The 527,938-nt window shown below is 44.3% G+C and overlaps 2 protein-coding genes, 1 long non-coding RNA gene and 1 pseudogene across 5 annotated transcripts; 3 read left to right on the forward strand and 1 right to left on the reverse strand.

Moving 5' to 3' along the window:
* The first annotated feature begins 33,124 nt into the window (after positions 1–33,124).
* On the forward strand, positions 33,125–338,714 carry CHN2 (chimerin 2). 3 transcript variants are annotated; one of them, XM_043589172.1, is made up of 13 exons: positions 33,127–33,563; positions 190,030–190,068; positions 200,185–200,240; positions 227,163–227,194; positions 231,585–231,698; positions 233,716–234,001; positions 303,691–303,768; positions 321,597–321,681; positions 326,173–326,346; positions 329,504–329,581; positions 331,992–332,129; positions 334,022–334,127; positions 336,926–338,714. In XM_043589172.1, exons 1-13 carry the CDS (start codon positions 33,515–33,517, stop codon positions 337,095–337,097), a joined length of 1,407 nt encoding a protein of 468 aa, XP_043445107.1. In that variant the 5' UTR covers positions 33,127–33,514; the 3' UTR covers positions 337,098–338,714. The 3 variants fall into 3 exon arrangements, with proteins under 3 accessions (XP_043445108.1, XP_043445107.1, XP_043445109.1); XM_043589173.1 differs by lacking the exon at positions 303,691–303,768 and having other exon boundaries at positions 33,125–33,563; XM_043589174.1 differs by lacking the exons at positions 33,127–33,563; positions 190,030–190,068; positions 200,185–200,240; ... (1 more) ...; positions 231,585–231,698; positions 233,716–234,001 and adding an exon at positions 296,490–296,617.
* Positions 204,250–204,454, forward strand: LOC122488880 (annotated as a pseudogene).
* LOC122488053 lies at positions 336,409–338,515 on the reverse strand. The gene is made up of 3 exons (XR_006298548.1): positions 338,406–338,515; positions 337,174–337,345; positions 336,409–336,744 (listed from the first exon to the last, which is right to left on the reverse strand). It is a non-coding gene; the product is annotated as an uncharacterized LOC122488053 (long non-coding RNA).
* A 20,647-nt stretch (positions 338,715–359,361) lies between the features above and the next one.
* On the forward strand, positions 359,362–363,152 carry PRR15 (proline rich 15). Its single transcript, XM_043589175.1, has 2 exons — positions 359,362–360,362; positions 362,079–363,152. The coding sequence occupies exon 2, from the start codon at positions 362,186–362,188 to the stop codon at positions 362,573–362,575; it is 390 nt and encodes a 129-aa protein (XP_043445110.1). The 5' UTR covers positions 359,362–360,362; positions 362,079–362,185; the 3' UTR covers positions 362,576–363,152.
* The last annotated feature ends 164,786 nt before the right edge of the window (positions 363,153–527,938 follow it).

The following is a 527,938-nucleotide window of genomic DNA, read 5'->3' on the forward strand; positions in this document are numbered from 1 at the left end:
GGCACCTGGGTCTCAGTTGGTTAAGCGTCCGACTTCGGCTCAGGTCATGATCTCACGGTTCGTGGGTTCAAGCCCTGCATCAGGCTCTGTGCTGACAGCTCAGAGCCTGGAGCCTGCTTTGGATTCTGTGTCTCCCTGTCTCTCTATCCCTCCGCCGCTCATGCTCTGTCTCTCTGTCTCTCTCAAAAATAAATGAACATTAAAAATAATAATAAATAAAATTGTCAGGTTGGGGCATCTGGTTGGCTCAGTTGGTAGGGCATGTGACTCTTGATCTTGGAGTTGTGAGTTCAAGCCCCACATTGGATGTAGATATTATTTAAAAAGTAAAATCTTAAAAAAAATAAAATAAATGTCTTCGTTTTGAACTTAAAATCATTAAAAAAAAAAAAGAAAAAAATAATAAAATAAAATTGGCAGGTTGATCAGACCAGGTGGTTTCAGGGTTCCCCCAAGCACTTGTGTTCTCCCCAACCGCATATTCTGAGGAGACTCCGGTTTCTTAGGCCCTGATGGAACATGAGTTGGACCCAGGTTCAAAGTTAGAACCTGCCATCTGGTGACCTAAGCAAGTGACTGCGTCTCAGTTTTCTCATCCCTACATGGCAAAAATAATATTAGCTACCTCAGTGTTTTTAAGAGGGTGGAGTGAGATAGTGTATGTAAGTATTTGTCATATAGAATGGGCTCGATAAATGGTACCTATGACAATAATAATTATGGTGACGCAGGCTTATAACTCATTCTTTTCAACTGTCTCACCCAAGATAATGAATTGTATTCTCTCCCCCACTGGTTTTCATTGCATCAGGACACCACAGAAAGGCGTGCCCCTCCCTGACCTCTGGCCACAGCATTGCGGTGTTCCTTATATTCCAATTAAGAAGACCCAGAGAAGAGCCCATTTACACATCTCTGGCAGGTAAATACAATTCCAATTGTCTAGCTTCGGAGCTTTGATTTCACATTAATAGCTGCTGCCTCCAAGATAAATGTGGACCTGTAATGAAAACAAGGGGAATTGATTAATCTTGTAGACAACCATGCCCCTCTTGGAAATGTCTGTGTCTCTCCCCGCACTTGTCAAGGCTTCTGCCGTCGTTCCTTTTAAGTGTTGTTACATATCTTCGACGGACGCCTCACGGCTTTGGAAACACAGCTCAGAGGCACACCAGGAAGAAGAATGTCACGGCCCGCGCGGTGTATTACCTTGTCCAATAAACCATAAACCACGCTGCTTAAGGAAAGAAGTCAGGGGGCGCCTGGGTGGCGCAGTCGGTTAAGCGTCCGACTTCAGCCAGGTCACGATCTCGCGGTCCGTGAGTTCGAACCCCGCGTCGGGCTCTGGGCTGATGGCTCGGAGCCTGGAGCCTGTTTCCGATTCTGTGACTCCCTCTCTCTCTGCCCCTCCCCCGTTCATGCTCTGTCTCTCTCTGTCCCAAAAATAAATAAACGTTGAAAAAAAAAATTAAAAAAAAAAAAAAAAAAAAAGAAAGAAGTCAGACGTGTCACATTCACAGACCCGCAAAAATGTCATTGTGCTATTAAAAAGGAGGGCTAGGGGGTGCAGCTGAAATGACCTCACAGCTGTGCTGCACCTTGGCCGTAGCCTTGAGAAGTAGCCCCAGATGGCGGTGATCCCCCTGTGAGACACAGATGCGTGTCCTGAGAAATTTACAGAAGCGCATCAGTCTCCTTGCACTTGGTAAGGAAGGGCCACCTCCAAAGACTGGCCGCAGGCTACAGACTCAGGGAAGTTGTGGCTAATTACTTGGTAATTATTTATAACAAGTGCTTCTGCTCCCAGCATGATTATCCTTCCCTGGGTTGCTTGTCTCCTTGTGCCTGGTTTATGTAGGGAAACAATGTCCAAATTAATCTAAGTCTTTTGTAGATGAATCTGTTCTCTGATGATGCACCACCCTTCCGCAGCAGGTGTTAAGCCTTGCTAACAAAAGACTTATTTTCGGTTTCCCTTTGGCTACGCTGAAAACCAGGCAAACAAGACTTTGGTGGATTAAGGATGAATTATGGGATTAATATAGACTTGGCCACCAAGGACAGTAGAGCTAGCCCTGTGAAAAACCATGAGAAATAATCACCGGGAGCTTTTGCAGGGTTTCATGGTTTGCCTAGCACTTTTCACATATGTCATGTCTTTAATTTGTACAACAGTCCTGAAATGCTTATGTTGATATTATGATGAAGCTGCCCATGTGCTCAGTACAACGTCTGATTAAGGGCACCGTGAGGCTTTAGGACTAAACTGGTAGGGATTTGAATTCCAGCTCAACCACTCATTAGCTGTGTGACCTTTGCCATATTAATTAACCTCTCTAAGCCTTAGCCTTCTCATACATGGAAAGAGGACAGTCCTACAGGGCTGATCTGAGGATTTAATGAAATTGCGTATAGAGCTGTTAGCACAATGCCTGGCCCATAGCGAGTAGGCCATTCATTTGTTGAAGGCAAAAATTTTGCAGAGGATAACCAGAGATCAAAGGGAGTAGGGGAGATAGCATGTGGCATCGCTTCTTTTTTCTTTTATTCAGATTTTATTTTATTTTCCTCTAATGCAGACAGTGGTTAGCCCAGGTGCTCTACTTACTAATAAAATATTGTGCCCATGATTGATGGCATGATTCAAAGCAGTTGACCTAGAAAAGTGACTTTTCTGGTTCTCTAGCCTCTTGAGGGCTGTCGAGAACTTCAAGAACTAAGTAATATCACCAAATAAAGGAATACAGGTAAAACAGGTGAAGGATAGTCCTCGGTAGGAAGACTTCGGCAATTACCTTAAACCATTTGTTGTGTTTTATGTGTGGCAGTTGAGGCTAAACTGCTGAGAACCTCCTGCTTGGCTGGCTTCTGTGGATTTAAAGGACTCTCCCTTGACTTTGAGATGGCTACCCCATAGGAGCACACAACAGCTGGGGAGAGAGAACACACGGGAGGACCAGTTCTCTCTTCCTTCTCTATTCTCTGTCCCTGGCTACAGCCTTGCTCTTAACCTTGGTTTTCTCATCGGAAAATGGAGGCTGTAACAATTGTCTTACCCCATCCACCCTAACCACCTTCCTCGCCCCAGAGGCTGGTGAATCCTAGGTGAGATGAGGGGTATGAGTGCAGGGGCTGACAGCACTATGCGTGTCCTGTGCAGCACAGTGGTCCCCAGTGCCATGTAAATCGCCTGTGTTTAATGTATTCCCCTCCACCCTACCCGGAGATCTATCAGTAAAACGTTCTTTCTTAGAAGAACTCAACACTGAATTCTTAAATTCTGGGCTTCTTTGCACCATGATGGTTGGAAGAATTACTACCTCACCTTTCCTGTTTCTGTGCACCTGTTGTTAATTTCTCCCAGGAAATTTTTGACAAAAGTGAGCGAGCAAAATAAAATACAGTCCATCCTCTTACTTGTGGATTCTGTATTTGCAAATTTGTTTCCATGGTTTGGATAACAGGGTCCCTCAGAATTCCTCACCCAAATGACCACAAGCCTGCTGCCAGAGCCTGCATGGATGCATTCTGCCCCTGGGGGGTGGTCAAGAGGCATGCTTACAGAGTTGGATGTGCAGGCTGGACTGTGCAGGCGGAGGACAGGCTAAAATGCTATCGAGCTTTATACAACCGTGTTCCAGACCATAACTTCAAGCAGTCTCAGAATTCTAAATTCAAATCCGGTTTCCCAGGTTGTTATAATGACATATTTTTTGAGCTAAGAAGGTAGAGTGTGTTTCTTTTCTTGGTTTGTTACCTTCATTTATAATGTTTAAATATTTAGACACATGGCATGTGGGCCTCCATTTATACTCTTATGCCAGACCCCCCAAGAAAGAGGCAGGCTTGGAAAGAAATACACTTGTGTGGATTTAAGCTGCTAATATTTGGGGCCTCTTTGTTACCACATCATAACCTAGCTTATTCTGACTGTTGTTATACGTCGGAAGGAGGGGGTGGGTTTTTCAGGTACAGAAGCTCTAAAGCCATATATTCTGGCATAGGAACGTCAACATGGGTACCAGGAGGGGCTCAACCCAACAAGGAGTCCTAGGAGCCTCTGTGAACATTCCTGTGATCTGTGATGTGGACTACGTGAGGGGTGTCTACGTAATCTGCCTGGGGCAGGATGCCAACAGGCAAATGAGGGGCACTAGTCAGCTGCACTGAGTAAGTGAAGGAACAGTAAGGACAGGGAATCTTGAGAATCGGGCCTCTTCCCATTTGTATATAAGGAATAAGCCCCTAATGTGTTTGTCAGATCTAAAAGAGAAAGGGATACCCTACCCTCCGAACTGATCGATCTTGGACTTCTTCCCAGACTCACCAAATGTGAGCTCACATTGGATTCATTTTCAAAAAACTAAAAAGATATGGCATTTCTTATACTCCAGTATCACAGAACAGCACACACCTGACCAATATCTAAAGTGCTATTGTTATTACCTAAACTTGGTTTACACCATTTCAGAGAAAACAAATGCATTTTAATAGCCTAAGAGAAGCAGCAACTATCAAAAAAGTAAATCTCTTTCCAAAGCCAGAAGGAAAGACACGGTAGGGCACCCTGTCAAGGTCTGCACTCTGGATGATGAGCCCTGAACTAATGGGTCCAGAGGAGGCCACTTGCTCCCACAGAGTGGACCAAGCATTCACCCTTTGGCTATTGGTTAGAAAAGTTATTTTTACATTCAACCTGTTTTTCTTCCCTTAAATCTCAAGAGGCCCAAGGGTTGTAGAAAAACAAAGCCGGGTGAGATGGAGGAAAGTTTAGATAATGTGTACAAGATTATTCCTAGACCTCAGAGGGAAGCAATTTGAAAATCATCTTGTGTACTTTGAGTCTTTTTTTTTTTTTTACTTTGAGATCTTTTCTATCTTTCCCTCTGCCCCTGGTCTAGTCTGTATTTTCCTCTAGCGGCCAGTCTGTGGCAAAGTAATCACATCTCAGTATTAGGTTCCATGTTCTAGAAACGTCAGAACAAATCTCAATGATTAAATGCCGTGAATTAAGCTTGTTACTTCTCTAAAATTGATATGAAAGATACATTTTAATTAGAAAATTATAAATCCAAGCTGCTATACCACCAAGCCACCTCCAAAATCTGTATGAAGTTCTAATTCTGAAAAAAAAAAAAAGTTAAATCCTATCTAATGACAATGATCGTATTCAATAAATGGGGCTCAGCTTATTTCATTTGGGTTGAAATTTTGCCCTGAGGCATGTGAGGGTAAGCTATCTCCTGTAAAGGTCATCTATGAGAAAACCTTTGAATTTTTTCTCTTTGGATGTCTATAAGCTCTAATTAAATATGCATTTATTGGTGTGATTTTGACCAGGGAGCTCTTCATTAGTATGGAAGTGACTGCTCTGGCATAGCTTACACAGAACGTTACACTAAGTTTTCAGATCTTTCTGTGCTGCAGAGCTAAAGACAAAATCCAAGAAGTCATAATTCTTTATCAAAACTGACAGTTGTGTCATGCATCTGGGGATTTGTCTAGAGAACACTGCTCTGCGTTTTCAGCATTCAAATCCTATGGCTGCCCCTAGCCCCATACATTTAATTTTAACGCAAGAAAGGATGTCTAGCAAACATCAAAACAAAAGCCACCCTTCAAGCTTAATTTTCTTTTTCACACATTTGGCCACCATACCTCCTCCCCCCCCCCCCCCGTGATGTCAGCAGGAAGTAATCTCACCTATGGAAAAGAAGCCAGCACCCCTAACTGTGCTGACAAATTGTAGGGAAGTGAAAGGCTTGATGATTGCTGAATTTTATCCCTTTATATTTCCAAAAGAAGAATAATGTAGTTTTCTTTCCTCCCACTTACCATTCTAATCGCCCATGTCCGCAGTTCACACCGTGGCTCCCCACACTTCTGCATGGGAAGATAAAAAAAAGAATGAGATGTGACCCCTCCCCCACCCGGCCACACCCATTGGAACCTGTCGCTAGCGCATCCTTAATCAATCCCCCAAATCACTGTGGGACTATACAGTCCTCCCCCATTCCATGCCCAGCTCCTGCTGGTATAGGAACTACACAGCTTGTGGTAAACTGCTATCCATTATTCCTCTATATTTAGAGCTTCTCCAGAGAATTTCGCATTATCTCAGCCACGAAGCTGAAAGCTGCTTAAAGTTAGTTTTTCACAGTTGTTTATTCAGTCTGCTTCAGGCACCCTTCATTTACCTTGCATTAAAAAAAAAAAATCAGATCGATGTCCAACTACAGAAATGCAAACTATTGAAATATCACCTCGTAGAAAATTGACTATGATTTGCATTCCACTAATGTTGGAGTAGGTCAAAATGTTATTTCCTTCTCTCTTCTCACTAATGTTTCATTGAAGGTAAATTCTACTCCCTTCCACCAGTGAAAAGCCACTCAATGACCTGAATAAGATCTGGTGATAGGAAACATATTTTCAGTAATGCTGAAGTCATTTTTCTGCCAGAACAAATTAGTCAGTAGCTATGGAGTATGTCACAGAGGTTTTCAAGAGGCACTTAGGAGGATGCTAAAAAAAATATTCTTCTATGTAGATTATTAGAAATGTCACAGTGCTAATGTAAAAACGCTGTGGTAATCTTTCTGTTTCACTCTTCCCTACAAAAATCCTGCTTCTTGCTTGTAATTCTGCTCCTAAAAAAGAAAATGTCGTTTGAAAATTATTGCAAATGCAAAGAGAACCAGAAAGGAAATTTTATAATTTAACCTGGAAAAGGCAAGATGGAGGGGTAATCAGATAACGGAGGCAAAGACACAATTGAGCTATTTCTCTGAATTCCCATCTCTACTGAGAACTGAATAAGAAAAGGGGACTTGGGCTGGATTTATAGGAAGCTTTCCGTAGAAGAAAGTGTGTCAAAAATAGAATGAGTTCCTGAATAAATGGATGAATAAATAAATGTATGCATGAATGAATGGATGGGTAAATGAATGAATTAATTGAATGAATGGAGGGTTATCGTCAAGGACCATCTTCCTTCAGTGCACTTTGGCATTTGAAGGAAAGCAGTTTATAGCACACACATAATACCTTGGGACCTCAGTTTCTATCATCATATAATAGAACAAACAACTGCTACTTTTCTGAGCCATTGAGAAGTTTGCATAAGATAATGTGAACAAAGCATCTAAAGGTACGTCTGGTTCATAATCATAGAAAACTAGAGCAAGATGTAAGGCTATGCTGGATGTGTGTTGGGTAGGGGATAGCTAAATCCTGAAGACTCAGGCAGAGAGGCTGACTTTATTTTATGGGGTAGCCTGGTCTTTACGTGATAGCATTACTATCAAAAGTTGCCAAAGAGGAAAAAGGGCCTCCTGAGCATCCTCTCTCCATGATCCATTTTCTCATGTTGACTCTATGCTATACGGACGATGTATGCATTTCTCCCAACTCTGTTGCTGTTTGATATTAGACATGACCATAGAGTTAACAGTTTAATGTCCAAGTGTTCTCTGGAATTCTCTCGGTTCCTTTTGGCTTCTATTCAAACTCAAAAGAGATTAGTAGTAGTAGTATTTGTGACTTTACCATTTTAAATCTTACAGATGCTTACCTCTTAGAGGGAGACTTTGACATTCCAACAGATTTAAACTCGAAGTGTAAACATTCCTTTGGGGACTTTCATTTTGTTCTGGTAGTAAAAACTTCTGAGGAATGTGACTTACACCTGATTTTCCAAATGAGTTCTCCTCCAGCAACTGAAATATCCTATGTGCTTATTATCCCACTGGTTATTACACTTTACCCTAGGGAATGTGCTATAAGTGAAAATTAAAAGCTAGCTGCCCATATGAAAGCTCATGAAGTCATTGGGTGGCTCTTCAGTATTTGTGAGCTTGGTTCTCCTGCTGGGCTGCAGGGCACAGGGAGCCCTCCCGGAGCTGGTTGAGAAGGGCCTCCTGCAGCCTCCTGTAAACAGATTTCTTTATCCAGGAATCACAGAATTGAGACCTGCAACAGATATTGGGCATCATTCTCTTCAGTTCCCTCAATCCGCAGAAGAGGAAACAGATCACACAAGAGAATCAGTGGTTTTTCTAAGATCCCCAGCTGGTTAAAGAAAGAGTCAGAATTAACACCCAATCCCTGCAGTATTCTGAAATCACAGAACCCACCTGGTCTTGAAAGAAGGAATTGTTCTAGACAGATATGCTTTGGATGGTGGAATTGGGAAACTGCCCATGTTGATGGTGGCTTCAGATGGAATAAAATTTGCTTTTTTTAAAGTGGAGCATTTTGCTTTGTAACATATGATGTTCTATCATTGACCCGGGTCCATGGTGCTGTGATGTACGTTTCATGTGTATTTCATATTTTTAAAGAAGTACCATTGACCACTACCTTAAGACTAACAGTTTGGAAAGCATGGTATTTCAAAATTATTAATGCAACTCTTTCAATAATGCAATTTGGACTGTAATAAAGGTCTCCAAAGAAGCAGAAAGTGGAATCTGTGCATGGCTTAATGGAACTATTTATTTATTTAATTTATTTGTTAGAAACATTTTTTTTAATGTGTATTGGAGAGAGAGAGCACGAGCCAGGGAGAGGCAGAGAGAGAGGGAGACACAGGATTCAAGCTGTCCGCACAGAGCCTGATGCAGGGCTCGAACCCATGATCCGTGAGATCGTGACCTGAGCTGACGTCGGACGCCCAATGGACTGAGCGACCCAGGCACCCCTTGATGGAACCACTTCGAGTCAAAGGATCTTCGAGCTGGAAGAGATCACACATACCAGCCAGCCCAGCCCTTCATTTTACAGAAAATAAAACTAAGGCCCACTGAGTTTACCAAAGTCATACGAACCAATAAGTGGCATAACTGTGACGTATAACATTCTAACAAGACTGTTTTCCTTTCCTATTTGACTGAAAAGTCTCACTTAGAGCAGGGTATAATCATGATGACTTCATAAATGTTTTCTAAATTTGTACAGAATTTATAACTTAAATCTTAAGTATAGTGCATTGATCCAGCTTATGAGTTAAGGACAGATCATCCTCATGGCATTGTCCCGATTACAGTTCTCACAAATGGACATTAACTAGAAAAGACCTGTTAATGTGCTAATAACCAGCAACAATAAAATTAAGGAGATTCATTCTTAATGACTGAAATACAAGTGCTACATTTTGGTTTCAAGTGTGAAATGACAGTGAAATATCAAAACTCATACCAATGGGAACATTGCAAATAGGCCTACAGAGGTCCCCAAATTTGTTTCAAAGAGAAGCAATGGCTCACTTCCCTGAAATATAGAGATATCTCAAGGAAGGTTTGGGAGACCCATCTTTCTAGAAGGCTAGAGGCAGGGAAGGTACCAATAATAAAGTCTCTATGTAGAGTGGGAAAATGGGCTGTCTAGTGTTAGGAAGACTCTTCTAAAAGTGTTCCCAAGGCTCTCCTTCACCTCCTTCAAGATTTTGCTTAAGATGTCCCTGACCACCATATTTAACCTATCCCACAGCACCCAAGTGGGGACTACTGATTCTTTTTGGCCTACTCTATTTATTTCCCCTAGCATTTACCATTTGCTCATTCGTATGTAATTCACTCATTATTATGCTAAAACATAAGCTCCTGAGAGCAGGAAATTTTTGTTGTTTTTGCTCACTAATGTAATGGAAGTGCCTAGAATAGTGCCTGACTTATAATAGGTTCTCAGTAAATATTCATGGAAGGAGTTAATGAATTGTCCCCAAATGGTATGCTTTGGACTGTCAAAGGTACATCACTTTTTCTTCTTCTGATCGGTGGTCATCTTCTTCTTACTGGACACAGCTGGTGACGGCGGGCACGAGGGATACATTGTGGATTCAGTAGACTAGTTAGCGTTGCATAAAGCTCCCCTAATTTCCTGATATTCTCCCAGTCAATTCTACCGTACTTCTCTGTGGCAGACAAGATTACTACTTGCTTGTTCATCAGTCATGCTTCCTGTTTGCTATCTCCATTTAGTTTGGGCAACAGTGTGCCCAGGAGATGAATCACACTTGGCCTTAGTCATGGCAAACCACTTTCCTTTCTGTCAGTGATTGTTCTACAAGTGGGTTCATAGCCCAGTCTTGGTCAGTGAGATGTAATGAGAATTCCAGTGGAGGACTTGGGAAAGATTTTTCTCTTAAAGACTAATTGTTGATAAAATGTTCATTAGGAGAAGGTCAATAAGAAATTGTGATACACATCCAGTAACGTGATCTTCCATGGTATACACTGGAAAAAAGAATACCTTTTTACAGGCAACATGACTCAGGTGAAGTGACAACTTGAACCTTTCTGTTAAAAGACAGACTGAACATCAGTATTTTTAAAAAACACACCTTGCAGATGTATTTGAGTGGCTGTTTGCACTTTGTAGAGTTGTGTGCCCCTAGACCAGGGTGGAACAGGAGGAGACATTCGAGGTTCTCCAGGTGGGTAAAATCAGGGTGAGTGACTGAGATTTCTGAATAGTCTTTGGAATTTCCTGCTGTCAAGGAAAATCTCAGGGCTGCTTGAGATGGAGGTGTGAGTGGTGTTTTGGTTGTGCCATGAATATTTAAGCAAATTAAACATTAGAGCTGGAAGAATTTCCAGGGGGGCATCTGGCCCTGTTCATGGTATATGAAATATCCCATTGTTGTTTTAATTCACCTTTTCCTGCTTAATTAATAAGACTAACCACCTTTGGATATTTTGTTCACCACTTTTTATTCTTTTCATAAATTGCCCATTGTAGCTTTTATCCAGTTTTCAATTGGTTTCTTTGTCTTTCTTTTATTAATTTATAGAAGTTCTTAAAACATTTTGGATTCTCACCTTTTATCAGTTTCATTCAAAATGTCTTTCCCTAATTTATGGTTTTTCTTTGAATCCTATGGCTCTTAAAAAACCTTTGCATTTTAGAGAATTTCAAGGATATGTAAAAATAGAGAGACTAATATAATGAACCCCCATGCAGCCATTACCCAGTTTTCACAATTATCGACTCATAGCCGGTCTTGTTTCATCTGTGATCCCCACTCATTTCCCTTACCTGTGGATTATTTTGAAGAAACTGCGACATCATGTAATGTCATCTACATGTCTCTGAAGATAAGAACTCTTTGCTACTTGAAGACACAGCTCTGTGTTCTGATCTACTTCATAAAAATCAAAGTCCTGGTGATTGTTAGAGGAGAATGAACTCAAATTGTGAGGAGAATGAACTCAAATTGTGGCTTGATTTTCATAGATAATTCTATTGGCTATAAGAAGAAACTTATCTCATAGGGAATAAAATGTGGGCTTTTTCCTGTTCAGCTCACTTCCTGTTCAGCTCATTTCTTGTTTTCTTTCTTTAATACCTAGTCTAGGTGGTCTCTGCATTGTATGTTCAGCACTGTTGTATTTTATTTATTTATTTATTTATTTATTAAAAAAAATTTTTTTTTCAACGTTTATTTATTTTTGGGACAGAAAGAGACAGAGCATGAACGGGGGAGGGGCAGAGAGAGAGGGAGACACAGAATCGGAAACAGGCTCCAGGCTCTGAGCCATCAGCCCAGAGCCTGACGCGGGGCTCGGACTCACGGACCGCGAGATCGTGACCTGGCTGAAGTCGGACGCTTAACCGACTGCGCCACCCAGGCGCCCCAGCACTGTTGTATTTTAAAGGTACTTAAGTCAAAATACATGGTTGTGCTACGGTAAAGGCACTGCACTCATGTTACAATTATAGAAGAATCTGGAAAGAGCATTCCACCATTCAGTCCCTGCAAATGTATCATCTTATCAAATTACCTCTTGTAAATTATTCATGTACAGCGTGCTTTGTCACTCAGAGTTTCACAATTTCATTTGCATACCTCTCGAAAATGGTGTTTGTAATTGTTATTTTAAGCAACACTTCATTAGTGATTTCTGTTTTTATAAAGATGTCTAAATACAATGATTTTCTGTATATTGAAAAAATACACACAACTGTTTTATTGTTATACTATCTTTCACTTAAAAAGAAGGAAGAGAATATTAAGTAGCTGACAGTGTATTGAAAAGTAACTAAGACTAGCACATGACCACGGGCTTCGGGCTTTTTCTGCCTTTTCTCCTTTGGTTTTGTGTCCTTTAAGGGGCTGTGCTTATTTGCAGCTCTGTTTCTTTTCCTCAGGGCCTGCTTGACACATTTGATCCCGAAAAGCTCCTCCCTTCCCTCTGATGCTGCTTGCACGCTTGCTGTGTTTATAGCTCGCCTTGTCCTTATTCCATAGTTGTCTGGCAGGGATAAGAATTGTGTCCTTTGGATCCTTGTATTTGACCTTGATTAATCTGGCACTTCCAGACTTCCAGCTGAAGCCCGTTCTCTGTAGTTGTACCGCAAGGAAGCTTATGGAGTAGGGGGGCTTCTCTGAGCTCTTGGACCTTGGTCATTTGGTGCTTTCTCGGCCACTTTATGTTTGGCAACTGATTGCTGCTGATCTAATGAAACTCTTCTCTTATTTCAATATCTTGACACATGTCTTTCCAATCTTCATTACCAGAGCAACTCTAGGGAACAGGGAATCTTCAAACAAGATTTTAATATGCCTTCTGTATTAGTCAGGGTTCTTCAGAGAAAGAAAAACCAATAGGATCTATATAGAGATTTGTTAGGAAGAATCAGCCTGTGCAGTTATGGAGGCTGAGAAGTTCCATGATCTGCTGTCTGCAGGTTGGAGATCCAAGAAAGCTGGTGGTGGAATTCAGCCCGAGTCCAAAGGCCTGAAAACCAGGGAAGGTGATGGTGCATATCCCAGTCCAAGGGCAGAAGAAGGTGAGATTCTCCGGTTCAGCAGTGAGATGCGTAAAAAGGGGCAAGTTTCTTCTGCCTCCCCCTTTTGTTCTGTTCAGGCCCTCAGTAGTTTGGATGACACCCATTCACACTGAGGAGGGCAGTCTTCTTTACTGGATTCTCCAGGTCAAATGCTAATCTCATCAGAAGCACCCTGACAGAGACACCCAGGAACAACGTTTAATCTGCACACCCCAGAGCTCACTCAAATTGACACACAAAATTAAGCATCACACCTCCCTTCAGATGTCTATCCCTTATAAAACATTTATTCTATTTGATCCCAGAGACTTGCCCTTCCTTTAGTTAATTTTGGATGTTATAAATATTAGTCCCCCTCCACCATGCATTGTTCATATTTTCTCCAATTATTCATCTGATGGCTCATCGAAGGAACGTCTGCCTAGCTCCGCTTTATAATGGCTTGTATATTTAGTGAATATTTTGAAGAAAGACCATCATTCATGACAAATGTGTATCTTTTAGTACTTTTGTTTCCCAGCTCCATAGAATGCGTCTGACTGACTTTCTGTAATATCTACCCTCAGGCAAAAACAACTTGCACTGCTCTGTGACTCAGCTGGTCCATTTCTCTAATGGATACAAACCCACATTTCTCTTTTTCAAAATGACTGTTTATGAGGTTTGTCGATCAAGATAAAAGGTGCTGATGGGGTGCCTGGGTGGCTCAGTGGGTTGAGCATCCGACTTCGGCTCAGGTAATGATCTCGTGAGTTCCAGCCCCGCGTCGGGCTCTGTGCTGACCGCTCAGAGCCTGGAGCCTGTTCCAGATTCTGTCTCCCTCTCTCTCTGACCCTCCCCCGCTCATCCTCTGTCTCTCTCTGTCTCAAAAATAAATAAATGTTAAAAAAAAATTAAAAAAAAAGATAAATGGTGCTGAACACAATGAACTGTCGATTTGGTTCCCAATTTTGACTCGTGATTGCAGAGTCCTGCTACTACTTATATATGCGTTGCTTCTTCACATGAAATAACGGACTGACACCACCTTGCAAGCTTCCCACTACATTCTTTCTGCCACACTCCTGGCAACTAAAAAGCCCTTAGGAACACCCAGGGGATTTCACAGATCTGTAAGAAGAACAACCTGTTAATTGAGCTTGGTTATTCTGTGGGGAGATCATCCAACATAATACATGCATAATGGAATAACATACAGCATTAGCCAGCTCAGAGCCCTCAGGCTGAGCTTGCCTGAAGAAAGAGCACCAGGTCATGAATAAGCAAAGAGGGTGGGGAATCCCAGAGGGAATGGCATTTGCCCAGAATCCTCCTCAGTTCAGCCCTGAGGTTTTTATCAAGGGTCTTCTGTGTATGGAGTGTAAGGTCAGAGACTTGTAATATTTCTTTCACTTGTGGGCAAGGAAGACAAGCTCTAAAACCTTCTGGGATGCTATTTAATCAAATTCCACAAACTAAGTATTTGCCGAGAGACAAACAATTCGGAGCATAGAACTTGTTACAGCCAAATCCAGCCGTGAGACATAATTAAGAAAATGATCAGTGTGTCTCCAAATAATACATTTTTTTTCAAATAATACATTTTTATTTTTCCATAGAAACTACATGCCGAAAAGGAGGAGGCCAATAGCAAGTTCAAATGTCAATATTGCTATTTTAAAGATGGTCATCCTTTGGGGTGCCTGGGTGACTCAGTCGGTTAGGCATCCGACTTTGGCTCAGGTCATGGTCTCACAGTTTGTGGGTTCGAGCCCCGCATCGGTCTCTGTGCTAACAGCTCAGGGACTGAAGCCTGCTTCCGATTCTGTGTCTCCCTCTCTCTCTGCCCCTCCCCCACTGATTCTCTGCCTCTCCTTCAAAAATAAACATAAAAAAAAAAAGAAAAAGATGGCCATCCTTTGATTTGGAAAATAAAAATATGGTTCTTTCTCTCACATGGCCATGGTGTCCTGTGTCCATAGTATGACAGATTGTGTGACAGGAAAACAAATATGTTCTGAAAACAGTGCAGAAAAGCAAACTTGTATCAGTTGTTTTCCAGTAGGAGTTACAAGGTTGTTGGGTTTTTTTTTTTTTTTTAAGGTACAGATACAGGGGCGCCCGGGTGGCTCAGTCGGTTGAGCAGCCGACTTCTGCTCAGGTCATAATCTCACTGCTCGTGGGTTCGAGCCCCATGTCGGGCTCTGTGCTGACAGCTCGGAGCCTGGAGCCTGCTTCGGATTCTGTGTCTCCCTCTCTCTCTGGCCCTCCCCTGCTCATGCTCATGCTCTGTCTGTCTCTCTCTCTCAAATATAAAATTTAAAAAAAATTTAAAAAACACACATTATCAGGTACAGATACATGATCAAGGCCCTGTCTTATGAATAAAGGGAATGATAATTATCTGAAATTTAAGATGTACCTGTAAAAAGGATGCCCAGCGCAAAATATTTTCTCTATATTTATATCACAGTACCTGAAATTCATTATGAACTCTTAGGAGCTAGAGTGTCTCTCCAGTTTCAATTCCTAATAGGTGTTTTTTTTTTTAATGTTTATCTATTTATTTTGAGAGACAGAGAAAAAGTGCATACACGCACAAGTGGGAGAGGGGCAGAGAGAGAGGGAGGAGAGAGAATCCCAGGGCTCAGTCTCATTAACCATGAGCTGAAACCAAGAGTCAGACACTTAACCAACTGAGACACCCAGGCCCCCCTCAATTCCTGATAGTTTTAATGAGAAAGGTAACTCATGAGCACATTAATCAACATTGTCATCCTATGTAGGGTTTTCCATGGATACATGTCTCCTTTCCGAACCCTCAGAGTTTGAGATTGGAGACAGGAGGATTCATCTAGAATGTGAGGTTTTCCTCTGGAGGGACCAAAAGATAAATAAAACTGATATTTGAGGCCTATTATTTTCCAGGCATTGTGCCTAAGGCCATCATGATCAGCTCAACAAGTATCCTTTGCAACCCAGGGAAACTGATATTTTATCAGCCAAGCCTCTTGTAGTGGCTGGGCACAAAACCAAACTTAAACAAAAGGTTGTCTTTGTTTATGTCTTTTAAGTTAGGTAACTAAAAAGTCTAGAGGTTCTTTGTTTCAGTTATAGCTGGTTCTGGACGCTTGAACTATGCCTTTAGAATCTCTTTCCTTTCCTTTTTTCTTTTTTTCTTCTGAGGTATACTTATTTTCAAGCAAGTTCTTTCCACACAGAGGATCTCCAGGTTTACATGTCCCCCATTTTGGTTTGTCATCTCAAGTGAAGAAACATACCCTTTCTCTTAACATCCCTGTCCACCCCAGATGGAACTTTTAAGGGACTTGGATGGGCCCTGCTTAATTAGCCCTGTGCTCACCTCTGTGGTATGGCTTCCTAGACCAGCACAAGAACCCATGAAGGCACAAGAATGCCGGAGTGGAGTCAATACTGAATGAAGCATGGGTTAGGCAATGAGAGACATGAAAACGGAAAGATGTGTTAGTTTTCTAGTGTCACTGTAACAAATTGCCATAGATCTAATGGCTTTAAGCAACACAAATATACCATTACATACTTCAGTTGATGAGTCTGATATGGTCTCACCAGCTTAAAATCAAGGTGTCCACAGGGCTGCATTCTTTCTCAAGGATCAAGGGAGGAATCTGTTTCCTTGCTCATGCCGGTGTTAGCAACATTCGGTCCCGTGTGGTTACAGGACGAAAGTCCTCATTTCCTTGCTGGCTGTTGGTCATGGTCTCTCTCAGCTTCTAGAGGCCTCTGCATTTGCTTCCTCGTGGCTTCTTTCATCTTCAAAATTAGCAACAGCGGGTCAAGTCCCTACCTTGTTTTGAATCTCTCCTGCCTCTTCTTCCATTGGCTTTCTCTCAGCACCCCTAGGAAAGGTTCTTTCTTTTTCAGTATTCACTTGATTAGATTGGACACATTCAGATAATCACGGATAATCTTCCCATCTCAAGACTTATAACTTTAATCACACCCACAAAATCCCTCTTGCTATGTAAACTAACATATTCACAGGTGTTGGAGGTTAGGAAGAGAGGGCATCTTTTTGGGAGACCTTATTTGGCCTGCCAGACAGGGGGGTAGGCAAATGCCAAAAATAGACTCTCAAATCCATCATTTTTAAGGAAGGAGGTAGTTATAAACTGAAGTTTCCAAGCATACCCTCACATATAGTTCCTTCAAATGGAACTCAGGTGGCTTAGCGGGAAGCCCCCAATGCCTATATCTTTGACTGTAAAGAATAATCAGTTCTATCTGAAAAGGTGGTCCCCTTCACCTCAGTACTTGGTGTACATAGGGGAAGAATCATGGAATGGTGAAGAAGGAAGGAGACAGCCATCTAGTCAGGCAGATCAGCCAAACCTGATGCAGGGTCTTCTGGAGCAGGTTAACATGTGTGGATAATAGTGCCTCCTGAATGGAACTCAAAAGTACCTAGGTTTTCTTATTTGGGGAATTCCTGTAATAATTCAGTCCTTTCGTGAAACATGTTAATGTAAATCATTAAATCTTAGCATCACCTTCTCTCCAGGATCCAGGCTCACTGCTGTCTTGGTAGCATAAGTGCTGTAGGCACTTGGCTGATTTCTGTTAGTTGATGTGTCACATCTAGTCGATCAACGTTCTGGCTCAGGAATCCTCTGACCTCTAAATTCAGGCTCACCTTTGGTTACGATAAGATCAGTGTCTAAAGTTCACATTCGTATACTATAACAACGATCTGTTTATCAGTCTATCCATCTAGCTGTCATCATGTACCCATCCATTCATCCTTTGTCAAAAAAATTTGTTAAAAATAACTAAGCTTTTGGACTCAGCAAAACTCTCAAAATCAATTTTATTTCTCTTGCAGTTGGAAAATGAATTTTAAATTATTCATGTTAACACCCTCCAGATAAATTGAACTTTTAGAGTATTTAAGAGTATTTAAGAAAAGCTTAGTAAAGTCAATCTTTTACAGTAATGGATTTCATTTTTTAAATATTAATTTCACATTAACCATTGCTTTTTTTTTTTACTTCTGCAGCCGTCTCATCAACAATTTCAAGAATCATTAATGTTAATAAGTAAAAAAGTAAATAATTAAAATTTTAACATTATAAAACATTTTTTTTTTCCAACGTTTGTTGCTGGCTATAGGACTCACCAGCTGTCTGGAAGACGTTTTCTGTTATGGCCTAAAAAATGCTGGATAAGATAGTTTTTTTTTTTTTTTTTTAAAGAAAAAAACATCTTTTTAAATTCATGCCTGAGCTTACAGGAAAATAAGAGAAATTCTCTCAGGGCAGCAAAATAAGAGAGCAGGCACCCGGAGAGGCAGTGAGCCCTGTCGCTGGCATTGGCCTGTAGGTGTCTGCCAAGGGCTTTCGGCTTTGAGCTCTGGCCTTATCTTGAGCTGTAACTTACCCCGAAACCCAGAGTGTTTGTGAAGTGCAAGGTGGTGCTGCCAATGATAATACTGGGAATCCCGCTCTTGCTTGGGATACAGAAAGCTGCAGGAGAAGGTCACTGCCATCTTGATAAGAAAATGCTGAACAATGTACAAAATCCCAACTCTCCTGAACTCATCAGAGAGCTGAGGCCACATATGGCAAGCAGGAAGCTGTATTTCAAAGGGTAAAAATCCCCTCCACCCCAAGGAGAGTCAGGATGCGTGAATTGTTTTGCCTTTGACAGTGTCTGGGAGGAAGAGGTGGCTGCCATAGACCTGGGGCGGGGTGGGGGGTGGGGGGAGATATTTAAAAGAAAAAAAAAAGAATTTCTAAAGGCTGAGTATATGCCAGTGTATCCGTTTACAGTAACTGGAGGCCCCACATACCCAGATACAAGGGGGGGTTTTACCCACCCTCAAGCTCCTCTCCATGGTCTCCACTGGGCGCTCTTGAGAAAGACTGGTGTTAAGTCAAAAGGCTGGAGAGAGCCCCTTTTGGTGGCGCGGGATATGGAAGGAGGTGTCGCTGCTGTGCCTGCTTAGAAGCAGGATTCTAAAGCTGTTGGGGAAGAAGCAGCAAACTCTTTGGTCTTCAGTGCCCTGAGGAAGGGTGGAAGCAAAGCCATGTGCGTTTGGAGGGAGGACAGCACATCTTTGTCCTCATATCCGTATTCAGGCAACGATTTACTGTTTCCGAGGGAAGCAAAAGTAGAAACAAAAGCCATCTGCCCCTTGGGAGAAGCAGGGAAACTCTTTTGGGTCTGAACACTGCACCAATAGCAAGCAGAGGTCTGCGAGTACTGAGGAGGAAGCAGGAACCTCTCTGGGCAAGGGAACCCATCCGTGCCATCCAGCTGGTCAGCCTCTCAGGGCACAGAGCAGGGTAGAGTAAGGTGAAGAGTGGATTTAGAAGAGGCAGGAGGAAAATTTCCGGCACAAAGAATAAAGAATGTGGGGGGGGGGGTATCAAAAGTATGTTAAAGGAACAAGAGGCTATGAGAAACAACCTGATAGGCTTGAAAAATAATGAAATTATAAAAACGAAAAATTAAAAAATCCAGGTTATATATTCAATGCAGTTGATAAACAGCAGATTAGATAAATTGATACTTTAGTTGATGGATAACCAGCACAAGAGAAAATTAATGAAGGGGAAGATAAATTATCCACAAGAGAGCACAGGGAAACAAATAAACGAGAACTATGAGAGGAAGGTTAAGAAGCATTGAATGGGGAGGTTTGACATATGTCTAAATCACTGATGTTTTTGAAGAGGTAATATTCAAAGAGTTAACAGCTAGTTTCCAGAAATGAAAAAAGATACAGCTCCTCGGATTCATGAGGCCAATGATCTTGAACAGGATATGTCACAGCTAGGCACACTGTAGGAAAACTTCAAAACCTCCAAACAGACCTCTTAAAAGCAGTAAAAAAGAGAATATAGCCAAAAAAGAGATAATAATTAGATTGATGGTGGACTTCTTTTTGTCGAGAAAACATGTCAGAACACAGTGAAATAATATGTTCAAAGTGCTGAAGGAAATTAACTGTCAGCTTGTATTCTATACCAAGCTAAATTTTTATTCAAAAGAAAAGACAAAATGAAGACATTGATAAGCAAAAATTGAGAGGGATTACTACTAAGAAATACTCGTGAAGACATTTTAAAAGCATATGCTTTAGGAAGAAGAAAAATAATACAGAAGGAAGGTCCACAGTACAAGAACGAATTGTGAGCAAAGAAAATCACAAACTTCTACTTAAATCTCTCTATATAGTTACAAACAGAGAAGGAAGCAAACCATAAGGGTCTTTTAAATACAGAGAACAAGCTGAGGGTGGAAGGGAGTGGGGATGGGGCAGAGGGGGTGGGGAAAATGGGTGATGGGCATGGAGGGGGGCACTTGCTGGGATGAGCACTGGGTGTTATACGTAAGCGATGAATCACAGGAATCTACCCCCAAAACCAAGAGCACACCATATACGCTGTATGTTAGCTAACTTGATGATAAATTATACATATAACTTCTCTCCATTCTGTGGGACCTTGGGCAAGTCCCTCAACTTCCATAGATCCCTTAGAGTTCGAATTTGCTGTACAGAGACTCTAAAAGTGACTGCTATAGTGTAATTGGGGAAAATAAGGAAGAACACGCACCTAGAACTCTTGGTGCAGCTCTTGGGACTCGGTTCTCATTAGCATTTTGGCAAAGGATGTGAATAGGCCATCTGCAAAAGAAGAAATATAAATAGACTCAAGTAAAAATTTAAACCTCTCTATGAATCAAACAGATACAAACGAAAACAGCGATGAGCATTTTTTCCTCACCAATCTGAGTTTAAAAATATCTCGAATTCTTAATTCTGGTACATGTGGGGCAAGTCTTGGAATGAGTATAAATTGAGACGATTTTTCCAGAAGGCCATTTGGCAAATTGTATCAAGGCCTTTAAACATTTTCATAGCCTTTGACCGTGTTCAGCCGTTGACTTACCCCAGCAGACACCTCTCGAATTGTATTTTGAATTTGTACCATTTATGTAGAACACACTGCGTCTGGGGCTTTCTAGAGTTGTACAGCTGGTGGCCCTACCATTGCCATGTTCAACTTAGAGCAATGAAGCCTAAGGAAATAAACAGAAAGGCACCCATAGATTGATGTGCAAGGATTTTTATCCCTGCATAAATCAAAAAGGCAGAATCGGTGGAACAATTTAAATTTCAATCAATAGAAGAATAATGAGAATTAAATTATTGTAGATTCGTACAATGGAATTTTAGATAGCCATGAAAAACCACATTAGGAATATGTAATGACATGGAAAACTTTTAATACGACTTCATTCCAAAATGAAGGTAGCTCTCTTGTCTCCAATTATAAAAATAAAATACCGTCGTTAAAAAAATTGCACAATCTAGAAAAATTAAACTGCTCATAGTAATTTCAATACACAAAGATAGGCACTTTTTAAAAAATATGATTTATTGTCAAATTGGTTAACAATTAACATTCTGCACTTTTGATGCAGATCCTAAGTTTTTTTTCCACGTGTATGTTCATATTCCCACATAACATAAAATGCAAAGAGCAGACTACAAAAGTGTTAATCCCCACAGGGAGACAAACACAACTACAGCATTAATGTATTTATGCATGCTGGTGGGAATATGGACGGTTTTTATTTTACTTACCTCTCTTTTACTTCCAACATGCCTACAGTTAGCGTGAGTACTTACCTTCTAAGAAAAAAACATTTTAAGTAACATACAGGCAGTAAATGATTTGATATTGAGCTAACTTAGGACTATTTCTTTCAGTGCTTTGACTGTAAAATGCAGACATATTCCTTTTGCGAAATGAGAAATTACACTCATTAATCATGTTGCCGTCTTCCTCTTAATGAAGACATGCAAATGCATATGCAAACAAGCTGAACTTCTATTATGAGGCTGTGACAGGAAGCTCTGCAAAAGAGAAGGTAATGATACAGTTTGAAAAGTGGGAGGGCAGAGGAAGGTGAGTGGTGGCAAAAGATTTCCACTCTGAATGCCTTAAAAGTGCTGCATGAACCCGATAGTGGTCTAACAATAATAAAAGAAGACGGCAACCAGCATTAAGAAACGAAAGCTACTCATTATGGTCTGACACACAGAGTGTACCAGGACGGGGACATGAAGACTCAAATCCAAATGAAAATGTAGAAAGTTGTAACACTGCTCAGACTTTTCCCTAAGATTTGCCAGATCAGCATACTCAACTACTTGTCAAGTTCAGTCAATATTACCTGTGTATAACTCTAGGATATTTTTATCTAATATCACACGTTTGGATCAAAACTGAGAAAGGCATTTCAACATTGAAACATTTTGTCTACACAATTCCATGGGCTCACATGTCTAGACATACAAATTGAGCAAACTCAGCATCCCCCAAGATCATTAACGTTCAGTAGGAAAGGCCTTGATGTCACAAGAGGGTACGAAGCATTAACGTTCTCAATATAACTGTCCCAGAGAGAATTGGAAGTAGGCTTATAGAAAATTAAATTCCTTGGACGGGGAGAAGCCAATATCAGACAGCATCCTATTGTGTTAATTCGGCTTCTGCCCTTTTGTGTGGAAAATCAGGACAGCCTGCTGCCTTTAGATGGCTTGGGAAACCAGAACAAAGATAAACACTCGGTTGATTCTACAAACGTTTTTAAAATTCTATTACAGGAAAGATTCTTGGGGTTGGGAAGGGATGATTCTACAAATGTTTTAAAAATTCTATTACCGGAAAGATTCTTGGGTTTGGGAAGGGAGATGCCAAAATGGCAAAACACCATTGTTGCCCTCCAGAATCTTCTCATGCCATGAGAAAGCCAGGTGGAAAGACAATTGCAAAACAACAGAATTTTTAAACGGGCTGAATTGGTGGAGTAAACACAGGAAGACATTAAAAGACAGTTGCTTAGTAAGGGACTGTGATCTCTTACGATTATCATAGACCTTGCTACTCAAAGCAGGGTTCACGGAGTAGGTGTTACTACTTGGGAGCTTGGGAAAGACACAGACACTTAGCTCCCACCCCCAGACCTCCTGAATCAGAATCTCTGAGGGTGGGATCCAGTCTTAACAGGTCTCCAGGTAATGTTTATAAGGTTCTGAAGTTTAAGAAGCAACATTTATCTGAAGTACAGACATTTGTGATGTAAGAGGGCATATGAGCTTTCCTGTTGTTTAACAATGCATAATTTAAAAATCAATGATTATATATGCCCGTTATAGAAAAATTAGAAAGTGTGGAGGGATACCAAAGGTGCCAAAAATTACCTTTATGAATTATTAGTCGGGTTTCTCCAGAGAAACAGAACCAATAGGATATATGTGTGTATATATAGGTGTGTGTATATATATATGGACGCTCATGCCAATATATATTGGCTCATGACAGTTCTTTTATATATGGAGGCACATAGTTATAGGGGCTGATAAGTCCCAGATCTGCATGGTGCATCAGCAAGCTGGAGACCTAGGAGAGCTGATGGTTTATTTACCATCCAGAGGCCAATAGACTTGAGACCCGTGACGAGCCGGTGCTTCAGTTCAAGTTCAAAATCAACAAAAGAACTGGTGGTGTAGTCTGAAAGTTGTCAGAAAGAGCTCTCTCTTACTCAAAGGAGGTGGGGGGGGGTCTGCCTTTTAGTTCTAGTCAGTCAACTGATTGGATGGAGCCCACCCACATTAGGGAGGGCGATCTGCTTTCCTCAGTCTACCGATTTAAATGTTACCCTCACCCAAAAACACCCTCACAGAAACACCAGCCTACTCTTTGATCAGATACCCGGGCACTCCATGGCCCAATCAAGTTGACACATAAGATGAATCATCATGCCTGAATTAACCAATGTAACCATTTTGGTTTATTTAACGTGCCACCTTTTCAGTTTCAACTTGAGGACTGGGAGGGTATCCGGAGGAGAATAAAATCTTCGGATACAGGGAACCAGCTAAGATACTTTTTGTCTCTCTGCATCTGGCATCAATGGAAGTAGGAAGCAAATGCATTCACCTATGATCACCTATGATACCGCCTCTTCCTGTCCAAGATGAAGGTTTCACTTTCATATATTCATAACACATAAGAAGTGGAGGGTTTTTTTTTCCCCAAAGCAATTTTTTTTAGCTGTGGCGTGAAGTATTTCTCTGGCATAAATATCACCCTTCAACCCCATCTGAGCTGAAAATCCCATTTCTAATCTTCTTTCTGATTGAGAAATGATAGAGTGGATTTGCTGGCAAACATCTGCCTCACTGACAGCTGGCTGCTCTAGAGGGAGTGGCCCTAAAGTAAGTGCCTAGTGTTTATGCTTATTCATCACGAAATGTATTTTTAAAATCATAATGCGGACAAAATTGAAAGACGATTCGCCCCATGTTGATTAAGAAATTTTTGTGCTAATGTTAGATTTTATTCTGTTTTCTCACATCAAGAGGGCTATGGTTACATGATCTTATGAAAGATCTTGACAAGAATTTGATTCTCTTTTCCTTGCCACCAGAGACAGTCCCAGCAAAATCGTGGAGCGACATTAACCCTTGCTGGTCCCCATGGACCCTTTTGACATTATAATCCTATCTTTCCTATCGGTGATTCCAAACTTCAGCAGCACATTGAAACCACCTGGAACTTTCAAAAATACTAATGTTTGCGGGGGCGCCTGGGTGGCTCAGTCGGTTAAACCCCGACCCTTGGTTTCAGTTCAGGTCATGATCTCAAGGTTCGTGGGTTCGAGTCCCACGTCAGGCTCTGTGCTGACAGTGGGGAGCCTGCTTGGGATTCTCTCTCTCTCTCTCTCTCTCTCTCAAAATAAATAAACTTAAAAATAAACAAATAAAATAAAACACTGATGTTTGTTTCCTACCCACAGGGATTCTGATTGGCTTGTTCTGTGGTGCATTCTAGGCACTGGGATTTCTAAAAAGCCTTCTGGGTGGTTCTGCTGTGCACCCAGAGTTGTGAGCCATGCCCTAGGCGATTTGTTACTCAAAGCGTGGTGACGTATCACCCACATCACCTGGGAGCTTGTTAGAAATGCAGGATTTGGGGCCTGTCCCACACCTGCTGAATCTGAATCTGTTTTTTAAATTTATTTCTGTATTTATATATTTATGTATGTATGTACTTATATTTTAGGGAGAGAGAGCACGAGTAGGGAGAGGGGCAGTGGGGGGGGGGGAGAGAGAGAGAGAGAGAGAGAGAGAGAGAGAGAGAGAGAATCTTAAGTACTCTCCACACTCAGCACGGAGCCCAAGGTGGCACTCAGTCCCACTATCCTGGGATCGTGACCTGAGCCAAAACCAAGAGTTGGATGCTTGACTGACTGAGCCACCCAGGGGCCCCATGAATCTGTATTTTATAAGACCCCCAGGTAGCCTGTAAAAATATTCAAGGTTGCATACCACTGTCCTTTGTGTTGGTTTTTTCCTTGGTTTTAAAATCAGCTTTTGGGAATCAGGAAACTCATTCAGGTGAAAATAATTATTTAGTTGAATGTCTTAGGTCCCCTCAAAATTGATCGATTAGAACATGTGTCCCTAGCACTGTTTAAATCAAAGAAGTGAAAGTTCTAATTTTGGAACTTCCAGCATCTGGAAGCTGGATATGAGGGAGTTTTTGTTTGTTTGTTTGTTCTAAAGTTTATTTATTTATTTTTGAGAGAGGGGGAAGGAATCCCAAGCAAGCTCTGCACTGTCAGTGCGGAGCCTGATGTGGGGCTCGAATGAGCTGAATACAAGAGTCAGACGCTTAGAAATCAAGGGTTGGATGCTTAACCGACTGAGCCACCCAGGTGCCCCTGGGACGGAGTTTTTGATCAGGGAACATTCTTGGTTTCCTTGGGCAAACACCCTCTTATTCTCCCTAACACTATGCCTGTCACTGCCCAGGGTCAGAACACAAGTCCTGCAAAGCCTCCAGAGTCTGGCTTGCCCAAAGATTTGTTTTAGGCAAGGAAAATGACAATGTCCTTCCGGGTTCAAATAGAAAACCATGAATGTTTAAAGCCAAGAAGATGTATCTTAAAAGACTTCATTTCTCTCCCAAGCGAAGGCTCAAACGGGAAAGTATTTACTGAAAAAGCAAAAAGTAACTTCAAACTCAAACTACTGGGTAATTTTGTTTCGGCATGTTCTGAAAAGTATCAGCCAAAGCTGGGTTCAAATTAATGCCTGTCTCCTTGATAGATTATTTACCCTCTCTCATTTTGGTTTTCTTCACTAAAGGGGGAATGATAATACCTACCACCAGGGTTATGGCACATTTTGATTAAGATGTAACACGAGTTTTTTGGCCTCAGTTTCCCCAAAGGAAAACGGAGACCGTGATTCCCACTTCAGGCTGGTTGTGAATAGATGATAAGGCATACAGAGTGCTGAGCATGGTCCTGGCACATGGTAAGTGGTTATTATGTGGCAGGTGATTTTTCTGTATCGCTCGCGGTAGGGAACATGCGGAGAGGGGGAAGGTAGTGGCAGTATTAGCAAATCATCAAATGTTGGTTTTCTTCCCTTTATCACACAGGGGCCAGATGTGGCAGACAGATGAAGTAACCTGCCTGTCTCTCACTGTTCCATACTTTCATATTCCATCAGGATTCTTATCCAAAGGTGCTGGTGGGGAAATGCCCCCACGGGAGACATTACCGTTTTGTGTGGGGTGTGTGTATGTGCGTGGTACGTGTGCATATATGTGTATGTATGGGGGGGGGCAGTGAGAGGGAGTGAGAAAGAGAGAGAGGACCTGAATGTACTTTCTTATAGGCCTCGCTCTACTCCCTGGGGGTTCTGAAACATTCTACCCTAGCAACATCCACTCATTCCTCAGGAACTGCTATAGTTAAAAAGTACGTGTTACACATTAATATTGTTTACTACGCTCATACACTGCCCTTTACCTAAAGATGAGGCATTACTGGGGCGCCTGGGTGGCTCAGTCGGTTGAGCATCTGACTTAGGCTCGGGTCATGATCTCACGGTTCGTGAGTTTGAGGCCCACATCGGGCTCACTGCTGTCAGCGCAGAGCCTGCTTGGGATCCTCTGTCCCCCTCATTCTCTGCCCCCCTCCCAGTTGCTTTCACATGTGCGCTCTCTCTCTCTCTCTCTCTCTCTCTCTCTCTCTCTCAAAAAAAAAAAAAAAAAGAGGCACTATCATCTCCATTTTAACAGATAAGTAGACTAAGAAAGAGGAAAAACCGAGTTCCCTGTCCAACCTCACCAGCGGCGTGTGGCAGAATCAGGATTTGAGCTGGATTTATCTCCAAAGCCCAGGCCTCCCTGTCTTCATATACACTCACACAAGTGATGTAACACAGGAGTGGTAGGTAGAGATGGAAGTTACTTTTGCATCAGATCATTATTCTCCCAGCCTGCTCTGGAATAGTAGGTGTAAGCACAGCATGTTGTGCTCAGAACTCCTAACTGGGCTTCTATACAGCAGATGCTCTGTTACACCTATTATTTAATTTGGCCCGCGCAAATTCTCTGGGGTATTATTACCCTGTTTCAGAGATCGGGAAACTAAGATTCAGTAGCGGGCTCAAGATCACAGAGCAAATGAGCAAGGAACCAGGATGGAATGGGGTCTGTCTGCCTCCGTAGATACGCACGGTACTTTTCCAGAATCACTTCTTCGCGCTTCATTTTACAAACCAATGTGGAATGTTTGCAAAAGGCTAAAATGTGTTTCCTAACGCCGGAAGACTGACCCAGATATGGTGTCTTTTAGCTTTCCTCCAATGCCCACTTACTCTCCCTCCTTAAGAAAATTAAAGAGCTTTTTCTGCTTTGTTATCAAATCTATAACTGCCACAGGGAAAGAAATGAAAACATTGATTCAGGACTTTTTCTGGCGGCGGGGCGGGGGGGGTTGGTGAGGGCGAAGGCACAGAACATTCAGAATATCTGCTTGGTTCTCTGAGCCGACAAGCTAACCCCGTGGATGAAAATATGCCAGTTATCTGGTTGACTTTGAGGCTTGGGTTGGGAGGTTTTATTTTGTTTTTTTAATCTGCTGAAAGGAAAATGGATGCCAGCATGGATAATACCCATACTTCCCAATTAGAGATCATCTCTATAGCTTGAAACGTTGTCCCGGTAGAAATAGAAACGCCCAGGAAGAGGTGGAGGGGATCCTACTATGGGATAGCCCAGGGCAAGGATGCAGTTTTCTTCCCAGGGCCTAGTAGACTCCCTGACACATACTGAGTGCTCAAGAAACATTACTGAACAAATCAATGAATGCATAAATGCATGGACAGTTAGCAGGGAATAAATGCATTGGATACTTTTATGAAAGCAAGTGTTGACAGTAAAAGCATAAAGCCACAGACACTCCCAGACGACGCGAGAAACAAGTTCACTGCACACTTTCGCCCAGAGGAGACTTGGGGCACTCTTCACTTTAGTTTATCCTAGATTTCTCTTATGACACTGAAGGCAGAAAAGATTTTTGCAATCGCAAATGTCAGAGAACAAAGCCAGAGGATCCAACATGCAGAAGAAAACGTAGTCCGTGAGTTTCTGCGCTCCGTCGTGAGTTTCTAAACTGATTTTTCCCTTCAGAAAGAAAAGCTCCTGTTCCTCTGTCTCCATCTTTCAAGTCCGAGAGGTTGTAGCTGATAGCACGACGCAGTGTGTGTGTGCGCGTGTGCACCACACATCTGATCCCCTCAAGTTAAGTGGCCAAATAGGAAACTCAGGGCCATACTCCAGCAGCCCTCTCCACTTCAGTGGAGAGCCAGCAACACCTGTGCTTGTGGCTTGTGTGTCGCCACTAGGGGTCCCCAAGCAGCAAGCGATGTGAACTGGGAATTGGGTAGCCGAGGCGGCCTTCCTTTGTCTGCACCCCAGGTGTGGACTCCTTTTGTTCAGCGGCCGGGCTGCTACCTGCAGCCTCTGAGCTGTCTGCAGGGTAACCCCGCCCCTGGCCGCCTGCACACCTCTTCTGAGAATAGGGAAGGTTTCTCAGCTTCTGCCTTTAGTTACGCCCGATGTTACCCCCGAAGAGCCAGTGTTTCCCTTTAACAGGACTAGGAATCTTTGTGGGAGAAACACAGCTTAAACTACAAAGGGAAATATTTCTCACTACAACAAAGAGTATATCGATGTTGGGAAATTGATAGCGAAAAGACCAATTTCCAGGGTACAGTAGAGTATTCGCCATAAAATATTTAAAGCTAGTTGACAAATAGCCCCACTATTCTTCCTGGAATGCCGGCCACTGGATTAATCTTGAAAGTGAGGAGTATTTCATTCTGTGCTTAGCACAGAGGAACGGAATGACCTTCACAAAGAAACACCCCAGAGTGCCTGAATCATGGGAGCCCATCTCCAACCACAACGGCCACATTCACCCCGTGGTGTTTTCTTGTCTGCTTTTAAACTTCAAAGGAGAGCAGAGCAAAAATAAACAAATTACAACAACATAAGAGCTACTCTGTAAACAATAAATTATACCAGTTGAAACAGCCGGTGACGGGGGGGTGGGGATTATAAATATTTGCTCCATTGGGGCACCTGGGTGGCTCCAGTCAGTTAAGCGTCCGACTTCGGCTCAGGTCACGATCTCGCTGTTTGTGGGTTCCAGCCCCGTGTCCGGCTCTGTGCTGACAGCTCGGAGCCTGGAGCCTGCTTCGGATTCTGTGTCTCCTCCTTTCTCTGCCCCTCCCCCACTTGTGCTCTGTCTCTATCAAAAATAAATCAATGTACTAAAAGAAAAAATTTTAAACAAAGATTTGCTCCATCAAAATTTTACTCTTATATTCTCACCATTTCAGTTTTTCTCGTTCACAGCAAAACAGTGTCATTGCATGCCCGTCGACTTCTTTTTGTGCTCCAGATGTGTTGCCTGTCATCTTGTTGCCTGGTGGTCAGAGCTACTGATGTGAAAAGTCATTGCTGAACATGAGAACCTTTCCTGGATTTCTTACTTCCTTAGTTTACTCCCTTATTCCAGAAGTATCTCCTGAGCACCTACTGTGTGTAAAGAAAGCCTCATAGGGAATACAAAGGCTGGCCAGAGAGGGATCCTGCCCCCGCCCCCCAGGCTCTTAATGGAGTAGGGAGATAAAATATGTTCCAAAATTACCATCAAAACAAACCAGAGCGTCTGGCAAGTGAGAGGTACAGGGGGAAGACTAGAGGAATTCAATAGAAGGAAAGCTGGATTCTGGCTTAGGGATCAGGGAAGATTCTCCAAGAAGGTGATTTCTACTACACCTTCAACAGTACGTAAGATGCTCAGCAGGGAGGGCGCCGGAAAAGGTTAGTGCTGCCAGACCTGGGTGGTACTGGGCACAGTGAGAAGGGGTTGCATGTATGAAGGGAAGAACAGGACATCCGTTTGGAGAGGGAAGATGGGAAGGCTTTCAATGCTAAATTAGCTTTCATGCTAACAAAATGGTCATTGTTAATCCTCGATAGACCAAATTATAAACAAAATTTCTTTCGTTCCACGAGTCTTTTAATAGCTGAAGAAAGAAGGTAGACATATCTTTAAAAAATCCTGCTTTTCAAACAGACCTAAGATTTTTGCAGCACCAATATTCCCTTTTCCACTGACAAATTGGCATTAGCTAGAATGAATGCCCACGAATGAATGAATGAATGAATGAATAAAATGTGTGAACTAATATCCTTATTGTTTTATTTGGAGAAACGCTTTGGAAGGTCCACACATAGGTTCCTGAGCCTACTTCATGAGGAGGGGTTAGCATCTTATTTCAGCCACCTGCTCCTAACTTACTGATATTGTAAACATTTTTTTTTTTTTTTTTTTGCAAGGAACAGCCAGCCTTTAGGCCCTCTGAATCTAAGAAAAGTGATAGTGAGCAATCATGCCTGCTGAGTTTTTCTCCATTTGTTGTGGCTTTAACAATCTAAATTATTGATCAACTTTCAGATTTTCATTCTGAACCTGGAGCTTTCCATTTGTTCTTCAAAATAATAGGCCTTGGAGTCATGGTCTGTCTCAGATCAACAAGCTAGGTTTCCCCAGTCATCCTGTTTTTATTCAGTAAACACGTTTGTGGGCCTTGCATCCTTCTTCTGGCCTCTGAACCCCGTGGAAAAAAGTTAATCTCTGTTTTATTCTGCTTGTGTACAGCACAGGGTGGCCTTGGCCTGGTGCCTTCCCAGCAAGTTCCCTTTTCCCCCTTTCATCTGTCAATTCGAGATAATAGAAGTAATCTATTTCACAGGGCCATGCTTTACTTTCCCTAACTAAGGACTGCAAAGTTCTGTGAAGGTGAATGTTATCATCCAACTACTGAAATAGAACTTAACATCCTTTTGTGAGACTTCAGAGATGAATGATGACACCTGTTGTGTATTGCTCAATTTGGGACAAGCAAGACACAAACCTTGGGCTAACTATTAGACATTTCCCTGACAGAGCACGCCACGGCTGATCAGTTATCTCCAGACGCAATGGAGAAAGCAGAAGTTGTTCAGATCATAGATCTGACCTTTCAAATGCACAATTTAAAGTCACTTACAGGGCGCAAACTGTATGCCAGGTACACTGTGGCTTTACACCTATCATGTCATTGAATCCTCAGAACACCCTATATTATCAGGATTCGGGCTGCCGGTGGAGGAACTGAGACTCAGTGAGTGCAGGTAATTTACTCCAGGTCACGTAACTAATAAATGGTGGAGCCATAGTATGAAATCATGTGCTGTCTTCCTTCTTCAAACTGACAGAGTGTCAACCCTACTAGGTGACACAGCCAGGTCAGTCCACCCGCCATCTAAAGATCTGGAGGGATCCATTGATTACTAGTTAAACAACTAGAGGTGCCTCTGATCAGAAGAACTTTGGGAAAACAGGAAGTCGGTTCTGATGGAGAGGTTAAGGTTGTGATGGACCATATACCCCTGAAGGACTCTCGGTTAGGCTGCTTGGGTCTCCTTAGAACAGGCAGGGATGTTCTAAATTCCATGTAGATGAGGGTCAGGAAGACTCCATGTGGCTGAGGACGGCTCAGAAAACTGCATTAGAAAAAAAAGCCTTATTGGGAAGACATCCTGGGATGGCATCCTGAAGGGAATAAAAAAAAAAAAAGTTTAAATCAACTAGAAAATGTGACATGAGTGCATATTATGATTATTCAACATTTATCATTCACCGTACATGGGGTGCGCCGTTGATGTGGACCCCCTAGGACTGTCTGCTGTTCCTGTGTCACTCCTGATAATTTTTAAATTGACTATGTCCTTTTAACCATGTTTTTAAAAATTGAACTACCCCAATGCGAACACTTTCCACTTTGCTACATAATGAGAGTACTTTTCATTCCTTTAGTGTTTGCTTTTTCCTTTGATCTAACAATTTCTGCTCAAATTTCACAGTTTTCTGTTGCTTCAGGATTGAAAGAACCGATTACCCCGCTGGGAGCGTGAAACAGACTTAAAAAAAAAATCCGTATGATATTTCCCCCTGGTGAAATTAATTTAGGCTTAAATACAGGGGGAAGGTACACACCTTGAGCTCACATCTCTTTCTCTCCCACACCTAAGCAATTCCTTATCCTGAAAGGGCACAGGCAGACCTGCTTCCAAGTCTTTTGTGAGGATCCTTCACCAGACGAAGTCAGAGAACCTCTCTCTCTTGACACCCGGCTTTGTGTGGGCCTGGTGACATATTCGGAACCTCTCTATCTCTTTGAAGGGCAACCTCAAAAGCCCAACGGACCCGTTAGTCACTGCCCGTGGCTGGGGTACTTAAGTGCACCTGGCTTGGGCTTCCTAGGTGTTTTGAGGGTGTTCTAGGAAACACACCTTCTTGCAGGACAGGGACCATCATCAGCTCCGGAGTAACAAAGGACAATTTGGAGCGGCGTGGAAGGAGCGCTCCACAGCCGCTCTGGCATCCCAGGCGCCTTTTTACCTAGCATCCGTGTCCTTAGTGACCTCGCCCTCGCCCTCGCCCTCCGTATCCCCCGCCCCGGCTGTCTTCGCCGCTCCCTAGCCTGGCCACGGACAGCGAGCCCCACCACCTTCTCCCCACTCCCGGTTGCCTCCAAACCGTGGAGCCAGCGCGGCGCATCGCAGCCGCGCTCGCCCCGCGCCCCCCGGTGGCCTCCCCAGCACCTTGGGGTCCCGCGCCCCGGTCCAGCGCCCGCCCCCCCCGCCCTGCAGTCCTCAGCCTCCTCCTCCAGCCCCAGTCGCAAGAGCTGTCAAGCCCGCGGCAGCTGAACCAGCCCCAGAGCTCCCGCGTCTCCTCTCCTTCCTTTGTGTGCGCGCGAGCGGAGTTGGGGCGGAGGGAGAAGGGGGAGGTCGCTCTGTCTGTCTGGCTCCTGCCGCCTTTGCCCGGGCTGCTCGAAGGGCCGACGGGGAGGCGGGAGCCCAGGGGAGGGCGCAGGAGCTGGCAGGGCGCCCCCCGGCCGCCGGGGCGCGGTGGTCCCAGCCGCGCGCGAGCGTGCGCGGACCGCGGCTGGGGCTCCGCTGGAGGCGCGATTAGTCCGCTCGGGCCGCCCCTCGGATCTCCCTCCGCTCCTATCTACCCACCGACACCCAGAGAAGAGCGTGCAAAGGCGCCGAGAGGGACGGAAACCACAAATAAATAGCGGCGGCAGCAGCGCGTCATCTGGTGGAGCAGGAAGTGCAGGCAGAGTCCGGAGGCTGGTGCTTTCTGCGCGTCCCCAGGACTTTGCCATGGGCTGGGGGCCGCGAAGGCTGCGAGCGGCCGGGCGAGGGCAGCGGCGGCGGCGTCCGCACCGGGGCTGAGCCAGCAGCGACGCGCGGGGCGCGCGGAGATGGCAGCGTCCAGCAACTCCAGCCTGTCCGGCTCCTCGGTGTCCTCGGGTGAGTTTCAGCCCGTCGGACGCGGCTGCCGCGCTGGGTCTCTCGCCCCCCGCCCTGGGAGGGGTAGAGCCTACCTGTGGCCGTCCTGCCCCCTCTCTCGGAGTGAGGGCAGGCGTCCGGTGTGGCACTTGTTTGGTTTGCCCGCACCGCGGGCGCCCACAGCACCTCTGCGCCTGACATCTGACAGCGCAGAGGTGGGAGAGCGGTGGCGCCCTTAGTGTGCGAACGGGAGCCTTCTGGGGACTTGGGGAGCAGCAGGCGAGAAGCGAGACGAGCAGGGCAGGCTCGCACTTTCTGGCGCAGCTGGAATCTGAGCTAGCGGGGCGCGGGAGGTTTGGGTGACGCTGGGCGGCCCGGCTCGCCAGCGGCGCGGCGCCCGCCAGGCTGGTTGCCCAAACCCCAGGCTGAGAGAGAAAACCCTCGCTCCTCGCAGACTTGATTTTCTTTGTTTGTTTCAGAAATTAGCTCCGTGGAGACACAAGCTTGGGGCATGGTTTGAGATAGAAGTAAGGAAGGGATTCTGTCTTTCTGGTCCTGATTGAAGCGAGTTAGAGGAAGGGAGGTCGAGCCCAACCTCTGCCAATTTGCCGGTTTACAAGTGTGTGCGTGTGTGTGTGTGTGCGCGTGCGATTTTCCTGTGTGGCCTCTTGAACATTTTCTTATAATACTCTCTGTAATTTCACTTTCCAGGCATACATTTTGTTTTCAGGTGTGGCTGAGTAAAGGGAGGGCTCCTTTCAGCTTTTTTTTATGGTTGATCAGCAGGTCTAATTGAAGAGAAAAAAAAAAAACTGCTAATGAATCTGAAGGAATAAGAATCAACAGAACCAGATCCTCTGGTTTCTGTGTATGACAGATTTCTAATCAGAATGATGCATTAGGTAGCATTCTTCTACCTCTCTGGTCATTGAAAACTTTAATGACAAACCCCAAAGGCATAGCTGATAAGACCTCAGTGTAGCGTGCCTGTTGAGGGGTCCAGAAGGTCTGGAAATGCTAAGGAAAATATTCAGTATGTTAATATCGTGTTAATTCCTATTGTGTGTCTTTTGTTACATTACTTAAAAATTAAACTCGGAGGAAGCAACACCTTGGTGGGGCCATTGAACAGCAAGCCGGTCGTAAATTAGCCATATCTATGGGTGTGTAACTAATTTAACCATAAATGCAAGGTGAGTTTGACTACGGTGCGATCGTGATGTGGCACAAGGTGATCCCTTGAAAGCCATCTGTTATCTTTTTTGGCAGGTTTAGTTCCAGGGAAATGGCACTTCCTTTCTTCATCACTGCCAACTAATGAAAAGCACAGTGTTGTTAGGCATATGATATAGTTCAAGTTTCTGGTAGTAGCAGCCAATGGGGCAGAACAGTCATATCTTATTAAGAGCAGCAACAAGTTGACCGCCTGTGGTTTTAATTCTGAGAACTCAGCAAATGCGATGGCGTATTTTTAGTACCCCCAAACCACTGCTGCTGCTTTTCAATTCATTTTGGTTGACTAACATTGAATTTAAAATACAGTGATGTTGGCTTACGATTAGCAAGCATATGGTTATTCCTCTCAGAAACCCATCCACTAGGAAAGGAACGGGTGGGGGAGAGAGGAGGCAAGGGGAAAGAAGAAGAGACAAGGAGGCAGTATTATCGCACGATTTCCTGACGGCGTAAGTTACAGATGTGTGGCACCTGGAAATTCAGCTGTTGGTATAGCTGAAGAAACCTGATGAAGAAACTGAACTCAGCCTTAAGAAGGACACGTGGGTTTGAAGTCACACAGGAGCAGCTCTAGGTGGTGGTAATCGCCTTGCAGATTGGATGGAGATGCCTCTGGTGGTTCTCCTTCCTGCCTTGGTTATCACTTTTTTTTTTTTAAATCCCAGGGGGAACTGGGCAATTAGGTGGACACCGAAATGCAAAAAGGGAGCATGGATATATTCTTTGATGTGGATCAACCAGGCCCATGAGCTTCGATGGCTTAATACACCAGTTAGACACTTTGTCTTGAGAAATACCAGAAGCCCGAGTTCTCTTTTTGAGCACACTTACCATCGTGTGGCTCATGAATAATTCAGATGGTGCAAGCAATTCACACCTGGGAGAGGTGTGGGGCGTTAAAGAATAGAGCCTGTTTGTGGTGGCAGCTGTGTTCTCCCAGGCAAAGGCCAGAGTCTGAGAAAATAGGGCACTCTATCCCTGTATTAATTTTCGCAGAGGGCCTACTAGGTGCCAGGAAGTACATTATAAGCCTCAGCCGCGAGGAGACTAAGTGAGGAAGGCCCTTTTAGGATTCCCTCTAGTGCTGAAGTTCTGGGATTATTGTTCTTGAGTTCTGGCTACACCACTGCCCAGCTGGGTAATTTGAGGTGAGTTACTCAACCTCTCCAAGCCTCAATTTCCTCGTCTGTAAATAAGGCTAATGCTAATAACGGGGCCTACATATAGGAATGCTGTGTGGATTAAATGAGATAACGTGTGTATGGCGTTGAGCACAGGGTGTGGTACTTAGTAAGTGTTTGGGGTGAATGCATTTTGCTCCTTTGGGGCATGAAATAGAAGGCACTTCATGGCTCAGACTTTAGGGGCAGAAGTAAGTCCAACACACGTAAAACTTGCCTCTTACATTGCATGTTAAATTTGATCTTGAGATTTGAGGCCCATTGAATAAGCATTTATTAAGTGTATCTTGGGTTTCGGGCACCGTCCCAAGTGTTTGGAATAGAAAAATGAATCAAGGTCCTTTCCCTCACCATCCAGAGGCAGAAATGGACAATACATAGTAATCTGTATTCCAGTTGGAGAAAATGAATTATGTGGAGGAGAGTACAAGGAAGAGAGTGATTCCTTCAGTCTGCAGGGGTCAGTGGGGGGTGACCTCTGAATTGAGGCTCAAAGGGTGTGTGGGATTTTTCCAGAGGGCACAGAGGGGGAAAGGCATTTCAGGAAGAGGGAAGAGCTTAGACAAAGTCCCGGAGATGGGGAAGTCCATGGCCTAATTTTTAGCTTCCTTTCTTAGGGCTAGTGATCCATTTTCGAGGTGGTGTCTCTTCTCCCGACAGTTCCTTAAGATCCATAAGCAGCATCCTGCGTGGAGGTGCTACGGCACTTACTCTTGCTGCTGATGTAGGGGGTTTTCTTTCTGTTCAAGTAGCAGTGGGTTTGATGGAACAGCTCTGGAAGACTTAGGACGCGTTTGGGCAACTGAGCAGTAAAAAAGGAACTGTCGATTTTGTAGTGAATAGCATATGGAGAGGTGAACTCGAATAATAGGGGTTAAACCTCTCTCGGAGGAATAGATGCGGAAGATTTAGGCTTGGTTGTGTTTGCACAGGGAGTAAAGAGCTAATAACTTACTCAGTAGTTAAGTTCAAAGTTATCTGATTTTCCTGAGAGTACGTTCTCACTTGCTGGTGTTGAACCACAACACCCGAGTGTGCCATTTATTCTCCGTTATCAGCTGAGACACAACAAATGAAATAATCAGGTTAAGATTAATTTTTAAACGCATTTTCCAAGAACTGTTCAGAAATTTTCTTCTGGAATATTCAATTATGTGTAGAAGAAATTGCTTTGCCTTTGTTTTAATGATAACTGCTAGTAATTAAATTTCACAATCACCTAGATTGCCAGGATGGTTTGATTACCTTTATTATTTTAAATGGAAAAAAAAAGCCACTATCCCTATGCTTTTACTCTAGCCTGTGGTACTTGATTATATTCTGAAATAAACAATGGTTAATTTGCAAAACAGTTTTCTTAATCACGGGTTATATTTGCTTTTATAATTGAAATAAGAACTTTTTGCATTTTTAGTGATTTGATTGCCAAATGGTAATTTCACAGAGTTAAAAAAAAAACTGACATAAAGTAATAAATAAAGAAGCTCTGAGATGTTTTCCAGTAACTGAACAAGGTAAAAATTAAATATTAAAGGGACCCCTGGGATATGAAGTTGTTAAGATTTTGAGAACATAAACACACTGTATTATAGAAATGAAATCAACCCAGACTTTTGAAATTAAAATGCAGATGGGAAAAGGTAAAAGTCAGTATTTATGTGCAGCATCATTGAAACCTTAATTGGGAAAAGAGCATTCCTGAATGGATTGAAGGATTTATTCCTCCAGATTTTGTACAATAGTAATGTGGGCCAAATAAATAATGTTATTTTCTGCTGTCACACTGGCTTGATCCTAGAAATGATAAATAGGAATTTTCATTACTCATTATTGGAGGGTCAGAACCAGTGACGTGTACAAATCTTTCATATCCCCAGATGCATAAGGTAAAGCTGAACTATAATGATGCTAAGACATATCTGTGTGATTACAAACTCCATGGATTCACTCCTACAAAACAGGGTATCTTTGTTGAAACAAGCCTTCTTTTGGATCCCTGAATGATTCAGAAATATCCTATTTTGCGCAAAAGAAATTTCCTTACCATTGCTTTAGTGAGATCTGCTGGTCATTTAATTTCAACATTACCTAGCGGGTCAGGAAGATTTGCTGATTTTTGTTATTTTAAATCCCCTCCCCTCCCCCCCCAAAAAAAATTGCAAATAAAAAATCACAAAGCTAAAAACTAATGTCCTGAAAGAAATCATTCGCTTCCATGGGGAGTATTGTTCTTTGCTATTTTTCTGGCGACCTTCCCACACCTCATTTTAACTTGTCAGATTTTTCACTGTCCCTTTGTGGTGATCCGGACAAACCCAGTGATAGAGAATCTGAAAGGAAAGACTTAAGCGTGACCGCATGTTTGCTGGGTTTGACAAGGGCCCACGGATAGGTGTGCTTTTGCTAAAACACCAGATCCCCCCTATTCCCACAAACCCGACGAAGTGTTTTTGAAAGACCCTGTCATTCGTTCAACTTTTGGGAGATGCAAACCCCAGGTATTTTCTGAGGCCAGCCTGTGAGGGATTTAAGTGGACAGTGTGTTCTCTGAGCTGCGCCCCGGGGCTTGGCCGGGGTGTCAGTCCCGCTGAGGGCCGTCTGCTGCTCTGCGGGGTCTCCTGCTTTTGCACAATGGTCAAAATAACCGGACGTTAGGTTTGGACAATCTGTACATGAGTAGTGTCACATGGGTGAGTTGTGGAAAAGAGTTTTTTGCCAGAAGATCACGATTCTTGCCAAGATCGTTAGAATCGGGGAAAGAGGAAGGGACCCAGGGATAGACGTATGATTAATAACACCCATCTATCACCCACCAATCGTGTATATTTTATGGAATGTTGTCACATTTCATGGCTCCTGAAGTACGTCACTTTATTTTCACAATGAATGGCTTCCTTCCTTCCTTCCTTGCTCTCTTCTTTTTCCTTTTCTTACCTGGTGTTGTGTTGGTCAGTTTTCTATTCAGAGTTTTGGTTTTTTTTTCATAAATCCTGCCTTTGGTCAGCTCTACTGTTAATGGTTTCCAAATCCTCCCAGTACCTTCCTGCTTCTTCTTCCATTTGCTCCGTGGAAGCTGGTATTCTGTTTCGCACGTGGATTCTGGTCGGGCAGTCAAGACGGATGTCTGTCTGCCTGGTGCAGGCCGATTGGTGTAAGAGTACACATTCCTGTGTCTCAAAATTACTGGCAAAATCAGAGGTGTATTTAAAGTCTTCATGGCTAGGGGCGCCTGGGTGGCTCAGTCGGTTAAGCGTCCGACTTCAGCTCAGGTCACGATCTCACAGTCCGTGAGTTCGAGCCCCACGTCGGGCTCTGAGCTGATGGCTCAGAGCCTGGAGCCTGCTTCTGATTCTGTGTCTCCCTCTCTTTCTGCCCCTCCACCGTTCATGCTCTGTCTCTCTCTGTCTCAAAAATAAATAAATGTTAAAAAAAAAAAAATTTGAAGTCTTCATGGCTAGAGGAAAATCCAGTTAGGAATGTGCTGGCCCCATAGGCAGTCTGCTCTGACACAGGACCCGTGTGTCTGTTTGCTGGGATCTGAGCTTGAAGACCTGGCCTGTGTTCATTGCCAAGTCGTGATAAAACTTTTCAGCTCTGTACCCACGGAGGGTCATTCACCAGCTGCTTGGGCGAACAGCCTGCTTTTCCCCTCATTTGTTATTAATCGAACACCTTTGTGGGGGCCGATCTTCGAATATGGTCTTAACAGTATGGTCTAATTACAGCCTTGCCTTGCTTCAATAGTTTGGCCTGTCAAAGTCACCCAACCTCAGCCCGATAAAGTGTTACTTTAAATCATCCAATGTCTGCGTTCCCGTGGACATTCTCTAATAAAGGTGTTCGGTGAATAGCCTTATTTAAAATGTAATCCCTTCAGGTCAGAGGTTGCATTGATGAGATTTCTGGAGTTGAGACATTGTCTACACATTGTACAATCACTCCTTGCCTTGGTGGGCCTGCTGGAGAGAACAGTTTTTCAGGAGGAGAGGCTAGATGCTGCTTGCCTGGCGGAATCCCCTAGATCTGGATAAACAGTCTGCTTCCTTGAGCTGGCAAGAATTTTCACATTCTGAAATGCATCTTCATTAGATGTTGCAGGAAGAGCCTTAAACTCAGAAGATCTAGACACTGAAACTTTTTTTTATAAAAAGTTTATTTATTTTGAGAGAGAGAGAGAGAATGCAAGTGAGCCATCCGCAGAGGGTCAGAGACAGAGAGGGGGAGAGAGAATCCCAAGCAGGCTCCACACTGTCAGCCCAGAGCCCGATGTGGGGCTGGAACTCATGAGCCATGAGATCATGGTCTGAGCCGAAATCAAGAGTCAGACGCTTAACTGAGCCACCGAGGTGCCCCTGGACACTGAGACCTTTAACCAAGCCATTTAAACCCTTGGCCAGGATACCTAAACCCTTAACTAAGGCTCTTAAACCGTTGGTCAGAGGCTTTAAGCCCTTAACCAACACCCTTAAACCATTAACCAGGACCCTTGAGCCCTTAACCAAAGTTCCTAAACCCTTAGTGTAGTCACTTAAACCAGGTAGTTAACCAAGCCCTACAACTAGCTAGCTATGTGACCTTTGGTGAAATTAGCTTCTCTGAGCCTTAAATACCTCTCTCTGGAAACTACAGCTGTGGCAGCCTGTTTCAAGGAATAGACGTGAGCATTAATAGGGTGAGGGAAGCATTGTCTCCCACAGATGGGGCTATCATACTTGCTCAGTAGATGTCAATGCCCCTCCTTCCTTTTCTCCCACCCTTAATATCTTGGGGCTTTAGTTCTCTGATCTTTAAACCAGAAAGAGTGCTATCTGATGAATTTATCCCACAGGATTGTCATTCCTGAAGTACTGTTTGGGGGAAATGCTTAGTAAATTATAAAAGCAACAATTCTGAATGGTTGCCCTGTGTCACTCTGTTTACATGCAATCCTCAGAGTATTCTCTGAGGTAGACAGAGTATCCCCTTTTTGCAAACAAAGAGGTTACGTTCAGACAGGGCACAGGGCTGGGGTTCAAGGTTGCCATGATAGAGCCAAGTATACTTAATTTCAAAGATCCTGTTTTTTTTCCTCTTGAAACGTACGCTGTTGGTTTTTGTCTCTGTGTTTAAAAGTGTCTGATATTAAGGCTTAAGGCTGAAATGCATGCTCGTTGTTAACAGAGAACATACAGTAACACAGTTGTGCTTCATTCTGTTGTCCTCGGTAGTTACCCACACCCACATCCAGCCTGACCAAAGCTTATTCTCACTGGTGTTAGGGACTGGGAGGTGTTACCAAGGTACCTAGGGGATTGGACTTAAGGATATCTGTACTTAAGAATGGTCTCCCAGAGTGAAGGGGATATAGGTGTTCAGTGCACTATTCTTGCAACCTTTCTAAGGTTTGAAAATTTTCCAAATGAAAGAAAAAAGACAGAGCGGGGGTAGGGGAAGAATAGTACTACTGAGTAATTAAGTACTAAGTACTAAGAATAGTACTGCTTTGCATCCAGGCGATTTCTTCACTGGAGCTTGAAAAACATTCCATTTTGTGTGAGCTTTTCAAGTCTTGTGGTCACCTCATGAACCTCCCAGATTCTGCATCTTCAGGGGGGAAGGATTCGTATTTCTTTTAAGCGAAAAAGTAAGGGAACTGAAATTACAGAAGGCGTTCAGGTAGACCATTTCCTACCTGAGAATGTTTTCTTTTGTTTTTTTGTTTCATTTTGTTTCTCCCCCCCCTCCCCCCCCCCCCCGAACTGGTTTAACCTCACGTTGGCATTGTTGCTTTCAAGGGAGGAGGGAGCCTGCAGGTTGTTGAGCAGATTCCAGAATTACCAAAGAGAATCGGGGTCTGAGGAGCTCCGGGAACTGCCCAGGGCTGCTCAGCAGGTTGATAGTGGAGCTAGAACTGGAACTGACCTCTAGGACCCACATTCCCAGAACATTCATTCTCCATCCCCACTTGCTGACTGATCCTAAAGCATAGCATTATCCTAAGAGAATTTCTTACCACTGTTTTTTTTTTTTTAGGGGGGCCCGGGGGTTGGCTTCATTGAGGCTGTTCTGTTTAATTATTTAATATTTTCAAAACAGAAGTTATAAAGTGCTTTGTATTTTATTTTATTTATTTATTAAAAAAAATTTTTTTTTAACGTTTATTTATTTTTGAGACAGAGCATGAACGGGGGAGGGTCAGAGAGAGGGAGACACAGAATCTGAAACAGGGTCCAGGCTCCGAGCTGTCAGCACAGAGCCCGACGCGGGGATCGAACTCACGGACCGCGAGATCGTGACCTGAGCCAAAGTCGGCTGCTCAACCGACTGAGCCACCCAGGCGCCCCAAGTGCTTTGTATTTTAACTGAGGCTTAAGTCTCAAGGCAGTTGTGCCAGTAGAGGCACAGACTTAAGCGACCTAGCGTCTTCCCTGACTATATAGCTGGGCTGTCCAATATGGTAACCACTAGCCACATGTAGCTGTTTAAATTTAAATTGATATAAATTCAGTTCCTCAGTTGCATGAGCCACATTTCAGGTGCTCAGTAGCACATGTGGTTAGTGGCTACCATATTAGACCACGCAGAAATACAACGTTCCCATCGTTCTGTGGAAGATTCTATTGGGCAGCCCTGGAAAGAAGGTGGTTCTAAGACAGGGATATTACTGATGTAAAATTAACAAGCTAAGGATAGGAAATGGTCTCCCATTCCTGTATTTGCTCTGGGTGCTACTTAGGTTATATTTCACTAACTTTGCAAATTAGCTTTTCTTTTAAAGTAATTTTTTTTTAATAACTTTGAGGGGGAACAATGGAATGACAGCCAGAGGATGATGTTGGGGAGAGTAGTTAAAATATTTATAAACTCTTCTAGTCTTGCAAGCTTTTTAAAAAATGGTCTGCAGTTTCCCTAATGACAACTCCGTTTCTTAAAAAAAAAAAAAAAAATCCTACAGTGAGTTATAATTTCACCCTCAACGAGGAAAAAAAAATGCCCATGATCAGAAGTAGATTGGATCTTATAATTGTAAATCTTCCAAAACATCATAAGGAAAATAGGAAAATTGTGAATGTGTGGACTGAGGTTGCTAGGGGCATATCCAAGTCATGCTATTTAAAGGAGATTTTCTACCAAGTTGGCCATCAGCAAACCATTTGCCTAGAAGTATTTTACTTCTGCAGAAGGCCCACATATGGGGCAAAGCAAATGGACTGGCTTTTAGAAAATAAAGTTAGCTTTTGGAATTTTCGGCACATTTAATTGGAAGAAAAAGTGTGCCAAGAAGATGCAAGAACATGGCAGTTGCTAAGAAAAGGAAGCTGTCCTCCTCCTTGAACTTCTGTTGCCGTCTTCAAGTGCATCAAGAAAATGGAAAGGTAGATGGTGTCTTTAAAGGGTCAAACAACCGTCAAGAAATAGTTCAAGGCCATTGGGTTCAAACATAATAGCCAGAGGACTATGGCACGTATGGCTTAGTCCTTATTGACATAACTCAGATCATAAATTTAGGGCGGTGTGAATCACAGAATCACTTGATCACTGCCTGCAATTCTTTTCTCATCAGAGACCTGGTACCTGGATTTCATCTTATCCTCTGCACCCTTGGGACTGGCTGAACACTGTGTTCTTCGAGGAAACAAAACCTGGCATTCTTTATTCATTTCACATATTTGCATACTAACAATATAAAGTAATTTTTCTTAAGTAATTTTGCTTCTAAGAAATACGCTCAGGCGATCAGCGTTTGAGACAACAAGGAACCAGGAAGAAGGGAGTAGGGCTTTACCGGTAAATCTTCTTTTTTTTTTTTTTTTTTTTAATTTTTTTTTTTTTCAACGTTTATTTATTTTTGGGACAGAGAGAGACAGAGCATGAACGGGTGAGGGGCAGAGAGAGCGGGAGACACAGAATCGGAAACAGGCTCCAGGCTCCGAGCCATCAGCCCAGAGCCCGACGCGGGGCTCGAACTCACGGACCGCGAGATCGTGACCTGGCTGAAGTCGGCCGCTTAACCGACTGCGCCACCCAGGCGCCCCTACCGGTAAATCTTCTATAGCAAATACTCGAACGTGCGGCTGCCACACTGACCTATCGCAGTCTCGAGGCTGAGCCGTGCGCTGCCTTACACGGTAGCCCCACGGGCTGTTTAGGTCTCGAAACGTGGCTAGCGTGACCGGAGCTGCGCTGCAAGGGCAAAATACCCACCAGAGTTTGAAGACTTAGTAGAAACCAAACAGGACAAGAAGTGTCTCCCGAACAACCTTGCTGTATGGCGTATGCATTGAAATGATAACATTTTGTGGATCTTAAGTTTAAAAAAAAAAAAAAGGTATTTTGAAGATCGCTTTCACCTGTTCATTTAAACGTGTTTGATGTGGCTCTAGACTATTTAAAACTGGATGCACAGCTCACGTCATACTTGGATCGCCACTGGCCTGGATGGCTCCAGTGAGAATCCACTACACAAAACCGGCTGATTCACTGCTCCATGGCTCCCATAGTTGGAGCCCTGTGCACTGTCTAAGCCAGAAAGGTACCCTCCCTTCCCTGAGGCCCCGGTCAGCCCCCATTCTCAGGTCCCTGTTCTGTTTTAGTGCCAGGCCTTGAGATATGTCCTTCCTTGTCTGGGTCTGTACAGAGCTTTTGAAATGAAATAATACAGAGAGGAACAGGGTGGAACACCATCAGATTCTTACTGATACAGATTTTGTGCCTTGTTCTATGCTGGACTATAGCTCTAGACTTCGCATATTTACTGGTTAGAGTTCTGTGCATCCCTCTTTCCGAAGAAAGCTTGCAGTGCTAGGAAGTTGGGAAGAGAAGCCGAGAGAACAAGGGACACATTTTTCTCCCAATGTATGTAGAAAATTCTCCTGTGATCATGTTCTCCAGGGGCTCCTTGCCATGAATATGTATATGTGTATAAAACACGTCCGTGTGTGATATATGTCTGTAGGCATGTATATATGTCTGTGCGTGTGTGTTTGTGGGGATATGTATATACGGAAAGCAGAAGTGGATTAGGTTTCACAAAGTTATTTCCACGCAAATATATATTATATAAGTTAATATCAAGGGAAAGGCAAAGTCAAGCCTAGCGTTACTTTTAGTAATGAAAATATTCACTTGGGATTATGCTAATGATGTGTAGATATTAATACACATAATTCGGCTGCCTAATGTTGATTTAAGTTGCTCATTCAAATTCACTTTATTATAGAAAAATTAGCCATTTGTTTTATAGTGTTTGTCCCTGCAGACAGTGAAACCATTAAGCCATGTTTAGTGGGTAAATAACACTATTTTGCTGACTTTCATATGCAAAGAGAGCATTATCCTGTCTCCCACAGGAAGTGCCCTGTGAGTTATTACTTTCTGGCTGGGGACCTGGTTAGTTCAAGCCAGGTGTCCTCTCTGTTATCGCCCTGGTGATCAAGGTCCAAGGTTGAGGTACTGTCAGTGATCAGGGCACAGAAGTTTTTTCTTTTATGTGACGTTAATATGCCTAAGGCTTGAACTTTATCCACATGAGTGCCCTATGCTTGTTTTAAGCAGCCAAACTAACCCACATGCCTTTTTCTTTTTTTCCAAACATGAATTCTTCCTCAGAGAAAAAAAAGCAATTGACAGGGACTTTGTAAACTTTCTTGCAATAATATCAGATTAAGATTAGGAACATAACCACAGCAAATCCTAGGCAATCACAATCGGAAGACGTGATTTGGAATTAGACAATGCAATTTGTCGTAAGAATATAATTGCCATAGTACTTATTTGGTTCCGCATTCTAACCCCAGTAGTAGCTCTAAGGGTCTTCTGTAAAGATGCTCAGCAGCTTTTCAAGGGAGAGATGCCCTGCAGACATCTTACTTGTCACAAATAGCTGAGTGTAAATCTGTCACTCTGGAATTCATATAGACATGTTTCTGAGAGCATATGTAGTTTCAGCTTGTGGTCCCTCCTTATAGTAACGAGTTCCACCCATTTTCCACCCCTAAAGTGGACTGCTATTTCTTTTTATTGCTTTATGTGTAACTCTCTGAAACTTATTTCTAACATCCAACCTCGGGTTTTATAAATAAGTGTGGGTTCATTTGAACCCTGGACTTTAAGAATGGTGTTGTGTATGGGGGCGCCTGGGTGGCTCAGGTGGTTAAGTGTCCGACTTTGGCTCAGGTCATGATCTCGCGGTTCATGGGTTTGAGCCCTGCTTTGGGCTCTGTGCTGACAGCTCAGAGCCTGGAGCCTGCTTCGGATTCTGTGTCTCCCTCTCTCTCTGCCCCTCCCCCACTCACACTCTGTCTCTCTCTCAAAAACTAAATAGACATTAAAAAAAAAAAAAAAAGGATGGTGTTGTGTGACAAGTGTTGGAAAGCTGGGGAGCTGGCCCAAACACCAGCACCAACTGGCTGTGTTAAATTTGGACCCCTCTGAATTTTCTCATCCATAAAATGGGCTAATAATACTTGTGAAAATCAAATGGGATAGTGTCTGTGAAAGAAATGTGAACATTGAAAACTTGGGAACAACCCATAAAAACCTCTGGTCTCATGAAGTTCCATTCTTTTTTTATTTTTTATTTTTTTATTTAAAAAAAAATTTTTTTTTCAACGTTTATTTTTTGGGACAGAGAGAGACAGAGCATGAACGGGGGAGGGGCAGAGAGAGAGGGAGACACAGAATCGGAAACAGGCTCCAGGCTCTGAGCCATCAGCCCAGAGCCCGACGCGGGGCTCGAACTCACGGACCGCGAGATCGTGACCTGGCTGAAGTCGGACGCCTAACCGACTGCGCCACCCAGGCGCCCCGAAGTTCCATTCTTATAGAGACGCTCTGTTGGTTCCTTCTCTGGGTGATCAATGATCACTCAGAGTTCATAATTGTCTACTGTAACTTGAAAAATCTCCTCTAAATATATCACCTTGCTCTTCACCAGCCTTTCAAAGCCTTGAAGTGTAAGCCTATCAGTTTAGAATCTCTCCATTCAGCCGCGGGATTCCACTAGGCATCCCACTTTCCCATAAACATTTTAAATTAGCCCAGACAAATCTCTCACCCAAAGAGACACCACTGTTTATACTTTCTGATCCAGAGGAATGTCTCTTTTTAAAATTAAATTTGGTGTAATATTCAATCTATGCAAATACATCCCTGCAACAGACACGTAAGTTATAAAGCACAGGAAGAGAACTCTCGTAAGAGAGTCAGTCACTCAGTCTGGGAGCATCACCTACCCTGGCATCTTCCTGGAAACTCTTCTGTTTTCTCCCTTCCCTCCCCCTGCCTCCCCTCCACCATCTTCTTTCACTCCCTTCCTCCAAAAGTAACCACTATGAATTTCCTGTTTACTGTTACCTTGGTTTCCCTTCCTTCTTCAAATAATTTTGTCACATCACCAAAACCCATGCATCACAGACAGATGTTTCTGTCTATTCTGGTCACTGCCAATCTTCAGTACCTGGAACAGTGTCTTGCATGCAGGAGGCACTCAATAATTGTTGAGTAAATGAATATGTCTATATCCCAAGCACTCCATCATAGGAATGCTGCAGTAGCCCTCTTTATCTTTTGTATGTAAATCAGCTCTGTAAGGACCCCATCACTGGTTCACATTAGCCACATGCCTTTAATGACTTTTAGAAAGTTAGGGTTTCTTGTAAAAACTTGTAATGTGGAATATTTGCACTTAGGTGCAATAGAAGACTCCCAACAAAATCACATGGAGTTTTCTGAACCGAGACGGCTCCTTAAACCTGATGTGTAGTTCACAACTACTTTTCAGGAGTAAATAGTGAACCCCTCAAAGAATATAAGCAGCAAAGCTAGAGCTGAATGGGGAGAGCTACAGAAAAGATTTTAGAAAGTGATATTGTGCATGTGCCACAGCAGTAGCAAACCTTGAAAACAGCATGGGAAAGAAGCCAGTTACAAAAGCCCACATATTGTATGATTCCACCTGTATGAAATGTCCAGAACAGGCAAATCATAGAGACAGAAAGTAGATAAATAATTTCCTAAGGCGGGGAGGCCTGGGGGGAAATTGGAGTGATTGCTAATGGGCCTGGGGTTTCTTTGGGGGATGATGAAATTGTCTGTGGTAAGGGCGGCACATGTCTGTTAATAGACTCAAAGTCACCAAACAGTATACTTTTAAACAGGTGAATTGCAGGGTATGTGAATTATACTCAATAAAACTGTTACTTAGAAGAAGCAAAAAAAAAAAAAAAAAAAAAGGGCAGAGTAGGGCTGAGAAGGTGAAAAGTTTGTAATGTTAGCAGACGGGGGCGGGGGGGGGTGGGGGTGGGGGGGGGGTGGGGGGGGGGTGGGATCAAGTCCTACAGATCAAGTCCTTCCTGGATGGATACTCATAATCACATAGGAGACATTCATTCCGTATTCACTGATCGCAACACGTGGGGGTGTGTTCATATCCTCTTCCCATTTTTATTTCCAGAGTTGTCTTTTTCTGACAGCCCCCGACCTCCTTAGAAGGTATTCTCTGTGGTTGTTGGTTCCTGGGGTCAGCTCGGCCTGCACCCCACAATGCCTCCTTCCCCAGTGCCCCCCAAAGGCTGCGGTATCCTCTCCCTCTGGCTGAGGAATGAGGGCCAACAGCAGGTCTCCTCTGCTGATGCTGGACAAAGCAATTAGTGCATTTCTCATGACTAGTTAATTAGATTTTTGTGCAGCTTTTCAAGCCCCGGGCACAACTCTTACACCCTCAAAGCGGAACATGAGTCATCTGGGAACCAAGATTCCTACCGTGTAACCTTGGTACTGCTGAGTTGACTAGTACTGTGATGCTTCTGCGGCTGCCTCCAGATGCCCCCGCTGGATGGATGCGTGTGTATCATCTGTGGGCTCTTTTGTTGTTAATAATCAAAGAACGGGCACGCTTTGATCATGTCAGATCACAGCATTGTACTGTAAATACTTTGTTAGAAAGACTAGAATATTACACGGGTACAGTTGTCTCAGATGTTAGTAGTGTTTGCTTTAACCCTGAACAAGCAAAGAAGCATGCATTTGATCAGATTTGATCCACGATAGGAACACTTCAAATAGGACGTTTTTCAGAACCACATATAGTTCACGATAATAAATCTAATCCATGTGAATTTTAAAAATACCTGCTGCTTTTGAGTGCCAGATTGTTGCAAAGGTCCCTTTCCTCTCCCCTCAAGGTCAGTGACTCGTGGGATAAGGTATACTTTCTGCTGGTTGGAGGAAGATCGGGCTCTGGTGGGGAGCTTTTGGAGCATCTTTGGGGACCAGAGTCCCCGGGGCAGCCACTTTCATGGGCAGGCTGCAATCTTCAATGGCCCTCGAGAGTTTATAGCAAGGCTGGCGCCACTTCAGACTGTTCATGGCTTATCCTTCTTACTCCTCATGGGACGACAGAGATGGGCACCTATTCATGGGAGTTTAATGGCAAAGCAAGTACTAAAACATCCTCTTCGGGTCTCGTTCAGAGTGTTTTTCTGGCAGCCGGAGGAGGAAGTGGGCATATGCACTACAGTGGATTTGCTGTTCTGCGTCCTCCCTCGGGGCCATCCGGTTGCCTTGGGTTCCCTACAGCAACACGCGTAGGCAAGGTATTGTGCCAGGTGTTGGCCTCTGCACCTGCTCTCACATTTCACTCCAGGGACGGATCTGACACCTTGATCCTCCTACTGCGGTCCTGCTTTCTCCGTGGTTTTGCTTTCTGCGGTTTCACTTCCCTGTGGTCAAACAGGCTCCAGAAGCAAACGCTCCTCTTTCTGATGAATCGGCAGGTCAATAGCAGCCTAAGTCGAGCTGCTCACAGAGCCCAGGTCATTCACCAGGTCTCGTCACGTGGGCATGTATGTCCTCGGCTCACATGATCCCAGGAGAAAGGGTGCGCACGGAGACGCAGATTGACGGAGATTGTATTTACATAACTTTTCTTACAGCATACTGTTAACAGTTTTCTGTTTCATTATTAGTTACTGTTTTGAATCTCGTACCGTGCCCAGCTTACAAACTGAACTTTATCGTGTGTGTGTGTGTGTGTGTACAGACAAAACTAATATATATATATATATATATATATATATATATATATATATATAGGGTTCAGTACTATCTGTGGATTTAGGCACCCCCTGAGGGTCTCAGAAGACGCCCTCCCCACCCCCCCCCAGCCCCCCCTAACCCCCGCTCCATAGATAAGGCAGGGACCACTGTGCTCTCTAATGTCACAGGCTAAAGTTTCCTTAACAAAAGCTGCTGTTTATGGAGCTTTTCTGGTGCTGACACCAAAATGCCTAACACATTCACACCTCCTCACTTCCTCTTTAGAACATGTCAGGGTGTAATTATTGTCTGGGTTAGGATGTTTCTGCTGCAAATACAGAAAACCCTGAAGGAGGTGAGAGATAGGGGAACCAAACCACTGTGGCTGTCAGCTTCTCTGCAGTCTCTTGGCGGAGGACCTTTGTCCTCATCACGGTCTGTGGGTCCAAGACCTGCGTCGGGCTCCGTGGTGAGAGCATGGGGCCTGCTTGAGATTCTCTCTCTCCCTCTCTCTCTGCCCCTCCTCCTCCCTCAAAATAAATAAATATTAAAAAAAAAAAGAGTAAAGGAGTACAGGTTTCCCCCACTTTCTGAAACTAGAGTCCCTATGAAAGCTTTTGTAAGCAAAATGACGCAAAGCAAAGAGGCATTTACCATTCATTTATATGGAAAAATTTGTGAGCGTTCCCAGACCCCCAGAATAACCTCTTTTTGATTTCTCTGACACCTTAGGACACATCTTGCTAGTGGTTGTCCAAAATAAATCACGGTAAAACACAGATGCTCACAGACACGGTTCAAAGCTATGTGGTCAGATGCTGGGACGCTGGGTGTAGTTTTGGGGAAGGAACTCGGTGGGACCACTCTCGCTGCTGGGGGTCTGCTCTGCCTTTGTAATTGCTCACTACAAAACTAATGCTGAATTCTCTCTTTGCTTTTCGTTTTTTTTTTTTTTTTTTTTTTTTGCAAACTGCACAAAACCTTTTTGGATTTCTTTTGGTTAGTGGAAATGTAGGTTAATGTAGGTCTTTTGTAAAAGTGAAATAGCATCATGCAAACTTTTGAGCGGCAGGGGATATCTGTAGTCTCCTGCTGCTGGCTGTGTGAAAAGTGAGAGAACCTTTTTCAGAAGCTCCCCTTCCCCCCAGCAGACTTCCCCTTGTCTCCTGGGTCACAGGCTTGTCACATGCTCATCTGCAAGGCAGTCACTGGCAAGGAGACTAGGATTTCCATGTTGCATAGTGTCCAGTCATAAGCTCCTTCCTGGAACGGGGGTGGGGCCAGCCTCTCCTAAAGGGGTGAGGACACCTGAACAGAACGGGGTTCTGTGAAAGAGGACAGAGGAATCTAGAGTGTCGGGCACAGCAACGTCACCAATGTCCTCAGCCCTTGGAATCTTTAAGGCCATCACAGAAATACTGAGAGTTCTAAGAAAACTGGCCTTTCCCATTCAAAGCACTCATTATAGTCTAGTTGAGAACCAAACAGTTGGTGATCTTATTTAGCCTGTACTAATATTCACTTTGGGACCAAGATGTTTCTGCTTCCCTTCCAAATTAAAGTGACCAAACAGCTTTTACTGATGCTTTGCCTTTACTTGTTAGTGCCTTACGGATTGAAACACTTGGTGTTATGGTTATGGAAAAATACAGAGTTGATTCTGGATAGATTCTTTAGCTCTGACGAAAAGTTGGACCATAAGGATTGAAGGTTTTGATTCTTGAGACTGACTTTAACTTCCCTGGGCCTGGCGTAAGTTGAAATTGTTTTATTAGAAATTCAGGGAATAATAGTAGATAATTCAACCACTCCTGGTTGCTATGGCAAGGAATTTTTAAAGCTTTGATTTATGAGAAATGGTGATCATTAGCAGCTCTTTGTTTTTAAAACAGAGAGCCCTGCAAACTGTCAAGTCTTGAGTGGAATAGATGATTGGCACCTAGTTGGAGAAAGAATCTGAGGTTATTTCCGAAGAAAAAAGAACAGGCGGAAGGATTTTGGAGAGCAGGTTTCCCTTTTTCATTAAAAAAATTTTTTAATGTTTATTTTTGAGAGGGGGAGAGAGAGAGAGCAAGCGAGCACAAGTGGAGGAGGAGCAGAGAGAGCGGTAGACACAGAATCTGAAGCAGGTTCCAGGCTCTGAGCTGTCAGCACAGAGCCTGATATGGAGCATGAACCCACAAGCCAACCCACTAGCCGTGGGATCATGACCTGAGCCCAAGTCAGACGCCCAACTGACTGAGCCACCCAGGCGCCCCTCCCATTTTTCATTTTTCTGGCAGGCCAAAGTGCGTAAAGATCATCGGACAAGGAGTCATATGACCCAGGTCTGTGCCAGTTCTGTCTCAGCATTTGCTTTTCATGTGGCCTGGGGCAAATTACATTATCATTTTGTAACGTTCTGATGCTCATCTGTAGAATTATTAGGTTGGACCAGATCATCTTGAGGGTCTTGAAAATTTTATGATATTCTGATTCTGCCTATCTCTTCTTGTCAATTTATAGTGCGTTGGCGGCATCCCCAAGGGAACAAGCCTCCCACCCCACACACATACTTTACATAGCAATTACCGTTGACAGCATTGGTCCCGGGCACCCAGGGTGCAAGACATCACAACCATTGGGTGTCTGTGCTGCACTCACGTTTCAACCCTCACTCTGCTGCATAAGCCCAGAGATCTTCCAAGTGGGCTCTAGGGCAGTATTATCCAAGCCTTTTGGAATGCAACTCACATTAAGAAGTACATGTTATATCACATGTCAGCACATACACACACACATACCATGCACACACACACACACACACACATAATTTAATGTGTATTTATTGAGTATTTATTGTTAGATGTGTTACTGCAATGGACAAAAAAGACAAAAAACCCTCATCCTCATGAAGTTTCTAAATACAGAGAGAGAGAATAAGCAAAAGAAACTATATGTAATCTATGAAATATGTGTATCATTATTTTGTGTATTTATAATGTAGATGAATACTAGTTTGTATAGTATATTAGGAGGTGATAAGTTCTATGGAGAAAAATAAAGCAGGAAGGGAGATAGGAGATACTGGGGTAGGGGTGGGGGTGGGGTCTGATATTAAACTATGCAGCCAGGGACAGCCTTACTGAAAAGCTGACATTTGATGGCGAGGGAGCCAGCATGCAGATATCTGGAGGAAGAACATTCCAGATAGAGGGTAATTACAGATGTCTGGCTGCAAGACAGACTGGTGTGTCCCAGGAACAGAAGTAAGTTCAGTGGGGCTGGGGTGAATATGAGGTAAATGGAACTGGGCAGAAATGGGTGGGCAGATCATGGTGGGCCTTGTAGGCCATGTTAAGGACATCGGCTTTTGCACTGGGTGAGGTAGGTTGTCCCTGTAGGGTCCTAGCAGAGTGACATTGACTTGGGTTTTAACAGAACCACTCTGGCTACTATAGTGAGAATAGATTAAACACAAACACTGGGTGTGTGTGTGCACACGCAAACATACACACACACACACACACACACACACACGCAGAGACAAAAGCTCCACACACAGGGCTTACCCCTTCCTGTGATGTGCTCTCCCATCTGCCTTTCTATTGCATTTCAGTTGATTCATCTAAAAACTGGTCAGGGCCCACAAATTGATTTCAGAATCCGCTAGAGGGGGGCAACTGCCAATTTGAAAAGCAGATTATAAATTGGCCTAGAACCCCAAAGATGTAGTAGATGAAGTCTCTTTGCTGAAGGCATGGTTGTGGGATACGTGACACCCTGTCTCCATATTATTAAAGATTCATATTTAATAATAGTTTTCAAGGCGCTTTTGTTCATTTTTTAACTTACACCGAAGAGCACTATTTTATTGAACGATCACTTAAAAGTTTCATCTTTTCCTGCAACTCGGATATTAAATAACTTTGTGTATAGAACATTTCAAATGTATTTAAAGAGAAAAGTACAACACACCCTGTGTCCCCTGACTCCAACAATTAACAGTTTATGGCCTAGTGTCATCTAAGCATCACCTGCATCATTGGGATCATATTGAAGCAAATCTCAGGGCCAAAGTCACTTCATCTGTAAACATTTCAGTTGGTATCTTAAAAGATGAGGACTCGGCTCAGAGCCTGGAGCCTGCTTCCGATTCTGTGTCTCCCTCTCTCTCTGCCCCTCCCCCATTCATGCTCTTGTCTCTCTCTGTCTCAAAAATAAATAAACATTAAAAAAAATTAAAAAAAAAAGATGAGGACTCGTTTTTAAAAAATATGCCACGTTACTATTATCTTGCACACGCACACACACTGGCCATAATTCTGCCTTTTAGTGTTATCACCAGCACCCGGGTTCACTATTCTGAGGCGGGAAATACAAGTGACTTTAATGAAAGGAAGCTGTGGTCATGCTTCCTCGCCGATGATTCTGAAGATGGTGTTTCTAGACACTGCCAAAGCTTCTGTTTAAGAAACGCTTTCTTTCAAAAATGAGTCCGTTTGAGCCTCTTTCCCTTTTGTACTTTCACTTCTACTTAAATATGGCCTCTTTTCTGTGCCTCTTGACTAATCGACAGTAAGCAGTTTGAGAGAAGGCCTTGGTCTCCCGACTTTGTCCTGCCCAGTGGCTGAACACGGTTCCTGGCCCAACAGCCCTCACGCTTTTGTCAATGTTTGACTTCCTTTCTAAATGCTGCTTGGAGTAACCTCTCCTCCACCCTCTGGCCCGTCACTCCTTTGGCCGTATGTTGCAAAGCCTGACTTTTTTCGGAAGCCTCATCTTTACCAGGGTGGAGAGCTTTCTGGATCGGCATTGACATGTTGACTGGAGCTTTCCGTTGTCTCTTCTGTTCCCTGAGTTTGCTATCCTCAATCAGCAGGGTGTGGCGTTCGTCTTCCTGTGGTATTTGTCCTAATCTCCACCAATTAACTGACCAGAGACCAGTTTGATGTGGCCTATATTCCTAAAAAGATGGTCATTTCTGAATATGTGTAACAGTCATAATTTTGGATGGAGGTAAGGAAATATTTTTATGTTTGAGTATATGGTGTATACTAATCCTATGTTCAGTATCCCTTTTTACCTAATTAATTACCCAAATGTTTTCTCTCTAAAATTGGTAGGGATAGGTGGCACGTTCCGAGTCTTAATCTTCTCATCCTTGTTTTCCCTTTCCTTTTTCCATTCTCTTTTCAATGAAAATGGAGTGCATTATTTGGTGTCAGCCACATGAATGGCTCTGGTGACATAAAGGGATAAGAAACGGCCTCCTTGTAACTTCTTATTCAGAGTGGGCTCCCAGTGAATTGTCACACCGCAAAGGCGGGGATCCTTAGGTCGCCGGGTACTCAGCAGAGGGCACCTTCTGGGCGCACATCGCACCTTCTTAAAAACATTTTTGGATGAATAACTGCATGAATGGAAACATGGACTTCACCACAAGGAGTTTACAGTCCCAGGTGTGGTAGTGAATGTGGACTTTGTGGAACTTTATAGAACTTGTAAAGTCATTCTCAGTTATAATTATTCATAGTTCAAAACACTTTCCTTAAGTTGCTACCCGTCTTGACCACGGTCCTCTGAGTGTTTTGTACTCTCTTAAAGATGTCAGAAGGTTCTGCCTGTGGATCCTTATCAACAGTGGCACCTGTCTGGCCTCTAAACTGGAAACAAGCGTGTGAGGGGAAGCTGTCCCCTGCACTCGCTGTCTACCTCTCCTGTATGTGCAGTTCCGCCAGACGGGGCCCTCCCAGTTTCTTTCTTATTCTCTCTGGGTCTGCAAACGTCACAGTCTTGGGAGGCCTCCCGGATGTCCTGATTAAGGGTCTTGCTTAGCCTGGAGGCAGGCGTGTAGTTGTAAACTTTTTACCACGAGGAAAACGTTTTTAAAACCAACACTCGAGCCTAAGTCTGTTTCCCAAGGCTTTTTCGTGTGAGTTACAATTTTTCATGTGTGCTCTGCTCGGTGGTATTTACTACTAACTAAATTTTTAAACAGAAATTAAAAATTCTTGTTGCTATGTCATTCCAAGGATTTGCTGTGGTGAAAATTAATGTCTTCAGTGTGTGTGTGTGTGTGTGTGTGTGTGTGTGTGTGTGAGAGAGAGAGAATGTCTGGCTTTGTGTGTGTGTCAGCGTATGTGTGCATCTTTGTGGGATGTGGGACGTATGTGTGTGTGTGTTTGTGTCCCAAGGCAGATTTAATTTCCAGGGGAAAGAAAACTTTCAGAAGACCATAATCTGTGGGGCAAGTTTTTAGCTACTATCTTTTCTTTTGGTTTCAAATTATTTACTCTTCTTCTTTAAGTGACTGATTCTGAATATGAAAGTTCTTCTAGAGATTGGAAATATCATTTAGCATTTTAATGGTTATATATAATTAATCTTATTATGTAAACCAATTATTTTTAACCCCCAGGTGGAGTATATAACGCAGCCTATGTGTAATTCTCCAGGTATGATGAATGACAAGTCATAGAATCAAAATTTCAGAGAAGCAGCTACTTTGGGGGGCTGGAACATTTTTTTTAATAGACGTTTTAGTTGCTGAAAGAGTCCTTGTAGATTTCCTTCAAAATTAAAAAAGCAAGAGGAAGAGGAAATTACAATTAATAGTCTTAAAATTCCAATTAATCTCTCAAATAGTGATTAATTTCCAGAGACACGGAAACTCTGCAGTGTATCTGAGAGAAAGGAAAAGACAATTAGGATTGGGGAAATTGGCAGGACACTCGGGTAGGTGGAAATCCCATCAGGATTGAAGATTGCACCAGCACTGAGATAATTGACAAGGTGGGAAGCCTGCCAAAGCCGTGTCTCTTGTTGGTTCTCCTTAATGGAACAAATGTGCCCATTTTGAAGCCCACTGACCGTGTTTCCTAAAACCGTCTATTGTCTCTTCATGGAAATCCTCAAGTAAGATCTGGTGTCCAATGAGAGTGCTTTTTTTGTCACCTTTTCACTCATTATTTGGCTGAGATTTTGTCCTCTGCCCTTTACATTTCTGAGACTACTGGTGTAACTTGGGAATCACAAGGACCAAGTGATGGATCAACTTTTTCCTCTATGAAGGAAAACTTGCAAATTTTGGGGGTGCAAGTTATTGAGGGCAGGAGAAATTGGAACAGAGGGATAATTGGCATGTTCTCATAGAGCTGGCTATACTTATAAAAATAATACTGATTTTAACATGCAAATGCGAAGTTCGAATTATTGAGTAGGTTCAGTTTTAAATCCTTTGGAAACTAGTTGTATGTACCTCCGGGTTTCATTACATGGTAATTAAGATGATGTTAAGTTTTTACAGTAGCATGGCTTTGATCTGCTCTTTCTTCCCAGTCTACTAACAGTCCTCACTGGGTGGGAGGGGAACACCCTTCAGAGAACCAAAAATGTACCTCACGGTCCCTTGAGCTTCTAAACACATGCAGCACTTTACAGAAATAACGTGAGTAAACTCACCATTTGCGGTCAGCTGGAAAACTTAACTTTCAGAGAGATCTGACCAGCTACAGTGACCTAGAAAACTAAATAAGCACTTTGGAAAATCTGGTTTGTATGTATAATTATTTTTATATTATCTCAGGCTGTGCCTTGCAAAGAGCAAACCACAGTAGTTATCTGACCTATTGCTCTACCCTTGCCTTTTCTGCAACACGGTAATTATGTAAGACTTAGCATGTTTTTCACTAAGTATATGTATACGGGACATTCCTTAGCTCCAGTAGCCCTCTATCTGGAGGCTACTCAAGCACTCTGCAGCACCCTCTCAGTCTGAATGGGAAAGAAACCTTAAACCAGGACCGGTGGCAACATTTAGGGACAGGGAGGACCGCTGGGAAAATAAAAGCATTTGGCGCTATTAGCTGTCTTGAAAGTTGTGATGTGGCAGATATTTTTAATTAAAATGGAAAATTAATCTTCAACATGAAAGGGTCCTAACAATGCTTTTCATTTGAATATAAATATTTAGTTGGGATATAGGTAACAGGATGTCTGTAAGGCCCTAAGGTCTTTTGGGTTGACTGTTTTTAGTCCAGGTTCTTCCTCTAGTAACTTAGAGCAAACACGAATGATTTCCTTTAGATTGTATGCATGCTTCTAAGGATATCTGAATAAAAGATACATTTCTGATAATTTGCCATCTCAGCTTCATCCCTTGGGCCGCAGGCTGGAATGCAAGAACCTAACGTGAATGTGAATTCATGTGTATGTGCAAGAAGGGATGTATCCCTTCCTGGATTTTTAAAAAAAATTTTTTTTTTCAACGTTTATTTATTTTTGGGACAGAGAGAGATAGAGCATGAACGGGGGAGGGGCAGAGAGAGAGGGAGACACAGAATCGGAAACAGGCTCCAGGCCCTGAGCCATCAGCCCAGAGCCTGACGCGGGGCTCGAACTCCCGGACCGCGAGATCGTGACCTGGCTGAAGTCGGCCGTTTAACCGACTGCGCCACCCAGGCGCCCCCCCTTCCTGGATTTAAGGAACTGGCAGGAAAGCAGTTTCGTCAGGATACCTTGGATGGTTTATTATCCTGATTAGCTAGCATTGCAATTAGAAGGCACTTAACTTTTGTTTAAAACACGAAAGTGACTGGTGGAGTTCAGATATCCATAAAACAAGGCCTAGCCTATAACTTTAGCCCTCTTTATCTTACATTTGAAAAAAAGACAGTTCAAGCAGAACAATGAATTGGAATTAATTACAAAGCTAGAAAGGGCCCTGGGCCCCGGGCCCTTTTTTTTTTTTTCATCTTATTTGGATTGTGACATCCCCTTCCACCTCCGCCCGCTTCCCCCCAGCCTTCACCACTGCCACACGGCTGCACCTCTGTTCTCAGCTCCTGACTTGGCTCCTTTTTCTTTTTTTAAGTGGGCACCACAGTCCTAAGTGCTAGAGAGTGTAAGTCATGCTTAGGAAAGGTAGGCATGAGGACTGGTGGGATTACATAATATCTGTATTCAAAGGTTATATCCCCAGAACCTGCAAAGGATCAGAGACTGATTCAGTGGTTCTTAATCCTGATTCGCTGGAATTGGTTTTGGAAAAAACAGTGGCCTAGACCACATTCTAGACCTAAAGCATTAGACAGAATCTCCTAGAGGTAAGGCTGAGTGATACTCCTGTGCAGCTAAGGTAATGAAACACTCAGTGTTTCCCCAACGTAGTGAATCCATGAGTCACCTAGAGCGTTGAACCGTCCAAGCATGGTCCTTGATGCCTGCACCCTGTGGACGGTGGTTAGAATTGCAGAATCTCAGGCCTACCCCATACCTACTGAATCCGAATCCAAGTTTTAACAAGATCCCCCAATATTTTGTGTGTACTTTAAGAAACATTTACTAAAAGCCATGACATAAATGAGAGGGAAATAGGATAAACAAACACCAGTGATTAGGACAGGTGATTAGGATCAAGTGAGGAAAAACATATCCATGCAATGAAATTTTGCTACCTTAAATGAAGTCTGGGAAGAGTTTTTGACAACTTAGGAAATGCTTATACTAGAAGCTTAAGTGAAAAGTAGAGAATTGTATCCATAGTATAACAGTATTCACAAACATTAAAGAATTTCCGCTTTCGAAGTCCTGGGAGTGATGGTATAACCAGTATTGGACCCAGCCTCTTGTGATGAAAGACTGTCAGAGCTGGATGTAGACCACTCTTTCAGGCATTGGATAACAACCAATACAGAAATACAATCATTGAGCAAGAGGTAGGAGAGTTCTCTGGGAGATCCCGTAGGCACACTGGCTTTCTCTCAGAGCATTTTTCAAAGCAAGATTCAGGAAAATAAAACCCATATCGACTTCAGTGCCTCGAGGCAGAGGAAACAAAGATCAGGCATCAAAGATTTGAGGGTCAGAGTTCCAGAGATGGGAGAGCGAGAGCGATGGAGGAGAAGCCCTGAATCCACATAAACATTTCTTTAGGCTTTTTGGCTCCCCCATAAACTGTGCATGTTGCAGGGTGAAAGGCAGGAAGGTCTAGCAGAGAGAAGCCTGGTGAGAAGGCTGGGGGTTTCAAAGGCTGTTGATGCAATAAAGTACATATAAAAATAGACTGAGAGATGAGCCAGATGTTGGAATCACTAGAAATGGGCCTCAAAATACTTATAATTGGTTTGATGAAGAAAATGGAAGACCTGTATTAAGAAAATGTCTTCAGGCAGAAGGACTGGTCTTTAGTAGGAAAACATAATTACAGGAAGGAACAAAGACCTCCAGAAGTGGCAAATATGTGGGTGGGTATCAATATTTTGTAAAGTTTATTTATTTTGATAGAGCAAGCAGGAGAGGAGCAGAGAGAGCGGGAGAGAGAGGCTCCCAAGCAGGCTCTGTGCTGTCAGCACAGAGCCCAACGCAGGACTCAAACTCACAAACTGTGAGATCCTGACCTGAGCCGAAATCAAGAGTCAGACCCTTAACCGACTGAGCCACCCAGACACCCCTAAATAAATATTTTTATAGCAACAACAATAATAATTTTTGTTGTATTTATAACATCTATAAAAGTAAAGGAATAATAGCACAAACGATGGCAAGAGTAAATGAAGTTAAACTGTTACAAAGGCCTTGCATTGTTTAGGAAAAGGCAAAATTACTAATTTAACAAAGATGAAATCAAGGATGCACTTTGTAATTTTTAGGGTAACTATTAAAATAATGATTTTAAGAGGATAGAACTGGAATGCTAACAAGAGAGAAAAAATTCTAAAAACCAGATGATTGACTTAAAAGGAAGGGAAAAAAGTACAGGAGAGAAGAACAGATGGGACAAATGGAAAATATATTGCACCGATGGTAGATTTAAAAGCAACTCTATTAGTAATTACATTAAATATAAGTGGTTTCAACATTCAATGAAAAGATAAAGATTGTCAGACTGGATAAAACCAATTGTAGAAGGTTTACATTTTAAGGCATTTTGTAAAGACACAGAAAGGTTGAAAGGAAAAGGTTAGAGATAGATGATATATCCTGCAAACAGTAACCAAATGAAAGCCTACGTCAACATGTTACTATCAAAGTAGATTTATTTTTTTTAATTAAATTTTTTTTTAGTACTCTCTACACCCAACACGGGGCTTAAACTCACGACCCTGAGATCAGAGTCACATGCTGTTCTGACTGAGCAGGCCAAGGGTCCCTCAGAGTAGATTTTAAAGCAAAAATTATTATGAGAGGTAGAGAAGGACATTTTTAAACAACAAAAGCAGGTTATAACAATCCTGAGTCTATAGGCACATAATGATACATCTTCAAACTATATAAAGCAAACATGGGCAGAGCTCAAAGGATAAATAGATAAATCCAAGGCCCACAGCCTTCTGTGTCACCCAAGTAGCTATAGCCAATCTACGTACGCTTTCCAGTGAATCAGTGTTTCACTGATTCAGTGATTCACTGTGATTTGTCATTGCTACCCCTCCACAAATTAACTGCTATTCTGACTTTCTCATCCTAGATTAATTGTGGTCTGTTTTCAAATTTTATTTAAAAAAATTTTTTTTAACATTTATTCATTTTTGAGAGACAGAGCACGAGCAGGGAAGGGGCAGAGAGTGAGGGAGACACAGAATCCGAAACGGGCTCCAGGCTCTGAGCTGTCAGCACAGAGCCCCATGTGGGGCTCGAACCCGTGAACCATGAGTTCGTGACCTGAGCCGAAGTTGGGTGCCTAGCCAACTGAGCCACCTAGGCGCCCCTGTTTTTGAATTTTGTACGCATAGCATCTTACAGTATTCACTTCAAAACTCTGTTGTGCTGAGATTCTTTCACCCGACATTGTGTCTTGAGGTTCATCCACATACTGTTCCTACCCATGGTTCATTCTTTTTCACTATTCTGGAATATTGCAATTTCTGTACGTTTATTTCCATACACTTATGTTTTCTGCTAATGATTTGGGTTGTTCCCAATTTGGGCCTACTACAAAAAATGATGCTATGAATATTTTGGTTGTGTATGTGCATACGCTGTCTATTACGTATATGCTCATAGGTGGAATTGTTAGGTCATGGAATGTGTATATATTGAACTCTATAAGATACTGCCAAATGGTTTTCCAGAGTAGTTTCACCAGTTTAGTGTTCCACCCAGCAGTGCATTAAAATTCCAGCTGTCATATATTTACACTACTCCCATGCCTCATTTCTTGTGGCTTAAAACTCTGTTGACTTGGTTCTCTAAAGCTCTATGGGCGATAATATCAAACGTTTTTCTATTTTAAGAATAGGAAGCCTTTTCATCAGGAGAAGAGTAATTATGTTTGACCAGAGTGTCAAAACCATTGCAGTAGCCGAACTAAAAAACAGACATGACAGGAGAGACAGTCCCAACCGATATGCTGAAGTCAGATCATCCTAAGGCCACTTAACTGAAAGAGGCACAATTAGGTGAAATTACTGTCCCAATTAAGAAGCCCTTACTTCTTACTCATTAACTTAATTCTTTTTCCCCCAGAAATGTTCCAATTATGAAAGATTATGAAACAATCTCTGATAAAGTGATATTACATGTGAACACAGTAAATATAACTGAAAAGGATAGATTTTTAGGTCATATACTACTAAATTTTAACTGAGTTACATACATAATTGATTAATACAATGAAGTTATGATGAGAACAAACCTCACAATACAAGCATTTTTTTCTGTGTTGAGTGGAAAAACTGTTCTTTTTTTTGTTTATGGTTTTTTGTTTTTTGTTTTTTGTTTTTTTACACCCTGTGTTGTTGCTTAAGGAGAGATCACAGGAGAGAAAGTCAGAAGCCATTTGTGTTGTTACTAGCTGTATGATCCTAGTCACTTAATATCTTTGTATCAGTATTTAAGCATCTGCAAAACTATGGAACATTATATCCTGTTTACCAAAAAAAGATGATTGTGAGAAGCAATTGAGGTGCCTGTAACAGCTAATCCATGTAGAGAAAGTCAACAAAGCACTTTCCACATATTTTCATTTTTATGTTCAACATAATCTTATAGTTGATAAAGTGCTATTCAAATGCTTTTTCATATGATAAGTCATATTTTTCATAGGATAATCTTATTATACATCTTATGTCATGAGCAGAACCCAACGTAGTTCAGTCTATAAGTACATTTTGCTCATTCTCCTTCGCCTTAGTATAAGGGAATGGAGAGTATGATTTATAATGAGTAAAACACGTATCATCTCCTGGAGATAGAAAATGAGGATAAAGGCAGATTTCCATTCGGGAGAATTTATTTGGGCTTTGGAAGTAATTTAAAATGGCTCTTCCCTCTGTTGGCAATTTGTAGCCTGCCCGAGTTGACACCTCCATTTTCAATCACAGCAAGATTGCTTTTGGTTGCAGGGAATTGCGAAAGCCAGAGCTCGGAAACTCTGAAACTGAACCCTTTTCAAACTCCTTATAGATTTCAAGCTGATGGAGTAGGAACGCCATCTTCTTTCCTGCTTAAATGTTTCACGAATTATTTACATTAATCCAAGGTTTGTCTCCATCACGGGCGGGAGGGGGGGGGCGCGGAATGTGGCCTAATGATAACATTGCCCTGTTATATCTGGACACAGTGGGTTAGCTGGAAAGATATGTTAGCTTTCAAATACGCAAACTTTATTGCAAAGTAATTGCTGGACTTTTTATGTGCATATGAGATGGAAGACAATATTGTCTATTATCATTAAGTTCCCACATTAGTCAACCAAAACCAGTATATTAACAATTGTGTGTGTGTGTGCACGTGTGTGCACGCACGCGTGCCTTCTGATTGTCCATCTGTATGGAGGTAAGTACACATGCGTTTAGAGCAATACCTCCAAAGATTCTCTTTGTAACACTAGTTAGATTCTACAGGATATTAGTGCTGTAGTTTAGCATCCCTCTTGATTTCTGTCTTAATTTTCCATGATCTAGAGAATCTAGAAGTACAACAAAGCTGGTAATCTCACCACATCTCTAAGGTATAAGAAGCCCGAAGCTCATCACCAGCTGTAAGCTCTTTGAGACCCGTTTTGAGGACTCACCATGAGTCACGCTAGAAAAGGCAACTTACCTCGCGTAGGGGACAGTTATAATTACTGAGTGGGTGTTATAGTCACTGAGCTTTACTGTAGTTAAAATATTATTCTAAGACATGTCCTACAAGCCATGGGATTAGGCCTTTATTAATAAAACTCCCCAAATGGTATTTGCAATGTGTCATTCCACTTGAGAAGATAAATAGGGCGGAATTAAACTAACACAGAAAGATTACTTATCTTATAATTAAGAACATTGTACAAGAATGACTTTTGAATTTATAGCAGTTTCTGGGTTGGCCAGGGAGACATATTAAATAACCTTACTTTTTAAAAAATATCTTTTGAGACATAAATTCTCTGTGGGGAAAAAACATAGAACAATGAGCTGTCTTTTCTCAACTGATTGCCTGTAGCATTCCAAATGCTTTGAAAAATGAAGGGAAATTCAACATTTTAAAATGATCTTTCAGAAATCTATTATCATGAGTGTAGAAAAATGAATTAAAGTCTTAAAGAATTTAGACTTTTTGGAAACTTCCATGATGTAAGCTAGGTAAGTCCAGGCTAGACCAGCCCACAGAGCATGATAGCAAGAAAACACAGAGGTGAGTCACTGATTTTTGTAGTCAGCTAGAAAAGAAGCACTTTCAATGTGATTTTTAGAAAAGAAAACTAGACACTATTTCCTGACATGAAGACAGTTACTCTCTTAGTTTCTCCTTGGAAACTTCAAAGAGCTTTATCCTGTTTATTTACCATGCCCAGTGACGCTGAGCATCAGGTTGGGTTTGTGATTTTTAAGATCTTGGCTAAGATGTCATATGTGGGTTTTTTTGAAGGCTTGACTTTTAAGTAATCTCTACACCCAACATGCGGCTTGAACTTACAACCCTGAGATCAAGAGTCATATGCTCTACTGACTGAGCTGGCCAGGTGCCCCTAAAATGCTATATGTGTTCTTAAGCAAAGCAAAGTAGCAAGTTGAACACTCAATTTATACCATTAAAGTAAAAATGTCCACTTATGTAAATCAGAATCAAATTCATAGTAATTTGCCTATAGTATGAATTTTCAGGTTTTCTCTTGGAATCATGCTGAGGATTTTAATTTTGCTTTTAATTTTCTCAATATATGCCCAGAACAATTAACATGAAGAAGATAATTTTATTGTAAGGCTAGAAGATAGATTTGGATGATACAATTTTTCCCTTTGTTCCTTCTGAAAGACTTTATTTTTTTTAAGTGTAATTATTTTGAGAGAGAGAGAGTGAGAGAGAGAGAGTGAGAGAGCGCACAGGGGAGGTGCAGAGAGAGAGAGAGAGAGAGAGAGAGAGAGAGAGAGAGAATCCCAAGCAGGCTCCACACCATCAGCATGGAGCCCAATATGGGGCTTGATCCCAGGAACCTGGGAGATCATGACCTGAACTGAAATAGAGTCAGCCACTCAACTGACTGTGCCACCCAGGAGTCCCTAAAATGAATTTCTTAAGTTGGTCTTTACTTTCCCCATCTATAAAACAATGAAAAAGCCTGTCTGATGCTGTGCAATACAGAGAGGGCATTCATGTTTTCAGAAGCAAATTGTAATGCGTACATATAGGCAGTTTCTGTCATTTTGTGCTTATGGAAGGAATAATCGGAGTTCCATGATTTCAAGTCATTAGATCTGCTGTGAGATGTGACATGTTGTTGCCATTTTGTTAGAATATTCTGGAACTATGCCACCTCAGTGTTTAGTTCGGCATTAGCACAGACTATAACTGTTCTGGCAGAGTTTGTGGGTCTTATTTCCCCATTGGCTCCCACTATAATGGCATCCCACTGACAGCAGGCAGCTCCTTTTTTTCTTTATTTTTTTAATATAATTTATTGTCAAGTTAGCTAACATATAGTTATACAATATGCTCTTGGTTTCGGGGGTAGATTCCCATGATTCCTTGCTTACATACAACACCCAATGCTCATCCCAACAAGTGCCCTCTTCAATGTCCATCACCCATTTTTCCCACCTCTCCAACCCACCCCCCATCAATCCTTGGTTTGTTCTCTGTATTTAAGAGCCTCCTTGTCTGTTTTGAAACTATATTTTTTTCCCCTTCACTTCCCCCACTGTCTTCTGTTAAGTTTTTCAAGTTCCACGTATGAGTGAAAGCATAGGGTATCTGTCTTTCTCTGGCTGACTTATTTCACTTAGCATAATACCCTCCAGTTATATCCATGTTGTTGCAAATGGCAGGATTTCATTCTTTCTCATTGCCAAGTAGTATTCCATTGTATATATAAACCACATCTTTATCCATTCATCAGTTGATGGACATTTGGGCTCTTTCCATGATTTGGCTATTGTTGAACGCACTGCTATAAACATTGGGGTACATGTGCCGCTACGAATCAGCATTCCTGTGTCCTTCGGATAAATTCCTAGCAGTGCTATTGCTGGGTCATAGGGTAGTTCTGTTTTTAATTTCTGAGGAACCTCCAGACTGTTTTCCAGAGAGGCGGCACTAGTTTGCGTTCCCACCAACAGCGCAAGAGGGTTCCCATTTCTCCACATCCTCACCGACATCTGTTGTTTCCTGAGTTGTTAATTTTAGCCACTCTGACCGGTGTGAGGTGGTATTCTCAGTGTAGTTGATTTTCATTTCCCTGATGATGAGTGATGTTGAGCATCTTTTTATGTGTCTGTTGGCCATCTGGATGTCTTCTTTGGAAAAGTATCCATTCATGTCTTCTGCTCATTTCTTCACTAGATTATTTGTTTTTTGGATGTTGAGTTTGGTAAGTTCTTTATAGATTTTGGATACTAACCCTTTATCCGATATGTCATTTGCAGATATCTTCTCCCATTCCGTTGGTTGCCTTTTAGTGTTGTTGATTGTTCCCTTTGCTGTGACGGGGTCCCAGTAGTTCATTTTTGCTTTTATTGGGGCACTTCAAGTAAAAAGTTGCTGCAGCTGAGGTCAAAGAGGTTGTTGCCTATTTTCTCCTCTAGGGTTTTGATGGTTTCCTGTCTCACATTTAGGTCTTTCATCCATCCTGAGTTTATTTTTTGTGCATGGTGCACGAAAGTGGTCCAGGTTCATTCTTCTGCATGTTGCTGTCCAGTTTTCCCAGCCCCATTTGCCAAAGAGACTGTCTTTTGTCCATTGAATACTCTTTGCTGCTTTGTCAAAGATTGGTCCGAGCAGGCAGCTTCTCAGAGAGATGTTTCCTTACATTGCTGGGGACTGTAGCCCAATAAAACCATCAACTTTTCCACCTTCATACTTTTTTTTTTATTCAGTCACTTTCCCAACTCAGTGATCTTTTTGCCAGTAGCCACTCACACTCCTTTAAGTTGTTCTTTGTTCCATAGAAATGGAGGTATTGAGTTCTTTGATAAAGGTTATCTCCTGTCCAGCATTACTCCCTACTTCTTGTGGCAAAAGCTCCCCAGTTTTCATATGGGCGCCCACCTTTTCCTAACTTTCTCAGGTCTGGAGCTTCTGAGGGTAACTTACGTCCAGCTTCACTGAGAAGGGCTTCTGGGACCAGGCTAGAAAGGACATATGACCCCACCGGAACCAGAAACTGTTTGCTCTGGCTTTTACTTGCTGGATTTAAACTGTGGTTATTTGCAGTTATCCCCTTGGGACCTGGGATAGACTTCACCCCTTTGGGGACAGAGCTGAGAGGTGGAGAATGGAGTCCCGATTCATGGTGTTTGAACCTGAATCCAGTAATGGCTGAAGTTCTACTCTTGGCCTTCTAGCTACCATAGCTTTTCGCCCTCTAGTTTAAATCAGTTGGAACTGGGGCTTCTGTCATCTGTCATTTGCAAAAGAAATAATGCTAAGTGATACAAACGTAGAGTCTATAGTCCACGTTCAAAAGCATTTCAATCCTTCTTTGTTTTATCCTGGGTATTCCCACTAATACATCGAGGCTGCAAAACCTTTTCACACTCATGGATGCTTGCACCCACCAAGCTGATTATTGGATTTGAGGCCTTGGGTTGCACTACAGGTAAGTTTTCAGCTCTGAATAGATTTTAAGTGGTAAACATGGTATCATGTTGCTTAAAATCAGGGTACCTACAAGCCATTGCTTATAATTCACAGAGAAGCGATCTTAAAACACACACACACACACACACACACATATATATATATACGTGTATATATGTATATGTGTGTGTGTTATACATTTAGAATGACTAGGCCAACAATATTTGATTAATTTCACCTATAGATTAGAAAAACCCAACCTTCCCACTGGGCAATACCAGGAAACAAATGCACCAAGATAGAGAACTTGATGTGACCAAAGTCCAAGACGATTTAGCTGCAGGCAAAATAGGAAAGGGGGTTGTTTGTTTCCTATGACCCCAGGTTTCTAGGAGGCCAGTCCACCCACGCATGTCAGGGCAAGGTGCCAGGTGAGTGGGCCCCTGGCACTGGAGCCCGATTCTCCTTACTGCACTCTCGTTTCACGCCCTCTCTTCCGTTTGCTCCCACTCTGTTCCAAGTTGGCCTGATTTCCAAGCAGACTGACGTGCTTTCCTTTCTGGCCCATGAACTCAAGGATGGATTTAATATCTGGCTTTAACTCTTAGAGCTCCTATGCCCCCCCAGGTGGTTGGACCAACGCCTGTCCGCTCTTGACCTCTTCCCTGGGCTGAGGGTGCTATTTCTGTCTTTGCAAGCACACAGCGGGGTGCGGAAGAAGGTCGAGATGAAAAAGTAACACATAGAGGGACAAAGGTCCCTTCCCGCACGTGGAAGGATACCCCTCCCGGGTATCTGCCCGCACGTGTCTTCACCTGATCTAAAAGTGCTTCCCATAGGCAGACAAGTGAAGCCAAGCATATGGCGTATGCTTCCTAGTGCACCAGACTGTAATATTATACACTTAGATTACAAAGTCTGGATATTACAGCCATAAACATATGTAAACATTTTAACATGTTGTTAAAAAGGAAAAAAAAAAATCACTATGACATATTATCTTAGTGAGCTGATGATGAAGATTCATTAATCATATTCCGAAGATCTAGGTGGAAAGAATGACACCCACTTCAGCATAGAGCTGCAATAGCTAGTGTGATGGTATTTTTTATTTGGCTTGCCTGTCACTGTTTGCTACAGCTGTGTTTTACAGATTAGGGTCCTAGGACTGGAAGGAACCTTTAGCCGAGGGATTGGAAAACTTGACAGCCTCCTGGCCCGATCCAGCCTGCCACCTGTTGCTGTAAATACAGTTTTACTGGAACCCAGCCACATCCATGAGCTTTTAAATATTGTCTAAGGCTGCTTTCACGTACACCAGCAGAGCTGAGTACTTGTGACAGAGTGACTGTAAAGCCAACAGAGCCTAAAATATTTACTAAAGGACCCTACCCAGAAAAACATGTGCTGACGTTGCTTTAGAAAGGCGATCTGAACTCATTTGTTCATTTTCAGGAATGATTGTATTTTTGTTGCCTCAGGAAAGTATTTTTTGGGGTGCCTGGGTGGCTCAGTCAGTTGAGTGTCTGACTCTTGATTTCAGCTCAAGTCATGATCCTAGGGTTGTGAAATTGGGCCCTGTGTCAAGCTCTGTGCTGATGGCATGGAGCCTGCTTGGGATTCTCTCTCCCTCCCTGTCCCTCCCTCCCCCTCCCTCCCCCTCCCTCTCCCTCCCTCTCCTTCCCTCCCCCTCCCTCTCCCTCCCTCTCCTTCCCTCTCCCTCCCTCCCTCTCCCCCTCCCTCCCCTCCCCCTCCCTCCCCTCTCTCCCCTCCCTCTCCCTCCTTCCCCCTCCCCCTCCCTCTCCCTCCTCCTCCTTCCCCCTCCCCCCTCCCCCCTCCCTCTCCCTCCTCCTCCTTCCCCCTCCCCTCCCTCCTCCTCCTTCCCCCTCCCCCTCCCTCTGCCTTTCTCACTCAAATGGGCTCTCCTCTCTGTTTCTCTCTAAAGTAAAAAAAAAAAAATTATTTTTCCAGTTAGTAAAGATTCCAGGGATGAAGATTGAATTGCCTTGTATTAGCAACCAAAAATTCTTTGTAAAGGTAATTTACCTAGATCCTTCATGATACAATGTAAACCCAGTTCCTCTTTTTATTTTTTTTTTTAAATTTTATCTTTAGTTTGGTTTTTGTTGTAGCTGCTCAATGAAAGCTTTTCCTATATTTAAAGACGATCAAATGGCCCAATTTTTGTCTCTCCCCACTAACCCCTGCCAGAATGACGTCCGTCCCTTTTAACGTTCTCAAACCTTGGAACTTTTTTCTTCTGCATTCCTTGTAATGATATTTCTTTTACCTCGAACTGGACATTGTACTCTGATAACATTTACCTGTTACAAAGTTCATTAAGGCATATAATCAGTTTGCATCTTGGAACACCTTGGGAGGCCAACTAGTTTTTCCCATGGCCACTTTGCAGGTGAGGGGCAGTGAGGCTCAGCAAGGTTAGATATCTGGCCTGTGATCACACAGCCAGGAATTGATAAACCTCTTCAAGGGAACCACACTGCCAATTGCTTTGCAATGAGCCTGGCAGGAGGCCCCGTAACAGTTCCAAGCTATACTGCATGTGTCTGACACAATACTGCTTGATTGAGGGGGAATTATCCTGTCCTTCATTTTATAGCTACTGTTCTGCGGCCACAGCAAACAGGTTATGTGTTAGCAGAGGAACAGGGCAAGAGTGGGGTTAAATTTGCAAAAATGCATCACCAGTTGGAGAAGAGGTGTGTGCTTTGCGGGAGGAGTGGCGCCATCTTGGTATACAGAAGTAATCTTATCTACATGTCTTTTCAACATTACCATCCCCATGTTCGGGCTGTGCTATTTGTTTTCCCCTTCTGATGTACTGAGTTTGGTAGTCTGCCCAAATTGCTTGGATTTTGGAGTCTATCTCTGAAGATAGCCTCTACAGTTCTCTTTTCTTGTCACCGTTTGGTGTTAATTCTCTTGGAGTCTTTAATGAAGATGTTAAGCAACAAACACAAAGAGATAGCTCCTTAATAATAACATATTGTTCTCAGCCGAGGACAAAGATGGCATAGGGACACTGCTCTGTAAGTATGAAAAAAAAACAAAACCAAAAAACAATCGCTATTGCACTTTTGGGGGTGGATGTTTCCTGACTTATTCACTTTAGCCTGTTAGATGTTTCTTTGGGGACCAAATTATAGCCCTGATACTATCATTAGCACTTCAGATTATTGGTTACAGGCTATAAGGGAGATGTAGGCTGCTGCTTGAACATTCTGCATTTTTAGTGAACACCGCTTCCGTTTTTGGTTGTATGTTGCTTATTGTTCACCGTTTATCATGGTGTATGTTCATGATTTCTATATGCAGAGATCATCTTACTAATTGAATTCCTTATTGTATGTCTTCAGGGTATTGTAGTTTAAGTATTTATTTTTATTACAATATAAGTCAATCATTTGAAGCATAAACCACTTTTCGTTACACACACAGCGGCAAAATTTCCCCCCAGTGTCTTTGTTTCTGAATCCTCTAATTCCTGGTGACCGTAAGGAGTGGAAAGGACACGCTTTGACTACTGAGCCCCCAGTGTCCCCACTGTGGCTGAGAGAGGCCAGTGAGGAGGTTCATCTTTGGATTTGTAAGCAGATTTGTAAACCTAGGACATTTTATGAGGACATCATCAGGAGAGAATAGATTCAGGACCTTGCTGTCATTTTTATAGAATTAGAGTTAGATGGGACATTAAAATAAAAATTTCTCTTTTCTGACTCTTAAAAACTGAGAACAAACTGAGGGTTGATGGGGGGTGGGAGGGAGGGGCGGGTGGGTGATGGGTATTGAGGAGGGCACCTTTTGGGATGAGCACTGGGTGTTGTATGGAAACCAACTTGACAATAAACTTCATATATTGAAAAAAAAATTTCTCTTTTCTTACCCTGTCTTCCAGTCTTCCTTTAAAAGCTACTTAAGCAAAACAAAACAAAACAAAACACACCATTCCTTTGCATTTCCTTAACCTTCTCTGTAGCTTAGTGGCCACCTCTCATTCTGATCTGGTCAGATTTCTTATCATCCTTTTATGTGCACGGCCAGGAAGCCTTCCTAAATCATTCTCCCAGACTCACAGGTGCCTTCTCCCTTTGAGAAACAATGTACGCAAGCTCTGTTTTTTTTTTTTTCTTCCCTGTAGAGTTACGTTCAACAGATACAATTTCCACATCTAAGAAGCAGTCATCCTTAAATTTCACCGACTAAATTTCTTTCTGGAAGTTTCAAACCTGCAAACAACGTGAGCGACCTGATATTTATTTCCATCTGAGAACAGAGAGCATCTTTTTCAAAGTGTTGGGGTTTGACTGAGGCTGTCTCTTTCCCTTGGCACTGACCGTGTGTCCCCTTGGCGTGCACTCACATATCTTAGACTTTTCGAATGTCTGTTGAACACGGATGCCCTTAAATTTTGCAGGCTTCTTTCTGAACTGTTATTTATGCGCCCTGTGAAAACTTCAGTTCTTTTTATGACAGACATTATTTCAAAGGGACAGTGATGACAATGAGTATTCATTGAATTATCTTCATGTATCTGTAATATGGTCAGTCTTTTTAACATTCCTTGTGATAACTTATCTTAATTTCTATTATCCTTTTTTGCTTGAAGGTTTTCATTATTTCTACAATTTATATTGTTTTTGTTTACCCAGTTAATGCCCTTTTCTCTTTCATTTTTCTCAGTGTTACATTAAAGGACAAACGAATCACGGAGGTTCAGAGCTTGGGTTCCAGAGCCCCTCCTGTCACCAAACTAGTCGCATGATCTGTGCAAGAAACATTGTCTCTTTGTGCCTCCCTTTCCTTTTCCCTAAAATGGTTGCAATAAAATTACCAAACTCCTTCGGTGGTTGCAATATTGCATGAGTTAAGTTATATAATGTGTTTAGAAAGGAGCCTGGCATATAGTAAATGCTCGACAATGGCAGCTATTATCATTTATTTATTTTTGATTATTTATTTTTGAGAGAGAGAATGAGAAAGAGAGCAAGCAGGGGAGAGGCAGAGAGGGAGGGAGACACAGAATCCAAAGCAGGCTGCAGGCTTCGAGCTGTTAGCACAGACCCCGATGCGGGGCTCAACATCACGATCATGACCTGAACGAAAGTTGGACGCTTAACCTACGGAGCAACGCAGGAGCCCCTATTATCATCATTCTTATCATCGTCTCCTGAAGAGTACGCACCTGGTCAAACACAGTGTGTCTTCAAAATCCCTTACAAAAACCTCATAATAGAAGCAGGTGCTTAAAGAATGTGCTAAGTAACTGTCATAGGCAGAACGATGGCACGATGTCTGTATGCTAACCTCTGGAACCCGTGACTATGTTATGTTACATGGCAAGAGAGACTTAAGGCTGCCGGTGGAATTGAGGTTGTTGTCAGCTGACTTTGGGATGGGAAATTTTCCTGGATCTTCTAGGTAGGCCTGATGTATCCACGAGGGTCCTTTAAATGTGAAAGAAGGAGGCAGAAGGGTCAATGTTAGAGGGACTTGAAGTGAGAAAGTCTCAATGGGCTATTGTGGGCCTTGAAGGTGGAAGGGGGTCACCAGCTAAGGACTGTTGGCAGCTTCCAGAAGCTGGGAAAGGTGAGGGAATGGATCCTCTTTTCCCTAGAGCCTCCAGAATTAACACATCCCTGCCAACACCTTTATGTCAGTGAGACCCATTTCAGGCTTCTGACCACCAGAACTGTTATATAATAAATTTGCATTATTTTTTTTAATGTTTGTTTATTTTTGAGACAGAGAGAGACAGAGCATGAGCAGGGAAGGGGCAGAGAGAGAGGGAGACACAGAATGTGAAGGAGGCTCCAGGCTCTGAGCTGTCAGCACAGAGCCCGACGCGGGGCTCGAACTCACGAACTGTGAGATCATGACCTGAGCCGAAGTCGGGCGCTTAACCGACTGAGCCACCCAGGCGCCCTAAATTTGTATTATTTTAAGCAACCAAGTAAATGGTAATTTTTTAGAGCAGCCAATAGGAAACTAACACAGCAACCAACTGACCAGATGAGAAGATTAATTGTTTAAGACAATGACACCAAAGAAAGATACCAGAGAAAGAACTTGGACATTAACAAGATGTAATGGCTAGAACCATTTCTTAAAGCACTGGGTTCTAGACCTTCCCTGGTCAGACTCACTCCTTTAAAATAGCTCACACGCACGGAGACATAAAATTTTCCATAAAATTTTATTGAGGACCACAAACCACACAGAAGCCCGCCATGACTCCGGGTTGTAAACGTAGGTTTGCTTGGGATCTAGTAAGGCTTAACCAATGACGACGCTTTAGCAATGAGTCTAGGAGCATTCACTACTGGACTGTCAGAGTGGTCTATTGCTTTGAGGTTCTTCTGAGTAGCCAGAAGGCTCTATGAATGTGAAGGTAATTTAGAAGTTTGGGCTCCTTTTTCAGTCAAATTGAAAGCTTAGAACCTTATTCTCTGTTTCTCAGTCTGCTGCGACCATATTCAATCCCAAGTCACGCGGCCCTTCTGTACTCCTTGTCTCCTTTTTTAGGAAAAGTTTGTCGTCACTAGAGGAGTTAACTTGGCGTTTAAAAAGTAATTTGAAAGCTAAGGTAACACGAGAGTGATCGTTACTATAATATGCCTTATTTCCGAGGTCTTGTTTGTTTTTGAGCAGTCATGAAGGCAGGTTCTATCCCCACATCCTAGGAAGCGCCGATGTCTCTAGAAGATGGCATACGTATTCTGTCTGCTAGCATGATTTCATTCATTCATTCGGTAAGTTTTGACCCAAGACTGACTAAATTCCAGGCATGGGATTAGGAATGAAGGATGGCAGTGGTAAAGAAGGTGGATGTAGACCTTATTCTGACACTTACAATCTTCTTCGGATCCTTGTTAAAAAGTAAATACCCCTTGGAGGTATGGTTTAAATGTCACAGTCCCTGTGCCCTTGACAGTGAATGTGTTTATCAGATCTCATCCTGAAAATAAGCTTTCACTGAAGAGAATATGAAGTTTGAAGTATGATAAGAGCCTGAGGGGGAAGAGTGGGATTGCTGTACGAAGATAAGAAAGGATGATAAGAGGCGGGTAAATAATACCTTCACTCATCTTGGATTGCTCTTCCAGTGGATCCAGACTATTCTTTTTTTTTTAATTTTTTTTCAACGTTTATTTATTTTTGGGACAGAGAGAGACAGAGCATGAACGGGGGAGGGGCAGAGAGAGAGGGAGACACAGAATCGGAAACAGGCTCCAGGCTCTGAGCCATCAGCCCAGAGCCTGACGCGGGGCTCGAACTCACGGACCGCGAGATCGTGACCTGGCTGATGTCGGACGCTTAATCGACTGCGCCACCCAGGCGCCCCCAGACTATTCTTTAAAAGTCCCTGTAAAGAGTGTGCAAGTGACAGGCCATGGAATGGTCACAGACCATCAGTATGACCCCAGACCTGGTTTGAAGCACGTCTCTGGGACTCGGTGAATACTTGGGTCACATAGCGTGTCTGGCATTTCTCACAAGCTTATGCTGGGGCTAGACATAGCTGTTGGTGAGGTTTCTTCTTTACAGAAAGATAAAAGCTGCCCCGAAGTGACCTGTGATTTCACAGACAACTTCAACATCTTCCACCTTGGCCAGGTTGCGTGAACACGTAGGACATTCTCAACCATGATTTGCCAAAGGAGATGATGAAGTGAGATAGTCTCAATGGGCTCTTATGGGCCTTGAAGATGGAAGGATGTCACCAGCCAAGGACTGTTGGTGGCTTCTAGAAGCTGGAAAAAGCGAGGACATAGACTCTCTCGAGAATTAACACATCCCAGCCAACACCTTGGTATTAGCCTACTGAGACCCATTGTGGGAAAACAGAGCCTTGTATTCCTTTCCTGTTGCTGCTGTAGCAAATGACCCCAAACTTTGTGGCTTACAACACAAATTTACTTTCTTAGAGTTCTGGAGGGTCACAATTTTAAACTGGATTGACAGAGCTGCATTCCCTCTGGAGGCTCTAGGGGAGTATCTATTTTCTTAACCTTTTTCGCTTTCTAGAGGTTGCTCACATTCCTTGACTCATGGCCCCCCATCGCTCTGGCCTCTGCTTCCTTTCTCACATTTTCTTTCCCGCCTTCCTCTAATCATGACTCTGGTGATTATATTGGGCTTACCCTGGTAATCTAGTATAATCTTCCCATCTCAGAATCCTTAACTTGATCGTATCTGCAAAGTCCCTTCTGCCATGTAAGGTAACATATTCCCAGTTTCCAGGGAGTAGTGTGTGGACACCTTTGGGGCCATTATTCTGCGTACCACAAGGCTGACGGCATCGAAATAGCCAGAGTCCTTGGCTAAAGGCCTTCAAACTGACACCTCAGCCCCATCCAGTTTTGGAGCCAGAAAACCTTTATAACCCCAAGGTGGGCCATTTTTCCATTACAGTCTATGTGATATGAAATGTTTTAATGTGATTAGAATTAGCTATGTCTTATCTCACATTTGGCTCAGTGGGGGAAAGTGGGGAAACAGCAGATTTCCAGGCTCTGTGCCTTGCCTTTGCAGGTCTGTAAATTCTTCATCAGATTCCTGACTGTTTCAGTAACCCCTCATCCTCTTGCCTTTTAGAGTATACCTCACACTGCATTTTTTGGACAGATAGGACATACCTTTTCAATACGTGTTTTTCTAAAGCCGAAGATTTTAACTTCACGTTCTCATAGTTAGGTGTCATCATGGAGCTTTGTGTTCTCTTCCAGATAACTTCAAAAGTCTGGTAGCAAAGAGGCAAGGGGAAAATAAAGCATTTCGACGGAGCAAGGACCTTTGCCAAAACCGTTCCTGGGTTCTTTTCTGTCTAACATCTACCCTCTAGGCTTAAGCGGAGAGGAAAACAGGTCTCAAGGCCAAGCCTGGAGGTAGGAGATCAGCTTTGAGCCAGGAGATTAGGCAATGGGGCTGGCCTAGGACCAGACGAATGGATGTTTCAAAACCAGAGAAGAAGAGAGAAAAGTGGGACAAAGAAGGAGCTGAATAAAGTGGTACAGAATGGATACATCTTGTGCATGAAAAATTCTGACCACAGTGTCTTTTGAATGTGATTCCAAGGGGCCAGGGCAAGGTCTAAAAGGAGTGAACCTGAACTTTTTACTGCACAGCACAGCGTTGTATATATGGTGTTGTAAGTTGCTGTCACTCAATCATTTGAATCTCTGTTACTCACTTACATTTTGACACCCACCCCTTATTACACCCCTTTTATTTTATTCTATATATTCATTTATTTTTTATTTTTTTAAATTTTTTTTTCAACGTTTTTTATTTATTTTTGGGACAGAGAGAGACAGAGCATGAACGGGGGAGGGGCAGAGAGAGAGGGAGACACAGAATCGGAAACAGGCTCCAGGCTCTGAGCCATCAGCCCAGAGCCTGACGCGGGGCTCGAACTCACGGACTGCGAGATCGTGACCTGGCTGATGTTGGACGCTTAACCGACTGCGCCACCCAGGCGCCCCTATATTCATTTATTTTTAAATTTACATCCAAGTTAGTTAGCATGTAGTGCAACAATGATTTCAGGAGTAGATTCCTTAGTGCTCTTTACCCATTTAGCCTACCCCCCCCACAACCCCTCCAGCAACCCTCTGTTTGTTCTCCATATTTAAGTCTCTTATGTTTTGTCCCCCTTCCTATCTTTATATTATTTTTGCTCCTTCCCTTGTGTTCATCTGTTCTGTGTCTTAAAGTCCTCATATGAGTGAAGTCATATGATATTTGTCTTTCTCTGGCTAATTTCGCTTAGCATAATACCCTCTAGTTCCATCCATGTGGTTGCAAAGGCAAGATTTCATTCTTTTGGATTGCCAAGTAATACTCCATCGTGTGTATACATATGTATATGCCACATCTTCTTTATCCATTCATCCATCAGTGGACATTTGGGCTCTTTCCATACTTTGGCTGTTGTTGATAGTGTTGCTATAAACATTGGGGTGCATGTGCCCCTTCGAAACAGCATCCCTGTATCCCTTGGATAAATACCTAGTAGTGCAATTGCTGGGTCGTAGGGTAGTTCTATTTTTAGTTTTTTGAGGAACCTCCATACTGTTTTCCAGAGTGGCTGCACCAGTTTGCGTTCTCACTGGCAGCGCAAAAGAGATCCTCTCTCTTGGCCAACATCTGTCATTGCCTGAGTTGTTAATGTTAGCCATTCTGACAGCTGTGAGGGTGGTATCTCATTGTGGTTTTGATTTGTATTTCCCTGAGGATGAGTGATGTGGAGAATTTTTTCATGTGAATGGTTGGCCATCTGGGTGTCTTCTTGGGAGAAGTGTCTATTCATGTCTTTTGAGTTTTAGGCCTAATATGTGTATTATCCCCAAATTTAATGTTGTCAGGCAGACCACGCATTTTTCCCCACTGGGAATGATATATAAGTATGATCTTAAAGTATACGTATAAATTCATTTATTTAACAAATATTTATTGGTCATCCAATATTTACCGGACTGTGTACCAAGGATTCTTCTAGGCACTGAGGATACAGTATTTAGCAAAACACATTGATGTTCTCTCTTTGAGGAGCTCATATTCCAGCTTGGAGTGACAGACAATAAGGTAAAATTTAGGGAAGGAACAAGAGGGCAAGAACAGAGATGGAGAGTGTCAAGGAGGGTTGAATTTGAGATAGGGTGATCAGAGAGAGCCTTTCTGAGAGGGAGACCTTTTAGTAAAGTCCGGAGGAAATGAGGAGGTTGGTTAGTGGATATCTGGTGGGGAAGAACCTCCTGGACAGAGGAACGGCAAGTACAAAGACCCTGAGGGGCTACTCTGCCTGGAGTGTTTGTGGAATAGAAGAAGGCCAGCGTGGCTGGAATGGAGTGGGCGAGAGGGGCAGGGCTGGTAAGAGATGACAGCGGTGTGTGTGAGTGGAGTGTGGTTCTCAGGTCATGGGAGGTCTTGTCGATCACAGCAGGGGCTGTGTCACCCCACACGAATGGGAGGTCATTAGAAGGTGCTGGGCAGAGCAGTGGTGTGACCCGCCTTTCATATTCACTGGATCATTCCGGCCTCTGTGTAGAGAATGGACTGCAGGGTGCACGCGCCGAATTAGGGGTGGCCTTTAGGTGGCTGTTCCAATAATCTAGGAGACAAATGATGGCTTGAACCAGAGCGATGGCAGTGGGGCTGGTGACATGGGATTGAACTCTGGGAATATTTTGAAGGTAGAGCTGGAGCAGGATTTGCTGACGGGCTAGGCAGGAGGGCAAAAGAATGTGAGTCAGGGGTGATGTCAAAGTTGTTAGCCCGAGCAACTAGAAGAAGGAATGGAGGGACATTTACTGTCGTGGAAAAGTTGGTAGAAAGAGCAGGTTTGGGAGGGACCATCCATGGTCCGGTTTGGACATGTTTAATTTGATGGTACTCGTTGGACACATCAGGTAGGCATGCCGATCTATATATGGCCCTACAGTTCAAAAGAGAGGTCCTGGTTGGAGATATGAATTTATCTTCACATAGATGCACATACCATAAAGCCACCGTTTCTAGTCTGCACTAGTATACTTCCTAAAAATCGTTAATTCAAGCTTTCACTTGTCACTGCTTTTCACAGCACCTTTACATTTGGCTTAAATAATAAAGACCCTATAAAAAGCTCTTGTCCCCTTGGTTCCAGGCTTCTGTCCATATTCTGGCCTGTTTCTTCCCGGACCCATCTGCTTCCATCAATGCTTAGCTTTTCTTGCTGAGCCTAGCCCCGCAGAGGCTATATAGCGTTCAGGCAGTTAAAGTTCTTGAGTCACATGGGGGAGGGGGCGTGGTAGACTGAAAAACACATGCCCCGCCTACAGAGGGCAGCCCTGTTCTGCTCCCACGTGTGTGTATCGAACCAGGGTTGGGGACCCAGTGTTGCCGGTTCTTCCAAAAATCAAGCCAGAAATCTAGATTTTTTCTTTTTTTTTTTAACGTTCAGTCTCCTAATATTTAGACATTGGCAGCTAACTTCATACTTTTTTCAAGACTCTGGGCCAAACAGAATATATTTGGGGACCAAATCCAATCCACAGGGCAATCAGCCTTTTACCACTGAGGAGCCTGTTAGGCCAATGACTGCGTTTGGGGTTTGGACCCTGGACAGAACCTCTTGGATTGTCCACCTTGGTTTCCCCCAGCACAGGCAGAGGACATGACCTACGTACCCTGGGGAATACCCAAGGGACACTCTCCCCTGAGCCTAGCTCTTAAGGGCCCTGCTTTTCTGGAAAGGACAAGACACCTTCCCCAGGACCTCTCTGAAGAACATTTTGTGTCCTGTTCTCCTGCATCCCCTTCCCTTGTGATACTGTATCTCGCTCACTTCAAAAGCAGAATGAGTATTGATCCCATCTCGTAGGTGAGACAGGTAGAGACGACTGAATCAGCACCTCTGTCTCAAATGCCCGATGGTAGAAAGGATTGCAGAATAGTAGCTGAAAGACAATCTGAGGGAGAAAGTTAGTCTCAGGACGGGTAGAAGAAACTATATTTTTTTTCAACAATTATTTACTGAATACGTGCTGGGTGCCACTTCTTTCGCTATGTGCTGCGTGTGCCGGAAGAGGGTAGAACACAGTCTGCTCCTAAGAGAGTCGCAGCCTCGTCGCGGAGACAGATACGACAAGAAACACATCGCAGCCCGTGCGAAAGAATCAGCAGGATGGAGATGCCACAGAGCAGAGACCGGGGGTGGAGTGAGAGTCTGAAAAGGGTTTTTGGGGGGCAGTGAGAGCTGGGCCACGTTTTGAAACACGAAGAGGAGTCTATCACGTAGACCACCGGAGGAAAGCATCCTAGAAAAACGAATGAAATGGGCGATGGTTGAGAGGTATGGAGCCACATGGAGCTATTAAGGAACTCTAGTCCTCTCGAGAGCTTACACTGTGAGGAAAAGGGGAAAGCCAGGTGTGGTGGGACAGGGTGGGAGAGGGTGCCAGGTTCCAGGTCCCAAAGGGCCTTGCCAAAGAGGAGCAAAGAGGGGCCACTGTTTTCGCATCTTCGCTGGAGGCTCCTGTGGCCAGCTCTGTCTCAGTTGAGAGGCAAACCGACAAAAATCCCGTCTTGTCTTCCATAATTTATGTCAAGAGGAGAGCCACTGTCGACCTGAAGCTGTTGAAAAGGAAAGGTTGACGTAACTTTCACTAATTGCCTTGAGGCCTCAGGCCGTTCACCTAAGATATAGAACATAATAAAAGTATCAAGCGCTTATAGGGTGTTTGCTCTGCAAGGCATTGTTTCCGGGGCCCCATGTACAAATGCATTTCTATTCCCCGTTGAGTTCTCGAAACCACCCTATGATGTAGTTGGTCCCGGTGTAGTTAAGTGACTCGTCCAGGGTCATACAGCTTGTAAGTGACAGAGCAGGCATGGAACCCATGCCGGCCGCCTGTAGAGTTCTTGCCCTGACCTCTTCTTCTATAATGCTGTGTCTGCCATGTCCTGGGCTTTCTCGCCAGAGGCTTTGGAAGGTGAAGAGTAAATGTCCGGCAACCAGAGATGGGGCTGTGGTTGTTTATGTAAAATCATCTCTTTGGCACTTGCTGATGGCAACAATTATAAATGCAAATGATCAGACACCCTGCCTTAATTCAATTTTTAAAAAATGTTTATTTTTGAAGGAGAGAGAGACAGAGTGTGAGTGGGGGAGGGGTAGAGAGTGAGGAAGACACAGAATCCGAAGCAGGCTCCAGGCCCTGAGCGGTCAGCACAGAGCCTGATGTGGGGCTCGAACTCACAAACTGCGAGATCATGACCTGAGCCAAAGTCGGACGCTCAACTGACTGAGCCATCCAGGCGTCTGGACCCTGCCTTAAGTCAAAGCACATTGAACTATGGCTGCCCCCCTTCATACTGCTGGCTTCAATGTTATTCCACGTGTATGTGAAATAGTGCAGCCCACAGCCATATTTTCTGAGGCAGTCCACGATCTGTCTTGATGAAAACAGAATAGGTCTCTGAGTACTTTTGATAATTTTCTTCAAAAACTTTGGAGGGCTGGGTTCAGGTCGGTTGACTCTTTCGGTAGAATAAGTGTCCATTATGTTCAGAAAGCATTGCAATTTCTCTTTGATGCTTATTGTGCATTAGTTAAGAGCCGTCTTGGATAATGGCACAAGTTTAAACGCTGAAATCCCAAAGTGAGATTCTTTGACTGTTGCCTGAAAAAAGTCTGCAGCACTGACTTTTCTTCTTGGAAAAAAAAAGAAAAGAAAGGACAGAAACGAGAAGGAGTCAGATGGCATTTCTATGAGGAAAGCAGTAACTTCGGTTCTCGGGGCAAATGCTTGTCTTCTTATGGCATGACAAAAAAAAATTTTTTTTTTTTTTGGAAATGAACTTCAAACCTTCCACACACGTTAAAAGTATTCCCACATGCAGGGAAACAAATTTATTTTCATTAATGCCTTTACTGCTCATGTAATCAACAAACAGGGGTATGGAAAAAAAAATACCACTGAGAGGCATTTGTAAAAACTTAAAATAGACGTATTTTGTGTTTTCTGTAGGGTAGCTTAGTTATTTAGAATTCCATTGTAATATAATCCGTTATTACTATATTTAAGAAATATGGTAAGGGGAGGAAATTACTTTTCAGAAAATGGAACTAGCTGATTTTTTTTTTTTTATGCTATGGAGAAATGCAAAGAACAGCAACAACAACAAAAAAACCCCACAATCTTTTGTTGCTGCTACTGCTTCTGTTCGTCTGTTTCATCTTTCATAGCACAAATCTGATTTCTGACATTTTTCACCAACCTGAGATCATTGTAGCCTACCTAATATAGGTGCACTTCACTTTGGGTCCCAGGCACTATCCTGAACAGTTACGTACAAATCAGTTTCCTAAGTTGAATCTTTTTTTTTTTTTATTTTTTTTTCAACGTTTTTTACTTATTTTTGGGACAGAGAGAGACAGGGCATGAACAGGGGAGGGGCAGAGAGAGAGGGAGACACAGAATCAGAAAGAGGCTCCTAAGTTGAATCTTTTAAAATGCACTCATATTGGGGCGCCTGGGTGGCACAGTTGGTTGAGCGTCCGACTTCAGCCAGGTCACGATCTTGCGGTCCGTGAGTTCGAGCCCCGCGTCAGGCTCTGGGCTGATGGCTCAGAGCCTGGAGCCTGTTTCCGATTCTGTGTCTCCCTCTCTCTCTGCCCCTCCCCCGTTCATGCTCTGTCTCTCTCTGTCCCAAAAATAAATAAAAAACGTTGAAAAAAAAATTTAAAAAAATGCGCTCATATAAAAAGAACAGAGAGAAGAGAAAGAAAAGAAAAGAAAAGAGAGAGACAGAGAGAATCTGAAAAACAGGCTTCGGGCTCTGATCTGTCAGCCCAGAGCCCAACTGGGGCTTGAACTCAGGAACAACGAGATCATGACCTAGGCGGAAGTTCGATGCTTAACCGGCTGAGCCACCCAGGTGCCCCTCAGTTTCCCTATTTCTAAACTCCAGATGTCAGTATTCCAGTTTGTCATAAAGTAGGCATGTTTGTATTGACAAGTGACATAACTTTACTCTGTGTATGTTATACAGATTCTGAATTAGAAGAATCTTAAAATACCCCCAGAAATTTGCTTGCAAAATATGTGTGGGTAGGTGTTATCACTTGTTGGGCAGAACAAATTACAACAGCGAAACAAGAATTGCACCAAGCCTCAAGGCTATCGGGGGAAGAGAATCTAAAGTTCCCACGTTTTTTTGTTAGTGTGCTTGCCAGAGTAGCCTGTCCATCTAAAATTACATAATCTAAGTAAGTCTGAAGTTAACTGCAGTTCTTTGCGCTCACAAATCTATTTTTAGACACCAAAAGTACACCTAAGTCAAGCTACCAAGCAGGGTCCTGCAGGATCTGAACATTTAGTGCCTCCTTTTTAAAAAGAAGTTGCCCTGAGTAACGGCACACTGGATTGTTCTATTGTTAACATTAAGGAGGGAACTTCCTGATTTTTTTTCCTTCGTTTTTATTTGGTGGTTTCTAAACTGAAAAGGAAACATTGAAGGGTGCTTAATTTCAGGTCTGTGGGTTAATGTGTTATTTTCCCTCCCCACACCCACTTGCCCCTCTCCCTGCCGTATCGTAAGCGGTGAGTTTTCTCATTTATGCTGTTTTGCTCTCATTTCCGAGTGTGGGATTTCCCCTGCTCCTTCTTGGTTGTAGTTTCGACATAGAAGACAGGCTGCCGGGGAGAGACGGTGGCATGGAGGGCAGAAGGGCCTGGGGTTCCCTACTGTCCTTGGCTGGGGAATGAAACGTCTGTGCCTATGATGACCTAGTTCGCCTCCCACACAGTGGGATGCGTTAACCAAGGGACTCTTGGAGGTGACTGAAACCTCCCTAGTCATTTCCGCTATCCTCTGTAAGAATTTTAAGGCAGACATTGGTATACGAAGACAACAAACGTGAGTCCAGCATGATGGCCGATGGGTCTTGTCTCCAGGAGCAGTATAGCCTACTGACAACAACCGGAGGGCTGTGCCGAGGGTGGTAAGGCTGGTCTGGACTCAGTAGAAAAGTAGGTTTAGAAATGTCCGCATTGGGTGCAGGAAGAGGAGATGGTGGTGTATACGCTAAATGTTATAGTCTGTCTGTGGTGGGGGCGCCGGCTCCTGACTGGTAATGGGGAAACCAGCATTTTCCTCTCAGTGCTGCCCCTAATGAGCAGGGCAACTTTGAGCGAGTTAACTTCCCTTGGCCTTGCTCTCCTGGTCTCTCAGGGGGAGAGTAGACTCTCTGAACCTTCCAGGCCTCGAATTCCGTGATCCCAGGCCAGGCTGCTAGGGAAATAAGTACTTAACCTTCGTCTTGGCCTTGTAGGTCTTTCTCGGTCTGACCTAATACTACTATTCAGGCTGTATCTTCAGTTTCCTATACGTATTGGCCAGGCCAGATACCCACGGTTTCTCAAACGTGCTTCGTATTTTCACACTGTGATCTCTTCTCTTCAGTAATCTCTCTACATATAATATCTGCGCCTTCCCCTCTTCTCTGATGATCAAAGTTCTACTCATTTTTTTTTTTTTTTTTTCAGACTCTGAGCCTGTAGAACGTTTTTCTTTGTGGAACCTTTAATACTTGACAATCTGTGTCAATCGTCTACGTGCCTGCCAGGTTGCCTGCAGATTCGGCCCCAAATGCACGGTGGGCAGAATTTGCGTCTCGTGCATTCTCCTGTCTGTGGACTCTCTTCAGTGTCTGATTAGGCTTACGAAAAGTAGTAAACATTCCTTTAAATGGCACAGCGAAAACCGGAGCATAGCAATAGAAATAAACTGGCAAGGAGAATCGTTTAAGTCAACACACAAGTCCCTGTTGAATTGGGGCCAAACAGGATGGCAGGTACTTCAGTGGTCACAAGTGAGAGTAAGAAATAGTCTCTGTCTTCAAGGACCTTATGGCTCATCATCCCAACATCGTCATCACCATCATTCATCATATCTTCCGCTTATTTAGTATGTATTCTTTTAAAAAAATTTTTTTTAATGTTTATTATTTTTGAGAGAGAGAGAGAGAGAGGGAGAGTCCAAGTGGGGGCAGGGGAGGGGCAGAGAGAGAGGGAGACACAGAATCCGAAGCAGGCTCCAGGCTCTGAGCTGTCAGCACAGAGCCCGATGCGGGGCTCGAACTCACGGACCGCGAGATCATGACCTGAGCCGTAGTCGGATGCTTAACCGACTGAGCCACCCAGGTGCCCCTATTTAGCACATATGCTTTCCCACATCTCTAACATACATCCTAAATTCTTAGAACAACCATACCGGGCATCATCACCTCTATTTTACTGGTGAGAGAGTTTACCCAGAGAGTTTAAGTGACTTTCTCAAGGCCACACAGCTGTGGGATGACTGGCTTCATAACCTGTGCTGATTCTAGAATACGCCACTGTCGCCCTAGAGGGAAGCATATGATGAGGACAGGCGGTTCACTGAGCATGCTTTCTACTTTCTCGTCTTCAAGGCTTTGCCCATGCTCTTAGGCCACTTGGAATGCTCTCTCCTTCCACACCTCTCAGCTTGTGGACATGCTTCCCACACTTGAAGTATGTCAGTCTCAGATATCTCCTTCTTTTAAAAAAACGTGTGTATTTATTTATTTACAGAAAGAGTGGGGGAGGGGCAGAGAGGGAGAGAGAGAGAATCCCAAGCATGGTCTGTGCTGTCAGCACAGAGCCTGCCATGGGGCTTGAACCCATGACTATGAGATCATGACCCGAGCCCAAATCAAGAGTCGGATGTTTAACTGACCAAGCAATCCAGGCACCCCTCAGATATCTCCTTCTTGAAGCCTTTTCTGCCTCACTCTTCCAGCTGGGCCGCTGATAATGTGGGACTGTCTACACTTATATAAAACGAATGGATTAATCCCAACTTCATCTCTTTTTTTTCTTACAAAGTTTCTCAGGGTGAGGTAAGAACATCTAATGAAAAGTGACCAGGGAAGTCTGTTCCATTGAACGAACATCTGTTGAGCACTTGGCAAGACCTTGGTAGCACATACAGGAAGACTCTCCCAGTATTAGAACGACTGTTCTCTGCTTTATAGAAGAGGCTGTGTTGACACCCATGATGAGATCATTGTCTGGGATTTATGTTGCACAGAGAGAATCACTCTTGCCTCAGGCAGAAGCAGAGAGGTTCCCAGAGTGCTCCTGTCCTCTTCCTGGTCCTGGTCCATGGAGCCCAAAGGGGTGAGAGATAGGCACCGGGGTGCAGTGGACGGCGTCTGAGAAGGAACTTATTTGCTTGGAGTTGCAAAACCAGAATAGGTTTCTGGAAGAGTTTTAGAGCTTCTTCCCTCCATCCGGGAGCGAAGGGTCAAAGTGAGGCCGCTGTTGGCAGAGTTTATATTCATTGATCTTCCTATGAGTAAGTGGGTGAGGTCGGTGTGTGGTTTCTGCATCTTCCACGGTGACCATAGAGCCATTGCTTTTGCAAGTGCTGTGGATTCGGAGGTAAATAAAGCACAACTGGGGCCAAGCAGCAGCTTACACAGCTTCAGTGCAGTATGGCACCTCGCGTGTGGCTCATGATGGCAGCGTGCACGAATACCATTGCAGCCCAGAGGAAGAGGCAGTCTGTTGTGCCTAGGAGCGTTAGAGAAGATTCCAGAGAATCTGGACCCCTGTGCCTGGACTTGAACGCTGAATGGAACTTTCCCCAGGCTGAGAAGGGGTGGGATGCCGGCTCTCCAGGAGAGGGGGAAAGCAATTGCAGAGAGGAGAGAAAACAGGGTGACGTATCTGGAGCTGGGGGACTGCAAGTTTTTTTTCTGTTTCAAATATTGCTGGTGTTTATGCAAAAAACAGAGTCACCCGCAGATACCAGAACAGGCATCTCCTCCCTGCTGTATCAGACACATGGGCATGCTGTCAATGCCTCCTTCCTCCCCTCTTCACCATTTATGAAAGCCGTTGCCCAACACCCGCCAGAGAACAAGTGCCCATTTGTCCTGTGCCCACATGCCTTCCCCAGCCTTCTGCCCATGGCCAGCCTGCCCTGCTTCCTGCTCTCAGCTTGCCAGAAGGATGCGGGCTGCTGCACCGTGCAGCTGCGGGGGGGCGGGGGAGGGGGTGCATCATGCCCACAGACCACCCTGGCGCCCCGGCATTGTGCGGTGCCTGGATGTGGCCTTGAAGGGGCCAGAACTTGTTTGTTTTGCTCCCTTACAATGACTGCCAGCCCCTGAGTTACAGAACACAAAACAGAACAGACAAAAGCTTTACTGGCCCCGATGGTGCATCACGAGTCCTGACCTTTTATTAGCCAGTCTTGACCTTCATCGTATCACAGCCTGATCCACTGAGACAGGAGCGTTGACACTGTTCTATTGTTTCCTCTGCCAGCTTTCCCTCTCCGTGGCTTTGCTTTCCAATTAAAGACAAAACAAAGCAAAACAAGGATCAGACTCCAACTCCTCCCCAACTTCTAATCCTCAGGTGGCCAATGTCACACTTGTAGTTTTGGTTTTGTTTCTGCTGTCAGTTTTTAGTGGAGACCGTTTTTTGATAGAAAGAGTATTACTGCGTGTGGGCCTGTGTGCTTGCTCGGCCTTGTTCAGGCGTCCGTGCCTGAGATGAACCAGCACACCATGCCCGTGAGAGCGGAGCTCAGAGACCAGCCGGCTAACAGGGGGTTTCAGGGGGGCGCTGGAAGGCTCCTGGAGCTTGGAAAGCAGACCCTGTCCACCGGAGGGAAGTGCACTCATTGGATCTGACTTTCTTTCAGGTGATGGGAGGAAGTCTGGCCGGGCATGTGAAAGGTGCAATCCAGAGGGTCTGGAGGCAGTACTCGAGCAGGTAGTGGCGATGTCAGCAGGAAGCAGCATCTGATATCTATCCACCCAGAGACCTGAGCTCCAGACTGGCCACCTGGACCCTGGGCCCCGCAGTCAGACCTGCCTTCAGACTGTTCACCTGCCAATTTGTATCTCTGTTCTGCCTCTAGCTCATTACCCAAGGCCTCCCCAGTTCTCTCTCTAGCACTCTCTTCTTCCTCTCGACTCTGCTGCTGTGCCCTTACAGCAGTGCAGACCATACATTTTCCCCAGGTTCCTGTTCATGTTGCGGTGTTCCTGTTCATGTTGCAGTGTTCATGTTCATGTTGCGGTGTTCATGTTCATGTTGCAGTCAAGACTCCCTGACTAGAGTCTTTGCCCATCACATCTGCCCTTTGGATACTGCCAGGCCTTCACCTGAAACACAGCTCTGATCACATCGTTCCCTCACCCATGGATCTCGGGTGGTTTCCATACTGTTAAGCTTGGCATTTCAAGGCCACGGGTGGTCTGTGTTGCTTCTCACTTCACTTTCTGTCTCATTCTCTGCTTAGAATACAACCACGTCTTACGCCCTGAATATTTCCTGTGGGCTTCTACTCTCATCTTTTTGTCCAGAGAATCTAATGGGAAGCTTGTTAAACATACAAGTTCTTGGGGGCACCTAGTGGCTCGGTCAGTTAAGCATCCAACTCTTGGTTTCAGCTCAGGTCATGATGTCACGGTTTTGTGGGTTCAAGCCCTGTGCTGGGCTCCATGCTGACCATGTGGAACCTGCTTGGGATTCTCTCTCTCCCCCTCTCCTCCCACTCATGCTATCTGTGTGTCTCTCAAAATAAATACACAAACTTAAAAAAAACCATACAAATTCTCCACCTTGAGGGACACACACCAGTAAATTGGGGACTGGAATCTGGATACTTCATGTTTAGAACTCTGGCCCCATGACCGGCTGAACCAGGTTCAGGGAACCAGCGCCTTTGTCCTATCTTCCTGTGTCCTGGTGTGCCTTCCCCCATCACTGGAACTTGATCTGTCCTTCAGTGTTCAGATCAGATGTGATTTTCTCCTTGAAGAGCTTCATGATCCAGGTAGCCAAACGTGATTTCTTCTTCCACCCCATAGGTTGGTCCCGTGGCCTTTCTGTTCTAAGCCATCTGTCTTTCCTTGGTTTGATTGCAGGTTCCTCATGTAGAGAGTATATTTTATTCATCCATGTGTATGTTAAAACATTCAGGAAACTAACTTATATTTAATAGCTGCTCTAATGTAAAAGGTGTTACATAACCGGACAATCAAGTAAAAACACACAGATGTTACATTCATTTATGTGATAGTTTCCATCTACGAGAGAAAAAAAAAAAGGGACGATCTCTCAGGAGTGGTGGTGGCCTGAGTACCTGTAATCATCTCCATTTTTTCCCTAAATTTAGAAATGTGAGTTTAAACAAGTCACACTTTGAGTTGTCATTGTTTGGCTTAGTAAGAGAGTGTCAGGCTTTTGAACATCTGTATTGTCAGGCCTTTACTGATGTAACCTTATATACCACAGGTTTATGATCTTACTGTCCATCTGCAATCTTTATTTTTTTCTTCCCGTTACATCTGCTTTTGTTCACCGGCAGAAACCCCAATGAGCTCAGGTTTCTGTTAACAGGCGTACTTCTATGGCATTCTCTGAGACGAAAGGAAGATGATAGGAGTCAGCTGTTCATAGCTGTTATAGCAATATCTTTATTGATACATTCCCATGTTTAATATCCTTGTATCTGCATCTCAAAAATGAAATTAGATATCCATTACCAAAATTAGATAGGAGATTTATTGGATGAGAAGTGCTCTCTTCCTAATCCTTCAGTGAGCAAAAGGTACTTTTTTGATAATTCTATAAGAGAGTGAAAATTCCTTTTTATTTTCAAACGTTACAGAGAGGAGATTAACCTGGTTAGGCTTCACTGACATAAGGAGTGCGTGTCTCAGGGAACCAGGGATAGCCAACGGAAGTTTCTGATTCAGGAACGTACAGAAGATGTGAGACTTGCATGAATTATAGCACGACTCATTAAAGGGTATAAAAGTACTTTACAAATAATTAAAGATTTTAGATTAGGGACTGAATTCCCATTAAACCCTGACATTTCCTACTATGAAGGCTCTTCCCTCCTTTGCAGGCCTGAAACTTCTTTACAATTCAGTAATATTTCCGTTATATGTTAATTATAGGCAAGGGTGGTAGAATGGAACGAAAATAATAAAAATAATCCAAAACCATTTGTTATTTATCTGTCTCCTGTGCAGGATACTTTACAAGGCATCGTGACTTAAAACACTTGCCTCTGATACGACCACTTTTTAGGGTTGTTATAGGAATCAGATGTCATAAAATACCCAGCATGTTGAATGCTAAGTACAGGCTAGGTAGAATTTTTAAGATAGCTTTGTGTGACATATGTGCGGAATGTAAGCGAGTAAGTTAAGACAACCCACACATATTAGTAATGTTTGACTCTGAACAGAGATTTCACTCTTTCCCCACATACCGTTTTAAGATTCAAGCGTTAGTAAGTGTAAGCTGTGAACATTTATTTTCAACTAGGAAAGTGAAGCCAAATTTAGAACTAGTAAGGTTGGCATCATAGAAATAGAAGTTAATTATATATAATTCAAGACAATATAGGACCTGGTGCATGGCACTTATCTTGAAGATCTAAGCAATTAAAAATCCAGTGGTAGTGGTTTGCTTTAGCTTTTTGTCGGTGTTTTAAATTTTATATGTCAAGAACCCTCCATGCTGGATGTACAGGTTTAGATACAAACTCATTATCTTTAACTCCTAAACAGCTGAAGAAAAGCCCCGAGTAAAGGCTTTGCCGCTGTAGTGAGTTAAATAGCAACCCCACCCCTGCCCGCCACGCTACACACACTTAGAAAAAAAAAAAAATCATGTCCACCTGGAACCTCAGACTGTGACCTTGTTTGGAAATAGGATCCTTTTAGATGTCATTCGTAAGGTGGGGTCATACTGGATGAGTGCGGTTCGTGAATCTCCTACCGATGTTATCATAAGAGGGTAGAAGACACACACAAGCAAGAAGGTCGTGTGAAGACAGAGGCAGACACTGGAGCAACATTGTCACATGCCAAGGAGCACCAAGAGTTGTCCTTGTCCTTGTCTATCTGAAGCTGGAAGAGGCAAGGCAGGATTCCTCCCTGGAGCTGTCAGAGGGACCATGCACCTTTTGACCCCTTGATTTCAGACTTCCAGCCTCCAGAACTGTGAACGAATCAAGTTCTATTGGTCTAGGGCGGCCAATTTGTTACGGCAGCCCAAGGAAACGAATATGGTCACTTGTCAGGGGTGCGCTTAAAGGCACCGACACCCTATTTTCTATCCTCAGGTGGGCACAGTAAAACCTGCGACACAGGATAATAGGAAGATTACATAAGATCGTCTATGTACAAGTATTCAATACATGGCTTTTGGTCTTAAATTTCACTCTTGTGCACCAACGTGCTATCTCTTGTACAGGATGGATTGCACATTAGGGAGAGGAAACACTGTTTTCCACAAGGCCAACCAAAAATGTAAGTGACTGCTTCGGGCAGTCGGCTTCCCATCGTGGAAATGGTTTAAGCAGAGTCTTAGGCATTTAGAGTGTTGTCTCTATCAATTAGAGAATGCATTCAGTCCAAGTTACGGAAACCCAACCGCAGTGGCTTAACAAATAGGGATTAACCAACAAAATTCTCACATAGAAAAATTCCTGAGTGAACCCCCTCGGTTAGGATTGAGGCACCAGGGTACCATGAAGCACCCAGACTCCCTCTTTCTGCCCCTGCCCTCCTTACGTGTCCTTCATCCTTGCTCCATGAAGTTGGTTGCCCTACCTTGAGCCACACATGCTCATTATAACAGGATGAAGAAGGTTGTGTCTAGAAGGGACAGCCCACATTAAGAAAGCAAATATTTTCCAGAAATCCTCAGTACCTTAAAATTATTCCTCATTAGCGAGAACCGAGTACATGACATCTCCTCAATATGAAAGTACCCAGGAAATTTAGTTTTTTAGCCGGGTGCAGCGCTGCTTTGAACAACATAGGTCTTCTATTTGTAAGGAAGGTGCCGTGGATTTAGGGTAGCCACTTAGCAGAGTTAGCCATAAAAGAGATTCTGGAATTGGTAGAAGATTGGGCTACATGAGCCCTTCCAACTAGAAGATTCAAAGACGCAGTTAGTAAATCATTCCCTACCCTCAAGGCATTTACACAGTTTATATTGAAGGGAAGTTCTGCAGTCTGTTACAAGATATTAAGAAACTTGAAGAACGAAGCCTGTTCTAGAAGTTACTCCGTTGCTCATACTCAGCCTTGGTGTCACTAGGTAAGGGACGTAAGAATCTGCCATAGCTGCCCAGACAATCACACGCACCATGTCTGTAATTAGAGCCCATCTCCCTGCACAGCCACGGCTCGGCACCTACTCCTTCCCAATCTCACGTGAATGTGTCTGCTTATCAGAGTCTATGTCACATGTAGACCCGTAGCTACAAGAGAGACTGGGAAATGTAGTTTTTAGCCTCTCAGCCTCTGTAGTCCAGGCAGCTTTGCTAAAAGGCGATTGGACAGGGTGCTTAGCTAGCTAATGCGCAGCGTCTAGCACGGATGTCGTTCTAAGCGGCTGCATGTAGTTGCCCCAGCAAGACAGCCCGCAGGTCACGGAGGGGTGAGGCCATGTGCAGGAGGCATTGGAAGACCAGAGGGACGCAGTGAGGAGTTCAGGTCCACATACACCAGGAGCCTACAGAACAGGCACCCAGGACCAGACAGTGGGTTGCTAATGGGGGGCTGAAGAGAGTCAGGGAGAGGTGGAAGTAGATGTCCCTGGGCGTGCCTGTGTGGATGGGGTGCAGAGGGAGACACGTTTCTACATTTCCCTTCACCTGGGCCCTGTCCCAGCTGCACACAGAGCTTTGGGTCCAGGTAGGGCCAGCAAGCTCGCCTCGCTGCCCGACCAGCCCCATCCAGCCCAACAAAGCAGGGATGACAAGGGAGGGGTTCATGTGGTAGCTATGCGATGCTGTTCCCGTGCCCTGGCCTGTGTGACCTTCCAGCTCATCCTAAAACATGGGCCGTGGCAGGAAAGATCAGGAGGCAAGGAGGAGAAGCAGTAGCCTCCACACTAAAGAACTTTTTGTTAGTAACTCCCAGGCATGAGGTCGGGAGAAAGAAGCCGAATGATTTTTCGAGAAAAACCTAGAAACTTGATTGGAGGTGTGCTTTTCCTTCCTTCCTTTTCGTCTTTTTCTCGGTGTCAGTCATGTTTGTAGACTGTGTGATACAGGCAGTGGGACAGCCTGAGCAGTTAGTTAGAACTGATCTTGTAGGGGCCCCTGGGTGGCTCAGTGGGTTAAGTGTCCGAATCTTGACTTCGGCTCAGGTCATGATTTCAACAGTTCGGGAGACTGAGACCCATGTTGGGCTCTGCACTGACAGCACAGAGCCTGATTAGGATTCTCTCTCTCCCTCTGCCCCTCCTTTTCTCTCTCTCTCTCTGTCTAAAAATAAATAAATAAACTTAAAAAAAAAAAAAAAGAATTGATCTTGTAGACAGTCAATATGACAAGCTGGATGATTCAAGTTCAGAAAGGACCTTTTATAGAAAAACAAAAAAAGCCCCCAAAAACCCAGTCCTGATTTATCCCCACTCCACCCCTACCCCTTTTGCGTACTCTTTTTCCTAGGCCTCGTGGAGGATTTGACTGATTTCCCGACATCCTTTCTTTCTTTGCAAGCGGCATGCATCTAGGCCCTGCACTCAGGTATACCTCCTGTAAGGACAAGATCTATAAATGCAACTTGCGGTATGCAAACCCCATTTTCTAGAAGCAGATTCCGTGTAATGCCATTAAATGTAATCAGAAGTTACCAAGCATCTTACTGGAACTCTCTTCCAAATGCACCTAATCCAATTTACCTTTCCTTTGGTATTTAAGTCCCTGACAGCTGGAGTGGACATTTCTCAGACAGAGCAGTTGGGCTTGTAAAAGATGCCCCGTTTTTTCTTTCTTTCCTCTTCTTTGGTCACTTCCTGTTAACATCTCAGTGCGCTGTTACAGTGAGCATGAAACCATTGGGTTACCGTCAGTTCTAGCCACGGAGAAGCTGCCATATCAGAAATGTTCACTTGACTTCAGCGTCATGGATGTGTCAGGTATCTGCTGAGTGAGTGAATGAGACACAGTCCCGTCCTCAAGCCCCAGGCGACTTGTCATCCTATTTCAGAATTACAGAAGCTCGTGATCATGTGGGAACACTTTAATAAATGTGGAGTTTCATGACTCATTCGCACATGATTTTAGTGTTTCTTTTTCAGTTGAAAACGTTCTTTTTTAAGAAGGAAAAGTTTGCGCATGAACATTCGCAAGGAGGGGAAAAAAGCCATTTCCCATTCTTTCAGCTTGAACACAATTACAATATTTTAACTCTTACCTTATGGTTTTGAATTTATGTAGAGCAACATGCCCCTGGGTGATTTAATTATCTGCTTCTGATCTCATCACTGGGTAGTGGAAGCCTAGGGGGAAAATCTTTTCATTCCCCAATATCTTCTGTTAAGAAGCTGGTGCTCATGGATCATTTGTTCAAGGAATTATTTAAAAGCCCATTTTCTTTTTTTTTATTAAAAAAAAATTTTTTTTTCAACGTTTATTTATTTTTGGGACAGAGAGAGACAGAGCATGAACGGGGGAGGGGCAGAGAGAGAGGGAGACACAGAATCAGAAACAGGCTCCAGGCTCTGAGCCATCAGCCCAGAGCCTGACGCGGGGCTCGAACTCACGGACCGCGAGATCGTGATCTGGCTGAAGTCGGACGCTTAACCGACTGCGCCACCCAGGCGCCCCTAAAAGCCCATTTTCTGTTCGACATAAATTATAGCTGCATCAGGCTTGGCTAGTAAGGATGATCTTCAATGATCTTTTGAGACCTGGACACATGAGATCTAGGGTAAGGGAACTTAGATAGTCTAGGAGCCAATCTTATGGCCTATGAGGAGAAACGGACATCCCTAAATCTACCTGTAGGACCTAAATCTACCTGTAGGACCCTCCATTAACCAAAGACTCTTTAATGGTAAGGAGTTGTGGCTGCACATCCCTTTTGTCATTGGGGAAGCAAACCTGAAGGAATAGAGTACTTGCTAAGACTCAAAAGCCATCCAGATATAGGCATAGCTTTACCTTAAATACATTCTGAATAGAAGCAGTCCATTTCCTTCAGAGTTTTTGACAGTGGCTGGGACTGTCAACTCATCTTGCCATTGAGAACCTACCCTTCTTTCCCGGACTATCTGGCCTGAAGCTCAGGCTCCCACTCTTCATTTATTCACCTCTGGTCTTTGCGTCAGACCTGAGCACCATGAGTGAGTAACACCTCCCCTCACCGAGGCCAGTCGCCAGAAATCTGGCAAACAAGAGAACAAGCAGCCCGACCCTCGTTTCCATTTGGCCTGGTTACATCATGGTGTCCTCTTACGGGTGTCTTTAAGTAGCCACCTCAGTGGCCTGCTGGTCATCTCAAACACAGCACGTGTAAAGCTAGCCTCACGGACTGGGTCACAGTTCAGCTCAGGCGTCTGCGTGCCTTCTATCCATCAGCGGCAGTAACTCTCCTGGCCTTGTCACTCGTGCTCAGCTATGCTGACTGTTCCCTGCCCTTCACCATCCCTTCATCTTGTTCCCACTCGTCCACATGTCCCTGCACCTAGACCGGAGCGAGAATCTCCTCCGACCCTGGAGTGTTAGAACTGAAAGGGCCCTTTTGCGACTCATCCAATATCTTCAGTTTACAAATGAGGAAATGGCAGCCCCAGAGAGGTTAAGCAGATAGCTTTGTTTCAAACTGGTCAGGCCTACCGTCCTTCCTCCTGGTTCCACATTCCTGCTACCCTGCCCGGTGACGTCCTGGTCGGCTGCCTCCTCCAGTCTCTGTCCCTTCCTCCGGTCTGTGTGTTTGGTACTCACGTTTATTTGGCTGAAATGTTTCTTTCGTCATCTTTCTCTCTCATCCACAGATTTTTGGTGGTCTCTGTTGGCAGGATGACTCGTTATAGACTTTTAGCATCTAAACTGGGATTCTTGAACGTGATAGAGATAATAAGACAACAGACACCAACCAGGACGGCCCTGGGCAAACCAAGATGGACAGTCCACCCATCCTACAGCCTAAATCAGAAATCCTAAATCAGAATGACCAAACTTTGCCCCATGGAACGTAAGGTTCTCCGCATTCATGGCCCGGTTACACGTCTAGGATCTGTCCTCAATTACCTTGCTGCAGTCCGCTTGCCCAGCCTTCCCTGTGCACTTTATGTATATTTCTGCTTGCGAACCTGAAGGTTTTCCTCTGGTTACCTAGCACCTCTGCTTTCTTCAAGGGCCTCGTCAAGTCCCTTTCCTTCCATAAAATCTTCTAAGTCCGACGCGTCTGCCGAGAACGTCCAGCTCCTATACAGTCTCACACTTGCTGTCTGTACTACCGATTTGATCCTTCCAAGCAGTGAAATGAAGCGTTTTGATCTTTTTTGCCTTAGTAGTGAGGATATAGTCTCTGATCAGCCCCTCTATAAATATGTCTGTTTTCAAAGGACCCACACAATAACACAGAAGGAAAACATGAAAATGAGCAAAACCTTCAGAATGGAAATCAGAATTTTATTATACCCCGGAGGGTAGGAGGCTGGGCAGCCTCTGCAAAGGGGACCTCGGCATTATCTGGTGGAAATGCCAGTGCAACCATACTTCCGGCCGCCCAGTGAAGCCACACCTGCATCGGCTCTTTGCCTGGGTAGTGCTGTAATCCTAAAAGGTTGGGAGCAACCGAGCATCCAGCAATGGGGACCTAGTTGAATAGACTGTGATATGCACACAGTAGAGTATCACCTAGCAGGAGGGAGGGAGGGAGGGAGGGAGAGAGAGAGAGAGAGAGAGAGAATGAAAGGAGAAAATGATAGAGAACGATGTCCACATATGAATATGGAGAGATCTATAGGACATACACAAGTGCAAAACAAGGGACAGAAGAGCGAGTATTGTGTGCTATCTCCCGAGTACCATTAAGTACTTTATTTTATGGAATTCTTTCTTTTATAAAGTGGAAAGTGTGATCAATGTTGCTTCCCATCCTTGGCAGGATTTTCATGCTTGAATTTGCGGGGCCGAGTAACCATCCAGGGAGGGATAGCAGAGCTATGCTTTAGAAAACTCTTTCTGCCACGAAGGAGGGCACTTTGGAGCAAGGAGGGGAAGCCTGGAGAAGGCATGACCACCGTGTGGGATCAGCGCCCAGGCTCCCATCCTGCAGTCCTGGATTTTGCTCTGTGAACCAGGTTTCCTTATAAGAAGTTTATCCATTTTCTGGTTTCGTATCTCAGTGCACCCCTCTTATTGCCCTTGGCCTTCGAGAGTTTAGAGTTTGGGTTTCAGGTGAACATTTTATTCAGCGGTGTGATTTTCCAGCCTGATAATTTTGGACACCAGATTTGTTTTATTTAATGACTGATGTACGTGGTGGTTTCTCCCAGTAGCAGAGGCAGGGAGGAAATAGATCCTTTGTTCCTCTCATCAAATGTAATTTACAGCTTTTTAAGAATGTCATTTAGAAATAATCCCCAATTAATTAACCACCTTGCAGTTGTATTCTGTTTTCTTCTAATGTACTTTTTGAAACTGTGGGGAAAAAAGGTTAGGACATGATTTTTTTTTTTAAGGCAGATGTCTGGAATGACCTGTTCTTTTTTTTTTTTTTTTTTTTTAAATTTTTTTTTCAACGTTTATTTATTTTTGCGACAGAGAGAGACAGAGCATGAACGGGGGAGGGGCAGAGAGAGAGGGAGACACAGAATCAGAAACAGGCTCCAGGCTCTGAGCCATCAGCCCAGAGCCTGACGCGGGGCTTGAACTCTCGGACCGCGAGATCGTGACCTGGCTGAAGTCGGACGCTTAACTGACTGCGCCACCCAGGCGCCCCTGGAATGACCTGTTCTAAGAGGAAATTATTATTATTATTATTATTATTATTATTATTATTATTGTTATTTAGGATATAATGATTCCTCACTCCCAACCCCCGCATCCAATCAGTTACCAACCATAACGGACATAGATGTCCTTGAGGAAGTGTCTTTAGGAACACTCTAATCAGCTGGCTTTTTACTTTTCTTCTATGTGATCTTATTCTTCCAACACCTCTTTTATGAAGGAAACTGAAGCACAGAGAGGTTTCGTAACTTGCTCAAGGTCACACAGCCTACTTAATGACAGGCTTAGGTTTGAACTCAGGTCCCTCACACTGTAGAGCTGATGTTTACAGTATATTCACTGCCTCCGTAACTCTTGTCACTTCTACCTTTGCTAGTACTTTTCACATCATTTCTAAATGTACTGAGAGCAGTTATAAGCATCATCATTAAATCTCCCCTGGAGTACTATGGTTTCCTCTCAGCCGGGCTCTATATTCAGATTTTCCCTCTTATAACCTGGAGATTGTCCTTACCACCCTGAGCTCTGTCTTTCTTTTAAAATTTTTTTTCAACGTTTTTATTTATTTTTGGGACAGAGAGAGACAGAGCATGAACGGGGGAGGGGCAGAGAGAGAGGGAGACACAGAATCGGAAACAGGCTCCAGGCTCCGAGCCATCAGCCCAGAGCCTGACGCGGGGCTCGAACTCACGGACCGCGAGATCGTGACCTGAGCTGAAGTCAGACGCTTAACCGACTGCGCCACCCAGGCGCCCCCTGAGCTCTGTCTTTCTAAAGGACCGCAAGAGGGGTGCATGGGTAGCAGTCGGGTAAGCCACCAACTCTTGATTTCAGCTCAGATCATGATCCCACCGTCAGGGAGTTCAAGCCTCATATCGGACTCCGCACTGACAGTGCAGAGCCTGCTTGAGATTCTCTCTCTCTCCCTCTCTTTCTGTCTCTCCCCTGCTCATGCTCTCTCTCTTTCTTAAAATAAATAAACTTTTTTAAAAAAAGACCACAGAATCATTCCTCTACTTTATACACATTTTCCAGAGCACCTACCCAAATTTATGGTGGCTTTTTTTTTTCCCTCAAAACATTATTCCTCAGAACATAGGACTTTGTTTTAAATTTGAGTCCCGCAAAGTCTTGTTTTAACTAGAATGAGAGCTCACTTACTTACTTTTGAACTACACATTGTTAAAGCAGGACGCATTAGCTTAAATATGTGCTAAAATAAATGCTCATAGAGCTCATCTAATGGACTGATTTTAACAGGAAGCAAATTTAGGGGTGCCTGGGTGGCTCAGTCGGTTGGGTGTCCGACTTAGCTTGGGTCAAGATCTCATGGTTCGGGAGTTCGAGCCCGACGTCGGGCTCTGTGCTGACAACTCAGAGCCTGGAAGCTGCTTTGGATTCTGTGTCTCCCTCTCTCTCTGCCCTCCTTGGCTCACACTCTATCCAGATTCAGGGGAGGGAGAGCGTCACTACCACATTGTAGGAGATCATGTGGGATGGGAAATAGTAGGCCATTTTTGGAAAATAGAATCTGACCTGAAGAACTTCGGATGGCCCATCTCTAACAGTAACAGAAGATAAAAAACACATTGGAAGTGGTGTGGAGTTAAAACAGAGTCATGGGTGGATGAAGCTTGCGCAAGGGAGAAAGGGGTAGGATGTGGACATTAGGGAAAGTATTGACAGCAACCAGATGTAGAATTCATGAGAACCAGGCAACTGGATGAAGGTGTGGGGTTAGGGAGAGAGATGACTAGATATTTTGGAGTCTGGAGGTCAGGGAGTCGAGTGTGCCTCAGGCAAAACCAGGAAATAGAGGCAGACAGGCAAGCGTGGGAAGGAAGGCAGATGGGATCTGGAGAAGGAGGTCCAGTAGCTGTTCACATGAGCACTTATCATGTCTAAACCCCATCTCCTCATTCCTGCCCTCAGCGTTCTGGCCCTGCACCCACCACTGTCCTGAGACTCCTCTGACAACTATACCTCTTTGCAGTTTAATCCCAATGGCTGCTTCCGTTGGCCTCTCTGTCCTACTCACCTCTGTACATCTATGGTATCTGCGCTCCAGCCTGTCTTCCAACAGAGCATGCTTGATGGTTTCATAGGTCCTGCTGTCTCCTCTTAACCATCTCCAATGCCATTGTTTGGCCAGTTCATCGCATCTGACTCTGCACTACCCTTTTCTCTTAAAAATTCTCCCGTTTCTTGCCTTCAGTTGGCTCTCCTTCCAGCTGTCTGGCTGCAGCGTCCAGTCTCCTAGGTTGCTCAGCTGGCTCATTCTTTGTTGGTGTTCTCCAGGGTTTCCTCCTTGGCTGCTGTCTCTGCTTATTCCGCACTCAGCAGGTAAAGGTGGGCTTCTAGTGGACCAAAGGCCCCTGCAAAGGGATATGAATTTGGTGAGCATGTGTGAGTAGACATGCATTTCTAGGATATGATCCAAAACGTCATCACATTCTCAAAGTGGTCTCCGAATAAAGAGAAACCAGAAGGCTGATTTATGCATATTTACTCCATGGCTTCAAATTGGTATTCAGCCCATATCACTGCTTTAAACTTTAGGATTCCTCCATGGTTGCACATGAGGCTCTTCAGGGAAGCTTCAAGAAATACTGGTAATCAATTGAATCGGAATCTGGGGCGTGGGGTCCAGCGGGGTAATGCCTTTCGAAGAGAATGTTAACCCTGCTTTGCGTCAGTCACAAAGATAACCCACATGGTTAATACTTTAAACTGCTTTCTCTTTACTAGGCTACAATAAGTTACACCACCTTTTTAAAAAAAATTTTTTTTCAACGTTTATTTATTTTTGGGACAGAGAGAGACAGAGCATGAACGGGGGAGGGGCAGAGAGAGAGGGAGACACAGAATCGGAAACAGGCTCCAGGCTCTGAGCCATCAGCCCAGAGCCTGACGCGGGGCTTGAACTCATGGACTGCAAGATCGTGACCTGGCTGAAGTCGGACGCTTAACCGACTGCACCACCCAGGCGCCCTGATAAGTTACACCACCTTAAAGAGAATTGAATTATATGAAGATTAAGCTGTCAATTTCAGTGACAAAGATCTGGCTTTTTTGTTTTGTTTTTAAACCTGTCCTATAGAGAATAGATTGAATATAATTGTTTTCTCTGGGTTGACCTCATTCAGCAAACTAACCCCTTTCTTCTTTGCCTAATTGTTTCTTTTAGTTTTGTCTATTAAAGGGAAACTTCCTGACTAAAAGGAAGGTACAGTTTTTAGTTTTGACAAATGGAAAGAGTTTGGGAAACGGATGGTGGTAATGGTTGCACAAGAGTATGAATGTGCTTAATGCTACTGAACTGTGCACTTAAAAATGGTTAAAATGGTACAGCTTACGGTATGTCTATTTAACCAAACATTTTAAAAATAATTGAAAACATTGAAAATGCACAAGACCGTTGACTTCACAGGAAAACAACTAGAGTTAGATGGGATAAGTCATTGGCCTTTTAAAAAATGTCTTGTTTGGGGCGCCTGGGTGGCACAGTCGGTTAAGCGTCCGACTTCAGCCAGGTCACGATCTCGCGGTCCGGGAGTTCGAGCCCCACGTCAGGTTCTGGGCTGATGGCTCAGAGCCTGGAGCCTGTTTCTGATTCTGTGTCTCCCTCTCTCTCTGCCCCTCCCCCGTTCATGCTCTGTCTCTCTCTGTCCCAAAAATAAATAAATGTTGAAAAAAAAATTTAAAAAAAAAATGTCTTGTTTGTCAGCAAAAATTCAATCAATTGAGAAATGATACCAAATCTATTTCTCTCAGTCAGAGTGAAATCATGAGAGTGGAAAGTACCTGTTATAGAGAATTCCACAAACAGACAAAAAGACAGCAAAAAACCCTCTCTCTGCCTAATTCAGTTCGTGGAAACCAGACCATAATTTTCCTTCTTTCCCCATGTGTATTTCCTAGACAAAAAAAAAAAATTGAAAACTCACATATTTAGTAAGCTATAATTTAAGCACTAGCATAATTCCTACAGATACTTTCAGTTGCGGAGTTGGGGTGGGTATATTTTCAAAAAGTGATCGAGAAATTACCCAGAGGACTATATTCCCTGTGGTTCGTGTGCTGTTGTGGTTGAATTCACAGAATCTGCAGCCAGAATGCCTGGCTTTTAATCCAGATGCCATTATCAATTACCAGCATGATCCCCCTCGAGTTAGTTTACCTGCCTCTGCCTCAGTTTCCTCACCTGCCATATTGGTACCAACCTCAGAGAATTAAATGAGCTAGTACACATAAAGCACTTAGGACAGAGCCCAGAGCTTTTCTGTCCTCATCACTCTGAGTTTTAGGGCTTTCTGACTCAGCAAACATTTCCTGAGTGTTGACTGTATATTGCTGAAGTCACAAAACCATACCCTGAAACAGACTCTCCCTTGAGAACCTCAAAGACCCTCCCCTTCCATCCCAGTTCTTTGCACCCCCGCCCTTCTCCAGAGGTGCCATGCCTATTTTTCCTGAATAGTCCATCCATGACATAGCCCTTACTCCAACGTCCCCTGACTCCACACAGCATTCACCCATTTACTGAGCTTCCAGTTTTCTGAAGGCTCCGAATTGCCTCCTGACTTGCTTCCTCTGGGCCCCCTTGTCTCCCGCCTGGCTTCCTTACCCTCCTCCCTCAGGAAGCTGTGCTCTTTGAGCCCTCGATGTCCACTCAGCCTTACATCATAGCACATGTTAGTGTTCATCCCACTCCGTGAGTTTTTGAGTCTCGGGGTTTCTGACTGAAGTCGGTTGTTCTGCTTTTCATCCACTGATGGTTTCAGAGAAAGTTTATCAAGGAGGGGCTCTTCGTCAAGATATCATGCAAGCATTCGCAGGATAATACTCCTCTTACAAAAATGTGTCTCAGAACCTAACTGAGATTCCATCTTGACAAAAGAGAGCAAGAATAAGAGAAGCCGTGAAGTGACTGGGACACAGGTGAGAGGGAACACTATGCTTAAGAAACCATCCGTTTTCATCCAGGGGCGAGGAGGCAGCAGGTGCATTTATACTCTGATACCAGAGGAGAGAGCACAACTCTCATTTGCTCTTCTCGACTAGACTGACCAAACTCACTGTCATAAAACCTCTTAAAACCTTGGTCTGGGGACGCCTGGGTGGCGCAGTCGGTTAAGTGTCCGACTTCAGCCAGGTCACGATCTCGCGGTCCGTGAGTTCGAGCCCCGCGTCGGGCTCTGGGCTGATGGCTCGGAGCCTGGAGCCTGTTTCCGATTCTGTGTCTCCCTCTCTCTCTGCCCCTCCCCCGTTCATGCTCTGTCTCTCTCTGTCCCAAAAAAAACCACAAAAAAACAAAAAAACCTTGGTCTGTTCTGAGCATTACTTCTGCCTCCTTAAGGATCTTGGCTGTGGAGCTAGGCAGGCTGTTAATTAACTAACAGAGCTTTGTGTAAACTGTTTAGGAGATGTGGGTAGGCAATAGGGACTTCTAGAACAAAGACGAGATGATTAAATAAAAAGCTTCTGTGATTAGGGTAGATGTACCTGCCTTGTCACTCCCTGAATCCAAAGGATTTTGCTGCAGCTTGGAGGAGTCTTCTCGAGGGAAATGAGATGAGGGGCGTCTGTCCAGGTCCAGGAGAGCGGGAGCCCAGGGCCTCTCTCGAGCATGCAGGGAGGAGAGTCTTGCAGCCTGGGCATTGAGCAAGAGCTCAATCGTGAGTAAAGAATATTGATGCCAACTAGACTAAGTACAATGACACCCTTTGCCATGGTGGATGAGTATGATGAGAAAGAAAAGTCTTACGTTTTGAGTCAACCGAATAGAGTCTGTTTTAAATGTAAAAAAAAAAAAATTGACTGCCACCTGAGTGAATATTCACCTCAAAAATGTTTGATTCAGGTATTCTGCATGCCGTTGGCCTTGTGACACATTGCCAAAGTGACTGCCAGATGTGTGTGTCTTCTACAAAGCAAACTGCCGATACGTTTATTGTATGAGGTCTCCAAGCAGAGTTTCCTAGGAAACTGGGCCATTGGCAGGGCTTACTCACTGAGCACACACCAGAGGGGGACATAGTTCCTTTTTTCCTAAGTTCTCCTCTCTCACCTCCTCTCTATCCTACCACCTCCCGCATCAAAAATGTCTAGGGAATGGATGATCCAATAAGATACTAAATAGGCGCTATTATTGCCTATGAATGGAAAGAATGCATTTGCTACGTCTCAGGTTGGCCATGTTGCCTGTCATGTGGACCAACAAGATAAGAATTGTGAAATGAAGCATTTTCCAGAAAAATCCATGGCTGGTGATCCCAGTCTTTATTCCAGCGTGTGGCAAGATGATGTGAGAAGAGTCAGGTGAGATGTAGCATTTATTGACTATTTGTACGCAAGATACTGTATTCCAGGATATACATGCATTATTTCATGCTAATGAGCTCCCTACTGTGACAGGCACTGCCCCGTTTCACAGTCCAGGGAATTGAGGTTTGGGGACAGAGGACTGTAATTTAGCCAGGGCCACCCAGCCAGAAAGAGTGGAGTAGGATTTTTGAGCCCAGGTTTACTCCCCAAGAGTTCCCACTGTGGCATATCTTCGGTGTGAGTGACAGGCTGGTTATGAATGCTGCCCTCCAGTTCCCTTCCTTCCGTCCCTTCCTACATAGTCAACAGCAAGAACCAGAACCCCTTCCTGAAGCCTCCACCTCTTCTAGCAGTGACATCCTTCACACCCAGCCCTGGGGCGTCACGATCATCTTTTGCAAAACGGCCAGTTGACTATATTGGCCCTTCTCTCCGTTTAATATGAGAAGCTAACTAAAGTCATGTTCTACTTGAGGCTCTGCTCCTCTCTTAAGGAAAGAACTCAATGTGGGTCAAACGCCTCCTTTTCCTTGATGCTTTCCCACCTGGCTCAAGCCCCAACTCCCCCTGCAGCTCCAGGAGCACTTAGAACTTTGTAGGCCTTTGGCATTTCTCACCAAGTGCCTTCTGACCTCTTCTGTATTTCTCCCTGGCAGGCATGTCACTGGGATATGCTTCTCCAGACAGCCCAGGACCTTCTGCACATTAGGTACTAAATACACATTTCCCAAAGGTCCTTTAACAAAAGGATGCAAAAAGCAAACTGCTTCTCTCCAGGGAGGAACTCGTGGGGTGTGCATCCTAGCACCCAGAACCAAGCACCGGCCCCCTTTTGAATTTTCTCTAGTTTTCCACCATGTGGGAGGTCAGCATGTTCCCGTTCCGGGAGTCTGGTATTTGTCACCTGTATGAACAGTTTGTGTTGAGTCAGGCCGCAGAATCTTCTCCCTACCTTAGGATAAGGAGAGACTCCAGAGCATTCTGTCTACATCTGCCAGCACCACTCAGCCTGTGTTTTGGCTGATCTGTAATTTGGATGACTCTCCTTGAAGCAGGACAGCCAAATCAGCATCCTGCTGATAACAGTAATCAGATTTTATAGCAAAGTCCCCAGTTGGGCAGGGCAAGCAGAGGCAGCCTGATCTATTGATGTGTGTTGTGGAAGGTTCTTTTCCATTGAGATAGCTGAATATTTTGTGCTAAAACCTTTTTCTTCCCTGCACCCTGCCTGTTTCTCCTACGCATGTTATGGGACAAAAGTCATCCCGATTATCTTCTTTATTTCATTTGCCTATTTAAAACCCTGGAATTAAGGTTTGGGAAACAAATTGCCCATATTTAATGTATGTGATTGCCTCAAAAGTGTCATTTATTTTTAGATAACATGGGAGGAAGTATAAATTATTTGATAGTGTAGCAGCATTTTCAATGGTGCTTTTTATGTCTTTTGTATTTCATGCCATTAAAAAAATAGTGTCTTTTTGGATACCAGCATTGGCTATAGAGTGTGTGTGTGTTTTTTTAATGAAAATTACTAACTCTGCCATGCATTTTCGACTTCTCTTAATCTTTGCATTTGAAAGAGAATATTCTCTAGGTAGCTTTGAAGATGATAATAGCAGTGAGAATGCCTGGATGCGTCTGTCCCGATTCCCAAGGAAGGCTTCTCCAGATGTGGAATGCCATGGGGAGTCGATCTGGCTTGCATAATTCACAGCTGCCAGCCTGTAATCCTCTGTGCTAAATTGGGGCTGTGGCCACAGAAGGCAACACAGCAGCTGGGCTGCTGGGAGTCAAGTCCCTGCACTTGCATGGCTGTCCTCCTATAACCATGTGCAGGGTCCCCGATCCCGAACACGGGGTGCACTGCTCTGGGAAGGGAAGGAAAGGGTAGGGAAGGGTGCCTGTAACTCCTGCCTGGTAGGTGGGAGGAAACACCTTGAGTCATTCAACTGAACCACGGTTGGATAATCGGGGGGTTAGTTTTTTATTGCATTGACTTTGGCATTTAAATCTTAAATTCTTTAGAGACTGGTTCTTAAGGTGAGGCAGGACCATAAATTAGAAAGACTGAGGATTTCAGCCAAATGGAGAACACAGCTCCCTTTCACGGCCTTGGGCCATGTGGCTCCTGTTCTGGTCCACCTTGGTCCACTTAATGACGGTTAAGTCATACACCAAAACCATCTCAAGAGCTTTCTGGCCCTGAGGTGCCTGGGTGGCTCAGTCAGTTAAACGTCAGACTTTGGCTCAGGTCATGATCTCACAGTTCATGGGTTTGGGCCCAACGTCGGCAGCCTGCTTGGGACTTTGTGTCTCCCTCTCTCTCTGCCCCTCCTCTGCTCGTGTTTGCACTCTCTCTCTCTCTCAAAAATGAATAAACATTTAAAAGAAAAAAAAAAGAGCTTTCAGGCCCTCTGTCTTGTCCTGGTTTATCAAGTGGGATAATATCACCTGTTCTACCGACTTTCACAGGTTTGTTCTGGGGATCGGAAAAGTTAATGTAAGCGTTTTGTCCACTGTCAGGCCAATTTAAATAGAACACACAGATGGATTAACAAACAATCTCTGGTATGTATGGTGTCTGTCTTTCTAATTCTCTTCCTCTTTTGAATTATGGCCTCAGTTGTAAATACTTCCTGATAATAACGATAGCTATCATTTGCCGAGCACTTTTCATGTGCGAGGCATTGAGGCAAATGCTTTGCAGGCATTATTTTTATTTAATCCTCATGGTAACCTTGCTGGTTGGCCCTCATTGCTTCAGTTCATGTCAGCACTGGGTTCCGAATCCATCATGGTCTTCTAGAAAAGCCCTTCCCACTGCCCTTTAAGCTGCTTTCAAAATGAAGGGGCTACATTCTTCATTTCCAATTATTTTATTTTATTTTATTTTATTTTATTTTATTTTATTTTATTTTATTTTATTATTTTATTTATTTATTTTATTTTTATTTTATTTTTATTTTTATTTTTATTTTTATTTTTATTTTTATTTTTTTTAACATTTATTCATCTTTGAGAGACAGAGAGAGACAGAGAATGAGTGGGGAAGGGGCAGAGAGAGGGAGACACAGAATCGGAAACAGGCTCCAGGCTCCGAGCCGTCAGCCCAGAGCCCGACGTGGGGCTTGAACTCATGAACTGCGAGATCATGACCTGAGCCGAAGTCGGACGCTCAACCGACTGAGCCACCCAGGCGCCCCTTCATTTCCAGTTTTGACACTTTTCAAACGGCTTAATATTTTATCGATTGCTGAATTTTATCAGCTTCTCCTGTTTGCACCGTAGGCCAATGGGCATGGAGTGCTAATGTGATCACTGAGCAGAGAGAGGGAATGAGAGGGTCTCTGGAAAGAGAGGAGAGAGTAAGAGAGGAAGGAAGAAAGAGAACATATGACCGCCAGGAAAAGATGTAGTTTTTTGTGTGTGAAAGGAATAGTGATTTTCTAATATTTTAGGTACAGCTAATCCTTAAAAACATATATGGGCTTTTGATGTTCAGAGTATAAGAAATTTGGAAACACATGATCTTGATAAGCTTCATAAAAGATTAGAAGACGGTTACAGTGAGACCATTTCCAGCATCGAAAAACCTTGCTGAATGGAAATGATTGCAATCAAGGTGGGGTGGAGGAGGTGAGAGGCAGGGAAGTGGGCAGGGGAGTGGCAGGGAAGGAGATGGGTAAAACGGCTTCAGAGATGCTTCTCCAACACTCCCTGGGTCGTCTTCCTCGTCGCCACATACCGAGTGCATTAAATTTGGCTGTGGCGGGCCCCTGCGTGCTTTTAATAGCAAGCACCCAAGTTCAAGGCGCTGGTGGTCACGTGTATCTGGCGAAAAGCCCCCTGGTTGTGTGCTTCTGGCCATGATGAATAAACAGGTTACCTTTCGGCAGCCCATTGTAACATAGACCTCATGAGTCCAGAGCCTGCTTTAAAGATGAAGCCATTTTGCCATTCAGAAATGTTCCGGGTCCCTTTCCATCTCTCAGATGCCCTCTGGGCGGGGTGTCCCACTGGCTGGATGCCTCTGAAGAGCCACTTAGGGGAATCCTGCCTGGGAACCTGAGCATAACCAGGTCAAACGTGGGCGTGTTCTAGCTTGGTAGTAAATCAGGTTGCCTCTGTCCGGGCCAACAGTGGAATGTGAGGTTAAGAAATACCATTTGTAAAGGAGAAACAAAGAGTGGCTACTTTTGCAGAATCATTGCTTGTACTTTAGACGTTGATTATCCAGTCTTGTGCAGTATTTAGGGCTTCAGTTTCTCCACTTTGTCTGGCTGCTTTGCCTTCTCACACTGCCTACTTTCATTCCCTCTAGAAAATAGACCAGGGAAGAGACAGGAGCTGAAACTCAAGTCTGATCATTTTGCTGCTAATAAGCAGTTCCATTAACGATTTTTTTCCTGCTCCTGGAGTGCAGGGAGAGAGCGTTTCTTATTAATCTTTGCACTTCCTCCCGCCAGCACTTACCCAGGTGTCCAGGAGGAGCTGAGTGATTGTTTACAGGTGGATTAGGTTGAAGCGAATATTTTTCTGTGATTTGCAAGAGAGCGATGGAAGACAGTGCTCCAGCTTTGTTTCTAAGGGGGGTTCTGAGGTCCCTGGAACCAAAGAGAGAGTGGCTTTGCCTGTAACCTTGCTCTGTCGCATGGAAGGGGACACTCGATCTGTGTGGTCCTGTCCGCCCACTCAGTGACGGGCCGGCATCTTGTGTCCCCCATCGCCGACACGGGGCTCCCTCTGTGGCCCAAGCTCAGGGTCCTCTCTGATTCCCCTGGGTCTGCGTGCACCACCCTCCCACTGTCGACCCATAGATGTGCATCTATCACAATCCTTATGAATCGTCACTTTCTCTCCGGCCCCTGTCATAGCATTTGTTGATTGAGGGTCCAGGCAAAATCGGCAGTCCTCATACGCATCTGGGCACTGCCTGATTGAGAGCTGAGAGGCTCTCGGAGAGGAATGCTACTCTCTCTGCCTTGCCAGGGAGAATGAACCACTGTGAACCTCCTGGATCCACGTCATGGGCAGAACAAAGGCATTTCATCAGTAAGGATTGGGAGTAAGGCAGGTGATAAGGCAATAAAGGGGAGAATCTGCACCCAAACCAGGAAGGTGGTGACCCTCAGGCAGATGGATGCTTGGCCGTGGAGCTGGAGAAGGAAGGCATGCTTCTGCCCAGAGAAAAATAACCCGGTTCTTCCAAGTTGGTGGTTCTCATGCTTTTTGGGTTCGGGACCTTGTTATTCTTTCGAAAATGATGGAGGGCCCCAAATACTTCACGTGGGTTATATCAGTCGATAGTTATCATGTTGGAAACGGAAACTTCGAAATTGAAAACATAAAATTATCAGTTTATTTCAAACAAGATACCACCCGGATGTTAACAGACATTATTTTTATTGAAAAGTTATGTTTTCAGCAAAGAATTAGTCGAGAATAGGGTCGTTTTACTTTGCTGCAAATCTCTTTAGCATCTGGCTTAATGAGGGACAGTTGGAGTCTCTTATCTGTTTATGCATATGATCCATTGCCGTATCTTGTGTCATGTATGTTGTGGGAAACTCAACTGTACGCTTGAGAAGGAGCCAAACCATGTCATTGTGTTTTTAGGAAAATAGTTTTGACCTCTCAGACCCCGGGGCGGCTCTTAGGGTCTCCCAGGGTCGCCAGACCATCCTTTGAGGACCGCTTCCCTCGGTGTAAGTTCTCAGAAACTTGCCTCTCTCCGTGCCTAACATGTGGCTATCTTTAATCACGACATTTCTGCACTAGCAGAAAGTGGGTAATGTGGAGCCAAGTGGATAATTCCTTTCAAATCTTTTGCCCTTTCAACAGTGCATGTGAACATTCCACAAAGCATCACAGAGACGAGCCAGGGTAAGATAGACGTCAAATGTCCTGTTGGGCAGTCGGGACAAGTTCTTGCTCACTGACTGGCAAACAAGATAATCCAGACCAGGAGACAGTCTCCTCTCTGTGCTTTTCAAAATGCGAAATCTCCAACCGTATGGGCTCCGCTTAGCTTGGACAGCACATATGTTTTTCCTCTCTACGATCACGAAAAGCTTTATAAGAGAGCGACAGCTGCTCCAGAGTCTCTCCGAGCTGTGTGTATCCAGGACCCCAGGGCAGCTCAAATCTGCTTTCCAAGTGGCCAGACACTGGCCAGTTTACCGACTCATCTGGTATTTCCTGGGCAGCACAGATCCGTCTCACTTCATCTTGACTCCCTTTTTTCCTGCACCAATCAAGATAGTGACAGAGCTGTGACACTAGCAGGATGAGCATGAATGGAAAGTGATGATTTATAGGGATTGTGATCTAGCTTCGCCCAGGCCCAGACTCTGCCCGCTGGGGAAGGACGGTGGATGGGGCCAGTCAGCGGCCAACGTGCAGACCAAAGAAAGGCTGCTAAAAGGCAAAACGGATCACATTTGTGTTCTACAGCAGAAACGTCATCTCCCATGTGGCTAGGAAAAGATTCAGCGTCCTTCTCTGTCCCTTGAGAAAACAGTAGCCTGGCCTCCCCGCCCCCGCCCATGTGTGGTTTTGCTTTCCGAGGTTTCCGTTACCTGTGGTCAACCACGGGCCGGAAGCAGATGCTCCTTCTTCTGACATCTCGTCAGAAGCTCAAGAGTAGCCTCACTGTATGTCACAACGGCCCTGGCATTCTCCTTCCTTCGTCCCCTCACGTGGGCGTTGTAGCATCTCACAGCACAGCACAATAGGAGAGTTAGAGAGACCACCTTCACATTACTTTATTTCAGTACCTGGTTGTAACTGTTCAATTTTATCATTAGCTCTTGTGGCCATAAGTCAAATGCTGTCGTAGGTGTGTATGCATGGGAAGGAACATAGTGCATCGTTCAGTACCCTCTGTGGCGTCGGGCACCGGGGTAGGGGGGGAGTCTCAGAACATATCCCCTGTGGATAGGGAGGGACTACTGTTCATGCATCAAAGCTCAGGCCTCTCCAGAGCTGGCATCAGGATGGTCTTTCTAGATTTTGCCATAGTCACAGAATTTTTTAGCGAGAGGGAGGGTTAGAGATTCGCCCTGTGTGGAGAAAAGGGTGTGTGTGTGTGTGTGTGTGTGTGTGAGGTGGGGGGAGGTGCAGGGTAGGAATAGTGCCACCACAGCAAAGGCCCAGGGATATTGTGTTTCCTTGCCATCTGCCAAGCCTAGCGTGGAACTCAGGCACCACACTAGGGAAGTGGAATTATCCATTTCCCATTTTCTCTGTGATCCCTGCTCCTTAGGTGCTTTGTTAACCTCTCTGTGTCTCTGTTTCCCTATCTGTGGAATAGATACAACAGTAACATCTATGTCGATACAACAGTAACATCGATGTCGTGGGGTTGTTTTGAAAATTGAAAGGCAGTGTGTGTAGAAGTTTCTCCAAACAGGAAGCACAGAATAAATGTTACTTACCAGTCGTCGTTGTTGTTATTGCTTTTGTTATTACTTGACATCTCTGAACCTCAGTTCCTCAGTTTTCTTTTTTTTTTTTTCATTCTTTTTTCATGTTTATTTTTGAGAGAGAGAGCGCGAGCAGAGGAGGGTCAGAGAGAGAGGGAGGGAGACACAGAATGCAAAGCAGGCTCCGGGCTCTGCGCTGGCAGCACAGAGCCTGATGCGGGGCTCGAACCCATGAACTGTGAGATCGTGACCTGAGCCAAAGTCATACGCTTAACTGACTGAGCCACCCACGGGCCTCTGAACCTCAGTTTCCTCATCTGCAAAGAAAATTTTCCAAGTTGACGTGGGGATGAGTTAGAGAACATATGGCCAAGTCTTGGAAAAAATGTGCCATTCACAGTAATACACTGTATTTTGGGGGCGAGTTGACAGAACAAGTCAATTTTTTTTTTTTTTTAACATTTATTTATTTTTGAGACAGAGAGAGACAGAGCATGAACGGGGGAGGGGCAGAGAGAGAGGGAGACACAGAATCGGAAGCAGGCTCCAGGTTCTGAGCTGTCAGCCCAGAGCCCGACGCGGGGCTCGAACTCACGGACCGTGAGATCGTGACCTGAGCTGAAGTCGGACGCTCAACCGACTGAGCCACCCAGGTGCCCCAGAACAAGTCAATTTTTGGACCCGGGTGTTTTTCCATGTGTAAGAGTCCAGTCCTTGAGCAGGGACCCATGGTTTTCTGCCCTGTTGTGAAAATAGGGCAGCTAATTTTGATTAAGTGAATATATAGTACCAACCAGAGGAGAAAGCAGCAATATAATCCCATCTGGCAACAGCCGTTAATATTTGTGGAGCGTTTATCCTCTGCCAGCACTGAGCTAAGTACTTTACATGTACTAGATTGTCTTACCTCCCGTCACAGCTTCTTGAAGGAGATGCTGTCACTGTCCCTGGTTTGCACATAAGTAACGTGAAGTTGATGGTTGACTCAGGGCCCCTCAGGGAGCTCGTAGCCAGGCCACGAATGACCCCAGGCAGGCTGGTTCCCTGGTCAGTATAGCTCCCTTTAACCAGCATAGTGTGAGAGCTGGAGATCCACAATGTTGTGCTCTGCACGTGAAAGAATTAGGTCTTCCGTTCTCTTTAGATAAAGGTAAAAGATACGATGTTTTATCTGCCATCAGTATTTCTGAAGAGAAGCCGTCTTAGCTGAGTAAACTGTTGCCCAAGCATAACCCAGGACTGGAGCCAAGAATAGATCCTTGAAGTGGAGCTCCAATGCAAGACTTTAAGAGCTCTGAGGGGGTCCTGAGAGCCTGTAAAAAAAAAAAAAAAAAAAAAAAAAAAAAAAGGCACAGAGAGTCTAATCCAGGGCTAAGCCTCAGGTATGAGGTAGAACCTTCGGGGGTAGAGATGCAGGTTTTCTCAAGTTGACCAGAGGCTCTCCTATGGCGCATGGATATCATTTCCCTGTCTCAGTCCAACACTATTTGGTGGAACAGCAGAGGCATGTATTAGTAATATAGATATATAGCGGCTGTGTTAGTAATATAGACTGGGAGCTTTAGAACTAGAGAGGCCAGAACTTAAACCTCAATGCTGCCATTTAAAAGCTGTGTGGCCTGGGTGGCTCAGTCAGTTAAGCATCCGGCTCTTGGTTTCGGCTCACATCATGATCTCACGGTTCGTGGGTTTGAGCCCTGCATCAGGCTCTGTGCTGACAGTGTGGAGCCTGCTTGGAATTCTGTCTGTCTGTCGTCTCTCTCTCTCTGCCCCTCCCCTGCTTGCTCACTCTCCAAATAAATAAATAAATAAACATTAAAAAAATAAATAAATGAAAGCTATTTTATTATTTATTGGCTGTGCAAGTACTTCATTCTCCAAGTCTTCCTAGAACGGCTGTAAAGATTAAATGCAAAATTGGGGCGCCTGGGTGGCTCAGTCGGTTGAGCGTCTCACTTCGGCTCGGGTCATGATCTCACGGCTTGTGAGTTTGAGCCCCGTGTCGGGCTCCGTGCTGACCTCTCAGAGCCTGGAGCCTGCTTCGGATTCTGTGTCTCCCTCTCTCTCTGCTCCTAACCCACTCGCATTCTGTCTCTCTCAAAAATAAATAGACATTAAAAAATAATTTAAATGAGAAATTGCATGTAAGTAAATCCCTTAGCACTTCATAAGCCCCTAATAAACGAAAACCATTAGCATCATTGTTATCCATATAATAATAACTTCCCACTAGCTGGTTCCTGGATTTTCTAGTAGTGTTGAGGGACTGTCCCTTAACCACGGCTTGACCCCCAGCTGTTGTAGATCATCAAATGCGATGTCAATTTTAGGTACAGGGCGCCATGGGTAGGGACCGGTATGGTTCTAAGCCTCCCTTCCTTAACGTGCATTAGGCTCAGGATGGTGCTGGCTAGGCTTTTCTGGAACTGGCCACTCAGCTTGATCCTGTTCTCGCTCAAGCCTGAAACCAATATGCAGGAAGAGATGTCCTACAGCAAACTGAGTCACGCCCCTGGCTCAGGCATAAAGGTCCTGGCTTACCGTTTCCTGATTTGGTGGGCCCCCAAACCCTGCCAGCGTTCCTGAGAACTCTGGTTCTGCGTTTAAGGGGCCACCCATGTTGACATCAGATGGGAGAGGTTACTAACTGAACAAGGCATATTGTGAAATGAACAGACCACCCTATCCACCCGACGCAGGTTATTAGCTGAGCAAGGACCCCTGGGAATTTTGTAGCACGAATGCCCTTGTTAATCGAATGGTCGAGGCACAGATACTGTTGGAGCATCTCTGGGGGCCAGAATGTCCGCCCGAAGGAGAAGTCCTCTGTGTATTGCGGACCGTAGTCCTCCTTGTGTTACCTGAGTATGAGTTTGGCAGACTGAGGCAAACTGATATGAGACCCAGACTGGCATGGAGGCATGCAAAGGTGGGTAGAGAGCGGGCATCTGCAGGACGGGTATCAGGCACGCACAAATGTGCCACAGCCCCGGTGTGGGATCCAAGCAGCAGGATTTGGGGTTTGGTCCCTAACAAGCACTCACTGGGAGCTACCAGAGCCTTGCAAGGAGGCAAAGTGCTTTTGTCCAGAACGCAAGCCAGGGCCGAGAATGAGGAGCCCCTGAAGCAGGGGCAGATGCGTGCCGAGTTTGGTCACGGGGCGTCTCTCAAGCTCCCCTGGACCGCACACCGGCCCACGCGGGCTGGCAGTTTGCTTGTTGCACCGTGGCTTTTCCCAGGAGCGTCTTCGAGATGTTGCTCAGCTTCTGAGGTGAACATGCCTCCGTGGGCACCCGATGTGGCAGCTCTGGGAGTTCATCCAGCTGCTGTAAGCCAGGATGGAGTTCGCCTCACAGCCCAACTCTTGCCCATCTCCCATTCTGGCTCCCTTTTACCAAGTGCGGTCATATACCACACTGCCGAGAACTCTACAAGGACGCATCCCTCTAATGCTGCCAGCAACCTATGAGGTAGGTGTTGTTCCTGTGCCCATTTGATAGATGGAGAAACTGAGCCGTTGGTGGTAGAGGTCTGGGAGGCAGCCTGGGCAGTTTCTGGACCAAATGTTGGCAAAATTCTTCTGTAAAGGGCCAGATAATACATATTTTAGGGCTCGCGGGGCCATATGGTCTCTGTCACAACTACTCATCTCTGCCTTTGTAGAGCATTAGCGGCCGTGAGCATGGCTGCGTTCCAGTGAAACTTTATTTACAAAAACAGGTGGCTGGCCGAAATGAGCCTGCGAGCCCCAGTTTGCCAACGACTGATCAAATCAGGCAGTTCGTTAGTAGATTCTCCCCCATCGCCGGTGAGATTAGAATTCATCCTGCTTCCGAGGATCTGGCGTCTGTGGTGTCTTGGGAGAGCCCCCTGGGCACCCCCATTCCCTCCAACCCGCTGCCTGCCTGCAAGCTCGGTGGTGCTGGCCTGCTCTCCAGGACCGAGAGCTTTTACGGTGGTCTCTTTTTCATGGAGGACCTTAACTCCCTCCACATCATCCCCCCCCCACCCTGGGGTCTGAAATTCTGCCACGAGTCATCACCTGTTTGGCGGGGGGCCTTTCTGGCTTGCTATCCCTTCCCCATGAGGAGTCAAAACTGCCCCCCTTGATCTTGGCTGGGGGCCAGGTCCTCTGTAATTAGGAAGATTAGCAGGATCTGTGAGGCTGCCACCTGTTTGATAGGAGGATAGTCCCCGTATGAGCACGCCTCCCCTTGCTGGATGTCCCCCGGGCTTGGCCCCCCCCCCCATCCAGAGCCAGCCCCCAGGGAGGTCTGGCCCCCACCTCTCCTCATCCAGAGCCCCCTTCCTTTCCTTTCCATTAGACCTTCCACGTCTGCCTTGTGTTTGCAGCTTGAGTAATGGCATCATTTTGCCCGAAGAACTCGGTATATCAATTAACTTTTTTTATGGAATATTAACGTGGTATTCCTGAAATCGTGGGTTGTAATTATTTACAAAGTCAAAAGGGCAGCGGGAGAATAAAGCTGCTGAATTGCTTGTGGTGATTGAAATTATGCCCCAAGCTCATAAGAATATAAAAACCAAAGCATGCTTTCCTTATCTCCCCTCATATGTCAGCTGTCCTTGGTAATGGGGTGTAGAGACACCACAAAAATGCCAGACTGAAAGAAAACAATTAATATAGGTCGCACCTAAGGTATTAACAGTCCTTGTACACGGTGTTTATAAGCTAATTGTTTAGACATCAGAATGCGTTTGTTCAACAAACCTTGAGACCGTAATTTGTTCCATGTGTCAGGGATACAGGATAAGGCTCCTGGGCTCACTAGAGAGAGAGAGAGAGACCCTCCTGTAAAAGAAAGACTACAAACCGTATCAGAAGTGCTATACCAGAAGCATGTACATGACTCTGTGGGAGAGAGAGGTTAGGGTGCAAGTCTGTGGTTTCAGGGAAAGCTTCTCCCTGGGGGTGACAGGCGAGTTGGTTCAGTGAGGTTCCTTACCTGGAAAACAGGAGGAAAGGCATCCTGGGCAGAGGGACCCACATGTCCCAGGCAAGAATGGGGTGTGGTTGTGTGACTAGAGCATGTGGTTCTGAGAAGAGAGTAGGAGTTGAATCTGGAAAGTGGCAAAGCGATGTGTAAGCCAGTCTGGGAGTTCAGGCTTTACTGGGTGGCATGAGCCAGAAAGACTGCGCGTGCACGCGCGCGTGCGCGTGTGTGTGTGTGTGTGTCTGTGTGTGTATGTGTGTGTGTGTGTGTGTGTGTGTGTGTGACCTACTTGAGTTGTTTTCCACTAATTTAAGTCTATCTAATTTAGCTAACCATATAAAGCCCAGCATGAAGTAAAACTGCGGTAAAAGTCCTCAAAATGTTTGTTGAGTGAATTCAGGGAGTCATTCCAGAAATTCGTTGTTTCATACATTATTTGTGTGTGTGTTGTGTATTTTTCTTGGTCTCTTACATCGTAAGGTCTCATCGTATCAATGACTGTGGGCTGAGTGTTTCTGAGTGAGGCACTGTATACATGGGCGTGTTGCCTTTGTAGGGATTTTCTCTGGGGGGGGGGGGTCCAAGGTGAGCCACCCATTTCACTAGGTGGCCTCCCGTGTCCATATTTGAAGAACTTTTCTCTGGGGTTATTTTGTTTTGGTGGAAAAGAATCCTCTCACTCCCTGGGGGAACACGTTTTAATAAAAGGCTTTTATTTATTTATTTTTATTTATTTTTGGGACAGAGAGAGACAGAGCATGAACGGGGGAGGGGCAGAGAGAGAGGGAGACACAGAATCGGAAACAGGCTCCAGGCTCCGAGCCGTCAGCCCAGAGCCCGACGCGGGGCTCGAACTCACGGACCGCGAGATCATGACCTGGCTGAAGTCGGACGCTTAACCGACTGCGCCACCCAGGTGCCCCTTAATAAAAGGCTTTTAAATGGAGGGGTGATGCAGTTCAGTTTCTGTTTTAGAAGGATCTCCTGGTAGCAGTGGGGATCCTGAGTCAGAGTGTGGAGAACGGAAGGAAGCAGAGGCCCTGTTGGGAGGCTGTGTTGTAAAAAATAAAGAGGTCCACGGCTGAGAACGTGAAAGCTAGGATGCAAAGGTTCAGGAAGGAGGATTCCTCTTAGGAGACCGAATTGATGGGATCATGAAGGTGAGTGAGGACCACTTCCTGTGATTAATAATATAGAAGAAGAAACAGCGCTTTAGAGGGGGTAATGAGCTGGGTTTGGGGCCTCTTGAGTTTGAGGAGCATACATTTGGGGTTTCCCATTGCCTGGGGGTGATGCGGACTAGAATTCAAGAGGGAGGGTTGGAGGGGAAAATGATACACAGATGGTGATCCATGGAAGTGAATGAGTTAACTAACCCCAGGCGAGTTTGAGAGAGAAGGGAAGGGAAGAGAACAGGTCTCAAGTAGAAACCCAGGGAACAGCAGGATTTAAGGACCCACTTGGAGGGAGAATCAGCAGAGCAGACAGGCTTTCTGGGCAGATCAGTTATGAACGGGGCAGCGTTGATTAACGCGCGGGGACCTATTTCCACCTGGAACTGAAATAAGTTGTACCACTCGATGAGCTACAGTGTGTTTTGAATACCCTGGGAACCTTGCCATTACTCCTACATTTAGGATGTAAGACTCCATTCATTTGTTGCCTCGTTAATTAATTGGACAAATATTCTACTGAGCATAAGACTCTCTGCTGGGCAGTGGGTATAGACCTAGCTCCTCGGCTTTATTCCTTACAGCTTAGCAGAGAAGACAGTCAGCAGCAAAGTTGGAAACAGATGTTTGCATGGAAAACAGTAACAATTCCACCTGGGGATCGATCCCTCAGAGTCCTATCTATCCATTGCCTCTAAGAGAGATTTATCAGTGGGGGCGGAAGGGGGAGGTTTACACGGCGGGTGCTTCTGTGTCCTAATCTCCTCCGAGTTATGCAGATGGCCGTGGGGCCAGTGCCACTTCCTGGCATCAGCTGCTGGCACACGGACGGTGCTCTGCCCGAGGATGCTGACTGTCAGGGAGGCGCCACCTGACAGCTTCTGCTGCTTGGGTGCCGGGGGTGGCCGGAGTGGTGGGGATACTCTCGACTCCCTCCTGGCCTCCTACCTAAGCAGCGTAGAGACGGTCGTGTTGACTGCCAGTGGCATGATGGAACCGGTCAGAATGGGAGCTATGACCTCACCTGGCTTTTGCCGAGCACTGAAGATGTAACCGATAGTGCATGTCAGCTCATTTGTCCATACAAGCCGTCCGCGTCGAACGATACTCATCACTACTGGTTCTTCCGTTTGTTTGGAAAAGCCTTTCATGTTGGAGTGAGGAACGAGGTAGAAGCAAGAGCACTGGTTAAACAGATTCATGGTTGTCGCTTCTTGAGACATCTCGACTCAGTGCAGAAAAGTTTTACTGAGTACCTACTGTGTGCAGGGCACAGGGTTCACGCGTATCGTGTTTCGCAATCCTGCTGGTAGCCACAGCCCTGTTGGTTGTTTACGTGGACTTTGGCAGACTGAGATCGCTTTGCCTCTTCCCTGCGCCAGCCTCTCAGGATAGCTTTCATTGGCAAACCGGATTGCAAACCAGGAGCGATCCACTTTGCGCAATAGAAGCGTTCCTGAAAATTGTTTTCGAAAACGATTCGTTGTCAGATGAGTGATGTTTCGGCTGTCCTGGGGGGTTTTTCTATGAAAAGGAATTTCTGATGCCGAATTGTTTTGAAAGGTGAAACATTACTTTCTGATTTATCTGCTTGGTAAAGGAGAATTTTTAACCTAAAGGGAAAATAAGTCAAAATTTAATAACTTCAGGAATCTGAAACAATGCCAAACCAAAAAAAAAAAAAAAAAAAAAGGCCAATTTTTAGGGCTTATGAGTGGTGAATGCTAACAAAAAGAACCAATGTCCTGTAGATCACACGACAGAGTGTTCGCTGATCTGAAGGAAAGATAGTCTTATTTGCTGGGCTAATAATAGCAAATAATAGCAAATCTTGCCAGTGCGGGGGGGGGGGGGGGCAGAGAATAATGAGAGAAGCATCAGAGAAAGAAGAGAAAGACTGAGGAGGGACTAAAGCCCGAGAAAAGGAAGGATAACAGCAGGTGGTGGAGACACCCGAAGGGGGAGAGGAAATTACAGCCAAATGCTGAGAGTGACCTCAAAGAGAAGAGCTGGCCGGTGGGATAGAAGCTACTTCACGCAACAGCCCCTGCCTGTGAGCACATTGGCCATAGGACATCTGGCTGCCCCTGGATTCAGTCATTCCTGAGGATCCCATGTATTCCTGGCCAGGTTAGGTTCGAAGTGCTTTGCGGATTAACTCATTTAAGCCTCCTAACACCCTCCTGAGGAATCAGTTATCCCCACTTGATGGGTTACAGAGAGGCTGAGCATCTCACCTGAGATCTGAGTCTATGCGTGGAAAAGCTATGTGTGACCCACAGAATTCTAAGACGCCCCCCACCCCCACCAAATTCCTCCTCTTAGTGTGGACGGGACGGGTAAAGGTGACAGGTTTTCACTGTCTTGATAAGGTTACATTATACGGTAAGGAGAAAGTGATTTTGAAGATAGAGGTATGGTCCCTCATTACTTGATTTTGAGTTAATCCAGAGTCCCAGGGTGGGCCTGACCTAATCAGATGAGTCTGTTCTAAGAGGGTCCAGGCCTTCCCTGGAGAGAGCGAATCACAGCAAGTAATTCTTCTGCCGATCTTGAAGAAAACCACAGCCACGTTTTGAAAGCCTACGGAGAGGATCACGTGGCAAGAATCGACTGGAATGGCCTTAGGAGCTGAGAGTGGTCCCTGGCCAATAGCTAGCAAGGAAACGAGGAGCTTAGTCATCAGCCTCAGGGGAATGAACTTTGCCAGTTTGGAGGAGGACCCAGAGCTCAAGAAAGAAACACACTCCAGCTGACATCTTGATTTCAGCCTTGCGAGACTCTGAGTAGAGGGTCCGCTCAAGCCCTGTCCCTACTTCTGTCCTATAGAAACTGTGAGCTAATAGGTGCCTGTGGTTTTAAACGGCAGGTGGTGTTGTGTTGATGTGTTGCACAGCAATGGAAAACTAATACGCAAAGATTTGAACCTCGAGATTCTGGCTGCAGAGCTCACATGTTTCCCCGCTACCCCAGTCTGCCTCTTCTAAGTCACATCTCAAAATTATTACTTCCTGGAACTTGAAGATTGAACAGGAACCTTTGAGATCAGCCAGGCTGGTTGCCGCGGGCCTTAGAGGACACCGTGGTTCCCATTGTTGGTCTCGGTCCAGCCACAGGTAATACAGAGATCCCATGGAACCCTTCTTTCCCAAGACAGCTTATCATATCCTTGAAGACTGTTCTACGTTTTACATCAACCTTCTGCTTTCCAGGCAAAACATCCCCATGCCCTTATTCTTGTCCCTCACCATAACGGTCACCCCTTTCCTACTGTCCCTCAGGTTGCCTGTGTTTTTCTTTTAGACTAAGGTCAGGGACTAAGCACAAAACTCCTGGTGTGGTCTGCTTCACATAAAATACAGCATGTCTAACACAAGCCACAGTCCAAATGTTCCGTCCCCATCAGGACAGCAGTAGACCACATTTGGTAACCACAGTGCCTTGCTGACTCATATCCCAAGTAAAGTCAACCCAAACTCCTTTTTGTTCACACACGAACCTGCTAGGCTGTGCCTCCACAGCCGTGAACTTGTACATGTTTATTTTAACCTGAAGACAGGCTTAACATTCATCACAATTCTGTCTCCTGGGGGATTTGCTACACCTCTTGCTTGATCCTGATTATGTCATCTAACACTATGGCTCTTCTTCCCGGCATGCCTTCAACTCTCCATGAGTTGATCGGTGTGCCATAAATATCCTCAAGGGATTATTGACAGAATTTTGGAACTGGACAGGGCTGAAGTCAGAGTCCTCTGGAACCATTTTGATGGCCCACTTCCACTGTTTGGGTCCTTCAAACAGTCACAAATCCAACTAATTGTATCGTCTACTGGAAGTCATCCAACTCGTAAGGGTACCCTCAGAAAGGCAATGAAATTTTTCCTGGAGTCCAAGTGCAAGGTGTTGAGTCTTGTTGTCTGACCTCCCGGCCGGGAGGTCATGATAGCTCCTAGTGAATGCTCACCAACACTTTGTAGTATCTGTTCCACGTTGGGCATCACCTGTGCTGCTGTGGTTTGGTCCCCCTTAGGTAAACAACATCGTCTCCCACAACCCCATTCTCTGTCACCTTTTTTTTTTGGTTTGTTTCCACTCAGACAACCAAGGGAAAAGATCAAGATTGTTTAGAGGATCATGGTGGATCGTGGGGTGCTGAAAGGATTGAGGCTTCAGAGGACGAGCAGATCCTAAGAGTTTTATACCGAGAAGTAGGCTGAGAGCTCTGGTATGACAATTAGGACACATGGAGAGGCGTGCAGTTACAGGCAAGGTCTGCGCATGGGAATGGGTGGGGAGGGAAATGAAGAGATAGGACTATGGTCCTGTGGTTTCCGTGGGGCGGAGGTAAAGGGAAATGTGTTCTGCAGAATTCCCTTTCTTTCTCCTGTCCTCTTGCCCTTTTTTCCACCAGCCCCGCCTGACCTAAAAGCAGGAGAAAACGAGAAACAGACCCACCTTATGAAACAGAGGGCACGGTCCTTGGCAGCACTGGGGAACAGCCCATGCTCTGTGCGAGATCTTGGGATGGACGAGTTCCAGTATCCACCCTAAAGGGAAGATTCTCTGATTCCACGGGTTCATTGAAGAATCATAAAACCAATGTGAATGGGCTTGGTAGAGATAGTCCATGATTATAAATACACCATGACTGCCCTATCTTGGTTCGTTTTTTCATTTATTTTAAAATGAAAAAAAAAAATTTTTTTATAACATTTATTTATTGTTGAGAGACAGAGGAAGACAGAGCATGAGCATGGGAGGGACGGAAAGAGGAGGAGGCACAGAATCCGAAGCAGGCTCCAGGCTCTGAGCTGTCAGCACAGAGCCAGACGCGGGGCCCGAACTCACAAACCCGGAGATCACGACCTGAGCCGAAGTCGGACGCTCAACCGACTGAGCCGCCCAGGCGCCCTTACATTTCTCTTTTATAAAAACAAAAGTAGCCACACGTCTTATGGAATACCTGTAATTCCTAAAGACCAAGAGCTCCTATTGGATACTTGAAAAAGCAGTGTTTTAATTATTGTGGTGGAGTTTTACCCTGTCGTGTTTGCCGGTTGCTTTTACCAACCAGTATTCATTCGCCATCTCTGATAACTATTTCAGTTTCTCGTGTGTCTGGAGGAGTCTCCACTTTCTGCCCATGTGTTTTTGGTGGGGTTCCCTCCACATTCCGCTCCGTAAGGGATCTGCGACCCGGGTTTGGTGGGTCAGAATGTTAGCATTCTCTCATGTTTGACTCAAGCCAGTGAGAACGTGGGGAGACTTTTGCTGGGACGTAGGGAAAAGAAACCCTTGGTCTCCTTGGCTGGACCTTGGAACTGTCAGGTTTTGAGACTTGGGCTGTTTCAAGCTCTCTTGCTTCCAGGAGGGGAGAATCTCAAAGAGAATGGAACCGTAGAGAACGGCAGAGATCAAAGATAGAGCAAGACTGGAGTCTGGTGATAGGAGGAGGCAGTGATGAACCTCTAGACCCTGGAGCAAGATCGCTGGGTTGGAATTGCTCTGCCATGTACTAATGGAGTCGCGCAGGATAAGTTAGTTCCGGTGCCTCAATTTCTTCATCTGTAAAGTGGGAATCGTTGTAATAGCTACTCACAGAGTTGTTGTGAGGATAAGGTGAGTCGTGTGAAGTGCTGAGAACAGCACCCAGCATGGACCATGCAAGTGTGAGTCACTATCTGAATTCTGCATCAAGCCGTGCCTGAAGTGAGACCTGCCTCCGGATGTCTCAGTTCTTAGAACAATATAGTCTTTGTTTTGCATTTGCCAACTCGGGCCATGTTTTCTGTCACTGAACCTACAGGGTTCTAACGAGTAGAGCCAGTGAAATCAAGTACTTAACTCACTTTTACGCTTCGTCTTCCGTAATAAAACCAAGATAAAAATAATCCAAAGTCAGATATTCATTTTTTTGATCGTTACCGATGGGGGGAGTATGATCTTGGAGCAAATTAATTCCTTCTCCTTCCCATCTTCTCAGTTGCATTTGTTTGACATTTACTCTTGAGAAATTCTTTTTGTTTTGTGAAGTTTATATATTTATTTTGAAAGAGAGAGAGAGAGAGGGCGGGGAGCCAGATAGAGAGAAAGAGAAAGAAAATCCCAAGCAGGCTCCATGCTGTCAGAGCCGAGCCCGATGCTGGGCTCAAACCCACCAACTGTGAGACCATGACCTGAGCCAAAATCCAGAACTGGTCGCTTAATGACTGAGCCTCCCAGGTGCCCTAGTTTTCAAAAATTCTTTAAAAAATACTCTTGGTCATGATTTCCTAGGAAAACTCCGAACATTATCGTTAGATTTCCCCAGTGAGCATACGCTTTATCTGCTTTATCCCACAATCCATGCAGTGTTCTAAAATGTTGATATAATAGAAAACACTGAATGGGAAAGAGGGTAGTTGGCTGGGGCTACAGATAGGAAGGGGAGAAGATCAGAAAACCTGGGACTCTACCTTGGTCTCAGGCACTACCTTGCTGGGTGGTCTTGGACAAGCCCTTCTCCTTGGTTTCCTGATCTGTAAAGCAGGCAAGATGATGCCCGAGCTTCCCCGCTTATTGATTTTGCAACAGATGAAGACTTTCTTAAGCACCTTAAATAATATATTTCATTTTCTCTCTGGTTGAAATGACGGGAAGGAAATTAGAAAAATAACAGATCTTTTGTATGTTGTGATTACCTTGGAACTTCTAGGGTATGTCATAAGGTTTGTCCTCTCTGTTTTCCTTCTGTATCTGAAGGGTTTTGTTTTTCCTTCCCCCCCCCCCCCCCCGCTTTTTCCTATTTGCTTCCCTCTAAAACTCGCTGTGTTCCTCTCCCTGAGTCCTCGCCATCCTTCATCATCAACAAGGATCTTGGCTATTTAAACTGAGAATTACAGCAGAGGCCGCGGGCCTCTAGTCAGCTTTAATTAGCAGGCGGTTTGCAGAGAGAAACAATAAGGAACCAGAGTAGAAAACAAATAGTAAACTGGAGAAAATGGAGACAAAGCAAATGACTAGAATTAGCTCGGGGAGCTGGGGAGGGGCAAGCCAGAAATGTGATTCTTCCTTTTTCTTAGAATGGGAAGCCAGGCCTGGCGTGCAGTGGACCCTGGTGGGTGTTTGCGGAGCGAGGGAGCGAGGAGGTGACTGATGAATAGACGTGAGTGAGCATTTGGCTGTGCGTGGACATGCTTGATCCTGCCAACTCAACCAGCCCAGGGAAGGCGGAGGAAGGAAATGACAAAAGAAAACTCAGGATACCGATGTACCAATGCGAAACAAATTTTCCACAGCAGAAGCAAAAACACCTAAGGCATCGAGTGAGGCACAACATGACATTTGAGAAAGCTAAGAAGTTGCCTGCTAAACTCGAACCAGTGCGTTTGTTTTTTTGAAGTGTGGGGCTGATTTGCAAGGAAGTATTCATTTCATGCCTCACTATTTGGCTTTTAGGTTGGACTTAATTAAAAAAGCTGTAGCATCTTTGAGTCCAATTTCCTCTTTTCACATAGCATCTGTCCCTGACAGCTTGCGTGAGGCTCGGCCACTTGTTGAGGCCGAGGCTAGAGGAGGAAATGACAGGGGAGAGGCGAGGTGGACAGACGCCTCTTGTTGGAGGTGGCCCTCTCTGATTCTGCATGGGCCCCATCACGTGCTTAGGAAGCTCCTTGCTTGAAGCAAGGCAACAGATGTCTCCGAGAGGGGGATGCTGGCTGCCTCACAAAGGCCAGCATGACTGAGGGTAGGCATGAGTGCACTAGCGGGAGAGGGAGGCACACAGGCTCCTGTCCTCTGTTCAGAGCCGGAAGATAGGCCAAAATCGGATACAAGCAAAGTCTGGAAGGGAACAGTGGGAAAATACTTGGAATAAACATCATCCCTGGGCAGGGGCGGGGTGGGAGTTGGGACCTATTGCCAAACACAAATACACCCTAGTGTTCTCTGTGTTCAACTAAATGGCATAGAAGATAAAAGCCTATACAGGGGGTGACTTTGCCTCTGGGTAGGCGCTGTTTTGTTTTGCCAAGGGGTGTTTTGTTTTGCAAATCCTAGCTGCCTGTTTATGCCTTTACCTGGAGCTGCGGTTTTGAGTGTGACCAAGAAAGAGACCTGAAGCTTTCGCCCCTTAGATCTGTCACTCTCTTTTATCAGGATAAGCCTATCAGTAAATCCAAACAAACTGGGATCTCATTTTGGAACCCAGTAATCGAGTTTGTGGTAAGCAAGCTCTTACCGACGGAGCATGCACTTAATCTGCTGTTTGATGTTTTTAGATTTGCTTTTAAAGCAGTTTGTTTGAAGTTCAAGATATTAGAATTTAGTTCTTTGGGGACTTCATTCTTAAGTTGAAGGAATCTTTGGAAATTACTTAGGCCTTTATACTGGTCCTTATTCCTGAAATTACTTGGAATGTCCCTAACCGTGCTGTGCTGTTTTATAGCACCAGGTTCGTTCCACCAAATAAGTGCTGCGTTCACCTTCACTTTCTGGGGCTTTTCTCATCTCCCCTGTGTGCCCCCACTGGGGCCACATTAGATACGTTAATTCTATATCTAACTGCCGAAGATGTTCTGGCCGCATTTTGTTGCTAGACAATTCCTGTTGCTTTCATACAAAGGAAACCAACGTTGTGACCTATCTCACTTGAAGCTTATAGTTAAAGCCCCGTTTTTTTTGTGGTTCTGTGGGTATTAGAATCTTCTGCTCTTCCCATTTCCTTGCCTTTGATGCCTGAAGAATCTAGATGGCCTGACGGTGAGCAGATTGTCAGAGATCCATGGAAGAAGGCCATCTCTGGGCCACATGAGAACTTAAACACTAACGTAATCACATGCCCAGAAAGCAGTCCAGGTTAGGAGCCATAGAGGTGCATTTGGCCAGGCTTATGAGGCTTGAGTGTCCCCGTGAGTAATGCTTGGTAACTTTTACCGAACTTTTCCAATTACACGAATAAGAAAAGGATGCTTATGGAAAAATGAGAGCAAAATATGGCCGAGCCAAAAGGATGGCTTCCCTGAAAATCCTGTGTTTAGAAATAGTCACATGAACCTTCTGATGTTTATGCTTCTAATTTCTTTCCATATATGTATATACGTGTAAATATATATTTTCTTTTTACAAAAATGTGGTCAGACCACTTATATTAATTCTATTTCAAAACCCACTGTGAATGCATTTCTACATCTTAAGTATTTGACATCATTTATAATGGTTATGGGTAGTTCATTTGCATGGATGGAACTTATGTTTTTTAACCAGTCACCGATTGTTAGATAATTTAGGTTGATTCCAATTTTTCTTTTTAATAAATCATGCTATGATGATTTTGTTATTTTCACGGCTGAGTGTGTGTGTGTGTGTGTGTGTGTGTGTGTATGTATCACTTCTTTTTTATCCATTCATCTATTGATGGACACGGGCTGTTTCTATAGTTTGGCTGTTATAAATAAGGCTGCAATAAACATAGGGGTGCATGTATCCCTATGTTTGAGTTTTTGTAGTTTTGGGGCAAATACCCAGTAGTGCAATTCCTGGATTGTAGAGTAGTTCTATGTTTAATTTTTTGAGGAACCCCCATACTGTTTTCCACAGTGGCTGCACCAATTTGCATTCCCACTGATAGTGTCAAAAGGTTCTTTTTTCCCCACACCATCATCAACACTTACTGTTTCTTGGGTTTTTGATTTTAGCCATTCTGACAGGTGTGAGGTGATATCTCGTTGTAGTTTTGATTTGCATTTCCCTGATGACGAGTGATGTTGACCATCTTTTCATGTGTTGTTGGCATCTGTATGTCTTCTGTGGAGAAATGTCTCTGCCCATTTTCAATTGTATTATTTGTTTCAGGGGGTTGAATCGTAGAAGTTCTTTATATATTTTGGATATTAACGCTTTATCAAATATGTCATGTGCAAATATCTTTTCCCATTTCATAGGTTGCCTTTTGGTTTGGTCGATTGTTTCCTTTGCTTTGCTGAAACTTTTATTTTGATGTAGTCCCAGGATTTCCCAATAAGTCCCAAAATAATTTTGCTTTTCTTTCCCTTGCCTCAGGAGACATATCTAGAAAAATGTTGTTATGGCTGATGTCAGATTACCACCTGTGCTCCCTTCAAGGATTTTATGGTTTCAGGTTTCATATTTAGGTCTTGACTCCATTTTGAGCTTATTTTTGTGTATGGTAGAAGAGAGTGGTCCAGTTCATTCTTCTGCATGTTGCTAGCCAGTTTTCCCAACACCATTGGTTGAAAAGACTGTCTTTTTCCCCATTGTATATTCATTCCTCCTTTGTCAAAGATTAAGTGACAATATAATTGTGGCTTTATTTCTGGGCTTTCGGTTCTATTCTGTTGATCTGTGTGTCTGTTTTTATGCCCGTACCATACAGTTTTTTTTTTTTTTTAAATTTTTTTTCAACGTTTATTTATTTTTGGGACAGAGAGAGACAGAGCATGAACGGGGGAGGGGCAGAGAGAGAGGGAGACACAGAATCGGAAACAGGCTCCAGGCTCTGAGCCATCAGCCCAGAGCCTGACGTGGGGCTCGAACTCATGGACTGCGAGATCGTGACCTGGCTGAAGTCGGACGCTTAACCGACTGCGCCACCCAGGCGCCCCGTACCATACAGTTTTAATCACTACCTCTTTGTGATATAACTTGCAATCTGGAATTGTGATACCTCCAGTTTTGTTTTTCGTTTTCAAGATTGCTGTGGCTGTTCGAGGTCGTTTGTGGTTCCATACGAATCTTAGGATTTTGCAACTAAATCGCTACGCCCCTTTGTTTCTTTAATATTCAATTCTAGAAGCTTCATTGGTCGACACTTGCTATGCTTCTTATAAAAATCTGTCCTAGATGCCCTTTAGGATGGCAGAGGACATCTGAGTGACAAAAATGCACAGCTAATGCTTCTCAAGCCAAACGTGACATAGTGAAAAAAGAGAGAGGGATCTCTGCCCTTTACTCTTTGGGAAGCTTTGTGGGTAATATTCTCTGCTATAAATTTCAAAAGAGGAACTGGACCCCTCATTTATTTTGGCTGTTCCAAGCCCTAAATATTAGATTCAGTGTGCTGAAAGTAGGCCTCATGAATGACCAGGCATGGACATTTTTTGTAATGGTACTTTTACCCTGCTCTGCCTATGTACATGTCCCTGCTTTATCTGTGAGGGTATCTGTAATTGTAGTTACTGGTGGCAAAGGAGGGAGAGAAAGGGCAATCCTCTTAGTTCTTCTCTGTGTTGAGACACACGTTTTTGATATGCTGAGGGCAGTTACTGTAAAATGCAGACTAACAGTGTTTCTCTAGAGACTAGAAGATACTTAGTGACGATGGAGTGCTTAGAGCAACCTTTCAATCCATTTATCAGAAGAGCTTATAATGGAACTCTCATTTCAAGGGAGGTCAAACACTAATAAATATTGGGAAAAGAAAGTTAAAAGGACATCAAGTTAATATTTTACTATCCATTCTTTGATCTTAGAAAGCTTGAAATATTTTCCACACGAATTTTGTGATTTATGGACTCATTCCTGACAATTGGCTTATCGGAACACGCACAGATGCCTTGCTTTTAACTACAGTTTCTACAATGCTTTATAATACCGACCGATTTTTATGCATTCATTGGCCTCACTTACTGACGTTGCCACAGGTCTGGAATAGTCTTTGCTAGTTAAGAACTGGATTATTGTCAGTAAAAGCAGCTGACAGGTTACTGCTTTTTGGTTCAAATGTGGTAACAACATCTCTTGGTTTTGTTGTATTCCTTTGGGTGGAAAAACAGTAAAATACCCCATACTCCATTGACTCTTCCACACTTAACCTTTATTATTAACAGATGTAACTGAGGGGTCAATATTAACATATATATATTAAAATGGTAACCACAGTAAGATTAGGTAACACATCCATCACCTAACATAGTTACGTTTGTGGGTTTTTGCCATGAGAACATTTAAGATCTATTCTCTTAGCAAACTACAAGTATATAATACAGTATTATAACTATGGTTACCATGTTGTATATGTTGTATATGAGTTCAACTTTTCTTTAGATTTCATATGTAAATGAGTTCATGAAGGACTCTTATTTCTCTCACTCATCTCAATTAGCATAATGGCTTCAAGGTTCATCCATGTTGTTGAGAATAGCAAGATTTCCTTCTTGATGGCTGAACAACCCAACTTCTTTAGCCATTTGTCCATCGAGGGGCACTTCAGTTGTATCAATATCTTGGCCAGTTTGAATAACGCTGTAATGAATGTGGGGTGCACACATCTCTTGGAGATGGTGATTTCATTTCCTTTGGATAGATACCCGGAAGTGGGATTGGATCATATGGTGCCTCTATTTTTACATTAAAAAAAAAAGTTTTTTTTAACATTTATTCATTTCCTGAGAGAGAGAGAGAGAGAGAGAGAGAGACAGAGTATGAGTGGGGGAGGGGCAGAGAGAGAGGGAGACACAGAATCCAAAGCAGGCTCCAGGCTCTGAGCTGTCAGCACAGAGCCCGACATGGGGCTCGAGCTCATAAACCATGAGATCATGACCTGAGCTGAAGTCTGACACTTAACCCACTGAGCCACCCAGGCGCCCCCCTATTTTTACATTTTTTAGGAACCTCTATCCTGTTTTCCATAGTGGCTGCACCAATTTACATTCCTACCAACAGTGCACAAGGGCTCCCTTTTTCCATATCCTCGCCAACACTTACTCTCTTGTCTTTTTGATAATAGCCATTCTGACAGGCATGGGGTGATATGTCATTGTGGTTTTGATTAGCATTTCCCTGATGGTGAGTGACGTGGAGCACTTTTTCATGTACCTGTTGGCCATTTGCATGTCTTCTTTGGAAAGGTGTCTATTCAGGTCCTTTGCTCATTACTAAACCAGATTATTTGCCTTTCTTTGTTCCTTTCCTTGGCAGCATTTCCCCCTCCCATGACCACTCATTTCTCTGCTCCCTTTTCAGTAAAACGCTTTGCTGTCCATTCTTTCCCTCCAGTTCTCCACTGAATTCCCTGCAGTCAGGCTTTTGTTCCCATCCCTCCACCTAATACCGTCTAGTCGGGGTCACCGGCCGCCTCCGCGGTGTTGCCTTCAAGATTCCATTCTCAGCCCTCACCTTAGTTGACCTCTCAGCCCCGTATGCTAATATCGATCACTCACTTCCTGCACCGTGAAACATTAGCTTCTAGCTGCTTCCACAGTCTGCACTCTACGAATTGTCCTCCTGCTCAGGCCTCCTGATTGCCGCTGCTTCTCTGTCCTTACAACTCACTCCTCTCTCCTTCCCTCACTCAGCCTTGGGCCTCCTGGTGTCCTCAACCATCTCAGGTGTATTTCAGAGCCTTTGCATTACTGTTCCTTCTACCACAGATGCTCTTCTCGTGGATATCTTCAAGAATCTCTACCCCTCTCGTTCTTCAGGTATTGGCTCACATGTCACCAGTACTACCTATGTTCTTTCCCTACCCCTTATCTTTAAAACAAATTTTTTTAAATCTTTATTTATGTTTGAGCGAGAAAGAGAGAAAGAGCGTGAATGGGGGAGGGGGTGGAGAGAGAGGGAGACACAGAATCCGAAGCTGAGCTGTCAGCACAGCTCCTGATGCGGGGCTCGAACTCGTGAACCGCGAGATCGTGACCTGAGCTGAAGTCGGATGCTTAACCAACTGAGCCACCCAGGTGCCCCCCTACCCCTTATCTTCATAGCACATCCCATCATCCGGCTTACTGTTTTCCTTGTTTTATTTGTGTCAGTCTCCGCCCACTAGCCTGTGAGCTCCATGGTGGGGCGGGGCATCTGTTATGTTCTCTACCATATCCCCAGTGCCTAGAATGGTGCCTGGTACATGATAGGTATTCAGTAAATATTTGTTGAATGAATAAAGGAAGAAAGGAATGGTGAATGTTATTATTTTTAGCAATGTACTTGGAGAAATATACTACAGTAGAACCCCTTGAGGCTCTTACTTTATAGGAGTTAAAAGATTCCTAGTTTTCTTCTAGTTATATGAATTAGGGGGAAAAAGGGTGTTTGGGGAGGTGGAATGCCTTTCTTGTTTTGCCAGCCTTCCTGTACACACGGAGACACCTCCTCAGAACTCTAAATTCCAAGTATAATCCTCAGAGTCTATCTTGTAAGCACAAGCCATTTTTGTGCCAAACTGAATGACAAGGGCAGAATCAGAGAAGGCACTGAGAGTTTGCCTTCATGTGGCTCATTTTGATTCAGAGGCTCTGGAAGTGTAGGTTGAGACACTTCTGGAAACGTAGATGATCCCTCCTGCCCATCCGCGGTGCCTCCTAGCCAGGTAAAGACCTCACGAGATACCAGTTTCCATTACGGACGCATCAGCACGTTGGTATGCATGGGACATGCTTGGCACCGTCTCTACTCCCTGCCTTTTCTCAGATTGTTTTTCCCCTTTCTTCCAAAATCCCTCCTCCTCTATTTCTGCTTGCCGAAGTTCTATTCCTGTCAAGGCCCCCCCACAAACACAGACTCGTCTATGAAGCCTTTCCTCTGGAAAGCCTGGACACCCCTCCACCCCCCAACCCCATAGATTGTGCTCCTTAGAACAGCCAGCTCTGGGGTACTTAAGCTTAGCTGTAAATACACACACACACACACACACACATATACTTACAACACACAGACACGCACACAGACATATATACCAAATGTAAGCTCATTGAAGTCAGGGAGTGTATTTTCTTTTATCTGGTATTTTTAACACCTAGGACATGCCTTGGACAACGAAGGCACTCAATATAATTAGAATTATAATCAAATGGACACAACCCCTTTTGTCAGATAAAAATTCATTCTTATAAATGCCCCTCCTGCTGTTTATTTTCCTTTTCCTCCTGTTTTGTGTCTGTTTAGACATTCGAGGCATTTTTTTAAATGTTTATTTATTTTGAGAGAGAGAGAGCACAAGCAAGGGCGGGGCAGAGAGAGAGGGAGACAGAGGATCCGAAGCAAGTTCTGCTCCTGGCCCGATGCTGGGCTCCGGCTCACGAACCGCAAGATCATGACCTGAGCCGAGGTCGGAAGCTTAACTTACTGAGCCGCCCAGGCGCCCCTGTTTAGATATTATAAAGAGAAAGCACTTGTGTACCACAACAAAGCCTCCTGCTTCATCCAGGGCATAATTGCACCCCTTGCCCAGCACCACGTGCTTGTCCAGGTGCCCTCGGATGTGTCTGCACACAGAGGCCACTCTTACTTGGCAGAGGAAGAGACCGGCTAAGCCACTTACATGAGATCGGCTTGCCACGCAGGGCTGGATTTCGACTCCTGCTCTTCTGAGGGTCTAGGGATGATTTGGCATTGACACCATGCCCGCTCTGTATCAGAAACTACACAGGTGTAAATCTCAGGAGTCCAGAAAGGTATATAAAGCCACAAGACCCCCTTTTGTGGGTATTGAGGCGTTTCTACCGATGTTTTCACCTGGTAGCGCGTAGGTGAAGCCCAGTGATGCTTGGCCCCCGAGGCTATTTACCCGCGTCTTCCTATGTGTCAGTAAGATCAGGAGAAGTGAAGGCCTGAGAAGCAGATTATTGACTAACGCAGACCTGGCCTCGGTGGCATTGGTGCCTTTGCCAGCAGAAAGGATTAGGCAAATTAGCAAAGGGCCTTGAGCCAACAGGGTCTTGTGGGAGGCCTCGCTGATGTCTGAGATGGGGGGCACTGGGTCCCAGAGGACGAAAAAAGTGGCATGATCTTGGCTGAGCTGTCTGTGGGCACCACATGCTAGAAGTAGTCTGTGTTCAAAGCGCAGGGCTAAGAAGCTCAAAGCCAGGACGATTCCAAAAGGGGAAGCGGGGGGGGGGGGATGTACCTCCAAGAGAGTATTTGCCTAACAGTCTCTGCTGACTTCAACCAGGGTATTTATTTGCATGTTACAGGGCCGGTTCCTTTCCATTGTATACTTTTAAAAAAATTCTTCTTTCTAATGGCTTATGCGTACTCCGTTGAAGAAATGAAGGACAAAAGAAATAAAGTGCCCTAAATCTATCCAGCAGTCCAAAGAGGCATAACGGAAGCCAGATATTTAACGGATTTCGTGCGAATTGCCTTGCAGGGATAACAGGTAAACACTCCTTGGGATACTTTGCCACCTGCCTGATTCTGTGCACCAAGTTATCTCAGGGACGGGCTCTTGGCTGAAGGTGAGATTTGCACTTGGGAACAAGGCAAATCCAGGCAGATGCGCTGTTAACGGCTCCTCTGGATTAAGAAGGAGAATCTGTCCTGAAGAACAGTACTGTTAGTGATCCATGGTGATTTCTGATGTCATGAGAGAACACACGCTCGTGTTTCATCTGCAGGCTTGTTAATCTTGATGATCCTCATAAATCAAGACATTCCTGAGCTCGTAGGTAGTGCTGTCTAGAGGTGGTAGCAAACGGTGCACAGTCAGGCTGAGCCTCGTTTTTGTGAATGCTTTATGTTTTTCTAGCCCTTTCAGAAATCCCTGCCCATCTGATACAGCAACACTGGTTTTCCCTAGCTCTTTGCTTCATTTTGCTCATTTGTCAAATGGGAATGGAGATGTCACGTCTTTCAGAAGTCTTGCAATAATAGATAATAGACTTGGAGAGCACAGCATGTCCTCCGTGTATTATTTTATTAGTATTGCACATAACTCAAGACTCTGACTTTTTATAAGAGTAATACAATTATGAAACAAGATTCCTGATACTGCTTGGTATCCCATGATCGTTCCTGTATTTTCACTGAGCTTTTATTAGATAGGAGGCACGAGGGACTGGGACGTAAACACAGATAACTGACACATGGGGTAGAAAGTGACAAGCATTTTAAGAGACAAATCAATAACTCTCCATGAGAGTACAGATGAGATCGGTTTGCAATGCAGGGCTGGATTTCAACTCCTGCTCTTCTTCGAAAACCTGAGTGCCCAAGAAGGAGAAACAGGGAAGACAGGGAACATAGCATGGAGCAAAGATTTGGAGGCGGGAACCTAGAGGGAACCCAGAAGGAGTAGATTTCATTCCAATCCAGGGGGCATGAGAGACGAGAGCACAAGTTAGACTAGGAAAAAAAGATTGGGGTCAGATTATGGAAGCTTCTCCGTGTCAAGCTGAGGAGAGTGGACGTTAGAGCAGAGGCCATGGCAAGCAGTGATGAGGGAGACCGGAGACAACACAATGGACAAAAGTGGGTGATGTCTTGAACTAGGGCCCTCTGGAGAGAGGGAAGGAGGGCGAGGCAAGAAATACCCTGACAAGAGAAGAGGCAGGAGTTAGCCATTAATGAAATGGAGAAACAAAGGTGAGCTGGTGAGAGGAGCTAGGGAGAAGGTGAGGCACTTCATGAAAGCCTGAGGTGTCTCCCCGAGCCTTTGACCACTGGCTTCCGAATGGACAAATCTTGGAAAAATATTGCCTGTTTATGTTCTTTCTCAATTTTGAGCGATGCTCTTTTCTACGTTCAAGGATGCTCAGAGTAGCCAAAGGTACAGCATAATACTTCGAGCCGACAAAACAATATGATGCGTCAACTTGGTCAAGTTTTAAAAAAAAGAAAGTGGCGATTCATTTTTCCGACTTGAAGAATTTCTCTTTTTCAAAACCGCCGACACGTGAAATTCTGAAGTCTATAAATTCACAGGTCATCATTTGAATAACAAAACTATATTTTCCCAAAGCTTTAGGTGGTGAATTTGTCAGGTATACTTTGCCAAAAACAAACATTTTAAGGACTCTCGTCTAAACTATACGTCTATAGGTAACCCCTCTTAGAAAAGTACAGTTGCGGTGGCCAGTTTGGAACAGGCCGGTGGCCTTACTCTTGCGGTCCTCCAGCCTGATCATCAGCCCCTTCCTCGGGGCTCCTCTGGCTTTGCCCCTGTTCCCCCCAGGGAACTTCCGGTGCTACAGGTGGTATGACAGCGTTTCACCTCCCAGCCCTTAAAGTAGCCTGTGCTAGTCCAGCTAAGTTGTCAGACGGTTCCAAGAAAGATGGTGGAAATACATGTTTGAGTTTGAGCTTTTATCAGTTTGTGCCCTCGACAGAACACATATTTGATGGACTTGAAGAGGAAGGAGAAGGAAACTCTACAGCTATCATGATAATAAGCCCTTCTTCCTATGCAGTGCATTAAAATTCATCCTACCGTTCTCACTTGACTGCAGTCCTTGGAGATTTAGTAGGTCAGGTAGTATAATTCATATACCGTGGGTGAGATGATGTGGGAAGAGCAAGTCTAAGTGATCTGCCCAAGGTCACCTGGTTAAGCTGGTGTCCACTCCCCAAGTCCAGATCTGCAGCCCTTCCCAGTGTATCATGTTGTCCTTTCAGAGCAAGGATGAGGGGAGTCCTGGGCATGAGGTCTGGGTCATCTGGAGTGCAGGACCCTACAGAAAGATGGGGAACATCTGAGAGCCTCTCAGGAGTGAGTGTTCTACTTGGATCCCAACTGAATCCGAAAATGGACCTTCTTTTGAGAGCAGGAGTGAGTGTGCTACACTGGGATCCCAGTTGAATCCAAAAATGGACCTCCTTTTGAGCGCAAGCTCCAGATCGACCTCAGGACTGATGAGGCCTTCAGTCAGGTGAGAGTTCTGTGTTTCCAGGGAGCCGGGGGTTTCCTTCCATCTGGATCAGACTCTCGGGGGCCTGTCTCCCACCTGGTGCCATGCCACCGCTAAGTGCGATGTGTCAAGAGGCAGTGTGCTTCGGGGTTGTGTTAGTTCCCTAGGGCTGCTGTCTAACAGGGCGGCTTAAAACAGCAAAATGTATTCCCCCACAGTTCTGGAGGCTAGAAGCCCTAAGGTATCAGCGGGAGTGTGTTCCCTCCAAGGGCCCTCGAGAACAAAACTCCCTGCCTCTCTTCTGGGGTCTGACAGCCCCCAGCATGCCACCCATGGCCTTCCTTGTCTTGTAGCTTGCTTCACTCCAATCTCTGCCTCTGTATTCCCAGGGCATTCTTCCCTGTGTGCCTCTGTTTCCTCTTTCCAAGGATACCAGTCATTGGATCGAGAGCCCACCCTAATTCAGTATGGCTTCATCCTAATTAGTTATATATGAAAACACCCTGTTTCGAGGTAACGTCACATGCTGAGGCTCCAAGTGGACATGAATTTTCGGGGCGACACTCTCCCACATACCACAGTGGCCAAATATAGGCTCCGGGGCCAGCGTGATTAGATCCCTGTCCCACTCCTCTTCCAGGTCTGCCCAGCTTCTTGGGGCTTCACCCAGTACCCTCATCAGGGGCAGCGGGCTGACTTCTCATTGCTGTCACGTGTTGATGCTGGTGTCTGTTTCCTGGTCCCCAGTCATCTATTCGCCAGAGTCATTGCTGTGTTGGCCCACATTCCCCACAGCAAGACACCTTAAGATCGGCCTGTCTTCTGAGTTACTTTCATGATACACTTGATTCGTAGAAATTGTTCTTTCCAGAGGTGAAACTTGGCAGGATGTATGAGGCTTGTCGCCATTTATGTGCTACCTGTAAGAAGCCATTCACCTGTTCTTATGATGTGTTCTGGCCTTAGGGTCCATCTGGGGCTGCCTCAGTTACTTGCCCAGGCACGCCATGGGCACGTCCCCCTGGCATCTCCTCCCCCCACTCCCCTTCAGACTCTACCTGCCCCTGCCCTCATCTTCCCTAATTGTACCAGAGGGTTTTCTTTAGCCGCTCCTCTCAGGGCTCTGCCTGGAGATGGGTGGGGTTTGGGGCTGCTTCTTAGGGCCCGCCATTCTCTGGCACCTTTCTACCGCCCTCCCCTGGTCTACTAGCTTCCCCTCGCTTGTGGGACTTGAGGAAAGCCTTAGCTTACGTAACACCCGTCCTTCCAAATCTTCTGCTCATTCCTGGGCCCAATGTTGTGAAATAGAAAAGAATCAATTTCTTCGTTTTCTGCCATTTTGTTGTGTCCTCTTTTCTCTCTAGTAAAAGCAGCAGTCCTAGCTGAGTGCATGGGCAAGGGCCGCTGGCTATAGGGACAAAATACAAAACAAACCCACAAAACACCACTGGAGGTAGTTCTGAAAAATAGTCTCCTAACTCAAAAATTTCAGTTTCACAGTTTAATAGATGTTCACAGAGAAAGCAGAGGGCATAAATTAGTGACCCAAACCCAATTTGCTGCTGATGAAACCCCGATCCCGTGATATCCCTGGGAGATTTGTATGCTGTGGGGTGTAGCTGAGAGTTAAGAACCCAAAGATGACGTAAGTAAAAAACACACGCAGAGAGGCTTAGCCAAGCTGTGATTTGGAGAGAGAGAGAGAGCACTTCCTAACCAAACGACATGAAAAATTGTAAAATGTGATCAAGTGAACCATCCTTGTCTCGGTTAGTCTGCTTTGGAATTCTAGATGTTCAGATTTTAGCGTCAGATGGAATGCTTTTGTATAATACTAGGTGCAGAAGGGACCGTTTTAGTCTTGGTGTTGGCTGAGCACCCAACAGAGTAAACGGGCCATTTCAAAATTTAAGAGACTACCGCACGGAAGCGGAAAAGACATGAACGCCAATTGGCTTTGGTGACTCTTGACCCGTCGCCCACATTTGGGGGGGTGGCAAGCTGCCGAGTTAGAATTTTGAAGCAAGCTACGCACTATGCTCTAAATCTAAACCCTCTCCAGAAAAGGTATGGAGCTGCCTGCCCCTTTCCTCAAACGCAGGGAGAAGAGCTCCAACCAGACCTCTTGGAGGGTTTAATAAGTGCCCTCTGCACTTTGGGGGACACAGTTGACTGGAGCTTGACTCACCCCTAGGAAATCTACAGGTCACGTTGCTCTCGGATCGTCACCTTAGGGCCCATTGGGTAGCAGGAATTTGTCAGGGCAAAGGAGCAGATGTGAGCCAGGCCTGAGATAGTTGTTCCGGGAGAGTCACTTGGAGGCTAAAGTGACATCAAAAGGAGAGTGGGCCTCCAGATTTCCAGTGGCTGAGGAAGGAGCCCTAAGCAACCAGCCTTTGTCACAGGTGATAAATCCCTAGTAATTTTAGGGGAACACATGAAATCACCCCAGGAGAAAAGTATGTTTTAAATGCTTGCTGGGCGAGCACCTAAGCCTTCTTTTAGGAGTACTAATCGAGTAGGACCTTTCCTACCTCCTCTCTCCCCTCCATCCCCATCTGAAAGGACAGTGGGCAAGATGGAGTGGGAAGGATAAAAGGGCAGGCGAGAGAAGAGACTTCTTCCGCCTCAGGAAAATAGCCCAAATCAGGCTGAGCCCAGAAGTGGGGAAGGTACAGCTCTGAACCAAGTTAGAAGTATTGCACTGGACTGAACATGTTCATCGCTCCGCTTTGGGTTTTGTGAATTGGGTTTCTGACAAACTTCTTATTATCTAAAAGTAATCTGAAGACGTGAGATTTGCCCTAAATTTCTTTCAGGGCAGAGGAAGGGTTAACCTAACAGAACACATGTGAAGGGACAGTGTGAGACAAAAATAAAGTTGCTGATAGCCCATGAATGTTCTTGTTCAAACAGTAGCTACATATATCGAGCTTTCAAAGAGAGACCTAAAACATCCATATCCGACCAATATGTTTGGGCCTTTACTATGTTGGGCAGTAACACTGTTTTAGGAGCTAGGGCTAGAACTGGCTTAGAAAGAACATCCCTTTATCTGCTGTTCATTTTCTACATACTTAAAATCACAAAACAATTATTCTGCACACCCAGCATATCAATAGGGATAGTCTCCTCTGGGACAAAGATGAATTTTGTTTTTTACCTTAAAACAAAATAGTTTCACAACAGTTCTGGCACTCGCCCAGATTTATCACAAAGCTTGTGATTTGTAAAAAAAAAAAATAATAATAATAATAAATAAAATAAAATAAATAAATAAATAAATAAATAAATAAATAAATAAATTGCATTTGTTAAATCTTAGGGGCATGATACAATGGAAAGTTGAGTCAATAGCTGAATAATTTTTAGCGACCAAGTAATCAAAGCAATTGTACAGTTAGCTGTCCTGTTTGCAGAGAATGAAAAGTATGATAAAGTTTGCTTGTGTGGAAAGCCATATGGACTGCCAGAATGTAACTCTTCAGGCCCACATTTTATTCTTCCGAACGAGGAAGCACATCTATGTGATGGTGACCTCTCTTGACTTGCCTTCATCTCTGTTTCCCCCCTCCTTATTCTCCTTCTAGTCTGACTGTCCTCCCCTCCCTCATGTCTGTCTCTTCTCTTCCACTGCTCCCCTTCTCGCCACCAAACCTTTTTTTAAAATTTTTTTTTAATCAAAAAAGATTTTTTTACATTTATTTATTTATTTTTGAGAGAGAGAAAGAGAGACCGCGCACAACTGGGGGATGGGCAGAGAGATGAAGGAGGCACAGAATCCCAAGCAGGCTCCCGGCTCTGAGCCGTCAGCACAGAGCCCAACGTGAGGCTCGAACTCACAAACCGCGAGATCGTGACCTGAGCCGAAGTCAGACGCTCAACGGACTGAGCCACCTAGGTGCCCCCCTCCCCGCCACCAAACCTTTTTAAATACATACGTACTTGAATCTTACTCGTGTGTCAGATTTCAGTGTTCCGTATCTAGTTCGCCCTTCTAGTGGGCAAAATGCAGAATCAGCGTCAAGCAAATCTCTCAGAATGTTCCGAGTGTCGTGATTTGCCTTCAGTCCCGTGATGGGTGAGCTAGCCCTCCTTAGGATGCAGTATGGAAGCTAGCATGTGAATATTCATTGATGTAGTCTGTGGTGCACGGTGTGAGTTGGTAAATCTTCAGTCCCTAAACTAGTTGTATCTTAAGAAGCAGACTTGAAAGCATCCTATTTTGTTTTTAACGTATATTTATTTTTGAGACAGAGAGAGACAGAGCATGAACGGGGGAGGGTCAGAGAGAGAGAGAGGGAGACACAGAATCCGAAACAGGCTCCAGGCTCCGAGCGGTCAGCACAGAGCCCGACGCGGGGCCTGAACTCACGAACCGCGAGATCATGACCTGAGCCGAAGTCGGACGCTTAACCGACTGAGCCACCCAGGCGCCCCGAAAGCATCCTATTGTTTGATCGGTTTCCTGGGAGGGTGTTTCAAGTTTTAAAACTAGAGTCAATGTAAACATTTCCTGAGACGTTAATTACTAGTATCTCCTGTAAATGGACGTACTGGCATCATGTAAAAGAAAGGGGAATGTTCTGGTGAAGTAACTTGTTTCATAAACAATAAAGAGGATCCACAAAGGAAAAATATAGAAGGAGGCTAATGATGGGAACACAAAAATCCCTCTATGAAATGTCACTGCAGACTGTGCTGATTGCCAAGAAGGAGGGTGTCATCTCGGAGACATGGTCAGGAAAGGAGATCCCAGGCGCCGGAGGAAAGAAGAAAGGGGTAGAGCAGGTGCCACATAAACTGCTACATCCTTGACCTGTGATAACTTCATCCTCTGAGAACCAATGTCTGGGGAATCTTGTGTCCAAGGTAATTCTTCAAGTGCTTTGTTTATTATTTAAATGTTATGGCAGACCACTCAATCCGGTATAATCGATGTGTAAGAACTGCTACAAAGTCCCTCCTGTCCCAGCAGCTTTGTTAGCATCCTTGAGGGATGACGTGGGAATGTAATCAGGTGAGTGCAAAGGGAGTTGCTCTGGGTAATTTGCATTCTGTGGAGGTGCCAGATTCCTGTCCTCCCATGCAATGATGAGCATTTCCCTCTAGAGGTGTGTATAATAAGTAGTCCTCTGTGTTTTGGATGTGATTGGTTATGTCCCAGCCTCTTTAGCGCTAAGAATATAATTTTAGGAGATCCTGGGTGGTTCAGTCGGCTAAGCGTCCAACTCTTGGTTTTGGCTCAGGTCATGATCTCAGGGTTTGTGGTTTGAGCCCCGCATCAGGCTCTGTGCAGACAGTGCAGAGCCTGCTTGGGATTCTCTCTCTCTCCCCCTCTCCCTCTGCCCTTTCCTCCGGGTCTCTCTTTCTCCCATAAATAAATAGATAAATACTTTTTAAAAAAAAAGAATATAATTTTATTGTGATGACATTTTTTTTTCAACGTTTTTTATTTATTTTTTGGGACAGAGAGAGACAGAGCATGAACGGGGGAGGGGCAGAGAGAGAGGGAGACACAGAATCGGAAACAGGCGCCCGGCTCCAAGCCATCAGCCCAGAGCCTGACGCGGGGCTCGAACTCACGGACCGCGAGATCGTGACCTGGCTGAAGTCGGACGCTTAACCGACTGCGCCACCCAGGCGCCCCAATTGTGATGACATTTTTAAGGAAACATCCCCCAAACCCCATCTTAGGGGGGGATGGACCCAGATACATCTTATCACTGTTTATTGTTTCCTCCTTCTTTTAAATCCTTTGCCCAGACCTAGGAAATTGCGATTTGACAAGGCCAATTTTCTAGAAGTCTGATGGCCTCCAATTCAGGATCACTTTGAATATCTTTTAGGAGTCTGCAACCTCTTTATATGCATTTTGAAAAACCTAATGAAGAAATTGAAGTGAAAATCTTTGTAAGTGATGACATAATAACTTCCCTTTGTTTTGGAAATCAAATCTTGTGAAACATTTCAGTGTGGGGGGAAATATTAAGAGGGGTCTGTGAGTTACGCAGTTGGTAACTGTGGTTTAGTTGACTTCAGTTTACAATTAATGGCATTTCTCGTGTGGTGGGGAGAATAACAGCCCCCCAGAGATGTCCCCGTCTTCATCCCTGGAACCTGAGGCCTGTTGTTACATGGCAGGAGGAGCCAACAGATGGAATTCAGGGTGTTGAATCAACTGACCTTGAGATGAGATGATCCTGTGTTATCGGGGTAGACCCAGTGTAAGCATAAGGGTCCTTTTCAGTGAAAGAGGGAAGCAAGAGAGACAGTCACAGAGATTTGAGGAAGCTATGCGATTGGCTTTTGGAGAGAGAGGAAGGGACTGTGAGCAAAGAATGCGGGTGGCTTCCAGAAGCTGGAAAAGGCAAGAAAACAGAGTCTTCCCTAGAGGGTCCAGAAGGAACCCAGCCCTGCTGCCACCTTGATTTTAGCCCAGGGAGACCTCTTGTGAACTTCTGACCTCCAGAAGTATATGGTAATAAATATGAGTTGTTTTAAGCCCATTAAGTTTGTGGTTATTTGTTACAACAGCAATAAGAGATGAATACACCTAGTGCTGTATCTTTCTGGATTTGGGTCATTTAATTTTTGTTAATGTTTGTTTATTCCTGAGAGAGAGAGAGAGAGAGAGAGAGAGAGAGAGAGAGAGAGAGAGAGAGACAGACTCTGAACCAGGCTCCAGGCTCTGAGCTGTCCGCACAGAGCCCGACACAGGGCTCGAACTCATGAATGATGAGATCATGACCTGAGCCAAAGTCAGACGCTTAACTGGCTGAGCCACCCAGGCGCCCTGGGTCATTTTAAATAAACCAGTGGGTAGTATCTACTGGGCACCCTGGCATGCAAATAACTGGATTGGCGAAGTCGTAAAGAAAATAAAATGAATCTAAATGTATACAAGTCTGTGGATCACCTGCCCCTCCTGTTACTGCGACCTTACCTTGTGTTACTTCTTCGCTCCCCTGGCTCCAATCCCTCCAGCTTCCTGTCCGTTCTGCAGACTTCCTGCTTTGGCCCTTGGTTCATGCTTCTTGCTCGGCCTTGAACATCCTTGTTCCAGGTCTTCCAACAGTTGACTTCTGCACATCCTTCGGGCCTTGCTTGTAATGTTTCCTTCTCGGTTATTCACAATAGTCTATCAGTCATAACTCCAAATCTTAGTGGTCTAACAAGGAAAAGACTTTTGCCTTCAGGTCATAGCCCAATGTGGTTGGTGTGTGTGTAAATCAGAAATAAGAATGGGGAGTCCCCTGTGTTCCCCATGGCCGCCAAGCCATTCCAGCATGTGACCCCTTTCAACCCCTTGGCCTTCTCAGAATCCTCCATGGGACCACCTGCTTTCACGTTGTGAGAAATAAGGAACATGTCGAGGATTGTTTAGGCCAGGCCTGGAAAGTGGAAAGCCTCGTTTGCCCCCACAATTCCACATGACCCCACCAAGGTGCAAGGGGCTGGGCATGCGGTCTTCCTGTGTGCTCAAAAGGAAAACTCAGCTGGGTGACTAACAGCTCTATTGTGCCCCTTCCCAGAGATGCCTTCTGTAGCTACCTAAGCAGATCTGCCTTGTTAGTCTCATAATGGTAATTTATTTTTCCTCCGTAGCACTTTATCTTTAATAATTTATTTGCCTGTTGGTTAATTGTGTTCTTCCCACAAGCCCAGAGCTGCGTGAGTACGTGGTCTGTCCGTGACCACATGCACGATACCTGGCAATGCTGTGTCCTGCACAGAGCGGACTACCAATCAATAGCAGTTGGTCGATGTGTGATGAATGGACAAGCCAATGATCGAACGAATGAATGATTACAAAATAGACACCTTATCTAGAGGGTATCCACTCTGATAGCAAAGACAGAACTAATAGGCCGCAGTCTTTCACAATAACAAATTTTAAAAAGCAACCAAAATCTCTCATTGAGTTAAAAATAACGGGCTTTGGGGCGCCTGGGTGGCGCAGTCGGTTACGCGTCCGACTTCAGCCAGGTCACGATCTCGCGGTCCGTGAGTTCGAGCCCATGCGTCGGGCTCTGGGCTGATGGCTCAGAGCCTGGAGCCTGCTTCCGATTCTGTGTCTCCCTCTCTCTCTGCCCCTCCCCCGTTCATGCTCTGTCTCTCTCTGTCCCCCCAAAAATAAATAAACGTTGAAAGAAGCTGCTACAGCAACAGGTTTACTTTAAAATTAAAAAAAAATAATAATAAATAACGGGCTTTGCGCTAGGATTCCAAGACAGTTTGGAATGACACTGCCCTTTTGCTTTTAGCCCAAGTTCGCTTAGGTTCAGTTCTCCAGATGAGCAGACTGAGGGGGACGAGTGAGTGCTCTTTGGTTTGTTTTTGTTTTTGTTTTTGTTTTCCTGTTGGTTTACTCTTGTGTTTCTGAGTGGGGTGCAGACCCCTCAGATACTCTCCTGATTCATCGGCCCCTTCTCCACTCCCAGGAGCCAAACCATGTGACTGTCTCCTCCCCTCCTCTATCACTGTATTTTTTATTTTATTTTATTTTTTTTATTTAAAAAAAAATTTTTTTTTTCAACGTTTATTTATTTTTGGGACAGAGAGAGACAGAGCATGAATCGGGGAGGGGCAGAGAGAGAGGGAGACACAGAATCAGAAACAGGCTCCAGGCTCCGAGCCATCAGCCCAGAGCCCGACGCGGGGCTGGAACTCACGGACCGCGAGATCGTGACCTGGCTGAAGTCGGACGCTTAACCGACTGCGCCACCCAGGCGCCCCTATCACTGTATTTATAGTGGCTCAGGGGATGGAAACACGCCATCTCCGATGACCGAGTTTTCCTGTCTTGCTCCCCCTTTTCCTTCCCATTGTCACTGTCCCTTTTGGCCTAGCACGTGCTAGCACTAGGATATACAGCCGTCAGAAAGGCAGAATGCCCAGTCTAAGGCTACCTCTCCCGTAGTCCTTGCAGAGCTCTAAGGAGAGATGCTATGTCATACTCAGCTCCTTTGCTGTAAAGACTGGGCCATTGCCTGTCTCCTGGAGGAAGGCACAGGGGAAGCCCACCTTGTCTGGCTCATAGCTCTGTCCTGCCCCAGGCATGACTCCCAACTGGCCAAGCTCTGTGAATGTAGTGGAGTAAGAGGCCTGAAGGCCAATGCCTGGAATCACTGGCCAAGCGAGATGTTCCCTACTTCACATGGGTTCCTCCCACTCCCTTCCATCCCCTATGGGGCAGGCACATGGCATTTCCAGGGGGGAGGGACCAAAGACTTGTGGTTGTACTTTTCACAGGAATTATTCCAATCAACTACCTTATGTATTTGCTTCACTTTCCTTCCCTCATTCCGACGTTATTGCGCGGATGAAATACATTAAATGAACACTAAAATCAAGGATGTGTGCAAAGATGCATCCACAGGAATGTTCAGTAATAGAAAAAAAAATGGAAGCAACTTAAATGTTCACATAAGGCAGTAGATAAAAATAAATTATGATACATCCATATAACGGCTTGAAAGTCATTAAAATTGATCGTGTAGAAGAATATTAAATGACATGTAATCATGTTCACATTTAATTTTTAAAAAATCAGGCTATAAAACAGGGGACACCACATGATCTCCTTTTTGCAATTAAAAAACTTTTTAAATGTGTAGGATATAAACAATAAGAAGGATAAAGACCAAAATGGGGTGGCTATTGTAGTAAATGGGATAATAGGTGAGGTTTTCTTTATTCTTCGTGCCCAACAGTATTTGTTAAATCTCCAGAAAAAAAAATTTTTTAAGGTTTATTCATTTTTGGGAGACAGAGAGAGAGACAGAGCATGAGCGGGGAAGGAGCATAGAGAGGGAGACACAGAATCCGAAGCAGGCTCCAGGCTCACGAGCTGTCAGCACAGAGCCCGACGCGGGGCTCGAACTCACAAACCGCGAGATCAGGACTTGGGCCGAAGTCGGCTCAACCGACTGAGCCACCCAGGCGCCCCATGGTATTTATAAAATCCTATGTAATGAACTTGTATTTCTTTTGAAAAAGGATATAAAAATCTAAAATGTTGTTTCACAAATTAGATGACTACATCCCTAAATAAATACTTGTTTATAAAAATGACTATTGACAGAAGAATAAAGCACAACACAAATCATTGAAGCGCAATAAAAAGCCCAATAGCCTGATTTCTGTCTCTATTCCCCAACCTCTTCCTTGACCTTATCTCTCCCTTTCCATCCCACCCACATGCAACAGATGACTGAGGTGCCTCATCTCTACCCCCTCCCTCACATTCCCATCGCCATTGCCTTAGTTTAGTGCTGGATCATCTTCTTTTTTTATTATTTAAAAAAAAATTTTTTTTAACGTTTTATTTATTTTTGGGGGGACAGAGAGAGACAGAGCATGAACGGGGGAGGGGCAGAGAGAGAGGGAGACACAGAACTGGAAGCAGGCCCCAGGCTCTGAGCCATCAGCCCAGAGCCCGATGCGGGGCTTGAACTCATGGACCGCGAGATCATGACCTGAGCTGAAGTCGGCCGCTTAACCGACTGAGCCACCCAGGCGCCCTGAGTGCTGGATCGTCTTCTGATGGGACATCTTGCCTCCAGGAAGGACTGTGCTTGCACTGGTCTGGACTGTGCTGTCCTGTCCTCTGACAACCTAGCAAATGGGGAGCCACATTAGGAGACTCAACCCAAAGGTCACATTTTCTCTTGGAGTCTTCCTCCGACAGTGACTACTTCTGTTCCCAGAATCGATCCTTCTTTACACCCCACTCTCTGTTCTGATGTTTTAATGTCTATTGACTTCTTTCTTTTTTATAAATCAGTTTGCTGAGGTCTGATGAGTGTGCAGAAAGCTGCATTAAAGCATTATGCATTAATGTATACAACTCGAAGAGTTTGGGGATAAGTCTATACCAGTAAAACCATCACCACGATCAAGGCTGCAGTCCTATCCCAGAGTTTCCTCTTGCCCCCTTTATCGTTGTTACTGTTTTCTTCAGTTGCACTTCTTGGCATTTATTTTGTATCAGGTACTTTACAGTTCCCCCCTAGTAATTTATGCAATCCTTGTAACATCCCTGTGAGAGTTATAGCCCCATTTTACAAATGAGAAAACAGAGGCACAGAGAGATTAAGCAATGTGTTCAAGGCATCACAGGTAGAAACTGACCAGAGTGAGGTAAAACCCAGGTAGTGTGGCTCCAACATCTCTCTGCTTAACATATTTATGTGCTGCTTCTTCTCTTATTTATGTCTTTCACATGTCTCTCTCCCCCTACCACCTTGTGGAGGCAGGAACCATGTTTTATTAGGTTTCTTTTATTTTATTCTATTTTTTTATTTTTGTCTTTCTAAAAAATTTTTTTAATGTTTATTCATTTTTAACAGAGAGAGAGAGACAGAGCATGAGCAGGGGAGGGGCAGAGAGAGAGGGAGACACAGAATCCGAAGCAGGCTCCAGGCTCTGAGCCGTCAGCACAGAGCCCAGTGTGGAGCTCGAACTCACAAACCACGAGATCATGACCTGAGCCGAAGTCAGATGCTCAACCGACTGAGCCACCCAGGCACCCCTTTTTGTCTTTTATTTATTTATTTTTTTTAGTGAACTCTATGCCCAACCTGGGGCTTGAACTCACAACCACAAGATCAAGAGTCTCATGCTCTACCAACTGAAGCCAGCCAGGTGCCCCAATTTGAGATTTATTTTTTTTAATTAGTGCTCATCAAGATAAGTATACTCCCAATCCCCTTTATCTATTTCACCCATCCCTCTACCCACCTCCCCTCTGGCAACCACCCATTTGTTCTCTGTACAATTTGTTTGCCTCTTTTTTGTTCTTTGTTCATTTGTTTTGTCTCTTAATTACATATATAAGTGAAATCAGATGGTATTTGTCTTTCTCTGTCTGACTTATTTCACTTAGCGTAGTTCCTTCTAGGTCCATCCGTGTTGTTGCAAATGGCAAGATCTCATTCTTTTTTATTGCTAATATTCCATTATATATATATGTGTATATATATATATATATATATACACACACACACACACAAGTATATATATATAATGTACATAATATTCCAACATTCCATTATATGTATATATTCGATATGTATACTATATATATTCCGTGTGTGTGTGTATACATACATATATATATATTTCATATCTTCTTTATGCATTCATCTATCAATGGACATTGGGTTACTTCCATATCTTGGCCGTTGTAAATAATGTTGCAATAAATATAGGGGTGCATATATGTTTTCAAACTAGTGTTTTCATTTTCTTTGGGTAAATACTCGAGAGTGAGATTACTGGATCACATGGTAATTCTATTTTTAATTTTTTGAGGAAACTCCATACTGTTGTCCACAGTGGCTGCACCAGTTTGCATTCTCCCGAGCAGTGCATGAGGATTCTTTTTTATTTTTTTATTTTTATTTATTAAAAAAAATTTTTTTTAATGTTTATTTTTCAAGGCGAGAAAGACAGAGTGTGAGGGACAGAGAGAGAGAGGGAGACACAGAGTCCAAAGCAGGCTCCGGGCTCTGAGCTGTCAGCACAGAAGCCCGATGCGGGACTCAAACCCACAGGCTGTGAGATCATGGCCTGAGCCGAAGTCAGACGCTTAACTGACTGAGCCACCCAAGCGCCCCGAGGATTCTTTTTCTCTACATCTTCACCAACACATGTTATTTCTTGTCTTTTTTTATTTCAGCCATTCTGACTTGTGCAGTTTTGATTTGCATTTCCCTGATGATGAGTGATGTTGAACATCTTTTCATGCGTCTCTTGGCCATCTGCATATCTCCTTTGGAAAAATGTCTATTTGGGTCCTCTGCCCATTTTAAATAGTATTATTTGTGTCCTTGTTTGTTTTTGGCGTTGCATTGTGTAAATTTTTCAGGGAGTTTGACTGTTGACCCCTATTGGATATATCATTTGCAAATATCTTCTCCCATTTAATAGGTTACCTTTCTATTTTGTTCATGGTTTCCTTCCCTGTGCAAAGGCTTTTGTCATGTTTTAAATGTATCTTTATTTCTTTGATGCGAAGCCCAGGGCTGGCCTATAGTGATCTCATAATCAATATTGATTGAATGACCGTTTAGGCAACAAGTATGTATTGAATACCCACCATATGCCAGGCATTGTTTTTAAGCACCTGAAATGCACAGGTAATAATACAGATCAAGATTCCTGCCCTCGGGGGGATGGACAGTGACTTCGATTTTAGTGAAAATGTCAAGGGCAAGTTGGGTAAATGATTCAGGAATTATTTACGTGACATTTTCACTTCTTCCGTAACTGTGTTTCACTAGGGTACATTTTAAATCGGGGGCATAATTTGTGACAACTATGGTGCTACATATTAATACAAACCCTTCCTTTGTCACATCAGAGCTCTGCACCCAAATGTAAGTGATCTGTCAGTGGTCAAATCATGACTGCCTGATGCTGCATGATGCTTTGAAACGTATTTTTTGAAGCTTCAATGCATATCTGAAAATATCACCTTTCTTTCATTTCTTTATGTTCTCCTTTGTCGCTCATCATTTTTACTTTTTTTCTGCTTTTCTACTCTTATTCTCTTGTGAAACCATCTCATTGCCCCCTGCTGCTTCCTCCCTTACTCTCTGCCTTCTCTGCTTACCTTCCTTTTCCCTCTCCTGTGCCAAATTTGTATTTTTGAACAGTGGAGCAAAACTCATACGGAAAATGTGATTTTCTTTTTCAACCTGAAGGGTGAACATGATGAGGAATTAATCTGACCAAATTTTGTGTCACCAAAGGCTGTAGATTTCATTCTAGAGGCAGAAGAAAGAAGAGAGAATAGCTTTAGCCATCAGGGCAGCCTTACAGGGTAGAGATTATTCCATTTTATTAATAACCAAACAGGGCTTCAAAGGGATTAGTTGTCTATAAAAAAACATGTAGAGGAGCATATTCTACAACATGATGCTTACCACCTTATACAGAGGGAGCTCTGGAAAAAAATTTGCTTCTCCTGCTTGAAGAATGCATTTTTCTGGGGTTTCATTTATTAAAATGTATTTGAGGCATTGAAAAACCCAGACTATTCCCAAATAATGGCATTATTTTAAAACAAATGGAGTCTTACAGGAATAGAGATAACCTATTATACTTGCAAAACACTAGCTTAAAAAATGTACCACCAGAATATGCTATTTCTTCATTTTTCCTCCCCACACTCTCAGTTTCCACAAATGGAAATTTCTCATTCTTTTAGACCCTATGTTCAATTCTAATGGCCATAGTCGACCACACAAAGCGTCTGCATTTATCAATAGTTTCCCTGTATATTGAGTAATTGGACAGCCCAGATTTTCTCCACATTATCTTTTGCAGACATTCTTTTTGTCAGACTCTGTTCCCAAACCGTTATCAGCCTCTTTAACCGTTTGCAGCTAGACTTGAGCCTCACGAAATCAGCTCACAGGTCACTAATGACGCTCTCGCTGCCGAGGCCAAGCCTTTCTCTCAGCCCTCGTGCTCCTCAACCTTCCTGACATATATTGAGTTGCTGGATGAATGCTTACCTTCAGGTTTTTCCCCAGGAGCAAATGATCACATCTTAAGAAGGGTTGGGTCCTGACCTCTAAGTTAGTGGGTGTGAACCCAAGCTGGAAGGACTCCCATGAAATAGAGGGACCGTGGAAGAGTGAGAAAATCTTTACAGAGCAGGTGGGGCAAACGGTTTGTTGGCTGAGCCCCCAGAGCTGTCATCTCACTCTCAGAAAAGTGCCCCACCTGAGGCCTCACTGTCCCCATTAGTGCTCTGCCGAGCACTGTACTGACGGTAGAGCTGGGAGACCCATCATTTAGGGTATGCTACAGTCGGGGAAAGCGAGCATTTAGAGAAGTGCAGTCTTTAGGACCATGGTACTTAGCCAAGCCAGGAAGCAAAGAGTAAGCCTTCTAAACACAAAATCATTCATTCTTATGATGCTTCACTTGGGAACATTTCTCCCAGAAACTTTTGTTGATACCTGATTCTTGATCGCTCCCTTCTCTCCCCTCGTTTATCCATATCATGCCCTTATATCCTCCAGGGCACGATGGAGATCTTAAGGTGGTTTATGGGGCATAACTCACTGTGGGTGTTTATCTTTTTTAGAAATTGTACATGAGGCGAGAGCTTCTCGGAGTCACAGCGTCTCAACATTCTGTCCAGGGGGTGCCATTTCCTATTCGATTATGAACACATTCTATCCAGTGTCTTCTGGAAATCTTTCTTTTTCATCTCCTATCCCTAGGGCTTGTTAATCTATAAGCTAATGTTACCATTATCCATGGGCAATATGATCCAACAGTTGCATTTCTAGGTATACATCCAAAAGAACTAAAAGCAGAATCTCAAAGAGATATTTGCACACCCATGTTCATAGCAGCATCATTCACAGTAGCCCAAATGCGGAAGCAACTCAAGGATCCATGGACGGATGAATTGATAAAAGGAGTTATTATATGCATACAACAGTATTCCTTTAAAAGGAAGGATATTTTTCTTTTCTTTTTAAAGTTTATTTATTTAGTTTTGAGAGAGAGAGAGAGCAGGGAAGGGGCAGAGAGAGAGAGAGAGAGAGAGAGAGAGAGAGAGAGAGAAACCCAAGCAGGCTTCCTGCTGTCAGTGTGGAGCCCAATCTGGGGCTCAAATTCACCAACCATGGGATTATGACCTGAGCTGAAATCCAGAGTTAAGACACTTAACGTACTGAGCCACTCAGGCGCCCCGAAAAGGGGGGATATTTTAACACAGGCTACAACACAGATGAATTCAAGAACGTTATGCTAAGTGAAACAGGCCAATCACCAAAAGACAAACGCTGTATTATTCTACTTATATGAGGTACCTAGGTAGTCAGATTCACAGATACATACTGTAGAATGGTGATTGCCAGGGGCTGGAGAAGGGGAAAAATAGGGAGGAGTTTAATAGGTACACAGTTTGAAGATGAAAAGAATGCTGGAAATCAGTTGCACAATAACGCCCTTAGCACCACTGTATTGTGTACTTAAAAATGGTTAAGATGGTAAATTCATGTTATGTGTATTTTAACACAATTAAAAATAGAATGCAGTTTTATAAGTATTAACCTGAGAAGAGAGTAACTGGAAAGTTACATCACCAATAGCAAAATTCTAATAATTCACTTCCAACGAATATTTCCCAGTGATTACTATGTACGATACACCTGAGCTGAGAGCCAAGAAGGATAATGAAGATAAATACAGCGTGGTTCCTGTCCCCAAGGAGATGTTGGTGTGGTCTGGGGAATGGGATGTGCACAGAATATTAACTGACTGAAAATTCTAAGAAGTAGAAATTCATGTTAGATGGAAGGGAGAGCATTTGAGATGACCATTTATTTTTTTTAGCGTGTATTTATTTTGAGAGAGAGAGAGAGACAGAGAACGAGTGGGGGAAGGGCAGAGAGAGAGGGAGAGAGAGAACCAACCCCAAGCCGACTCCACCCTCAACTGAGAACCCGACGCCAGGTTTGATCTCATGACTGCAAGATCCCCACCTGAGCCGATATCTAGAGTCAGACGCTTAACCGACTGAGCCACCCAGGAATCCCGGGAGATGACCATTTGAAGCAAAATGAGAAGTGTAGGTAGGACTCTGAAACCAAAAACAATTTTCAAAATTACCTGAACTTGCATTGAAGAATGAATAATTAAGACTTTACTGCCCTTTACTTTTTTGCATTCTTAGAAACTATTCTAAGACCGTAATTCCCGGCATCCCGTCATAAAGCATCGCCTCATTAAAACAATGCCGCGGGTTTATGTGGGCGTTATAGTTTCAAGTGCCACCAGATCCCTCAGAGCTTATTCCAATTTTATTTTATTTTATTTTATTTTATTTTAGTTTTAAATGTTTATTTATTTTTGAGACGGAGAGAGACAGAGCATGAACGGGGGAGGGTCAGAGAGAGAGGGAGACACAGAATCCGAAACAGGCTCCAGGCTCTGAGCTGTCAGCACAGAGCCCGATGCGGGGCTCGAACTCACAAACCACGAGATCATGACCTGAGCCGAAGTCGACCGCTTAACCGACTGAGCCACCCAGGCGCCCCGCTCATTCCAATGTTAAATACCAGCATTCTCAGTACAGAAGAGTCAGCTTTACTGTAACTTAGCATTCAATGGTGAAAATGTACCAGTTCCCGAATTGTTACGGAAGTACAATTTTTATCATATGCCTAGAAAACAAAACCATATATGCATTTCTACTTTTTTGATTACCTTACAAACAAGCATAGTAGGTGAGATGCCTCATACTGTGTATGCTTCTGATTCAAGGAACCTTCCATAGTTCTGAAATGCTTTACTTTGTAACGGGTGTATCCGAAAGAGAGAATATGTCAGAATTGCCTGGCAAAGCATACTTGTTCTGATCTGCTCTATCCTTCTCAGCTTTGGCAGGCTAGCCCCTAAATTGCAGGTTTCCTCCCATTTGATCCGGGGAAGCAGATTGCTGAATCATGAGTCCTAACTGCAGGCTGAAGGTGAAAATGATTCCTTCGGGGAGTAATGTATACGTACAGTCTACAGAATTAAGCTGAGACACAATGACATTGCATTAGGAGATTACACTAATAGGATCACTTTAAATTAAGATCCCTGAATGAATAAAATAAACCTATTACTCTGAGGTTCACCTCAGCCTTGTAAAATGCCTAGCACATCAGAGGTTCTGGAAACATGTCAAACAGATGACATAAAAATGGGGTATTCTGATAATGCAGGGATATGTTTGAGGGTCATCATTTATGATTCATTTTTTTTCATTCAACGGATATTTATTGACCTCTGTGGACACTATTCTAGGTGATATAGCGGTGAATAAAATAAGTCTTCATCCTTAGGAATCTTACCTTCTAGTGGGGGAGGCAGAAGATTCAATGTCAGAATGCTAAAAAATGAGGAGGTAAAGCAGGAAGGGATTTCTGAAATATCAAGGTGGGTGTTGAAATTTTAGATGGGGCAGACCATACGTGAAGTATGAAATTTCTAGAAATTTGAGCATTTAAAAGATTATGATATGTAATCCCATGCAGTCAGTACTGTGCAAAGGCCATTCGTGAGGGTACGAAGAAAACTGGTTTCTAGGTCTTGTCACCCATTCACTGAACAAGCTATTTCCTCCTCTGGATTCAGGACACAGCTATCCAATATGCAGATTGGACCATGCGAGCTCCCAAACTCTTTGAGCTCTGAGATTCTCTGAGTCTTAATATTTCTTTGATGATCTTTCAGTTCCCCAGAGTTGGCAATTACTACTGAACACATTTGATTTGAGCTTTCTGGCCATTCCGATCGTCATATATGTAATTAATGTGTGATGGAATCAGGTTGCTATGGTCTGAATGTTTGTGTCCCCCCAAAATTCACATATTGGAATCCTAACGCCAATGCGATATTAGGAGCCAATGTGATGGGACCTTTGGGAGATGATTAGGTCATGAGGGTGGGAACTTCATGGATGGGAGTAATGTCCATGAAAAAGAGATCCCACAAAGCTCCCTAGTCCCTTTTGGCCATGAGGGGATACAACAGGAAGTCTGTGACCCCCACTCTGGTCACGCTGGCACTCTGAGGTGGGACTTCCCTCCTATATTTCTGTTGTTTATAAGCTGCCCCACCTGTGGCTTTTTGTTAGAGCTGCCTGAACAAAGACAGAGATATTCTACATTGTTAAACAGTTTTAAAACTGCCATAATTTTGTGATCGTTTTCTTCTGTAATTTCAGGTAAGGCAATTTGATTTTCTTCATTGGAAATAAATATAGAAAGAGAGCAATTTATATAGCATGAGTTGATTATAGCACATTTTACTACAATTTAGTAGTGAAAAAGCCTAGTTAGAAGCACCTATTCACTATGACGTCTATTTTTCTGACACAATTCAATATCCTTAGACACTGTCAGAGGAGATGTAATTATCCCAAATGCTGAGATTCCGTGGTTAAACTAGCCCACATGCTATGGATTCGTGGCATCTTTATACTGAAAGCCAGTTTCTAGGCAAAGTTGAGGGTGGCCAGGGCCACTGTCCCGGTGCGATACCTAACTTTATTGAACTCATACAGAGAAATGTGATTTTTGCCACAATGTTGGGATTATCCTTTTAACTTGCCAGAGTTAAGTTTCTTGGGGTATGGAGTCCCTCCAAATAACCTTGTGCATTCTACCTCTTCTTTTTCTTATTTTGGGGGGGGGAAGTAGGAATTAAGCTTGGGGGGGACAATAACGTGGTCCCTGGGGCTTTGTAAGCAATGATTTGCTCTGCTGATTAAAAAAAAAATGTTGCTATGAAAAGGGGTGTAGGTAGCTCGAAAATAGGTTTCGATTTGGTCATTGTATTCAAGTTCTGGGAAAACAGGCCGTTCTTTTGAATTTTTAAACAATAATAATTTGTTTAAGACATTTGCACAATCATGATAAGTAACACATCTTGATAAGAAAGCTTGCATTGGCACAGCAGCTATGGAAGGACCACTACAGAGATAATGAGCACAGTTATGTTTAAATTAAGTGGGCACTGAGGGATAGGAGTAAATAGGGAAGGAGGAAGTAATTGAAGCAGCAAATAGTCTAAGGCATAGAAATGGAAATGTGGGTAAACTCTGCAAATTTAGAAGTCATTTGGTGCCGGGGCGCCTGGGTGGCTCAGTCAGTTGTGCCTGACTTCCGCTCGGGTCATGATCTCACGGGTTCGTGGGTTCGAGCCCCGCGTCGGGCTTTATGCTGATGTCTCAGAGCCTGGAGCCTGCTTCAGGTTCTGTGTCTCCTTCTCCCTCTACCCCTCCCCCACTCTGCCTCTGTCTCTGTCTCTGTCTCTCTCTCTCAAAAATAGACATTAAAAAAAAGTAAATAAAAGTCATTCGGTGCCACAAATGATCTTATTAATTTCTCTAGAGTTTTGAATAGGTGCCAGTAATGATTTCATGAAATGGCCATGGAAATAAATCAACAAATGGATCAAAACCGGGGAAGAAATCTCTTTGTGCATGCCACTTTGGGACCAAGGGGTATTTCCCAGATTCTTGCTACTCAAAGTGTGGTCCAAGGACCAGCAGTATTCAGCATCCTGGAGTGTGATAGAAATGCAGACCTCCAGTCCTCATTCAGGATCTACTGAATCAGAATCTGCAGAACAAAGTCTCCAGGTGATATGTATAGGGACATCAAATTTTAAAAAGCATTACCCTAGAGTTGTTATAACAGTTCATTGATTGATTGATTGATTGATTCATTCATTCATTCATTCATTCAACGTTTTCCATGTGCCAGACATTAGATTAGACAATAGAAGGGAGAGATAGTCACAAACATGAGTAAGACATGGTCCCTGCACAAAGGGACACATAATTGGAGAGGACCTATGAGACATATTAAAGCTAGCATTAATAGAATTTGTGCTTGACCGTGAGATGCCAGGGTGAGGAATGTGGATGATGTCCTAACATTGTCCTGGGCACGTGAGTGTTGATGGTGAGTTTAAAGCAGACTAGGGGTAAAAGAGAACGTGTCTACCCTGAAAATGTGGAGTTTTGAGGCAGTGGTGGAGTTTACAGCTGAAAATATCTAATAGGTAGTTGGACTTGAGAGTGGGGGTTGACAAACTATGGCTGCACAGACCAAAGCCTGCCCTCCCTTCATTTTTGCAAATAAAGCTTTATTAGAACACTGCCACGCTCATTGGTTTACATACCGTCTCTGGCTGCTTTCACACTAAAAAGGCAGAGTTGAGTAAATGCATCAGAGACCAGAGACCATGTGGACCAAAAACCCTTTCTCTTCAGCCTTTCCCAGGAAAAGTTTTCTGACTTCTGTCTTAGGGTATAGTGGAGAGATCAGGTTAGAGACTGCTATGTGGAATTCATAGCAGCCAAGGTGGGGATGAGAAACCTCCTGGGAGGATGTTCACTGAGGAGAGAAAAGGGCAAAGTCGGAACCCTGAGAGAGACGCAGCTTCACATGCTTTTTGTGCCTGGGGTAGCTCCCCTGGCTATTCAAATTCTTTTTTTGTTGGGTTGTTTCCCTTGGCACTTGCAAATTCATTAAGCCAAGAAACTTGCACTAGGTCAGTGAAGCATCCTGTATGTGATTTATAATCATAATGATTTAGCAGATCCTCTCTGGTAATAAATAATTATTACTTTTCAATGAAAGCTACAAGTAACATAATAGTTTGGGCAGAAGTGACTGAAGAATCTCATCTCCTCGTGGAATAGAAAGGAAAAATATCATTTTCTCACAAACGTGTTTTGCCTGACTCTCGTGGATGGCAGGGCTGTTCCCTAAATATGGTCCCAGAGCCAAGCTGACCACAAACTGGCATGTTCTCAGTGCTCTGCCCAGTTATGAGGCTGCCATTCCCCTCAGATACAGGGAAGAGAGATAGGCAGAGGAGAGCTGAGATGGGGAGCAGGATGCCCCTGGAGCAGGAAATAGTTTAGGGCATAAACAGGAAGCCGAGCCTGTGAAATCTACAAACTTAACATGCATTCGGTGCCATAAACTTCGCGGCAGTTCTGCATAGGTCTTTGCGCGTAAAACATTTTAATGGAATCGCCACGAAAAGGAAAGGATTCAGGCCTCAATTCATAGCCCACCTTTCTTGGCTAAATAACATGGATAGTGTTAGATACGGGGCTCCGAGTTGAGGTTGAGTGATCTCTACGTGTTGAGGCGAGGACGAGAGAAAAAGGGTGCAGGCGGAAGTCAGCTCAGCGCCTCAGCTCGCGCTGCAGAAATCCAACTAACTTCGCCTGATTGTCATACTAGCACGAAGGAGTTCTTTGTATTCTCTGATGCCGGGCATGGCGGATGACTTCACAGATACCCCGGGGTTGAACATCCTTGTGGACACGATTCAGATGTAACAGAGCTGCCAAAAATGTCGATTTCAGTTTGAGGTAAGATACTTCTGATCCACTCCAGTGGCTCTTGGGCTAAACCTGCAAGGCAGCAGATTAGCGTAGGGTTGCAGCGCCAGATTACAGGCGCTGATCTTGTCTCCGTTTCCACAAAACGACTTTATTTCCAGCATTTCTCTCCGCTTCCCATGAGGGCCCAAAACTGTCTGTTCACAATATTGCAGTGTTGGGGGTTTCGTACAGGGCTATGGTTCATCTGGGCATTTGTTTACTCTGGAACCGAGTGGCACCAACCCCTCTGTCACATCTCGCTTTTTCAGGGTGAATGAGCCACTGTTGCAATGCCCAGTCCCTTTGTGCAACCTCCTCTCCCCTGCCCTCACCGGCCCCCGTCTTTTGGTTATATCTGTGTCTCTGCGACTCTCCACTAGAGGATAAAGAAGAGAGTTAATGAGTAGAATGACAATCGTCAATATTTAGTGAGGAACTAGGCTCAGCACTTTACAATGCTGAACCCTCCCAGCTCCCCACCCCCCACCCCTGACTCTGGGGTAGGTCCTATAGATTTCTCTGTTAAAGAGGAAGTCATAGAAGTTGCAGGAAGTTAAACAGTTTGCGTGGTAGAGCCAGAAAGTGATAGAGTTGCGTCAGCACCACGTCTCGGCTGTCAGATCAGAAGTGGGGCTCTTCGTCACCATGCCGATGGACAACACGACGTCACAGGCTGGTGATTGGAGGCCCAGAGCCACCAAACTGTGGCTTCTCAGTTTTGCCCTTTCTGCCTCCAGGGAAGATATCCATTTGTCACTCTCCTCTGCTGCGGTTTAGATGCACTGCTGACCAGGGATGACCGAACCCTGCAGATCCGAACAGCAAAGGGCATCACAGAGGTTTGCCACGGTGACTTTTGGCTAGCATCCCCAGATTTGTGACTATGTGTTTTCTGCAGCTTTATGATAAGATATTCCCTTCGTTGGAAGAGCAAAGGCCAAGTCAATATTAAAGAAACATCAGGACCAACAGAGCAATTTTCAGCAACGTTCCTCACTGTTCCTCGAACAGCCAGTTGGACCCCAGGCCCCAAAAGAAACGGTTATAATAATGACAGCTCTCAGATTTTAACTTATTGAAAGTGTCTTGTTGCATCTAGATGTACATTTCCCTGAGGTCTGCCCTTTTCCATGGCTCTCTTTCTCTATCTTCCAGTGCTCTGTGAATTGTTCCTTCCAAGCTGAGGAAGACAGTGTTCTGTCTGGTGGTCATCGCTTGGTCCTCTCTCTCCAGCCTTCCAATGTATACCTTCTTCTCTTTGCCTCACATCCTAATTTCAGGGGTGCATCTGCCGCAACCACGGGGACCACATGGATCCCATCTTTCCACACTCACAAACTTCAGACTCTAAATCCCTTAAAATTAGAGCCGATGCTGGGAGCAATCAGGTACATTTCTCCCTCGTGGCAGAGAGTGCCTTCTTTTAAAACTTGCATTCGAATGACGTTTCTTCAGAACACCCCTATCGCTTCTACAAAACAGCCTAGGGAAGAGCTTTTACAGATTGTTAGCGGTTCTGGTGCAAAGCTTCATTGGTGGAAAATAGTGGGGATTTGGGGGGGCAGAAATGAGACTTCTGGGTTATCAGTGCATTTCATTTATGAATGGCAAGCAAATGGAGAGTACGTTGATTTTTTTTTTTAATTTTTTTTTTCAACGTTTATTTATTTTTGGGACAGAGAGAGACACAGCATGAATGGGGGAGGGGCAGAGAGAGAGGGAGACACAGAATCGGAAACAGGCTCCAGGCTCTGAGCCATCAGCCCAGAGCCTGACGCGGGGCTCGAACTCACGGACCGCGAGATCGTGACCTGGCTGAAGTCGGACGCTCAACCGACTGTGCCACCCAGGCGCCCCGAGAGTACGTTGATTTTGATCGCCAAAGCGAAGATTTGCTGTGCTCTGTAGTATACGGGCAGGGCAGTGAAAATGGAGGCCAACACACGGGCACATCAGGGGCCAGGCACTCGGAGATGAACTGATCTATCCCCCACAGCTCTCCTGTGAGGGAGGGCATACTCTGAGAAGCTCCATTTTGTAGATGGGGAAACCAGGCACAGAGGAGTTGACTGGCTTGCCCAAAGTCACACAGCTCGTAGGGGGTAGAGATGGGATTTGAATCCAGACAGTCTAGTTTCAGAGGCCGCGCTCATCCCCCCCTCTTCTATGCCTCCTGACGCAAGGACAAGGAAGATTTAACGCTTCCTCTACAGATCGTAGGGATTAGTCAGAGAAGCATTTGCCAATCTAATTTAAGGCATACTGTGTTAAATACCACAGTAGCAGCATAAAATAGGGTGGTCTTAAGCCCTAGATATTTTCATGTGATGTTAAAAGCCATTTTTGGAACTGCCTTCCATCCCGGAGAATTATCAACCGCTCAGATAATTGAGGAAAATGAGGCAAAGTAAGGAGAGGGGTCCTATCTAAGCCCTCTTTTTCTTGTAACTCGCCACTAATAATGGTCAAATGGCTTTCCTCACGCTGCTTTCTAACAGCTCTGCTTGTCTCTGCCAGTGGGTCCCTGCCTTTCCTGGAACCAAAAGTTCTAAGCCCGTCTCTGTTCACTGTTGCTTTCCAATGCTGCATAACAGGGACCATGTTCTGCAGGAAGGTGGAATGTAGCTTTTACTCATTAAGAGATTGGTAAAGAACAAAATTATAAATTCCACATTTCAGATTCCCATCACGATGGAATAGCCCTTGCCAAATCTCCACGAGCTTCCCTGGCTACAAAATGAGCAAAATAAAACTTGCTTCCTCCTCCTCCTCACCTGGTGGGAGTGCTGTGAAGATAAAAGGCAATAATTGGTGTGAAAATGCCCTGAGCTCCGTAGATGAAAGCTCTGTATAATCCCAACGTGTCATTAAACTGGCTTTATTGGGATTTTGATACAGTTCTGTGGCTCAGAGAAGTAGGTCTTTCAGCTGGTAGCATAGAGTCCCAAGGCTTTATTCCAGAAAGAGAGTATTTACTGCAAATATAGTGAAGTCAACACTATCCGAAGTCGGAAACAGCCTGCAGTTAGAGGCTGGGTGCACCCCCCATTTGGGAAGCACTGTCCGCCATGCCTGAAAATCTCCTGTGGTGGGGAACTCACTACCTTGTCACACAGCCCCTGGAGACCGTTAGAAAGTGCTTCCTCAGACTGGCATTAATTCTATTTCTCTGCCGTGCTGAACCACACAGTACACATCCGTAACTTGCCCTTCAGCTGTTTGAAGACCTACGCCGTGCTCGCTCAGAGACAGGGCTAACTCAGCTCTCTTCAACCAGGTCTTACATTGTGTGGTTTTGGATCCTCTTATCATACTCATTGTGCTCCAGACACATTCCAGTTCTTCCCTAATATTGTACAGGGCAGCCTCCAGAGTTTTCCGGTAGTTTTGTTATACCATAACAGCTACTGAAGTTACACCAGTTATAGTCTCCACATGCATATCATATATACTAGGTTGTGTCTCCCCAGCACCGCTAATGATTTTTTTTAATTCTTGGCAAAAAGTTACATTTATCCCTCTTAAATTTTATTGAATTTAGTGCCAGGCTATTCAGATCTTTTTAAACCCACATTTTGCCACAATTTGAACTTCTGGATCTTTATTCCAGAAAGGATCAAGGGCATACTTCTTATAATAGGACATATCATTAAAACTCCTGTACATGGACAGTTTTCATAAGAAATATTTCACTTTTGGGGCGCCTGGGTGGCTCAGTCGGTTGAGCATCCGACTTCGGTTCAGGTCGTGATCTCGCGGTTTGTGAGTTCGAGCCCCGCGTCGGGCTCTGTGCTGACAGCTCAGAGCCTGGAGCCTGTTTCAGATTCTGTGTCTCCCTCTCTCTCTCTGACTCTCCCCCATTCATGCTCTGTCTCTTTCTGTCTCAGAAATAAATAAATGTTAAAAAAATTAAAAAAAAAGAAATATTTCACTTTTACGTAAACCATGAGTAAAAATATTGCATGGGCTGAGTCCAAGAAATATTTTTTATCAACTATTTTGTGCCCTTTGTAATTGTCAATCACCAAGGTGTGAATCTGCCTAATAGCACTGGTCTCTCCTCTGTGTTTTGTAACCTTGTCCAAAATGCTTTGTGGAAATTCCTGCTTCATTTTTTTTTCTCTCATATCCCAAACTCATGACTTGATTCTGGAAAGAAATGACTGGCGTTACTATGTCTTGAGTTGCTTTTAGTGAGACCGGGTTGCCTTTCTATGGCACCATCCTAGTCAATTCCCTTTACAGTCCACCCCACTGATAATTTCCGGGATCAATTGACAGCTCAACCATCAAATCTCAGAGGATGTTCCTTTTATCTCTTAAAAAAAAAATGGAGACATTTGCCTAATCCCTTGCTTCTGGCCCCACTCTCCTGGATCGTGTCTTCCTCAAAGGCCTCTTCCACCAGGGTGTCCGTCCCATATGCACATTTCCCCCGAGCAGTTCATCCAGGTAGGAGGTTCGAAGTGACTTGGAGCAGTTAGTGCTCCTCCTATCCAGTACATCACATCGAGGTTCTGTTTCCTTTTAGCAATATTCGTTTTGTTCTTTGCCACGCAAAGACTGTCCTCCCTGGCAGGGAAGCCAGTGGCAGCTGGCAAAGGAATTGCATCTCTTTCTGACACCCATCAGCATCACACCAGGGATGCAAGGCAGGTGATTCAGGTCTTCTTTGATGTTCTTCCGAATCTAAGCCTCACCAAATTCTTTTCCAAGCTACGTGGAGTCTTATTACAATACAGGTATCTTTGAGAAGGGTCATTAAGCTGACTCAACCACTCAGTTTCAGGGGTGAGGATAGGTTTTAAGGGAAGACAACCTTAACTGCTCCTTCATGGCTGGGCTGAAACATTCGACCTTCCTGGGACTTTTAACCTGGTGCCACTGAATAGAGAAGAACCCGAGCCTGCTTCATTTGGGGGGCGGGTGGTGCTCCGCTCCTGGGGTATTGTTTGCAGGAACTAAAGGGAGAAGAGGTTTTGCACAAAGATAAATGGATTAGGGGTTAGGAGACCTGGGCCATATTCCCACGATCTGCTTTTAAACAGGCTCAGCAAACTCTGTAGCCCTATCTATAAAATGAAAAAGTTGGATCCACTTAAATGCATCTGTAAGGTTGTCCCGAGCATGATTCTATGATATTTTATCCTCATCCATTTCCATATTTTCCACCATAGTTGGCTCTGTGTCCTATACACAAGTTATGTCACCTCTCTGGGTCTTTGTTTCCTCAATTTTAAGCAGGGAGGAATGGCTAGTTCTGTGGGTTTCTGATTGAGCAGGACTCATGGAAACCTAGAAAGAAGTGGGATAGAGGTGGGAAAGAGGGACTTCCTGTCCTCCCCCCTCCCTGTTTAACCAGAACAACTCACTGTTTCCCTGTTGGTCTTCTGCCTAAACTTTCATTCAGAGCATGGTTGCTGCTTTGTTTTGCTTGTTTTTGCCTACCAAATGGACCATATCTTAGTACATGTCCATATAGTATAATGTCATAGATGACCTTGCAGCCTCCATCCAACTCAAAAATCAGATATTAAATTCCTTGAGAGCAGGGATAAGGACTTGTCATTATATCACCATTACCCTTCATAGAGCCTATAGTGGATGTTCAAAAAATGCTTGTTGGATAAGTATATAATGATAATAATGATCATTCTTAATGAGCTCTTTTTGCAGGCCAGACTTTCAGTGTTTTAGTGTGGATAATTAACCCTTAGCTTAAACGTATGAGATAGGTATAATTTTTGTCTCCATTTTACAGATTGAGCAATGGAGTTCACTAAGACTTGAGCTGAATAGAGACGATCTGATATATATCAGAACCAAGGCTGTTAATCACCCTGTTACATGACCTCGTTTCTGTCTATTGGACATACTGAGTAAGCCTAGGGATAAAGAAGCTGAAAAGCAAGGCCAGCGGGGAGCGGAGCGTATCAATCTGAACATAACACGGGACAGGGGGTGTCGGGATGAGTCAAGCTGTATGGGAAAGTGCTTAGACCTGAGGCGGAAGGTCAATTCTATAGAAAAGAGCTCCCTAGACCGCCAGCATCAGGTGCTGAAATACAAATACAAGCACTTTTCAGAAATACAAAGCCACCAGCCCCATCCCAAACCTTTTGAATCTGAAAAGCTGGAGGTGGGGCTCAGAAGTTTGTGTGTTAGTACGCCCCCGGGGACTCTGATGCATGCTAACATTTGGGGGCCACTGCTGTGTACCAACTTCTGTGACTTTGGTTGTGACACTGAAGAGTGGCGAAGCTTCTGGTTTTCTCACAGTTGAAGTGAAAGTTCTACATTGACACCGATATTTACCTCTTCGGTGTGTTTAGAGGAGACCGGCCAAGGTGTTTCTCGGACTGAGAGATTCTCAGTATCAGATTCCTTGTCTACCTTCTGTTTAGTCTGTAAGCTGAGGCCCATCCCTTAACTCTTGATTCTTTGCCTGTAAAATGTGGTTCATGATGCCTCACCCCCTTATTGGGATAGTCGGCGAATTGTGTAATTAGTGGTTGTGAGGCACCTGGAGCGCCATATAAATACTGTAGCATAATAACCACTTTATGGCCTTAAATGCTGCCTACAACTTGACACATTTCACATTTCTTTCCTGAATTGTCCACTTTAAAACGAGCTCAACAGTTTGGTACGTGTACTTAATTTTTATCCGTTCCTTGGGCCAAAATGTTGTGTTTGTGTGTGTGCTTCCTTCAACCTCACAAAAGACGAAGGTAGGAAGGAAAAAAAAAAAAAAGGTTTAAGACATCAGGACCTTCTGAGAAAGTAACCTCTCCAAAGCATGGTGTTTGATTGATTGTCAGACACGGATTCTACAGAAGTTTTGAGCAGAAGGCTGAACGAGAGAGTCTGTAGGCACAGAGGTAGCTGGTGCCTATGGTAATGTGGGTTCTTTGAGATTCTAAGCTGCGACTGTTTAAACGCAGCTCTTGTGCAATATTTTTCCTTTACTCATTTTTTTAACAGCGACCCTCCTTTCCCTGTTTAGAATCTGAGAAGTCTGAATTATATCTTCTACGTGGCCATTCTTTATTCAACTTAGGCAAATACTTCCTTTTTTAGGCAAGACTGCTTGTCCTATGTATACACCCATTTTAGATTAGATTTACAAGAGTACAGGCTAGTCTGTCTTACTCTAGTGTCCTCTGTGCCCCCCCCCCCCACGCTGCCCTTAAGCAGATAACTGGCCAACGAAGACCCGAATGGAAACACAGCAAAAGCATTTCTTTTGAGAGTTTGATTAGGGCTGAATTTATATGGAGGATACCAATGTGGATAGATAAGCAGAGATATATGTGTAAAAGAGGTGTTGCTATCAACAGTGTGGTGTGAAGAAAAAGTTTAAAAGTTTATCTAAGGGGCGCCTGGGTGGCGCAGTCGGTGAAGCGTCCGACTTCAGCCGGGTCACGATCTCGCGGTCCGTGAGTTCGAGCCCCGCGTCGGGCTCTGGGCTGATGGCTCAGAGCCTGGAGCCTGTTTCCGATTCCGTGTCTCCCTCTCTCTCTGCCCCTCCCCCGTTCATGCTCTGTCTCTCTCTGTCCCAAAAATAAATAAACGTTGAAAAAAAAATTAAAAAAAAAAAGTTTATCTAAACGTAGCTTTAATTTTGTGTATTATAACTTCAATATCGGAACATCATTACCGGTCAGGGGAAAACCCCCACCCTTCTATTACCATTATTACCATTTCCTGACACCTTAAATTGTACAGTATTATTGAGTTTAAGAAAAAAAAAAAAAAAGAGCAGTAGAATAGGAATCATCCAGACCATGAATCAACTCACTAATTTACAAACCAAGTCTCAAGTAAACAGGCTTGTTTCTCCTCATGCCTTATGCAGGAGGTCAAATGCTTACAATAACCTAAAATATCAAGTCGAAACATGTTCTCATAATTGGAAATAAGAAATTCAGCCATCTGCTAATGGAAAGAAAAGTTTTGCAATAAAGCTAACAGCTGCTGTCATTTCTCAAGAAACATCTCTAGATTCTTCAGAAGACAGTAATGGTGCTTACAACAGCTCAAAATCACTCAGGGCGCCATTAAGTAATTGTGAATTACCTGGGAAATCGTGTTGGCACTTAGAAGGGCCACGTGGGATCCCTTTAGAAGTTGGTCTAACTTCATAACTGCCTGGGTTTATTCACTGCAGACCGGAGTGTTTCCTTTCTTAAGTTCAAATAAGTCCAAATGAATTGGACAACTGATTTCCCTGCAAGGGAAAAAGAGACTGTGCCCTCCCTTTCGCTGAAGCCAAGGCTGAACCCAAGCATGGGTCCTGTTTCCACCAAGTTGAATGGAAATTTGCTAAGCACTATAGTGAAATAGGATCATGCCTGGCAAATCATGAGGGTTGACTGCAAACACAGAGGAAGAGTTTCACTCCTCCCCCTCTTTCACACTGGCATTAAGGCTTCAGATAAGGCAAGAAAAATGGTCAGCCATAGGGAAGGTCTGCCCCCCATAATAGAAGATGATCCGGCCAGAGATATTTTCTCATTTTTTCTGATCACCTGTCTTCACAGGGCCTGTCTTTTCTTATCGGGTGTAAGTGATTTGTCTGCAGCATTTCTAAAATGGCTCTAAGAAGATCGATAGGAATGTGGTGAGGAAAGAGAATATAGTTTTACTTCCCTCCCTTCGCTAAAGGCTGCATATTCTCATATTGTGTGTGCTTCCTGCCAGTTTGGTAATAATTAATGCATAGTGTGTATTTAATCTGCAGAAACTTAGCAAGAAATAAGTGCGTTTAATCATTGTTTACATGGTCCTAAAGCATTTTTTTCAATGTTTTATTTATTTTTGAGAGGGAGAAAATGGGGAAGGGCCAGAGAGAGAGAGAGAGAGAGAGAGAGGGAGGGAGAGAGGGATACACAGAATCCGAAGCAGGCTCCAGGCTCCAAGCTGTCAGCACAGAGCCCGATGCGGGGCTCGAACCCACAAACCGCGAGATCATGACCTGAGCTGAAGTTAGACGCTCAACTGACTGAGCCCCCCAGGCGCCCCAATCCTAAAACATTTTAGTATTATAGTGTTTAGTCATCAAACCTCTGCAATAAAGAAAACATGTTGTTTGACGGAATTAGGTAATTTAAATGTTCCTCTTGTAATTTTTTAGAACAGGAACTGTTGCTTTTCACGAAATGAATATCTTTCTTGAGGAATCGAATGGCAGTGTTCTCTGGTTCCTTTCTTTTTGGATTCTCAGAGCCCTCACTATCCAGACTGTTCACTTCTCCTTCAGTGTCTCCTTCCATGTGGCGATAATTCGCTTTTTATGTCCTAACCTGATCAGACTATAAACTCCTTGAAGGTAAAGCGTCACCTTCCATATTTCTTTATTTCTCAAAGTGCCTAAATCCGTAGCTTGTCAGGCGGTTGTAACCAGATTTTATGTATTTAATCACATTTGATGATCTGATCCATTGCCTATTAAAATAATGAGTTCCACCTCGTTCTATTTTAATATCATAAAGTCATCTTGAAATGCAGTATGTTTGCCAGTCTCTTTTCTAAGATGACCCTGGCTATATTCAGCACAGTGATCTATAGTAAAATTCTTCATCCGTGGGCTCTGGAGCTATGAGCTGGCCTGGGTATGATACCAGAAAAGCCTGATTTGAACCAATGTTACTTAATTGAATGAGCTTCATCCAGTGCACAGGGTCAGACTGGGTAATTTCTGTGTGAGGATAATCGGGATTTGTTACCACTCAGAGAATCTTCCACAACTGGAGAACATAAGAGAGAATGGCCCCTCTTAGGTGGATGTTTATATACTTATTATAATTAATAAAGGGTTAATGAAGTTGGCCTTTCTGAAACTTTGTTTTTGGAATTTAATTCTGGTCACTAATTGACCTTCAAGAGACAAACTCATGTTCTTGGATGTTGTGTATGTATGTTGTGTATGTATTCTTGGATTTGTGTGTGTATGAAATACAAAGGAGTCGATTTAGTATCTAGGACGTGTCATTTAAGTTCTTAGGAACCCATAATTGCAGGTCTGTGGCATGCATATTATATAAAGAAAAGAAAAATAGCCCCCTAAACTTTGAGGCCTTGCTTAGGCTCAGAATACATCAAAAAAAGTAAACGGGGAGTGTTGGTGATGTTATTGCCAGTTTTATTTTTAGAAAAACCAAGAGCTCAGATGAGAGCTTCCTTGCATTAAGTCACTTTAGAAGTGCTGTATGGTATAGCCTGGGAAGTTTATTACAGGTGTGAAATTATGCAGTACGTATCAAGGGTAAATGTTTATTCATTTTCTAAATTTAACCCACCAACATGTAAATGCTGCATTTGGAAGTGAATGTACTGTTTTGGCTTATGGATTTGAAAGTCCCCCTACACTGCTATGTGGAACGGAGGTGGGGACACTGGAAGGGTGTCCAAGCTCCCGCCTCACTTTGGGCCACCTATTTGATTCTACTAAACGGTGGAGTCAAAACTCCCTATAAAAATACAGACTTTAGTCCTGGTCAGGTCTTGTTTCAGGGTAGGTTCGCCTTTCCTATAGTCCAGGAGATGCTAACAGAGATCAGGATCAAGGGCCTGAAGGATTTAACCAGAGGAAACCATGTTACTGGAGCCTGAGGAGAGGAGAAAGATCCACAGGAGAGGGGCCCAGACAGTGGTAGTGGTGGAGGGTCATATCTGCGGTCTGCACTGAAGTACCAGAACAGGGAGAGAACCAGAATAAATGTCCCAGTATGTCTCTTCACCCTCTTTCCCACTTCCTGCCCAAGCCTCCCATTAGCTAAACCCAGTTAGAAGCCGGAGGCAAGAGAGTTTGAGTGATCGAGTTCCTAGACCTTAACCTCCCCCCACACATCCACACTGAGAAGACCCCTGGGAGACATAGGGACCACTCCTGTCAGAGAGTCCGTTCTTCCTTTCAAGATCGGGGTTACCAACACAGTGATTTCTCGTTGGATTGGCTGAAGGATAGGGAATGCAAGGAATGGCCGAAAGACAAGAAGCGAAGTGTCTCCTTCAGAGACCAGAATTGGGGTAGAGGGTTGGCTTGTATGACCTGACAAAAATTACGAATGGTAATTTATGATTTATGGATTTATAATATAAATTTATAAAATTTATATAAATTTATAAAAATTTATAATTTGTGGATATGATTTATACCCATAAGAAGGAGAAAATGAACAAAGAGCCACGGGGAGTCATAGTCAGGAATGCTTGCAAGGGAGTGAGGCTCTCCAGAGTCTCTTGGCCTCTCGCCATCTGGGCTCTCTGGGGCAAATTTCTCCTTGAGACTCTATTTGCCCATGTTTAAAGTATTAATAAGGATCATGCCTACCCCATGTTGTTCTTGGAAGGCTGAATGAAAAGGTAATTGTAAAGTTCTTGGCCTGGGACATAGTCAGCACTCCGGAAATACAGCTGCTAGCTGCTAATCCAAATTACAGAGAGGAAGGCTCAATCTTGGCTTGTGGTCCTGTCCCGGAAGATGTCCTTCCTTCTGCACCAGGAGGTCAGAATGTGGGTGAGGAAGGGCATGAGATATTTATGTTTATTAAGAGGAAGCATGGTCTGCCATTAGGTGAGAAGCACCCCCTCTCCCCGTCCTCCTTAGCGCTGAGTGAGGGGCTTGCTTATCTCTCAGATGGTGGTCACCTGTGGGGCTGGGAAGTAGGAAGCAGAGAAAGTAACTACAGAACGATGCTAGGCTCCTACCTGATCAGGGCTGGGTCCAGGGTGCACAGAGCAACACCAGAACAGGGGAAGCACACCCAGGGTGTGTGTCCACATTCTTCATTGCCTTCCCCCGCTGGGTCCTGACCCCCGCTCTTTTCTGAGCCCGTGGCCTCCATAGTTTCGCGGTGGGGCTGCTGTTGAAAGGTGTCCCGGGGCCCTGCCCAGAATCTTATTCTGAGAAAATGCCCACTCTTGGGAGAAGAGACGGCAGGGTCAGTGGGAGAGATACAAGCAGCTAAGAGCAGATCCAGAGGAAATTGGAGCCTCTTGGGAAAAAAGAATGCAATAGAAGAATCTAAAGATGGAATTGGGCCCTTTAAGTTAGCTGGCTCTCCATTATATTTGCAGTTTTTAAAATAAAAACTGAAAGCAAGTTGGCCGAACATAATGGCACTTGCAGATTTGGGAATTAGGAGCAGAATTTTGCTCTAAATTTGTGAAACCATGGCATGGTTTCATACTGAACATGTTCTATTCCTACCACTAGCGTTTTCCTGGCTGATTTCTTCTCCAGCCCCAGACTTCTTTCTGGTTTTCCAATTTATGCCCCTCTTGCCCTCCCCACCCCACCCACAAGCCAGCAGCTGAAGAGACAGTGCCTTTGTAGCAGAAATCTCTGGATTTTCAGCAGTGATGGTTAAGAGTCAAGGATGAGATGGGCGTGTGTGAGCTTGAGAAAGGACCGGATGATGATGCTGTGCTCTGGGCTGGCAGTCCTTGACATTTTGAAGATTACCGGGCCCTTGACAATCAGATTTGACCACCCCGCTTCTAAGATTCAAACATGTCTGAAAAACCATATGATAAATACACTTATTCTCAGAGTGACTATTTCACCATCCAAGATGAGTGTAGGAAATTCTGACTGATTGAGTTATGGCGATTTGACATCCCCAAACTACAATGGTGAGGAATTAGAAACATTCTTCTGGTAATTCTACTGGGAAAGAAATGGTTTTAGAAAATGTCCATCAGATTTTCCACATATGTGTCTCCCCAGAGTGGAGATTAAGGTCAAAGGACTAGAGTGGAGTGAAAAAGTCAAATGCAGAAATATGTCTCTGTGTGTATACAGGAAGCCCATGCTTGGGGGGAACTGTATGCATATTGTTTGTATTGTGTTTATTTATTTATTTTTTTAAAACACATGATTGCCCTCTTTTTTTTTAATGTTTATTTTTTTTATTTTTATTAAAAAAAAATTTTTTAACGTTTATTTATTTTTGAGACAGAGAGAGACAGAGCATGAACGGGGGAGGGTCAGAGAGAGAGGGAGACACAGAATCAGAAACAGGCTCCAGGCTCTGAGCGGTCAGCACAGAGCCCGACGCGGGGCTCAAACTCACGGACCGCGAGATCATGACCTGAGCCGAAGTCGGATGCTTAACCGACTGAGCCACCCAGGCGCCCCTTAATGTTTATTTTTGAGAGAGAGACAGAACGTGAGCAGGGCGGGGCAGAGAGAGAGAGAGAGGCACAGACCCAAAGCAGGTTCCAGGCTCTGAGCTGTTTGCACAGAGCCCAATGCGGGGCTCAAACTCGTCAACCGTGAGATCATGACCTGAGCCAAAGTCAGATGCTCAACCGACTGAGCCACCCAGGCGCCCCGTGTTTGTATTGCGTTTAAAAGGCACTATTGACACCTTGAGTCATTTGCTATGTATGAGAGATAAGTCATCTTAATCAGTGGATACCTGTAACATACTGTGAGTGTAATAGCTTTGAAAATATTGGTGATACTAAATTCATTTAGAAAGGTATCGGAAATTCCACACTAAAAATCTCGGTGGTGGTCAAGCTGAGAGTATACCTTCTTTCTGGAATTACCTATTCAATGCAGCGGGGTGCTCACAGGAGTGGGACAATGAAGTCGCTCCAGCGTCCTTGTCACTGTGGAAGCACATGAGGAAAGCCTATTATGCTGTAACTGATGACTTCTGAAAATAGAACCAATTCCTAAGAAGCCAAAGGTTGCATATGAAAAACCTACAGGCAGCTCCTGCTGTAGGCTGAGCCTCTTGACCTGGCAAATTATTACCAGCTCGGTACAAGTGGTCTGTTAGCACGCAGAGGAACACCCGCTTCCTGCCAGGGGATGCAAGTCCCGGGACGTGGGAAGCTCCCACCAACTGCTTGGACCCAGACTCTGGAGATAAAGGATCTTTTGCTGCGTTAATTAGGGGCTCCAAATCTCGTCATTTCTGGCTGCTTTCTTTGCTTTTTCCTTTGCCAGTTTTTGAGCTCTGACAGCCAAATCCTAGCTGCACTAGTTAGTGGTCTGTATCCGAGGCAGGTAAGGTGCTCGGCAAATCCTGGCTAGGAAGGAGACTTCCAATATGCTCAATGGTTGTGGTCCTTTTTAATCCTGTCAGCCAGCTTGTGACGGGTCACGTGTGCACTGAGAACCGTGAAGACGATTTGCCTCACTTGAACCTTGCACTGAAAATGCAGTACTGCTGGCTAGAATAGACGTCCCTAAGGAGAATCGGATTTTTTCTCCCCTCTACTTTGGTAGGGGCCACTCAGTCAATCAAATAAGCATTAACTGAGCGCCTGGTGTATACAAACCTCTGCTTCGGGAGGCGCTAAAGAGGAAGAAGTTGCAGGGGAGCCCTGGGGTTTGGGGACAGTGCGGTGGCTTTCCACTGGGACTCACACCTCAATTCCATGCCACCAAAAGCCAGGGGACACTCACTCGGAGTAATCATGGTGGGGGTTCTGCCATGAGCAGCGGGGGTTCTAGACCTAGAAGACAACAGGAGGCAGGTTGCCCTTGAAGAATTTTCCTGTGACCCTCTCCTTGCCTCTTCATGGATTGCAAGCACCCTTTCCACCCAAAGTCTGCCCGTCCCTCTTGTATCTGCCCATGCCTTACAGGCGGGGAAAGATGGCTTTTGTTAAGGCACAGACTCCGGGTGGAAATGATTAACTAGATTTTATGAGAAAACACCTCTTTGTCAGAAATGCTCAAACACACAAGCCAAGAAGTCTCCATCCTTTCCAGGATGCCTGAAGTGAAACCCATGTCCCAATCATTCCCTTTGACCTCTACCTCCCTTGCCTTCCCCATAACACCGAGTCTAGCAAACTCCTACTCATCCTCCACCGCCCCGCTCCAGCGCCCCCTTCCCTGTGAGGCCTTCCTCATCACTTTCACTCACTGCGACCAGGGGCCTGGCTCCTTCCTTTGGGCGCCCATGGCACTTGCACACATCCATCCTCTAGACGCCTTTCAACGATATTCCCTCTAGAAGCGGGGGGCTGCTGGACGGAGGGAGAGAAATTTGTCTTAACTCATCGGTGCCGACCCAGCACCTAACCGGGGCTCGGGAAACGAGCGGCGGGTCAGGAAGTTGACAAATGATCTTCCGTAAAGGCACCGGTGTGTAAATACACTATTCCCCCGTACGACAGTGCCGCTGAAAATAGGTAAACAGAGGTTACAGGTGCCGACAGCCTGAGACAGGAGGGTGACATTAAGGAAAGACGTGTTGGCCATGTTTGCTTTCTGCTTCTGGTAGCAGGAGCAGGAACTGTCGCATACTGTGATTAGGAAGACAGACGCGGCGCTGTACAAACAGCAAGAGGATATGACCCTCCCGCCAGCACGTGGTGCAGCCGCCCAAGTGCCCGTGAAGCCCAAGCGGCAGGGAGATAACGGCGGGGGCCCGGAAGGGGGCGGGGGGAGGGTCTATTCTTCTGGCTCCGTTTACGTAACGTAAACACTTTCTCCTTCGGGGATCCTCGGGACCACTTGTTGTTTGCCTTAGTCTTCACCCTCTCATTAGAGACCTGCCACCCACCCTGCCTCGGCGGCGACAGGAAGGCTCTCCTTCCTGCACGCACGTGTTCACGCCCTGGGCCCGCGAGTGATAAATGCATGCAAACTACCGCGGAGTGTCACGTTGGGCTTTAAATGAGCATCTTGCGGGGGGCAGGGGGGGCGAGTGGGGGGGATCGGCTCCACTGACAGAGGTCCCCGCTCTCGCTTGCCCTTCCCGGACGTTGCATTTGCGCTTTCTGTGCTGTTTTCGTTGCTTTGCTTTGCCGAGCGGCCGGTGAGATGTCTCAAGTGTCGCGCGCGCGTGTGTGTGTGTGTGTGTGTGTGTGTGTGTGTGTGTGATCAGTGATAAGACACCGCAGAGCACTGAAAGCCAGGCGAGAAGCGAAACTTGAGGCTCCCGTTCTCAGGAGGCTTCGAGTATCAGCCGACCGACCACAGCCCCTCCAGACAACCTGCCCGGGCCTCATTTGTTGAGGCTTGCCTTGCAGTAGCGTTTACGTTGGTTATAAATGAAGACAGAATTAATACAGTCTTGGATCTAAGGAAACAGGTTTTAACGTTGTGAGGCAAATGTGTTTCATTCTTGTGCTCAACTGCGGTAGGTCAGCCTTCCCAAGGTGACCACTGAGGATGCATAGTATTATTTTTGTGGGGTACAAATATGGTGGCCAACTTTGGGCAAGATACAGCCCTTTGGGTCCTCAGGTTCCCTATCTGCAAAATGGGATGATAATGTCCACCTTACGGGGGCCGTGTGGAAATCCTGTGTTCTAATATTTATGAAGGCCTGCACTGTAGCAGGGCTCAGTTGGAGAAGCAGGGTTTTATCGTGAAGGAAGTACGGTTTTCAGAGCTGAACATACCTAGGTGGGAATACGCAGCTCTACTAATTAGCCATGTGATTCTGAATATCCTCACTATTCTTCAGTTTACTCACCAATACAGTAGAACTGATAATACCTAATTTATAAGCTTGTTATGAATGTGAAGTAAGACTGCACAGGAAACACCCAAGAACATGACATAAAGAAAGCCTGTCAATAGAGGTTAGGATATTTTCATCTGTATTGATGATATATCCCCCAAATTACCTTTCAGAAAGGAGGGTGTCACCTTAAATTTTATTTTATACCAAATCTCTCATACTGTAGGGTTTCTCTCTCAATTACTTTATTTTGAACGCCCAACTACTTTCTGGAAAAGACACAATAGACCTGGAATTACCACAATCAATGATAGTTTTACCCCTTGTAGAGGTCACTTAATGAAATCCTTTTTATTTTATTTATTTTTTTTTTTTAACGTTTATTTATTTTTGAGACAGAGAGAGACAGAGCATGAACGGGGGAGGGTCAGAGAGAGGGAGACACAGAATCTGAAACAGGCTCCAGGCTCTGAGCTGTCCGCACAGAGCCTGACGCGGGGCTCGAACTCACGGACCGCGAGATCATGACCTGAGCCGAAGTCGGCCGCTTAACCGACTGAGCCACCCAGGCGCCCCAGTGAAATCCTTTTTAAAAAGAAGGCTAAGGAATTTAACCCAGATATAGTCACAATTACAAATCTTAAATGTAACTGTACATAAACCTTTTTCCTCAATGTTTTTTTTTTTTTTTTTTTTTTTTTAATTTTTGGGACAGAGAGAGACAGAGCATGAACGGGGGAGGGGCAGAGAGAGAGGGAGACACAGAATCGGAAACAGGCTCCAGGCTCTGAGCCATCAGCCCAGAGCCTGATGCGGGGCTCGAACTCACGGACCGCGAGATCGTGACCTGGCTGAAGTCGGACGCTTAACCAACTGAGCCACCCAGGCGCCCCTACATAAACCTTTTAAAAGATTTGTCTTTGTCTTTGTAATCCCGGTGATATAAAGAGGTATACAGTGAAAACCAAATCTCCCTGCCTCTCCCGACCCTCAGTGCCCAGCTTTCTTCCTCGGACAGACCAACCTCAACCTCCAGCAGTTTTTTTTCCAAAGCTGTTTTGTGCTGTGCAAATACTGTGCTGGCTGTACTTCGCTTTTAAATGTGACATCTTAGCTTTCCACGTCTGTCACCTCATTCCTTTTAGCACCTTCGTATTTTCCCATACACAGACCTTTTACATTTTTTTAATGATTATTTATTTTTGAGAGGGAGATAGAGTACAAGCGGGGGAGGGGCGGAGAGAGAGGGAGACACAGAATCTGAAACGGCCTCCAGGCTCTGAGCTGTCAGCACAGAGCCTGACGCGGGGCTCGAACTCACAGACCGTGAGATCATGACCTGAGCCGAAGTCGGCCGCTTAACTGACTGAGCCACCCAGGCGCCCCTAAAGGTCACTTTAAAAAGCAGCATGGCCACCTGCAGGATGACTGAAAAGCCAGCTAGTTGCTCTCATGTGACAGGAACGCATGGATGGGACTGAGATGTCCAGGGCCACATCGTACGTGGACTTTTGCAGTTTTTGCTCTGAAAAGGCTAAAGAAAAAACAGTATGATGTGCTTTGGGGGAAAAAAATGTCAAAAAGTGCCAAAGATACACACAGAGAATTTAAATAGACATTCCGTAAAATGTGAATTGACGAAGGTGGTGTCTCTAAATTTGTGGATTATTTTATACCCCATTTTAAATATGCATGTATGGTGGGTTAAAAAAAAAAACATAAAATAAAATCATTGAGGTCTTCATTTTAACTAAAAATAAATAAATAAATAAATAAATAAATAAATAAATAAATAATATGCATGTATGCCTGATTTAATAATTAAATGTTATGAGTAGCTACCTGATAACTTTATTGATATCTCTACACGTTTAAATATTCAGAAACTTTGGAGGGGGGGAATCTTCTCATTAGGAAAATGGAGGCTGCCTTCTGTTGCAGGTTGCTTAAGGCCCAATATTTAGCAGGCCTATTCTAAGTAAGCAGAAATGAAAATAAAGTAGGCATGGGCTACAGTGTCACTTCTATTGCTAAGGGCAGACGAAAGGGTTGTTAGCTAGCGGACCTGCTAACCACTGAACCCCAGCATTAAGCAGGCTCACCTGTGCCCAGGTACTGCGGAGCTAGACCTCCAGGAAGGCAGCTATCCACTGCCAGGGTCATGCTCCCAAGGGCTGGTGTAAAAACCAAGAGACAGATCGCTTCTCTCTCCCCACGACACGATACAGGCTCAGGTAGAGGCCAGGAATTCACTTACTGAGGGTCCTTCACAGGCTAGGATTGGAGAAGGAGCCTCCCCCACTGACATGGTATATTGGGACATACAGGATATATATACTCCTTTAGACTAATCTTCACCACTTCTCCAAGGCAAGGGATAAACAATGCTAAGGTTATTCCATAGCATGTGAAGGGTCCTCTTGTGCCCTCAGGGCAGGAAGGATATGGTCATCAGAACTGTTGGCATCAGCATGCTGCTTTTGACCCTCTAGGTCAACCGAACAGCTCTGATCAGAGAAGCCAGGAGTGGAGAGATTGCAGATGCTTCATGACCGAGAATTTAAGGAGTCCTGGAAATGTCTACCAGGAGAGCTTTCATAGGACTTTCTAGAGCAATCTCTGTCTTTTCAGTTGAGAGAACTAAGGCCAGTCTGGGAAGGGGTCGGGGAGTAGCTACAAATCACCCAGGAAACAGAGTTTCCAGATTTTCTGTATTACAACATTTCCATAGTTTATTTCAATTAGTTGTTTAATGTTTGCCTTCCTTGCTGGACTGAAGGCACCCGGAAAGCGGGGACTGGGCTTGTCTTGCTCACGGCTGCGTCTTTATCATAAAACACAGTGCCTGGTACATGCGTATTTGCTCAGGGGATGGATGGATAGATGGGTGGGTGGGTGGATGGATGGGGAGTGTGTGGAGAGATGACTTAAGAAAATTGTAAAAATTAGAGATAACGTATATAAGGGACCACCTCAGAACCTGGAATGTATCAGGCGCTTAAAGATTCCTTTCCAGGTTTGGTAGGAGACCTCTCTCCCTCTTCTGTCGCTGCACTAGGACTCCCTCTATTTGACTCTGAATGTGGGATGGCCAAGAAATCTTTCTTTCCTACCCAGTAGCAGCATTGCCAAGACCATGATTTATGAGAAGCTTTCATGAGCATTTAGTCTGTCGCTGCCCCACAACCATGAGATATCTGAAGAGACGCAAACGCCCACAGTGAACTCAAAGAAAGATATTGTTGCAACAGGAGAACAAAATGGCTCTTCTGAATGGTAGGAGTAGAGCTGGCCAGCGGTAGAGCCAACTTGTCTTCTCTATGGAAGAAGCCTTCTTCAGGAAGGAGAGGAATAAAAGAATAATTGTCAAGAAATAACCGAGTGTAGGGGCGCCTGGGTGGCGCAGTCGGTTAAGCGTCCGACTTCAGCCAGGTCACGATCTCACGGTCCGTGAGTTCGAGCCCCGCGTCAGGCTCTGGGCTGATGGCTCAGAGCCTGGAGCCTGTTTCCGATTCTGTGTCTTCCTCTCTCTCTGCCCCTCGCCCGTTCATGCTCTGTCTCTCTCTGTCCCAAAAATAAATAAACGTTGAAAAAAAAATTTAAAAAAAAAAAAAAAAGAAATGACCGAGTGTAGTAATCTCTTTTTCTTGTCTGTTCCAACAACACTTTTTGGTCTAATCTTGCTACGTAACATGCCACTTTTCTACCTTGCGCTATGGTTACCTGCACATGTGGCCAGGAACTGCGTGCCCAGCAGGCAGGCAGTTTGTGTTTGTAGAATGAATGAACGATGTCTTTATTTCATCTCCTAGCTGATTCCTTGTGGTTAGCTCCTGCATCTTGCCTTTATATCCACCCCAGTGTCTAGAACGGTATTTTGTGCCAACTAGGCTGTAAGCTGTAGGTAAATATTTGTTGGATGAATAAATGAATGCCCAAAAGGGCTTCTGGAGGAAAGCCAAGAAGACATTCCTCTGATGAAAAGAATTTGTAAAGAGGCAGGCAGATGCTGGAAGGGAGAATGTCAGGGCGGGGGCCAGAGGAGGAGAGACAGGCCTCTAGGCTGAATGGAGGTCGTGGGTGTGGGGGTTGTCTCTAAAGAAATAGCAGAGGAGGAATGATAAAGGAGGAAATTATCCACCAGGAAAGCAGCTCCATCATGCTGGGAGGAAACAGCATTTTTGTAGAAACAGAGGGCGAGGAAGTAGGGAGAGGGCCCCGAGAGAGAAGGGAGAGTTGGGATGAGGCGAGCGGTTCGGCAGGAGGTAATGACAATGATATCCAAATTACAGCTCCTGTGTCTTTTACTTCCCTTGACCCTCGTCACTCCCCCCCCCCCACCCACCCACACACACACACACACACCCCTTACTGGAAAGAGATGTTCACCTCCATATCACTGCCATACCACCCAGAAGAGGTATGCACACTCACAAGTTCTATTTATCTTCTTTCCTTCACCCTTCATCTCACTTACTCCCTCTCACCTACCCACACTCTACTGCAAGGTCATCAGAACCCCCCTCCCTTGTTCCTGAAGCAATGGGTCCTCAAGCTTATCTTGCTCAAACAGCTCCTGATACTACTGACCACTTCTCCCTTTCTAATTGTTTCTGGCCTTGCCTTTCATGTCAGCCCATCTTGTGGTTTCTCCCTATCTCCCTGGTCTCTGTCATGCCCCTTTCACTCTCATGCTTTAACTGTTGGTGCTCCTTGGGGCTTCCATCAAAGGCCTTCTTTCCTCCCTCTGAATGCTCATCCGACGTCATGTCGTCCACTTTAGCGGCCATCTGCATGTTGTGGTTTCCATTTCTAGATCCCCAGCCCAGTTCTCTCTTCTGAACTCCAAGCCTCCTAGATATGTTTACTTGGCTGTCCTATGGATGTCTCTTTCCAACAGGGAAAAGCCAAATGCATCACCATCTGCTAAACCTGCTTCTTCTCCCGCCCGCCCTATTTCTGTGAATGGCATCACTATCCATCCAGTTGCTGACGCCAAAACCATTTGTCTTCTTCTGCCCAACCCCAACGTGATTTTCTCTCCTTTCCTTCTCTGTCCACATCCAGTTCATCACCAAGTCCTGTGGATTCTCTACCTTTTTGATGCCTTTTGAATCCACCCCATTTTCTTCATCTCCACTGCCACCATTCAAGTTCAGACCACCAATGTCACCTGCCCCACTTACTGCCGAGCTCCATGACGCCCCCCCCCCCCCCCCGCTTATCTTCTCTCCCTGCCATCTTCCCTTCCTCCAGTCCTGTTTCACACTGCAACTGGAGTGATCTTCTTAAAGTGCAAAATGGATGCTGTGTCTTCCCTGCTTGTATTTCCCCTTCCCTCTGGAGCAAAAGTAAGCCCTTAGCATGGTTTTAAAAGCCTTTAATTATCTGGTGCCTACTTATCTCTCTAATTCCTAGCTACTCTGAAACATGCACACGCACGCACGTGCACACACACACCATAGTCTATATATTTGGCCAGCAGGCTGAACCACTTCTAGCTGTCAATGTCATGTTCTGCTTTGCCTCTGGTCCTGCCAGGCCCTACCTTGGTCTGTGAGTCATACTCCATGAGCCCATTTGTCCAAAAAGGCACTACCTTGGTCTGTGAGTCATACTCCATGAGCCCATTTGTCCAAAAAGGCACTCCTTGCCATTGGCTACTGTAGTAGATGTCTAGGTGATAGAACATCTCTTTGACTAGGCTTAATGTGCCGTTGTACCAGAAGTTAGTTATGCTTCCTTTAGTCTTTGGAGGCTGTAAGCCTTGATGGTAGATTCTAGTCCCCTGGGACTACCCTTGAAGAAGCCCTGGACAGGACTGCTCAAGGCCAGAGGTAACTGGCCAAGCCATGGGGAATGCCTACCCCCACTCAGCCTTCCCAAGATTGGGAAATTCTGCCATGGACACTCCTCCTATACATCACCTGCCTCTTTATTTGTTGTATCCCTTGACAGAATGCAAGGTTTGAGTCAGGGAACAATGTCTGTCTTTCACTTACCCACTCTATATTAAGCATCTGTATATCCTGGGATACAACATTGGGGGCCATTCCTGTTGTACTGTCTGTGCCTGCCAAGGGATGAGTTTTGGCTGAACTCAGCCTCGACTTCCCTCACCATGTGCTCTGGCGCGGGGGCTCTGCCTCCCAGAGCAAGCATCTTCCTCATGCAAAGGTGCTCTCTGATTGCCAAGCCATTGCCAAGCCAGATTGAAAAGGGTGCCTTTCTCTAATTCACAAAAGGTACTCAATAGGCTAATGGTGATCCAGGCATCAGAGAACAAGATATGTGAGGCTCTTGCTCTCACAGCACTGTCTAAACAAATATATAAGCACTCAGTAAAAATAATTCAGATGGTGAAAAGACCTCAAGGAATGAGAGACTATCTGAAAGACAGCATTAGATAAGATGGTCCAGGAAGACATCGCTGAGGAGCCAGAACATTTAAGCTGAGATCCAGATGATAATGAGGCCAACCATGGGGAAATCAGAAGGAAGAGACAGTGTGAGATCTTTAAGACTGCAATGACCTTGATGGACTCAAGGATCGAAAGAAAGGCCAGAGTGGCTGAGGTATAGTGAGCAAGAAGGGACGACCAGGGAGAGGTGGCTAGGGGCCAGATCATACAGAGCTTTGTAAGCCTACTTGCCTTGTTCACTGAGGTGTCCCCACGGCCTGGCTCATTGTATGTGCTCATTAAATACCTGTTGAATGAAAGAATCTCATCATGCCTCTGTATACAGAATAAGTGCCCAGAACAGAAGCTCCGTGTGGCCCCAGTGCCCTCTAGTGACCACAGACTCCAGCCCAAGGCCCTTCGTAGCTTCATCGTCTTCAGAAAAATCTCAGCTTAGTCGTGTCCTTGGGGCCCAGCCAAGTTTCTGGAATTTGTCTTACTAACTTATTACTTTCTGTTAGTATCTGGAATTTGTCTTATTAATTATTCTCTGCAAGGAGGACTAAATCAGCTACAAAAATCCCTGACGTATGATCCACTGTGAGATGCACCCAGGCCTCCATTCTCTACCCAAGCAGCAGTTTTAAAAGAGAATACAAGGCTGCCTGATTTCTCAGGGGGACGCAGGGAACCTGTATAGATGGCAGGCATTCGAACACATTTTTGTATTCCCTAGCCAGTGTGACAACAAGAAATCTCTGTAGCAGCCTTCACATCTCAATGTGTTGTAGCAGTTAGGACGATCTCTAGGTCATCGTGCAGCCCAGGGATGGCCCCATTTGGCTGGAATGCCTGATGAGCCACAGGCTGCACACTCTGGCTTGCACATAACCTCTGAAGACCCGAGCTTGGGCATAGGGTGTGTGTCAAGGGCGTATTGCAGCAAGTGCACAAACGTGACATAGTACTCCTCCTGTCATTGTTCAGTTTCATTTGAATCCCACCCATTCTGGGCCCATTAAGCTAATCACCCAACAGATTTGCCACTGTGATCTCATTGCGAGGCCATCCCATGTCTGATTGAAAAACCCGTTTTCCACCCAACTTCCCTGGGAAAAAAAAAAAAAAAGTCACCAACTGCAGCCCATTTGCAAATGTGTGCATTAATAAATCAAAAGTGACAGCAGAGACCTGGCCCTTCTGGGACAGGGGATGGCAGAAGGAGGGGCCAATCCTTTCACCCCCCGTCTCCAAATGACCCCCCCCCCACCCCAAGCTGCAATAATTTATGCAGCTTTGGTTAAAGTATCCTTAACGATGGGTCATCTCCAGCTTTCTTGGTAGATCATTCTCTAAATTGGTGAATCTTTCACTGCTCGTATTTTCCAAAGGCCCCGCATGTGTTTCTCTGTTGATCTAGTCATATACCACTGAGTCGACCGAAGGAATCTGGCTCTCCTTGATGTTTACAGGTATTTCCTCTTTAGTTGTCACTTACTCGAGTGTAGCACCTGGCGTTCTCTAATTTTTCTTCATTAATCAGTCCCCAAATTCCTTTACACTTGCTCCTCAGGTGCTTCCATCAAGTGAATGTATTTCTGGAGCTGAAAATGCCTGGAAGAGTAGAGCCTTCCAGCCACCGCCATCAACATGAATGGGATTAGCGCGTTTCTACCTTACTCCGTGGCCATATGTTTCCACGGGTTCATGCCCAGGATCATTCTGTGCTTCTGTGTGCTTCCCTGCCAATACATAGTTAGGCTTATCTCTGTGTTTTCTAATTGAGTCTTGAATGCACAAAATGAAAACCTATGTTGACAATAGCTAGTGTTGGTGAAGGTGTGGGGACACAGGCATTTTTCCATACATTGTTGAGAGTTCCACCTTCTGAAGCCCATTTTAACAGCTTTTTTTTAAGTTTTTTTTTTTTAATGTTTATTTATTTTTGAGAGAGAAAGACAGAGCGTGAGTGGGGAAGGGGCGGAGAGAGAGAGGGAGGCACAGAATCTGAAACCGGCTCCAGGCCCTGAGCTGTCAGCAGAGAGCCCGACGCGGGGCTCAAACTCGGAAACGGCGAGACCATGACCTGAGCTGAAGTCGGTGGCTTAACCGACTGAGCCACCCAGGCGCCCCCCATTTTAACAGCTTTTCAGACAAAACATATGCAGGTCCTTCAGCCAGCATTTAACATATGTATCATTGCAGCTTTGTTTATAGTAACAGAAAATTGAAAATAGCCTAAATAGTCATCAGTTGGAAACTGTTACGTTAATGAATTGAATGCATTTGGGTATGCTCATGGAATGAAAGACCAAGCCATAGTTCAAAAAATTAGGACCTTACAGATCTCTGTGTGCTGACATGGAAAAATGCCTAAGGAATGTCATTAAGGTCAAAAGCAAATTGCAGAACAGTAGATAGGATAAGAGGCCATTTTTATAAATTTTTATCCTGGCCACTTACAGGACAAAATCTAGGCAGAGTCACATCAATGGATTAAGGGTACTTTTTCTGAGTAGGAGGCTTTCTAAGACACACATTTTTTATTTGTTGGAACTTTTCTGTTTTTCACAAGTGTGTATTCCTTTTAAGTTTAGTAGAAACAGTAGTGATCTTAAATTATTTTTGTGATGCTCTTGGTCTAGAGAGGTGTCTTTTTATGACAAGGGCTCTCTATTGCCCCTGTTGTCCTCACCCTGGGTCTCAGACATAGTAGACCTTTCCACGTGCCGACACCAGGATTCTTCCTCCTTCCCCCAAAGCTCAGAATGGCGGTACTTCTCTTCAAAGCTTTAGTTACTTGAGGACATAAGTTTTCTTGATCACTTCCAAGTTTTAACGTGCACCTCCAGGCCCCTTTAACCAGCTTTGCTTTGCTTTGCTTTGCTTTGCTTTTTGTTTACTATGTTTGGATTCTCTATAGATGATTTCCTTTGAGTGGTCTTGTTACCTATTTTTGTAAGATTTTGATCATTTTCTAAGCATCTATATCTTTTTTCTCTCCCTCTGCTCCGCCCCTTCTTTAATGAGAAGAGATACCTGTTTCCTGGCCTGCTTAGAATTGCTCATGAATCTTTATTTCACACAATTTTTAACAGAGGGCCAAGGGGATTGGGCACAGCCTTTTGCTACAGAAGCTCTTGTCTTGTTTCTTTTGCCCTCGGTCTTTGCTCTTTCTGGACTAAAACTGTGCAGGCTACCTATGTAATTGTAAGAATTTTATTAAGAATTATATTAAGAATTGGGTCTTTTTACTTATACTTTGTGTTCATGGTGGTGATTTATTTAGACAGCATGTTAAAAAAGAGAAACCACCAGGGTGCGCCTGGCTGGCTCAGTTGGTGAAGCATGCAACTCTTGATCTCAGGGTTATGAGTTCAAGCCCCATGTTGGGTATAGAGATTACTTAAAAATAAAATCTTAAAAAGAGGAGAGAAACCATTAAGCACTCCCATGAATTTATTTCTTATTAATTCAAATTTTTATACAAGCAACATGAACAGAAAATTAGAAAATGCAGGTGAGCAAATGAAGAGAAAAACAGAAACTGCCTAAATTTTCACTCTCAGGTATAGCGACTATTTAATAATTGGTTCTATAGCCTTATAGATACCTTCTATGTAGATAAATCTTTTCTACAAATGGGATTAAATTTGATAAATTATTTTATAAGCTGATTTAATACGTCACGTAGCATAAATATTTGTCTACATCAGTAAGGAAAGAAAATAATAGGAAGCATAGAATTTACTACATGCCAGGCGCTAGATTAAGTGTTTCATACATATTAGCCTCACAACATGCTATATGTTGGGTAGCATGATTACTCCCATTTTATAGATAAAACAGCTGAGGCACAGAGAGATGAGGTAAATTGCCTAAGGTCATATAGCTATAATAAATGACAGTACTAGGTCTGGAACCTAGACTCCCGCTAGCTGCAGAGGCCGTGCTCTGGACCACAAAGCTCTGGCCCACACTGTTATTTTCCATGGCTATGTTATATGATAATTTACCTAACCACTTCCTTCTTTCTGGGCTTTTGGATCCACTGTTGTACACAAAACAGCAATGAAAACCTCGTTCATATATTCATCTTTGTATGTGTGCTCATTTACTACCCCAGGCTAAATCCCCACGGATAGAATTGCTGGCTGGGTCCAGGAGTTGGGATACCTATTAGTCGGTATTTTAAGCGCTCTATTTCCTATGTCTCTTTGACCCTTATAAATTCATTGTTCTTTTCCAAAAGCGTATACCTGTCTTTTGGATTCAGCGATAGTTTGGTTTTTTTCCTTAAACATGAAGCTTCTTCTCTTCTACTTCCTCTCCCTTCCTTCTGCATCATGCCCATTTCTCGAAAATGTTTCACAAAGTAATACACTTTCCCAAAGCCTTAGGCTTTGTGTTGTCAGCACTTCCAGTACCTTCCACCTCCTGCACTGTAACTCTTCGATGGGGTCAGGTACACAGATGAAATACTGCCCGCCCTTTGGCTTGATGTCAGTCCTTCATATGGCTATTTTTTTTTCCTTTTCCCTGCTTTGTTACGTCTTTCCAGATTCACAAGAATTGAAGTAGCAAACCTGCTGCACGGCATGTTTTTTTTTTTCTGGACTCAATACATGCAAATGAGGGTGGGTTGCCCGGCAAGGATGACTGATGTGCTCGAAGCCTGGAAGACAGAGTTTCCTGCTCTCATCCCACCTTGGCCTCCACTCCTTGTATGACCTTGAGAAAGCCACTTAATCATTCTGCGTTTCATTTTCCTCATTTGGCAAATGAGGAGGGTGAACTAAATGACCTAGAAAACCTATTCCCGGTTTGAAGAAAAAAAAAAAAAAAAGTGTCAGGCTATCCCAGAGTAAAGTAGAGCTTTGAGAAATATTGTTTGAAACTGGGGCGAATGTGCAAGTTGGCGGAGCAGTGTTGGAGGCCGCTAAAGATTTGTTTCAACGTATTAAAAATATTTTGTGCCTTGTCTCTTAACCAAGGTTTCCTAACAGTGTGCTTTAGTGGTTTCTGAAACATGTCTCTAAGACCAAGGTAATTATAGTTGTTCCACTGAAGCATGACAAATGGCCTCTCACTTTGAATTCTTTAATGGGAAAGAAAAACCTTCCATGACAACAGCACTGGAACTTAATTACAGGCTCCAGATCCAGGGGCAAGACTAGCGATGGCCATGGCTGGGGTCAAGGGACAGAAGACAGCCTGGGAAGAACTGGGACAGGGCAGTGTAACAATGACAACACCAATGGAGCTACATCAGGAACTTGCTATTTGCCGGGCGCTGTCCAAGAACTTGAGATGTGGGGGTCTCATTCAGTTCCCACAGTGACCCTAAGAGATAGGTTATGAGGTAGGCACTTTGACTTCTTCTCTTTTACAGCGATGAGTATTGGGAGGCTTAAAGAATTTAAGTAACCCGATTCAAGTTATTGTGGGAGGTAAAATTTGAACCTTGAGGCTTCTCGTACGTCACACAGGCTTTTTGAATATGTGTTACATGCCAGGCACCCTTCTCAGGCCTGGAGATGCACCAGTGAATGAAGTTCCTGCTTGTATGGAGTTGGGCTATTCGTGGGATGAGCCCAGTAATAACAAGCCAACAAATCGATAAATAATTTCAGGCGGCAATAAATGCGATGAAGGAGAGTGCCGAGAGCTAGGGGTAGGCTACTTTACACAAGATTGTCAGGGGAGGCCCCCCGGAAGGTGACCTGTGAGCCAAGCCCTACATAATGGAGGAAGTCAGCCATGCAAAGATGTATCAGAAAGCATTTTATGTGGACCATCCACAAGAGCAGTGGCTGGGGGCTCGGAAGAGCATGGCTTGCTCTGGGAACAGAGAGAAAGTTAGCCTTTCTGGGGGAGCATAGAAGGGCAAAATGTCTGCAGAGATGTCAAAGAGGTGGACAGGCACCAGATGACCCAAGACCTTGAAGGCCACAGCAAGAGGTTTGTATCTCTTATTCCAAATGCAGAAGGAAGACACTGCAGAATGTCCAGCAGGGGCGTATTGTGATCTCCGGTCTCTGTAGGGGGCCTTCTTCACTTCTCCATAATACCGCTAACGTGAACAACTGGCAAGGGGTAGATTGTTTCTGTAGCAGGCAGGGCAGCCTCAGCGAAAGTTATCAAGTTGGGAGTCAGTGTTTCAGATGAAACAAAATTCTGGGTTTTTCACGAAACAGCCAGATTGTGATGGACAGGGAGGGATCCTTGAGTCTAAGCTTTTGACTTCAGTCAAGAAGACCGTAGGAGACCCAAGGAGAGCATCTGAGCTATCCTTAAAACCTGTGTAAAGGAGATTCCTTCTCTTTGGGGACCTTCCCTTAATAGACAGAGACTGGCATTCTAGGCACTGAACATTCTTGACCACTTCTTGGTCTGGGGATTGTGCTCTCGCCTCAGAGAACAAATCTCATCCAGAAGAGTAAGACGTTAGAGCTTCGTTGTAGATGACATCTCGGAGATTTACATTTCTATGCGACCTGGTCACCCTGGTGATCTAGTGGTGAGGATTCAACACTCTGTATGCAATCTTGTGTGTGTGTGTGTGTGTGTGTGTGTGTGTGTGTGTGTGTTTATCTTTGAAAAATATTTTTGAAAATGCCCTCAACATTTTAACATACAGGACCTGGCTTTTCTGGTGAGGTGGCATTGTATGGATGTTTCTATTTTATTGTAAACTCAGCAACTTGATTTATTTTATTTGGGTGCTTTTTATAAACAAATACCCCTTACAATTTAATTCATTGAAACTTAATTAAATTTAATTAATTGAATACAATTTAATTCATTAAAATTGATTTCTGTCAAATATAGAGTGAAATTAGTGGCTTGTTTGGGTTAAAAGCTCACTATTCTAAGATATTGTTCTGCTTTGGCAAAACTATTAAGAACGTCACTTTTATCGGCAAACTAAGTTTGAATAAGAACACAAACCATTATTTTTTTTTATTTTTTTATTTTTTTTTATTTTTTTTTCAACGTTTTTTTATTTTTATTTTTGGGACAGAGAGAGACAGAGCATGAACGGGCGAGGGGCAGAGAGAGAGGGAGACACAGAATCGGAAACAGGCTCCAGGCTCCGAGCCATCAGCCCAGAGCCCGACACAGGGCTCGAACTCACGGACCGCGAGATCGTGACCTGGCTAAAGTCGGACGTTTAACCGACTGCGCCACCCAGGCGCCCCAGAACACAGACCATTATTAATGCACTGTATTTGTGTGTGCACTTACGTGGCTGATTATTCATAGATAAGTTCCTGGCAATGTGGGCCTAAGGATACAGATCTATGTGAAGGAAAACTACATTCAGAGGCATTTAGTTGCCTCTGTGATCAGGTGGGCCCCAGAGAGCAAGACATTAATTGTGAAAGAATTTAATTTAAGCTACACAGCTGTAATTAAGTAGGATTTGGGGAAGTTCACCACTGTTGAGTTAGTTTTTATGTAAATAGCGTATATGTTTCTCAGGAAAAATTCTCAAACTGTCTCCATGCACGAGGTTAGAGAATTTCTGGTCCTTGGCATGAAGCTCGTTGGTGACAGTAGCATAAGGACAAGGGCAGTGGGAGGATGGCTGTGTGATACCTTGGGGGTGCAGGATGACAAGAACAGTTTCCTCGTAAAAGGTGCCGAACTCGAGGACTCTTAATGTTCCCTCCAGCTCGGTGTTCTGTGATTGGAGGGACAGGATTCTCCCCTCTGGCTGCTTAAGTTACCAATGTTTTACCAAGGCCTTAGCCTCATGCTCAGGAAGGCTGTAATAACTCCATCACAATTATAAATTCAGCTGTCAGCACTGGGATTGTTGAATCGACTGAACAAGCAGATTTTTCTCCCATTGTCTGTTTTCTAGATTGATGAATAACAATTTCATCCTCTCCATTTTATTGTAACTCTTTCACTCTGACACTTCGGATTGCTGAGAGAGAGGTGTTCTGGAAATTTCCTAAGTCACACACTGGAATAAATTCAAGGAGATAATGCGATTCCAATTGAATCATCAGTGTCTCTGCTGTCAGACCCAGTCGTTCTAGGAGTTCAGTTGGTTGAGTTGCACAACTTCCCAGATTTAATATTACATACTTGCCCCTTTACGTCTTGCCCTCAAGTCTTAATAAATGGGCTAAAGGTCTGATGGGAAACTGTGAGATAAATTATATGTTTATTATGCCAAGTTAAGTAAATACTCTTTGAAAGGATTACTGGAGGGTACAATCAAGTTAATTGCTTTAAAAATCTTTTTTGATTTACGGGGCTCTATGAAAATGGTTAAGCAATTGATTTCTGTCATGGTAAGTGATCTAAAGAGAGTGCTGTTGGGTCCACAAGGGTTGCCATGTACATTTCCTCCCTCATGGCTGGAACTGTCCCATAAATGAGCAGAGAGGGCCCCCTGGGACCAGAATGCAAGTACTACTGACAGACTGTTGTTCCTCCGAAGGAGACACATGTTGACAGTTTGACGTTCGGGCTGACAGATTGATTTTTTTTTTTCCCTTTTTTATTCTAGATGCTGAAGAATACCAGCCTCCAATATGGAAATCGTACTGTGAGTATTTGAAATGAGAATCTCTTCAGATGTCTTCAGTAGGCCTGCCTTTTGAACAATTCTTGCCTTTGATTTAATGAACACAAGCAGTCCCGCATCACAGCACTGAAAACCCAAATCTTGCTTTTTCCGCTAAGGAAGAAGTCACGGGGAACTGCACAGCCCTCTCCCTTGGCCAGGACCCTCAAGAGCAGGCTGCCTGTGACCTACTTCAGGAATGCTTAGAAAAAAAGAGATATACATTCTGACTCCCCCACCTTTTGGGTTGGGGCTTTCCTTTCCTTTTTTTTTTTTTTTCACATTTTTTTTAAGGTTTATTCATTTCTCAGAGACAGAGCGTGAGTGGGGGAGAGGCAGAGAGAGAGACAGAATCTGAAACAAGCTTCAGGCTCTGAGCTGTCAGCACAGATCCCGATGAGGGGCTCGACCTCATGGACCACGAGATCATGACCTGAGCCGAAGTCGGACGCCCAACCGACTGAGCCCCTTTCCTTTCCCTTTTTGCAGAGTTGCTCAGCAAGGATGAATGTGTTGACTTCCATGAAGTACATTCTTCCCTGATCATCCTATAGTTGTAGTATCATATGACATGTACCGCAAAGAATATTAACAGATGGCAAAGAACTGTTTGGGCACTACAGGTGATGCCTTTGAAACAGAGGTCGTATCTGGTCATCAGTCAACAGTTCAGTTCCCTTCATGAAGGCAGGCAGTTGTCATCACATCGAGTTCATTTTCTCTTACTTTCTCTCTCCTTAGTATCATCTGCCTAAGTGATTCTCCAGCAAGTGAGGGGAGGCATGTGCTTGGTTGGAAACCCACCGTGCCGACAGCCCGGGGACACATGTCCTTGTTCGGGCTCTGATTCTGCACAGCAATCATAAGAATAATTATTATCATCGTTATCGATGCCACCGTTGTTTCTACCACCCGTGAGAGCTGCCCTGTGCTGGCCACTGTGCCAGCTGTGTGCCTGAACTCTCACATTCTCACCACAGCCCTAAGCGATGGCTGCCATTATTATCTTGTTTCACATGCAAGGAAACCACAGCTCAGGGAGGTTCAGTAACTTAGCATATGTTCTCCATCTCTGAGCACATCGGACTGGCATTCAGGGTGGAACCCAGAAGCAAGTCTGACCCCCAGCCTGCAAATTTTCACGATTGTTTTCCTTCCACTCAAAATGTCCTACCTAAGTATACATGTACACACGCATATACGCACATGCCTGTATCTCTCTCTCTCTGTTACAGAAGCAATACACAGCTGCATAAGAGACAAACATTACAAAATACACAAGGTTGAGCGTGAATTTTTTCCTAATTGACAAGCCAGCCCCACCCCGGATTCCGTGTCTCTTTCCTGCTTCCCAGGAGCTGACCTCGGTCAGTTTTGGAAACCGTATCCTTCCAAGTGTTCAAAATACACACGGCTAACGTTAAGACATTTTTGCTCTTGTTCCCTTTTGAGAAAAATGGCGCTTATGCTGTACTTGGTGTCCTTCAGCTTGCTTGTTTCACTTCACAAATACCTTGTTTTTATCTTTCCACGTCAGCATATATAGAGGCACCTCATTCTTTATTACATGAGTCTGTTCTTCCATCTGTGAAATAAAGGGGCTGTGCCGGGTCTCCAAGGGCCCTTCCAGTCTAATGTTGTGCACTCTGATCTTCTATTTTAAAAGGCAGCGCTAATGACTTAGTAATTGGATGTTTTTGTTTGTTTGTTTCCTAATGGAGTGTGAAGAACTCTGACAGTAAATCAACAAAATATCTGTAGTGAGAGGCGCTGGGTGTTCCATGACTTACTGTGCTTTGCACACTGCTTTGCACACAGCCTTGCATACATTAACTAGCCGATAAATATTTGTTGAGCGAATGCCACCGCAGAGAGCTTTACGGAAGCAAAAAGATGGCATTGGCTCAAATTCATTTCGCCTTTTGCTAAGAGGCCTTGGGCCACCCAATATATCTCTTAAAAGTGCTTCTGAGTCCTAAGGAAGGTGGAAAACACGTTGCTAATTATATGTGTACACTATCAATTTCACCCTAGTGTGTCGGTTTTGAGTCTGGTTTGGGGGTCTAACCGAAGTCGTGCTTTTTTTTTTTTTTTCATTTGCTCTGAAATCATACAACTTCCGACACAGAAGGGATAGCTGAGGCCGTTTAATACAAACCTAATGGCATATATGAAATCGCTCTTTATTACGCCCAACTGATAGTCATCCCGGCTCTATTTGAGGGCCTCTAGTGATGTATAACTCTAAAACTGAAGGGAGTAATGCCACCAGATGTGCCGTCGACATCATCAAAACCACACTGCCTGAATCTATCCAGAGCATCACTGAGCAAGAGCTCTTTTGGCTGTCCTGGACCCATAAATTATTTGAGTTTGGGTGCTGGGCCACTCCTAAGCTCACCGACCGTATTATCCCCAAGCTCATGCTACACTATCTTATTCCCAAGACTACTATCTACTTATACGGTCCTTCAGCAAACATGCAGGCAAGACCTTTTCCGTGTCAGAGAACAAGGTTTAGGAATCAAAAATGACTACCTTGTGACCCCTACTTTTCTCCAATGTATGGTCTTGTAAGGGAGAAGATATAAAGCGATTAACTTAAAATGCAAATGGCTTCAGTCATAGTATCCTCCTCGTCCACCGCCTGAGATTAGAGAAGACTGTATAGAAGGGGTTAAATTTGTATGAGTCTTCAAGGATGAATGGGAAAAGGAATCTTAGGGCCTTGCAGGGCTTCACGAGATCCTTTTTAAAAATCCACATATGTTGGGGCGCCTGGGTGGCTCAGTCGGTTAAGCGTCCGACTTCAGCTCAGGTCACGATCTCACGGTCCGTGAGTTTGAGCCCCGCGTCAGGCTCTGGGCTGATGGCCCAGAGCCTGGAGCCTGCTTCCGATTCTGTGTCTCCCTCTCTCTCTGCCCCTCCCCCGTTCATGCTGTGTCTCTCTCTGTCTCAAAAATAAATAAATAAAAGTTAAAAAAAAAAAATTAAAAAAAAAAATCCACATATGCCAGGGGCGGCCGGATGACTCCGTTGGTTAAGTGTCTGGGTCTTGATCTCTGTTCAGATCTTGATCTCAGGGTCGTGAGTTCAAGCCCCACATTGGGCTCCATGCTGGGCCTGGAGTCTACTTAAAAAAAATTCAAATATGCTAAACCTGTAGCATTTTCCTGATCTGAAAGTCCAAAAAATGTCAGAGCATGAAATTTGCTTGGTTTTAAATAACCTGTTGTTAAATCCATTTTGAACCTGAGGAACCACCGAGGCCTTTTCTGTGAAATGTTCACAAACAGTCCTTTGAAAGATAATTTTCGGTATTGATGTCAAGCTCATTAGCATAGCATTTATGGAATGCACATTTTCCCATCACTCACACTTTTTTTTTTTTTTTTAACTCTAGTGACTTTTGGTACTTTTAAGTTGCTCCTCTATTTACTGAAGGCAGTACATTTTTGCCATATTATAGGACTTGGTTCTAAAAATGTGATTTTTAATTGGTGTAGAAGTATATAGGTATGTCTTTTATTGCTGACTACTGGACATTAATTTTGACTTACTTGGTATCAGATTCTTATCATGAGGCATTAGTCCCTATTATGACATTATGCCTAAAAGAAAATTAGCTTACCTGATAATAACACACTTTAAAAAGTGATTTCTAAGGGTTTTTTTTTAAATGTTTATTTATTTTTGAGAAGGAGAGTGCGCACAAGCAGGGGAGGGGCGGAGAGAGAGGGAGACACAAACTCTGAAGCAGGCTCCAGGCTCTGAGCTATCAGCCCAGAGCCCGATGCGGGGCTCGAACCCATGAACTGTGAGACCATGACCTGAGCTGAAGTCAGATGGTCAACTGACTGAGCCACCCAGGTGCCCCGATTTCTAAGTTTTAATGCTAATTGCGATGCTCTTGGATGGAGGTAACAGAATATTCCACTCCATCACATTCAATGACTTAAGCAAAAGGTCCAGGGACTTATTCCAGCAGCTCAAGCGACATAGGCAGTTGTGTATCTCCCTTTTTTGGCTCTGCTTTTCAGGTTGGGCATCACTATTTGGAGGCTCTTCCTTTGTGATCCCAGATAGCTACCAACAGCATCAGGACTACCTCCCTTATTCAAGAGCAGCAGGCAGACAGTTTACTTTCCGGATACCTTTAGCAAAGACTTAGAACCGAGTCTCAGCCCTGACCGACTTGCGTTACCCATTCTCAACTCCATCATTACTGTCAAAGAGTTGAGTATGCTGCTCACCTGAACCAGTCAAGGACCAACCGTCTGTAATCCACATAACTGGAAAATTTGGAGGACTGTTAGAATGGAGAAGATGGAAATGGATGTGGGGAAGGCAACCACAAATGTCTGGCTTAGAAATTTAGAGGAATAGGAACCTTAGAAATCAGCTCCCTCCATATTTTATTTAAAGTAGATTGTGCATTCATTCATGTATCACTCATTCAGCCAATACATATTAAGTCTTTGCTTTAAGCCAAACACTGTGCTTCGAGTTGTGAGGCCAGCGGAATCGATCAGCCTGGGTCTTGAGTCAGAACCGTGATGTCACATGATTTTCCTCAACTACCTGAATTCTCCGCTCCCCTCCCTTTCTCGGAACCTAATGCTACCACTTAACTGGGCTTGTCTTGGGACAAGAATAATATTGTCCCAGAGTATCATGTATCTGCAGCTAGTCCTTGATATTCACGATCAGACCCCAAAACAAAGCATTGACGAAGTCATCAAGAAAGCGTTGGTTTCCATTTTCGTTAAAAAAAAAAAAAAAAAAAAGCTGTCTTTAAGCGCACTTAAAAAAATAACAATGAAGCCACGTTGTAAACTTTAAGCCGGAGCCACATGAACTGTATGCCCTAAGCAGACAAGTTCACAAGTCCATCTCCCTGAGTATACTCTGAGAGACTTTCTTTTCTAAGAGGCCAAGTGCCAATTAGGCAGCAGATTCTGGTGCCGACAGCTCTCCCAGGAGACCCTCCGGGCGGTAGGTCAAGCAGTCACAGCTTGTGCCTGTTTTCCTAAAGAGGAGTTGAGAACCTCAAAACCCTGACCCCCTGACCCCCTGCATCGGAATTGCCTGGGGAGAATATTTAGAATAACAGATCCTCAGCCCTAACCCCCAGATTTCTGAATCAGAAGAGTTGGTGGGGGAAATCTGCAATTTATCATACCCCGTCGTGTTTTTCTTTTTCACCCTTACACCTGAGACCCTCTCATCATGAGGCTACATAGCCTCATCCCCGGGTTTCTCACTGTGCCATTAGACAAGAATAGAGCTCGGTCCACATTAAGTCTGGACATTCTGCCAGTGAGGCAGGTTGGAGGTGAGGTTAAGCCAAGACGACCTCTAAAACACCTGCTGTTTTCTCGCACCCATGAGTTTTTCCCATGAAGAATGGGAAAGACATGGGCGGTGAGCAGGGTGGCCCTGGCTCAATGTCACAAGCAAATGGCTGGCTTGGCCTCCTGGGTCTTCATGCCCTCTCAATAAAGAAGAAGCTGTTAAGAGGCCATTCCTGCAGGGTCTGTAAGGAGCCAATGGGTGTGGACAGGGCTTCGGTGTCACCCAGGCCACAGGCCTTCCCTTGGCATCCCCAACAAGTAGGGTGATTACTGTTAGAGAATGAGCCCACTTTTCTTATTGAAGAGAAAGTAAAACATTCTTTCAGTGAGTCCTGGATTTCTCGATGTGCTTCACGTTGCTTGAGAAGCAAGGACTCCTCTTCTCCACCTCCACGGACCCCAGTGGCCATGCCCCCTGCCAAACAGCTGGTTCCAGTGCGAAGAATTCTCTCAGGTCCTGTAGAGTGCCCAGGGCTGGGGAGTGCCTAGAACATATTTGGAACATTGCTATAGCAGCAAGTTCCATCGAATCACCTCCTAGCCCACAGAACCGCCCAAGAAGCGACATATGTTATCGTGTTTTGCTTGTGAAATGTGTTTGTTGAACAACAACAAAAAAGATCCAAGAAGTGACACTTTCAGATGATGTGACATGTTCCAGTTTGTGTTAAATATGCCTCAGAGGTTTTTTTCTTCACGGATGGTTGTTTGGTTGTAGCTAACCTTGAAAACGAGCGCCTGAAACCCTTGCTCGAAGCTAAGATAGGATTTAGGGCCCATTTTTTCATAGGGCTACCATTGCTGTTGGTCGCCATCTCATTATCTTTATAGAGACACATTATCCAGATGGGAAACAGGCTTCTGTGCCTATTTGCCAACTTTTGTTGCTTGGAACAGCACCGAACAGATCGATTCCTGAGACCTGCTTACTGAGAAACAGCGATGGGTCAGTGATGTGTGCTGCCCGGGGACCAGGAAAAAGACCCGGCGGTTCCTGGCTTGAGGGTTTTGCAGGGACTCCCTCAAAGTCGCCCCTGGGTCAGTCTGCTCCTGGTTTTGAGATTGGTGAACTATCGCATTGCACTTTACTAAACCTCAAAGGGTCCTTAGAGGGCACAGCGACCGACTTTACCCTGTCTAGAATGTTCCTTCACCTGTATCCTCTGTGAGTGTTAATGGCGTCTCAATCTCTCATGGTTTCAAGGTCCTTCCCTGCATTCAGTGTATCATTAAGCGCTGTCAGTTCTCCTCTGCAATCCATTTACCTTCTTGTCTGACTTTCCACCAGAGGGTTGTCTTAATGCACATTTTCACGATCTCCTTTACGTGGGACTAAAATGCTGTTCTCTCTGGATTCCCTGCCTCCAAGGCAACCTCCTCTGATCCTCCTTTCAGTGAGGCAAAGGGCAGTGGCCCCACTCATGGCTGGGTATTAGAGTCTCCAAAGAGCTTTTATAAAAGAAAAACAAACTGGGGGGGGGGCTTTTCCCCAGAATGTCAGTGAGCATTGCCAGTGCTCAGGCCCTCTCCACCTCCTGCTTTAGGGAACTACTGGCGAGGCTGAAAAATCCCAAACCTTGGGATCTGGAAATCGGGCTTTAAATCTCAATGTCGTCATATTCTCTGTGTGACCTGGGGCTTCTTCAAAGCTTGGCATCTCCACTACTTTCTCAGTAAGGGTAATAGTTACCTTGGAAGTTTGTTGGGAAGATTAAATGGGAAGATGTAGATAAGGCGTCTGGCACATAGTAGGTGTCCCTAATTTGGCAACTTGTATCTTCTGGATAGTCTTATCCTTATTATGCTGAAACAGACCAGATCATGTCCTCTCCCTGCTCAAAAAATGTAACCGTCACCCCGCTTTCAGACAGAAGAACATCCATGCTCCTTAGCGTGACCTTTAAGATTTAGCTTTATGTGGGGGCGCCTGGGTGGCTCAGTTAAGCGTCCAACTTCGGCTCAGGTCATGATCTCACAGTACGTGAGTTCGAACCCCACGTCGGGCTCTGTGCTGACAGCTCGGAGCCTGGAGCCTGTTTCGGATTCTGTGTCTCCCTCCCTCTCTGCCCCTCCCCTGCTCACACCCTGTCTCTCTCTCTCTCTCAAAAATAAATAAACATTAAAAAAAATTTTTTTTTAAAGATTGAGTTTAAATGTTTAAAACTCAAGAGAAGGGAGAGAGGGTGCCATTTGGGTACCTTGGGAAAGAGCAAGCCAGGTGGAAGGTATAGCAAGTGCAAAGGCCCTGAGGCATAGAAAAACAAGCAGGGCTCTGGACTCAAAAGGATAGCCCGATGCCCCAGGGCAAATATTTAACCGTCCCGTGCGTGTTCCCTCATCTAAAAAATAAGAATGATAATAATGCAGCATTCTTTTTTTCTGATTGCTCCTGAAGATTCAATAAAATATTGCCCCTGGCACATGATAGGCACTCGATGTGCTGGTTCCCTTCCCTTCTCCCTTTCTCTCCATTTATCATAAAAGCCTCCATATAATGGTGACTGTGGTATATGGCCTATAGCAGATGTTCAAATATTTGCTGATATGGATTACAAAGGCACACTTAGCATCAAATGCTCCTGTCTTACAACATGTATACTTCCTTTGTCACCTCCAAAGAGGCATTAAAAATGGCCAGCCGTACTGCCACGTATAACTGTTGGCTTCAAGAAGCATTGGCAGTGAGAAGAGAGGAGGGGGCAGGATTCTCTGGATGTGGCTTCTGCAATTCCCCTTGGGTCTAACGCTCCGTGATTTCAGGAACTGGCCCTTTTGGGTCCCGTTACACTCATTAATAGCAGCACTGTTGGAAACCAGGTAGTAGGTATTGGGGCTGATTCAAGAGGTATAAAGGATTCCACGCAGCCTCTCCCATGATTTAAGGAGAGCATGGGCATTACTGGGATGGTCAGTGGAACGTCCACAATTATTTGTGTATCTTTGGCCAATTTTTCCTCGTGTTTTCTCTTTGATGAGAGGCCTTCTCTGTCTCTATCTGCCATACATGGGTACAGTTGTCCTTAAGTGACACAGGCACTGTCATTAGCCTGGGCAACTCAGCTTGGCAACGTGGCACGTTAAAACGTCTATACGAGGGGTGCCTGGGTGGCGCAGTCGGTTAAGCGTCCGACTTCAGCCAGGTCACGATCTCGCGGTCCGTGGGTTCGAGCCCCGCGTCAGGCTCTGGGCTGATGGCTCGGAGCCTGGAGCCTGTTTCCGATTCTGTGTCTCCCTCTCTCTCTGCTCCTCCCCCGTTCATGCTCTGTCTCTCTCTGTCCCCAAAATAAATTAAAAAACGTTGGGAAAAAAAACGTCTATACGAGGGTTAGATAGTTTCTTCTTTGTGCAAAAGCTGGGCAGTCTACACTTAATTAGGTAAGAAAATAACCACGTGGAGCTGCAGGCATTGAGAAGCCATAATTACAGAATATATCCCATCATCTCCATCGCTGTTTCCACATGACCATCTGCATCTCAGTTAAAATTTCTTTTTTTATTTTGAGACCTAAGAATAGATCAGAACTTTTTGCTTATCTTACTACATTTTCTAGAAACAGTTTACGTGACTGAGTTGTAACTTTTCATACATTTATATGGTCTAAAATTAATTCTTCCTTTTGCAAGATTCTCAGGATAATATCAGCTTGGCTTTCAAAGAGGTAGAGCTCATAGGTACCTGCATAGGGTAGTTTCCCTCTTTTTTTCTTTTGTCTTTTTTTTTTTTAATGTTTGTTTATTTGAGAGAGAGAGAGAGCAAGAGAGAGCGCACAAGTCGGGGAAGGGCAGAGAGAGAGGGAGAGAGAGAGAGAGAGAGAGAGAGAGAATCCCAAACAATCTCTGAGCTGTCGGTGCAGAGGACGATGCAGGGCTTGATCTAATGAGCCACGACATCATGACCCGAGCCGAAATCAAGGGTCTAATACTTAACTAACTGAGCTGCCCAGGCACCTGGGGTAGTTTCCTTCCAAGAAAAATAACCAGACTAGCTGAACAGCAGAAAATCACTCATTGTAATCAGAAAAATCATGGATAATAGGCTGATAAATTTTATTTTTATATACAAACCTGCTTTCCTCCACACTCAAGCCTGAAAGGCTGTCTTTGAAGCAAGATAGAAGAGGGTTACTATTTCTTAAGATATTGAGGGACCCAAGAAAGAGAAATGACAATGGGTGGGAATTAGTCATGTAGATGAGAATCCCTGGTGATGGGTGGGCCAAGAATGGCACTCATGAAAAGAGAAAGGACTTGGGGTTTTACCCACTCACAGAATCAGTGGTGTCTTTGTACATATCTGTGACATTTCAGAGAATAACACTCCTCTGCTAATGCCAGTCCTTCCCCGATGTGTCAGGAGACATCATGGAAATTCAGGAATCCTATTATGTGATCTTGCTGCTTAGATACTCAAAAGTAGAATTCCATTCTTAAAATAGAAGAATTTTACTCCTACCTTCCAAGAAAGCCATAAAATGAACAATGCCAGTCACAATTATGAAACTAAATTGGCCTTGTAAAAGAATAAAAAAATCAATTTTGCCAGTTTACATCCATGGTAACTCATTTCCATATAAATGATCCGACTTTATTCCGTCTAAAAATGTGCCTGTATCCTTTTTGTTTTATTTTTTGTTTGAAATATTTGCAGTTCTTGAGATATACTTAGGTGGAACTATTTGAAGGCATTTTGGTATGTGTTGTAGTTTTCTAATTATAATTATCTTTTTTTTTTTTTTTTTGGCAGTATATCAGTTACAGCAAGAGGCCCCTCGTCCCAAGAGGATCATTTGTCCTGGGGAGGTCAGTACTCAGCTATTTCCAACACACCTTGTTAAATATGATGAATTGTCAGCACTATGTTGACATAGGAGGGCTTTCCGGTTTCCTGGGAGTTGATTTACATTACTGTTTGTTAAAGCGTCACCAAATTTAACACCTAAGTAATCTATATTTTGAAATCGGGTGTTATTTGAAAAATATTCACGAACTAATTTGAAATCAGAGGTCTTGTGTTTTTCACCATTGCAGAGGCAAATTAAGCCTCCATTTTTAAAACCCCCAAGACGTGTGTTTTGGTGTTTTCCTTGCTGTTTTGATTCTTTTATCATTTTTTATTATGGAACGCTTCCAACAGAGAAAACACAGAGAATAATAAATATCTAGGTCCCCTCAACACTCATATTTAACAAACCTTTATGCTCTGTCCCATTTACTTGACGTTAAAAAAAAGTCCCTACAAGAAAAGTGACTGTTTTTATTCTTGGAGATAAGCTTAAAAATGTATCAACTCATAAAAATGCTCACCGCCCAGAGAACTATCCCCAGGCCTCCTTCACTTCTCTTATCGTCTGGGATGCCAGCAAGATTGAAAGGCAGGGCGAAGGTTCTATTTCCTAGTTTTATACTGGCACCAGTTTCTGTAATAGTCAAACTAATATCCTTCACCCAGAGGTCCATGGGTCTTTGCTTATTTTTGATATTATGACTTAGATTAAATATACAGTAGCAGATGCCGCTTAAAGTGTCCCATCTGCCTTATTGGCAGGAAAAGGCTCCCATTCCAACACCCTTGAGATTCATCCTTGAACATCAGTGCTTTCTGGCTACAAGACTGACGGGATCTGGTTTTGAACCTGTCTCAAAGACTTCGGTCCGTAGATATCCACACCCAGAGCTGACTTATCACTAGTTATTGAATGTTTCTACATAAAATTTTACTTCTGTGGGATACTGAAATTCATCAACTGATTGTGTCCTGTCATCAACCCTGATGACTTTTGTCCTTTTGTTGTTCAACGATAAAGGAGAATAAGATAAGGAATAAGAAAGGAATCGGGTAAGTACAAAATATTTAATGAGATGCTTGGAATAGAGTGGGGAGACAAGTAAGACACAAACTATTAAAAATTCCTCCGATCCTACTTTGCATTTAGTATTTCTCCAGCAGAAAAATCATAGCCCATGCAGGGAGCTAGAGGGATTCAGACGTCTCCATGAAAAGAATGCTTTGTAAAATTAGAACACAACTAAGGACTTTTCCTAGGGGTATCGAGAAGAAGTCTCTAGGCAAAGTTGCGTACCAGACCTTAAAATCTAAAGAGACTGTAAATGCTCATTTGTTCATTTATTCAACAAATATATGTGGAAAGCCCACTGTGTTCTGACTTTGATCTAGGTGTTGGGACAGCAAAGAACTTGGCTATCGATACTTGGCATGTCATATCAGAAGAGAACAAAATCATGATGTGTGTAATTAAAGATCTACTATTTTGCCTCTGCATATGTACGCACGTGTGTGGGTGCATGTGTGTGTGCACGTGTGAGAGGGAGCACACTTCTTTGCTTCTCAAAATCTTTGGAGCCGTGTCATTTGTCCTCTAAGCCAGGTGGATCGTTAGCAGTGGAGATGGGTAGACTCAGATTAGCTTCACAGCTCTTCCTAGGATTCAGCTGAAACTCTTTAGACGTCCAGCGGGGTCTTAAGGATCCACAAATCTCTTTAATGTTGCACTTGCGTCGGGAGGCAATGCCACAGACCTCTTGGCAAAGCAGAGCTGTGTGCCACAAGCCATGACCGTCTGCTGTCACTCAAGAACATAGCGCATGCGTGGCTTTTTTTTTTTTTTGTCCTCTCGTCTGTCTTTTGAACCAACTTTTCACCTCCCGACCTTTGTCAGTTTAATTCATTAATAACTTACCTGGTGGATGCTGGACTCATAGCTTGCTTGCCTCTAGAAATTCCACATCCCATTTCTACCATGAAACCTCGCCTGAAATGGATATTCATCAGCTCCATTTCCTCGGCAGGCAGCCTGGGGCCCGTGCAGCCAGCCAGGTGTCCGGCGGTAAAGGGTCGCGTGTTGCTGGCAGAGCAGGTGCTGCTTGGAGGGACAATGCCAACTGGAGCGGCTTCGGCTCCCTTGGTCCTCCGGTGCGACAGGAGCTGCAGATCGTTCCTGCCCACGTTGCTTGGCGTCCTGGGACGTGGCCTCCTTCAAGTGAAGGCACGGCCTCCTCTTGGATGCTGTGAAACCGCTGCCTCTGCTACAGGCAGCGTGTGAGCAAATGTCTCTTTGGCCCGTGCCGCACCTGCATGCTCAGGGGACATGCCTAATGAAGTCAGAAAGCCTTCAGTTAGAGTATGCGGCCAGAGAGACTGACGCTTTATTAGCACATTTACCTAACGCCGTAAGGGCTATTTTGAACCGTGAGTTACGATTTTTTTGTCTTTGCCACCTCACCCCTTAGCCAGCTATTAAGAGGCCACGTTTTCCTTCTATATACAGTCCAGCCGCCCTCCTTCTTAGTCTTCAGCCTGTCTGCTCCCAGCCACCATGTCCCCGGCAAGCCTGCCCCGCTGTGTTACTCCAGCATACCCCGTTTCTTTTGTCTCTCTGGTGGCTCGTATCTTCCCGGGCCAGGGGCTCCTCTCAGGTTAGGCTCGTCCTGCTGAATACGATGAGGACTCGCGTGAGAGCACCGGCGGGGTCTGTAGTCACGCAGATACGGAACACGGTTGCTCAAGGGTAAAGACACAGGCCAGCGTGACTTGAACGCTTGCTGGCCGTCAACAGATACCAGCCCCCTAACAGACTTTGCTGGGGACCTAGATGAGTCGAGGGGACCACCGGATTCAGCAGGCAAAATCCAGGGAGCTTTGGGAATGCAGGCAGAGGACCCCAGCTACAGAGTCAGCTGGCCTTGCTTTGGATTCGTGCTGTGCCACTTTCTGACTAACTAGAGTCACGCACTTACTTCCTCAGGGAGATGAAGGTCTACTCTACTCCAAGGGCCAATATCTCCTTGGCAGGGTGCTATAAACGGGATATATGTGGTAAGTGTCTAGAATAGGGCTTGGCACATAATAAGTACTCAGTGTTCCCGATTCAAGGCAGATTCAGAAACCTGTGAAGAAGAGGTTCGGACGCGGTCATTAGGGACAGAGTCAGAGCGATGACCGTGTTCTCTGCATGGGAGAGTCCAAAAGACAGGGATCAAGAACAAAGCAAGATGCCTGGATCAGGAATTCAAAACCACCAGGACAAAAGATACCGAGGATGAGGAACAGAGGGTGTAAGCAGCGAGGGAAATGACGGTTCCCTGCTTTCTCGAGATTCATCGCTGTGAATACGTATTTATCGAGTAGCCACCGCACTTGGCCCTCTACTAACATTTCCTGAGTGCTCCTGGCCAGGAGATTCAAAACATCTTCTTGTATGCAAAATTCTCTCGCCCTTTCCCACCATTATCTATCGGTCATTTTGAAAGCAGTTCATTGATTACCAAATAGGTGCCTGGGTGGTCAGGAAGGAACTGTGAATGTTGACTCCCAAATGTGTACCTCTAACTAAGACTTCTCCCTGGGCCCCCAAACACCTTGTTCCATCTGTCTGCTTGACCTCCTCAAGGAGATGTCCCACCGGCCACCTGTAGTCTAGAGAATTCAAAAGAGAACTGACCCCTCTCCGCCCCGAGACCTAGACTCCTTTCTTCCCACCCTCATCTCTCTCTCTCTCTCTCTCTCTCTCCATTCACCAAACAGGATCCCAGATCATAATTATTAAATATAAAATCGAACAGCTTCAACGGCTTCCCGTCACTCTTAAAATGAAAGCAGGACTCCTTGCTATGCCTGTGGGCCGTGGTGGGGCTCCTGGACGGGTCACCTCCCTGCCTACACCATTCTCCTCGGAGCGCACCGCCCTGCCGCCCGGCTAGCCTCTGCTCCCCTCCATCAAGCCAACCACAACATTGCAACTACAGGATCTTCAGATCCGCCCTTTGCCTGGAATTTTCCAGTGTTCTCTGCATGTCCAGGTTTCAGATCAGAGTTCAGCTAATAACAGAAGCCTTCCCCGAACCCCATGAAAATTAACACCTCTCCATCGCAGTGTTCTCTCCTGAGCTTCGTGAAGGTGGCTCTAGGTGTTGCTTCGGCAACTGCTTATTGCCACTGGTGATTGTTCTTCTCCTCCTTTGGGGGAGTAAGAGGGAGAGGACACAGGCTGAGTGGTTCAAAAAAAAAAAAAAAAGGGACTGCCCCAACCATCAGATCTCCTTGGTCGTATCACCCCGTTTATTTTGTTTGTAGCCCTTGATACGCTAATATACTTTCTCTTGTACTTGTCTGCTTGCCACTTCTACGTCTCCCTCCAGGAAAATACATGCTCCAGAGAGTTCATTGGTCTTCATTGCGTGGACTTCCCTAGCATTGAAGCCAGCGCCAAGCTGCAGTGGGCAATCAGTAAATATATGGTAAAATGGTGGGGAAAAATGGAGACCACTAACATAAGGAATTTGGAATTCTCAAACTATTACTAATAGCATATCAGATTTACCCAATGCTGTTATTAGGGTAGTGACTTGGACTTTTGGCAGATGTTAAGGTTCTTAAACACAGACTAATATTTTTTTTTCCTGGAATATTCTAAATTTCTTTTGGCCTTTCCAAAAGGCCAACACGTCAAGATTTACTTGCATGACTAATTGAAAGTCAAGCTCTGCTAGAATTACCTAAAGAATATACAAGAAGTAGAAATTCTTTTGTGACTAAGTGATTTGGTGTCATTTGTCTTTTTGAAATTGCTGGCGTGAGTAGGGAATCATAAAAAGCAATTTCCAAAAAGGGAAATAAAACTGCGTACTATTACTTCAAATTGTTCTCCCCTCTGTGCAGCTTTACTTTCTCCCTCTCTTGCCGTAGAATAATATATTTTGGAAAGTTTCTTTTTTTTTTGAATGCAAAAGTGAGTTGTAGAACTGAGGTTTCTAGCATTCATGACCAGAACCAGCTTTTTTTCCTTGATCGGCCAAGTATAGATGATAATGACCAAGCTCAAATTGCGATAACACCTGATTTTACCTGCTAGTGAATTGTATTCACTTTGTAAATATCACTTTAAATGCCCCATTTTCTCTAGTTTGGGGTGTCCCTAAATATCTGCCCATTTCACTTTCTTGTACCTTTATTTGTCAAAATTGTTCTTTTCAATCTACAAAAGCGTTTCACTTTCTCATTATGCTTTTAAAATTTTGATTCACCATACCTGGGCTTTACAGTCTTATAGTCTTGTAGCTTGAGGCATTTATCTTGTCTTAGTCGTATCTGGAAGATCTTAACAAGCCATATTGATTGACCATGTCATTCTCAACTAACGCAGTCCATTTAGAATCTGATTTAAAGTAAACTCAGGAGGTTTTCTACTATTCTACAATCCTCCCCCTTTTCTGATTTTACTCATTGAAAATAAATGTTTTTAAACATATGTGCATTTGGGGGAACATTAAAACTCTTACTCAAGACATTTAGACAAGGTACGTCTCTAACATAATGAGATTGATTCTGCAAGCCGCAAACAAAAATCAATCCCATTACCTTTTAATTGGCTTAATGTGTAGTGATCAGAAAGCTGTTTCTTCCCTGGTAAGAAATATTTCTGTTCTTCTCATCCTAGACTTTCTCCATTGGTCTCCTTTTTTTCCCCTTCATATTGACGCAACCTAGAATAAAGGGCATTTTTCATCCTTGTTTCTCCTAAGCTTTTAGTTCACTCTGTAATGCAGTCAGGCTCTTTTCTTGATATGATTCCATCTTGAGTTTGACTTGCTTCGGTTACAGACCGACCTACTGCAGTAAAGGGGCAAAGCTTTTCAATAAAACCAATGTGAGGGGCGCCTGGGTGGTGCAGTTGGTTGAGCGTCCGACTTCAGCTCAGGTCACAGTTGATGATTTCAAGTTGATGATCTCGCAGTTGATGATTTCAAGCCCCGCATCGGGCTCTGTGCTGAGGGCTCAGAGCCTGGAGCCTCCTTCAGATTCTGTGTCTCCCTCTCTCTCCGCCCTGCCCCTGCTCATGCTCTGTCTCAAAAATAAATAAAATATTTTTTAAAAAATGTTAGAAAAAATTTTAGGTGAGTTTTATTTTTTCTAAATACATAACCAAAAATTTGGGGCTTTTTTTTTTTTTTTAAAGTTCTTATTGACAAGCACTGCCATCTACCAAAATACATAACCCTCCAAAAAAGAAGTCACTCTCTTTAGACTACTTTGAACTGCTTCTAATGTAATGCAGACCCTGCGTGTTTGGACCTATAAATATTTAGTCATTTGCAAGGTGATATCACAAACAGAGGATAAGGGACTCCTGCTACAGAATGCAGAGGCTCAGGGGCTCCGAGCCAAGAGGACAGGTGGGCTGGACTGGAGACAGCCATCAAAGAACAGTATCTATGCCGAAGCATAAATTGAGGCAAAGGCGGAAGGTCTCTTCTTAAAACCAAACGAGGAAGGTAAAGGGGAGATTAAACAGTGATTGATAATAAAGTAGCATTTCTTGAGAAGCTCCCTTGATCTCTCCGGGTGATTTTTTTTTTTAATATTTAAAAAAAAATTTTTTTTTTTTTATTATTTTTTTTTTTTAATTTTTTTTTTTTCAACGTTTATTTATTTTTGGGACAGAGAGAGACAGAGCATGAACGGGGGAGGGGCAGAGAGAGAGGGAGACACAGAATCGGAAACAGGCTCCAGGCTCTGAGCCATCAGCCCAGAGCCTGACGCGGGGCTCGAACTCACGGACGGTGAGATCGTGACCTGGCTGAAGTCGGACGCTTAACCGACTGCGCCACCCAGGCGCCCTAAAAAAAATTTTTTTTAGTATTTATTTATTTTTGAGAGAGAGAGACAGAGCATGAACAGGGGAGGGGCAGAGAGAGAGGGAGACACAAAATTGGAAGCAGGCTCCAGGCTCCGAGCCATCGGCCCAGAGCCCGACACGGGGCTCGAACTCACGGACCAGGAGATCATCACCTGAGCTGAAGTCGGACGCTTAACCAACTGAGCCACCCAGGCGCCCCTCTCCAGGTGATTTTTATTTCTGAGAGTCAAACTTGAACGTGTGTATTCCTTGATGCGATTACTTGAGACGACCTTGTGTAATTAGTTGTTTTAGGAAAACAGAACAGCTGATAGCGTCATGGGGTACAACACATGCTCTGTTACCCTTACCTAACCCGTGACAGCCGTTAAGAACCCAAGATACGTCACTTGTTGATGAGAGATGGGAGGGGGGCGGGCCAGACTGCAGCGGAGTGGTTATGATGCCAAAGTGCTAGATTTCGTAGGGCCAACCTTACACACCCGAACAGGAAGTAGATGTCTCGCCTCCTCAGTAGCTGGTGCCCAGTGTGCCTGCTTTGTGACTCAGAGGTCAGGTCCCGCAAGAGTTCCGTTGTGGCCAGGGTTATCCAAGAAGGAGAGCGGGTACAAAGCACTGAGTGCCCCAGTAAGGTTTTACAGACAAGCTTTGCATTTACTCACCTGGTTAAACGTTAACTGAGAAATAATGCTGAGGAAAGTGAAGCCACACTTGGCCCTGGGCAAGCCTAATCTCCTCAGGGAGTGTGGCCCGGCTGGCCAAGCAGTGAGACGTTTGAAAACAGGTCTGTAACCATGACTCTCCTTGCTGTCAGAAAAATATGGGTGGTATGGTTTCAGACCATCCCTATTTTAAATGGTCCTCCCTTGGGGCGCCTGGGTGGCACAGTCAGTTAAGCGTCCGACTTCAGCCAGGTCACGATCTCGCGGCCCGTGAGTTCGAGCCCCGCGTCGGGCTCTGGGCTGATGGCTCAGAGCCTGGAGCCTGTTTCCGATTCTGTGTCTCCCTCTCTCTCTGCCCCTCCCCCGTTCATGCTCTGTCTCTCTCTGTCCCAAAAATAAATAAATGTTGAAAAAAAAAATTTAATAAAAGGTCCTCCCTCAATGATGTTGCCCATTTATTTACTTCTTGTCCGTCTTTTCATTGCAAGCGATAGAAGGAACACACTCAGAGTGCCTGCTGTGCCCGGAGCACTGGGTTCGAGTTTTACCCGTGTTATTCCTCACAGCAGTCCCATGGGGATTGTTACCCCGTCTCACTTTACAACAGGAAATGAGACAAACAGCGCAGGAGGGACAGAGTCTGAATCAAACCCAGACCAAACCTAGGACTGGGCTTCTAACCCGGTGATTCGCCACTGTGGTCCCAGGGCCAGTGGCTCCAGCATCACCTGGGAACTTTCAGAAGTGCGGATTCCCTGGCCCACCCCAGACCGGCTGAATCACAAACTTGAAGACAGGGCCCAGCAATCTGTGTTTTAACGAACGCTGATGTCGTCTTGACACGCGCTCGAGTGTGAGTGTTCTCCTTCCCTCTGATTTCTTTGTCCTCCTCCCTTCCCTGCACTCTAAGATAGAAGCCTCAGGATGCCTGTCCCCTCATGATGCTTCCTGTTTGGCTTGCACTGTGCTAGACTCCTCATGAACTTCGAAGTAGATGCCAAGTCACCCCGTAGCCTTCTGTTTTTCATCCGGATGTGCTTCCTCCTGGATGTTATTTCCCACCCTTTAAAAATATTTTGCTTTTGCCTTTCTTTGCTATGTCTAGCTTTTCCGTACCTGGAATGTTGCAGAGGCCAAATATGAATCCTTGTATGAGTATGGTCAAGTACTTAATTTAGCCTGCTTTCCTATTCCCACCCCACTGCCCGGTTTGTTATACTTCTTACTGTTAGGTTTGTATTACAGGCAAAAATATTTAGAAGCACCTGGGTGACTCAGTCAGCTAAGCATCCGGCTTCAGCTCAGGTCATGATCTCACGGTTCGTGGGTTCAAGCCCCACATCGGGTTCTATGCTGACAGCTCGGAGCCTGGAGCTTGCTTTGGATTCTGTGTCTCCCTCTTTCTCTGCTCCTCCCCTGCTCATGCTCTCTCTCTGTCTCTCAAAAACTAAACGTTAAAAATTTTTAAAAATATTTAAGTCCCATTCTAAGATGCTTCATATTCATGTGTGTTCATATTCTGTTATGTACTATTATGAGTTCCAGCTCTTTTTTAGATGTTTTCCTTATCTTGAGGAATATGTACAAATCTTTGATAATGTGCTCTTTCTTTTAATGGCCATTTGCGTTAATAAAAATACCAAATCCATTATCATTACGTCAGGAATACTTTGAATTATATTATTCTGTTTCTGTATCCCAAGACGGTAGTCTCTCCATTCAGTGGATCGTCTGTGTGCCTAATGAGCATTTCTCAATTCGGGTTTGTAGAGGACTAATTTGCTAATGAAAGTCAGTCCAGCACTGGTACTCTCCTGGCTCCACCTCCTTGCCTCAATCTACCCCTCCCCTCATCGTCTCCAGGCTGACGCTGAGCCATTGGTAATCAATCACCTTTGGCTGTGTTCTTTAACAAATCATAGTCTCACTTGACATTAGCTCTAAATACACAGCATCCCCCTGTCTTGCTGGACAGAATAGCGAGCTTTACTTTAGCGGTGGTATCTCTTCCCTCCTCCTTATTTACATAGTCAGTGTCATCTCCCCGTTCACTGTGGAAGGAAATTGAAGAGCCTTGGTGGAGCTGAACAAAGGCATATTGGTTGCCATCCAGCACCTTGTGTCCTTCTAGGTAATGACACATCGATTGTTCGATGAATTGTTCTCGTATCTCCCTGAGTATTTCGACCAAGTCTGTAATTACGCTTTTCTGGTCTGTCCCTTTGCTCTTGCTGTAGCCCTCAGGGTTCCATGACTTCTCAAAGACCATGCTTAATGATGCTTCAGCAATACCTTTCAATTCAGGGACGCAGATCAGACCCCTTAGTGTTTTAGTCTTCTGAGTTGTTTAACTGAATAATTGAACCATTTTCTGCCTTAGCTCTTTTTGATTTTAAGTTGGCATCAGTCTCTCATAGATTAAAAATTAATGATTCTCTCTTCCCAGTACAGAAGAGTTGGAAGGGCACAAATACAAAGAGATGATCTGACCCACCATTAAACACAAAGGCCTTTGAGCCACTGGCAAGCTCGGAGTTTTGAGCTAACTGTAAGTTGTTCTGACACCGAGTTTGAAGAATGGAGTTTAAAGAATGTTAATTGGTTAGTGTAGCATTGGCATTAGCAAACAATAGCCTGTCGACTGTTTTGGTAAATAAAGGTTTTTTTTGAACATTTTTTTTTCAACGTTTATTTATTTTTGGGACAGAGAGAGACAGAGCATGAACGGGGGAGGGGCCGAGAGAGAGGGAGACACAGAATCGGAAACAGGCTCCAGGCTCTGAGCCATCAGCCCAGAGCCTGACACGGGGCTCGAACTCACGGACCGCGAGATCGTGACCTGGCTGAAGTCGGACGCCTAACCGACTGCGCCACCCAGGCGCCCCAATAAAGTTTTAATAGAACACAGCAATGCTCATTCCTTTCCATATTGTCTATGGCTACTTTCATGCTTCTATGACTAGTTGAGTACTTGAAACTGAGGCTAGATGGTTCTCAAAGCCTAAAGTACTTACCATCTAGCCTTGCCAGGAAACATTTGTCAGCCCTTGGTCTTACACCAAAAGTAACTTGAAGAGTGAGTTAATAGATACAAAGCCCTTAACAGTGTCTGGCATTCATATATGGGAAGAATTGGTCTTTAATTTCTACCATCTCCCGAGCACTATACAGATGTTAGCAAAAAAGAGGGAATTTGAGTCCTGTTATTTGGGATGAATTTGATCCTGAGCCATTTTAAGAAACGTTTTGGCCTTCATATTTAACACGTGTAAATTGATAGACAAGGCCAAGGCAGAGACAATAAGCAGGTATTCTTTTACCAGCTTTCTCATGGCCACTTTTTTCCCCCCGTCAAGAAATGGGAGCCTGTTAGAAAAGGGGGCACGCTCCATAAGCAGGAAATTAAAGAGGTGTGTGGATTCTGTTGATCTCAGAATACTACCCGAACATGTCAACTAAATTCGCTTTCTTTAATTCCAAGAATAACGCTGGTATTACCCTCCTATGAAGAGTTTATGTGTTACTGATTCTGATTGATGATTTACGTGTTGACGCATTTGGGGTAAAGAGTGCTATGTCTGCAACTTACTATGAAATTCAGCCCCTAAAAATGTTGAATTAGTGGGCGGAGAGAGGGAAGAATGAATAGTTATGTCATAAAGCAAGTATAGCAAATATTATAAAATCTAGGTGGTGTGTATATGAGCGTTTGCTGTAAAAGGCTTTCAGTTTCTCTGTATGTATGAGCATGTTCATAATAAAAGGTCAAGAAGAAAAAACAAAGATGGTCTGTACGAGAAGAGCAGGGGCAGGATGTGCTTCGGCTCAGGGAACAAAAACAATCTCTTGGGTGCACAGCCCTGAACAGCAGGAGAGTGTCTCATGTCAGAGCTGCTGGAGGACCATAAAGCTAGCTCAGGAATTTTTAACGTGGACTAATTTGTCAGGAAAAGGATTCAAAAGCAAGGACAATTATTAATAAGGCACTTTCACTCTTATTTATTACCATGTTGGGAATTATTTTAGGGGGATCGCCTGTTTCAGAAATGCTAAAGTAGGTAATTTTTTAAAATAATAGGGAACAGGCTTCTGGATTTTATGGCATCATCACCGTATAGACAAATGAATACTAGAGCTGAAATCAGGGACTGGGTTTCAACCCTAAATCTGCTGTTGGCCCTGGGTAGGACTGTGACCAAGCTAATTTACCACTCCGAAGGGCAGCTTTCTTATCTATAAGAAGGAGCCAAAGATAGATATTCCACCTCCCTGTAGGAAGAACAAATGTTAAAAGCATTCTGAAGGCCACAGTGATCTCGCCAGACAATGAGTTCTCAATTGGGGTCTTATTGACTCCAAGGGGAAGGGGGGAACATCAGTTCTTAAGGGGACACAGTCTTTTTCAATGTGTAAAGCACAGATGCATATATAGAGCATAAACAGATATACAGTCTATCTGTAGTATTAAAATTTCATTTGGGAGAGATGATTAGGAAGAAAAAAGCATGTAAAATGGCTCCAAAGAAAGATTATAATGCAGAAAAGATTGAGAACCTTTCACTAGACAATCTTTCATTTCTATCACCTCCCAAGTTCTGGCTGCCTTTCTTTTTCTTTAGGTAGATTAATTCTATTCATCGGTTGGAACACATGCATTTGAATACTTACACCGAATACTTATATTTAAATACTCTTACGTTTCTAGAAGGAGGGAGAAAAAAAGGAGAAGAAAGAGAATGATGGGTGTTCTTTGCCCTTTCCAAAGTATGTACAGGACCACTTAACCCAAATGCTATTCAGCTTTGAAGGAAAGAATTTACTAACAAGAATGAAGAATTAAATGGGTATACTCACCCAATCTTTTTCCCCCTAGAAATTTAATAGCAGCATTGAGTTTTCCCTTGATTCGATTCAGTTCTATTGGGTACTTCAAGCTTTTTTGAACCTAAGAGCTATTGGGAGAATTTAAAAAGAGTTCCAAGGAGAATAATGAAGATGAATTAAGGATTGGAAATAGGATCTATTAGAAAAAGTTAGAAGAACAAGAATTATTTAGTGGAAGAACAAGCAATCAGGTGACCGGAGATGGCTTTTAGGAAACCTTATCCTATAGAGAATAGTCTCAGGTTCTCATCTGCACCAAAGACCAATGGAGGGGAAGATGTATTTTGATGCAAGAAGAATATGAGATTAGATATTAACATAAAATTTCTATCTATGCTAAAGTCCCGAATTTTGTTTCTCTTTTATGGGGTTTTTAAAAATATGATGCCTGTCTGTAGGAAGTATCAGGAGGCTGGACAGATGGACCCATCGTGTTTGATTCTCCTGCGCTGGTGGGAGGCCAGCCAGTCTGGCCAATATGGCTGACCTCCATGGGGTTTGGCTTGATGGGAGGAAAGAGCCATTTTATGTGGAGCTGTGGCTTCAGGATGCCAAAGGATGAATAGCAAGCCCTAGCCAACAGTGTCAGGGCAGAGTCAGAGCAGTATACCTAATTGGGTTGTCCACACAAGGAGGGATCAAGGTGGGTGTTGGGGGCCAACACAGGAAGCCAAGAAATGAGTGCCAGGGAAGATGTAGCAAGGAAGACTGGGTCAAAATGAGCTGCTGGGAAGATGCTCCGGGCCAATTGGAAAGGTGAGTGCTACCCATGGCTAGACTTTTGGGTGTTCTGGGAAGCCTACAGTGAGAGTAGGATCAAAATCCACATAGACTGGGTAAAAATCCACGTAGAAGTCTGAGGAAGATATCGCAAGCTTGCGGGAAGGTATTCATTCTCTCCATGTTTTGGAACTGCTGCCCAAAGTTGTGCTTGCCAGTCCTGGGATGTGTCAGAACCCCCTGTGGAGCTTGGTAAACCTTACAGCTACCCTGGTTCCTGCCTTGGAGATTGGGATTTAATGGGAATATCACTTAGGATTCTGTTATGAGCAATAGAAATCAACTTTGGCTAAATTTTGGGAAAAGAAAGAAAAGATGGGAGACGGAGGGTAGTTGGAAGGATATGAATCAATTACCTTAGTGGGGAAAAAAAAAGCTGAACCAAGGGCTTTAGAAAGGGTTTGCAAAGCAGGACATCTCCAGGGATCCGGGAAGCAGGACTGATGCAGTTCTAGGCAATAGAGTGTGATGCTTTAGGGCCCAAGCTCCAGGATAATACAGTCTGCTTTTATTCTCTGTGCCTCAATTCACCCTTTGGAAATGGGCGTAATAGATCTTACCTCCTGGGTAGTCATGAGGATTGAACGGGTTAATATATATAAAGACAGTGCTTAGGACAATGCCTGGCACATTGCAAGTTCTTAATAACTATTAGCAATTATTACTATTTATAGCACAAGATATGCTGTTGGGTACCAGGACAACAGAGAAAGACAGATGCCTTTCCCTCAAAAAGCTTACTTCTAGAGGTCATAAAGCCAACAATCCCAATTCCACTAAAATTATGGCCCTAAATCAGGCCTTTAGTTCAGAGGGAGGAGAAGAAATAATACCTAAGCTGGTTTGAGGCAGTCAGGAAAGATTTTCCTGAGATGGCAGCATTTACCTCTTACTTACTTACTTATATTTTTTAAGTATTTACTTATTTTTGAGACAATGCGAGAGACAGAGTGCAAGCAGCAGAGGGGCAGACAGAGGGAGACACAGAATCCGAAGCAGGTTCCAGGCTCTGAGCTGTCGGCCCAGAGCCCGACGCGGGGCTCGAACTCACGAACCGTGAGATCATGACCCGAGCCAAAGTCAGACGCTTAACCGACTGAGTCACTCAGGCACCCCTATTTATGTATGTATTTCTATTGAACTGTAGTTACTATACTATGTTACATTAGTTTCAAGTGTCCAACATAGTGATTCAACAAGTTGATCCATTATGCTGTGTTCACCACAAATGTAGCTACCCCCTGTCACCATATCACACTGTTAAAATACCACTGATTATTCCCTCTGCTATACCTTTTATCTCTGTGATTTATTCATTTCATAACTAGAGGCCTGTATCTCCTACCCCCCCACACACCCATTTTGCCCATCCCTCCACCCTCCTGCTCTGGCGACGGCCGGTTTATTCTCTGTATTTATGGGTCTGTTTCTGCCTTCTGTTTGTTTGTTTATTCATTTGTTTTGTTGTTTAGATTCTACATGTAAGTGAAATCATATTGTGTCTTTCTCTGACTTATTTCACTTAGCAAAATACCCTCCAGGTCCATCCATATTGTCACGAATGGCAAGATCCCATTCTTTTTTATGACTGAGTAATATTCCGTTGTGTATATATAATATACATAACAAAAAAATAATAAGCATTGGTAAGGGTGTGGAGAAAAAGGAATTCTCGTCCGCTGTTGGTGGGAATGCAAGCTGGTACAGCCACTGTGGAAAACAGTATGGAGGTTCCTCAAAAAATTAAAACTAAAAAAAAAAAAAATTAAAACTAGAATTGCCATGTGACCCGGTAATTCCACGATTGGGTATTTCCCCAAAGAATACAAAACACTAATTCAAGAAGATACACGCACCCCTATGTTTATTGCAGCATTATTTACAATAGCCAAAATGGAAGCAAGCCAAGTGTCCATCAATAGATGAATGGATAAAGAAGAGGCAGTAGCTATACACAATGGAATATTACTCAGCCATAAAGAATGAAACCCTGCCATTTGCAACAACATGGGTGGACCTGGAGGGTATCATGCTAAGTGAAATAAGCAGAGAAAGACACATACCGTATGATTTCACTCATATGTGGAACTTAAACAAAGCAAGCGAAAAACCCAGACTCTAAATATAGGGGACCGATAGCTATCAGAGGCAGGTGGATGGTGACGTGGGTGAATTAGGTAAAGGGGATCAAGGGTACACTCATTGTGATGAGAGCACTGAGTAATGCATAGAATTGTCGAATCGCTATATTGTACACCTGACACTAATATAACACTGCATGTTAATTATACTTTAAATAAGTGAATTAACAAACAGACAATTTACCTCTTCTTTTTAAGTCATTGAGATTTTGCCAGGTTAAGGCATAGATGGGTCGGAGAGCAAGTATTAGAATTCCACGTGGAGGAAATCTCCGGTCCAAAGAATGACCACGATGTATGACTAACCCGGATGTGTTTCAGAAACTGTAGGTATCTCTGTGGTAGGGACATAAAGAATTGGGGAATAAGATGTTCAGGGCAAGAGTATGTGTGATGGTAGGGACATAGTCTGGATACACACGCAAGACCGTCCTAAGAAAATCCTGTATGCCATTCATTTATTCATTGAACAAGTATTTATCGAGCACCTACTCTGTGCCAGCTCTGTTCTAGGCTCTGGGGATAACAGTAATAAGCAAAACACAAAAGTTTCTGGCGTTGTGTAGTTGCCATTTGAAAGGGAAAGATTGGGGCGCCTGGGTGGCTCAGTCGGTTGAGCGTCCGACTTCGGCTCAGGTCACGATCTCGCGGTCCGTGAGTTCAAGCCCCGCGTCGGGCTCTGGGCTGATGGCTCAGAGCCTGGAGCCTGCTTCCGATTCTGTGTCTCCCTCTCTCTCTGCCCCTCCCCCGTTCATGCTTTGTCTCTCTCTGTCTCAAAAATAAATAAATGTTAAAAAAAATTTTTTTTGAAAGGGAAAGATTGGCCAAACACACACACACACACACACACACACACACACACACACACACACGATACATAGTATCTCAGATGATGACAAATGGCATGGAAAAAATAAGCCAAAAAGGAGACATCGGGTATGCCAAGGTAAAGAGGTACCACTTCTAAGTAGGGTGGTCTGGGAAGGATGCGCTGAGTGGTATAGGTTTCACTACTAGGCATCAGGGAGCCAATGAAAAATTTTAAGCAGAGAACTTGAGGAGATTTGCATTTTCTGACTTCAGATAGATTGGAAGGTGATACAAGTATAGACAGGAAAACCTATAAAAATATTAGTTCAGTGCTTTGGGTAACTAGACACTACAGTGGACGGGAAAGAAAGAGACGGCTTCAAGAGTAATTAAGGAATCACATACAATGGACAGGATTTAGAGGCGGAGTCCAAGTGGGATCGGGAGAGAGGAAGGAATCTGGGGTGGCAATTTCTGGCTTGGACACTAGGCGGATGATACTCTGGTGGTACCATTCAGAGGGATGAAGGGTAAAGGAGGTTGGCCATCAGATGTGATAGAACGTCTTCTGGTAACAGCTCACACAGGTCTCCGGAAAGGGCACTTTTAAGAGTTTAACGATTTGGAGGTCAACCTATCTATTTATGATAGCAGAATCAATGTTCTTCATGAGTGCGTCCCCTCTGTTGTCCCCTGGACAGTTTCCCTTGCTCTTGGTGTAAAAACAAAAGAATATGGAATTTGGCATCAATCAGATGTTGGTTTGGATCTCCTCCCCATGCTTGTGTGTGATCTTCAAGTAATGTAACCATACGGGCCTTCCTCTCCTCATCTGCAAAAAGGGAATATTAATTGCTGTGTAACTTGCCTTTTGGGAAAAGAGCAGCACACATACTGCAGGTGCCTTTTAAGTATTGGAGCCTCCTCTGCTCCTCCTGAGCCCTGCCCTTATCTGGATTCTAAGTCAGTGTCACTAGATCTGAACCTAGAGAAAACCAGAACCAGGAACAAAGGGCTGAGGTGCGAGGTGGGGTGTTTGAATGTGTGTGTGTCTGGGTGTTAGTTGCCCTTTCGTTATTTTCCAAATCCAAATATAACTAATTTGGGCAATTCGCCTTCTTCTTTCATTTATTTATTTTTAACTTTTTTAATGTTTGTTTATTTTTGAGAGAGACAGAGACAGAACGCGAGTGGGTTAGAGAGAGAGAGGGAGACACAGAATCCAAAGCAGGCTCCAGGCTCCGAGCTGTCAGCACAGAGCCCGACGCGGGGCTCGAACTCACGAGCTATGAGATCATGACCTGAGCCGAAGTCGGACGCACAACCGACTGAGCCACCCAGGAGCCCCACACCTTCTCCTTTTTTGAAGATGATTTTGTATGGTTGCTTCTGTAATGAAACCTAGGAAATCAGGACATCACTCAGGCACTGGACAGCCACTCAGGCAATGCTTCGGCTCCCCCGGGGCGGGAAGGTTCCTCTGCGACTGGGGGAGCCAGGTGTGGTGGAAATTTTGTTTCCAACCCAGTAATCAGAGCAGAGTTTCAAAACAACATGCTGTGAGGCATGAAATCCCATAGCAGTAAGGGATTTAAACATTAGTTCATATGTATGCATATCATGGATGGCTACTCCCAGTAATAACTTAAATTTTTCCTTTAGTGTTTTTCTTTTTTTTATATTTCAGATTGTTTACAATTTTTCCAAGCGAGGCAAGGGGATTTCCTTATTAAAGTTTTGACATGTTAGTCTGTTCAGTGTGGTAGTTACCTGAGCTATTTCCCTGAGTAGTTGGAAGTATGTCTGCCTTTTCTTAAAAGCTACTTTTATGAATTATTATTGTTCTCATAAACAAATATTTCCTTTTATTTTCCTTTTACTCTGTATTTAAAGTATTTATTGCTTGTTAGTATTTTGGTCCAAAAAAAAATTTTTTTTGAAAAACCTTTCTTGGGCATGCACAAGAGGACAAAATCCTTTTTTTGTCTAAAAGAGGGTTTCTCAGGGGCGCCTGGGTGGCTCAGTTGGTTAAGCGTCCGACTTCGGCTCGGGTCATGATCTCACGGTCCGTGAGTTCGAGCCCCGCGTCGAACTTTGGATTGTGTGTCTCCCTCTGTCTCTGCCCCTCCCCTTTTCATGCTGTGTCTCTCTCTGTCTCAAAAATAAATAAAAACATTAAACAATTTAAAAATAATAAAATAAAAGAGGGTTTCTCAGCCTTGGCACCATAATATTTGGGGTGGGATAAATTCTTCGTTGTAGAGGGTCTGTCCTATGTGTTGCAGGATTTTACCAACATCCCTGGACTCTGCCCCACTATAGTCCAGTAGCACCCTCCCCTCATGACAGTCAAAACTATCTCCAGACATCAGCAAATATCCGCCAGGAAAAAACACACCCCCCGGCCCTCCCAATTGAGACCCACTGGTCTAAGAAAATTCTTTTACTTCTTCTTTGTTCTAATATTATCACTGATTTTTAAATCACAATTCCGGGGAAAATCTGAAGGAAAAAAAAAAAAGGAGGCAGAAAACAAATCGAATGAGTTTGAGCGGCTCTGGTCCTGAGCACCTCTAATCTGATACACAGTGTCTGTCTATAAATTAGCAGAATATTTACACCAAGGTTACCAAAGTGCCTGATTTGTGTCTAACTTCTAGAACTTTGCAAAGCCGTTCGGTAACCTTTTAAGGAGGTTTATTACAGAAAGACTCACCAGTAGGTGTTTTTATAATATATTATAATCAAGACAGGAAAGAATTTACCCCATCGGTGTCCCCATTTGAATTTTGAAAGCTTTAAAGTAATGCCGTAAGGAAAAATAAGGCCTTAGGGGTATGTGGGTGGCTCAGTTGGTTAAGTGTCTGATTCTTGATTCCGGTGCAGGTCATGATCTCACATTTTGTGAGATCGAGCCCCGCCTCAGACTCTGCACTGACAGCTTGGAGCCTACTTGGGATTCTCTCTCCCTCTCTTTCTGCCCCTCCCCTGCTTGCTCTCCCTGTCTTTCTCTCTCTGTCTCTGCCTCTGTCTCTCTCTCTCTCTCGGTCTGTCTCTCTCTCAAAATAAATAAATAAACTTAAAAAAAAAGAGGAAAAATAAAGCCTTAGGTTCCAGATGAAAAGAAACAGGAGATTTTAAAGTTTCCTCAATTTTCATTCTATACTATGCACTTTGACTACAAGAAGATAAATTTCAGTACTTGCATTTTCTTTCTCTCCTTTTCAATAAAGAACTTTGATTTTTAATTAGAAGGGAATTATCTATATTTGTTTTTTTTTTTTCCTGGATAAAATTCCCTAATATCACCAATACGAATCCCCCCCCCCCCCGTCAAAGTCTTTTCTCCTGAACTCGATCTGTATCTCAGAAAATTCAGCAGTCTAACTGCCTGTGTAGGAGGCTGCTAAATTGGGTTTTAAAATTATTTCTATTAAGTAAAAACTTAACATATACCAGCTGCTGAGGGATTATAAAAGCTTTGTTTTTTCAATAATTGGAAACCTTGTTTACAGAGGACTCACGATATTCTTTAAATGTCTTTGTGTTGAATATAAAAGAACTTGTGTTTATCTAGGGCAATGATAATCTGACTATAAAGCAAACTCATTTAAGGATTAGGCTTCCTGTCTCTCACTATGCAGCTGTCACCCTCCTGTTCTCTCAAGCTTTGCAAAATGCTGAGAATTACTCCTTCAAATTAGAGGAGTAAATTGGAAACTAAACCAGGTAGCTTGGAATCCATAAAATTTGAAATCACAGGGGAACAGTCGAGAGACTCAAAATATCACGACACTATCCCCCCAAATTCTCATTTGTTACCTCGTTGACAGAATTCAGTTCATTCCAAAGAGATTTTAGAGTGTTCAGTCCTGGCAAAGAAAAGTTAAGGACAATTCAGATAATCTCGTATTTAACCCAGATGTAGAACTGTGTGATAGCCAACAAAGGCATCGGCATTGGTTCATGTCTACGCTGGAGAAGCTGGGAATCGCAGTAGTTAAAGGTGTCTGTGCTGGGTGTGGAGGCACTGACCTCAGTCGAGTTGTTTAGTCGCTGTCTGCAAAATAATAGCACTCACTTACCTCATAGGGCTGCTTGGGGACAGAAGTGAGATAAACACGTAGAACCCTCAGGACAGCTGCTGGCACAGAGTAGCCCCGCGACTACATGTGAACCGCTTACCACGATGTTCCGAGCCCCACAATTTCTTACACGCATTATCTCATCTGAGCTTTATTAAAATCGCACATTTTTATAACTCCGGCTTTATTGAAAATTGAGGGAAATGAGATACAAAGAAGTTTAATAACCTCCTCAGGGTCACACAGCAATTGAATTGACACCAGGGCTCTGCCTTCATAATCTTTGCCTCATTCTTTCTGCAAACATGTCATGAGTACGGGCATACTTTGCTCTCCAAATGCTCACTATCAGGCTATTTGCTATGGCAACTTAACAGAAAGTTTTAGCCAAAATCATTCTCCTGGCTAAAAGCCTGCTATAACAAGTTCTCACCTGCTACCATCAGATGAGAAGCGTGGCCCCATCTCAAACTTTAATGTGTATGCGAGTCCCCTTCGAAATGCAGATTCTGCACTTCTAACGAGCTCCGAGGTGATGCCAATGCTACGGGGTCCCCGGATCACGCTTGGAGTAGTGGCAGGGGAGCTAGAAGACGGAAGGGGGTTTCTCTCCTGTGTCACTGTTCTGATCGACCTTGTGTTCAAGCACATTGTATCCATAACTCTCTCCACTTTTTCCTGAGGGTTTAGCCCTTTGGTGTTTCTTTAGACCAGACACCTGGGGGCATTACCAATTCAGGTCTCATCCAGATATTTTTTTTTTTTTTAACAGTATCTGCTCAGTATAGGATAATGAGGATTCTCTTCTATTCAGCAGGGGACTGCACACAAATATACCTGTTAACTACGCCATTAAGGGTTAAACAATTATGTAATTGGGGGTTAAGTATTTTATACTAGGCAGAAATTCTTGGGACACCTGGGTGGCTCAGTTGGTTAAGCATCATCTGTGGCTGAGGCCATGATCTCCCAGTTTGTGAGTTCGAGCCTCGCGTCGGGCTCTGCGCTGACAGCTCAGAGCCTGGAGCCTGTTTCAGATTCTGTGTCTCCCTCTCTCTCTCTGCCCCTCCCCCACTCATTCATTTTCTCTCTCTCTCTCTCTCTCTCTCAAAAATAAATAAGCGTTAAAAAATTTTTTTAAAAAATGCTTAAACAGATTCTTACATAGTTATGTACAGGCATTTTAGTAATATTGGAGAAATTGATATTTTTGAACTTTTTTTTCTATTTAAAATAATGGAATATAGGCTTTTGCTGTTTGAACTTCTGCCGCCCAACACATTTTTAGGAGTAGATTAGATTCAGAGAATGCATGCCTGTGCTCATTCTGTGCCAGACGTGGAGCTAAATCCTGGGAATGCAATGATTATGAAGACCCAAATTGCTGCTTCAGAAACTCCTAGTCAGAGAAGAAATGGACAAGTAGCTGTTTAAAATCTTATAAAAAGAGTTATAAGAGCACAGAAAAGAATGAGCCTTGATCTAAGACTCTAGTTAATTACACTTGAATAAAAAATTTAAAAATAAATAATTAAAGGGGGGGGAAAAAAAAAGAGTGGGCCTAACTTTTCTTTCTGTGCAGGGAGGCTCTTTCTGGATACCAGTGATAGTTAGTAGTCATTGAAGTGCTCTGGGTCCCAGACACTGCTGCAAACATAACTCATTTAATTATTACAACAGCTCAATGAGGCAGTTACTTTTATTATCATCTCCATTTTATTTTACTTATTTATTTTTTACATTTTATTTATTTCTGATAGAGAGAGACAGAGCACAAGTGGGGGAGGGGCAGAGAGAGCCCGAGACACGGAATCCGCAGCAGGCTCCAGGCTCCGAGCTGTCAGCCCGGAACCTGATGCGGGGCTCGACCTGACAAACCGCGAGATCATGACTGAGCCGAAGTCGGATGCCCAACCGACTGAGCCACCCAGGCGCCCCTATCATCTCCATTTTAAAGACGAGGAAACCAAGGGACAGAGAGATTCGTAACTTGCTTAGGGATACACGGATTTGGCATCAAAGCCAAGCAGCCTGAGTCTAGAGCCTGCCCCTTCAACAGTCACGTGATCTGCCACTATTTTATTAGAAGGGAGTTCAAGATCTGAAATCAGAATGTATGAAAAATAATGGACATATGCCAGAGAGCAAATTATGGAACTACAAGTAATTTCATTTGATTGGAACATAGGATGAATGTGGGGTGATGAGACCATTCGGCAGGGAAGCCGGACCGTCTGCATTGGCTGTAGATGAGTAGGAATACGGTCTGTATGGAGTATGGACAGGACTAGACAGGACTAAACCCATTTTCAATAGTCACAGTACTGGCAATAATTATATTTGAGGTGTGACCATAAAGTCATAAGATAGATTATTCTTTAAAGACATATATTATGTGAGTTCGTGAGTTCGAGCCCCACATCAGATTCTGTGTCTCCCTCTCTCTCTGCCCCTCCCCCACTCATTCTCTCTCTCTCTCTCTCTCTCTCTCTCTCTCTCTCTCCCCCCCCCAAAAATAAATAAACATTAAAAAATTTTTAAAAAAAGAGAAATTCTTATCAGATTCTTATATAGTTATTTAAAGACATTTTAGTAATACTGGAGAAATTGATATTTTTGAACAAATTTTTTTCTATTTAAAATAGAATCCATCATCTTGGGAATCTGTGCTTTTATTTCTGCCGAGTTCCCATTGCTCAGAGCATGTTGGGAATGTCTCCTAAAATACCTTCAGAACAAGGCACAGTGCAGATATTATTATCTTAGGGTCATGCCTCATTCTTGTCTCAAATGTATTTCCTAGTTGGATCACTTCCCTTTTCGCTGAATGTGGCTCGGAGTAGTAACTTCTGCCTGTTTGCCGAAATAACATCTACTCTCAACTCAAAACACAAATATACGGTTTCTATAAGCTGATGACTCTGACTTTACTGTATGTGTAAATATCACCTGGGGGATTAATCAAATAACACATCGCAGCTCCCCCACCTTCGTTCTGGTTCAGTTGGTCTGAGATACGGATCAGGAATCTGTAATCTTTATGAAGCATCCTGAAGTTTCTGTTTTGAATGACCAGACCACGCTTTGAGAAAGGCAGCTGTAAGGATATTCTAGAGAAAGGTAGTAAAATCTAAGTCACAAAAGAGGAATTCCAAAAGTGCTATGGTCAAGAGTGACATTGATGGCAAGTATTGCCCACCCTGGGGGACTCTTCTCCCATGGATGATGCGCGTGTCGAATAAAATCTTCAATTACATTTTTAAAAAGAATCAGCATGGTTCCACCACACATACTGAATTCACCTGAACTTCGGGAGGACCCATGTCATGTGTTTGCTTGTTCCACAGATCATCTGCGTGTTGTTCTTCTGTAAAGAGAGGCGTTCCTTTCTGAACCCGGTAGATCAGCTACGAATCCAGTATTTTAGGGTTCAGCAATATATCTACAAATTATCAGATTTTTGTTTTGTTTTGTTTTCCTAAAATGGTGAGCTGCTTTCTGCTTGGAGTTAGAGCACTAACTAACTCATCTGGCATTGCAGATGCAATTTCTGTGAATCGTATCCTCAGTGCCCAGGCTCCCCAAGATGATGGGTTGTCCAACTCGAGTTCTTATCCTGAGATAATCAGTGGCAGGAATGCTCCAGAACCAACCTTCTTTCATGTTGGGATATGTTACATTTTTATCCCTTCCTGAATCCATGTGACTACCTCAATAAGCCCTCTATTTTTTTTTAAGCAAGTTCTTGATTTCAACAAACCTAATTTTCAAAGAGAACGTGAGAAGAGCTTCTGAGCTGCTTTCCTTTTTTATTTACCAACTGTCTTCTCTCATTCGCTGAAAAGAATCTCGTACAATTGGAAACTGAAATTCAGGTGCTACGTCTTTCTTAATAAATCCACATTTCACGAGTCAGTCCTGATTCCATCGATGGCTGACACAGAGCTGCACCTGGGGACTGAACCAGGCTTCTTCAGGCATTACTGGGTCACAGTGTAGACGTTACTAGTCTATCTAGTCAGCGCCTTTATTTCTGGGAGTCCTGACATCCAGCTGACTAGTTTTGTCTGGATCTGAGGACCCAGTATTACCCACCTTGAAAACATGTGGATGTTCTATGATTTTCCCAGGGCCATTTCACTTAATTTAAGCTCTTGACTGGTTAAAAGCTTAGTGAAGTGTGGAGAGAGAGAGACTCTGTTTAGACTCCTGTGAGCAGAAAGTTTAGGAAGAGAAGTTTTTCTTTGTTGTGCTTTTTTTTTGTAAATCCCAGCTGCTCTCTCTCTCTCGTTAACATTAATAAGGTCAGCTCTATTTTCTGTAAGAAAGGCAGAGACGACAAAGGGATCCAAGATTGAATCAGATTGCTATCAAAACAGCCCCTACCAGGGGAGGCAGTGATCAGATGAATGACCACATCTTCTCTCTTGGCTGCCTCGGACCTCTCCACCTTTCCTTTCTTCCTATAGGGCTGCCAGATTTAGGGAGAAAAAAAAAGAAAGAAAAACGGAATGCCTAGTTAAATTTGAACTTCAGATAAACAAAGAGTAATATTTTAGTATACATCCCGTGCAATATTTGGGACCTATTCCATGGCTCGATTCCATGTGTGGTCTGTCCCTCACAAATCAGTGCTCTTGTATATTCTCGTGGTTCCCATAAGCGGATCTGTCCCTCATTTAGGTCAACCTGTCCTCTAACAGGCAGGATCTTATTTGGTATCCCGCAAGGCACCGTAAGTACTGACTTTTGTATTTGGGGGCCTATGGTAGATTTCCCACGTGTTTCCTCCTGCCGCAAGAGCAGAACACTCCCGAGCTCCTCAGACCTTTCCTCTCCACACCTTTGAGGTTATTGTTTCATGAACAATGCAGGGCTGAGCACAGAACCCTGAGCATAATAAGCGTGCCATGTATTTTTATGACTGATGAATGAACCGAAAGCAATTTGTTATCTTCTCAGGAGTCAAATTCGACACTCATGAACTACTTACTTACATGCCAGGAGTTAGCGGTAGGCTCTATCTTCCATGCTGTCCATCCTGAAGGTTAGATGAATTATTCTTCCCTTTCAGGGAGATAAGAGACGAGAACTGGGGGGTCGGGCTGGGAGATAACTCCAGATTTGCAAATGTCTATTATGGCACAGCCAAAAGGATGGAAATAAAGCTGTCCTTAGACATAGGGAGTCATTTCAAAGGAATGGAAAATTGACTCTCAAAGATCGGAGAGAGATCTTGCCCGTTGTATATTACTTCCTTCCATTGATTTTTCTAGTCTAAATTTCTTCTGTGGCATGTTGGTGTTGCAGATACCTAGGTACAGGATCATAAAAGTGAGAAAGAACTTTGAAAGCTAATAGAACGATATAAATGACAACATATTCAACTCCTATCAAAAAGCTTCCCAGCATGTAGAGTAATGGTACACATCCGATAACAAGGTGCCTTTTACACACTTTGTGCTTCTGTTAATGATATTATTTAGATCTTCCTTTGTAAATGACACAGAGCAGACTTCAAACCTTGAATGTTAAGAGTTATGAACGCCCCCTCTTGGTTCAGTGCTTTTCAAGTGTGAAATGCACAGAAGAGTGAACATATATTTAGACGTGTCTAGATGATGAGTTTTATACCAGTGAGGCTTGTCCGAGGCAGGCTTGTGAATGTGGTCCTCAACTCTCCCTTTCTGAACCTTTTCCTCTGCTCTATGGCTCCTGACTGCCCACTCAAATCCCCCTGCATCCTTTGGAGAGTGAAGGGAGGCCAAGAAACTGCCCAGGACCCTGAAATCCCTCCACTGTGCCGGTGAGCCCTGCTGAAAAAACTGCCCATCTGATTGTGGACAGAAATGACAGCAAATGAAATGGCTGCCAGGCTCACATTCTCCTCTAGTAAATAAACATAAACTTGCTGTCATAACCATCAGCGAAAATCCATGACTTAATGTGGCTCTACTCTATTTTCAGTGTCCCTGGAGTTAGATTAGGAGAACAAAAGCTGAGCGTGAGAATTCATGTTAATTTCTTACCAATTCTAACACCACGAACATAAGAAAACAAAGTTCTCAAGAAAGTAGGTTATCATAAACATATGTGCTAAAAACCAAACGAGATGATCCAACAGCTCGAAGTGTGATTGCAGAATGTTTTCTGGGATGCTTATGATGTTTAGTTAAGCCGTCAATGTTGTCCTCTGTATCTTGCCTCTGGTGTCAAGTGAATTTCAGACCGTTAGCCGTTTGTTTAAAAATAAAGAGTATCGATTTGATCTGGAAAGAGACCAAATTATTTTTAAATACAGGCACACTTCTTATTTTTATTATGACTACATAATGAAACAATTGGATGAAGATTTAACTAAATGCTTGCGTTTTATTCATTTTCTTTTTCCGGATGATGCCTTGTAATATCTTTATAAAGTTCTTAATATTTCCCTTTGTTTCCTTTGAAAATTCCTTTATTGGGTGGTTGAGTTTAGGTGGGGAATGAGCCTAATGATTAGAGAAATATGATGATTCTACATCACTCCTATCCAAGATAGAGGAATGCACTGGTTAACTCTGTGGTCTCACGGATCTCTGATTTGAGGAGTAAAAACTGTAATAAAAGTTACTATCAGGATTAGCTACGTTCGTGTGAATAGCATTTTTATCTATCTGATTTGAATTCGAATGCATTATTAATATTTTTCTTCTTTTTAATGTAGGTGGAGAACAGACCAAAATATTATGGAAGAGAGTATGTATCATGCTATTCTTTGTTTTAATAATGTAATAAGTGTCGTTTCGTGTGTCAATGAAATATTAAATATTAAAAATCTTCTAATATGTGGTCTTCATCAAATGTCCATTGTGCAAGTGTTTAATAATAAGGATAAATGCAATCAGACCCCTTTGTATTGAATTTTCCTTATAAGACTCAGGTGCTTGGCTGCCATTAACATGGGAGCGACAGTATCTCCTGCTGTAGTTCTCACCAGTAAAGCAGCCACTGAGTTTCTGGCAAGTATTTGAAACGTAAGGCAACATTTTCCATGACTGAGGCTCTGTTCGTATTTTATTTCACTTTCTACCTTAGTACTGCATAAACATTTAGAGTGTCAGAGATTGTAAACTGCGTAGCTGAATTCTTTATTTTCATGTACCTCAGTAAAGGCAGCCTGGAAAAGTCACCTCATTTCCCTGCGGTCTCATAAAACCACAATGATGATTTCTCTGGACTTGGATGTATTAGCCAAATTGCCTCAATCCCATAATGATTATTTCCTCCCATCTCCCTCTTACTTTCAACTCGTGTTGTTTCCTTTTCTCAGAAGCCTGCCGGAGAGCAAATAGGCATGCCGTAAAAAGAATTCTCAGTCTCAGGCTGCGGCATATGGAGCAGCTTATAAAGCACAGACAGAGCAGCCCATGCAGGGGGTCAGGTGCACAGCTCGCCTGCTTCCCACGTCCAACCCAGGGGCCTTAGGAGCCGCAGTCTCTTTAGGACGTCAAGTCCACCTCCCAAGCTCTCCTGACCAATCCAAACCTTCTTCCTCTATCCCCTTCCCCATCAGGACCTCATCTTCATGATGGATGACCCTCTTCCATGTCCCAGCCTGGCAGTCACTTCCTAATGGCCACGACTGCATTTCTGAGCCTTACTTCCCAGCCTTGGGAATTCAACCAGCACCCTGGGCTCCCCGCCGGGGAGCACCGGCCTCTGCTCGCACATCCCCACATCCCTAACATCTAACCTAGTTAGTTGTAGGATGGCTCCTTACTTCAGTATACTGATTTGGATTTCTCAAATGGGACACTTTTGCATGTGAATTGCAAAAGGACCTCTATTGTGCATTTTCTGTACCGCGTAACACTTTTGTTGGATGACCTTTTAGTTACTGTTTTCCAGTCCCCAATCCACAAAAACTATGTAGTGAGAGGACAGCAAAGAAACATTCTCTTAACCACAAAAGGAAAAGAAAAAAAAAAGACTTTTGTATTAGAGGGAAATTAGCTTTAAACCTTCAGATTCCGTGTTTCCCTTTCCCTTTTAAAAAGAAAAGGTTTTCGTTCCATTCGAAAAGTAATATATGCTGTCTTCAGGAAACGTATATGCATTTTTGTTTCCTACTAGGAATCGCAAACTGTTGACGACGGATACCGTGACGGGAAGAGAGTTTATACTCAGGACTGTTTACATTTTTACCTCTTTTAACTTTTGAACTTCTTCCCTGTGCATAAGTATTTTATTCTTAAAACATGAATAAATTAACATCCGCTAATTTGGGAAAATTAGAAAACATATAGCTACGAAAGGTAGGGACCATTCACAACTCGCCACGAGAGAAATCACTGCTGACTTTCCCCTTCAGCTCATTCCTTCCGGTGTTTTCCTGTGCACGCTTTCTTTCTGCAAAGAGGGCATCATAAGATATATACATCATGGATATTTTTAAACCCATGCGTAAAGGGCATGATGAGCCACAACCTAGATTCACAGAACTGTAATTTTCTTCTTTTGCACAATTGAATTCAACTTGGTTCTTGACACTTGACGTCTGCTGCTGGGCTATCGCCTCAACATGTCAAGGGAGTTAAGACTGCATTCAGGCTAACTGCCTGTTTGGGGTATCTCTTGCCCACCGAGAGTGACCTGTGCCCTGCTCTGTGTGTGCCCCATCCTCTTGTGGTCATCGCCTCCCCTGCCCTGGCCCACCATCAGGTGATGTCCTGGATGTCCCAGGCTCATACCTCTCGGGGCACCAGCTTTTGTCCTTTCTGACTCCAGTGTCTTCTGATGCCCGATGCCCCTCCTGCCCTTTAGCATGTCCTTGTCACCACACACACACACACACACACATTGTCTCTCTCTTGCACACATGGTCTCATATACACACATGCTCTCTTTCTCTCACACACACACACTTCTTCTCATATACACGCTCATGCACACACGTTCTCTCATACGTACACATGCTCTCACACACACACACTCTCATGCACACACATATACTCTCTCACACACACTCTCATATATACACACATGCTTTCTCACACATACACTGTCTTTCATACACACACATACACACTCATATACACACATGCCCTCTTTCTCTCGCATACACACTCTTTCTCATGCACACACCCTCTCATGCCCACACACACCCATTCTCTCCTCCCACCTCTGTCTCTTATAGACACACTCACACACGCGTTCTTTGCACACACTTCCACTGGCCCAGCATCTGCAGGGTTCCTTCAGGTCTGTCAGCCCAGCTCAGACTGCACAGGAGCTGTTCCCACAAGGGTCCCAGGGTTCAGTGTCCGCCCACACCAAGCCCCAGACCCCTCTGCTCTGGCTCCAGGGTCCCCGGACACAGATCCGTCAGTTCCAATCCTGCATCTGAGCTCTGCCCCAATTCCTCTAAGTCTCCCTCTTGCAAGAACTGGGGACGCTGGTCTCTTTGGGGGCAGTCAGGTTGCTTTTATGCCACATCCGTGCTCCTTTCAGAGAGGTGCTGCTCCGGGGTCTCCACTTGTTGGCTCTTGGGATTTAAATTTAAAATTTCCAGGGGCGCCTGGGCGGCTCGGTCGGTTAAGCGTCCGACTTCAGCTCAGGTCATGATCTCACCATCCGTGGGTTCGAGCCCCGCGACGGGCTCTGTGCTGACAGCTAGAGCCTGGAGCCTGCTTCGGATTCTGTGTCTCCCTCTCTCTCTGCCCCTCCCTCACCCTCACTCTGTTTCTCAAAAATGAATAAATGTTGGGGCGCCTGGGTGGCGCAGTCGGTTAAGCGACCGACTTCAGCCAGGTCACGATCTCGCGGTCTGGGAGTTCGAGCCCCGCGTCAGGCTCTGGGCTGATGGCTCAGAGCCTGGAGCCTGTTTCCGATTCTGTGTCTCCCTCTCTCTCTGCCCCTCCCCCGTTCATGCTCTGTCTCTCTCTGTCCCCAAAATAAATAAATGTTGAAAAAAAAATTTTTTTAAAAATGAATAAATGTTAAATTTTTAAAGAAGTACAAAAGGCAAATAAATATTGAAATAGTCATCCCCCACCCCGAATATTATCATTCTACATTTCTCCTCACTTAATTTTCACAGTCCTGGGGAACAAAGCCAAAACTTGTCTAGCCGACTTCCCCTTCCCCCCCTCCCGACTCCAAGAAGGTGAAATAAGGATTCTCTGTGCAGAAAAATTTCTTCTCTAATTTATTCCCCCAAAGATCTTCAAGTTTGGGATTACCCAAATGGGAATAGCCTGGATCCCTCAGCGCTGACCTCACCCCCCCAACCCAGCTCCCCCACTTTCCTATGACACATGGATGGATCAACTCTCTGATAAGTGATGGTGGGGGTTGTGGGGGAGGGGAAGCTGCCTTTACTTAAAGACAAGAGAGAAAGTGGTCCAGTGCCTGCCCCTGGCTCCCAGGAGTCACTGTCCACTCTGTGGGTCTCAGACATCTGCCTCCAGAGCAGAGCCGTCACTGGCCAAGCCTGCATTCCTTCTAGATACGCTGTGTTTTCTACATGCATGTGTATTACTTTTAAAATTAAAAAAAAAAACTAATAAGAAACGTTCTTTAAAAAGAAAAATACGTACATTTTTGAAAACCTATCCCTAGGCGATTGCTCTCAAAATTAAAAGAAATAGAAGAGCGTTGATTATAGTTGGCTCTGATGTCCAGAGAATGAGTCTCTAAAATTAACAACACCCTGCACCTGGAGTGAGCAGGTTGATAATCAATAGTGTTCATTAGCAATCCAGACAATACGTAGTTTCTGTGTTTGCACTGAGAGCTAAGTTGGTAATTGCCCTTTTGTTATTCCCCATGGTTAAAGAAGGAGCCGTCACCTGGCTTTTTGTTTTGACTTTAATTCTCAGCCTGAGAGCCAGACAGTAGCAGAAAGCCAGGGGGACTGGGTGTTTGTTCCTTTGTTTTGCCTACCTGAATACTCCTTATATGTTTGGGTGCCTGCTGAGAAGTGGTTCCAAAGGCATCTTGAAGATACATGGTCGCTACGCCCCTCTTCCTCCAAGTCGGGGTCAGTGGGTTCTGCGTGGCCCCACCATCTTTTTTAGCCTTACTCTTTGTGGTGCATACTTTGTACGTGGTCAGTCGAGAACAAGGACGGTCTGTCTCTCCTCAGGTTTCATGGGATCATCTCCCGGGAGCAGGCAGACGAGCTTCTCGGAGGCGTGGAGGGCGCCTACATTCTTAGAGAAAGCCAACGCCAGCCAGGATGCTACACGTTAGCTCTAAGGTGAACTTGATCTCATCCATTGTTGCAGCTGCTTTATGAGTGACTTTATTTACTTTTCCCCGTGTGTTTTATTTTTTATTGCTGCAAAATATATGTAACGCACATTTTACCGTCTTAGCCAGATTTAAGCGTAGGATTCAGTGGCGTTAAGTACATTCTTAATGTTATGCAAACATCTCCATTATTGCCTTTCCAGGACCTTTTCATCATCCCAAACAGAAATTCTGTAGCCATTAACCTATCGCTCCCCATTCCCCACGACTTATTTTTTTATTTTTGCTTTGTTGACAGAGTATCAGTAGCATATGAGAGGCTCATACACTTCTTAGGCTACAGATGTTGTCAGTAGGATGGGCACAGAGGTTCTGTTTCTGCACACACAGTAAACTGGCAAACTGGGCATTTAGTGCCTCTATAGTCACTTCTGCCTGAAACTGAGCCAGCTGAGGGAGCGACGCCCCTGCCTCAGTTAGTTCCCTGGAGCCCTTGTCATAAGTCTTCGCCTCACGTTGTGTATGTGCGTCTGGACCGACGTGGAGTTTGTCCATGGGGTTTTCTCAGGGATCACGTTGACCCATGGGTCCCATTGACTCCCAATGGCAGTCATGATGCTCTTTGCTAGCAAGCCGTGGGAGCAGAGTTCTCAGCAGCCTTTACCACAACATCACAAGAACTGGAAAAAATCACAGTGCCCGACAAACGTCGCGTTTTCTGCACCTTTGTAAGCTCAATCCAATATGTGATGCCAGTTGATTCTTACAGCAATCCCATAAAGTTTGGGGAAAGCATCCAATTCCAGGATCGAATTGTCTTCTGGAAGTTCACTTATGACCTCTTTGGAATTGGGAAGACCTTTCTCCATAGCATGAATGGTATCATTCGGAAACACGTCCCAGCCAGCCCACAGTGGCGTATTCAGTGTGACGTCTGAATATCGTGGCTGTGGAACACTTTCCAAGTTGCTTAGATGATGTCAATATAAGGAAGTACTTCAAAAGCTAGTAAGTGCCCGAGGTGTGCAAAGTATTTTCCTATCCCCCAGTCCCCCAGCTCTCCAGCAACAAGTGCTGGCAGCCCCAGTGGGGAACTAAGCAGGGGCTGTGAGATATAGGTCCAAGGCCAAGAAGGGTCAGCCAGTACTAAAGGGGAAGAACCTTATAGGTCCCTTATCGGGCCCAGATCCCTAGGACCCTGACAATGGCAGTTCCAGGAGGGAGCTTCACCCAACTCCCCTCACCTCCTTCCGTGGCACTAACTATGGGGGGAAGTATGAGCTCCTCGACTGGTGGCGGTCAAAGATGTAATAAAAAGGGCCCATCAAGGCCTTGCAGAGGCAATTGCCAGGTCATAGGGGAGGGGTAGAGGGGTGTGGCCAGTGTTCAACACGGAAGTTTGAAAGCAAAATATGGGGCGCCTGGGTGGCGCAGTCGGTTAAGCGTCCGACTTCAGCCAGGTCACGATCTCGCGGTCCGTGAGTTCGATCCCCGCGTCAGGCTCTGGGCTGATGGCTCAGAGCCTGGAGCCTGTTTCCGATTCTGTGTCTCCCTCTCTCTGCCCCTCCCCCATTCATGCTCTGTCTCTCTCTGTCCCAAAAATAAATAAACGTTGAAAGCAAAATATTTGTAGACCAGGCTCTCCCCTCTGCCTTTTACAAATGAGGATGATAAGGGCCGAACGGCCCTCGTGATTTCTAGGGTCAAATGATACCATATGACCGCCTGGGTGTTAAATCCCACCCCTACCTCTTTCCAGGGGCATAACGTCAAGCAGGTACCCGATCTCTTCAGATCTCCGATTTCTCAGCCATAAAGTGGGGGATAATAATTCTACCTGTCTCAAAGGCTCTCTATGATAATTTGATGGGGCGGGGGGGGGGGGGGTGGGAGGAGGGCGGAAATCATGCCAAGTATCTAGTTCAGCACCTAGCATACGGTATGCCCAAAAACTGTTAGTTGCTGATTTTCTTCACTGCTCTTGCTTCTGACACTGTTGTGATTTCTCAATCTCTTGGGGACAGGTTTGGAAACCAGACTTTAAACTACAGGCTCTTCTATGATGGAAAACACTTCGTGGGCGAGAAGAGATTTGAATCGATTCACGATCTGGTCACAGACGGCTTGATAACACTGTACATAGAAACAAAAGCTTCTGAATACATTTCCAAAATGACAACAAACCCCATTTACGAACACATTGGATATGCCACTCTGCTCAGAGAAAAAGTATCCAGGAGGCTGAGCAGGTCGAAGAACGAATCAAGGAAAACAAGCGTCGCAAATGAAGAACACACGGCGGTTGAAAAGGTAAGCAGCGCGTGTGACAGAAACAGTCTCTTGTTTTTAATCTATGCTGAATAACGGCTTGATTCATTGTGGGTGTGATTGACCAGAATGCTGGCAGAGACCCAGCCCTGCCCAAAGAAATCTAGAATTTTGTGCAAGAAGGAACCCTAGAAATCCTCCAGTCTAGGGGCGCCTGGGTGGCTCAGTGGGTTGAGCGTCCGACTTCAGCTCAGGTCATGAACTCACAGTCTGTGGGTTCAAGCCCCACGTCGGGCTCTGTGCTGACAGCTCAGAGCCTGGAGCCTGCTTCCGATCCTGTGTCTCCCTCTGTCTCTGCCCCTCCCCCACTCTCACTTTGTCTCACTCTGTCTCTCAAAATCAAATAAATGTAAAAAAAAAATTTTTTTAAAAAGAAAGAAAGAAAAAAAACAGGAAAAGAAATCGTCCACTCTCACTGAGGCCCGGAAATGCGGATTGATTTGCCCAAACTCCAACGGCCGGAGCCAGGACTTCACAAATAATTATTTGTCACTTTATTAATGTTTCGTGATGAAAGTAGTCCTTGGTTTTAATGCCACTTGAGGCCTTCCTGGCTGCCTCTAGTTCACCTAGCTACGCAAACACATGGTATTTGTGTCTTAGGACTGAGCCACCATGTGAGATGCACGGGTCAGCCCTCTCCTGAAGGTGGTCCTACCTAGATAACAGGTTTTACTGACAGAGGTGGGAGCCATTATCGGTGATGATGGCTATCTCTGGGAGGCTTAAAAGACAGGCTGTCCTTCGCCCCAACCGAAGAGTTATCATGCCTCGTGAGGATTAGAAACTTCTAAGTGCTCGACGTTCAAGCTGGATGGGCGGTGGCAGGATGTGGCGAGGAGGATCTGATTTTTCTCTCCAGTAAGTTGCTGTTTATTTGAAAGGCACCACCACAGTTTGCTAGCAGGTTTTTTGGAAGTGCCCCTTTCGGAACCATCTGCTTTGCCTGGTCCTGTCTGTTTTCCACTGAAAGAAAGTGACAGCCAGTCACGCCGGTCAGCCCCCACTGAGTCTGTGCTGAGCCCACGGTCAAAGGCAAGCTTGGACTGGGACGGATATCAACGAGCAGAGCAGAGTGGTGATTACTAATCCTTAATTAAACCGGAACGGCGCCCCCACCCTCCCCCCCGTTGTCCAGTGTGAGCCTAAAGCAAAGGAACCTGAGGTTGACTGGCTGCCTTGGCTTTGGGACAGGGACGCACCAGAAATCACTGGAACGGGGAGGAGGGCAGAGGCAGGCCACGCGCGGTCCTGATGGCAGAGACGGGCACGATCTTAATCGATTTGCTGATTGAGTTTTAGAGCCTAGAAGAACCTTCCCCAAAAGCACATCAGCTGAGCAGCTGGCCCATGAAAAAATTATTTGCCATTTTCCTTTTTATAACTCCAGTGCCTCCAAAGCACCTGTTATTAATACTTTTACAAATAATTGACTTGGGAAATGGTGGGTCTTCTGACTGTTTACATTGTACCAAGGGGAAGGGAGGGGACTTGAGCCCTAACTTGCAGAGTTTGTTCTGGTTCAGGCAAAAGCCATTCCGTAGTCTGTTTGTAAAATCTGTTCAAAAGTAATTTAGAATAGAAAATCTGGAAGCTGACCTTCCCAGCCATGACAAATCAGAAGATGAATCATAAAATAAATCTCTGAAGCAGTGTTTATATTTCCAAGTCAGAGAGTAATGCCTCCAAAAAGGCAATCTGTTACAACTGCAGGCTTTACACTAGAATATTTCCAGGAAAAGAGGTGACTAGAAAGAGTGTCTCTTGTATGTTTGGGATGAGAGTTTGGGTTCTGGGTAGTTGAATCGGTAATTCTTGAGAGTTGTCCTTGGCCAAGAGGGAAGTTTGGTCACTAGAAACTGACATTCCTAGATGCTATTCCCATACGGAAACTTACATGACAAAAGATGTCCTTCGTTGCAGATCATTTTGTATTTATTTATTACAATGAAATCTTGGAGGAAATGAATAATCAGGTTAATTATCACTTCAGAGGAGCTTCCCAGCACAATTTCGCCTTTCTAGGGAAAGCTAAGCAAAGAAAACATTGAGAGAAGAAGTCCAAGTGCCGTGAAGGGTTTGATGGACAGGTGTGGGTGGTGTGGATTTTCTTGCCACTAACGATGCAATGTTTGGCTTTCCTGGGGACATTCGGAACACTGGGTCTGGTCACTTGCTGGAGGTTGCTCATTCTGTTAGAGAGTTTGTTAAGTAACTTGGTACAAATCCATCTTTTTCTCCCTGACCTGTATTGACAAGTGGAATTATTAAAAGTCTCAGTCTTGCCAGAAATTCTGTTTCCCTTAAGGGCAGGTCAGTGGACTGTTGCCATGGAGGCAGTGACTAGACAAGAGGTAGCAGATACTTAAATGGATTGACTGAGAAGCGCCCGAGGCACCTGTCTGCTTCGATAATGGCCCATCTTGAAGGTTTTAATGAGTGAAATGGGTAGGTTTCCTAATTCTCAAATCCAGACAGCCCAGCATTTGATTTTCCAGAGTACTTAAACTTTGTTCACCCAATTATTTTATTGATCATTTCCAAATGAATCCAGAGAGAGTATGTTACCTGCAAATCCAAGAATATTATCAGTGTTAATTGGCATAAAGATATTACTTACCGCATCAGATTCGAGCGGTTTCCAGATTTATCTCCGATCAAGATGGTTAGCAGTGAACTTGATTTTTTAAAAAATTTTTTTTTTTCAACGTTTATTTATTTTTGGGACAGAGAGAGACAGAGCATGAACGGGGGAGGGGCAGAGAGAGAGGGAGACACAGAATCGGAAACAGGCTCCAGGCTCCGAGCCATCAGCCCAGAGCCCGACGCGGGGCTCGAACTCACGGGCGGCGAGATCGTGACCTGGCTGAAGTCGGGCGCTTAACCGACTACGCCACCCAGGCGCCCCATCAGTGAACTTGATTTTAATAACTATAGGTGAGGCGGGGAGGTGGGGAGGGTACAAAAAGAGTTGGGGTAGTTAGCCAGTAGTAATCCTTTCCTTTCTGATTCTTTACTTAATCGGTTTTTAAAATATTAGGATATTTAAGGGCCACCATTTTGGTGCATTTAATCAAAATGGTCACGCTCAGTGTCATTTCTTCTATGAAACTTATTTCAGAATTGATGACATAGATGGATTATGTACAGACCCCCAAAACCAGGACTATGAGCAACAGAACAGGATTTAACATTGGTTCAGACATCTATAGTTTAGACACCAATTTCAGGGCTCCTGGGCGGTTGGTTAAGTGCCCGACTCTTGATTCTGGCTCAGGTCACGATCTCCTGGTTCTTGGGTTCGAGCCCTGCTTGGGATTCTCTCCCCCTCTCCCTGTGTCTCCCTTGCTTGCATGAGAGCACGGTCTCTCTCCCTCTCAAAAATAGATAAAATATTAAAAAGTAAATAGTTTATAAACCAGTTTCACACATGTGAGGTAATTTCTCATTTCATCCTCAGAACAACTTCCAGGCACATAGAGCAGGAATCATTCTCCCTATTTTACTGACAAAGACACCCTGGCAGGGTACGGAACCAAACTCAGATTTCTAAGCCCCAAGTTCAGAGCTTCTGAAACCTACAGAGCAGTGAGGCCTCATTCTGTTCTCACTGCCCTGATTGCTTTAAGCACACACCCTTGGTTCTCACCATGCTAAGTCAGCTGATGCTAAGAATCACTCAATATTTACATGATCTGGGTTTTTTTTTAATTTTTTTTTTAACGTTTATTTTTATTTTTGAGACAGAGAGAGAGCGAGCACGAACGGGGGAGGGGCAGAGAGAGAGGGAGACACAGAATCGGAAACAGGCTCCAGGCTCCGAGCCATCAGCCCAGAGCCCGACGCGGGGCTCGAACTCCCGGACCGCGAGATCGTGACCTGGCTGAAGTCGGACGCTCAACCGACTGCGCCACCCAGGCGCCCCATAACGTTTATTTATTTTTGAGACAGAGAGAGACAGAGCATGAACGGGGGAGGGGCAGAGAGAGAGGGAGACACAGAATCGGAAACAGGCTCCAGGCTCTGAGCCATCAGCCCAGAGCCTGATGCGGGGCTCGAACTCACGGACCACGAGATCGTGACCTGGCTGAAGTCGGACGCTCAACCGACTGCGCCACCCAGGCGCCCCTTACATGATCTGTTTTTAAAAATGCACTGCTGTTAATAGCTAAGCTTTCTTATGAAGGATACCCTGCTGAATCCAATACATGTGACAACAAATTTTCAGTAGCCCATGTTTATTCAATAAATTCGGCCTGCTGCATTCAATTGCGTATATGTTTTACTGGATAAAAATCATCCGTACTCTTGACAGAATAAAAGCACAGTTTAGAATATAGCATATCTAACCAGCTTATTCATTTCATGATTTTTTGTAATGGCCACTGTTAGGAAATAGGCTAAATGCCCATCAGCTGGGGACTGCTTAGATGAATTAGGGGACATCCATGTAAAGGAGTATCATGCAATCCAAGAAAAGGGTAAGCATATTCACATGTGCTGATATGGAAAGATTCCCCGGAGTGATTAAATGCAAAAAACCAGCTTGCAATATAGTATGTATAATGCGGTTTCGTTTGTGTAAACCAGGAGAAAAACAGTTTCGTGTATGTTTTTTTCTTGCAAAATGATAAACTGTCCCTTGAAGAGCAAGTATCATTGGTTGTCTGTGGGGTGGGGAAGTGGGTATCTGAGAGGTAAGGGTGGGAAAGAGATTCTTCCTGGCTACTATTTCATACTCTTTGCATTTTCAACCATGATAAGTGAAGCATCCTATTCAAAAAATTAAAGAAGAAGGGGCCCCTGGGCGGCTCAGTTGGTTAATCATCTGACTTCAGCTCAGGCCATGATCTCGGGGTCCGTGAGTTCGAGCCCCGCGTCGGGTTCTGTGCTGACGGCTCGGAGCCTGGAGCCTGCTTCGGATTCCGTGTCTCCCTCTCTCTCTGCCCCTCCCCCACTCACGCTGTCTCTCAAAAATAAACGTTAAAAAAATTTTTTTTTTAATTAAGTAAGAAAAAAAAGAATGCAGTATGCTTTAAATTCACATATGTTAGAGCACACCCTGAGTAAAACATCTTCTGTACTCAAGGCGTCACATACACACATGCAGAGAGAGAGCAAGCAGTTCCAGCCTCTGGACCCAGGCTGCTTTTTTCCACCCCTTGGCATGGCCCCTCCCCCATCCTGACAGCTCCCTCTCCACCCCCACCCCCACCCCCACCCCCACCCCCACTTTCCCTTCATTTCTCCCTTGGATGGTTAACAAAGAGTCTATATGGGACCAGAGGAAGATAACTGTAGCACAGGACCCAAATCACCCAATGAAGACTTCCATGTGACGGTCCCGGAAATGGGTTGGATGTTGCTTCCTCGCTGGCATTGCTCCCCTGGGATCCTGCCCAGACTTCCCCCCATTTTTCATGCTCCCCCACGCCATGCCATCTCTGCTTTCTCAAGCAGTTCGGACCAACTCCCGGATTTCTCTTGCTTTCCTGTGGCAGCAAGGAAGCCCTCTTCGGTTTCTGTTTTTCTTCCTGTGAGATCAGAAGACTGACCTTTTCCCGGTTAAAGGGCTTTGAGCCTGGTTAGGATGTGCTCCTCTACAGATGCGTGGCTTCAAAGAAGAAGAATCTCTCCCAAACCCCACTCCGCCTTTTATTTTCTTTTTGAAATAATTCCCTTCTTTGCATCCAAGGTGATCCTCTCGTTGTTTATTTTGCTGTTCCCCCCATATGAACCAGTCAGCCTGCCAGAGATTTTTGCCCAGCAGTGACATTACATTTCCCTCCACTGCCCTTGAGCAGGAGGGAGTGGCCACACCAGAGGACGGACCTCCTGGTCTTGCTGACCAACAGAAGCCTCACAAGTCAGTTGAGCTCAGACTGAATGGTTCTTTGTGCCACCCCCCTCCAAATTCTGCAATGGTACTTAGGAGCCGGTGGCCCTTGATGACATTTTGTTCGTAAGAGTGTTGCTCTTCACTGTTGTTGTTTTTATCTTGGAAATGCTACGATTTGCTTTATCCGCAGGACAAAGTCCAAATTCCTCAGCAGGACATTTGCAGCTTGTCTGAGCCTGGGCTCCCCTGGAAGCAGAGCCTGAGGCAAGGATTTGGTCCATTGGTAATTTGGAAAGGCATTCTAATGAGCGGGAAGGAGAAGTCAGGAGAATGTAAGGGATGAGAAGCCAGTGGAAATGGGCGTTATTGAGTTGGGCATGTTCTGCGGAGCCATCTGGAACTGCTCCTGAGAGGAATTGAAGTGGGGTGTTTACCACCGCCTGTCCTCTGTTGGCTGAGGGGTGCTTGTGAGCTGCTAAGTGTCCCGCACACCAGGCTGTGCATGTGGAGAGCCAGGTGGGTGCCCACGGGTATCCCAGACGGTTGTGTCAGAGAAGCAAGAGGTGCATGGCGAGGACAGGTGCTAACGGGCCGCCCTGCCTGAAGGCATGTGGCTGCAGCAGTCCCCGGGGGAGCAAGTGGTGAGGGACATTGAAAAATGAACGGAAACGCCCCTTGCAGGCCAGCCCCACTTCTCTCAGGCTGTCTCCCACTGCTGGCCTCCCCCACCGGCCTGCGGTCCACAAATGTTCTTGTCCCCTCGCCTCCCCTCCCATTCCCCCTGTGCCTGCCATCTGAAATGCCTTCCCCTCCTGTGATCGGTCAGTTCCTGTCCCTCCTTTAGCCTCCAGTACAGACCCTCTGGTAAAACCTGTTGAGGCCCACCCTCCTTCACAGACGCTGAAGGAATCACTCCCACCACAAAATAGCCCCAGAGCTTTGCACATCCGCTTTATGATAACTGAAGAGGACACACAGCCCAATGGACAGCAGACGGCTAACTTTAAAACTTTAAAATGGAATAGACTGAACTCCCCCTGAGGAATGTGTATCCCAAATACACCAAGACGGTATCTCACACGCCCCCCCCCCCCTTCCCTTTGGACAGCTCCTTCCTCCCTGGGCTGACTTGACTCCCTGAGGGGCAGGAAAAGCCAGAGCCTGGAGGAAGAGAGTCCTGGAGACCATTTTGTGCAGCCCCTTCGTTTTGCACGACAGGAAACTGAGGCACCCGTTGGTCGGGAGTATTTCAAAGACATCTCGAGGTCCTGAAGGCGCGGGTGGGAAAAAAAAATGCTTTAAAGTAACCTGCAGCTTAGAAATTCTCTTAAAGTTCAGATCTTTGAGGAACATAAGTTATACCTACAGGACTTCTATGCGAATGATTGGAAAGTGAAAAATGAATTCAGATTACAGTTAGTCTAGAAGGTGTCCTAGCAATCAGAACCCAGCAGGAAATGGAAGACATAGTCACTGGGGTGTTGAAGAGAATTTGATTAACAAGGGATTTTTCTCAGGGGTTGGGAATGGCAGGAAGCAGTTACCTCCCCCATGCTGAAGGGACCAGAAGACGACCCTGGGGTTACTGATGCCTAGTAAGAGCTGGAGTGGGGTTTTCCAGACGAGGGGGACTCCCATAAGAGAAGGGCTCCCACAGAAGGGGGGCTTGCACAAAAGGGGGCTTACTTAATTGGAGGGTTCCCACAGAAGGAGGGTTCCCGCGGGGGGGGGCTCCCACACCGCAGGGGGCTCCTGCAGGAGGGGGACTTGCAGAGAAGGGGGATTCACAATGTAGGGGGACTGTACAGGAGAGGCTCCCACAATCAGTCCAGGCTGCCATATCACCCAAGAGGGAGGGGGTAGGGGAAGAAATAACCCGACTTTTCTCTCTCTTCTACCCTTTGATCTCTTGCCTCTCCCTCCCATTGGGCAAACTGTACCTAAAGCCGTAGAGCAAAGACGCTGGGGATACAGTCCACATGAGTCAGTCTTCCCACCGTGGGGAAAGGCAGGACAGAGAATGAATTGAGAAAAGGGAGTAGAATATGGCAGAGGATAACCAACGCAAGGAGTGAATGCAGACCAGTTCCACTGCTCCCTGTGTTAGCGCCGTTCTAATTACTGTATAAAGTTCAAGTTCCGACACCGTAATTGGCATTAATGCAAGATAACGAGGTTAGCTCTTTTCCTGGACCGGCTCCTCCCCTGTGCCATTGTGGAAAGGATCTTGGTTCTGGAGGGCACCCCGGCTTTGTGGCTTTGTTAAGGACAATTGATTCAAACGCAGTGTGGCTCATTGCCCTTCACCAAGCCAAAGAAAGAGGCTGAATTGTTCATGTAGAAAGCATCAAGGCACTGAAAAGATCCTCTCCCGTTCACAGGGTCTGGAAAACCTGTAGATCTGCCCCACAGGAGGGCCCTTGGAAATAATATGTAACTGACATAACCCGTCTTTTCTCAGGAGTGAAGGAAGATGAGCGTTAACTTAGCTAGTAAATGTGACAGGTGCCCTAATGACTCTTCTTCCTACCTCGCACACACAGAGTGATAAAATGGAATGGGACATAATGCTGTAAGAATGGATTTGAACTTGGATTACATTTGCTCACAAAACCAGGTTTTACGGAGCATTATTTTACATTCGAATCCCCTAATGGTGTGGAATTTATCGTGCAGTCTGAAAGATAGTTGATTTGGCTAGGTCAGTGGTTCTCAAACAGGCTGCAGCTTAGGGAATCATCACCCTGGGAGCTTTAAAGAAGTACCCATGTTTGGCCTCTCCTGACTTCTTGAATCAAAGCCCCCAGCAGTGAAGTTCAGGCATCTCTATTTTTAAGGTTCCCCAGATGATTCTAAAGTTCTCATCCCCTGGTTAGGCGGAAGGCGGGACAGGAAGTAAAGGTTATCAGATACTTGAGGGAGCCTTTTCTCTCGGGGATATCTGTGCCACCTGCTCTAATGTTGCTTATACGCCCTAATTTAGATGTCTGTGTTCATTCTCTGCCTCTGCCTGCACACGCAAAGTCCTCCATGAAAACACTTTTCAGATAGTAAACCCCGGTGGTTCACAGGTTGGCTTTGCTCCTGGCTCCTTTTCCCAGATCACTGGCTAACATTTAAATGATGGGGGGAAATTAACTGGAATAGATTTAAAAGAAATTTAATGAAGGGACAAGGAAAAAAAAATCCATGCCTCTTCCTTTTAGGCCAGCTGGTGGTTTCTTAGCAGCAAAGTTGAATAGAAGAATAACTAAATCCCCTGGGTTCTCTTCTATCAGAAAGCTGCACTTTTTACCAATTCCTCACTGTCAGTGATCTCAAGGTTAGAAATCTACAGGAACGGAAAGGAAAGTTATCCTGGCGCAGTCAGTATTTGTCAGAGTAAGATGGGCCAAAGCCTCATTCACCCCCATCCAACATCTCTAGAATAAACAGCTCATTTAGAGACGCTGCGTCTGCGCAAGTATTTTTATGTAAGCAGTGCCATCTAGTGGCCGAGAGGAGAGTTACATGCTGGTGACCATCTCAAAGGGCTACGCGTAACAGATGTGGGAGTAATGAGCAAGAACAAATTTTCAGCAATGAATTCACTGAATCGTTCCCACTTCCTCAAGGTTTTATAGCACGAATCAGGCTATGCAATGGCTAGGGGGTGCCTTTTTGTAGTGCGTGCTCATTGTCTGTGTAAGCAGGTGGGCAGTTCTGCCAGCTTGGGACACTTAAATATAAAAATGGTCCCAGTGATCTGAGCCACTGGGATTCTGGTCCAGAGGTACCCAAACTTTTTGGCTTTTTTTTTAACGTTTGTTTATTTTTGAGACACAGAGAGACGGAGCATGAACGGGGGAGGGACAGAGAGATAGGGAGACCCAGAATCCGAAACAGGCTCCAGGCTCTGAGCGGTCAGCATGGAGCCCGTCGCGGGGCTCGAACTCACGGACCGCGAGATCGTGACCTGAGCCGAAGTTGGACGCCCAACCGGCTGAGCCACCCAGGCAACCCCAGACTTTTTGGCTTTGTATATTCTCTTTAAAATTTCTGAGAACCCCGGAGAGCTTTTATTTATGTGAGTTGTATCCACTGATATTTACTGTATTTAAAAGTAAAACTGAGAAAAATGTTACGTATTTACTCTTTTAAACATAGCCATAATACATTCATTGCGTGTTTATGTAAACGGCCTATTTTTTAATGAAAAATAACCCCGCTGTCCAAAGAAAACAAAAACTGATAGGAATATTGGCATTATTTTACATTTTTTGTAAATCTCTTTAATGTCTGGCTTAACAGACAACACATGGGTTCTCACATCTGCTTTTGTATTCAGTCTGCGATGAAATATTTTGTTTGAAGTGTAGGAAGGAGCTCTGGCCTTGCACAGACCTATGTCATTGAAAAAAAAAAAAAGGAAGAATATGGTTTTTTGTAGCTGTTTAAGGTAAATCAGAGTTGGAAAAAAAAAAATAGACCAGGGTCGCCAGATGGCTCGGTTGGTGAAGCGTCCAACTTCGGCTCAGGTCATGATCTCCTGGCTTGTGGGTTCGAGCCCCGCGTTGGGCTCTGTGCTGACAGCTCGGAGCCTGGAGCCTGCTTCAGATTCTATGTCTGTCTGTCTGTCTGTCTCTCTTTCTCTCTCTCTACCCCCCCCCCCTTGCTTATGTGCGCTCTCTCAAATATAAATAAGTATTTTTAAAAAGCAGACTAAAACTTAACAAATGGTAGTTTCTGAAAGGCTAGTCACAATGTCAGTCCGTGGAGGAGATCATTCATGAAAATAGTTTTGACCACATGGGGTCTCTGAAAGTATCTTCAGGTCCCTCACACTCTGAGAACTGCTGCTGTAGGCAGGACCTCTGATGGATGAAAAGTTAGAAAAGTTTATGTTTGTATGTCTCCAGGCAGGTGTTCAAGGGAAATCAGTATGCCGTTTTCATCACCTTCGACTGTGGGCGGTAAATGATGCTGTCACCTAGGACTGCTCTCCCCTGGCAGAAACTGCAGTATTCGCCCTGATCGTGACCTCAGAGCTCTTCCCATTGGCTTTCCGGGGGGGCAGGGAGGGCAGGGGGCAGCACAACTGATCCTGGGCCTGTGTCATTCCAGGTGCTTCTGCTGTATACTCCCAGTAAAGAACCACTCTTTCTGCAGAGATGAGAAATGGGCCCAAAGCTCAAGGTGACGTGGTGGCATTGAACACTGGTGGGACGAGATACAACCTTAGGGAATCCCGTTATTTTCTTTCTTTGGCCCCCCTTTTTCTTACTCCTCCAGTATTTCTCCTTCCACCGTCTTTATGTCTCTCTAGTCAAAGCCTAGCGGTCTCCCCGGCGCCACCCCCATGGTGAGTAGCTCTCACCATTGCCATCTAGAACCTAGGCACCATCTTGGGGAAACCGCACCCAGAGCTGCCTCGCCTCCCACGCTCCATTTATGTGCTTCTGGTGGAGTCGAACCCAGCCCCTGAGCCCAGAGGTGGATTTGTCATTCAAGGTGGACCCAAGGGGTCCCCTTTCCCTGGCCGCTACGGTTGGTTCAAGGGTGGGCATGTGGTCAAGTCAGAGCCACTGAAACCAACAGACTTTTACTGTGAGTTTCAGAAAGAAGGCCTGCAGCCCTTTTTTTCTGCCGAGTTGGATTCAGCAGGAAGCAGAGTCTGGGTGGCCGAAGACTCTTCTCTGAGCCTGAGAAAGTGGAGCTGGAAAGGGAGGGAACCTGAGTCCTCAGAACTTGGTCTGTGCCTCTACCTGGAGGCCTGGGAGGCAGGTCTGGAACCTGCCACCCTAGACTGGAGATTCCAGTCCTGTCAGTTACGTTGGTCAATTAATTCCTGCATAGCCTTTTAGCTGTGGGAATGGGCGTGTGTGTTGAGTTTGGATGTCTACTGTCTTTGTAGCCAGAAGAACTCTAACTCTTGCCACCCCCAGCAGCTGCCCCCCCTTTTGTCCTGCACTTACTCCTCACCTTACTTGTCACCGTTACTGAGAAAGCAAAAAGCTCTAGTCTTCGAATTCAGGCTCGTTTTCATTTTAATTGCGCGATCCACACTATTCTTCCTTGACGTGGCGATGTTAAATCAGAAAAGGGAACATCTCGTGTTGACCGAAGTGGGTAGGAATTATAGTACTTGGATGACCAGGTAGACACGGGAGATAACCCCAAAACCACTTTTGGAGTGCATTTCTCCATCTCTCACCTTCTGACCCTGCCCTAAGCATATCTCTAGACCTCGTCATAATTATATGCACTTAAATGAGATGAAGGCAATAGGTTAAAGAGTCCTAGTGAACTCTGATAAGCCAGACTTTTATCTATTCATGATTTTGCCAGTAATTTTTGTTTGTTTGTTTAACAAAATGGAAAGAAACACAGCTCCATCTACAGTGTCGGATCTGGCCAAAGAGAGCCTCTGTGGAACACAAGACCCGCCCCCCCCCCCCCCAGATTATCAGTAAATTTAGGAGACATAAGCTGGAAACCTATAGCCCCTCCCCATTTTTTTGGAAGAAAAAAAAAGTCAAAAATACACCTGTAATCTTTATGAATTAAAAGCTTAGTCTATAAGAATTCATTTTTTTTCCCCCTCAGCTGTGGGGAAGAGGAAGGATTTTGTTCCCTGCATAATTTCCATTGACATTCATGGAAATGAAATGGTCAAGGCTACATCTTGGGTTATTTGATTTCATTGCCTCTGGAACAGGTTGCAGAAGTGGCATTACTCATTTCTCAATAATGAAATGTCTGGCTGGGTTTTATGATGGTAATTTATAAATATCCCAATTGGTTTTGTCTTTCCTTATACATAATCACTTTGAAGTTTCCAGAAAGTTAATATTTCACTTTGTACCTAGTCTCTATTTATGAAGCTAATGAAGCCTGACCATCAGAAGAATAAGTTAAAGTTCACAAATGCAACTTTTACAGGTCTCATGTGACTTGGTGGCTTAAAAAAAAAAGAAAAAAGAAAAAACTATTAAGTCAGTTCCCTGTCACCTGCAGCAAATCTTTGGTTAACACTCAGACTGAGAGTCAGAAGTAAGACCCATAATTATGAGCTGTGCACGTGCTGACATGCCTTTAACAGAGTGAGGATAGTTATATCACATGTATATAAATTACATGTGATACAATTCATGATATAAGTGATTTCTATTATTTAGAATCCTGAATGAGTTTAGGAAAGTTACAATCACATAAACAGCAACCACGCCAAGTTTACGTATCAAGCATGGCGTCGTTTTTTGTTTTACTTTGTTTTTTAATGTTTATTTATTTTTGAGAGACAGAATGCAAGTGGGTTGGGGCAGAAAGAAAGGGAGGCACAGAATCCAAAACAGGCTCCAGTCTCCAAGCTGTCAGCACAGAGCCCGACGCGGGGCTCGAACTCACAAGCTGTGAGATCGTGACCTGAGCCTAAGTCAGACGCTCAACCGACTGAGCCACCCAGGCGCTCCGAGCATGGTGTCGTTTTTAATCCGTTGTAAACCGACAGTGTTTCACTTTGCTATATAACAGTCTTCAAGTCTCAGGCTCCCTATTCTTTATCAGCCAGAAGCAAGGAAACTGAGGTTTGAAGGGGTCCAGTGATTTGGCCAGAGCCAGAAAACCAGTAACTTGCAAGTCCTGGAACTAGTTACTGGTAACTAGTAGTGGCTTGTTTGACCTCAAGGCTTCTGTGCTTTCCACTCGACCACACCGACAAAGGAAACCGATCTGCTGTGTGTCTAATATTAAAGCTTCTGGACAGAGCATGATATTAGGAATTGTTTTCCTCTTCACATATCAGTTCCCCATTCTCTCTGTGGATGATTCTAATCATCTCCTGCTCTCGACTGACTAGTTCTTAAGAAGAAATAGGTATGGCCGAGAGAGTTCCCTAAGAAGACAAGGGCTCATTACAGACAAGCATGCCTCCCTCTGCAATTTTAAAAGAACACCCTTGTGCGCATCTTTTAGCCCCGAGCTATGTGAGGTTCAAAGGCTTTGGCCATATTGAAAAGCTCTAGAGACTTTCGCCAAATCCCAAAGTTGACGACTATGGTCTGCATGTTTTCGGTGACAAGCGTCTCACTTCTCACCGTGCTGGGAGAAATTGGGGTGAGAGGAAATTGAAACCACAGTTCCCCTCGTGGATGGTAGGAAGTAATGCGGGACCCAGTTCCCCCTCGTGGTAGTTGGTTAAACACCAGCTACAGTTCTGGAGTTGTAGAATGATTCGCGTGGAGTTTGTAACGAACTGGATTTTTTTGTCCTCCCGTGAGTTGAATGTGGAAATCAACCGGGTCACCAGGAAAGGAAAGAAACACCAGCGTTTGCCGAGCATCAACCAAGCCCCAAGGGCTGCAGGAGTGCTTTCAGCTTGTCATATTCCATTCTCACAACAGGTCTGGGAGGGAGGATTGGGTGGCTCCAGTAACTTATTCGTGACCACTCAGCTGCTGAGCTGGGACCCAAGCCCTGGAGGTCCTGACTTGAGAGCCTCTTCAGGAGCCCCTGACTACCTGATAGTGAACTCCTTGGGGTGGCACGCATGGCCTTTCATGATCTTGTCCCCTTGCCCTCCTCTATTTCTTCCCATGAGCTGTGTCCCAGAGGCCAACACCTGTGAACCATTAATGCGTGCTGAGCAAACCAACTGACTTCATGCCCTTCAGCATTTACCCCGAATTTCCCCTCTTCAGGGCTCCTCCTCGGCTCCCACCCAGCCCCCTGCCTTGACTTAGGGAATGATACCTACCTTTCTAGACCAAGCTCAAGCATTTCCTGACATGCAAAGTCTTCCTCAACCCCACCCAAGCCTTCCGGTCATGCCTTCCTTTGGCCGCCTCATTGTGACTTAGATATAACTCGGATTGCGCTGCCCTGGAGGGGCTGTTCATTCAGTCATTCACTCTTAACTATTAATAATTAGTCATAACAGTCAGATAGTCACTGAGCACCTGATCTGTGCCAAGCACTCTTCTTCCCCTAGCTGACCAATCCCACTTACAAGGACCAGCTCAGGACGGGCCAGCGTCAGTCACAGGCACAGTAAGTGAGCCCCTGGGTCTCTGCTAGAGCAATTAGGGAAGAGGCGTGTTCTTTTCCCTAAGAGGGTCATTTGAGCAGTTCCAGCCTTGGTCTATGAGCCAATACATTTCCCTTTCTTTTTTGTTCTAGTGCTAGTTTGGGTAGAGTTCCTGTTTCCTGCAGCCAGAATAGCTCTAACAGAGTCCCAAAGGAAAGCAGGCGCATGCCTAGGAGAGAAGGACCTTCTAGCAAAAAGGAGGAGCGTGGCTTGGCAGACAAGAGGGTAAGGTAGAGCGAGGGAGGCTGATGAGATGGGAGAGCTTGAGAAGGGCCACAAGAGCAGGCTGAGAAGTCTGGACTTTCTGCCTGAAAGCTTAAGGAGCTACCAGAGACGTGACTTGATGTCAGTGTGGCAGGTGGATTGGAGGAGAGAGAGACCGGGGCGGCATAGGAGGCGGAGGTGGGAATATTGGCACATCTACAGGTTCAATTGCAAAAGCCAGTAGCTGTTGACAGTAGCTGTTGGCAAGTGTTTAAAGGCCAAGCTTTTCCGTTTTTAAATGGTGGCACTATTCTCGAAGCTAATGATCATCCCACTCTTCCCGATTTCAGAAAGCCTAAGTGTGGGAAATGGTTTCTCACAAGTTTCCCGGGGCTTGGGAGGCAAGGGGAGAACTAGAAACCTATTACCACACTTCTGCACATCAATTGGGCCCCACAGAGCTGCACTGGTCCAAAGGGCTTAAATGTTCAAGATGGGACCCTCTGTTCTCCAGAGCCCTCTGCCAGTGGCCCTTAAACATACACTCTGAATTAATATTTGTTAAATGAACGAGTGTGTATTCATCTCTCATTCCATCGTCCACCAGCAAAGAAAGAAAGAAAATGTGTACCTTTCTTTAAAGGCTGTGGACTTTAGAAATAGTCAATATTGAATTTGGTAATAAAATAAAAATACTCATTAACCTGGACTTCACAAATCCTGACCTTTAATACCTACGAAAAATTTACCAACTAATTAAATAGTTTACAGCATATTAAAATGGAAATGGTTATTACTTAAGAGAGCAAAGGTTTTCTTCGAACTCAATGAGAGTATGTATATAGCTACAATGGGGTAAAAAGAGGTCAGCCATGTTCATGCTGCTAATCACATTTTCTCTAATCCAGTGGTTCTCAGAGTTCAGTGGTTCTCAGAGTTCTCAAGAATCCTCCGGAAAGGTTGTAAACAGACAGATATCCAGACCTCACCTCCATCATTGCAGATACAGCAAATCTGTGCTTGGGCTCAGCTTCCCAGGAGACAAGGCTGCTGGTCCAGGAACCACACTTTGAAGCCACTGGTCTCATCATTAGAGTAGGACTGTTATTAACTAGATAAGGCAACTCCGGAAATAAGGCAACATGATAGTTGATTAATAGCACATATAAATATTAAACATCTAATAATTATTATCTATTATGTATATTATTAACCAACTATCATGTTGCCCTAGTTCCGGAGTTGCTTTATATATTATATAATATACTATTATTCCGTAATAATATATTATAGAGAATATATACTTGTTGAATATTATGTGTACAATAGTTTGTGTGTGTGTGTGTGTGTGTGTGTGTGTATTCCCAGCATTCCTTTTTTTTTTTAAAGTTTATTTACTTTGAGAGTCAGAGGAAGAGCAAGCAGGGGAGGGGCAGAGAGAGAGAGGGAGAGAGAGAATCCCAAGCAGGCTCCGCACCACCAGCACAGAGCCTGATGAGGGGCTTGAACTCACAAACCATGAGATCATGACCTGAGCCGAAATCAAGGGTTGGATGCTTCGGGCACCTGAGTGGCTCAGTCGGTTGAGCGTCTGACTTCGGCTCAGGTTATGATCCGCGGTTCGTGAGTTCAAGCCCCACATCGGGCTCCCTGCTTCCAAGCATGTCAGTGCAGAGCCCACTTTGGATCCTCTGTCCCCCTCTCTCTTTCCTCCTCCACTTGGGCTCTCCCAAAAATAAATAAATATTAAAAAAAAAAAAGAGTTGGATGCTTCACTGACTGAGCCACTCAGGTGCCCCTCCCAGCATTCTCTATACCTACTCTGCTAGAATATAAGCAGATATTCTCCAAGTGTTTACTGCTTTTGTGCGACATGTTTCCTTCTGTTATGAAACTCTCTTTTTTGGTGACCTCTGAAAGGCAGCTTGCTGCAGAGAGAGTGCCCCACAATGGTTAAGAGCATGGGCTCCAGGCCAGTTGGCCACGTGGCTCCGGACAAGCCACTTAAACTCCTTGTGTCCTCTGTCCTCACGTGAGAAGAATTACGACACCAGCCTCATGTTTCTTCCTTCATTATGACCTCTGAACACCCCACGCACTTTCCGGCCGCCATGGCCTTGCTCACCACGAGCCCCTCAGCCAGAACACTCTCCGCCTTCGTCACCTGCCTGTACCCCCCTGCCATGTCTGTGATTTTCCTCCCAGCCTCCCTTCGTCCCTTCCGACCCTGCGCGGTGCTGGCACAGAGCAAGCCCTCAACCAAGGGAGGGCCTGTCCAGCCCACCTTGGCGCTGTCCCCAGCCCCCCTTTGCCTCCTTGCACCCCCGGCTGCACCTTCTAAGGGCCCCCAGCTGTCCTCTGCCGGGAGCTGTCTCATGTTGGTCTCTGTGCTCCATTGTGAGCGTTATAAAGGGCTGACCCCTTCAGCTCGGCCACCTTGCAGGACTTACCGCAGCTAACGACTTGTGTACTTCCTGGGCACCTCACCAGTGTTTGTTGGGGGAAAAGGAAGAGAAAGAAGGAAGGAGGAAGGGTGGAGGCAGGAATTCTCCCACACCGTTCACTGCTTACGTAACCTTTCCACCGTGACTTTCGAAACTCGAGGAAAATCCACTGGGTAGAAAAACCTAGAAATGATTTGGCTCAAACCTTATGAAACGGCTGGTGTATTTGATCATTTATCTCCTACCAAAAAAAGGCAATTTCATGTGGCTCAAACTGATATCTACTTAATATGAGTGCTTTGATCCTAGTAAGTATAAAACGTTATCCTTGCTCAGCCCATACTCAATATGCTGAATATTCATTATTGAGTCTACAGCAGGAACGCCGAGGGACTGAAATCCTGGGTTCTGAAGGGCCAGACGGTATGATGTATCAGAGTAAAAGTATCCATTGGCACTAGGTGGTAGTTCTTTTTAAATTTCCTAGGAACTGGTGACTCTTACACCATTCCTGTGTGTGTGTGTGTGTGTGTGTGTGTGTGTGTGTGTGTGTAAAACAGTTATAGAAAACCCAAAAGCAGCTCTCAGGGTCAGACATCTTGAGGGTCGGTTTGTGCATTGGTGAGCCAGATGGCCCGAAACCCTCACCCTCGTTCTAGACCTGTCACAGTGCCCCGAGCCCGCTCACGACCAGATTAAAACCCAATCTAGCGAAGCAGGCGGGTCCAACACCTTTCTTACGCTTTCGGTGAAGGTCAGCTTGAGTTCATTTCTCTCATACCATAATTGCTGTTCTGCCATAATCACTAAAGGCTGATCCACAACCAGCCCGAGGCCCCCCTGCACAGCCAGCACTCCCGGGCTGTTCAGATTTTCAGTCTGTTCAAGGGCGGACTCCCCAAGTCATAAATTACCCCCACCTTCCTGCCTTTGGGCTATTTTACTGCCTCTTAGACATGTCACCAGAGGAAAGGCTCCGGAAAGAAGTGAAATTCAAGGCAGAGCTGGTAAAAGGTTTTGTGCAAAGAGGAAGTCGAGGCCACCGGTTAGAAATCGGTGGGTTTTCAAGTCGCCGTGTTCCTACCATCCTAACCACAGGCCAGGCAAGTGAGGATCGGGGCAAACCAAGTTCACTAATGACCGTGCCTTCTCCGGCTTTATTTCCCAAGCTCCAGCGCGCCTTGTTTGGCAAGAACATTCTAACGCAGAGAGGGCGACCTAAAAATTAAAAATAGTAGTTTGTGGAGCAAGCCAAAGGGAAAAGTTCTCAGAAACGGGTGTGGATAGGATGGGCGCCAACGACTCTGAAGGCCGGTACGCACCTGTGCATCTAACCCACTTGGGCAGGTGCCAGGAAAGGTCATCCCAGTGGGAGCATCAAACTTCTGGCCCGTGGTTTGGACAAGAGCGCCCCGTCCTGGCCACAACCACATTGGAAGGAAGACAGTTATTTGAAAACTGGCCAGTATTCTGCTCTTCTCTTTCAGAAGGGAAGACCTGAAGAACTTTAGGAAAGTAGGCAGACAGCTTTCTCAGCGAAAATGCTGTCAGACAAGCAGAACACAGGGTTTTCAGTCAAATGTCTGGTGACTGTTAACCCGGAGACTACTCAGTGGGGAAGTATTTTTACGCCCCATATGGACATAAAATTCCCTGCTGTTGTAGAAAAATGGGTAGAGTTCTGCTTTGAAATATCTATCCCCGCTTTCGTTTAACCCAACAGGTCTTAAAGGTCACGGTTCATATACATACTCTGTATACATTTCCCAAGCGAGGGTGTTTTAAGTGGCTTTTCCTTCAGGGGTATGTTTGCTAATTTTATTTTAATCCTGGCTTTAGTCCTTCCTTGTTGCTGTTGATCTGTTTTTTTATTGGCAGTTTTTTTTTTAATTTTTTTTAATGTTTATTTATTTTTGAGCAAGAGAGACAGAGTGTGAGAATGGGAGGGGCAGAGAGAGGAGGGGACCCAGAATCCGAAGCAGGCTCCAGGCTCCGAGCTGTCCGCACAGAGCCCGACGCGGGCCTCGAACTCCCAAACCGCGAGATCGTGACGTGAGCCCAAGTCGGACACCCGGCCAACTGAGCCACCCAGGCGCCCCTTGTTGATCCATTTTTTAAAAGAATGACGTGGCGTGAAGGTGGGGACAGAGCGTGCCGTTTAGAGCATGGCTACGGAGCTGTACTACCCAGGTCAGGTCTGTTCCTTCTGTCTGTGTGGCCCAAGGCATGTCACTGAACCTCTGTCAGCCTGAGCATCGCCTTCAGTGGCATCATGTACGTGCAACACATTCAGGGACAGCAGATGCCCCCTGCTAGGTGTGCTATAAATTCCAGCCACTGGTATACTGAGAGAGGGAGGGAGACACAGAATCCGAAGCAGGCTCCAGGCTCTGAGCTGTCAGTACAGAGCTGGACGCGGGGCTCAAACTCACGAACCACAAGATCGTGACCTGATCCGAAGTTGGACGTTTAACCGACTGAGCCACGCAGGCGCCCCTAAGCTCAAATTTTAAAGTTGTTTCCATGTCTGCTAGATGGCCTGTGTCTGGCTGTTGCTAAATGTAACTGACTCTTCATAGCTAGAGAAATAGCCTCAGCCGAAATTGTCCTTCACAAATAAGAAGGAGAAGGAGAAGAAGAAAGAGGAGGAGGAAAAGAAGAAACATTAAGGGAGGCAGGATACTTCACATAGTTACTGATGTTTTCAAAAGGGAATATTAGTTTAGTGAACTGCTTGCTTTACACATATAAACGCTACGGAATCATCTAGTGTTTCCATGAGATGTTAAGGCTATTGGCTGTGGTCGAATATTTCTATTTTACAAAGATAAATAGGTTTCTTTTGTGCAAGACTTCTCGATAGGATTATGAGGAGAGGAATCACCTAGAAGGATCAGAGTGTGAGTGGTACCCACCCTTATTTGCCCATAGAATCCTTTCAATGCCCAGCATCTCTCAAGACCGATGCCCTGAGACCGGGCTTGGGGAAAAGTGGGACCAAAAGGAACTAAAAAATAGAGGCAGCATTCCCACATGCAAGGGTCTACTTATAACTCACAGTTATGGTTCCTTCTTACACGTTTGCCTTATAAACTCCACTTCCTTCTTTGGTCTGCTGCAGGCGATGTTCCTGACATTGGCCTGTCCCTACAAGGCTCCAGCTCTCAAGGTGTCAGACAAAATGTTATGGACAAGATCTTACTATTGAAATGGGAGCACCACCCGAATGCCTTGGTTCCCAGAATCCTAGAACCTTGGCATGCAGAGGGGAGAGAAGAGAGCAATGATTCTCACATTCGTTTTCTGCTGATCCCACACTGCCCGTGTGTCCCGTCAAGACCAAAGGGCCCATTCCTCAGTTGTGAGCGTGTTCCTGGCAGAAGCCCTCTGCTGAAGAAAGGGGCTTTCCCCAGTGCCCGTCAGGGACAGCCCACATGCAATGAATGACCTGCCAATGTGGAGAGACAGACCTCACTTTCCTTATTCCAATTCAGGACAACCCCGGAGGACCAGAACTCCCTGGGTCAAGGATTGAATCACAGCAGCTAGTGTCTCCCCAGTCCTGCTTCCTTCCCCTGTCCACAGGTATTGATCCGGAGAGTGCTTCCTCGTAAACATTCTGTGCCTTGTGCCCACCCTGGAGTCGGCTTCCCCGGGGAACCTGACCCACGACAGTCTTACAGCCTCATATCTCAGGTTCCCTACTGGAGGTAGAAAGTAATCCCTCTGTCTTCTTTTCAATTGAATTTAACGCCCATCTCAAGCTTCCGTCCTTCCTAATAGTGATTCCTTGTAGCCTTTGTCAATTCAGGGATTCCCTTTCTCCTCTTCTTTCCGTGGACCTCACGGAACATCTTCGTGGCTACATCTTCTTTCCGTGGACCTCAAGAGTTGTCATTTCTCTGTGCCGGTATCCACTGGGACCCGTCTGCTCACCAGTTTGTGGTCCACACCCCTGCTTCTTGGCTTAGCTGCCAGTTCTCTCCCGGCCGACCCCCTCTCAGTGGCACATCCTTGCCACTTGCAGGTGCATGGGGAGGGACATTCTGTTGCCTCCCACCCAGGCTGGGCTGCCTGGACACAGTGTGACGTGGCTGAATTTGCTGCTGTAGCAATTGTTCTTATAGCGGGGGAAATGTGCCATGTGTTTATAGTTCCACTGTTTAGCCTGGAAGGTTCTATTCAAAGTAAGCAATTTAGATTTGTGTGGAATGTCCTGGAAAAAAAAAAAAAAACAATTATTTTTTGTTGTCCTCGGGTGGAAAGGGCCATTGCATGTGTTCTCCTTCTGCGGAAATAGATTTTAAATTAGTTCCATACAAACTTCTACATTCCTTGAACATAATGTTTTGAGCACCTTCCGTTGGCGGGACCTCCTTCAAGGTTCTGGAGACATAGCGGTAAATGCATACAGGCAAGTCCCCTGGTGGAGTTTAGAATCTCCTCCCCCTAGGATGCTTTTGGTAGGCGTTCCGTCCCTCTAGAGCGAGGACATCCTTAGCAGTGATCTCAGCATCGAGGCCACCAACGTGGTAGCATTTGCCCTTCATTCCCCCCATCATGCTTATGTGAGATCTCGCTTGCAGAGACCCTTTCCCAAGGGGACATCAACACTTCCTTCTGCTCAGTTGACCGTCACAACCAATGACTCTGAGTAGTCAGCAACATTGAATTTCTCCATGAATTGGCAGTCCCCAGGCCACATCTGGCTGCCAGACATGTTTTGACTGGTTTGCACACTGTTTTTTGGTTTTTTTTTTAAATAGCGTCATTTGGGAGATTTTACAAACTAACCTGGATTTCTGGTTTCTCTGTTTGAAAAAGAAAAAAAAAAAAGAATCAAAATATCTAGTAGTCCAAGGTGAACAGCCTCATATGGCACTAAAATTACTCAAGGTTAGAAGCCCCATTCCCCTTCGGAGGGGGCAGATGTTTTTGCCTTTGGATACAGTTTGATAAATGAGCCACCCCTCCCTCCTCTACTAGGAACAGGCCACTGGGGGGCCTTTCCTGGAGGATTTCACCTTTACGTGAACAAAGACTCACAAAGCTGCATCCTGGGCCTTATGACATTGGCCCCACCTAGTATGGTATTTGCCTGACTGTCCTTTGCATGATGCTTTCTACCTTTATCAAAATATTTTATGAGAAATGGTCGTGGGATGCTCACTCGCTAGGAACCGTGACATGGCACAGTGTGTCACACACGTTATAATGACCTCTCTGATCGGCATTAGCTTCCATATGAGATCTATCTTGTTCGGGCCCCTTTTAGGCAACAAGGATGTGCACCTTGGCCCTCTCTTGGGCCCACGTGGCTCTTTTGGCCAATGACTTGTAACAGGAGATTATGGGTATCATTTCCAGATCATGATATTATCTGCTGGTTCGAGACCCTCCAGAACGCTCTTTCCTCCCGGTATGGTAACCTGGCAACATCTGAGATGGTGCTGCTGACAACCCCAGTCCCCCCAAAAATGAGACATGGAGCAGAGCCCCCAGCTCAGCTAAACAACGGAAGATGTGCAGCATGAATGAGAAATCGATGTTTGTTGATAACAAGGAACTGAAGTTTGGGGATTCTTTTATTGCTGTAGCAGACCCTACCCTACGTTGAATGATACAGCCCACTGAGGAGATTTCTCTTGGAGAACTAGGAAAATTCTTCATCTTCTTGGAAACTGGTTTTCTTTCGTCTTATGGATCCCAAGAATTTTCTTTAGCTTCTCAATCCCAGATTCATCTCCTATAGGGGTATAGGACCTTGTGACCTTGTGACCATAGTTGGTATTCTAGCTTTCCCCCTACGTTTAATCTTATTTTTTTCTACTTCTTGTCTTATGGTAAGGAAGCTAATTTTTTTTTTAAAGAAAGAGCAAGGCATGAAAATAAGTAATGGTTTCCAAATAGTTTACTTGCAAATATATCTGTATGTCTCCCTTGAAAAAAAAATCAGTTTGTATTACACTAAAAAAGAAAAACCCTGAGCATCTGCTGCACACGTTTCACAGGGTCTGAGCATGGGAATGGTGTTTAATTCTGGGATTTTCTAAGATTTCCTTGTAAGAGTGGACCATGAGAGAGGTTAATGGATTATAGGACTTTGGCATTTTTACATCAGAAATGTTGCCTTAAAATACGCCTTCACTTTTCTGTGGCTTATAATAATAAACTATTACGGATTACTAGTTTCAAAGTTGCCAGTGGTAGATTGAAAATGTTTATAAGGAAATAGGTGGTTTGGGTTTTTTTTTAATTCATTTTTATTTTTGATTTTTTTTTCAACGTTTATTTATTTTTGGGACAGAGAGAGGCAGAGCATGAACGGGGGAGGGGCAGAGAGAGAGGGAGACACAGAATCGGAAACAGGCTCCAGGCTCCGAGCCATCAGCCCAGAGCCCGACGCGGGGCTCGAACTCCCGGACCGCAAGATTGTGACCTGGCTGAAGTCGGACGCTTAACCGACTGCGCCACTCAGGCGCCCCTCATTTTTATTTTTGTAGAAAAACCTCATATTTAGGACTGTTTGTTATGAGTTGCTAGGAATAGACACATAAGAACAAGTCATTCTTGCTTAAGCAAGTACCCTGAGACGGATACAGTCTCTCTTGCATGGCTCTATTAGTTTCCTATTGCTTTGTAACAAATTCCCACAAACTTAGCAGCTTAAAACACTCATCTATTAACTCACAATGCAATAGATCAGAAGTACAAGCAGACATAGCCAGATTCCCTACTTGGAGAGTTGGAGGGCCCACAGGAGGTGTGGACAACCGGGTTCTCACCTGAAGGCCCTGGGGAGGAATTTGCTCCTAGTCTCATTCAAGTTGTTGGCTGAATTCAGTTTCTTGCAGTTGGGGGTCTGAGGTTCTTCCTTCCTTCCCTTGCTGTCAGGTGGGTGTGGTCTGTGTTCCTAGAGACCATCTTTACTCCTTCTCACATGGCGCCTGTGTCTCCAAATCCATCAGTGAAGTGCGGTCCTTGTCACCCTTCACACCAGACAGCAAAGGCATCCTGCTTTTAAAGGACTCATGATTATCCACCCAGACAAGTTCTCGATCTTAAGGGTAATCAATGAGTGCCCTTAATTACATCTGCAAAATCCCTTTCACCATATAACATCATCAGGCAACTCAATGCCACGTAATATAATCGGGGAAGTGACACCAGGCGGCAAGGTCATGAGGCCATCTGGAATTCTGCCAGCCACGCCCCCTGACCATTGTATCAGCTCTCTTCTATAGTATTCAGGGACTCCTTTTCACCTATTTATTTCCTATCATCTCTCATATTTTCTGAACCATCCCCAACCGGCTGCTACCCTTATTCTGTTTCAAGCAAGCAAGTCATTGGTACAAGCACGTATTCATTACGCATGTCTGTGTTGCTTGTCTGGAGCCTACGTGGGAAGGTGGTGCTGGGAAATACTTAGGCAAGAGGAGTAGGCAGAAGGGTGAGCTCTGGAGCCAGACTTGTTTACTGGCTGTATGACTTTGTATAATTCACTTTACCTCTCGGTGCCTCAGTTTCCTCCCCTCCAAAATGTAGACTAGAAAAGTAACTACTTCATAGGACTGTTGTGAGGACTGAGTAAATTAAAGAGCACCTGGCTCAGGGTTGCCACTACATGAGTTCATGTTTTCATTAGAATAATTGCGAGCTGCAGTAGCACATAAATCCCTAAATCTTAGTGGCTTAAGGCAACCAAAGCTCATTTTTCACTTGCATTATGGTTCTGGGGGTGGGGTGGGGGTTGGGGCAGGTTTCTGGTTGGGCAGCCTTTCGTGTAGTCAGTCAGGAACCAAGACTCCTTATATCCTGGGTGTCTGTCTTGCTCTAAATCACTGGGTCTCAAAGTTATGATCCAAGGACCCTGCGGTCCCTGAGATCATTTCAGACTATTTCCACAAGGTCTCTCCCCTTTTCTAGCTGTTTATCTATGAAGGTCTGGATTTTTTTGTGTGTTCTCCAACCCAAACAACACAACAGATGGAATATAGAAGCACATGTGAGAATCCAGCTGTCTTCTATTAAGTTAGACATTCAAGAGAGTTGCAAAAATGCCACTTCTGTCACTAGATTTTTTTTTTTTGGAGGGGGCCATTGTGGTTAATTTTCATGAAAACATATTCTCCATATCAACATTTAAGGCTTATAGGATTTATATTGTTTATTTTTATATTTATTTTTTACATTTTTCTTTGTATATTTATAGTATGTTGTTTTTTATTTTTTAATGAATTAAGTTTCTTGGTAAGCCTTAAAAGAAGAAACCCATAGCAACAGAAGCTTTCTGGATTCTACGTAAATGCTAAGAGCGTAAAAGGGTTCTGAGACCAAAAATGGGGATCCAGTGATGTGGATCATAGGAGGATCTTCCATTCGTCTGGCAGGATGAGCTCAGAGGATCACGCTGGGAGGCGCCTACAGGCCAGTCTTAGAAGTAGCACATTATCTCCACTCATATTTCATTAGGTGGAACTTAGGCACATGGCCACACCAAACTAAAGGGAGGCTGGGGAACGTAGCTGGCTGTTGCTCAAGAGAAAGCAGAAATGGGTTTGGTCACCACCTCAACAGTCTTTACCGTATTTGATTATTCATCAAAGGTTTATGTATCATAAGCATCTCGCTTAGTGTTTTCCAAGAGCGATAGTATTTGTCTAAACATACTCAGGCAACTTCAGAAAAATTTAGAATTGTAACACGAGCTTAGTTTTTGCCTTAGCAGCATAGAAGTTGGCAGAGACTTATCTGAAGCAGCAATGCATACGCTTAGCCAAAGAACCAAAAAAGAAGAGATATCGGCCTTTTTAGAACCAAACCCAATCAGGTGATTAAACAATAACAGTGAAATGTTCTATAAACACTTGTGATCCCTTTGGAAACTAACAGGGAGGGATAACTGGAGCTAGACTGAGAGGCTCTTTTTGCTTTGTCTTGTCTTGTTCGTTTTTAGTTTGGTTTTCGCTTTGATATGTCACACCCCTCACACAAAATCTACTTTGTGAGTTGGGAAACTGACGACCTTCAACAGCCTACCTCATGGATCAGCCATCTCACACTTTTTGGAACAAAGCATGAGTTACACACACACACACACACACGCGCGCGCACACACACACACACACGCGCGCGCGCGCGCACACACACCTATCTCAGGGTTCAGTTGCTTGGAGTGTGTGATTGAGCTAAAACTTTTAAGAGCAAGACTTGGGTGGGTCCTAGTAAAGGCTTAGACAAAATGGTAAGATGGGCATTTGATTTTTAAATTTGTTATGCCTAGATTAAATTTAGAAGTTTATAGTTCCTAGACATTTGGCAATTCACATCTAACATTATAGTATTTTTTGTGATGTCTGTGGACTTTGTCAGATATTAGAGGCCCTTATATAAATGGCATGTTGTGTAACGATTTGTATAGCTGCATCTTTGATTTCTTACATTGTTTGTGCTATAATTTTTTGGAGGTAGGAGACCTTGGTAAGGAAAGTAAGCGTGCTGTTCCTGGGAAAGCGTAAATCTACCTGAAGATTCTCCCCTTTATGAAATCACTTCCATTGGCTTTAGAAAGAACAAAGCATTGCTTAAGATATGGATTTTAATATTTTCTTAGTGTTTGAAGATAGCAATTCTTTGTAACAGAGTCCAGCTAACAGATTTAAACCTTTAAGACAGTTATTACTTCCTTAGCAGAAAGACCTACATAGGTAGCCTTAGGATGGGTTGGGCCAGTGGTTTCGTCTTGGATCCAGGATCTCTTTATTCCCCTTCTGCAAACCTTAGCACATGGACTTTCTTCTCAGTTGGGTCAAGTGCATAACGAGATCACTGTTCTGTAGTAGGTATCACATGACAACGTCCAAAGCAGAAGGCAAGGGAGGTGATAGCCAAGAGGGCTTCTCCTTTCTTATTTCACAGGAGAAAACGTCTCCCCAGCACTTCTGCTTTCTGTCCCATCCCACCGACCAGCTCATGCCCCAGGCCCTCCCATAGGCTAGTCATTAACAAAAGGAAACAAGATGCCAAAAATGGCTTGGACCAGTCTTGATCGGTTCTCTGGGTCTGGACACATCGCTGCCCAAACCAAGTCAGGGTCCTATTGGCAAGTAAGAAGAGGGGAAAGCCACTGTTGGGCAGAGACTCAAGGGGATCTGCCCCAGGAGGGAGCCAGCATAAGTGCGCCTTCATGAGAAACAAGCACACCTTGCAAAAGATGATCAAAGTGCAACTGCCCAGTTAGCGTCTTTACAGTTGGGGGCATTTTTATGCTGCTCCTGGATTAGAGTCACCATGCCCCCTGATGGTTCTAGCCACTTGCAGCTGCTAGAAAGCCCCACCGTCACTTCCCATCTCAAAACACAGTCTTGTTTTCATAACTAGAATTCCTGATCCTGAATAATTACAGAAAATCCAAGTTTGACATAGAGGTAAGTCTCTCTCCCCCTGAGCCATGGTTGACAGAGAGGATGCCTGCTGCCAGGCAAAGGGTCCTGATGAGCTTTTCTCCTTCTGCGTTCCTGTCGCCAGATCGCTGCCCATAGGGTGGGGATGTGAAGAAGTGGGAGAGCTCTTACTTGACTGGTACTATCATAAGAACGCTTCACACCCACGGAGCCTGGAAAGCACACTTATGGGTTCTTAGGAAGTTGCCCACCCAGCCCCCCGACTTCAGCTGTTGCAACATGGGTAATGTGTAGATGACCATATAACTCCTCTTCCAAACCAGACAGTGAAACCCAGTGGAAACAGGGTGGGGACAGAGGAGTATTTGTAGTTTTATGAGGCCAGCAGTCAAGAACTGGGACCATCTACTCTCCGGGGCAATGGGGAGAAATAGTCAAAGGTCCACCTCAGCAAGGCACAGGTGTCTCCAGGGACCGTCCCCATCAGCCCCTGCTCTTCCAGCTGTCTCCTTCACCAAAAACTCCCTCAAGTTCACTTAACCTTCTAGATGATCCTGATGGCCTGAATTTGAAAAACTCCTAGATAACCCTCTGCTGTATGACCCACCTCTGGTCCGAAGGTAACATTTACCTCTGGTTGCCCTGAGTTAGATGGAAATCCTGTTTCTTCCCAGATATCCAGATATCATTCTGTGGGCCCGTAGCCACGGGATGTCACCTTGAGATGGCTCAGGTGGCATCGACATCTGTCAAATACCCCTCCATCACTGCAGGATTCAGGGGTGTGGGACTCACACCTGAGTTCGCCCAAAGCATCTCCTCATGAATCCCTTCCCACTATTCAGTAATCTTCCATTTTCTTATTATTATGCTGGTGTGCCTGGGGCAGAAGTGGGGGTGGGGGTGGTTAACACTTATGAGCTGGTTTTCACCAGTTCCTTTGACTCTCGGCCTTCGGGTAGTGCGCCCTACTTGGAAATTCCACATCTGTTCCTAAGGAGAACTGTCCAGGGATAACATCTCCACCCAGGAACATGAATTGTGTGTTTTGCTATAACACTCGGATATCCCAAAGGCTGTTGGAGTTCTGTAGGGCTGCAGGTTCCCTCAACAAACGACCCCAGGCTAGTAAGTTTCCTAGTCTGGTGTTTGCTGTTCCCCTCCTGTTGTCAGCTATGCCTTTTCCTCATAAATTCATTGTCTAGTCCACTGGCCAGGGCAACCCAGAAAGAAATGAAGCTTTTCAGGTTAGCCAACTAGAAGATTGTAACTCAGAAATCTACGTTTTACTCACCCTCCAAGTCGGAAGTGCAGCATATCTCATTCCTCAGAGCTGTCATCTCTTATTTTTCTTTTGGGTTCTGGGTACGTGAAATTGTTTGAACTCGAACCACCTCAGAACTGAGGCACAGTTACAACATGATACCTTACCCAAAATGCAAGTAGGTCGGCAAGAATCTTGCTAAGATTTTTGTGTGTGCAAATGTGCACTGATGAATTCATTCTGCTCTTTAATTGGGAAGTCTACCAGAAGAAATGGAAGGGCTGTTTGTGTGAACGTGGGTGTGAGAGTGTGGGTATGTGTATGTCCTAGAAGGAACCAACTCTATCAGTAAACGCATATGGAAATATGATAGATGTATCTGTCCCTGTCAATCAGCCGGACCAACATTTGGCTAATATTTTTAAATGGAAGAACCAAAGGCAAAAAAAATATAAACCGGTTTTATAATAGTCCCGGATAGTTTGGGTTCGCTTTGCATCATGGGTAATCCTCGTTTATCTCTTGTTGTTGTTGTTTTGTTCGTGGTTAGGGTATTTTCAGCTGCTATCCCTGGCCTTTTAGAATGTAATTATGTTTTCCTCGTGAGCTATAATTTGGCTGCTGCAACCAGAAGAAAAAGGCTTATGTGGAATCAGAGCTGACAAGTGGGAGGCTGTAGCTCCGACATTCCTCTGTTGGCTGACAGCTCCATAACTCCCTAGTATATAAAAAGACATTCCAGCAAATGGTTACCAAAAAGAATTGCAGCTCTTACACCGATACGGTTTTTTCCACCAGAGAAACAGCTCTTACTGGCAGACGTGTTTTATTTAGTGCCACTTCTTGTATTTAGCGTCTAAGTCAGCAAATATTTATTATGCGCCTCTGGTGCCGAATGCATGGTGCTGTGTGCTGCAGAGGTGGGATTTTTTTTTTTTTTTTAAGTATACTTTGGCAAACAGCGATGTGTGCACTAAGTGAAACTCAAGCTATCGTTGACTTATGCTCGATGGTTCATGGTAGGGTCCGGAAACCCAAGAAGGACCTTCGGAGTATCAGGGAAGGTCTTGCAGGTGAAATGAGGTGAGGAAGATGAGTAGAACTGGGGAAGATGGGGTTGAGGGAATTTGCAGGAAGCAACGTCATGCATGGGGGAAGCACCACGTTATTTTCCTTGTGTTGACCGTAAATGATCATTTATACTAAGGTGACTATTTAATGTATACCCAGACTTTTTAGAGTGGCATCAGACATGATTTGTAGGAGTAAACCAGAAAGAGGTATCCTTGACAAATCTGGATGTAGGGTCTCCTGATTTAGAAGAAACCTTACAGTTCTCTGTTAACCCCAACGACGAAAAGAGATAAAGCGGGCAGCCTCGCCTGTGTGTGCAGCAAGCATTGATTCAACCCCGGGAATACTTCCTCTTACCCTGCCTTTTCTCTTTTTCAAAGCTGGCACTCCTTTTTTTCTGGCAAAAAGAGAAGTGTCCTAAGGTAGGTTAAGTGGTTAGAGTCTTGTGCCATACCAGAAAAGTCTCTGTAGTTTAACTTTCCTTGTTAGATGTCTGCATCCCGTGCCCTCCATCACCACCGCAGTCAGCTGTGTGCTTCCAGTTATCCTGGCGGCTTGTGTACATCTTAGAGAGGTACTGACCATCTGGAAGCCGTATTCTTTTCCCTGGAAAATACAAAGCCCTGTATCACTTTCCTAGGGATGCCATTACAAAGTTCCAGGAACTGAGTGCTTAGAACAACAGAAATTTGTTTTCTTAAATTTTTTTTTAACGTTTCTTTATTTTTGAGACAGAGAGAGACAGAGCATGAACGGGGGAGGGGCAGAGAGAGAGGGAGACACAGAATCCGGAACAGGCTCCAGGCTCTGAGCCATCAGCACAGAGCCCGACGCGGGGCTGGAACTCACGGACCGTGAGATCGTGACCTGAGCTGAAGTCGGACGCTCAACCGACTGGGCCACCCAGGCGCCCCTAGAAATTTGTTTTCTTAATTCTGGAGGCTAGAAGCCCATGGCAAGGTGCTTGCGGGGTTATGCTCTCTCTGAAGGACCCAGGTGAGGATCTTTTCTTGTTTCTTATAAGTTTGTGGTGGTTTCTGGCCATCCTTAACCTTCCTTGGCTTGTGGACACATCACTCCAATCTCTGCCTTCATCCTCACATGCCTTCCTCCTGGTACGTTTCTCTGTTCAGATTTCCCTCTTCTTGTAAGGACACCACCAGTCATCGTATCAGGACCCATCCTACTCTGGCATGCCCTCATCTTAATTTGATGACATCTGGAAAGACCCTATTTTCAAATAAAGTCACAATCGCAAATACAGGGGTAAATATATATTTTAGGGGGACACAATTCAACTACAACAGGCCTAAAGACATAGTCCTTGTGCTCAGGAAACCTGCCATTTACAGTACTTGGAAAAGAGATAAGCAGGGGCGCCTGGGTGGCGCAGTCAGTTAAGCGTCCGACTTCAGCCAGGTCACGATCTCGCGGTCCGTGAGTTCGAGCCCCGCATCAGGCTCTGGGCTGATGGCTCGGAGCCTGGAGCCTGTTTCCGATTCTGTGTCTCCCTCTCTCTCTGCCCCTCCCCCGTTCATGCTCTGTCTCTCTCTGTCCCAAAAATAAATAAAAACGTTGAAAAAAAAATTAAAAAAAAAAAGAGATAAGCAGACTATAATGAATAAATGAATGAATGAATAATAGAAACCAGTAAGTATATCCATCTGTCCAATCAATTTTTTAAGGGCCACATGAGAGAAACCAAAAGCAAATGGTCTAGGAGAAGAGAGCGACTCCCAATCTGTGGCCCAGGGACCAACAACATCAGCATTGCCTGTGAACCTGCTAGAAATGCAGATATTCTGCCCCCATGACCAGACCTACTAAATCACTACTCTGAGGGTGGGTCCCGGCAATCAGTATCTTCACTCCTCCAGGTGACTCTACCGCAGGCCATGGTTAGGAACTCCTGGTCTAGGACTTCAGAGAATTGACGTTCCTCAAAGCTGGATGGATAAGACTTCATGCAACACCCAAGGAGGTCATTAAGCTGAGAGAATTCATGCACACTTCTCTAAATCCCTACTGGAAGAGCCTACCACGTATTTTCAGGGTTCAGATCATGGTGAGGGCTAAACATTGGATCGTTTCATTCTAGGATAAAGTTAATCGGTCCAGCATATTAATAAGATGTGCAGTGAAGTTGTCCTCTCTTGCTAGGTTCTGCTTGCCCTAAAAACGTAACAACTTTACTGCCAGAGCAGCTCGTATGCCAAGCCGCGGAGTGAGGCTTGAGTTGGAAACCACGGAATACTAGAGTGGTGTACCTCAAGCCTTCATATTCCTACCAGATCCCCAGATCCTGGGAATCTCCTAAAAGGACGGATTGCAATTTGATGGGTCTGCTCTGAGTCCGTGATTCTGAATCTCTAACTAGCTTCCAATAATGCTGAAGCTAACAGGTCCAGGGATGCCCCTGACTCTACTGCGTCTTTGAACAGTGAGGCTAAGCAGCGTGTGAAGGACCCCACTATTTATTCACCCTTCTTAAAATGGGTAAATTAGCTTTGATGTTGCCTGGACTTGTATCTGAATGTTATGTTTAAATACTGAATTTTGTGTATTGTATTTGAACACTGATGAAGAAGGCTATCAATTTTTAAGTACTCAGTAAGCGTTGGCGAAGGTAGAGTTCGACCTCAAGTTTCATTGGAGCCAGTGCCAAGTGAGCGAGTCCCCAGTGTCCCCCGACTAGGCTCTGTGAAGGGCAGTCTAACCCTAGGATAAATAGAGGCAACCCTGCCTTCTGACTCTGGATGGCACTCATGTGCTCAGAAGGGTTGTGTGTGGATACACACCCTTGCACCATGTAATATACAACCAGAGGACGTCTTCAGGTCCTCCCGAGAGAAACGACAAAGAATAGCATTTGTCCCCAAAGTTGTTAACCAATTGTATCTCTACAGCCCGACAAGCTTCTAAGGCTTATGATCCTCTCTTCAGTGGGTAGAGGGAGGATATTTGAATAAACTACTTTATTTCAAGTGGAGGTGCAAAGCAATAGGTTTCTATGTATTGGGCTGTCAATACCCACTCAGAGTAAATTGCCAGGATTTCAAACATTTATGTCCCAATCCCAACTTTTGGTTTTTTGGTGAAAAGCACTTCTAATCTAAACTTCGATTTCCAAAAGTTGCTTTTTGTAAAAATTCATAATAATAAGGCTTACTCTTTATTCCTCCTGTTAGGTAATATTTGCTCACTCAATAATAAGTAGGAAATACAGATAAACAGAAAAGATGGCAATAAACATTTTTATACCCCACCACATGGAGATACTATTTCTTTCCAATGCTTACATAAATAGAAATAATGTATTTGCTCTAGCCTTTAAAACTTAAGTTTAAAAAGGGGGCGCCTGGGTGGCTCAGTCGGTTGAGCGTCTGACTTTGGCTCAGGTGATGATCTCACAGTCTGTGAGTTCAGTCCCTGCATCGGGCTCTGTGCTGATGGCTCAGAGCCTGGAGCCTGCTTCTGATTCTGTGTCTCCCTCTCACTCTGCCCCTTCCCTGCTCATGCTCTCTCTGTGTCTCAAAAATAAATAAAAACATTAAGAAAAAAAATTTTTTTTAAAAACTTAAGTTTAAAAAGAAATTTTATTTTTTTCTTGCAAACTAATTGAAACATTACATTTTCACCAAATACAAACTGGAAAAGACAAATTTTAAGAACATTTGCTGAGCATCCATAACCTGACCTGGCACTGTTTTCATCCACCCAGCACTTAAACCATTTAAAAACCATGATAGACGGGGCGCCTGGGTGGCGCAGCCGGTTAAGCCTCCGACTTCAGCCAGGTCACGATCTCGCGGTCCGTGAGTTCGAGCCCCGCGTCAGGCTCTGGGCCGATGGCTCGGAGCCTGGAGCCTGTTTCCGATTCTGTGTCTCCCTCTCTCTCTCTGCCCCTCCCCCGTTCATGCTTTGTCTCTCTCTGTCCCAAAAATAAATAAAAAACGTTGAAAAAAAAAATTAAAAAAAAAAAAAAAAAAAACCATGATAGATCACAGTGGCTTCTTCCTGTTAAGGAGCTTAGCATAATTTCTCTCCTGAGTAGATAAACCTCTGTTTATAAAAATACCTTGACAGGTCATTTATGAAAGGGAAAGCCCTTAGGGAAGGGTCAGAAAAGGAAAGAGGCAAAGTATAAAGCTATCTTTAAGTTTTTGAAAATATATATAACACATACATACACTGTGTATACACACACACACACACACACACACACACACACACACACACACAATGGTTATGGATCTTTACACATAGAGAAAGAGAGCTTGAGTACCTGGATTGCTGGGGGTGTGGGGGTAGAGCAAGAAGTAGAGCCTCATGGGGGTGTCAAGGCCAATGAGAATGGCTCAAGGCCTTCAAAGAACACAGATGTCTAATACACAGTTCTGAGTGCTTTGCTAGGTGGTGCTTTAAAAACACTGCCTCCCTCTATCTCTTACCCTGCCTAACCTTCAATGAAATCTGCTCTGCATAGTTTTTAGACTAGAACATGCAGGGAATAAAGGAGTTGTGGAAGTGCTATAGCATCACCTGGGAGCTTCTAAAAACCCTGACACTAGGTCATACCCCCAACCAATTACGTCTGAATCTTTGGGTAAGGAATAGAAACAATGGTAGTTTTTTAAGCTGTCAAGGTGATTTCAGTGTATACTCAAGGGTTAAGATTCACTATTCTAGATGAACTCTTAAGGCCAAGATAAGAGTAATAAGGATTAGATTTGCCTTCACACCTAAAACAGCCATGGATGGATGGATGGATGGATGGATGGATGGAAAGAAAGAAAGAAAGAAAGAAAGAAAGAAAGAAAGAAAGAGGAAGGAAGATAAAGAGAGAAAGAAAGAAAGAAAGAAAGAAAGAAAGAAAGAAAGAAAGAAAGAAAGAAAAGAGGAAGGAAGAGAAAGAGAGAGAGAAAGAAAAAGAAAGAGAAAGAAAGAAAGAAATGGTTTTTAAGACACTAGACTTCAGACAACAAAGGACAGTGTCTGAAAACAAACAAGGTGAACCCTGTAATTGTCCCGGCTTACTGTCTTGAGTTTCCAGACAATGTACAAGGAGGAGAGGCTCAGGCAGAACCCACAGGACTCTCTGAGATGAAGACATGGAGCTGAGAGTCCAGGAAGAGCAAAAAAAAGATGCAAAAAAAGAGCAAAAAAAAATGGTGTGGAGCATTCAGCAGGTATCAGTGCAGCAGATTCAGTAGTGTCCGGGCATGTATGTGAAGAGACCAGCCGAGGCGAAGGAGAAAACCAGGGAGAAGGATCAAAGGAAAGAGTGTGGTTGCTCACACTGGGCCAGGAATAGTGGCTCTTTTCCACCACCCAGAATGGAAAGTCTCATAATTCATGGGGCAGTGAGTTGAGTACTCAGGGTATTCCTACCTCAGGAGTGGGGCATAATTAGACCTAGACCTAGACTGAGCCCTGCACCAGATGGACCTAGCAAATCATAAAAGCAAGACACAAAAGGACCCAGCTCCTTCCAAGTAACTTAACTGCCTCTGAGAACACACCTGAAGAACATTTTTAGGAATACTAAAATATCTAGCACCCAGAAAGTAAAATTCAGGATGAGTGTCATCCAGTAAAGGATGACAGATATGGGAAGAGACAAGAAAACATGACTCACACTGAAGAGACTTATCAATCCAGAACTATCAGAGATAGTTTTTAAATTTTATTAATTTTTTTTTGAGAGAGAGACAGAGTGAGCAGGGGAAGGGCAGAGACAGAATCCCAAGCATGCTTCACACAGTCAGCATGGAACCCAATGTGGGACGCGAACTCACGATCAGTGAGATCATGACCTGAGCCGAAACTCAGAGTCAGACGCTTAACTAACTGAGCCACCCAGGCACCTCCAGAACTATCAGAGATATTAAAGTTACCAGATAAGGACTTTAAAATGGGCATTACAACTCTATTCAAACGATATTCCATATATTCAGAAAGTTAAGTAGAGAAATGGCATATATAAAAAAGATCCAAATCAGACTTTGAGAGATGAACACTCTAACACTAGAGAGGAAAAAACAGTACAGTTTTTTAAAAAAAATTTTAATGTTTATTTTTGAGAGAGAAAGAGAGAGAGAGACAGAGCATGAGCATGGGAGGGGCAGAGAGAGAGGGAGACACAGAATCCCAAGCAGGCTCCAGGCTCTGAGCTATCAGCACAGAGCCCAATGCGGTGCTCAGACTCACAAACCGCAAGATCGTGACCTGAGCTGAAATCAGATGCTTAACCGACTGAGCCACCCAGGCACCCCTATACACTACACAGTATTAACAGTAGACTAGAAATTACAGAAGAAAAAATCAGAAAAATTAAAGACAGAAATAAAACTGTCCACACACATTTTTTTTAAAGAAAATGAATAAAGCTTCATTTGTAGGACAACTTTAAACAGTCTCATATACGTGTAACTGGAGTTCCCAAGAGACAAATGGGAAAGAGAAGGCAGGTAAGATCTTTGAAGAAATAATGGCCAGAAATTTTTCAGATTTGATGAAAACCGTCAACTCAGGGATCCAAGAATTTCAACAAACCCCAAGCACCAAAATCTACACCAAGGCACATCACAATCGAATTGCTCAATTATGGTGAGCTCGGTCAGTAGAGCGTGTGACTCCTGATCTGAGCATTTGGGGTTTGAGACCCATGTTAGGTATAGAGATTAGTTACTAAAATCTTTAAGGGGCACCTGGGTGGCTCAGTTGGTTAAGTGTCCAACTTCGGCTCAAGTCATGGTCTCACGGCTCGTGAGTTGGAGCCCCACGTTGGGCTCTGTGCTGACAGCTCAGAGCCTGGAGCCTGTGTTGGATTCTGTGTCTCCCTTTTTCCCTGCCCCTCCCCCGCTCACATTCTGTCTCTGTCTGTCAAAAATTAATAAACCTTAGAAAAAATTTTAAAAATCTTTAAAAAAAATGCGTAAAACCAGTGGTAAGAGAGGGATTATCAAGGAACACGTGGAAGCTTTCGGGTGATAAATACGTTCATTTTCTTAAAAGTATTGGTAGTTTCCCAGGTGTATGTATGTGTTTGACTGGTGATACGAGTGATGAGTAAAACATTTCCAAATTGTACACTTTAAATATGTGCAGCTTATCATATGTCAGATACATCCAATGAGAGCTGATATAGTTTAAAAAGCAAACAAACAATAACTCAACCCTGGCTGCACCTTAAAATCACCTGGGGAACTTTGTAAAACTTTAAAGCTCTGTCCTCAGAGGTTCTGGTTCAGTTTTTATGAGGCCCAAGGTCTGTATTTCTCAAAGCTTGGTAGACAGTTGTTATTGGCAAGCTATTTTGAAACACTGTGAGCCGGGACTTTCGGAACCATTAACCTGATCCAGTGGTGAATGGCCTTTGTTCTGAATAAGTAGCTTTGTATTTCAGGGACATGGCCCCCTGATACACAATGTTAATATCTGAGTTCTGGGTTTCCTGTGTCTTAACTTTTTACTTATAGGCACCTGATACCTTATTTTATTAAAAGATGGGATTCTGACAACTTCCTTGGTTTCTAAATTTTCTGGGATTTTTTTTCCTTTGAAGAAATAAACAGCTTCTGATACTCCCAGAAATGGACCATATCATGCTCAAATTGGGCCCTTTCATTTTAGCACTAAGAAGTGATTCCTTAGAAGCCTTTTGTTGGTATTGCGGGTCAGGAATAGTCTAGAACGAGCCACCTGAGGACTCTCAAACTCTCTTAAAGAAGCACACAACAGCTTTATCTTAATTATTTTATTAGTTTGTACCTTTGCATTTCTATAACCTACCATGCCACTTCTCTGCTTCAAGCCATCCTTCGCCAGCCACCCCACTCCAAACTTCTAGATGTAATCCAGTCTCCCTTGGGTATTCTGTAAGGATGTACATGATCTAATGAGAGCTTGCCGCCCTCCTTGACCTTCTAATTTCCAGCCATCCTCATGTGATGGGTCACCCTCTAACTTAACCTCCAAGTCTTCGCAAACGCTGTTCCCTTTGCCTGGAACATCGTCCTGGATTCATTCTCACTGCCTGGCTGTCTCCTTCCCATCCTTCAGATCTCAGGTGAGACATTGCTTGTTTGGGAGTCAGAGAGGTTTCTGGACTCCCAGAGCACACTACACCTCCCCCACCTTAGCTGTCTTTATGACTCTATAAATTATATATGATTATATATTTTATATATAACATGATATATAATTTATAATTATGTGATTTACATGATTTATAATTAATTTATATTCTATTTACAGATAATATGTTATATATAAGTATAGATTATATAAATATAATTATATTATAATTGCCTATTAACTCCTGTTATGACTGACTTGACTGTAAGCCCCTTGAGGCCAGGAACCAGTCCTAGCTTCTGGCTCATGGCCTGGACTGGTGATTCGTAAGTCAGAAATGCAAAGTTTGATAAAGTGCTGGGTCACACCATATCTTACAGTACTTTTCTGATTTACAAATCAGTCCGGGCCCTGAAGTTGCCTCTGAAAGCCAGCCACGGGAGCTGCATACCACAAGAGAAGCTTGATAACTTTGCAAAGATATGTTTTTTGCGTGGTAACGTGCTTAGCAGAATAAACCCAGATGGGAAAGATGAACTTGTTCCCCACTATCTCACACAAGGAGCGAAGCAGACGACTTGAGAACGATAGGAAACATGGGAGTCTCTACAAAATTAAGTTCAATTAGAATTACTTCTTCAACTCAGTGAGCGTCTGAAAAAATAACCTTTGTGTCAAGAAACGTGGTTTGGAGGGGTGATCATGGAAAGCAAATTTAAAGTAGTCCTTAAACCAACAGAAATGGTTAAACGTCTTGTGGTGGAGAAGAAGTCAGAATCTGTTCTTTGGGCCTAGAACAGGGCTAAAGAAATGTTGTCTTGTACATAAAGTTTTACTGGAACACAGCCACACCCAGGTGCACAGACTATGATTTCAGTACAGACAATGGCTGTCTTCATCCTGCAGTGGCAGAGTTGAATACTCCTGATGGGACAGAGACCACGTGGCTTGCAAATCGTAACACGCTTAGCCACTGGCGCTTTGCAGTGGCTCGCCTTTGGCCTAGGGATGAATGAGATTACTTCCATTCATTCGGAATCACTCGTGGCGCTCTGCAATGTGCTGAACACGGTACCCGGCACTCAGGTAACCCAAGTAAACACTGGATGTGATTGACAGTATGGCGGTGAGGCACTGGTGAACCAACGCTGGGCGTAGGTAAAACTACAGCTGTCCTACAGAAGGCAGGAACACAGATGTTCCCGGCATGTGCAACAGTCTGGGCAAAGGCCAAGCAACGAAGAAAGGCCTACAGGTGGGTGGTGACCTAGTGTTTATTCTGCTCTAAAGCAAACCACCCTTGGGACATGTTTGTATCACTTCCTTTTCTCTACTTCCAGAGAAAATGATCGAGGGCCAAGTTCAATTTGTGGTTAGTCAGTATTCCACGCTGAGTTCCACGAAGTGGCTTCCAGGATCTTCTCCAGAGGATGTGGTAGAAATTTAAGAAATTGAAGGCGTGCATTTTACTTTTGTTTGACGGGTATCTTGAAGGCAAATAGGAAGGTTCATTTCGTCTGTTTGCGGTGCACAAGTCTGTTGTGAGCGCCGATCATGTCTCCTCACTGTGAGGAGGTGGAGAGTGTGGGTGAGTGGTCAAGGGCGTTGTGGTAGCTGGAATAATGGCCCCAAAGGCAGCAAGTCCTCATCCCTGGAACCTGTAAATGTTATCTTAGTTTGGCAAGAGCGTCTTTGTAGGTGTGATTAAATTAAGGATTTTGAGATGAGATCGTTCTGGATTCTCCAGATGGACCCCAAGTACCACCACAAGCACCTTTATAAGCTAGAGGCAGAAGGGAATGCCACAGACAGACACAGAAGGGGAGTCAGTGCGAAGGGAAGCATGGGGAGATGTGAAGAGGCTGGAATGATACAGCCACAGCTGAGGATGTCAGCAACCCCCAGAAGCTGGAAAAGACGAGGAAAGGCGTATTCTCTCTTAAAGGCTCTGAAGGGAGCACAGCCCCTTCAGCAGCCCAGAGAAACTGATGTCAGACATTGGCCTCCAGAACTGCGAGAGAATACGTTGGCATCGCTTTAAGCCACCGAACTTGTAGTCATTTGTCACAGCAGCCATGGGACACTAATACAGATGAATTTATCAGATAAACAGTGTGCGTGTTATTGCATTACCTTGTGCGCCACAGTAAACTAGTGGGACAGAAGCAGTAGGCCCCCCACTTTTTCTTTATCCGTGCAGGTAGGGGCAGATGATATATAGTACGAGTTACTGAGCTGGGGTTGGTGGCGGGGAGAGCCCGAAGCAGAGAGAATCAGCAAAACAGTGGCAGAGGCCTGGAAGGAAAGGAGCTCACCGAGGCTTTAGATAACTGGGCAGAGATTCCTGGCTCAGTCATCCCCCTCTCTGCTTGATTTTATATATTTATATTTATTTTATATATTTATATACATTTTAGATACATATAATATATACATAAATTAATATAATATGTTTAATATATAACAGAAATATATATGTATAATATATAAATACTTACATTTATATATTATAAATACATATATAATATATAAATACTTACATTTATATATTATATATTATATGTTATATATTATATATTATATATAATTATAATATATATATATAATAATTATATAATATATAAATACTTACATTTATATATTATAAATACATATAATATATAAATATATATTTATATTTATATGTTTAGTATATTTATACATGTTTATTATATAAATTTACATCAGTTATATATATTTATATTGATATATATTAATATAGAATAATAAATTATGGATATATTTATATTAATTGTGATTATATTTATAATTTTATAAATTCATATTAATTATAAATATATATTTATAATATTATAAGTATATGTTATATAAAATGAGGGGCACCTGGGTGGCTCAGTCGGCTGAGCGTCCGACTTTGGCTCAGGTCATGATCTTCCAGCTCGTGAGTTCGAACCCTGTGTCAGGCTCTGTGCTGACAGCTCAGAGCCTGGAGCCTGCTTCAGATTCTGTGTCTCCCTCTCTCTCTGCCCCTCCCCCACTCATGCCATGTCTCTCTCTGTCTCTCAAAAATAAACAACCATTTAGGGGCGCCTGGGTGGCTTGGTCAGTTAAGCGTCCGACTTCGGCTCAGGTCATGATCTCACGGTCTGTGAGTTCGAGCCCCACGTCGGGCTCTGTGCTGACAGCTCAGAGCCTGGAGCCTGCTTCAGATTCTGTGTCTCCCTATCTCTCTGCCCTTCCCCTGTTCATGTTCTGTCTCTCTCTGTCTCAAAAATAAATAAACGTTACAAAAAAATTTTTTTAAATAAACCATTTAAAATATATATATATATTACATAAGATGAATATATATTTATTTATATATTTTTATATATACTTATATATATTCACTTACTTGTTTAATGTCTGTCTCTTCCTACATGACAACATAATTTCCATAAAGGCAGAGATTTTTTTCTATTCTGTTCACTGCGTTGCCAATTCTGAAAACAGTGCCTGGAACCTAATAGTCACTCAGTAAATAGCTACTCAACACATAAATGAAATCAAAGCAGATAAGATTCCGGATTAATTGTAAGCTTGTAACTGTACTGAGACCCCAGAGAAATACCCTGATTAAAGAATGTGGTAGGCAACAGGTGTCTATCTGAGAACGATTTGTCACCAGTCCATGGCGAGATCGGTACAGTAGTACAGAAGCCTCCAGAATTCCATCTAAGTGCTTTTTTTAAAATCCACTGATTGAAAAAATAGCAGAGTTGATGAAGAGCTACTATTAATTCAATGCTTTTAAATGAATTTGCATTTGTATTAACCACAACGTATGTACCTCATTTTAAAATGGTCACATATATGAGGAAGAGACAAATACTTTGAGGCGGGAAGCTGTATTTATTCTAAATATAGATGATTCTCCACCTACAGAGTAATCACGAACCCCTCGGAGTCTGTAGCCCGAAGGTTCAAAATTATAAGCCAACCTAAACAAGGAAACCGGGGTGTAAAGATATCCCGTGATTGGCCCAGGGCATTATGATCTAGTTAGTGTCTGAGACAGGACCACACCTAGGCTTATATCCCATCGGGGTACAATTTCAGTGGCCACTGATGAGATAGCACCATAGATTTCTTAAAGGTCATCTCCTAGGCAACTGGGTGTGTGCTCATAGCCGAATCTGGCTAAAGGAGAAGGCCTCCCCGGGAGGGCCACGCTTCCAGTGGAGGACAGCCGGGCAGTGAGGACACGGGGGCACAGGGCTGGCTTCATGGGCGTGAGGCCTTTGCAGCCTCACAGAGCCCGGTGCTCAGAAGGCCATCGCTTGGTTTAGTGTTCTACTGTCACCTTCTTGAAATTCTTAATCTTTTTTTGAGAAAGGGGTACACATTTTCATTTTGCACTGGGCCCTACAAATGATACAGCCGGCCCTGTCTGGGCAAGACAATGTGGATTTAGCTGCATTTTATTTCTAGTTTATTTCTGACCTCGTTCCGGAGATCTAGCCCCCACTAGTGCCCCTCGGGATCTGGCAGACCCTGGGCTCCGGTAGGAGGAGGCTCAGTATACCAAGGCTGAGACTCGGGTGAGGCAAGGGAGGGGGTAAGGCACCGAAAGGAAGGAGGTGCTCACTCTCGGGGTTGTGCAGGTGTAAGACCAGCACCTGAGGGTGTGTGCCCCTTCCATTTTGCACGTCACTTGCCTCACCCTGGTCCCACTCACCCTGCACCGGACCGTCCTCGCCTGCTTGCTTTGTCTTCGACAATGAATGTGTGCCTCCGTGGTCACGGAATTTTCATCAGCTAGGTCGGGTGGCACACAGAAACCTACCCGACTGACTTCTTCATAGATTTTTCTGCAAAGTGTTCCTTGTTTGCTCAGTCTTTGTTGAGGGAGAAATGGAATTCTTTCTCGGTGAGACTGGCCACCGTTGGCTGGGGCACGCTCGCCTGTGTAAATGTAATTTGATATAAAGCTGAATCGTCAATACCGGGAAACATTCGACGGGGAGAGTGAAAGAGTAGATGGCACTGGTGGTCACCTTCAGTGTGTCACCAGAGAGCAAGAGCCGTGTGGTGTGAAGTCAGAAAACCGTGGTTCTCATCCTGAGTCCTCTATGTATTTGCTGTGGGGCCCGGGGCAAGGCTTCGTGCCTTCTCAGCCTCAGATCCTCACCTGTAAAATAGAGAGGGTATAGCTATCTCTAGCTCCCATGATGAGCGGGGGGGGGGGGGGGGGGGGGGGGGGTTGTGTGATGAATTGACCCATCTGAACACGGTTTGCAAATCATAAAATAGTCGTCGACACAATCATTCAATTTCAGGAGGAGTATCGTTTTGCAGGATGGCTCCATTGTGAGTTACCAACTGCTACCCACCGAGTGAGGGGTGAATCCCACAAGGTCACACAATAGAAGTTAGGCCTTGCGATAGGCTTCCCTGAGGAAAAGAAGAAACTGGAAGCCAGCGTTGGCCGGAGAAGAGAAGATGGAAAGGCCCGCTGAGACTGTGCACACTGCCAGATGGATTTGGGTGCCAGGCGAGGAACATCCCCCCGCCCCCATTTATCTCTCTTTTCTTGGGGTGAGTGTGAGAGCAGTTTTGTTAGTGGGGAGATAAGGAAACGACTTTGGCACTAGGTAGTCTGGATCTGGGTGCCCGTTGTTTATAGGAATTATCTGGGAACGCAAGTTCTCAGCACCTGGGGACCTTGGGACCCAAGCAATATGATTACGCTGGAGGGTGGGCACCACTTGCCCCACGGAGCTTGGGCACCGCCTCTCCCGCTGTGAGAGAGAGTTAGGACCCCACTCCCGTGACTCTTTAACCAGATAAACTAAGGTGAGCACCTAGAGGCATTTTCAAACCCCCTGCTTCCATCACAGGAGCATCATGACGCAAGGGAAACAGACCGTCATGCTAACCCCAACATTACAACCTAACTAGGTCATGTCAGGGTTTATTGGTGATCGGTTTAGATTTCATAGAGAGATCAGGATCCAGCCAGGCTAAATCCAGAGCCGCCCATTAATGAACTATTTTAAGAGGATTCTGTATAATTACAAAAGACTCCCTGGGGCCTTTGGCCTAAAGTGCAACCACGGTTCATTCCCTCGAGTTCAACTTATGTTCCCTGCCCATCCTTCCTTCCTTATGTTGCCTCTCCTCACCGCTTCCTTCCCGGCCTGAAATCCCACCCATGTAAGCACTGTAGCAGGTGCACAGTCCAGCCGTGGTGACAGGGCATGGGAGCCCCAGAAGTAGACAGATAATAACAGCACAATGTGCATTTTGCACTAAGTGCGGTGGGTGCCTAGGGGAAAATATGAATTGAGAGGGAGTCAGGCCCACTTCAAAAAGGAGACGACGGTTCAGCTGTATCGTGGAAGAGAAGTAGGATGTTTGGGGACAAAAAAGGGAGACGGATGTGCCGAGCAGATGATGCAGGGGGCACTGATGTCATACTTCAGAGGAGATAACTGTGGAGCACTGAGAACAGCGTGTGGCACCTAGTAGCCGCTCGGTAAGGGGTAGTGGCGATAGTAGTATGTGCAAGGAGTTTCAAATACTCAGGATGGACAGAACGCAGGAAGGGAAGGTCTGGAAACCAAACTGAGGAGGTAGTCGGGGGATCTTTCTTCATGAAGGACTCGGCACAGTATGCTAAGGGAGTTAGACTTTTTTCTTCGTAGGATGTTTTAGCCAACCAGTTTACCTGCTCTGTCATTCAGACACTCATCGTTGTCTCCATGGGAATGGTCTAGGTTAGGACACGTTAACAAATACCCTCAAAGGCCTAAAGCATCGAACATTTCTTTCTTTTCTTTTCTTTTCTTTTCTTTTCTTTCCTTCTTTCTTTCCTTCTTTCCTTCCTTCTTTCTTTCTTTCTTTCTTTCTTTCTTTCTTCCTTTCTTCTTTCTTCCTTTCTTCTTTCTTTCTTTCTTTCTTTCTTTCTCTCTTTCCTTCTTTCTTCCTTTCTTCTTTCTTTCTTTCTTTCTTTCCTTCTTTCTTTCTTTCTTTCTTTCTTTCCTTCCTTCTTTCTTCCTTTCTTCTTTCTTCCTTTCTTCTTTCTTTCTTTCTTTCCTTCTTTCTTTCTTTCCTTCTTTCTTTCTTTCCTTCTTTCTTTCTTCCTTTCTTTCTTTCTTTCCTTCCTTCTTTCTTCCTTTCTTCTTTCTTCCTTTCTTCTTTCTTTCTTTCTTTCCTTCTTTCTTTCTTTCTTTCCTTCTTTCTTTCTTTCTTTCTTTCTTTCCTTCTTTCTTTCATTCTTTCTTTCTTCTTTCTTTCTTTCTTTCCTCCTTCTTTCCTTCTTTCTTTCTTTCCTTCCTGCTTTCTTTCTTTCTTCCTTCCTTCCTTCCTTTCTTCCTTCCTTCCTTCCTTCCTTCCTTCCTTCCTTCCTTCTTCCTTCCTTCCTTCCTTCCTTCCTTCCTTCCTTCCTTCCTTCCTTTCTTTTTTAAATTTTTTTATGTTTATTTATTTTGGAGAGAGAGACACACACACAGAGTGCGAGTGGGGGAGGGGCAGACAGAGAGGGAGACCCAGAATCCGAAGCAGGCTCCAGGCTCCGAGCTGTCAGCACAGAGCCCGACGCGGGGCTTGAACCCACAAATGGTGAGATCGTCACCTGAGCCGAAGTCGGACGCCCAACCCACAGAGGCACCCAGGCGCCCAGAACATTTATTTCTTACTCATGTTCCAGACCCGTCACGGTACATGCCCAGTAGTGTTCTGTTTCTATGACCTCTGCTTCCAGCTTCTGTCTGAAAGCGATGCTCATCCCTAGTTCCAGTTCATTGGCCACAGGAAGTCATGTGGCTATGCCCACTTCGAAGGGAATGAAGCAGGGCAGTCTTACTACACGGTGATGGGTACGTGGCTGTGCACATTTGTCAAAGCTCACAGAATGGTGTACGTAAAATGAGTGAATTTTACGGCATGGAACTTCTATGTTAACAGCTCTGACTTTGTAACAAACACTTTGGTGTATTTTTCAAATAGCCAACTTAAAAAAAATTGTTAAAGTCATGATCCAGACAGCCACCTTAAATCTTATTTGAGCTCTTGGGGCGCCTGGGTGGCGCAGTCGGTTGGGCGTCCGGCTTCAGCCAGGTCACGATCTCGCAGTCCGGGAGTTCGAGCCCCGCGTCAGGCTCTGGGCTGATGGCTCAGAGCCTGGAGCCTGTTTCCGATTCTGTGTCTCCCTCTCTCTCTGCCCCTCCCCCATTCATGCTCTGTCTCTCTCTGTCCCCCCAAAAATAAATAAACGTTGAAAAAAAAAATTTTTAATCTTATTTGAGCTCTAAAAAGTAATTTTATGGATTCCCTTTAGAAACACCACAACCTGTGTTATGCTGCTACATGTTTAACAACCGGGAGTGTTTTCCCTCTGGGAGGGGGGACGGAAACCTGATATTTGCCTACTTGTATTGTGTACATACTCCTACCGTGGCTGACTTCAGGCTCCCAACATGGTGTCACAGAATCAAGCTGGGAAGAGAGGCACGCAATTTGAGCTAATTCCAGCATGCCACTAAAAATATTAAAATATGCTATAATTGAATCATAGCATTATAAGACATTATAATAAGCAGCGACATAATGACTGCCTTCCTGGTGTTCCAGGACTTCCTTGTACAGATTCCCAGTTTGCTAGTAATGCAGAATTAACAATAACAGTAATAATAATGCCAACCAGATACTGCAGTTTTGAAAAACAATCTGGTAGAATCATAAATTTAAAGATAGATGGGGCCTTGGAGTTTATCTAGTCACTTCGCCTTTGAGGACACACAGGAAGTCAAAGGCATGCCAACTGGCCGGTGGCAAAACCAGAGTGAAAACACAGGTTCCTGACTTCCTATTTCATATCTGTGGGTGGTTTTCCCCATCAGTGCAGGAACTCTGGGAGTCCAGGTTTTGAATGGGTACCATTGTTCCTGGCCCGCTTTCTGATATCCATCTTACAAGTATTATTTTTAAGAGCTCAAAACATTCAGCTCAGCCGTGCCTGTGGCAAACAAGGGGCAGGGACCAGGGGGTAGGGAGGCGTGTCAAGTGTTACTTGATAGCTATTGGATCCAAACAATGCGTTTCACCCCAGAGAGAATGCAGCATAACCTGACACCTTGTCTGAGGGCTGTGGTTCACCCCCAGGCACATGGGAGCCAGGTTTCTTGGGTTCCCCCTCGGTGTGCTGCCCTAGCCTTTTCCACCCACCCCCCCCTTTCACCCCACGTTAACAAGAGCAAGGGCAACCCTGTGCTCAAAGCAAGGCCACTAAACATTTTCCCATCTCAACTAAACTTGGGGTAGCTGAGAAGAATCTTCAGAAGAATTGATCCATTCCGCAGGCCTCAAGGTAGAGCCGAAACCCATAATAATAAAACTCTGTCATAATAATGACTCTTTGGGGGCGACGCCAGACTTGTCCCCAGATCTGTTTCAAACTTGTGCGACTCTGGTCGTACACTTTTTAAATGCCCCTTTCTTCTTTCTCAGTCTAACAAATTCTTGCTCTTCCTTCAAAGTCTGTGTCAATGTCACTTCCCTTTTGAAGACTTTTCTGACCTTGATCTTGGAGTACCTCCCATCCCCCCCTCTAAATTTATTACTCCATCTACCCTGCTCCTGGAACACTTTGTAGCTACGTTTTCTGCAGCTTGTATTATAGCGTTTTGTGATTATTTGGTCAGATGTCTGTCTCCTCAGCTAAACCAAGTACTCTCTCCTTGAAGTCAAGACCCGTGTCGTTTTCATCTTGCATTTCCTGCAGCCCCATAGTGCCTGGCCTAGACCATAGTAGACACCAAGGCGAGAGGATGGGGAGTGAGGGATAGAAGGACAGAACAAGGATCCTTCTGGACTGAGAGCAAACACCCTGGGAAAAGTGAGGTTTCCCTGTGCCCATTCATGCCCTGAGCTATCAGATGACTGTGTACACTTGGGGCAGGGGGCAGGGGCGGGGGGTGGGCCAAGTCCCAACCTTACGGTGCATGAACATCATGAGGCACGTTTGTTTAAAATGTAGATCCCCGCCTCCCCTCCCCTACCTCAACTCTGACTTATAGATGTGAGAAGGGAGCCAGAAATGTGATATGTTCTTTAGATGGTCTGCAGGACACTTTGGCAAAGCACCGGTCGGATGATTTCAAAAACGCAGACGTGGTAGGGGCTGGGGAGGGTGTAGGCTCCAGTCTGTACTCGCAGTGCTGTAGACAGTGCTCCACAGCCTGCCCTGTTTCTCCAGAGGCACAGGGAGCTGAAAGATCCAAGGGGAGTCATCTATAACCCAACCCAACTCACTCACGCCATAGTCGTACAGAAGCAACACTGGCATTCCCCTTGGCCCAGGATATCTGGCAGACTTTTTGGCTCATCAAGGGTACCTCTGAACATTCTTGATTCTCGTACGTTATTTGATTATTCTGGGCTGTGGAATAGCCACCCAGGGTCGTTGTCCTAGTGATGGTCTGGCTCAGGAGCGTGAGATGTGGCCCTGGGCTCTAAGACCTCTAGCAAAGTGGGTGACTGTGGCCAGTGCCACTGTCGGGCACTCTCTGGACCGACCCTGGGCCTCCTTCAGGCCGGCCATCTTGTCCTGGCCACAGCAATGATGGCGCAGTGCCCTCTTGTCGAGTCACGCATACCCTTGAGGCTGCCTCACACCCGGCGCCAGGAGCCGCCTCTGCCTTCAAAGCTGGGTAATAACGGGACTGTCACCTTGTGGCAGAGGGCCGCTCCCAGCATCCCCAGCCCCCGAGACCTTTCTCTAAGCCCTTCACGCTCCTGCGGACCCACCTGAGCCGATCTCAGAACCGAACTCTGGAACGATCTGACAAGGGCTGAGCAGCGTGTGTGTCACACTCGTTCACATCACCAAGTATGTTCGTTGCCCAGAGGACGATCATCTTACATTCCTACTCATTAAGTTACTATAATTATACCCACACGGGGTATAATTGATTTTAATTTTCACTCTGAGGTAGCTCCAGGTTACAACCGTGAGTCTCTCACCTTGGAGAACTCTCTCCCTTTATTTAGCATTTAAACGAGTATCAGGAGGGAAACACAAGAAGTAATTACGAGGAGAAACCAAGTGTTGCAAGGGGCAGCGTTTGAAGCGCTTGGCCGTCCTACGTGGCTCCAGTTCAGTCCGTGGGAAGTCAGCTGGGTGGCCCCCGGGAGCAAGGCGCCCCGACGTTGATGAATTGTACAGCGGTACCCGAGTCGTTCTAATGCGATTCTTGCCCACGGCTCAGTAGCCTCTACTTACGAATTAACACGTATTTTAAAACTCACGCACGTTACCTAAAGCTTCCCAACAAGTGGTAGTAAGGTTACAATTTCAACTGCCCGCTCTTTTTCCCATCAACAATTTTAGTGGGCCATAGTCAGAGATCCACCTTTAACCTTTCAGAGTTCAGCCTCCTGTTCTTCGAGGTCCCAGAAGACACTGTCGACCCGTTTCTCATTTGTGTTTAATTTCAAATTTTCCCCGTGGCGGGCAGATACGACGAGGGGTTGCTTTCAACAGGCTGTGAGTAGGGGTGTTTGTCGGATAACATGGAAGCGTTTGTTTTTAGATTGTGAAGGTGCTAGAATTAGTGGGGTGTGTTGGTTCTATTTGAGTCTCTAGGCAAATTACACAACTAAACAATTAGTTTACTAAGGGGGTGCCACCGTAGCTGATGGTATAGGTAACACACACACACACCGACATGCTTCGCACAGGATTCCGCTGTTGGCTGTCCCGTCTCTGTTCTCCCGTGGCTCCGATATTACGTAATTATCTGGTTGCTTGTCTCATCCCTAACTTTTAACTTTTCAAGGGCGTCCATGGAACCAGTGCTGAAGTTCATGTCTGTTGCACATTTGAAGATGGGACGTGGTTTTGGCTAAGCCCTCGTTCTGGAAGCAAGGAAACTGAGGCCTTATGACATCAGGTTACTTGGCTAAGATCATAACACAGGACCAAAAAAAAAACCATGCATGTGTCATAAGCAGGAGACTTTCCACTCAGATCAAGATATTTATCAACTGTCCCCTATCAAGAGTCTCAGTTTCCCTCAGTCACTTGGACATGTGAAAGGATGTGCTTTTATTCTGGCAAATACGCCCAAGAAGATAAGTCATTTTACTTTGGCCTTCCCCTTTGTCTATCTCATCTGCACAGTTCTTTGTGTAAGGATCCAAGGGTGTGGCGAAATATCAGAATTCGGGAACGGACGGATGTAATGCCCAGAAGACACATTTGTGAAATTCAACCAGTTAAGAACCCTGTTGCCTTGAATTGGACAGTGATTCTTTCACAAAAACGTCTCCCCTGCTTTTGAATTAGGTTACACTAAACTGAGAGAGACCGGTTCCCTGTTCCCTTTCATGTGGTTTCAGGTTTTCCCAGGCATCTTGCGTCTCCCACACTGATGCTCCTTGCCAGGACCGTGGTGGATCAGGAGTCAGGTTCACCCCCTCAGAGGGCTCTGAAAGGCTTGGGTCCACACGTTGTAACTTTCAAAAAATGTATTCTCAAGTATCTTTTGAAAGACTTGTTGATCCTTGCTAATCCTTCTCCCCGTACAGATCAAACTTTCCCCATTCAACCCAACTCCAGGTTTCTTCATTAGGTCAGACCACCGTGGATCAGCCAGAAAGGCCCCAATTGCCTCAGGACATGAAACATCGGATTAATTGTGCACTGGGAGAGGGAATGAAGGATTCCTTTCTGAGGTCAATCAGCCCATTCCAGGAGCAAACCCATTTCACAGAGCAGCCCACAGCAGCAGGGACCTCTGCTGGGAAAGCCGTATACACCTGCTAGGGTGACATCAGCCTAGAGTCCAGGAAGGTTCTGGCTCACCCTGCCCCCCCTCCTAGCATGCCAGGCTCACAGACATCCAGAAGAGCAAGAACAAACCTCCAGCAAACTCACAGGTAGTATAGGAGAAGCCTCTGGAGGCATGGATATCCTGTATTCAGAATTCTTCCGATTTTACCGCTGCAAGTAGTGACCAAACAGCCAATGAGGCAGCAGCAAGAGGGAGAGACTGGGAGGAGAAACGAGAGGAGATGGAAGGAAAGGAGCCGTCACACAACAGAATGTACCTGGCAGATCAACTATGTCAACATCTACCCTCGGCCTCCTCCCTCTGTCACTAAGACAAATCAAGTACGGTTGCCCCTCTTCCAAACCAGCAGCTCCAATCTCACTGCAACCCTTAGTGTTTTTTGAAGCAGATTTCTCTTGGCACCTGCACATTGGAACCACAGGGCATCTCTTTTTTTTTTTTTTTTCCAATGTTTATTTATTTTTGGGACAGAGAGAGACAGAGCATGAACGGGGGAGGGGCAGAGAGAGAGGGAGACACAGAATCAGAAACAGGCTCCAGGCTCTGAGCCATCAGCCCAGAGCCTGACGCGGGGCTTGAACTCACGGACTGCGAGATCGTGACCTGGCTGAAGTCGGACGCTTAACCGACTGCGCCACCCAGGCGCCCCTCACAGGGCATCTCTTAAAAATGTCAATGCCTAGCTTCCTCCCGTAGATATTCTGGTGTAATTGATCTAGGGTGGCCAGTAGGCATCTGAATTTTTAAAGACGACCCCCCCCTGAAGTTATTGTAAGGGGCAACGAAGTTTGGGAACCACTGCATTATTGGCCAGGTCATTCCTAACGCCCATACCTCACATACCCCCAGAACAGAACTTGAAGACACCCTCCGCTTCCTCCAAGGCACCCTTACCCTATTGTAACAATAGAAATGTGAGGGCAAATTCAGATCCAGCCAGTATTTACTGAGCACCTGTTATGTGCCATGCCCTGTGCTAGTTAGTGACTTCTTAGGCTTTGTCGTTAACCCAGCAGGTGCCCGTTTTAAAGGCAAAAAGTTGTCTTGTGAGATAAGGGTAACCATCTGATCTTTACGATCTGCGGCTTCCTGCTTCCAGGATGCTCCTCAGATAGAGTGATTTACAGGTACCTCTGTACTCATTTCAAACGTGAGAAAAGATGGTTTTACAAGGCCAGAAATGGGGGGGGGGAAGGGGCGGTGGGAAGAAGTGAGATCCCAGGGGCTCGTCCCATCCACATTGAACTAACAACATTTTACGATTACGATTACGATTTATGGTGAGCAAGACCGACATGACCATGTAGAATTTAGGGTTAAACAGTGCCAAAAGAAAAGCGGTTACGTAAAGAATGGTCTGAGCTAAGGCAGACACAAAGAAAAGCTTCCTGGAGAAAGTGATGAGGGGCCCGGGGGAGGTTGCAAGGATGAATAGGAGTCAGCAAGGTGAACAAAGAGGAAGGATGATGTCAGATGGGATGGAGCATAGTCTAAGGGGTCCAAGTTTACAGCGATGGCCCCAGCTTACTGGGATTTTAAGCATATACTTATATAAGCTCAAATTTTAAGTTATATACATAGCAGAAGAATCTCTTTATTTTCGGGCAATAAGGGTTTGTATTCTCAGGACAGTGCCAGCCATGGAGATGAATCAATACTGAAAATATGCCAGGAGGGAAAGGAACTTTCAGGTGTGAAATACAGCAGTGATGAACAGCAGTGCCCTGCATAGGTAAAAGTTCCTGGGCGATAAACACTCTTCTTAGTCCTTGAACTGCCTTGAATGAGAACAAGGACTCGATACTATAGATTTCTATGATCCTATAGCGTAGAAATACTTTACGCTCCATACCCATTAAAACATTTGGGTGTCTATAAACTTACATTCATTTAACCTGCCAATTAATGTTCTTGGAACTGTGTTTTTCCCATAGTGGAAAAAATTTACCAATTGTTTCACTTTATTTGTACAGGGAAACTAAAATACAAATGCATTATGCATAGCTCTCAGTACTGTATGTAACACTGCCTGCAACCAGGCAAGCAAGCTCAAAAAAGCCGCCCCCCCCCCGTCCCCCGCAAGGACCCCTCCATCCCACACATGTATTCCTTCTCCTAAGGATCTTGGTAGTTGGTTGGTTTTTGGGCTTTTGCCAGAATGCAACAGTTTTGGGAAGGATACAGGAAAATCAGCAAGAGGGCAGTTTCCTGTGGACTCATATTGTTTAAGATGTGTCCTGTGGGGCTAAGAGACTACTGTTTTTATCCATCACGGGGTTTAGAAAACAAGATGGGTGGATGCCAGGACCTTGTGTCTTGGGACTTCAGACTAACTGGCACCAGGGAGCTTAGAGGTCAGGATGTGGAATGCTAGGATTCAGATGACACCCTGGGCCCGGTCCATCGAGACGCCACAGCAACTCGGAGGGGCCCACAAGAACCAGCACGTTGTGTCCAATCTCTGCTGGTAGACAAACCTGAGAATGAGTGCCCAGAGGTCGTGCTTTGCCTGCCTGGAACCGATGTCCTGAAGTGCTCTTTAGGCCACCAACCGTCACCTGTGACCAGTTATCCTCTGCTTACGTTTCCTCGTGTTTCCTCATCCACTGGCCCTGGATGCCTCATCGTGTGGAAGGGAAAGGACACGCAGTGGCCATCTCTGCTCCCTAGAGTGTCACCCAGGGCCAGGTGGCCAGACCACTCCCGTTCTGCTTATGTGCGCCTCATTCAAGGATACCGCGGGATGCCACCAGCTACGTTTACTTAAAAAGTAGTTGTTATTCATAATAATCGTGGCAAACCTCTCCTGAGCTTTCGTGGCGTTTGGGGCACTGCAAACCCTGCGCATGATGCGTTTTAATCCTCAGAACGATCCTGAGATTACGTGTCAAGTATTATAGTTTCCCGAACACTTGTACCACCATATACTCACCAGCCTTACGTGGTTACAGCTGAGTGTGGAAAACGCTGATACTTCTAAACAGTAATGTAAATGGTAAATCTCAAAGAAAGGGATATGTGTAGAATTTTTTGCAGCTTATTTAACCATAGAACAACTAGAAGCAACTGATATTATAAGGAATCCCAGTTTGAAACCCAAGTGATGGTAGAGAAAAGGGGGTCGGCACAAAATACGCGTCACGTCCTGTGAGTAGTCTGAGAACGGTTGGGAAGAAGGTATAAGTCTAAACCATCACCACCGGATTTGGTGTGACTGTCTTTGAAAATGGTGACTCGTGATATACCACGGATGGCCTGGGGACCCCTCAAAGTAGCTGAGGGTGTGTTTTTGGAAATGTGCCCTCTGCTCCACAGGGCTCCAAAAAAGTCTGCTGTATCCCAGGAGCAAGGAACTCCATCCGCTCCCGACACCCAGTCATAATACGCAAGGCGAGGAAGTCGAGAGTGAAGAGTTTGAGCCCGTTCACACGTTCACTGGCCTGCTTCCGTTCATCACAGTCCCCAAGAGCCTGAAAGGCTCTTTCCTCAGCACAATGCTGGAGCCCAGGACCGAACTACCAGCCACGTTTCTATCCCAGAACCAATATAAGTTGGTTCTTATAATATAAGAACCAATATAAGTTCTTCCTCCATGCGGTTTGCTTTCTGCGAATTCACCTCCCAAAATACACCCTTCGTCCCATTTTTTCTTCTGCTATCGAAATATTTCAGGATGCAAGCCTGTCTCTGCAGCACTGACCGATCTTCGACGCAACCCCCACCATATGTCATGAAGAGCTGCCTTCGGTGATCAAAATACTTACGGCTTATGCTTAGCTCTCTAGTGGTCTGGTCAAATTAAAACGACCGTATGGTTTTAATTGTGGCCGGTCAGAAAGTTACTTTTTTGCCACATCTCTTAAAGGTAGTCTTAGTTATACTCGGATGTCAACGCCCTCCTGAGATCAGGCCTTGCTTTGAAAGCATCACCTGCATGATCACTAAAGTTAATTTATTCATTAGATTATATACGCATACATACATATAAATGATGCCAGGCATGGATCTGAGCAATTTACAGCTTACGACTTAAATTGCACATTTAATCATCTACGGGGTACCTACAATTATCCACGCTTTGCATTTGAGGAAATGAGGCACAAAGAAGTTAAGTGACTTGGCTGGTGTAAGGTTATCTGGCTTGGGAAGGGTTGGAGCAGGAATTTGAATCCAGACAACTTCGCCTCGAGTCTACTCATAACAAGGAATTCTTATCAAGCAAAAACTCGTAACCATTTTTATTTTTTAATGTGTATGTATCTATTTTGAGAGCGAGCAAGAACAAGGGAGGGGCAGAGAGAGAGGGAGAGAGAATGCCAAGCAGACTGCACGCTGTCAGCACAGAGCTCGACATGGGCCCAATCTCATGAACTGTGAGATCATGACCTCAGGCAAAATCAAGAGTCAGACTCTTGGTTCACTGAGCCACCCAGGCACCCTAACCCTTCACCACTTTTAGAGTTTAACTGCCATTTCTATGACCGTGGGGTCTGAGAAGTGCTCAGCATTTTCAACTGTAGTAGCACATTGCCAATTACAGTGTTTGCTTCTTACACAGCTCTTGAGGAGATGGAGGGGAACCTTTACTTATTGATTAAAAAAAAAATGGAGCCGTGTTTTATTTTTATTATGGCAAAAATGAAGTTAAAAAAAGTTAAACTAGGGGCGCCTGGGTGGCTCAGTTGGTTAAGCGTCCGACTTTGGCTCAGGTCATGATCTCCAGGTCCGTGATTTCGAGCCCCGCGTCGGGCTCTGTGCAGACAGCTCAGAGCCTGGAGCCTGTTTCAGATTCTGTGTCTCCCTCTTTCTCTGACCCTCCCCCCTTCATACTCTGTCTCTCTCTGTCTCACAAATAAATAAACGTTAAAAAAATTTTTTTTAAAAAGTTAAACTAGAAAATAGAAGCTCTGCTATCCCAAATCCCAAATAAATAAACGTTACAAAAAATTTTTTTTAAAAAGTTAAACTAGAAAATAGAAGCTCTGCTATTGATATATTACAAAATCTAAATTCTCATAGCTATATTATACATGTCAGGATGTAATTTTATGGGTCTAAATAAGTTTATTTAGAGAAAATCTATGTTGTACAACCATAGTTATTCTTTATTCCTTTGGCTCCTGTTACAAACAATAATATCTATGATAGAAACAGTATTTTTCTTTTAAAACTTTTATTGCTCTTGGCTCAAGGTCAAAACTCTTCAGAGATTTAACCTAAGTCATGTCTTTTTTATGGAATAACGTTCTCATGTATCTTGGGAAGACTTTAATTCGTATCAATGAAGGCCATTAAATGGCATGTTTTAGGCTCCACGGAGAGTGAATACTTCCTTAATACCTGTTAGGTGAAGAGTTTTCTTTTCCAATAATGTTACTTAACTACTTAATTTTGTACATCTGAGAGTTTCTTTAAATATAGCTATGAGATCCACAGAGGACTTGAAAACTTTTATATTTATCCAGTTTCTAGTTATGTCTAAAACTCACCTAATCTGTTTCCTAAGATAAAGCCCTCCTAGTACAAAATGAAACTGATGCAAAATGGAAAAAAACATAGTTTTGTATGTATATATTTATACACATATAATAATAATAATGTATAGATATATATATGTCCATAGCAAAAGTTTGGTTTTTTTCTCATTTGAATCACAAAGGTAATATAATTAAAGGAATTTTGAAACATAAAGAAAATATAGACATTGGTCTACTTCCTTACAGCGATTTCTGTATGAGTTTGGATTTTTATATATATGTATAAGCATAGCGCATTTATAATTTTGTATCCTGCTATTTTTACATAGCATATTTCAGCCATGTTACTGTATATGCTTCACAAACCTCATTTTTGCCTGTTGCTTGAGTGTCATACTTATTTAGCTACTTCCTAAAGTTAGGCTATGCCCAATATATTCCATTTTTAGCATTAGAAATGATGCTGCTCTGAATGCCATTCTGTATTTAGCGTCATTTCCTTAGGATAGATTCTTAGGAATTGAATTAGAGAACTTAAAGATAATAATATTTTGAAACTCTTCATACACATGTCCAAATTACTTTCTAAGATGATTTTAACAATGCACATTGTCTGACAATTTCCTGCCTATGGTTGATATGTGTATATGTGTGTGTGTGTGTGTGTGTGTGTGTGTGTGTGTGTGTGTGTGTGTGGCTTCGCTTGTGCATCCTGGGAGAACATGATATTGACCAGATCTGGTGTTGCATACAGGAAAGAGCTTGGATCTCCAGTCAATGTCCTGTCTCTACAACTAACTGGCTGTGTGAATCTGTGCAACTAACTTGCCATTATGCTCTTTGTGAAATAGGGAGATTGGACCAGACCAGGCACATTCACTTATTCATAAACCTTTGTTGAGTGCTCTTGGGAGTTCCTTTTGCTAAAGAGATTAGAAAAAATAGATGCAGAAAATCCTTTCTCAGGACATTACATCCTACTGGGGGACAAATATGTGGAGGAAGAATCACATGAGATTTAGGAGTAGGAACTACAGAGCAGCTCTTCCCACGTTCCAGTCCGACTTAATAGTTGCACAACTTGAGTACTGAAAGCTCTCTTAGCTCGGCTATGAAATGGGGATGATAATACGTGTCATGAGACAGATTAAATGAGGCAATGGTTAATGTGCCCGGCACAATACGTGCTCACCAATTGTTAGGACCATTGTTTTCTGTTTCATTGCTGTTGTGATTCTAATCTATTTTGTAGGTTTCAAGTGGTGGGGAGCATATTGCAGAGGGATGGCTTCACAAAAGAATATCATGTGTCCAGAGAATGGGTCCCAGGTTCTGAGCATTGACAAAATGTGGGAAGCCGTAAGAGGCACGGTCTCCAAGCAGGGTCAGAGTCACGGGCCACATCTAAGATGCTTTCTGGTCCTAATAGGCTATTGTGGTCACTTCACAGAAGTGGAGTGGACCTCCCACCCAAAATTTGGTTTGGTGTTGAAATTGATGATGCCACACGCCCGTCAAGAGGATACGAAAAGTATAATTACTCACTTAGTGAGGTTCCCTAGGGCGAGCAGGACAGACCTTCCAGCTGGTTTGAAGAGGGCTGGAGACAGCTATAAGGTACAACTTTAGGCTGGTTCGGGGGAGACTTGTGTTGGTTTTGACTTCCCACTGGCATCGAGGGAGGGGCTCGCAGGCCTTCTGATTGACCTGAAAGCTGTCAGCAGTCAAATACCAAAAATGAAGTCAGACTCTTTATTACATGGGCCATGGTTTTATGGTGGACGAAGGAAATCTCAGTGGCTTTCTTCTCTTCTTACAAGGGAAAACAGTCTCTCTCGACCCCACCTCTCGCCACCCCTTCCTGCTGCTGTTCCCCTGGCTCTCCATGCACCCCCGTACCGGCTCCACACCACCCCAAATGTGCTCCTCCCATGCTCTCTCAAAGTTTCTGCGATCAGGCTTCCCCTCTCCACTCCTTGGAAACTGCTCCTGTCAAGGTGACCACCCACTCTCATGGTGCTAAATCCTTTGGTCCTTTCTTAGTCCCCATCATACCCGACCTATCAACAGCATTAGATACAACTGATCCTCTCTTCAGTCAGATTCCAGAATATCAAAGTTGCCTTCTCTTTTGCTTTGGTCAGTTTCCTTCTGAATTTCCTGACCCCATAATAGTTGGAGTGCCCCGGGGCTCAGTCCACGAGCCTCTGCTCTTCTGTGAGACTCCCTTACTATGAATCCATTGCCCCATGATAACTCCCAGGGGTGTATCCCCAGCATCTGTCTCTCCCTGGAGCTCCAGGTTTCCATGTCTAGCTGCCTCCTCCATGTTAAACACCCCCAATCGAGTTCCTGACGTTCTCCATCACTTTTCCCCCTTTCGTCATCTTCTTCCTCTCATTCGATGGAAACTCTATCTATTTAGTTAGTCGGGTCCCAAACTGTGTCATCATCCTGGAGGCCTCTTTTTCTCTTGCACCTCACACCTGGCCTGTCCCTTCATCCTGGGAACTCCGCGTTGACAAGCTGTCGAGAATCTGACCGCCACTCACCACCTCCACCGCTCCTACCCGCGTCCGATCCGCTGTCTTCTCTCCACCTGCATTTCCACAGTAGCCTCCTAACTGGTCTCCCTGTTACCACCTTCGCCCTCCTATGGTCCTCAACGCAGCAGGCGGAGCAACGCTGGGTAAACGTCACTGAGATCACAGCACAAATCCACTCAAAGCCCTGCCGTGGCTGCTCGCATCCCTCCGAGTAAAGACGGGAGTCCTTTGCGGTGTCACCTTTTCAGTGAAGCCTCTCCTGACTATCCTGTTTTGAATTGCGCCCTCTATCTCTAGCCTGTATTCTCACTTTGCTTTTCTTCCTAGCGCTTCTCCCCTTCCGGAACAGTATATAATGTATTTATTAGTTCTGTTTGTGTCTGCTGTCCAGGAGAATGGAGACCTTTGTCAGTTGTTCACTACTCTAACCCACTGATGTTAAACAGGGCCTGATTGGTGTCTAATAACTCTTTGCTGAGGGAAGAGAAGGGAAGGGAAGGGAAGGGAAGAAGGGAAGGGAAGAAGGGAAGGGAAGAAGGGAAGGGAAGGGAAGGGAAGGCAAGGGAAGGGAAGGCAAGGGAAGGGAAGGGAAGGGAAGGCAAGGGAAGGGAAGGGAAGGGAAGGGAAGGGAAGGGAAGGGAAGGGAGGAGGGAGGGAGGGAGGGAAGGAGGAAAGGGAGAAGTGTCTGTATCACCACACACACTCTGACATTCAATCTGAGAAGGAGCTACAGGGTCATAGGCTTGGCATAAGGCCGGTCAACCCACAACTATGAGGACCAGTAGTGGAATTTGAAAATCCCAGTCACCGCTCACCCAGGAGACCAGAAATAAACTTCGATTCGTATTCGGAATTTGCAGGCATCCGTGTTTCAGAACTGCTGGGTTCAGAAATACCCCCAGGAGCTATATCGGGGCAGTATGAGCTGCACAGCTGTGAATGGCGTCAGAAACTATTTTGTTTGGGTGATTGTTCGCTGTAAAAGCTCAGTAGGGGATTTGAGATATTTTTGTGTGTGAAACTGCGGAAAAGCCACTTCATCGGAATCGTCGTCGTTTGCAACAGAGGAGCGTTCGCATGCAGAAAATAGCGGGTCAGTTTGATTTTCTTCTTTCGATAAAGGTGTGCCTTGCCCCAATTGCTTACCAAAGAACCTGGTGGAAAAGTAGCTTGAGGCTCTGTTTGGCGCGTTCTGCTCTGCAAATTGCCATGCTGTAGTGTGACAGGAAAATATAATTCAGCAAACCTACAGCCTCTGGCAGGGTTCTCAGGGTCAGCTGCCGGGAGCAGCAGTGGCAGTGAAAGGATAAGAGAGAAACGCACCGGGGTTCTCCTCTTCAGTTGGGTGCCGTAAGCCAGAAAGTGAGCATCTCTGACTCTTGTGATAAAACCCACGAGCCAATCACTTTGAGCACCTGCTTCTCCGGCCAGAACTGGGAAGGCACACGACAGCAAGGAAATACAAAGAAAAGGAGATGGCCCTAGTAGTTTTCAGAGTTCATGGGATCAGTTAGGCTGGGCTTAGTGGCATGAAGAAAAGAAAACCGGGGGGGGGGGCCTGGGTGGCTCAGTCGGTTGAGCGTCCGACTTCAGCCCGGGTCACGATCTCGCGGTCTGTGAGTTCGAGCCCCGCGTCGGGCTCTGGGCTGATGGCTCAGAGCCTGGAGCCTGCTTCCGATTCTGTGTCTCCCTCTCTCTCTGCCCCTCCCCCGTTCATGCTCTGTCTCTCTCTGTCTCAAGAATAAATAAACGTTAAAAAAAAATTTTTTTTAAATAAAAAAAAAAAAGAAAAGAAAACCGGCCCTTTGATTATCATTCAGTAATTGGGGCTACTCTTCACTTAGAATTTCTGGTTTTTTCACTTACCAACAGGAATAGAGAGGCAGATCTAGGATGCCCCAGCAAAAACCATATTGCCTACCTCTTATCCACTAGTCCCACATATGTACATGCATATGCGTGTGTGTGTGTGTGTGTGTATGTATGTATATGCATGTATATATTTTTGTCATTTCAAGCTGACTGAATGCCTGCAGCATCTTAGCCGAGTGTCTCTGGGCAGGACTTCATGTTTTGTGGCTTTGAAGAAATACCGTGCAGTCCAGACTCATCACCCAACTCCAGAACCCCAGACATGTGTGTGGGAAGTGAACTGAGGGTCTAAGAAAAATACGAGAACGCGCTGACTCTTGTAAAACTTGTAAGTCGTTTTAATGGAAGGCAAGAAAAGTAGAAAGATGCAAAAAAAAAGATGAGTATTTACTTTTCATGCAACAAAACTTTCATGAGTGCCAAGCTAGGGTTGGTGTCCTGCTAATCCCTTGAGATGCGTTAATAGAAGAACTGCAGGGAGTGCGCCATTTTAAAAGTTTTTGAAGAGGTCCCTGGGAGCAGAGAGGAGAAACGAGTCCTTGTGTCAGTGAGCAGTTAGCCACCACTGTGGATCCACTAGAACCAAAGTGTCAGGGATTCCCATGGAAAGAAAACCAAGACACTGGCTTCTCTTCCCCTGGACATTGCCTGTTAGAACCTCAGTTTCCTTAACTGTCAGATGACGATAATGACACCCACTCCACCTTCCTCGTAGAGGAAAGATATCATATCATACAATGTACCCCACAAATATGTGATGCTACTTTTAATTTTATGCTCGTGCCAAGCCTGGTTGTGTCCCTTAAGGCCTGATCCTGCAGGGTCTCCCTGTTTCCAGGGCCCCATCTTGTGACACCAGAAGCCCGACAACTTGGTCAAAAGGAGACCTAAAGAGCATGGCACCTGGATTTTATTTATGTGCTCGTTTATTCATTCATTCATTCATTCATTCATTGCATGCAAGCAGGGGAGGAGCAGAGGGAGCAGGAGAAAGAGAGAATCTTAAGCAGGGTCCACGCCCAGCGCTGGTTGGGGCCAGGCGACTCAGGGCTCTATCTCACACACCATGAGATCAAGACCTGAGCCGAAATCAAGAGTCTGACGCTGAACCAACTGAGCCACCCAGGTGCCCTGACCCCTGGATTTTATGTCAAAGACTTGCAGAAGTAAAATGACTAGGTAGACCGACAGTGATGTGGCCCTCTGACATCAAGATATTTTATAGCCATGGACGTTCATTCATTGATCCAGTAAAATTTACTAAGAGCCTACTTTGTGCCAGGGGCGAAGTATGGCCCTGGGGTCTTATTTGTGATGAAAGCACACGCAGCACCTGATGTCATAAAGCTAGTCGTCTAGAAGGGGTCATGGATAATAATTTTAAAAGCATACTAATAGCTTATGGTTATAACTTCTCAAGGTGACAGGAGGAAAGGGATCAGAGGCAAGGCTGGAAAGGTGGCAGGACCGGACGCGGGCCCCTGTAGGTCATGGTATGGATTTTTGCTTTTAGCTTAAAAATCCATGGAGGTTTTAAGTCGCACAGTGGGAGGTGGGGGCGGGGTGGCATAGAAACATGATCACACTTTGTGTTTGAAAAGGTATCGATTCCTTTGCGGGAGGGGAGGGCGTTCACTAAACGTTTACCGCGTGGATATCTCCATCTTCTCTAACCATCCCCTGGGTTGAAGCACTTGGGACTAGTGCCTCGGCTTTCCATGCCGGGAGCGTTTTAGAATCCCCTGGAGGATTTTTTAAAATCCAGGGTCCATCCCCAGAAATCTGGATTTAATTGGTCAGAGATGGAATTGGAACATGGCTTTTGTTTCTTTGTTTGTTCCCAGGTGATTCTAAGTATCTTCAAGGTTGAGACCTTGGAGACCACTCCAAGGTTCAGTGGAAAGCACAAAATGGGCCCTCAAAGTGTGGTCCCAACATCAGCATCACCTGGGAGTCTGTTAGAGATGCAGATTCTTAGGCCTGATCTCCCACTGATGGAGTCAGAAATGCTGAGGCTAGGGCCCAACAGTCTGTGTTTTAACAAGCCTTCTGGGGGTTCTGAGGTTGACCCCAGGGTAAGAAGCACTAAACGGTAGAGGGGTCACAGGCGAGAGAACCCAGAGCCTGGATCTGATTCTAGATCTAGCTGTAGAGAAGCCCTGTGATGGGATGGGAGCGAAGGGCACACAAATCATTAAACTTCTCTGACCCTCAGTTTCTCACCTGTGAAAAGAGCAGGCAGGATTGGACGAGCCCAAAGGTGGTCTATGATGTTAAGGATTTATTATCTGGGCACACTGAACCCAAGGAAGTTTTTATAAGGTACTTTTACAAAATCTACATTTTTTTCCTTTTTTTCGTTTTATTTAAATTCTAGTTAGTTAACATATAGGATAAAATTGGTTTCAGGTGTAGGATTGAGTGATTCATCACTTACGTACGTACGTACAACACCCAATGCTCATCACAAGTGCCCTCCTTAATACCCTACAAAATCTCTTTCTATATAATGGCAGTAGAATGTAGTCATTGTAGGAAACTCAAAAAGTGCAGAAAAGAAGAAAGAAGAGAGTAAATGTCATTTAAAGTATCTTCACCCAGAGATGACGGTTTCTTTCCTCCAACAGTAAGCTATGCTGGAGATATTCTGGTGTGTTTTCTTCGGATATTCTCCGTGAATGTACTTAAAAAAGTGAGAGTCATACTAAATATGTCTCAAGAGGCTACTTCTTACCCAACTATTATCTCAGGAGCATATCCCTTCATCATTAACAGTTATTTTAATCATCTTTGTTAGTGCCTACGTGATAGTCCATTACATGTTTTTACACCATAATTTAGCCTCTCCCTATCGCGTGTGTAAGCCTTTTCTCATTGCTTGATACTATTGTTACGATGAATATCTATCTCTTTACCTATGTATCTTTTCTACTTAATTCTTGGTCTGAAGACCTTCTTAAGAGAATCCTGGAAATACAATCATCGGATCAATACACATGAGACATTTGATACGTTGCCGACTTTTCCCCCCAGACTCGAGCTACTTCATGCAAACATAGCCAAGTATCAGAGAGCTCTCCTCACGACCCCCTCGCCAGCCTTAATAGTATTGATTTTCATTTCCTATACCTCCACGAGGCAACAGCTGCCTATAGCTGCAGGGTAGTGTTTGCATCAGGGGCAGAGGTCAGGCTTTCTCGGTCCCTAAGGGGGACTCAGACTCCAGGGACAGAGAAGTGAGAGAGGCCCCAGGAACCTAAGAGCTGGGGCTGGAAGAGTGAAGGGAGATTCTCCAGGAATGGATGGTGACATTTTCAATGAACCCTCCTAAAAACGCAGAGTGGACTTTGCTTGAAGTCTGTGGAAGAATTGCAGATTGGTGAGCAATCACCTTTTCTAGAAATTGGTACTAAATGAGGCAAAATGTCATGGTCCCCAGAGGTGGGCTTGCCTGAGCCAAGGTGGAGAGGGCCTATTGGGTGGATGAATTCTGAGGTCCCGTCTGGGTTTATGATGCTAGGTGACTAAAGTCAGCACAGAGGGAAGGGTCTGCCTCTTTCTCCCACCATCTTTCTCTCCTGGGCACTTTACATGCACACAAGCACTGCAGTGGGTTTGGTTTTCCCGCGTCTTCCTGCCCACCGGCCCGCCATTGCCCCCCTCTCTTCATCTGACACCCTTCCAACTGCCTTCTTGTTACCTGATTCTTTCTTGGCTTTGGGATCCAAACCATAGAAAAAAGGACAGTGAGAGGCCATAAAAAATAGAATCCCAACCCTTATTTATAAAAAGGAAAAAAGGAAGTGGTAAGCTTATTTCACTATTTATTTATAGTCCCACCTACTTCCAAAAGTATCTTAAGTAGTGCCTGCTTTGGAAGAAGCCTCAGGGAAAACAACATTCTCCTCTGTAAAAACCAGACCAGGAACACCAGGCCTGGGAGTTGCTAATGGTTAACAAGGGAGAGGAGAGTAATTTTGGCATTTAACCCCTGGATGTTTTTAAATGTGGGCATTATTTGAATGAGGCTGTTTAGAGGGTGATTAAAAGCATAGATTGATTATTTACCCAAAACAACTGAAAATAGGTGTTCAAGCAGAAACTTATTAGCAGCATTATTTACAAACAGCCAAAAGGTGAAAATAACCCAAATCATCAACAAAATGTATTATATCCACACAATGGATTGTTATTCAGCAAAAGTCAGTGAAGTATTGATACATGCTCTGATACAGATGAACCTTGAAAACATTTTCCTAAGTGAAGGAAGCCAGACACAAAAGGCCATATATCGCACGATTCCATTTATATTAAATGTTCAGAATAGGTAAATCCATAGAGATGGAAAGCAGATTGTGGTGACCAGGGGCCTGAGGAAGAGGGGAACGGTGAGGGACCGCTTAATGGGTATGGAGTCTCATGTTGGATGATGGAATGTTCTGGAACTAGATAGTGGTAAAGATTGCAGAATATTGTGAATGTACTTAATGCCACTGAATTGCTGAATTGTACACGTTAAAATGGCTAAAATGGTAAATTTTGTTATGTGTATCGAATCACGATAAAAAATAAACGTATTCTTAGCAAAAAAAAAAAAAAAAAAGCCCAGACCTAGTTAGCTGTGCCTGGGTTCTAATCCCAGCTGCCCAGTTCCTCTCTGTTAAGTGGGGATAACTATAACAGTACCTACCTCATAAATCTTAAATGAGTCAAGCTACGTGAAGTACATACGTGCCACATGGGAAGCGTACTGTAAATATTTGTGTTACTAACCTAACCCAGCTATTCTCCACTGGGGGCAGTGCTGCCTCAGAGGAAAACTTGGCAATGTCTGGAAAGATGGTTGATCACCACCGTTGGGCGTTCTGATGGCATCTGTGAGTAGAGGCAAGGGGTGCCACTCACCATCCTACGATGCACAGGACAGCCTCCCCCAACAGAGGATTATCTGGTCCCAAATGTCAGTGGTTCCAAGGGGGAGAATCCCTGATTTAAACAGAGCATGCGAGGGGCGCCTGGGTGGCGCAGTCGGTTAAGCGTCCGACTTCAGCCAGGTCACGATCTCGCGGTCCATGAGTTCGAGCCCCGCATCAGGCTCTGGGCTGATGGCTCAGAGCCTGGAGCCTGTTTCCGATTCTGTGTCTCCCTCTCTCTCTGCCCCTCCCCCGTTCATGCTCTGTCTCTCTCTGTCCCAAAAATAAATAAACGTTGAAAAAAAAAAATTTAAAAAAAAAAAAAAAAAAAAACAGAGCATGCGGGGAAATGTGCTCCCTCCAACGGACGTGTGGCTAAAAATAGGTCAGACAGAAATTTTTGTTCGAAAGGACTGCCCGCCAAAGTGCGATGTGCCCACCATGTATAGAGAACATGTATTAGTCATTGTGGGGGATATAAAAGAGGCCAAGGCACCGTCCTGGAGATACTTGGGTGAAGAAAAGCTCTGTGTGATGGAATTATCTGAGAGGGAAGTTTTACCAAGAGATGTTTGTAATCATTTTTCCTGTAGTAGATGGGTGATCTGGGGTCATCCACCCTACGCACAATAATGCTCACTCAAATGCCAGCACTTCTGGTTCCTTGTAAAGATGCATCTTAAGTGACCAGTGTGTGCAGCTCCTTCACGCATCTGAATGGGTCTTATGTTTGGGTAAATTGTATGGAACAAAGATCTGAAAAACAAATCACTGTCACGAATAGAAATCAAAATTTCTTGTTGGAAGGGCACAGACACGAGAAAGTATCAAATTTCCTAATATTCAACCGCCATATCCCAAAAGGAGAAAGGAGACCCGTTTTCCCATTTTCCATTTAAAGAGGTGTCTTATCAGATTCTAAAACCGTACCCCCGTATAATTAGCCTAGTGTAGGTCACAGACTCAGTTCTTACACAGAACGGCTCACCGTCTAAAGGTCTCTGTGGACCTGCCAGCAGTGAAGACTTGGGGAAGGACCCTTGTTCCTTCTGTCTTTTTGCCTTTAGGCTAAGGATTACAAGCCTTTCAAAGATGTGCCATGCCTTCACGCAATCCCTGTGGATGGCAGATGTCCTTTCCAGGGGGGCAATGGGAAGGAGGAGTCTGGTGGGGCCCATCAGGAAGGCAGATCCCTGGAGGTTCAGGTCCTTGGAAGCTACTGCATGGTGATGGGGGATCATAGGTACATCTTGGCAACTTACAGCCAGTGCCTACTATGGCAAGGAATTATATTAGATACTCTTGACGGTGAATTTGACATAGAACGTGTCACAGTGACTTCTCAATAGGGCAAGGACAGGTATAAAGCACTCTAATGTAAGACAGAAAGGGACGACGTGCAAGAAGGAAAATGTGGGGGAAACCCTATGGGATCTCAGAGGAGCATGTTGGCTTCTGGTGGGGAGTTTGGAGAAGCCCTTTTCGGAGAGGGCGGCATGTGGGTGAGAATGCGAATGTTTTGGGGCACCTGGACTTGTAAAATGATACCGCAGTATGCTAAAGAACGGAGCCGGCCACCCAGGTGAGTGTGTCAGAGAGAGACTTTGTAGGATTTGTGGAGGGGAGTGGAGAGAAAGGCGTGAGCTGGGTAGATGGAGATGAGCCTGTGAAAAACCCCCCATGCCCCAACACCATGAGGCCGTGGAGAGTCACTGACACTTTCTGGACAGGTATAAATGGACTAGGAAGACGACTATACAGCTGGGTGTGAGGTGAGCTGCGGAGAGAGCGTGGGGCAAGAAGGGGAAGAGGGGGCAGGCTTGGCCAATCGTTTAGAGCAGGACACGATGGCAGGATGTGGCACCACCTCGGCTCCCTTGGGCGCCAGGACTGGGTGTTCGGGAACCCAGGTGCTGGCCACAGATACTCTGGGCTCTAGTCCCGGGCTGTGCCCCGTAAGCCAAGGGCACATCCTCAGGCAAATCGCTTCACCTCTCGGTGCCTCAACCTCTTCATCCAAAAGCATGGGGAGAGAAGTCTTGTTTGTCATACACATGAGCTGCACAGTAGATGAGTAAGGGCGTCTAATACGTTCTGAATATTGTCTGGCCCAATAATGATATCGTGCTCAGTGGTTCAACATAAAGTTGGCTCTTGTAATCCCTGAAGGTAACAAGGGTGACCTGGAAGGATGCCCTTCTGAACCAAGGTGGAATGACAGTGGTTGTCAGGAATAAAGACTTAACACGGGAAAACACTGACCTTGCATGATTCTTCACAAGGCTGCTTGGAGGGGCTGGGGTGTGGGGCCATGTGTCAGGAGAAGACAGGATGGCTTCCGTGGACTGTATATCTACATGACGGTCCAGCCCTCTGCACTCTCCTTGCGCCCTCGTTCCAACAGCATTGATTTTACCGCCAGGCATCGGCTGCATTAACTTTTGTCAGCAGATCAGGAGTACTCCCAAGACACAATGATTTCCTCACTGCTCTAGCGGAGAGACCCGGGACTAAAAACCTTAGTCCCTAGTGAGACCATCAAACAGATGAAGCTTGAAAGCCCATCGGGAGCATCAGGCTTAGGCCCTAAAAGAATGAACATTGAAGGGGTTATAGTTCAAATAAAAGCGACTTTGATGTTTAGGTTTGAATGAAGGAATAGTGACTTGTCTGCATGCGTGCGGAGATGGGGGCGGGGGGAAGAGAGACAGGAGGGTGCCTTGGAGCAAGACACCCTACCTTTTATGCTGAAACTCTGGTTGTAGATGGAACTCTGTGCTGAAGTGCTATGCTTTTTCTGTGACCCATTCACTTTTTAGACTGTTCTAATTCAATGCACACAGAAGAATAAAAATTAAGCTTCGAGTGCTAGGGCAGATTTTTTTTCTAAAGGGAGGCAGGCTTTATCCCTATAAGATTAAACAATCATCAGGGTTTAAAAGGTTTAATCTGCCGGCGTTCAGCCCAGGATGGGGCTCAGAGCCCCCAGAATAATTGGATACGGCGTCTGGCTTTGAACATCAGAACTAGTTGTGTGTGTGTGTGTGTGTGTGTGTGTGTGTGTGTGTGTGTGTGTGTGTGTGTGTGTGAAAGAGAGAGAGAGAGGGAGGGAGGGAGAGAAATGTGCAAGCAAGCACGAGAGGTCTCTCCCATGGCAGGAGGAATAAAGCTGCCTGCCCCTGCCTCCTCCATTGAGCCCTCAGTGGCGACAGGATACAGCTTCTGGGGACTGCTGTGCTCATGAATGTGTGCTATTGTTCCAGGCACACGTCGGCCTCAAGAAATAGCACAAAACAGCCCCGTCCTTATTCAGATGCAGAACCCCCTCCATCACTCAAACCAGCCTTTCCAGGTCACATGCCGGAGGCCTCTGCAGACAGGACGCAGCTGCCTCAAATCTGCTGCCTAACATTAGCCGCGGTTCAAAAAACCTGACGGCTCTGAGCTTCACGGGGGAAACTAGAAAGATGTGGGGTCCAGGCGCTAGGTTCTCCGAGGAACTGTGGCTGGAGAATGAGAAAAAATGTGCTGTGGTTCGGAAGCCTAAGCAAGGCAGGAAACGCCAGGAGCTGTTGGCCGTGGCCTTGGGGGTGAAGGTGGGAGTCAAAGGCAGTTTTCTTTGGCCCCCTCTCAGACTCTTTGCCTGTTCACAGATCTCGTCCCTGGTCCGAAGGGCCGCCCTCACGCACAACGACAACCACTTCAACTATGAGAAGACACACAACTTCAAGGTAAGCAAGCCTCTGCGCTCTTTCTTCTGTTACTAAAGGGCAGGTGGAGAGGTGCGGTTGATGGTTTCCGTCCCCTCTTTGATTACAAAGTAATGAGACAGCAGATTCCTTTGCTTTCCACATCTAGTTGCGTGCACAACACGAGACCTTTGCTTTGTATCAAACTGGAGACCTCAGACAGCCGTTTGCCTGATGCCTAGAAACACCTATATGTATGTTAACTTAGTCCTGGAGACCTGGGCTCATTTCCTCTCCATATCCCCCCGCCCCGTCCAGCGGGAGAAGAGCGGAGCACGCCCGATCTCTGCCACTGGGAGATCTTCTGATGAACATCGAGCAGTACTTTTCCACTCGGAGTGGCTCTAAAGAATATTGCTGTCTCTGAGGCACAGGAAACCATTGCCCATTTCACATTCTGTGTTTTGTCTTTGTTTTCAGGGATGCTAACTCCTCTGGTTTATGTGTAGACGGCTGTGAATAGGACGGGAGATGCCATCCAGTAGCTTTTGCTTGTGCTCTGGGTACGGGGTGGGGGTGGGGGGAGCACCCCAGCAGCCTTGCCAGGCTCCCCTCTCGGCACAGCCTTGATCCTGCTCACCAGACCAAACAAAACGATATGGGAAGCTGGTGGGAGCTTTAGTGCATACTCCCACGTGTGTTTGTAAACTGGAAATACTGCTATCTTCTTTTCAGACTAGCCCTTGTAGAAAAAGAAAAGAAACAAAACAAAACAAAACAAAACATAACGGCCTACCGTCAGAAATCACGGCCTATTTCCTTTGCCCTAATGTGTTTTCCAAGAAATGGCTGGAGGAGATTCCGATGCCAAATTGCCTGGCCGGAGATGTGGTTGAGTGGAGGGGACACAGTGAGAGGTTTTGCCCCAGCAAATGGGCTGACGTTTAGACACTGGTGAGAGTGGAGACTGAAGGATCCAGGAAGAAAAGAAGAGGCGGGGGCGGCAAATTGTGAATTGTCTTCTTTTAAAAAAAAAAAATTTTTTTTTTAATGTTTATTTATTTTTGAGACAGAGAGAGACAGAGCATGAGCGGGGGAGGGGCAGAGAGAGAGGGAGACACAGAATCCGAGGCAGGCTCCAGGCTCCGGGCCGTCAGCACAGAGCCCGACGCGGGGCTCGAACTCGTCAACCGCAAGATCATGACCTGAGCCAAAGGTGGACGCTCAGCCGACTGAGCCACCCAGGTGCCCCGTGACTAGTCTTCTTTTTTTAAACTCGTTTCCTTTAGGACCAGTAGCCCAAGTAACTGTTGAAGGGACTAGATAGCCCTTCACCAGAGGTGACCAGGGAAACCTATTTTATTCTGTCGATTTTCAATTCTTTGTAAGGACAGATATGTGTCTATTAAGTAAACACTCGTATCTGTCGGGTCCGTTTGCCCTGCTGCTAAAGCAAGGGGCTTGGGCATCTGCGTGCTGTAATTGAGCTGAGGAATGGAATTATTCAGCCCTCCATATTTAGCCTGAGGATGAAGACTTGTATTCTATAGATCCCCACTGACGCCAAGGCCCTAGATATTTCTCCTGTGGCTGAATAGTGACGGCTCTCATGGGGAGTACAGAAAGCCTCTCGTGTTTTTTTCTGTTTTCTGTATTTACCCTTATTCATTTTTTTTGTCTTAAGAAAATGTTTTTCTGACTTTGGGCAGAAATCCTGGTTCTTTGCACCCTATGGATGTACTACCACGGGTTGGGAAGGTGGATCTTCTTGGACTTGGCAAATTCTTTTCCTTCCTCTTGAACACACCAGCGCTTCTGGCTTTGAGATGGAATTGGAATTCTGCCCACACCGCGATACGTGTTTGCATGGGGATAGCTTCTCCCTCGGCGTACTGTGCCTGGGCTTGTGTCTCGCAACAACTAAACGTTTGGTCGATGTACACTTCCAAAACTGATTTCGGTTTTTTTAATCTTAGATCTCTGATTGGGAAAGGAGGACATTTGAAGCAAAAAAGGCAGCTGAGACTTAGTTTCCTACATAGTGCTGTTGCTAACACGTGATCTGTGTTAATTAATTATTTACCACTGGAATCCATCAACAGCTCTTTCAGTGTTTGCTGGAAACGTCAGTATCTACTCGGTGTGATCCCTTCTAACTTACAGCTATCGAGAGAAGAAAAGGTAGAGAGCAGGCAAGTTGTTAGGGGAAAGTACGCAAGGCAGACAGGAGCGTTTCTCTTCCGTGTGTAAATAGGCATCTTCAAGACATGGCAGACCCTTGAGTCTCTGTGTCCGTTGACCGTGGCTTTCAATGGTACTGCCCGTGCCACTGTCCTGAAGGATGAGTGGCAGGGCCGGGAGGGGGTGGTTTCCTCTGTCACTCCTCACCCCTGCCACCGTCATTCAGCCCTCTCCTCACCCCCAACCAATTTGAAGTGGAAATTTTGCATGGTCTTTAGAGGAATACTCCAAAAGCTGGTCAGTGCTATAAATAGAGCAGTGGGTTTTTAGTAATCACCACTGAATCAACCAAACAAAGAAAAACTCTTATCAAAAGGCCCCTGCCATCTGCTTGAAATCAGCATAAAATTAAGACATAAAACACAAACTTGTTCTTTATGCTGACATCTAAGAGGCTTTATGCAGAAACTCTTGATTTGTAATTCGGGTTATTATTTTAGAGTACTACGTGATTAGTATAGCATAAGTGTTCAATACAAAAAAACAAATAATCGCATTTTCACGCTCATCAGCAAATAAGGTTTGCTAGACCCTGGCTGTGCTCTTGCCTAGGGGGTCCTACGAGAGATTCCAATCTGCCAGCCGATCTAAACGCCTCACCCCACAGCCAGATTTTTTTGCCCCAGTAAGGACTATGCCTCCAGGTAAAAAGCGGCCTCCTGGCTCTCTCCGGAAACTTCATGAAGAGGAATGAATAGAAACTCCCACCCCTATACACGTTGGGAACTTAACTGCCAGAAAGCCCCCAGGCACTGCTCCTAGGTGCCTACCTACTGTCCTTGCTGTTTAAACAACGCGTGTCTAAAAAAAATTTTTTTAATTAAAAAATAAAAAAAATACGGGGCGCCTGGGTGGCGCAGTCGGTTAAGCGTCCGACTTCAGCCAGGTCACGATCTCACGGTCCGTGAGTTCGAGCCCCGCGTCCAGCTCTGTGCTGACAGCTCAGAGCCTGGAGCCTGTTTCAGAATCTGTGTCTCCCTCTCTCTCTGCCCCTCCCCCACTCATGCTCTGTCTCTCTGTGTCTCAAAAAAATAAATAAACGTTAAAAAAAATTAAAAAAAAAAAAATAAAAAAAAATAAAAAAAATAAATCATGTCTAGGAAAAGACAGAAGTTAGCTCTGGGAAGAAAAGCTTTTGGAAGCAAATTAAAGTTATACTTCCTCTCATGCAATAATTATGTACTTTTCATATGCAGATATAGTTGTTGCTCATTTAAATCCTAAATTCTCTGGGATTACTTGCACATACTGGGAATTAGGAGGTATTTGTTGAAGAAATTATGAAATTGACAGGATCTTATCTAAAATGAAAACCCTTTGATAAAGGAAGAGACACTCCTTTAACTCATTTTATATCTGCATCTCTGTTTATCTAGTAGAGACACTCTCCTGTACGTAGAATATCTCTCTTTGAGATGGTCTACCCTAATAACACCTTTTGGCTAAGCTCCAAAATCCCCAGAGCCCCAACAATCTGGATGGCTGTCCTTCCTTCCTTCTCCACTTAGCACAGCGATGATGTAGCAATGGTCAGCTTAGTACTCCTGGCCATAGCTTGACCTTTGGAAAAGAGCTTAGTTCTATGAGCCTCAGTTTCCTTACCTATAGAATGGGAGTGTTGTAAGGCTTAAAGAATACATGTAAATCACTTACAGTCCGTGGCGCCCAGTAAGGTGAGCTTTTGTTATTTTACTATTCATCTTTTTGTCTCTCTCATCTCTTGCGCTGTAATGTTCAGCTTTCTCTGTCTCTATATTTCTTATTTTCTTTTTTTTTGGATTTATTTATAGAGAGAGAGAGCGTGTATGAGTGGGGGAGAGGCAGAGAGTGAAAGGGAGAGAAAGAGAGAGAGAAATCCCAAGTAGGCTCCGTGCTGTCTGTGTAGAACCCGACTCGGCGCTCCATCTCACAAACCATGAGATGATGACCTGAGCCGAAATCAAGAGTTGGACGCTTAATTGACTGAGCCATCCAAGCACCCCGTTTCTTTTTTTTCTACCCTTACTTCTCCATGCCCTTCTTTCCTTTTTTCTATCGTCTGTTTCTTCCACTCTCATTAACTACATGTAACAGAAAAATGCAAGAGTGCTCTGGGCAATGCAAATGACATGACCGAAAACTTGGGAGTCAGAAATGAGCCAGGAGTGAACCGGGTGCTCCCTGTTCGGGAGACCATCGAGGAGGGAGGTGCTCACTTCACATCTGGGGTGGGCCAGATCCAGGGAGACGGATGACCCTGGGCATTTTCTCCACTCCTCCCACTCGGTGCTCAGCCCTCCCAGTCTGCATGTGCGCATACATCACTCCTTCCTTCTACTGAATTCTCTCCCTCCACCCAAACATTGCAGGACCACTCTTCTCTCCTTACATGGAATATGGATGGAGAGCAGAGGCCCAGAAAATTCTAAAAGTTGAAAAGCAAACCACTCGGCCCCACCCCACATTTCCCATCTCCTGTCCACCTCCCCGCCCTTGCCCCGTCCCTCCCCTTCCATCCCCTTCCTGTCCCCCACCCATCCCTTGCCCAGCCTCCTCCCAGCTTTACTCTTCTCCATAGCACTGACCACTGGCACGGTACGTATTTACTTGTAGGCTCGCCTTCCCCTTACCAGCTGGAAACACTCACCCCTGGGGCTAGGGACAGGGGTTCGGGTCTGTTTTGCTTTTGCAGAAACCCCAGTGTCCAGGACAGGGCCTGGCCCAGAGCAGGCTGTCAGTAGATATTGGCTGAAAGGACGTGTAGCAGACATCTCACGACCCTGTCTACCTAAGACTGCACGTTCTCTCCCCACTGGCCACCCCACCGCACGGTTTGCCCTTGGGCGTAGCTTATTACACTTGTGTTAGCTGTGCTCAAGCCCTCGCAGGTGTGGGCCCTTCCCAAGTCCACTAGGCTGTGCCAGAGAGACGGATCGTATCAGGGTGTGCCAGGCCAGCCCTCCTTCCCCATCTGGCCAGCGGGTCTGGCCGGGCAGGGCTGCCCAGTGTCTTATACAGGGGGGAAGGGGAGGAGACTCATGCCCGGGCTCACTGTTGTTGTCCCAGCTTCTCGTGTGGCGACTCTCAAAAGTGGCCCAGTCTGGACAGAAGTTAAATGGTTTCTCAGCGTACCCTTTTGTGTCCCCCACTCTCCGTAGACCAAGGCTACCTCAGTAGCACCCAGTTCCCACGTCCACGAGGGATACAAGCAAGCTCATTCAGCAGGCTCCTTGTGCACCTGCCTCCCCAACGCGTAAGATCATGGGATCCTGCACCAGGGTTCAGGAGTGGAGCTGTGGCCGGGGCACCTGTCCAGGGGCAGCACCACCACCTTGCCGTTGGGGTCATGTGGCCCATTCACGGTTTCTGTGCCTATCATTCCTTTTTGCATTCTCATCAGTCAGTGGTCATGTGCTTTGGAACAAGACATCTGTGCTTTCCATATGCAAACCCCTCTCTTTTCCTTGTCCTTGACTTCATAAGAACGTGTGAGCCCTTCTTTGTCCCTACTACTTTGCCTGTCTTGTGTTCCCGTGGGCACGCAGTGGCCCAGTGCCCTTTGCTGCCCGTGCCGATCCCACTTCTTTGTGCTCCGGCAACGGGGCCAGTTGGATATTACACCTGCAGGAATCAGCTTCAGAAAAGGCCATTTGGGCAGAAACGAATGTGGAAGGAACCACTCAGAGGAAAAAGGCAGACTTCATCACCTTGGATATAAAATGAAAGACCCAGGGGCGCCTGGGTGGCTCCGTCGGTTAAGCATCCGACTCTGGTTTGGGTCATGATCTCGCAGTTCATGGGTTTGAGCCCCACGTTGGGCTCTGGGCTGACAGTTCAGAGCCTGGAGACTGCTTCAGATTGTGTGTGTGTGTGTGTGTGTGTGTGTGTGTGTGTCTGTCTGTCTGCCTGCCCTCCTCCCCTGGCTCACACGCTCTGTCTCTCTCTCTCTCTCTCTCTCTCTCTCTCAAAAATAAATAAGCGTTAAAAATAATGTAAATGGGTCCTCTTGAAACCAATAGCACAGTGCCTTTATCCAATGCAATTTCATTCATGGCAGGGATTTCAGGCAAGAGAGGAAACCATTTTTGGACACGGTTCTCACATAGGCGAGGGCCTTCTCTGCCTGCCAGGGTCTGACTAAAAGCTTGTCTTATCCCTCCTTGACCTGTTTTCATGTAAATATTGGAACACCGTCATTGTAAATCCTTTACAAACCATCGGAACCTGGTGGAAAGAGGATAGATTTTGACAACAAACCCTTGCTTAGGCCACACACCAGGGCGGTGGCTTGGTCAAGCTGTTACACAAATGTAAATCATCTACTCATGAGCCTGACCCATATCAAGTGCTTAGCTGTTATGAATTTTATATTTTGTTTTATTCCAAAGAACATATCAAAGGGGCTATTCTAAATGACTAAATGGCTGATTCTGGCATTTTAAGTCCAGAGAAATACTCCTTTTGTGTTTTGTGAGGAGAAAAAGAAAAGCACCAATGATCACTGTGCATATTCGTTGGGTCTTTTTCAAAGTTCTAAGATGGGGAAACTATTTAGATACGCAGTTTCTTATTCAGCGAATATGGACTGAGGGCCAGCCCTGTGCCAGGCACTACCAGGTACAAGAAAGACCAGTGGAGACCTAAGAGTGTGAGCTCCTCTTCCACTGGAAGGTGTTCAACCAGAGTGCTTCTCGCCTAGACATCTGGCAGGGTCTAGAGACATGTCTGATCCTTATAACTGGGATGTGCTAACGGGCTGTCCAGTAGAGGCGAGAGATTCTGCTAAACTTCCTGCGATGCCCAGCACGTCCTACAAGTCCCGACCACAAAGAGTGATCTGGCCCCGACGTCCGTGGTGCTGGGACCGAGAAAACACACACTAGACCATGGAGAAGCACTAGAGGATTGGAGGGCAGGGCATTGTCACAAGAATATTGGTGCTGATACCCTGATAAACCTGGGAGGAAGTGACCACTAGCTCATGTCACTTTACGCAGTGGGGAGATACCCGAAAAACTTTGTGGCAATCAGTGTCCTCGAAATTAAATCCTTTTTTAAGGCTACGAGAACAGCTGCTGAATAGACAGATCTGGGAGGTGAGTGGTATCTCGGTTGACACACCCAGCCCTCAGGCACCTCTACTGAGCAGGCTTCCGGGGGGGCGGGGTGGGGGGGGGGAGTCCTAGTCGTCTGTCACAGACCGAGCGATTCCCCTCGGATATTTACATTACATCTGAAAAGGTTCACGTCAAGGTCATTATTTCATCTGATCTTGCAAGAGGGAAAAGTCCAAAGTTTAACCTAATTTCTCATGAGTTGATTTGTCACATGACTATGAGAAAAGCAGTAAGTAGATGACAGGAAGAACCCTTGGCTGAGCCCGGGAGGCCAAGTACAGCTGACCCCCTGGGTGACTACAGACAAGCCCTTGGGGTAACTCGGGGCAGAAGCTGGACTACCTGACCCCCAAAACCCAGCAACTTGTAGCTGGAAGTGATGTTAGCCACCTCCAGCCCCCTCTCCTATGCTGAGACAAAGCTGCCTTTGACCCAAAGAATCCTTTTAAAATCAAAAGAATAAAGTTCTCATTAAAAAAAAAAATTTTTTTAATGCTTATTTTTTAGAGACAGAATGCGAGTGGGGGAGGGACAGAGAGAGCAGGAGATACAGAATCTGAAGCAGGCTCCAGGCTCCCAGCTGTCAGCACAGAGCCCGACGCGGGGCTCGAACTCACGAACTGCGAGATCATGACCTGGGCCAAAGTCGGTTGCTTAACTGACTGAGCCACCCAGGCGCCCCTAAAGTTCTCATTTTTCATATAAACAATAAAAACAACCGGCTGAGACGATGTGGTTTTAGTTTATAGCAATGAGTCTCTATCAGGGTTATTCTGCCCCTTGGGCACATTTGGCAAAGTCTGGAGACATTTGTGGCTGTTCCAGCTGACGGGTGCCACTGGCATCTAGTGGGTAGAGGCCAGGGATGCTGCTAAACAGCGTACAGTGACGATGATTTATCCAGCCCGAAATGCCCCTAGTGCCAAGGTTCAGAAATCTTGATGGCTGACGGACACAGAAAAGCACAACTTTCTCAAGTGTAGCGCGTCACAAAAAGCACTTTCTCTTTCTTACAGTCTAGAACCTGATCTGAGCTGATTACACACTTGGATGGGGTCTGCGCTGACCCATCGAAACACACTAGTTATGAAACCACGAGGGAATACTGCCTTCCAGATTCAGCAGATGTGAGACAAACAACATCCTGCTCATTTAGAGTCAAGTCAGGGGATACTCGCTGAACGCCTGAGATTTTTCTTGACAAATCTGGCTCTTGTTTGCACTAAGTGGCCATTCCTGGGCTATTTGTCAAACATACCGTATCTCCCGTAATATCATCTTTTTCTGTTTGGTGTGGTTTTGGAATCCCAGGCAGACCATGCCCAGTGTAATGGTCTTGGACCGACATTCTTCCTGTCTGGGGTATTTTCTTCCTGTCTAGGGTATTTTAGTTACTGCCTTAAAGTTGGCAAAATGTCCTTTTTTCTGAAAAGATATTCTTGAAAATCAATAAACTTCACAGAATGGAAAAAGCTGATCAGTGATTTTTCAAGATACGGGGTATTTCGTTGGGAGAGCAGCCATCATAACTCAACCCTAAACAGAATGCGTTCAGAGAGTGACCTCAGCCTTACATCTAGTCTACTGTTTAGAGATTGCCCTTGCGGACCCAAAAGAAAATTGAACAATAGATCAGCCATGAAAATAAACAGTGGCCCATCACAAAGAGGAAATTAGGCAGTGGGCCTAAAATAATGTTTAACTAACTTTACGTTCCCCTCTGTCCCCATTTTGTTTTATTTCTGTGGGAATGTGCATTTGTGGGGACACAGAAGTTTTTTGCTATTCAAAAAATGTCCGTCTGCATTTGTTTGGCTGAAGAAATGAGATCGAAGGCGGTGGGGATGTACTGATGGGAAATATGGGCAGGGCCAATAAGCATTAAATGCAATTTTGATATGCATCATTTTTTTAAATATTGCTAAAAAGTGAAATTTTAGAAAATCTATGCCTGGGATATCCTGTATTTTCCTGAAGCATTCTTTAGGCTGGTTTCTATTTTGTCTGTGTAAAGTAAACAGACAAATTTATATAAAATTATATATATATAAAATTATATATATATCTCTATAAAATTATAGCTAGTCTCCTAATTTCTAAATATTCTATTTTCTTTCTTTTTTTAAACATTGTGTTTTCATTTTTCCCCCAAGGTATGGAGATATTTCCCACGCAATTTCTTACCCACTGGAGATATTCCAGAAAAAAAAAATTGTCACCCCTTTTTTGCATGACCTTTCAAAAACCAAGCCCACCCTCACTGGCCTCTGGCGATGCTGTTTCCTATTCTTAGAATGTCCTCCCTAAGCCATCTGCCACCCCAGTCCACACAACTTCCCCACCAGATTCCGTCTTTCCCAGTCTGGTGAAGTCTTCTCCATCCTTGAAAACTCCGTTCAAGTATCATTTTCCCCCCGGACTTCTCAGGAAGAATCTATTGTAATCTCTGTTATACTGCCATAGGATCATTATTTATGTTGCCTATTTATTCTTACAGATGAGATCTTTGAGCACAGGGAGGTCTTTCCTCCTCTGATCCATCAGACTTTGTATCTCCAAAGACTAGTACAGTGCCAGGTTCAAAGTAAGCAGTCAGCATGTAAGTCTGAGATGCACGAGTGAATGATGAGTGGGTGGACAGGTGGATGACATAGGAAATAATTCATCTCTCTGACCTCCTTTTCCCACTAATTTGTAAAGCCACTTCTGAGATACACCAGTTCTCCACGGATGTGTGACTTTGTTCTGCCCTTTCTGCTCTATGCTACTGGTCTGGTGGCCCATCCTGCAGTGTTTTACTTTTTTGTTACTATAGAAGTCTTGGTGTATGGCTAGAGGTATTTTCCTATATTCTTTTACTTATTCAAAATTATTGTGGCTAGGGGCGCCTGGGTGGCTCAGTCGGTTAAGCGTCCGACTTCGGCTCAGGTCATGATCTCAGGGTCCGTGAGTTCGAGCCCCGCGTCGGGCTCTGTGCTGATGGCTCAGAGCCTGGAGCCTGCTTCGGATTCTGTGTCTCCCTCTCTCTCTGGCCCTCCTCCACTCAGGCGCGCGCGCTCTCTCTCTCTCTCTCTCTCTCTCAAAGATAAACATTAAAAAAAATAAAAACAAAATTATTGTGGCTAGCCTTTTCGACTTTATTCTTATGAGTTTTAGGACCATCTTGTCAGGTTTGGTGAAAAGTACCATGGAGATTTTGACTGAAATTATATTGGATTTATAGACTTTTGGAGGAGAACTGACATATTTATCACACTGAGTATTGCTGTGCAAGAATATAGACTATCTCTCTTCTTATTTATGTCGTTAATGTCTTTAGTTATTTGCTAACTAGTTTAGATTTTGTTGTAAATGGAGTCCTTAATTTTATTGTTCAATAAAATGAGGTATTATTTATGTATAGTAATGCTTCTGATTTCTTTATATTGCTCTTAAATTAAGGAAACTTGATGGCCTGTTTCTTCTTTCAGTTATATATTTCTTTGTCTTACTTTATTATGCTGGCTAAATTCTTCAGGATAATGCCCAAGAGAAGCATACATAGACCGCCCTATCTTTTTGCTGACTTTGAAGGAAATTATTCTAATATTTCATCTCTAAATGTGATGACCATTATGCGTGTGTCAGAGATACCTTTAATCAACTATTTTTAGGAGAGTTCCCTCTATTCCTAGTATGCGAAGTGCTATTGTTGTGAATGGATGTTGAATTTTATTGATTGTTATATTCTAATTTTTGAAATGATTGTGTGGTTTCTCTCTCTTGTTATTGTGGTGAATTCTAGTGATGTGTTATCTACTTTAAATCCCTGAAATAAGCCCCCCTTGATATGACATTTTTTTTAAATATAACACTACATTCAGTAAGATCTTTTTTAAAGGATTTTTACATTTATGATCATAATTGAAATTGACCTATAATTTTACTTTCATGGTCTGGTATAGTTTTTGAGTCAAGATTATATTAGCTCATAAAGCAAATGCTGGACCTTTTCTTCTTTTTTTTTTCTCCTCCAATCTGGAATAGTCTATGTTAGTTAGAGATGATGTATTTGTTAAATATTTGATAAAACTTAAGAAAATCATTAGGGGGAAACCTGGGTGGCTCAGTCGGTTAGGTGTCTGAATTCAGTTCAGGTCGTGATCTCACAGCTTGTAAGTTCGAGCCCCGCATCGGGCTCTGTGCTGGCAGCTCAGAGCCTGGAGCCCGCTTCGGATTCTGTGTCTCCCTGTCTCTTTACCCTCCTCCGCTCATGCTCTGTCTCTCTGTCTCAAAAATAAATAGACATTAAAAAAAATTAAAATAAAATCATTTGGGTTCATTAACTATTTGAGGGTAGATGCTTTACTACAGATTCAATTACTTAATGGATATAATTGAATTTGGGTTTTCCATATTAGTTTGGGTAATTTTTGATAATTTACACTCTTTATAAAAATTATCCATGTCAGGGGTATCTGGGTGGCTCAGTCAGTTGGACATTGACTCTTGATTTGGCTCCGGTCGCGATCTTATGGTTCGTGAGTCTGAGCTTCATGTGGGGCTCTGCACTGACAGTGTGGCGCCTGCTGGGGATTCTCTCTCTCTGCCCCTCCCCAGCTTGTACTCACGCTTGCTGGCTCTCTCTCTCTCTCCCTCTCTCTCTCTCTGTCTCTCTCTCTCAAAATAAATAAACAAGCATTAAAAAAAAAGTATCCACATCAAAAAAGAAAATTATCAATGTCACAAAACTTTTAATGTTTTTAGTATAAAGCTAGTATTCTCAAGATTTATATTTAGTATCTTCACTGCATTTGCATTTATGTTCTCTTTAGCACTTGTGTTTTTCTTCTTGGCCAGTCTTGCCCAAAGTTTGCCTATTTTATAAATCCTTTTGAAAATCACCTTTGAGGGGCGCCTGGGTGACTCTTTTGGTTAAATGTCCGACTTCGGCTCAGGTCATTTTCTTGTGGTTCATGGGTCCAGTCCCGTGTCAGGCTCTGTGCTGACAGCTCAGAGTCTGGAGCCTGCCTCAAATTCTGTGTCTTCCTCTCTCTCTCTGTCCCTCCCACGCTCATGCTCTGTCTTCTCTCTCTCTCTCTCAAAGATGAATAAATGTTAAAAAAAATTAAAAATAAATTACCTTGGAGGTTTTTTATTCTTTTTATTGTATCTTTTCTTTCTATGATTCTGTTCGGCAATAATCTTTATTATTTTGTGTTTTACTTCATTATTTTTCTAGCTTCCTAAATAGTATGCTTAGCTTATTAATGTTAAACCGTTAAAAAAATTCCAACCTATACTTTTTAATACAGGCATTGAAAGCTTCTATACCCCCACAAGGAGTGTTTTGTCTTTCAATTCCAAATATTTGGTAATTTCCATTAAGATTTTTTCTTTGCTAATCTTTTAGAATTATTTTAAATTTCCAAATATACTGGGGTTTGGCTATTATTGATCTTTAATTTTATTGAATCATAGTCAGAATATGGCCTGTATTGGGTCAGTTCTTTTCTGTAGGTTGAGGCTTGCTTTGTGGTCAGTTTGTGCACACATTTCTTGCATTTTTTTAAACAGTACATATTCTATAAATTGTTGGATATGAGGTCCCTCTTGTATCCAGTATGTTAACCTATTTGATCTATTAATTTCTGTGAATAGATGTTAAAAACCGTTATCTGGGGCGCCTGGGTGGCTCAGTCGGTTAGGCGACTGACTTCAGCTCAGGTCATGATCTCGCGGTCCGTGAGTTCGAGCCCCGCGTCGGGCTCTGTGCTGACAGCTCAGAGCCTGGAGCCTGTTTCAGATTCTGTGTCTCCCTCTCTCTGACCCTCCCCCGTTCATGCTCTGTCTCTCTCTGTCTCAAAAGTAAATAAATGTTAAAAAAAAATTAAAAAAAACCCCAAACCATTATGATTATGGGTTCGTCAATCTGTCTTCGGTTTCTGTCCACTTTTACTTTATATTTTTTGATACCATATTGTCATGTGCATAACAGCTCAGGACTATTATATCTTTAGGGTAAAATTAAATCTCTAATCATTATATAATGACCATCTTTATCACTAATAAAAAAAAGTATAAACTTTATATCAGGACATTTGTTTGGGATTTCTGTTGGCTAGCATTTGCTAGGCATGTTTTTTCTATCCCTTTATTCTCAACATTTCTATTACATTATGTTCTGAGTGTGTTTCTTGCAAAGGCTTTTTGAATATCTGCAAATTTCGGGCTTTTATTTGGTGTTAGAGCCATATGTGTTGTGATTAGAGACAAATAAGGATTTTTCACACACCCCCCATTTACTGTGCTTTTTTTATTGCTTTGTTTTCTTCTTTCTTGCTTTTCATTGGCTTAATCAAATCTTTATTTCATTTTCCCTTAGGCATTTTATAGAATCCATTCCACCCTTTTTGTGTATACTCCAAAATCTAATACACGTGTAATTAACTTAAAATCTTCCTTACTTAGTTAATGAGTAGCTCTACGTACATATCCCAAACGATGAGAACCATAGAATGCTTTGACTTTTTAAAGCCCTTCCTATCTTCCATGCCATTTTTTCACTCTGTTTTTCAGTGCCCTGAAATTAGTCATCTTATTATTGTTTTATGTAGATGAGCTTGATTAGATTGACCCCTTGCTCACCATGGCTTCTGGAATCCTGTTCTTGCCACTAGGTTCAGTATGCTTCCTGCAGATGTATATACCCCCTAGTATTTCTCTGAGTAAGGATCTGTGCGTGAACACCCTTGGCATTTGTCTGGAAAATACTTTTATTTTATCCCCACTCTGGAGTACAGAAGTTAGGTTGGCAGTAATTTTCTCTGAGCTCTTTGATGAAATTTTTCCATGATCTTCTAGCTTCTTTGTGCTGAACAGAACCGTTTTCATCATAATTGCTGTCCTTTGGCAAAAATAACTGGGTTTTTGTGTGTTTTTGTTTTGTTTTGTTTTTAGGATTTTGATTGTTCTTTGGCATTCTGCAGTTTCTTTAAAATCTATATAGGTTATATTATCTTTTTAATTTACCATGTTTGAGATTCAGTTAGCTTTTCTGAATCTGAAGATGTTGTGCTTTTACTGATCCTAGAAAAACCTCAACTGTTGTTCTTTTTGAATATTGCTTCCATGTATGACCTAAACCTCAACATCTCTCAGCTTTTCAAGATCATCCCACCCTCACTCCCTCTGCTCTACATTTCCAGCCTCTTGTACCTATTGTATCAATCCCGTCAGCAAGTGAGCATGCCCTAATGTCTCCCATTTTTTACTTAAAAAAAAAAAATTCTCCTTGACCCAAATCTCCCTGGGGTCCCTGGAGCTATTTCGTTGCTCTGCTGGACATCATAGCCAAATTTCCGGACAAATTTGCCTATGCATTTCTCCACTTCCATACCCCCCATTTATTCTTCGTGTCACTTGAGTGTGACCTTTGCCCTCACCGATGCAGCGAGACTGCTCTCACCGAGGTTACTAGTAACTTCGTGTGTCTGAATCAGTGTTGAGTCCTCATCTAACTGGACGTCTTCCCAGCATTGAACACAGTTGACCACTCCTTCCCTAAAATACTGTTCACCCTTTGGCTTTCGAAGCACTTGACTTTCTTGGTTCTGAGTGTTGGAGCACAGAGGGCTTGGGTTGAGCTCTATTTTCTTCACTTTCTGCTCTCCATCCCTAATGGTTTTTGTCCATTTACACAATTTTAATTACCGTTTATTTGTCAGGGGTGAGCCTAATGTACGCCTCCAGCCCTTACTCCTCTGAGCTATTGAATTATGTGTGAATTCCTGCTCTCAGGAATTCAAAGGCTCCTGCTCACCTTTGAACTTAAATTGTCCAGAGCTCTGTTCTTGAATCTCTCCCCCAAAGGGGGTCTTCCTTATCTCAGCAAAGGTCATCACCATCCACCTGGTTTCTAAAGCTAGAATCTAGGAGTCGTTCTCCACTCCTCTTTTCCTCCAAGAGCCACGTTTATTCTATTATTAAGTCTTATGAATTCTGTCTTTGAAATATATCTCCAGTCCATCCACTTCCCATCTCCACCTTCAGTACCCTGATCTTGGCCTCGACCATTTCTCAACTTGAAAAACTACTACCTGGTTTCTGAATCTCTTTCACTACAAATGTTCTCCCATCCGTTTTCAACATGGTGGTCAGAACATCTTTTTTCTTAAAAAATCATCTTCCTACTTAAAGTCCTTGAAGAACTTCGTACTGGACCTAGATTAAAAGAAAATCTATACTCGTTACTAAAACCTTTAAGGCCCTTTCCTACCTTCGGCGTCATCCGAGTTCTCTCCCTCGCTCTGGTGTTCTGGCTACCCTGGCCTTTAGTCCTCAGTCACAGCAAGCTCTTTCGCTTGCAGGGCCTCCTAGCTTCCTTCTGCCTGGAATGTTCTCCAACCCTGCCCCCACCAGACCGGCTCTTCCCCTCTTTCAAGCAGCGGCGAGGTCACCTTTCAAAGAGCAGCCTTCCCCACCACTGTGGATAACCCTGGGGCCCCTCTTAAGTCTCTCCAGTCACAACCTTCTCTTTTCTTTTATAGTCCTTTCCACACAGTTTATTCTATTGATCTGGCCATTGCAACAGTATATGAACAGCCGACTAACTTTGTTGCCGTTATTAACCACAACGTCCCTTTAGAGTCTTTCTAGTAAATTATGAAGAGTCCTTGGATTGCTAAATTTAGAAAATGCTCAACTACCAATAGACCCCCTTACTGAGGGATTCTTTCAGTATCAGGTTGAATCTCAGCGAGCCTCTGAATGAACCGTGGCATTCTGGCTCTGCGAGAGGGCAGGCACTCCCTGGGATAGATTCTCTGCATTCCTACAAGGAGGCCTTGTCATATCTTAGCGTTGTTTCCTTACAGCACATTTACCCATTTTCAGTAAAAACAATTCCGAGAGGTGGTTTTTTTTTTTTTTTCATTGTTTTTTCAAAGCAGAAATAGTATACTGGGCAGTTTGCAAGTGATAAACTAAAATACCAAAAGACTGTTATAACTTCGCTTTGTTGCATAGAAACCATGGTCGTAAATTGTTCTTTTTTTTAATTTTTTTTTTAACTTGTGTGCACTCTCTCGGCCTTGACAAATCTGTGAGTTCCAGTAGAACGGAACCAGATCTGTTTTGTTTGCCATGTTATATATACCCAGTTACTGGCATAGATAAATACATAAAGATCTCAAAGTGATGCTTTTTTTCAATTTCAATTTTAATTTTAAATAAACCCTGCATTCAACATGGGGCTCAAACTCATGTCTCTGAGATCAAGAGTTGCGTGTTCTACTGACCAAGCCATCCAGGAGCCCCTGATGTTTCTTCTTCTTCTTCTTTTTTTTTTTTTTTTTTTTAAGTAGGGCTCTGATGAGCGTCTTCCCAAACCGTGTCCATAGTTGTCATCCTCCTATCTTTTCGTGTTCAATAAAAATAGCATACTGGCCTCCCAGTCTGCTAAAGGAATAATATCGCCTGCATTTCTTTTATTTGTCGATGGAAGCTTACAACTCGGAAAGTCCTTTGCAATGTCTCCTAATATTTTAATTGTGTAAAAGTAGGTTTGTATGTCTCCAAGCAGACTGCCTGTGGTGGGTTTCGGCTTACCGTGGCCACGTCTGCTTTCAAGGAATCTCCTGGTTCTGTGTCTTGAAGTTCACTGGTGTTAGAGGACAAGTATTTTTGTTTTGTCTTTGTTTTGAATCGAGACTTCATACCCGGTCTAGTCGCAAGAGGACCTGTGCCTGAATAACTAAAGATAAAACCATCCTTACTTCATCATATTCAAAATATTTAACTGTCTGGGGTGCTAACCAATAAGACTTGTGCCTTGGCCAATCAGAAAGGGCTTTCGGTTTGCACACCCGTAGGCCACACCCGGCCATGCTGAATCCAGACCCTGTCTCTAGGGAAGGCAATTCTATAGACCCTACTGGTAACCTTCATGTTCAGCCAACTCCTCTCTTTTTAATGCCTGGTTTGGGGGGTTGTTTGTTTGTGTGTGTGTGTGTGTGTGTATGTGTTTGTGGGTTTTTTTTTTTGAGTGGGAAGTGGCTCAAAGACTTCGAAGCTTTTAATCTTCCCATAATCATGTCTTATTTATACCTGCCTCGATATTCTACAGATGGAGCAACTTTGGTCAAAAGGACACAGTAATTGAGTTCTGCCTTCCAGAACTTGCTGAGCTAAATGCAGGTTACAGCTACTGGCCCCGGGCTATCTTGGGTTTGTCCTCGCGGTGCCTTGTTTGGGGTGGTGAGCCGGTGGTTCCTTAGCTGATGGCACGGCCCTATAATCTTACTGGTGCTCTACATTCCTTTCTGACTCTGGCCTAGGGCATGGTGGGTCATAGAGGATTTTCAAAGACCGAAGCATATCTGTTTTCTCCAGTCCGTTTGTAACTCCGCCTCGCTGGAAAGAAAAGGCCCAGTTAGGGATGCTCACTCCCACCGAGGTCGTCGTTTCTGGACGTCGTCCATGTGTGTCACGTCTGAGGCCACCTGCCTTCAAATAACTGAATGTCCTGACATTTTTCTTCTTTTGGGATCACAGGTCCACACGTTCCGAGGCCCGCACTGGTGTGAATACTGTGCCAACTTCATGTGGGGGCTCATCGCCCAAGGGGTCCGGTGCTCAGGTAAACAGGGAACTTCCTTCATCCTTTTCCCTGTATATAAAGGGTCGTGATGTTGAGCTGGAGATCATTTCTCCAGAGTTGGGAAACAGACTCAGGTTAGCTCCAAAGTCTAGCTTTCTGGAAGGTTCAAGGCATCTCTCTGCTTAATGGAGAGACTGTTCTAGGTGTCTGCTGGAATGAGAAGGAACATCTCATGTTTATGTAAGAAAAGAAAAAGATCCAAGCAAGTCCATTTTCTTATGCACCTACCTGCCACCCAAAATAGGCAGTAGTCCTTAAGTAGTCCAATTCCCATGGAATTGCAAGGTAGAAAAACCACATTTCCTTCCCATCCCCACTTTGCTACAAAAGGCAGGGCATAAAAATAGAAATGCTAGTGTAAACATTTACCACTTACCAGGCATTGAGCTAAGCACTTTCTGCTTATCATGCCCTGCAGCCTCACCAAAAGACCTTAAGGAGGTGCAATTATTCTCCCCATTGAATAGATAAAGACACCGAGGCTCAGAGGTAGGTGTTAACTGCTCTCGGCCACAGCGGAAGTGGCTGGCGGAAAATGGATTCAGCTCCAGAACCCCACGCTCAGTATTTTTCTGTTATCAGATTAGCAGTGCAACTAAAGAGCTCGATGGGACAGCACTCTGAAATCCTCGGTATTTTTCCACCTAGAACTGGACACACACGCCCAGTGCTGACACGTAGCTAGCGTATAGCAAGTCTTACTACAACACGGCTAACAAAAGAGCAAAGAATTGCCAAAGTAATGTGTAAGTGGGTCTCCTAATTCGTCTCGCCACACTTTTTCTGGCAAGCAGTTCTGCCAGGAGTGAGAATAGCCTCTTGTGGTATTCTGATTGGGTTTACCAACACCATGACTGATTTCTTCCTTGCTAGGGCATGAGTTTTAAAAATAAGTCTTATGGGGCATTTAAAATAACACATGCTAATGACACTATACTTCGCCATCCTGCCCATTTTGGTTCACAGGACTGTGGGACCTTCCATCCTTTCTCTCCTTTGCTTCTACTGTGTAGATACGACAATCATTGGTAGTGGCACCTGGATGGTTCAGGTAGTGTTTGTGTAAGTGGTTTAACGCTACCTGCCCCCATCAGAGATCCATGCAAGCAGCAAACAGGCTCAGACGCAGCCTCTCCAGGAACGTTCCAGATACCCCACTTCATACAAAAGTCTTACTGGGAGTTACAGAGCATCTCACGGCTCAGCCACTGAGCAAAGTGGTGGAATATCTAATTTACTCAGTGGTCATCAATTCAGGCTGTCCAGATTACACCTACCAGAAATATCCTAATTGCTGGTATTACCCAATTTGAGCAGCAAAATCCGTCCAAAGTCAGTTTTACAAGAACACAACTCTGGAATTTGGAGTAGCTGTGAATTGCAACTTTCTCTGGGATAAAAGCGTTTTTTTTTTTTTCTGTTCTTTTTTTTTTTTTTAATAAAACATATTCTGAGGTTAAAATGTTAATATTCGCCAGTGGCCACTATTTGGCCTCGTATTTCCACTGAGCTGCAGGAAAACTCAAAACTGTTCATTAAAGGTTAGGAATAGCCATCACTGCCTCTCAACTCTCTGTATTTTACATGTTTTAAACGTTTTTTAAATGAACCAGACCTTATTTATAGCATCTGGAATTGTAGTCATTTGCAAATACTGAATATTTTTATATGTTATAAAACATCTTAATTTTTTTTTAATTTTTTTTTAACGTTTATTTATAAAGCATAAACAGGGGAGGGGCAGAGAGAGAGGGAGACACAGAATCTGAAACAGGCTCCAGGCTCTGAGCTGTCAGCACGGAGCCCGACGCGGGGCTCGAACTCACGGACCGCGAGATCATGACCTGAGCCGAAGTCCGACGCTTAATCGGCCAAGCCACCCAGGCGCCCCTAAAACATCTTAATTTTAATAAAGTCTCCGTATTTAACTCTACAGAAACACAGTGTTGCTTCAGATCTTAAAAAGAAGTTGATAAGGAAATTACACATAGGATTATCATAATCCAGCAATTCCCCCTCTGGGTCTATATACCCCACAGAACTGAAAGCACGCATTCAAACTGATATTTGTACACCTGTTTTTATAAGAGCATTATTTACAATAGCCAAAAGGTAGAAGCAACCCAAATGTCCATCAAAAGATAAACCAAACGTTGTGTGTCAAGACAATGGGAGAGTATCCAGCCTTAAAAAGGAAGGGACTCCTGTCTTATCCTGTAATATTAATAAACCTGAAGGACATCATGCTAAGTGAAAGAAGCCGGTCACAAAAGGACAAATGCTAAGGATTCCACTTATATGGGGCATCAACAGTAGTCAAATTCAGGGGCACCTCAGTGGCTCAGTCAGTTAAGCATCCGACTGTGGATTTCAGCTCGGGTCATAATCTCACAGTTTGTGGGATTGAGCCCCTTGTCGAACATCATGTTAACAGAGCAGAGACTGCTTGGAACTCTCTCTCTCTCTCTATCCCTCCACCCTGCCTCTCAAAATAAATAAAATCAACTTGAAAAAAAAGATAGTCAAATTCATAGAAATAGAATGTGGTGCCAGGGGCCAGGTGGAGGAGGGTCTGAGAGTTAGTGTTTCACGAGTACAGAGCTTCAGTTTTGGAAGACGGAAGTTCTGGAGATGGGGAGTGGTGACAGCTGCACACAGTGTGAAGGTACTTAATGCCCCTAAACTGTACACTTAGAAATGGTTAAATGGTGAATTTATGTTACGTATATTTTATCACAATGTTTCGACATTGTTTTCTTTTTTTTTTTTAATTTTTTTTTAACGTTTATTTATTTTTGAGACAGATAGAGGCAGAGCATGAACAGGGGAGGGGCAGAGAGAGAGGGAGACGCAGAATCCGAAACAGGCTCCAGGCTCCGAGCTGTCAGCACAGAGCCCGACGCGGGGCTCGAACTCATGGACCGTGAGATCATGACCTGAGCCGAAGTCAGACGCTTAACCGACCGAGCCACCCAGGCGCCCCTGGACATTGTTTTCGATGAAATTTATAAGAACATAGCAAAACTTACTAGTGAAATAATAAGAGCTGGCCAGGTAGCCTTGTATTGTCTCTAACACTTGCCATTTCTTTTATTTAATTCACATGTAGTGTTCACCACACTTTAGAGTTTACACAGATTAATTTAGGTGCTTCTAATGATAATCCTAGGAGTGGGTGCTATTATCATCCTTATTTTATAGAAGGGGAGCCAAAAAAGAAAACAAACCAATTCTGTTTGGTTCCATTTGCTCACATTTACATCCAACTAAATAGATCTGTCAAAATATTATTGAAGTTTACTTGAGCTTTGATGAATTTCTCATGCTGATAAAGCTAAGATGATTAAGAACTGGTTTTTTTCTTTGGAAGGAATGTAGATAGCACTCAGCCTAAAAATTACATGAAAATCATGTAATGCTTTTCAAAAATCATTTTTTGATGATTTTATCAAAGTTCAGATTTTCTCAAATCCTTGGTGTGGTTAAGTGCTTTTTTTGTTGTTAAACAGCTGATTATAACATTCATTATTATGTATGTGTATAACATATATGTGCTTTGACTAGACAGCACATCAACTTTGAACAACTTCAGCGTTAGATTTTTATTTTCCAGAATGTAGACTGTGTCTTGTTAGAGAAATTCTGTCAGTGGATACCAACGGCTAGCAAAGATTTTAATGTGTTCATTGAACTTAAAAGTACCTTTTCAGCTTTGGATCTTGATATGAGCTTTATAAATAATTACTCTAATCATCACATTACATGGCATTGTTCTAAATTGTAAACTCTCAAGTACTCCCACCGGTATCTAGTTAGACATTATTTCTACTCACAGATGTCAAAATAAGGTAAGTAGAAAGAAAAATGGCCTACCCAAACTCCCAAGAAGGGGAAGGTACTAAAAGCTATGGGCAACTCTCCAGGAAAGGGGAAGAAGTTGCCAATGGCCATGGGTCCACAGACCAAAGATCAGAGATTCCTTCAGAGAGAGTAATCATGTCTTCCACAAAAGGAGCATCCAGAACTTTAGGAAAACAACCTAGCACAAGTCCTAGGTGCCCTTTATGAGCCAAGACGAGCTCTGGGAATTCAAACCCAGAAGTTCACACATGGACCCAAAGGTTCCAGCCCCAAAAAAGAAAAAAAAAAAAAAAAAAAAAAACCACACACACACACACACACAAACAACCTAGCTAATCACCAAAACTAAAGAATCTCAGCAAAATGTTCTATTCTGATGGTCCAGCAACAGAAAGGCTAAATGAGAAAAATGGAATTCTCTAAGAGTTTTGTGAGTAAAGGTGGATTTCATCCTCATGTTGTAGAGAATATCACCTCCAAATGGGATGGGCGTTCCAGAAAAATACGCAAACCCTTGGGTGTTTTCATTTTTATTTTTGGTAACATATAATTTGTGTCGGGCTTTTACAAAAGGGCCAGGCAAGGCTAATGTGGCTTCTTTGTTTACAGACTGTGGACTGAACGTGCACAAACAGTGTTCCAAGCACGTTCCCAACGACTGTCAACCTGATCTCAAGAGGATCAAGAAGGTGTACTGTTGTGACCTCACAACACTCGTAAAGGCTCACAACACTCAGAGGCCCATGGTGGTGGACATATGCATACGGGAAATCGAAGCAAGAGGTTTGGAAAAAATTCCTTGTTATGTGATTTTGTTTTCACTGTTTGTTTTTACTGTTGTCAAGGAAACCTTCTTATAGTTGTTAAATTGACTCTCTCTCCACTATTGAGAGAGCGTGTTGGTGAAATGGCCTACCCCAGCACACACACACATACACGTGCATACACACGCACACAAATAAGCCAAATCCAGCCAACCACATCAGTGCTGTTTTGTACCCAAACTTTGTATCTATGCATTCAACATGTTTGCTAAGCCATTTGTTATGTACTACACATTGATATAAAAGTCACAGTTCTCACCTTCCGGAAACTGACACTGTAGTATGCAGATCAGAGGGGTAGGGGCGCCTGGGGGGCTCAGTCAGTTGAGCGTCTGACTTTGGCTCAGGTCATGATCTCGCGGTCTGTGAGTTCGAGCCCGACACAGGGCTCTGTGCTGACAGCTCAGAGCCTGGAGCCTGCTTCAGATTCTGTGTCTCCCTCTCTCTTTGCCCCTCCCCACTCACACTCTGTTTCTCTCTCTTTCTCAAAAATAAATGTTAAAAAAAAAAAAAAGAATCAGAGGAGTAAATAAATCAATGTTGCAGGTGTGTGTATTCAAAACACCATGTAGTCTCAGAAGACATTTCAGTGTTATTTGAGGACAGTCCAGAAAGGGTTTATGACAGAGGTGAAGTCTGAATGGAGTCTTCAAAAGTGACCCCATTAAATAGGTAAAGAAACTGTTGGTCAACACATATGTTTCTTACCATATAGAAATTCACCGCTCGTATTGCTTCTGTTTATTTTAAAGAGAGTGAAAAGATTAAAAAGATCTATGATCTAAAAAGATCACTCGAGTGAAAACTCAAGAAGGCAGAGAAGATAGAAACATTTCCGTGAAAAGGTTTTTCATAGTATGATTGAGTCCTATTTTCCTTTATTTGTGCTTTGTTGGGCTACTCTGCAGTTACCAAAACTTCAGTGATACGGTGGATCAAGTCTGGTTGGGGAGAATTTGGACTGCTGGGTGTAACGTGGATAGTTGGACCAGGTGTAAAGCCCAGAGGCTTTAACCATTTTTGCCATGTAGGGGCTCTGCTATCATTGGGATCCGTTATTGTGTCCAAACTGGCTTAATGTAATCTACAGATATTTATGCATTGGCCAAGTATCCCATTCTTTCCCAAACCAAACAAAACAAAACAAAACAAAAGAGGACATTATAGATTGTTCTCCCAAGCCTTTTAGAAAGAGGAAATCATTCCCTTTTCCACGCAGGATGAAAACTATAGCTACTCTGTTCCCTTAAGACTAGCTCATTTAATCTCACATTGTTATGAAATGGCTCCTGCCTTTGACTGCTCTAGCTGTCAGAGTTCACTGGGTGCTTTGGGACCTGGTGAAGGTATTGCTGCAGGGGCTGATCTGGATAAGAGTTGAGAAGGGGGTGCCCTGACTCTGGATGAGTAGCTGGGAAAAGCATCCTTGGGTCCTGTTGTTCAGAGGGCTCTGCAAGTTGGGGTCAGAGCACCAGCCTCTCTGGAGCCCGGACTCAGGACCTCAGCTTCTCTGGAGAAGGAGGTATCATCCCGTAGTGATCCTCGTCAGAGGCGACTGATAACACGGGCAGAGTTACTGCCATGTCTGATGTCTGAGGTGTCCGTGGGGAGCACAGCACTGAGCATGCCTCGTACAAGAGTTACAATAGCACAGATTAGGACTGTAAGCCTGGGGAGCCACAGCAAAGGAATTGGAGCCGCAGGCATTGGCATCCTGCACGTGTGAACAGAACCAGAGAACGGGCTGGAAGAAATTCACATGACTCCCATCCCCCGCTTTGCTCCCACCTCTGCCAAAGTCTCATCTCATGCCCCACCCGTAGCAAATTCCATATTGCAAATCCTCTTTCGGGGCCATTTGTTTCTGCGTGATGTGGCCAAACAAGAAGGCCACGTGTCATCGCCTGTGTCACGTGCAGATTACAACCACAGTGAGGCATGCTAACCTGTACCGCCAACTAGAACACGATGACTCCAGTTCTCTCTCATCTTGTGGACCAACCCGGTTAATCAGTGTGGCAACCTGGGCAACCGTACTGAGTCAAGTTCTGAGACTGAGTGGGGTTCGGTGGGAGGCGGAGCTGAGGTCAGTGAAGAAGGTCTCTGACAGTCCGGGGAGAAGGACCGGCAGGATACATGTCATGCATTTGTTGTCTCTGATGCAGACCTGATACAGACCCTTATATATGGCAGAGAGCATATACTTGATAAATATTTCCCAAATGAAGAACAGGAAAGTACATACTCATACGCGGCCAAGGTTCCTGTTATCAAGAGCTTGACAGAGTATATTGCAACAGCTGTAGAAGCTATTTGTTCGCTTATTTTTGCTGTAGTTATAGTTTGATAGCAGCTAGTTTCTTACATGCAAGGTCTGAGATCTGGCCCTCCCTCCCTTTGGATACTTTGGGGACCTGGCTGGGCCTTAGAACATATCTTAACAAATCAATAAGATCTAGGAGCAGAAGCCACATCTTTTTCTTAGCCCAAATATACAGTGATCAAGTTTCCAGAATCATCACTCAAATTTTATTTTTCGGCATCTGTGCGTATGATCCTTTATTTGAAGGTATAACGATGAAATCGATCATATTTAGTTAAACATTGAACATATGATATTTACGATTCAACACAAAAGGCTATAAAATTTAGACCATTTCAATAAAATCAGGACAATATATATCACACAGAGGTGCCCGTGGATGTATGTATACCTAGCACAGCACTGCACGCAGTATGGCACATGGGTTAAGATGATGCTGGGGAGACAGCGGGTTGCCGCCAGAAGCAGTGAAATCAAATCCACAAGTCTGATGAACAAAGGAAGCACCAAGGTTGATGAGAATCTGAAACAGGGGTTCACTTTGTGAAGCCAGGCAGGAAGAAGACCAGATCCCTGGGAGGTTTCCACTGCAGCGCAAGCAAACGAAGACAGAGTTGCCTGGAAACTGAGATGGGCAGGTCCGGCGACAGCATCGTTCAGTGTGACAGTGTGTAATGTACAAGAGCACTGACTGTATTTTTATCATTTATAGCACACGGTGTATATATGAAATTAGAGTCCTCTGTAGATGTTTCGGGAAGTTAAAGTCTCTCTGTTTCCTTTTCCCCCACAGGATTGAAGTCGGAAGGTCTTTACAGAGTCTCTGGGTTCACCGAACACATTGAAGATGTCAAAATGGCATTTGACAGAGGTGGGCTTTGTCTTTCTTGAACGCCAAGTGACACATCCTTAGCTCCCTTTCTTTTGGAACCACATTTTATTCATGGTGGGAATGGGTTTCAGAGCTACAGAGAGTTGTTGCTCAAGAAACCAAGGAGTAGTCGTTTACAGATCACATAGTTCTCTGCCTTGCTGGGGGAAGGGTTTCCTTAAAAGTTGTGGACTAGTGATCCCACGAGTTTAAAATCTTTCTTGAATGGGCAGCCAGCATTTGGTGCCATTATGGCTCTTGATTTGATGTCCAACATTCACAGACAGTCCACATGGCACCAGGCTGTCCCTCTACATCCCCAGCCAAGGATCTCAGTGGCTCTTCTCTTTCTCCCAAAACTCCAAAGAACAGAGCATAGGGATGCAGATGTGCCCAACACTGAAATAGGGGAAGCCAGTGGAAGTTTAGGAGGTAACCCCTTTTGTTGTTTATAACTGTGACAAATGTTCTCTAGGCCACATTCTCTCTTAGGTCGGAGAACTTGGGAGCTTGTTAAAAGTACGGATCGCCACGGTCCACCCTGGGGACGCACTGAGAAAGCTAGGTGAACCCATGAATCTAGATTATTAATTTTTATTCATTCTACTGAAACAGACAAACAACAACAAAAAACCGTTCACCCAGTTTTCCCACCCCTCACTGCTCGTCTCCTCCAATCACCAATCTGTTCTCCGTATCTATGAGCTTAGTTTTGATTTGGTTTGGTTTATATCCCGCGTATGAGAGAGACCGTAGGGTGTCTCTTTCTCTGTCTTATTTCACACAGCCTAATCCCCTCAGGGCACATCTGCATTGCCACAAATGGCAAGATTTCATTCTTTTTTATAGCTGAATACTATTCCTTTTGCTGTAAGCCACATCTGCTTTATCTGTTCATCCATCAGTGGACACTCAGGTTGCTTCCGTGTCTGGGCTTTTGTGAGCAATGTTGCAGTCCACGTGGGGGTGCGCGTTGCTTTCTGAATTACGTTTTCATTCTACATTTCTACCGAACAGTCCAAATAATTGTAGTCAAGCCAGTCAACGGCTGGAACCCCTAGCCTACCAGAGAGAACCTTCTCTCTGTAGAACAGACAAGGTCTCTGATGATCCGGCTGCCATATCTGTTCAGGCTCATGGCCGGTTGCTCCTCCCTGTATACTTTATGCCCCAGCAATACTGAAGTGCACCTGTTTTCACGAACAACTGCCTTGACTCACGTGGTTCTGTCCATCTAGAATGCGTTCGCCCCTCTGCCTGGCAAACGCTTACCTATTAATCAGGTGTCAGCTCAAGGGTTTCCTCTTCCATGAATCCTCCCTGAGCACCCCATGCTGACCTAAGAGTCTGACTGCCCTTTCCTGGGCCCCACCCACCCCCATGTTTTCACATGCCTCCAGCCGAGCAAGCTTCCCACTTCCTTGTAACTACTGAGTTGCATGCCTGACTCCCACTCCAACTTAGACCTACAGAAAGGGAATATGTGTCTTTTTCTCTGTGACTCCCCAGGGCCTAACAGTGCCTAGCACATGGCAGATTCTCAGTAGATATTTGTTAAATCTGTAAATAATGGGATCAGGTGATATATCTGCTACATTCCCTGTTTTCTGTTCCTTAGCAGCTTTTTTTTTTATCCTCAGAACCAAATGTGATGAGACATTTGTTCTTTCGGTTCTCTAAGTAAACGAAAATGCTAATTGTCTCGAAATGATTGTAACTTTAAGTTAAAAAGTGTCTTCAGAATGATTGTCAGAAGGGCACTTGGGTGGCACAGTCAGTTGAGCGTCTGACTCTTCCCTCCCCAGCTTGCACGCACTCGCTCAAAAAAGAAAAAAAGAATGATTGCAAAAAAGGTTAAAATATAACATTACCTATACATGAAGGAAGGTCAGAGTTTCCCAGATTAAAGTCCTAGGGGCAGAGGAGACAGAACCAAGAAAGAAGAAACGTCACGAGCCTGAAAGAGACAATCGAAACTGAAGATATTCAACTCTTCCTGTTGTGTCTGTGATCTTCAAACCCAAATCCAAAGAATCCTGGTGCAGCTATATAAAAGCTTCTTGATTTTTTTTAAATTATTATTTCAGATTAGATTGCTATTCCATTATGGACTTTTGTGTCTGGAATATTAATTACTATGTTAAATTTCTTTTTAGCAAATTACCAGAGGCTGGGTCCAAAGAACGACTTTCGGTCAATTTTACTACCCTTGGCTACACTTACGCTCAGACCCAAAATCGCTCTTCCAAAACTTCTGTTACTTCCTGCATGTCAGTGTTCTTAGATGCGAGAGTAGTCAGCTGGACTTGTACGGGCACGTTGCATCCACGTTGGATCGTTTCTTTGTGGGCATGCGTTAACTTGGCAAAATAGGTCCTAATTAGGAATTGGATCGTTGATTGTTTTTCAGACGGTGAAAAGGCAGATATATCTGCCAACATCTATCCAGACATAAACATCATCACTGGAGCCCTTAAACTGTACTTCAGAGACTTACCCATTCCTGTTATCACCTATGACACCTATCCCAAATTTATCGAAGCAGCGAGTAAGTATCGAGAGCTAATCTTTTATTCGTATCAAACCATTAAGTATCATGCTTTTCACTTCGAGAAAATCGAGACTCGGAACTCTTTAAATTACTGCCCGAGCACCTGCTCTGCCAAGCGAGGGCACAATGGTACAGTTAATAGAAAACCAGGCATGGGGCGCCTGGGTGGCTCAGTCGGTTGAGCGTCCGACTTCGGCTCAGATCACGATCTTGTGGTCCATGAGTTCGAGCCCCGCGTCGGGCTCTGGGCTGATGGCTCAGAGCCTGGAGCCTGCTTCGGATTCTGTGTCTCCCTCTCTCTCTGCCCCTCCCCCGTTCATGCTCTCTCTCTGTCTCAAAAATAAATGTTAAAAAAAATTTTTTTTTAAAAGACAACCAGGCATAGTTCACCAGCTGAGTTGAACCAGTACGAAGCCAGCCACTCAGCTGAGAAATGGTGCCAGGCAGTTGTCTCTCCACACCGTCGTCACTTCTCTCCTGGGCACCCGCACAGTCAGGGGCTGTTCTATGTTGAAAGCAAGAATGTTCCAGTAGTAAAAGATCCGGTGTTCTTCAGTGAGGACTGTACGGATTAGCTACGTTCATCCGTGAAGCAGACCCCCACTGCTAATCGATCGAAGTCATGCCCCCAGTTTGACCCGCTGGTGTTGTTCGAAACTGATCATACACCGAGAATCCACTGTGTCAAGTATCGTGCCGGGACCTCTCGATAATAGCCTCTAGTTTAAGCTTCTCATCCACCCGATGAGGCACACTTCATAATCCCATTTCACAGAGCAGGAAAGCTAGGCTCAGAGAGCTGAGGTCACGGGGCCAGGGAAAGAACACCATTGTCCTTGGTCTCCCTTCAGCCCACGGTTGCTCATTTAGCGTGTGGCACGCGAGTTGACTGGTGTCAGGAGAGAGGACCATTCTGGGGGGAGGAGGGGTGCTGCCCTCTGCCCGGCAACATAGTGAGGAAGGGGAGGTGCAGATGCTACAATGAGTGACATAGAACCCAAACACACCGTGAGGAATTGCTCATAAAAACTGTAACATCTAAAGGTAAGTATAATAATAAGATGCCTGACGGGCACAAAAGTGGGCAGGCTGGGATTAGTGCAAGATGTCCTTTCCTGGGGAGCTATGGCCCTATTTCCTGGTAGGAGCATTCTCCTACCCAGGAGAATTCTCCACGCTTACCCAGGAGCATGGGTCCTGGTGGTCCTAGGTGGAGAAGGTTCTGGCAACAGAGTGCCCTCTGCCCCAGGAGGAACGGCAGGGGAACGTTTCTTTGAATGGCTGCCAGTACCTATTCGAAAGCAGAAGCATGCACGTTTCCTCCCTTTGCTGATGGACCTAGTATCTACTTCCTCACCTGGACTGTCCAGCGGGGTTAGCCACGTCAGCGCTTGGGTGAAAAGTGCCATTGGTGCAGGCTGAGCCGTCGGGCTCATCGGCCAGCGCCCTTGTGTTGTTGACTGTATTCAGTTATGGAAGCCTGCCAGGAAGACACTGTCAGACAACCTCAAGAGAACACTACCACGGGCGATCCGGCTTAAATCAAAGCTCGTGACAGCGAGCTCTCTCGTAAACCCAGCTTTCAGAGGACGGGCAAAGCGCCGTTCCTGCCACCAGGAAACACGTACCCGACTGCAGACTTCAGGTCCGGCCTCCTGTCCCCCACCCAGTGCACACTGAATACCTGTGTGGTTCCCAACCTCCAGGCCTTTCTGGAATAAGGCAAGACACGAACGAGTCGCTTAGTTTAAGTGAAACGTTACCTGAAATTGCATGAACTTCTTAGACTTCCCCTCCATCTCCAACCAGAACAAACCAGTCTTCTGGTTACTTCTCTGAAAACGCGAATGTCTCAGCACTGCACTAACGCCTCATATGGGCTGTTACAGAAATCTCCAATGCAGACGAGAGGCTGGAAGCCGTCCATGAAGTGCTGATGCTGCTGCCTCCTGCCCACTATGAGACCCTCCGGTACCTGATGATCCACCTCAAGAAGTAAGCCAACACCCCCTCGGCACGTCCTCCACAACCCCTATCTGCCTGGGATGGTGAATGCATTAGCAAGGATTCATAACCTTTCTCCCCAACCCACTGAGGGGACGGACCCTCTTTTGGCGGGGGGCGGGGGGGTAGGGTCTAGCGAAGGCAGCCCCATCTGTAACTGCTAGAACCCTCACTCTGTGCCTGGAAGTGCTCTACACACTTTACGTGTGTTATCTCTGTGAGGTGGGGGTTGTTAGGGGCCTCAGGTTACAGATGAGACTGTGGACGCTTAAGGGGGTAAAATAACCGATGTGAAGAGGTAACGTGAAACCGGACTGAAATCCAGGCAGGCTGATCCAGAGCCCACAGTCTGCCTTAGCCATTTGTCCACACTGCATCCACAGCTGCACGGGGCCTCCCACACCAGCCCTATCCTCTGCGTTCTGTTCTTTCTCTTACAGCTTATTCTAGTTCTGGACTCCTGAACTGCCTTGCTTCTGGGCAAGCCCATTCCCACCCTGATCCCTTGTTTTTCTTGATGTATTAGTGACCAATCACCAAGTAACCAATCGCCCCAAAAGTTGTAGGCTTAAAACAATAGAGATTTATTATCTCACAGCTGCTGGGATCAGGAATCAGGTGTGGCTTAGTTGGGTGCCTCTGGTTCAAGGTCTAGAATGAGGCTATGGTTGAACTGATGGCCATGCTCTCTAGGGGAGCATCCACTTCCACACTCACTCACAAGGTTGTCGGCCGGATTCAGTTCCTCAGAGGCCTTGTGACTGGAGCCCTTTCTTGCTGACTGTTTGCCGGGGGACCCCCTCAGTGCCCTGCCACGTGAGTCTCCCCATGGGCAGCTCAAAAATGGCAGCTGGCTTCCCTCAGAGCAAGCAAGAGCCCCCAACATGAAAGATACAGTCTCTCTGTAACCTCATCTCAGAAGTGACATTCAATTGCTATTTGTTGGAAGCCACTAGGTCCAGCCCATACTCCAGGGGAAGGGATTAGACAAGAGTGTGAATTCCAGGAGGCAGGGATCATGGGCAGGGGGCCATCACAGAGGGTATGCACCACAGACAGCTAGGCACTGCATTATCTGTGTGACAGCACATAAGACAGATGGAGATGTCTGGGTATTTACAGGACACTAGAGCTCTGGTTCCAGACTCTTTTACTTCAACTGTGAGGCTCTTTCCTTCACTGTACGTATATAGCAAGGTCAGTGAGTTGGTCTCTGAGATGTTGGAGAGATCAGGGCATTTCTGTGTGCCCTGTGTGTTTTCGGAAGACCCGTGGCAGTGTGCCCTGTGCGCCCTGTGTGTTTTCGGAAGACCCGTGGCAGTGGCTCGTTCACGGATAAAATGAACCACAAATTGTCTACGCTAATTTACAGATCCGTTCAGTAAGTGAAAGGAAGCAAGTTGAGAATACTGTATAAACACTGGGTGGCGTTTTTATTTTTCTACCTTATAAAACATATAAATAGTGTTGCTCAGATGCATGGTGATCAGAGATGTAATAACATTTAGCTCAGAAGGTTTCTGTTTTGAGTAATTTGAGTATGAGTAATTTCTGGATAAGTAAGACTATGAAGGCCAGCCTGGTCTTTAATTAGCTAGAAATTACTTCTTTAGAAAGAAATTAGTTCTAATTGTTGTCGTTTGGAAGGCAAAGTATCATTATCAGGAAAAATGCTGATATGTCCCCTTTGAATCTTTAATGCCAATAATTTAGTACTTTTATCATGGAGGGTTTGCTAACCATCTTGTTTGGCCGGGCATGGTGCCTGACTTAATGGGAAGATGTGAGCAATATGATAGTGAAGAATGTTCCTCTTTCCTACCTCCTTAGCTTTGTAACATGAAAGTCATACAAGCTGAGTCGGCCTTCCTAAAATGATGCTAAGTGGCCGACCTCATTGGCTCCAAGAGAATAAAAATAAATGCATGGCCTTCTGCGCAGAACCTAAACAGGGTTTAATCGTATTTTGCCTTCTTTCGAGAACCTGTTCTCTTTTAGTTCCATTATGAACATCCCAAAACCTCAGTTCCTTAAAGGAAGAATCCAGGAGACTGTAATTTTATTCTAGGAAGATAGCGAGCCAACTCTGGAGTTTGAATTTTATTCTGAAAGGCTTTGCTGTTCTCATCTGGATGTTGAAATGATGATTTTCAATTCCAACAATAATTACTGCTCCAGACCTCATCCTGTGGGAACCAGAAATAATGTCCAAGTGCTTTCCTGTCTGGCCACATTCCAGCCTTTCCCCTATCCCGTGATAATGGTCTGGCTATTCCTACACTCATGGCAGCCCCATCCTACAGTAACCTTGCTCCTCCGACACTAAGCCTGCCAGCAGGCCAGGAATCTGCCATCAGCTTCCCTGATCATGAGCATACAGACCAGTAGGAAGCAGCTACAGGGGGGAAAAAGACTTCCATACAAGCCTAGACTAAAATCTGCATGCACTGTGGGCCAGCTAGAAATCGGCTGCCCCTTCTAACCAATATTCCCTACTCCGTTGCCACATCTGTTTAGTAAGAAGGACTGATTTTCTAATTTTAAAGATGTGTCTGTACCAGATTCGCTAAGTAATTCACGTCCACCGGCTGCAGGCAACGCCAGCAACCTAGAAAGAAAAGCAAAAGCAGAAAATTACCTCTCTGAAAACACTTTTCTAGAACTCTGATTCTCAGTTTCCTTTCACAACTTGCCAAAGCAGAGACATTTCTGAGGGCGTATGTGCACAATCAGCATAACATCCGTCTGCAAGTCTGTGTAACGTCTCTGTGTATATGCTCGTTCCGCAGGGTGACTTTGAATGAAAAGGACAATTTCATGAATGCTGAAAATCTGGGGATCGTGTTTGGGCCCACCCTGATGAGGTCCCCTGAGGACAGCACCCTCACCACCCTCCAGGACATGCGGTACCAAAAGCTGATTGTGCAGATTTTAATAGAAAATGAAGATGTTTTGTTTTAATCCACCGGGGAAATGAGCTGAATGGCCCCGGCCCCATCTAAGTTGATAAGGCTAAAGGAATAAAAGCATTTCTTACGCTTGATTTGTTTTCCAAACAAGTGGCAGAATTTCCTGGACCGCAGCGGGTTGTCAAGTCGGCTCCTGTGTCTCATAGACACTTGCCTCGTCCACGTGAGAAGAGCAGGGGTGAGAGTGACCAAGGCCCTTGTCTTGGGTCTTTGCCGTGCCTCCTACGTACATCTGTTTTGCTGGAAGAGTGATTAATAAATCTTTAACTTATTAAAAAACAACAACGTAGACCTTTAAGCTTCAGTCTTATCAGTAATAAAAGGGAATTTAATTCATAGAGGTACTTGATACAGTTATGTTTTCCACTTACAAAAAGAAGACAATTCTATGTTAAATGTTAAATGAGACTTCTATTGTAAAACGTATTTTTATTTTAGCTGCGAGAATGTTACTTTATTTCAGCAAATAGAACTCAATGCAGTGCATTGATTATGACCCTGTGTACTTTGTCCCGCTTCTTGCTGTGATCCCTGAAAACGTTTACCATGAATGCAGTATTATTTTGACATACCTCTGTCCTTATCAGTGCTTTGCAGTGAAAGTTCACCGGCCACCTGTGTCCCTGCTTCTGATAGTTTTTGCTGTTAAGCACACTGGCAGCTTGCTGTCGTATGGTATACGTTTATAGCAATGGTAGGATGGCCTGATACATCCATGCATCTTCTTTCCATAACAATGTTGTGGAATCCCAGAGTATTGTTTGGCATTGGCTGTAGTCTTTCCATTATCGTGTGTGAATATCCCAGAATATGCAGAACATGGTCATTTTACATAAAATGATTTGGGAACACTGGTTGAATCTGGGCCATGTAAAAAAGTGAGCACTTTCCCTGTTGTCAGGCCAGCATTCTGACTTCATCGATCAATGGCAAATTGTATTTTTGTCACACTTCTGTATTTATGAAAAGTGAATCTGCAGAATAATTGTTGATTTTTTTTTTTCGTTTTCGTTTTATAAACAAGACTATTTTTAAAAGTAAGAATGAGTAAGTTGGGTTTTTACAAATATTCCTCCTTGATAAGGGTAGCTGTGTATGGATCATAATTTAATATGACTTTATTACTATAGCTCCATCTTATTGGTGATATTTATCTTAGCATGGGCTTTTCACGGCAAGATTTCTATATTTTGTAACATAGGTAAAATATTGGAAGCATCAAAACCTGTAAATCTAATTTTTTTCCCTGCAATCCACCTACAGCGTCTTTTCCTCTGATTGAGCTGATCCACGTACTTACTCGGTAGTCTGGTTTTGGAGTGACCGGAAGAGAATTACTGTGTGAGAAGTGAGCCGGGAGGAGGAGGGCGGTGCAACTGTTGTCCTGCATGGGCTCTGTTGGCACACGGCGGGGTCAGAATGGTTCTGCTGGGTCCCTGCTCTATTGTTCCTCCCAACTGTACAGATTTGTTTGTTGTAGCTTCTGTACTTCTGGATACTGTCAAAAGATTATCTGAAAATGGTTTTATTTTGTGAAGTGAATAATACTTTGTAATTTATGATAGCGTAAATGGAAGGAAAAGCATTAAATGTATTAAATTCTTCTGTCTATCGTTTCGGAGTGTGCGAAGAAAACTGGTGTTGGGGAGCGGCAGGGTCCAGTAGGGGGAGAATATCCAAAACACCGTTCCCGGATGGGTTTTGGCGACAGTTTCTGTCGTCACCAAAACATGGGGAGGAAGCAAGACACGTCCCACTGGGTCCCCACCCTGTTGCCCACCCCTTTTCCAGTGTCCACTCTGGAGGGCCTGCTTGGGATTCTAATGCTCCGCCTTCACTGTCCTTAAGACCTGTTGCATTTATGTTTTTCATTAAAAGACGTAGGGTTTATGGGCGCCTGGGTGGCTCAGTCGGTTGAGCGTCCGACTTCGGCTCAAGTCATGATCTCACAGTCCGTGGGTTCCAGCTTCGCATCAGGCTCTGTGCCAACAGCTTAGCCTGGAGCCTGCTTCAGATTCTGTCTCTCCTCTCTCTGCCCCTCCCCCGCTCACGCTTTGTCTCACTGTTTCTCAAAAATAAATAAATGTAAAAAAAAAATTAATTAAAAAAAAAAAAGATGTAGGGTTTAGAGCATATCCCCCCTACGTCATCCTCAGGAGAACAGAACAAGAGTTTCTGAGCCAGAAAGACCTGAGTTTGAATCCCAGATCTGTCTGTTCTCAGCTGCATGTGACCTTGGGAATGCGTTTGCTCATCTGAAAAACTGGGCAAAATGTTCTGGCTGTGACATCTTAGATGAAATGACCTAAAGCCATTAGTAACAGTTATTTCTTAGTATTATCATTATTAAGAGTGATGACTTCACAGGGAAAGAGCTATAACCTAGGGTGGGAAGGCAGAAGCAGGAGAAGAAAAGGGTTCGTCCCAGGTTAAATCCAAGTTCGAGTAGTAATAAGGGATATTATAACAGGGCTCTATACTATGTAATGAGGGTCACCCGACTCCTTTTCTTGACTGTGATTACAACACCCGATCCCCTCTCCCTTGCTTTAGTCTGAAGCTTGCTCGCCCACATTTATCTCCCCCACCATCTGGCAGCCTGGCATGGCTCCTCTTACCCGGCTTGAAATTCCTGCCATTAGAATAACTCTAGTAGTGATCACCTGAGAAGAGGCAGCACTGTTTCCAGAAACCCACTGCTGTCTACAAGTGGGTTGTGGGAGGTGCGACAGGGGCAGAGTGGGTGGAAGAAGATAGTTCTCAGGAGGGGAGAAGACCCCGTTTCTTTCTCCCATTAACATAAATGGGCACCTGGTCTCCAGAACTGGGAGGGGGCCCGTGCTGAATTTCAAGGATAGCAGTCTGGAGGGCAGAGACAGGGAGGAGAGGACAGCATAGGGCAGTCGCATACCACACAGTTGAAGCATTGCCTAGGCTGTCCTGATTCCTACTAAAAACCCAACTCTGGTTTTAAAAATGTTCATTAATTTTCAACAAATATTTATCAAGCATTTATTAATGGGCCAGACACTGCGAATACCTGGAGGCAGGGAAGAGGCTTATCTCACTGGAAGAATTAAATAAGTTTAGTCTGGCTAGAGAGAGAAAGCTGGTCATGTTGAAGATTTGGTACTCTGACCTCAGGGAAATCGGTGCCACTCATTTTTTTTTTGAATAAACTTAATTTTGGAATAGTTTTACATTTACAGAAAAGTTGCAGAGGTACTACAGAGAGTGCCTGTGTACTCCTGACCCACTTTCCCCTAATGTTAACGTCTTATGTAACCACCGTCCATTAATCAGAACTAAGAAACCGACACTGGCACATTACTATTAACTCCAGACTTTATTCAGATTTCATGGGTTTTCCACCAATATCCTTTTCCTGTCCTGGGATATGGTCCAGAGCACCCCACTGCATTGGCATTAATGGGTTGTAAGGGACAGATGACAGAATCTAGTTTACATTTTTAAAAGATCACTGACCTGACCGTGGATCCATCGGAGAACACGTGGGCAGACTGGGGTAGTGAAGGTTGATGTCGTTACATGCTCTCCTTGTCATGCAGGACTGCGGTGATGTAGCCTGCATCGGTGGTGGAAAGGCAGAGACAGCTAGAATAGTCATCTCGAGGAGGCAGAGTTGAAAAGGTTTGGTTACAGGTTGGATCAAAGAATCGAGGATGATTCTCGGGGGGCTGAATTTGACAACCGGACAGGATTTACAGAAAAGAGCACAGAGGAGCTGGAGGTCTGCAGGAGGGGTGGGGAAAGAATAGGGAAGATGGTGAGGTCTACTCTGGACATGGTGAAATAGAGATCACTGTGAAATTGCCAAGCAGAGATGTTTCACTGGCAATGACAGGGACAGATCCCAGCTAGAGACACGGGTCTGGGAGGTAACAACTGAAACCGTGGGAGTGAATGAAAGTACTCAAGGATACAGAACAGAGAAATAGGTGACAGTCCCCATTCGGAGTTCTGTGGAGCACCAACATTCAGGAAAGAGAGGAGCAGGCAAGTGAAGTCTGTTTTAATGTAGTAAAATAAAGAGGGTCTCAGAGTGCAGTTCAGAAGGACTCTCTCCCTTGTGTTCAGGTTTGTTCCACAGTGTCCTAATCCATTTCTTTGTCCCACTTAGATTTTTTTGCTACACGCAAGGTACCACATTCCACCCTGTGCATTGGAGGAGTTGCTTCGTTATTCTGTAAATGCAAATGAGCTGGCGTCATTTTGTTCTTCTGAGTTGAAAAGATGTTGTCATACTCACAGACCTCCTTCACTGCCTTCCTGCAGTTTGTACAAAGTGCTCATCCAGCAGGCATCACAGAGTACCTCGACTGTGTGTATGTCTGTCTCCATTGAAATACAAACTCCCTGAGATTGGGAGTCGAGGATCCCACTTGGCCAATCAGGCACCCTCCTGCACAGCCTGCAAGTCTCCACGCAGGCTCCCCTGGCTGAGACCTCCCCTAGCTTCCCCAGACAGAGAAAAGAGCAGATACCAGCCATAAATATGTGGAAGCACAGGAAATTTAGAGAACTGCAGATTTGGATTTAACCAGAACACAGAGTGTGAAGGAAGAGGAGGGGAGTGAGATTAAACAAGCAGGACTGTGCCAGGAAACAAGGAACCTTGCAAGCCAAGCATAAGCCAAACTCAGAAAAGTCTGTCTAGGGACACAAGAAAGACCAGAAGACATTAAGACTAGGAATATGGGAGCTAATCAGGAAACAGGCATTGCCCGTGTGGCTTGGCTCCCCAGAGGAGGGATGGAGAAGAGTCAGGGATAGGAGAGAGATTTAAGAGGTTGTTAGGACCCACTGATTTGATGCCAGAATTGAAAGGAAGGAAAGTGTCACAAATGTTACCCTCCATGTCTGGTTTTTGCAACTAAATGAATATTTAAGGAAGATACGAGAATATGAGAAAGGGAGCAGGTTCAGCAGGGGAAAATCATGGGCTCAGTTTGCAGGATGCACTATGATGCTAATAGTTCACCCGTGTGGAAATGTCCAGTAGGCAGTTGGACAGGTGGTTTTGGAGCTCAAGAAAGGGGGATGAGCTGGTAGATATGACCTGGTCAGATTGCATGGCCAGTTGAAGCAAAGAGAACCAATAGTAGGTCCTGACTAAGAACAAAATCCAAGGGGCAGATAGAACTAGAGAACATTGCAAGGAAGGTCAGGAATGGCCAGAAGAGGAAGGTGAGGGTCGGAGCCTAAGATGAAAGGGAAAGACAGCACGTCAGGGACAGACAGAGAGGCCATCAGGGTCAAATGCTGTTCCAAGATAAGTTAATGAATCCCCTTTGGATATGGCAACTAAGGAGTCCCCGGTAACTTAACAGAAGACGTTTCAACGGGACAATGCGATGAAAGGCAACTTGCTGAACCTTACGGAGCGAATGGGGGTGAAGAATGAAAATAACACCTACAGTCAGAAAAACAGACCAAGTTCTCTTTCCATGGGCTTGTGCACGTCCTATGTATGATAAATCATGTATGGGAGCACATTTTTTCATTGTCGCCAAAAAAATTATTACCTTAACATACTTTCCTGAAAAATTATATACTTCAAAATCTTCATAAAGAATTAAGCAAGTATTACTGGAACAGATTTTTGGTCACTCCAGTTACCAAGCATGAAACTTGTTTGGGTTTTTTTTTTTTTCCCTACATCCTAATTTGTAAAATGGGTATAATCCTGGTTTTGTTCTAGTTCCCTAATCTGAAAATGGGCATAACATAGTATCTGCTCTCCCCTCCCTATCAGAGTGGTTCTAAAGATCCACTGAGATCCTGAATGTGAAAACAGAAGGCTCACTATAAACTGTATGGCAATGTACAAATGTTAATTACCGTACGCAGGACCATGGTTCCAAAACCAATCCCCTGCCAGGCGGGGCAAGCTCACGTTAGTTCATTAACTGGCAGGGCTAAAGGATGTGGAGGCATGGGATGGAGTGGAACATGTCCTGTCAGGGGCAACATGGGGCTGCAAGAATCAGAGATGCAGGCCCAACAGCCCCTCAAGGAAAGACTTGTAAGACCCCAAAGTCTACGAGGCTCCAGAGGACTTTCCACACCCATAGACCAAGGTCCCTCCGAGCCTCACCCCCGTAACCATTGAACCAACTCTATCTCTAATAAAATATTATCTGAACTGAAAGATTCCTGAGGGCAGAAATCTGGTCAACTTTGCTCACCACTCTACTCCAGCCCCCAACTGGCACGGTGCCTTGCATACAACAGGCACTCCAACCTTTTTGAAATTAGTGGCAGAATCCTCCCACAAATCCTCAAATGTCCTATAATATTTTGGTGCAATGGAGGAAGGGGTAACTCCAGAAGCAGAAGAATCTGCAAATGCATTTTGATGGGCTTTTGTCCACCATTTGGAGCTCTGCCTAATATCTGAAACTTTTAATTACTGAAGCTTGCCAATTATCCTTAACTCACCTAGTTTTTACCATAGTCTTTCTTCTGGTACGAATCATTAAGCATCAAAATAATTCAGTTTGGAGAATCTGAAGATCTAAGTCTCTAACTCAATTGTGGGTTACACAGCAAGTGATAGCTCTATTGGGCTAGGATCGAGTACAGTGTAGACTAGAAGAAGGTCAGGTGCTGGATCCCCATGCCCCCCGTGGTTACATCCAAGCGTTACCACTTTCTGAGAGTGTAACTTAGGGAAAGTTATTTTACTGATCAAGCCTGTTTTCCTTGTCATTATAATGACCTAATACCAGTACCTCTTCCATGAAGTTTATGAGGCTTAAGATAATCTATATACAGCATTCAATACAGTAATTGGGGCTCAGAGTAGGGATACAAATGTTTGTCTAGAAACTCAAGAGCTTAGGGAAACTCTTACAAGAATGCTTAGACCATCGGTATTCTTTCATCTATGCTATCAGGCATCACCACTTACTGCTGCCTAGCAAATCAGAGTTAAGGAGTTTTACCCATTTACTGCCCGGTGGGTTTTTAAAGCCAAGCCACACCCGGCCCATGGTGGGATGTGGTGGGAAGGCAGCACGGTAGCCCTGCAAGAGCCCTGGATTTAGAGCCACAAGACCTGGCTCGGTCACAGATCAAGGCTTTTCACATTTCTGAGCCTCAGGTTTCTCCCCTTTGAAACGTGAAAACTAATGCCTGCCTGCTTGGCCCGCCAACCTCACAGGGTTATCGCTGAGGCCAGATGGCGTGGGAGCAGGTGTGGGGGTGCCGTCACACACCTTTCCACCACTCTGTCAGCTACGGCTGCTGCTGCCCCCGAGTGCTCCCCCTGGAGCCCCGCCGACCGTCCTGCGGCTTCAGGTCTCCGCTTACTTGGCTTCTCAGTTGCTGGCCCAGCGGACCTCCCCTTTCTTCTCAAACCCCTCTCTTTCTCGGCTGCTGGGACACCACCCACCACACCCCCATCCTCTGCTCGATGCCTCTGCCCATTGTCCTTCCATACCTGTCCAAATCCCCTGGCACGCTCACCAATGCTGTTTCTTGCCCTACTTTATCCACAGGCGATCACAACCTCTGGCTCTGAATGCTATCTGTCAACAAATAAAATAATCCCTAAGATTCAATAAGCTACCCAGTGCCCTGTAACAGATCCCTTCTGCTAAAACCAGCTAGCACGTGACCTACTGCCCACAGCCAAGAGTCCTGATGAACACTCCATGACTCCACCACTCGGCTCTTTAAAATTTTCACATCTACCATATTTGCACTGCATCAAGAGAATTTAAAACTTCAGAATGATGTGTACAATATAGTCCTTCAACAATTCTACATTACTCTGGGGCGCCTGGGGAGGGGGGGGCTCAGTCGGTTGACTTCGACTTCAGCTCAGGTCATGATCTCGGGGTCCGTGAGTTCGAGCCCCGCGTTGGGTTCTGTGCTGACAGCTCAGAGCCTGGAGCCTGTTTCGGATTCTGTGTCTCCCTCTCTCTGACCCTCCCCCGTTCATGCTCTGTCTCTCTCTGTCTCAAAAATAAATAAATGTTAAAAAAAAAAAAAAGGTTTTTTTTAACGTTTATTTTTTGAGAGAAAGAGACTGAGTGTGAGCAGGGGAGGGGCAGAGAGAGGGAGACACAGAATCCGAAGCAGGCTCCAGGCTCTGAGCCATCAGCCCAGAGCCCGATGCGGGGCTCGAACTCACGGACCGCGAGATCATGACCTGAGCCGAAGTCGGCTGCTTAACCGACTGAGCCACCCAGGTGCCCCCCCCCTCAAAAAAATTTTTTTTTAAAAACCACAATTCTATACATTACTCAGGGCTCATCACGATAAGGGTACTCTTAATCCCCTTCGCCTATTTCACCCATGCGCCCCGCCCTTTCAACCTCTCCTCTGGTAACAGTCTGTTCTCTGTATTTAAGAGTCTGGTTTTTTGTCTCTTCTTTGCTTGTTTTGTTTCTTAAATTCCACATGTGAGTGAAATCATATGGTTCTTGCCTTTTTCTGACTGGCTTATTTCACATAACATCATACCCTCTAGATCCGTCCCTGTTGTTGCGAATGGCAAGATTTCATTCTTTTTTATGCCTTCATTTTGTATATATGCCACATCTTTTTTATCCGCTCATCTGTTGATGGACACTTAGGACACTTCCATAATTTGACTATTATACCTAATGCTGCAATCAACACAGGGGCGCATGTATCTTTTCAAATTAGTGTTTTTGTATTCTTTGGATAAACACTCAGTAATGGAATTACCGTATCATGGGGTAATCCTAGTTTTAATTTTTTGAGGACCCTCCATAGTGTTTTCCACTGAGGCTACCTATATACTTTTCGGAAAACTTTTATCTAGTCATACCCAGTACGCTATTTAGTATGGTGCCTTAAAGAATGGTGCGTTAGCTCACTCTTTGATTTTGTAGAATCTTATGTCCAGCTTTACATGTGACATGGAAATCGTCTATAATTGTCTTTGCCTAAACAGTCCTTATTCAGTTTGTCTCGTAAGTAGAGTGACACCGCATTCTCTATTCTTCTTGTCTCTGGAAGCATCTGAATAGGATTGGTAGTTAGGGTTGGTTTCAGCTACAAGTAGTGGAGGACCCAAATTACGATAGATTAAACAAGGTAGAAGCTTATTTCTTGCTCATTTAAAACTCCAGGGGGGTGGGGGGAAGCTATGGGTCTAATATGGTAGTTTCATACTCGCTGGGGTCCCGGGTTCCTTCTGTCTGGCTGTTCCAGTGGGGATCTCCCAGTGCTTCCTTCACAAACCACTGCCTCCTCCTATAGGCTTCATTAAACTCTGCACAGGCCTGGCTTCCAAAGGACGGCCCTCCCCCAATATCCGTCTCTGCTGCTGGGATCACCCAACCTGGCTTGGGTCCCCTGCACGTCTAAGCCTTCCTGGGGTCCCGCTTGGCTCACAGTAATGCATGTACGTCTTCCACTCATTGATAGCAGCTCAGTCAGTCCCCCGCCACAGTCCTCTCCTTTTGCCTCTAGCATGAAAATAATTTTAAGTCCCCAGACTCTAGGGGACACACATAAAGCTCTCAGAGGGGTTCTGTGAACTAATCCCCACCCCCCGCTCCCGCCCCGCAAAGCTTAGGCTTTCCTTCACCAAAGAACATTCTTACAGTACTCAAAAACTCTCTAAAAAGAAATCTATTAAGCGTCTTGCTCAATCCTCTATATCCCCCCCGTATTTAACCCCCAAGGTGGGCAGTAAACTAAGGGTCACAAAAAAATGTCATACTCTTAGCATTCTCTGCACCTTCGGGCTATTAGCTATTGTGCTCAGTCTTTGGGGCCTTGTTTGAAGCTTGGTGACAAGAAAAGTCTCATTTAAAATCCTTAACATACATACATACACACACACACACACACACACACATATATATATGTGTGTGTGTTTTTTATGTTTTTTTTTTTTGAGAGAGAGAGAGAGACAGAGTGTGAGTGGGGGAGGGGTAGAGAGAGAGGGAGACAGAATCTGAAGTAGGCTCCAGGCTCTGAGCTGTCAGCGCAGAGCATGACGTGGGGCTTGAACTCACAGACTGCGAGATCATGACCTGAGCCGAAGGGACACCCAATGGACTGAGCCACCCAGGCACCCCTGTAACATATATTTTTTAAATAAAGAGTATTATTCTGGCAATCAGGAAGAAAAAAGTAGGTTCTGAAAATAAATATTTAGGCAGTTTACAATAGACTATCTAGCTGTAGGAAATGAACAGAAGTGCAGACTCACCTGATAGATTATTATCTAGTGGCCAAGGCTATCAGATCATTCCATTTGTTCCAGAAAACCAAACGGAAAAATAATACAACACCTATCAACAGTGGATTTCTTAAATGACTCATGGTATTGCCACATAATAGATACCAAACATTAAAAGGAATATGTTTCTATATTAACTTGGAAATGGTTCACGGTATGCCGACTTTGAAATAGTTCTCAATACTGAGTAATGAAAGAAAATACAGGTTATGACCCTGTAACTATTGTTTAAAGGTCTACCCAGTGCGTCTGGCTCATGCAGCACGAAGGAGTAGGCTAACACCGTCATCCTCGACTCCTCCATTTTTCTTGCCCATTACCAGATGAATAGCAGTGAAGCCTGTTGGCTTTACACACCCATAAACACCTCAGAACTCAGCCTTTTCTGCCCTTGCCTGCCCCCCACCAAGCTCCCAGAAGTCAATCCCAACACAACAGAGGGATCCAGTCAAAATACAAGTGAGATCTGGTCCCCACACTGCCTAGAACCTTCCATTGCTTCCTCATATCACTCATAATAAAATCCAGCCTTCACAGTGGCACACGAGGCTTCCGTACGTGACTTACCTGAATTCCTGTCAGTGCTCTGATCACCTCTCCGGCTACTAACGCCTACACTCAACTGCATTTCAGACTCCAACACGCTGGACACACTCCTGCCTTGGAGAGTCTTGGCAGTGGCTCTTCCTTCTGCCCCAATTATCTACCTGGTTCCCTCCCTTTCCACCTTCAGGTCGGTTGATCAAAGGGGTTGGGCACACACCACCATGCCTCACCTGGAATGGCCTGGAACTCATGGTGAGAAGGATTAGCAGGCACAGGGTCACCTTCTTCAAGTACTCAGTAGACAGCCATCTTGAGCAGAGGTCTAGATGAACACTCCAAAGAGGCTGAGCTGCAAGACACCTTTTAATAGGGAAAAGGTGAGAGCGGCCTTGCAGGAGAGGAATGAAATTTTTAGATTCAAGGTCCAGCTTGCCCAAACCTTGGACTTCTTGTAGGCCCCTGGTCCCATGAGAAATGGAGTCATGGCAAAGTCCCTCCCACTGCAGGAGAGAGAAGGAGCCCAGGAGCCATCAACCCGACAGTCCTGCTTTTCACTCCACTGGACGGAGTTTAACTTTTTAAACTTAAGTTTAACTGTAAACTTTTTATTTTGAAATAATTAAAAGTTAAGAAGAAAGTATAAAGACTCCAAAGTGTCATTCACTCTTCTTCCCCAATGGTGACATCTTATAGAACTGTAGTACATTACCCAAACCAGGAAACTGACCAGTTAAAAGACTACAGACCCTATTCAGTTTCCACAAGTGTCTAGGCCTACATTCATAGTCACATATGCATGGATGTGAATGTTGTTGTATGCAATTTTACCCCATGTACAGATTTGGGTAACCACCACCACAATCAGGATACAATCTATTACCACAAACTTCTTCCCATGGTCTCTTTGTATCCATGCCCATCCCTACCCCACTCCCCATCCACGTCCCCTGCAAATATCTGTTCTCCAGATCTATAATTTTTGAGAATGTTATATAAATGGTATCAAATAGTATGTAACTTTTTTTGACATTGGCTGTTTCCACTCAGCACAACTTTCTGGAGATACATCTAAGTGGCTGCGTGTATCAAGAGTCAGTTCCATTTTGAGGTTCCTCAAAAAATTAAAAATGGAACCACCCTGTGACCCAGCAATTGCACTACTAGGTATTTATCCAAGGGATACAGGTGTGCTGTTTTGAGGGGCACGTGCACCCCCATGTTTATAGCAGCATTATCGACAATAGACAAAGTATGGAAAGAGCCCAAATGCCCACTGATGGATGAATGGATAAAGAAGATGTGGTGTGTGTGTGTATATATATATACAAATACACACGCACACATATATGTACATATACATATGTGTATATATACATATGTGTGTATATATACGCACATATATGTGTATATACACATATATACATATACATATGTGTGTGTATACGCATATATATACATATATACACACGTATATACATATATGTGTATATGTATACATACACACGTATATACATATATGTGTATATGTATACATACACACGTATACGTATACATACACACGTACATACATATACACGTATATGTATACATATACATATATACATATACGTGTATATATATATACATATACATATATACATATACATATATACGTATACATATACATATATATACATATATATCGCTAATACTCCCATCATTCATATATATACATATACATATAGCGATCAAAAGGACTGAAATCTTGTCATCTGCAACATGGATGGAACCAGAGTGTATTACACTAAGACAAATTAGTCAAAGACAAATATCCTATGACTTCACTCATATGTGGAATTTAAGATACAAAACAGATGAACATAAGGGAAGGGAAGCAAAAATAACAAAAACAGGGAGGGGGACAAAACGTAAGAAACTCTTATTTTTTTTTCTTTTTCTAAATATAATCTATTGTCAAGATAGCTAGGCTACAGTGTATACAGTGTGCTTTTGGTTTCGGGAGTAGATTCCCAAAAAAGAGGCTCTTAAATATGGAGAACAAACTGAGGGTTGCTGGAGGGGTTGTAGGTGGGGGGGGATGGGCTAAATGGGCAAGGGGCATTAAGAAGGACCCTTGTTGGGGGGCGCCTGGGTGGCGCAGTCGGTTAAGCGTCTGACTTCAGCCAGGTCACGATCTCGCGGTCCGTGAGTTCGAGCCCCACGTCGGGCTCTGGGCTGATGGCTCAGAGCCTGGAGCCTGTTTCCGATTCTGTGTCTCCCTCTCTCTCTGCCCCTCCCCCGTTCATGCTCTGTCTCTCTCTGTCCCAAAAATAAATAAACGTTGGGGAAAAAAAATTAAAAAAAAAAAAAAAAAAGAAGGACCCTTGTTGGAATGAGCACTGGGTGTTATATGTAGGGGATGAATCACTGGATTCTACTCCTGAAATCATTATCACACTATGTGCTTGGATGTGAATTTTAAAAAATAAAATTAAAAAAAAGAGTTGGTTCCATTTTTATTGCTGAGATGTATTCCATGGTATGGCATTCCCATGGTTTTACCATTCACCCAAATGAAGGACATCTGGATTGTTTCCAGTTTGGGGCTATTATGAACAAAGCCATATGAACACTCATGTACAGGTTTGTGTGTGAATGCATGTTTTCACTTCTCCGAGATAAACGCCCAGGAGTGCAACCGCCGGCTCGTGTTTGCATGTTTAGCTTTTTAAGGAACCACAGAACTGTTTTCCAGAGAAGCTGAACCGTTTTACATTCTATTACCGCCAAACGTTTTCTTGTGGCCTTTGTAAATCTCTCTCCCATCTCCCTCCCTATCCACCTCTACCTCTGTCCCCGTACAGTATGTTGCATTTCCTAGAGTTTTCGATAAATGAAATCATATATGGTATGTATACTTTTTGGTCTGGCTTCTTTCCCTCAGCATCGTTATTCTCAGATTCATCCAAGTTGTAGCATGTCTATAGGTCAATTCATTCTATTGTTAAGCAGTAGTCTATAGTAAGGATAGGCCACAGGCTGTTTATACGTTTTTACCTATTGATGGACAGTTGGGTTGTTCCTTCCTTCCTTCCTTCCCTTCCTTCCTTCTGGCTATTACCAATAAAGCTGTTATAAACATGCAAAAAAAAAAAAAAAAGAAAAGAAAGTGATTCCATTTCTCCACATTCTGACCAGCATTTGGTGTTACCATTATTTTCTATTTTAAGCATTCTGGCAAGCGCCTGTTGGGATCTCATTGTGGTTCTAATTTGCATTTTGCTCATGGTTAATGATGCTGAACATCTTTTCGTGTGCTCATCTGTCATCTGTAACTCCGGTTGAGTGAAACATCCATTCACATCTCTTGCTCATTTTATAATTGTATTTGTTTACTGGTGAATTTTGAGAGTCTCTTATATATTGTAGGTGTAAAACCTTTGTCAGGTATGTGGTTTGCAAATATTTTCCCCTCGTCTATAGTTTGTCTTCAGCTCCTCCTAACAGGATCTTTTCCAGAACAAAAGGGTTTTTTGGGGTTTTTTTTAGTTCTGATGAAGTCCAATTTAGCAGTTTTTTATTTTATAGATCATGCTTTAAGCCATGTCTGAGAATCCTTCACCTACCCCTACATCACAGAGGTTCTATCTTTTATTCTAAAAGTTGTATCGTTTTACATTTAAAATCCGTGATCGGGGCGCCTGGGTGGCTCAGTCAGTTGGGCGGCCGACTTCGGCTCAGGTCACGATCTCGCGGTCCGTGAGTTCGAGCCCTGCGTCGGGCTCTGGGCTGGTGGCTCGGAGCCTGGAGCCTGCTTCCCATTCTGTGTCTCCCTCTCTCTCTGCCCCTCCCCCATTCATGCTCTGTCTCTCTCTGTCCCAAAAATAAATAAACGTTAAAAAATAAATAAATAAATAAATAAATAAAATCCGTGATCCATTTTGAATTAATTATAGTGCCATGATTAAGGAGAAGTTTACTTTGTTCCTTTGCACAAAGGAACTCTCCAGAATAAGGGTAAAAGGAGGTCCCAGGTGGATAGCCGTGTGCCAGTCACGGAGGATAAACAGCCCAGACTGGAACTGCGTGATGAAAGAGACAGCCACACTGGGGACTGCCACCACCCAGCCCTCTGCTGCAGCACCTTGTCCAACAAGAAAGGGGGAGGCTCAAATCTAGGAAATGCAGAATCCGACTCAAGGCATTCCCAGGAAGAAGCTATGCAGCAGGCCAGAGAGAGAGAGAGAGAGCAGTCCATAAGGAAGGAGAAGGAAGTGTCTGGGAGTAACACTTGGGGGAATGGAGCACATATATATTGGTTTGACTGAACTTGTAGAAAAGTGTACCAAGAAGCTATTGGAAGGTGTAAGAAAGAACTCGAAAGGGGACCAGTTGAAAGAGGGGAAGAGGGTCATTAGTAACTTCAGGAAAAGAAAGCAAATATAGTGATCTGTACCCTATAATGCTCAGTCTGAACAATATTTATACGGGCACAATATAAGCATGGAGCAGTCAACTGAACAAAGGCTGTAGTATGACTCTAGCGGGAAAACTGGAGGGGGAAGCAGAAGGCAGGGTATAGGAGAACCAAATCCTCAAAGACCGGAGTAGGTAATTAAAAGAGAACGTCTAATATTGATCAATCAGAGGCAAGTCTAATACACATTTCTAACCTACGTGTGCATACATTGCCCTCATAAAATAAAAACTAACTTTTGAAAACAAGGAGTGCCATGTTGTCTAACACGGCAGAGACGTGATGCTCTCGTTCCTTCCCTCCTTTGGGCACCATTCGCTGATGCAGGTTATGTATTAAGATTCCAGGAACTAATGGGGCAGCACATGGGAAACCTATTCCTTGGCTTGCGCCCTAGCCACAGTCTGCTAGTGACCTTACTTCCAAGGATTTTGTCTTATGATTTGTTAATCCTTTTCTGGTAACATTGCTTCCAAGCTCAACTGAGTACACTTCCTCCTTAACTCCAGGTAATGCAATTTCAGTGCAGACTGGATAAAGAGCGTTCTTGAATCGCATGCAAAAAAACTTCTGCTTGATTTGATTTCATCATTAAGTGTGTTCCTGAAGAAAAGTCAGATTCATAGCAAATTGTTGTGTATTAGATACTCTCCAGTAAATTTTAACTTTATGTTCTTGCAGGGAAAAAACTGACCCCAACCAACAATAATGACAGTGCTCTCTTAAGACTCTCTATCATTATTTTCAAAAAGCCCTTGGAAGTGATTGACTTGTACAGTTTGTTCGCATAATTTTCCCACACAGCCAATGAAAGAAATTAGTCAAGGAGAAGCTAACATTTACTGAGTGCCTATTATGTGTCAGGCACTGTGCTAGGGACTTTGACAAATGTATTGTCTACTTTAATCTTGGCGACCTCCCAGAGAAGTGGTATTATCCCCACTTTACATTTAAGGAAACCAGAGCCTAAAGATATTAAGTAATTTTCCCAAAGCCACACAGTTGTAATTCAAACCAACCATCAAGTCTTTTCACAAGAAATGTATGTAATTACAATTCCCAGCATTATTTTGAGCTTTGAGTGCTCTGTGATTCCATAGGGTTTTAATATTTAAACAGCCACATATGATTTAGCATTGTTCCAAGGAGGAAACTGAGAAGACACTGACCTCATCAGAATTTTTAAAGTATGACGATCTCTTTTGATATAACGGTTGTGAAACCAACAAATGTTTATTGATCTAATGATTAATTAAAAGGCAATATGAGATTCAAATAGCTACATGAGAAGAACACTGTATTAGGGACAGAGTAACTAAAACTAAATCTAAATAACTCCACCTCTTAAAAGTCTTGTGACCTTGAGCAAATTGCTTCAGCTTTCTATGATAAAACTGTCAGACTTACAGTAGCTGTCTCTCTCAGGGTTCTTCTACCATTAAAAAAAGTGAAAAGAATACGATTCACTTTTGGATAAGCCCACAGAAAAGTGAAAAGCACATAGTAAGAATTTTAAATTTGCCATTGTTATAAAAGGTTTATAGCTGCAGCTGAAGCAATTTCTCCCACTATGTAAATGAAATTACATCAAATAGATAAACCTAAATGTTCATTAAGAATGTACAGGGTGGGGCGCCTGAGTGGCTCAGTTGGTTGAGCGTCCAACTTCGGCTCAAGTCACAAGTCACGATCTCGCGGTCTGTGAGCTCGAGCCCCGCTTCAGGCTCTGTGCTGACAGCTCAGAGCCTGGAGCCTGCTTCTGATTCTGTGTCTCCCTCTCTCTCTCTGCCCCTCCCCTGCTCATGCTCTGTCAAAAATAAATAAACATTAAAAAAAAAAAAAAAAAGAATGTAGAGTGTGAGGGTCGCCCAGGTGGCCCAGTGGGTTAAGCGTCTGACTTGGGCTCAGGTCATGATCTCATCGTTTGTGAGTTTGAGCCCCATGCAGGGCTCCCGTGCTGGTGGCCTGGAGCCTGCTTCAGATTCTGTGTCTCCCTCTCCCTCTGCCCCTCCCCTGCTCTGTCTCTCTCTCTCTCTCTCAAAAATAAACATCAATTTAAAAAAAAAAAGAAAAAGAATGTACAGTGTGAGATTTACCTGTGGTTACACACGAGCAGAGCTGAACACCAAAACTTTGGTGACCTCCCCTGACAGACTAACACCAATAAAAGCAGCTATTTCTTGGAGATTTCTAACTATGTAAGTTTGACATTGGCCTTGATGCAGGTGGGGAAACCAAAAGATTCACTTCCTGCATTATATTACCCTCCCATTAGATATCCGCCTTCTACCTCTACACACGTGACGTAACAAACGGACACACTGACAAACACAAAAGAGAAAATATAACCTGGCAAACGGAGCATAACCAAACGCACCACCCCTTGAAACGAGAAATTGACAACTGCAGATAGGAGGCCGCCTTTTAAAGGAGCTGGTTTACTGGGGCACCTGGGTGGCGCAGTCGGTTAAGCGTCCGACATCAGCCAGGTCATGATCTCGCGGTCCGTGAGTTCGAGCCCCGCGTCGGGCTCTGGGCTGATGGCTCAGAGCCTGGAGCCTGTTTCTGATTCTGTGTCTCCCTCTCTCTCTGCCCCTCGCCCGTTCATGCTCTGTCTCTCTCTGTCCCAAAAAATAAACGTTGAAAAAAAAAATTTAAAAAAAAAAAAAAAAAAAAAAAAAAGGAGCTGGTTTACCCCAGCTCTGACCCGGAACCAGGTGGCCAGCCAGAGAACATTACCTTGGATGGGAACACGTGACTTTTCATTTCCATCGACGACGTCCTAACAAACAATAAAGTTGAATTACCTTTGTTTCCGGAGTCAGGACGTGCCGTGGAGACTGGTTTCGAGATGCCGTGTCCTCTGGATCACTCACTTATTCCCTAAATACAATATTGAATAAAATCTCAGCAGCCATCCTCTGCCATTACGTTATTCCGCCCCCTCCACGTCTCCCCGCCTAATGTATCTCCTTCGTAGGGCTGAGACAGGATAGTATTCCTTCCAGTTTCGTAACAACAAACACAAAAACCTATCAGTTAATTTGGTCCACTTACTGTACCCGCATCTCAGAATTAAAATCTGGCTATTACATGTAATGACAGACTGAAATTTTAGGTCATTGCCATTTTCATCACATTTCTTTTTATAAGCCAGTCATATTATAACTAACAAAGCATTTATACTTATGTATCGGATGGTCACTTATTCAAGAATATTGAAGAACTGTTATCTCCAGGTAGCATGCCATGTCCTAAGGATTCATCAATGACATGTCTTAGCACTCATGGAGAGCCACACCCCAGAGTGGTTAGTTAGGTCCCTGGACTCTCAAGTCAATTTCCCTGGGGTCAAATGCTAGCTCTTATACCAACCAGCTGGGTGACCTTGGACAAGTAACCTAAGTTCTTAGTGTCTCAGTTACCTTAATAATAACATAACAGTGCCCATTTCACAGGGCTTTTAGGATTAAATAAGTTAATATTTATAAAGCAGAACTGTACCTCATCCATAGGAAGTGTTACGATCATTATATAAAACATCATTCAATAAAATGGAATTCACTTTCTAGTGAGGGAGTTAGTCAATAAACAAATAAACAAGAAAATTATAGCTAATCGTGGGACAAACACCAAACAATTTACACTCTTAATTAAAACACACCCATTCCTGTCACTGGCAGGCTAGGTTAGTTGGATGAACTCCCCTGATGAAAACAATTGGGAATCAACACAATTTCAGTTTCTGAGAGCCTCCTGGAACCAATGGAGGGATTATAAAGCATCGGGCTCACCAGAAAAAGAGGGATCCTTCCTGGTTCACCCAAAGAGCCATACCCTCAAGCTTCAAAGTAAGTTGTACCCCACCCCCCCTTCCCACCCTCCACAGGTCTGCAAGGACAATTAAGTTGCTTTAGAACAGAAATGGTCTGGAGTTTGGGAGAATAATGAGTGGATTTGTTCCCGGAGGGTGCGGCCAGGGGTGGGTGCTCACATACATCTCGTTTTCATTGTCCCACACTCCTCAAGCCATGAATGTAGTGTATATAAAGTGATCGTGTGTGGTAGTGCCCATAAACTCTTGAAAATCCTTTCTAGAGTAAGTTAACTTTGCTTTAGGCCTTAAAACTTCATACAGTTGGTTTTTTTTGTTTGTTTGTTAAGGAAAAGGAGTAAAATACAATGACATCCAAGAATATGAAGAAACACATCGACAGTAGGGGCAGGACGTTAGGAAGAGTCAGCTGGTCTTGCTTGAACGTCAGAGAGAGGCTGCACTGTACCAATCAGCCTTGCTCAGGTCAAGTGTAAAACCAAAATGATTAGCAGTATTTTGTCACTTGCAATTTGTGTACTTGTATACACGCATTCATGTTAACCTGATGTGGGTTCCGGATGTGATGCTATAAAAAGCGGATCCCAGATTCAGGCATGGGTGTAATGCTCAGTTATGAAGTTTATAAACTAAATCCAGCAACATGATGTGAAAACACAGAAAGGAGAAAAGGAATATCAAACTACCCATACATTGATGACAAGAAAGGAAAAGGACACTGGAGATCAGCGTCTAATTTGCAAAGAATGGAAGCATCTATAAAAGAGAGGAATAAAGGAAGGGAGGAGAGGAAGGAATGGAAAAGACGAAAAGAGTAAATGTAAAAATAGGGGCAAAAAAAATAGAAAGACTAAATAGGTATCCCTGGGTGAAAAGAATATAAATGATCTTTATTTTCTTCATTTTGATTAGCTGTGCTTCTTAAATTCTCTCAGCATGTGTTTTCTATTGCCCAGTTCCCACTATAAATGCTTTAAAAGAAAATAATCTATTTCCCAGACTCCAAAGAAATGCCAGGTTTAACCTTGAAAGTTCTTATTTTAATTTCTAGTATGCAAATCTTGCCCTCTAGGAATTCATTCTCTTTTGCCTTTGAGTGTTATCATTTATTGCACTTAAATGTGCACCTAAGAGGCCAGTGAATTAGGAAGGAAGGAAGGAAGGAAGGAAGGAAGGAAGGAAGGAAGGGAGGGAGGGAGGAAGGAAGATAGGAAGATAGGAAGGAAGGAAGGGGGGAGGAAGGTGGGGAGGAAGGAAGGAAAGAGGGAAGGAAAGAAATGTTCTAATTCAAACTATCTACACATTTAAAAAAATAAAATATGACAAGAAAAAATATTAAGAAATGTAAGCACTGCCCAATCTAAGCATATTTAAATTCTGTAACATTAAAAGTCACCTGGTATTCACTGGATAGATAAATCAACTTTTCAATGTAGATGGCTTACTTCTATAAACTTTCCCATCACTTAAACATTTCACTAAATCCTCCTTCAGTGAAGAACTTTTCAGATTGGTCAGAAAAAAAATGTGGCCATACTACCTTTTTTCCCTTTTGAACAATATATTTTTCTATAACTCTAATAGATTGTATCAAAGGGGAACACTTTTGGCTGCTAGTAAAAGGAAACTGTATTTAAATCTGTGATGAAATCATAGGAATATATATTATCTCACTCAACTAGTAGTCTGGAGGCAGATGGTTCCAGGGTTCTTTCAGGGGCTCATCAAAATCATCAAGACCCAGACACTTTTCACACTCCCATGCCATCATCCTTAGCATGTTGGTTTTTATTCCCATGCCTGTTGACTCACTGCTACAATATGGCTGCTGCAACACCAGACATCATATCCTCATGCTGTGTTTAAATGTAAAAATCAAGGGTACAGCAAAAGATTTTCTTCTCTCAGAAAGCTCTGTCCTTTATCCACGGAGGAAACATTCCCAGACATCTTCCTTATGGCCCCATAAGTCAGAACTGGATGGGTACTCCTAATTACCAGAGGCTGTGAAAGTATCTATGGTTTAAGCCTTCCTCCTTGATCCAGTGTCTTCATCTGTGATGGAATAGCACTATGAGGACTTGTCCTGTCCTCGCCTCCCAGGGGGTGGGTGGCCTGTCTTTGTTCCAGTCCTGGTGCGCTAATTCAAAGTTTACTCTCTAAAACTAATCGCAACAAATAAGTGAAATTACACCACTTTCAAATACACAGTTGTGCATTATCATTTAAACATCCACGAATGCTAAATTAAGAAATTAATGATATAAAATATTCATTTTATATTTCATGCATTAAAACACTCTATAAAAAATTCTTTCCACTAATTCTACATTTTAAGCTGAGACAGGCATCATGTCTTTCACTATTTTTAGGCTTCAGAAAGGCCTGGGTGGCTCAGTCGGTTAAGCGTCTGACTTTGGCTCAGGTCACAATCCCACAGTTTGTGGGTTTGAGCCCCATGTTGGGCTCTGTGCTAACAACTCAGAGCCTGGAGCCTGCTTCAGATTCTGTGTCTCCCTCTCTCTCTGCCCCTCCCCCGCTCATGCGCGCGCGCGCGCTCTCTCTCTCTCTCTCTCTCTCTCTCTCTCTCTGTGTCAAAAATAAATAAACATTAAAAAAAAAAAGTCCTAGAACAATGATGCTCAGATGTCAGTTGCTCTATGCCCACTCCTTCCGTAGAGTTATTCATGACATCAAGGAACATCAGAATAGTTCTTTGAAAAAGAAGAGCATCCTGCAAAATGAAGCAGGTTGGAATTCTGCTTTCATTAGTGAAAATGGCCTATGGCAACTCCTTTCTACCCAACCAATAAAAAGCACGCATATGTTCCCAGGAGCACAAGCCTGAACCTGGCCGAAATCCACTGGTTCACATCCTCTAGTGGCTCAGGGCTGCACTGGTACTCCCCAGGTGGAATGCCTGTCCACTGGACCTCCAAACTTAAGGGAAGGAAATTCACATCTTCATTAAGTCCCTTAAGGGCCCAAGACTGGCAGGTTATGGTCTCACGTGCTAGTTAAGACCCTGGGAACTGGAGTCAGACCTCCTGGGTTCAAATCCGGCTTTGCAACTTACCAGGCATGTAACTTTGAGCAACCATTTACCTTTCAGTGCTAGGGTCTCCTCGCCTGTCAAATGAGGAAACAACAGCACCTACATACTTGGGTTCCTGTAAGGAGTAAATGTGTTACCCCCAGAGAGCGCTGGAAACCGCGCCTGGCAGGCACACAGAGAACTTGTTAATATTACGCCTTTCAACTAAGGGTGCCTGCAACTCTGCAACATTTTGCCTGGATATGAAACAGTTCCTGTGAATTACAAAACTGGACCCCTGGGAATTGAGTGGCCACGGCTGGGGACCCGGACAGAAAGAGAAAAAAGAAATCAGGGCAGGGGCAGAGGAAAAGCTGCGGCAACATTTACCCTGCGGATCCCACCTAAAGCCTCGGTCTCCTGGCCAGGGTCTCCTCTACTGTTTCTTCTTCTTCCAGAAGGAGTCCGGCCGGCGTGCGGCGCAGCTCAGCCTTTCTCCAATCAGACACCCCCAGGCCGGCGCCACGTACGTGACCTGATCCAATCTCCTGCCCTGGAGGGCGGGAACGCAAAGTTCCTACCTGCACCTGCGGCAGCTGTGGCCGCCTCCTGGGTTGGTGTTCCCCCCCGCCCCCTTCCCGGGGGTTCTGGTTTCTCGAATACTTGGCGAATGACCAGCAGGTGGGCAGACAGATGTCTTTCCCGTGCAAAGGACCGATGTGTAGGAAGGTTCAGTACACCAGAGTGAGCAGCCGAGGTCCCATCTCCCGCGGCTGCCGGGGAGTCGCTAGCAGGGAAGAGGGAGGCGCGCGAGAATGAAAGGCTACTAACCGGGAGAGCCTATCTGGGTATTCACCTGGGGCAGTGAGCCTGGCACCTGTTCCGCCGCGGGGCCCTCACGCCGGAGCCGAGTGCGCTGCGAGCCCAGAACTGCCGCCACCGCTGCGCCGAACAGAAGTTGGAAGCGCCAGGGGAGACGAGCAGCAGCAATCGGCTTAGCTGGACTGCAGACATTTCGGCAGGCACACCTTCCAGAAAAAAAAGCCCGACCTCCCCAGGTTGTCCCAAGCGCACCTCCTCCGTTCTCTTGGAGGTGAGGTCGGCTCAGAGTCTTGGGATCTTCAGAAGCCCGAACAGGTGAGCAATCAGGGTGGTTTTGCATCCGCCAAGACAAAGCTCATCCCAAGGTGTCAACCTGGGGTGCTACCCCGGCTCCGGAGAGGTTTCGAGCCACAGGCGCTCTGCGTAAATTTGCGTAATTTGCAGTGTTTTCCTTGCGCAATTAGTGCTGAGCCTTTCCGCGCACACGTCGGTTGTGGAAAAGAGAATGTAGGGTAGAAGACAGAAGGCAGCCATCGGCACACCCCACCACCCATGAATAACTTGGGGTGCTTCGCTGATCCGTAAAATACAGGGAGCAGGAGGTTTGCAGACCCAACTGCAAACCGTGCCCTGGGGAGAGGGTGCCGTTTTAGGGGAAGAACTTTTGGCGGCTTCATCTTCTATTGTTTTGAAGTCGTGGCCCGAGTGTGCCCTCGGGGCATCCTGGGGAGGAGCCGGGGCCCGGGTCTCGGCTGCGGAGGCCGCTGCGCCGCCTCGCGTAGGCGCTCAAACTTTCCCGGCGGTTCCGAGAGCAGAACTTTTCCAACAACAAACACCGCTCAAGTTTTGCTCCCCGGCGCGCCGGCAACTCCCGCGAGCACCAGGCGCGTGGGCTGGGACGGAGCCCAGAGGAAACCTGGAAATGCTCCCGGGCGCAAGCGAACCCTGCGCTTTCGTACAGTTAGTGCCGAGCGCGGAAGGCGCGCACAGGTGTCTCGCTCCCCATATTAGCACCTTAAGTGCTAATAAACAGTCTTTTCGGGCCGCAGAGCGCTGCTTTAAAAGCTGGGGAGAAGCAGATGGGTTTGGAGTTCCTGATTGCGCGCAGCAGGTTTCTCTCCTTTGGAGGAAGGAATTGCGCAAAAAAGAACAGACGCCTTTAATTTGTAACTAAAAATCTCAAGAGTTGCGCTGCCTGGTACAAAGTCGGTGCATATGTTGATACAGAACTAAAAAGAAGAGGACGTTTGCCGCTTGGCCTCATCTCAACCATCGGCTGGGGTGGCTTCGAAGAGACGTAAGATTGGTGTCTGGGGAATAAAAGGAAGAGTGGGACCGCGGTTTTCAAGGGAAATTAAGTCTAGACCAGTTTCTCTGAAAGCGGCAAGGCAGAAGTTCTGTCAAAAGCAGAATTTAAAAGAAACAACACATCCTGAGCTTTACCTCGCTCTTACCGGCATGTAAATTCCCCCCCAAAAAATCACATCGAAGAGGATTCTGGGACAGAAGTCTATGGAAAAACACCTTTAAGGGAAATTTCGGAACTGTTGACAGGAGTCTAATATTCAGTGCTCACCCATAGCACACCCCCTTCCGAGCGCCCTCCGCTCAGATGCTCATCCAAGAGGAGGCCCCGCGGGGCCGCGCTGGGTCACTTTGGGGCGTCCCTCTACAATCAGGGTAACAGACCAGGCCAGCTTCCTCTCGGGCCGGCTTAATCCGCATGCCCGGGAACCTCCCCCGGCGGCCCCCGCGCAGACCACCGCACCGGCCCTGGAGGCCAGGCGAGGGTTGAGGCGGGGGAGTGCCAAGGTGTCTGGAGACCAGATGGTGGCGCCCTGGAGGCCACCACTCGTCCGCCCGCGCCCCCCGGGGACGCGGCGGTGCCCTCGGAGGGCCGCGTAGCTCCCGGCCTGCGGTGCTCGGACCCGGGCCGATCCGGTGACGGGCGGAGCGAGGGGAGGAAGTGGGGTTGGGGGCACGTGACTTGGTCAAACCCATAACCACGTTCTGTTTGCTTCCCGGGTACAGGCCGCCGCCTAGGCTCCCACCCCGTAGCCTGCTGTCCTGCCGCGGACCGCCGGCCCCACCGGGAAAGAGGGCCCTTCCCCACCTGCCGCGCCCCGCGCCGCCCGGCCATGGCCGACAGCGGCGGCACGGGCAGCTCTGGGTCCTGGTGGAAATCGCTAACCAACAGCAGAAAGAAAAGCAAGGAAGCCGCGGTAGGGGCACAGCCTCCCGCCCAGCCTGCCCCCGGGGAGCCCGCGCCGCCCGCGCCACCCAGCGCCGACTGGACTGGCAGCTCCCGGGAGAATCAGCACCCCAGTCTCCTTGGGGGCGCCGGCGAGCCCCACAAGCCGGACAAGTTGTGCGGGGAGAAGTCAGGCAGCAGCCGCCGCAATTTGAAGATCTCGCGCTCCGGCCGCTTTAAGGAGAAGAGGAAAGTGCGCGCCACTCTGCTCCCCGAAGGAGTCAGGTCCCCTGAGGAGGCGGGCTTCCCTGGTGACCCCCACGACGACAAGCAATAGCCACAGCGCGGCGGGACTGTCTTTCTCCCCACCACTCCTCCCTACCCTAGCCCCCGAGAATTGCGGCCCGCCCCAGTACCTGGTTCTAATCCCACCAACTTCTGAGTATTCACAAAGGCCTCCACGATTTTAATTTCCTGGAAATTGAAGTGTCGGTTAAGTTTTCAATATTTCATGGCTCGAGGAGGCACTGAATATGTACTTGTGGTAAGCGAAGATACCTGCCACAGAGGAAGTTGGCATAATCCTTTTTTTCCCCCAAGAGTGGCCCCTTGTGCCACCTGGGGAGTGAGAAGGGTACCTCTCTGAGTGGGTCACTCACCTGGAATTGCACAGCCCCTCCAAGGAGGAAGCAGTGCTCCGATTCAGGACTCGCTGTTGGAGAGCACTGCTGTTTTTAACGCCAGAAAAATGCACTTTAGAAGTACTTGTGTAGACTCGTACCTAAGGGAAGGGCTGAGAGGGAGCAGGAAGCATTCTTAGGTAGAAGCATTAGAAGTAAGGCAAGATTGCTTTTAATGTTGAACTACAAAACTGTACTGCCTGTTTTAGTGTGGACCATTAAACCCGCTGCACCCTAAGCCTTAAGGTGACATTTGTGTTTTTTCCATTGCAAGACTGAAGTCTGTCATACTTAAAAGCAGGCATACGAAATCCAAAGTGACAGAGTTAATCATTTGCCACACAGTACAACAGCTACTCCTGGAAAGCTAGGGGAGGGGCACGTTTCTCAGAACTAGCAACACCCCGACTGGCACCAGTTAGCCGGATGTCTCTATTTACTAATTAAATTTGAGGAAGGGAAGGAGAAGTACTAAATAATTATTCCTAAATTTTCTTTGTTACTTCGGTACATCTTCAGACAGTAGAGTCTCACAATGCTAGTAGTAATTCTTTTTTGTATTGTTAACCATACTAACAATTCTCTGAAAATCCTTAAACAAATGGACTGGACCCTTAGTTTGTGCAAAGCCGTCTTCTTTTCCCACCCCTTTGCTGCAAAAGCTTACTTTAGTCTGATTTATGCATTTATCTAGTTTCACAGCCTTTAGATGTACTAATCTGAAGATTCTGAACAAAAATCCACCTGTTTGCTTTTGTAATGAACTTCAAGAAAAGGAGTAAATGAATACCGCTTGCTTTCAGCAAATTACAAGGAGTTATTGTAGTGGTTAAGGGCCACTGGGCTCTTTACACCACAATTCAGTTCATTTATAAACATCCAGAAATACATAGGGAAATTGTAGTGGTCAAAGTGTGTGTGTGTGTGTGTGTGTGTGTGTGTGTGTGTGTGTGTGTAGAGTTTAGATAATTACAAGCAAGAACTTGATTGGAGCTTCTAAATGTGTTCTATAGAAAGAGGCAGATTTTTGTTTCTCTCAAATTAGTAATTTATAAAATACCAAAACATGTTCATTGGCTAAAGAGATTGAGCAATGAAACTTGATGAAAATGGCTAACCTCATGAATCAAACTTGGGTGCCAGCACAATAATAGAGTTTACCATTTGATATATGAGTTTCCACATACCAAAGATTACTCCAAAGGAAATTTTTTATATGAGGATTATGAACACCTTACATTAAAAGAATGTTTGAGCTTCTTTTTTTTTTAAATCTTGAAAAGACTTTTTTGCTGTGTATTTAGAACTGGGAATACGTAACCAAAGAGTCATCAGGGTGAGCCTCCTGGATGAGGAAGACTTCAAATCTGTTTTAAGTGGGCCTCCCCTCTCTAGACTCTGATGCAAAAGAGGGAGAGGAGAGCATGCTGGGGAGATTCATGCTAAGAAGGGACACGTGGGCTTGGCAGATCACTGGGAGTAAAGCAAGTAGAAACTGTCAAATAAAGCCTTGGAACACCCTCATAAAGCATTTTGATTTCACTTTGTAGAAAGTAGTCAAAATCAGAATAAGCATCCCAAATAGTTTTCCCCTCCCAGGAGGACCAATAGATTAGGACTATACCCATTCACAAAATTAAGCCTGCAATTGAATAATTTAAAAATGTTACACTCATTCTTCCATCCGTAGTTTTATTGTTTTAAAAAACATTTTTTCTTCTTAAGAACTTTTGCGTTCACAAAACATTGGCATCTTCCCAGGTTCTGCATCTAGCTTGGGATCCCATCCAAGTCTAGAATTGCTGCAGATAATCAATAGCAGACCTATAGCATGGAACTTATCAGCATGGTATCTTTACCTCGCTGTTCTAGAAGAATCGAAAACCATGCTAATGGCAGTTATGACAGCGAATGCAATTCACAATCTATGGTTGCGGTTTGTAATTACAGAGTTTTCGAGCAGTCCTAATTGTGCAGTGGGAGGAATGCACTGATTTAATCCCAACTCAGTGAAATCAGAAACCAGGCAAAATTGGTGGGATAAAAAGATCATGGGTAAGATGAGATAATTTGACAAAGTGTCTTACTGGGATTTATACGCTTTACAGATGATTAATTACATTCTCATATATACAGACTTACATTTTTTTTTAAACCTCATGATAATGTATAGTAAATCAAGGGAAGGTGTTGAATTAAATTTGGAGTTAATTAGATTGGAGACTTTTGCTTTCTTTAAACCCCTTTACAAATGAAATTTCAACCACAAGTTTGGAAACCATTAAAAAAATGTTAATACCACGCTTCCAAATGATATGGGGGGAAAGGGACAAAAATCTCGTTGTGTGTTTGCTAAATTCTTTCACAACCATGATAGTTTTATGCACAGGATGGTTTTCTCCTCTGCGACTCTCCTTGCAAAGTCAGTAGCCGAGCAGTGACTCATATCATCGGTCACCTGAACGTCCCTTTGTGTTCATGCTTTCATTGTTCAGCCCATTCTGACTTGCATCTCGAGAGCGGAGATTCTGTTTTGTATATGCAGTCAGGATTTTCTGCTTCAGTGTGACACTGGGAAGTATTTATTGTGCTTTGAAACATAATGTGAACTCAGCAAGCCTGATTTTGCCACATCCTTAGAAAGAAAGTGTAAACCCAATGAACAGTAGCATTGGCTAAAGCGTTGTCAAAAATCACACTCCTGAGATATTCAGAAGAAAAATTTTGCTGTCTTCAAATAATAAATAAATAAAAATATACACAGAAATCATTTCAAAGAAAGTGAACCAGAAAGGAATAACTCAGAGTGGGATAATAATATCCAGTGACCACCGGACCCTTTTATGAGGAAAAGAGAGCAAGATTTTTACTTCTCCCTGGCTGAGTAGTGTCAGCCAGACTAGAAACTAACACACAAAAAGCTGGCCTGATAGATCCAGTAAGGGAAACTGATCTTCTCAAAATCTATTTCAGGGGCACCTTGGTGGCTCAGTTGGTTAAGTGTTTGCCTTCAGTTCGGGTTGTGATCTCACGGTTTGTGAGTTCAAGCCCTGCATCGGGCTCTGGTGCTGACAGCTCAGAGCCTGGAGCCTGCTTTGGATTCTATGTGTCTCTCTCTCTACCCCTCCCCTGCTCATGCTCTGTCTCTCTCTCTCTCAAAAATAAATGAACATTTAAAAAATTGTTTTAAATCTATTTAAAAATAATAATAAAAGTCCATTTTATTCGTGGAGTGTTTTATTATAATTATACAGAAATGTAGAAGATTCTTTCTTGGGATAAGCTCAAGTGTATCTCCATGGTAAGTAGAAAGTGGGACAATATTTTATCCCCTTCCAGTCAACATACAAGTACCTTAGACTAGAAACAAGTGTGCAGCCCCAGGCAAACTTTGTCACTGATGAGCAGGGTGGCCATTAGGTATTTTTTTTCCCACCTCTTCTCTGTATTCCCCACTCTCACCCCATTCTCACTTGCCTCAGAGCCATGGCACATGCATTCCCATTAAGCTCAGAGTTGAAGAAGAAGGGGTACCAGGAGGCACAGAGGCCTTCCCTGGCCTCCTGCAGGCATGGCATATTCACAACCACTTTGTCAAAAGATGGCCCTGCAGACTGGGAATTTGGGAAGAATAGCATTCGTGATAAGAGAAGATTATCACTAAGGAGATAGGACATAAGGAAACAGCACAGGCCTTCCCTAGCAGAGGACAGCTGACCATTTGTACAGAAATGGAAACAGCTATAGACCACAAGAAATAAGACAGAACGCATAAGCAATCCTTCTGGGTATTCAAAGCAAGGAAATCAGCTGTGCTTCCAAACTGAACTGTGCTACAGAGGACAAAATCATGGGCTCATAATTGCCATGTCAGAGTTGTTGATAAACCTCATGCAATGAGAAGATCCATGAGGGAGAAAACACTGATCAGAGGAGGAGCTAAGATGGCAGAACAGCATGGAAGTTATTTTCTGTGTCTGGCATTGATGAAATACAGCCAGATCAACACTAAACCATCCTGCACACCTAGAAAACTGATCTGAGGATTCACACAACAATCTGCACAACCTAAACCACAGAATTCAGCAGGTACGTGGCACGGAGAGGTGAACTGGGGAGAGAGAAGCCACAGAGGGCAGGGAGCTGTTTTTGCTTGTGGAGAGAGGACAGAGATGGAGGGAAAGTATGGGAAAAGCACCCCCCCACACAAAGCAGCTGGAGAGAAGTGGAAAAGTGGAAACAGCCACAGGGACTGAACAAGAAAGGGAGAAAGGAGAGGGTTTAAATTCCATTAAGTCTCTATAAATAGGGGGAGCACAGAGTCTGAAACTGTGCAGCTGAATACCTTGTGGTGCTCTGGTGGGAAGGGCAAATACCCAGGAGCAGAGTGGAGTTGGGGGGGGGGGGGAGTCCTCGGGCCACACAGGGAGAGGGAGTTCCCCTGCTGGGACAACATGTGGTAGAGCCCTTGTGGCCACCTCAGCAGACCCCAGAGGTCCCAGAAGACCCCAGAGAACAACCACATTCACTGGTTCTGGAACAAGGTCGTTAAGGGTGAAGCCTGGCGGCAGATGTGTGTCATGATTTTCCATAATCCCTGAAACACTTCTGCTACATGATCATGTGAACTTTTCAGGGGCGGGCTGACACCCAGCTGCAGTATCTGGGCCTTGGCAGCAGCACGGACCCACAAACGTTCTTGGGTGTGGCCTGCATGCAGCCATTGCTCAGTGAGACCCTCCTATGGAGGGTCAGAACAGGTCAAAACTGCAGTCCCTCAGAAGTCAGGGATCGGGCAACACAGCCAAGTCTGAGATAAAACTCAGGAGGGAGGTGGCACCTGGCAACCTGATGGCTTGGTCACCAACAGTGTAAAAGTGGGGAGTGGACAGAAGCCAGAGACAAAGGACGGGTGCACAATTACTGATCAGAGAGAACAGAGTTCTGATAGTAAAGACTGGGTAGCTGGGTGATGCCATTTTCACCACTCCCGCACGTGCGCATACACACCTACAAGTGCCACAACAATCCACCCCAGTAAGCTAAGCAGCACCATCTAGTGGAGAATGGAGCCATTACATGGAGACACGCCCGACGGGACCAACCTCAATTTTCAGGAACAGAAGTCTCTCCACCTGCTTAGTTTACTGCTATCAAGTGCTTCACAGTTTGACTTCTAGGGGAAAATGATGTAATTTCAATCATATTTCAGTCTGTTCACTCTTCTTTTTTCTTTTTTCTTTTTTGTCTTTTTCTTGAATACAGGAAGAGAAAAAATTTATTTTTATTTTCAATTTATTAAAAATACTTTACTTTTTCCTACTATATTTTTTACTTTTTTAAAAAATTTCAAATTCTATTTTACTTCCATCATTTCATTTTATTCTATCTATTTCATTATATTCATTTTTTCAAATTTTCAAACTTTTTCCTTTTTTTTTCTTGTTCCCCTTTTTTCTCTAATCTAACAGGCCCCTTTCAACACCCAGACCAAACACACCTGGGATTTAGCATCACTTATTTGATTTGTGTGTGTGTGTGTGTGTGTGTGTGTTGTTTTTAATTTTTTAATTTTATTTTTTTTACCTTATTAATTCCTTTTCTTCCTTCAAAATGACAAAACAAAGGAATTCACCCAAAAAGAAAGAGCAGGAAGAAACGACAGCCAGGGATTTAATCAACACAGATACAAGCAAGATCTCTGTACCAGAATTTAGAATCATGATAATAAGAATACTAGCTGGGGTCAAAAATAGATTAGAATCCCTTTCTGCAGACATGAAAGAAGTAAAAGCTAGTCAAGATGAAATAAAAAATGTGATAACTGAGCTGCAATCTCGAATGGATGCCACAGGTGCAAGGGTGGATGAGGCAGAACAGCAACTCACCAGTATAGAGAACAAACTTATGGAGAATAATGAAGCAGGAAAAAAGAGGAAATCTAAGGCAAAAGAGTACAATTTAAGAATTAGAGACACTGGTGACTCATTAAAAAGGAACAACATCAGAATCATAGGGGTCCCAGAAGATAAAGAGAGAGAAAAAGGGGTAGAAGGGTTGTGTAAGCAAATCACAGTGGAAAACTATACTAACTTGGGGAAAGACCCAGATATCAAAATCCAGGAAGCATGGAGGACTCCCATTAGATTCAACAAAAACTGACCATTAACAAGGCATAACATAGTCAAATTCACAAAATACTCAGGCAAGGAAAGCATCATGAAAGCAATAAGGGAAAAAATCCTTAACCTACAAGGGAAGACAGATCAGGTTTGCAGCAGACCTATCCACAGAAACTTGGCAGGTCAGAAAAGAGTGGCAGGATATATTCAATGTGCTGAATCTGAAAAATATGCAGCCAAGAATTCTTTATCCAGCAAGGCTGTCATTCAAAACAGGAGAGATTAAAAGCTTCCCAGACAAACAAAAATTAAAGGAGTTCATTACCACTAAACCAGCCCTGCAAGAAATTTCAAGGGGGACTCTCTGAGGGGATAAAAGATGAAAAACAAACAAACAAACAAACAAAAAAACAACAAAAAACAAAAAGACCAAAAGCAACAAAGACTAGAAAGGACCAGAGAACACCACCAAAAACTCCAACTCTCCAAGAAACATAATGGCAATACATTCATATCTGTCAGTACTCACTCTAAATGTCAGTGGACTAAATACTCCAATCAAAAGACTTGGGTAACAGAATGGATAAGAAAACAAGATCCGTCTATATGCTGTTTACAAGATACCACTTAAAAAATTTTTTTTAATGTTTATTCATGTTTGAGAGACGGAGACAGAATGTGAACAGGGGAGGAGCAGAGAGTAAGGGAGACACAGAATCTGAAGCAGGCTCCAGGCTCCAATCTGTAAGCACAGAGCCTGACCTAGGGCTCGAACCCACGAACTGTGAGATCATGACCTGAGCGAAGTCAGATGCCTAACCAACTGAGCCACCCAGGGGCTCCTAAGAGACCCACTTTAGACCTAAAGACACCTTCAGATTGAAAGTAAGGGGATGGAGAACCATCTATCATGCTAATGGTCAACAAAAGAAAGCCAGAATTTATCAGACAATCTAGACTTTAAAATAAAGACTGTAACGAGATGAAGAAGGTCATTATGTCATAGATAAGGGGTCTATCCACCAAGAAGACCTAACACTTGTAAACATTTATGCTCCAAATGTGAGAGCACCCAAATATATAAATCAATCACAAACATAAAAGAAACTCATTGATAATACTACCATCATAGTAGGGGACTTCAACACCCCACTTACAACAATGGACAGAGCATCTAATCAGAAAATCAACAAGGAAACAATAGCTTTGAATGACACACTGGACTAGTGAAATATATATTCTTTTCCAGTGCACATGGAACTTTCTCCAGAATAGATCACATACTGGGACATAAATTAGTCCTCAACAAGTACAAAAACATTGAGATCATTACCATGCCTATTTTCAGACCACAACGCTATGAAACTTGTAATCAACCACAAGAAAAAAATTGGAAAGGTAACAAATAATTGGAGAGTAAAGTACATCCTACTAAAGAATGAATGGGCTAACCAAGAAGTTAAAGAGAAAATTAAAAAGTACATGGAAACCAATGAAAATGGTAACACCACAACTCAAAACCTCTGGGATGCAACAAAGGCGGTCATAAGAAGGAAGTAATAGCAATCCAGGCCTTCCTAAAGAAGGAACAAAGGTCTCAGATACACAAACTAACTTTACAACTTAAAGCTGGAGAAAGAATAGCAAATAAAACCCCAAAACAGCGGTAGACAGGAAATAATAAAGATTAAAGTAGAAATCAATGCTATCGAAACCCCCCCCAAAAAAAAACAACCAGTAGAACAGATGATGAAACCAGAAGCTGGTTCTTTGAAAGAATTAACAAAATTGATAAACCACTAGCCAGTTTGATCAAAAAGAAAAAGGAAAGGACCTAAATAAATAAAATCAAGAATGAAAGAGGAGAGACCACAACCAACACAGCAGAAATACAAGCAATAACAAGAGAATGTTATGAACAATTATAAGCCAATAAAATGGGCAATCTGGAAGAAATGGACAAATTTCTAGAAACATATAAACTACCAAAACTGAAACAGGAAGAAATAGAAAATTTGAACAGACCCATAGCCAGTAAAGAAATTGAATTAGTAATAAAAAATCTCCCAAAAAAACAAACGTCCAGGGCCAGATGGCTTTCCAGGAGAATTCTACCAAGCATTTAAGGAAGAGTTAACACCTATTCTCCTGAAGCTGTTCCCAAAAATAGAAATGGAAGGAAAACTTCCAAACTCTTTCTATGAAGCCAGGATTACCTTGATTCCAAAACCAGACAAAGACCCTACTAAAAAGAAGAACTATAGACCGATTTCCCTGATGAACATGGATGCAAAAATCCTCAGAAAGATATTAGCCAGCCGGATCCAACAATACATTAAAAAAATTATTCACCACGTCCAAGTGGGATTTATACCTGGGAGGCAGGGCTGGTTCAATATTTGCAAAATAATCAATGTGATTCATCACATCAATAACAGAAAGGACAAGAACCACATGATCCTCTCAATAGATGCAGAGAAAGCATATGACAAAATACAGCATCCCTTCTTGATAAAAACCCTCAAGAAAGTAGGGATAGAAGGATCATACCTCAAGATCATAAAAGCCATATATGAAAGACACAATGCTAATATCATCCTCAATGGGGAAATACTAAGAGCTTTCCCCCCAAGGTCAGGAACAAGACAGGGATGTCCACTCTTGCCACTGTTATTCAACATAGTATTGGAAGTCTTAGCCTCAGCAATCAGACAACACAAAGAAATAAAAGGCATCCAAATAGGCCAGGAGGAGGTCAAACTTTCATTCTTTGCAGATGACATGATACTCTATATGGAAACCCAAAAGTTTCCACCAAAAAACTGCTAGAACTGATCCATGAATTCAGCAAAGTTGCAGGATATAAAATCAATGCACAGAAATTGGTTGCATTCCTATACACCAACAATGAGGCACCAGAAAGAGAAACCAATGAATCAATCCCATTGATAATTGCACCAAAACCCATAAAATACCTAGGAATAAATCTAACCAAAGAGGTGAAAAATCTGTACAATGAAAACTATAGAAAGCTTATGAAAGAAATCTAAGAATACACCAAAAAATGGAAAAGTATCCCATGTTCCTGGATAGGAAGAACAAATATTGTTAAAATGTCAATACTACCCAAAGCAATCTACATATTCAATGCAATCCCTATCAAATTAACACCAGCATTCTTCACAGAGCTAGGACAAACCATCCTAAAATTTAGTATGGAACCAGAAAAGACCCCAATAGTGAAAGCAATCTTGAAAAAGAAAACCAAAGCAAAAAGCATCACAATCCCAGACTTCAGGCTGTATTACAAAGCTGTAATCATCAAGACAGTATGGTACTGGCACAAGAACAGACACTCAGATCAATGGAGCAGAATAGAGAACCCACCAATGGGCCCACAAATGTATGGCCAACTAATCTTTACAATGCAGGAAAGAATATCCAATGGAATAAAGACAGTCTCTTCAGCAAGTGGTGCTGGGAAAACTGGACAGCGACATGCAGAAGAATGAACCTGGACCACTTTCTTCCACCATACACAAAAATAAACTCAAAATGGATGAAAGACCTAAATGTAAGACAGGAAGTGATCAAAATTCTTGAGGAGAAAGCAGGCAAAAACCTCTTTGACCTTGGCCGCAGCAACTTCTTACTCAACACGTCTCCGGAGGCAAGGGAAAGAAAAGCAAAAATGAACTATTGGGACCTCATCAAAATAAAAAGCTTCTGCACAGCGAAAAAAACAATCAGCAAAACTAAAAGGCAACCGATGGAATGGGAGAGGATATTTGCAAACGACATATCAGATAAAGGGTTAGTATCTAAAATCTATAAAGAACTTATCAAACTCAACACCCAAAAAACAAATAATCCAGTGAAGAAATGGGCAAAAGACATGAATAGACACCTCTCCAAAGAAGACATCCAGATGGCCAACTGACACATGAAAGAATGCTCCACATCACTTATCCTCAGGGAAATACAAATCAAAACCACAATGAGATACCACCTCACACCTGTCAGAATGGCTAACATGAACAACTCAGGCAACAACAGATGTTGGCAAGGATGCGGAGAAAGAGGATCTCTTTTGCACTGTTGGTGGCAATGCAAGCTGGGGCAGCCACTCTGGAAAACAGTATGGAGGTTCCTCAAAAAACTAAAAATAGAACTACCCTACGACCCAGCAATTGCACTGCCAGGCATTTATCCAAGGGATACAGGTGTGCTGTTTCAAGGGACACGTGAACCCCCATGTTTATAGCAGCACTATTGACAATAGCCAAAGTGTGGAAAGAGCCAAAATGTCTGTCGATGGATGAATGGATAAAGAAGATGTGGTATATATATATGATATGTATCATATATATATATGGTGTGTATATATATATATGGTGTATATGTATGTATATGGTATGGTGTATACATATATATCACATATATATGGTGTAAATATATCATATATATATGGTGAATATATATATGGTGTATATGTATGTATATGGTATGGTGTATACATATATATCACATATATATGGTGTATATATATATATGGTGTATATGTATGTATATACACCATATATATATGAGATATAGATATAGATATCGATAAAGATATAGATGTAATGGAGTATTACTCAGCAATAAAAAATAATGAAATTGTGCCATTTGCAATTATGTGGATGGAACTAGAACTAGATGGTATTATGCTAAGGAAAATTATAGAAAGATAAATATCATATTTCTTCATTCATATGAGCACTTTAAGAGACAAAACAGATGAACACAAGGGAAGGGAAGCAAAAATAATATAAAAACAGGGAGGGGGACAAACCATAAGAGACTCTTAAATATGGAGAGCAAACAGAGGGCTACTGGAGGGGTTGTGGGAGGGGGGATGGGCTAAATGGGTAAGGGGCATTAAGGAATCTACTCCTGAAATCATTATGGCACTATATGCTAACTAACTTTGACGTGAATTTAAAAAAAATCATAATAATACATAAAATATCCATGAGGAAGTGGTTTTGATTCTGAGATGTATAACAAGATTGTTACCCATAAGACAAAATGTCTGGCCCTAAAACTAGAGAGGGTAATATTGAAGAAGCTAAAGGTACCTAGCCATGAGAAGAGCCACTGATTGACCTGTCCATTGAGTGGGCAATATGGGACCCATCTTGGACCTCCTGGGACATGCTTTTTTTGACGGGATCTTCCTTGAGTTACAATACCCTAGACTATTAATTTCTTTCTAATGCCAGCCAACCAGTGTAACTGCTGATTCATACCCTACAAGAATGGCAGGAAAAAGTTCCCACACAGTTTTCCATGACACTTGATCATCGTTCTCTCTCTGACTTGTTCTTGCACGAGTCTTTGCAATCTGCTGTCCGTTGATTATTCTGTAAATTATGGGATGGAGTCTATATTCCGGCTTTAAAACTCTCTGAGCATTCTGCAATTTTGAGCAACTGATTGTAAAAGTTAGTTCACATAATGCTCCTTGTTTACTTTAAAACACAAAGGCACCACCTATTCAGTACTGATGGTCACATGGGTGCCAGGGAGGAGAATTATAAACTGCAATAAGGCTACAACCTTATGGTGTGGTGCTACCAACACCATGTTGTCATCTGACCCAACAGTTGGGGTCATTCTGCTCTACAGGAACATCAGGCTCAATATTCATGTTAGAAACAAATAGCTAACAGTTTGCCCTGTTACCTCTGCTTGGTGTATTCTTGGCCCACCTGCCTGGAACAGCCTCAATCTACCTTCAAGATTCAAGAGTCTCCTCCCGGGTAACTGTCAGGGACCTCTTCTCCCAAAACATAGCTACTGGGAACATCTATGAGCGGTACCTTCAAGCCTGTGTTACCCACCACCACTGGCCATGTTATGTGCACATGATCCCATGTCTCTCTGTCCCTTTTCTTGGGGAGCTCAGGGGAATTGGAGGGGGCAATGCTTATTTTTCATTCCCCTGCATGAACTCCTGGCTAATCTACTAGGATATGGACCCTCCAGATAGCACATGCAGCTAGAATGCAACTCCTCTAGGGAAGCAGGCTATGGCTGGCTGATAGAGAAATGTCTGAGGGTTGTGAATCAGCCACAGTCTGATCAGGAGAGAGAAAACACATAGTAATTTGAACCAGGAACACGTTAATATAAAGAATTATTATCCATAACAGGGATGCCTCGTAAGAAGTAATGAGAGACTGGCCAGAAAGAAGTAAAGAGAACCTGAAAAAAAGAGGTATAGAGGAAGATAAGGGGTAGCCACTACCCTGGAGGTGAGATAGATCGCTCAAGGAAGGCCCTCTCTTGCCTCAACTCCTCCAACCTCGCTGGAAAGGGTACAGCCATGAACTGCTGATTGGCAAAGAAGTCACTGTGGTGCCACACCGACAGGACTTACTGGAAATGTACCTTCTAGAACTGGAACCATGTGCCAGTGGGCTCTAAAACACTAACCACTAAATTATTTGAAGCCTGTGGATAAAAATATAGGAAATATCACTGCGTGAATAAGAATGGGAAGAAATTTAGATTTCTGTAGGTTGGCAGTGTTAGTTTCAAGAGGGCAATTGCTTGCTATAAAGTACTTCTGCAAAGTGGGGAAAAGGTGCTTCTTCCTCTGGGTGGACTTCAGCCCTGATCCGTTCCCACAGCAGATACTCTTGCACAGTAAACACCCTACACAGCCTGACGCAGCAGGTGCGAGTCCATGAATAGATGGAACTATGCCCCAAAGGTGATAGGATTCAGGAAAGGACAGACTGGCCTGCCTGCCTGAAAACCCGGGTTCTAGACTCAAGTTTCTAACCAGTAGTTGTGTGATTTCAGGCAAATCACTTACCTGCTCTGGGCTTTCATTTCTCACTTATAAAAGTTCAGACACTGCAAGGTCAAAAATCCTATTACTGTAACGTATATGTAAAAGAAGCAGTATCTACCTTTCTATTCAAAAACACACCAGATTTCCAATACCTGCAACAAACTCCAGAGTAGCATTGCAATCAGCACGGTGCCCCTCGCCATTGACATATTCTGGGGAGGCTGTGATCAGATCCACCCATAACAGCTCTTCTAGCTACTGGAACTCTCTTTCTTTGTATACAGTACACATCATGATATAACTCCTACTCTTCCTTTCAGTTTCAACGATGACTTTGGTTGCTCCAGTAAGAGCCTCCAGATGGAGTGAGGTCCCCCTCGTCTGGGTTCCTGCAGTGGACTGTGCAGGAGCATTGTCCCTTCCTCCACCAGCAGATGGTAAGTTATTTCCGAGAACGACTCTGATTCCTGCCGGCTCTGCTGTGCCCAGCACAGTGCTCACTGCTGGACCAATGAAGATCTAAATCCAGTTTCTGACAAGAATAGTTTAGTAGTTAGGACAGTGGGCTCTGATGTCAGATGGGTCAGATTTTATTTTAATGTTCATTTGTTTGTTTGTTTGTTTAGAGGGAGCATGCATGAGCACAAGCAGGGGAGGGGCACAGAGGGAAAGAAAGAGAGAATCCCAAGCAAGCTCTGTGCTGACAGTGCAGGGCCCAAGGTGGGGCTCCATCTCACAAACCGAACCGTGAGCTCAGGACCTGAGCTGAAATCAAGAGTCGGATGCTTAGGTAACTGAGCCACCCAGGCACCTCAGGTGGGTTAGATTTAAACTCTGGCTTTTCCATTTACTGTCTGGGAAGCTATCTGAGTCACAGAACCTAGCTGGGCTTTAAGATTTTGTTCGTTTGGTTTTTTGTTTTGTTTGTGGGGTTTTGTTCTTTGTTTTTGTTTTTCCCCCGGTTGTATTGAGACATAACTGACACCTAACATTGTATTGGCTTAAGGTGTATAACACGATTCAAGATATTTGTATGTTGTAAAATGATTACCACTTGAAGTTTGCATAACCTTTTTTTTTTTAATTTTTTTTTCAACGTTTTTAATTTATTTTTGGGACAGAGAGACAGAGCATGAACGGGGGAGGGGCAGAGAGAGAGGGAGACACAGAATCGGAAACAGGCTCCAGGCTCTGAGCCATCAGCCCAGAGCCTGACGCGGGGCTCGAACTCACGGACCGCGAGATCGTGACCTGGCTGAAGTCGGACGCTTAACCGACTGCGCCACCCAGGCGCCCCTAAGTTTGCATAACCTTAATACCTCATACTGTGACAGATTTTTTTCTTGTGCTGACAACTTGTGAGATTGACTCTCTTAGCGACTTTCAAATGTACCAGAGAGAAATGTTGGTGATAGTCACCATGCTGTACATCGTCAGAATCTATTCATCTTATAAGTGGAAGTTTATACCTTTTTTCCCACCCATCTCCCCACCCCTTACCTCTGGAAGGTAATCTGTTCTGGAAGCCACCAATCTGTTCTCTGTGAATTTGATTTTTTTTTTTTTTTTTTTAGATTCCACATCTAGGTGAGATGATATAGAATTTGTCCTTCTCTGTCTGATACTTCCATTAGGCTTTAAATTTTTTTCATCTTAAAAAAAATACAATTATTTGGTTTGTTATGAAGGTTTGATATGAAGGTTTCATGGAAAGTATATAAAATTGCTCCACACATGGTAAACCTTTAATAACTATTAGCCATGCTTATTATAACCAAGCTTCAATTCTGTTTATGCAATATTTGTGCAGAGGGAAGAAGGGGGGGCGTAAAAATGTGACTTGCCCCAGGCCCTGTACAACTTTGAAGAAGACCCTGAAGCAGTTTAGAAATTCAAAGCCTTTCCCATAAATTTTATAAATCTCGGGGAGCTCACACAAGCTCACTCTGACGGCTGATCATCTAAAACAGTGGTCATCTTTAGAACTGTTTACGTGTCAGGAAGAAGTCACAGGTGTAACGGACCTTGCTGTTCTATAAGGAAAAGCTGTTCTCAGAAGGCAACTACAGTCTTATTGTGCAGTCTTCAAAGTTACTATTTTCGTTCTGCTGATTTTTCTTATCATGCTATTAATATAAATTCATCACCAATCCTTTGGAAAATACTAAATAAAATCGTCTCATAACACTACCACCTCTGAGTGTATTTTCTTTTTTTTTTTTAAGAGTTACTTTTATTTATTTATTTATTTTTGAGAGAGAGATTTGAGCAGGGGAGGGGCAGAGAGACTCTTAAGCAGGCTCCACACAAGGGTTCGATCAGACAACCATGAGATCCTGACCATAAGATCACGACCTGAGCTGAAATCAAGAGTCAAACACTTACCCAACTGAGCCACCCAGGCTCCCCATCTTCCAGTTACTTTTTAAAGCATATTATACGTATGAGTCTGTACGTGTGTTTAAAAGCCCTAAGTAAATCTTTATTGTTAATTTTTCCCCCAGCTGGGGGAGGGGTGATAGGGAAGGAGAGGCAAGCATCAGCCTAAAATGACTGAGACATGACCGTTGCTTTGTCCCTCTGGAGACGAAACCGTACGAAGCATCTGAACAGCACTGAACCCTAATGACACGTCCCTCCTGCCTGCAAACCTCGTGTTAGCACCTGTCACTCAGCCTGCTCCAGAATTTCCTCCTCCCAGTCACTTGTGCCAGAAAACTGGAAGTCGTTCTTGGTTCCTCCTTCTTCCTCACTCATTACCTCTCTTCACCAAATTCATCGGTCTGTTCTGTATTTCTAATGCACTTTTTCAGACCGGAACCCCTCTCTCCATCTCTCCTGCCACAAAGTGAAACCGACCACCAGTTTCTCGTGGCTGGCCCAGCCCAGCGGCCAGCTCTCCGGCCATCTGTCTCCACTCGTGCCCCACTGCAATCTGTCCCCCAACCCACCACCAAACTGAACTTTCAAAAAAGCTGAACACTTTTTAAAAATCTTTAAAAAAGATTTCAAAACATTTCAAAATGGAAAGCTAAATTGAGCATCCCCTTCCTCTGTTTAACGCTCTCTGCTGAGTCAATATCCTCAGGGAGCCATTAAAAGTGCCTTAAAGGGGCGCCTGGGTGGCGCAGTCGGTTAAGCGTCCGACTTCAGCCAGGTCACGATCTCGCGGTCCGTGAGTTCGAGCCCCGCGTCAGGCTCTGGGCTGATGGCTCAGAGCCTGGAGCCTGTTTCCGATTCTGTGTCTCCCTCTCTCTCTGCCCCTCCCCCGTTCATGCTCTGTCTCTCTCTGTCCCAAAAATAAATAAAAAACGTTGAAAAAAAAATTAAAAAAAAAAAAAAAAAAGTGCCTTAAAGCACTGGCCCCACAACGTCCAGCCTCTGTCACCTTCTCCCACTCTCTTTCCTGCTGTCCCTCCAAAGTCAGCCTGTTCTAGTTCATTGAGCACCATTCTCTCTTCTACCTCCACGTCCTGGACCATGTTCTCCCTGCTGCCTGGAAACCCTTCTGGGGATCAGGTTGCTCAAGAGTCCATGAGCTTAATGAACCCTCTTAGACCTGTCTTTTCTTTGCAGACCTCCAGTGCTTTGGAGGACACTTCTGCTGCTTGAGTGGCCACATCGAACAGAAGGTCAGTGGGGTTCTCTTCCCTCTCTGGCTATTTTCCTTATGAGTATATGGAAGTGACAATACCACTTCATGGGGTTTTTGCGTGAACTAAGTACACATAAAGCATGTCACTTGCAGATAAGTTGCATAGCCCAGAGGAAGGCCTCAGTAATACCAGCTGTGTTATTCTTACTGCTGAATAATGTGTTGAGATGGCCTGAAGGCCTTACTGCAGTGGTCTTTAGCAATTGTCTGAAATGTGGAGGCTCCATTCCCTAGGGCAATCCTAAGAAGTCTGAATTTTAGAAAATTGTGGTTATGCCTTGTTCCAAAAACTCAAGGACAGGTGGACATGGCGGGGGGGGGGGGGGGGGGGCAGGAGATGGGGAGAAAGAGAGGATCACAGGTCCAGACCCTGAGGTGGGGACTCTGTGTCACCATCTTTATATTCAAGGATGTTCCCTCACCTGAGATTATTTAGTGAATGCATGTAAAGTATTGCCAGATCCCCCAACAAGGGAGGTAAAATTGGAAAAATAAAGAAGCAGTTAGCTTGGTAGTTAGATGCAATGGTAAGTTTTGAGAATGCCTATGGTGAGGCAACTCTGGAGACACCACTTTGTGAACACAAAGTCTTTAAAGCCTGGGGAGCGACCATTCTCCCTGGGCCTCTGATCTAGGAGACTGGTGGAAGATGAAGAAGAAGCTTTGTCCTCATGTGCCACATGGTTTACTCAAGCTGTCCTCTGCTGTGCGGGGTGGGGTGGGACAACCTTTCCAGAGATGACGATGCTGGAAATTTAAGGCAGGCCTCAGGTAGCTCCCTGGTAGTTCCCTGGAGGCTTTCAATGCCTCTGGGCCTTGTCAAGAGGTCTGTCCCAATCTGATTTGCAGAAGGATGTATTTTGATAGAAGGCAGCTAGCTGTTCATATGTTCACCTTTGAACATATTCTAAGTTTCTTTTACACTGAGGCCAGTTCTGAGGAATGAGATGGAGAGACTGAGGGGGAGAGAGGCAGAGACAGCCCCAGATCAGGACATGCAGCCTGATGAGGTTCCCAACTGGCATAAGACTTCTGGAAGGAAGTGCCCTGACATCCTCCAGTTGATCACGATAAGAACACTGGCTGAACCCACCTCTGATCAAGGCATCACTGAGACTACAGACACCAGGAAGTGTTTGGAAGGAGGAAGGCAGTTCTTCATCTACAGGGGCACAGAGCTATGGCTTTTCGGGAAAGAAAGGTAGAATTCTACCCATTGGACCCTCTGATTGTAAGGGCACTTAGCTGTCTTATTTTTGCAGTGTAATATTTAATCGAGGGAATCTGTAACTTCAGCACAAAGCAACAACTATTTATTGAGCACATACTACATGCAAATTTCTGTATAGCCCTCGGGACAAAAAATGAATAAGACACAGATGTTTTTAGTGCTTTGCATACTTCATAAGTGTAAGCCCTGGTTGTGCCCTTTCACTAATTAGTTGGTTCAACAGATATTTATTGAGTTCATTCATTCTTTTATTCATTCAGTGTGTCTGTTAGGTACCAGGCAGTGACCCGCAGGAGAAAATAGGATCTTAATCTATACCTATTTATAATCTTACTGTAATACAGTGGAACACAAACAGTAATAGTTTGGAGACTGGTGTTGGATCATTCAGGAGCCATGCAGGATATTTTGGTGAGTGAATTCTCAGGGATTGCGGGCGACCTGAAGGCGTTAAACACATTCCCAATCCTGGGCAACTAACCCCCTTTGTGTCTGGATTAACATGTCTGCTTACTTGAGCCGATACATAGGAGATGCCACCAGCAGAGCGTGATGGTCTGCCTCCTAACCCCTCAAGTGGGTAGAGCTCCGGAGAGATCAGAGTCTGAAGCAGTCTTTGATGGGAGGGGGTCTTCTGGGAGATCGCATCCCCTTTGCCTTCTCGAGATGCGCGAACCCGCTTCCTGGGAAGCCGTACGCCTCTCCACCGGAACCAGAACCCACGTCTACTCTGACCAATGAAGGAAGATGAGCTGTGACGTGTCGTATGGTTTAACCTGTTTCCAGTTGGACCGGAAGCGCCAGTCAGCCAGACCACGGGTTTTGACAGAATGAGCTCTCGTCACCGCAAGTGTCAGTAGAGGCGCTGCCTTGTGGCTGCGCAAGGACAAGAGACAGCTAGGGAGATGACAACGTGCTCTTCCCTTGGCAGTCGGTCTTCATGGGTGAGGGCTCATGAGCCCTGATGCAGTCTGTGGGACCCAGGGGCAACTGCTGGATGGGAAGAGAGTCAGAGGCTAGAGCACAGAGCTGCCTGCCCAGGCCCCGGCCTGCCTGACTCCATAGCCTCCTTTTCCCCTTGGTCTCTCAGGGAGATGATGAGCATGGCTAAATTCCCTGAAGCCAGACTGATGCTCATCTTTCCTTTGTGCTATTCATCCAGCCATCAAACTCCGTGTCCCTCAACTCATTGAGTGGGGTACTCCTTCAAATATTTATTTTCAGGCTTTTCAAGCCAGGCAAGTGCCATCTCGCTTTCCCAAACCATGACCACTTCTCGGGTTAATTGTAAGAATGACAGGACTCATTCCTTAGGCAATGGCTTTTACTAACTCCCCAGGAAAAAAATGTACCACCCGGACACATCTACATAACCACATGACCTCGTACTTAAGAAACAGTCGCAAGTGCTGCAAAGCAGGACAAGATGCTGGCGATAGCTAGCATTTATACAGGGCCTTATCATCGAGGAAGTGCTTTCGTATCCATAAATTTCATGTGAGCCGTACAAAAACTGTGTGTGGCAGATGGTTTAGATTATTATTCCCATGTCCATGCCCCTTTGATATGTGACTTTGCAGCTCCTCCCATCAAGGTGGGGAGTCTGTTTCCTGCTGCTTTGTCTTTGGGCTCATCTCTGGTGTCTTGTTTTGGCCAATAGAATATGGCAGAATAGAAACTCTGCCAACTCCACATGCATTAGCCTGCTCAGGCTGTCTTAACAAAATACCATGGCCTGGGTGGCTTCAACAACAGAAATTTATTTTCTCACCCTTCTGGAGAATTGAAGTCCATGATCAAGGTGCCATCAGGGTTGGTTTCTGGTGAGATCTCACCTCCTGGCTTGCAAATGGCTGCCTTCTCACTGTGTCCCCATGTGGCCTTTCCTCTGTGCTCCTGTGAAGAGAGGAAGATCTCTGGTATCTTTGCTGCTTCTTATAAGGATAGCAGTCCTCTCAGAGGAAGACCCTTGCCTCATGAACTCACTCAACCTTTATGGCTTCCTTATAGGTCCTATCTCCAAATATAGCTGCACTGGGGATTTAGGGCCTCAACATATGAATTTAGGGGAATGTGATTTAGTCCATAGCACCAGGACTACACCACAAGGGGCCCTGTGAGCTTGACCCTCTCTCAGGCCCTGTTGCCAACTTGAAATTAGTCTGGGATAGCCCATTGGAAGAGACACGTGACATGGAACAGAGATAAGCCGTCTCCCTGAGGCCACCCGAAACCAGCCCGCCACCAGCCAACCTGGCCACTAACTGTAGATGCAGGAGGGACCCTGGATGAGACCAGAACCACCCAATGAGCCCAGTCCCAAGTGGTGACCTACAACTGTGTGCAAACTAATTGGCAGTTGTTTTAAGCTACTCAGTTTGAGAGTGGTGTGTTAAGCAGCAAAAGCTTACCGATTTGGCAGGTGTCACTTTTGTCCCCAGTTTGTTGAAGAGAAATGGAGTTTCAAGGAAAGTGACACTCAAGGTTTTACGGCTAGTAAGTCCTAGAGAATAATAGAATCTTCTGAATTCAAATCCTATGTTTTCTCCATGTCCTCTGATTCTACTCCAGGAAGGAGGGACTGAGTCTGGAAACACAGATATACTGATGTGGGCTTTTCCTAATAAATTAGTTTTTAATGAGCTGAATTTTAGAGTGAATAAGCATGTGTGTGAATGTATGTGTAGTGTGTATGTGTGTGTGTGTGCCTAAATATACCTGTAGTTCCTCTGAAGGGTACAGACTGTTTATCAGGGGTTCTTTTTTTTTTTTTTTTTTTTAATCCCAACTGAATAGCTTTATTAGCTGCGATGAATCTAGGCCCTGCATATTTATGTCAGCCTGACCAGAATAGCCTCTGGGTAAAAGTGGGCATGTGCTTCCGTATGTCCCTTTTCTATGGACTTCAGAGTGTTTTGTGACCCTTTCCATGAACTACTGGAGACTGTTGTAGAAATGGAGGTCAGAAAGAGAGCAGGGCTGAAGAGAAACACTCACTGGGGTGGAAGATATTTGCCGTTTGAGAATGATGGGCAAGGGCCTTGAAGGGGGGACTTGACTTGTGGGGCCCCCATGAGGACTTCCTCAGTGTTGAGCTCTGTCCCTTCATTGACAGCAATATTCCCCAGCTTTCTAATACAAAATCATTGGTTTCTTTCCAATATTTTGCTCTTTATGACAATGTGATATAGGATAACATCAACATAGATCATTTCACACCTGCATAACTTTTTCTGTAAAATAAAATCCTAGAAGTAGGCATTCTGGGTCAAAGAATATGTATTCCACAATGTTTTTATAGACAAGTTTTACAGATGTTGTCAAATGGCCACTGTAAAGGTTGTACCAATTTACACTTCACCAGCAATTATGAACTGACTGCTTCTCCATAGCCTCGCCAAGAGAACATTGGCTAACTTTTGGGTTTTAGCTAAATAGGTAAGAAATGACATACATATCAAAGTAATTTTAGTCTGAATTTCTTCTATTATGAGTGAGCTTAGCATCTTTTGGAATATTAATTTGCATATTTTATGTGAACTCTCCGTTCATATCCTTTGCCCATTTCTCTATCATGTTATTGGTTTGACTGTTCTTGAATCGTGAAACATGCTAGTCCTGTATCACTAACCAGATTGCCTTCATTTACATTTTCACATGATATTATTGAACTATTGTATTATTTGATTGTCTTATGTTGGGTTTTTGTGGAATTGTTGTGGGGTTTTTGAGCATTTATTGTGAATCTACAATCAGACTATCAGTTCGCTAAATACAGGACCCATGAACTGCATTTACTTCTCACTTGCTCTGTTCTAGTGTAAGGCTAAGTAATACTTCATCGCCAGGAAGTGTTTGTCTTACTGAATGTTGTCTGGAGCTTGCAATTTCACCTATCATGAGTTGAATGGTGGCCCCTGCAAAAGGTATATCCTAACTGTCAGGATCTAATGAATAAGACCTTGTCTGGAAAAAGGGTCTTTGTTTTTTAAAATGAGATCATCCTGGATTATCCAGGTGGGCCCTAAATCCAATAGCATCCTTGAGACACACACAGGAGGAACACACAGGGGAAGAAGGAAAGGGCCACATAAAGAGGGAGGCAGAGACTGGAGGTGGCCACAGCCCAAGGAATACTTGGAGCCTCCAGAAGCCAGAAGAGGTAGGGAAGGATTCTCCCCAGAGCCTTCAGAGTAAATGCAGTCCGGCCACCATTTTGATTTCAGCCCTTGGCCTCCTCAACTCTGAGAGAATAAATCTGTGTTACTTTAAGCCACCAACTGTGGTAATTTGTTAGAGCAGCCACAGGAAAGTGACCCGCCCACCCTCACTTCTTTGATCTGCTCTCTGCCACATTCAGGAAGGGCATGTTCCTCAGCAGACTGAGACAGGAGAGAGAGGACTGAAGGGGACAGAAAAGCACAGGAAAAGAGGGAGCACGCAGGGCTAGCAGTGGTGGGTAGAGAATGAAGAGAGGGCAAAAGAAGGAAGCGCGGAAGGAAAAATGAAGCAAAAGAAAAAAATGACATGAGGATGAGTTGGCCTCTGCTCTCAGACACTTGCCTCTTTCCTCGTCCTTATCTTTCTCCAGTCCCTCCTCCTTCCCTCCGTCAGCAACTCCCAGCCTCCTCACGCATCCTGCCACATTCACGAAGCATGCTGCTTAGATTTTCTATCCTATCCCACATTTCTGGTTATAGTCTGCAGGCACCAGGGAGTGGGTTAGACGCCTGAGCAGAGGCCCATGCCCACCCAGAGAGCTCCCCCTCCTCCAGTTCACGCTGTGAAGCTGCATGCCTGCATTCAGGGTCTCCTGGGCCCAGGCAGGGCCTTCAAGCACCCACTTGGAATGCTTCTGGAGTCATGCCGGCCCCGCCCAACATGAGTGAGTGAAACAAAGGCAGGAACCCAGAATTGCAAAATGTGCCCTCTGAAAAAATTCCAAAGGCTGGAAGGAGGTCGTGATCATTTTTGCTCTTTATCTTCAGGGTTGGACTCAGGGGCTTTAGTCGTCTCTGTGCTGCCACTAGTGGTCACCAGGAGTAATGTCCTCCTGAAGGACCTCGTACCCAAATTCCTCGGTGTTTTTTTGTTTCGTTGGTTTGTTTGTTTCTGAGAGAGAGACACACACAGAGAGACAGCAAGCAGGAGTGATGGAGGGGCAGAGAGGTGGGGGGGGACAGAAGATCCGAAGCAGGCTCTGCACCTACAGCAGAGAACCTGATGCAAGGCTTGAACCCATGAGCTGTGAGATCATGACCCGAGCTCAAGGCAGATGCTTAACCCACTGAGCCACCCAGGCGCCACTTCTCACCCCTTTTTGAAACATTCCCTCCGTTGTTTTTATTTAGGATTCTTATTTAGGATTATTTTTACATAGGCAAATTGCTTTGTTTTGTTTTGTTTTTTTCAATATATGAAATTTATTGTCAAATTGGTTTCCATACAGCCCCCAGTGCTCATCCCAAGAATGCCCTCTTCAATACCCATCACCCACCTTCCCCTCCCTCCCACCCCCCATCAATCCCTAGTTTGTTCTGTTTTTAAGAGTCTCTTATGCTTTGGCTCTCTCCCACTCTAACCTCTTTTTTTTTTTCCTTCCCCTCCCCCATGGGTTTCCGTTAAGTTTCTCAGGATCCACCTAAGAGTGAAACCATATGGTATCTGTCTTTCTCTGTATGGCTTATTTCACTTAGCATCACACTCTCCAGTTCCATCCACGTTGCTACAAAGGGCCATATTTCATTCTTTCTCATTGCCATGTAGTACTCCATTGTGTATTGCTTTGCTTTGTTTTAATAAACTTTTGATTTTTGATATTTTAGATTTATAGAAAAGTTGCAAAGGTAGCAGAAGGCGTTGCCATATACTTTTCACCAGATTCCTCTACATTACCTTCTTATATAACCATACATAGTACGTTCATCAAAACTAAGAAATTAACGGCGGCACATTACTATTAACTAAACAATAGACTTTATGTGGGTGTCACCAGTTGTTCCCTTAATGTCCTCTTTCTGCTTAGGATGCCACTTTGCATTTAACAGACTTAACAAGACATAGACTGAGGTGGGAAGGAAGCTGAGGAAGAGGCTGAACAGTAAGCAAAGTGAAGCAAGGGTGAGCAAGGTCAGAACTGCTCCCAAATTTCCCGTGGGAAGAGAGACTCACTGGGGTGGTCATCTTGCAGGTGGCACGTTCATGACTCCCACCATTGAGGCCATCGGCACAAGGGTCTATCTCTGTGCGGCTGTGGCCATCCTCCTTGTAAGCCCTTCTGGCAGCTGCAGGAGACCTTCGTACCCTCCTGGGATACTCGGCGACCTTTGCACAGCCCCCGTTATTCTGTGTGCAGAAATCCACAACCAGGAGCAGAGGGGAGGGGGCTCATTTAAGCACAGTCTGTGTAATGGGGGCTTTGGATGGGAGGTATGGAGCACCCTGGGATCAGTGGCACTGGGAAGTCAATGGGCCCCAACATGTTGGGGTCTTCTCTCCCCACACCCTGTGGCCTCTGTGCTAGCCTTTGCAAAGACTACTATCCCGTGGCTGATATCCTCATAGACCAGGCCTGATGGCATCTGTCCACCTCTGAGCCCCTTTGTCATACATATCTAGGCTCCGCTTCAGTAGTAGTTTTGTTTTGTTTTTCAGTTTTTCAATTTTTTTTTTTTTAGATTCAAGTTAGTTAACATATAGTGTAGTATTGGTTTCAGGAGTAAAATTTAGAGATTCATCACTTATATATAACACCCAGTGCCCATCCCAACAAGTGCCCTCCTTAATGCCCATCACCCATTTAGTCCATCCCTCTGCCCACCTCCCCTTCATCAACCCTCAGTTCGTTCCCTGCATTTAAGAGTCTCTTATGGTTTGCCTCCCTCTCTGTTTTCATCTTATTTTGCCTTCCCTTTCCCTGTGTTCATTTGTTGTGTTTCTTAAATTCCACATATGAGTGAAATCATATGATATCTGTCTTTCTCTGCCTGATTTGTTTTGCTTAGCATAACATACTCTAGTTCCATTCACATTGTTGCCGATGGCAAGATTTCATTCTTTCTGATTGCCAAGTTAATATTCCATTGTATATGTATACCACATCTTCTTTATCCATTCATCAGTCGATGTACATTTAAGGCACTTGCCATAATTTGGCTATTGTTGATAGCACAGCTATCAACATTGAGGTACACGTGCCCCTTCGAATCAGCATTTTTGTATCCTTTGGATAAATTCCTAGTAGTGCAACTGCTGGGTTGTAGGGCAGTTCTGTCTTTTATTTTTTGAGGAACCTCCACAGTTTTCCAGAGTGGCTGCACCAGTTTGCATTCCCGCCAATGGTGCAAGAGTGTTCCCCTTTCTCTGCATCCTCGCCAACATCTATTGTTGCCTGAGTCGTTAATGTTAGCCATTCTGACTTGTGTGAGGTGGTATCTCATTGTGGTTTTGATTTGTATTTCCCTGATGATGAGTGATGTGGAGCATCTTTTCATGTGTCTGTTAGCCATCTGGATGTCTTCTTTGGAAAAGTGTCTATTCGGGTCCTCTGCTCATTTCTCACTGGATTATTTGTTTTTTGGGTGTTGAGTCTGATAAGTTCTTTATAGATTTTGGATATTAGCCCTTTATCCAATATGTCATTTGCAAATAACTTCTTCCATTCCATCGGTTGCCTTTTAGTTTTGTTGATTTTTTTCCTTCTCTGTGCAGAAGATATTATCTTGATGAGGTCCCAATAGCTCAATTTTGCTTTTGTTTCCCTTGCCTCTAGGGACATGTCTAGTAAGAAGTTGCGGCAGCCGAGGTCAAAGAGATTGTTGCCTGTTTTCTCCTCTAGGATTTTGATGACTTCATGTCTTACCTTTAGTTCTTTCATCCATTTTGAATTTATTTTTGTGTATGGTGTAAGAAAGTGGTCCAGGTTCATTCTTCTGCATGTCGCTGTCCAGTTTTCCCAGCACCATTGGCGGAAGAGGCTGTCTTTTTTTGGTTGGGTATTCTTTCCTGCTTTGTCGAAGATTAGCTGGCCATGCATTTGTGGATCCATTTATAGGTTCTCTGTTCTGTTCCATCGACACATAGAGAAATTTTAAAAGCATCTTTAGAACCAATTCCGCTTCTTTTCTTTTGTGATACCCCATTATCTTTAAAAATTATTTTTAAATTTACATGAGGTAAAATTCTCCTCCTTTGGTGTTGACAAAGTATAACACGCTATAACAGACATCACAGTCAGGATACAGTTCTGTCACTCTGAAAAGCTCATCCATGCTGAAACTTTGTAGTCAAAACCTTCCCCCCCCCCTTAAATCATAGTAAACAACCTTTGATCTTATTTCTATCCCTACAGGGTGGTTCCCTTCAGAATTTTATACAAAAGGAATCACACAATACTTTTTGAACTTTGCTTCCTTCACTTAGCATAATATATTTGATTAGCATAATGCATCCATGTTGTTGAGAGATCAGTGTCTCATTCCCTTTTATTCCTGAGTAGTGTTTCATGTAAGGGATGTACAACTGTTTATCTATCCATTTACCCAAAGTAGGATATTCAGGTCTTGGCAATTATGAATAATACTGCCACAATTATTTGAATACAGGTTTTCGTGTGAACAGAAGTTTTCATTCCTCTAAGATAAATACATAGGAATAGGATTGCTACATTATATGGCATATGTCTGTTTAATTTTACGAGGAATTAACAAGCTGTTTTCCAGAGTAACTACACCATTTTCATTCCCATGAGTAATGTATGAGACGCTCTACAGTCCTCACCAGGACTTGGTACTATTAGTTTTTGTCTTCGTATTAAACATTTTAAAAGGTAGGTAAAGATATCTCATTGTGATTTTAATTTGGATTTCCCTAATGACTAGCAGTGTTGAGCATCTTTAATGTGCTTATTTACTATCCATATACCTTCTTTGGTGAGGTGTCTGTTTAAATCTTTTGCCTATCTTTTTAGGGTTCATTTTCTTCTTGTTGAATTCTGAAAGCTATTTTTATATTGTGGCTACAATTCTTTTGCAGAGTTTTTTTCTCCCAATCTTTAGCTTGTCTTAACAGTATCTTTCACAGAGAAAATTTTTTAATTTTGTGAATTCCAAGTTAGTTAGCATTTTTTTTTTTTTTTTTTAGTGTACTGGACCTTTGATGACTTATCTAAGAACTCTTGACAATCCAGGGTTATGAAGGTTTTTCTCTTATGTGCTCTTCCAAAAGTTTAATAATTGTATGTTTTACCTTTAAATCTATAAATCGTTTTAAGTTACTTTTTATGCATTCATTTTTTTTAGCATATATATATTCAATTGTTCAGCACCCTTGGTTGAAAAACCTGTGCTTCCTCCAGTGAATTGTCTTTTCATCTTTGTCAAAAATATATTGGACATACTTGTATGGATCTATTTAAAGAATCTATATTCTGCTCATTTGTCTATGTGTTTCCCTTTGAAAATGCCACATGGTCTTGATCACTGCAATTTCATAGTAAGTTTTCAAATCAGGCAGCATGAGCCTTCCAATCTTGTTTTTCTTTTACAAAATCATTTTGTCTATTCTAGTTTATTTGGCTTTTCATATAAAGTTTGATATATAAACCTCTTTACATAAATAATTATATCATCAATAACTAAAAGCGATCTTGCTGGGATTTTTATTGGGATTGTAATAAATCTATACATCAATTTGGGGAGAATGAACTTCTTAATATTTAGTCTTCTAGTGCAAAAACACAAAATATCTATTCTTTATTCCTCTCTGATTTCTTCCATCAGTGTTTTATAGTCTTTAGCATGCAGATTATGCAAATATTTTATTATATTTATACCTAAGTATTTCATTTCTGGGAACCATTATAAATGATTTTTTTTTTTAAAATTCAACTTCCACTTGTTTGTTGCCAGTATATAGAAATACGATTGATTCTTTAAAATACTGACCTTGTAGCTTGTGACTTTTTTTTCAACTCATTTACTGGTACTAAGGAGTTGTTTGTTTTTTTTAATATACACTCCTCAAATTTTCTGCATATAAAACCAAGCTGTCTGCAAGTATAACAGTTTTCTTCCTTTTTAGGATATGTAAGTTTTATTTCTTGTCCTTGTTTTATTGCATTGACTAGGAATTCTAATATGCTGCTAAATAGAAGTGGTGAGAATCTTGGGTCAGTCTTGAACTCGTTCCGATCTAAACACAAAAGTGTTCAGTCTTCATTATGCATAATTCATAATATAATTTCTAATGTCTAGTAATAACTTAGCATAAAATTTTTAGTAGATGGGGGGCGGCTGGGTGGCTCAGTTAAGCGTCTGACTTTGGCTCAGGTCACGATCTCACGGTTTGTGAGTTGGAGCCCCATATTGGGCTCTGTGCTGACGGCTCAGAGCCTGTAGCCTGCTTCAGATTCTGTGACTCCCTCTCTCTCTGTCCCTCCCCTGCTAGCACACTCTATCTCTCAAAAATAAACACTTAAAATTTTTTTAATTTGTAGTTAGATGCCTTTTTATTAATATTGAATAATCATTTAAAGAAGTTAAGAATTTATTTAAAATGTTATCCTATATTTGTACCTATATTTGCCATTTTCAATGTTTCCATTCTATTCTGTAGGCCTGGATTTTCATCTGGTAACATTACCTTCCACCCCACTCTAACAAAAAATGTTAACTGGGGTTCCAGAAGAAGGTAAAAAGGTAAAAGGAACAGCTTTTATTTATTTGAAAATACCCCTATTTCACCATTGAAGGGCAGCAGAACAGCCTGCCCCAAGATGTGCCACTTTGGCATGTGGATTGTTCTCAGCTGAACGCAGTCAAGACCCATCAGATTCAAGGAAAACTTTCTCCCTAAACTACCTAAAAGAATTTAGAGAGGGGACCTGGCCCAGAAAGGGACCTGAGGGTAACTTTTTATCTGAATGACCTATATGTACGGCAGGGCAAACGTCTGATTTCCAGGCACCTGCTCTTTTTCCCTCCTGTGAGTCACCCTCCTTCCCTTTGAAGCCACAGGACCCTAACCCATTCCTTAGCTCAGCATGGCATACAAGCCTCAATGGCCTGGCTTGTCCTTGAGTCTCATGTCTTAGAGCTCCTGTATATATGTAATTAAATATGTTTTTCTCCTGTTAATCTGTCTCATGTCAATTTATCAAAGCAGCCAAAAAAAAAAAAAACCTAGAAGGAAAGAAGGGAAACTTTTTTTTCTCCCTTACACCATCATTTTAGAAAAATATTTTCACTGGATATAGTATTCCAAAGTCTAGTTATGGGTGGTTTTGTGGTTTTTTGTTTTTGTTTTTGTTTTAGTTCTTTTTCCCTTTCCTTAAAGATGCCGTTTCATTATACTTTGACTTACATTTTTAAAAATTATTTTTTGGGGCACCTGGGTGGCTCAGTCGGTTGAGCGTCCGACTTTGGCTCAGGTCATGATCTCACGGTCCGTGAGTTCGAGCCCCGCGTCGGGCTCTGGGCTGATGGCTCAGAGCCTGGAGCCTGCTTCGGATTCTGTGTCTCCGTCTCTTTCTGCCCCTCCCCCATTCATGCTCTGTCTCTCTCTGTCTCAAAAATAAATAAAAAACATTAAGAAAAAAAATTTTTTTTAATATTATTTTTTAATTATGGTAAATACACATACGTTAAATCATTAAATTTACCATTTTAAACATTTTTATGTGCACAGTGCTGTGGCTTTAAGTACATTCACATTGTTGTGCAACCATCACCACCGGTTAACCACCTCCAAAACTTTTTTCATCTTCCAAAATTGAAACTCTGTGCCCAACAATCACCCTCCATTTTGCCCTCCCCCAAAGTGCTCCCCCACTCATGGAAATGGCCATCCTACTTTCCGTCTCTACAAGTTTGACTATTCTTAAATCCCTCATACAGCTGACATTAGATGTATTTGCTCTGTTTTGGTTGACTTACTCCACTTAGCATTTGCTTTGTCTTCTTGTGAACTGTTAATAACCATTCTATCTCTGTCCCGTGTGTATAATGCCTTCCCCTTTTCCGTGTATGCTTGGTTTTCAGTGCTTTGACTCTGATGTTCCACTTGGGGTTCACTGAGCTTCTAGAATCTTTAAGTTGATGTTTTTTTATCAAATTTTGAAACATTTAGCTATCGCTTCTTCAGTTCCTTTTCGTGTTCCTTTCTCTTTCTTTTCCCTGCTGGGACTTCAATTTCAATTTGGTGAGACTGATTAGGTCCACAGGTTACTAAAACCGTGTGCGTTTTAAAGATCTTTTACCTGTCTTCACTGGATAGTTTCAATTAACCTATCTTCAAGTTTACTAAGTCTTTCTTCTTCAGTGTTCAATTTTAGATTGATCTTATTCAGGTATTGTAGGGTGGTTTTTTTTTTTCAGGTATTTATTTGAGATATTTATTTCAGATATCGTTTTCAAGCTCTAGAATGTCCATTCCATTTGAGAATTTCTCTTTTAGAGTTTCCATTTTTCTCCTGAAATATCCCAATTCATCACCTCTTATCTTTATCCTTTCCTTTAAGCTCTTGGACATTTATTATAGTTGTTTTACATTCTTGTCTGCAAATTCCAATAGCTGAGTTATCCATTTATCTACTTTGATTGACCATGTTTTCCCTTGATTATAGGTCATATTTTCTTGGTTCTTCCCATCTCATAATTTTTGTTTTATTCCAGGCATTGTTTATATTAGAACAATGAAGACTAAAGTTTAATATTGTTTATTTTGTTCCTTCCCAAGAGTAAAATCTTTTCTTCAGTTGGTAAAGTGAGTGACTGACCATTCTGATTCCCTCTAGAATTGAGTTGAGCTGGGAAGCTACTATGGCCATCTACTCATTTATAATAAAGGTTCCATTTCTCTCTGAAATTTAGTTCACCAAGTATTTGTTAGGCCAGTAGCTCTTCACTAGCCCCACAGAGAAACCGTTTTTCTTTTGCCTAGGTTTTTTTGTGTTTACCATGAGAGCAAAAGTCTTTTGTATCCTTCTACACTCTAACTGGAAGTGGAAGACTGTATTCTTTATTTTTAATTACCCTCCTTTTGATATCTCTGACACTTCTGAAAAGTGGCAGATTAAGGTATCAGTTTTGCCTCCCATCTCTTCCAAAATCACACTAGTGGGACTGGACAGTAGTGTAAGAGGGAATAAATTCATACTAGTGGTAGAATGGGAGGAAAAGATATATTTACCAACCAGAAATTGTGATAGATGTCTGGAAGACCAAAAAAGGATATGATTGTATACTGAATAATTAGAGTAGAGGGAGCTACCACCCGAAGTAGAAATAAGAAATTTAAATACTGTCAGTTCCTTATTCAACATGTTCTCAGGCCTCTCCTTCTTTACATGAGTCAAGGATACTCTGAGATCAGACACTATACACAGAAAAACAGCAAGAGGAATGAGGACAATTCATCGGAACGCATGTAAGCCAGGACACGGTGGAATAGCATCTTTAAAAAGACAGGAAAACAACACTGAAAGTTGGCCACATCCCCAGATCAAGGAATGGGTCCTGATTAGCATCTAAAACAATTATAGGAATCTCATTTCCTTTGCCAATGACTAGTTCATAAATCTAGGCTAAAACTGAGCCCTGCAATGTATTTCCTTGCCGCATATTACTGGTGCTGTGTAAGCACATGGACTTTCATTCCATAGTCAAAGGAGAGCCTCTCTGTGCTCCCTGTTGGGACTTGAGCGAGAAATCCTGCAGCTCTAGTTGCTACTGGGAACCACTTTTACGACCACCAGTTTAAAGATCACTTAGCGCTGTGGTAGTGATAGTACTGAGTCCTTGAAAACACTTCTTGATAACACGGTTATATATGAGAACTAAGCATACATTTCATTATTTTCTTAAACCAGGTGAATTTGGGGTTTCTCTTACTTGCAGCCAAAAAAATAATTGAGACACTACCTCAGGACCCACGTGCCATATTTTCCTTCTGCTTGAACTGTTCTTCCTCTAATCTTAACATAGCTGCTCCCTCCTGCCTTTCAGATCTTAGTTTAAATATCACTCCTCCGATGGCTTGATCCGAAGTAGCCATCCAGTCCTCTCTGTCCTGCTAAAGTTCTCTGCATAGGACTTACCACCATCTGGTATGTTTGTTCATCCTCAGTTTATGATCTGCCCCTCCCATAGAAAATGCGAGCGTACTAGGAACAGGATTTTGTCCTAGTCACTGCTCTCTCTCGAGTGTCTAGAGCATGATCTGGCCCATCGTCATCAGCAAGTACACGTTGAATAAAGGAAACCATAGCAAGAAAACAAGCAAAAACACTGTTCCCTTGTATAATTTAAGGAAGGTGATTTGTAATGATAGAATTTCGAAGTATTTTGAGCATATGAAGGAATTTGAGATCATCTGGTCTAAGGTTATCAGTTTTGTTTTTTGTTTTTTGTTTTTTTTCCTCTGGACACGTCTGAAGGATACAGCACAAGATAAGGCTGTGAGCCTCCACTAGAAGGGATGCCCTTGCTGGGCGGGAAGGTGGGGGAGGGTTGGGGGGTGGGGGGTGGAGATATCAAAATGGGGAGGGAGGAGAAAGACTCAGGGAAGAGTTTATGGTTTGAGAAATCCTTCCAGGTGATAAGCCTTTTCCAGGGGAGCATGTTCATGCTCCTCTTTGCCTGAGCTCCTTCCATTCCTACTCCCAAGGCCCCTTTGAAAAATCCTGATCTGATCACACTACTTCTTTTAGAGACAGTGACCCTGAAAGGTTAAAGATTTGCCCAAGGTCAAGCAGTTAATGGCAGAGCTGAATAAGAATTCAGTATTCTGACACCGTCCTATAAATTCAAATAGGGAGCAAGGAGAGCACAGATTGCCAAGATCCATGTCTCTGGAGAAGGGTTCTGTAGTGCTTAAGAGCAGGGAATCTGGAGCCAGGTTATCCTGGGCTCAAAGCCTGTCTGTGTAACCTTGAAAAAGTTATTAACCTCCTTGAGTTTCATTTCCGCATCTGTAAGTTCTGGGTTCGCTTGAATACCCAATGGCCACCTAAAACTCAGCACATCAAAACTAAATGCTCTGTTTTCCGTCACCCCAAACACCAGCTCCTCCTTCTCTCTTCCCAGTGTCATTAAATGCCAACCTTAACCTCCCCAGAAATCTAAGGCTGCTCTCAGCAGTACCTTTCTTCCTCGACTTCCCTCACTAACACCAAGGCCTACCAAATCCGCATCCTAAAAGCCTCTCCAATCAAATCACGTTTCATCCATTCCCACTGTCACTCCCCTGTGTCAGGCTACCATCATTTTTTTTTTCCCATATGATTGCAAGTTGACTGACTTGCTTTGTTGCCAAGGTTCCTGCCCCCTCCCATCCTTTACCTGCACAGTAACAGCATAATCCATGTAACATACCTGTCGGATCATGACCCTCTCCTCTCTGATCCCAACTTTCCCCTTCTCGAGTGGGGCTTCGATGACCAGCTCCCACTTCCCTCCCCAGCTTGCATTTCGTCATTTCCCAGTTTGCCTTCTCTGCCTCTCCTATCGTAAAATTTTCAGCCCTTTGAAAATGGCATGTATATTCTACCCTCCGGATGTTTTTTCATGCTTCAAGATCTCGTCTGGGAAAATTCTTGAGCTTTTTGTGGCCAGCTCGTACTGTTTTGATATCAGTTCGTCCAGAGGGTCTTGTGTGACACACACCTTCTCCTTCTGCCCCCAATAACATCTGAGTTAGGCATCACTCCAGTGTGCTTCCTTGGCAGCCTATACTGCTCCCATCACATCCTCCACCGCACCCTATCACAAGTGTTGACCTATCTACACCTTGTCACTAACCTGAACCTCTATGAGTTCAGGAGCTGTGCCTCATATGTGCACTCTTGTATCTCAGGTGCCTAGCATGGTGTATGGTTGATAGTAGTGAATAGCAGTTTTGACTATTTAATATTCTTCCTCATTTTCTTCACCAAATTTTAACCATTCTGAGCACGTCAATAATAATAGAACTCAAAGCAAAACACGATCACATCTCTTTGGTATCTTATCATAAATTAACAAGTAACAAACAACCTAAAATACTTAGCATCCAGATATATACATGGATGTTCCAGTGATATTTTCTCCCCAAATTCACTGATGTTCTTGAGGAAGAACAAAAACATTACCGGAAGCTCTCTTGTACCTGGTGACTCTATCTAGTAAAGGTCAAAGGTTACTCTATGCGTTTTAAAAAAATCTTTCTGTGAACAAATCATTTAAACTTCAACCACGCCTTAACTATCCCAAGAACAGAAGCATTCTTAGTTGATAAACAGCCGGTGACAAGCATCCTTATCTTTCCCATTTCTGTTCTTTGAACATAGCATTGAATGGCAAAGGTCTTACTATAAGGATTACTCCCCCTTGTATACAGTTGGGAGAGGCAAGTTAATTATGATTGAGTTTGCAGATAATGCAAGATCACAGACACTAAGGCACTCCATTTAAGATGCTGACTTTCTGAAGCAGAAAAAAATCAGCTAAGCTGTTCAGCGAAATTTTACTTTCTTTAGGCTCATTTTAGAAATATACTTAAGACAAATGATCTTGTTTCTATGGGGGATTAAAAACTTGAAGAGACCATTCGTTTTTCCCTCTGGATACATTTTAGAAGGAATGGTTGATTTTGGATTCAGAGTGAATGTCATAGTGGTTTTTTTTCCTAATTAGCAAAACTAAATGAGAACAATGCATCATAAAAAGCACCACTTCTATCAAAATTCGCTTAGTTTATTTTATAGGAAAATTAATATATGTTGAATGTTAATATTATTTTTTATTAATTTAATTCCATGAAGTAAGTTTACACAGATACGTGGTCTTGGTCTTATTCTCTCATACCTGGCACCCTAAGCAATTAAAATATTTCTATGGTAAAATCTATATTTCAAGACTCCCAAGAAACACTACTTACCAAAGCTGTATATTTCTAGGTATGCCCCAATGTAATAAACTATAAGTTAAGAAAAGTCTGAATGGACAAAGCAGATGAAAATTAATCGTTAATTAAAAAATTAATTTTTATTACCAAAATGCTCTATAAAAAGATTTGCCAGCCATCTTCTTTAATTCAGAAATAAGTGTTTATAACAGTGTTTGTTAAGTGCAGAGAAAATGAAGGGGAAAGATTGAAGATTTGAAACAAAATTGAAGGTAAATTTATAAGCAAACAAAAATGGTTTGACTTTGGAATGTAAACTAATGGAAAAAATATGACTTGCTTTGCCAGATGCTGATTTATATGGGAGACAGTACAAAATCTAATAAAGGAGACATGCAGTTCTTTACTTAGCAAATTATATATTTGGAACATTTTGCCTCTCAAAAAAAGAATCACTTTTGTCTGGGTAAAACAGAAACAGATACTAGAGAACATTAGCCATTCAGTGCATAGAAATGTCACAATGTTAATTAAGCTAATCATTTATTTCTGCCTTGTCTCGTTTCACAAAGAGTGTTGAAGAGCTTATAAAAATAACAAAAGCAATAAAGGGAATATTTAGACACCCAGAGCAAAAGTAATCATAGCTTTATAGTAAGTTACCTAATAAATAGTATAATACATTTTTAAACTTAAAATTTTAAACTTATTGAACGTTTTCTGAATTATTTTATAACGGATTACCAAAAAGAAAAAGAAAAGGCTGTAATTTCCAGGACTGAAATGCAGAGGTGAACCAGGGTAGCTGCTTGGGAGGAGAAGGAGTCATTTTTATGGTCCCTAAAATCTCTCTAGAAGAACTAAAAACATGATCTCAATTAACTCAGCTTGCCACATACAATTTATCACATGGTAAAATTCAAATAATTCTTTATCTTTGAATTAAATATGAAAATATTTCCCTTCATTGCTGACATTTCTCTCACTGCTTAAAATATTGTGCATATTTTTAAAAGAATATAATTTGATAAGGTATTGAATTATTAACCTCTCTAGAGCACAGAGTTATTATCAAACTCTAGGCACCCACATATCTTGGTTTGGCTTAAGAATAGGGACCATATCTTGTTTTCTATGTGCCTACCACAGTGTATGGCCTCAGTAATATTTGTTGAGTGCATGATTTAACAAATTAACAACACCTATGATCTCTGAGAATGCCATGAAGGAAAACTAACATCTTCAGCCAACTGAGACCGAATGGGACCATTGTCAGGTTGAATACAAGGTGTTATATCTAAAGCACATAGAAATCTTTCTAATGTCAAGATGATCTAGATAGGCCCCCAATACTATCCTGAGTAGTCCAGCTAGAAGCATAGAGTCTAGGTATTGTTCACCGAAAAGGGACTCTAAAGACTATTTTTCACAACCTCCACTTTTGCAGATAAGGAAATCTAGGCCTAATTGAGTCACTTGCCCAATTGGCATACATAATTGACATTATCGATGGAAATAATACCCCGTTTCCCAGTCCAGGGTTCTTTCCAGCACACTGGCTGCTTTTATAATTTAATTAGGGAGATGATCAAATAAGAAACGGCAACTTTGTCTTAGTTTGTACTGTTTCTTTTTACTTGACTTCTTTCTTAAAGTCAAGATGTCTTGAAACTGGATCTGAGCAAATGTGGAAAACAGGGAGATGCTGGGAAGGTCCTGGAAGCAACTAGGGCAGCAAGATAAATGAAACTGACAAACGTCTTGCCTCGCTCCCACATGGTAGCAGGAGGGGAGTGGATGGGGGAGGACTCGGCCTTGTCTTGGACAGGGTCTGACTCAGTCAGTTGTTGTTGGTTAGAAGTACTGTCTGTGTTGACATAGCCAAAGAGATTTGGACAGAATATTATGTCCAAAAGTCCATTTATCAACTAGATAACAAACTCCTGGACAGATTGCTAGAGTAAAAATGTTGCCTGGAATGTAGTTATATTCCAAGTAACTGTTTTTGCAGTAACACTTGCAACCCATTCTAGCCCCTGTACCTCACTCCTCCAAGCAGTAGCTAAGCAACATTATCACCCTGATGCCATCAAATGATTGCTGAGCAAAATCAGTGCTAGCAAAACAAAAGGTCAATTATAGGGGCTGTAAGCCCTAGTTAAGAAAAATGTACTTAATTGAATGGTAACAGTTTTCTCCAAGTATCATTTAATTTTTTTCTTTTTTTTTTTTCAACGTTTATTTATTTTTTTGGGGACAGAGAGAGACAGAGCATGAACGGCGGAGGGGCAGAGAGCCAGGGAGACACAGAATCTGAAACAGGCTCCAGGCTCTGAGCCATCAGCCCAGAGCCTGACGCGGGGCTCGAACTCACGGACCGAGGGGCTCGAACTCACCGACCGCGAGATCGTGACCTGGCTGAAGTCGGACGCTTAACCGACTGCGCCACCCAGGCGCCCCTCCAAGTATCATTTAACTCTTAAATTTTTTTTAACATTTATTCGTTTTTGAGAGACAGAGAGAGACAGAGTGTGAGTGGGGGAGGGGCAGAGAGAGAGGGAGACACAGAATCGGAAGCAGGCTCCAGGCTCTGAGCTGTCAGTACAGAGCCTGACACGGGGCCAAACTCACAGACTGCAAGATCATGACCTGAGCTGAAGTCAGATGTTTAACCAACTGAGCCACCTGGGTGTACCAAGTATCATTTAACTCTTATAGCATTAAGTTTTCAGAGCCTCAGTGAATTAGGATAAGGTACTACACAAATACACACACACACACACACACACTATGTACACTTATATACGCTATATACATATATACACTATATATATATACACTATAAACTATATATATATACACACACACGTGTATATACACTATATACATATATACATAGTGTATACATAGTGTATATACACTATGTATATAAGTATACAGCTGGTTCTTGTTAGTCACAGTAGTTATGGTCTATAGAGTCACCATGAACACTGAATTAGCAAGTTCCTTGGGGAAATACAGGGGTAGGCTCCTGGGTGCCTGTGGTCACAACACTTTCTTAAACTGATTAATACATAACCTTGTTTTCTGTGTGTTTCTGTGTAAAGGCACTTTGATATATACTGCAGCTTCATTAATATACTGAACTCATGACCAACAGCATTATTAAGTCATGCTGATGAAGCTGGCCTAACACACGTATTTTCTCTGGAGGGCACATCACAGCCCCACATGTGCTTAGGAACACGAGATAGCACTTCAGATACTTGGGGGCCATTATAAACAGCAAAATCATCAGCAGAAATCCCACAAAAATGTGAATTAACAAGGCACTAAATAGATCACGAAAAAGACACCTGTTTACTGTGTGAGAGCTAAAACAGGAAATCGAGGCGTTGCCCTGTTCAACCTCAGCTGGGAAGGAGCCTATCGGTGACTCAAAGTTTTCACTGCTCTGTGCCTGTCTGTGAATGACTGCCAAAGTGCTGTGAGTATGGATTTGGGGGTTACAAATAAATTTTAACAAATAGGTGGGTTCCCAAATGTGGGTTCTGTGAATAATGAGGACCAACTGGACACATATATAGTACATGCATCCATGTGTCTGTGTATGTATTCATGTGGACACTTCTCTGATGATCAGATATGTCGAGGCCAGTGTTGTTGGCAGTTGTGACTGTTTGCAACCATGGTGTCATTTCTAAAATGTAACAAGACCATGTTATTCCTACACAGCAGGTTAAATGTATAGGTAGTACTGTGTTCTGGGGTGTTTAGGCAGCTATAAAATTTCCATCCTTCTTACTCCTTCTCTTGAGCCTTTCAAAAACCACCCTATTTCTCTTTGTTATGCTTGAATGAGACAATACTAAGGTTCCTATTTTGATGAAAATAGGAGGAAATAGGAAACCTGGGAACCTCCCCTATCTTTCTGGAGGAGAGAAGAGTGTAAGCCTACAGTTTTGCCCTGGTCGGGAGCAAACAGGGCTCTTTGTGTTACTTGGCATGAATTCAGGTGAGAGGAAGGGGTATATGGACTTTAGATCTATTTACTGCCTGGCTGTCTTATTTTCTGTGTGATCTTTATCTGTAAGATGAAACTAATAATGTTCATATCATGGTAGTGTTATGGGAAGTGGAAATCATTTATGTTAAGCACTTTGCATTTTGTTCACATTATCAATAATAACCACAACAATAATCATTCTCATATTAAACATGGAGAGTAGAGGAACGCCTGGGGTGGTTCAGTCGGTTAAGCATCCAACTTTGGTTCAGGTCACGATCTCATGGCTCATGGGTTCAAGCCCCACGCCAGGCTCTGTGCTGACACCTCAGAGCCTGGAGTCTGCTTCAGATTCTGTTTCCCTCTCTCTCTGTTCCTCCCCCACTCACTCTCTGTCTCTGTCTCTGTCTCTCTCAAAAATAAATAAACATTAAAAAAAAAATTTAAACATGGAGAGTAGAGCAAATTCAGCCCCAAAAGAGCTACAAAGGCAATTTAACAAACATCTGCCCAGTCATACTAGGTTTGGGATTGCTGGATTTTAAAGCACAGCATGGCTGCATGCGTCATGACTAGCTTGAGCCTGTAGCCGAACTACTTTCTCCAACACACTTGTGTGCCAATCACTCTGGGCTGTCAAAGCCATCTGCTGTCCCAAGAGCATTAATTGTTTCCCCACCCTGTGCAGAGCTCTGGTGTTCAAGGTCCATGTAAATGATTCCACAAGAGAGAGGAGGCCTCCACACCCCTTCTGTCTGTCCTTCACTCTTCCTGGTTTCCATGTACCTTTTGCATCCACATCTCCACCTCCCAGCTAGCGATTCCCATCTGGTACTGCTAACACATGAAAAATAGAAAAGTCTTGAGGCCAAGGAGTTGTGATAGGAAAAGAAAGTTGCCTGCAAAGAGACAGAGGTCAGAATAGAAATGTATATAACAGACATATGTTAACACATATGTTACATATCTAATACTATATGTGTAATATATAGAGATCCAGACGTTTGCTATAAACATTTGTTAGTAAACAAAAGCGTAAAATTACTGGAAGTCACATTTTCCCACACGAAAATGGGACAGATCCACAAAATCGCCAGCTGCTTTACATGGTAACAAGTTACCTAACACTCGGGACGATGAGAAAAGGCTAGCTGGCAATTGGTCAATGATGCAGCGATGATTGCTGGCTTGTTCTCTCATTGAACCCAACAGGTCATCAGTCACGGAGCATCTGTGGGGTGACAGTCACTGCAGGAGGCAGTGTAGGCTTTGCATCTGAGGAGCTCACTGTCTGGAGGCATCATTCAGATGACTTTTTAGAGACTGCCAGCATCTGCCAACTCAGGGATTCTATAATTCTGTATTTCTACATTCTGGGCTGACACGTAGCAGGTACACTCTAAACTATTAAAATATTCAAAGCCTACTGGTGACTAAAATACGGAAATATTTCCATTCTGGTTAGTAAACAGCCATTGTGGCAGCACCTGTAACAAAGGACTGAATGAGAGGACACCATAGGCTCTAGAGTAGGAGGGGGAGAGCCTTGCTGTTTTAAGGACTCTTTGCTGTTTATGCTCCTTACTTTAAGGGAGTAACTATAGAATTTTTCCTTGGGAACGATTTTTTTTTTTTTTTTTATGGGAAATGCTTTAATAGACTTTTGCTTACACTTAATCTGGGCGGGTGCGATTTGAACAGAACAAGGCTAAAATTTCCCTCCGTAAAAAAGGAACCTTTCGTGGACAGCAACACACATTTGTTGTGCTGTGGGCTCTTGGGGTTTCCCCCAACTGGATAGGAGACAGCGTGGGGGACCAAGGGGTGGGGACTCAGTGACAAGCAAAGATGGGGGAAGATGCTCTAGTTTGCAGGAAGCAGATGCCCGCAATTTGCAGAAAGGCCCGCCGGGCCCAGGAGAGAGGCAGTATTTGTGATGGTCTTATGCTGATACCATGCTGTTTGCTGCCTGTTTTCTTTTTCTGCACCGCAGAGCCCCACTGTGAACCTCCAATCTTCAGTCAATTCTGTTATGCCAGCTGCCACGCTTAGGGATCCCTGGGGGATTAGGAAGGGACCCAGAGAAGCCTCCGGCTTGCAGGTCATGGCACTGGAGAGAACCAACGGGAAATCGGGAGTCCCTGAGCGAAATAAGACGGGGTGGACAACAGGCTCCCGGGAAGACCTTCTGAGATGAGGGCTGAGGCACTGTATTTGGATTGAAAAGGCTGGAAAATGTGTGGAAACTTCAAGTGCCCTAGAAATAGTCCCATTTTATTCATGACTATCAAGCTGTAATAATCTTTCATAATTTACTTAGGAGATAACCTATTGTCCATAACAAGAAATTTACATGCAAATGAAATCCTCAGAAGTAGGTATCAGTCACCCGCAAATACCAAAACCAAACCGGAACCAAAGGACTTGCTTTGGTTTGGATCAGTCAGTGGCCATCAAAGGACCCATAGGGCCCCCACCACAATGCGGCGTGGACCCACTGGACCGGACTGACTGCCAGCTGCCTGTTTTCTCTGCACTCAGTGGTCTTAAAGACAGTTCTGTCCTGACTTGAAGAGCTCGTGTGTTAATAGATCTCAGGTCCCGACCACCATTGCCCTTAAAGTACAGAACAGTACAAGTGGCAGAGGTCAGCCATCATCACAAAACCATAGCACTTCTGCTCTTTGTGACGATATAAGGAGCCATGCTTTATAGTAATTTTGGAAAATACTAAAATTTATGATGAAAGTGTTAACATTACCTACGATTTCACCTCCTCAAATCACATTCATATATGCGTGCATTTCCCCCCAGGCTTTTTTTTTTTTTTTATGAATTAAAAAAAAAAACAAAACAGGGGCGCCTGGGTGGCGCAGTCGGTTAAGCGTCCGACTTCAGCCAGGTCACGATCTCGCGGTCGGTGAGTTCGAGCCCCTCGGTCCGTGAGTTCGAGCCCCGCGTCAGGCTCTGGGCTGATGGCTCAGAGCCTGGAGCCTGTTTCCGATTCTGTGTCTCCCTGGCTCTCTGCCCCTCCCCCGTTCATGCTGTGTCTCTCTCTGTCCCAAAAATAAATTAAAAACGTTGAAAAAAAAATTTAAAAAAAACAAAACAAAACAAAACAGTATCATACATTATATACACTTTTATATTCTGTTTAATTTTCACTTACCAGATAATGGCTTTCCATCATCAAAACTCCTCTGAAAATATAATTTGTAATGACTATATAATATTTTTATATGAAATGTATTAAACTTATTAGACAATTCAGTTACTTCCAAGTTTTTCGTGTTACAAACACACCCAGAAGAAAAATGGGCAAATGACACGAACCAGGAGCATCTAGAATTTGAGGTGCAAATGTCCTGCAAGCATGAAAAGCTATCTCAGTTTACAAATATTAAAGACCTGCAAATTAAACACAGTTAGATACTATTTTCACTTATAAATTGCAAAACATTTAAAACACTTGATAAGCCCTCGTATTGGCGAGGGCATAGACAAGTCAACATCCTCAAAAGCGAGATGGAAGTGTAAATTAAAAATTGCATCTTCTATGGGCATTATGGCAATTGTAGCATTGTTTGTAATACAGAAAACTGGAAACAACCCAGATGTCCATTAAGAGGGGATTCATTTGATAGATGCTAGTAGGTTAATACAAAGAAATGTTTATGGAGTCTTTGGAAAGAATGAGATAGACTGTACACATGCTGACATGAATGATGTCCCGAACGTATGGATGTTTTATAAAGTTAAAAATATTAAAATGATGCTGGTAAAATACTTCGTACTCTATACACACGCTCTGGTTAGTGTGGGGGACTGATCAGCTCCTGGAAATGGAAGCTCTAGCTGAGTCAGCCCGTGACGCAGGCACTGCAGCCCTGTGCTTAGGGAACTGCATCCTTTACCTCCAACATGGGCCATTGCTTCGCCCTGGTCCTTAAATTCCTTGAAATAGTTGCATGATTCCAGTTGCCGGTGATGTCACCGTAGGCCCATCCTTCCAGGCTGAGGTATTATTTATGATGACCTTCATCATGTCAAGGAGTTCCCACAGTCACCAATCACCTGTTAATCTTTATCCCCTGTTTCCCAGACCCTTGCTGTTACAAGTACCATGGAAGTTCAACGCTTTCATTTTAAGTTCTAGCATGATTCTCTTCTTTTGTTCCTTTGGGCCAGGTGCAGCGCTGTGGAGGCCGGCAAGTGTTTAGGCGCGGACTGCTAGTGTTAGGCACCAGTAAACCCTTTGCTAGCCAATAGGAGGTTAAAGTTTCTTCCAGAATTCAAAACAAAAAGTAGAAAGAAAAACCACAGGAGCACAAATGACATGTATTGCATAACAACCTGTGAGAGACCGTGGAATTCTCATTGCTTAAGGGCAGTCGCAATGGGGAGCATAAGCCCTCGTTGACCAAGGATGTGCAATCAGATCTGCTCTTCTGGTTCTCATTAGGCTGAGACTGTAGAACAGTACACAGTATAGAGAGAATATACGGCAGTAAACAGTAACAGTATACTCACTGAACACATATTTTGAATAGCATTCAAGAGACAGAAGATATTATCTCAAATCATCATCATCATTTAGGTGAATTAAATGAGATGCTTCTGTAACCCCATTGTTATAAAATGAAAAAACTATTATGTTAGTAATAATGCTAATATATGCAAAGAAAACTGTTTGGAGGAAATTAGAGCAAGGAATTAACAATGTTTAAGTCCGGGATATGGGAACATGAGACACTTTCAGTTTTTCTGTTATATGTTGATGTATGCACATGCAAGTCAGGATAATATCATTTCTGATTCTGTGACGAAGAAAAGTTATTACAGAGGAGTGAATCAGATTCACCACAGAGTTTTACTTCTGTTGCACTAATATCCATAAACAATAGAACTCTTAGAATTTTGAGGTGGTGAGTGAAAAAAATGTATATCTAGACAAGTTGTCATTGGTCTGGAAAGCCATAGATATGCGAGAGTTCAGAAAATATCTCAACTGAAATAATTCTTTGGAAGTGATGCTCTGAGAGATCACAATTGAGAACTCAACAGCAGAAACTCTTACTATCAAGAGATTAGTGGTGACCTTCAAAACCCATGAAATATAGCATTGAATCAAAATAGCCATTGTACAAATAGGTTACAAACACAAAGGCCTAAATCAGTTCTTCATAAAGAAGATATATAATTAGGAGGGTCTGGGTGGCTCAGTCAGTTGAGCATCCGACTTTGGCTCAGATCATGATCTTTCAGTTCGTGAGTTTGAGCCCCATGTCAGGCTCTGTGCTGACAGCTCGGAGCCTGGAGCCTGCTTCGGATTCTGTGTCTCCCTCTCTCTCTGCCCTCCTCCGCTCACATTCTGTCTCTCTCCCTCAAAATAAATAAACATTAAAAAAAAAGAAGATATATGATTAAAAGATAGCTTAATAGCAATATCCTAGGTTCAAAATACCAGTATACATGAACAAATAAAAGATGAGGGAGAAGAAGATATGATGAAATAAAAGGGTAAAAAAATGGTTTGTCTTGATAGAGCCAGTGTCAAAAAACATCATTTCAAATAATGAACTTAACAATTTAAGAGATATGAATTAAGTAATACTGCTACTAAAATTCAAAGATGCTAGATTAGATAAAAACAAACAAAATACAGTTTGTAGTGTAACATGACCATAAAGAAGAGAGAGGTATTAAAGAAAAGCATTAAAACAGGATGATAGAAATAAAAGTAACCTGAATAATTACAACAATAAATACAAACGAATTAGATTTCTACATTGGGTAACAGACACTGTGAGTCTGTCTTGAGTTTTAAGATGCAATCACAGTTATTGCTTCTGAGACTCAAAACAAGACGACACAGAAGAAAGAAAATTTTCTAAAGAACGAAGTTAACAATATGGAGAAGGCAATATTATGGATGCTGCCAAATTTCTCACACCTTGTATATGTTTTTCTTGCACACCACTGCTGCATCTCCGGCCACCCGGCCTTATCCTGACTCTTGCTGCTGTTCATCTAGTAATAATTGTGCAATAGAGAGACGGCTGCTCAGGTTTCTCCTTAGTAAAGGCTGTTTTTCTGAGCTGGGCCCAAAGAGATGGGACCCTACCTGCACTGCTTTCCTGCTTCATTATAGGCTTGCTGTCTGACTCCTCCAGACAGCAGAGCTCCAAGAGGCTATATATGTTTGGCCATTCTGGCAATACTGAGACTAGTATGCTTGGTTTGGGGTCATTTTCTAAGATGTTTTTCTTTTTTATTTCCTTCCTTTTTTGGGGGGGGGGGTCTAGATACCAAATGACTTTATTTGAAGGATGGTACAAAGGAAAGAAGGTTGTATCAAGGATTTCTATGCATTTTAAGTCAAAGGTTCTTTCTTTTGGTTTGAAAGAGAACCGATCACCTCTCATCTGAATTGTTATATCTGTCCTGGCCCCCCCCCCCCCCCAGCGGCCTCAGAGTATGTTGGCATCCATGGATTTATCAGTCACAGATTAGATATTGATAGTTGCAGCTTCTCTTCAGTCATCCCCATGGTACATGACACACAGAAAGCTGTCGCTTGACTGGGGCGCAAATTTCACTTGTCTGCTGCAGGGCTGGTATGTGGGAGCAGTAATACAGCCACTGAACAAACCGGGCAACTGCCCGGCACTCACATCCCCCGTGACTTTGCTACCTGCCACTCACTAATGCACACCCAGCATTTCTGCTGAAATGACTTTTTAAATTGCTTTTCTTTATGGAAAAAGAAACTGCCATTAAGTGAAAGAGAAAAATGTTAATGATGGTGGAACTGGTCTGTGATGTGAAGTAGGCAAACAGAGTATGTGAAGGAGACATAGTGCATGGGAAAAATAGGAGCCTGCCTCAACGTCTTTGTATGTGCAAACTTAGGTATTAGAGAAAATCTTGGGCCCAGAGAAATGCCAAGGGCCCACTACGCTGTGTAGCATAGATCAGTTAAGTTCCTGATTAGTTATTTTCAGGGGCGGTAATGGGAGCTGTAAGAATTTAGATCCGTTTCCACGGTTGAAGAACTGAGGCTGCAGAAAACAACCTGAGAAATTAGCAGTTTTTACCACTATTTCTTGTAGCCATCAATTATTGAGCCCTTGCTAAGTCCACAGCATGTGTTAAACACATTATGTACATATATATCGCTTAAAATATATCCATCCGGTTTGTATTATTATCTGCAGTTACACATAAGGAAACAAAGGCTCAAGCAAGTGAAGTGCCTTTCCAAGGTCACCCAGGCTGTCAGGAGCAGAGTAGAAATTTGAACTGTTCTAACCATGACACCTCCTGGCCTCCATCTGGTATACTAAACAAGCCTTAAACTATATACTCCTATTTACTTATAGGGAAAATCTGTAATGGGGGCTCCATTTTATCCACAGATCCACTAAGAGTAGAGTAAAATGTAGTGCTTCCTGAAAGTAAGGTAGTCTGTCCTATTCAGGCTACTTTGCATGGGACCAACAGAACTAACCAAGCAACAATGGCCTGGAATGATATTGCCCTTGCAGAGCAAAGTCTTTTCCTTTCCCTTATCCTATTACAGAACTGTACCCACTGCTGGCTCACAACACAGATGTTGAGAATTATAGAGCTGCGAGCAAATTTAGAGCTCCTCAGATAAATTTAGAGCTCCTTTTCATTTTATAGATGAGAAAACTCAGGGACAGAAATATTAAGGAGTGTGGCCAAGGCCACAGGGTTGTTAGTGAAGCAACCGAGACTAGAATTCAGGTCCCCTGACTCTCACTAGGGCTTCTCCCCCAGCACCACGGGAACAGTTGTGCAAAGCAAACTTTGTCTTGTTCTACCTTTGATGCTCTGATACAATCTGTGTGTCGAGTTAACGCCTAATTGTTTAATGTTTCTTTGCTTTAGGGAGCAACATTCTACCAGGACTACCTTCCAAACTCACAAGAAGTAAATGAGAGCAACAGAAATGGAATGTACGACTTAAAATGAGACGTGTAGAAGAAAAAGACATTTCTCATAAAACTCTGTAAAGGAGCACACACCTCTAGCACACAGGGTGACTCAGAGGGCGTGGTGAGGGAGCAGAAACAGAAAACTGATAATCACCGGGCAAGCCAAACAAAGCGAATGCCAGGGAATCTCCATTCTTATTGCTCAGGGACAAAGGCTAATAGCCATCTGGCGCTCCGAGGCTGGTAATACATCCCTGCAAGGAGGAGGTCATGAACAGAAGAGCTGAGTGCACGGTGCTACGAACATTGCACCATGCGCTCTGTTGCCCTCCCCTCCACCCTTTGACCCTGCTTTGGTGTAGGCCTGGGCTACCTCAGTTGGAAATGGCCTCCATCCACACTATTGACTGCGGGCAGAGATTTGTCAGATTCATGCTGATTTGTCACATCAAGCCAGGTGGTTACTATCTCTCTCTATCTTACAGGACAGAGCCCGAGCTCTTTAGCTTAAGACCTGCAGTCATCCAGACCTCGGCCAGGCTGGCTGATCTCCTGTTTTCCCCTCCTTGAGTCTCCAACCTCTTGGTTGGTTTCTTCTCAGTGTGCCTCCAATATGCATTATACATTCCTCCCTTTACTCCCGCTACCTGAAATTCTCATTCCTTTGTCTCCCTCTTCTCCATGTTTCTCTGTCCCTCCCAAACCACCAGACCCTTCACGAAGATTTCCTGGAGCATCCTAGTCCACCGTGTTAGTGACTCTTGGTGCTGCCGCTACAGATAAGACTCATTGTGCGTTCCTAGGCTAGGCACTGTCCTGAGTGCTTCCCCCTGGATTAGCCCATTAATCTACACAACAATGCCTGTGGTAAGCATTGATTTCCCAGTGGCATGGCGAGTGGTAGGGACTCCAGTGCAAACAGGATTAACACATGAAAAAGTTATTGTCTCACTTAAATGAAAAGTCAAGGGAAAGAGATGGCTCCAGTGATGCCACCGGGAACCAGTCTTCCTGTCTGGCCTCAGCTTCTACAGAGCGGCTCCTTTGTGAGGCTCCAGGAGGGGCTCCAGAGCTTCAGGCCCTCATCTCTCTCGACACCCAGTCCAGCAGAAGGCAGGGGGAATCTTGGCCAGAATACCCAGCAAAGATCTCCTACCACCTCCGTGCTATGACTAGGTGGTCTGGCCATCTCTGAGCCAACTCTGGTCACAATCTACGTGACCGGAGGACAGGGATAATGAGACTGGCTGTGCCCAGTCTCGTGTGCCCCTTGCCCCCCCTCTGGGCATAGGGGCCAAAATTGGGAAGGAAATGCTTTTGTGAAAGGAAATCAAGTCTCCAGGAAGTCAAAAACCACCCACGTCGCATGGGAGTCTATGAGACATTTTGACAGTGAAAAAAATTATGCACATTAAAAATCAAATAGGTCGTGCTTCTCTAGGCAACATGGGAAATCACCTTATTAGTGAGTCTGAATGACAGAAAACCATTTGGAGGTTGGCCATCAGCAAGTATTCTCCGACGTTGCCTTTGGTTGGACCAGAAGATGAAAAGCATGACCTCAAGTTTCCAAAGCATTGTGTGACATCTGCCAAAATAAGATTGTATTTTGTTGGGGAAACAAATGCAAAAATGGACTGAAAATCGGCTCGTTTTTCTCAAAGAATTATTGGACTGCTAATCTGAGTAAGTTTGCTGTCATTGGTTCCAACTGCCTCAGATATTGCGGTAGCCAAGGGCCTGTTCAACATACATTTTCACGTGGAGCATGGCTACGGAGCATGCGATGGTTGTGAAGCAAATGTGCCTGCCTTGGGTTTTGCTGCTTCCTCTTGCCACGAGATAGCAGCTCATCCTTCTGCTTTAGCTTCTAGCTATGTCAGTACTTTGTCAGTTGAGTCTGTTTTAATCTCACTGTACAATTTCTTGTCTCCACTTTGCAAATTGCCTTTCAAGATCAATAGTAAATTGACCTCTATAAGAAAGCGTACACATGAATTCACATGTTCATGGCCTGGTATATTCCCTAAGCCTCCTTTTGGAATATTGCAGAACTGCAAAAGAAGTTTCCTACATCATGATAATGTGACACTAATAGGTCTGTGCCAGGCACTGGACTGAGGTCTTTTATATGATTTCATCTACTTCTTACAGGTGCTTGGTGAGGCATCTAACCAGATGAAGGAACGGAGGTTTGGCAAGATTACCCACGTCAGTTACCCAAGGCCAGTGGCCCAAGATTCAAATCTGGACTCTTTGTCTTCAAGCTCCTTAACAGACATTCTAGAAAATGTGTTACTGACTACTAAGCAAGCTTTCGGGACAATGAAAATCAATATAATGGTGAGGATAACAGTGAAGAAAAGAAGCACTTTGATTATTCATGTGCTGGCACAGTGAGACATGCCCCCCCCCCCCATCTCAGCAGAGGAGGTACTTCATGCTCTTAGCCTGAGTCAATTGCAAATATTTACCTAAATGGTCACAACGGCATCACATTCTCAAAGTGACAAGTTCCCAGTTTGGCTCCCTTTTAGTTTTTCCCCTCAGTGGACCCCTCAGTAAATGCCAAGCTCTCCTCTCCTCCTCCACCCTGACACAGAGGAGGTGAAATCTGCAAAGGTTTGGGCCTCAGAGGCAAGAATGTTTACATCTTGCCTTAAATGGTTGCTGCCTCATTCCCAGTACCCTCCTGCAGCTCCAGACTCAGACAAAGTGGGCAGGATGTGGGTAAGGAAGGCCAGGCAGCCTGCCACACTTAGTCCAGTCTTTCATGTTTTCGAGAAACAGGCGCCATCAGAAGGAATTCTAAGGGTCACCTGGGAGACCCTCTTGCTCAGTATAGGACCCCTACCCACCCACCCCCAGCGTCTACACAGGTCGTTATTTAACGCCTGCCTGACTCCTCCCAGTGACAAGCCGTTCACTGTCTTGGAGAATTAACCTGGAACCTAAAAAGTGCTCTTGCCCCATAAATAGCTTTATCCTCAGATTATCAGAGTGAAAAACAGCAATGATGAGTATCTCCCCTCGTACTCCAAACCTCTCAGAAGCCCTGAGCTCTGTTCCCTCTTACCCTCCCTCTGCAACTCAGGGAGAAGACACCTTGGACAGGTGGAAGGTAAGTGGGTGTGGTGCCAGTGTCTTCCCAGGTTTTATGTATCTCTGGACAGCCGGGTGCCTTCACCTGTTCCATGGACACAGCCCTCAAAGTCTCTTGGTTTACAGAGGAAAGGAAGGTATCTCGTGACTTCAATATGTGAAACAAAAATAAAGCCCTCCCCTTTCTGGTCAAACATTAACTCGCTTCCCCTATCTTTCTCCCAGTCTCAGGTAAATATTGAGGAAATGGCATGGTAGTAAATTCCCAAGTGCTTTTACATGGTCGAGGACAGGTTCTCTAAATTAGTGCCACCTGGTGGTTTTCTGGAGTAAGGGCTGCAGCCCAAGTTTCTCCCCAGCGTCAAGGGCAGAAAGGGGACAAGAAGGTCAAGGTATTGCTCACTGGCTCTACAGCCCACACTGTGCGGGGCAAGATAAAGTTCCTCATTGTCTTGCTTAATCCTCACAAACCTGAGGTGTAGGTATTATAATCTCTCTGAATGAGGTGCCGAGGGATTAAACACCAGTTTTCTGGGAGTCCCTACCCGAGTGATGAGAAGGGTCTCAGAGAGGACTTTGGTATGTAATGAAACGGAGGTTAGTGGGTAACTTCCTTTGCCTAATCCCTGTGAAATCCAGTCCTGATTTCTTAAGGATCCCGCAATGTCTCATTTCAGATTAACTATGGTATTTGAAACAAAGCTTTCCAGTGTCTCGCTAGGGTATCAGGAAGAGAGAGAGAGAATCCAAAGACAATAATCCAACTGACTCATGAAGTCCAAAGAAAGTCTTTGCAGGAATGAGCACGAAGAGAATGTCCTGCCCCTTTCCCAATCCTCTAGGTGACAATTGCGTGTTTATGTTGAGCATCGAGGGAGACGGGTGCATCTGCCTGGACACCCGGTACATCAGCAGCTCTTGAGCAACCATCAGGTAAACCTTCCAAATCCCAAAGTGGCAGAGAGAGAGCAGGGGAAGAATAGCGACAGATGGGAGACATGGGGGAATGGAGAAGGGGATGAGGGAGAGGGGCTAGGAAAGAGGGAAAGAGTAGAGAAAAAGAAAGGAAAATATGAAAGAGAAAAGGAGGAGAAAGAGAGAGAGCTGAGAAAGAAGACAAAGGGCAAAGGAGAAGCAAGGAGAGAGCCAAGGCCCCTGGTGTCCACCTTCCAGCCCCACTTGACAAAGAGACAGTCCCCAGAGCAATGCTTGCAGCAGCCCCCGGGCAGGGCCGGGCAGAGCCCTAATTGCATAGTAATGAAGCCAGGGGGCTGAGAGTCTCTGTGTGCACGGCTGGGCTGGTCTTTGGTTTCACAGCCTGGCTGGCCAAGCCTGGCCACTGGGGGCCTCGGAGCAGGCATGTCACCTGGCACCTGCTGTCATGGCCTTCCCTTGTTCCGCTTGCGTGCCGACACACCCTCCCGGACTACGGGATGGACAGTCCATGGGAAAGCAGTGGGAGATCCCCCCGGGGCTGGGACGTGGGTTCCCACTAAACTGTCAATGTCGTGAGAACCTTGGTACAAGAGAGTGTCGGGTATCTAGCCCTTGGGAGACGGCAAAGGGGGAAACACAATGGGGAGGCTGGCCAGAGGGAAGCTTCTGTGCTTTGCCGTTTCTGTTTTCTTCCAGTGAGTGAGAACTCCTTTCCCCCCTTTCATTTGCTTTGTCCAAATCGGGCCAGATGCTGCTCCGGGCTGGTGTGTGTGGAAACAAGAGCCTTTCTCTTTCTTTTTCCTTCCCATGCCCTCCCCCTGAAAAGTTACAAGAAAGCTTGACTCAAGCCTTTAAGAAGTTTATAGAAACCCAAAGTTGACTGTGAATCAGAGGAAACAAAAGACATTAGAAAGGAGAGAAGCTAATTAGAAACAGAAAGGTTTTTTTTTTAACACAGGTTACTTACATTTCTGGTACCAGTGTTAGCCACAGAGAAAAAAAAGCAAGAATAGGGGCGCCTCGGTGGCTCAGTCGGTTAAGCGACCGACTCTTTGTTTCGGCTCAGGTCATGATCTCCTGGCTTTGTGGGTTCAAGCCTCGCATAGGACTCTGTGCTGACAGCATGTAGCCTACATGGAATTCTCTGTCTCTCCCTCTCTTCTGCCCCTTCCCCACCCGTGCTATCTGTGTCTTTCTCAAAATAAACAAATAAACTTAAAAAAAAAAAAGAAAGCAACAAGAGAGGGGGCACATTTTGTCCGTCTTGTGTCTCTGATGTGCACAAAATCTCCAGCAACTCTCCCGTCAGAATCACAAAATTTCCAAGCCAAAAGAGATCTCAGAGATCGTCTCTTCAAATCTTTTCGTTTTCAGGATATAACAAAGGAAGCCAGTGAATTAAATCCCCTGTCCCAGGCTGGCCAGCTTCTCCCTACTGCTGGCGGTTCCGTGGCAGCCTCCTTGAGTTGCAAGCAGCTGCCCAGCTGAGTGGGTCAGCGCGGCAGTGACAATGGGTTGAATTCCTACAAAGACCACTTTCTGTATTTGATACAGGCAAAGGGAATGGGGGGAAGGGATGGCCTGTTCACCATCGGCTTTTCTATTTAATAGCAGAGCATCATGAGAATCTGCCTGCCCTTTTGTAGTTGAGCCCTATTATTTGACCCAACATTGTATCTGATGCTAATGGAGGTACAAAAAGAAAACAGGAGGCTTCCAGTGCTTTGTAGACCCCTCGGCTGCAAAGAAAATACCAGCATCACTTTCTGCAGCATCTGACCTTGGGGAAGGCGCCTAACATTTCTGGCTTCAGTTTCCTCCGCTGTAAGATGAGGCCCTTGGGATTCCTACACAGACAGTACTTCTTTAAATTGATACTAATCCAGGACGTGGCGCTGTAACTGTTATGTAAATTCTAAGCATTTCATCTTGGTGCTGCTGCTTGAATTCGTGTTGTAAGGGTGGCTGTTTTTACTTCCTGTGATCAATAAATGAAGGAATGAAGGAAGTTTAAAGTTCTTAATGCCAAGTCATTCCCAATTGTACTCTACTGCTTTTAGAGACCTTGGCTATAACTAGTATTCAGCTTTCAGTGTGTCCTCACAGGAAGATCTGGCATATGACAAAAATGCTTATAAAATGGGAAGAGAATGGAGGGCAGCTCAGCCTCCACTGACTCCTAACTCACTGAGGATAAGAGCCGAAGTCATGAACATGACTTATAAGGCCCCACGTGATGGCCAATGCCCCCACCCTGCCCTCTCGGCCTTCTGTTCTTCCCCTGTACTCATGCTGTTCCAGGTCACTCTGGCTCCTCGGGCACCTCAAACAGGCTCCCCCATCAGGGCCTCTGCTTTCCCTCTGCTAGAAATTCTGTTTCCCCATTTGCTCTCCCTCACCTCTAAACGTCACCGTATCAGTAACGCCTTCCAGGAACACCACCAGATTTAAAATGCTTCCACTTTTCCCTGCCCCCGGCAATTTATTTTCGGTGGAGGGTCTCCTCTCCCTCTGATATAGTCTATACTTTACTGTTTCCATTTTGTTGGTTGTCTGTCTCTCCCACCTATCATCTCACTAGAGGGCAAAGAATTGTGTCCACTTTGTCACCGTCGTTTACCCAGCACCCAAGTCGATGTTTAGTGGACAGTGGACACTTAATACATATTTGTAGAATTAATAAATCTTGTAATTGGGGTGCCTGGGTGGCTCAGTCAGTTGAGTGTCTGGCTTCGGCTCAGGTCATGATCTCACGGTTTGTGAGTTCAAGCCCCACGTCAGGCTCTGTGCTGACAGCTCGGAGCCTGGAGCCTGCTTCAGATTCTGGTCTCCCTCTCTCTCTGCCTCTCCCCTGTTCACACTCTGTCTCTCTCTCTCTCTCTCTCTCAAAAATAAACATTAAAAAAATGTTTTTAAAAAGAATAAATAAAATTAAAAAAATAAAAATAAATAAATCTTATAATTAAATATAACTTTAGGTCTCACTCATACCCTTAGGGGATCACATTGTTAAATAAATAAAAAAATAAGGCTCTCATTTACTAAGCACTTCCTAGGTGCTTGTTCTAAGTACTTTACATGGGGTTCATTTATCCCTTAAGACCCATGAATTAAGAGCCCTATGAATTAAAGTCCATTATTTGCATCTTCTTGGCTGGTCCTTCTAAACACTTGTGGGCTTAGGATCAGTCTCTGAGATTCTTCTTTTCTGTAACTATACTCACTCCCATCTTGCGTCCTCAAATATCTTCTACATCTTGATCAGTACTAAGTGTACATCTCCCACCCAAGACCTCTCCCCTAAACTCCAGACGTGTTTATCCAACTGCCTACTCAGTACTCCTCTTTGGATGTCTAATAAGTATCTCGAACTTCAGGTGTCTTATGTCCACACCCTTGGACTGTAGCTCCCCACCACTAACTCTCTTGCTCTGAGAAAGGCAATTCTATTCCTATGGTTTTTTAGGCAAACATTAGAGGCTGGTAGAAATATATTTTATCTTGACAAGTGGTGATGGGTTTACAACTATATGCATTTGTCAAGACTCAAAACAGCTGTAGAGAAAATAGAGTGAATTTTTCTGTATGTAAATTAGACCTCCATGAGCTTAACTTTAAAAGGGGTGTTGTTGAAAAGCTATTATTGAAAAACATTCTTTGGAAAATTTTGCTCCTGTCTTACACTGATGGTGGTTTCTGTTGTCCTGGAGAGAACTCCACCAGTGTGTTTCCTTGCTTTTGTGGTGGGAGGGAGCAGCCATGGGGGCTGCGTTATGACTCTCGTGGGGCCCCCTCCTCCATTAAAAAATTGTTAAAGATGACACTTTATGACTGTGTCGATAGAACTTTTTTCTTCAGATTTTAAAAGAAATTTAAAATGTCTCTTATTTACATTTAATTTGAAATTTGAAATTAAAATTAAATGATATTTTAATTAAATGTAAATTGTAAACTTTATTTCTTACGTTTTCTTCGGATTTTAAAAGGGCTTAAAAAGTTCTTGGGGGGGGGCCCTCAAAGCGTCACAAGCCCCCGGCACTGTGCCTAAGGGAAAAGATGGCCGCGGATGAGATCCAAGCCTACCAGAAAGGAAAATCAGGCTAATCATTTCCTACAAGTGAATGACCACGGGTAGAAATTAAGTATTTAGTTCCCAGTGTTGTCATTGCTTTTCCAATAGGTTGAAACAAGGGAGTTACTCTCTCTGGGTCTCAGCTCCCCAACGCATGAAAAACAGGATAACAAACTTAGCCCTCACTTAAAACCTGCTCCTAGGGTCTTAAATATTAAAAATTCATTCAATAACAGTTTGTTCTGTACCAGACACTGTGTGGTGACTGAGGAAATCTGAGATAAATCCCATACAGCTCCTAACCTTGGGGTGTGGCTAAATTCCTACTAAAGAACATTAAACATGCACAAAATAGAGGCACTTGACAAGGCACAGGCTTTTCCTTTGTCTGTTTTTTTAAATTATTATTCTTTTAAATATCGATTACTCTGCATATATAACCAGGGAATGGCTTGTAAGCACAACGGTGTAATTCCAAATACAGAGTCTGAAGAAATCATGCATTTCCAGCAGGAGGTTTCTATCAACAATTCAAGTAAGATTTCCTACAATGTTATGTGTCTGTAAACCATTCATGAAGGTCTCCCTAGTCCATGCCACTTTGAGCTTTTCTTTGACTCCACTCTGAGAACCAGGTTGATGGTAGTGATGGTGGGCATGATTCAAGGAAAGACCCCTCACCAAGAAACAGTTCCCCCACTAGCCTTCTCCCCATGCTTCATGACCTGCTGCTGACTGTTCCTTCCTTTGGGTGAAATGTTGCCTTTCCCCTATAAGATCTCTTTAAATTTTCAAGTACTCCCTTTATTTATGAAGTCAAATGGTTTTCCACAGGGGCAATGCAATGGGAATCAGGGAGAGAGAGGAAGACTGAAAGAGGAGGAAGTACATGGAAGGAATCCTCGAGACAATCTCCCACCCCACTCAACTACCATTACAATTCTACCCTTGTCTTGAGATAATATTTATCCAGTAGGCTCTGTGCTGAAGGCGTGGGCTATGAGGAGAAACGCCTGTGTCAATCTCGATTAAAACTTTGCTGTCAGGGGGCGCCTGGGTGGCTCAGTTGGTTAAGCAACTAGCTCTGGATTTGGGCTCAGGTCAGGATCTCACAGTTGTGAGATCAAGTCCCGTGTAGGGCTCTGCACTGAGCATGGAGCCTGCTTGGGATTCTCTCTCTCTCTCCCTCTCTCTCTGCCCCGCCCCTGCTCACTTGCTCCCTCAAAATAAATAAATAAATTTTTAAAAAATGTGTTGTCAGTGTCACAGTAACAAAAACGACCTCACATGTCGTCATAATATGTTGCTCTCTTTTTAGAAATGCGCTATGTATGCACTTCTTTTCCCCACGTTGTTCTTGATTTTGTTCTAGCAACCACGGACTCAGAAGTGGCTTGAGCAGCACCACTCAATTTCCCAAACAGGCAAGTCCTTGAATAGTATACTCATAGTGGACGCTGTCATTATCCTAATTTTCTATGAAATTATATTTCCCTTGATAACTGATCTTTTTTAAACTAATAACTTGGATACATCAATCCCTCATTTTAAAATTATTCTTTTTTCTGCCCATTAGTTCCTCCTTCCTTGACTCCTAGAGGCAAAACAGGGTGTGGCTGATGCCACTTCTGAGACATTTTTAAATGTTTATTTATTGGCAGGGGAGGAGGAGCAGAGAGAGAGGAGAGAGAGAATCTCGAGCAGCCTCCATGCTCAGGGCCAGCCCTATGTGGGGCACAATCTCACGACCATGAGATCATGACCTGAGCTGAAATCAAGAGTCAGATGCTTGACCTACTGAGCCACCCAGGCACCCCACCACTTCTGAGAGTTATTTATTACACATTCATTTCGTCGGGAGTAGATGTTGAAACTTTTATTTTAAAAAATATGAAAATAATATTTTTCATCAAAAGAGTTTTATAACCTTAACAACTGCAAGAATACACATTTAGCTCTTTCTCCTTGATATAATTCTATATTTATAGAATTATAAATTCTCTATGTTCTTTATATTTCTTTATGAAGAAATATATATTTCTCTGTTCTTTATATTATATTTCTCTACGTTCTTCCAACCTGCAGGCATGTGCGTAGTTTTTATTTCTGTAACCCAAGCTTCCCAGGTCAGATAAGACTGAAGGTATGACTTACTCTTACAATAGGGCCCCTTACAATCATATCCCTGATTTTGAGCTTCTTCCCACTCCCTTTCCTCCCCAGCAGAATCACTAGATACTCCAGCCCTTCTCCCTAAATCCGTTTAGTCTCTGAGAAGGGTCCAGGGGTGAGGTTGATCTGCTGCGAGGTCTCCCTTCTAGGGCTGATAGTGCCAATATTTGTTCTCTTGGTCTGATAACTATGAAGGGGGGCAGATAATGATACTATCAGCTGCAGGTGAGGGGCTCATTGACTGTTGAATAAGACCAACATCTAAAGAGGTAAGCATAGTTGGGGCACCTGGGTGGCTCAGTTGGTTAAGCCTCCGACTTTGGCTCAGGTCACGATCTCACGGTTCGTGAGTTTGAGCCCCACATTAGGCTCTGTGCTGACAGCTCAGAGCCTGGAGCCTGCTTCAGATTCTGTGTCTCCCTCTCTCTGCCCTTCCCTAGCTTGTATTCTCTCTCTGTCCCTCAAAAATCAATAAACATTTAAAAAAAATTTTTAAATAAATAAAAAGTAAAAAGGTAGGTATAGTCAATGAAGGAAGGCCTAGACCACAAACAGGAACAAAGCATCGATCTGAGCTTGAAGGAGGAAGGACATTATGGCCTGGGACGCTGGAAGACTGAATAGAGGCACTAGGTCATTGAGTAGGTCCTAGTCAAAAGGATAAACTGGGAAAGACCACTGTAGGCCAGTAGTTCCCAACCCTGGCTGAACCTTAAATTTACCTGGGGAGTTTAAAAAACAAACGAACGAACAAACAACAACAACAAAAACAGTGCAGGCAGAACCTCCAGAGTTTCTGATTTAATTGACTTGGGTTGCAGCCCGGACAAGGACATTTAAAAATGTTCCTCAGGGGGGCGCCTGGGTGGCGCAGTCGGTTAAGCCTCCGACTTCAGCCAGGTCACGATCTCGCGGTCCATGAGTTCGAGCCCCGCGTCGGGCTCTGGGCTGATGGCTCGGAGCCTGGAGCCTGTTTCCGATTCTGTGTCTCCCTCTCTCTCTGCCCCTCCCCCATTCATGCTCTGTCTCTCTCTGTCCCAAAAATAAATAAACGTTGAAAAAAAAAAATTAAAAAAAAAAAATGTTTCTCAGGGAAGGAAAAATGAGGCCTGTGGTGGTGGATTAGAGTTGAAGGTATTAGTATGAATTTGTGTTTCGTTTCATATATTCACAGGTGGGAAGATACAGAAATATGGGTATATGTGTATTCTTGGGTTATTGTGTAGCTGTTTCCTAGTCCTGTCCACTGAGAGGGCCTACCTAGAAGCAATGACGGCCCAGTAATAATGAATACACCTAACATGGGACCTTAGGTTCTAAACACCATTATCCAATAAAAAGAAGCAGAGCTTCCCAGAGAAATGACAAATTCTGAAGCAGGGAAAATGTAAGATAGACCCAGTGCATATTTGTAGTATCAGAATAAGAAAGTGTTGTCTAAAAAAAACCCAAAAAAGGGGCGCCTGGGTGGCGCAGTCGGTTAAGCGTCCAACTTCAGCCAGGTCATGATCTCACGGTCCGTGAGTTCGAGCCCCGCGTCAGGCTCTGGGCTGATGGCTCAGAGCCTGGAGCCTGTTTCCGATTCTGTGTCTCCCTCTCTCTCTGCCCCTCCCCCGTTCATGCTCTGTCTCTCTCTGTCCCAAAAATAAATAAACGTTGAAAAAAAAATTAAATAAATAAATAAATAAATAAACCCAAAAAAGTGAAGGAGGGGGGTGATGAGGGGAGCATATCAAAAGGACATAGAGGCCAGCCTGCAGGATTCCCCAGTGGCCAAAACTGGAATAATTTGAGCAAAAAACAAAGATGATTTTAGATTAAAACCCAAAACATAAAATAAATACCCACAAGTTCATACTGATAAATACACAGTTGAATAGTTAAATAAGTGGGGAGAAGGGGAAAATCTTCCTTACATGAAAAAAGTCCAATTAATAAATATAGAAGAAATGAGGGATACAGAAAATCACCTGGAGAACATCAGAGTGACAATTGCTAGAGGCAAGACCTATAGATGAATGTTAAAATCAAGGGCAAAACTTTACAGAAAAATGGGAAGTTTGTATAGCCTCCAAGTATCTCCCTCAAAATATTTTTTAGTTACTGTGGTGGTTTTAACTTATCTCCACATTTTTTTTTTAATTTTTTTAACGTTTATTTATTTTTGAGACAGAGAGACACAGAGCATGAACGGGGGAGGGGCAGAGAGAGAGGGAGACACAGAATCCGAAACAAGCTCCAGGCTCTGAGCTGTCAGCACAGAGCCCGACACGGGGCTCGAAATCACGGACCGTGAGATCATGACCTGAGCCGAAGTCGGCTGCTTAACCGACTAAGCCACCCAGGCGCCCCTATCTCCACATTTTTAATGTACTTTTGCTTCCAAAAAGTGAGGCTTAATTCCCTTCCCTTGAGTACAGGCTGGCCTTAGTGACTTTCTGACTAATAGGTATAGAAAGAGAAAAACAGTAACTTCACAGTGAAGAAACCTTGAGTAAGCGATCAAGGTTAACATCACCAGAAATAAGTTATGTTGCTGTATCATGCGTCCCCTCATAGGAAACAACAAGAGGGCATACAACCTCTATGATATCCTGCCTTCAAATCCATAACCCCAGTTTAATGCTGAGAAAATATCAAACAAACCCGAGGAACTTTCTACAAAATACATGACTAGTGCTTTTTAGAAATGTCACACTTCAGAGAAGCCTAGGTGTCTCTATCAGTTAAGTGACTGACTCCTGGTCATGATCTCATGGTTTGGGACTTTGAGCCCCACATTAGGCTCTGCACTGACAGCATGGAGCCTGCTTGGGATTCTCCCTCTCTCTCTCTCTCTATCACTCTCTCTCTCTCTCCCAATAAATAAATAAGTAAATAAATAAACTTAGAAAAGGCTCAGGCTCCAAAAAAACAGAGAAAGAGGTTTTCACAGATTGAAGGAGACAAAGGAGACATATCACATAAATATGATGTGATTTCCTAGTTTGGATCTTTGAACAGACAAAGGACATTAGCAGACAATGGGTGAAATCCAAATGAGGTCGATATTGAGTTATTAAATTGGCACTGTTGATTTTTTAGTTTTGATAAATATGACACGGCAATGTAAGATGTTAACGCTGGGTGGGTTAGTGAAGGGCATATAGGGACTTGATGTACTATCTTCATAACTCTTATAAACTTAAGATCACTTAAAAATTTAAAAATCCGAAATATAAATAAGTAAAAATGTTTCACTGTTCTCCAGGTGATGTTAACGGGCAGAGTTGAGAAGCCCCTACCCTAGGTGAAGGCAGAAACTTCAGCTGAGTCACAAAGTGATAAAACATCATGAGCCATTTGAGGGAAAGATGAGAAGTTTATTATGGTAGCATTTTTCTATAGTGTAAGTAATAAGGGATGGTAGAGAATGAGGGAAGAAAGGTAGCTAGGTCAGATTGTAAACAGTCTTTTTACCCCTCAGGATAAGAGATTGGTCCTTTATTTATTTTTATTTATTTATTTTTTTTTAATTTTTTTTTCAACGTTTATTTATTTTTGGGACAGAGAGAGACAGAGCATGAACGGGGGAGGGGCAGAGAGAGAGGGAGACACAGAATCGGAAACAGGCGCCAGGCTCTGAGCCATCAGCCCAGAGCCCGACGCGGGGCTCGAACTCCCGGACCGCGAGATCGTGACCTGGCTGAAGTCGGATGCTTAACCGACTGCGCCACCCAGGCGCCCCTGAGAGATTGGTCCTTTAAACTGTAGGCCTTGGGAAGTCATTATAATTTTTTAAGCAGAATAAAATTGGAAGTCCTATTTGGGGTTAGTTTTAGATAACTCTACTGTTACTTAAATGCTGTATAATGATAGCAATTACCTTAAAATATCTTGCAAGTTTATTATTTAAAGGATGTGAAATGATGTGTGGATGCCATGCAAAAAGGTTTTTTTTTTTATTTTTTTTAATGTCCATGTGTGTTCCTTTGTTCATTTCTGCATTATGCCACATTCTCCCTACTTAAGGACCCTGGGCAGGAGCTGGGAGGAGCTCAAATCGAACAGCAGAAATGCAATGGGAAAGTAAGAGTTAAAAGTAAGCTTCCAACATGCAAAGCAGAATTTTGCAGGAAGTAATTTGAAAACCAGGTTCAACCAAGCCTGATGGGACAGACCATGGAGTTCCTTGCAACATAACTCCAGACTGGAAAGAAAGAAAAATGCCAAGCTCAGCCCTTTAGCTCTGGGAGTGGCCCTTCAGTAGTTTTAAATTTTTCCAGAAGTAGATCTTTATGAGAGGTGGCATCTTCCTCGGAATCTTCAGGACAATGTCCTTGTGGGAAGAGACAGGCAGGATTGTCTGGTCAACGACCCTGTGAGCTCAGGTTGCCCAGAGTGGGCTCGTTGGGGCCAGGCAAATTCATCTTCCAGAAGGAACAAGGGCTCTCTTTCCTTGGGCAGCTTGAATCCTGTTTCTTCAAGGGTTGCTGAAAGCTGAAAGTTGGTGATGTCAGACAACCCCCTGCCCAGAGTGCTTGGCGCCTATGTTCCAAGAGCTTATTACCTGTATGCAAGGCATTCTCATCTTTGTACTAAGGGATCTCCCCTAAAAAAACTAACTCGCAGCTGCATTTGCCCTGCCCTGTCTAATTGAGAAAAATATCCACCGATGGGAAAACAGTTAACTAAACTGGGGGGCAAATAGGCAAAGAATCCTATGCAATCATTAAAAATGATGACTGGGGTGTATAATTTTGACTTGGAAAGATGTCTATAAATACCTTGAATGACAAGAAATAAACTCAGCTTGGGGCACCTGGGTGGCTCGGTGGGTTAAGCATCCAACTTCGGCTCAGGTCATGATCTCACGGCTCGTGAGTTTGAGCCCCACGTCAGGTTCTGTGCTGACAGTTTGGAGCCAGGAGCCTGCTTCGGATTCTGTGTCTCCTGCTCTCTCTGCCTCTCCCCTGATCATACTCTGGCTCACTGTCTCTCTCTCTCTCTCTCTCTCTCTCTCTCAGAAATAAATAAACATTAAAAAAATTAATTCAAGTTTTTTTTAAAAAAGAAAGAAATTCAGCTTAAGCATGCTCTAGTCCATGAAAATAATATCGCATAAGTCTATGTGTGGAGTGTGTGCCTGTGTGCATGCAGAGAAGACTATATGGAAAGATATTCATTGACTTAGCACTGTTTATCTCTGACAGCTGGTGTTATTTTATTCCCGTTTGCTTTTTTGTTTGGGTTTTCTGTGTTCCTCTGCTTTTTTTAAATTTTAATTCTGTATTTTATTTTTATAATCAGAAAAATAAACTGTTTTCATTTTGAACTAGAATAAAGTATTTGTTACACCTCAAAAAGCTCATTGTTCTCTGAATATGCCTCATGTTGCTGATTATAGTTTCATGTACCCATCAACAATTTGGAAAATTAAATTAATTACAGAAAAAGATAAATAGCTAAAACATATTTTTTTGGCTATCATTTATGTAAGATTTCTCTAAGTGTTGGGGCATTGGGGTCATTCCAAACTTTTGATAAAGTGATGAATAATATCTTGATATATAAATCCTTCCATTTCTGACTAGTTCACTAGTATATGGAGGAAAATCTACCAAAGCAAAGTAAAATTGGACAAATTGCTCTGTCCAATGATTACAGAGTCTTTATCAAGTGACATTTGTGTATCATCTTTTAAAAAACTCTTTGCCTTTTAATAATTCAAAAGAAACAATCTTGTTTTCATTTAGATTTGGTTAGTTCCTAAGGAGGCTGGGCATTTTATTATTTGCTATTTACATAAAATGTTAAATTTATGAATTGCCTTTTCATGTCCTTTGTTCATTTTACATTAATTTGGGGAGAGAGGTTCTTGTTAGAACAATGAGCTCACCTCTTTAATAATTTTGTAAATATTCACTCAATTTTATACTTTTGTTTGTAGTGGTTGTCAAATACATACACAGAGTAACGTGTTTTCTGTGGTCAAATCTATTATAAATTTCACTTTTTAAATATTTTTCCACTGATTTTTGTAGCTGAAAAGCCCTTCCCTGTCCCAAACTCAGATAATTCTTTATAGGTTAATCATTTACATCCAGTTCTTTAGTTCATTTGGAATTTATTTTGATGTATGAGATGAGATGAGGATCTAAACTGTTCTTTTTCCCAAATGGCTAACCACCTATCGAGATACCAAGTTATGACATCCGCTAAGATCTGCTACTTAATTGTTGAACCAGTTAGAAGGTTCGTTCTTCCAGAATAATTTGAGGTCGTTTATAGTTCATTGCTTGCTAAAAGTATTTATAGAAACGAAGACCTCTGGCGACTCCCACTCCCCCCACCTTCCCTGGTTTTAAACCTGTACTCCCTTTCCGCTCCTGGCTGCAGTGAACCAGTGCTCCCACTTGCCCTCACAGCATTGCATTACTGATATTGCCGCCCCGGAGTACAAGCAGAGAGGTAGGGATTGGGGAGAAATGGGCTTCACTGCCTCGCAGACCTGTTGCGTTCTGTAGAGACGTAACCAACGGCGGGTCACCTGTGAGGACCCCGTATCTCTGGAGCCTGGGATACATGGAAACATTCTTACAGCATCCTGATCAGGAGCCTCTTAGACACTTAGTTAATAAAACTTCTCCTGGAGTGAGACAGACAGTTGACCAATGTGTTTCATCCCCAGGGCAGTTGCAATGTATAACTGATTTCACAAATCGTTTTAGAAAGTTTGTATATGGGGGGGGGGGGTGATAAATCAGGTATCAGGTATCTCGCTACCTAGCAGCTTTCTTAACCCAAAGGTCTAAGTAATTATTTCTATACTTAAATGATGTATTTCATTGGAATCAACCCTTTAAGGAGGACTTCATACTCGCCAACCCACTGAACATGCAATAAATTTGTAATGTATATAAAATATGTAAAACATCTTACAGTTCTTTACCTCATTATTTGTAAGCTTGGATTTTTTTTTTACCAAGTATTTTTACTTAAAAGATAACTACATTTTAATCCTTGCAACCATTGTAACCTATGGCTAATTACAGCAAAGAAAGAAAAGGGAAGGGTTTCAAATCAAAATGATAGTATGTTTTATCTCCCACGGCTTTCTCTTACCCAGAACACTCTTCACCATAAACTTTCCCCAAACTTTATATTTTGTAAAAAAAAAAAAAAAAAAAGAAAAAGTGTGCTCTGTTTTAATGCAGGTCTAATTCTTCATGTGTCTTCAATAATTGCACCTCATTCCAAAATACATTGCCAAAAATAACCCATTAGCAGCCGTGGCAGCTTTGTCTCAGCAGTATCTCCTATACATTATGGCTACTTTTATTCTAAGAATAGCACACTCTTCCTTAGTGAATTAATCTTTTAATGGAATTTCTTCTGCAGTATTTAGCAAAATGACCCCACTCAGGGCTAGCCCACTCTCTACAAGTAATTAGAGATAAGTATGTTTAATGCATTTCTGAATATTTTACTCTAATACATTCTTCAAGCACAGATAAGCAGCTGTATGAAACTACCCTTGGGGCTGTTGAGTCCAGATTTAAAAATACACAAATAATTGTGTGGCACCTGGTTCACCTGACTGTGCCATGACTCAAATTTACCTTCCAAAGGGGCAGAAAATAAAACAGCTAACAGGCTCTCCTGACATTTCAGATCAGTGGTGTGTTTCCTTCTTCCTCCCACCAAACGTTAAGAAACTTACCTGAGTTAGAAAAGTTGGTTCAGCAACGCCCTCCGGCAATGTTCTATCCTCCATAGCTCCTAATTAGGGCTCAACTTGATTTTTTTTTTCTCCCCAGCTCTGGCTCAAGTTGCATCTCTATGACTCCATCCACCTCCATTTAAGCACATGTATCACTGCCTCTGTTCCAGAGTCTAGGAAGCTGTTCATCTTCCCATTATAGTCTGGCTCTTCCAAGGTCAATGCAAGCACTGTGAAAGAGGCCAGAAAGATGCTAATGGGCTTGCTGCTGAGACCACAAGGCATGCTGGAGCTAGATCAGGATTCATTTTAAAAAACAGATATGTTTATTTTCCACCATTTAGAAAAGAAAGAAAATTCAAAGTGTTTCTCAAACAAAAAGTACACCCCAGCTTTGGCATTAAAAGAATCCATAAAAAGCTGCAGAACTAGACTTGCCTTATTTTCATCTGCTTGACCCAGGGGGAGCTTTCTGTTAGATCCGTTGTTCTGGTGGGGGATAACCAGAGTGCCTAGTTGTTTTCTGATTCATTTGGGATATTTGGGATCATGGACGTATTCTTGTGAAAGGCCTGGAACATTCCTGCTCAAAGCATGGTTCACAAACTTGCACCTGTCCAAGTTGAGGTACGTACAGAAATTGAGACACGATACCCACTATTGCCGAGTTTGTGGAGGGCTCTCTCCTACCTTGTTGGTGGGAATACAAAATATGGCAGCCACTTGGCAAAACAATAAGGCAGCTTCTTACAAAGTTAAGAAACTTTGTACACTGACCATACAACCCAGCATTCCTACTGGAGGTAGTTACTCAAGGGAAATAACAACATATATCCACACACACACTTGTAGGTAGCAGTGTTAACAGTAGCCAGAAACTGAAATCGACCCAAATTTCTATCTGCTGGTAAGTGAATAAACAGACTGTGGTGTCAACACATTACAGAATGTTATACATCAAGAAAAGGGAATGATGTGTACAACCACATGCATGAATACCGCAAATAGTGTTTTAGGGGAAAGAAGTGAAGCACAAAAGACTACACACAGTATGATTCCATTTATGCGAAATTCTACTACCAGAGGGATGACTATGGTGAGTGAGTTCTCAGCTTCCTTTGTAACCCCGGGTGCAGGGGGACAGGGCCCGTACCTGTATGTCAGCTGCTGAGTCAGGAAGCCTCTTTAGACCTGGGGTTAATCTGAATCTTTGCGGTAATGCGTTACACACACCTTCCTATCAAGCCTTCAGAGTGTGGTCCACTTTCTCTAAAGACAAAATGTCACTCTTACTGTAACATCTATCCTGTTTTCCTTTTTACCAGCACCTCAGAGAATGGCAGCAACAGCTTAATGTTTACATCAGGGAATCAAGGCTGTTTCCATGGCAACACCTCTAATTCTCTGGAACTGCCATTTTATGTCACTTTACTATTAATGGACGATGAAACAAAAGAAAGCACACTGAACAGAGAAGGCTCAGTGCCTAAGACTGACAAGCAGAACAAGAGGGAAGGGAAGTAAATGTATCATTTGCAAGACTTTTAATACCTAGTGGGCTATGACATTATTCAGCAGTTAACCATTTCTTTTGCTTGGATTTATATAATGATTTCATAGGATCGAAGAGTCTTTGAGCTAAAATGGCCTTAAAAGTCATCTGCAAATCTTTATTTTTTTCATGTTCATTTTTTAGAGAGAGAGACAGAGCACGAGCAGGGGAGAGGCAGAGAGAGAGGGAAAGAGAGATTCTCTTCCAGAGAGAGAGAATCCGAAGCAGGCTCCAGGCTCTGAGCTGTCAGCGCAGAGCCCGATGCGGGGCTCGGACTTACAAGTCGTGAGATCATGACCTGAGCCGAAGTCAGATACTTAACTGACTGAGCCACCCAGGCGCCCCTGCAAACTCAGTCCAGAAAACTCAGTCCCAGAAGAGGTAAGGGATGTAATGAAGGTCATTTGGCCAGTAATGGTCAGAACCAAGAGTGGAACACAGGCCACAGAGCCAAAGTCTGGGGCTCCTTTTAGGCACAATATGATATGGTCTCTTTCACCTGTTAGTTCAATAGCTTAGGCTCAGCTAAATACTTTTTTATGGAATCCATTATAATGAATACCAAGAGTTTCACTACCTGGCCTACCAACAAGGGAAGTGAGGCCATTGATTATGGCTACCAGAGCCATGGCTTGTGACTGAGAAGTAAAATCAGGTGCCATGTCGCAAGCACGTCTCGTTCAGGATCCAACTGCAAGAAGCAGAGACTACCCCGGGGATTTTATGCAGAATGTGATTTAATATAAATCAAGATTTAACGGATGTAATATAAATCCAAGAATGATGCCCAGAACGATGCAGAACTCACCCCCCAGGGAAGCTTTCATGTCTGTCCCAACCAGGAAGGTAGAAAATCAAGAGGCTGCCATTGGAACTATTGAGTCCAAGAAAACATCAGTGCAGATGAGATTCAGAATCGAGTAGCTGGTATCCGGAAGTCACTTGCACTCTCACCATCCACACATCTGGACACTGGACGCTGGACCACTTTTGGGGGGAGGAAAGCACTACATTCCATGACCACACGTGACATCAGAAACAGCCCCAAAAGCAACAGGAAGGTGCCTCCACGTCATTTCCACCTTTACATTTCCAATGAATGCATCTCATTGGCAAGACCTAATTTGCACCCAGAACATTACCCATAGGAAAGTGGGAAAATGTAGTTTGTTTTAAAAGCTTCCCAATTTCTGCTGTCCTGGGAAGTGTGCTGCAATGAGGAGGGACGGAATGCTGAGTGTCAGCTGGCTGTATTCAGGTGAAGGAGCTCATCAATGCAGTTGGTTAATGGATGTTAACACACATCGACAACAGGGGGTGCCTTACACCAGGAACTAGGAGAATACTTTGGTGAAAGCGGGTAAATGAGCACCCTCAAACACTGCCAACGGGAGGGAATGAGAGGTGCAGCAGTCACATTACAGAGCATTTGACAGAGCCGTTTCAACATGTGAAACCATACAGCCTGTGACTCAGTAATCCCACCCATCCTTTTCTAGCTCAGAAAAAGAACTACACGTATGCACGAGGTGCTATGTATGAGGATTTGATTTCAGATCACCTGCAGCAGCACAATACTTAGGTGAATACTTAATATTCATCACCAAGATAATGACTGAATAAACTATGGAAAAAGCCTTCCCAGGGAATTAAATATAGCAGCTAAAAAAAATAAGATAGGATGATCTGTACTGTCATTGAAGGATCTCAAGGACATACTGTAAAAGGTTTTCTGGGTGCATAAACAGCTGCCAGAATGATTGAGAGACAAGCCCATATGAACAAGAAATGGTCTGCACCAGTTTCCAGGCTTTTGACCCCCCTCAGACCAACGGAAGGTATAAAAAGAGGTCAGCGTAATGAGAAAGGGGATTCCTGAGATGTCTTCAGGAAAGATTTCCAGAGGAGGGGAGTATTTCTGTTACCTTCTGCTCAGGCCTAATGAGAGGGGTTTTAAGGGAAAACCTGGTGAAGTTAAGGAGGGGACAGAATGGACAGGGCCTGACTCATTCCCAGGAAATCTAAAGGGTAGACAATGGCTGACTTAGTGCTTTGTGTGGGAGCCAGAGAGGACCCCTGCCCTGAGAAAGATCATCTCTCTGAGTATGTGAGAGGTAGACGATGGGTGAGGGCTCTTTGGACCAAGGCAGCCATGTGGGACTGACATCCCCAGGTAGGTGGCCTCCTGGGAACCACCAGCTGGAGCAGGTAGTCCAGGGGATCAAACACATTACATGCAGTAGAAGGGGAGCATCCCTAAGCTGGGAACCAAGATGCATTCCTTTTTGGGGGCTGCTGTGACAAAATGCCACAAACCAGGTGGCTTAAAACAACAGAAGTGTATTATCTCACAATTCTAGGAGTTAGAAGTTCAAAATAAGGGTGTCAGCAAGGTCATGCTCCCCTCAAAGGCTCCAAATAGGAATACTTCCTTACCTTTTTTTCTAGCTTCTAATAGTTGCCAACAAACCTTGGCATCCTTGGCTTGTGCCAGAATTCCAATCTCTGCCTCTGTCTCCCTAGGGTCTTCCTCCTGTGTGTCTCCTCTGTGTTTTTAAACTTCTCTCCTTATAAGGACACTAGTCAATGGATTTAGGGTACATCCTAATCCAGTATGACCTCACCTTAATTTGATCATATCTGCAAAGACTCTTTCCAAATAAAGTCACAATCACAGATCTAAGGGTTAGGACTTCAACACATCTTTGGGGGTGAAGGATAGAAGTTCAACCGCAACACAAGAAAATTGACCAAAGCCATCAAGAGTCTGCTTTAAACCAACCAAGGAAAGAGCCCAAGACCCTCCGGTAGGTGAAAGCTGTCTAATCCCCCGCCCCACCCCATCTCACTTCCTGTCTCCTGCCTGGCCTTGGGAGGCAACAGTCAAGAAGGGGGAGAAGGTGGGCAGCAAGGAGCAGGATACATCGTCCCCCAAAAGCAGACAGTCACTACCTAACTACAAGCTTTAGTGGGAAAAAGAGGACCTATCTTTGAATGAGGATTAGGGTGTTGATCAACATCTTGGACTGTACATTTAAAAAATTTTCTATTTTGGAAACCATCAAGCATACAAAACATAGAGAAAATATAATAATGAATTCTCTATGTACCCACTTCCCAAATTCAACAATTATCAATTCATGACCAGTCTTTTTTTTTTTTAATCTATACCAATCTACCCAAGCTCCCTCTTCCCCAGATTGTTTTGAAGCAAATCCCAGATGTTATATAATTTCACCCAGAGATCTTTTAACATCTTTTCTCTGAAAAATAAAAACTTTTAAAAAATAAAACACAACCACTCTACCATTATCATGTTCTCAAAATTTAAAAACAAACCTTTAATATCAACAATTTACTAAATTTTCAACACTCTCCATTTGTTATATAAAAATTTTCATATACTTTTAAAATTCACCTGAGCATCCAAAAGGAACTATATATTGCAATGAGTTGCTATTTTTTCTAAGTCACTTTTAATATATAGGTTTCTCTCTCCTCCGTGCCTTCTTTTTTTTCTTCTTCTTTTTTCCCCTTATAATTTTCTGTAAAGAAACTGGGTCTTTGTCCTACAGCATCTCCTAAGGCCTGGCTATTGCTGATTGCATCTCCGTGGTGTTATTTAACATTTTCTTCTGTCTCCTGTATTTTCTGTAAATTGGAAGCTGCATCTAGAGGAGTGGTTCTCAAAAGTAGCCCATGGGAATCATCTGGAAAAAACTTTTAAAAATCCTGAAGCCCAAGCAAGTTCCAAGCCAACTACATCAAAGACTCTGGCGGTGAAAGTGAGGCACTGGGTTTAAAAACTTCTCAGATGATCCCAATATGCAACCAATATTGAAAATCTCTTCTCTAGAGTTCTGCTCATATTTAACTTTGATTTTTTCCCCTCTTTAATTTTTTTTAAGTTTATTTATTTTGAGAAAGGGAGAGAGAGCACACACAGGTGCACATGCAGTTGAGCAGGGGAGGGAGAGAGTGAGGGAGAAACAGAATCAAGGAAGCTCAATGCTGTCAGTGCAGAGTCGGATGCAGGGCTTGAATCCATGAACCCTGAGATCATGACCTGAGCCAAAATCAAGAGTCTGACGCTTAACGAATGAGCCACCCAGGCACCCCCTCCCCTCCTTTATAGGAGATGCTTGTCGTATACTTTATACTGGATATTTTAAATTTCCAAAGTGACCTTTTGTTTTACAACAAAGTTTACAATGTACAAATGTCTGTGACCTTGGACTGATTACAAGAGTCTTGAGAATGGCCTGTTTTTCATCCAGTGCAAGAGATGATTATCCCCCAGTGAACAAATTCTAAATGGACAATGGGAGGAAAAATAAAGTGTGTTGGATCGTGTCACAAATTGTCCTTGATCCATGGGTCAGTAACAAGTAACTGGTTAGGAAAACATCTAGAAGGGCACACGCAAACCTCAGCAGTGGCTACCTCTGGGAAGTGACTGAGTTTGGTGTGGCAGCACAGTGTGTGTGTCTGTGACAAATTTTAGTTTTATTTCAAATTTTAGATTGAAAATAAAATCATGTGTTAATTGTGTAAGCAAAGTTAATGAAAAGAGAATAGATGGTGGGTTTTTAACATTAAAATTTCATATTTTTCCATTATAAGAGTAGTATATACTCACTAAAGAAAATTTTTAAAAATCAAGGAAGAAGAGTAGACTATAAACTATAAATTCCCCACTTCAGACTTATTTTTATGTATTTTTAAAATTAGTTTATCGTGGACAAAATGTCTTCACCTGATTTTTAAACTTCTTCCCACTGGCCTGGTCAGAGTCACTAAACGCCTATCCATTAATGTTTTTGTGGGGGTTTTTTTGCTTGGAACATTTTCAACCATACCTTATAATAATTATTGTATTATATAACGATTAATATTTATCCTAAGTTCTCTACCAGCTATAATTCTCACAAGACCTCGACAATGTGAATTCTTTTATTGTTCTCATTCTACAGATAACAAGGGGTTTAAAGGAGATAAATATTTTCCCAACCATGTGGCAATGTCTAACCCTCTTTTCTTAGCTAAGAGGCTGGGACGAAGCTAGCTAAGAGAGTGTCTCCTCTGCGAAGTTGCAAATGTTTCAAAATCAAGAAATTCCTACCAAGTCCTCTGTTAAGCAGTGAGCCAAGAGTGATAAATTGGAGAAGTGGAAGAGCTCAGGAACTGATTCTGGAAGCCCCAAAACTGAGCCAGAGAATCTGCAAACTACAGAGATGTAAGCAGGGATGCATGCATGGGAGGGGTGAACGTTTCCAGGCTGACACCTGGTGGGGCAGTACCACTCACGTCTATATTTAGTTTGCCAAGATGGGTCAGGTATGGGTGGGCAGTCAGGATCTGGGACCAATCCATTTCATGTACAACTTAGTACAGAATATCAAGCCAACGCATCCTTTATTTTCTTAAGTCATTGATGCGGTGGAGTTGTTGGAGAGTATTGATCAGTCTGCTCTCCCCACCCCACCTCCTGACTACAATCCCCAGAAATAGCCAGTAGAGTTGGTTGTAAAAGTCAGCACTTTTACTTTTCCCGGGTGCTCTGGAACAAATAAAACCATTTCCTCCTGCCGCTGTGAGGAGTTGTTCTTGATGGCGAAATCATGGCCTCTGACTTATGGATTTGTGCACCTAGAGAGGGATTTACTTGATTCAGGTAAGTGTTTGGAGTAGATGATCCTAATTGCATATTGCATCATTATCACATGTCTCTGTTTCTCAATTATATTTGCGTTACAGTTAACCACTGAAAAAATAAAGTCCAATAGAAAGATGTAGCAACATGGCTTTCTACAACACAGAAGAAAATCTTAAAGATATTTGAATAAGCAAACGTGTTATCTATTTAACTCCAATTTTATTTTTTAATGTACTTTTATCTCTTCTTATAGACCGCAACCTGATAGCCTAAAAACCTTTTTAACATGTTTTTCTTGGTATTGGCAGACAGGAAATCTATTTCGTGCAGGTCGCAGCAGAGGGCGCTCTTCCTACAGATTCGCTTCTATGAGAACTTTTCTTACAAAGGAACACTGTTAAAATGTCTTTGTTCTGTTATTAAGTTTATGACTTCTCCTAAACATATACATATAATTTTATTATGGATATATGTATAATATTTATTTATGTATTTTTATAAATATATTTATAAATATATTTTATGTAAATAAATATATATATATTTGTATATTAAATGATATATATATTTAGAACTATAAACTTAACATACAGAAATACAGATAGATACATAGATAGATAATTTTTATGGTTTCTCCCCATCCATTAATTCTAAAACCACATGTAATTATGTTCCCTTAAATAATTACCACTTTGTTCTCCTTAAAGCACGCTAACTTCCTGTTTCACCTTAGGAACTCAGCCTTGAGCGCAGAAAGTTGGGACTTTGGGGTACTGCCCCCCTCACCCTCCAGTGTATGTGCTTCTCTTAGAGTCATCTCTAGAGGACCACAGACCGTTTTTGGAGCATGTCCAGGAGAGGAGGCAGATTTAGTTTCTCATGTGATGGCTTTGGTTTTTTGCTGTGAATGGGCTGCACACTGCTCCAACCCTCCTTCCTTTCTCTTTTCTTTGTCTCCCATATTTCTACTCCTCCAAGCTGTTCTTCGCTATTCCATGCTTCTATCCTTCTCCTCCACCTCCAAAGCCATAAGCGTCACTGTCTATCTAAGCTACCCACTTGCGGTAGTCAGCCTCCAAGGTGGCCCCACGGATCCCTGCCTACTCTGTATGTAGATCCGTTGTGTCCTCCTTCATCCAGCAGGGCTGATCTGTGTAACCACTAGGATACTGTGGGAACGGCAGTGTGTGACTTGTGAAATCAAGGTCACAAAAGACATACGGCTTTCACCTTGCTGTCTCTTGGATCACTGAGCGGCTGCCATGCTGTGAGAGGCTCAAGTAGTCCCACGGAGGGTCCTTGTTTCAAGGAACTGAGCTCTCCTGCCAACAGCCAGCAGTGCCTGATCAGCTATGGGAGTGAGCCTCTTTGGAAAGCAAATCCTCCAGTCCTAATAAAACCTTCAGAGCACGCAACCCTGGTGGACATTTCATGATAGCCTCGTAAGAAACCCTGGGCCCAAACCATCCAATTGAGTCACTTCTGAATGCCTGACCCACAGGAAATGTGAGATAATAAATGCTTATTGTTTTAAGGTGCTAAGTTTGGGGTAATTTCTTATGCAGCCATAGAAGCTCATACTCCTGTCATCGTGCCTGATGACATGTTTAACACTATTTTACGTCTTCGGGGTATAAGCCCTCCGAAGGCTCATCACTGGTTTAAAAAAAATTTTTTTTTAATGTTTATTTATTTTTGAGACAGAGAGAGACAGCGCATGAACAGGGGAGGGGCAGAGAGAGAGGGGGACACAGAATCTGAAGCAGGCTCCAGGCTCTGAGCTGTCAGCACAGAGCCCGACGCGGGGCTCGAACTCACGGACTGCGAGATCATGACCTGAGCTGAAGTCGGACGTTTAACCGACTGAGCTACCCAGGCGGCCCCTCATCACTGGTTTTAGAATAAATTCCAAGTCCGTGACATGGCCCAAGACCGAAAGAGGACTTCAACCACCTCGATTCTGATCTCAGTCTGTACCTTCTACTTACGTTCTGCTTTCCAGTTTATCTCTTAACTCAGGCAAAAGACCCTGAAGGCAAAGCATCTTGTGATGGGAACGGAAACTAACCCCTCAAGCAATGCGAACTGCCCCTGAGCCGGCAAGATCCCACCTGCTGGACTCCAAGCCAATGACCAACCTGACCTTTGCTGCCCACCCGCATGTACTCAAGAAACTTTGTCCCACATTTTCCTTACATAGGCCCCATGGAAATAAATTCCTTTCTTGTGTCACCACCACTTGTCTGTCTTTGGATTTTGTCAGCAACGAGTGGCCGAACCTGATCTGTGTGGGCCCCCAGGGCCCGGTGCTTTGCCACGATTACAAGATCTTCCACGATCTGGCTCCTGGACGCCTCCCAGCCTCATCCACCCTTCCCCCAAGTCCAGCTACCTGGAAACGCCTTCATTTCCCTACGTGTGCATGGACACAATTGACAGATAAAATACAGATTGCCCTGCTAAATTTGAATTTTAGATGAACAACGAATGGTTTTTCTTGTTATAAATATTTGCAACATACTTATACTAAAAATATTGCGTGGCATGTACTCATTCTAAAAGGTTCTTTGTTGTTATTTTGAAATGCAAGTGAAATGGGGCATTCTGTATTTTTAGTTGCTAACTCTGGGAACCTCACAGATGTGAAATGCTTTCTCTCAACTCCTGCTCTCCCCTCTGCCTGGATCCCTCACCTCCCTCTGGCTAACTTCCTGTCCGCCAAGACTCTCGGCCCAGACGTCCATGCCTCTAGAAGCCCTGTGCTGACAGCCTCTACCACACACACACCCAGAACGGGTTAGATGTGCCCGCCGTGGGCTTCTGCCCAAAGCTGTTGGGTCTCTCGCACACCGCACGCATTGCAGTTATTAATTTGCCTGCTCCAGCACTAGACTCAACTTCTGGAGGTCAGCCACTGTCTTATTCATCATGTCACCTCAGTGCCCAATGCATAAAATGATCACAACTTCTACTCAGTGAACACTTACAGCAAGCTAGTCGTTATCCTCAGACATTTACATACATTCACTCATTAAATCATCACATGAACCCCAAGGAGGTACTATTAATATCCCTTTTACAAAAAAAAAAATGAGGTTAGAGTGGGAGAGAGCCAAAGCATAAGAGACTCTTAAAAAGTGAGAACAAACTGAGGGTTGATGGGGGGTGGGAGGGAGGGGAGGGTGGGTGAGGGGTGTTGAGGAGGGCACCTGTTGGGATGAGCACTGGGTGTTGTATGGAAACCAATGTGACAACAAATTTCATATATTGAAAAAATAGGGGCGCCTGGGTGGCGCAGTCGGTTAAGCGTCCGACTTCAGCCAGGTCACGATCTCGCGGACCGTGAGTTCGAGCCCCGCGTCGGGCTCTGGGCTGATGGCTCAGAGCCTGGAGCCTGTTTCCCATTCTGTGTCTCCCTCTCTCTCTGCCCGTCCCCCGTTCATGCTCTGTCTCTCTCTGTCCCAAAAATAAATAAACGTTAAAAAAAAAAGAAAAAGAAAAAAAGAAAAAATAAATAAATAAAATAAAATAAAACCTTCTTTGACATAATATATATATATATATATATATATATATATATATATATCCCTTTTACTTTTATTGGTGAGGAAACTGAAGCAGGAAGAGGTCATGCAACTTGCCCAGAGTCACTAAACAATGGAAGTGAGGTTGGATTCAAAGCCAGGAGTCTGATTCCAGCTTAGACTCCAGAACCCCTAATGGTGAGCTAGCAGTATTACTTCTCTGCAGTGTTGGAGGAGTGGGGGCTTGTTTGTTTGTTTGTTTGTTTGTTGTTTGTTTGTTTTGGATGTTTGCAAGAACTAATTACCTAGCTAAGTGCTTTGAAACTAGATCATTTTCTTCCAACAGAGACCATGTTAAATTTGGTCCTCTTGGTCTTTACCCTTCCTGGCTCTCTCTCCAGCTACCATTACCTAGCACAATGCATGGTGCTTTCCTCATGGGCCAATAGCAAAGAAGCATCCAGATTTGTCGTTCCCCCTTCACATCCTGACCACAAATCAAGGGTGCCAATGTGTACTGCATTCCATAAGGAAGAACAGATGTGGCACGTGCCTTAGGAATAGAAGCTGACAAAGCACTCTGGTTAATAGCATGAGTTCTAGAATAAGCCTTCCTGAGTTCTGATCCCAGCCCTACTGCTTGTTAGTTGTGTGGATTTGGATGAGGTCCCGAGACTTAGGTTCTTCATATTCAAAAGGGAGATAATAATAGTTTTCAATTCATAGGGTGTTGTTGAGGATTAAATGAGATTAAAGGGGGGAAATGTGCAATGCCTGAAATATAGCATGTACTCAATAAATGTCAGTTATTACAACTGTAATTATTATTCCACTCATCCCAGTCATAAGCACATTAGGCCTGCCCCCCCCCCAATGAATTTTTGTGACTTTCTCATACCCTTTCCCCTATATAACATTTCAGATAGGGATTAGAGAGGTAGGTCTTCACTGATATCCTCCAGCGTTTCAAGTCCCAGCCTCAGATATCTAAATTAAGAATATAAAATCAGAGGAGGAAAGCTGGCCCCATAGCCCAGAGAAAGCTAGACTGAAGCAAGAATATACCCACTGACCCTCACTTCCTGTCCTACTGTGTAGAACTGGGTGGTTGGTCTCCCAACTCAGGTCAAGAAGCAGCTTTGCTTCTGGACAACTATGCCAAGAGAAGTCATCGTACCCTCCAGGAAATAATGCACACTCATCCCCAGGGTCCGCAGCCCATAACCCCGCACATCTCAAAGGCACCCGTCTGAAGAAACACTCTTTACTTCCCAAGTGTCCAGAAATATGCAAGAATTTTGGTATCTTTTCAGGGGGTGGTCTAGGCTCATTTACTTGTAGGGGTGACCATGATGAAATTGATGGCTGACAGTTTGAGCACTTAGTACATGCACTGCGCTCCGTACATTACGTAGGTTACCTCATTTAATCCCCAATACAACACCATCAAGCTTGGTACCATTGTTATACTTATTTTACAGATAAGTAAACAAATCAGTCTGCCCCAGTCATACAGCAAGTAAGAGAAGAACCAGATTTTTAATTCTATGCTGTGGTATGCAAATAGACTATTCAGCTGCCCTCGTCTCTATGGCTCCAGGGCTTCTGTTACGGGACTAGGTCAACGCCTCCAGTAGATCCTTATAATATAATACCCTTAGGACAGGGGTTCCAACTGCACATTCAAATCATCTGGAAAGCTGACTCACTAAACCCTCGCCAGACCAATGAATTAAATTTTCTGGATGGTAAAGCCAAATCATTGGAGGTTTGGGAAGATTTCTCTGGGGGAGCCTGGGTGGCTCAGTCGGTTAAGTGTCTGACTTCAGGTCAGGTGATGATCTCATGGTTTGTGAGTTTGATCCCTGTGTCAGGCTCTGTGCTGACAGCTCAGAGTCTGGAGCCTGCTTCAGATTTGGTGTCTCCCTCTCTCTCTCTCCACCTCTCTCTCCCCCACTCATTCTCTCTCTCTTTCTCTCTCTCTCTCTCAAAAATAAAAAACATAAAAAAAATTTTTTAAAAAGATTTCTCTGGATGATTCCCATGGGCAGCCAGACTTAAGAACCAACCCCCTAGGGACACTCTCAATGGATATATTAAGCTTTAAAAAGAAATTCCTATCAGAAATCCATCTCCAATAGTGTTTGCTCCTCCCTCTCCAAGGAACAATCTCTGAACAAACTGGAGGTGAGGACACTTCATGGAAGGTTTTTAGAAGTTTTGGTTACTCACCTACGATGCCTGCATTATAAGGTTGGTTCACTTTCATGCAGAAGTAAATGCTGCCCTCGGACCCTAAAAGAAAAATTTTCCCTAGGTGCCTGCCCTGCTCTTGAATGAACCTGAGAGTGAGCACCTCCTTAAATTTTCACCCTAGGGATCACCCTTGCCTCACCCAAAGCTTGATGCTGGGGGAAGTTCTTAGCATACAACTATTCTGTAATGTGTGAAACAAACAGGAAAAAAATGAAGTGGCTCACACCAATGGATAATAATAGTAATCTACATTTATACCTTGTTCCTATTGTAGTTGCTTGTTTATAAGCAATAGAAACCAAGACTGGTTAAGAAAATAAATATGTGAAAACATGTGAGTGGGTCACAGATTCCAAGGAAAAGCAGTGGCCTCAGAAGAGACAGGAACCAGGGTGCCTATGAGGATCAAGGATGCAGAAGCTCTTCAGGAAACCACTTTAGCCATGTTAGCGTCCACCATTTTGAGATAAGATGATCCTTCTCTCAAGATTCAAATCCCTTGTAAGAGTTTCTAGCTGGAACATCTGACTGCTGCTTAGCACCTTGACTGACAGTTCCAAGAACACTACTTTCAGTTGGCTAGTTTCCTAAAGCAAAGCTGGCATGCTGTTACAGAAGGGGCGGGCGGGGGGCAGATGCCGGGCGGGCAAACCAGCAGGTGTTCACTCTGATACTGTGCCATGTGCAAGGTGTTTTGCATCCAGAACATTCGATGCGATAGTTGATGCCTGATATCTGGATTCCAGGTGAAGTCTTTTCCTAACTCCACCATTTCTTTAACGTAACTACTTGGTAAATATGTAGTGTATTATTAGAGTCTACTTTCTGAGAAACGTGGTCTTGGAAATCAGAGAGCTAATACCAATACGACTTTCCTACCACACAGCAAGGAGATGTAGCCAGATAGGACCTTCAAGTGTAGCTCCTGTGTATGTCACCCTTATCAACTTCTCGCAGAGCATTTCGGATCAGACGTTTGTTAGCAGGCGGTCATATGCTGATAGACAAATACAGCTAGTAGTTAAGAGCATAGCTCTAGAGCCACATTGCAAGGGCTTAAATCCTGACTCAGTTATTATTTGGTGTGACTTAGGGAAGACGCTTACCTCTGGGCTCAGTGTCCTTATCTGTAAATTAGGTGTAATGATAAAATAGCACCCACCATATGGAAGCGCTGTAAATATTAAGAGTTAATACGTATAAAGTGCGTTGTTCAGAACCTGGCCCGTAGTAAGTACTTAAAAGCACTTGCTATTATTCGTATACCATGGTTGCAAAGTTCTTATTCATGGAAAGAGCTTCTGGAAACTTGAAACAAGTGGCCTATTCCCATTTATAACATTTGGATCCCCTTCAGAGCAAGCCCTTTCCCCAGGTCATGTAATGAGGCTCTCCGGGAGTGGAGTGTGGATTTGCACAATTGCTCTATCCTGTATTCTTTGCTCACTTCCTCAGCCCATTCCATCCCCCTCCTTCAGCAGCAGAACTTGAAGATCCCCAAAGCTGATCCAAGATGACAGTTCACAGCACAATCTGCTTATCCGTGAAGATCAGCTGCTGGCCTACTAATGTGGCCAACTTCTTCTGTCTTGGTCCTTTCATGACTTAGAAATACAAGTACCCTGAGGCACCCTGAGGACTATTCGTCCTCACCTCCGTCATTGTGCAGCCCACGTTCTTGCCCAGCGTCATCCACCGACAGTTGCCGTGTTCGATAAATGGAAATACAGGATACCCGGTTACATTTGAATTTCAGATAAACAGTGCTTAATTTTTATTTGTTGTGCGGGTATCTGGCACCCGCCCTCCGCGAGCATACTCACCACTAGGCTTCCTGACAGCAGCCCTGCCTAGCCCCACGCCAGGATACAAGACGTGAACAGGTTTGCTTCCATTGAGCCATATATGCCAAACCAAACACAAACTACATTTCCTGGCAACATAAACCCACAAGATGCTTGCAGATTGCAGATTTGTGCTCAGATACATTTGGGAAACTGCATTCCCTTCAATTCCAATCACTTCCATCCCAGTTTAGGGATAATTCTTGTCTAATATTTTGGTTCTACCTTTTTTATTATCTACATAATAATATTATCTATAATATATTACATGTAAGACTATATATAACTTCATATATGCCATATTATCTATAGAATAAATTCATGTCAAATATTAATCTTATACATGGAAGTTTATTTAGATTCATCATATTTTTAAACGATTTCCTTGCTCATCATTCCTTCGTATATCTGACACCTTTCTTCGGGGATCAGTTTTCTCCTTCCCTAAAGGATGTCCTTTTCATGAAAAAGAACTAAGAGTTCCTTTTAGTGAAATCTGTTGGTGGCAAACTCTCAGTGTTTGTGTGTCTGAAAATGTCTTTTTTTCGGCTCTTTATTGGAAGATAGTTTGATTGAGAATACAATCCTCAATCCTAGGCAGAATCTTTCTCCCAAGATTCTACTCGATATCCCACTGTTTTCCAGCTGTAGTGTTGTGACTGAGAAATCTGCTATATCATGCTGTCAGTAACAGACATTTCTCTGTATGTAATCTGTCTTTTATCTCTGACAAGATAAATGACCTTTTCTTTGTCTTCATAGACTCATTATAATAGGTTTAGACATGAATTTATTTTTCTTAAATATGCTTAGGATTCATTGCAATTCCTAAACCTATAGATGTATATCTTCCATAAATTCCATACTATCTCCTGCCATTATCTATGTATATTATTACTCCTCTTTTTTTCTGTTCTCTTCTCCTGGAACTCCTATCAGACATAGTAACATCTGCACATTTTCTGTTTCTTTTGAACTTTCCACATTTGTCTCACTGTGTTTCCATCTGAATAATTTCTTCAGAATTTACCTTCTAGTTCACAAATTCTGTTTTTAGCATTAGTTTACCTGCTACTTAATCTGAACATTGAATTTTAATTTCTTTTTTTAAATTTTTATTTATATTGAGGGAGGGAGAGAGAAGCAAGCAGGGGAGAGGGGCAGAGGGAGAGAGAGAATCCCAAGCAGGCTTCATGCTCAGTGCAAGCCCATTGTAGGCTTGATCCCACAAACTATGAGATCATAACCTGAGCCAAAATCAGGAGTGGGTCACTCAACTGGCTGAGCCACCCAGGTGCCCCAAATTTTAATTTTTTTAATCTTTATTTTTATTTTTGAGAGAGAAAGAAACAGAGTACAAGTGGAGGAGAGCAGAGAGTGAGGGAGACAGAGCAGACTCCAGGCTCTGAGCTGTCTGCACAAGGCTTATGCGGGGCTTGAACCCACGAACTGTGAGATCATGACCTGAGCCGAAGTTGGACACTTAACCAACTGAGCCACCCAGGTGCCCCCTGAATTTTAATTTCAATTATCATGTTTCTTATTTCTAGACATTCTAGTTATTTCTTTTTCAAACCTACCTGTTCCTTTGTAAAAACATCTTATTCTTCATGTTTTCCCTCTTCCTTTTATTTAAATAATCTAAATACTTTTATTTTATGTTTCATACCCAGTAATTCCAATATCTGAAATCCTTGTAGATAAAATTCTGATGTTGTTTCTGCACACTCATAATAGTTTATTTCTTTACATGTTTTGTAATTTTGAGTTTTGAACTCATGTTCAGTGGGCTTTATCTTTTTTTTTTTCAATATATGAAGTTTATTGTCAAACTGGTTTCCATACAACACCCAGTGCTCATCCCAAAAGGTGCCCTCCTCAATACCCATCACCCATCCTCCCCTCCCTCCCACCCCCCATCAACCCTCAGTTTGTTCTCAGTTTTCAAGAGTCTCTTATGCTTTGGCTCTCTTCCACTCTAACTTCTTTTTTTTTTCCTTCCCCTCCCCCATGGGTTTCTGTTAGTTTCTCAGGATCCACATAAGAGTGAAACCATATGGTACCTGTCTTTCTCTGTATGGCTTATTTCACTTAGCATAAGACTCTCCAGTTCCATCCATGTTGCTACAAAGGGCCATATTTCATTCTTTCTCATTGTCAGTGGGCTTTATCTATGGAAATATTGAAGGGCTTGGGTGGAGAATGAGTCCCTCCAGAAGGTAATGTTGTTTTCCTATACCAGGAACATTAGAGCATCATAATCTGAAATTATAATAAGTTAATTTCTTACCTTGTAGTTTCTCAAATGATAAAGGGACTCTGTTATTATGCAATATAATGTGAGACTTTTCCCACATAAATATCATAGCCCAAGATAGAAATATCCCTTATCATCTCCCTTTTCTGGAATGGATTTTTTCTGGTTTTTCCTTTCATCCAACCGAGTAGACATTTGAGGATCCAAACTTAATGGAGGTGTCTCAGTTCTAACTTCTGTCTCTCACACAGCAGCTGTTAAAACTCAAAGTATTGGGGCACCCGGGTGGCTCAGTTGGTTAAGCCTCCGACTTGGGCTAAGGTCATGATCTCACAGTTTGCGAGTTCGAGCCCTGCTTCCAGCTCTGCCCTGACAATGCAGGGACTGCTTAGGATTCTCTTTCTCTCCTTCTCTCTCTCTTCCCCTCCATGGCTTGTGCTACCTCTCTCTCTACCTCTCTCTCTCTCTCTCTCTCTCTCTCTCTCATAATAAATAAATAAACTTAAAAAAAAAAAAAACTCAAAGTGCTGGGTTTCTAGGATTGGAAAATCCTCCTAACTCAGGTGTGGCTTCACTGCTTGCTTACTGGCCTCCTTTCCTCCTTTGTATTTTCCCCCTGGGGATATCCCCAATTTGCATAGCTGTGCATTTTACTCTTATGTTTTATCCAGAATTTCTAGGTGTTTTGTGAAGAGGTTTTTTAGGATGTCTGGTTCAGAGTTACTAGAAAATGGGGTCCCAGACTGCATTCTCTAGCTCACTCTTGGAAATTCTCATTGCATATCAATCAGCATATTCTGAGTCTTCAAGTAAATAAACCAATGAATACTTATTTAAATCAGTATTTCTGGATTTTTTTTTTTTTACGCTGAAACCCACTGTTCAAATAGTACTTATCCTTTAGAGCTAGTAATTCCTGAATACTCTTAGGGAAACAGTGGTGTAATAATTTCAATTGTGATAGTGAATGAGAGTCTGTCTGCTAGTGGACACAAGCCCTTCTTGATAAGCTTGGGGAGTGGCCAAGGACAACTGTGCAAACCAGTCCTCCTTGCATTGCTGAGGGGTTTTTGCTCTTTGTTTCGGGTCCTGTGTGGAATCCAGAAACCCTGTCTGTTTGCTCTTCTCCCTGCCAGCACACAGAACTAATGCTGTCTCTGTTTGCACAAGAAAAGAAAGGACGTACTTTCCATTCTAGCCCTTGTTTTCATGCCCAGAAGTTTCCATGGTATTATTCTGGATGCCAAAACTTTCCAAGCCCAGTGACATGCAGTATTTGGGTAGAACAGTTGTATAAAATCTGTTCTGCCATTTTTGAATAAGGAAACTTACTATATTTATTTTTAGACCATAAAGTGTCTATTTTTCTGACAGCTCAGGAACAACCAACATTGAAATAGAACTTTGCATGGAGCTACTCCTGACTGAGGGACAGAAGTTAAACTAGTCCTCCACAAGTTGAAAAAAGTTTAAATGAGCTGCCTAAATGGAACATAATCCTATGATTACGATGTTGAATTGAGTCACAGTGAATTAAATGGACAGGTCATAAATTTCTTTCACACTGGATTATAGACAGTCCATGTGCTTCTGGAACAAAAGTTTCCTGAATTGTGGAGTTTCATAGTTAAGAAAACTTAATCCTGTGAATATTTTCAGAGACTAGAAGAATAGTAGAGCACTGTTATGGAAAATATAATAATGCAATGTTAAAATCAAACTTTATATAGACAATAAATAGAAATAAGATTTCTCTAGGAAATATTTTTATTGTTTGGTTACAGTAAAAAATTTATCAGAAGACCAGGGTAAAGAATTGAGTCTCTTCCAGCCCTAAGGTCTGTCTTTAAATTTCCTTTACTGACTTTAGGACTGCAGATTTACCAGATAGGCTTCTAAAACAAATAATCCAGAACAAACAATGGCTGTATTATTGGCAATATCTCTCTAGGGTGACTGGAAGATGTCTTACCATGTACTTGGGAAGAAAACCTGAGTAAAATGGTTAAAACTGTGTTCTTATACTCCCCAGAGAATTCTTGACATTGGTAGCAGAGGCTAAGGACGTTGATGCCGCCATTGGGGCTCACGGTCTTGCAAAGGGTCATATGTGACTCCCAGGGAACGAGCAGTATTAGGTTCAAGGGAAAAGCAGGAAAGGACTTGCCAACCTCAAAGAGAACGAGAAAGCGGCCTTGATGTCATACGGTGCCAACTTGAGTCTTGAGAAAGGTGGACTTTCTGCATCAATTTGACATTGACATCATCTGCCCAGGGCATGAGAACATGATTGTTTAAGGCCAGGGTAAGCAGTTGTACCATTGCTAGGTAGAATCAACTCCTGTACCATTGGCTGAGAGAGTAGGATATTGATTAAAATCCTTTGTGTCCTGTTCAAGTTAGAGATGATACAGAGATAGGTTCACACCTGAGGCCATTGCCTGAGACAGCCACAGAAAGCCGTTCTCCATTCCCTATCCATATCTGGAATTGAATGAAAGAAAAATAATTCATTCTCTAGTCCCATCATCTTCCTGGGTTGGACATGTTCACTTCCAACCCTACTCTGGGTTGACTCAGACTGTCTGAACTTTTCCCTCAGAAAAAGCCCCCTGGGAGCAGGGAGGCATCATTTTGCTACCAGGCTAGCTTCACCGACTTACAGAGACAAGAGGATCTGCTACATAGCACTTATGCCATAGCCATAAACTATGTGACATCCTCACATCGCAGAGAAAGAATATGATGGAAGCACAAAAAACTCAACACAAACCAAGTGTCAGAGCTGTCTGCCTTGTGGCAATAACCTTGAGATGATTTCACAGGGGCAGAAAGCAACCAAATTCACATCCATGAAACTGTTCCCGAACCAGGCAACGCCAACTGCCAGACCACCCAAAAGGGGCAAAGTGGGTATGAAGAAAGAGGAAAGTGATTAGGTATAGACATTTGAGGGTTCTAACATGCCCAGTGGGCTCTTCACACCTGCATTTCTCCCTGTATCCAGCTCTGTGAACTTTGTCCACCAGATGTGAGCTGGTTTAATATGGGGACATTATGCCTCATTCATCTCAAGCTCCCACATAGGAGCTTACGGTGCGTCCTGACTGCCTTGGACATATTCTCATGACTTGAAGTCCTACAAACACCCAGTCAGGAAAAAAAAAATATATAGGTAAAAATAAATAATGGAGGGGAGCCTGTGTGGCCCAGTCGGTTAAGCGTCCGACTTCAGCCAGGTCACGATCTCGCGGTCCATGAGTTCGAGCCCCGTGTCGGGCTCTGGGCTGATGTCTCAGAGCCTGGAGCCTGTTTCCGATTCTGTGTCTCCCTCTCTCTCTGCCCCTCCCCTGTTCATGCTCTGTCTCTCTCTGTCCCAAAATAAATAAATAAACGTTGAAAAAAAAATTTTTTTTTTAATGAAAAATAAATAAATAAATAATGGAAAGAAGGTTTACTTTAAAAGAAAAAAAAGTTAACTTGTTTGCAGTTCTTAATTGATGAAGCTAATGTTACCATGTTTACTAAATTTTGCACAGAAAAAGCTCTGTGACTGACGGATCTTATAGACAAACAACAGAAAGGCATTTTAAGAAGCACTTCAAATTCAACAAAGGTAAACGGAATTCATCATCTCCTCTCAAAATCCCACCCTTCCTGGTGTTTCTCTTCCATGAATGGCATCACCATGTATCTATTTTTTCCAGACCAAAGATCAGAAAAGGTTTTTTTTGCTTCCTTCCCCTTCCTTATGCCCCACATTCAAGTACTGAGCTGTGTCATTTCTATATTCTAACAAATTTTTTCTTTATCCCCACTTTCTCCTCCTTAGTTCAGGTGACCATCGTCTTCCACCCATACACCAGCACAGCCTGCTAGACTGTCTCCCTGATTCCATTCTTGCCTTCCCTCCTTCCATCTATCAATGCAACCAGGCTCTTTCCTCACCAAAAACCTTTCAATAACTCCTTAATATTCTTTCAGGAGTATGTAAAGACTATCTCTTGGCCTATTGGCCCTACACAATCTCGCCCCTGCCTTCCCCCAAGATATTTTTCTTGCCCCTTTCCCGCTCATTCTACATTCTGGCCATGCTGTGTTCTCTCCCATCTTCGCACATGATTTCTGGCTAGTTCCTATTCAACTTCTGGTCTCTGCTTAGATATTCCTTCTTTGAGGAAGCTTGCTTGAGCCTCTAAGTCAGGTTAGATGGTGCCCCATGTAATTCTATAGGACCCTGTATATCTATCAGAACACAGCATGTTTATTGCAGGTTACTGGCCTATCTTTTCCCCAGAAAGTAAGTGCTATATAGCACCAATGCCTAGCAGATGGCGACCTCAATGAATACTTTGAATGAATAAATAAGTAAATGAATGAATGAATGGATGGATGAATGGATGTTCAACTACTTATACGATCAACCTCTTTTAAACGCTTTTAAGAAAAAAATATTTAGGTGCACCTGGGTGGCTCAGTTGGTTAAGCATCCAACTATTGGTTTTGGCACAGGCCATGATCTCAGGATTTGTGAGTTGGAGCTCCATGATGACGCATTGGGCTCCATGCTGATAGTGCAGAGCCTACTTGGGATTCACTCTCTCCCTTTCTCTCTCTCTCCCCTCCCGCACTCTCTCTCTGTCTCTCTCAAAAATAAATAAACCTAAAATTTTTTTTAATATTTAAAGATATATCTGGGCCAAATTAGAGATAATAAAAATTAACATGGCAAGGGGTTCCTGGGTGGCTCAGTCAGTTAGGTGTCTGACTCTTGATCTCAGCTCAGGTCTTGATCTTGGAGTAGTGAGTTCAAGCCCAACATTGGGGTCCACAAGGGGTGTGAAGTCTACTTAAAAGAAAAAAAAAATCAGCACACCAAGAATGGGAAAATTGTAGTTCAAAAGGATAAAAAGATCTCCCCTAATTCAGTTTTCACACCAACCTCAGGAATCCAGTTGAATTATTTATTTCCAAGTGGATCCCACAGGGTCAGGGTAAAGTCTGACCTGTGTTCTTTTAAAGCATTTTTTTTTTAATTTGTTAACGTTTATTTATTTTTGAGACAGAGAGAGACAGAGCATGAACGGGGGAGGGGCAGAGAGAGAGGGAGACACAGAATCGGAAGCGGGCTCCAGGCTCTGAGCCAACAGCCCAGAGCCCGACGCGGGGCTCGAACTCACGGACCGTGAGATCGTGACCTGAGCCGAAGTCGGACGCTCAACCGACTGAGCCACCCAGGCGCCCCTGACCTGTGTTCTTTTAAGTAACTAGTCATCTCATTCGTCTCTTCCTTCCACAGTGTAATGCTTCTTGAACCATAATCTCCACATAACCAATCAGATGGAATCTCTTGACTTGTTTCATGATTATTTAAAACAATGATTGCTATTGTTCTTCCAGAACTTGCTAACAATGGCTAAGTTTTTACTTGGTTGGCACGCTGTGCCAGAAGAAATACTTAACAAAAAGCTTCTCCCCACCCCTTTATAAAAGCAGAATTACATGGAACAACACAATGGATAATTTTGTGACTCAGCAATTTGAATAATGGCATTTTGGACCCTTAAATCTTATTTTAAATGATTCTGGGAAGTTTTTTTTAAATTAGGCAAATCTAATAAACTGCCCAGGGGTAGATACTACTCACCACATCTCTCTTCAGAGCATCAGGACCTGCCTATAGTCCTGAGTCAACTGGACTTTAAAATACGTATAATATGACCTTTACAATATGCTCTTGATCATGTAAAGATATATGGAAAAAAAAAACTACTTTAAGGAGAAAAATGGCCAAGAGAAAAAATACCAGAATTTAATAGTTTCTGTATGATTTCTGTTTTCTGGCTTTTTATGTTTTCCAAATTTTGTATAATTAACACAACACACACTAATTTTTAATGCAAAAAAAATCACTCTATTTTCTTAAATTAAAGGTAAATTATTAATACAAGGCAGTAAATTCTACAAAAAAAAAAAGTTGCAATAGTAAGCAAGATTATTGGAGGGGAATTCTCTATGAGCCATGTATTAGGAATGGCCTCATGGGAGACAGAGATTTGCAAAGCCTTAAAGTATGGGCAGGTGTGACTGGGTAGAGAGGAAGGGCGAAGGCACTTCAGGCCAGGAAAGGAGCCTGCTCACACAGTGGAGGTAGAACCTTATTACTCGAACAAATAGCTCATACAGGGCAGTAGTGGGTGATGGGCATGAAGTTGAGCTCCACTCAACTAGAGAGGGCTGTGAGTGTCCGGTGAAATACCTTGAGTTTATTCTGCAAGCAAAACATCGGCACTTTTTACCATAAATGCCCAAAGCAGCCCAGGAGTTGATTTGCAATTACAGTTGACCATGGAACAACACAGGTTTGAACGGCATGGGTCCACTTATACACAGAACTTTAAGAATAAATACAGAATAGTACTATAAATGTTTTTTCTCTTCCTTATGATTTTCTTAATAACATTTTATTTTCTGTAGCTGACTCTTATAAAAATACAGTATATAATATATATAACATACAAAATAGGGGTTAATCAACTGATTATGTTATTGGTTAGGCTTCCAGTCAACAAGAGGCTATTATTAGTTAAATTCTGGGGGAGTCAAAAGTTATACATATATTTTCAACTTCACAAGGGTGGGGTCATTGCCCCTAACCCCCATGTTGTTTAAGGATCAACTGTATATTCAAGTGGTTGTTTCCACCAACCATTGGCCCAGTTCCAAAGTCAACAAGACTTTCATTGATGCCATCCCATTTCATTTTGTGGCCTGCATTCCACCTCCTACTGCCTTCTCTTTAATATTCTTCCTCTTCCTCAAAGGTCTTGATTTCCTGGCTACTACCCCAACCTCTCCCATATAGTGAGTTCCCTACTCTACAAAGCCATCTTCCTCCCATCCACCCCCATCCAAGAACATTGTTCTTCCCTTAATTGATGGTGGATAAGAAATTACCTAGCTCGGGGTGCCTGGGTGGTTCAGTCAGTTAAGCATCTGACTTTTGATTTTGGCTCAGGTCATGATCCCAAGGTCATGAGACCAAGCCCCGCATCAGACTCCTCACTGAGCATGGAGCTTACTTAAGATATTCTCTCTCTCTCTCTCTCTCTCTCTCTCTCTCTCTCTCTTTCTTTTGAGGCATCTGAGTGGCTCAGCCAGTTAAGCGTCTGGCTTCAATTTGATCTGTGCTGACAGCTCAGAGCCTGGAGTCTGCTTCGGATTCTGTGTGTGTGTGTGTGTGTGTGTGTGTCTCTCTCTGCCCCTTCCTGGCTCATGCTTTGTCTGTCTCTCTCTCAAAAACAAATAAACATTAAAAAAAAAAAAAAAAGATTCTCTCTCTCTCCCTCTGAGGCTCTTCCCTGTTTTCTCTCTCTCATTCTCTCTTTCAAATTAAAAAAAAAAAAAAAAAGAAAGAAATTACCTAGCTCTAGTAACTCATAATAAAGGAGAAATTACTTATAAATTGTAACATTTACTTTCAAGTGTGTACGCATTTTAAAAGAGGTCCTTGTTAACCCATTGTAGTTGGAACAATGGAGGGAGGGAGGGAAGCTTTTTTAAATTTTTTTTTTTTAACGTTTATTTATTTTTGGGACAGAGAGAGACAGAGCATGAACGGGGGAGGGGCAGAGAGAGAGGGAGACACAGAATCGGAAACAGGCTCCAGGCTCTGAGCCATCAGCCCAGAGCCTGACGCGGGGCTCAAACTCATGGACCGCGAGATCGTGACCTGGCTGAAGTCGGACGCTTAACCGACTGTGCCACCCAGGCGCCCTGGAAGCTTTTTAAGATACGTGTCTCATTCTCAAACAAATAAAGCCCCTTCAACTTCCCAAGCCAAAAACTTTGGAAAAGTTGTCAATCATTTTACATCCTTTTAAATTCAAGACTGAAAGCTGCAGGAAGCAGAATCCAGGTGATCCTCTGAGTTCGGGCCAACATCAGGGAGTGCTGGTACTATCACCGGATGATGCTCTCCTCACACTACACAGCTGGCCAGTGCCGGTGAGGGACACAGGTGAGTGGTGGCTGGACGAAGAAATGCCTGCCGTCTCAGGAACCCAGACAGAACCAGGGCTTCCTTTGACCCCTGGAGTTGGATCACATGTTTTCCTGTTTATCCTACTGCCCTCCTGTTCAGGGCACACTCAACCTGAGCCCGTGCCCACATCCAGGAAGGAGAAGAGGAGATAGATATGCGTGGGACAGCACTCTGTGAGCTGCAAGGGGGGGTGATGTGTGGAACAGATGTGAGGGCTGGTTATTATTAGTGCCCTTGGTAAACAGGAGAGCAGCTTACCCGGGGATGCAATCAGCTGTTTTTGTACTGGGGCGAGTTCCAGACATGACTGCCTCTGCTCTCTTCCCGGCTTCATCTGACTGTCTCTGAAATTTGAAACTGCTTTTCCTGCTTCTAGTTTCTTCACTCTCAGTGTACTTGCTGAAGTCACGTATATAACAACAACAACAACAACAACAACAACTGTTGTAACGAACCATCCAGGAACATTTCTAAGACTTCCTGTATTAAACTCAACCTTCTTTATAACCACCTATCACTGTTACTGTTTTAAAGATGAAGATCCTGAAGCCCAAAGAGTTGGTCAAAAACAAAACTCGACTAAATACATTTAAATATCTGACTGGCTCTATTGAATCACTTCATGAATCCAGCAGCACCCCATCTAGCAGATAGAAGGGAGATCTAAAGAGCTATATGGAAGGGAAGGTTTTAAAGGCTGACGAGGAAGTCATAAACAAGAGACCGGAATATTCCAGGCAAGGTCTGCCTTCCTCTGCAGGGAGGGCAGGGATCATGGAGATCACCTCACTAGAGCTGATCAGGTAGTTCTCAGTTGAGGGTTTAAAGGTCACATCCCCGGGAGGGGCTGAAACTGCAATTAGGTTACTATGTCTTGAGTGGCTGACATAGTACTTAGCACAAGTGACTCCATTTGGGGTCTGTAGTTTCTTTTTTGACAGAGTTTAAGTCATCATCCAAGGTCACCCAGCTGGTAAGTGGCAGGGTTGGGATTTGAACCATTCTTAACCACTCTGCTACGCTGCCTCGTTTACCTGGCAGCGGAACCTATCCGGTCATTTTGGTTACTGACTTCTTCCAGTGATGACTCGGTGTCTCAGTGTAACCCACATTACAAGCCCCTCTGCCACTTGCCTGAGTGTCGCTGGGTCAGCGTTTCTCAGCCTTCAATGTACTTCCGGATTGCTTGGGGGATCTTGTTAGCATAAAGTTTCTGATTCAGTAGTTCTGGGTGGGGCCTGTGATTCTGCATTCCTATCAAGCTCCGAGGTGATGCCAAGGCCCCTAGCCCGTAACCAACCTTTGATAAGCAGACTCAAACTCACACCTGACTTGGTACAACAGATACAGATTCCAGCTGTTTCCTTCTCTGCCATCAGAGCACACTCACGGGGCTGCCTCCCAGGCACATGTGTCACCTCTTGGATCCACCTGATACACCTGTGAACATCTTCTCATTTGCAAAACCAATCTACGACCCCCGTTGCTGCCTCATCCTTCTCCTCCAGCTATTTGTGTCTTCTGTCTTTCTGCCTCGCTCTCTCTCCCTCCCTCCTTCCTTGTCCCCTCTCTCTTTCCCCTTTGTATTTTTCTTCTCTCTGACCGGTAACAACCTCAGCTGAGTAAACTTCACTCCAGTTCTTGTTATTGGACTTCTCAGCAAACAAACGCAGCATGTGTTTCTTGCTACCCAGAGATCCTGTGATTATGATAATAAAGTCTACCACAATCTTTAACCAGCCTGAAGGCCGCTCGCTGCCGTGGGATGTGCGCACAACACACAGAGGAGAAACATGTGGGAAGAGAATTGGGAGTAGAGCTTGGAAGAACATTCTGTACTGTATAGGTTGTTTACAAGGGGCCTTGATTATTTATTATGAACATTATTATTCTTCCCCATAATCACAAGAGAAAAGAAAACGTATCGTTCAACTTCAGGGATATTGCACAGCACTGGGAAGCCGCCAGGAATTGACAAACAGCCTGAGGAGCTAAGGAGGGCACCCAGAGCTCCCACCACCGAACCGGGCTGCCCACGCCTGACGGCCAACACGGCCACCGCAGGGTTCCCCCTTTACCGCCATCCAACACTGCGACTTTTTTGTTTCGTGGAAACCTCTGCTAATTAGAACGTGGTGAAAGGGAGGGCCTTTGTGCATATAATCGCACGAGCAAATACCATCTCCTTTAAATTTCAAGGCAGCACAAAGGCATGTGAAGGGGACCCTAGATTAAAAACTACCCATCTGTTATGGACTCCATGTTTGCATCCTCCCAAAATTCTTGTGCTGAAGCCCTCACCACCAGTGTGGTGATATTCGGTGGTGGGGCCTTTGGGAGGTAGTTAGGTTTAGATGAGGTCTTGGGGGTGGAGCCCCTAGGATGGGGTAGGTGCCCTTATAAGGGAATGAAGGGAACACAGCTCTCTCTCCTCCGGGTGAAGATACAGAGAAAACTCAGCTGCCTGCAACCCAAAAGAGGGTACCAGAACCCAACTCTGCAGGCATCCTGATCATGGGACTTCCAGCCTCAAGCCTGTGAGACAGAAATTGTTGTTGAAGCCACCCAGTCTACAGTGTTCTGTTAGGGTGGCCTGAGCTAAGATACCGTCTAAGAGAAGCATATTAAGAAAGATTAGTGCTGAAGAAATTGTACAGAAATGGGAGGAAGAATCGTTTAGTGCAAAGAAGGATAAAGAACATTCGATATGGAGTTAGAAGGCCTGGATTCACATGCCAGCTCTGCCATCATTAGGACTGTGAATTTGGGCACCTTCCTTAACCTCTCTGAAGTAGTAACACTTCTCTCATGGGCTTGCAGCAGGGATCAGACGGACTGGAGCACGTGGAGGGAACTTCCAGGAAGCAGGCATGCGATAAAAATTGGGGGAAGGTACCACTCTGCCTTAGAATACAGGAGGGCCTTTTAAAAGGGATGGTTCTTTTTCAGAACAAGAGAGATCCATGTGTCTGCATCCAAGTAGAGAAAACTTGCCCCTGCCCATTCCCATGGCTGCTGACCAGTTGACAAGAAGGGTTGTCTGCCTCACTTGACAGGACAGCATGCCTCCCACAACACCCCAAGGAAAACACACCTGTAGTTAGACTGTCCTCTGGGGCATCAAGAAGCTGGAAAAAAACCAAGGAGCCTGAGAAGTTTGCTTACAAGCACAGTTGGAAGCCCTTGATGAAAATACAACGGAAGGACAGGCGTATTTTTACATTAAAGCGTTTTTAAAAATACTTAAAATCAGAAGGTCAAGGCTTCAAAATGCATGATGACTGGATGCCTACCTCCATTCCCATCTGCTTCTGCTACTTCTGTGAACATGTTCTGACCTCAAACTGTGGGTGGAAATGCAGGCAGGATGCTGTCTGTGCGTGAGTGTGAGCCTTGGAACTTGCCTAGAGTGCTTCTGACGCCCTGCCAAGAAGACATAGACAGACACAGCCTCCCTATGCATCTCAAGTCGCTAACGACACTGTAACTCTTGGAATGAAAGGGCCTCAGCATGTTCTAAATCACATGTCAGGTGTTACTAGAAAGAGAGCTCGTGATGATTAAATGAGGAGAATTTGAGGCAAATCACAGACTTCAATACCAAGCTCCCAGAAGAAAATAGTGACCAGCTTCAAGACCTTGGAGTGAGCAAAGATATTTCTGAAACAGAGCATAAAGAGAACTAATCATAAAAGAAAAAAACTGATAGAAACATTTCTCTGTAGTATTAAGAACTTGGTGTCCATCAAAAGACACCATCAAGAGATAAGAGGCCAATTATGAAGTGAGAGGCGATGTTTGCAGTACATGTATCTAAGAACTCCTAGCCCACGGTGATAAAAGAGTACTACAAATCAAGTTTTAGAAGGACAAAACCAAAAGTTCAAGTGATCCAAAGTCTCGAACAGTCACTTCAGAGAGGACGATGCCCGAATGTCCAACGTGTACGTAGAGAGGTGCTCGACATCGCCAGTCAGCAGTGAAATGGAAGTCAAAAGTCACAGGGATACACCACCACTCACCCACCAGAATGGCTAAAGTAAAAGACTGAGCAGGGAAGAGGATGTGGTGCAACGGGTACCCCCATATCCTACTGGTGGGAATGTAAACTGCTTCAAACATCTTTACGGGGGACCCCTGTGAAGACGGGCACTCCTGAGATAGAAGACACCTAGTGGAAGGGATAAAAATAAGGCAAGTGTGTTTGGGGAGATGAAGATCAGAGCTCTCTTATACCCTTGAGGCCACCTTTATCTACTGGTTGGTGCCCTTGGGGGACTCCGGCTGGCCTTTACACAGTTCTCCTCGTTGTATGTTTCTTTCTCTCTTTCCCTTGGGTTTTTTTGGTTTGTTTTTTTTTTTTTTTTGGATCTCTAGGTCTGGGACCATTGATGTGGCTCCACTCTCACCACCACCCACAGCCACACTCTCACTCCCAGTTCCAACATTTTTTTATGACTTCGGGGGGCTACACAAAGGAATAAGCAGCAGTTTCATAGATGTGCTTCCTATTGCTGCAAAAATGCGTGCCTATGTCGCCCCTTCCCATGCTGTTAAGGTTTTGTCAAAAGATACTCAGGTTTATTGTACACTGAACTGTAGTCTTTTCCTGTAATTATTCTTTATTAAGCTCAAATGCTTGTGTTTATCATCTTATTTAGTAAATTATCCTTGATCCTTCTTCACGCCCGTTGCTTGGTAGTTCTGTTGTGTTCCTGGTGCCTGATTCCTGCTCCCCCTCCTGACGCCCAGCCCTCCTGCCGGGGCCTTTTCAACTTAACACTGTTCACAGTTTCATGAATTTCTCATTTAGCCAATGGCATCATTTTCCCAGAACAATTTGGGAATATTGGATCACGGCCTTCTTTCACAGCCTGTGAACATTTCTATGCTTGAAGTTAACGATACAGTTTTAGGGTAAATGTTTAAATCCAGACTAATCTCAATTTTCCTTAGACTTAGTACATAGTATACTAAGATTCATGAGAATTATTTTTCTGGATGGAGTCTGATATTTGGGCCACTAAACGCTTTCATGTGTTTAATTCAAGTGGTCAAAGGAAGGACAGATTTGCATGCAAGACCATTGCTAGGAAATTTATCCTTGAGGTCCTCAGTAATTTTTTTTTCAGTGTCATAAACTCTGCCGATCTCCATCAGTAACTGGAACTTGCAGTGCAAAAGGGAAGTTTCTTTTGTTTTGTTCTATCCAGAATTACAGGGATGGGTTCTCCTTCTGTTGCAGCCACCGCTTATTGCCTACTCGGTATTCATTTTCCCCTACCACCACCCCACTCCTTTTCGGAATGCAGAACCCTGATTTTGTTCCAGGGAATACTCAGCAATGGATCTTCACCAGCCATGGCAATCTCATTCCTGATGGCCTGTGATTGGTCTAGAGATGACCGTCTGCTACAGTTCATTCAGCCAATGCCATGTAAGCAGACATCTGGTAGGTGGAGCTCCTAAAAAATAGCTGCCTTCCTGGTAAAAAGGTACAGCCCAGCTCCTCATGGCCCTTTAGTTCCTCCTTCTTTCTTTGTCCTGCCTGGAACACAAGCCCGATAGGAGAAGTGCAGTAGCCACCTTGTGAACAAAAGAGAAAGGCCAAGAGAAATGCAGAGACATTGGCTTTAATGTTGTTGAGCCACTGTATTAATATCAGGCAACTGCCCACCTCTGACTTCTTGTTATGCGAGAAAAATAAACCTCTAACAGTTTAAGCTTATCTAATTGGTCTTCTGTTACTTGCAGCCGAAGGCATTCCTAGCAAATGCTCTTCTTTATCATGATGAGGTAAAGACGAAGTAATACTTTATTAAGCAGCTTCTGTACATCAGAGATTAGGCTGCTTTAAATATGTTAGCTCATTAGCTCTTCAGACCACTCTATAGAGTAGCTCTTAGCATCTATAGCTACAGATGAGAGCATTGGGTTCAAAGAGGTTGAAGAAAAGGCAGATCCAGGATGAAAGCCAGGTTTGTCTGACTCCAGTGTCCCAGTTCCTGTCACCATCCTGCACTGACTGCCAACAGCTGAGTAGAGCAGATGGAAGCTTGTACTATTTTAGCTAAAGTATGAGCCCTTGGGTAGTTTAAAGTAGGAGTATCTGGTTGTTTGTTTGTATTTGTTATTGTCTTTTTTATTAATACCCTTAAAACAGTGCTCTACAAAGGGCTGGTCTAGAAGAGGCTTCCACTGCCTTGGTTTTAGGTTCAAAAGTCAGGTAGAGGAATGTATGCCAATGAAAGTAAGCAAAGCCATAGGTTTTCCACTGGAGGAAAAATGACACAATTGTGTGTCACTCTCAGTTATTTCAAGCAATTTCATGGGAGAATGAAGGAGTCCAGTTTATTAAACACAAGCAGAGTTAGCCCTCCTTCCCCACCCACTCCGTGTAGGTAGAAGGTAGGATTTAGAAGATCCCAGCCCAGAAATATTCCCCACAGCCTGACATAGTCTCAAACGTCCACCATTAAAGCTACAACAGGATGAGACAACAAAAACCTCAATTATAAAAAAACACATCTTATAGGAATTTCACCTCCCCACCCCTTCTCTGGCCCCTACTCTTAACATATTGCCAGCTGGTTATTCCATTAGTAGTCATGAGCCCAAAAGGAAAAACAGTGGGCAGGAAATAAGAATGTGTCATAGTGAACTAAGGTACAAGTGCATAAGGCCACAGAAGAACGAGATAAGAGATGGAACACTGTACCATTAATAATATCTTCATTCATTCATTCCACAAATATTTGAGGCACTATTTTAGGTGCTGAGCACAGATCTGTGAATATGACAAAGGTCTCTGTCTTCTTAAAGCTTACATACTAGAACAGAGATATATTTATTTTTTAAAAACCTAGGTAAATCTATTTTATGCATATGTTTTTTATGATCTCAGTGATAAACACTATGAAAAAAATTGTAAAGTTTCCACATAAAGAGTGAATGGAGAATGACCCTAGTAATTTCAAGTGAGAGTCAGGAAGGCTTCTTTGAAGAGGTAATATTTGAACAGAGTCTTCAATAATAGGAATGAGGCCACTATGCAAAGATTGGAGGTAGGGGGTTTTCAGACAGCATGTAGGAACAGCATGTGCAAAGGCCCTGAGATGCAAATATACCTGATGTGTGACCGTGATTTGGGACATGTTAACTGGGAGGTAGGAGATGAAGTTGGAGAGACAGGAATGCCAGACTGCGTAGAGGTTTGTGGACCTTGGAAGAAGATGGAAGGCATTGGAGGGTTTTACACAGGTGAGTGACCTGATCTGATTTACCTTTTTCAAAGACTACTTTGTGGCTCTGGAGGATGGACTGTAGGAAGGCCAAGCATGGAGGCAGGAAACCAGCTGGGAGGCTGTTGCAGGAATATAGTGAGAGATGATGATTTGGATTCACTGTAGGGGTTAAAGGAAATAGGAATCAAAGACCATTCCAAGCCCCTTGTGGGATGGTGGTTACCTTTTCCTGGGAGAAGGCTAAGGTGGATCACCGGGGAAGGATACTGCAGGAGAGGGTAGGACTTGCGAACCAAGAGTTCCATTTTGAACAAGTTACATTTGAGAAACTTAGGAAACATCCAAATAGAGTTGCTGAGCGGGCACTTAAATAAAATGGCAGCACTCATAGCAACCACCGCGATCATTAATTAGGCACCAACTATGCACAAGTGTCCTCACAAATGTCATCATGCTTGGCACTCCTTATATAATAGGCGTTACCACTGTCATAACCCCAGAAATCCAAATTAGGAAAAAGAGACTTTCCCAAAGGTCAAGCTACTTGTCCAAGATCCTACAGCAGGTAAGTGGCAACCAGGTGGTGAACTCAATGCTTATGATCCCCTGAGTCCATTGAGCAAGAGGGTCCTTAGGGAGAACTTTCAAGACCCTTTATAAAGCTATTTGTGCAAATCTGGGGAAGTGAGGCAGGGGTGGGACTTCCCAGGGAGGCCATTAAACTTCCTTAGGGCGCATTCCCTGGGCTACCTCAATCCCCTCTTGAGGAGAAAGGGAAGAGATTTTTCATGGACTAACAAGATGTCAGTCGCCCTCTAAGTTTATTAAATCTGAAAAGCTCTCAATTTTAGTGCAAAGATTGATTCTTTCCCATCTCCTCTCTCAGGGCTTTTTAAAAGTCTGACATTACTTGACCACATAGAAAATATTCTCAGATGCACTTGTGAAGGGGAGAGGGACTGCTCAATTTCTGGGCTAGAGAAAGGGCAGCCGCCAAAGAGAGTGCATTAAGAGCTCTGCCTCTGGTTATTTAACCTCTAACGATTTCTTTAAAAGCTCCTAGAAACCTGTGTGGTGGAAAATAGTGGATCCTGTCATCACTCAAACTGAAAATAAACCATGATTCCATCTTCTAAGGGCAGCCAAGCAGCGACATTAGCAAAACAACGATGGATGGCAGATCCGGGAACCTCTGCCGAGGTCCTCACAGGAAGAAAGAGGAAGGTCAGACTCTGTCTTCTTGTTTCTTCTCACAAGAGGGTGCAAGCAAGTTCTTGTGAGCTTATAGGTCCATCGAAGGACACGAGGACATACTTTATACCCACACGGTACAGTAGATATTCCGGTCCGAGGTCTGAAAGACACCAAATGTGCAGCATTAAATGTTCCTTAGTCTCAAGGAACATTTTCTTTTTCAAATCCACATGGCGACACAATCCAGATTTCCAACTTCTGCCTCTCTTTCTCGGGTTTTCTCCCAGATAATTTAAAAGGGGGGGAAAAAAAACCAGCTCCTCCAACAGATTGTGATGAGTTGATGTTCTGAGCTTGAACAATGCTTTCTTTGGCATCCCCCTCCCCCTCCATCTTGCCTTTTGAATTATATTAAACCTGACATTATCCAAGGACTTTTGCATTCGTTGAGTTTTCAACTTGGTGCAATCTGCGGCCAATTCCAATGATGTGTCTGATTCATTTGTGCTGGAATCATGAGAACCCAGCCCACTGGACACCCCTGAGGCCGCTGCTCTGTGGATCTTTTCTCTTTTCTCCCCCTGCCCTGTTTCCTTGAGAAAAGGGATAAAGACTACACCTGACTACTTACTGGGTTATTTGCCTTATCTCTCCCCACTCCCCTGCTGCCAGTGAACTTCAAACTCAGGAACAGTCAAGCAGCTTATAAAATTTCACTTGCCCCTGTCAGCTCAACCAAGTAAACCTTCCTCCTGGAGGGGGAGCAAGGGAAGAGTAGACAAAACCCCAGACTCACTGATTTCAACTTCCTAAAGCAGCTGAGCTCATATGGTGTTCGGATTATTATTTACAAATCGGCATCTTCCAAAACAACCGTAAGTGTGTTATTAAGATAGAAGCCTAGAAGTTTCCATCCTAAGTAAGCACTGGTGCTTTAGAAAGGCAAAGTGGGACTATTGGTTTAGTCAGCTAATTAGCTGTTGCCTCCTCACCCGCTTAGAATTTTCTCATGCCACTAATTCAATAACCTAATTAACATAAAGATATATACATATATTTCACATATGTTCTCTCTCATTTCTTTATCACAACTGTACATGAACTAGCTTTAGTATTACCTTTATTGTCTAGATGGGGAAAACAAGGTCGAAGAAGGTACTGCAAATTAAAGCAGAGACCAAATTTTAGGCTCTGACATTGAATTCCACATGCTTCTCCATTACAAGGGATCAGACAAATATAGTCTTAAGCTTGTCTTAAGATTCTTTACGTTTTTAAAGTTTTTAAGGTTTTGTTTAAAAAGTTTTTAAGACTTTTTAAAAGCTCAAACCAATAGCATAATGGTTGGTTTTATTCTTTAGCAGGTGGAATCCTCTGAATGCTTGTCTACAAAATACTAAATACTTAAAGAATATGAGAGAGGAGAGCTGGGGGGTTTATCCCACCCAGAGATGAGCACACTTCCCTGCGTATAGTGGAAATCCATCCACATTTAATAAATGAATCAATTTCTGGGTGGTTATTACATAATTTGGCTAATCTATTTTAAAACAAAGTTGGGATAAAATTATATGCCAATTTCAAAAAAAATGTGAGTATTAACATATGCATAAGGAAAGTAATCGAGAAAAATACATACCACGTGTATATTGTCTGACACAAAATAATTAAAAAGAAAAGAAGGAATAAAAAAGAAAACACATTATAGCATATTTGCATTATAGTTACAAGGGAAGCCAGACAGACCTATTTGTAAATTCCAGATCCTCCACTGTCCATGGTATGATTGGAGGCAGGTTACTTAACCTGCTGTGTCTCCTTTTGCTCACTTGGAGGTGATAATGATGTGTACTTCAGAGTACTACTATAATGATTAGATGAGATAGTGCCTGGCATTCCGTGAACTATTCTTACTATTGTTACTCTCATCCTTATTATCATTTCTCCCCAATTCACATTTCCCTGAGCCAAAAATCACCATGTCATGACCCCGCTCTATCAGCAGATATCATGCAGAGCTGGTTGCAATCGTAAAACACAATAGCATTCATCACATGGAATATGGAACTAGAACTTTCTTTTCCCCATGCTTGTCTCTCAACTCACCATTCATAATACATTCGTACATACATTCATACATACATACAGTAAGCCAAAGAATTGCTGAGACAATAGTTAGATGGAAGAAAAAATGGCAACCTGGCTTCAACCCAACTGTCATAAACCAATGGCAGATGGAGGGATGGCACAAGGACTTGTTCTGTGAGTCTCTATCCCTGTCTACTTATTTTCTGGCTTAGTTTGGGGGAAGGAGAAAAGAAGCTGTCCGCCTTTTACCTACTCCGAACATTTGATGGTAAATCATTGTTCACTAACTTCCAGAGGCAAATCAGGAGAGAGGGCAATAACAAGATTTAGGTTTTGGGGTTTTTTTGTTGTTGTTGTTTTTTTAATAGTCAACCAGAGACATTTCATCCCTGAGACAACAGGCCCCGTGGAGGACAGGGGAGACAGTCAAGGACTGAAAGTTGCAGGATTCTATGTAAATCCGTATACTGAACAGCAAGATTCCCTTCCCTTACCCAGATCCCAGAATTTCCACAGCCATGTTTAAAATCCTCACAGGAGTTTGGAAGATCCTTCTTCAGAAAAACTCAGTAAACGTGCCCAGGGGTCGGAGCAGCTCGGCTTTTGCACTGAGCGGGGTGGGAAGTTGCTACTGAAACAAATTACCACAAACTTAGTGGCTTAAAAAACATAAATTTGTGAGCAGGAGCCAAGATGGCGGAACAGCCTGGAAGGTTTTTTTGCGTCTCTCGCCATGAACTACAGCCAGACCAACACTAAACCATCCTGCTCACCGAGAAAACTGATCTGAGGATTCACACAACAATCTGCACAACCTGAACCACAGAACTCGGTGGGTACTCGGCGCAGAGAGGTAAACTGAAGGAGAGAGAAGCCGCGGAGGGCAGGGAGCCGATTTTGTGTGCGGAGAGAGGACGGAGATGGGGGGGGGGGGGGGGGGGGGGGATACAGGAAATGCAGGCCCCCAAAAAGCAGCTGGAGAGAAAGTGGAAAAATGTAAATAGCCGCAGGGACCAAACTAAAAAGGGAGAAAGGAGAAAGGAGAGGGTTTAACTTCCATTAAGACTGTAAACAGGGGAGGGCAGAGTCTGAAACGCCGCAGCTCCTTACCTGGCGGTGCTCTGGTGGGAAGGGCGAATCCCCAGGAGCAGAGTGGGGTCCGGGCGGTCCTCGGGCCACACGGGACAGGCGGTTCCCTTGCTGGGAGGACATCTGGCGGAGACTGTGGCTGCCCACAGTCACAGAGACCCCAGCAGACCCCAGAGAACAACCACATTCGCTGGTGCTGGAACAGGGTCGTTGTGGGTGAAGCCTGATGCCAGACGTGCCTTGTGATTTTCCATAATCCCCGAAATGCCACTGCTACACTGTCTCGCGAACTTTTTCTGGGGCGGGCTGGCACCCGGCCGCAGTCTCGGGACATCGGCAGCAGCACAGTCCCACGAACATTCCTGGGGGCTGCGGGCACCCGGCCATTGCTCGGTGAGACCCTCCCCCAGAGGATCTGAGCGGGTCAAAGCCTCAGTCCCTCGGAAGTGAGGGGTCGGGAAACATAGCCACATCTGAGATAAGACTCAGGCGGGAGGTATCGCCTGGCAACCTGCCAGCTTGGTCACCGACAGTGTAAAAGCGGGGACGGGTGCATAATTGCTGATCATGGAGAACACAGTTTGGATACCAGAGGCTGGGTGGCTGGGGGACGCCATTTTCACCACTCCCGCGCATGTGCATGGACACCTAAAAGCGCCACAACAATCCCTCCCAGTAATCTAAGCAGCGCCACCTAGTGGAGAACCGAGCCATTACACTAACCCCTGCCCAGCTGGGCCAACCTCGCTCTTGAGGAACACAAATCTCTCCGCCTGCTTCGTTAATGGACTATGAAGTGCTTCATAGGTTGACTTCTAGGGGAAAATGATGTAATTTCAATCATATTTCAGTCTATTCACTGGTCCATCTATTCAATTTTCCTTTTTTTTTTCTCTTCCATTTATTTTTCTTGAACATGGAAAAAGAAAAATTTATTTTTGTTTCAATTTTTATTAAAAATATCTTTCTTTAATTTTTTTCTGCTATATTTTTTAATTTCTTGTAAATTTTTCAAACACTACTTTACTTCCATCATTTCATTTTATTCTATTTCATTGTATTCATTTTTTCAAATTTTCAAACGTTTTCCTTTTTCTTTTTTTTCTTTTTCCCCTTTATTCTCTAATCTATCAAGCCCCATTCAACGCTCAGACCAAAACACACCTAGGATCTAGCATCATTTATTTGATTTTTGTATGTGTGTATTGTTTTTAGTTTTTTAATTTTAATTTTTTTACCCCATTAATTCCTTTTCTTCCTGAAAAATGACAAAATGAAGGAATTCACCCCAAAAGAAAGAGCAGGGAGAAACGACAGCCAGGGATTTAACCAACACAGATACAAGCAAGATCTCTGAACCAGAATTTAGAATCACAATAATAAGGAGTGCCTGGGTGGCTCAGTCGGCTGGGCGTCTGACTTCAGCTCAGGTCATGATCTCACAGCTCATGAGTTCTAGCCCTGCATTGGGCTCTGTGCTGATAGCTCAGAGCCTGGAGCCTGCTTCGGATTTGTCTCCCTCTCTCTCTGCCCCTAACCCACTTGGATTCTGCCTCTGTCTCTCTCAAAAATAAATAAACATTAAAAAAATTAGAATCACAATAATAAGAATATTATCTGGGGCTGAAAATAGTATAGAATCCCTTTCTGAAGACATAAAAGAAGTAAAAGCTAGTCAAGATGAAATAAAAAATGCTATAACTGAGCTTCAATCTCGAATGGATTGAGTGGCAAGGGTGGATGAGGCAGAACAGCCACTCAGCAATACAGAGGACAAACTTATGGAGAATATTGAAGCAGTAAAAAAGAGGGAGACTGAGGCAAAAGAGAATGATTTAAGAATTAGAGAAATCGGGGCGACTGGGTGGCGCAGTCGGTTAAGCGTCCGACTTCAGCCAGGTCACGATCTCGAGGTCCGTGAGTTCGAGCCCCGCGTCAGGCTCTGGGCTGATGGCTCAGAGCCTGGAGCCTGTTTCCGATTCTGTGTCTCCCTCTCTCTCTGCCCCTCCCCCGTTCATGCTCTGTCTCTCTGTCCCAAAAATAAAATAAACGTTGAAAAAAAAATTTTTTTTAAAAAAAGAATTAGAGAAATCAATGACTCATTAAAAAGGAACAACATCAGAATCATAGGGGTCCCAGAAGATGAAGAGAGAATAAAAGGGGTAGAAGGGTTATGTGAGCAAATCATAGCAGAAAACTTTCCTAACCTGGGGAAAGACACAGACATCAAAATCCAGGAAGCACGGAGGACTCCCATTAGATTCAACAAAAACTGACCATCAACAAGGCATATCATAGTCAAATTCACAAAATACTCAGTCAAGGAAAGAATCATGAAAGCAGCAAGGGAAAAGAAAGTCCTTCACCTACGAGGGAAGACAGATAAGGTTTGCAGCAGACCTATCGACAGAAACTTGGCAGGTCAGAAAGGAGTGGCAGGATATATCCAATGTGCTGAATCGGAAAAATATACAGCCAAGAATTCTTTATCCAGCAAGGCTGTCATTCAAAATAGAAGGAGAGATTAAAAGCTTCCCAGACAAACAAAAATTAAAGGAGTTTGTTACCACTAAATCAGCCCTGCAAGAAATTTCAAGGAGGTCTCTCTGAGGGGAGAAAATATGAAAAAAAAAAAGATCAAAAAGACTAAATGCAACAAAGACTAGAAAGGACCAAAGAACACCACCAGAAACTCCAACTCTACAAGAAACATAATGGCAATACATTCATATCTGTCACTACTCACTCTAAATGTCAATGGACTAAATACTCCAATCAATAGACATAGGGTAACAGAATGGATAAGAAAACAAGATCCATCTATATGCTGTTTACAAGAGACCCACTTTAGACCTAAAGACACCTTCAGATTGAAAGTAAGGGTTTGGAGAACCATCTATCATGCTAACAGTCAACAAAAGAAACCCAGAGTAGCCATACTTGTATCAGACAATCTAGGCTTTAAAATAAACTGTAACAAGAGATGAAGAAGGGCATTGATCATAAATAAGGGATCTATCCACCAAGAAGACCTAACAAATCGTAAACATTTATGCTCTAAATGTGAGAGCACCCAAATATATAAATCAATTAATCACAAACATAAAGAAACTCATTGATAATAATACCATAATAGTAGAAGACTTCAACACCCCACTTAAAGCAATGGACAGATCATCTAATCAGAAAATCAACAAGGAAACAATGGCTTTGAGTGACACACTGGACCAGATGGATTTAGATATATTCAGAACATTTCATCCTAAAGCAGCAGAATACACATTCTTCTCCAGTGCACATGGAACATTCCCCAGAATAGATCACATACTGGGACACAAATTAGCCCTCAACAAGTACAAAAACATCAAGATCATACTGTGCATATTTTCAGACCACAAAGCTATGAAACTCGAAATCAACCACAAGAAAAAAATTGGAAAGGTAACAAATATTTGGAGACTAAAGAACATCCTACTAAAGAATGAATGGGCTAACCAAGAAGTTAAAGAGGAAATTTAAAAGTACATGGAAAACAAAGAAAATGATAACAACATAGCCCCAAACCTCTGGGACACAGGAAAGGCAGTCATAAGACAGACGTATACAGCAATCCAGGCCTTCCTAAAGAAGAAACAAAGGTCTCAGATACACAACTTAACCTTACACCTTAAAGAGCTGGAAAAAGAACAGCAAATAACAAAACCAAAACCAGAAGTAGACAGGAAATAAAGATTAGAGCAGAAATCAATGCTATTGAAACCAACAAAGCAGTAGAACAGATCGATGAACCAGAAGGTGGTTTTGAGAGAATTAACAAAATTGATAAAACACTAGCCAGTTTGATCAAAAAGAAAAAGGAAAGGACCCAAATAAATAAAATCAAGAATGAAAAAGGAGAGACCACAACCAACACAGCAGAAATACAAACAATAATAAGGGAACATTATGAGCAATTATATGCCAATAAAATGGGCAATCTGGAAGAAATGGACAAATTCCTAGAAACATAAACTACCAAAACAGACTCATAACCAGTAAAGAAATTGAATTAGTAATCAAAAATCTCCCAAAAAACAAGAGTCCAGGGCCACATTGGTTTCCAGGGGAATTCTACCAAACATTTAAGGAAGAGTTAACACCTATTCTCTTGAAGCTGTTCCAAAAAATAGAAATGGGAGGAAAACTTCCAAACTCTTCCTATGAAGCCAGCATTACCTTGATTCCAAAACCAGACAAAGACCCTACTAAAAAGGAGAACTATAGACCGATTTCCCCGATGAACATGGATGCAAAAATCCTCAGCAAGATATTAGCCAGCTGGATCCAACAATACATTAAAAAAATTATTCACCACGTCCAAGTGGGATTTATACCTGGGAGGCAGGGCTGGTTCAATATTCGCAAAATAATCAATGTGATTCATCACATCAATAACAGAAAGGACAAGAACTACATGATCCTCTCAATAGAAGCAGAGAAAGCATTTGACAAAACACAGCATCCCTTCTTGATAAAAACCCTCAAGAAAGTAGGGATAGAAGGATCATACCTCAAGATCATAAAAGCCATATATAAAAGACACAACACTAATATCGTCCTCAATGGGGAAATACTAAGAGCTTTCCCCCCAAGGTCAGGAACAAGACAGGGATGTCCACTCTTGCCACTGTTATTCAACATAGTATTGGAAGTCTTTGCCTCTGCAATCAGACAACACAAAGAAATAAAAGGCATCCAAGTCAGCCAGGAGGAGGTCAAACTTTCATTCTTTGCAGATGACGTGATACTCTATATGGAAACCCAAAAGATTCCACCAAAAAACTGCTAGAACTGATCCATGAATTCAGCAAAGTTGCAGGATATAAAATCAATGCACAGAAATCGGTTGCATTCCTATACACCAACAATGAGGCACCAGAAAGAGAAACCAATGAATCAATCCCATTTATAATTGCACCAAAACCCATAAAATACCTAGGAATAAATCTAACCAAAGAGGTGAAAAATCTATACAATGAAAACTATAGAAAGCTTATGAAAGAAAACGAAGAATACACCAAAAAATGGAAAAGTATCCCATGTTCCTGGATAGGAAGAACAAATATTGTTAAAATGTCAATACTACCCAAAGCAATCTACATAGTCAATGCAATCTCTATCAAAATAACACCAGCATTCTTCACAGAGCTAGGACAAACCATCCTAAAATTTAGTATGGAACCAGAAAAGACCCCAATAGTGAAAGCAATCTTGAAAAAGAAAACCAAAGCAAGAAGCATCACAATCCCAGACTTCAGGCTGTATTACAAAGGTGTAATCCTCAAGACAGTATGGTACTGGCACAAGAACAGACACTCAGATCAATGGAACAGAATAGAGAACCCAGAAATGGGTCCACAAATGTATGGCCAACTAATCTTTACAATGCAGGAAAGATTATCCAATGGAACAAAGACAGTCTCTTCAGCAAGTGGTGCTGGGAAAACTGGACAGCGACATGCAGAAGAATGAACCTGGACCACTTTCTTCCACCATACACAAAAATAAACTCAAAATGGATGAAAGACCTAAATGTAAGACAGAAAGTGATCAAAATTCTTGAGGAGAAAGCAGGCAAAAACCTCTTTGACCTTGGCCGCAGCAACTTCTTACTCAACACGTCTCCGGAGGCAAGGGAAACAACAGCAAAAATGAACTACTGGGACCTCATCAAGATAAAAGCTTCTGTACAGCAAAGGAAACAGTCAGCAAAACTAAAAGGCAACCGATGGAATGGGAGAAGATATTCGCAAACAACATATCAGATAAAGGGTTAGTATCCAAAATCCAAAAAGAACTTAACTCAACACCCAAAAAACAAATAATCCAGTGAAGGAATGGGCAAAAGACATGAATAGACATTTCTCCAAAGAAGACATCCAGATGGCCAACCAACACATGAAAAAATGCTCATCAACATCACTCATCCTCAGGGAAATACAAATCAAAACCACAATGAGATACCACCTCACCCCTGTCAGAATGGCTAACATGAACAACTCAGGCAACAACAGATGTTGGCGAGGATGTGGAGAAAGAGGATCTCTTTTGAATTGTTGGTGGCAATGCAAGCTGGTGCAACCACTCTGGAAAACAGTATGGAGGTTCCTCAAAAAACTAAAAATAGAACCACCCTATAACCCAGCAGTTGCACTACTAGGCATTTATCCACAGGATACAGGTGTACTGTTTTGAAGGGACACATGCACCCCCATTTTATAGCAGCACTACCAACAATAGCCAAAGTATGGAAAGAGCCCAAATGTCCATCGATGGATGAATGGATGAAGAAGTGGTACGTATATACAGTGGAGTATTACTCAGCAATCACAAAGAATGAAATCTTGCCATTTGCAACCATGTGGATGGAACTAGAGGGTATTATGCTAAGTGAAATTAGCCAGTCAGAGAAAGACAAATATCATATGATGTCACTCATATGAGGACTTTAAGATACAAAGCAGATGAACATAAGGGAAGGGAAGCAAAAATAATATGAAAACAGGGAAGGGGACAAAAACATAAGAGACTCTTAAATATGGAGAACAAACAGAGGGTTCCTGGAGGGGTCGTGGAGGGGAGGAATGGGCTAAATGGGTGAGGGGCATTAAGGAATCTACTCCTGAAATCATTGTTGCACTATAATGCTAACTAACTTGGATGTAAATTTTAAAAATTAAAAAAAATTAAAAATAATAAAAACCAAAACAAACAAACCCCCCAAAAAACCAAAAAAACAAAAAAAAAACACCCCATGCCCGGGGGTCAGCAAACCTCATTCACAAACATAGAGCTTCCGATCAGGGATGAATTTCTAAAACATGATTGGACAGCAAAAGATCACGTGGTATTTGAGGAAAGCTCCTAACATGGAAAAGAGAGACCCCAACGAACAGCCGAAGGAATTTGAAGACTGCAGAAACGGTGTCAAAATCAGAAGAAAATTCCCCCCAAAAAGTACAGAGAGAAGAGAAGATATTGTATCCATGAAACAAGAGTAATCACAGAACAAGGAAGAAGTCTTGGAAATGAAAGAAAGAAAGAAGGAAGGAAAGAAAGAAGGAAAGAAAGAAAGAAAGAAAGAAAGAAAGAAAGAAAGAAAGAAAGAAAGAAAGAAGGAAAGAAGGAAAGAAAGAAGGAAAGAAAGAAAAAATTTGTAAAAAAAATTGTTTTTCAAGTGAGACTCCAAGATAGTTTAGCAAAAAACAAATGAGAGAAAACAATACCAAGATTGGAGTACTGATCCAGAAGGTCTGTATCAGATAAGATTAGGTTTGGCTGCATATAACAGAAAACGTAAAATGCTAGTGTCTTAAATGTGCAAGGGTTTATTCTATCTTAAATGGAGCTAGGCATAGTAAGGTCAATATGGCAGCTCCAAAGAGACCCCCCCCCATCTTTTTCTGGTTAAGTTTATGTATTTATTTTGAGAGAGAGAGAGAGCATGAGCAAGGGAGGGGCAGTGAGAGAAGGTGAGTGAGAAAATCCCAAGCAGGCCCTATGCTGTCAGTGCAGAGCCCCACGCGGGGCTCAATTTCACAACCATGTGCGAAAACCAAGAGTCGGACGCTTAACTGACTGAGCCACCCAGGCTCCCCAAGACCCCATCTTTTTACTCTGCCTCTCTCAGCATATGGCTCCCACCTTCAAATTCACATCATGATCAAAGGCAGCTGTACTCCAGCATCAGGAAAGTGGAAGCCAGGAGGGACAGAGGGCACTCCTCCCAGCTAAATCAGCTCCAAAAGCGGTGTTCCAATAAATCCCACACCAGCACTTCACTGACATCTCATTGGCCAGAACTTAGCCACTTGTTCTCATCCAGCTACATAGGAATCTAGGAAATGTGTTCTTTTATCTAGGCACTTTACCACAACCAACCAGTAAGTGTTTTCCTACCAAGGAAGAAGGAGAGGATGCAAATGTTTAGAGAGTCTTTATTACAGGGTCCGGTTTCTGGACCCTGTAATATAGTGTCCAAAGAAATGGAGAGAAACAGAGAAATGGATAGGCGGAGATTACTCAGAATTAGTACAAAGACATCACGTCTTTATGTTGATGGACTGCCAATTACCAAGCATAATGAAAGGGAAAGGACCCCACGAAGGCCCATCCTAAGATTTCAGATTCCCGGACATAAAGAGAAGATCTAAGGTAAGTTCACAAACAAGTGATCGGGGCTAAGAAAAAAAGTGGGCTTGTCAACCGCACCCCTGGGACCTGTAAGACAGTGGAGCGGTGCCACTGAAATTTTGAGGAACATAATCTTCATCCTAGAGTTCCCTACTTGCCACAACTAGCAATCAAGTGTGTAAAGTCTCAACCATGAAAGAATGTGGTGGGCAAGAAACCAAGAAAGAAGAAAATGTGGGTTCCAAGCAACAGGAGATCCAGCTTGAGAGGAAGGGTAGGAGAACTCGCCGGACGGCCGCTGGTTACCAGGCCTGAGGAGCAAACAGCCCAGTTTGGAGGAGGAGAATGAATGAATGGATTATCTGAAATTTGTACTGAGAACCCATGGCGGGGGGAGGGGGGCGGTGTAAGAAAATTTAGCAATGGACACAAAGAAAACTAAACAAATGAAAAATGAAGTCATTATAAAAGCTAAATCCTTATCCACCATAATGGAAGTTAGGTGGTAATGTCTAATTGAACTATAGCATTTCATGCACATTACTAAAGTACGGACAGAGGGGAAAAAAAGAAAAATCTGTAGGGGCTGAAAGTGGTTGTTTCTACAGAAGAGGGAAATTGGAGTAAAGAAATTTTTCATAAACCTTTCAGCATCACTTTTAAACTTATGTATATTATCACTGTGATTTTAAAAATCAGGTTTTGAGATATGAAAACAAATAACCGTGTTGTTGTCCTTTTCCTAAATTATCCAAATGTAGTGGCGTCCTTCATTGGAATCATTAAGAAGAAAAATATTAACTGAATAATTTACTAGACGAATATGAATTAATTTTGTCTTTATTAAGAACTTGATACCTCTATCAAGTGATCCTATGGATTCTAGAAATCAAAGTTTCTATATTCAAACTCAATCTCAGCACCTACAAAAAAATGCCCTTTTATTCAAGAAGGTCAATGCCAGACACACAAATACACACAAACACGGCATTTCTGTCCATGTTTCACTGATTCAATTTGAAGGCTTTAGAACAAAAGATCCACAGGAATGGCTTACCAAGTACCAAACTATTAACTTCCTGGGTCCTTGGAACACCCATCTAACTGTTGATTAAAAAAAAAAAAAAATCCAGGGGCACCTGGGTGGCTCAGTTGATTAAGCATCTGACTTGATTTCGGCTCAGGTCATGATCTCAGGGTTTGTGGGTTTGAGTCCCGCATCAGGCTCTGCACTGACAGCACTTTCCCTCCCACTCTCTCTCTCTGAAAATAAATAAATAAACTTTAAAAGAAAAAGCCAAGAAGCGTTAATGAGATAAATTGTGGAAGGAAAGAATCTGTCAAACTGAACCAGGAAAGGAGACAGCTAACATAACATCGCTGCAAAGATAAGTATTATTTGAAAACTCATCGTGCAAATTTGTCATTGAGAACTCCAACTACTTCACAGCCGGTTCCTGGGCTGATGAAGACAAAGGAATGTATATGCGCCGTGTTAATTTTACATGTGCCCAAGTACTCGGACGCTCGTTCTCTCTCTCTCGGAAAGACGAATTGATTGAAGGGTCCCAGGAAGCTTTTTTCACCTTGCAGATAACAACTAGAAGACTTATTGAGCCTCTAAAGTGCGTATGATGAGATGGGCAAAATAAAAGCCTCCCTCCTTGAGTGAGTTCCTGCTGAGCCCAAGCAAGAGAAAGAGCAGGGAGGGTTTGATTCTGCCGTACCTGAGCTCTGTGCCTTTTCTCTCTTGCAATTTCTTGTAATTTTCTGTCTTGTAATTTCACTCCTAGTGACATGTCTTCTTATTTTCCAGATGCAGACTTTTCATATATTAGCTGCCGCTAGTCCTCAATCTCACTCCAAACAAACACTGCGTTTTGAAACCCAGTTGCCCTCAAGAGGAACGTCACTCCTGGGTAGACCCATCAAACGAGGAGTGAACCACAACCAAGCTTTAGATGCCCGGGCCCCTGCACTCTGACCACTGGACTATGTATGTAATGACGAGGAAATTCGCTCACGAGGTAATGTTAAGTGAAAAAAGCAGAACGTTTGTGTGTCCACATGTTATATTATACAGATGGGTGTGTGTGTGTGTGTGTGTGTGTGTGTGTGTGTGTGTGTGTGTTTCAGAGAGATACACTAAAATATTACCTGTGTTTATCTGTGCTACAGAATGATTATGGGTTATTTGCAAATTTTCTTCTTTGTGATTTTCTGTGTTTTCCAAATTTTCTCTATTGGAAGCCAAGAACACATATTACTTTATCATTAAAAACAAAATAGGAGCGCCTGGGTGGCTCAGTCAGTTAAGTGTCCGACTTCGGCTCAGGTCATGATAATCACAGTTCCTGAGTTCGAGCCCCGTATCGGGCTCTGGGCTGACGGCTCAGAGCCTGGAGCCTGCTTCGGATTCTGTGTCTCCCTCTCTCTCTGCCCCTCGCCCGCTTGCACTCTGTCTCTCTCTCTCAAAAATAAACATGAAAAAAACTAAAAAAATAAGTAAATAAAAGAAACATTGAATAGAACTCTTTTTTTCTATTTAATTTTTTTTGAACGTTTACTCATTTTCTGAGAGACACACAGAGTACAAGCGGGGAAGGGGCAGAGAGAGAGGGAGACACAGAATCTGTAGCAGGCTCCAGGCTCTGAGCTGTCAGCACAGAGCCTGACACGGGGCTCGAACCCCTGAACCCTGAGATCATGACCTGAACTGAAGTCGGATGCTTAACCGACTGAACCACCCAGGCGCCCCTCTTTTTTTCTTTTTAAAGCCAAAAGAACTTCTAGCATATTTTCCACCTGCTTGCATCTTCTATGTTATAATACAAATTCTGGATGTGTGGAGATATACTAGGAGTTACACCCTGACATTCCTATACATTTTTTTCTGGGCTGGACCACATGGTCTTTGGTATCATAATCTGGCTTCCCTGCTGAGGTTCCATTCTTCAGCAGACTTTTCTAGTGCGGTGCCTTTCCTCACCGTCACCACGTGCTTCCTGACTATTTGTTTGAATAGCCAAGAAGGATAAATATTTAAAGCTGATCAAGACGCACTTTGATTTATGAGCATCTCTTTTCGGGTGTTTTCAGGATCCAGTCCTTTATTCTTGCTAAGGAGCAGAGAGTTGATAGGCAATGCCATTAGACTAGCGTGCTATTCCTTTTTTTCCCCACATGACGCAATATCTTCCTTCAACCTTACATTATCTCAGGTCAATAAATCCCAACACTGGGGAAAAAATAGGAATACCAGTCTTTTTTAATGACAGGGAAGTTCAGCTACTCTGATATTTGAACTGGTCACCTTCTAAATGTGGAAAGAGGGGGACTAAGGTTTCTTTTTTTGAGAATCGACTGACTGTGTCACCTGGTTGCCTGACCTCTCAGTCAGAGAGGCTGTCACTCTCCTTTGTTGCCATTAAGTGGCAGTTTAACACCACGTCACCTGCCATCATCTGGATATGCAGAATTCCAGGGCTTTTGAGAACAGTTGCTTCTTGATCGTCCTGGAGAACAAACAGGGTGTCTCCGTTGCGGCAATACGAATGCAACCAGCCCAAAAGGAAAGGAAAATTTAAAGCATGTCTCTTTAATCTTGGGCTGCTTTTTTTTTTTTAACGTTTGAAACGTATCGCTATTATTCAGAAGTTTGCACAATTTTAAACAAAAGAAACAAAGCTACAGGGTTGAGCTCTGACTCCGGAATTGCTCCAAAACTGTCTTTCTTATCCTATCATTCTGGTCTGCCCTGCTCCATGATTTCACACCTTGAGGGTTTAGCCAGAATTCTCTCTCACCAAGACAGAAATAAAGCATCCATTTCAGCTGACTTGTCACCCCTAAGCTGTTATCTTTCTGGTGCAGAATATTCCCTGGGCAGATGACAAAAAGAGGGCTAGATATTTTTTCGGTAACTAATTCGTCAGTTCAACATCTAGTGAGTAGTGACTTATTATACGACACCTAATGTGCCAGCTGCTGGTGGTACTGAGACAGTGACACCATTCCTTGCCCTTTAAAGATGAAAACAAATAAACCAACAGCCGTGACACCGCGATCTAAGTGCTGTTGTGCAGACGGAGAAAGAAGGTGTTAGATATTCAGAAGAGGGGGGCCCCTGGTCCACGTTGAGGGTTCAGAAAGCTCTCCTAAAGTAAGTGGGCATTGATATTGAAAGGTGAAGAGGAATGCTTTCTCCAGGTAGCAAAGAGGGAAAAGGGATTCTGACACAAGGAAACGGCTCCGGTGAAGGCAGGGTCGGGAGCATGTGGTGAATCCAAGGGTCCCAAGTCCCCTGGGATAGCGGTAGCCCAGTGTAATATGGACAAGGAAGATGAGGAGGGGAAGATGATGTGGTGGGGGGGGGGGGGCAAATCTTGGAGGCTTTATAGGTAAGACTAAGTTATTTAGCCCTTATCTGGAGATCAAGGAAGAACAATTGAAAGATTTGAAGCAGGAGAATTAAATGATTAAAATTTCCCTTTAGGAAAATCACTATGGATACAGAGTACAGAACAGTTGGAAGGAACAGGAAGAACACTGGAGCCAGAAACACCAGTTTGGAGATGATGGCAGGAGACCAGGCCTGCACTAAAGAAGGCACCTGGGAGGCAGAATGGACAGGGTTTTGTGATGGGTCAGATGGTGGTGGTGGAAGCGAGGAGAGAAAGTTAGGATGAACCGGGTTTGGGGCTTGAGAGAATCAGTGAGTGATCATGCCATCAACAGAAACCAGTCCTCCAGAAGGAGGATAAATTCTGCTTTAAAGGGCTTCACGATAGCTTTTACCAGGATGGAGGTTGCATTGGCACAACTACGCTGCGATGGTGGTGAGTCATTCCTGTAGTCGTGCATTCAATGAATGTGCTCTGCGCCGGGCGCGATGCTGGCCAGTGAGACGAGGGTCCTACAGCCCAGGATCCACTGCTGTCCACGTGCCACTCCTTCACCGGCCCCGAGACTCTCCCGAGCCCATTACCTTCTGAGCTTCCATGTCATCATCTCAAACGTGGTGACCAAACCCTCAGCTGGTTCGCCTGACCGTTGTGATAACATTGGGGAAAGCCCTTGGTAAACTGTACTCGCTAGAAGCTGAGTGACAATTTCGCCTTGTAGATGGTTGGACCATGTTGGCCACGGGAGAGCCAAGAGAAACCAGGTGAAGAAAACTAATCTTCCCAGCAATGTGACAGACCTGGATGGAAGCGAGGAGGGAGCTCAGAAAGCCCATGACCCCCTTCCTACCCTACGCGGACTGTCTCCTTCCCCCACAGTGTACAGGGAGGTAACCTTGGAAAGAGGGACGTACTCTGAAATGGCGACGGGGGAGTTCGTAAAACTGAGAACAGTTGTCAGTGAAGTCACTCGTTTTAAATAACGAGTTGGTGCTTTTTTTAGTTGGTGCTTCCGGTGAGTACAGATTAAAATATGATTCCGTAAACCAGGTGAAGTTCCTTATAGTCCTGTGGTGCTTGGTAGTAAAACACAGTGCTTTCAATTGTGTGAATTTCACCGAGTTCGCCCCTTGGTGTTCTGATAAGGACTCTAAGGCGTGGCAGGAATTATTACGCTCATTTTGTAGAGGGAAGGATTTATATTTGGGGGATCCGACAAAGCTATAAAGTAGTGAACGTCACACAGCTAGTTGATGAAACCTTGAATCCACACATCCGTGGTCTCGGGGATGAAGGATTTTTTTGGTATTATTTTATATATTTACTTAGAAGGGTCAATAGTTTTGAAAACTGTGTGAAATCTTGGTCGGCAAATCCCTTCCCAGTTTCCCAAAGAACAAGTCTAAGAGGGTAGTTTGGAGAGTTCCTGGTTCTATTTTCTGCTCCCTCTCTTTCCTGAATCTTGAAACCCATTTCTCTACTGGTTCTCTTAACCTACAACACGTTAGAGTCTCCCTGATTCTCTCTCCTCTTCTAGGTATAATGTCATCTCTCTCCCCTTCTTGGTCAAGATTTCTGGGGGAAACGTAGCTGGTCTACGCTCCCCCCAGCTTTCCTGTATTTCAACCCACAAAGATTGGGCTTCTGCTTGGCCTATGGCACTGAACTTATAGTTACCAGGGTAACTGATGACCTCCCATTGTCACACGTTTTGGCCCTTCAATGTGGCCACCAGGCGGCATGACACTGTTGACCATGTCTTCTCTCTCCCTGGTTTCTGTGCCCCCTCTCTCCGTGCTCCTTCCTTGCTCTCTCCCTTCTCCCCCCACCTCCTTTGTGGGCTGGCTCCTCTTTCTCTGACGGTTCAGTAAAGCCCTGTATTCTCTATACACCTTGATGATCTTCGTCTCTCCTTGCTCCGGACATGAGAAAGGTAGATCTCAACCTTTTTGTGTTTGCAGCACATTCTGGAACAGTAGAATTTGTGGAGGCAGCATGATGGAATTTAACCGCACCCCCAGAGAGTGAACTATATCCCCTTGTTGCCCTTTGGCACAGTGTGGCTGTTTAATGGCATCGTTAAAACTGTAATAAATACTACAACAGAAGGTTACATAAGATTATGAACGCTTATTACAGGAGAAGTTAAGGTAGTCAAGATCCAGGTTAAGTGATGACTGATCCAGGTTAAGTTCCACGGAGATCTGAAAAATGAAGAGGTGTTCATCTGGGTGATGTTCGCTACAAAAGGGAATAGCATGTGCAAAGGGCCTGTAACCAGAAAGAATGTTACCTGCTCAAGGATCTGAAAGCAGGCCCACAAGGCTGGAGTGAAGAGACTGGGATAGAGGCCTGAACAAGTAGTAGGAGAGACTGTGAGGGCCTCCGACAATGCCCGGGATCTTAGCTGTTATCATCAGAGCAAAGGGACAGATAATGGGGGTGAATAATATCAGCTTTGGGTTTCAAGATGATCTCTCTGGCCACACTGTGAAGAAAGGCTTGGAAGAAGAGACACAGCATGTTTCAGAGTGACCAGTGGGGGGGCTGCTGTGGACACGCTGGAGAGAGGGGCCGGGCCCCAGGATCAGGTGTGACACTGGTGCCTGTGGGTAAGACCAGACAGATCCAAGAGAAGAAATCCACCTCGGGGAAGAGTGATGAGGGAAAGGTAGCTGAGGAAGTTGCTGGGTGGTCCAACTGGACGGTTGGGCAGATGAGCGGCACCCAGAACGGGGTAGGTTTGGGAGGAAGGCTGTGAGTATGGTTTCAGACTTGTGGAGTTCGAGGCTCCCGGACTGCCAAGCTCTGTCAGACAGAAATGGCCTCCCTTCCCCAATTTCTGACAGGGAAAATTCCAGTTCATCCGTGGAAGCCCAGCCCAGGGATTACCGTCCCCCTCCTTTCCCACACCCGACAGAGCTCATCATTTCTTCTCTTATATTACCTCACCGTCCAAGGCAAACTCCTCTCTTGCACGGAAGTGTAAAAGTCCATTTGCAAGCTCGTGTCCTCTACTAAGCTGTTTGCTCCCTGGAGGCAGGGCTGTGAACTGATCTTTGCACTCCCAGAGCCAGTACATTATCACCATCTCACAGCTGCTCACAAACACGTGAAGAATTGATGTGGATACATGTAGGACACGCTTAAGATCTCTATAGCACCCGTCTCCTGACAAGCTCAGGAGGTCACAGCAGACGTAAACACATGTTTCCAAGTCGAAGGTGCGAAACGTGAGCTATTACAGGCGTTTGTGAGCATTTGGAAGAGAAGAGACGTTGCCCTTCACTGGGTCACTGTATCAGCTGGGGTTACATTTGGCTGCAAGGAACAGAAAACCCAGCCTCGGCTTAAATAAACAGGGACTATTTTTCTCACAGAGCAAGAAGTTCGAAGGCGGGCTATTGCTGGAATTGCTTCGAATGCCCAGCAGTGCCAGGCTGACTTTGTTTCCCGCTCTGTAATCCACATTGGCCTTGTGGCCTCATGCTCCTTGTCTCTCGGTTGTCATCTGGTTGCAGCGGCCCCAGGTCTCTCGTTTGCGTGCAGGCATAAAGAACATGGGAGAGGGAATGACAGAGCCAGCAGCCTATCTGTTTGACTGGCTCCCGCTAGGGCCGCTCCACACAAGACCGGACGGGAACTCTCTGGGCTCATGGAAATGTCTTCTCTGCTAATTTATCTTCTCTTCCTTTTTGTATTATAATTCTAGTCATCACATGTCTGTTTAATGAGAACAAGCACTAGGGACTCAGAGGAGAAGCGTCTGGTTATGTTTCAGATTTTTTTTTTAAGTAGCGTTCACCTGTGCACAATTGTTTATGAATTTTAGGTTTCAGATTTCATGCCCGGGATCATTTATTATGGTTCTCAAGGAGGAAAGGCGGGAGAAACACGGGCCAAACAGGCAGGAAGCAAGTACCTCATTGGCTTGCACTGACTACCCTTATGCCCTTATACACCTGAATCTAACAGAAACCCATGTTCTTGACAACCCAGGAGTGAAAGACAGCCAAAGTGAATTATTTGTCCTCGCTATGAACATGAGTAATTAAGAAACCAGCTAAGGGCTGCGTGGGAACATACTTTGACAGCAGCTCCTACAGAATCTGAACCCAAAGACAGGTTGCAAACCATGTGTGAGATCCTTCCTGCTGCCATTAACTGCTGCTTCCCGTGTGTCCATGCATTTCATATACGCCTGGGCACACCGCTGAGCGCAGGTGTCTCCTCCACCCCAGATCAGAGGTGCCTTTAGTGTTAGAGACCCTGCCTCCCTCCCCGGCACAGCTTCAGGGCCCTGCAGATAGCCCAGCTCATAGCCCGTGTTCAAATACCGCAGGGCTGAGTGAAGGGTCCATGAGTATCCTCTTAGCTCCTCCACTAGTAGGAAGGCCAGAACACAGGACATAGGGAATCCTCACAAAGGATCACTGTACCTGAAGGAGTACATCCAGCTTCACACACACACTTTCTGTGGGTTCCAAGAGGCCTCAACATGAAGCGTCACTGGGATTTGCTGGCCACACCAAGTTCTTGGGGCTCAAACTTATTTCGGTTTTCAAACACAGTCGGCCTTCGCTTCCCTTGCTGCACCAGGGACAATCTACCTCCCCCCGCCACTCTTCCACCTGGCTAATTCAGGCTCATCTTTGTTAGCTCATGTGTCCTAGACCTCGCCTCCTGGAGAAGCTTTCCCTGACCCCCCCCCCCCTCCCCTCAAGTCTGGATCAGGTGCCCCCTCTACGACCACACATGCTCTTGGTTCTGGATCGTAGCTGCCCATTACTTTCTTTGTGGACCGTGAACTCCGAGAGGGCAAAAGGCGATTTTGTTCTCCCTTTTGTCACCACAGCTTATGCCGCCTCCCGGAGCATACATAAGAAGGGTTCCAACTATCTTGCGGTACACTGATGAAGCAGTGGCGTGTTCCCAGAGTGGCGGTGCCTTAGGCCCCCTCTCTCCGCAGCTCTGACTCCGGACGCGGACCGGGAGGGGCGCACCCGTGTCGCTGGGACCCGCCCCCGGGCTCCGGATCCGCCCCGCCCGCCCGGCCGCGTCCCCGCGAGCTGGGCGGAGGCGGCTGGGGCAGGAGCCCGCGGAGCAGGTGGGGCGACGGCCCCGCCTCCGCGTCCCGGCAGCACCAGAGCCGGCGGCGGCGAGGGAGCCGGGCGCACCGAGCGCAGCACCGAACGCAGCGTGGTCGCGGGGGCGGCGCCTGGAGCACGGCCTCTGCTGGACTGAGCCCCGAGCCAGGAGGCGGCGGCGGCGGCGGCGGCGGCGGGGACGTCGGCCGGGGCTCGACTCCTGTCCGGCCCCCGGCACGGCTAGCGGCAGGTGGCGGTCCGCGCGCGTGTGCAGGTCCGTGCCTGGAGGGACAGGGGGGACGCGCTGTCGCCGCGGCCGCTCGGGCCGGTCCCGGCGCGGAGTGGCCCGCGGCGCGGACAGGGGTGCCGCGCGCTCGCCGGTGTCCGGGGATCCCCGCCCCCCACTCTGCCCGTCGCGCCGCGCCTCCGGGGCCGGGCCGTAAAGGGACCGCGGAGGGAACGAGGTCACCGCGGGGTTGCCTGGTGACTTCCCCCCGACCCGACTGTCCGGTGAGCGGCCCCTGGCGCCCAGGCCGCCTGGCCTGGTCCTCGCCCAGCTCTCCCTTGCTCTCTTCCCCGCTTCCCCCCCAGAACAAAAGGCTGGGGTCTCGCTGAGGAGGGGGCAGTCGCAGGAAGAGCTGGCGCGGAGTAAAGAGCTAGGACATTGCAGGGCTGGAGGTGGCTTTGGGGGTACAGAAGCAGCCCCCAACGAGGAAGCCAGTCTGGAGATGTGAAATGACTTGTCCAGGGTCACACAGCTGGTGCTTAGTGACCCGGCTGGGGCCAGACAAGCGAGTCTGGGGACTCCCCTCCCAGCGTTCATCTCCAGGCTCCTGAGGTCGGTAGTCTGTGCTCTGGCGATTTAGATCTGGCCACACATGGGCTTTGGAGTCCTTTGAAGGAGTCAGAGAAGGTGGTAGAGCCTCTCCCCCCCCCCCCCCCCCCCCCCCAGAGAGGCGCGAGAGGAGCAGGGCTGCAGGAGAGGGCACTTGGGAAGGGGGTGTGAGGAACGAGCCCTGCCCCCGTGGGCAGGCGGGCACAGGCTCGCAGGAACAGTGCCTTCCGAGCGCCGCGTGCCAGCCGCGTGGGTGTGCCTGTGGCAGGAGCCCGAGCCGCGTGGGGACCGAGTGCACGCTGCTCCCTGGAAAGAAGTTCTGCTGGGAGAGGCCCGGGGGAGCTGTTCCCGGCTGGCGCTGGCCCGGGCTGCCCAGATAGCATCCCTGACATTCAGGATGTTGTTGTGTTTTGTGAAGGCAGTATTCGGAAGCAAAGTTACTCTGTAGCAGGAAGTTGGACTGTCACTTTGCCTCCCCGAGAGAGCCTGGGGTCATTGGCTGCAAAATGAGGGCCTTGTTCTGCATGGACTGAGCGATTGAGAAAGTTCATTCCCCATCCCTTATTTGCAAAATCTTTTATCTCTTCAGGAGAAGGATTGGAAGTCTATTTCTTATGGTCAGCCACAGGATATCACTGGGACCCCGGCCTTCCCTGGGTTGGGTTGTTTGGGTTTGTTTGTGGTTTTTTTGGTAACTTCAGGCAAAGCTAATCATGGCAGTGCAGGAGCATCGCCCGTATTAGGAGCAGGGTTGCCTTTGGGCCTTGAAATGACCTGGATAGCACATGAGGGGGGCTTCTGGGGTGTTGGAAATGCTCTCTACCTTGCCTTAGTACTGATTCCACGGTGTAGACATATAGATGTTTATAAAGTCATTCCCTTGAGATTTGTGCGCTTGGCTTGTGTATGGGTTACCTTGATAAAAAAAAAAAAAAAGTAAATAAGAATTTAATGCTAAAAATCCACTCACTGTGGTAGCACACAGATTAGTGCAGTTTTCCAGCCAGTGCATTTTAGAGACACATTTCAAAACCACAAAAACCGAATCAGAAAAGAAAAAAAAAAAGGACAGGGGAATGAACAAAAGTGTAGAAAAAACGGGGAATGAATTATACGCCGCAGAGACCTTCACCACATCACCCCGTATGAGTCAGTTCTTTAAGGGGGGGGAGAGATTGTTATTCTGCCAATTTTACAGATGAGCAAATAAAGTCACACACATTTAAAACGCCTTAAATGCCTTACTCGGGGGAGCCAGGGTTAAGACCCTGGGTACACAGACTTCAAATTCTGTACGTATGATGAGAAACAGGCAACTTTTGGCCACCTGAAGCAGGAAAAAGAGACTGGAAGCCTGGCTTCCTGCCCTGCCCCCTTTTTGTTCCTTTCCAGGAGTCTCTGTTGTTTTCATATAATTGTGCGTGTGAGATTGTGTCACAGGCTGAAGTTAGCCAGCAGCAGAAGGGATGGAAGAAGCGTGTGTGTCTAAGAACATACAGTTTTAGAAACAGGAGAAAGCCAGCTGGCCTAGCCTGCCAACGCTCTTTTAGGGGATGTATTGTTCAGAAACCATAAAGAACAGGTCGCGATTTTGCAGTTACTCAAACACGCACACGCACACACACACACGCACACACACGCACACACACACACACACACACACTAAATAATATAATCTAGAAAAGTTACGAGAAACCAAAATGTAGTGAACTCTAGAGAACACATAGAGTTTTCACCAGGGAGGAACCGTCAACTTTCCCACATCCTAGAATTTATAAAGATATGTTTGTTACCGCTTGAGTAAAAACAAAAACAGAAAAACCACACACTCTACAAGAATAACTCGGCAGATGAAGAAGAGTTGTTTTCTAGCCAACGTGTTATAAATAGACGTCAAATTTGGTGCAGAAATATTTGAAACCTGAAGGTATAGTAACATCATGTCCAGAGAGAAAACTTATCCTCATGTGTGGTCTTCTAGTGATTTGATATTTCTACCTATTAAAGAAGTAGAAACGTGTTTGTTTTACCAGCCAGTTTCATACTGAAGAGTTGGGAGGTTGGTCTTATTCTTGGAAGTACAAAGTTTTGGGTTAGAGCACATGGGTTATGTGGAGCGACCAAAGAGGTATCTCTAGGTGAATCTGCTTAGCCGAGTGCCATCAAGCATGATTATGCATCACAAAGTTATCTTTAGGAGACTTTTGCCTTGTCACAGTAGTGTTCCTGCCATCTGGCTGCTGGAATATTTAGAAAGGAATCGTAATGTTTGACTGACTTTGCTGATAGTATGACAAAACAAACTTTGAGAGGGAACTATTAAATATGAGTTAGGATCGGTGAGAGAATGATTGGTGACTTCTCATGTAGTCACTGTGACAGAACTGAAGAGACGTACTGTTCCCTGCTGATGCCCAGCAGGTACAGCACGTATGTTTTCTTACCGGCTTCAGCCCTTGCAATTCTTAAAAATTTTTTAATGTTTTTCTTTATCTTTGAAGGAGAGAGAGAGAGAGAGAGAGAGAGAGCATGAGCGGGGGAGGAGCAGAGAGGGAGGGAGACACAGAATTTGAAGCAGGCTCCAGGCTCTAAGCTGTCAGTACAGAGCCCAATGCAGTGTTCGAACTCACGAACTGTGGGATCATGACCTGAGCCGAAGTCGGACGCCCAACCGACTGAGCCACCCAGGCGCCCCAACCCCCCTTTTGCAATTCTAGTTGGGTCTTTCCTTAGACCTGTTCAAGTGGGAACCTGACCCAGTGTGCAGCAAGGGAATCGTGTAGTTAACTGCTGTGGTTAAGTGCCAATGAGATAAAGTGAAGCAGAGCAAACATGGGAAAAATGCCAGGCGGACGATATGTGGAGCAGGTACTGTGTGGAAGATTTTCAAGTGCACCTGAAAGGGACGTTCATCGTGTATGGGTGATGTATTCCAATGAGACACTGAATCTGAGATGGTGACATCCAGGAAAGAGTGCTTACGGAATGTAAGCTCCTAGGGAGTAGCTACAAGGAAGCGACAGCCAGCCTCAGTTCTTGAGCTTATGAGGACATGTGTCCATAAGAGTGTGTGTGTGTGTGTGTGTGTGTGTGTGTGTGTGTGTGTGACAAAGCAGGATTCCTGGGGTGCTGTCCCCTGTGCCTTGGGAGCTAAAAGCTAACAGGTGCTCCACACTTACTATGTGCCAGGCTAGGCTAAGACCTTTCTATGTATGAAATCATCACAATAGCCTTATAAAGGAGCTGGTTCTTCTTACTTTCATTATCAGTTGTGACAGAGAGACCAAGGGCTAATCTGCTCTTAGAATAATCATGTCACACCCAGCTCTCAGCAGTCTGCTATCAGCCCATTCATAACCCCAAGACACCCTCTACCTCCCTGACTCTCCCTTTTTGCAACTGAGCTCCTGAAGGGCAAGTACTTGTCTGCTTCGTCTCTGTTCCCAGCACCTGCACCATCATGGCGTATGATGAATACTGCATGAACAAGAAAGTGAATGGATGAAAACCCTTATGTTCTAAGATCATAAGCCAATTATTTTTGGATTATCTGTCCTTTTGACTTTTACTGTCTCATTCCCCTCAGTTGATATGGATCGTCAGGCATGACTTTATGGACAAGATGTATAATAGATATCTCCTGTAAAGCTGTAGGATGGTAGGGGTCCCTGGGTGGCTCAGTTGATTAAGTGTCCGACTTTGGCTCAGGTCCTGATCTCGCAGTTCACGGGTTCGAGCCCCAAGTTGGGCTCTGTGCTGACAGCTCAGAGCCTGGAGCTTGCTTCAGATTCTATGTCCCTCTCTCTCTCTGTCTCTCTCTCTGACCCTCTCCTGCTCATGCTTTGTCTCTCTTTCTCTCAAAAATAAGTAAAAGTTATTTTTTAAAAAGCTGAAGGATGGGAAACTCAGCCTACAAAATCAGAAGGCCTCTGCTTATTTTAGAAATTCAATATTATTATTTCTTTTTTTGTAGAAATTGTATAATTCAGAATACCTGGGTCTGAATCTTGTGTTCATCACTTGTTTGTTATATGATCTTGGACAAATAACTTTGCTATGCCTCGGTTTCCTCATCTGTCAAATGGGCCTGATAATAGTAGTTATTTCATATTTAGAGTACATAAGATAGGTTCAGTGCTTAGAATGGTACCTCATTCATAGCAGTGGTCAATAAATTAGCTATTGTTATTATCATCTGATGCTTTTATTTTTTTTTTAAATTTTTTTTAACGTTTATTTATTTTTGAGACAGAGACAGAGCATGAACGGGGGAGGGTCAGAGAGAGGGAGACACAGAATCCGAAACAGGCTCCAGGCTCTGAGCTGTCAGCACAGAGCCCGACGCGGGGCTCGAACTCACGGATCGCGAGATCATGACCTGAGCCGAAGTCGGCCGCTTAACCGACTGAGCCACCCAGGCGCCCCTCATCTGATGCTTTTAAAAGTTGTCTGCCTTAAATATTCCCCATTCCATACACATTTGAGGAGCTTACAAAAATAGATAATAAACAGAAAATTAGTAGAGAATGAAACCAGGGTAAAGAAAACACAGATTGGAAAGCAAGATAAAATCAGAGGTAACTTAGAGAATAAGCCTGTTTCGTAAGATGCAGGTAGTTTCTAGAGATGAGTCTACTGTGAAGTCTAGTATGGCTTCTGGAGAGAAGGTTACAAATTTGCCAGAGCTTCCCAGTGGCCAGAACACAGAGGAAAGAAAACACAAATAGTTACTTGATCCACAGTGACCATGAGAAAAAAAACAGATCAGTTGCACAGCTTTCCCTGGTCCCGAAACCTGGGACAACTTTCTCCTGGTGGGTCTTCAAAGCGGTCGTTGCTGCCGTAGGGACCTAAGTGTCCAACATAGTCCCTACTGTGGACACAATGGAAGTTTTGTGGTAGAAGGCAATAATAAGCGTTTCCTAGAATGTTATTGACTATAGTTCTGGAGACCTAATCCCGGAGCACAGCCCAGTAAAGGCTCTTCTGTGAAGGACCAGCAAGCTGTGGTTGGGGGACATGCTATTTTCTTAGCTATGGTTACTGAGGGCCTAGGAGAGTAGAAAGATTCTTTCTGCCAAAGATTGTCATTCTTGGGAGAGTCAGGTGAACAACCCCATCTTTAAGAACATTCATTTTGACTAAAGCCATTTAAATGTGCCAGATCAGTTGACTTCATCCAGAAGGGTGTTTCATGCACATATGCTCATTAATAGAGTATGTATTCATGAATTTTCTTAATGCGGATAGTCCCATAATCTCTGTTTAGCTGCACATTTTATCACAGTGTTTGGAAAAAGAAAAATCCAGTGCTTTGTACGACCTCTTAAACCCCTTAATGCTATCAGGACTTCTGGGTAGTAAGAATAAATACTTTGGTTTTAAGTTTTTTTAGTAATCGAAATAATGGTCATGTCTTTTTAGTCTTACTATATGTTATATGCTAATATAATCTAATATGCCTAACAGTAAAAATATATATTAGTCCAAATATGACTTGTGTCCATTAGGATTGCATTCAGTCGCCAAGCCGACCAAACAAAACAAAAACAGCACACGCATAAGAATCTGACTTAAACAGATACGTTTATTTGTCTTGTGGAAATAGACTCCCAGGAAAGACAGTCCAGAGCTGATGGAAGAGCTCAGACAATGCTTTCAGAGAGTCTGTCTCTTTCCATCTTCCTGCTTCACCCTCCTTAGCCTATAGGACCTCATCTTACATCTGGCTGCTTCATGGTCACAAGATGGCTGCTGCGTCTCTGGGCTTACGTCTGTAGTACAGTCAGGAAGAAGAGGAAGGTGTAAATATCCGAAGAGTGAGAGCCCTTCTGGTGCGAAGGTGTTACCTCTTTATTCAGAAAGTGATGCCCTCCCCAGCTGCTCCCACCTACATCTCGTTGACCAGGATGATGTCACAAGGTTGCTCAAAATATAGGGAAGTCTGAGAAATCAAATATTTTTAGCTGAGTAAATTGCAACCCCTACCCCCACCCCCCCCACACACAAATTAGGGGTTTCGCTATGAGGAAGAAGAGGGGATGGTTATTGAGTAGACAGCAGTACAGCCACCTGACTTGCTGCCTTTATTAGCCATGCCCTTGCCTTAATTAGAAATTACAGAAGACAACTCAGTAGTTTAAAGTGTTATGCGTTTCCAGATCTTCATACAATTAGCACGCAAGAATGAAGCATACCCAACTGCCTTATGTAAAGATTCCTGAATCGCTCTCACCCGTCCTGATTCTTTTCTAAGTTTTGGATCTAAATTTCCATGTGCTGAAAGCACTTCATATGCTTCAAAGTAAACCCACTTCTCCCTGCCCATCTACCCCTGGTGCCCCCATCCACACACTTTCTCCCATCTTCCTTATTTAACCCTAGATTGTCTTGGCAAGGAGTACTGGGGTTATCCTGGGCTGATTCTTCTCCCCCATCTGCACATGCAAGCTAATATCCTCCTTGCCTGGATCCCATGATGCTTATTCAGATAATGTCCATCCTCGCTCGTATGGATCCCCAAATTTCTCCACCTGTTCGCTGCTTCTCCCTATAATTCATGTTCCTCACGTGGCCGCAGGGTGCTGTCTTTGAAACACAAAGTATTTTAACATCTTTCCTGTCTTTAAAAGCCTACAAAATGAAGTTCAAATTCCTTGACAACCTGGCTCTGTGAGCGCTATGCTGGCTGTGACTGGTTTCCACACACGCCACACGTGTGCGCGTGGCAAAGCTTTGCTCATACCCTTCTCACTCCCTTCCACCATGCAAGGCCTGCCTCAGGGTTTTCTTATGCTTTTTACTTGTCGTTACCCTAGGGAGCAGTTAATTCAAAGCACTTTATATTTCTATTAATATTTTTTTTTACCCTGGGGGCGCCTGGGTGGCTCAGTCGGTTGAGCGGCCAACTTCGGCTCGGGTCATGATCTCGCGGTCCGTGAGTTTGAGCCCCGCGTCGGGCTCTGTGCTGACAGCTCAGAGTCTGGAGCCTGTTTCAGATTCTGTGTCTCCCTCTCTCTCTGACCCTCCCCCATTCATCCTCTGTCTCAAGGATAAATAAATGTTAAAAAAAAATTTTTTTTTTTACCCTGGATTCTGTTTTCCCTGATATTAATCATGCTGCACCAGTTTTTTCAATAACAGTCTTATTGGATTGTAATTCACATACCATAAAATTCACGCTTCTCAGATGTGCAATTCACTGGTTTTTGGAGTATTCAGAGTCACACAACCATCACTGTCATCTAATCTCAGAACATCTTCATCACCCCAAAAAGAGACCTATTAGCAGTCACTCCTCATATTCCATCTCCTCAGCCCTGACAACACCCATCTACTTTTTACTTCTATGGATTTACCTATTCTGGATATTTCAAACAAGCGGGACCGTACGGTCTGTGGCCTTTTGCGACTGGCTTCTTTCACTCCGTGTAATGATTTCTGGGCTCATCCGAGCCAACGCGTGGATCAGTCTTTCATTCATTTTTATTGCCGAATAAGATTTCATCCCCTGGCCATTTTGTTTATCCACTCGTGGGGCGATGGACATTCGCGTTGTTTCTACATTTTGGTTCCGATGAACCACATCACTAGAAATATTCACGTATAGGTCTTTGTGTGGGCATGAGTGTTCATTTCTCTTGGGTAGATAGCCTGGGAGTAGAGTTGGTGGGTCTTACGATAACTGTTGGACATCACAAGAAACTTTCAAACTTTTCTGTGCCATTTTACATTCCCCGCCCCAGCAACGCACAGTTAGCTCTGCCTACGGTAGGAGGAAGTCTCTGCAGAGAACCTGGCACCCGAGCATGTTTTAGAGAATCAGTAGTCATTTTCCAGGTGGCAGAGGCTGTCATATGCAGCCTGACTAGCATGGGCAAAGACGTAGAGGTATAAAGAAAAGGTACATAAGAAAACGTCCCGGGTGTGGTGTGGGTAAAGTATAGGATGCGTAGAAAAGAGTGGAGGATGAGATCTAGAACTTGCCTCCGTATTAAGGAGCCGTGAAAGGTGGTGTGTTAAATCGGGGAGTGATGCCCTGTGGTCTGAGAGGCGTGGCCTCTAGTCACTTGGCTGTCACTGAACTGTGCTTGCTGCCACGGGAAGGGATCTGCCTGGCGAGAGATGAGGTGGCTCCTGGAAGCAGACTGTTTGACGTTCTAGCAGAGCTTCAGGCAGGACGTGAGACTAGAGGTGCCGGAATCTGCTGGGCCCTTCTCTGGCCCGAGCTGGAACAGTAGGAATAAGGTGAAAATACTTAAAGTCTCAAAAGTGACCCTTAAAGAGAAAGGATTTGTCTCTCAAAATTTAGGAGGACTCGGGGCGCCTGGGTGGCGCAGTCGGTTAAGCGTCCGACTTCAGCCAGGTCACGATCTCGCGGTCTGCGAGTTCGAGCCCCGCGTCAGGCTCTGGGCTGATGGCTCAGAGCCTGGAGCCTGTTTCCGATTCTGTGTCTCCCTCTCTCTCTGCCCCTCCCCTGTTCATGCTCTGTCTCTCTCTGTCCCAAAAATAAATAAACGTTGAAAAAAAAAATTAAAAAAAAAAAGTTTAGGAGGACTCACCATCCTAAGTGAAAAGTTACCACCTTAGCCTTAGAAAGTAAAAAGCACCCTCCTTATAAAATCTAACATCATCAAATATATTAATTAAAGAGGTGGTAATTTATTTTGCAAAATGACTCATTATTTGGGGCGCCTGGGTGGCGCAGTCGGTTAAGCATCCGACTTCAGCCAGGTCACGATCTCACGGTCCGTGAGTTCGAGCCCCGCGTCGGGCTCTGGGCTGATGGCTCAGAGCCTGGAGCCTGTTTCCGATTCTGTGTCTCCCTCTCTCTCTGCCCCTCCCCTGTTCATGCTCTGTCTCTCTCTGTCCCAAAAATAAATAAACGTTGAAAAAAAAAAAAAATTAAAAAAAAAAAAAAAAAGACTCATTATTTTATAACACTGATTACGGGCTTCCATTGAATAACAAACTCCTTTTGTATACTTAAAGCATACCCCGATTTTCCAAAATTAGAGATGCCGTTTTTCAGAAGGATAGCTGTTATATAAAATGAGACTTACTTATAAATGTGTGATTAATATCATGTATTTTGAATAAGCTTTGTTCTTCTTTTAGCTCATTCAAAGGCAGCAAAAAAAAAAGACAGGAAATCAATATTTTCTGCTTTCACCCTTAGGAACCTCACACACAACGATTTTTATGGCATTTAACTATAATTTAAATACCTGAGTCATTGGGGCGCCTGGGTGGCGCAGTCGGTTAAGCGGCCGACTTCGGCTCAGGTCATGATCTCACGGTTTGTGAGTTCGAGCCCCGCGTCGGGCTCTGTGCTGACGGCTCAGAGCCTGGAGCCTGTTTCCGATTCTGTGTCTCCCTCTCTCTCTGCCCCTCCCCCGTTCATGCTCTGTCTCTCTCTGTCCCAAAAATAAATAAACGTTGAAAAAAAAAAATTTAAATACCTGAGTCAATGATAAATATTATCAATATCTCCATTTTTCCCTTCGCCAAATACTGTTCAGATATTATAATGAATTCAGTGAATGATCTGGGAACAAATTTGCGTTTCCCTAAGAGTCTTCTAAAAGGAGACCAATTTGTGAGCTCAGGGTAGGTGTGACTTACTAGGTGTCATATTAGATTGTGGTTAAAGTATGTCTTCATTGTGGAACTCACATAGACAAGTCTGCATTAATCCTTTAAGCATTTCAGCAGATAATTAACTACAATCTCCGATGAGGGCCGAGCAGATTCAGCCCCAGGAGCTATTGTCATCAGGGCTGGTGTTTCTCAGGTGTTAAAAGTCCTCCAGATCACAGAAGTGAGAGGTGAGCGGGCACTCAGCTTAGTTTCCCTCTCACTTTTGTGCGTCAACTCCAAGTCCGGTATGCCATTTTCATGGGTCCAGACTGCGGAAATTAAAGGAGTCTATAGAAAGCCTTTCGGTAAAGGCTCTTCCAATGGTGTGGGACAGAGAGTGTCATCATGCCAGATATTCTGCAACAGAGCTTTTCAATTTTTTTTTTCAACGTTTTTTATTTATTTTGGGGACAGAGAGAGACAGAGCATGAACGGGGGAGGGGCAGAGAGAGAGGGAGACGCAGCATCGGAAACAGGCTCCAGGCTCCGAGCCATCAGCCCAGAGCCCGACGCGGGGCTCGAACTCCCGGACCGTGAGATCGTGACCTGGCTGAGGTCGGACGCTTAACCGACTGCGCCACCCAGGCGCCCCACACTGTGCCTTTCTTACATGTTTTCCACATTCTAGAGCCGCTCAAACTGTGGTGCCCAGGCCAGCAGGGTTGGTCTCACCGGCGGGCTGGTTAGAATTACAGAATATCAGGCCCCACCCAGATGACTGGATCAGAATCTACATTTTTACAAGATCCAGGATCCGATGCGGGGGCTCGGACCTCATGAACTGTGAGATCATAACCTGAGCCGGAGTCGGACACTTAACCAACTGGGCTACCCAGGTGCCCTGTGTTTTCAAGTGACTTAAGTCAGCATGGTGCTTAAGAGCATGGACTTTGGAGCCAGGCACCCCCAAGTTTGAATGCCAGCTTCCCCACTAATTTCCTGTGTGACTTTGGGTAGTTTTCTTAACCTTTCTGTGCCTCCGTTTCCTCCTCCGAAGAATGAGGATAATAGTAGTTATCTATCTGACTGGGCTGTTATGGTGCTTAAATATACAAATATTCAAATATACCAAAAGCCCTAAGAACAGGATCAGACACATAGTAAGGGTTATGCTACATCAGAGCTAACTTGTTTTACTATTACCTAGAACTCAAACGTTCAAGGATTTTTCTGTGTGGTTTATATTTCTCCCCGCCCCCCATCCCCCCGCTTCCCTGCTTACTTAGGCCAACATGCCCCAACTCCCTCCAAAAGGCTAAATACCTTCAGGACCTGCATACCATTAAGGAGAGTGAGGATATCAACTTTCATTCGGCCAGAAGAGGACAGTGTTAAGTGGGAGAGGTGGCGTATGGGACAGGTGGGAAGTCCTAGGAGACGGCTATGCCCATTTACTCATCCAACAATGAGGAAGTGACAGCAGAAAGTGAGCACTCATAGATGATTTTCACCATCACCTGGAGAAAAGGGTGGTTTTTTTTTCTTTATCCTTTTCCTTATAGCTTTGGCAGCTTTGCCACATGCTTTTCGAGAAAATGTCTTATTTGTGCCTTATGTGCTCATGGGCTTGTGGGTTATGATTTCCTGGCCGCAGGGCACCTTTGATAAATAAATGACTGATCTGTAGGGTGGCGGGACCCGGCTGAGACCATAATGCAAGCAATGGCTTGTCCCATGGGGCTCATTCGCCTTTATTAGTTCAGAGGTAAGAAATCTCTGTTCTTCTGAACCCCCAGTTCATAGGCAAAGAAACAAAGAGACTCAGTGGAACAGTGACAAAACAAAAAGTTATGAGTACACAGAGAACCTTATTTTCAGATTCCTATTGAAATGTATTTTAAGAACCAGCGAAAGCAGCTTTTGTCAAATAGTGGCAATAATCCTTCTTCCTTATGTTTTTAAAATAGGCACACATTCTATTTGTGAGCAACTGTAAACTACCCTTGGGGGGAGAAAAGTGAGTGTATCGTTTTGACAAAAGCAGCTAGCGTGTAAAATCCCTTACCGTAAGTGATTTCTCCCTGAAAAAGCTCAGTTGGTGTACATATATATGTAACTTTTTGTATTAATGACATAGGCAAGCCCAGTCCACATCTCTTTCTGAATCCGGTGGGGCAGGAAGGGGAACAGAGGGGTAGGAGGGAGGGTTTACCATCTACCCCCCCGCCCAGACTCCCGCTAGCTCCTGGTAAAGGGATTGTACTGTGGCGGTCTGTGGATCCTGTGGGACGTGCAGATGTGTTCTCTTGGCCCAGTGATTTTTAAAAGTGCTTTCTGAATTAGTTAGCCACATTGCAAAACTGGATTTCACACAAAAATCTGGATTTGGGGCCTTTGAGCGCAAACTGGGAGGATGTGGCCCATACTGGTCTTGCGTTCCCGCTGAATATCAGTCAGCCAGAGCTCAACGGGGGCCTCCACCTCCAGACCCGGACCGTCACTCCCGGGAGCCAGGGTTCCCACACACCTTGCCCATCCACTGTTTCCTCACCTCTGAATCAGTGGTCACAAGTCAGCTCCCTGCGCAAGGGATGCTGGGAAAAGGAGCTCCTGGCTTCTGGCTGAGGATGGCAGGACTCCTGGGAGAAATTCCTCAGGCATAGGAAAAGTGTCCAAGAGGTGATGGATGGCCACAACAAGACAGACGTCCACCCGTACCCGAGAGAAGAGACACTTGCAGAATGGTGTCGTGCCATTTCAGCCCCTCTGTGGTTCCAGCCTTTCCTCCTTCTCCACCACGCCTACAGCGCCCCCCAGACGGCTCGCGTTCTCCCACTTCTGTATCTCTGCCTCTGTGCCCACAGCCCTCCTGGAGCCACCTCTGCACCTACGGAAGCACGCAATAGCTTCTACCAAAATGTGTACCTATTGCCGCCCCCACCCCCGGCTCTGAATTAAAGGTGACATTCCTCGACACTCCCCAGCCCTCACGTACCCTACTCCACCTTTTATTGTAGTTCTTGGTGGTGATCGTGTGATGATGAGAAGCACAGTTTCCAGTTACGCGTCTGCTGTGTGTCACAGCCTCCCTGATGTTCTTCAGGTACTGTCTTTTAGTCCCGATAACGAACTAAGAGTCAAGCATTAGAATTGTTTCACAGATCAAAAAAATGAGACCCCCCCCCCCACTGAGGCTAAGTGACTTGGCCAGGGGCCACACAGCTGGGAAAAGCAGAGGCATGAGTAGGGCCCGGGTCTGTCCAACTCTCAGAGCAGCACGGTCCCCTGTGCTCAGGGGGTCTCATGTGGATGTGGCATCAGTTGTTGCCTGGGCACCCTCTAACGCTCGCTGCTTGAACATCTAACCCGCATCCATCCCAACGCTATTTTCTAGAGTTATTTCATGAGTTGGGAGGAAATATCAAGGCCTTTGAGAATCCGGCTTTTTTTTTTTTTTTTTTACCCTAGACACTTTTTGATACATTACAGAGCAAAATAACAGTTTTAAATGTGTCGGGAGAGCACAAAGCTTCAAAGAGCTCATGGGAACAGCCTGTGACTTCCTGGAGCTCTGCATTCTTCACTGTCAGATTTTAACTACTACTTTTCTAGATAATTACTTAATTATTTTATCTGTCAGGAAAAAGCCTTCACAGCCATCAAGTACCGCATGTAAAAATACCCTTTAATCCTCAAGTTTGAAAAAAATCACGCCGGCGATTTCAGCGAGCCGGAAGCCCCGTGGCACCTACTTACGCTCAGATCTCTCAGGATAAAGCTAACGGACGGCAAGCGGTGTTCAGGTTCAGGGAGAGCAAGTGGGAGAATTATACTTCCCTGTATCCGGTCCTTTCCACTTGAGGGTCTCAGAAATATTTAAAAACCTTTGCTAACTGGAAACAGAGAAGTCCTATGACCTGAATTATGCCAAGTTACTGAAACAAAGAAATGAGGTCTTGGATCCGAGAGGCCAGAGCGTTAACTCATCTCTGAAATTCACCAGAAACGAAGCAATGTGTCTGAGTCAAAATCCAGTTCTCCACCATAGGAAATGCCAGCGTCCCCCACAGAGTCGTTGAGGGCATTAAACAGAACGGTGTATTATAAGTACCTACTACGGTGCTGAGCACATACAGGGGGGCTCAAAAAGTTACAGCCAATCCTTATTACTCACAGATTCCATAGTTTGCTAACCAACCCCAAAGTCAGTATTCACAGGCACTTCCGTGGTTGTTCAAGGACACGCACAGAGTAGGGGAAAATCTTGAGTCGCCCCGTGCACGGATGTCTGTTCCCAGCTGAGGTTGAACGAGGCAGCCCTCTGTATTCTTGTTTCAGCTCTCCTACTGTAAACAGGCGTTCTTTACACATTCTGTGTAGTGCCATGTTTTTCAAATTTTTGTGCTTATTGCTGGTGAGTCTGCTTTTTTTTTTTTAATAATTTTTTTAATGTTTGTTTTTGAGAGAGAGAGAGAGAGAAAGAGATGGGGAAGGGGCAGAGAGAGAGAGGGAGACACGGAATCCAAAGCAGGCTCCAGGCTCCGAGTTGTCAGCACAGAGCCTGATGTGGGGCTCGAACTCACAAGCTGTGAGATCATGACCTGAGCTGAAGTTGGACGCTTAACCAACTGAGTGTCCGGGTGCCCCTGGTCTGCTGTTTTAAATGTCCCCTCTAGCATATAACGCTGAAGTGCTGTCTAGTGTCCTTGAGCACAAAAAGGCTGTGATGTACCTTATGGGGAAAATGTGTGTTAGATAACCTTCATTCAGGCACGAGTTATAATGCTGTTGGCATGAGTTCAAGTTAATGTACCAACAATATATATTAAATTAGGTGTCTTTAAGCAGAAACACTCATAAAACAAGATTACATATTAATGAATTGACAAAAATCTTGTGACCGGATGTCCAGAGGGGTCCAATCCTATGTTGCTGCTAAGAGCAGAGGCTCAGTATTTGCTAACTCAGTGCTTATGACAACTTCAAGAATATAACTACCACAAATAATGGGAATTGGCTATATTCTATTAGGTTCCTATATTAGGAAGCTTAAAAATTAGTGGCTATAATAGATTAACTCCAAACCCTCCATGACTTAACACAGTCCATTTTTCATTTCTGTAAAATCCAGTCAAGGGGCGCCTGGGTGGCACAGTCAGTTAAGCGTCCGACTTCAGCCAGGTCACGATCTCGCGGTCCGTGAGTTCGAGCCCCGAGTCAGGCTCTGGGCTGACGGCTCAGAGCCTGGAGCCTGTTTCTGACTCTGTGTCTCCCTCTCTCTCTGCCCCTCCCCCGTTCATGCTCTGTCTCTCTCTGTCCCAAAAATAAATAAACGTTGAAAAAAAAAATTTTTGAAAAAAAAAAATCCAGTCAAGTGTTTGGCACATGGCCTTAAAGAGGGGAGTCAGGAACCCAGATTCCTTATATCTTGTGGCTGTGCCCACACATAGGACCTTTGCTTGCAGCCAGTGGATGGAGGAAGAGAGAAAAGCCATGGGTTAGAAGGTCTTTATGAGCCAGCTACAAGTGGAGCCCATCACATCTGCCTTCGTTATCTTGGCCACAGCTCAGTCACATGGTGACATCTAACTTCAGAGGAGGCTGGAAAATATAATCTAGCTTCGTGCGGATTGGTTACATGAATAGTTTTGCCACAGTTCCCCATAATTATTTCCTATGGTCATTTTTCCTTAGATAAATGACAAAACCTTTATGTAAGTGACATTGAAGCTCCTTTTTTTTAAATGTTTGTTTGTTTGTTTAGAGGGAGAGAGACGTAGAGAGTGAGCAGGGGAGGGGCAGAGAGAGAAAGAGAGAAGCCACACTGTCAGCACAGAGCACACCACAGGGCTCGAACCCACACGCTGTGAGACCATGACCTGAGCCGAAACCAAGAGTTGGACGCTTAGCCAACTGAGCCACCCAGGCGCCCCGACATTTAAGTTTCTGAAGTTGCTTTTCTAATCCCTTTCCAGTTCTTCACCAAAGGAAGCAGGTCTTTCTCCTCTCATCTGTTCTGCTTAAAAGATGTAAGCCTCACCTAATGAGACCTCTAGATTTTCTCTTGCTCTAGAATAGTTCAGCCAAGTCTTTAATCCCTACTGTCAATTTCTGAATGAAATTATTTTGCCACTGAATTAAGGATCATCATAAAAATGTATACCCAGGGCCTTTTATGAAAGAAATTGTTAAAATACAAATCACTGATCATTCATATTTGCTCCAGCTAAACGGTGGGCTCACATCCAACTCGCTTTAGCATTCAGCCAGTAAAATGCCAGCTTCATCTGACTCTCCATTATTGTCCAGTGACAATACACCATGTTAAATTTTGCACAGTTTTAAGGGATTCTTTTTTTTTTTTTAAGTTTATTTATTTTGAGAGAAAGAGAAAGAGAGAGAGCACAAGCACGGGAGGGACAGAGACAGAGGGAGAGAAAGAGAATCTCAGGCAGGCTCCACACTGTCCACACAGAGCCCGACTCAGAGCCAAACCCGTGAACCGTGAAATCGTGATCTGAGCCAAAATCCGGAGTCAGGTGCCCAACTGACTGAGCCACCCAAATGCCCTTTAGGGGATTCTTAATCCTGCTGAAAACAGGGTAGTACCATATGATCCAGCAATTCCACTCCTAAGTATATGCCCAAAAGAATTGAAAGCAGAGTCTCGAGGAGATATTTGCACACCAGTGTTCACAGCAGTATTCACAGCACCCGTAAGGTGTAAACAACCCCAGTATCTATCAACAGATGAATGAGTAGACAAAATGCAATTAAGGAAAGACACTCTGACACGTGCTTCAACACGAATGAAGCTTGAAGACGTTAAATGAAATAAGCCAGATACACAAGGACAAATACTGTATTTGAAGTACCTAGAATAACCAAATGCACAGTAATATGCAGTAGGATAGAAGCTACCAGGGACTAGGGGGAAGTTATTACTTAGGGTGTACTGTTTGGGACGATGAAAAATTCTGGGAATGATAGTGGTGTTGATTTCACAACATCGTGAATGTACGTGATGCCACTGAACTGTATACTTTAAAATTGCAAAAATGACCAATTTTACACTGTATACCTTTTACCACAATAGAAAAAAAAAATCATGCTGAGAAGAGGCCGGATTTAGAGCCTGGGAAGCCTGGGTTCCAATCCCAGGTCTGCCAGTTAATAGCTATGTGGGACTTCGGGCAGGCTATTTGATAGCTTTGAATGTCATTTTTCTTACCGATAAAACTGGGAGTACACTACTGACCTCAGAGGCTTGTTGTGGAAATTCATGTGATTAGCTGGTCACATAGCAGCCACAGAGGTAAAGAGAACGCGTATTAAGTAAGCAAAATCCTGTGGACTAGATTAAGAACAAAGTACCAGGTTACAGAATTGCTTCTCGCCTCTAAGAGATAAGAATATTAACATTGAATAGTACAAATGCCGCAGGAGTTTAGAGCTAAAGAAACAGGCACAGGCCTTGTTCTGGCCTTCCAGTAACCTCAGAGACAGAAGGAACACAGAAGTACCCCTGCCTAAGTCAGATGTTTATTTCTATTTCCACTTAAACTGTTGTTAGGTTCTGACATAGGTTTCCCTCATTCTTCTACGTGGTGGGAATTTTATCTAGTATAGGCTTTAAGTATAGTTTATCTAGTGTAGGCTTTTTTGGCGTGTCTTGATGCGGATTCTGAGACACGCACATACACACACACGCACGCAAGTGGCCCTGCTCCGCAGAGAAATACACTTACTTGCAGATCAGACATCCTATAACGTTAGCTGTTTGAAACAGAACCTTATTTGCAGATCTGTGCTCCAAAGCCCTCTATGTGGCACATACCAGACTGTATAGAAACAACAACACAACAACAGAAAGAAAAGTAAGAGCTGACAGTAGAGAAGGAAGCAGGAGAATGATTAATGCACGTGGCAAGCCTGGTTCAAGGCTGGCATCATGAGCAACGTTGAGCCCGTGACATTCAGAAAGGTGACATTTCATTCCATTTGTTCTGCTTAGGAAAACTGGAGCACGTACAGAATATTTTTAAATTGCATCAGAAATGATTAAAAGTGTGATGCTAAGGAGATCGAACGCAGTTGTTTGGAAAAATCATGATGGAGCGAGGTATTGCCGTTGACATATATTCTACTGACATTGAGACATAAATAGCTAAATTTTACCAGTTTTATCACATAATTCTGCCTAAAATCTAGCTACTTCTTTTGTGTCTAGCACTTGACACAATGCCCGCCTCACAGTGGGCATTTAATATTCATAGAAAGCATGAATGAGTGAAAGAATGAATGAACGCACAAGTGAAAGAAAGAAGCCATCCATTACATGCATGTGTCTGCGTGTCACATATTAACCTATACTTGGATAAAGACATCCGGATTCGAAACTATCTCTTTCTCCCTTTCAGGGCAGAAACCATTCTCCTGGGGACCCTTCGTAAGCAAGAGACGCCGACGCTGTGACATATGCCAGTGCCACCACCACCACCACCTCCTCCTCTGCCTCCACCTCCCCCACCTTTGGGGGCTCCTCCCCCTCCCCCCCCACCAGCGCCCCCGGTAAGACCTGCTGTTTTGCAGTTTGTCAGTCTGGTTCACTGTTGAGTGTAAGCTGCTTTGAATGCACTTGAGCAGAAGGTTTTCAGTGTTCAGAACCACCTCCCCTATGGCAGGTGGCATTTTCGGGGCTGTCTCTGGGGGCTCCAGGGTCCGATTCCAAGCCAGCCCCGCCAGGTACTTCTCTCCCCACTCCTCCGGAGCTCTCCCACTTCTGTCGCTGTGTTGTATACAAACATCTGCGTAATTTCTCTTCTGAGTCCTGCTGCGCAATACAGCTTCCCAAGACCCCCTAACTGAGGCGAAGTGCACCAGCCGATGTGGGGTGCTGCTGAGTCGGCTTCCAGTGTGCCCTTTGGGTGGTGATCACATGGCTTGGGCTTCAGTTGCCTAGTTCTGGGTGCAAAGAAGAGAAGTGTCGTGCAAAATGCCACAATGAAACATAAATCTCTAAAGGAAACTTTCGTATCTACACAAGACTGAATTCAGTCCATTCCCGTCTGTGTTACTGGACACTCTTTTTCGGTGTAATGGTTTGGGTTTAGAAAAAGAGGCACAGAGGACAGTTACTTCGTTTTAGAGAAAGGACTTCTCAACCTTGGCACCACTGACATTTGGGGCCAGATAATTTTTGTCGCGGAAGGCTGTCCTGTGCCTTGTAGGATATTTAGGAATATCCCTGGCCTCTACCCACTAGAGGCCAGGAGCGCCCCCAGTCGTGCCAATCAAACGTGTCTCCAGACTTTGCCGTATGTTCCCTAGGGGTGTGATCACCCTCCTCTCATCTTAGAAGAATATCAGTGCTTAATGCTGACAGTGAACCTTTTTCGGGAGGAAAACCCAGAGCACTCTTCCCCACTGAGCCTCCACTCCACGGGCCACTGCAGAAAGCCAGGTCTAGCACTGACCACGCTTCCTGTTTCCAGTGGAAAAGGAAAGATACGATGCCATGGTGATGTGCACGCAGAGACAGGGCTGCCTAGGGATGATATGAACCAAGTCCGCAGAAGCCAGGAATAGACCCTCGCCTGCCATCCCCCACCCCGGTGAGAGTGAGGGCATGCCTGGGTGCCACCCCCGGGACGTTTGCTTTCCGTGCTGACCGTATCTAACATGCCAGGGACGCATCCTGAAACGTGGCTCTTGCCCTTGAAGGGAGTGGAAAGAAAACACATAACGTGAATTATATCTAAAAGCTCTCCAACCAGTATAGGAAGAATAGAAGTAAGTGTTGCAGTTCCCCTGCTGAATTTGATCCCACAAGGGATAAAGGAGATGAAGTTTGTAAGTGAAGGAAACATACATGGGACCGTCACGTGGCTCTTGTGTGGACTAGCCAGCACTGAGGAAGTGCCACTTCTAACAAGTTCAGACACCACAATACACAACAGTGTAAACTTAGCCAGAATAAATAAACTTATCAAGACCCGTATCATTGGAGATTGGGGAAATAAGCCCTTTTAAACACTGCTGGTGACACTCCAATACTTGGGACTCAATAAACGTTGAATGAGTCTTTCTGGAACATTCTCTGGCGGAAAACCATAAAAACCTAAACGTATCATACTTTCTCCTCTGGTTATCGAGTAGTTTTGTTTTTGAGAATGACTTAAGAGTTTAACCCTAAAGGAACCATAAAGAATTTATACAAGGATGTGCACAGTAATGCTATGTATTCTAGTGAAAAATTTGACCTTAAGTGGTTTATAAGAACTAAATGAGATTTAAGTCATGCTGTTAATTAAAAATTGCATTTTGTCATAGAGTTAATTAAAAATTACATTTATAACTGTGCTTATTATGGCAAGTAGTTATGGAATGATGGATTAGAAACAATGCACATTTTGTGTGTAATGAAATCAGCTAAATAATATGTATAAGTAACCGAGATCAGAAGAGAATTTTGAATGCTGATAATTTTAAATTTCATTAGGCAGTTCTTTTTCTTTAAAGATGCTTAAGTTCATAATAAAAATAATGCTACCTTTGGTTAATTTTTTGCATTCCCTCCTCCATTCCTAATTTTTTTGAGGAGGAAAATAACCAAGTAAATTTTAATAATTTTTTATAATCACATCTTTCTACAATCTGGAAAAAATATACACAATGAATATTAAAGGGAAAGAATTAACATCCTTAGTATATAAAGATCTCTTACAGATCAATATGGAAAGGATAAGTAGAAAAAATGGACACAAGATATGACCAGGTGGAAGACATACAAATATTCTAACCTCACTACAATTGAATAAACACAATTTAAAATAAGGAGAAACTTATTTAAACAATTTAAAATAAGCCCCAACACGGGGCTCAAACTCACAAACCACGAGATCATGACCTGAGCCAAAGTCAGACACTTAACCAACTGAGCCACCCAGGTGCCCTGGTGATGATACTTTTTAAATGTTGGCTCAAATATCAGGAACCAAGCACTTATAATTTTTAATGGGAACAAAAATTGGTATAATTCCTTAAAACACAATTTGTTAATATAGATCAAAACCCTTTACAAAATGGCTATATTCTATGATACAGTTTCACTTCAAGTAATTCTCCTTCAGAAATGAATCATAGATGTACGAAATATTTAGCTATAGGATATAAATGAAAGCATGACTTGTAATAGCAACCAAAAAAGAAAGAAAAGAAACAATCTAAAATTTTAATACCAGGCAATTTCATCAAAACCTGATTATGCAATCCACAAAATACTAGGCAGCCATTTAAAGTCATATCAAAATTATTTTGTAACTTCCAGTGTAATGATTGACTCAGGCAAGGATCATCCATGAAAGCTAAAAACACCTCGTGAAACATTTTGGGGGAATACAACGTGCATAGGATCCCAAGTATCACCCAGATTACTTCTAATTACAAAGGAGGAAATGTACTTTTAAAATGGTAAACTTAGTGTCGCCTATAACGGAATGACCTTATGTCACTAGCCTTTTGCAGTCACGCGACAAGAAATGCGTAGCATCGCCCTGTAAAAATCACCTGCCAAAAATGAATGTACTCTGAGCAAGCAATTACACACATCCGGATGTGGGATCTTCTCCAGTAGAGGTTGGCAAACAAGAACGGAACCCACGGTCCGGTTTTTGTACAGCCCGTGAGCTAAGTAAGAGTGGCTTTCACTTCTTCAAATGGTTGCAAAAAACCCAAAGAAAAATATTTCATGACACATGAAAATTATGTGAAATGCACATTTCAGCTCATAAAGGTTTATTGGACTGCAGGCACGCTCTTTTGTTTATATTGTCTGTGGCTGCTTTCATGCTACAGTGGCAAAACACCAATGAAATAACTTGTTATTCCCCCCAGAATGATTTTATTTTCTCATTCATCAGACTGTAGTTTTGAAATTACACCCCGTTATTATTATTATTATTATTATTATTATTATTATTACATTTTGAACTTCGTCAGTAAAAATGTTGTGGAAATTTTGTTCTCTTTTTTTGGTTGTATTGTACTTACGTAACACCGATGATTTTGCCTCTTGGCCCACAATGCCTAAAATATTTACTCTCTGGCCCTTTACAGAAAAAGCTTGCCAACACCTGTCCTACAAGCCAGCTGGCTTCATTCAGCCTTCTTTTGGTCACCTGCAGCCAATGATCTTGATACACTTGCACTGGATCTTGTCCCTCCCCTGTGCCACTTTGCAAGGACTTCCCGTCCCTCTCTTAACTGTTGCCCATCCCATCTCTCAGACCTCTGCTGTGCCCCTCCTGCCATGTCTCCTACTTTAGGATCTCAGCGTTGCTCTTCCTTTTGCCTGGAAAGATCTTTCTGTGCATCTCAGCTCAGTTGTCACTTCCTTGGAGCACCATTTCCTCACACCCACAGTGGCATTTGTAACCTACTTTGAACCCCTCCTTCATAGCAGTTATCAGTTTTTAATTTTGTTTCTATTTGACTGGGGGCCACATTGTATGTTTTGTGTGGTCCTTTAGTTCTGTGTGCCTGGCTCATAAACAGGCACTCTGCTCATTGAATGAATGAGTGAATACATGTATGCACGAATTAATATCCGCATGGAAGGGTTGAGAAAGGGAGGTAAATGTCTTCCTAACCAGTGGTCAGGACTTGAAACGTACATGCTCATGGAGCAACGTGGCAGGTTGTTCTAGATGTAACCTTTGCAAGGACCGAGGGCATTTTGTGTGTTATGTGGGATCCCCTGTCATGGAAAGCGTCCTGTCAAGCTTCAGCTTAGCTCTGGAGGATCTGGGGATCAAACCAGGGCCAAAAACTTTTTGGTTTCTTCCTCCCACCTCTCACCTCTTCCCTTCCTGTCCCGCCATCCTTGTCTCCTCTTCTTGGGTGATGTGCAGCTTTTCTTTTTCTAAAAACATGAGCGTGGAACCAGGAAGAGGGCAGATGGGACTTGCTAAAGTTTGGGAGCAAGCTTTAATTAAAAGCCAGACAGGGGCGCCTGGGTGGCGCAGTCGGTTGAGCGTCCGACTTCAGCCAGGTCACGATCTCGCGGTCCGTGAGTTCGAGCCCCACGTCGGGCTCTGGGCTGATGGCTCAGAGCCTGGAGCCTGTTTCCGATTCTGTGTCTCCCTCTCTCTCTGCCCCTCCCCCGTTCATGCTCTGTCTCTCTCTGTCCCAAAAATAAATAAACGTTGAAAAAAAAAAATTAAAAAAAAAAAAAAAAAGCCAGACAGTCTTCACCATCTTCTTTCCCTTCCTTTCTTGCCCCATAATCCTCTGTCTTTTGTCTTATCCCTTTAAAATCCAGTAACAATATCAAAATTGCCTGCCTGGTGTATTGGTCCACTTACAAGGAAATTATTATTGTTTCTTTGGTTACAGGATGTAATTTTTTAAAAATCTAAAGAAAACATAATGGATTTGATTTTTGAAAACGCAGCAGACTTTTACTGAACTTTTGTTTTCAAATCTACCTACGACCCTTTTGTAGTGTCCAACATGAGAGGATAAACTCCTTGAGGGCCTATGGTTTTTTTGTTTTCTTGCCATAATCACATAACACTGTCTACTCAAGAGGGAGGAAATATATATGTCTCTGACCAACTGATAAACCGTTTGGAGTTGGGTTGGCCAAGGGAAAGCCTGATGGTAGGGTCATGGCCACAGCATGTGTTTATTTAAGAAGCGGGTTTGTAAATTCTTGCAGCATTATTTTCTAATGTTGCTCTTCAAGCTTAAACATCTTTTTTTTTTTTTAACGTTTATTTATTTTCGAGACAGAGAGAGACAGAGCATGAACGGGGGGAGGGCCAGAGAGAGAGGGAGACACAGAATCTGAAGCAGGCTCCAGGCTCTGAGCTGTCAACACAGAGCCCGACGCGGGGCTCGAACTCACGGAGCCCGAGATCATGACCTGAGCCAAAGTCGGACGCTTAACCGACTGAGCCACCCAGGCGCCCCTCAAGCTTAAACATCTTAAGGAAAAAACAATTCCCCAAGGAGAACTTGTATCTTATTATTTCAAAACAAAGGGGAAACTGGCTTGATAATCATTTATTTACAACGAAAGGCAAAACTCTAAGTAAGAAAACATCATGGTGCCATATATTTCTGCCTGTCCGTTCTGGAGATAGCATTTACTAAAATGCTTCAGGGAAATTACAGTGAGAAGCATCTTGTGGCCCCGTGCTTTTCTGTCCCTCCTTACCATTCGCAGAGTCTTTGTTGGCATTCGGGAAACCCTGCGATATTTTTTTCTCCTTGCAGTCTAAGGATTGCATGATTCACAGGCAAGGGGGACTTTCCAGTGTCAGGAAATATCAGCTGTGGCTTACATGGGGAGGTTTTTCCCACCATCTCTGGGATGCAGGAGCTCACGTGGTATAGAAAAACATGTCAACCTAAGAAAGAAAACGTGGAAAATGGAGTGGTATCTGAAGTCCCGTGAAAGCCTTTTTCAGAGTTTTGTGTTTGCTGTGGTTAAAAACAATGCAGAGTTGAGGGGTGCTAGGCGGAAGGGGGGCTTAGTAGAATTGCATATTACCCTATATTCTGGAAAAGGTCATTTGCGTGTCTGCTGGTGTATTTGGAATAATGAGAGGTTAAAAAAAAAATTCTTAAACACTGTCACTCCGATTCTCATGACGCTCTGACACTTTGATTAGTGTTGCTAATAAGGGATTGAGAACACTTAACCCGGAATTCACAGTGACCGCTGGGACAAGGAGAAGGCGTTTGCATTAGGCCAAGCTATTAGGAGAGTATTGACGTGTGGACTCTGCTTCACACGTTGCAAAACTACACCTTTGTCTTCAAGTAATTTTAAAAACTTGATTCTCCCTCTCGTGCCCATTTGCAACCACAAGGAGTAGCACTGCTCGGGTGAAAGCCGAGAGCCTGTCTTTTGCAACAGATCTACTCAGTGTGTGTGAGCGAGAGAGGTGTGGCAGGACCTGCCAGTTATCCTTCCAAAGGGCCATTCTGGGCGGTATTTAAATGTGTTTCTTGTTTCTGCAGCTGTGAGGTGGGAGGGGTGGCAGGAACAAAAAGGAAAAGGCTTGCAGGGGTGTGCTGGAGGCCAGGATTATGCACTAATAATGCCTGGGACTTGGCCAGAGAGCCTGCAAGCTCTCGTGAAAGGCTTTTATCAAATTTCATAGGAGCCCAGGAGCGTAAGTCACTCTCCTGCAGCACCTGAGCTGAGGGATAAGGCAGGAAGGTGCCATGGGAGTGTGAGGCCAAAGGGCCACTCGTGAAAGTCTCAGCCGTCTCTGTAGCCATCCCTACCCAGAGATCCATCTTATACCCCAAATCTGCTGGCCCTTTGCCTTTGAAAGCTTTTTAAACTGCAGCGTAACTAACAATTCCTAAAAAGCTGCAAGTGACCCATCATACGTACCCTGTCGTACTTAGGAGCGCCACTGTGGTTTGGAGCCTGGGATCTTTGGGGGTGGGGGGTGGGCCCCCTTCCCCCAAACTGCTCCTTCCTTTCTTGCCATAAAAGGAGAACACTACCAGTGTCAGGTTATCGCTGGCAGTTAGAGATCCAGCCCAGACGCACTAGAGAAAGCCGTAGGAGGGGAGACGGTGCTGGGACCCGCCGGCACATCTCTGCGGTCGGGTGTTGACGACCGGTAAAAGTCACATTTTCTGGAACGTTTACTGAAAAGACAGGTAGCATGGCGTGAAAAAAGCAGGCTACCTATAGGTAGTGTGGTCCCAACTATACAAAACTGTGTAGGTAGATGCTCACTCATGGTCTCATGGCTTGAGGTCTCTGCTGCTTGCAACACTGGGCACACAGTGGGGACTGAGCTCTGTGACCGCAGACTGTGCCCTTAACCTTGACCAAGCCATTATGCCAATTTATGGAGCTTTTGCTGCACAGACTCACCCAGTCTCTGCCTCTGAGGAGCCTAGAGCCTGAATCCGGAGAAGTCCGGTCTTGTCATTGATCACTGCTCCGTCAAGGTAGGACTGAGTGTGCAATTGGTTGTTCCCAGAGCAGAAACTTTGTGCCTTGAGTTGCTGCCTCATTATGTGCTTCCTGCATATGTGATCCTTGAGATCTCATCTTTTTTTAATTTTTTTTAACGTTTATTTATTTTTGAGACAGAGAGAGACAGAGCATGAACGGGGGAAGGGTCAGAGAGAGAGGGAGACACAGAATCTGAAACAGGCTCCAGGCTCTGAGCGGTCAGCACAGAGCCCGACGCGGGGCTCGAACTCACGGACCGCGAGATCGTGACCTGAGCCGAAGTCGGACGCTTAACCGACTGAGCCACCCAGGCGCCCCTGAGATCTCATCTTTAAAGAGCGCTGTGTCCTCTAAATTAGTCACCTTTCATCCTAAGCTTGCTTCTCTGAGCATCAGGCACTGTACGTGTCCTGCTAGTGTTTTGAGATCTCTCTAGAACAGACAAGTTCAGAACTGAAAGGATCACGGGGCCGGTGAGCAGTTAGTGAGTGGCCCTGAGACCGTGCCTAGTACTGACCTAGGCACATAGTAGGCACTTAATACCTAGCCTTACTTCCTGAACTAGTGAGTTTTGCGAAAATACAACTTGCAAGGCAAACCCGCTGGGAGCTAACCAGCCAGCACTTTACGTCTTATACCTGCATAAGTCTTGAAAGCCAGAACACGTTCTCTGTTGTGTCAGAACAGCCTCAACACATTCAAATTTCAGTAAGAATGTTTTATAAGGCGAATGCAGTTCTAGCAGAAGTAACACATTTAGGGATAGCAAAAGTTAACACCCAGTTATTATTTTAAAAGCCATAAAAGCTCTACCCATTCCAGTTTGTTACTCTTTTCAAAGAGAATAGACCTTGCTCCTTTCCTTTACATAAACACATTTCAAAACTCCAGGAAGGCGACACGATGTACCAGTTTTGGACATGGGAGCGGTAGATTTCCATTTTAATAAGGTCTGTTCACAATAGAGGAGTTGGAATGTGTTTTCAGGCTGGCGAAGGCAGGATTGCACCTGCTCTGTGTACAGTACTTAAAACATAAAGGTGTAAAAACATGTTTGTGTTCTCCATCGTCCGTTCAGCCCTCGCTGGGCCGAGCCATCAGGGTCAGCAGCGATCATGCAGTGATGCAGCGTGGTGTGTTAAAAATAAATGAATTAATTCAATAAATAAAATGAAAACGTGTGGGCTTTAGAATTGTGCAGATTGGAAACTGAACCCCTGCTGTGTCACTTGCTAGCTATATGATGTCAAGCAAATTCCTTAGTAACTCTGAGCCTCACTTTTCTCTCTGTAAATGGGAATAACAATACGACTTCATAAGGCACACTGCCCATAGGGTGGTAAATACGTGTAGAATGCACAAATCATGGGGCTATTATGAGGATCCAAGTAAAATACTGATAGAAGCTGTTGCTTATCCAGTGCCTGCTTAGTCCATGGTAGCTGCTATTATTTCCGGGACCAGGAAACAGCTGGGCACGTAACCAGATCTGGGACTGGGAAGTTGAGGGCAAGGGTCCCTGTGGCCAGTGTGGAGCAGGCGGTCACACCCCAGAAGTCAGGATCAAGGTTGGAAGCCTGAGTTATTCTTTAAAGTGGGGAGTTAGGCCAGTGGTCGGAAAATAGTCCAAAAACACAGGGCAGAGTTTACCACGTCCGGGTTCTCAGGGGCTCCAACTCCCCTGTGCCGGTATCTGCTCCTGTAGCACGATTCCAAGGAGGTGAATGGTTGGCCTCCTCTCCTCTCTCGTGCCTCCCACGGAGCTGAGTGGCCTGCGACCAGGGGTGTAGCAGGAAATACCTGAAGTCGGCAACAGAGCCCTCAGCCATGCAACCGTGGAGGAGGAATAAGTGGAGATGTGGCGCGTCCTTTAGGACGATCCCGTGGAATGGAAGCCCGGTCCAGATATTTCCAACGTGTAGAGGAGGCTTTGTTTTCTCAGCTGCTGTTTGCTTTGTCGGTTTACAAGCAGCTGGGCGGTAGCAGACCAAGAGGCCGCTGCGGGAAGGCACACATTTCCCTGGAAGGTTTCACGGTGATGCTCGTGCAAGAATTCCAGCGCAGCTGGCTGGCTCTGGACCCCTATCTAAAGAAAGATGTTCTCTGGGCCTTGTGACAGCTCCGGGAGGCTGTGATTCAGACGTTATGGTCTGACTTTCATTTAAAACTCTACCGGCCAGGGGGAATTTGAACACTGATGGGATACCGGTTGATATAAAGAAATTCTATGCCATGGAAGATAGAACGTCTGCTTAAAATTCTCTGTGTTGCCCCCTCCCCACCATGTAATGTGGTTCCTGTTTTTCTGGGGTTAATGTCACAGTTTTAGTGCCACCTCCCTACAGCAGATCTGCTGTCTCTAATCATTGGGTCACAGAATGGCTTGCTTTTTCCCTCCTAAGGCTGATCCCTGATTCCAGTGACTCTGAAGGGGAATGTCGCAGAAGCTGTGAGGCTGGCCATCACGATATCCCTTGCTACTTTTTATTTAAATAAGCCTTGAGGCCTAGTGCGGACGCCAGATAACAAACAGTGGTTTGTAAAACCGTTGCCTTTACCCTCCTGTGCCCAGGGACAAGGACACCTAGCACTAGCTGGTGTTTTCTGCTCCGAGCACGGAGGACATTGTGGGAATTACTAAGGCAGAACTTTCCCAGCCGGCAACGCTTCCAGCACCAAGGTCACCCCACCCAGATATGGAAGAATTTTCACCTTCGACATTGTCTCCTCTCTGACTGCATGCCTCTTGTGATTGTGTCGCGGAAGGATTCCGGAGGCGGGTGAGGGAAGAGGAACTTTAAAACCAACTCTGAGACAAAAGCTTTGGCCCTCGAGGTAGCTTAGGAAATATGTTATAGCATAAACAAAACAAAACCAAACCTGTGGGTTCGGGAGCAGGTGAACAGCGCATCTCAAGAAGTCAGATCGCAGGCATCCAGGGACTTCTTTAAATCTCACAACTGGGACGCCTGGTTGTGTCCCAGTCAACTGGTTGTGATTTCGGCTCTTGATTTTGACTCTTGATTTGGCTCAGGTCGTGATCTCACCGTTTATTGGGTTGGAGCCCGTGCTGCACTGACAGCACAGAGCCTGCTGTGGATCCTCTCTCTCCTTCTCTCTCTGCCCCTCCCCTACCTGTGCTCGCGCTCTCTCTCTGTCTCTCAAGGTAAATAAATAAACTTTAAAAAGTAAAAATAAAAATAAAAAAGTAAAACCCACAACTGTGAAATATAGACGTCTGCCCTTTTGGCCATGCAGACCCAAATTTTTTAGAAACTACCATTGGTTCCACTGGAGGAAGAAAAAGTACAGTCATGCTGGGGTCAGATCTGCGACAGGAATAGAGAGCACAGCTGCCCCTCGAGGCTTTGTCACACAGGACAAAAATGGCCCAGTAAAACCCATTCCTTTGGCTCAGGGGGCCCTCGTGCAAACACAGACCAGGACTGGTAGGTGAGTTACTTTTTTTTTTTTTTTTTTTGGCCATTAATCCATAACTGTTGCTTAAAAATATGCACCAAAAGCCCTTAACGTATCCAAAGGAAGGATTTTTAAAACCTAAGGGAAAGCTAAGGGAAAAAGCCTCACTGGAAATGTGACGTGTCCTTGCTCACTTCCTCAAAGGCCACCGTGGAGATTTGCACCCACCGAGGGGAGCATGCGCCCTTCCTTCCCCCGTTTCGAGCAACTGCAGAAAGCTAGGGTCAGTATGGGTACAAGCAGAGACTCGCCACCAATGGTAATGGTTGTTCCCAGGGGGCAGAGAGCACTGTGCCCGCTGCACACGGGTTACCACCACTCCCGACAGCCTGGCTTAGAGCACGGCCTCACCGGCTTGCACACTCGTCTCTCCGTGAGTACAGTAAACCCTCCTGCATCGGTTCGGCTATTGCCAGGCCCTATTGTCAGTTGCACTCACTTTAGGGGCTTTGGGTCCAGGGGCCTTCTGTCTCTGTGCCAGGAAAGGCTGCCCTCAGCAGGATCCTGAGAGTGGGGGTCGGGAGACAGAGATCGATAATCTTCCTTTCCCCCCGGGGCCCGACAGAGCAAGATGTGAGGGTCATTTCCTCGTGTCCAAGATTTTCTCTTTGGCACACTGCTTTTCCCGTTTCCATTCCAGTAATTTCTAAGCAGCATGCAAACTCACCCATCAGTTCCTCTTTCCCTCTTTGGAGATGTCACTTCAGCTCAACCTCCCCTTCCTTATTTTGACCAAATACTTCATGGAATCAGCGATCCCTGACCCTCACCTGGGCAAAACCATGACTGTTTCTCCTCACCAGGGCCATACAAAACCACCTCCTCCCTCCATTGATTTTACGTGAACGTGAACAATATAATTTTGTGTTTGAGGTGCATAAATATTCCATTAGTAACAGCGCCAAACTTGGCCTGTTTGGCTTGGATAAGAGTAGTGGTCAAGTGACTGACGTGGAAGGCTTGGCGAACTTTCTGAAATTCAATGGTGTTCCTTCCTGCTGCGCTTTGGCACAGAGAAGTGGGTTGGTGAGACCAGCCACGTGTCCGTGCCGGTTGGGCTGGCCCCGAGCAGGAGTTTCAGGAGCCCAGCTTCCCGCTCATCTGCCTCACCCGTGTCCCCTGTGTGACCTGGGGAGTCCCTGCCCTTCACCCTCTCAGGCCACACAATGGGGACGGTCCTCTAGGGGAGAGGCAGGGGGTGGCTGTTGATTTTATGTCATTTGGCTTTGTCAAGGACTTGCTTCATTTTGTTTTAATTGTTGCTAGGTAATGCCTAAAGAGTAAAGCTATTCTAAATCTTGAAACATTTGTAGGGGTGCCTGGGTGGCTCAGTCGGGTAAGCAGCCGACTCTTGATTTCCGCTCAGGTCATGACCTGGTGGTTAGTGAGTTCAAGTCCCACATAGGGCTCTGTGCTGACAGTGCAGGGTCTGCTTGGGATTTTCTCTCTCACTCTACTCCTCCACAGATTGTATGATAGATAGATAGATAGATAGATAGATAGATAGATAGATAGATGTTTAAACATTGTCTTCAAAGACTGGATTCTCAAGTGCAAAATGGGAAGAGGGTGAGCAAGGAGAGAAAAGTATCATAGGGAGGATTTGAGGAACCAGTGAGATTTTATTTGAAAACTCTAAACTCACACAAAAAACACACTGTCCCTTGGTTTAGCTTTTAGGTGAAATGAACAGCTGTATTAGGATACGCTATTCCGGAATGTTACTCTAAATTTTTTTTAATGTTTATTTTTGAGAGAGAGAGAGAGAGAGAGACAGAACATGGGGTGGGGGAGGGGCAGAGAGAGGAAGACACAGAATCGGAAGCAGGCTCCAGGCTCTGAGCGGTCAGCACAGAGCCCAACGCGGGGCTCAAACTCACGAACTGTGAAATCATGACCTGAGCTGAAGTCAGATGCTTAACCGACTGAGCCACCCAGGCGCCCCTGGAATGTTACTTTAAGGCCTTGACCCCAGGAGAACCAAGACCAGCAAGAATCACCCAAGCACCCAGTTCCTTAATTCTTCTGCGTTGACATCCAGAGCACTACTAACCTTCAGGACCCCTCTGACCTGCTGTAACTTCTTGTATGTCGTCCCCTCCCTGGTGGCAGGCCCCCTTGCCCTCTTCATTGGAGGAATCGGTGTATTTTGCCAAACCTCTGGGTCTGTTTGCTACCAGATATTGTTGCCTCCTGCCCCGAACTTGGAGCTTTTGCCACAGACCCATGATGATGGCTGAGTTACAGGTTTTGAGGACAAGTTTGGGAAAAAAATGGGTGTTGCATCCAAAATCATCTGCCATGGACATTTTTCCATGGCAATTATAATAGCACCTTTGGCTTATTGTTGAAAATAGTAATCCTCTAATATATTACTGTAAACAGCTTGACAATTTCACAACTTCCCATGGAGCCTCATTGGATCTTTCCTTATCCTCTGTGAGAAAGAAAAGAGCTTTATCTAATGTGGGTTCCCCTCGAAGTAGACTTGGAGAAAAGAGTCTCTAGGTAGTGTATTTGAGAGGTGATGCCTAGAAGCCCTGGCAAGGGAACGAGGAAGCAAAATAGAGGAGAGAGGAATGCAGGTGAGCGGTGTGTGGGAAAGTGGGGTGTCATCCTGCAGGGGACCCCTGAGAGACTCTAGAATCTGCCTGGATTGTGCTACTGACGGGCGAGGGGCTAGGGCTTTATCCACCAACCCTCGTCACCCTTGTCACCGTGGAGTGCACGCCCCTCCGGGGAATCCCTCTGACAGAGACCCACAAGCAGTTAGCATGTCGGGGTGCTGTCTGGTGTCAGCTTCCGGGCGAGGCAGAGCAGGCCGGTGATGAGACCCAGCAGCATCTACCAGAATCATCGCCAATTCATGGCGGACGAACGGCGGTCCAGAGAGATTAAGTACTTGCTCAGAGTCGCACAACGGGTGGAGTCTTGGCACTTCGTCACCTGCATGCTGTCCCTTGTACCGCCTGGCCTCCAGGGCTGCAGTTATGGCAGAGATGGCTGGGACATGCCCTCCAAGCCCAAGACAGCCAGTGTTAGGAGGCCAGAGAGCAGGACTAGCAGAATATTTTCTCTGATGTGCTTCCCCCATTTGCATTTCCACAGGGATCTTTGCCCGACTAGCATAGCTCCTTCTTTAGAGGTAACACAGCAAAGTGATGAAGATTTCCGAGCCAGCCTTCCTGTGTTTCTATCCTGGAAATTGAGTGGCCTTGGGCAAACTATTTAAACTTTCTGTGCCTTAGTTTTGTTCTCTATTTAAGTACTACCTGCTTCATAATGGCTGATGCAAAGACTGAATGAATTAATACATGTAAAGTGCTTAGCAGGGAATAACAGCCATAAAAGTGTTAGATGGTATTGTTATGGTGCATACGGACGGTCTTTTTCCTTTCACTGGCTTTAGAATTCATGCGAACTCATTATGAAACGAAAGCTCACAGTTCATCCCGCATTCACGTCTTGGTAGCATCTTGCCAAGTTTAAACGCCATTGCGCTTGAGACAATTTGTGTATCGCCTGTCTTCACCCTACCTTGATCAACTCCCTAAGGAGGGAGTTCATGCGGCCTTACCCTTCACAGCATGAGCAGTGCCAAGGGTGGGTCCAGGCCTCGGGAGCTTCTCCGGAAATTGGTGTTCTGTGAATGAGAGCGCACCCTCCCAGGAGTTCGCTGGTGACACAAAGCTCATGTTACACAGGCAAGCCACCTGCTGGTGGTGACATCAGCATAAAAAAAATTTGAAAGGTTGAACCAGAGATGTACTCCTCCCAGAATTTTCTCTATATTTATAGAACACTATTCTGAGGCCCTCAAAAGAATTTTCAGCTGTGGCTCTGTCCTTTAATCCTCCGTGAGATTAAATTGGAAGCGAAGATACAGAGTGGGGCGTTCTGGTATGCAGTATTAACATCCACCAGCAATTATGGGTATTGTTGTTTCATTACAGATAACACTGTGCAGCAACAGGTGGGCTAATTTTAACATCCGTTTGACCTTGACACACTGTTCAAATGGGTCAGGGTCAAATTGGGTGTCCTGTTTTATGTACGAGGACCTCAGACCCACCGCGGCACGCAGAGGGCCCTAAGGCAGAACTGACCTAAGCCAGGGTGTTTGTTCACAATTACCAAGTTCTTGCTGGTAAAGGTTGGAGGTGCCCAGTGGTGGGAGGTGAGTTATAGCTACACGACCTACACACCGAGTCACAGATTCAGCACGGTATGGGCTGTCCCCTTCCAGTTCGTTTGTTAAAGTCCTAACCGCCAGGACCTCAGAATGTGACTGCTAGGGTGAATGCAGAGAAAAGTAAGGTTAAATGAGGTCATTATGCTGGGCCCTAATCCAATAGACCCAGTGTCTTTGTAAGAGAGGAGATAGGGATGCAGACAGGCAGGAGACGGCCGCCTGCAAGCCAAGGAGAGAGGCCTCACAGGAAACCAACCGTGCAGACACCTGGATCTCAGACTTCTAGGCTCAGTACTGTGGGGAAGTAAGTTCCTGTTGTTTAATAAATTCCCAGGCTGTGGGACTTGGTTACGGCGCCCTGGCAAACGCATACACGATGCCTTCATTCGTCGGCCAGTGCAGAAACCTCAGCACCTCCACCATCTCGGTGACGCCCCCCTCAGCTACCCCACCGCACCTTGAGGACAGGTCACTTGGGGCAAATCTGGTCCCAGAGCCAGCCACCCCCAGACAGAATCTGCAGCTTGTTTCTTCACTCCCCTGCTGCGTATGCACGTCCTTTCCCCCAGCTTTTTGTGCTTTTATCGATTGTTCTGTTCTTGCTTTCTCTGTTTTGTCTTCTTTTGTCTACTGTTTAGAAACGTGCAGAATCTCTGATTCGAAGGGGCCTTCTGCCCCTAAGACCTCATTTAAAGGCCTCCAAAAGCCTTTGCTACGAATGACATAAACTGCTGAGGTTGCTGCAGGAGTCATGCATTTCAGAATCAATGGACAGATCACTTCTATTTCTGGAAGCTCGGATCAAGAGTTGTGTCAATTCCGTGCAACCTTAAATCATTTTAACATCCATTATGGGACCGTCTTCCAGCCATCACGAAGAAAAGCGCTCTGCTTGCTCACTGCATAGCCTTTGCTGGCTCCCTTCCCAGGACCTTGCTGTTACTAGCTGATTTCCTGCTGCAGCGATGGGGTTCAGTTATGGCTGGAGTGCATGCGTGGACCCAGGGTGAGCGGAGTGCATGGGTGGACCCAGGGTGAGCCTTCGCAGGTCCTGGTGTAGACCTAGCCTGGCGAAAGTACAGAGTGGGTTCGGGTCTTTAATGGCACCAGAGAAACCACAAAAAGTGAACGTCAGTCCTCTTTTTTTCTTTTTTTTCCAATCATCTCACTCTCTCTTTTCTTGGTCTCCTTCACTTTTTTTCAGGCCACCTTCCCTCTATTACTTTCTCTCTGTTGCCAGAGTTAGCAGATAAAAATACAAGACGCTTAGTTAAACGTGAATTTCAGTTAAACAGCTGTACTACAACTAAAACAAATCGTTGTTTTAGTGTAAGTAGGGAACAGATACGGACATACTTAAACTTGACATTTTTCTTGTTTATCTGAAGTTCAGACTTAACTGAGTGCCCCGTTTTTATCTGGCAACTCTGTCTTTGTCTCGGAATATGTGTTCTTTTGTGTGTTTCTCTTATATATAGGTATGTATGTACGTAGAGATGTAGCTGGAGAGAGATATCTCCCTCACAGGCTTTCCTTTTCTGTCTTTTTCCCCTGAAAACCCTACAGGCATACCCCCCACCTTCATTCATATGCACAGCAATGGTTATATCCCTATTTCTCCTTCCACCTTTCTTCATTCTTCCACATCCTTCCCCCTGTTATATATCTCCCTTATCTATCCTTAAAAACTATAGTTTTCCTTTCCCTAAATCTTGGTCACACTTAATAAATAACTTTGTTTCCTTCCAACTTTAAAATATTGAGAAGTAGATGGGGCGCCTGGGTGGCTCAGTCGGTTGGGCGTACGACTTCGGCTCAGGTCATGATCTCGAGGTCCGTGGGTTCGAGCCCCGCGTCGGGCTCTGTGCTGACAGCTCAGAGCCTGGAACCTGCTTCAGATTCTGTGTCTCCCTCTGTCTCTGACCCAACCCCGTTCGTGCTCTGTCTCTCTCTGTCTCAAAGATAAATCAACGTTAAAAAAATTTTTTCTTAAATATTGAGAAGTAGAATCCTTGATAGCTCTCTCTTTAAATATTGGTAAAATAAGGTCATTATCAGCCTTGATATTCTAATTTGCTTTTTTTTTTCTTCTGATTTATTTATATTTGTTTTGCCTTGCTGGATCACTGGACCTAAACATGAAAATGGGATCATACCCTCGTACGGAAGGGTGATGGCATAGGATACAGTCAAGGAAGAACCTCATGGGCGGCATAAGAAGTGTGAGGGATTTTTTTTTACTTTTGTTACCTTTCATTAGTAAATCTTAAAACCTATCAGTCAATAGGCATAAATCCCTCTAATGTCTGTTTTCTTACCAATCATTATGCTAGGCTGTGGGATTCCTAAATCAGTGAAGTCCTTTGGTCTTCCCCCTTGGATAAGACACGTGGAAAAATCAGAATCCAAAGTAATATGTATTCATTGCAGCAAAGAATAAAGAGTGTATGGAGAGCCAGAACTGAGTGGCCACGGACCTTCATCATTAAGGGATTAGGTTAAAATGGCTGCCGGGCTCACCAGGGTGGAAGACAGAGCAGGGGTGACAAGGGCACTCACCCTGGGCACTTCCACCTTCTCTCAGTTTGCACCCTCAGCACCTCCCTTATCTCACCCTTGTCCTGGCTCTGCGACCTAGCACAATTCAACTTTGCTCCCTCATAACCCAGCATTTCAGAAGGGAAACCAAATTGTTTCTCTTTCAGAAGCAATCATGGCACCATTTTTTCCAATTTGAGAGAAACATAAATAAGTGACTTTCTTTTTCTTGATTTTTGTTTCATCATGCTCCACTTCATTCCACAGAAAGTTGACACAGCCGTTGTTTAAAATTCCACAAACTTTTCCTCAGCCCCTTTCACAGTGGTTGGCTTCTGTGGTCTGTTTGTTTGTTTTCCTTTTCTGGCTTATCAGTTGTCTAAATCACTTGTTTGGTAACAAAAAAAATTCAAAAAACTCTGTGCGGGCGTCCTCCAATGGTATCATAAAACACACTTTCTAGATTTCCAACTCTTGCGGACCAGCTGTTGGCCACCGATGGTATCTGGGGCTTCCAACCCTTCCTTGACCTCACCCCTACCCCATGACTTTGATGACTAGAGTGCTTTGATATTATGATTTTCTTTAAAGTGTTTCCATTTAAATATGAGAATCTGAAATGTTTTTGTGTGTGTCTGTGGTTTATTTTTAACTGACCTTATTATTCAAAGCAATTTTAGGTTCGTAACAAAATTGAGTGGAAAGAATGGAGAATTTCCTTATACCTCCTGCCCCTGCACACGTACAGCCCCCCTCCGCGCCCCCCCCCCCGCTATCAACATAAGATTTTTCATCAAGACTTATATTCCGTGTTTTGTTAAAGATTCAGCATCTTTGAAAGTAGCTCTTTGAGGGCATGGTTACCCAAAACGAAGAGAATAACCAAAGATTAGTAGAATTTTTTAAGTGCTGGTCTAAAAAAATGTTTGTGTATTAATGTTTTACAGTGTCTTACATACTTTCTGCCTGTGAAGGATTATTGGTTCCTAAAATGGGATTAAAGGTACCGGAGATCAAGTGGTAGCTGGCACATCGAAGGCGGTTGACGTTTGTTGACTGTATTGACATTCTATTCCTTGACGAAGCTTGTGACTTCCAGATGCTTCGCCATCTGAACAGTCTTTGGCCTGGGAGCCAGTAGGTTGGTGGTCTTTAAATGGCTTTTCCTGGAGCTGGGGTGCAGCCCCTTCCTTAGGGTGCAAAGGTGACTTCACCGAGTTGCCAAGGGGGGCAGAACTCCATCAGTGCAAAGGAAGGACGGTGGCTGGGATGTATCTAAATTTGCAGAAGCAATTGTTGCAACAGCCTACCTCACTCTGGTTACATAGAGCCTCATCAGTAGGCCTAATTTTAGGAGGTGTAAGACGAAAATACAGTTGAGAGGAGTGAACTAAAAATAGCTCCCCCTTTATTCTGCTACAATTCACTCCCTCAGCTGATAAGTCTGTTCAGTTTATGCAAAATTCTTCCCCCTGTCATAATTGCATGAAGACTTTTGACAGTTATTAAGCACAACGCAAACCTCCATCTCGTTTTGATTCACTGCAGCTGTCATGACCTTCAATTTATTTCTGCCGTCCTCTGGAATTGCTGGCATTCTGTTCAACAGATGCTACTGTATTTTTAAGGGAGCATTTGAGGTGGCCCCATTTTATTAAAGATACGCAGGGAGCGTCATTAATAAGAGTACGTTGTGTGAGGCTCAGGTGGGCCCCTTCTGTGAGTCTCATGACAAAAATACTTTTTGCAAAAAAAGTGGACGCTGTATTTTCATGTTAAAGAACCTAATTTTATTTTAGTGAATATTCGGAGTGCTTATTGTAGGGAAGACATTGTGCTGAGCACTGGAAGCGTCGATGAAGACATAACTTCCGCCTCAAGGAACTTGGCTTGGGGAAGACAGATGTATGTCAAGATGTGAAATATGTGATCTCAGCAACTGGAGTCAGAATTCTTCTTAAGGAAGGACCTGTGTTGGGAACACATCTTGATAAACCCTGGACGGGTTGTGGGGGCGGGTGGAACTTGAAAGCAGGAATGAGGCAAAAAATAAATAAATAAGAATGGCTATACCGCACCACACAAAGCCAGAGGAAGAATGTGCTTCATTCATAAGTAGTTGGGCAGAAGAAAAAGATAGTTAAGAAAGGGGATGGGGGGAAGGGGCCAGAACACTGACTTGAGGTAGGTGGCTACGGAGATGCTGGGCCAGATGAAACCCTTCTGTGTTGTGATGAGCAAAGGCCATCTGAGGGCCATGGATGCCCAGGGCTCGATGTGGGGTTGTTGATTCTTGGATTGAAAAATCCTCCTGTTCTCCACCCACATTTCAAGTAAGTCTGCTAGGCTCTTGAATGATGTGCATGTTTAGGGGTTACCCTGAGGGGGTGCAGGGGGGTGGGGTGAAAGAAGAAGGGAAAGGCTCATAGAAGGCTTTGACCTGTGTTTCTGAGACCATAAGGAGTAGAGCAGAGACATGATGTGTGAAAAAAGGAACCTGGAAGCAAATGTGCCCACAAGACATAAATTCCCCTGAAACTGCAGAAATCTTTGGGAGGCTTTGGGCTTCCCAAGGGCATCAAGAAGGGCTCTGAGCCAGTCTCCTGTAGATCTCCAGGGCTCAGGAACCCCCAGTTGATATCTGCTTATCTAGGTTAAACTTCTAAAATGCGTGGCTATTATACAGTAAGTGGATGAGAGTTGAAATACAGTCAACTCTGACTCTTGGAGTAACTTAGGCTTCTCTATGAGAGGCTTCATAGCTAGCCCTTGGAAAATAGTATGATTTTAGTTGGCAGAATGGGAGGAGAAGAGTATGTCCTGCAAAGAGAATGCATGAGTATTAACAATGAGATACCAAGTGCAAGACCCATATAGGGAATGGGAAACAAGGCAGGCATGGGCAGTGGGCAGTATATAAAGTGTTGGGGGTGGGGGAGGTGAAGACATGGAATGTGGTCAGATTCTGGACAGCCTTGAACACCAGGCCTAATGAGTTTTATCCTCATCCTGTGGGTGTCTCACCTAGATCTAAAGAAAATTGGACAATCAATGTGAACGTTTAACTAAAGAATGAAGATTTTGAAAGCAAGAGGCCCATTAGGAGACCATTTAAATTCATGACTCTCGGGGCACCCGGGTGGCTCAGTTGGTTAAGCGTCCAACTCTTGGTTTCAGCTCAGGTCATGATCTCAACAGTTTGTGAGTGAGAGCCCCGCGTCAAGCTTGGGGCCTGCTTGGGATTCTCTCTCTCTCTCTCTCTCTCTCTCTCTCTCTCTCTCTCTTTTTTCTTTACCCTCCCCTGTTCATTCTCTGTCTCTGTCTCTCTTTCCAAATAAATAAATAAACTTTAAAAATGCATATCACTGAAATAAACAATAAATAAATTCATGACTCTCAGACTTCCCACCTCCTCCTGCACACCTGAAGGTTGACGTCCTCCCATCGCTAAGAATGGCGCCGTGGTTTAAGTGGTGTGGGTGAGAAGTGAAGGGTAAGCTCAAAATGTGGTGGTGGAACTAGAAAGGGCGGTAGGAATTAGATATGTTTTGCAAGAGAAGTTGACAGTAAGTGAAACTGACCAGCTATCGAATGTCAAGAGTGTGAAATAGGGAGTCTTGGCTTTGAGCCTATGGGACTCCAAGGAGAGTGCTGAGATCCGTATCACAAGAGGTGTAAGGAGGGCAGGTGTGTGTGTGTGTGTGTGTGTGTGTGTGTACACGTGCACACATGTGTTTGGGGTGTGGATGGGACAGAATGAGTTTTGGGGGGATGTGTTGATTTAAGATGCCAATGGAGCCCTTGCGGGGAGATGTTCAGCAGCCAGCTGGAGGCATATGCCTGGAGCTACACACTCAGCACATTCTGAAGTGGCCTGTCTATGTTGCATAAATGCCAGCAAGGTGGCGCGAGTAGATTCCAGGGGTTTCTGCCCTGCTGGCACCTTTCTGAGTCTTATCCGGCCAGTACTATGTGGAAGTATCTGGCTTTCCCGCTGCTCCTGCTCTGTTCCTGCCCATAAGAGATGCTCAGGGACTGTGTGTTGTTGAATGAGTGAGAGTACTAAGCCTCATGTTGACAAAGCTAGAAGAGTGAGAACAAGAGTTCATATTTTTCTTGTGGATTATGGCATGGAGATACCTTCCTGTATTTACTTCTATTTGGCTCTTTGTCCGTGTACATATAAATGTGTCAAATGTTTTCCTGATGAAAGAAATATAACTTTACAAAAGAGGTTTAAAAAATATAGGGGCACCTGGGTAGCTCAGTCAGTTGAGCATCCACCTTTGGCTCAGGTCATGATCTCAAGGTTCGTGGGTTCGGGCCCCAGATAGGGCTCTGTGCTGACTTCTCAGAGCCTGGACCTGCTTCGGATTCTGGGTCTCCCTCTCTCTCTGCCCCTCCCCTGCTCATGGTCTGTCCCTCTCTGTCTCTTAAAAAATAAAACGTTATAAAAAATATTTAAAAAAAAATTTTTTTCAACGTTTATTTATTTTGGGGACAGAGAGAGACAGAGCATGAACGGGGGAGGGGCAGAGAGAGAGGGAGACACAGAATCTGAAACAGGCTCCAGGCTCTGAGCCATCAGCCCAGAGCCTGACGCGGGGCTCGAACTCCCGGACCGCGAGATCGTGACCTGGCTGAAGTCGGACGCTTAACCGACTGCGCCACCCAGGCGCCCCCCAAAATTTTTTTAATATGTACGAAATATATAGAGTCTTAATTCTGCCATCCTGCTTATTTCCTTTTTTCCTTTGTTTTGACCTGTTAGCATAATATTTTATGCCACTTTCTGATTGTCATTTATTTTAGATATCGTTTGTTTATCATTTATTCATTCTGGATATTGTCCCCCTAGAGATCAGCAACCTGAAACTGTCTGTTTTTTCTTTTTTTTTTCTTTTCTTTTTTAGAGAGAGAGAGAGAGAGCACAAGTGGGGGAGAGGGAAAGGGAGAAAGAGAGAATCCCAAGCAGGCTCCACGCTCAGGGCAGAGTCCGACACAGGGCTTCATCCCCATGACTGTGAGATCATAATCTGAGCCAAAACCAAGAATCGGACGCTCAACCAACTGAGCCACCCAGGCGCCCCCCTGAGGCTGTGTTTGTCGAAAATTTTAGACCAAAAGTCAAACAAATACAAATTGAATTCCTGGCATGCAGCAGCCACTGGGTCGAAGTGGTGAAAATGAAGGCATTCACACTTACCCCTCAGGGTTGCTGGGAAGGCACACATGTCAGAATGGGAAATATTCGTAATTATAGGACTACATTAGGCACAGAGGAGGCAGGTGAGAGAAAGACCCACTGGGTTTTCAGAAAGTACTTCATGGAGAAGGTGTATTTATTTATTTATTTATTTATTTTTTAAACATTTATTTATTTTTGAGACAGAGAGAGACAGAGCATGAACGGGGGAGGGGCAGAGAGAGAGGGAGACACAGAATCGGAAGCAGGCTCCAGGCTCCGAGCCATCAGCCCAGAGCCTGACGCGGGGCTCGAACTCACGGACCGCGAGATCGTGACCTGAGCGAAAGCCGGACGCTTAACCGACTGAGCCACCCAGGCGCCCCGAGAAGGTGTATTTAAACCAGCGGAGCCACTGAACATTCTCACCCAGAGGAGGGACTGGTGAAAATGGCGTCTGGGAAAGATTTTTCTGGTTGTGGGGTAGGGGGTGGTGGATGGGAGAGGGAATACCCAGAGTGTTTTGTAGGGATTCAGCCATGCAGTAGTGGGGAGAGCCTGGCATGGTTGCCCAGATGGGAGGGGATGTTATTCTGGCACTCCGTGGTTTCCACAGGCCCCCTGGGGGTTGTCATTCGGAGTGCTTTATTCTTCCCAGGACGTGTTCCCGTTGGCTGCTTTGCACGCAGTACCTCCTGGCCGACTCACCTTATTCCGTGAAGGTGTCACGCACATCCAAGCTAGACGGTTCAGAACTAAACTTAAGTTCAAGATGAGGCGGGGCGGGGGGGGGGGCGGAATGTCAGCCTTTCTTCTTAGGAGGAACATGAGACATGGTTGTTTCTGGGTGTTCAAATTTACTCGTATTGTAAAAGAGTCGCTCTAGGGCCATGAAGTGATAAAGGGTCAGAGAGTCCCTCGGGGGGTAGACAAGCGTGGCCACTACGGCTGAGAAGGACCTGGTCACTTGTTGCCCTCAGGATATGTTATCTCTGTTCTGCAGATGAACAGAAATCAGAACTTGGTGAGGAGCCCAGTGGGCACATCAAATTAATACATGCCCGTGGTTTAGAAAGGAACCAGTGCAGAAAGGCAATGATAACAGAAGAGCGGCAGCATGAGTCCCGAGTTTAGTGTTCACTTCTTGGTGGGGGAAGTAGGAGAGATGGTAAATCTGTTGGGATGTGGTGAGTTGAACGGAGGGAATCCTCTGGAATCCTTATTTTTAACTGTAAGGAAAGGCCGGCTCCCACTGATGCACGTCTGATGGCTTCCTCCTTGGAAGACTCACTCTACCAAGATCGCTTAGCCGCTGGCAGACTGAACTCAGATGCTTCCTTAAGTGTTAACTTGGCCAGAAGAGAACAGTAGCTTGTAGAACCTGCCATCGAGCCCAGGCTTTTCCACTCTGCCATACTACCTTCTTGCCAGCATGCCGGTGATGATGCTTTTAGCGGCCCAACAGCGTTAAAAGAAGTGGCCCAAGGGAAACATAGGATGTGAGCAGCATGGACCACAGAGCTATCAGGCAGGGTGTAGAGAATCACCTATTGGACAAAGAAGGATTCCTTGGTTGCCCCTCTTCATCGACAGGGCCCAGAAGTAGAGAGCGGTCCTAGGGTGATGACAGAGCTATAGAAGCACATACCCAGAGCAGCTCCGGTCTGGTGTCCTAGGGGCCAACCAGAGAGGTGGGGAAGCAGGTTCTGGAATGGATGAGAATATCACCAGATCCTGACGTGACACCCTCTCGGTGTCGGTCTAGATCCATTTACGTTATCATCTATGACAGGTACAAAGCTTTGAGAACATCTTGAGCTTTCCAGAAATTTCAGAATTTCCCCCCCCCTTGGTTGTTATTCGTGCCCTTTCATATTTGAGCAGTGTTCAAAATCTTCATCCGTTTCAGAGTCAGCGAAGGGAGGCCAGAAGCTGAAAACCCCTGCCTTTCGCCCTGCAGCCAGCAGGGGCATGGAAAAGGAGAGTAGGGGGCTGACTCTTAGAAAGAAAGAGGTGGGCCAGTATGGTCCACCCACAGGAGGTTCCATGTTACCTGACGAGGGAGTTTCAGGTACAGGCTGTTTACGGTTGCGGGTATCAGCCTCGGAGCTAGGGTTACCCTGTGCAGTTTCCATTTTAAGTGCCCTCCGTCTACTCCTGCCAAGACTGCCGCTGGCTCACGTTTGAGGCACCAATCAGACTGCTCTGAGTCCGTCACTCAGCCCTGGCAAAGGCCTAGCACTTCGCTCTTTGGGCCTCAGCCTTCTACGCAGCAACACCTGCCCTTCCTTTTCCTTCCGATACCCCCTCCCTGCCCCCTTCTTCCTGCGCTGGCTGTCACACTCCTTGTGAAGCAACATCTACCGCGGTCACAGGCCAGAGGATAATCGGACCACTCCCCCACCCAGCTGCAGGCTTGCCATGTGTTCCTGGGTTTTCACCTTCGCTATTTGCCCGGGGGGTGTCATTACTTAGAGACTGTAGGGCCTGGTGGCCAAGGGACCCTGACTTGGCCTGGCCTCACCTTTCCGCTCTGCCCTCGCTAGCAGTAAACAGTGCACCTCATCTGTAAAGTGGACATAACCCCCTTAACAAGTACTTACATCATGGGGTGGGCGGGTCAAGTGCCTTTTACGTGAGTTAATACATGTCAAGCCCTCGGAACGATGCCTGGCGCGCGCAAATGCCTTCCCGTTTCTTTTCCTCATTGCCGTTGTCATTGTTGTCACCCTATGCATGCTGCGGGCTCTGTCCCCAGACTCCAGAGTGACCCGTGTGCGTAGCGGAGTAAAAAGAAGGAACCAGGTCTCAGCGAAAGTTGTCTATTTCAAAAGGAAGAGAGGAAGGAATCCGAGGTTTCAGCTGGGGTGAATGAGAGAAAGCCTTTAACGGAAACAGGGATGCCGGAGTGATGTGCTCCCTTTGACAGCGGTGTTAATTTATTAGTTTGCAGATAATCTGGTGGGACGAGAGCATGTTTCTTTTTGGTGGTTCTTTTTGTCTGGAAAAAAAAAAAAGGAAGGTATGAAACCTCAACCTGTTTTTGAGACACTGTTCAAACTATGATTTATTTATTAGCAATTCCTGGTGCCAAGCCCTGGACTCCTAATGCTGGCCTCTGTTTTTTTTTTTTCTTTTTTCTTTCTTTCTTTTTTTTTAGTTTCAAGGTGGTTGTTTCCGGGTCCGGCCAAGGTTTTAAAATCAGGTTTTCTCATCATTTAAATTTTAGTCTTAAAAGCCTGGGAACATGGGCATCCTTGAAAAAGGGAGATGGGTGCTGAATTCAATTCCCATCTCTCAGGACAGAGTAACCAAAGGTTAAAAGGGGTGAAGACAGCTTGAGGAATAGGGGCTTCAGCATAAAGGCAGCAGCTTCCCTTCCTGCCCCTGCATGAGCAGACAGATGTCAGAGAGCAAGGGGCTAAGGTTTATATAAAGTTCATTTGAATAAAGTACTGATAGATTACTCACACGGTTTAAAAAAAATAAAAGAGCTGGTGGGGCGCCTGGGTGGCTCAGTCTGTCGAGCATCCGACTTCGGCCCAGGTCATGATCTCGCAGTTTGTGAGTTCGAGCCCTGCATCAGGCTTTGTGCTGACAGTTCAGAGCCTGGAGCCTGCTTCGGATTCTGTGTCTCCCCCTCTCCCTTTGCCTCTCCCCCACGGTGCGCTCACTGACACTCCTCTTTCTCTCTCTCTCTCTCTCTCTCTCTCTTTCTCAGAAATAATAAATGAGTAAACTTTAAAAAATAAAATTTAAATTAAAAAAAAAAAAGAAAGCTGGATGTGCCGGTACTAAAAGGAGAAAGGCTTGGTTTTTGCATGCGAAGAGTTTCCACTCAAAAATAAGGGGAAATGCAGAAACAAATGATCTCACTTCCAGAGAAGTGACGGTTGGTCTTTTAGCTCTTTTGTAATTAAATCCGGACGCACCTTAAACAAACCTTAAGACTGTGGTGGTAAGATGCTTTCCTCAGGGAAAAGGGTGGGGAGCCGAGCACCTGGAACTCAAAACGCAAAGTTCTGTGACAAAACATGAGATGTCCAGATTAGGAGGTTGGATGAGTTTTATGACCATGTTCTACAGCAGCTGGGACAGATATCTTATCAGTGTAGCCACGACATGG

This window comes from Prionailurus bengalensis, chromosome A2 (assembly GCF_016509475.1).
Source record: "Prionailurus bengalensis isolate Pbe53 chromosome A2, Fcat_Pben_1.1_paternal_pri, whole genome shotgun sequence".
Classification (NCBI taxonomy): domain Eukaryota; kingdom Metazoa; phylum Chordata; class Mammalia; order Carnivora; family Felidae; genus Prionailurus; species Prionailurus bengalensis.

What these genes read in the sequence shown, in the direction of transcription:
- PRR15 (XM_043589175.1), top strand. Translation starts at nt 362,186, where the DNA reads ATGGCCGACAGCGGCGGCACGGGCAGCTCTGGGTCCTGGTGGAAATCG.
- CHN2 (XM_043589172.1), top strand. Translation starts at nt 33,515, where the DNA reads ATGGCAGCGTCCAGCAACTCCAGCCTGTCCGGCTCCTCGGTGTCCTCG. An exon ending in CCAAAATATTATGGAAGAGA is followed by an intron (nt 227,195 to 231,584) that starts GTATGTATCATG and finishes GTCTCTCCTCAG; the next exon opens with GTTTCATGGGATCATCTCCC. An exon ending in CAAATTTATCGAAGCAGCGA is followed by an intron (nt 332,130 to 334,021) that starts GTAAGTATCGAG and finishes GGGCTGTTACAG; the next exon opens with AAATCTCCAATGCAGACGAG.